Source organism: Topomyia yanbarensis, chromosome 3 (genome assembly GCF_030247195.1).
Source record: "Topomyia yanbarensis strain Yona2022 chromosome 3, ASM3024719v1, whole genome shotgun sequence".
NCBI classification, from domain to species: Eukaryota; Metazoa; Arthropoda; class Insecta; order Diptera; family Culicidae; genus Topomyia; species Topomyia yanbarensis.
The window spans coordinates 65586794-66163509 of NC_080672.1; the positions used below are offsets into that span (position 1 = coordinate 65586794).

Sequence of the window (576716 nt, forward strand, 5' to 3'; positions counted from 1 at the left end):
GACTATTTAGTAGCCGTATCCGTGTCTGCCGGTTTCAGGAAGATTTTCTAAATTTCTTTCGCTTCTAGTTGATTCAGCAGTACGGATTCAGTTGAGCCATCGCGAACTGCTCGTTGATTTTATATGAATAAATTTGAGTTTTTCTCTGTTGGAGCAATGTCAAAATAATATGCTATTAAATACGAAAACTTCTTAGATGAACGAAATGAATTCGTGCGACCAGCGAAATTGTTCGTAATATACCTACACAAAAAAATTGAAATAAACGAATCGTTTAGTGTCATTCGCGAAAAATAATGTCGTTATCAACGATAACATTCGTACCATGTACATAAGTAAAATTTACTAAAAATTTTGTTCAACAAGCGTCCATTTCTTTACACAATAATCTTCCTAGTCCTCAATAAAGGTGAACAGGTTGAAATAAAATCGATTTTGCCAGATCGATCCTTTTAGTTAGTTAAAAAATCGTTGTTGTTAAATATCCATCCTAAAAGATCGAATGAAAAAAGGTATGCTTTTAAATACGATAACTTTTCTAAGATGAACGAAGTGAATTCGTGCGACCAAAGAAATCTTTCGTAATATACACAAACGTTTATTAAAATAAACAAAACATTTCGTTTCAAACACGACAAATAATGTTGAACGAAACCTACTATTTACAATGCACGAAAATACTTCGTTGCAGAAAACCACGAATGAATTCGTGCATTGCATGATCGATTTAATTATATTTACGAATTTATATTATCAGTGTATCCTGTCAGCATACGGCCACAGCTCCTAGCCGATCTTCACTAATGCAACTCCCGCTCGAAACGAAACTGAGACAGACTACAATCCGTCAACCTGTCGAAGTGAACGAACTGACAGCTGTTGGGAATGGAGCCCAACCCAGTCCCGAGTTTAAGCAAAAATGGCAATAGGTGGCCTGCACCCCGGTTGGCACCGCGGGGGGAGTTCTGTATCAGAGATGAATGGCGACATCGATTGGCCTCATGTTCCACGATAATACAGCTTTGCCAACCAATTGTTCGATCATCGTATTTTATACAACAAAACTATTTGAGAGCGAGTTACAGGGAATGAATACTGTACGATAAAAATGCACTGTTATGTCATTACATATTCCATATTACTCCTGCAACTTCTAAAATCATCTAAAACAACAATTTGTTTTATTTTGATTTATTTTATTTCTTTTATTTTAGAGTTACCACATGGTTACAATAATTTCTGAAACTGAGATATGGTTTACCTTTCAACAGTTTTTAGTTCACTTGTTTTAATTTACTGGTGTTTTTATGTATGGATTAAGTAACTGAAGGAAAATTTAAAAAAATAGCAATATAAAAAACAACAATTTGCAGCGGGTGAAACTCTAGTTGGCTTTGAATTACATTCATCTCCACCAAAGTGATATTCGCAGTAGAAATATGAATAACGGTTCCTTGTTGTCGTATTCCATTGTTCAGCCCTATTGCGCGATCATTCAGTTTCGTCAGATTTGAGTTAAATTACTGAGCATAGGAGTTTCGCAAAACTACTTTACGCACATTTTATACAATTTAATGTTTTTTCTGACTGCAGCAAACAAAAATTTTGTTACACATATTTTGAGCAAGTGCCCAAACATTGCCATCTCGCATATCATCTATCCGATGCTTACCGGCCCCATTTGACGTCATCAATCGAACTTCTCTCCACCAATTTTCCCACAAGCTCACCCAGATTCGAGGCACTCATTTCCACATGCAGCCACCTGTGCGAGTAGAGCACTCAATTCCAGCGAATGAAGCGGCGATGGTAACTCAAACCGTACCGCACTGCTTCCTGAATCAGCCACAGCACCGACCACCGCGACACGTCGCCGGGAACTGTGTTGGCAAATAAACCCAATCATAACTTTACTTTCAACCGGAGACGCGCCGCGAGAGACCTACATTTAACCAAACTGGGCCATACTATCGTAGGAAAGAAGAAAAAAACCGTGGGGAGCGTCAGGGAATGGCACTGACATGCCGTGTGGAGTGGCTCCCGCAAAGGTTAGGACAACTTACGATGATATGATTCCCCGGCATACATGTGTGTGTGTGTGCTATGCTTTGAACCGGATCGGTTGACAAATGAGTGCAGTTGACTGTGCGGGAAAACGGTGCGCTCGGTTGATGTGACACTAGCGCTTGTGTGACAGATGCATTGCAGACGCCACACCGTTGCCGCCGCCGCCGCCGCCGGGGGAGACAATTTTCCGTGTTTCAATTGCAATTCAAACAAATACGGACAGAAGCTGAACGTCCCGATGTGCATTTGCGGCACGGCACGACATCGGCTGCTCTAGTGAGGCAAGGTTGGGTTGAATATTTTATGAGAAAATAAAGAAAGAAAAAAAATATTCTTTTGGTGTGGTGTGGCAGCGTGCGGGTTGGAATGCAGTTTTCTCCGATGTTGGTCTTATATTGAAAAATATATGATGAAATCGTAGGGAATAGCGCAGAGCACTGGCCGAAAAGTTGTTCGAACAGCATTGCATCAGTTCTGCGTCTTTCAATGGTGCACTCGTGCAGAATCGACAGCTGAGAATATTTAATGGGTACCTCGCAGGGGGTTGGTAAGAACGCAAAAAGAGAACAACTTATCGTACAACAAAACCTTATTGAACAAGGGAAGCTTATGTTGGAAATGCATGTTTCAGATTCCAGGAAAACTATCAAGCTAGAAGGTTTCAAAATACTAATTCAAAATTTGAAAAAGTCAACTTTTAATTAAATTTGAGTAGAAGTTACTCCAAATTTGAAAAAGTCCAATTTTAATAGGATTTGAGTAGAAATTTCTCAAAAGTTGAATAAGTCCACTTTTAATTAGATTTGAGTAGAAATTACTCAAAATTTGAAAAAGTCCACTTTTAATTGGATTTGAATAAAAATTGCTCAAAATTTGAAAGTACACTTTTAATTAGATTTGAGTAGAAATTACTCAAAATTTGAAAAAGTCAACCTTTAATTAAATTTAAGTAGAAGTTACTCAAAATTTGAAAAAATCCACTTTTAATTGGATTTGAGAAGAAATTATTTAGAATTTGAATAAGTCCAATTTTAATAGGATTTGCGTAGAAATTACTCAAAATTTGAAAAATACAAAAAAATTAATTGGATATGAGAAGAAGTTAGTCAAAATTTGAAAAAGTCAACTTTTAATTAGATCTGAGTATGAATTACTCAAAATTGGAAAAAGTCCAATTTTATTAGGATTTGAGTAGAGATTACTCAAATTTTGAAAAATACAAAAAATTTAATTGGATATGAGAAGAAGTTACTCAAAATTTGAAAAAGTCAACTTTTCATTAAATTTGAGTAGAAGTTACTCAAAATTTGAAAAAGTCCACTTTTAATTGGATTTTAATAGAAATTACTCTAAATTTGAAAAAGTCAACTTTTCATTAAATTTGAGTAGAAATTACTCAAAATTTGAAAAAGTCCACTTTTAATTGGATTTGAATAGAAATTACTCAAAATTTGAAAGTACACTTTTAATTAGATTTGAGTAGAAATAACTCAAAATTTGAAAAAGTCAACCTTTAATTAAATTATAGTAGAAGCTACTCAAAATTTGAAAAAGTCCACTTTTAATTGGATTTGAGTAGAAATTACTCAAAATTTGAAAAAGTCCACTTTTAATTGGATTTGAGTAGAAATTATTTAGAATTTGAAAAAGTCCAATTTTAATAGGATTTGAGTAGAAACTACTCAAAATTTGAAAAATGCAAAAAAATTAATTGGATATGAGAAGAAGTTAGTCAAAATTTGAAAAAGTCAACTTTTAATTAGATCTGAGTATGAATTACTCAAAATTGGAAAAAGTCCAATTTTATTAGGATTTGAGTAAAAATTACTCAAATTTTGAAAAAGTCCAATTTTAATAGGATTTGAGTAGAAATTACTCAAAATTTGAAAAAGTCCAATTTTAATAGGATTTGTGTAGAAATTACTCAATATTTGAAAAAATCCACTTTTCATTAGATCTGAGTAGAAATTACTCAAAATTTTAAAAAGTCCACTTTTGATTGGATTTGAGTGGAAATTACTCAAACTTTGAAAAGTCCAGTTTTAATAGGATTTGAGTAGAAATTACTCAAAACTTTAAAAATACAAAAAAATTAATTGGATATGAGAAGAAATTACTCAAAATTTGAAAAAGTCAACCTTTAATTAAATTTAAGTAGAAGTTACTCAAAATTTAAGTAGAAGTTACTCAAAATTTGAAATTGGATTTGAGTAGAAATTACTCAAAATTTGAAAAAGTCCAATTTTAATAGGATTTGAGTAGAAATTACTCAAAATTTGAAAAGTCCACTTTTAATTAGATCTGAGTAGAAATTGCTCAAAATTTGAAAGTCCACTTTTAATTAGATCTGAGTAGAAATTACTCAAAATTTTAAAAAGTCCACTTTTGATTGGATTTGAGTGGAAATTACTCAAACTTTGAAAAAGTGCAATTTTAATAGGATTTTAGTAGAAATTACTCAAAACTTTAAAAATACAAAAAAATTAATTGGATATGAGAAGAAATTACTCAAAATTTGAAAAAGTCAACTTTTAATTAAATTTGAGTAGAAGTTACTCAAAATTTGAAAAGTCCAATTTTAATAGGATGTGAGTAGAAATTACTCAACTTTTGAAAAAGTCCAATTTTAATAGGATTTGTGTAGAAATTACTCAAAATTTGAAAAAGTCAACCTTCAATTAAATTTAAGTAGAAGTTACTCAAAATTTGAAAAAGTCCACTTTTAATTGGATTTGAGTAGAAATTACTTAAAATTTGAAAAAGTCCACTTTTAATTAAATTTGAGTAGAAGTTACTCAAAATTTGAAAAAGTCCAATTTTAATAGGATTTAAGTAGAAATTACTCAAAATTTGAAAAAGTCCACTTTTAATTAGATCTGAGTATAAATTACTCAAAATTTGAAAAAGTTCGATTTTATTAGGATTTGAGTAGAAATTACTCAAATTTTGAAAAATACAAAAAATTTAATTGGATATGAGAAGAAGTTACTCAAAATTTGAAAAAGTCAACTTTTCATTAAATTTGAGTAGAAGTTACTCAAAATTTGAAAAAGTCCACTTTTAATTGGATTTAAGTAGAAATTACTCAAAATTTGAAAAAGTCTAATTCTATTAGGATTTTAGCAGAAATCACTCAAAATTTGGAAAAGTCAACTTTTAATTGGATTTGAGTAGAAATTACTCAAAATTTGAAAAAGTCTATAATAAATCATCTTTTAAATAGATTTGAGTAGAAATTACTCAAATCTATTTAAAAGTAGTAGAAGTTACTCAAAATTGAAAAAGTCCATTTATAATTGAATTTGAGTAGAAATTACTCAAAATTTGAAAAAGTCCAATTTTAATAGGATTTGAGTGGAAGTTACTCAAAATTTGAAAATGTCCACTTTTAATTGGATTTGAGTAGAAATTACTCAAAATTTGAAAAAGTCCATTTATAATTGGATTTAAGTAGAAATTACACAAAATTTGAAAATGTTCTCAAAATTTGAAAAAGTCTACTTTTAATTAGATTTGAGTAGAAATTACTCAAAATTTGAAAAAGTCCAATTTTAATAGAATTTGAGTAGAAATTACTCAAAATTTGAAAAAGTCCGCTTTTAATTGGATTTGAGTAGAAATTACTCAAAATTTGAAAAAGTCCGCTTTTAATTGACACCGTACTGCTTTGGATTGAAACAATCCTGTGGATATAAGTTGCTACAAGTTCAACGAAACCTCACATCTGTTTGATTTTAATTTTAAAGCCTTGGTGACTAGTTATAGATTATCTTTCAACATATAATTTATAACACAAATAGCAAGTTCAACTTTTATATAATCTGTGTGGTGTCTACCAAAAATCGAACCAAAGAGTAAAAATTTGAAAACTCGTCCATAAAAAATGCAAATTATCAGCTCTATCAAATACGTGACGTTAAAAGTGAGAAATTTAACGAATACATAAAAATACAAAAGGGTGGGCGATTACCTCTTACGCAGCGCACCTGGGTTCGAGTCCCGACCACGCACATATGGTTAGAAATTTTTCGCAAGAGATTTTTCTAACCCAAAGCAGCGAATGACCTTAAGGTTAAAACCTCTATAATCGAAATATAAAAAATGCAAACAATGCAAATATCAGTGAAGTTTTGTAAAAACCGCTATAACTTTAGCTATCATCGATAACTTGTCATTATTGCTTTGAAGGTTCTAAAACATTGTCAAAGACACCAAGCCTCTTGAATGCGAAATAGGAAAGTTAGCATCGCAGCGTCATCTAATTCAAACTAATTTACGTCAGCGCAGAGAATACCAAGATACCTTTCTGAAAGCAGCATTTCAAAAAATAGCGCACCCAAAATATCAGAGATTCTGTCTTGCTAATTTCGGATTCCTGGCCCACTGTGAATTTAAATAACAGCCATGAACCGGATGCCATGTACCCGGGTGTAAAGTTTGTTGCAATAAGGCGATGTTCTCCCAAATTCTTGGACAATAAATTTTGGGACAGTCACATGTTGACGTGTTCAGATTCTCTTCTGCAAATTCTGAAAAAAGATATTTATCTTATTGTTAACTTCAGACATAGTTTGGGTAGTTATTGCATTGTAATTTTCAATGTTCTAATAAAATATTAAATGCGCCAATTTGCATTTTTTCTGATCAGTTTTTGCTTGAAAGGAGAATACATTTTTTTCGGATTGAATTTTTTTTAGAGAAAAAAAATATGCATAGTTGTGGTGGATTTCGTTCATGATTCTAGTTAATTTATTACTTACAAAACCAGAAAGTCTTCCTAGCAAGAATAGTACTTACCTGAAATGATAGAAAACACAAACAATGGGTTAATAATAATATTAACAGAAGGCATTTATCGTATGATGAATGAGTCGAATGCCTTGCATGTAGTTCATTATCGTGTACTGGTTCACAATACCGCGTAGTCCAGATTCATTATTCGTGCTCGTGAAATTGTTCAGAAACTCATGAAATAAATTTCCACATGATTTAGATAATGAAATAAGGAATTTAGTAGATGGTATAATTATACGTGAACCATTTCACAGAACTCAGAACTTTATTCATAGATTCGTGAACTGGTTCTTAAGCGCTTGTGAATAAATTTATAAACGTCTTCAGTTTAATACAACGCTATATAGATAGCTCACTATCATAAAATTTGGAATAAAATACAAACAATCATTTCTGTTCCGTGAACTGTTTTAAGAAATATAACAATGTTGTTCCCAGCGGCTAGCGAACAGTCTTAGGTACGAGCAGTAGATTTAGGTACTTTCAGATTTGGTCAAAAATACATCGAAGTTTGTGAATTTTTTGTGGGATAATGAAAGGACATAGAACCATTCAGTTTCCAGTTTGTCGAATATGTTTATTATTTCTCCATGCGTTAATATTTTTATCATGCCGAAATTCAAAATGGTGGCGGCCAAATGGTGGCTCGCTTCGACCCCTGCACGCGAAACATCGCCTCCGTACTTCAAGTCTGTAGCCTCTTGTGGTGAACTGAAATTATCATTTCGTAAAATTTATAAAATTCACTAAGATTTATAATACCTGAAATGAGCATAAAAGTATAAAAGTACAGTTCATACAGCTCTCGGTTGCGTCTATTGTCTCCGTAACCAACACCTCCACTTCATCAAGTGTCTCACCCATCACCGTTGGTGACACGTCGTCCGCGAAACCCTCGATTTTCACTTTCCTAGGCAGCTGCAGCGTTAAGACCCCATCGTACATCCCGTTCCAAAGAGTTGGACCGAGAATGGAGACCCGAGGAACGCCCGCTGTGACTCCTATTGACTTCTTCTCTTCACTCGTCTCGTACAGCAGCATTCTGCTCTGGAAGTAGCTCTTCAGGATCTGGCATAGATAGGTGGAAAGCCTGTACAGCGCAGCAGCGATGGCTTCTTGGCTGGCACTGCTGAATGCGTTCTTCACATCTATCGTGACCACCGCGCAGTATCGATCTCCTTTACGTTTCTGTTTAGATGCCTTCGCAGCACTCTCGAGCATTTTTAGAATTGCATCCACTGTCGATGCTCCTTTGCGGAATCCGAACTACATCTGTCCAAGTCCGCGCTCGCCTTCCGTGAATTTCGTCAATCTGTTAAGGACGATCCTTTCCAGAAGTTTTCCGAGTGTATCCAGCAGACATATGGGCCTATACGAGGCCGGATCGAACTGTGGCTTCCCTGGCTTCGGCAGTAACACCAGTTTCTGAACCGTCCATTTTGGGGAAGTTACCTTCATTTAGAGACTTCTGCAGCACCATCCTGAACATGTCCGAATATGCCGGGATCGCTGCTTTTAGCGCCCCGTTTTTATTCCTTCCGGACCGGGGGCTTTCTGTGATTTCAGGCGCTTCGATACTTTTGCGAGCTCGTTAATAGTCACTTGCCGATCGTCACTGTTAACTCCTTCTTTTTCGCCGTACTGTATGTATGTATATGTTTTTTTTACTTGGTGGTAAAGCTTTTACGCCGAGCCAGCACACGTACAGTAGTTAGACCATACTATCGATTTCGTCCATCGTGTTTCAGAGTGAGAGACTCTGAACAAAGAGGATAACTCTGAACCATACTCCTCTAAACTCCACCAAGGAGTCCGACATTTGCCTGATCCCCCGGATTTCATTTGAAATGACTACTTCGGGGGGAGGCGTGCTAATGCACTTCGCTTGATTCCAGGTCTAGCTGGTCGTGCTAGATTTCGCTGGTCTCATAACCGCCATATCAGTCCTGCACGGCATGATATTCTACATGCGCTCCTTACTACGCTAACCAGTTGAATGCCGTGGTCGATCCAGCGATTCCGGTTGGAGGGCGGTTTCCAGTTCACTGGTTCCCGACAACCCTATGCTGGTGGTTTGTCACGTTCGTTGCTACTTGGCGGAGTCCCCGACGGTGGAGCTAGCTTACCTCGGCGGAGAGTTCCCCGACGAAAGAATGTCTCCCGCGACCGTTGACGGACGCGTTATTCTTTCTTTGGTGCAGTCCAGCAGAATGCCGAGGTCAGTCCATCGATTCCAGGTGGAAGATTGCGTCTGGTTCACTGGTGCCCCGATGATTCAAGCCGGCGATTCGCTACGGACTACTCAGAATAGTCCCCGATGGTGAACCTTTCCTACTTCGACGAAGAGTTCCCCGGCAGTGGAAGATCTTCCGAAACCGATGCTACCCGGGCAGATGCCGAGGTCGGTCCTGCGATTCTGGGTGGAGGGTGACTTCCAGTTTACAGGCGTCCTGACGACGGTGCTACTTCCCGATCTACTCGAACTAGTCACCGGCGGTGAGCCTAGTCTACTCCGACGGAGAAATTTCCCGACGTTGAAATTTCTTTCGAAACCGATATCTCGATGCTGGTCGGTTAGGTGCCGAGGATAGTCCTGCGATTCCGGGGAGAGGATGACTTCCGGTTCTTAGGTGCACCGACGCCCTACCGTCCACGATGCGTGTGCTCAGTCTAGTACCTGGCGGTGGATCTAGTCTACTCCGATCGCGCCCGGTGGTCTACTTTATTTTTCTTCCTCAGACTGAGTTGCCATGGTCGGTCCGGCGATTCCTGTTGGAGTGTAGCTTCCGGTTCATCGGTGCCTCGACGACCCGAAGCCGTGAACTGTGACGTTGGTGGTCATTGCTCCTCTCGCCAGCTTCGTTGACATGATCTGAGCTACTGTTCTGTTCACCGCGTCCCATTTTTCTTTGTCCGCACACATTCTTTCGACAATATTGGTCATGTTAACGTCCTCACCGACAATGGCTCTCATTTTGTTTCGCTTGTGCTCCAATAGCGGGTATTCGAGGACCACGTACTCAGGCGTTTCCTCTGCATCTCTGCACGCGATGCAGAACGGTGAACTCCCGTGGCCGAACCTGTTCAGAAACTTTTTGTAACAGCCATGACCAGACAAGAACTACGTCATGTGGAAGTTCGCCTCACCGTGCGCTCTGTTGACCCACACCGACAGACATGGAATTAGTCAATGGGTCCATCTACTGTTTACAGCGTTATCCCACTCATGCTGCCACTTGATTAAGGTGTCAGCTCGGGCTCGTTTACGGACTCCTCTCGTGCCTCGATTACTATAACACTCGCTTCGGGTAGAAGGTTTATGGGCATCGTTCCAGCTATCACGTAGGCTGCCTCTGACGAGATAGATCGCGCTAGACACCCGCATGGCCATCAGCCTGAACGTGCTGTTCAGCCGAGATGTGTTCCTCTTTGTCTGCATTGCCGTCACCCAAGCAGGTCCTGCGTATCTGAGCACTGATGTGGAGACACTCGCCAATAGTCGCTTTTTACTGCTGCTGATCGCCGAGTTGTTGGGTATGCTCCGAGATAGTGCTATTAAAGCTGAGCCGGTCGTCTATCATCACTCCCAGTTGTCTTACTTCCCGCTTTGAGTTGATGATACACTCTCCGACCGCAATTCTTGCCTGCTGCATTGCTTTTCGGTCGCTTATCAAAACTTATCTATCGCCTCCATTGCGATTACTTCTACTTCCTCTAGTGATTCGCCGATCACTAGGAGCACCACGTCGTCCTCAAAACCGACAATCTTCACGCCCCTGGGGACCCTCAGCTTCAGCACTCCGTCGTACACAGCATTCCAAAGAGTTGGGCCGAGTATGGAACCCTGCGGAACGCCAGCCTTTACGGTTACAATTATTTTTCCGGCGTCAGTTTCGTAGATTAGTTGCCGATTTTGGAAGTAGCTCCACAGAATCCTACAAAGGTAGTTGGGAACTCTTAGTCTGTGCAGCGAATCGGCGATTGCGGTCCAAGTAGCGCTGTTGATGGCGTCCAGTGTAACCACTCCGCAGTAGCGGTTACCTGTTCCCTTTTGCATCTGCGCAGCCTCCATAGTTTCCACGACCGTTCGTATGGTGGATCTAGCTTTCTGGAAACTGAACTGCTTATTGGATAGTCCATTCTCTCCCTCCGTGTATGTTGTTAGCTTGTTAAGGATTACTCTTTCAAGCACCTTGCCGACTGTATCCAACAGATATATCGGCCTGTATGCTGAAAGATCTACATGGGGCTTGCCTGGCTTCGGCAACAGCACCAGTTTTTGTCGCTTCCAGATGTTGGGGAAGACACCATCGTCCATGTACTTTTGCATCGCGATCCTAAACATATCCGGGTTCGATAGGATTGCTGATTTCAGAGCCACGTTGGGAATACCGTCTGGTCCCAGGGCCTTCTTGGTTCTCAAGGCTTTTGCCACCACCATCAGATCCTCGTTGGTTACCCGAGCTTCTTCTTCGTAGTCATACTGCGTTCCGCATGGCCTGGGCGACCAGGCCATCGGTTCATGTTGTGGAAGTAGCGCTTCTACGATGATTCTCATCCTCTCCGGGACTTATCCGGTGGTACTGCCGGTCCTTTTATCTTAGCCATGGCAACTCTTTAGGCGTCGCCCCACGGATTTGAATTGGAGTTATGGTAGAGCTCTTCTTGGCAAGCTTTCTTACTGAGCTTGGTTTCGTTGTTAAATGCTGCTCTTGCCACCTTATATACTGGTCTTAGAGCATCCCTTTCCGCGACGTTTCTAGCTCTCTGCATCTTCCTCCGGGCTCGATGGCAGTATGCACGTAGGTCGGCAATCGCCGCATTCCACCAGACAGCTTGGCAGCGATTGTACCTTGGCCTTGCCATGGTTGCAACGCACGCTCTTGCCAATGCCGTTGTCACTTCATCTGCACTGAAGTCAATGTGATTACACTCACGCCTCAACGCTTCGACGAAGGCTCTCTTGTTTAAATTCGTTGTTTTCCACCTCCATTCATTTGATTTTATTACACGCGCTTTCGATTGTTTATTGCTTCCGATAGTGTACCGGATCGCTTGGTGGACGCTCTCCAATGTAAACTCCCAACCAGCCAGGGGCTGCAGAAGGTAACGTCAATAACTGAATGTCGACCTTCGCGGAGTTAGGTGCTGGTTGTACCATCGTTTGCAACATCTACGTTCAGCTTTGCAAAGGCTTCGAGCAGATTATTCCCCCTTTAGTTAGTAAAGCGGCTGCCCCATTCTACTGCCCAAGCGTTTAAATCGCCGGCTAAAACGACAGGACTCCAATCGATAAGCTCTTCTGTCAGCTTATCGAGCATTTCTGTGAATCGATCGGTCGTCCACCGCGGAGGTGCGTAGCAGCTGCAGAAGAAGACTCCATTGATTTTGGCGATTTCAAAGCCTTCATCCGCACGATAAACTACCTCCTGAAATGGATATCTCCCGTCGTACAAATCGCCGCAGATTTTGCGTTATCAGCTATCAAGTTTCCATCGTTGGCCGGGCTACGGTAAGGCTCCGAAATGATAGCTATAACGCATTTAGACTCCGCTACACATTGCCGCAGCAAGTGCTGTGCGATGTCACAGTGGTTGAGGTTGATTTGCGTTACCTCCACTGTGACTCCACGTTACAGTCGCCTGTTTGAAGGCCGGACATCGTGGGCCTCCTGTAACGTGGTTGTTGCCTTCTTCGGTTGCGCTAATCAGACATCTCGGAGTCTGTCGGCTGTTTTTTGCCATGTGGCCTTCTTCCCCGTACCTTCTGCATAATTTGCTACTGTCAGGTCCATTGCAGTTTCTCGCCAGGTGGCTGAACTCTTGACACTTGAAGCACTCAATGGACATACCGACAAGCCAACTTTGATCTTCCCAATTTTAAATGGCTTGTTTGTTGCTTCGACCACTTGCGTGCCGAAAGGTCTGAACTTCTTCAAGCTCGCACTGTTTTTCCAGAGCTTCTCTTAGCTCTTCTTCCGAGGATATCTCATCCAGGACCTTACATTGGATGGTTGCCTCTGGGCACAAGGTTCTCACTTTCACCGCTTCACCCATAGCTTTCTCGGTGAGCTCTTTATAAGTAGAGCTGTTTGACTTCGTTCAGTTCCAGAATCATCTCTCCAATGCGGGTGAGCCTGATTTTCTTGACATCTGAACTCAGCTCCTTGAGTACCGGGTTCGTCCTCATTGCACGCAGTACCTTCTCATATGAGTTTGTTTCGTCCCTTGAGAAGCTTTTGCTTTTCGGACCTACCCTTATTGTTCGCCTTCTATTTTGTGCTGCCGACGACTTCCCATTTGCTGTTTTTATCTACGTTGGTGGCTATGCGTACCACTACGCCAGGAGCCTCCTTGTGTTTCTTGGAACCTCCCGGTCTCGCATGTCCTGGAGGAGTTCTTGGCCTCTTCGGTGTAGAGAGGCACGTCCCCTGGGGTTTGTCTTTCGCCTCGTGAGATTCCCTCACTTTAGGTGATGCCACTGTTTTATTTCCAAGGACTTGTTGGCCATCAACCGCTCCTTTGCGGTTACATCCGCTTTTTGCTCCAAGGTTCACCATACCTTGACGGCCAATCCGAGATTACCTTTTATCTTCATTACCAGTGTCTTGATGTCCTTGTGGACATTACTCGTTTTGTCAACAAAGTTGTGCAGTTCATCCACCAGTTTTTTAGCTACTGCTATACTAGGTAAGCTTGGTATTTTCAACCAGGCGCTCCCCTCTTGCTTTTGCTGTTTCTGTTTATTTATTTCTTATCTTCGGTATACACCGTACAGACACATTTTAAAACTATATATTTCCTATTAATAACTTATATCTATGCTTGGAAACGTTAAAATCATACACTGAAGAAGCTTAAATCTGCGGCAACATCTTTCCAGTGGATTATTTTGTCCATATGAAGTACGGTGTCTAGGGATCCACAACAGAGTGGGGTTACGAAGAACACGAGGAGGCGCATATAAATTAACGCCCGAGAGAAGATCGGGACTGTCAATATTACCTGACAGCAAATCGAAAACAAAAACTTTTTGCAGGAAGATACGGCGAGTCGCCAGAGTCTGCATAGCGAGTAGCATACATCAGTCGGCATAAGGAGGCACACTACTGGATCATTCCGTGGAAGTTTCCTGAGGGCGAATCGCACAAAACATCTTTGTATACGTTCTAGTCGGTCAATTTGAACGGCATGGTATGGTGCCCACACTTGCACAGCATACTCCAGAACACTTCTGAGTTGAAGTTGCGGCTGCGGCTTTTTTATAGTGAGGTTAAAAAAGTTTCAAAAGCCTGGCCTGTGGTGTATTGGCGCTGTGTGGGACTCACGACTCTCGTTCGTACCTAACCACTAAAAACATTCCTTACTTTTTACGCCCTTCTTCCCCACGGAACTACGTCGTCGTATTACTTCGTGGGGGGGTGCGCTTTCGTCGCACCTCTTTCTGCTGCTCTATTTCGGAGCCTCGCTTGGTTCATGGAGTGGCACGACCTATGAGCTGTGATTTAACTATCGATTTCTCTCCTGCTTCTTGTCTCCATCCAATACGTCGCCGTTTATTTCTCGTCCCTGTGGTGAGCCGTTTAGGTCCCGATTCATTCAGCTCCCGGCCTTATCACGATCCGCTTGGATAGTGCTCAACTATGAACTCATCCTACTCCGACCGATAGTTCCTCGGCGGAGGAATTTCCCCCGATACCGATACCCGCTTTCTTGAGCCATTTAGCTCTACTAAGATCTTCCAGCTTTACCGCTTATCCTACTCCGATTGAGAGTTCGCCGACAACGGAATTTCTTTCTTTACCGGTGTTTGTTTCGTGAGCCAATTAGCTCCCCTTTTCGTCACGATTCTGTCGGGTAGTCCACGGCGCCGAATCAGCCCTATCGTGAATTCCCCAGCGGCAGACCGCTCCCGATACCGATGTACGTTTCTGTGAACCATTAAGCTCCCCGCCTCGTCTATTCGGTCTAGTCCCCGGCGGTGGACCTAGCCTACTCAACGGCCAGCCCGCAGATGCTGAGGTCCATCCAGCGATTCCGGGTAGAGCGAAGCTTCCGGTTCACTGGCGCCCCAACGACCCACTTCTGGCTATTCGACGCGGTCTACTCGGTACAATCTCCGACGGTGGATCTAGCCTACTCACGAGCTACCCGGTAGAGTGTCGAGGTCGGTCCGGCAATTCCGGTGAAGCCTGACGTCCGGTTCGCTGGCGCCCCGAGCCCGGTGCTACATCGCGTACTACTCAACTGGCGGCGGAATTTCTCCCGAAATCCTATTTGTGGTTCCATTGCGGCGTTCTAACCAATGTCGTTACTTTGATGGTCCCTTCGCCACTTCTTTTGCAGCTCGGAGAGTATACTCGTAACAACTCTGTTGACAGCGTCCCAGATATGCTCGTCGCGGCACATCTCTTCGACGATATTGTCCACTGTTATATCAGGCATACCCCTTCGGATTTCTTCGAATCTGGGGCATTCAAAGACCACGTGTTCCGGTGTCTCTTGCACGTTCACACACTCCGGGCAAAGGGGCGACGAAGCGTGTCCAAACCGATGTAGGTATTTTCGGAAGCATCCATGACCGGACAAAACCTGCGTCAGATGGAAGTTCACCTCTCCATGCTTCCTATGTACCCAAGTAGACACATTTGGGATGAGTCGGTGGGTCCACCTTCCTTTCTCCGCGTTATCCCACTCTTGCTGCCACTTAGGCAACGAGTCCGCTCGAACCAGTCTCCTTGCATTACGTTCATTTCTCCGCTGGTAGCATTCTACGTCCTCAGCCAGAGTAATGCAGATGGGAATCATCCCGGCAATTACGCATACCGCCTCCGACGATATCGGTCTGTACGCACTCGCGACACGAACAACCATTAGGCGAAAAGTGCTTGTCAACTTCGTCCGGTTCCGCTTTGAGTTCAGCGCAGCAGCCCAGGCCGGTACGCCATATCTCAGGATTGAGGATGAGACACCCGCCAGGAGATGTCTCGTGCTACCTCTTGCCCCTCCGTGATTCGGTATGATCCTTGCCAATGCGCTAGTTGTCCTCGCAGCCTTCTCACATACATAGTCGACATGGCAGTTGTAATTCAACCGATCGTCAACCATCACACCCAGGTGCTTCAGCGCTCGCATCGATGGAATGAATATCTCGAGACGCTGGATTTGCTTGCGGTTGCTAACGAGCACTACCTCAGTCTTGTGGCGAGCCAGCTGCAACTTGGCGTTAGCCATCCAGGTCTCCACGATGTCTATTGTCTCTGCCGTCAGCATCTCCACCTCCTCAAGGGTCTCGCCCGTTATCGTCAGGACAACATCATCTACAAAGCCGACGATCTCCACTCCCCTGGGCAGTTCCAGTGTTAACACTCCGTTGTACATAATATTCCTGAGCGTTGGGCCGAGTATGGAGCCCTGAGGTACTCCCGCCGTTACCCTAATCGACCTCTGCCCCGTGTTCGTTTCGTAGACAAGTACTCGGTTCTGAAAGTAACTTTTCAGAACCTTGCACAGATAGTCCGGAACCCGCATTCTATGCAGCGCTACGACGATGGCTAGCACTGTTGATCGCGTTTTTCACGTCTATCGTTACCACGGCACAGTAGCGATTACCCCTTCTCTTTTGTTTCAATGCTTTCTCCGCGTTCGCGATGACGATGCGGATGGCGTCCACCGTCGATATTCCTTTCCGGAACCCGAACTGTCTCTGCGATAGTCCGTTCTCACTTTCAGCGTAGGTCGTCAGCCTGTTGAGGATGACTCTTTCCAGGAGTTTACCGAGAGTATCCAGCAGGCATATAGGCCGATACGATGCTGGATCTCCTGGTGGTTTCCTTGGTTTTAGCAGTAACACCAGCTTCTGGATCTTCCATCTATCCGGGAAGTATCCATCGTTCAGGCATTTCTGTAGAACTATCCTGAACATGTCCGGAAACGCCAGGATCGCAGTCTTCAGTGCCACGTTGGGGATACCATCCGGTCCGGGAGCTTTCTTCGCTTTCAGCCCTTTTGCCGCTATAAGGAGCTCGTCGTTGGAAACCCGATTGTCACTTACATTTCCGCCATCTGCATTAGCGTACGGTGTAGGCGGCCATGCGGTTGGGTCGTGCTTCGGGAAAAGGCCCTCCACGATAATTTACCGCACATTTCGACTGGCGTCATTGGACCCTTGATCCTGGCCATAACGACACGGTAAGCATTGCCCCAGGGGTTAGCGTCTACTTCTCTGCACAGCTCCTTGTAGCAGGTGGACTTGCTTAGCACTATCCCACGTTTAAAAGCGGCCCTGGCCGCCCGGAATGTTACCTTACACTCTTCTCTGACTGCCTCAGATCTTGCTCTCTGAATGCGTCTTCTGGCTTTTAGGCAAGTAGCCCGGAGGATGCTTAGCTGCGGCTGTATGTGTGTATGTATGTGTCAAACAATCTCACTGATTTTTCTCAGCGCTGGCTGAACCGATTTGCACAAACTGAGTCTCAAATAAAAGGTACAAAATTTCATCCGGAATTGATTTTTTAGTCGATCGTACTCCGGTTCCGGAATTACGAGTTGAATTGTACGGTCAGACAGCAAATTCCCTTATAAACTGGTAACACCATGGTGTCCGAATGATGTAATACATATTCAAATAGGTTCAGCATTACTTGAATTTGCGGGTCTAGATCACTGATGACCAATCAAAGGAGCTTGATGTCGACGGTGAACTCGTTCCCAAGCTAATATCACACCTATTCTCCAGCGAACTCTTAACCGATTTTTATAAACTTAATTTCAAATGAAAGATACAATACTTCCATGGACTGCTATTGAATTTGCATTCAGTACTGACTTTTGGTTCCGGAGTTACAGGTTGGTAATTGCGGTCACATAGGAATTTCTCATATAAACCGGTACAATCGTAATACCTCATAGGTTAAAATTTATTGAAATGAGCATCAAATTACTTCGATTCACTGGCCTAGATCACTGATTGTGCATCAAAGATTCTTGGAATATATTGTCCCCTATCGATAATTCCGGAAGTCCCGGGTTCCGGGCATATTCAAAAGCCACTTGGGTGATGGCTGAACCAAGGTATATTGTGAAACAATGTCATATTGAACATAACTAGCTACTTGGCCTGATTACCTTACTAGGCTATGATTGCCTAATCTCAGAGGGCTGTAGGAGCCCTTTTTCCAAGAATTGAATATCTGTAACTAACAAGAACGCTGCAATCACAAAGTAGATGCTCCGCTGTTCCATTCTTAAATTGAAAGAAATTACAACTCGGACTTTTTTGATTTTTTTCCCATTGTTTATAGATGATATCTACTAGGGCAGTGACCGGTAAACAAACCAGTTATTAATCTAAGGTTTCTCTTACTGAGATTAAGTAAAGTTCGAGCGGCTTTGGCACTCGGTCTTAGGAGTTTCCTTGTATGTTTTGTAGCATCTGTGGCGTTTCAGTTCGATTCTACCATAGGCATTTCCCATTTTCTAAGTTCTATATTTAAAGCACAGTTTGAAACTCCGCAGAAAGGTCCCGGCCTATGAACTTTGCTTCGGAATCTCGTCTTGCCAAACTGATTCATCGCCTCGAATTACACTGTGACCGGGCACCCACAGCAAGTTTACTTTATTATTCCCTGCCACTTGCTTAAGTAAGATAATGCATTTCCATACTAACTTCCACTGAAAAGTTGAGGCTTTCAAAGCATTAAGAGCTGCTAAGCTATCTGAAAATATATAGATCGTTGCAAATCTATATTTCCTCTTGAGATAGATATACACACACTCAAAGATTGCTCGAATCTCCACCTGAAATCCAGCCCCGCGTAGTCGAGTAAAACATTTTCAACCTACTGCGCTTTTCTTAGACAAACTCTCCCAAACACTTTTTTTCTTTTCCTTCCAAACCGAACGTAAACAATCAATTTCCGGATTAGTACCTTCTTACATGACCATAAAACTCCTCCACCTTACCTGATCCGGGCACCAGGTTGGCAATAACACAAGCAGTAAACGAAACCTGACAGATTATTGCATTATCCAGTGTTGCCCATAAATAAGTATCACCACTTATTCTGCGACACTGCCAAACATTGACCACACGTAAAAGGTCGTCTCTCAGCCAGTACCACCGCCACCACCACCACCATCATCTTCAAAGCAAAACCAGGCCGATTTAATCCGATTAGGATGCATTTATTCACGGCTGTATTTACGGCTTTCCAAGCACTTCCACGTGGATAAGCAGGGAAAGGTTGCTTACTTCCAACTGGCGGTGGCGACGGCGCCGACGGTGGTCAGAGAGCTAAGAGCAACCAAGTTCCACGATTACGGACTCAACAACCGGGTCTACCGGGTGAGAATAAAATTTATTGTCCTCTTTTATGTCGAACAGGATTCGCCCTGTGCCCGTCGCCGGCCGAGCAGGTAGAGGAGCTTACATGAATATTTATCGGGAAATTAAATTACCTCTTCAGAAGGGGCACTTTAACCGTTCAGCATGAAGCTCCTGGAGATCATTGGGATGGGCAATCGGTGGTCCGATTTGTTTGGGGATGAGCGGCGTGATTTGATTAGCGTGTGCCTAAATGGTGATTGATAGCACTGCCGTATCTGGAAATTATAACCGCAGCTTGAGTGCTTTATTTACATACAGAAACGAAGGATAGGCCAATCATCTATTTATCTTTTAAGGATAGGCAGTGGTAGAACTGAAAATACAGCTGAAAGCGACAATCAGGGAAGCAGACTGGACAAGCTTCAATCGTTGTTAAGTGACGTCTATTTTAGCAGTCTGTTCCATGGATATGGAAAATTCACAGTTCCATAGGCTATATACTGATGTCCTCGACTCATTTCAAAAATAGCAAAATAATGATGTCCCCAACCATTTCCAGTTGTGGTAAGGAGACGAGTTTCCAGGAACGCATGCTAAGAACCTTCAAGACCTAATCAATGGTCGATAGTCCAATGCCTAAAATTATCCGATTGTCATTAGTTTCAGCGGATTCACCAAACAGCATGCATTTCCATTGTTTCGGAAACCAGATTCAATTGGACTGCACGCGGTGCACTCCCTTCATCAGGTCGGTCAGTTTATGCTGGATAACCACAGATTGTACGGTACAACATCATCAACATCAACAACAACAGCAACAACAGTGTGGTTAATCAGCGTATCATTCTGAACCATATTGCGTTCTGAGGTTGAACGCGGGGGTCGTTCCTACAATAGCATCAAACGCGAAATAACATCACAACGAGCGGAATGATTATTATTTGCTCCCGGTATTGAATCGAATTTGCAGCATGGACATGGTTAAGACCGGGACTGATTTATTTGTCGAAAGGTATCGGAGCACAGTGTCGTTGGAATATGATTTTGTTCACCAGCAAAGGAAAATTACAAACATAGTTTGAATGCATTAAATACCAGCTGGAAATAGGAAGGAATTTCACAGTCGTGTTTTGATTCAATTTTAATTGGAACAAGATATCATACGAACGACCAAAGGGCAGACGAGTTGAAACGGGTGCAGCCAGCGCACCGCACACTGTTTGCCACAGTCGTCATCGTGCTTCAAAGGGATGTTTATTCATTGTTTCATATGCCCATATGCGGTGCAGGCCAAAATTATGACCCATTGATACATGTAGACCAGCAGGATGCTGGTAACTACTAGCGGGATAATGATTGGATATTGGAGTGGGTCATGAAATGAAGTTTCCTTCGCTCGATGTCAGTTGTTACAAGTAATGAGTTTCAGTAAATAAAACATTTTACTTTGTTGATCATTATGACGTATGCTTAAAGTATTTGTAGTCTTCTCGGCCTTTTCCAAACCTTCAGCCTTTTCTCACACTTTTATATACTGTTTTCGCAAACTGTTCCGCTTATGTTGGTATACAAATGATTTCTGCATTTCATTCAGTTTTCATTCGTCTTTCGTCTTTCGTTTTTCGTCTTTCGCCTTTCGTCTTTCGTCTTTCGTCTTTCGTCTTTCGTCTTTCGTCTTTCGTCTTTCGTCTTTCGTCTTTCGTCTTTCGTCTTTCGTCTTTCGTCTTTCGTCTTTCGTCTTTCGTCTTTCGTCTTTCGTCTTTCGTCTTTCGTCTTTCGTCTTTCGTCTTTCGTCTTTCGTCTTTCGTCTTTCGTCTTTCGTCTTTCGTCTTTCGTCTTTCGTCTTTCGTCTTTCGTCTTTCGTCTTTCGTCTTTCGTCTTTCGTCTTTCGTCTTTCGTCTTTCGTCTTTCGTCTTTCGTCTTTCGTCTTTCGTCTTTCGTCTTTCGTCTTTCGTCTTTCGTCTTTCGTCTTTCGTCTTTCGTCTTTCGTCTTTCGTCTTTCGTCTTTCGTCTTTCGTCTTTCGTCTTTCGTCTTTCGTCTTTCGTCTTTCGTCTTTCGTCTTTCGTCTTTCGTCTTTCGTCTTTCGTCTTTCGTCTTTCGTCTTTCGTCTTTCGTCTTTCGTCTTTCGTCTTTCGTCTTTCGTCTTTCGTCTTTCGTCTTTCGTCTTTCGTCTTTCGTCTTTCGTCTTTCGTCTTTCGTCTTTCGTCTTTCGTCTTTCGTCTTTCGTCTTTCGTCTTTCGTCTTTCGTCTTTCGTCTTTCGTCTTTCGTCTTTCGTCTTTCGTCTTTCGTCTTTCGTCTTTCGTCTTTCGTCTTTCGTCTTTCGTCTTTCGTCTTTCGTCTTTCGTCTTTCGTCTTTCGTCTTTCGTCTTTCGTCTTTCGTCTTTCGTCTTTCGTCTTTCGTCTTTCGTCTTTCGTCTTTCGTCTTTCGTCTTTCGTCTTTCGTCTTTCGTCTTTCGTCTTTCGTCTTTCGTCTTTCGTCTTTCGTCTTTCGTCTTTCGTCTTTCGTCTTTCGTCTTTCGTCTTTCGTCTTTCGTCTTTCGTCTTTCGTCTTTCGTCTTTCGTCTTTCGTCTTTCGTCTTTCGTCTTTCGTCTTTCGTCTTTCGTCTTTCGTCTTTCGTCTTTCGTCTTTCGTCTTTCGTCTTTCGTCTTTCGTCTTTCGTCTTTCGTCTTTCGTCTTTCGTCTTTCGTCTTTCGTCTTTCGTCTTTCGTCTTTCGTCTTTCGTCTTTCGTCTTTCGTCTTTCGTCTTTCGTCTTTCGTCTTTCGTCTTTCGTCTTTCGTCTTTCGTCTTTCGTCTTTCGTCTTTCGTCTTTCGTCTTTCGTCTTTCGTCTTTCGTCTTTCGTCTTTCGTCTTTCGTCTTTCGTCTTTCGTCTTTCGTCTTTCGTCTTTCGTCTTTCGTCTTTCGTCTTTCGTCTTTCGTCTTTCGTCTTTCGTCTTTCGTCTTTCGTCTTTCGTCTTTCGTCTTTCGTCTTTCGTCTTTCGTCTTTCGTCTTTCGTCTTTCGTCTTTCGTCTTTCGTCTTTCGTCTTTCGTCTTTCGTCTTTCGTCTTTCGTCTTTCGTCTTTCGTCTTTCGTCTTTCGTCTTTCGTCTTTCGTCTTTCGTCTTTCGTCTTTCGTCTTTCGTCTTTCGTCTTTCGTCTTTCGTCTTTCGTCTTTCGTCTTTCGTCTTTCGTCTTTCGTCTTTCGTCTTTCGTCTTTCGTCTTTCGTCTTTCGTCTTTCGTCTTTCGTCTTTCGTCTTTCGTCTTTCGTCTTTCGTCTTTCGTCTTTCGTCTTTCGTCTTTCGTCTTTCGTCTTTCGTCTTTCGTCTTTCGTCTTTCGTCTTTCGTCTTTCGTCTTTCGTCTTTCGTCTTTCGTCTTTCGTCTTTCGTCTTTCGTCTTTCGTCTTTCGTCTTTCGTCTTTCGTCTTTCGTCTTTCGTCTTTCGTCTTTCGTCTTTCGTCTTTCGTCTTTCGTCTTTCGTCTTTCGTCTTTCGTCTTTCGTCTTTCGTCTTTCGTCTTTCGTCTTTCGTCTTTCGTCTTTCGTCTTTCGTCTTTCGTCTTTCGTCTTTCGTCTTTCGTCTTTCGTCTTTCGTCTTTCGTCTTTCGTCTTTCGTCTTTCGTCTTTCGTCTTTCGTCTTTCGTCTTTCGTCTTTCGTCTTTCGTCTTTCGTCTTTCGTCTTTCGTCTTTCGTCTTTCGTCTTTCGTCTTTCGTCTTTCGTCTTTCGTCTTTCGTCTTTCGTCTTTCGTCTTTCGTCTTTCGTCTTTCGTCTTTCGTCTTTCGTCTTTCGTCTTTCGTCTTTCGTCTTTCGTCTTTCGTCTTTCGTCTTTCGTCTTTCGTCTTTCGTCTTTCGTCTTTCGTCTTTCGTCTTTCGTCTTTCGTCTTTCGTCTTTCGTCTTTCGTCTTTCGTCTTTCGTCTTTCGTCTTTCGTCTTTCGTCTTTCGTCTTTCGTCTTTCGTCTTTCGTCTTTCGTCTTTCGTCTTTCGTCTTTCGTCTTTCGTCTTTCGTCTTTCGTCTTTCGTCTTTCGTCTTTCGTCTTTCGTCTTTCGTCTTTCGTCTTTCGTCTTTCGTCTTTCGTCTTTCGTCTTTCGTCTTTCGTCTTTCGTCTTTCGTCTTTCGTCTTTCGTCTTTCGTCTTTCGTCTTTCGTCTTTCGTCTTTCGTCTTTCGTCTTTCGTCTTTCGTCTTTCGTCTTTCGTCTTTCGTCTTTCGTCTTTCGTCTTTCGTCTTTCGTCTTTCGTCTTTCGTCTTTCGTCTTTCGTCTTTCGTCTTTCGTCTTTCGTCTTTCGTCTTTCGTCTTTCGTCTTTCGTCTTTCGTCTTTCGTCTTTCGTCTTTCGTCTTTCGTCTTTCGTCTTTCGTCTTTCGTCTTTCGTCTTTCGTCTTTCGTCTTTCGTCTTTCGTCTTTCGTCTTTCGTCTTTCGTCTTTCGTCTTTCGTCTTTCGTCTTTCGTCTTTCGTCTTTCGTCTTTCGTCTTTCGTCTTCGTCTTTCGTCTTTCGTCTTTCGTCTTTCGTCTTTCGTCTTTCATCTTTCGTCTTTCGTCTTTCGTCTTTCGGCTTTCGTCTTCCGTCTTCCGTTTGCCGTCTTCCATATTCCATCTTCCGTCTTGCGTGAACCTTATCACTTTCTACTTTTTGACCTCTTTCATTTTTCTCTTCCCCTTTTTCATTTTCCTTTAACTGTTTTCTATTTTATTTGTTTCTCTTCTTCCCATTTTTTTTGTTCACCTTGTTATTCGTTTTAATCTTTTTCTCGTTTTTTTTATTCTGCTTCTTTCGTTTTTTTTTTCTTTTCATCTTCCTTTTCTTCTTCTTTCACATTACTTCTTCATTTTCTTTTTCTCCTTGCTTCTATTTCCTTTTTTTTGTTTCCTTCTTTTTGCTTCCTTATATCCATTTCTTTTCTTTTTCCTCTTTTTAACCGTTTCCTTTACTCTTGTTTTCCCTTTTGTTTTTCCTTTCTATGCGATCCTTTATAATTATTCTTCGGATTTGTTTTACCTCACTGTATCTATTCTTTGGTATGCTGTTTATCTTGTTGATTAGTTTTACTATTCACCTTTTTGGATTTCCTATCTTACCCCCGTTTATATTTTTTTTATTTCTTCATTCTCATGCTCCGTTAGTTCGTTTTGTCCAAACGCTTAATTCTTCAAATCATTTTCCTTACCTTTTTTTAAAATTTTCTCTGCTTTTCTTATAGCATTTCATCGTTTGGTTTTTTTTTATTTTCCTATTATGTTTTCCATTCTCAAGTTCTTCCATTAATTCTACGTTCACGTCATTCTATTTATTTCATTATTTCATTCACTTATTTTGCTTTTTTGATATTCTCCATCTTCAGAATTTACATGTTTCAACCTGTTTATTGTTCTAATTTCCCTTTTTCTCTTCAAGTATTATCTTTTTTATTCTCCATTCAAAAATTTGCATTTTCTTCATATTGTTGTTCTTCTGCTTTCTTTGTATAGTAGGTATAAAATATACTTTTTAATTTGCTTATTTTGTGCATTTTTCTTTGTATTTTCTTTCAACGTACTTTTTTTATTTTTCGTTGCATCATTTCTCTTTTTTCCATTTTCATCGCTTTCTCTGTGTTCTATTTCTCATTTTCTTCCATTTGCTATTTGTAAGCTTCCTTTTATTTGTTAGGTTTTCCCTTTTCTGTTCTTCAATTTTGATTCTTTCTGTATTCACCTTGTCACATTTTTGTTTTCACCTATCATTTTATATTTGGTATATTATTTTCATGTTTCATTGTTTTTTTTTTCTTTCAAATTTCGATATTTTTCAACTTTTATTTTGGCATAATTATTTTATTGATTCAGCAGATAATCTATGTTTCGTTTCAACTCCTTTGTTTTTGCTTCACTTTTTAATATTTTTCTATGTTTTAATTTTGTTGTATGTTGTTTCTCATATCTGTTTTTATTCTATTTATTCTCACCCTTTTCTTACTATTTATTTTTGTTGCTATTCCTTAGTTGCGCCTTTGGGTAACTTTCCCTTGTCTATTTTTGTGTGTGCTCCTTTTAATTATTTTTCTTTTCATCTCATTCTTTACTCTGACTATTTCCATCAAACATCTAACCTTTGTCTCTCTTATGTATCTTTCCTTTTTCCGTTGCCTTATTTTTCTTTTTTTCTCGATCAAAAATGTTTTACTTAAGTATATCTATTTATTTTAATTCTTTTTTGGTTCTCCTTTTTTATATATTTTTTGTGATATTTGACCTGTTTCTTTTTCTAAATCCTTCACTCTTTTCCTTTTTACAATTATTCGTGTTTCCTTCACCCTATTTTCTATTCTATTTTTTTTTTTATACTTTCAGTAATTTATTTTTTCTATAGCATTTTTTATAAATTTTTAATGCTGACTGACGTTGTTTGATCGTTTCTTACGTTTCACGTTTTCTTTCTCCAACAATCTTTCCGTTTCGATTTTCTTATTTCCCAAGAACCGTATCTCGTTTTTTCCATTTTGTCCTTCCTATTTTTTATTTCTTTCCAATTATGTAATAAATTCTTTTTTCGTTCTTCTCCTTTCGCGTTTCGATTCTTACTTGTCATCCGACTGCCATTTTACGCTTTCGCTTTTATTTTAAACTTTTTTTTTTCAATGTTTCATTTTTCTATTCATATTGGCTTTTTATTTTTCGATTTATTCCGCTTTTGTTTTGGTTTCCTTCTTTGATTTTTATTGTTTCGGTTGACTTTCCTCTGTTGTTTATTTTTCACATATTTTTGCTGTTTTGCTCTTTTTGTATTTTTGTCAGGTTACAATTTTGAATCTTTTTTTTTCCATTTCTTTATTGTTCATATTATCTATTTTTCTTATATTTAATTTTCTTTATTCCTTTATTAAAGTTTCACTTTTCTCTCATTATTCATTTTTTTATTTGCTTCATCGTTTATTTTTTTCTGTAACTCACATTTTGTATTTTCCTCTTTAACCGTTTAAACTTTTACTATTTACTAATTTTTCTCTCTTCCTTTTCCCCGTTTTCATCCTCTTCCTATATTTTTCATTCCTTTTTCTTGTTGCGCCTTTTAGCATATTGTCTTTCACATTTTCTACAAAACTTTTAATTTAGCAATTCTGATTGGTTTTGTCTTTTCATATTTTTGTTGCCGTTTTTGCTTCTTTCCTAATTATAGAAGCTGTCTCATTAACCTTTTATTGATTGCAAGATTTCTCACTTGGTTTGGGGATGGGAATTCAATTTAGAAGACACCGCATTCTTTTCGTCTTTCTTTTTTCTTTTCCTCTATCTTTTGCCCTCATTGTCATTTTCCGTTCATTATTTTAACTTTTTCAATATCTTCTTCCTTATTTATAATTCAGCTGTTTGCCCTTCCATTCCTTTTCGCTTTTTACATTTCTGTCCTTTTCATTCTCCTGTGTTCATTTTTCTATTTTACCTTTTTTGCTGGACTTTATTCCCCCGTGCATTTTTTATTTGTTTCTGTTTCAATGTTGAACATATTTTGCTTCCCTGTCTTTCTTTATTATAATGTTTTGATAAAATTCTTGTGTTTCTATTCTATTTTTTCCATGCCAGAGTGCAATTTCTATTTCTTTCTGTTCTCTATTTTTTCTCACTGTTTCCAGGTTGTGTTTTTTTTCCTTTCATTTCTTGTTTCGTCATATACTTGTTTAATTGCTTTTCGTTGTTCCTATTTTCCTTCTTCATATAACTTTAACTTTATATCATTTTCATTCTATCGTTGGAATAATTTAATTCATAAATAATTACCGCTAATAACTTTAAAATACACGATTAAAAACTTACCACAAGTTCATCTTACTTTTCTGTTCTCCCTATTATTGTTTTGTACCTGTTTCTCGTTTGTTATTTCTATCTTGTTTCATTTCTTTTTTGGTTTTTCTCCATTGTGCGTCTTTTCCATTTTCCCTTTTACTTTTAGACTTTTTTCCTATTTTTCTTTTTAGTAATATTCTTTCCTATTTTTCTTTTTTCTTATATTTATTTTCCCTTATTTGTTTTGCGTACCCCCTTTTTTGTTTGTTCCGTTTTTTTCATATTTTGCTTATTTTACTCCCTTCTTTACTTTTCCATTTAATCTATTTTCAACTTTTCATTTTTTCTCAATTTTTTACGTGAATCCTTCCGTAGTTTTTCTTTTATTCATAGTTTATTTATTATTTTTTATTCCTCTTGTTTCATTTGTTTATTCCTCTGTCCTGTTTCCAATAATTCTTCGTTTCTTTCTTCATTTCGCCTTCATATGTTTTAGTTTCTTGTTTTTCTCCGCATTTCGTATTTTTATAATCTGTTTAGGTGGCCATGTCTTAATTGCTGTTTATCTTATCCCCAAATTTGCCGGAAAAAGCCAACAAAATCAATACAGTGTAATCTTTTTATCTTGCTTTAAATTTGTTAAGCTTTTTTTTGCTAAGTTCTGTTCATTCCCTTGTATTCAAGTGTTTGCATGCGATCCCTTGCTCTCAGTCATCAAAATATTCCTTGTGGTAGCATGTCCAAAGCATGTCTCAGAACGGATGAAATGAGCGATAGCTGCCTATTTCTTTGGAAGTTGCCTTCTTTCAGTTTTTTCTGTTTTTTTTCTTGTTCTCTTTTTTGCAATCTTTCTTTTGAAGTAGAATACTTCTAACGTTTCAATATGGGGTCCCGTTTCAAAAATTTCAGTTGAGAAATTTTCCCAGGTTTGAAATGCGAATATCTTCCGTTCTACTGATCGAAATCGCAATATTTTTGCACTATCTGATCGGAAATTCGTGCACGTATTTCGTATTAAATTTCGGAATTAGTGCGACTACTATAAATAAACCAAAACAAGGATTTTTAGAAAATCCTTCGAAAACAGCGAGGAAAAAGCGCAATTTGCAAGCACATCTCACGCAGAGCCGTCAAAAAGGAGCATGTAAGCGTTTCATTACATACGGGAATGTTATATATACAGGTCACGCGAGCTTGTTTTGTATCAGCAACATGCTCGTCCGGACGGTACAATGAGCGGTATCATGTTTGCGTTCCCGTACCAAGCGTCATCGCAAGGTTCTTCGTGATAAAATCCAGGAAATCACCAAATCCGTCATTCGGCGTCTAGCTCGTCATGGTGTGTAAAATGCATCTCCGATTTAATCTACGAATGGTGTGCAGGAAAATGTCATCCGAGATGCAGTGACCTACACTGAACACGCCAAGCGCAAAACCGCAATGAACGTCGTCTATACTCTGAAACGGCAGGGACGCACTTTGGATTTGGAGGTTGAAAAGGTAGAACTCATTTGTATCATTATGAAAAAGGGCCTTTTCAGGGCCACCAAAATCATTTCAAAGAATAAGTTTGCATTTTCTGTTTCATGGACTGTTTCTCCCTGGAGAGCAATTTGGGTTAAACCCTAAATTATGATTTATTTCAGTACGCAAATTGCAAATATGGTCAGAAACAAACTGGAGTGAAGTGGAAAACATTTTTACTAGGCGCATTCAAAAAAGGTTTCAATTCTCAAACATTTTACCAAGGTGCCGTATTACATTACTCTCTTTACCCTGAGTGTTCGATAATCTCCGTATTGGAAACACAATTTCAATTTTGTTCTTTATCAAAAATATGTGGTCGACCAACGAAGGGGTGGAGCTACGAAGAACACATATTGAGGACAACACAAAAAAGGACGAGCTTACATTGTGCTGTAGTCAGGTATAAAAACTCAGCATACTGTTGTTCACGATCAGTTCGATTGCAGCATCTCCAGCGAAATTCAAACCGCAGTCCGTTTGCTGCTGTCAGAAGAGTTGGCCAAGCACGCCGTCTCAGATGGCACCAAAGCTGTTACCAAATACACCAGCTCCAAGTAAATTTCGAACACTGCCCAAATTAAAGGCCCTTTTCAGGGCCATCAATTTATCGACAAAGAATGAAATTGAAGTTTTGTTATTACAAGCATCAGAAAGTGGCTTGTCAAGAGCGTTGGATGGTAAGTGAGTCACTTGTGAACAATACCGTCGCTTTCACGTAGAATAGCACAAAATCAAAGTTATTTGTGATTTGTAGACAGGTTAGTGTAATGATTCAATTTACAAAAATCGAACGTTTTCTAGCGTTTCGATATAGGTGCTCCGTTTCAAAATTTTCGGCCAGAATGTTGCCTATTTTTCTAAAAGTGAAAATCTGCTGTTGTACTGAATGAAAACCTTCGATTTTTGCGCTGATTGGAAATAGTTGTGACTAGTTGTGTAGAATGAAAATTACTGAAAATAACAGATTTTGTGAAAGCAGTGGTTGGTCCGTACAATTCGATTCCAAGCGAGCCAGACTAGTTTTCGTTGAAAGGTCCATCTCTGACAATAGAAATAAACTATTTTATTTTGAATTCAACTACAACTTCCTTGAAAACAGCACAGCTAAAAAACTTTTGGGAAAAACGCGCAAACCTAAATTTTCCACTATAATAAAAACTAGTGCCCCCGCCGGACAGTATCATCAAGATTGATAGTAATTCAAGCCGGAAGGAAAGGGGGTAAGGTTGTAAGGCAATGGAAAATTTCATTTACATCTTACTGGAATATAGTTGGCTGGTCCTGAAAAGAACTTGTTGGTTTGTGGTTTATTTTGGATCACAATTTAGTCCCGCTCGATTTCTGATAGCTGTGAATTTTTCGCAGGGCGGCAGTTTCTGTTCGGTAGCGATGAGGCTTCTTAACGCCAACCGTGACTGGGAAACTTTTACACGGCCTTAGTTGCAAACTGCTTGCGGGGAGCCTTTCCTCCGGTGGACTTACGAGCGGTTTGTTTGGTACAGGCCATGTAGCGAAAAATGCTGATCTGCTACTTCTCTGATGCTGGTAGTAGGACGACGGTCAAACGCTCGTTTTCGTGCCCTCATTCATAAAAGTTCAACAACATTTTCAAAGAATGTTGCAAATTGTCAACTTGATAATTCCAAAAATACTCCAAATAAACTATGTATGTGCAAAAGACGACAAAATTGCATAGAAATTGCTTATTCCAGAGCAGAATTTACCGGTCTAAAGTGTATTCTACTTCACTCCGGTTATGTCTCTGACATTACCTACCCATCTTTTTTTCTCCAATTTTCCCTTTTTCCTGTTTTATTTTTTTCCTGTTTATTTGTTCTATATTACCTATTCATTTTTTCATTGCCCGTTGTATTATATCAATTTATTTTACTACTGACTTGTTACTGCTAATTCATTCCTGTTGTTGGAAAATTCCTTCCTAGACTTTAACGCCTATATTTTCAAATATTCTCTCTTACTTTCTTTATTTTTCCCATCACCATTTGAATGATTGGCGTGCAAAAAGGGGTAGCCCACAGTTATTTGAGAAATGTGAAAATAATTTTTTGGTTCTCTTCACTAATAATAATCAAAATTGATCGTTAAGGTAATTCCGTTCAGGCAGCGTCCCGTTTTTCCCATTCTTCCCGTTTCCTTGAAAATATCAAAAACTTGGGTCACATCGTTTTGGACGCAAGCCGAATTAGCTCTTTCGGTTTGTTTCCTTCAAGTCGAATGAATATCTGAAAATATTGATATTCGTCCATGCTCATTCAGTCAGTGCAGCAAAACGGGAAGAAATCGAATTCTATTTAAGTCCATCAGACGTCATTTAAGGCTTTCATCATGTTCTTGTGTTCCTTTTATTCGTAAACGAAATTTTATTTTCACAGGAAAACATAACAGTTTTTAACTATGCCGACGATATGACGCTCTTTAATCTGTACCTACTGAACGTTAAATTTAATTCAAACGAAATTGAATAGGATTGCATGGTGACATTTTTTATTATAATTACATGCATGTGTAAACCGGTATAATAGTCTCTGAAAAACGGATGTTAAATAAATTCAGAAACTGGGTTACTTCCTACAGGACTTTTAGAGAAGCTGGAGATGACCAATATGCAGAAAGAAACTATAAATTGGTAGCTTTCAAGTAGCTTAATGATATTTGTTTTTGTCATTGTTTTTCATTTGATCACACTTATCAACCCATAACTCCGGAATAGAAAATTCGATCGAAAGGAAATTCAATACCAGCCGATGGGAGATTGTATCTATTTAAACAGGCGTCGCAGTAGAAAGCAAATTTGAATCATTTTTAAAATGTTGAAAACGATCAAAAATTATTTACTCGTGTTACATTTCTGGACAGCTCCAAAAAAGCGGTTTCGCGAAAAACGTGGTTCCAGTTTCCAGTACGTTCATAGTATAACTAAGAGCCGTTGCTGACTTCCTTTTATCATTTCCCCCTTAATTTAATGTTTGAGCCTGTCTTTGCTAGTTACTCGATATTAGTTCAAAACTGTTTCCTATCAAGTCAAAGTAAAGTTTTAAAACCCGCTTCACTGGCTACAAAATTCAACTCGACTCCCATACCTTCATCCGGGATTACCTTCTCGTCAGTGTGTCGGACATGCCCCTTCGAAGCTGCACCGTAATCCATCAGGATTCAACCGTCCGACAGGGGAATCCTTCTCTTTCAAGTCTCTTACCGTCCATTCCTCACTTCGCAGCGGCAGAGTCATGATAACTCTCGAACTTGCTCGTTGAAATGGGTCCGGTTCGGTCGGATTAGGCGTGCAGATTGACTGCTGTTGATAAATTTTTCATCGGCGTAAAATTGCTTGGTACGATCTTTTCTAACCCAACCCAACTCTTCGGTGGTGTTTTGAAGAAGGGTTGATTGTGGTTTGGTTTATTAGCTAGAAAAATAAAGCAATTCAAATGTGTAATAGGTAGGAAAATAAATAAAAGAGATAGATACATTTTGCCGCTTCAAAGGAATTATGTGAATCTCGGTCAATGGATAGTTAAACTCCGTGAAAAATCAACTTTGACAGATTTTAAGCAACTGCTAACAATATACAATTCATGAAAACCGTTTCATTTAGGCTCTATTTTCGATCAAGATCTAAACATATATCCGATCAGTAGTGTATGGGTAAATACTACGCTAGTACCAATTCTTTAGATACATCCGGTTTACAATGTATCTCATTGAATTTAGTACCATAAATTCTTTATGCCAATAGTTTTAGATGAGATTTTATGTGCAATTTGAAGCTAAAAGTGGTTAGAGTTCAGTATCGACTGCAGGTATCGTAAAACTAACCGTGCTTCCGATTGGCTAATGTGGAAAGTAAAAGTAGAATTAATTTCGTCGATCCTCGTAAAATCATTACCGCGTGCATGGTAAACCCGATATCTTCTCCGGGAAGCAGTCGTAAACTTTTGTCATCAGGGGCAGTAAATCGAAAGTCCTAAACTGCTCCAATATCGTGCACAGTTGAGGGCACTGGCCAATAAAAATCAGAAAACTTAATCATCGTAAACCGCCACGAGGACCAGTGCAGTTTGATGGCTACATAAAATTGGATAAACAACAAATAGCAAACAGACGGGAAGCTTTCTTTTTAGAAGCAAAAAAAAAACAGTTTGTTGTGTGACACTGTTCCTGCCCTCACTCAATATCCAACCGAGTGACCTACTGGGTGAAGTAAGTTATTTCGTGGATCCGGCATTAAATTAGCTCAAGTTCAGTGCTATTTTGGGACTAGTTGCGTAGCCAAACATTTTTTATTTATTTATTTTTCATGGGTTGATGGGGCGGAAAGGGGTGCGGTTGCTATTTCGGCTGCTTGGTCATCTATGGGGCTGTCTTTTAGCTTCCTTCTCCGAGCATCCTAGATAAGCTATGTAATGTCGGTGGTGGGTGTTTCAGCCGGCTAAGAATTAGGTACACTACGGACTACCTGTTCTGTTGATAAAAACTCACCAAACACCATAGTGTCATGCGGCTCTTGCTGTGCTTGAAATTGGTGCGGGGGGTTTAAAATGTTCTCAATGGTGAACAGAGCTTAAGAAGAGCCGGGCGAACTCTCTAGTATGGTGCATTACACAGCGAAACGTTCGCTCTGCGCATCGAAATTGCTTCGCCAATGATCGACATTGTTTTACCAGATTTTTGTTGACTGGTGGAACGCTGGGACTTTTGGCTGATGATAATTTGATAATTTGTTGGATTTCGATTATCAAATTTCGATGTGTGCAGACGGACCTACCCGAGGCCTTGTAGCATCCGTCCAGGAATTGAACCACTGCATTCCTGCTATCATGTCGTAGAAGTAGGCCTAAAAACTGGAGTACTAAAGTCAAGGTTTAGTTCCGTGTCGAAAACTTGATGGCTGGGGGGGGGGTCTAAAATATGCAAGTCACGCTTTTTACCTTACTGTGTTATGCGAATCTGTATATGCTCGGTATATGCATTTAGAATCCAACTTGATTAGTATCCTCTAGTTGTTGTGCAGTATATGTTGGAAATGGAATGTACAGTGTATGTAATCAAAAATATATGTAATCAACAATGGCACAACCATGAATCTATCTCTATTTATTCATGAAAGTAAAACTTTCGTAGCATTGGTTCGAAAATCGCGCTTCCACAAAGGAATCTTTTGCATTGTTATTGTTGTAAACAAGACAAGCCCGACTAATCCACGTGAAATGTCTCGTGCATGCACTCCGGCAGATAAGACTATTGACGCGTGTCTCGTATCTGGCAGGTTAAATAAAATCCGCTAATATCAGGTATTCCAATCGAAATTATTGTATTTTTTCTATCCGATATCGATACAGTTTTGACGTCACCGTTACAATACATCTGTGAAACGATTCAATGTATGTTTTGAAAAAAAAAACGAAAAAAATAATAAAAGTTATTATTAAATTATCTTTGGCCAACTAGTATTCGGCCTAACGGCTTTCGGCTAAACAACCCTTCCGGCCAATTGACCTGGTACCGTGTATTTCTATTATAGAGGTTTTAACCTTAAGGTCATTCGCCTCTTCGTGTTAGAAAAATCCCTATGTGCGGGTCGGGACTCGAACCCAGGTGCGCTGCGTACAAGGCTAGCTAGATCGTTACGTAACATGTTTTCACCGAAGAAGAAAAAATTTCTGGGAATTTGTTACGTAATATGGGAGGAAGGGGATGGAGAAATTTGTGACAATTTGTTACATGGAGGAGTCAATTTTGGGCAGTTTTTGCGTTACGTAATTTATGAATGGTCCCTTGCATTACGGAAAAAAACGCTGTAGAATATAATCCATTCGGTATTTTATCTTGAAAATTTGAGTAGAAGTAGTTTAGAGTATATTGTTTACGCTGCATTTTTATCGCTGTCATTTTTTTCGAAAAATGGTGTCACCCGAATTGATTTTGCACAAGCACTTAGAAAATCCTCAACTCTCTCATCGGAACATCGGAAAACAACTCGGAATCGCGAAGTCAACGGTAAATCGTGTGATTTAACGTTACTACCAAACTATGAGCATCGAACGGAAGGTGAAATGCGATCAAAATGGATGTTTTATTAGTGATCAGGCTTCCAAGCGTGTAGTGAAAGGGTTTAAGCGGAATCCCAACGCTTCAGTCAGGGATGTCGCCAAACAGTTGAATCTGTCCAATAGTTTCGTTCATAGAGCTAAGGACCGGGAGAGACTGCATACGTACAAAGGACAGAGGGCTCCAAATCGTGACGAACGGCAAAATACGGTGGAAAAGTTACGGGCCCGGAAACTACACACTGATGAAGTTTCATTGTCTCATCATCGATGATGAAACTAATCTCAAGACGTACTTCCGACAGCTTCCAACAATTTCCAAAGATTCCAGCAATTTCCTAAAAACTCTATATGATTATTACAATAGAATAGTTATTGAAGGTTTAGAAAATACTTATCAGAAAATACTCTTAAAAATTTATAAATAATACTTATCATACCATGATACGGATTATTTTATTTAATTAGAATAAGTTGATTTTTTCCTTCATACCATTTTTTTGGTGTTTGGGATGGGAACTCCACTGCTACACCATTGTTTTGAACAACTCACATCCATCCACAATGCGGGCAAAATTAAAGGCGTGTAACTCAATGCCAGTATCCTATTACAGCTGCTCAGCTAAAACTTTTGCAATTTATTGAATCACTTAGAAAGCATGTTAAATATGAAAGCCCACAAAAAAATTATTTGTTGATTCTTGAAAATAGTCCTAAAATCCAATGACATGCAAACCATGCGAGAAACTATTCATACTCTCCTTGGCTAGCTACAGTAAACATCTGCTGCCTCAAAGCTCACATATCATATTCACGTTGACAGCACTAAACTACCCGTGCATATGCATATTCAATTACTCCCATACCTCAAACCGACCTAATTGAGTCACGTCCCATCCGGGGACCAGATTCTCGCAATCCGCAAATCGCAGCTATGAAACTGTAATCGACAAATTACATCGCACCCGCCAGGAATGCGCGCACAATGGAACCCCCAATCGGTGCGTGTGGACTCTGGCGGTAACGCACAAGCGGATCCGGAAAGCAGAGACTGGGATCCAAACGACACACGTCCCTTTGCTGGACAACAAATGGCATCAATATTATTATTATTATTATTATTACTGCTGGTGGTGCTTTGAAATAGCAACAAAGCGTTTAGACTAGTTTTAGTGGACTGCGCTCTGCTCCAAACGCATTATGAAGCATATTGCGAACCGACCTGGTGTACGTACTGCACAATTGGTGTCGGCATCTGTTGCATTCGGGGCAGGTATTTGAGAGGCAGTCCGACAATCGATGTTCCGCTTAGATATGCTGCACGATGGAACCATTAGAATTTACTGCATTACTACGTGTGTCCTGCGGGAACTAACTACCATTATTGGGAGGACGTTTTCATAGGCAATCGTCCGTCGATGATTGTAGAGTTACCTACTGCAGTTACAATGGCGGATGATTATGCGGGACAAACGATCAAACAATGAGACAAAATGCATTTCGACAATGACAATGCCGCTGCTGGAGTGATTCATGTCAAAATTATTTCGTCCTTTGGAATTTTGTATCCCACAGACTATTACATATTAAAATGAGTTCATTATTAAAATAATCAGAACTTCATTCATATACGAGCGTTCTAGCGAGACACAAGTGTCTTTCCAGCCCGTGACTGTAAAGCGACAAAGAATAGTGCTAATCCCCGTTCAAGGTTATCTTGCGCATCCTCTGCCTCTCGAGACTTTTTTCTTCTTTTGTGCGTGTGATAACCGTTAGGTCGCATTCCTCAGCCTTTTGTTCGCATAGTGAAGATTGAACAATAGCTAAGCTGGACTGGTGCATCGTGGCAAACAAATTTACAGATAAGTAAAATCAACCTCTTTTGACACATTTACGGTTTGTTCCCGTCTGCACTGGTGTTAACCCCGTGCGTCGACGGTGTCGATGGCTCCCTTCCCGGACGGCCAAATGGAGGTCGAATCGACTCCCAAGGCTCTCCCCCGACCCAAACAATATCCAGAGCTCTCGACTGGCCCTTTCGTGGTCTTCTTTCGGCCCAAAACAAAATCGCTGAATCTATTACTGATTTTAAAAGGCCTGACGGAACGGCTCCTGGCTGTGACCGAAATAAGAAAGGTCCGCTCAGGCAGGGTCAGGGTCATGTTGACTAATTCAAAGCAGGCAAACGATATTGCTTGCTGCGAGCACTTTACGCGGGATTATAGCGTGTATATTCCAGCTGTAAAGGTACAGTCTGAAGGCGTCATCACCGATGATAGTTTGACGTGCGATGATCTGCTGCAGTACGGTGTAGGCCGTTTTAGAGACCGCTTACTGCAGCCGGTGAAAGTACTTGAGTGCAAGCGTTTGCATTCAGTATTAGTCGCGGAGGTTAGTAAGAAAACATACCCCCAATCAAACTCCTATCGGGTGTCCTTCGCTTGAACTACCTTACCGAAATACATCCTCTTGCACAAGATTCGTCTCCCTGTGCGCCTGTTTGCGAGGCCCGCTGTATAAAATGCGGTGAGAATCATGTGGATGATTCGTGCAGTAAAAATGCTGAGAAGTGTCCTAACTGTGCAGAGATTCTGCATGATATCTCGGCATGTCCCGCGTACAAACTACGATAAACTAAAACGCTCCCATGCAGAATGCAGAAATGTTAAAGAGGGCCGCGCCACCATCCTCAACGAAGCGGTATGCTCTCGTGCCTCCTAACGAAGGCGAGGCTGATGACCCACAAGAGGGAACATCTACTATGGTGCCTAGAAGTTATAGGAAGAGAAGGAACATTTCCTCTCCTAAAGCTCCTTGTAAAGGCCAGAAGGTATCCCTTGACGGGGCTCCGAAAGTGACATCTATTGAAAGTGTCGCAACCAAACCTAAGCAAGTAGCTTCTGGTCTCGGAGGGTTAAGCTCAGAGAAGGAGTTCCCAGCACTTCCAGGAACATCAGAAATCCCAAGTGTCCCTTTGTTCCAGTTCGAGTATAATCTTAGCACTGAAATTATCAAACTCTCGGACATAGTGGACTGCATGATGAAAACTTTCAATATTACTGATTCCATTACAAGCCTTATGTTTGCTTTTCTCCCTACAGTAAGAACATTTTTGAAGCAGTTGACAGCTAAATGGCCCTCCCTTTCAGCGATTGTATCCTTCGATGACTAACTTATCGTACGAGGTCACGGATTTGATCACTGTTTTACAGTGGAATTGCAGAAGTATCATCCCGAAAATAGACCCCTTCAAAATTTTAATAAATAGTGTCAGTTGCGATGCATTTGCATTATGTGAAACTTGGTTAACTTCCACGACTTTAATATTATTCGTCTGGATCGAGACACCGCCTATGGAGGAGTGCTTTCGGGGATCAAAAAGTGCCATTCCTTCTACAGAACTAACCTTCCCTCGATAACAGGTATTGAAGTTGTCGCTTGAAACCAGAGGCAAAGGCCTTTGCATAGCTTCAATACATATTCCCCCCAAAACCGCGGCTGGGCACTGACGGCTACATAATATCTTAGAATTCTTACCTGCACCGCGACTGGTTTTAGGAGACTTTAGCTCTCACGGTACAGAATGGGGTTGCCTTTATGATGATAACCGTTCTTCCTTAATTTACGCGACAGCTTCAATTTGACCTTTTTAAACACGAGTGAAATGACACGGATTCCTGCTCCCCCAGCGTCCCTCTGCTTAACATCGCTGCAGTTAAATTCTACGTGGAAGGGTTCCCCACGGCAGCAACCAGATGCTAGTTACTGACGAGATGAATTCGAAACGCAAAAAAAAATCAACACTTGTTAGGTTTTGTGCCGTTAATGCGCAAAGTGGTCTAATCCAATTTTCCCTTTTGGGAATTAAGATTGCATAATGCCGGGCGTTTGGCACCTTAGCCATAAGACAAGAGTTCGTTTTCGCTTTCTCGTCAGCAAACTAGAGCTTCTGTTTTGCTTCCCGGAACATCACCCAGGATAAGTCAGTTGCTTAGGCGTTCATATATGTCGTGTGAACTGTTTGGAGATTTTTGTGTCTAGTTTAGATATATCGTCTAACTAGACATCCAGATGGTGCTAGTTACTGACGAGATGAATTCGAAACACAAAAAAAATCAACACTTAATATAGCAACCATCTGCCGATCGCAGTCTCAAACAATAAAGGACCAAGGCCATTGAAACCAATCAATATTTCTCACACGAAACATCGATTGGAAGAGCTATGCTGCCACGTTCTCCCAATCCCTGGTGGGATAAAGAGATCTGAGACGTGTACGCGGAGAAGGCCGCCGCGTATAAGACCTTCCGAAATGACGGGTTAGCCGCTAGTTTACGACAGTACGCGACGTTAGACAAGCCAATGAAGAGTTTGATGAAAGCCAAGAAACGTAGTTACTGGCGTCGCTTTGTTGACAGACTAACGAGAGAAACATCTATGAGCTATTATTAGCTATTATGGGCACGGCTCGCCTTTTGCGAAACCGAAACAGTACTAACGAGAGCGCGGAATATTCAAATCGTTGGATATTCGATTTCGACAAGAAGGTTTGTCCGGATTCTGCCCCGGCACAGATGATCTACCGTGCGCGTCCCCTCACAACAACACGAACGAAACAACGTTTTCGATTCTGGAGTTCTCACTTGCTCTCTTGTCGTGTAACAATAAAGCTCCAGGGCCAGACAGAATCAAATTCAACTTGTTGAAGCATCTGCCAGACTCTGCCAAAAGACGCTTGTTGAACTTATTTAATAAGTTTCTTGAGGCTAACATTGTCCCACTCGATTGGAGACAAGTGAAGGTCATCGCCATCCAAAAACCAGGAAAACCAGCCTCCGACCACAATTCGTATCGACCGATCGCAATGCTATCCTGTATCCGGAAGTTGTTCGAGAAAATGATCCTATTCCGCCAGGACAATTGGTTCGAAGCAAATGGCTTACTGTCAGATGCACAATTTGGCTTTCGCAAAGGTAAAGGGACGAACGATTGTCTTGCGTTGCTCTCAACCGAAATTCAATTGGCCTATACTAACAAAGAGTAGATGGCATCAGTGTTCCTAGATATTAAGGGGGCTTTTGATTTAGTTGTACTTTGACTACATGGCGCAGAATATTAATCCTTCTTCTTACAAAGCCAACCGTGTGCATTACGTAAATACTTCTGAATCTACTGTTTTCCTCGACACATTCACGAAAGACGAGATTTGCGGAATTCCGGACCACATAGGCCCGCCAGTTGTTCCAAATATTTTTTATAATAAATTCCGAGAAGTCGACTGTTCTAAGATGTTTTATACCGACGGATCAAACCTCGAAGGGTCCACTGGCTTCGGTATTTTCAATCAAAAATTCACCACCTCCTACAAACTCAATGACCCAGTTTACTCCGCAGAACTAGTTGCTATTCAGTATACCCTTAGACTCTTTGAGACATTACCCGCAGACCATTACTTTATCGTTTCGGAAAACCTCAGTTCCATTGACGCTATTCGCTCGATGAAACATAGAAAATACGAGGAGTTTTTTTTGGGGAAATACGGGAGCTACTGAGTGTTTTATCTGCCAAATCTCTCCAGATTACCTTGGTCTGGGTTCCTTTCTCATTTCTCAATTCCGGGCAATGAGAAGGCGGACTCCTTAGCTAAGGTCTAGAAGGTGAAGTTTATGAAAGACCGAATTTTTCAATATTACCTATCAGACAACCCTCGAAAGTTGGCAAACTTCGTGGAGCAATGGTGAACTAGGAAGGTGGCTACATTCGATAATCCCTAAGGTATCAACGAAACCTTGGTTCAAGGGGATGAACTTCATTCGTGTGATGTCCCGACTCATGGCAAACCATTACACGCTGGATGCACATTTCCGGCGTATTGGTCTCGTGGATAGTGGTGTCTGCGCTTGTGGCGACGGCTATCACGACGTCGAGCACATTGTCTGGGCATGCACCAGATACAGTTCCGCTAGGTATCGGCTAATGGACACCCTCCGGGCCCGAAGAAGACCACCCAACGTCCCGGCTCGAGATGTAATGGCAAACCGCGATCTCCTCTATATGCCCGTCGTTTTCCACTTATTCCTATTAACGTGATATCAATTGAAAGTACTAGTGATTCCTAGATTTTCGGGTTAGGTTGACTTCATTTTCTGGCAAACAAACCATACACGTTTCATATATTTCACCGTGTAGTGAAAGAGTCCTACAGCAATAACCTTAATTGCCATACATAATTTTACATGTGAAAAATCTCAATCTTTCTATTTCACTTCGCTGACGATATAAGTTTCACTGGTTAATTTGAGTTCTAAAGTAGAGAATTTCCAGCACTCAGAAAAAGATCGAGTATCGGATTAATGACATAACCTACCATTCTGAAATCGATTTGTGAAATAAACTATACATCGGAATGCCGTGGTGATAGCTAGCACCCCTAGTCCGTTCGCCATCACCTTTTTGGGCAAGCCAACTCTTGACTCTAAATAGGGTAATTTGGGGAGAGATGCCGCACATTTTTAAAAATCGATCCTGCATCAAAGTAAACCATTCAATAATTGATGAAATCATTTTTACCAATTGCGACAAGTTTCTAAAATACTGTGAAATGGTTTTTGTAATGAAAAAAAAAATAACCAAATTTCCATGACCATTTGTCTTCAGCTGAGTTTCATGAAGTTTGATTGCACCTATAGATCGGCTAGCACCTTCACTTTTCTTAAGGGGGTACTACCATTTCCAGAATCATTTTTTTATTCAATATTTTAAAAATATTTTTCTTTCTCAACCTTGTGTAACGGTTAAGTTGGAGTAACTTAATTCAGGACACTATTTATCTATATGCTTGTACGATATACATATCTATGTGTTAGCAGCAGTTCCTTAAAAGCACTGTTTGGCTGTTTCTCTCAATGAATTTATACAACTTGTTCTTGAAAGATTCATTTTGAAAAAGCATCAATTCGTTCAAATTTTCGCTTTTATCTCAATATTGACATCACTACAAATCAATGCGTTCACGAAAATTAGTGCCTAAAACTTTAAAGAATAAACCGAAGTAACTAATATTTAGATACGTGTCGCCCATTTAAATATATAGATAAATCATAATCCTATATGTCACTGTGTTAGGTCCGTTAGTTTGTGGATATACCTTATTATGAATCTATACCTGACGCAAATGATCATTTAATGGCATTCCATTGAGTGCGGCATCTCACTCGCAATTTTAATGCGGCATCTCTCCCAATTGTAGTGGAGAGATGCCAAACGACGCAATTTTCCTCTAAAATTATGGATGATCGTGCTCATGATCAGAATGCCTTCTAAAAGGTCCCAGCTATTCAACCGATACAAAAAAAACGAAATTTTAATATGGCGCTGAAAAATTTTCGGCACTCCGTGATGCAACTGAACGCACAAAATCATTAATAAAATTTTCGTGTGAATTTAAAAAGGATTATTTTACATCTCTAGAGTTATAATTCTTCGAAAGACAAACTCACAATATCATATTGCCGTGTAAAAGTGACCCCATATACGAGATATAGAGAGTGCGGCATCTCTCCTGACGCGGCATCTCTCCCGAAATTACCCTTTGGGCATAATCTGTAGCATGTTCTCCTTTTTCGTGATTCTTGTCATTTTCGTTCACTACGCTCACTATGCCAATACGCATCACATCAGGAAATATTCAGACGCTTGTGTACAAGTATTCCCTTGCATGCAACTTTAGTCTATTTTGAATGAACTTTCAAAAAATATTACGTCTCACCAAAACCCAAATCCGCATGGGAATGAAATGGCTAGATACAAAGGGGTAAGAAGAAAGAGATATCTTTGAATTCAAGCGAGTGAAATGGTCGTCGAAAGAGTAGTATTTGTAAAAATACATACTACCGACTACGAATACTCGAATCACTTGACGCCTATCTGAGGATTTACAGCGTGAGCTGCAGTGCATTTCGATCCTGATCGTGGAAGAGGCAGCAATGTGAAATCTTTTTTTAGTATCGCGTTGTATTTAAAAAGTCATTGCTAGTGCGGTCATAAAAGAATTGTGCGGTAAAAAAAACGAAATTCGAATTATTCGTCTTTCGTGATAACTTGTGTGTAAAAAGAAGCCGATCGACGGCTTCTTTCCTTTTATTGAAAAGTTTAGATTTCTCCGCCATCCGAGTTCTAGCGATGCATACGCTCGACAGGCCGCCCGTCTCGTTGCCACCCTGCTGACCCCACGTTCCGGCTTTGAAAGTTGCCGACGTTTTTAGTAAAAGTAAATAGTTTTTTTTTCCTTTTTTGTTTCGAATATGTTAGTCACATTTTCTTTTTTACATTTTTACGACATTCAATTAGCCAGAGATTACTAGGTAGGGAAAGTTATGAAAATTAGAGCCATAGTACTCAAGTGAGAGCAAGGATGTGAAGTAAACAGATCGGAAAACTAGAAGTGGCAGGGTCATTAGAACAGGCTTAATATCGTACGGGCTTGTACTATGGCTCTAATTTTCATAACTTTCCCTACCCAGTAATCTCTAGCTAATTGAATATCGTTAAAATGTAAAAAAGTAAATATAGTAGTGGGTCAATCTTCACGCGAAACGGAGTGCATCTTTTCACGTTTTGTGTTTGCCTACCGCTCCTTTGCGCTATTTCGGGATCAATTTCTATAACCTGCCGTGAAGTTCATGCTGGGCATTTCTAACCGGACAAGTGGTCCTCTTCGGGGGTGGCGCTAAAGCTACCCGTTTAAAACTTCCTGAGGATCGTTTTGGTAGACGAAAATAGTAAACGGTCATTTGGCCCGCTACAACTCACGTAGCTGATCACGTGATTTTGGTAGTATCAACAAACGAACAAATTACGCCATCTATCAGCCTAACAATCTCTGAGCCCATCAAAAACTAAGTTTGTAAGGTCATCCAACCAAATTAAACGACTACAGATAAGTGAAAAACCAACAAGCGATCTTGATAAACTACCAACCCTTTAGCAAGAAATCAAATTATCCATACTACCACACAAAGCACTCACAGCAGTGCACAGTCATCGGATAAATTATTAATGATGATATATGCATATTTGTTACACCTTTCCCCCACCCACCTATTTCACTGTCTCCCGATTCCAGCTAAGCTCACAGGCTTCCAACGAAATCCAGGTCACACCAGACCGGCTAAAAATAGGCAGTTGAGTTGAGTTTTCGAACCGGTACCCGAGTGACAAAGAAACCGAGTTGAAAGTTTGTACAGAAGATATACGTACCCGGGTCCATCAGAACCGGCCAGACCAGGCAGCTTGAATAATTTAGTAATGTCAACATTGTTCTTTTGGGGCGGCCTCTATGTAGTATAGACCTAGGCCAGGGACATTTTCGGTTCGTGTGTCTCCCATCAGTAATTATTATCATTGAGGTCTATCGGCGCAATCATCGGCAGACATACGGGAGTGGTCGCAGAGATAGAATTCAGGAGTGGACAAAGGACAACGATTGACATGATTCGTGTGCTGTGTCTGTCAGTTTTCGGTGTACGTTTTATTACAAACTATAGTTTGGGATTTTCGGAGGTTAGTCCTATCGTCGTCAGATCTAAGCATTTAGTAAAAGTAGGGATCAGATTACGTATTCGAGTGCTTCAGCCGCAGTAACTGGTCACGGAATTGACTAACACGTGTAATTGTTGTGCTTGTGTAAACATAATTAAAATGAGGGCCAGTATAATGTACGACACTGGCTACATGAAGCTCACAATATAGTTTCGAGTACCTAAGGGGTTTGTCCTCAAATTGAATTTAAAATTTGCACACGTTCAATTTTTTCTGCATCACTAATAAATATTGATGGAAAATCGATAACGATTATAAGTGTTCCCTTGTGTCATCCACTAGCTCGAATCCAATCCCGACCCTGACTCGGTAATGGACAAGCACACTTACTGTCACCGTCCCGTATGCACAGTAAATCAGGTAGTGAGCCTTCAGTTGACTATGAATGAAAAATCGATTTCCCCACCAACCAGCCGGTGGACGGAGGGGGAGGGGTGAGATTTGCTGTACTTACACTGAAACATGGTAAATAAAACACTTGTAGCCGGCGGGACGTTCCAAGAAATTGTACACCTGTCCCTGGAATGTGGCCCTCCCGGCGTGCCGCCGTTGGGCTTTGACGTAACTGCGAGTCGCTTCGCCCCACTCCTGCGGGCCACCACGATCCACCGACATTTGCAAACCTGCAGAAAGAACAATGGATAGTGCAGGTAGGAAATTATGTCTGATTAGGAAGATTGCAGCAATAATACAAATACGGTAGGATGCATAGTTTAAAAAAATAGTAGCATGAGAATTAGCTTACCGATCGAATTCAACGTCGCCTGCTCACCGGAGCCGGCCATTGCAGCGGCAGCTGCTGCAGCCGCCGCACCCGCTTTAAGCTTTCGATTTTTGTGCCTCAGATTCCCCGAATTCGGCAACAAACCGCCGCTGGTCATCTCCACAATCGTAACCGCCGGGGACAAAAGTTTGCTATTGTAATCACCGAAGCCGATTCCCAACTCCTCCAACCGTTGCTGCTGCTGCAGATGATTCGGTCCGCCGCCGCTTCCATTGAACGGTCCCAGGCCGGCTCCGTGGTAGGCGGCACCGCTGATGACCTGAATGGTCGATCCGGAACCACCGAATGGCTCGTGGAGCAGATTTTCCGACTCATCCAGCGACAACATTTCGGCCATTTCTCCACCTCCGCCATCGCTGCTCATGAAGGACTGCGACTGGGAGTGAGAGGACAGGTAACTTAGCCGCGGGGACCGGTTAATGTTCTGATGGCGATGGTGCTTTGCCATTTTATTGGTCATTCAATCCGGGCGCGACTTGACACACTTTACTGTCTTTTGAACCGGGATCCGGTTAGTTTTGTCGGATCCCTCTCCCAAATGACTCCGCTTATAGTGGGGGGCGAGTTTAAGTGTTTTGATACCGCCAGATTGTCCCCACGGAACTGCCTTCGGACCGTGGCAATCCTGTACTACTGCGATGGTGCCTCAAATTAAGAATCATTGCCATTGCATGTGACAGTCGGGATAAAACTTTCTCACTTCGTCTCGTCTCGTTGCAGTCGCGAAGGATCGGCAAATTAATTGCTCGTTATTCTTGGCCCACGGCTCCCGGTGGGGGCTGTCACTTGTCGGTGATTTGCGACCTGGAAGTAATGAAGATGAATATTTCAAGTTAAAGTTAAAGTTAAAGTGCTCCTAATTAATTGGGGAAGGAAGAAGAATCTGTAGGAGCTTATTCTTGGTTTTTCAGTTTTATTACAGATACGTTAGCAAACTGGGAACATTCAATCAGCTATAATTTTAATAGATAAAGTTTTTCGTTGAAATGTTTAGCGGGATAGGAAATGATTTAAAAGGCCTCTTTTAATTCAATTAGTTTTGGAATTTGTTTTTGACTTCGTTTCATCAGAATCCTACACTAACTTAGTGACAGGACTAAGCTAGCGCCGGATTGACGCTAGCTCCAAAAAAGATGGGTAGGTAATGTCAGAGACATAACCGGAGTGAAGTAGAATACACTTTAGACCGGTAAATTCTGCTCTGGAATAAGCAATTTCTATGCAATTTTGTCGTCTTTTGCACATACATAGTTTATTTGGAGTATTTTTGGAATTATCAAGTTGACAATTTGCAACATTCTTTGAAAATGTTGTTGAACTTTTATGAATGAGGGCACGAAAACGAGCGTTTGACCGTCGTCCTACTACCAGCATCAGAGAAGTAGCAGATCAGCATTTTTCGCTACATGGCCTGTACCAAACAAACCGCTCGTAAGTCCACCGGAGGAAAGGCTCCCCGCAAGCAGTTTGCAACTAAGGCCGTGTAAAAGTTTCCCAGTCACGGTTGGCGTTAAGAAGCCTCATCGCTACCGAACAGAAACTGCCGCCCTGCGAAAAATTCACAGCTATCAGAAATAGAGCGGGACTAAATTGTGATCCAAAATAAACCACAAACCAACAAGTTCTTTTCAGGACCAGCCAACTATATTCCAGTAAGATGTAAATGAAATTTTCCATTGCCTTACAACCTTACCCCCTTTCCTTCCGGCTTGAATTACTATCAATCTTGATGATACTGTCCGGCGGGGGCACTAGTTTTTATTATAGTGGAAAATTTAGGTTTGCGCGTTTTTCCCAAAAGTTTTTTAGCTGTGCTGTTTTCAAGGAAGTTGTAGTTGAATTCAAAATAAAATAGTTTATTTCTATTGTCAGAGATGGACCTTTCAACGAAAACTAGTCTGGCTCGCTTGGAATCGAATTGTACGGACCAACCACTGCTTTCACAAAATCTGTTATTTTCAGTAATTGTACATTCTACACAACTAGTCACAACTATTTCCAATCAGCGCAAAAATCGAAGGTTTTCATTCAGTACAACAGCAGATTTTCACTTTTAGAAAAATAGGCAACATTCTGGCCAAAAATTTTGAAACGGAGCACCTATATCGAAACGCTAGAAAACGTTCGATTTTTGTAAATTGAATCATTACACTAACCTGTCTACAAATCACAAATAACTTTGATTTTGTGCTATTCTACGTGAAAGCGACGGTATTGTTCACAAGTGACTCACTTACCATCCAACGCTCTTGACAAGCCACTTTCTGATGCTTGTAATAACAAAACTTCAATTTCATTCTTTGTCGATAAATTGATGGCCCTGAAAAGGGCCTTTAATTTGGGCAGTGTTCGAAATTTACTTGGAGCTGGTGTATTTGGTAACAGTTTTGGTGCCATCTGAGACGGCGTGCTTGGCCAACTCTTCTGACAGCAGCAAACGGACGGCGGTTTGAATTTCGCGGGAGATGCTGCAATCGAACTGATCGTGAACAACAGTATGCTGAGTTTTTATACCTGACTACAGCACAATGTAAGCTCGTCCTTTTTTGTGTTGTCCTCAATATGTGTTCTTCGTAGCTCCACCCCTTCGTTGGTCGACCACATATTTTTGATAAAGAACAAAATTGAAATTGTGTTTCCAATACGGAGATTATCGAACACTCACGGTAAAGAGAGTAATGTAATACGGCACCTTGGTAAAATGTTTGAGAATTGAAACCTTTTTTGAATGCGCCTAGTAAAAATGTTTTCCACTTCACTCGTTTGTTTCTGACCATATTTGCAATTTGCGTACTGAAATAAATCATAATTTAGGGTTTAACCCAAATTGCTCTCCAGGGAGGAACAGTCCATGAAACAGAAAATGCAAACTTATTCTTTGAAATGATTTTGGTGGCCCTGAAAAGGCCCTTTTTCATAATGATACAAATGAGTTCTACCTTTTCAACCTCCAAATCCAAAGTGCGTCCCTGCCGTTTCAGAGTATAGACGACGTTCATTGCGGTTTTGCGCTTGGCGTGTTCAGTGTAGGTCACTGCATCTCGGATGACATTTTCCTGCACACCATTCGTAGATTAAATCGGAGATGCATTTTACACACCATTACGAGCTAGACGCCGAATGACGGATTTGGTGATTTCCTGGATTTTATCACGAAGAACCTTGCGATGACGCTTGGTACGGGAACGCAAACATGATACCGCTCATTGTACCGTCCGGACGAGCATGTTGCTGATACAAAACAAGCTCGCGTGACCTGTATATATAACATTCCCGTATGTAATGAAACGCTTACATGCTCCTTTTTGACGGCTCTGCGTGAGATGTGCTTGCAAATTGCGCATTTTCCTCGCTGTTTTCGAAGGATTTTCTAAAAATCCTTGTTTTGGTTTATTTATAGTAGTCGCGCTAATTCCGAAATTTAATACGAAATACGTGCACGAATTTCCGATCAGATAGTGCAAAAATATTGCGATTTCGATCAGTAGAACGGAAGATATTCGCATTTCAAACCTGGGAAAATTTCTCAACTGAAATTTTTGAAACGGGACCCCATATTGAAACGTTAGAAGTATTCTACTTCAAAAACGGAAACACAATTCTTACGGGACATCACGCTAGGCACGACTGGGGGTTTTCTCAGGAACACAAATTGCGTCTCCGTTTTTGCCTTTCTCATATAGAAAGGTTATGTAATCACTCTGAAAAACGTCAACCTAATCCCGGCCTCAGTCTACTTTCTACTTCAGCCGCAGTCAGACGTACAATCGAGCCAAGTGAACAACAGGCCTCTCGGTCTAGTGTGCATTGTCTCGAGAACAAAGGAAACATCGGATTATTCTTGTCATCATGAGTAAAGTTGACGAAAAAGCTCTACTCCGACCCAACGCTGCGGTCGTTGACTTTAAATTTTGTTTAAAACGACCGAGTTTTAGTGAAGTGGAATACCTTCTAAAGGTAAAAATGCAACTTAGACTTACGGAAGTGTTGTACCTTCAGTATCATCATCTTCGCAATGTAGTGTTAATATCATTCAACACGTTAGCACAAGCCGAGCGTTTCGTTTTAAAGAACAACTTAAAAAACGTGGTTGAAAGTGACAACGTTGGTGTTGACTACGCCCCGTCGTTAACTACATCTACATCAGTTGATTAAAATGTCTGCGCACCGCCTCGATGCCGCTGTATCGAAATACACCCCACCCGGTCTGCCCGGGGGATCGGCTACAACAGAAAGGGCAAATACATAAACAAAAAAACCATCATTGATTTATATCTAGATCCTATACTTACTGATTACGTGGAAGAGCTAAACTAAAGTGAACTAATTAATACTATTTTTTGCTATTTATCGCATCCTTATACCTATACGCTGAATTATATTTAGAGCTTAACCTAGACTTACAACTAGTGAGCAACTTAAAACTAGGTGAGAATTGTGCTAACAAGATAAATGCTTATGTTACTATGTTTTTATCTAATTAAGTCAAAATTGCTACGTGGCGCATTTAGTTGATTATTTTACCGCAAACTAGTGCTATTGAAAGGTAAGAAAATCCACTAGATTCGAGATCAACATAGATTAACAATAATATGATATGTGCAGGAAACAGTTGTTCGGAACAGACCGTGTTGCCAGTTTATTTGGGTCCTAGCTGGATCACTAAAAGTATAAAGAAGAAAATGAAATTATTGAACATTCTATAACTAAATTCTGTATTGTAGGAATTTTTTAATTGTATTTCGGTAATCAAGGAATAAATTATTGAATTTGGATCCAGCTCGTTGTCTCCGCAACATTTTAAAAAATTCTTTTACGATGTCGAAGAAATCGTCCAAGTCTGTACCGAACATGCAAGCTCCAGTACCCGGATATACAGGAGGAGTTGGAAGCAGTATCGTTGCACTAACTGCTGCGAGAAAGGTGGGCAGCACGCCCACAGGTTTCTTCCTCCCCCCTCCTAGCGTCGGAAGACAGGTAAATGTTGACGTTGTCAATAACATTCAACCCCGAGGATACGGGTAAATAAATGCAGTCAATGTTGGTTCCGGGAATAGTGTTAGGCGAAATCCGTTGCGCGAAACTCGTAGAGCTCGGGACTATCAGTGTCAGTTGTGTGAAGAGCGCGATAATGACGAAATGGTGCAGTGTGATGGTTGCGATAAGTGGTTTCATTTCGTATGTGTTCAGGTTACGGAAGATATCGCCAACGTCAGCTGGATTTGCCCTTGCTGTAAGACGGCATTCGTCCCTCCCGCTGCTGCTACCAGCCGAATGCCCGAACAGCACCATCAATATCAGTCTTTGTCGGTAAGCAGGGCGCCATCAGCTGACTCCAAGAGCAAGGTTGGATCTGCTCAAAGTGAAACAAGGCGGTTGCGAGAACTCGAACTTCGAAGACTCGAGGAAGAGTTCGAGATAGAGAAGCGGTTTCTTGAGCGAAGGTACGAGGTTCTAAAGGAATACGGTAGTGAAGCGTCGTCAGTAGCGGAAATTGACGAACGAGACAACGCTTCGAAGATAGAGGATTGGCTAGCCGAAACGGAACGTGTCGGTGAAGCTGAAGATTCCGGATTAGCTGCAGAGGAGGCAAATGAGCAAATACCGAACATATCGGATAAGCTCGAGGAGCACCAAGCTCTGGATGTCATCCAGCAGATTCGAAATCCACCAACGAATTATACCAATCAGCGTGATACCCGCACTCAAGTATGTCTTCAGATGCAGCTGGCGCAACAGCAACTTCAGGTGGGTGAATCGTTCGCGTTTCCTTTAGCACCAGATGCGCAGCAGCACCACGGCCGTATGCACCAGCTTCGCTTAACTTCAACTCGTTCTGGTCCACTTGCCCATTTGCAACCTGACAGCAGAACGACGGCCATGCCTCCTTCAATTCCCGAAGCCTTCCAGCAGTCAACACGAGGACTACCAGAGTTCGCCCAAATGAACATGCACTCCAGACCGCCGATTCCAGCGGGATACAACGCGCAACATGCGTCGCACTACTCTTCACGGGATCGTCCGCCCACGCATCCTAGGCCATTGTTCATCCCTTCGACGAATTCCGGTATACGAACTGAAGACAAGATTGTAACTCGTTCTGCTCCGCTTGCCCAACTGCAACCAGACATCCGTCCGACGATTGTACCTCCAGTAATCTCAGAAGCCTACCTCCACCAACAGATACGAAAGCCGCCAGCCCTCGAGTTCGCCCAAATGAACATTCAAGCTACACCATCATCTCCGGCAGACTTGGCCGGTGGCTTCTTGCATCGTGCATCGCATTATCTGCCACAGGATCGACCGCAAAATTCTAGACCAGCGTTCATCTCTTCGACGAATCACGGTTTACAGACGGGCCACGATACCTTCGTCCCAACTCAGCGATCAACACCGATACGAGTTGATCACTTGCAACGAGGTGAAGCAGCGACAATCCCTGATGAGACAGTGTGCGTTCTCAACCGAAGCCAGATTGCGGCGCGGCAGGCAGTTCCCAGGGATCTTCCTGAGTTCGACGGTTCACTGGAGGACTGGCCACTATTTTACGCTATGTTCAATTCATCTACGCAGATGTGCGGGTTCACAAATGAAGAGAACATGCTTAGACTGCGGAGGTGTCTGAAAGGAAAAGCACTGGATGCAGTAAGATGTGCGCTGCTTCACCCGTCAAATGTTTCAGACATACTGTCTACGCTGAAGATGCTGTATGGACGATCAGATGCGATCGTTCAGTCAATCGTCAAGAGAATAAGGAGTCTACCGACACCAAACGTAGAGAAGCTCGAGACGGTGGTGAATTTTGCACTGATGGTGAAGAACTTAGTTGCAACGGTTCGTGCCTGCGAAATCGATGATTTTATTTTCAACGCATCTCTCCGATACGAGCTGGTTGATCGTTTACCGTCATCCCTGAAGCTAGACTGGGCAAGATTTGCTCGTAGTATCCCGACCCCGAATCTCGCTGATTTCAGTATGTGGCTGTACACTGTAGCGGAAGATGCTAGTGCTGTGATGGCTTCGCCATGTCATGATCAGCGAAATCGAATATCCAAGAAGGACGGCTTCCTGAACTTCCATTCCGAATCTGACTCCGGCGATGCGAAACCACCCGAGTCATCCAGCAAGCCGAAGTTGGGCGTAACTAAGGATCGCGCTAATGATCAGTGTGTGGTGTGCAGGAATAACTGTTCAACTGTTGCACGATGTAGCAGATTCGAGGGTTTCAGCTACGACTCCAAGTGGGCGACAGTAAAAGAGTGCAAACTATGCCGCAAGTGCCTTCGCAAGCATAACGGCTCGTGCAAACAGCAGAACGAATGTGGAGTGAACGGGTGCACATACCTACACCATCCTCTTCTTCACAACCCGGAGATCCAACACATAGATCCCTCGACGTCGAAGCCAACCGCGCTTCCTTCAGGGCAGAAACGACCGGAACCAAGCTGCAATCTTCATCAAGGACAGTCGGCAGTACTGTTTCGCATCGTTCCAGTCATATTGTATGGGCCAGAGAAGAAGGTTGAGACCTACGCATTTATCGACGACGGGTCCGAACTAACCCTGATGGAACAGAGCCTGGCAGACGAGCTTGGCATCGAAGGGCCTAGAAAACCGCTTTGTTTGAAATGGACTGGTGGTACGCGAAAGGAAGAACATCAATCGCAACAGGTAAATCTGAAAATCTCTGGGGCACGAAGCTTGATGAAGTACGAACTTTCAGGGATCAGTACGATCTCCTCTCTCCAGATACGACCTCAAACAATGCTGATTTCTGAACTGCAGGGAAAATATCCACACCTGTCTGGACTACCACTCAAAGAATATCGCAATGTTAGCCCACGCCTTCTAATTGGCTTGGACTATGCCAACCTCGGGCATGGAATTAAGAGTCGCGAAGGAAAGCGAAACGAACCAATCGCAATAAAAACTCGTTTGGGATGGACGGTTTACGGCAATTGTACTGGGACAGGAGACATCGGCGGATATCTGAATTTCCACAGTGTCCAAAGATGCGACTGTAGGCGAGAGAACGATGATGATCTGCACAAAGCGATGAAATCCTACTTTGCGCTGGATAGCATGGGACTCATCAAAACGAGTCAGCTTCTCTCTCAGGAAGATCAGCGGGCTCATTCATTATTAAAGTCTCTCACCCACCTAAAAAACAACCGCTACGAAGTTGGCCTACTCTGGAAATACGACAACATCCGACTTCCGGACAGTAAAGCAATGGCCTTCGGAAGATGGAAGTGTTTGGAAAATCGCATGAGCAAGGATTCAGCGTTAGCCGAGGCTCTCGAGAAAAAGATCACAGAACATGTCAAGAAGGGTTACATAAGAAAGTTGACTCCGGAAGAACTGCAAGAACAACACTCACGAATCTGGTACCTTCCTATCTTCGCAGTCGTCAACCCGAACAAACCGGGTAAATTTCGCCTAGTATGGGATGCCGCTGCCACCGTCCATGGTATTTCCTTGAATTCCGTCCTCTTGAAGGGACCAGATCAGTTGACTTCGCTTCTATCCGTGCTGATTCGCTTCCGCGAGTTTCGAGTAGCAGTATGTGGTGACATCAAAGAGATGTTTCACCAAGTGCGAATGCGAGATGAAGATCAGCACTGTCACCGCTTCGTTTGGAAAAACAGCAACGACACTGAGCCTAGCATTTACGTCGTCCAGGTAATGACCTTTGGTGCGTGTTGTTCGCCAAGTACAGCGCAATATGTAAAAAACAGCAACGCAAAACAGTTCGTGAAAGATCAGCCAGAAGCAGTCCACGCTATAATCAAACAACATTACGTTGATGACATGCTCGTGAGTACAGAAACGGAGGAAGACGCTGTGAGACTGGCCCAGAACGTGAAAATAATTCACGAACGAGCTGGATTTGAAATACACAACTGGATATCAAACTCAAATCTTGTCACGGCGATGCTGAACGAGGAAACGACGGAGGAAAAAGACTTGAACATTGGCGATGAATCTTCAACAGAGAAGGTGCTTGGAATGTGGTGGAACACGTCAACCGACAGTTTTACTTATAAGGTATCCTCCCGTTACGATGAAGCTTTGCTATCTGGCAGTCGTCGGCCAACAAAACGGGAGGTCCTCCGGGTGCTGATGATGATTTATGATCCACTAGGGTTAATTGCGCATTTGTTGATGTTCCTAAAGATTCTTCTGCAAGAAATTTGGAGAACACCGGTCAACTGGGATGATCATATCGAAGACGCACAGTTCGAGAAGTGGCTAACATGGCTCGCAGTGTTTCCGAAAATGGGATCGGTGGAAGTACCTCGATGTTATCGGACATTGACATCAATAAGAGCTGAAGTGGAGATGCACACATTCGTGGACGCAAGTGAAAGTGGGTTTGCGGCAGTCGTTTATCTTCGATTTCGGGAGGAACATGTATCTGAATGCGCACTGGTGGGAGCGAAGACCAGAGTAGCACCCTTAAAGTTCTTGTCGATACCTAAATCCGAACTACAAGCTGCCCTACTCGGCGTTCGATTAGCAGACACAATACTAGCGTCTGTGTCAATCAAAATTAGTAAGCGATACTTCTGGACGGACTCCAAGGATGTACTTAGCTGGTTACGATCCGACCACCGGCGATACAGCCAGTTTGTAGCATTCCGCGTCAGCGAAATTTTGGAATCGACTGATATCACCGAGTGGCGTTATATTCCGACCAAACTAAACGTAGCCGACGAAGGGACAAAGTGGACACGTTCCCCTGACTTATCTGCTAGCAGTCGTTGGTTCCGTGGTCCAGAATTACTTCGACAATCCGAACACGTCTGGCCTGAATTCCCCAGCCTCGGAAAATCGACTATAGCGGAGCTACGCCCGCATCTGCTTCATCATACAGCAACAATGGACTCGGTTATTAAAACGGAAGCATGCTCCAAATGGGTACGACTACTACGACGGGCGGCTTTCATATTCCGATATGTTAACAATCTGCTGCGATCATCGAGGCGGGAACGGCGTTTCACTGGACCTCTAACACAGGAAGAGCTGGCTAAGGCGGAGAACTATTTATTCCGCCAAGCGCAGTCAGAAACCTATGCCGACGAGATCGCCATGTTGGCTATGAGTTGCCCTACGAAAAGAACGCAGACAAAGATTGTTAGAAACAACCCGCTTTTTCGCAGCGCCTTCCTGGACGAAAACGGTGTCGCTCGCGTTCGAGGTCGAACAAAAGCATGTGCGTTCGTTGGCCGCGATGCTACCGAACCTATCATCCTTCCCCGGAATCACCACGTTACGCGATTGATAATAGCCGATATTCATGAGCGTTTCAACCACCAAAATCACGCGACAATCCTCAATGAAGTGTTGCAGCGCTACCGTATTCCTCGACTGAAAGCAACTTACCATGCGATCCGGAGAAGTTGTCAACAGTGCAAGAATGATCTAGCGAAACCACAACCTCCTGCGATGGCTGATCTTCCACAGTCACGTCTAGCTGCATTTAGTCGTCCGTTCACGTACACGGGGGTGGATTATTTCGGTCCAATTCAGGTCCTGGTCGGACGTCATTCGGAAAAGCGTTGGGGAGTTCTCGCTACTTGTTTAACCACTCGCGCCATCCATTTGCAAATCGCTCACACTCTGTCCACCGACTCTTGTGTTATGGCAATCCGAAACATAATGGCTAGGAGGGGAGTGCCAGCTGTTATCTACAGCGATCGTGGAACAAATTTCCAAGCCACGAGTAAGGTGCTTAAGGCAGCCATTCAGCAACTCGATCATGATAGACTGGCCAGCGAGTTCACTTCAAGTCATACTCAATGGACCTTCATTCCGCCAGTTTCACCCCACATGGGAGGAGCATGGGAACGTTTAATACGCAGTGTGAAACTTAATTTAGCCAAGCTACAACCCAGCAGATTACCCACCGACGAAGTGTTGCAGAACGCGTTGATAGAAGTCGAAAACATCGTTAATTCACGACCACTGACTGAAATTCCTGTAGAAGACGACGAATCACCCGTGTTAACGCCTAACCACTTCCTGCTAGGATCAGCAAACGGGTTGAGACCGTGGGTTCCCTTTGATGATAGTCCCGTTCACAGGAGAAACTCTTGGACTCAGTCCCAGAAAATGGCTGACTCGTTCTGGAAACAATGGGTCCGTGACTACCTGCCAACGATCACGCGCAGAACCAAATGGTTTACTCCAACCAAACCGATTGAAGTTGGTGACGTAGTGGTAGTCGTCGACCCAAAGCTTGGCCGGAACTACTGGCCCAAGGGTAGGATTATTGCTACACAACAGGCTCCTGACGGACAGGTACGACGCGCCACTATACAGACAGCATCCGGCGGAATCTACGAACGACCAACAGTATCATTAGCAGTGCTCGACGTAGGCGTTGTAGCGAATACGCATTCGGATGATCCTTCGCGCATTCCGGGGGGGAGTGTTGACTACGCCCCGTCGTTAACTACATCTACATCAGTTGATTAAAATGTCTGCGCACCGCCTCGATGCCGCTGTATCGAAATACACCCCACCCGGTCTGCCCGGGGGATCGGCTACAACAGAAAGGGCAAATACATAAACAAAAACCTGTTTTAATCCACCTAGAGGTGCAATTGTGCCTTTCTCATTTCTCCAAACTATGATTTAATAGCTGGTTCGTACAATATAACTTTATGGAAATGTCTTTCATTCTTATTACACTTGGTAAGTATATATAAGAGCACCTTTTTGCATTCATCGCGGTATCGTTTAGAATCGGAGTTTTCTATGTGATCGACCTCCACAACCCGTAACTCCGGTGCTGGAAGTCGGATGGAGATGGAATTTAATATCAGTTTCTGGGGACGCAACACCTTTCATTTGAGACTAAGTTGAGCAAATCTAGCCATTTTCGAGAAACCAATATAACCGTTATTCTGACTTTGGATGCTTCCGGATCCGTCGATGGTGGCCAGTGTGGCCAAAAAGACTTTGAATGACTGTTGGGGACCTAGATCTACAAATTCAACAGTTGTGTTTACATTTTGGAAAAAAATCACCTTTTTACATTCATCGCAGAATTCGTTAGAATCGGGATTTTCTGCGTGATCGTACGTATCACCCTGTAATTCAGGAACCAGAACTCGGATCCACACAAAATTCAACAGCAGCTGATGGACCTTTCATTTAAAATTAAGTTTGTCAAAATCGGTTCAGAAAATTCCGAGAAACCGATTTGGAAAAATCAACAAATTTTGTTTTGTAACCATACTCTTCAACTCGTAATTCGGAACAAGATGTCGGTTGAAAATGAAATTCAATAGCAACCTATGGGAATATTATACCTTTCATTTGAATCTTAGTTTGTAAAAATCGGTTCAGCCATCTCCGAGTAACCGATGTGGACATTTTGTTAACAAATCCGCACATACACACACATACATACACACATACACATACACACATACATACATACACACATACATACACACAGATATTTTGCGATCTCGGCGAACTGAGTCGAATGTTATATGAGACTCGGCCCTCCGGGCCTCGGTTAGAAAGTCGGTTTTTGGAGCAATTGCATAACCTTTCTATATAAGAAAGGCAAAAGAATAATATTTAATTAGCTTAATAAGCATGAGTTCAATGTTATCTTCATGTGATTATAATTTGCAAAGGTTGGTGGAATGCGTTTGAACGTGTAGGGAATGGGGGTTTAGTAGAGTGGGTGTGGAGGATGCGTCAGATATCCTTCATCTTATTTCGGTATACGGGGTGGATGAAGGAAATCTGGGCGTGAGGGTGATCCAAGAAGAGGGGAGTGATGAAGGAGGGAGGTGTAAGGGCAAGGTGGGGAGGGGGGGAAGGGGCGGCTACGCAATACTCAACTGCATATTTTGCCTTCCATTTGAGACTTGGTTTGAGAAAATCGGTTCAGTCATCACCGATGAACCGATGTGACTTTAATTGTGGAATATGCCCGGAATTCCTGACTTCCGGAATCGTCGATAGTGGACAATATATTCAAAGAATGTTTGATTGGCAATCAGTGATCTAGATCTACGATTAGAAGTAATTTGGTGACCATTTCAATAGTTTTTAGCCTCTGAGGTATTACGATTGTACCGATTTATATGGGAAATTCCAGTGTATCCTTACTAACACCCCTGTAACTCCGGAAGCAAGAGTCAGAACCGAATGAAATTCAGCAGCAGTCAATGGCATTACTGTATCTTTCATTTGAAATTAAGTTCGTAAAAATCGGTAGAGAATTCGTTGTGGAATGGGTGTGATATTAGCTTAGGAACTTGGCGGGTTCCCCGAGGGCGTCATGAACCGTCATAGGTGGCCAATGTGGTCAAAGCTGCTTTGATTGATCATTAGTGATCCAGACCCGCAAACTAGAGTAATGCTACATCAATTTTAATATGTTTTACATCATTTGAACATTATGGTGGTACCAGTTTATATGGGAATTTGCTGTGTGACCGCACTCTTCAACCCGTAACTCCGGAACCGGAAGTCGGATCAACTAAAAATTCAATAGCAGCTTATGGGAGCATTATACCTTTCAGATGAAACTAAGTTTGCGAAAATCGGTTCAGCCATCTCTGAGAAAATTGTGTGAGTTTAAATGACACACACACACATACACACACATACACACACACATACATACACACACACACAGACATTTGCCGATCTCGACGAACTGAATCGAATGGTGTATGATACTCGGCCCTCCGGGCCTCGGTTAAAATGTCGATTTTTACAGTGATTGCATAGCCTTTCTTTATATGAGAAAGGCAAAAAACCATCATTGATTTATATCTAGATCCTATACTTACTGATTACGTGGAAGAGCTAAACTAAAGTGAACTAATTAATACTATTTTTTGCTATTTATCGCATCCTTATACCTATACGCTGAATTATATTTAGAGCTTAACCTAGACTTACAACTAGTGAGCAATAACTTAAAACTAGGTGAGAATTGTGCTAACAAGATAAATGCTTATGTTACTATGTTTTTATCTAATTAGGTCAAAATTGCTACGTGGTGCATTTAGTTGATTATTTTACCGCAAACTAGTGCTATTGAAAGGTAAGAAAATCCACTAGATTCGAGATCAACATAGATTAACAATAATATGATATGTGCAGGAAACAGTTGTTCGGAACAGACCGTGTTGCCAGTTTATTTGGGTCCTAGCTGGATCACTAAAAGTATAAAGAAGAAAATGAAATTATTGAACATTCTATAACTAAATTCTGTATTGTAGGAATTTTTTAATTGTATTTCGGTAATCAAGGAATAAATTATTGAATTTGGATCCAGCTCGTTGTCTCCGCAACAGTTGGAATTAAGATTCCCGTATATATTGAGAATGATTACATAGATGTAAGGTTATATGACCTATCACCTCGTACCCCTCCAGAGCCAATTACAAAATGCATGTCGCAATAAGGAGAAGTAGAATCCGTTACACCTGATACTTGGAGAAACTTCTTCCCGGGTACTCCTAACGGCGTTGAGTGAGGATGCGGGTTGAAAGGCCTATACCCTCCTACTTGACAATAAAACTCAAAACTCACGGAACTACAATTATGCAAACTACGCTATGCACCCATGAGGGACAAATTCCTACGTGCAAGTATTGTAATTAGACAGCTCATTTACGGCAAACCAAACCAAAACAGAGTTTTCAATACCAATGCCTGAACCACAAACGGTGACCAAATTTGTGGCAGCAGTTGCACAGACCATAATGACAACCACAAAAGAAGCATCCAGTACCGCAAAATCAACTGTAAGCAACATTGGCAAGGATAACAATAACAGTGACGGATTTACGCTGGTCCACAATAAGTGCAAGAAACAGGGAAAAACATCTGATCGCGAACACCAGGCCGGCTTCGACCTGGACGTGAAAAACAAAAAAGAATTAAATGACCCCCCAGACGCAGATTGCCAGCAAGCCCCGCGAAAGAAGGTCTCCGCTCGCAATAAAAATTTGCGCGCACGAGATCCAATATTATAACATTTGTTTATATTTTTATTTTTACATTTGTAAACATAAAAAAAGATCCACGGCTCCGTTAAGCTACCGCTATGAGCCGTGTCAAATAAACGAATTATAAAAAAAACCTAATCCCAGCCTATTTTTTACTGGCATAAGGTTTCTGGATTTTAATAGGGGCGTAGGTGATGGTATACGGAAAGGGTTACCCCACCCCCCTTCTACTGTTCACCCCCCCTTTAAAATCCTCTTAAATCACCTCTTAGACCACCACCCCATCCATACCTCATACTCCCCCCCCCCCACCTCATCATCTTTAACTCATCACTATAACACAAAGCATACCAAATTAAGCTGGAGAGTCGATCGTGGGACTTTCGCCCTCCTCACACACACCCCCGCATGACAAAATGAGTTAGCAGGCAGATAACATTGATCTAATGCTGATTAGGCTAATGAAATATGCTATTTTTTCTGTCAAGTGTTTCACCGTCGACACGTAGCTCATCAAGTTCGTTGCTAGCAAGCCATTGTGTATAAGTACAAAATGTACTAAGAATGTAATGGACATTTCCACAATTATGTTGAACATAACCAGCCACCGAGCCATAGTTTAGGGAAATGAGAAAGGCACAATTGCACCGCTAGGTGGATTAAAACAGGTTTTTTGAGCTAGAGTCAATCCGGCGCTAGTTTAATTCTGTCACTAAGTTAGTGTCGGTTTCTGATTAGACGAAGTCGACAAGCAAATTCCATAAATAATTTAGTTATAGGTTTTGTGCTCTTCACGCGCAACGGTGCTTTTTATAAATTTACTCTTAATAGAGAAAAAATAGTTTTTACCAAAATTGTTTTCCGCTAGGAGAAATATAGCATAGTGCATCTTCCTTTGGCCTCCTAAGCCAAAACAAATGTTTCAATTTCATTAGTTCTCTTCAGCTTTAAATGAGCTTCTTGTCTTGTGAGGCATCACGCTTGTCGGTTTACTCAGGAACACGAATTGTGGCTCCGTTTTTGGAGCTAGCGTAAATCCGCCGCTAGCTTAGTCCGTTAACTAAGTTAGTGTCAGATTCTGATGAGACGAAATCGAAACGCAAATTCCATAACTAATATTGAGTAAATTTTTTAACTATTGTAACGGCATTTAATTAGCAAGGGACTGAAAGGTGTGAAGTACATTTTTTAATATTGAGAGCCATAGAACGCATGGAAGAGCAAGGAGTTGAAGGATGAAAGTTTAGAAAGGTGTGGAATAGCAGTGAGCAAGCTTGGCGTTTCTCGACGACTTAACCCTTTGTCTTCTACCGCAGGAGTCGGAATATTTTGGCATTTGAAACGGGAATCACCTGAACCTGAGGCATGTTCGGATTAGCGTGAAGTGCTATGGACCCTGATAACAGTGCTGCCTTAGCGACCAAGTTTCAAACTATCTTGGTACGGCAAAAAGGAAGTGCTAATTATTATCCATTACAATTACAGACAACACATTAGCTATTCCAGCTATCGCATAGTAGTCCAGAATGCGAAACTTAATAGGAATTTCAAGTTGTAACTGAAACTACACAACTTAGCCCCATCTTGTTTTCGGGAAAGTTTTCGTTCTTTATGAGCCCCTTCTTATTGTTAAAATAGCAATTAGGGTGGTTCTAAAAACTTTTTAACTTTTCCAGCGAAGTTGCAGAACGATTTATTTTTGTAAGTTCTATCTGTCATAGTATTCAATTTAGGGTAATTTCGGGAGAGATGCCGCGTCAGGAGAGATGCCGCACTTTCTATATCACGTATATAGGGTCACTTTTATACGGTAATATGATATTGTGAGTTTGTCTTTTCAAGAATTACAAGACTGGAGATGTAAAATCATCCTTATTATTAACTTACAAAATTTTCATTAATGATTATGTGCGTCCAGTTGCATCACGGAGTGCCGAAAGTTTTTCAGAACCACATTAAAATTTGGTTTTTTAAATCGTTCGATATTTATTTTTTTGGTAAATCATGTATCGGTTGAGTAGCTGGGACCTTTTAGAAGGCATTCTGATCATGAGCACGGTCATCCATAATTTCAGAGGAAAATGTCGTCATGCGGAATCTCTCCCATATAATTGGGAGAAATGCCGCATCAAAATTGCGGGTGAGATGCCGCCCTTGATGGCGGCAGATACGTAGCTAAAATGTATTTTTTTCACTTCGAAATGTCATTAAATGATCATTTGCGTCAGGTATAGATTATTAATAAGGTATATCCACAAACTAACGGAACTAACACAGTGGCATATAGGAATATGAGTCTATTTATCTATATATTTGAACGGACGATATGTATCTAAGTATTAGTTTCTTCGGTTTATTCGGTTACACAATGTTGCAAAAATAAAATATTTTTAAATTGTTTAATAAGAAAATGTTTCTAGAAATAGTATTACCCCCCGTTAAGAAAAATGAAACTTCATGAAACTCAGCTGAAGACCCCTAATCACAAAAACATCAATGATAGCTAAAAATACTTTTGTTCTCCATTCTTCTGTTTGTGACCATGGTGCGGCATCTCACCCGCACATGCGGCATCTCTCCCGCAATGACCTTTTTTTTAAAAATGTTCATGGAAATTTGATGAATTTTTTTCATGAAAAAAACCATTTCACAGTATTTTTGAAACTTGTCGCAATTGATAGAGATGATTTTATCAAATATTGAATGGTTTACTTCGACGCAGGATCGATTTTGAGAAATGTGCGGCATCTCTCCCCAAATTACCGTACATGAAATTTAAAATCAAGGTCTAGCATGTTTCTTAGTATTGGTTAGAAAAACTATATTATCCATATAACTTTTGCGATATTGTTTTAAAACTAAAGTAGTTTTAGGACAACCATGGAACCACATATCTAACAATTACAGTCGAAAAGATGTTCGCATTCGCTGACCTGTTTTCAAGCGACTACTTCCGTAAAATGTCTTCACGTTGTTACGAGAATCAAATTCCCGACGACAATTCTCTAAAATCCTTAAAGGACGATATTGCTGATTTGAAAAACGTCGTAAAAGTTCTCTCGGTAAAAGTTGAGTCGAAACCGTTATCTCCAACCGTAAATACGCCTTGGAATAGGATTGCTGGATATAATCCAGTTCCAAATACACCTAAGCGCAAGCGTGAAGACGACCAGCTAAAAACCAAATTCAAAAATATTCGTGGAGCTAAGGCTGCGTTTGAAACGATAAAAACAGTCTCACCACCTGAGGAACTGTTATGGGTCTACTTGTCAGCATTTGACCCCAGCACGACGGATGATGAAATTTCGACCCTAGTGAAAGAATGCCTGGGCGAGGATATACAACCAAGGATAGTTCGTCTAGTTCATAAGGACAAGGATGTCACATTTCTGAGTTTTATAACATTTAAGATCGGAGTTCGTAAATCTTATAGGGATAAGGCCCTCTCCAAACAAACCTGGCCAGAAAACATTTACTTTAGGGAATTTGTGAATAACTCAACAAGTAATGACCAATTATCAGGATTGCTGCAGAGAGGAATTCATCTGGTGGTGCTCTGTAGCTCAACGCTATACCGGAAAATCTCTTTCTAACTTCCTATTTTCCTCGGCAATCAACATACCTGACGAATCGGAGACTACTTCTGTGTCAGGTAAAGCCAAGGAGTGTATATGTCCTTCCGAAGTAATTATAGATTCTGCACACCCTTCAAAACAAATCTCAATTGCAGTCTGTCGATAAAAACAATTCGTTTGATTTTACCATCATTGCAATCCTGCCTGGCAAACAACTTCAATGTCTAAGTGGAAAGTTCGCATCGCATCGCTTCTGCTCGCTCAGAACGCCTCCCACTACAGACTGCTGTTGAACACAACAGTTTAGACGCCGTCACCGAAGATTATCTGCACAGTAATCGACTGGAATTTCACCCTCCTGACCCGGTCGTGCTCTCTAACGATTTGAACCAACTAAATGAAGGTGCACTTTGTTCGTCGCTGCCATCACCGGGAAGCCCGTTATACAGTACTACGGAAGTCCTCGAGCGCTCCGACGCAGTCGCGCTACCAACCAGCGACCCGCTTAGTCGTCCCGGCCCTGCGTCTGGAGGTCGTGAGGGGGTCTTCCAAACTCCCTTCTCAGGCGAGTATTTTGCTTTACATGACAGCTCGCTTTCTGAAAACCTCTTGGTTCATAGCATGCCGTTGCGCACAACACCTGATTTCCTGTCCGTCTACTACCAGAACGTTCGTGGAATGAGAACAAAGTTGCAGGCTTTCTTGCTTGTGCTCACTTCCTGCGACTACGACATTATCGTTCTCACCGAAACCTAGTTACGTGATGATATATTAAACACCGAGCTAACGACGAACTACGCAATCTACCGATGCGATCGCAACTCTTCTACCAGTCATCTACATCGCGGAGGTGGTGTTCTCATAGCGATAAAGAAACATCCAACTGGGACTATACTAAAAATGCCTGGATGTGAATGTTTGGAGCAAGTTGTCGTACGCGTTTCACTGCTAGGTCGATCGTTATATATTTGTTGCATTTATCTAAAGCCGAACAGTGATCATGACTTGTACAACGTTCACTCTTCTGCAGTCCAAAGCATCCTGGACAAATGTAATAGGCGCGACAATGTACTTGTTGTAGGTGATTATAATCTTCCTAATCTTCGGTGGATTTTTGATGACGATTATAAGTGCTACCTTCCTGAAAATGCAACCACGGAACAAGAGACGGCCATCACAGAAACTTTGGTCGCTGGTGGCTTGTATCAAATCTGCTCTGTTAGCAACGTGAATGGACGGACGCTCGATTTAGCTTTCGTCAATGACACGGATTGAGCCTCCCACATCTATACTGAAGGTTGACCCTCACCATAAACCCTTCGTTTTAAGATATGATATGATTGATATGCGTTCTGATGACGGTGAAGCTTTTGATACAATTAACGACGACTTCAACTTTGACTTTACTCGATGCAACTTCGATGAAGTCTCAATGGCCATTGGTGCACTCAATTGGCGTGAGATGCTGGTTGGAAATGACTTGGATCAGGCAGTTGTGGCGTTCTATGATGCCATATACGAGATTCTTCGCCGTAATGTTCCTAAAAAACGTGTCAGCAGAAGAGCAGAATATAAATTTCCGTGGTGGAACGCTGAGCTTGGTCGCCTACGCAACGTACTCCGGAAACAACGAAAGCGATATGTACATCATAGGACCGACGACAACAAAACTATTCTTTGTCAAACTGAACTGCAATATGAAACAGCCCGGAATAGTGCATTCGGTGAATATCTGAACCAAGTTCAGCGCAGCCTTCGAAATAATCCTTCGAAATTCTGGACATTTATAAACAGCAGAAAACGTTCCGTGGGTGTGCAAGAAAATGTCTATCTTCGAGACCAAAATTCACAGTCCGCTGCCGAGTCGGCGAACCTTTTTGCAGATCACTTCCGAGATATATTTACCAGCCCTCCTGTCTATCCATCGCAACAGTACCTTGAAACATTGCCAACGCATAATATCAACCTTCCTCTTCCTAACGTAAATGATTCTGATGTAGCGAGCGCTCTGTCAAGCGTTGATCCTTTGAAAGCTGGAGCGACTAGGCTTTCCTAAGTGGGTTACCAGATGGCTGCATTCTTACCTCTCACAACGATCTGCCTTCGTTAGAATTGGCACTACATGCTCAAGCGCATTCGTAACGCCAACCGGTGTACCGACCTCTGCACCCGCATCAACTCTGAAAAACTGCTCTATGCTGATGATCTGAAAATCTTTCGTTCAATTGCTTCAGCACTCGACTCTGCCATGCTCCAAGACGATATAGCCAATATAGAGGAATGGTGTTTGCTGAACGGTATGCAGATCAACATTGATAAATGTAAGATGATAAGTTTCGGACGCTCGGCAAATATAAGGCGTTGCGAATATACTCTTCAAGCCTGTGTCATCGAGCGGGTGGATTCTATCCGTGACCTGGGAGTGTTATTCGACAGAAAATATCGTTTCGCCGACCACATCACTGCAACAACGGCGAAGGCTTTTGCGACATTGGGTTTTCTAAAACGGAACGCTGTCGATTTTGTGGATTTCTACGCACTGAAATCTTTATACTGCGCACTGATCCGGAGCACTTTGGAGTATGCTGTACAAGTATGGGCGCCATACAACGCCGTTCAAAGTAACCGACTGGAGCGCGTTCAGAGAAGTTTTGTACGATTTGCTCTCAGAAAATTGCCTTGGAACGACCCTATCCGTCTTCCGCCGTATAATAATAGATGCATGCTGCTGGATTTGCCAACGCTGGAGTCTCGCCACACGTTCTTGCAAAGAATGTTCATTTTCGATATGTTGTCGAACAATATTGACTGTCCCGACATTCTCTCAAGGATTCATTTATTTGTACCCCCTCGTGATATAAGGAATCGTCCGCTTCTGTGGATTCCCAGGCACCGCACAGCATATGGCCAGAACAATCCGCTAGACAGATGTTGTAGCAGATTCAACGAAACTGTTTTAGTTTATGACTTCCATACCACTAAATCTAATTATAATTTAGCAATTAGAAATTTTTAACATTGACACTAGCAATAGCATTAAATGTAATCTGTACGATATATATCGAAGATGTAAATAATAAATAAATAAATATTTTTTGTAATAGGTACTGGCTGGTATCACTGGCTGGGGTATACGAAAGAAAATTCAGGTTTTTTTTATTTTAAATATATTTGACATGACTCAAAGCGTTAGCACAACTGAGCCGTGGATCTTTCGTGTTTTTACAATATGTAAAAATAGAAAAAAAAAAACGTTACAGCCCGTTCGTCGGGTCTTGTTGACGCATCTTTCTGCTGCGTGTTGAGATGCTCTTCCTTGGTGGTGAAATATTAGGTGCGTTGTCTGCCGCACCTTGGGGTTCATTCGGTCCGTCTTCTCTCGCGCTTTCGTTCACGTTCATGTCGTCATCGGTACTGCATTAATGTTGCTCACGGTCGGATGTTCTTATTTGTTGTTTGTGCTTACGGGTCGCTATTGTAAATCCTTCTTCATCGGTATTTGATTCCTTATTGGTGGTGTTGGTTGTTGGTTTGGAAATATTTGCTGTAATCGTTGTTGCTTCGATGTTTCGAACATCATTTCTGATGTAAAAATTCGTGCTGAAACCGAAAATGAGGTTCAAAAAATTTACAGTAGAACAGTTTTACGAGTTACAATAAAAAAATGAATTTAACCTTTAAAATAAAAAACGCGTTCAGTAAAATCCAAATTCCTTCGGTTGTAGTGCATCGATATGAAATTTTATAATGTTGAATTAAAGGTAATTGAATGCACTTTCGATCGTTAGAACCTTTTGTTTTAATGCGACAACTGGTTCTAACTATATTTACGAATCTATTAAACTTTTTCTTAATTTTTCGCGATTTTTTGTAGAAAAATAAGCGTTTGGTTAATACTTTGTGCAAGATAAAGCAATCCTAAAAATTATATTTTTATGGGAAATTAAAGCCTGCTAATAACCAATGAAAATAAGCACTTATTGGGGTAAGTCGGATGGAAACTGTGAAAGTTATTTAATTTTTTGTAGAATGGAGATTTTTGAGTTTCTCTGGGTCAACTTATTGAACCGTCTCTATTCCAATTTATTCTAGGGTTTATTTCATAATATATTAGGAACTCTCTGTCAGAATTCTATTAAACAATTAAATGGAGGAATTTTGAGAGGATTTAATGTAATATTCGAACTCGTTTATCCAAATGATTCAGGACTTCTGATAACAATAATTTCAGGCTCAATGAAATTATAAGTCATCGAATGATTGCTATGCAATACTGCTTGCAATCTTTACAAGTGTATTACATAAAATAACACTCTTATGATACAAATGTTGTTGTAAACTAAATCCTCATATGTCATAAAATTCGTTTTTTGAACCGCTAACTGCTCAACTGGGTTTTATACAATGTTAATACAAATTATACGAATCCGTAAAAATATGTGATACTACATACGTCAAGTATTATAAAATTAATACAATGTAACACTTTTAATTTGTTTTCCTTCATAGAACAACTAGCAATTTGGGTTTTAAAATTATGTGGGATATCGAACAATACTTATTTTAGGTTTAACATCTCAAAATCTGATCTTCAGAATGATTTGAAGAACGTAGTATATTTTGTAATTGCACTTAGATGTTTTACGCATTATATTGTAGTATATTGAAGTTTTGTGAACCAGCACAGTAAAATCGATACATCGTGAAAGCCAATGTGAATCCAATATAATTTCAAATTATAAACTTCAAGACGTTTTAATAACGCAAAATAAACTGTTAGTAGAACAAAACGTGACGAAATCGGTGGATAAGTCATCATTTGTGAATCTAGTCTCCGAATTTAACATTTTGCACCGTCATAAGCTTCCGATGTGTGTATCAAGGCGTTGTGGAGCGTGCAGTTTACAACGTATTTTGAGCATAAACGATTCTTTATGACACATGTAACTATTATGCGTATTTTTAATGCCAAATTTTTGATAACATTACTGTAATTATTGTGATCAAAAGTCTTGAATCATTTGGATAAACGAGTTCGAATATTACTCCACATTGAATTCTCTCAAAATTCTTCCATTTACTTGTTTAACAGAATTCTGATAGAGAATCCCTCATGTATTATGAAATAAACCCTAGAAAAAATTGGAATCGAGACGGTTCAATAAGTTGACCCAGAGAAACTCAAAAATCTGCATTCTACAAAAAATTGAATAACTTTCACAATTTCCATCCGATTGAACCCAATAAGTGCTTATTTTCATTGGTTATCAGTAGGCTTCAATTTCCCATAAAAATATAATATTTAGGATTGCTTTATCTTGCCCGAAATATTGACCAAACGCCTATTTTTCTTCAAAAAATGACGAAAAATTAAGAAAAAGTTTAATAAATCCGTAAATAACGCCAGAGCCAGTAGTCGCACTGAAACAAAATGTCTTGTGATCTAAAGTGCATTCAATTACCTTTAATTCAACATTATAATATTTCATATCGATGCACTACATCCGAAGATATTTGGATTTTACTGAACGTGCTTTTAATTATATAGGTGAAATTCATTTTTTTCTGTAACTCGAAAACTGTTTTACTGTAAATTTGTTGGACCTCATTTTCGGAATCAACACACGATTTTACATTGCAAATGACCATCAGCTTATTTGGTTCAGAAATGCTGTAAACTAGTGTTATCCGCCAAATCCAGGAGAAGGTCCCCTTGAATCGAATCGATCTTCAGAAGTTTTATCACGAGGTGAAGCGTAGAATTCAGAGTATCTGGAAAAAATTGGCAAAATATCTGAATTCACCTGTCTGTCGGATGTCTGTTCATCTGCGAAAAGTCTGGAAGATTCCAGATAAATCTGGAACATTGGCACCTTTTGCATCATAAATTTTTCAGCGGAATTCGTTCTTCTTGAAATTTTTCTGGCAGTCGATTTTGGGGCCAAGTGACGGCAAGTCGCATCCTGCACGGCACGTATTTGATTCGACTCTTACCACGGTTTTCAATCATGACTTCTAAATGTGTTTCGTGAGCTGATTATTTTTTCGGTTGAGGATACCCCCCAATAGTCATAAATGTTCGGCAACTTGATTCCAGTCGAAAACGTGTCCTACTAGACCATTCCCCGATTACTTTCCGTATCTCCAGCAGGAGAATTAAGAATTATTGAAGTGCAGGACTCAACGTTGATGTTATGCAGATGCTCCCCAAGTTTGTTTTCCACGCAATCCCTCTCTTTCTCCTTCTAGTAACAATCTTCTACAAATTTGTGTTTAACATTCTTGCATTTTTTTTCTCTGTTTTGTTCCCACTAATTGCTAGGGAGGAAAATTCAACCATGTGAGGTGTGCCCTGATGCTCTACTGGCTCCGTGAGTGGCTGGATTCATTCATTCTTTGGAATTAATTAATTAATAGGAACCTTAGGAATACTATGTTATCCCACCGTTTGACAACAAAATAAATTTTAAATTTAAATTATTAATACTGGAATAATATAAACATAATGACTTCAGTTTTTGTCATTTCTTACTGCATGGGAGCCGTAAAGTGGCCATTTGAATATTATGTCTGAAGAATGACAATCAATAGTGCCATCAATATCCTAACGAACTCCAGCCCCCATCATAAGTCCCACATAATCCCACATATGAACCAAATCGGCTTGTTTTCTGACAAATAATATACCGCAAGTTTGAAAACTAGATTTAAGTTTTTCTCAAATTTCAAACCGATATGATTAAGGCAGGTCTGAACTCTGTTAACTCCCAAAACCCTTCATGCCACCAACTCTCAAAAACACGCACGAACAACAATAAAGTATGATAGAACGAGCGGCTCGGATAAACAAATTTTCTCCAACAAAAACCACCGACAAAGTTTCTCCGTCTTCCCATCTGCCAACGTACGCCACGAAAACCCTACCCTACCGTACGAACCTACTACCAAATACCGCGCGCCGTGTGAATCGGCACAAGCACGAAGCTACCATTTAGCCGATCTATGCAACTAGGCCGAATCGAATATTCGTGGGAAAATCGATCCACACAGTTGATGTGGCAGCCGGCGCACGGCACATGCAAAAAAAAACAGCAACAGGAGCAACTGGTTTCCCGATCAGCTGCCCACGGGGAGGGAAAGTGTCAGCACAACCACTCTTGTGGAGGAGCTGCGAAGAGAACCGAGTCGCTCACTCTCACTCTCTTTGCGGTGGCGACAGAAACCTTCACTAACGGATTGAGAGTGAGTGCGGAGTAAATGTTGAAAAGCGCGCGGAATGCGAAAAACCGGAGCAACCGTGATAGCGTGGAAAATCTGGGAAAACTTGTGAGAGTACAGCTGGGGGAAATTTTCGACGAAGAGCAAGAGAGAGTGAAGATCAGCCGAGTTTGGGTTGGTGTATTTGCTATACTAGTTTAGGAGAACAGACTACAGATGGCAGCAGTTGTGCAAAGCGGTGTCGGGTGATGATTGGGTGAGTTTCTGCTAACATAGGAAACAAGCAACCATCTGGAAATAATGCGATTGCATTGAATTGCAGAGGTATGCGATATTTTTGTTGGGAAAGTAAAAAAAGATGCTGAACTAGGATGTGAGAGAAAATACAGTACATATAACGAATATCGATTTGTTGTGACAAATATAAATAATTATTTCATTTGAAAACATGAGAAATATTGAGAACACAGCAAATATGGCACAGACGGCAATATGCTGAGAATTGAAATCTGAAAACCTTCCGCACCACAGAAGATGTAGCGTCAGTTGCTGAGGCAGATTATTTTGCCGTGTTGAAATCATATTATTTATTTATAATAATATCACCTCCCCCAAATCCCTGCTCGCGTATATTTGCGCTTATCAATATTTGAAACTAGTCCATCCAGTGTCTAATATTAACCTGTGCATTCGAATGTTTTATTATCGTGCCTTCTCCCGTCCGGCAGATTTACAATCACATATCGCTACCAATATCAATAGAATAGATGGCATTGCAGATAGTGCGCGATATATTTGCTGACGTCAGCAATTCCATCAAACTACCTGCTCCGGTGGGTATCTAACGATAAGAGACAAGTGCCATAAACGGTTAGAGAAAATGGCGCAAAGCGCACCTCGACAGCAACAGTGTTGATAACATCCGAAACGGGAACAAAAAATATTTAAGGACCTACAACAATGATTGAGAAATCAGTCAACAAACTTAAGCTTATATTCCAAAAAATACAATTTCATTATTACACTTTGGCACAGACTAGGACGATTGCTTTAATAAAAATCTGTAGCACCCCAACTTACCCATCTGTTGAACGACTCCCCCCGCCCACTTTCACCTTTCCAGCTATTCACACTGATACAATTCCGGTTCCCTTCTCGGCGGGCGGACAGACATGTCAACGCCATATCTATTCATAATACGGTCAACCTCGAGGGGGCACACGTTTCCACCTGAATTGCAGTTATCGCAAACTCATAAACGGGTGGCATGCACGGCAGATCTATGAGTACTTACAGTTCCCTTAGCAAGGCTTTTGGATAGTTTTTTCTATCTATCTTTTAATTGGAATGTACAATTTTAATTTTGATAATTACGAGCTGGTTGGTTTGGTTTCGTTTCAAATGTTCGGAGTTTTCCTGTTACCCTGGCGAGGAGCGTTGTAGGAAAATGCTCAGATCTCCTTTAATTTAAATAATATATCGTGCCTGAAATTTCTACGTAGCAGTTGAGTCGTAGCGAAAAATAAATGACCAATGCTGCTGTTGGGTGATATTAGGAACAGGATGAATATGGGCTCAATTATCTGAGTGCGACAAAATCAAATTGAGCCTATTGGCCTCAGATGTATCGTAAATTTTTCATCCATTGTAAACAGAACATTCAAGAACATTGCATAGCTGTTGCTACTCAATGAGTATGATGTCAGAGGGATATTTAGTTCAACAGATTTGCGACTGGAATTTACATGAAATAATCTGGAGCCAATCAAGAAACACACACGAAGCCTGTTGAAAACGGTTCGGTATTTTTTCGAAGGCTTTGTATAGTGCAACTAATACGAAAATTACGGAAAAAAATTGCTGACTGATCTAAGCATTATTTTTCACTGAATTTTCACTTTTGGTCTTTAAGTTAGATAAGAACTACTCACTAGAACGTTAACTGCTTGTTCAGCAAGTATTAAGTAGTAAGGTCGCTATAAGCGATGCTAAATAATAGTGATAGTTTCAATGATTGCATCAGGTTATTGAACCTTGAACTGGCAAAGTTTAGCGATTGGTTGAAGTGAAAAAAAAAACTCAAACTGAACATTTCCATGACCAAATAAATGATTATAACTACGCGCCTGAAGAATTAAGTTTTAACCAATTTCGAAATAACGAGCTCTTTTTTAACAAATAAAGGTAAAAAAAGGTTGATTGCGTACCGTACAATATGATGTTGTATACAGATTAACATATTCTAGTAAAATCCAAGTCAAATTCACGCGAAATTCTAAGTGAAATTCCAAGTGAAATTTAAAAGAAAATTTTACGTTAAATTCGAATTGGGTGTGAAATTTTGCACCAAGATCAATTTGAAATTCCACGTGAAATTCTACGTTAGACTCCAAGTGAAATTCCACTAAAATTCCGCGTTAAAATTCACGTGAAATTTTGCATGAACTTCTCATTAAACTCCACGTGACATCCCTTGTGAAATATTATGTTAAATTTCACACGAAACTTATCATGAAATTTTACGCATATTTCACAGAGGATTTCACGCAGAATTTCACATAAGATTTCACGTTAAATTTCAGTCGAAAATTTACTTCCAATTTTGCGGTAAATTGCTCCTTGAAATTTTACGTGTGATTTTACGTGAAATATCACGTAGAACTCAAAGTAAAGTATCACGGGGCAGTTCTCGTTAAATTGTACGTGGAATTCTGCGTGACGTTTCACGTGCCAGTTTACGTAATTTCACGTGAAATCATGCGCTCCTTTTGCTCCCGCGCATGATTTCACGTGACATTACGTAAACTGGTACGTGAAACATCACGCAGAATTCCACGTACAATTTCACGAGAACTGCCCCGTGAAACTTTACTTGGAATTCTACGTGATATTTCACGTAAAACCACGCGTAAAATTTCAACTGCCATTGTTCGTTAAATGTCACATATCACTCCACGTTACATCTTACGGGGAATGAGACTTTACGCGAAATTTAATGTGAAATTTTTCGCAGAAATTCTGTGTAATGTTATGAATTCCGCGAGTTCCGTTCCGTTTCGAGTGAATTATCACGTGAAATTTCATGCGAGATTTCACGTGAAATTTAACACACGTGAAATTCACGTTGAAACTTCACGTGACATTTCACAAGGAATTTCACATGGAGTTTCAGTCGAAATAGTATGGAGAATTTCACGCGCAAATTTTCACGCGAAATTTCACAAGAAATTCCACGTGGAACTTCACGCAGAATTTCACGCGGAGAATCATGTAAAATTCTACTCATAATTTCACATTAAATTTCACGCGCTTTTTCACTTGAAATTCCACGCGTAATTTTATGTGAGATTTCACGGGGAACTTCAAGCGAAACGTAACGGAGAATTTCACGAAAAAATTCACGCAAAATTTTGCGTCAAACTTCACCTGCGAAATTTTAAGTAAAATTCCACGACAAATTCTTCACGGAATTTCGGGTGAAATATCACGTAGAAATTCACGTCAAATTTTACGCGTAATTTAATGTGGGATTTCACGAAAAACTCCACTTGAAGTTTCACATGGAATTTGACGATAAATTTCAAGCGCAATTCCGCGAGAAATTGCGCACGAAATTCTACATTAAATGTCACGTGAAATTCCACATGAAATTTTACATGAAAATATGCGTGAAATTTCAAGTAAATTCCCGAGTAAAATTCCGCGTGAAATTTCATGTGAAATTCTGCGTGAAATTTCAGGTGCGCGGAAATTTCACGTAAAATTGGGTGTGAAATTTCACGTGATATTTCAAGCGTCATTCAACGCGCAATATCACGAGACATTTAATGTGAAATTCAACATGGAATTGCACGAGGAACTTGAAGTTTCATATTGAATTGAATGAGAAATTTCAAACGAAATTCAGCGAAAAACTACACGTGAAATTCTACATTAAATAAAAATTTCACTTGAAAATATCTGAAAAATATCTTATGCAATTGCACGTGATAATACGCGTAAAATTTCAAGAAAATTTCCGCGTGAAATTTCATGTGAGATGTCGCGTGAAATTTTACCGGAAATTCCACATGAAATTTACCAGGAAATTTCAAATAAAATTTCACGCAGTTTTACGCGGAAATTTAATTGAAATTCCAGGTGTAATTCCATGGTGAAATTTCATGGGGAATTTCATGCGGAATGTCAGGTGGAATTTCACGCATGAATCTATGCGGGATTTCACGCGAAATTGCACTAGATTATTATCACTAGATCACAAGAAAATTAACATAAAACTTTGCATAAAATTCTACGTGAACTATCACATTAAATTCGGCGTGAAATTTAACGTTAGCTTTAAATCAAATTTCACGAGGAATTTTATGTGGAATTTCACGTCGCATTTCACGGGAATTTCTTGTGAAACTTGACGTAGAATTTTATGAAATTTCACGTGATATCTAACATTGAATTTCACGTGTAATTTCAAGTGGAGTTTCCCGCATAATTTTATGCGGAGTTCCACGCAGAATTCTACCAATAATTCAAAACGAAATTCCACATGGAATGGCGCGTGATATTTCACATAAATTTTCTCGGCAAATTTGTAGAGTTGTTCGTGAAATTCCTCTTGAAATTTCATGTTAAATTTCGCATGCAACTCCACTTGAAATTCCACGTCAAATATCATGCGAAATTTCATGTGAAATACAGCGTTAAATTTAAAATGGAATTCGTAGGAAATTTTGCGTGAAATTTCACGTGAAGTTTCGTGTAAAATTTCGCGTTGAATTCCACGTGAAATTTCGCGTGGAATTTTATGTAAAATATAAACGTAATTTAACGAAGAATTTTGCGCGAAATTCTACCCGAAATTTCATGTGTAATTCCACATGAAATGATCTGTGACATTTTGTTTGAATTTACTCGTGAAATTTGTGTATTTAACGTGAAATTTCGCATAAATTTTCTCATGAAATTACGTATGAAATTTCACGTGAAATTCCGCGTGAAACTTCATGTAAAATTCTACATTGAATGTCACGCAAAATACCACATGAAATTTTTCGTGAGAATGCGCCTGAAGTTTCACGTAAACTCCCGAGAAAATGTCCGTGAAAAATTTCATTCATCTTCGTGAAATTTCACAGGAATTTTGCGCGGAAATTTACATGAAATTTCACGCGAAATTTTACGTGAAATTTCATAGCGAATTTCAGAAAAAATCTTATGTGGAATTTCACACACAATTTAACACAAAAATTCGCGTTAGGTTCCACACGGAATTTCATGCGTAATTTCACAAGAAATTAATCAAATTTCACGAGAATATCTGCGTAGAATTTTGAGAGAATTTTACGTGATTTCTCACATTAAAATACGCGTGAAATTTCACACGGTCAAATCAAATTTCAAGTTAAATTTCACAACGTATTTCACGTGAATCTTAAAATAGAATTTCACGAAAGTTCAAGTGGAATTTCACGTAGATTTCAGCGTTAAATTGTACGGGGAATTTCACGTAAAATTACACAAATTTCGCGCAGAAATTCCGCGTGACATTTCATGTAAAATTCACGTGAAATTCCGTGTGAAATTTCAAGAAGAAAATTTGCACGTAAAATTTGGCATGAAATTTCACGTGAAATTTCGCGCGACATTCCACGTGGAATTTTAATGCGAAATATTAAATATTAACGTTATATTAACGTAATTTAACGCACAATTTCGCGGGAATTATACCTGGAAATGAAATTTCACGCGAATTTCTACGTGAAATGAAATGTGAAATTTCAAACGAAAAATTTATAGAAAATTTACATAGAATTTCACGTGGGATTTCACGCACAAATTTCTCGCGTAAATTCACGTGAAATTTTACGCAAAATTCCGCGTGAAATTTCGCACGGAATTTCACCACAACATCAAATCAAATTTCACGTCACATTTCACGGGAGTTTCAAGTGAAGCTTGACGTAGAATTTCACGAAATTTCACGTAATTTTTAACGCGAAATTCCGCGTGAAACTTTGCGTTGAAATTCAAATGGAATTTCATGTGTAATATAAGGTCAAATTTCACGTTAAGTTTAACAGGAAATATCACGTAAAATTACACAAATTCCACGCAAAATTCATGTGAAATATCACGCGTACTTTCATGTTGTATTTCACTTGAAATTCTATCTGGAATATAACGTGAAATACACCGCGGAAAAGGGCGTCATATTCCACACGAATTTCTGCGTGAAATTTGAATAATTCTAAGTGAAATTCCGCTAGAAATTTCACGTGAAATTCCGCATGAAACTGCATTCGAAGTTTCACACAAAGCTTCATGCAAAATTAACGTGAACACCCGCGCAAAATTACTTGTGAAATTCCGCATGGATTTCGACTTTAAATTCCACCTGAAATTTCCCCTGAAATTCTGTGTGAAATTCCGTGAAAAAATTGCACATGAAGTTTGGCGAAGGTCCACGGAAATTTTCACGTAAAATTACACAAATTTCAGGCGAGAATTCATACGAAATACTCCACGTAATTTAACGCAGAATGTCGCGCGAGTTTTTACCTGTAATTTAATGTTAAATTCAACATGAATTGACGTGTGATATTTCGCATAAATTTCCGCGCGAAATTCGTTTATTTTGACTTGTAATTCCACGTGAAACATCGTGTAAAATTTTGCGTGGGATTTCACTTTAAATTGCACTTGAAATTTCAAGTGGAATTCACGTGCAAATTGACGTTACATTTTACGCGACATTCTGCATGAAATTCCGCGGAAAATTCCACATAAAATTACACATATTTCATTTCACGTGAAATTCCGTTTGGGATTACACGCGATATTTGAAATTCCGTGTTGAATTTCACGTGAAATCGCGCGTTAAATTCCTCGTGAAGTGTCGCGTGAAATTACGCTCAAAATTTCACGTCAAGCACCGTGTTAAAGTTCACGCGAAACGCGATACCCCGCGTGAAATATCACGTAAAATTCCACGTGAAATTTCACGCGAAATTTCGCGTGAAATTCTTGGTAGATTTCCACGAATTCGTGCAATACTGCGTGAAATTTTACGCGGAATTTCACGTGTAATTCCGGGTGAAATTCACATGATATTCCGCGTGGAATTCCGCGTAAAAATTTACGTGAAAGTTCGCGCGGGATTTAACGTGAAATTTCAATTGAGATTCCGCGTAAAATTTCACGCATAATTTCACAAAAGTGAAATTCCGCTAGAAATTTCACCTAAAATTCCGCATGAAACTGCACTCGAGGTTTCACGCAAAGTTTCATGCAAAATTTAGGTGAACACCCATGCAAAATTACACGTGAAATTCCGCATGGATTTCGACTTGAAATTCCACATGAAATTTCCCCTGAAATTCTGTTTGAAATTCCGTGAAAAAATTGCACGTGAAATTTGGCGAAGGTCCACGGAAATTTTCACGTAAAATTACACAAATTTCAGGCGAGAATTCATTCCAGATACTCCACGTAATTTAACGCAGAATGTCGCGCGAGCTTTTACCTGTAATTTAATGTTAAATTCCACATGAATTGACGTGTGATATTTCGCATAAATTTCCGCGCGAAATTCGTTTATTTTGACTTGTAATTCCACGTGAAACATCGTGTAAAATTTTGCGTGGGATTTCACTTTAAATTGCACTTGAGATTTCAAGTGGAATTCACGTGCAAATTGACGTTACATTTTACGTGACATTCTGCGTGAAATTCCGCGGAAAATTCCACATAAAATTACACATATTTCATTTCACGTGGAATTCTGCTTGAAATTACACGCGATATTTGAAATTCCGTGTTGAATTTCGCGTGAAATCGCGCGTTAAATTCATCGTGAAGTGTCGCGAGAAATTACGCCCAAAATTTCACCTCAAGTACCGCGTTAAAGTTCACGCGAAACGCGATACCCCGCGTGAAATATCACGTAAAATTCCACGTGAAATTTCACGCGAAATTTCGCGTGAAATTCCTGGTAGATTTCCACGTGAAATTCCAAGAGAAATTTCGCTTGACATTTCACATAAATTTCCGTGTGGAATTTGTGCAATACTGCGTGAAATTTTACGCGGAATTTCACGTGTAATTCCGGTTGAAATTCACGTGATATTCCGCGTGGAATTCCGCGTAAAAATTTACGTGAAATTTCGCGCGGGATTTAACGTGAAATTTCAATTGAGATTCCGCGTAAAATTTCACGCATAATTTCACAAAAAACGCGCAAATTTTGCTTTAAAATTTTTGGGAAATATCACACGTAATTTAACATGGATTTTCACTTTAAAGTCTTAATGAATTTTCATGTGAAATTCGTGTGACTTGTGATATTTTGCATGAATTTTAGCACTAAATTTGTGTAATTTGACGTGAGATTCCGAGCGAATTCTCGCCCGAAATTCCACGTTAAACATCACGTGAAATTTCAAATGAAACTCGGCGTAAAATTTCACGTTAAAATTACACACATAAAAAAATTTTTTAGTAAAAATAAGAGTTTTTCACTCTTAGCAAAAAACAACCAGTGCATACTCTTAGTTTGGAGGTAAAACTATTATGTTGGCTACTATTTTTCGTTAGCTTAAAATTTTTGATTATTATTCTTGATTAATTTAAAAGTTTTACTTTCAACCTAACAGTAGGCGTTGGTTGTTTTTTGCTAAGAGCGGAACACTCTTACTTTTACCAACATTTTTGTTCTGTGTGTAGCGTAAAATATCACATAGAATCTCGCGTGAAAATTCACGTGAAATCCCGCGTTAAGTTTTGCGTGGAATCTCACGTGAAATTCTACTTGAAATTCCACGCCAAGTAATTTTTCATGATTTTCCGCGAGAATTTTGTGTAATTTCATGCGAAATTTCTAGTGGTATTCACGTGAAATTTCACACAAAACCTTACCTGAAATTTCACGCCGAATTTTATGTGAAATTGCACTCGATATTTCATTTGGAATCCCGCGGAAAATCCAGGTGAAATTCCTGTTAGAATTTCACGTGAAGTTCTGCGTGATATTTCGCATGAATTTCCGCATGAAATTTGTGTAATTTTACGTGAAAGTTTTACGCGGAATTCCATGTGGAATTTCCCGTGAAATTTCACCCAGTATTTCACTTGAAATTTTACGCGGAATTGAAATTTAATGCGGAATTTCCCGTGAAATTTCACTTGAAATTTTACGCGGAATTTCACCTGAAATTTAATGCGGTATTTCACTTGAAATTTCACGCGGAGTTGCACGTAAAATTTCACATGAAATTCATCGTGAAATTTCATGCCGCATTTCACGTGAAATTTCAAGCGGGATTGCACTTGAAATCCCTACAATCCGGTCAGGGCAAAGAATTAGTCATAGTAACTTCAAACATATTTCCGATGCTTGGTAAATAATGGTTGCAGATCAGAGGTGAATAACCGCATTGTGAAGGCTCCTATATAACTAACACATTACCAGCATACATGACTCCTACTGATATTGTACAGGGAATAAAGTTCTGTTACTTTGAAAAGCATGGAAATTATAAACAGTTCACTGCGGCGCCACATCAACATATGCCGGTACAGTAAACTCCAAACCCGAAAACTTCAAGGCAGAAGTTGCGGCCGGAAACACACATTATCACAGGACTCTCGAAACAAATAAAGCACACACTACTAGTCTAGAACACAAACTAAGTTTGGGTTTTTGTTTTTTGTTGTCGTCTGGATGCGAAAAGAAAAAAAAAGTTCGAAGGTAAACATAAACCCTTTACAAGAAAAAGTTCCTACGGAAGGTGAACAGGATGTGTTTGAAGGCTTTCTAAACAACTTTGCAATCCACCGGTTCCGAAACGGCTTTCTGATTTTCAATTTTCCCTAATCATGAAATGGGCCCTCACCGAATTTCTTTTTTTATTTTCCGTAATTTAGAAACCCCTCCAACCGAAAGCCGAAACCGGAACCGGAGAACGTCAGAGGGAGAGGGAAGTTTTAGTATTTCACCCGTCCGGAAGATAAAAGTAAATATGTAGGAGGAACAAAAAGTTTCGCTACTTACTGCCACAGCAGACTACGGGCAACAGGTTGATACGAATGAGGCTGCATTCAGCCACTGTGGACGAAATCACAAAAAAACGAGAGCGGGAAACATGTCGGTTGTAGTTTTCCAAGTGGTGCTGTTTGGGAGGCGGTGGTAAAGTGTGTGTGTGCGGAAGGGAGTCGTTTTTGCTGCATGTCAGTGGGCGGGGATTGGGCGCTGAAAAAGCGGAGGTGAAAGATGAAAACAATATCTGTTATGAAAATGAATAAATAATTCACGCTGGTGACGTCGCGGTTGTGAAGCGTGGGGGCGTTAGCGGGAAGACACGGTTTCGAGCTTTTGTTATGCTGCACAAGGTAAAGCATAAAACGATGACAATAAATAACTGAAACGTGAGCTGTTGAATTTATTGCGATTTAAAGCTCTCGTTTTTCAAGCCGGATTCACCGTGCGAGTGTTGGTTAGTGGTGAAGCGCTACTTTAACATTTTAACTGACTTTTGTTATTTTTTTTTAAATTGAAAACCGTTGACAGCCATTGTTGTTTTTTAATTTTGGTAGCATATGGTCTACAATTTAATGTTTTCAAAGAATTTCATATGAACTGCCGTGACTACGTTTAAAAAATTCAATTCCATCGGTCCAATTTTGGTTATTTTATCGAGAGCAACTGGAAAAAGTTTGTGAATAACACACGTGTCAGCTCTGTAACAAGACGGCATACTGCAGTAAGACAGCCTCTAATAGTCGTTATTTGTTATTTTTATTATTTATATCTGGGAATATATAAAGGATCCTCGGCTCCGTTTAGCTTGAGCATTATGCCTAATAAAATTGGAGTTATTTAAAAGAAAAAAATAATTTCAATTTTTCTGACACGAATCGTTACTATAATCGAGGCAAATGAAGTAATGAAGTTTGTTTACATCGTGTTTACGTTTTTTTGCTCTGGAGAAAGTTCCATTTTATCCGTGTTTTACTTACCGTTTTTCGGCGAAAATATTTCCAGTCGCTTGACGGACATTCTGTTTTGTATCGTGTACTGCTCACCAGTGAAATCCTTGTGAAAACTTTGAAAACCTTGTGAAAACTTTGTCTACGGCGAAATTGTGAGACTGCAACCTGTGTGTAATTCCCCACAAAAAAAATTACGCGCTCGCTTCGCCATCTGCACGCGAGTAGTGGAAAGTGTTCCCAACACTTCAACTTTGCGCACAGCGAGACGAAATCTCGGGTGGGTTTTCAAAAGGTCGTAAGCGACAATAGGCGGGTTGAAATCAGCCATGAGTTATAGTTGCAAGTTATAGTGCGACTCTCCCGTTAAGGGGATTGAGAAAATTGCATGTCGCGGCCATTGCGGATCCATTTTCCACCGCCCCTGTATTCCCAGTATGCAGCGATCTGCACTAGACCTAGTTTCAACAACAACCTGTACTGGCTCTGTGACTATTGTGCTCGCTGTTTCAACGAGTGGGTGCAGCAATCCGTTTCCACTGCTCCCATTGTGGACACAAAAAATTATGTGAGGCTGTAGATAATTTGAACACAGTCGTCTCAAATCTCTCGAGCCGTACTGAAAATCATTTTCTGGCCAATTATGGTCCTGTAACTCAAAGGGGGCTGTTTGTCAAGCGACTTCCGGAGGATCTGCCCACTCCGAAACGACGTTACGAGAATAATGCTAAAATTCGCGCCACTGCAGCCGCTGTCTGTGGTACTAGAGCCATTCAGCGGAAAATCAGAACAGTTGCGGATGAGCGGGAGCAATTTTGGGTCTATTTGAGCCGTCTTGACCCGAGCCATACAGTGGAGGAAATCGTTGCCATGACCCAAGAATGCCTTGGAATAAGCGATGCACCCAAAGCAATTTTGTTGGTCAATAAGGACACCGATCTCACGAAACTCAACTTCGTTTCTTTCCGAGTTGAGCTTCCGAGTGAACTAAAGGATACTGCACTCAAAGCGTCTACTTGGCCGACTGGAGTATTCATTCGGGAATTTAATTTCGACCAGCTAAAGTAGGATAGATTTCGCAAATGGGATACCGGGATGCACCGCAGCTTGTATTATGGAAGCCCTTGATCCCCCCGCCACACTCCAGCTACTGCAGCCAACGTTCACCAGTCGTCCCGGTCCTGTGTGCGGGAGTGGAGAAAGGGTCTTCCAAACTTCCCTCTGCGGCAAGTACCCATCCTTTCTGAATAATTCAAGCGCTGAAATGTTCTCCGATTCCAGTTCTCCGTTAATTGTACCGTATCAGCACCAGATGCCGTTCTTCCTGCCTGCAAACCGCAGTTGTTTACAAGAGACACCTAGTCCAGCTGCATTTCATACATCCCACGTAATATCGTCTTTTCGGTCACCGGGACGCACACTTGCTGCCAGCCGTGAGGAAGCCCTTAGTCCCCCCCCCCCCCACCACAGTCGAGCTCTTCCTGCCAGTGACCAGCAGCCGTCCCGGTGCTGCGGTGGAGATGGAACGAGCGGTCTTCCGCAAACCTAACTCAGGAAAGTACAATGTATCTGTGAGCTCTTCCTTGCCTCAAAGCTTTTCAATTTCCAGCATTGGTCAGCGACAGGCTAAACTACTGCTGTACTACCAAAATGTTGGTGGTATTAATTCAATCGTTGAGCAATACCGTCTCGCAGTCTCCGATAAAGTGTCTTCGTCGAAACATGGTTGAACGATGACACGCTTTCCAGTCAGGTGTTCGGTACTGAATACGAGGTGTTTCGCTGTGACCGGAGCCCCAGCAACAGCCGAAAATCAAATCCACAGGAGGCGGCGTATTAGTAGCGGTTAAAACCAGTTTGAAGGCAAGCATCGTCGAGAACACTTCTTGGGTTTGTCTAGAGCAGGTTTGGATGATTATCGAGCTTGGCGATCGTAAGTTGTACTTATATGCGTTGTATGTTCCACCCGACCGCACTCGTGATACCGAATACGTTGAAGCACACAGCAGCTCAGTGTAAACTATCCTCGAAGATGCTAACGCTGCTGATGAGATCATGGTACTAGGAGATTTTAATCTTCCTAGCATTTCATGGAAATCTTCCCGTAATGGATTTCTTTATCCGGATTCGGACCGTTCCGTTCTCCACCCATGTGCAGTGAGGCTACTTGACAGCTATAGCTCAGCCACGTTACTACAAATCAATCCTATTGCCAATGAGAATAGCCGCCATCTCGATCTTTATTTTGTCAGCGATCAGATTTCCGCCACATCAATAGTGACGGCTCCCTCTCCCCTAGTAAAACCAGTGGCACATCATCCTCCACTGACCGCCACGATTGATAGCTCTGTGGTGCATGACTTCGATATATTACCGCTTTCTATCTCCTACAATTTCCGTAAAGCTGATCATCGCAGTATCGCAGACCTTCTTTCCACCATCGATTGGGAAAATATTCTGGACCCCGAAGATGTCGAAACCGCAGTTCAAACCTTTTCAAACGTTCTGGTGTATGCTATTGACAGGCCCTGCGGAGGTTTACCAAGTATCGCACAATATCACTCAGAGACTATTACGTCAGTCTCAACCATGCATACAAACGAGCCAGCCAACACTGTTTCTATCGATATCAGCAAAATATTCAGCGTAATCTCAAGTCGCATCCTAAACGTTTCTGGAAATATGTGAACGAGCAGCGCAAGGAATCAGGGCTGCCGTCGTCTATGACTTTCAATAGGAACAAATAGGAATACTACATCTCGAGACATATGTGCACTTTTCTCGGAAAAATTCACGAATGTATTCACAGATGAGGCACTATGAGCAAATCGAACTCGCTGCTAGCAGAGCTCCACTTGTGGGTCACACTCTGGGTGCTATCGATTTTAATGCAATGATGATTACCAGAGCTTCCTCTCGACTTAAGTCATCTTTCAATCCGGGACCCGACGGCCTCCCCTCCGCGATACTGAAAAGGCACATCGAAGTTTTGGTTGATCCGCTTCTTCAAATCATTAGAGTATCTATTACTAGAGGTATTTTTCCATCTTGCTTGTTTACACCGACTTATCTGCCGCTTTCGACAAGATAAATCACGATATCACAATCGCAAAAATGGAGAGATTTGGAATAAATTGTGGTGTTTTGCAGTTGTTTCGATCCTACCTCACAGACCGAGATATAGCGGTTGTCATAGGAGATTGTCAGGCCCCCACCTTCATTTCTACGTCAGGAATACCTCAAGGAAGCCACTTGGGACCGTTGATGTTTCTGATATACTTCAATGAAGTACATCTAATTCTGAAGACTCCCCGATTGTCCTTCGCGGATGATCTCATGATTTTTCGCATAATTCGTACAATTGAAGATTGCAGAATTCTCCAACAGCAGCTTCAAGCCTTTGCTGACTAGTGTTCCATGAACCGCATGTATGAAGTGCTCGGTAATATCATTTTCACGGAAAAAGGATTCGAGATATTTTAAGTATCGTCTTCTAGAAACAGAAATCGAACGCGTCAGTCACGTGAAGGACCTGGGAGTGATTCTGGATTCTCAACTTACGTTCAAACAACACGTCTCCAATGCAGTCGGTAAAGCATCTCGAGCACTGGGATGCATCTTCAGAATAGCCAAAAATTTTACGGATATATATTGTCTCAAATCGCTCTACTGTTCTTTATCGCGAATAATTCTAGAATATTGCTTTGAAGTTTGGAGTCCAAACTACAATAATGGCGATGAGAGTAGGGTTCGCAGTACCGACCCTTTTTGGCGAGAACCGGTACTACGGTACTGAAGCCCTCAGTACCGGTAAAGTACCGGTACTCGAATATTTTGTTTAAAAATTCGAAAAAAGCTTCAAAGCGAAATTGAATCCACAAACTGATGACCTCATTCTCAGATGATTGATTTGTGCTGATCAAAAACATGTTTATTGTTTTTAAGCCCTCAGTACCGGTAGTACCGGTAAAGTACCGGTACTCGAGTTTTTTGTTTAAAAATTCGAAAAAAGCTTCAAAGTGAAATTGAATGCTCAAACTGATGACCTCATTCTCAGATGATTGATTTGTGCTGATCAAAAAACATGTTTATTGTTTTTAATTGATGGCATGACTCATTTCAGCAGAAAATATTTTTCGTATGAGGCACCTTCTTTTATTTCGCAATCTAGGCCACTTTGAATCCAATAACTGCTAAGCAGTGCGACTTTTGTCGACTTCAACAGATGGTAAATGTAAGAAACACTATTAACAACAGTAAATCAAAGCGAGAATGGCAGTAAATCCGAGCAGGTTGCTCGCATTTCCTCTCTTGATTTTCTATAAATTGGTTTCGACCTGCATACCAAGGCACCTTGCTTTCCTGTAAATTATGGAGTTTTGCTGAATTTTCCGATCACCAATAATTACAAATTGCCCCATTTGGAGTAGTTAACTGCTAAGCAGTGCGACTTTTGTCGACTTCAACAGATGGTAAATGTAAGAAACACTATTAACAACAGTAAATCAAAGCGAGAATGGCAGTAAATCCGAGCAGGTTGCTCGCATTTCCTCTCTTGATTTTCTATAAATTGGTTTCGACCTGCATACCAAGGCACCTTGCTTTCCTGTAAATTATGGAGTTTTGCTGAATTTTCCGATCACCAATAATTACAAATTGCCCCATTTGGAGTAGTTCACCAAGTCTAAAATTGTTAGCTACTAAATCGCTGTTCGTTCTTCTATAAATAAAGATTTAAGAGCAAACCAAAGACCTGACTTAGACCATAGTCTTAATATGCGCCACCCAGTGAATAATGGAAACCAATCTGAATGTCGCTAATAAAAGAACTTAAAGCAAATTTTTCCGTCTCTTACGCTAGGTGTGAATATTTTAAAATTTAGTACAAGTTAAAATTTAATTTCGACCAAGTAAAGCAGGAATATAAACATACCGTTCAATACAACGGGAGCTAGTAATGTTTGACTTATAGAAGGTAATTAATATAATTAAAAGTCATCTTGCAGACCGATATTTTAAGACAGGTCCCCCTAGAGAGTCCACATATTTTTCATAAAAAAATTGCATGGTACCGAAAATACCGGTACTGGTTTTTGTTCAGTACCGAGATTACGGTACCAAAAATGGGTCGGTATTCCCGGGATTTTCGGTACCGGTATTACCGGTACCACAACCCTTGGTGAGAGAATAGAGTCCGTTCAGCGTCGCTTTTTATGTTTCGCGCTTCGTAGATTGCCGTGGAGAGATCCTTCCCGACTATCTCGCTATGAAAACCGGTGTCAGCTAATTCAACTAGAGCCCCTACATGTTCGAAGGAATACTGCAAGAGCCTTGTTCATCACTAACACTCTGCAAGGTCGTATAGATGCCCCAGCTATTCTGGAACAAATCAACATAAACGTCGCACCACGAACATTACGCAACAAAATTATGCTTCGATTACTGTTCAGACGCACTAATTATAATATGCATGGAGTCATCACTGGTCTACAAAGGATTTTCAACCAAGTTGCTTCAGCTTTCGATTTCAACGTGTCTAGACAAACTCTGTGTCAGCGATTTTCTAGACTTTTTAATCAATCTTTTAACCACATTTGACTTTTTTACCGTTTTTGGGAATTATTGTATGACCACTATTTGTGTATATGACTTGAATGTTAGTAATAAGTTTATTATAAAGATCAACACCATTGGGGCTTTGGTATGCCTGTTGGTGTATAAAACTAATAAAGAATAAATATATATATATATATATATATATATATATATATATATATATATATATATATATATATATATATATATATATATATATATATATATATATATATATATATATATATATATATATATATATATATATATATCGATTAGTTCGATTGGCTGTCAGTTGGAAATTGATTAAAAATTTTGCGATTATTATTATCGATTAATCGAATCGTAATCGGACAATCCTACTCGCATGTCAAAAGAGCAACGTTAGAACAGTATAGCACCCGGGAAAATAGACGATAAGGTAGAATTACTAGTTTCCGTAGAATCGTAATACCAGCCCTGTAATGTCATATACATTAAGAACCGGTGGTGAAGCCTGGCTAAATAAAACATGAAGGTCATCCACGTAATGTAGTATTTCATACTTTACTTTTTGCTTTGTCTTTCTTGTAATATTACTAACAGAGTGTTATAATCTGCCCAACAAGAAAGTTTACAAAAAAAAGCTGGGAACTTTTCTGTGCATGCCATCTTAAAAACCAACGACAGCTAAAACAACCAAGCGGTAGATTAAGCCAGCCACAATCCCGATTCAGAACATTAACGCCAGAAAATGGCTTCGTTAGACGGAAAATGGACAACACATGGACAGTCCAGCGCAAATCACAACTAAATACAAACATAAAGCTGCGATTCCAGTTCCTTACTATTATTCCATTAAAATTGTATAGAGCAACACAAAGGACGTACCTAGCCCAAACAGGAAATAAACAGAGCAAAAAAGAGCGACGATCCCTCCGGTGGTGTTCGTCGTCGTCGTTAGAAACTACGATGGCTTGTATACTGTAGTAACTGGCTGCTATTTGCCGTTTCCCGGTGGGCGCAAAGCAAAACTTACATTCAAGAACACACAGACACATCCACACACACCGTTCGACAAATAGGAGCATATTTCTTGTGACAAGCAAAAGGAAAAACTGTGTCAGTCGAACGTCAATACCAGTTTCCTTCGTTTCGACGTCAATGCACACTGGGCGAGGATGATTAGTTATAAGGAATTTTAGCTTTCTGCTGAAATTATTTCGAATGCTCTTATAAAGGGCGAACACGAAATTATTGCGACACCGAAAATGTCATGCCAATTTTCTTATAATGTTTAAAATCAAACATTATATTTACTTCAAAAATCAAAAGAAAAGTTAATCAATGGAGCCTTGAGTGTAAAATTGAACGCATTTTCGCTTGATGCCCTCCATCAAAGTCTTTACAGTGTCATCCGGTACGAGTTTCTCAGTTTTTTTTCCATTTTCTTAACATGTCCTTCTCGTCTTTGACTGTCTTCTTGCTCTTCCGAAGTTCCCGCTTCATCATTGCCCAGTACTGCTCCACCGGGCGCAGCTCCGGACAGTTTGGCGGATTCATGTCCTTTGGAACAAAATGGACAGAATTGGCCTCATACCACTCCAGGACACTTTTAGAATAGTGGCATGATGCCAAATCTGGCCAAAATAGCGGAGCTTCGTCGTGCTGTTGCAAGAACGACAAAAGGCGCTTCTCGAGGCACTCAGATTTGTAGATCTCGCCGTTTACTGTGCCCTTTGTCACGAATGGCTCACTCCTCAGTCCGCAAGAGCAGATGGCCTGCCAAATGAGATATTTGGAGGCGAATTTCGACATTTTCTTCTTCTTAAATTTGTCGTCCACATAGAATTTGCTCTTGTCGGCGAAAAACTCCAACCCCGGAATTTGCTTAAAATCGGCTTTACGTATATACGTTACGTCGTCCATCACACAGCAGCCATATTTTAAAAGCATCTTATCGTAGAGCTTCCGTGCCCGAGTTTTAGCCGTCGATTGTTGCCGCTCATCGCAGTTTGGGAAGTTCTGTACCTTGTATGTATGTAGTCCAGCTCTCTTCTTTGCATTCTGGACGTAGCTCTGCGACATGCCGATCTTTTTAGCCAAATCACGGCTTGAGACGTTGGGATTTGCTTTAATCATCCGCTTCACCTTTCCCTCCGTCTTTTTGTTCTCCGGTCCCGGTTTTCTTCCAGTTCCTTTGCCATGGTTCAGCGTCAACCGCTCCTGGAACCGCTTCAACACTCTGGAGCCAGTTGAATGGTGAATGTTCAACATTTTTCCCACCTGCCGGTGCGACAGGTCAGGAAATTCCAGGTGTTTGGAAAGAATTTGTTCTCTCGACTCGCGTTGGTTAACCTCCATTTTCGTTGAATCGAAAAACACGACTTCGAGTTTGACAGCATGTAAACAATACACATCAATGAGAAAGTGTGCAAAATTTGGTTGATTTTTACCCAATGGTAAAAAAGTTATGCCCTGTTGAATGTGTCGCAATAATTTCGTGTTCGCACTTTACACACTGTACTTTATCTTTAAACACGTTTTCCCGAAAACAATTTTTTTTAAGGATTTAAGTAAGACTTTTCATAGAAGTACTGGTTCGATTTCAAATATTTTTTCTCCAATTGTTCAGAAAACATACCGCTATGTTTGGTAGGGAGGGATTTGCAAAATTTCAGTTTGTTCCATTTTAATGGCCCCTATCAGGCCAAAAAATAACGTGAATATTGGAAATTTTCACAAATCGTTACATAACTTCCGTAAACCGGGGGGACTTTGACCATCGCGGTGACTTTGATCACTCGAAACTTTTTTCGTAGATCGCTTATTAAACCAGAATAGTCTACCAAATCAATTTAGTTTGAAATGATTTTTAGTCTAAACATATGAAATACTGGTTTGTTATACTTTTTGAGTATTTTGTTCGGTTTTTGGGTACAAAAACTACAAAAAACCGAAATTTGACTTTACCTTATTTTTACGAAGCTTCATAAAGCGTCTATTTTTATAAAACAAATAAATCTCAGATTCGAGCAAGAGTAATAAATTACAAGCGAGATTTTATTTTTCTTTAGAGTGGGATGTACCAAATTTACTTTTAAGAGTTTGTTTATTTTAAATACAATTTTTTGTGAAACTAGATGGCAATTATTTCAAAATTTTTTAAGCTAAAACTCGCAACTTTTTTGTATTGTTCAATATTCCAACGTGTTAAAATGGATGAAACATTTTGTACATTGATAAAGCACTGAAATAAAACAATTTTAGCAGTTTTAAAGGATTTCAGAATCTTTTATACTAGTTGGACACAAATTATACGAATTTCGGTAACTCGAATTTTACAGTACATTGAATACTCTCTACACGCAGCGAAATTTCGTACGATTAAACCAACAATTATCACTTTTAATTCTGATCGACATTCTATAGTTGGATCAAACAATTGGATTGTTAAATAAACATTGTTTTATTGTTAATTTTACAATATTATTGTGATTTCAACCACATTTGGATTTATTTTGATCTTGCGTAATAACAAATCAGCGTGTAGTATATTTTTGCTTCATTCAGATTGAAGTAACTTTAGACAGACATGTTGTTGTGCGAATAATTAATTAGAAATACCTATTTGCTGGCACCAATCGGTCAACCGTAAGTTTAATACTTATTTTTTTTAATATTAAATGTAACATTTTCTGTAAAACTTCTAGTACAACTTCCTATTACTGGCTCGTTGGCGAACAATGAAGGAGCTGTTCCTTTTGTTTTAACCCGATTCTATGGGTTTCGGAAAATGCTGCAACATAAATAAAAAAAATTATGTTTATTTGAAAATAAAACTAAAATGCTAAATATTATTAGCTTTCTATATACGAAAAATAAATAAGTATGAATCCGCAAAGTACATATTTTGATTTAATTACATTGTTATTTCAACAAGAATATATTGTAGAGCATACCGTGTATACGTCATTAAAACAATATCATAATGATGATCGTTTCAATAATAATATTGTTCATTCAACCAAAAATGTGATTTTAACCAAGAAACGTCAAATGCTGATTTTATTGTAAAAATAAAAATATTACTGATTGATTTAAACAATATATACTATTAGCTCTGAGGTAATAATAATTATTGTTGAGCTTGAACCAGAATATTGTTGTAACTACAATACATTTTTCTGCGTGTATAATACCAATTAACATCTATTTAAAAATGAGTATCTTTCCAGAATTAGTTTTAACAAACATTTGAATGAAAAACATTGACATCAATAACTTCCCGATCAGAACATCATAACAGAAAACTATCAAGTTTATATCTCATGTTGATATTTATTACTCTCTGTGTTATCTTTATGATATACCGATAAGGAATGCAAGAAAACTTATATCAATATTATATCTTCTGGTGCTATCATTGGATTAATAATATGATATTAATGTACGCATAAAACGATGATGTTACAGTAAGTACAGTCTTTTTAAAGCGAATTTTCGAAGCTTTAATTTTTTTTTATTTGGATTTTCAAAATTCCGCATTTTGAGTATAGACAAGTTTTAGATGCAAGTGGTCGGAGAACTTGTCAGTGAGGTGTTTGATTGACTTACTTGGTTTCAGTTGGATTAAGAGATAACATTTCCTATTTTCTGAGACACTCTTCTGACACATAACTTCGAGTAGGAGGCGTATGATTTAAATGTTAAAGCCATTATTATAAAAAGCTTTGAAATCGTGAAGTTATCGAAGAGCATTTTTATAAAGATTATAATTTTCCTATAAAATTTATTTCGAAGAATATGCAGGAAGTATCAAGCAGTCCAAATGAAAGAAACGCGAATTGAAATCAAATTGTACTGGTATATTTAGTCTTCCCCATATCAAAAATGCCAATAACAAATCCCTAAAAGAGATTTATTTTGAAACCCCAAAACTCATTTTTTGCTTTGAATCTATGCGGAATCCTAAATAAGATTTGTTGTATTCTTCGTGAAACAATTTACGTTAAATATCCGCTCAATGTTACCATGTCGCATCGACATTATTTCTAAAAACCATGTAAAACACGTTAACGTACAAGAGAAGAGCCAAAGCGCACTATTTAGAATCTAAAAATAGCCCCTCTTTTCTAATCTGAAAAGATATTATAAAGCTATTCAGTCTGTCGTCATACAGGCAGCTGTATTAGTGACTGAAACTGAATAAAAACAAAGCGTATGACACCAGGAAAACATACAGCACTTAGGCTTGGGCAAGGTTCAATGTGTGCGTTCTGGAAACGTCTTCTGCATCTATAATCGTTTTGCCCTTGACGGATGCGTGGAATATTATGCTAACATTAAACCTCAGTCGGAAACAACGTCGTTGGTTCATGCAGGAAATTTCCCCATCAAAGTCAGAATACCCAGGTTCAAAGCGGCAATATCGACAAATAATAATCTGCTTGTCATATACTCACAATAACAATCAGCCAGCAGGTATGCAATTATTTGGCAATGCTATAAAAGCTTTTGCTGCAGGAAGCTTTTTGCTCCAAAGACAAAAGCGCCCTAATGTATGTTTTATTTTGCTCGCATTCTATTTTTAGACGTGCACGCTAAAATCATTGATATTATACAATAAGTAATACAAGCTATGTTGGGGTCAGTTATGCTATCTCAAGTTGTTATGATCGTGTTATATTGCTATCAACATTTGTTATAAATGTGATATTCGTAGACAATTTTTTATTAGAATTTTTGTTATTTTAACACCTAACGGTTTCTACTTTATAACAAAATTTTATAGGAAATTTTTCGTAACAAAATATCAGCATGAGTTATAATTGTGTTATTTCCTTCTGGTCGGGTTAATGTGGGTGAACATGCAGGTAATCAAAGTCACCCCGGAATACGAAAACGGACATCAACTTAAAATTATTTTTGGAAAAATAGCTGTAAGTGGACAATTTTAGGTAAAACCATCCAATCTTGTTCTCCTTACATCAGTACATGGTTTAAAAATATTAAACTTGAAAAAAATGTGTTACGTCTAAAAATATGCAATGATTACTTCGAGAAGTGATCAATGTCACCCCGGTTTACGGTTTTACAAATTATAAAATAAAAGAAATTCCTCTGGTCTAAACATAGCCAACGTGACTATGATTATAAAAAATATGAGTTTTTTGATTACAGATTACCCAATTTGCCAAAACCTTATTTAAACGGGACTCATGCTGTTTTAACATCAATGTCATCATTGAATTTTCAATGTTGCGGTTTTTCTTTTCGTCTTCCAATGTAAAATTGAAAAGTCAAAACATGTATCTTCAAAATAAAAAAAAAGTTTCAAAATCCATTGAATAGATGCTTTACAATTTATTCCCAAAAAAGTGCTCAATTTTAGGCCTCGCGAGTAGAGGACCCCCTTAAGTTCCGACACGATTTAGGCGATTCTGTTCTATCACTAAGAATTAAACGACAAACGATAAACCGAAAATTATAAATAGTGAAACAATATAAGCAAGCTTCGATATTATTTAAATACCGATCAAAATGAGAATATTTGTACCAGATTGTTTGTCGTCATAGTGTTAGTGTTACTTAGGTTGTATGACATGGCTTTATTTACATTTATCTTTTATTTAATCTTAATTTGGATTCTTCTTAGTTTGGATTCTTTCGAAAGCAGTAAAAATATAAGAAAACTTCCACTTGCTTATTGTGTTCTTTGTGAGACGATATAAGTAGAAAAGGGTACACATTGTGATTATATATTCTTTTCTTTTCCTCTAGCTAAACTGACTAAAAAATGGTGGGTATATTAAACAGCTTACCTAATTTTGATAGCCATAAGTGAACTAACAAACAAAAACAATTTTTATTTAATGCAGCTCTGCATCCAATTATAAAATTTCGCTCAACGGTTTGTTTCAAAATGATTCGACTTCTGCTAACCTGCAATATAATTCTTCGACATGGCAATTTCAAATGAGCGTGCAGCTTCTTATGGATAGAACGATAAAGAATATCAAAAAAATGACATTTAAAACTAGACTATACCTGTTTTTCGTACGGGATAAAACTTGCTTACTTGCCCTCATATGGTTTGTGTGCAACGTGGGCCATAATATTGCACAAAAAGGTCGAAAAGTTGATTCAAATTATTGAATCAAGGAAGAGAGGAATATGGCGCCCCTTTACACTGTTTTCATTTGGCTTCAGGATGCAGCCATTTCTGCGATGACAGGTACTAACGTCTTAGACCGGACTAAACTAAGGCCTAAAATCAAAGATAGTACCGTGCGGCGGTACCATCTAGCTTCAAGCTTACCCGATCAGAAAGAAATAACAAAATTATTACAGACTGAGTTACTCTGTTATGATAACAAGTTGTGTTATAACTTTGATCTCGTTAGTTGGTAAAATAACAGAAAACATAACAGAAATTCTTCTAGTATATATCAAAAATATGACAACCTGTGATAGGCTTATATCAGAATTATAACAAAATTTGTTAGGTTCACCTACGGCCAATATAGCTTTTATTACCTATTGTATAGTATCAACGAATTTAGCGTGCAGGTCTAAAAATAGAATAGAATAGAAAAATATAGCATACATTAAGGCGTTTTTCGTTTGGAAGCAAAAAGCTTTATGTAGCAAAAGATTTCTATAGTTTTGTCAAATGATTGCATACATGCTGGCTGATTGTATATATGGCACGCTGATTGTTATTTGTGGATATAGCGATTTGAACCTGGGTATTATGAGTTTTATGGAGATGTTTCCTGCATGAGCCAACGACGTTGCTTTCGACCGATGTTTAATGTTAGCATAATATTCTTCGCATTCGTCAAGGGCAAAACGATTATAGATGCAGAAGATGTTTCCAGAATGCACCCATTGAACTTTGCCAAAGCCAAAGGACTGTTTGTTTTCCTTATATAATACGCTTTGTTTTCATATAGTTTTGCTCACTACTATAGCTATACATATATTACGACAGACTAAATAGCTTTATAATATCTTTTCAGATTAGGAAAGTGGGGCTATTTTTAGATTCTGAATAGTGCGCTTCGGTGCTTCTCTTGTACGTTAACATGATTTACACGATTTTTAGAAATAATGTCGATGCGATATGATAACATTTAGCGGATAATTTACCTACATTATTTTACGGAGAATACGACATATGTTACTTATGATTCCGAATAGATTCAAAGAAACAAATACCAAAGTTTTGAGGCTTGCATTTTGAGATTTCAAGTAAAGTCGCTTTCGGGGTTTTGTTATTGGCATTTTTAATTTGGGGAATATTAAGCAAACCAGTACAATTATCTCACATCTAATAAATTCGCAGAAATACAATTTTTACAATAGTTCAATCTATCAACTGCGAATATTATAACAGATAATCATAAAATTCGAGAAATTGTTAAGGATTCTTCGGTGTGACGAACATTAGAATATTTCATGTTTTCTAAAATACATTTTCTTTTCTAAATTTTATTTAGCTTTAAAGAGGAAATTATTCAATATTTTTACATTAAAGTTTTTAGCTATTTCAAACACTATCTAAAACACACATTGAAATTGTAACAGCAAACAATAATACCAGCTGAGATATGTATATACAGGCCCTATTCGATTATCCGTAACTCGATTATCCGTAGAAAATGACTCGATTATCCGATAGTCCGAAGAAATTGTTTCAATTGTCCGCATATTATTTTTTCTAAAGCCACATTACACATCTATAATTATAATTGATACCAACTACCGTTTCTGAAAGAATAAATATTAAGCCGTATGAATAAAAACTAGCATTTGCTCAGCTTCTTGAGATTCGAGCAGTCGAGCAGCTGCGTTGAGCATTTACTCAAGTTGGTATGAATAAAGACTTTGCTTTGACAGATGTATACTCTATTTGTGAGTTTGCTTTTCGAACATCTGATTCCGTATGAATAAAGTAATAAATCCTGAGCAAATGCTCAGCGAAAGCTGAGCAAACCAAGTAAATACCTGAGCATGCTCAGTAGCATACTTGAACGATTTTTTTAATACTTTAAATCCAAGGGAAGCAAACAGTTTAGTGATGTGCAATTGTTTTTGTGCATAACAATGCACTGATTACCTACTTTTGGTGTTAAACTAGATCAAAAAACAATTTGGCCAAAAAACTTTGTACTAGTCGGTCTGTTGCACTTTACATCAAATAAGAAGAAAAATTTGAAACATGTTAATACGATGATTTCTTGAGGTATGCTGACTAAATTCTTTCAGTGAGAAATTGTTCTGTGACCATACAAGTCACCCATATGACAGTGTTGGGCGTACAATCCTATAATAAATTCAATAAATGAATTTGGTTTTAAGGCCTCAAGTTTTCCAAAAGTTCATCTGCATTGCTCGAAGGTTAAAGATGTTTTATCGACTTTGTAGTAAATGCGAGGAGACCCATTTAGTTTGATATCCAATACAACTTAAATTTATTTGATCTGATCCGCTCACAGTAACTAAGAGTCAAAGAATTTGCCATTAAAGTTTTGTATGGATAAATCGATAATTTAATTTGTCGACATCATTGTCCGATAGCTGTTAATGTAGATGGGTTAAGGTTCAAGAGAATTTGGCCCGGCCTGCGTGGGAATATAGTCCTTAAAGATGTGTGTGTGTGAAAGGGTGGGGGTGCATGTGCTGAGCTTTGCGCCCTCTAGTTAGTGAGACCTTTCTTGGGTTGTTTGTTGTGTTGTCTATTGGACGGCTAAGACCGATCACGGTCCTTCTCACTTCTTGAGTTGTTGAATGGGAGAATCACCCGATTTATTTGATGGTCATTGTTCTGATTATGCAGAGGGGATACTTAAGGAGTTGGAGCGGCTTTAAATGTAGAGAGAGTGTTCAGTACATGCACTCGGGTTCGGTAGATTAGGGGAAGGAGTTTAGAGTTGGGTAGTGACCTAGGGACGCGTTCGGGAGTGGTTCAGTTCTGGATTCATATTTTTTCTCCCAGCAGCGGTTTGAGCGGGGATTCTTTTGGTTTGGGATTCGTGTTTGAAATCCGGGTATTGGACGTTACTGGACAGGGTTGTGTTTCCCAATCTGTCTGGTCTGAGTGTCTGTCCTTCTCTGTGTGTTTGAAGCACGGTTCTGGAAATGTTTTGGATTGGACGCCGGTGTATTCCAATTTAGATTTAGAACAGGGCAGTATTGACAGCTATGCTAGGGATGTGGTCGTTCCAGTTCTGGTTCCACATTGGAATGCCTGTGTGGGGTAGGGCGCTGCAGACATGTACTGGGTTCGTTGTTTTAGTTTCGGACTGGAACCGGTTTGGTTGCGCTATAGTTTCTTAAATTATTTCATTTAATCGATTGAGAGGTGCTTGACCTGGTGCTTGTGTGCCTGGTTTCATTGGTGCATCTTTTATGTTTTGATTGGAAAGTGAGATTTCGTGTTTCGTGGAGGAGCTGGGTGTTTCCTTTGGCGAGTGTGAGCTTACTCGTTGCACTCCTCCGTGTGGGGCTGCTCGGTTTGAGTAAGTTTTCTGAGCAGACCGGCCTATTATTACTGGATGGATCGGCTGAGTGTTATAATTGATTGATTTAACTGGTAGACTGGTTTGAACGTGCAGCGGAAGACATGGTGTTGTGCCTTGTTTTGGAGTTTTGATGCTGATGAGTGTTCTTTGGTGGGTTATGTTTTGGTGGGGAGGGTTGTGACTTGTGCGAGTGGGTGAGTGGGCTGGAGCGTGAGTTATGATGGATTGGAATTCAATCGCGAACTGTATTGCATGCTCTTGAAGGGGCTGCATTTTTTGTGTCACCGTGGTCGTGTCCTATGCACGGCCCTTTATTTTTTTCGTTTCAGGTGTTTCAGCGTCGATACCTGACACATTGGGTTTATGGATGTCAGGCCATTGTGTAAGGGTGCTGAGTGCAAGAGTGTAATGGTCATTTCCGCAATTGTATTGGGCATTGCCAGTCATGGAGTCGTGGTTTGGAGGAGTGGGAGGGGCATGGTTGCGCCATTGGGTGGATTAAGAGGTTATATCCATTTGGATTTAAAAACATTCGCGATTTTTCAATTCATCATTGTTATATTATTCTTTATACTATGTTACATGTATTGTAGTATATGGTCATAGGTTTCTGTAGTAATTTTGTAGCTTGCAAACTGACAGTGATATAGCTGTTCCCATGGATCACCTTATTTTAAACCTCATGTGCGGGGACCATGATAAAGCCAGAACGGCTTATCTTTAATGGGAAAACTGATATGAATTTCATATAGCCATAATTATCGAAAGTGGTAAAACTGGTTCTGGACCAACGAAGTCAGTCGCAGCGTCTGCTGTTGCCAATTCGTCCGCTCATTCATTTTCAGTAATACCGGAATGACCAGGTACCCATAGAAGATAGGCAGCATTTGAAATGCTAAGTTCTTCGACATGAGTTCGACATGTGCTTAATAATTTGAGTCAAACAAGTACGGTATTCCACCAAGGTGTTCCTCTAGAAGCATAACTCGAAGCGGGCAATCCTCTTGGAATGCTGCTACTATGAGTGTGTTTATTTTATCCACGACCTCATCCGAGTCACGTGAAGGTTAGCCCTGGAACCTAGTCGCCAAGCCCTCATCGTAGAGGGCCCAGTTCGTAGATATGGGATTACGATATGTGACGATATCTAGCGAATGATCAAAGACGAGGAACTTATGATCCGATACCGACGGTTCAAGCTCGCTCGGTTCAAGCCAGTTTGCCAACTCATACGTAATACTGTCGGAGCAGAGTTACATCTAACACCTCTTCTCTGCCAGATAGTGCAAATGTTGGGCGGTTTCCTGCATTAAGTCTCGACAAACATGTCAAATGGTCCTAAGTGCAAATGAGAGCCTCTCTTTACTTTCTCTTTGAATTCTTACGGCGTCAGCATAAAACTTTTCAATATTGTTTCAGGATATATCGAAAAACGCTGATTTCGACTAGCATATTATGCTGAGAGTTAATGAACATACGTATAAACTGACGAGTTCTTAGCGAAAGAGAAAGTAAACAAAGAGAAACTGTCATTTTCACTTAAGACCATTTGACATGTTTGGCTAGAAGAATGTGCAGATTTGTACTACCTAAGCATTCCATTAATTCGATGCCTCTCAAATATGTGAGCTGCCCCAAATTATGAGACGGGCATTTGCATCACTGCCGGTTATAAGGGGAAACCCATTCCTGCCTCAGTATAATACAACCCTTTTGAAATCATCAGAAGGTGATGGTTCGTTATGTGGGAAATATGTCGAACAATAGACGTATTTCTTGTTTATGTTATCAAGTCATATTGACTGTGACAGCACAAATATCGCGAGTTGTAAGATCGGATATAAGACATGCGACAATAGCACTATTCGCGAGAATACATGCACGAGGCATTTCACGTGGATTTGTCATGCCATTTTTGTTGAAAGCTACGAAGACGGTGTTAAATAGCTTTCCAACATAAAATTTTCCTTTAACCCTTGTGAAGGCAAGCTAAAATCCTAACATTAAAGGGCAAGCCGGGCCTCTAAGGCCCGTCTAAATTCAAGCTCCTTTTTTGCCGTTCTCATATAGAAAGGTTATGCAATCGGTCGAAATTTCGACTTTTTAACCGAGACCCGCAGGGCCAAATCTCTTATACCATTCGTAAAATGTCTGTATGTGTGTGTATGTATGTATGTATGTATGGATGTATGCATGTGGCAAACAATCTCACCGATTTTTCTCTGAGGTAGCTGGACCGATTTGTACAAATTTAGTCTCAAATGAAAGGTGCAGCCTTCCCATCGGTCGCTATTGATTTTTTTTTATTGATCCGACTTTTGGTTCTGGAGTTAGGTGTTGAAGAGTACAATCACACAGCAAATTTCCATAGAAACTGATACCACCATGATGTCCAAATGATGCAATATATATTAAAATATGTGCAACATTACTTGGCTTTGCATGTCTAGATCATTAATGACCCACCGAGGGTACTTCGACCACATTGGCCAGCTATGGCGGTTCTTGATGCCCCGGGGGAACTTACCAAGTTCCTAAGATAATGTCATACCTATCTCTCAGCGAATTCTTTTCCGATTTTTACAAACTTGGTTTCAAATGAAAGGTACAGCATTCCCATTGGCTGCTGTTGAATTTCTAATTGATCCGACTTCCGGTTCCGGAATTACAGGATGATGAGTACGAACACGCAGTAAATCCCGATTTCAGCGTATAAGGCGATGAATGTAAAAAGCTCAATTTTTTTTCCAAAAGGGTAGTACTCGGAAGATCACGTCGACTGTCGATTGGTTCTAAGCTCCATTTCGTTTGAACACGACCAATAAATGTTTCTGGGTTGCTATCAATTTCTTCTGATGCATAACCGGAGTACATATTCATATTTTTCTACATCAAATTCATCATCGGAAGCAATATCATTCACATCTTCTTCCTCGCTTTGCAAATCAGTTTCGGAATCGTCTGCTGTTGAATTTGCTCAAATTTCTTCCATTACTTCAGATTCTTTGAGACGATTGAAAACATGGGCATATCGTCTTATAGCCATTTCAATTTTTTGTTGTTTTTAGATCCTACAATTTGAATTATTACGAAAACTATAACAGAAAGAATAGACAACAAATAGACAATAACGACAGAGTTAGGTTATGTTGTATCCAAATAATTGTCAAGTAGACCACAGTGAGTGAAATAAAAGTATTTACCCAAAAAAATATGACACACGTCATTATCGTATGCTATTTCTACATTTCTTATAAAAGAAATGTATAGAATTCGCTCAAACTTTCAAGATTTTTTTCTTAAAAGAAAAGGTAAAAAGATAAAATCAATCAAAACATGAAAAAATTCCTGCTAATATGACGATGAACTCATCCAAATGTTTTTTTCAGATAAATATTAATGTATAAAACCCGTGGTATTCCTAGTAGTAGTAGTAGCCTAGTATTGCATGCACACCGGGCCTGCCAGACCCGGCTTGCCTTTTTGTGCATGTAAAAAATTCAAACATAGCTGCGCAAAACTCCATAGATGAAAATTTCACAATTCTTTATTTTTGTTATAGATTTCAAAGCTACTTATCAAAATTTCCATGCCCAAGCTTATACTGCATACACATTTTTTTGTAACTAAAAAATTGTAACGTGCCGGGCCTCTTAGACCCGGTTGCCTTTTTGAGGGTTAAAGAAATACGGCTCTTGAACCAAAGCTATAGAAGCTTTTGTTCCTGCATAAGGCGGGATAAATTCATAGTTGCTGTACGTTTATGCTGAAGATTAATTTGTGTTGCTCTAACCATACTTGATCACAGCACTATACATTTCATCATCAGCGTTTGTGGCTTATAATCGTCTATAGCGAACCCCGCAATGTATATTAGGGACATGACCACCATTTGATCTCCACGATTTGCGAAGAAACAAACTTCCACTGTATCAGAGACTCGCTTAACACGGTAAGCTTAAGACTTACGACACTCCGTGCGCGACTGGCATATTTTAGTCTTCCCAGCCATTCAGTCCTCGGCACGGGGAAACAACTTGACATGAGGGGCCCTATTCTCACAGTCACGTCACTTAGTGAATATAAGGAAATTTTCTTCTAGTCACTAGGTGACGTGACTGTGAGAATAGCCCGAGGGCTCCTGTTTTAAGTCGCCTCATACGACATGGGAGCAAAAACACAGTGGATCAATTCTTGGTTGAGAAAATTCAACCCGCTGGGTGCAACACGGCCTCTAGGTGGATTTGTCCAGAGAAAGATAATAGACTGTTATCAACCTCCTAGTGGACCCCAGCCGGCGAAATATATAACACGGCTCAGTTAAGCTTACGAATAATATAAAAAAGTAACAAGTCATGAAATGATAGTTTGGATATAAGATAGAGTGCAACAGATAAAAGTGGACTACCCGAATTTCTTTGAGTACTTGAGACATCTATGTCAAGCCATGCATATAATAACCATATTTTGACGTGAGTTTACTCTTCCTAACTATTTGGAGGTTACTTGGTTACATTAATGCAATTTCTCATCATATCAAATCAGATAAATATGTTTCCAATATCATTTTTCGAAATGCAAAGTAGATTTGGCCCATTCAGGCCACATTTAGTTGACATGGCATGTATATGCATAAAACGGCGCTTGCAGACAGAAGGGGCCCCTTCAGTAACGGCACTCTTTGCGCAGTGAAGTTTTTCTACGAGTTATGCAAGTCTTGATGACTTATTCTGATTTTTGTTTTATTTTCTCTTAATTAGAGTAAGAGCTTATTTTAACCCTATTAGAAAGGTACAGCACTACTTAATCAATTACTCGGTCTACAATCGATGGAATACATATAAATAGGCATCAACATCTTTGCTTCGTTCTAAAGACCCAACAAAATAATAAAACTCTCGACAAACATATGATTACGGCCTAAAAGCCAACTGTCAAAATCCACTTTGAATGGAAATTCCGGACAAACCGTTACGCGCCAATCACAGAAGTTTATAGTAACCGAAAGAGAAAAGTTTTCTCTTTCATAAACTGTTGTGAACTGTGTTCGGCTAATAACGGTTTGTCCGGAATTTCCATTCAAAGTGGATTTTGACAGTTGGCTTTTAGGCCGTAATCATATGTTTGTCGAGAACTGATCTAACAAAGGCGAAAAACCCGCGCTTGAATGCAAGGAAAACTCGAAGCGAGTGCCGCACTACCATTTGAGCCATTGGTTTGGGCAAAGATGGCAGGCGCTGATCAAACCAACGCGTTCAAACGCGTAGGGTGTTATAGAAACAGAGTGAAAATAGTCTCCTTACCCTATACTTGTATCCTATAATCCGCCATTGTGAATTTTGCAACTCGGATCTTTCATTCATCAATAACGAAAATATATATATTTTTGTTTATTTGGATTTCAAGACTATTTAATTACATATACTTGTTTTCTTTGTTCAATATTTTCAAATCTTATTTACTTTTTTACTGGATATTGATTTATCGTTATTGTTTTAGAACAATCTGGTTTTCCACCAAATCTGTTATGCTATCATGAAAAAATCATTCAATTCATTCGTACATCCAAACATCTGAGCCTCCTACGCTCACACACAAGTATAGTGCTTATCGACCTATGTTCTGCTAGTAATAACATCCTCATTTGTAATGGATGTAACACCCAGTATATTCGTCCAATTTCGGCAATGCTAATTTACACTTATTGGTTATACGCTTACGCTACATTACAACATGGAGTAATAGAACATATCTTGTGCTTAATGAAACGTTAGATTAAAGCTGTCCTTAGACGAGCGATGTGTCTAATTACGCGTCCAGCTAGTTGCTCACATTCGACAACAACGATGCGTTGACGTACACAACATCAACGGCATGGGACGTTTTGACGTACGGTACGTGTGAACGAACACAAGAGCAACGCATCTAACTTATCCTGACGGAACGGTGACGTTCCGTTGACGGAAACTGATGTATCGTCTGAATCGTCCTTTAGAACAGCTGCCTGTGTGCAGCTCAATTGAGATTCAATGAAGCACCAGTTACACAGCCGCTATAAGCATAACTGTCCCATGTGCTATGAGATTTCCTATACACATGGGACAGTTATGCATATAGCAGCAGTACAGGTTCCACCATTAATCGTCCAGGATGCACATAGCGTTATGTTAAATATAATCAATGATTGTATTGCACCGCAAGAAAAACAAACAATCTAAACGTTGTTACATGTGCATTGTATGGGGCACTTCCACGATAAATACTGGGACTATCCTGCACCAGTTGTTTTTCCCTACTGATGCTCTAGCCAGTAGGTGTCATAACAGTCCTTGGTGATGAAATCGATGCTGCTGTTCCGTTATATCGTGCCTTATCTTTCATCACTACTTAACTGCACTTTTAAGCCAATTCGGTTTAGGTCTGGGATGCTGCTTTTCCATTTACTGCCCAACGAATGGAGCGTACTAAATGCATTAAATCAACGTGTCTACCTGTAATAAAATACAAAGTAAGTAAATAGTAATATAACTACATACCTTAAGACAGAATTACCACGACTTAATCCAACACCTAGCACCGTCAACTGTGTCTTGTGTACACATCGTCAAAGTCACGTCATCGTTCCGCTAGGATAAGTTGAATGCGTTTCTCTTTTAACCATTTACAGGTTCCGTACCTTGAAACATTCGTGCCGTTGATGTTGTGTGAATACATCCATTTAACTGCATGTAACTAATGTTGACGTTCCTTTGACTTTGACAGAAGCCTGACGTATCGTGTAAATCGTACTTAAATTAGAAAATACAACCTCCGGTTGTCACGGCATGATTTCTTACTGTATGTGTAGTTGTTGACGGTTGTTAGTGATTAGTTCGATAGAGTTTGGGTCAAATATCTAAGAAAAAGAGCGTTTTATTAATGTTTTTCATATCCATAAAAACTTACGTTACCTTTTTCCTTCACGAAATAATTAAAACAATTTTTTTGATTCCACTTAAAATTTTTTACTACCCGAAAATTATGATGTTGACAAATAATTGACGGAGCAAAAGCTATGTTCGAATTTCGAACTTGCTACAGTCCAAGCTGAGTAAAGTAAAGTTTTATTCATACCAATTTGAGCAAATGCTACGAGAGTTTACTTTGCTCAGAATCGAGCTGAGCAAACTTGTCTTGAGCAAATGCTCATTTTTATTCATACGGCTTATTATCTAAAAAAAATATGAAATCTTCAAATACAGAAATACAGAAATTTTACTTCATTATCATATTATTTTGAATTCGATGCGATGACTTACATATTTTCGTACACCAATCGATTACAATTGATACTAGCTATAGTTTTTGGAAAACCAGAATTATATGTTCTCACAAAATATTCACAAAAATACGTGTAAATACAGAAATTTCGCATTATTCACAAAAAAAACTTTTTTTCTATCCTAATATTTGAATACAAAAATCGATGGAAATTGATGCCAGCTACATTTTCTGGAAGAACAAAATTGAAAATTACAATAATTTGGGAAAATAAAGATATTTCATTTAATCAACAAATATTTCAATTCAATGAGGTGTGCAATAAAATTTAATGCACCTAATCGATTGGCTACAAACTACATTGTTCTGTAGATGCCTGCGATTTTCTCTGCAATTTTTAGGATGAATACAATGACCGATTTTGTGAGCCCCATTATGTATTCAGGACTGACGAAATCTGAACATATTGGTTTCAGATTGTTTGGAACTATCTAAGGTATGAAATAAAACCCCAAAATACTCTTCGGAATCAGTCTATTATCGCATCAGTTTGAAAAAAAGATTGAAACTTTTTAAATACTTTAAGAACATCGACATTCTCAATTCATAACACACTTACACAAAGGCTTTCGCTTTAATTCCATCGTGTAACATAGGGGAATTAAATCAAGAGACTTGAATGTGGCTGATAAAATCGGGTCAAAAAGCTGACAAACTCTGTTGTAGAAAAATTCGAAAGTGGGCAAACAGGCCCGATGAGAGGGGGGGGGGGGGGGGTCAGCCAGGGCAATTGCCCTGGGGCCCGGGTCGTATTTGGGGGCCCGCGTTTTTACTCGGTAGATGGGCGAACACGTCCGGTATTCATAGAAGAGAAATAAAAATTTGTTAAAACAAACGTTCTTAAGGGAATTGTCTACTTTGTGTACAAGTTAAAAAGCGCGTTTTATTACTTGAATCGAGGAATACACTACGAAATATTGTGAAGCCAAATCAAAGTATGTTCGAAGAAAGCAATAGAATGTCAAACAGGAATGCGAGTGCACGGACAAACGCATCCGTCCTCTTCTACGTTTGCTTCTTTGCTAGTTGTGCTGGTTGTTGGCGTGGAGATACTGGGCGTGATTGTTGTTGAGTGAATATTTGTTCCTGTCAGAGCCGTAGATATTGATTTTGTAGCCGTTTGTGGTTTGGCATAAGATAACGGTGTGCTGTTTACGGTTATAGCAGATGGGCTTATTGTTCTTTTGCACAAAGTAGTCTGTGGTGTTTTTTTTGCAGAATTCGTTCATAGGAATCTTCCATGGGTGCATAATTATTAATCAGTGTTGCCTGATGAAACGTCCCATTTTCGGTTGATCCACTCAAAATGGTAACGTATGAAGGAGTTGGTTTGTACGGAAGCATTCTCACCATAAGAACAACGTTAGGGACATCCGGGAAAATGCGAAGTTTCAGCTGTTATGAAAAGCTTTTCTCCGTATCTTGAAATAAATTGTCAGGGGCGTGTGGAGATAATTCATGTAAGCGTATCTCTCTAGAGTCCTTGCCTATATACTGGGATGATGTTGTTAACGTGGTAGCTTTCGTTGGTGTGCTGCACGTTGTTCACAATCTACACGTTTAGTAATTGTTTCACTTCCCGAGTAGCTGATCTTACAGGACATTTCCAAATCAATATCAACACAATTAGTCTGCAGTCGTTTTTACCGTGTATCTATAGCGGAACGATTTTCAGTTTCTACTCTGGGCGAGATGAGAAGGTAGACCGATCTTAACTAACCGTTGAATAAAAGGTTAATTTTTATATTTTTGTATTGTTATAGAACGTACTAGTATTTTCCCTCTAAAAATGCATTGTATTGAGATAGAACGGTGATTTTGGGCCTCACCAAAGATGTGTGTGATGTCTATAAGAACCCAATTATGATGCGCAAAAAGAAATCAAATCAGTTCAGCTAATCCAACAGCAGCAGTATTCAATTGCCTACTGTACTCACAGTTGTGTTATTTGCGTCTGATTACTGTGTTCTGTGTTTATATTGTTGTCTCGTCCCACATATTCTCACAGTTTACTTATGTAAATAGAAAATCTTTTTGATTTGATAATTTTAAACAAAAATTTTGAGCTGCATCTGCTACCTTCTCATTTTTCTTACAACAAAAGCCAAAAACTGATCCACCGCTACCAGCAAAAAAAAAAACAATCCATGTGTCGCTTTGTCTGCACAGTAGAAGCAAAATATTATGTTCCAAGCTACTGTGTCGAAAAAATGAGTGACGACTACAAGTAGAAAGTGGCCTATTGCGGTCAAAATATATTCCTATTTACTTTTCGAGACGTTCCTTAAGATCTATTGTTAAAAGTACAAATGGAGCTAAAGATGGCCAATGTTTACACCATATAATTTCACCATGTTAGACATAGCGTGCTGATTATGTTCCAGACCATCAATGGAACAAAAGCGTTTGTTTCGCGAAACAAAATATATCCGCTCACTGTTAAAATACTAAATCCCTCTGTGGTTTGGAAGTATTATTCCCGCTATTGTAGCACCTGCAGATCCTGTTTTCCTTACCCCTAACCTTACTACTTCCCCAATCCTTGCCATCAGGGAAATGATGAAAAAACGATTCATGACAAGGCACAGATCTCCGATCCACATGGGGAATGTGCCATTTGAGCCAGACGCTGCTGATTCCTGAATACCCACAAATTTTAAAAACTTGTAGCTATGGCAATTTTACCCTATTTTGATTCCACGGAATAAGAAGCTGTCGAAATTCGCCTGTCTGGCACGCTATCTGTAGATGTGGCAGTATGAGTCAACCGGAGTCTAATAGAAACCACGGACTCATGAGTTTCCCGTGGCTGAAGAGATACTAACTCATACTGCACTAGAGGACATAGGTTTAAAGGGGCCCGGCAGTAATACAAGCCTTGAGGCCCGACGCGGCTCTCGACGGCCCTGTGGGCAAACACGGAAACTTCACCTTAGTCAGTACTTTGCACCGCTCTGAAATGAACAGCGCTAATAATTCATTACGAAGTAGATGCATTAAACAGCCTTTAAGCGACTCGGTAGAATGTCGAACAATGGCCAAATGAAGATCCTGGATGATGTTTCCACTAAGCAAGCAAGAGAAAAAAGTTTACTGTGCGACGATGTATAAAAAACTGAATCATTTAATGCGTTTGATCAAGCATATTTATAGCTAAAAATATCCAAGAACCAAGATTCAACTAGTTTTTGATTGGCTCGCTAAACAATATCTCTAGAGCGCATGATGACGATGATGATACTGCTGCTGATTGAACAACGCACGCTTCTTGGTGTCGTGCGCATAAAAAGTTGGGCATTTTTGATATTAGTAAGGTGTGCAAAAATCATCCCCCTAGAAAATCCATGTTTCAAAATCGTCCAATGCTGGTTCTTTGTTGGACCAACGTTTGGCGACGCCCAGCAGACCGTTCAGCAGGCGTCCATTACTGGACTTGTGTTGGATGGTTTTGAAACAAATTTTTGGGCTTCTCAGTAGAATCTGGCATGTTGCTTCTCTTAGAGGATTCCCGAAGTTTTGTTGTTGTATACAAACCAGTGGTGCGTAATCTCAAATTCAGTTGTTATTTCTGTCTGAATTTACCGAAACCAGCATTAAGTTGACTGAAGTTTCACGCAGAGAATTTAGTTTTATGCGTCTTGATTATTAGACCAAACCTAAGTATAATAATCCAAATTAATCGAGCACAATACTTTAAAATAAAATAAGTTGACTAAATAACTTATTACATGTCGTACTTTCACTATATAGAATATAAAGTGATCGATATTCGTCCATAAGTCAAACATAAATGCATGTACCATAAGTCAAACATTGATGCATGTACCTTAGATACTGTTTTTCAACATATAACAAATATATTTCAAGAAGAAGAAAAAACTTTTTTTTGATTCGATTATCCGAAGCGAAATTTTTCTGCACCCTACGGATAATCTGGCCTGTATTCAGAGATTTCTAGGCCATTTTGAAATATTGATAGCTTTATGCAGCATACTCAAAAATATTAATCTTTCAACAATTTGAACACGTCGCATTATTCGTTTTTTTACTTTCTACAAAATGAATCAAGTATCTTGATTATTACGAAAATTTGTTAGTTCGATGTTTTTTTTAAGACGAACGAAGCACTATCGAATACAACGGAAACATTAGTACATATGCGCATTCAAAGAAATTGTCAGTTCATTGTATATGTCAAACTGTCTTAGGTGGAATGAAAAGATACAACAATCTCAAACTCAAACATTTTTATGCGGGGGTTTAAATAAAAAAAATACAATGCTTTGGTAATTCGGAGAACGCACAAAATCAGATACCCACAAACTGGACAAGTTTCGGTTGTTTATGAAAAACCCGAATCAGTGGCGTAGTAAGAAAATTTTTCGGGGGGGGGGGGGATATGAAATTTTTTGTATATATATGAAAAAATGTTCAAAAACATTCTGAGCAGGAAAAAAATGTGCAAAACCAACAACTCAGCGAACGGGTTTGGGTAGTCAAGGTAGGAAAGCTAGCTGTATAGAATAAATGCTCTTCCCCTACGAGGACAATCTGGGCGGCAAACTTCGGACTGTCTAATTTACTGAGCCCTTCAGTTCCCTTGTGCAATTCATTACCACTTCTTCGTTGAGCTTCCGACTGCTTCGCGAACTACTCGGTCTAGTCCCCGACGATAGATCTAGCCTACTCCGATGAAAAATTCCCCGGCGAGAGAAGTTCGAAAGCGAGCCAACCAGCCAGGTGCTGCGGTCAGTTCGGCGATTCCGGTAGAGTAGGGCATCCGGTTTGCTGGAGCCCCGGCGCGGCTGGTGGTGTATCGTCGCGATCTACGCGGTCTCGTTCCCGGCGGTGAATCTGACTGTACGCTGACGGAGAGGTCCCAGACGAAAGAAAGATACCGATTCTTCAGTACTACAAGTTCTTGAGCCCTTTGGCTCCGTGACCTGTGCAATTTAGCACCGCTACTCCTTTAAGCCCTTTAGTTCTCTTCTTGGGCCATTTAGCACTACTTCCTTGATGATCCATTCAGCTCCTCGACTTGTTCACGAACAACTCGGTCTAGTTCCCGACGATGGACCTGACCTACTCCGACAGAGAATTCCCCGGCGAGAGAAGTTCTCCCGAGATCGAGCTAATCAGGTAGGTGCCGATTCTGGTGAAGCAGGGTGTCCGGTGCACTGGTGCGCCGATGACCCGTGACTAGTGGTGTCTCGTCGCTGTCTACTCAGTCTAGTCCCCAGCGGTGAATCTAGCTTACGCTAACGGAGAGTTCCCTGGCGAAAAAAGTTCTCCCAATATCGATTATTCTTTGGTTTTCGCTATTTTTCTATCGAAACAACCGGTGGGGTGCCGTGGTCGGTCTGACGAATCCGCATGGAGCGTGACGTCCGGTTCGCTGGCGTTTCGACGACTCATACTCGCTGCTCTGTTGCAGTCTACTCGACTAGTCCTCGGCGGTGAATTTAGCTTATTCCTGCGGAGAGTTCCCTGGCGGTGATTGCTCTCCCGAAACCGTTGTTCAATGTCCATTCCGTTGTAAGACGGTCATGATCTACATCAGCGGTTCTCAACCTTTTTCGTACCACGGACTCCTTAGATATCACACTGGGTTGCTGCGGACCCCCATAGATAAACATCAATTTTGTATGCTATCAATATGTTATTTTCAATTTGTTAGGAAACATGACTTTAAATTTCAATATGCACTCGGAAAATATATTTTTCTTCGCGGACTCCCAGCAATGACTTCGCGGCTCCCTAGGGGTCCGCGGACCTCAGGTTGAGAATCACTGATCTACATCATATCTCTGTTTACTGTGTTCCACGTCTTTACGTCGCTTGTCATTCTGTAGGCTACATTATCCGGGTTGATGTCCGGTCCTCCCTTCTTCGTCGCACGGTGTCGGTGACCAGGTAGTTGAATCGTGATTTGGGAAGAGACCCTCAACGATTATTTTTATTTTTCCCGGGTATATTTCAGCTGGTGTCGCAGACCCTCGTCTTCGTCATGACGACTCAGTACGCGTCCCCCAGGGATTGGCGTTTATTTCTCAGCACAGCTACTTATGGCAATTGGCTTGCTAAGCTTGATCTCCCGCTTTAAAGAGTCCCTACCTTCTCGAAACGTCGCTTGCGCTCCTCTTGCACTCTCCGATCTTACGCTCTGAGCCCGCCTTCTGGATCTAAAACAAGCAGCGTGTAACGTACTGAGCTACTCATTTAACCCGTAATCTGCACGCCGTCTACTGCATGGCCCTAGTTTTCGTGACATTGTAACGTCACAAGCCGTTACAATCCTTCTTGCCGCATCAACGTACTTGATACCGTTGTTCGCCGAAGTAACTCAACAAAGAGGTTTTCGTTAAAGGCTTTCGTCTTCCACTTTAGCTTGCGTCCTTCTTCGTGCTGCAGAATCGCCTGGTGGTCTCTAAGGGGATACTTCTCTCACACTCTCCAGTCCATGTTCGCCGTCAGTCAAGGACTACAGAATATCCGTTTCGTGAACCAATAAGCTCCCAGCTCCTCGCTTCGCCGCGATCTACTTGTTATAGTCCTCGGCGGTTGAACTAGCCTCCACAACGTGCCGTCAGGTAGGTGTCGAGTCTGCAGCCAATTTTCACTACAAGGAAATATTTTCACAGGATAACTTTTGCAAATGAAACTTTCATTTCATTCAAAATTTTAGACATATTTTTGTTTAACATATTGATTTTTTTCAAAATTCTCCAAAATATTTCGGGGGGGGGGGGGGGTTGGCTACAACGCCACTGACCCGAATAAATTGGAGAAATCGGACTGAAGATCCTCGAAGATTCTCAAAATTCATAACGGTATTGTGGAAATCAGTATATATCAAACAGTTTTTTAAGTTCTGAAAATTCATTTTAACAATATGCACAATTAATTAAAAGAAAATTATTTGTATAATCATTTGACTAAACCATAACAAATAGTTTAAAAAATGCTTTTTTATTTGAATCCGCGTTTCTTTATTTCATCTGGAGTGTTTGATACTTCCTGCATCTTCTTTAAAATAAGTTTTATATGAAAATTATATTCTTTAGAATAGCTTGTTGATAACTTTGCGATTCCAAAACTTTTTGAATAAAGGCTTCAATATTGAAATCATAAGCCACATATTCGAAATAGCGTGTCAGACGAGTGTCTCAGAAAATAGGTAATCTCTTAATTAAAATGCAACCAAGTAAGTTAAACACCTTATTTTCAAGTTTTCCGACCACTTGCATCTAAAACTTGTCTATTCTCAAAATCGTAGAACTTTGAATATCCATGTGGAAAACACAAATATAAGGAAATCAATAAAAACTTCGAAAATTTGCTTTAAAATTTGAGTAAATATGCATAAAAAGAGGCTTTAGCGTATTAGCAAATAGACGATCATTTGTGTAATATAACAATCATTCACAGTTGATTGATTGATTTGTTTATTGGGGCTTTAACCAACTGGTCATTTGCCCGCTTTACAATTTACAGTTAGCGTTCAAAGATAACTGTGAAAGAATATGTAATATATTATAACATCATCGTTATATGCGCACATTAAAATCATATTAGCAATGATATCACCAGAAGATATAATCTTGATATAAGTTTGCTTGCCTTGCTGATTGGGATATCAGAAAAATAACACAGTGAGTAATAAATATCAACATGAGATATAAATTTGATAGCTTTCTGTTATGTCGTTCTGATCGGGTATTAGTGCATTTTAATCTTATTGCCGTGAAGGTATTACGGCCCAGTTTTGGGTGTAGTAAATGAAGACACAAACAATACTCGCTACTGCGAGCGGCTGTTGGCATTCTACCTCACCTAAGAAAGGCCACCATAAAACAATATTTAAGCTTCTGGTATTATGAGTATAAAACAAGTTGAAAAATGCACCCTTTCCCACTGTGCAAAGGGGATGGAGGTGACATTGTTGCCGGGTGTAATTCGCCACGGTGCAACACCAATCACCAGAAGGAACCGTTCAACCGAACCCCCCGTCAACCGACTAACCAACCAAGAATCGTCGGAAATAGAAGTTTCGTTTGTGAAAATATTGTCTTCGCTATATAGTGTAGGTGGTGTACCTACATCTAGCCTTGCTTTGAAAATTGTCATTTGTTTTCCCCGTCGAACGTACTTTCAGCGAGATGCACAATAACAACAGCATTGTGTGCTATGGATCGGTTCAGCAAAGAGCTTCGCTACCTATACGAACGGTAATAGGATGTATTCAGGTAAACTGAATATCTTTGGCGCGGTGCAGCACAAACGAATTGGTTCTGCTGCATTGAATAGGTAAAACACAACACATTTTAAATTCGTCAGTGGGCATCAGGGGGTAACAAATTTAATCCGATGACCTTGTAAATGGTGGTTTACGTATATGGCCAGGGGGAAGGCGTTACAACCTAATCGAAAAATGTGTACTAAATCATTTTTGTCACCTACGGAAGACTCACTTTAGGAGCGGCACATAACAGCGTCGTTTCAAATATGAACCACCTTTTAAAAATTGTATACAATTTGAATAACCTGCATATTTGAGCATGTTCGAGAAAGATAAATCAAATTTACCCATTGTGTAACATTTTTGACGTTTTACACCCATTCCCTCTAAACGACATGTCAGTAAACGGATATCCCGATTGCACCTTTTGCTTGAAATCCAAAATAGAACTTGAGGTTTTATGGAAATTTGAGATCAGGTTTGTGATGTGCCTTGAACCGTTATGGAATGTATTTGAATTTCACTATACTGATAATGCGCTGTTGTATAAATCTACGATGCAACTACTCTCACTTGAGTTCAAGCCTTACGGTTGCGATAACAAACGACAACGTTTTTTTTTCGCTGAGACTCGTTCTCGTTAAAAGAATTTATGTTCCTTACGAATCGAACATGGGAAGACATCGGAACAAATTAATTCAATTTCATCGTTCTGTCGAATCAGGTCACAGAGAAACTTCGTTATCGCAAGCCGTTCTTCCTTCGCATATGAAACTGCTACACGGCCTTAATCCAATTATCGTAGGTATATGTTAACTGTTTTCTCGAACTGAGGAGGTGCATTGTGCGGATTACGAAGAATGGTAAGAAAAGAAGGCGTACTTACTCGTTTTACGGATAAGTAAACCATCCATTTCATGCACCGACAAGTTTCTGTTGTACGACATGCAACTGGAGCGGAACTGAACTTTGAAATTGAATACCCCAAATATAGACTGGAAATGTCAACTAGAAGAATGTTGAACCATCTCAATGACGTCAATTGCACCGTTTGTTTGCGTCTAATTTCGGGAGAATCAGTTTAGTCATATCCTTTAAACTGATGTAAATAGTTTTCTAACATGTTCGCACAGACAGATATTTTCCAATCTCGACGAACTGAATCGAATGGTATATTTACATATAACACTCCCTGACTACGCCGCTGTAACTGACTGGCAGATGCCTATGCCAATAATAGCAGAACGTCACAGTTCGGAAAACATGTGCTTTTCCCAAGTCGCTTCATTTGGACATAAAATGAACAGCCTAAACACGAACAAACACCGACAAACCGTTCAACCATATCGGCAAGGCAAATATTTGATTTAGTTATGTGCTGTCACAATGTCCTATATGACACATTCTCTGACAACCCTAACCCCATCGTCGAAGCTCATCCTCGAGATACAAACTGATATCGGACCCATCCAACCGCTCTCCGTTCAATCTGCTTCACGATGGCAACATGCTTTAACTGAATCCTCCAACGATTATGCTTTGGCTGAAGTAATGGTTGTAACGATGGGCGGCAGAGTCAATGCTTTTTCCACCCACGTCGTACTACAATCTTCAATGTTGCGCCCCCCCCCCCTCCGTCCACCGCCAGCACAATCGTATATGAATGGAAATCAAATGACACACTCCCACGAGGGGTGACATACCGGAAGTGCAAAAATCTAGGATCTGCTGCTTGATTCGACTTGTGTGACATTGTTGTCAGACTGTTATCATCACTTTTCCACGTGGAGTGAACGGGTTGGTATGTCAGCATGCCGAAAAGTTCGAACCAAATCCCTGTGCTGGTCTGGGGACAGATCAACGTTGAGTGCTTTTCACTTAAGGGGACAATTTGGAACTGTCGGAGAAGAAAGTGATCGCTGATTTCGGGCGAAATTCCCATCCAACACTCGTTGGTTGCATGGCTCTGTGCACTGAGGGAAAATGCGAGAAAGCGGCTGCATCGCACTTATTTCACTCTCGAAACATTTCCTTTGAGTTGTTGGTCTGTTATAATCAAAATTTGCGCTTTTGGTTGTTGAAAGACGCTTCACGAAACACTAAAAACAAATAAATTCACATTTTCATTATATTGGAAAGTGAATCTTTTGGACGGCGCCGGTGGTTGAGTGGTAAGCAAGGCCGCATCTCATTCCAGTTGGACTGGGTTCAAACCCAGCAGAGGCCATTGAGATTTTTCGGAGGTGAAAAAATCTGTGGTCACGTCTTTCTACGGAAGGGAAGTAAAGCCGTTGGTTCTCGGTCCATGAGTTGATGGGCCGATATCTAGTCCAGATAGTGCAGTCACCTCTCTGGCGTCGGTAAAGAAGATAGAAAATCCAACTTCTATACTTACTAACAAATATCTCCTCCTCCCGTGATACTTGTGCAGCAGTAATATATATGGCCTCTGGCAAAAGCAAATATCGGACTAACATTCCTTCCCTTTCCTTCCGCGATCTACGTTCGGGCCTGGCTTGCGCCCGTATTCATCAATAAACACTTTAGTATTACCAGGAGTTGAACATTGAAAGATTTTTCGCTACACTCAAGCGTAACTATCTACTGAGAAATTGTAAATAATGAACAAATTACCAAAGCAAAAATAATGCGAAAGCAATGAAAATAAAATGATAACAATAATATAGTAAAATATAGTAAAACAGAAAAAGAAGAATAAGAAGAGGTAGAAAAAGAAAAAAAAACATTGAGTTAAAGATGTAAAAAGAATTAAAGTAGTAAAGGCCACCGTAGGTGTGAAATTTGACATTTCGCATTAATGCAAAAATGAATTTGCAATTCGTAATTTGACTTTGGCATTTCACAATCTGCAATTTGCACTTTGAACTGAAATTTTGAAAAATGATATGCGAAATCAGAAATTAAAAATCCGCAAAGCTAAATACCATCGATGATTCAAAAATTTGAAACATTCAAGAATACAAAAATTTGAAAATTCAAAAAATTCAGAAATTTAAGCATAAAAAAATTCGAAAATTAAATTATTCGACAATTCGAGAATACAAAAATTCGAAATTTCAAAACTTCAAAAACTCGAATTTTTTAAAAATTCAAAGATTCGATAAATCGATAATTCGAAGAATCGAAATTTCAAAATTTAGAAAATTCAAGAGCTCAAAAATTAAAATTTTTGGAAATTCGAAAATTCGACTATTCAAAAATTCGAAAATTTGATAATTTAAATATTTAAAAATATTAAATTCAATTTTAAAGTTTGAAAATTCAAAGATTTGAAAATTTGTGGAATCAGAAATTCGAAAATTCTAAAATACAAAAATTTAAAAAAAATCCGAAATTCAAAAATTTATTAATTCCAGGCTTTGAGAGCTCAAAAATTCGAAAAATCAAGAATTAGGCAATTCAAAAATTCGAACATTCAAAAATTCTAAAATTAACGAATCACAAATTTAAATTTTGAAAACACTAAAACTCACATATCACGAATTTAAAAATTCAAAAGTTCCAATATTCGAAAAATCGAAAATTTGAGAATTCAAAAACGATTAAAGAATTTAAACATTCTAAATTCAAAAAATTCAAGAACCTAAAAATTCAAAATTCAAAAATACTAAAATTCGAGGTTTCGGAAATTCAAAAATTTGAATCTCTGAAAATTTGAGTAATGTATTTGAAACTTGATTTTTAAAATTCAATGCCAAAAATTTGATATAAATTCACAAATTCGAAAAAAATGAAAAATCGAAATTTCAAAGCATTAAAATTTTGAGAGCTCAAAAATTCTAAAAATCGAAAATTCGAGAATTCAAAAATTCGAACATTTAAAAATACGACAATCGGAAAATTCGAAAATCTGAAAATTCAAAAATTCGAAGGTTGGAAAATTCAAAAACTCGAATATTAGAAAATTCAAAAATGCACAAACCCGAAATTCAAAACTTCGCAAATCCTGAATTTCAAATTTTATAGCCTTCCAAAATTCGAAAATACCAAGATTTGTGATTCGAAGATTTAAAAATTCCAACATTTAAAAATTCGAAAAATCGTGGATTCGAGAATTGGAAAAATCGATAAATCAAAAATTTGCGATTTCAAAAATTTTGAAATCCGAAAATTTAAAAATTTGGAAATTAAATATATCGAGCATTTTACAATCCGAGAATTTGAAAATTCGAGAATTTAAAAATCCAAGAATTCTAAAATTCGAGGGTTCGAAATTTCGAAAAATCAAAAATTCGAAAAGTCGAAAACTTGGATATCCAAAAATTCAAATATTCGAAAATTTCAAAATTTAAAATGTTCAAAAATGTTTGAATTCGTGAACTCGAAAATTCAGAAGTTCGAAAATTTGGAAGATCAAAAATTCAAACATTGGAAATTTCGAAAATTCAAAACTTCAAAAATTCGACAATTCGTAAGCTCAGAAATTCGAACGTGGTAAAATTCGAAAATTTCAGAATTAGAAAATTCAAAAACTCTAAACTCACAAATTCGAATTATCTAAAATTCGAAGATTCAATACTTGAAAATTCGAAAATTTGCTGATTTTAAAATAAGGGAATACTAAAAATTCGAAATTTTTATGCAGCAAAAATATAAAAATTTGAATGTTCAAATATTCGAGAATTCAAAGATTTAAAAATCGAATTATTTTAAAATACAAAAAATTCCAAAACCTAAAAGATCTAAAATTCAAAAATTCTCGGACTCAAAAATTTATGAGTTCGGAAATTCGAAAATACCAAAATTCGAGAATTCGGAAATTCAAACATTCGAATATTTAAATATTAGAAATTTTAAGCGTAAAATTTGAAATTTAAATTATGAAATTCGATACTAAAAATTTGATATATTGAAATTCGAAAATTGGAAATTGGAAATTGGAAACTGGAAACTGGAAATTGGAAACTGGAAATTGGAAATATGGAAATTGGAAATTGGAAATTAGAAATTAGAAATTAGAAATTGGAAATCGGAAATTGGAAATTGGAAATTGGAAATTGGAAATTGGAAATTGGAAATTGGAAATTGGAAATTGGAAATTGGAAATTGGAAATTGGAAATTGGAAATTGGAAATTGGAAATTGGAAATTGGAAATTGGAAATTGGAAATTGGAAACTGGAAATTGGAAATTGGAAATTGGAAATTGGAAATTGGAAATTGGAAATTGGAAATTGGAAATTGGAAATTGGAAACTGGAAATTGGAAATTGGAAATTGGAAATTGGAAATTGGAAATTGGAAATTGGAAATTGGAAATTGGAAATTGGAAATTGGAAATTGGAAATTGGAAATTGGAAATTGGAAATTGGAAATTGGAAATTGGAAATTGGAAATTGGAAATTGGAAATTGGAAATTGGAAATTGGAAATTGGAAATTGGAAATTGGAAATTGGAAATTGGAAATTGGAAATTGGAAATTGGAAATTGGAAATTGGAAATTGGAAATTGGAAATTGGAAATTGGAAATTGGAAATTGGAAATTGGAAATTGGAAATTGGAAATTGGAAATTGGAAATTGGAAATTGGAAATTGGAAATTGGAAATTGGAAATTGGAAATTGGAAATTGGAAATTGGAAATTGGAAATTGGAAATTGGAAATTGGAAATTGGAAATTGGAAATTGGAAATTGGAAATTGGAAATTGGAAATTGGAAATTGGAAATTGGAAATTGGAAATTGGAAATTGGAAATTGGAAATTGGAAATTGGAAATTGGAAATTGGAAATTGGAAATTGGAAATTGGAAATTGGAAATTGGAAATTGGAAATTGGAAATTGGAAATTGGAAATTGGAAATTGGAAATTGGAAATTGGAAATTGGAAATTGGAAATTGGAAATTGGAAATTGGAAATTGGAAATTGGAAATTGGAAATTGGAAATTGGAAATTGGAAATTGGAAATTGGAAATTGGAAATTGGAAATTGGAAATTGGAAATTGGAAATTGGAAATTGGAAATTGGAAATTGGAAATTGGAAATTGGAAATTGGAAATTGGAAATTGGAAATTGGAAATTGGAAATTGGAAATTGGAAATTGGAAATTGGAAATTGGAAATTGGAAATTGGAAATTGGAAATTGGAAATTGGAAATTGGAAATTGGAAATTGGAAATTGGAAATTGGAAATTGGAAATTGGAAATTGGAAATTGGAAATTGGAAATTGGAAATTGGAAATTGGAAATTGGAAATTGGAAATTGGAAATTGGAAATTGGAAATTGGAAATTGGAAATTGGAAATTGGAAATTGGAAATTGGAAATTGGAAATTGGAAATTGGAAATTGGAAATTGGAAATTGGAAATTGGAAATTGGAAATTGGAAATTGGAAATTGGAAATTGGAAATTGGAAATTGGAAATTGGAAATTGGAAATTGGAAATTGGAAATTGGAAATTGGAAATTGGAAATTGGAAATTGGAAATTGGAAATTGGAAATTGGAAATTGGAAATTGGAAATTGGAAATTGGAAATTGGAAATTGGAAATTGGAAATTGGAAATTGGAAATTGGAAATTGGAAATTGGAAATTGGAAATTGGAAATTGGAAATTGGAAATTGGAAATTGGAAATTGGAAATTGGAAATTGGAAATTGGAAATTGGAAATTGGAAATTGGAAATTGGAAATTGGAAATTGGAAATTGGAAATTGGAAATTGGAAATTGGAAATTGGAAATTGGAAATTGGAAATTGGAAATTGGAAATTGGAAATTGGAAATTGGAAATTGGAAATTGGAAATTGGAAATTGGAAATTGGAAATTGGAAATTGGAAATTGGAAATTGGAAATTGGAAATTGGAAATTGGAAATTGGAAATTGGAAATTGGAAATTGGAAATTGGAAATTGGAAATTGGAAATTGGAAATTGGAAATTGGAAATTGGAAATTGGAAATTGGAAATTGGAAATTGGAAATTGGAAATTGGAAATTGGAAATTGGAAATTGGAAATTGGAAATTGGAAATTGGAAATTGGAAATTGGAAATTGGAAATTGGAAATTGGAAATTGGAAATTGGAAATTGGAAATTGGAAATTGGAAATTGGAAATTGGAAATTGGAAATTGGAAATTGGAAATTGGAAATTGGAAATTGGAAATTGGAAATTGGAAATTGGAAATTGGAAATTGGAAATTGGAAATTGGAAATTGGAAATTGGAAATTGGAAATTGGAAATTGGAAATTGGAAATTGGAAATTGGAAATTGGAAATTGGAAATTGGAAATTGGAAATTGGAAATTGGAAATTGGAAATTGGAAATTGGAAATTGGAAATTGGAAATTGGAAATTGGAAATTGGAAATTGGAAATTGGAAATTGGAAATTGGAAATTGGAAATTGGAAATTGGAAATTGGAAATTGGAAATTGGAAATTGGAAATTGGAAATTGGAAATTGGAAATTGGAAATTGGAAATTGGAAATTGGAAATTGGAAATTGGAAATTGGAAATTGGAAATTGGAAATTGGAAATTGGAAATTGGAAATTGGAAATTGGAAATTGGAAATTGGAAATTGGAAATTGGAAATTGGAAATTGGAAATTGGAAATTGGAAATTGGAAATTGGAAATTGGAAATTGGAAATTGGAAATTGGAAATTGGAAATTGGAAATTGGAAATTGGAAATTGGAAATTGGAAATTGGAAATTGGAAATTGGAAATTGGAAATTGGAAATTGGAAATTGGAAATTGGAAATTGGAAATTGGAAATTGGAAATTGGAAATTGGAAATTGGAAATTGGAAATTGGAAATTGGAAATTGGAAATTGGAAATTGGAAATTGGAAATTGGAAATTGGAAATTGGAAATTGGAAATTGGAAATTGGAAATTGGAAATTGGAAATTGGAAATTGGAAATTGGAAATTGGAAATTGGAAATTGGAAATTGGAAATTGGAAATTGGAAATTGGAAATTGGAAATTGGAAATTGGAAATTGGAAATTGGAAATTGGAAATTGGAAATTGGAAATTGGAAATTGGAAATTGGAAATTGGAAATTGGAAATTGGAAATTGGAAATTGGAAATTGGAAATTGGAAATTGGAAATTGGAAATTGGAAATTGGAAATTGGAAATTGGAAATTGGAAATTGGAAATTGGAAATTGGAAATTGGAAATTGGAAATTGGAAATTGGAAATTGGAAATTGGAAATTGGAAATTGGAAATTGGAAATTGGAAATTGGAAATTGGAAATTGGAAATTGGAAATTGGAAATTGGAAATTGGAAATTGGAAATTGGAAATTGGAAATTGGAAATTGGAAATTGGAAATTGGAAATTGGAAATTGGAAATTGGAAATTGGAAATTGGAAATTGGAAATTGGAAATTGGAAATTGGAAATTGGAAATTGGAAATTGGAAATTGGAAATTGGAAATTGGAAATTGGAAATTGGAAATTGGAAATTGGAAATTGGAAATTGGAAATTGGAAATTGGAAATTGGAAATTGGAAATTGGAAATTGGAAATTGGAAATTGGAAATTGGAAATTGGAAATTGGAAATTGGAAATTGGAAATTGGAAATTGGAAATTGGAAATTGGAAATTGGAAATTGGAAATTGGAAATTGGAAATTGGAAATTGGAAATTGGAAATTGGAAATTGGAAATTGGAAATTGGAAATTGGAAATTGGAAATTGGAAATTGGAAATTGGAAATTGGAAATTGGAAATTGGAAATTGGAAATTGGAAATTGGAAATTGGAAATTGGAAATTGGAAATTGGAAATTGGAAATTGGAAATTGGAAATTGGAAATTGGAAATTGGAAATTGGAAATTGGAAATTGGAAATTGGAAATTGGAAATTGGAAATTGGAAATTGGAAATTGGAAATTGGAAATTGGAAATTGGAAATTGGAAATTGGAAATTGGAAATTGGAAATTGGAAATTGGAAATTGGAAATTGGAAATTGGAAATTGGAAATTGGAAATTGGAAATTGGAAATTGGAAATTGGAAATTGGAAATTGGAAATTGGAAATTGGAAATTGGAAATTGGAAATTGGAAATTGGAAATTGGAAATTGGAAATTGGAAATTGGAAATTGGAAATTGGAAATTGGAAATTGGAAATTGGAAATTGGAAATTGGAAATTGGAAATTGGAAATTGGAAATTGGAAATTGGAAATTGGAAATTGGAAATTGGAAATTGGAAATTGGAAATTGGAAATTGGAAATTGGAAATTGGAAATTGGAAATTGGAAATTGGAAATTGGAAATTGGAAATTGGAAATTGGAAATTGGAAATTGGAAATTGGAAATTGGAAATTGGAAATTGGAAATTGGAAATTGGAAATTGGAAATTGGAAATTGGAAATTGGAAATTGGAAATTGGAAATTGGAAATTGGAAATTGGAAATTGGAAATTGGAAATTGGAAATTGGAAATTGGAAATTGGAAATTGGAAATTGGAAATTGGAAATTGGAAATTGGAAATTGGAAATTGGAAATTGGAAATTGGAAATTGGAAATTGGAAATTGGAAATTGGAAATTGGAAATTGGAAATTGGAAATTGGAAATTGGAAATTGGAAATTGGAAATTGGAAATTGGAAATTGGAAATTGGAAATTGGAAATTGGAAATTGGAAATTGGAAATTGGAAATTGGAAATTGGAAATTGGAAATTGGAAATTGGAAATTGGAAATTGGAAATTGGAAATTGGAAATTGGAAATTGGAAATTGGAAATTGGAAATTGGAAATTGGAAATTGGAAATTGGAAATTGGAAATTGGAAATTGGAAATTGGAAATTGGAAATTGGAAATTGGAAATTGGAAATTGGAAATTGGAAATTGGAAATTGGAAATTGGAAATTGGAAATTGGAAATTGGAAATTGGAAATTGGAAATTGGAAATTGGAAATTGGAAATTGGAAATTGGAAATTGGAAATTGGAAATTGGAAATTGGAAATTGGAAATTGGAAATTGGAAATTGGAAATTGGAAATTGGAAATTGGAAATTGGAAATTGGAAATTGGAAATTGGAAATTGGAAATTGGAAATTGGAAATTGGAAATTGGAAATTGGAAATTGGAAATTGGAAATTGGAAATTGGAAATTGGAAATTGGAAATTGGAAATTGGAAATTGGAAATTGGAAATTGGAAATTGGAAATTGGAAATTGGAAATTGGAAATTGGAAATTGGAAATTGGAAATTGGAAATTGGAAATTGGAAATTGGAAATTGGAAATTGGAAATTGGAAATTGGAAATTGGAAATTGGAAATTGGAAATTGGAAATTGGAAATTGGAAATTGGAAATTGGAAATTGGAAATTGGAAATTGGAAATTGGAAATTGGAAATTGGAAATTGGAAATTGGAAATTGGAAATTGGAAATTGGAAATTGGAAATTGGAAATTGGAAATTGGAAATTGGAAATTGGAAATTGGAAATTGGAAATTGGAAATTGGAAATTGGAAATTGGAAATTGGAAATTGGAAATTGGAAATTGGAAATTGGAAATTGGAAATTGGAAATTGGAAATTGGAAATTGGAAATTGGAAATTGGAAATTGGAAATTGGAAATTGGAAATTGGAAATTGGAAATTGGAAATTGGAAATTGGAAATTGGAAATTGGAAATTGGAAATTGGAAATTGGAAATTGGAAATTGGAAATTGGAAATTGGAAATTGGAAATTGGAAATTGGAAATTCGAAATTCGACATTCGAAATTCGACATTCGAAATTCGAAATTTGAAATATGAAATTCGAATTTTGAAACCTGAAATTTGAAGCTTGAAATTTGAAATTTGATATTTAAAATTTAAAATTCCACTTCAAAGAACCAGTTGGGAGTAGAAAAGAGGTTTTTACATAGCGCTAGAAATTGTTTTTCAAGGGTAAAGTGTGTCGTTTTTTACCATAAAACTAAATATTTTGCTTTTTCGTTTTCGAGAAAAACTTTAGAATTAGTCAAAAGAATGGTTTATGAACAATTACTAAAGCTAATTAATCCAAAATAAACCCAAAATGCAAACCCCTTGATAACAAGTTAATACTGTCAATGTAAGAAAACTCTAATACAAACTACTTAGTTCGAATATTTAAAGTCACACTTTCTCATGTACTAGTCCAAGGCAAAAAATCCACGTAAAAACACATATATGCGGTTACAGCAAACTTAAGTTGTTTTTTGATGTCGAATAGTGTAATTCTTCCAAGTTTTAAACCGCAATTAAAATTTTCAAAGTCTATAAAAAGAAGCTCAATACAGGTACCCTCGATAACGGAAAAAAAACTTTGGCACCACTTCTCCAACGTCATACTCGAACTATCAACGAATCTGTTAAGTTCCCTCTAGAGACCCGACCATTTCCGGCCATTTACACTTGCTGTTCCGCCTGTTCGCCAATTTCCGAGTGTCCATGATGACAGCTTCGAATGAAGCTGCTAAGAATAGTCCAAGAACGTACCGTTCGTGCCGAGGTGAAGAGGGACTAAAAGCCATAAGTCACTCTGCCTTTTCACCAGCTTCCTTCACTTCCAAGTGGTCCAGCATGCAGCTAGCCAGTGGGCGAAATGGTAGCTGAGGCATCACGTTGATTTCTTAAATGCTTCCGATGTGAGAATGGGAAAATGGTTTGCTTGCTAATGAATGTGACGCTCGGTGAGGCGCCTCGCACCAAATTATACCCGGGGGTGGTGGAAGGGTGTGGAGGGAATTCCGCTACCTCAGAATCGGGAAAAGTGGTTTGACTGTTCGGTTTTCTTTGTCCAACACCGGCAGCGGGTAGAAGTATTAATGAGAGTAAATCTGGAAGTTAGTTTGAAGTATCATTCCCTCGATGGTTTTTACCGAGAAGGGTTCTCTAGCTGCAGAGTACATCAAAGGGTCACTTGACGTGAAGAGTGTTTTAATTTCGGTTAAGTAATAAGAAAGTAATGTTTTAATTAGACTTGGCAGGTTTGGTATGGATAAGTTGCATTCTAGCGTTAAAAAAATTATATTTTATGCTTTCCATAACCGTTCGCTGAATTTCCCGTTATCAGGAAAATTAAAATCTCTCGTCGCCATTCATCGGCCTCCTGCAGCGAACATGTTTTTGCCGAGCAGAAGCAAAATCAGCACCACAATTTAAACTGTTTTCACAAGTTAGCGGAAGGAAAATAGTTTGCAATGAAAGCTGCACCACCCACAGTTTCTAGCGCAGAATTGCAGGCGATGCCACTGCCAACAACGACAAATCTGGGTCTCACGAACAGCAGGGGGCCACGACCCTTACTGTGCGCTCAGCCCACGAAGAAGATAGCGAATGCTCCCAAGAAAAGCTGCCTGCCACCCGAATCCCGAGCCCGGGAACCGATCGGGTTGGTTCCGTAAATCATAGCTGATGATAATCTTACCGCGCTTACCGTGCTGTGGCGGCCGGATGTAGCTGTAAGTTGGAGCGGAGTTTTCCTTGACTTGCCGAACGTGGAACAAACTAACCGGCGCAGGGGGAACGTGGAAAGCTATATGAACGGGAATATAAATAATCCTGCGAGTTGTGGTGATGCTCAGCTGCACTTGCCGCTTTTTAATTAAGATGCATGGCATTAATCTGTGGCAGTTGTGAGCACCGGTGGTAATTCTGATACAATTATGTTTACATCGTACCGAGTTTCAGCCTACACCTGACACGAATAACATTTTTAGGGCGCGCATTAGAATATGAATTAAATCGATAGTTCATATTGCCCACGTTAAAGAAAAAGCAAATCGGTCTTTTTATATGCATCACACATTATATGCATCCCAAATCAGCATTTTGAAACACCGTACCATAAACTGCAACGAAAAAAAAACAAGTCATACAATTTACTCGTCATGGCTTATACCCGCATTAAATTCCCTTTCGGTTTGCATAATCGCAGCTCGGTGGCCACTTCCTTCGCTTCCACGATGACCATCATCGCACAAGCCCAAAATAAGAAGGAAAAACTTTTCGCATAAAGAACCCTTAAATTTATTACCCTTGCAATGCCAACTTGCTTTTCGCAGTTCATTTCGCAGGTAAATAAATTCAACCCGCAACCTGCTGCGGAACTACTCTCCCGAGTTCAGCCGGCAGAAATTACGAGTTACGCCAACTTTTCTCCTGGTTTTTCTTTAGGGCACAATTATTCCGGGGTGGGAAGGATTTTCTTAAATATCTGCAAAAAGCTGCAAATGAGCCAAGGCAAAAAGTTGACAGCCGACTTGAAAGAGACATCTCTACAGAAAGGTGTGAGAGAAAAGTCGTTTGTTCTTTCAATGTGTTTATGGACTTAGAAACAACCAAGAGGGTTTATGTTTAAGGGTCGGACCACAAAGCATTAAGGGTGCTGTATGGGGAACATAGAGGATATTTCATATGCTAATACCGATGGATTTCGTCCGAGTGGGTCACAACCGCAAACCAACTATCAAGCTCGATTTGCTGGCATAGCCTTCAGGCCCATAGCGAGCATTTGGTTTCGGAAGGGGCTTATGATTTTTTTGCATGAAGGTATTAATTCTGATGACACCCAGAGCGAGTAAACGCGCTATAACCTAGGCTTATTAGCCAGAACAAGGTGTAAATACCTCTGTCCCATCCCAAAGGAGTGACATAAACCTTCTTAGCAAAGCCACTCCCAACGATTTATTATATTCCCTTCAAACTGAAACGGTCGGTACGGTTGTCCTCGTTTCTTCCTCCTTTAAGATTAAAAACAATTCGGTAATTAAATTATTCATTAAATGAATAATTTAATTGCCGTCTATTTTTGAAAAATCTTCAAACCCAACTCTGCATATGCTTCAAATATTAATATTCACAAGAAAAACACTACAGAACAACTGTAGTGTTTTCCAGAATGCTTTTCGATACTGGCTGTGTAAGGGTTAGAATAGAATAGAATAGAAAAGGTATCAATTCCCAAGTAGCAATTGCAACTTGTTGAAAGTTTTAAATGTTGCACAACTGCTACACAATATTTTTTATTGTTGGATATATTTGAAAAGAATTTCCACGGGTTTTTAAACACATTGTGCAACTATGTAACAATTGAACTGGTCAAAAGTGTTAAGTATGCAAACATCAATAACAGTCTAACAAGTTGCAAATGCTTCTTTGTTTGCCATTCCACTCTAAAACAGAACTGTCCAACTACCCAGTGCTCGACAAATGGTACAGCTATTGTTTTCATTATTTTGCTGTAATTAGGAACATGTTGCACAACATACAAACAAAGTGCGCTTTTTCCATAACATAGTTGTTACCAAGAGAGTTACAAATACTATACAGTAACAAAGCGTGCTACTTGGGTTCTGATGACACTAGCAACGGAATGAAAATATTTAGTGAAAACAATTCCAAAACTAAGACAATAGAAACTAAAAATAAATAATAATAAAAAAAAACAAAAATAAGTTACAATAAATGCAAAAGTTTATCAACGAATTATTGACGTCGAATTTGATTTTTTTTATTTGTTTACAAGCTCAGAAATCAGAAAAAAAAAGCAAGCACTGGCTTAAATGGCTCATTTCCCATGTTGATCGGAGAGTTGTGCCTTGCCATAATTTGTCTTTTCATCATTTCCTGATGGGAAGAATTCGGGAAACGGTAAGGTTAGGGACAAGGAAAATAACGACACAGAGAACATAGGCAGTACGGATGTTCTTCACTGCCAAGGGAGTAAAAGACACTGCTCTACTAGCGGATATATCAACACCCCCGGGGGGAATTTTTACATTTCAAATAATATGAAGTTCCGTAATCGGATTCACAAAGATCACACGAATAATACACAGTGCGCTGAATAGTGCCATGTGATAATTGAGTTTGCATTGTCCAGTCAGTTCCTTGACAAGAATACTACAATTGTGCTTGGAAAAATGCAGCAAATTCTTTGGCAATTCTGGATTCACGTCTAACAGAGAAGTTTTTGTTTGAACGCAAGTTTGCAAGCTATGCTAATGCACAGTGGTCCAGAATGAAAATTTATCAGGAATTATGAGATTTTGCTAAAACTGAGCAACATAGCTTTATAAAGTCTTTGGAGAAGTTTTTGTAGGTTGTGAGCTCCTTCTTTTTGTTAAAACACCAGTTATGGTGGTTCTAATTTTATCAAGAACAAAAACTTAACTTTTTAATCATTCTTGTTAGAGCCAAACGACCTTCAGAGAAAGTTATAGAACGATAAATTTTGAAAAAGTTTGATGAAGACATGTAAGCTCTCTATATGTCATACTTTTCATTTTACAACAATTTTAAAATCGGAAATCACAGTGTTTCTTAGCGTTTCTTGGAAAACTGTTTTATTCAAATAAATTTTACGGTATTGATTTAAAATTGAAGTAGGGGAACGTGGGGAAACTTGACCAGGTTTTTAGCTAAAACTGCATAAATCTCTAAAAAGCCTTCAATCCCTCAAAAGTATTTGAGTGTGCAAAGTTTTTGTGCGTCTTCATGATTTTTTGCAGAATTATTAATTTAATTTTTGAAAAGTTACAAAAGTTTTTCTGTGATCATTTTTTTTTTTTGGTCAAGTCTCCCGGGAAGGGGGAAGACTTGACCAAGAGAATTTTGAAAAATCATAATAAAAAATAATGACGTAAAACATACTTTGTTTCTTTTCCATATTGTTGAGATCCTTAGGTAGTAAAAAATATAAAAGGGTTACATTTGATAAATTTCGATTTTTTTAATACATTTCTTTTTAAGGATTAACTGTACTGCTTGCATTGCATGTTCACACGTCACGAAATCAGTCCTACTATTGCTAACTTTGTTTACTAATACTAAAATATAATGACATAAGACAAAGAATTCTTCACATTTCCTTTCGATCATGCCCATATGAGCCTGCCTAGTTCTAGTTTTCCGTTCTAAGTTTATAACTGATTCGCTCTAGAATACCTATCCGTCTTTCAATTTCATTGCTTTCGTTTCTCTTAGTCTCAAATTTGCCGAAAATAGCCAACAAAATCGATACAGTATAATGACTTATGTTTGAGGTGAGATTTTTGTATGGTGGGATTAACATTAACAGTAGATACCAAAGCATAATAAATATCAGGAATTTTGTATCTTTCTTCAGCTAATTGCCACTTGGTCAAGTCTCCCCATAAAATCCTGGTCAAGTCTCCCCAACATTAGTAATTGCGTTCAATGTCATGCAAATTCTAGTAATAACTATTCCAATGTTCCAATTTATGTCATTTCACTGCTTCACAAGGATTGAAATGGTATATTAGTACATTAATAGTAATTAGTAGTCGAGTAGATATATCCACACAAAGTTTAATAAAAAATTATATCATTTAATGCAAATTTATTAATCACGTAAAATTTTCTGTAAGGATTTAATTTCGAACTTTTAAAATTACCTTAAGGGATCGAAACAAGTATAAAAAGATGTTTGAAAAAATTTTAAGAATGGAATAGAAGACGCCATTGCCAAAAATAGAATTTTGCGCTTGGTCAAGTCTCCCCATGTTCCCCTAGTCTTCAGACAACTTTAAGATTGTTTCAAGACGAATAATTTGTTTCACGGCACCATGTATCTAACTATTTTCTCTGAAAAGTCTTGAGCACTTTTTCGCCAAAAATGGTGTTGTTTTGAATAACAAAACAAAACAAAACAAACAAAAGATAATTTTTTTTTCAACAATAACTAAGGTCACGTTTAATTGAGCAAAAAATGGCGAAAACGATAATTTTTAAAATTTCATAAAATTGATTTCAAAAAATCTTTTTTGCATATATTTATCACTTATATATTTTGATTGGTTGAAGCTAGAGTTTTAATAAGTTAGAAGAAAATGTTCGTCTTTAAAAAACATCTGAAGGATAGATTGGAAAAAAACAAAAACTTACTTTCACGGTGCACAATATAAAAAATATCGTTTCATTTCCATGACAAAATTTTGCACTATACACTACTTTGCTATTATTTTAAATGGTGGGTTGGGTGTTTCTGAATTTATTAAAATCAAGAAATTAACTTTTTAATGGTTCGAGATAGAATTTCGCTGTCTTCCATAACATTAAAGAAAATAACATTTTAAAAAACTTTGTCGAAAACACTGAAACTCTATGTCGAGTACTTTTCATTTTTCAAGAAATTTACAAAAAAAAATTATCGTATTTTTTAAAAAAATGGTTTTCTTTATATAAATTTTGCAGGTTTGATTCTTCAATTCGATACTTTCAGATATTTTGAAGGAGAACAGTTTGCTTCAATAAACCGTTATATGGACCAAAAAGCGAAAAACGAAACCACGCGCAAAATAAAATGTATTTCATTTCCACACTTTTTTGATTTTTCGTGAGTAATACACATCCTGAAGTATCGATTTTTCGTGAGTAATACACATCCTGAAGTATCGACAAATGCAACTGTTAACTCAAAATTGTTTTAATATCGAAAATATCAGTCTAGTTTTCAAATTGCCTCTTAGTGAGTAAAAACAAGCGAAAATTGAACGCTAAGCAAAAAACCTGTTTTAATCCACCTAGCGGTGCAATTGTGCCTTTCTCAATAATGAACACGAGAATGTTCGCGTTGTTTATATTCATTAAAAGCTTTCAAATGCATATATTACATTTTATTGTTATACATGACATGACAAATAAACAAGAAAAGAAATCATTATTCGAGTTCTAAAATTTTGTAAAAGAAAAAACAGCCACGGTAATATTGAACTGAAAAACCTGTTTTAATCCACCTAGAGGTGCAATTGTGCCTTTCTCATTTCTACAAACTATGATTTAATAGCTGGTTCGTGCAATATAACATTATGAAAATGTCTTTCATTCTTATTACACTTGGTAAGTATATATAAGAGCACGTTTGTGCATTCATCGCGGTATCGGTTTGAATCGGAGTTTTCTATGTGATTGCACTCCACAACCCGTAACTCCGGAGCCGGAAGTCGGATGGAGATGGAATTTAATATCAGTTTGCGGGGATGCAACACCTTTCATTTGAGACTAAGTTGATCAAATCGGTCTAGCCATTTTCGAGAAACCAATATAACCGTTATTCTGAATTTGGATACTTACCCGTCGATGGTGGCCAGTGTGGCCAAAGAGACTTTGAATGACTGTTGGGGACCTGGATCTATAAATTCAACAGTTGTGTTTACATTTTGGAAAAAAATCCACCTTTTTACATTCATCGCAGAATTCGTTAGAATCGGGATTTGCTACGTGATCGTACGTATCACCCTGTAATTCAGGAACCAGAACTCGGATCCACACAAAATTCAACAGCAGCTGATGGACCTTTCATTTAAAATCAAGTTTGTCACAATCGGTTCAGAAAATTCCGAGAAGCCGATGTGGACAAATCAACAAATTTTGTTTTGTAACCATACTCTTCAACTCGTAATCCGAAACAAGATGTCGGTTGAAAATGAAATTCAATAGCAACCTATGGGAATATTATACCTTTTATTTGAATCTTAGTTTGTAAAAATCGGTTCAGCCATCTCCGAGAAACCGATGTGGACATTTTGTTAACAAATCCGCACATACACACACATACATACATACATACATACATACATACATACATACATACATACATACATACATACATACATACATACATACATACATACATACATACATGCATACATACACATACATTCACACATACATACATACATACACACATACATACACACAGATATTTTGCGATCTCGGCGAACTGAGTCGAATGTTATATGAGACTCGGCCCTCCGAGCAATTGCATAACCTTTCTATAAAAGAAAGGCAAAAGAATAATATTTAATTAGCTTAATAAGCATGAGTTCAATGTTATCTTCATGTGATTATAATTTGGAAAGGTTGGTGGAATGGGTTTGAAAGTGGAGGGAATGGGGGGTTAGTAGAATGGGAGTGGAGGATGCATCAGAAATCCTTCATCTTATTTCGGTATACGGGGTGGATGAAGGAAATGCGGGCGTGAGGGTGGTCCAAGGGGAGGGGAGTGATGAAGGAGGGAGGTGTAAGGGCAAGGCGGGGGGAGGGGCGGCGACGCAATACTCAACTGCATATTTTGCCTTCCATTTGAGACTTGGTTTGAGAAATCGGTTCAGTCATCACCGAAGAACCGATGTGACTTTAATTGTGGAGTATACCCGGAATTCCAGACTTCCGGAATCGTAGATAGTGGCCAATATATTCAAAGAATGTTTGATTGGCAATCAGTGATCTAGATCTGCGATTAGAAGTAATTTGGTGACCATTTCAATAGTTTTTAGCCTCTGAGGTATTACGATTGTACCGATTTATATGGGAAATTCCAGTGTATCCTTACTAACACCCCTGTAACTCCGGAAACAAGAGTCAGAACCAAATGAAATTCAGCAGCAGTCAATGGTATTACTGTATCTTTCATTTGAAATCAAGTTTGTAAAAATCGGTAGAGAATTCGTTGGGGAATGGGTGTGATATTAGCTTAGGAACTTGGCGGGTTCCCCGGGGACGTCATGAACCGTCATAGGTGGCCAATGTGGTCAAAGCTGCTTTGATTGATCATTAGTGATCCAGACCCGCAAACTAGAGTAATGTTACATCTATTTTAATATGTTTTACATCATTTGAACATCATGGTGGTACCAGTTTATATGGGAATTTGCTGTGTGACCGTACTCTTCAACCCGTAACTCCAGAACCGGAAGTCGGATCAACTAAAAATTCAATAGCAGCTTATGGGAGCGTTATACCTTTCAGATGAAACTAAGTTTACGAAAATCGGTTCAGCCATCTCTGAGAAAATTGTGTGAGTTTAAATGACACACACACATACACACACATACATACACACACACAGACATTTGCCGATCTCGACGAACTGAATCGAATGGTGTATGATACTCGGCCCTCCGGGCCTCGGTTAAAAAGTCGATTTTTACAGTGATTGCATAGCCTTTCTTTATATGAGAAAGGCAAAAACATATCAAATTGAGTTAAAATTGTTCAAAAAAAACCATATAACAATGATAGAATTTTGAATGTAACATTAGTTACAAAGAAACCCCGAGCAAAAATATAATCCGAAGAAAAATAAATTGAAGGAAACGATTTGTTTTGCAAATTTCAAGACCCCTTAATACCAATGCGGCTGGCTAAATGGTGTCTTCGAAGCATTTCATTAACGTACAAGTCCGTTCCTCTGACAGAGTGTGCTCATTGATTTAACCTCCTAAAAGGGAGATGTATATTTTGAGCTACTAATTGAAAATTTACCTAAAAATTCATAAAAATGTTGAAAAAAAAATAAATGTTCCGGACCCCCCGATAGAACATTTCAAAGTTATACTCAGATGAAAGAGCAGCATCTAAGCTTCCGATTAGTGAGTATTTTGGCGATACTGATTTTTTTGTTTAAATATTTTCTACCAGAGACACCGCCCGCTTTACGGATAAATTTCGCACCGAATGCACTCTAATTGGCTTTCATCGATTATCCCGTGCCAAAACCGTATGATCAGAAGCCAAGCCCGCTGCTGTAAACGAAAGTGTGACCGAAAATCATAAATTGCCCGATTAGTTATGGAATTTGCGCTTCGACTTCAGCCCAACTGAATCCGATACTAACTCAGTGCCAGGACTAAGCTAGCTCCAAAGAAGGAGACATGATTTGCGGTCCTGAGAAAACATTGCGTCTCCGTCTTTGGAGCTAGCGTCAATCTGGCGCTAGTTTAGTCATTGCACTAAGTCGACCTGGCCCGTGTACTAGTTCCTCCGTTATCAAAAGAAAACCATGTCAAAATACGGAGAAGTGAGTAGTATTACGGCAGATACTTGGAGGAACTTGTTCCCAGGACTCCGCAACGGCGTTCGTGTGGTGAGAATGCGTCCGACAAAACCTATTTCTCCTTGCTTGAGCTTCTCAGGCAAATGCCCTCAAGGTATTACACATTCTCAACGATCACTAGTTACGTATCCAAAGCAGATTCCTACGTGCCAATATTGAGATCAGCTGCTACACCACGGAAAACCTTGCGCAGAGAATGCTAAGGAAATTCCACGTGATACGACCAAAGCCGGTATTCAGTCTTCGTATGCTAAACCACAACCGGTTGGTAAACCAACGACTGCGGACCGGACATGGACAAATACCAGCTCAACAACGATCGAGCCCGTTACCACTAAACCAACTGCCATTACCAACATCGAAGTAACAACAATTACATCAAATGTTTCCAAACAAACAACCAACACCACCAATAAGGAATTAAATACCGATGAAGAAGGATTTACAATAGCGACCCGTAAGCACAAACAACAAATAAGAACATCCGACCGTAAGCAACATGAATGCAGTACCGATGACTACATGGACATAAACGAAAACGCGAGAGAAGACGGACCGAATGACCTCCAAGGTGCGGCTAAAAACGCATCTAATATTTCACCACCTAGTAAGAGGATCTCAACACGCAGCAATAAGATGCGTCAACAAGACCCGACGAACAGGCTGTAACGATAATTTCTTCCTATTTTTACAAATTGAAAAAATACGAAAGATCCACGGCTCAGTTGTGCTTACGCATTAAGCCGTGTCAAATATATTTAAAATAAAAAAAAGTGGTTTCCATCTAAATTTTTCTTAGTAGATTGCATAAATTGTCGCTTTTGCGAAAGGTACAGCAATTAAACTTCTCTTAGTCTACTATATGGAAAAAATTGAGAAAACAGCGACCGTTTTCCATCCAATCATCGAGGGCTGTGTTTGGCTATCGCTTTGTTTCCGGTTTTGTTCCAGCCAATTGGCCACCAAGTTCCGATGACGCGAAAGACAGCGAGAGTTTTGTGAAAAGCAGTCACAAATTACATCAACCATACGGCATTAATACAGAGAAGCCATGGCATCCATATGCCTGAATTCATATTCAAGCATTATTGCCATTATACTGATATGCAAATTTTGAAAAAAAAAAAACCTTTTTTAATTCACCTACTGGTGCAATTGTGCCTTTCTCATTTGTTCAAACTACGATTCCCTTGCTGGTTATGTTCAGTACAACGGTGGAAATGAATATTACATATTCAGTACGATTTGCACATACATACAATGGATCGACAGCCACGATCTTGAGATGCTATGTGTCGACACTGAAACATCGCTTGAAACCAGCGGCAGATCAAGGAAGAGGATCCGGGGGGTCCGGACCCTGAGAGTTTCAATTTTAAAGTAGCAACCCCTCATTGCATACTCCTACCTACGCCTAAATAAGAAAAAAAAATCGGTCAGGATTAGGTTGACGATTTTTAGAGTGATTGCATAACCTGCATATGAAAAAGGCAAAAAGTGCTAAAGTCCAAAAAAGTCAATTTTCGCCAAAATTCTTTTTTTCGAGATTACATCAAATCTCGACGTTTCATGCATTTTAAAGACATTTGGCATCAAAAATACAAATTCGATTTGAAAATTTTCCTTTACTCCCCCCCCCCCCCTTTGGGCATTTTTCAGTTCAGTTTATATGGGATTTGGTTGTGTGGCCGCACTCTTCAACCCGTAACTCCGGAACCAGAAATCCAATCAATAAAAATTCAATAGCAGCCGATGGGAGACTAAGTTTGTGCAAATCGGTCAAACCATCTCTGAGAAACAGGTGTAATTTTTTTTTCCACATACACACACATACATACATTCATACACACACAGACATTCACCCTCCGGGCCGGGATTAGGTTGACGATTTTTAGAGTGATTGCATAACCTTTCTATATGAGAAAGGCAAAAATGAAATAATAAGCGATATTGTATTTACAAAAAGGTGTGTCTCTCTAAAAAACACCATGTACTTAAGTAGTAGCAATCCTCATAGTTTTTTTTTCTAAAAACATATTTCACTGCATGAACAGAAGAATGACTCTTGCAACTTCTGAAATCAAAGTCTACTTTTGATTTTCTACACGCCAAAATTTTGGGATGAAAACTCAGCAATTTAATTTCAACCATTTGACAGATACTTTTTGCTGCAAATTCTGCAATTTGATTGTCAACTTGACAGCACAATCACCGACTTTTCAGTAATCCAGCCCAGATTGCTGAAAATTCGGTCACTGTGCTGTCATTTTGACAACCCAATTGCTGAATTTATTGCAAAAAGAATTTGTCAAATAGTTGAAATTAAATTAAAGTGTTAAGCACTTTCATTTGCTGAGTTTTCATCCCAAAATGTTGGTGTGTATATAACGAATGAAACACCTGCTGGCCTCAATTTTACACGGTTACACCGGTATTTGAAATAGAATTAGGAATAAAGGACCCATATTGTTAAATTCATTTGTTCACGATAACCACAAGTGGAAGACCGGTTCTTTGATGTGTATTTCACTGTTTACTGCTATATTTAAAATTACTATTATAAAACCAAATTTGATTATATATAATTTTTATATAAAATCGTTAAAATTAATACAGTAACGAGAATCACGTCCTCCAATGTTAACAATGTTGCCCGAAAAATACTGGCCGTGCCAGAGAATGCATTCAAAACCACGCTTCAGCTTGAATCTTCCATACCCCAGCTTAGCCATTGTTGCTTACTTTGCGGGGGATCACACTTTGTACATAGCATTCGTCTTGGAGATAGCCATTGTTCGAATCTAAACGCCGTGGCAGGGGGAGGGAAATGTAATACTCTAACGACGTCGGACTTACCTTCATCAGTTTACCGCACACAAAGCCCGGTAAAATCCTCCACAGACACTGTAACGAGAGAAAGAACAAAGGATCAACATTAATGTAGATTCCTCTCGATGTTGTTCGGATTTCGATCAGTAGTAGATTGGATTGTTTGTTCTACTTCTATTCCATTTATTTCTTTGCAAAATCATTACTTTCAATGGTCATTGCACCCTAATCTGTTTTAAAATTTGTCCCTCTGTCGAAATGTATCGAGTACATCGTTCGTTGTAGCTTAGTTTTTTATGTACACGCAGAAAAATTATGCACATTTAAACCAAAAATATGTATTATTGAATCCAATCATTCATTGTTTATTACTTCAAACAACAAACTTATTGGTCAGAAAACTTTTTAGAACAACTATAAATTTTTGCTTTCAATAAAAACAGATTTTATTTCAACAATTTTGTTTTGATTTCAATAAAATATTTATTAAAAAATGGAGCAATACTTTTTTTTATTGATTTATTGACTCCCGACCAATAATTTTATTTATTGAATTTAATCCATATTTTTATTATACCTACATATCTTTTTTCTGCGTGTAAATCTAGAGAATGAAAGCGTTTCTAATAGCTTCTTTCATTTCAGCACAGTACTATACCGGTGCACCGCTATAGTATAAATAAAAGGATACCCTGATTACAGCCATGTTTGAATAAGTCTAAAATTGACCGGAAAGTGTAATGTCAAAAACGAAAATACCATAAGACATATTGCAAACACTCCAGGAACTAATCCGACCATCACAGTTCTAGACAGTTTCCAGCAAATATAAATTACTATGCCCAACTCCATTAGACAAAGCTTGTTTGAGTCCATCAAAAAGCTTACCCAATTTAGCATTTATTTCGCCTTAACCAAACACGAAAAGTTCACCCTGAGTAGCGGTTAAAATTATTGTAGCATAGATAAAAATTATCTGCAAAACCACCGTCAGCTGAGCCGTAGCCAACGATCAAAACAAACAATCTACCCCGCTGATGAAAAATTCATCAACAGTTCCCTTAACCCATTCTACCGCGTAAAGCTGCGTGTCGTCATGGCTAGAGCAGCAAACGGGATGCTGGAGTTAATCCTGAAACGAAGATCCAAGCCAGCATAATTGAGCCTCGTCGGATTGAGTTACAGATGTGCGGTCGGTGGATGGCGGCGTGGTCGCGGTAGATAATTTTGCATGTAATTTTTCCGCGCCCTGTCAGAACTGTCGGATAAAACATCAGAGCAATTTATGGTTGGAATGCAGTTCGTGAAAAAAATAATTCTTTACTCAAGATTTATAATTTATAGATGCATTTCATTCATGCATCCCATGTAACGATTCAAATTCTCAAAAGTAAAATGTGCTACTTTCATGAAATGTTTTTGTTTGAACCCTGAGTAAAAATCAGAAACCGATAACGAAACGTAAGAGGAAGTTATGACCTTTCCAATGGTATGCTATGTTTTGTTCTTTTGTTAAAAGTACTATGCGGTTTTCGGACAATAAGAAAATAACCATTATTTTGCGAGTTTTTTCATTAAAAATATGAAATTTGCTCAACATTTTTATTAGAAATTTGTTTTATTAGAAATTTAGAGAGAACATTTAATTCCGCATCCAACAACCTGTTTATGATCCAAATCGGTTGTAAAATGACAGAGTTATTAATTTTTTCTTCTTTTTTTATTTCGACTATGTTAGCCACATTTTCGTTTTTTTCATTTTAACGACATTCAATTAGCTAGAGACTGCTGGATAGGGAAAGTTATGAAAATTAGAACCATAGTACTTAAGTGAGAGCAAGGATGTGAAGTATACAGATCGGAAAACTAGAAGTGGCTGGGTCATTAGAACAGGCTTAACATCTTACGGGCTTAACTTTTGTCTTCTGCTGATGAGAGTTATTAATTTTTTTCCAAATTAGAAACTCGCTCGTATGAACTCTTAAAGGGTTAGTGAGATACTGTCTCGTGCTATTATATCTTCCATTATATTTTCCTATATTAAGTTCAAAGTTCACAAACATACTTTTGAATGAATACGCCATCGAGCAAAAAAACCAATTTTTTGAAAATTTTATATGGAACCGTCCCTTACGATTGCAGGATTAAGATCTTAGCAATTTGTGGAAAAATAAGGTGACTGCAGAAACTATCAGATGATTCCAGGAGAATTCAGAAAATACTGGGAAAGTTGAGAATTTGGGAATAGGACATTACAACATTTCAGAAGATTTCAGATAGTTCCAGAAAGTTTTTTTTTCAAGATTTTAGAAGATTTCTAAAGATTACGAGAAGATTTTAGAAGATTGAAGAAGTTATCAGAGGAATCGAAGGATATCCGAAATGTTCAGCTTAGTAGCTATAGTCTGAAGATTGCAGAAGAATACAGAAGAATTAAGAGAAGAGAATTCAGAAAATTTAATAAGATTCTAAAAGAACGCAGAATAATTCCAAACGTTCAGATAATTCTAGAAGAATTCAGATGATTTAAAAAGATTAAAGAAGACTCCAGACGTTTACGGATGCTACTAGAATATATCAGAAGTTTACGGATACTTTTAGAATATTTCAGATTTCAGAAAACTTCAAGAGTATTCAGCTGGTTTCAGAAGATTTCCAGAGATTTCAGAAGATCCTAGAACATTAAAGAAAACTTGTGGCGTGTACGGATGCTGCTAAAATATTTCAGAAGTTTGTAGCAGATTTCAGAAAATTTCCGGAGATTTCAGGGGTACTCAGATGGTTTCAGAAGATTTCAAGAGATTTCAGAAGATCTTAGAACATGTTAGAAGATATCAGAAGATTTAAGATTCCAAAGGATTTCAAAGGACTTTAACAGTTTTCATGATGTTTCAGAGGATTTCGGAAGAATTCAAAATGTTTCAAAAGATATCAGAAGATCTCAAAGCAATTCAAAGGACTTGAAAAGGTATAAGATGACTCTAAAGATTTTCAGAAGACTTCAAAACTGTTCAGAAAATTTCAGAGAAATTCGAACGAATTGAAAAGATTGAAAAATAGTATGGACAAATGAGAAAGCTACAAGTAGATTTAGTAGATTTCAGCAGATTTCCGAAGAATTGAAATAAGAATAGTATTCAAAAAATGTCATAAGATTCTAAAAGCACACAGAAGAGTTCTAATCAGAAACCTCTAGAATTATTCAGAAGATTTAAAAAAGATTAAAAAAAACTTCAGACGTTTACGGATGCTTCTGTAATATTTCAGAAGTTTGCAGCAAATTTCAGAACATTTTAGAAGATTTCAAGAGTAGTCAGATGGTTTCAGAAGATTTCAAGAGATTTCAGAAGATCTTAGAACATGTTAGAAAATATCATAAGATTTAAGAAGACTCCGTAGGATTTCAGAGGACTTCAAAAAATTTCAGAATGTTTCAGAGGATTTCGAAAGAATTCAAAAGGTTCCAAAAGATATCAGATGATCTCAAAGCAATTCAAAATACTTGAAAAGATGTAAGATGACTCTATAGAACTTCAGAAGACTTTTCAGAAGATTTCAAAAAAAATCGGGAGAATTCAAAAGATTGCAAAATATGTCAGAAGATTCCGAAAGTTTTCAAAGGATAGGACTTGAAATGATTTCAGAAAATATTTGATGAATTCAAAAGACCTCAGAGAGATATCAAAAGAATTCAGTAAAATTTAGAATTCAGAGGATTTCAGAAGTTAACAGAAGATTTCAGATAAAATCAAAACGTTCAAAACATTTCAGAATATTTCAAAAGATTCCAGAAAATTTCAAATCGATCGAAAAAAAATTCAGAATGCAAGAGATTTGAAATGCTTCTAGAAGAATTCTGAAGCAATCAGATGAGTTCAGAAAAATCCATAAATGAACTTCTCAGAATATTTTAAAGAATTCCGGAAGGATATAATTGATTTCAAAAGATTTCGGAAGTTGTTAGAAGATTACAGAAGGTTTGAGAGTACTAAAAAGGATTTCAGAAAATTTCAGATAAATTCAAAAGATTTCAGAAGGTCGGAAAAGTTTATACAAGACATGATTTCAAGAGATGTCAAAAGATTTCAGCTGATATCAGAAAATATCAGAGAAATTCAAAACGTTCAAAAGCTTTCAGCATAGTTTAAAAAATTCCGGAAGATTTGTTACTGGCTGGCAGATGGCAAGTCTTTGAAAAGTTCCTAGTCCCTGGTCAAGCCACGGGAACCGCCCGGGGTGGACTTTCACGGTCTCTTCTCTGGCTAGCTCGATCGTGAAAGTACGAAGGCTTTCAGGATCGGCTCCTGGGTGTACTTCGGGATCAAGAGTTTGGATAGTAATAATTGAAAGGCTATTCCGCACTTAAGATTACATATATTGCTCACAATGGATGTGTGTGTGTGTGCTGCTGCTGCTGGTGGTTGATATTGGCGGAATATGCGCTGTACTGCTCGTCGTTGCTGTAGATGACTGCTTTTACGTTGAGAACTTCGGAGGGTCTCCCGCCTTTGACTGCATACGACTCCGAAAGCGGGAAAAGAGTTATACTGTGATCCAATTAGCGAGTAGGAATCGGTTCTTCGTCCTTCTTGAAGATATTCTGTTGCCGCGTGTTTATTACAAAGAAGTCGCTTGAAAAGGGCTCCAGCCCGTCGCAGCTTCGAACTTGAATGCGTACGACCTCGAAAGCTAGAGAGCAACCGCGGTTGCGGTTGTATTTAATGAGTCGATCGAAGCCCGTCGTTTGTCATTCCGTATTCCGGAATCAGTCGGAAATTGTTATACTCAGTTGCGTTTCGGCTTCGCCTCATCAGAAACCGACACTAACTTATTGTCGGAATAGATTAGCGCCGGCTTGACGCAAATCCCTTAAAACTAAAACACACTTTGTGTTTCAATCGAGCGACTGATCAAACGTGATGTCCCGTTCGAGCAGAAGTTCTGTTTATGCCGATGAGACACAGTGAACCCGAAACTTGTCTAAGTTAGTGTCGGTTTCTGATGAGGCGAAGCCGAAACGCAACTGAGTATGAAATAAGGATTTGTGCCCTCAAGTACAAAGACTGGTTTTACCAACAAATTTTCACCCTAGTGAGAAATTTTGGTTTTTACCAAATCTTCCTCCTTAGGGTTAAATATAGCATAGTAATTTAATTTAATTTTTTTAATACAATAAACTATAATTAATTTTACAATCAAAAACAATATTCTATAGATGATATAAATCATAATTAGCTCATAAACGCATGTCCAACCAAACACGTATATACATCAAAATCATCATGAACGCTAGTATGCCATGTCTTTTTTTTATTTTTACTTCTCCTATCAGGGCTTAACAGGGTGTTAGATTCGAAATAGTAACAGATTTTAGATGCTCTCGAAAAAAACAGAATTCAGGAAATATCAGAAGACAAGAGGAGTATCGGAAGAATTCAATAGATTTTTAAATACGTCAGTAGATTTTCAAAGTTCTCAAAAGATTTCAAAGCAATTCATAGAACTATAAAATTTCAGATAATGTCAAATGAATTCAGAAGACGTCAGAAAGATTTTCAAAGATTTCAGAAAATTTTAGAATATTTCAGGAGATATCAGAAGATTTTAGAGGAATACAAAAGGTTCAAAACCTTTCTGAATGTTTCAAAATATACCAGAAGATGTCAGAACATCAGATACATCCAAGAAAACTTCAAAAGCCAGGAAATATAAAAAAAATCAGAAAAATTTATGGAGTTTCAAAGGAATCTAGAATATTTCAACTGATTTTAAAAGATTGTAGAAGCTTCCAGAAGAATTCTAAATCGTCTAAATTAAGCTTCCAGCATAATTTAGACGATTTTAAAATATTTCAGAGCATTTCAGATGCTTCCAGAAGTATATAGAAGATGGTTGCAACAAATTTCAACAGATTTCAGAACCTTCAAAAATTTTTAGAAAATCTTATAATTTAAAAGAAACAAGCAGATTTCAGAAGCTATCAGATGATTTGAGAGGATCTAAAAGATTACAATTTCTCAAAATGGTTAGAAGGTTTCCGAGGATTCAAACTGATTTCAAAAGATGTTCAAAGATTTATGAGGAATCGACAGGACTTGCAAAGATTTCAGCAAAATTCGGAGGAATGCTGAAGCCATCGAAAACATTTGGAAGAATTGAGAGGGGAAGAAAATATTGGAAGATTTTTCATGATTTGAGAAGCTTACAGAAAACTCTCTGAAATTCAGAAACTTCTCGCAGAAGTTAGAAGATTTAAAAAGATTTTCAGTTGACTTCAGAAAATTTCGGATGCTTCTAGAGCAATTCAAAAGACCTCAGTAAGTTTTGGAAGTGTGTATAACGAATAACGTTCTGAAGCTATCAGAAGATTTCAGGAGAATTGATGAGATTTCGAGGACTTTTCAGACGATTTCAAAGGATTGTAGAAGAATCCAAAAGCATTTAGAAGTTGTCAGAAGAATGCAAAAGAAAGCACTGGAAATGATTTCAGAAAATTTCAGATAAATTCAAAAGAGTTCAGAAAATCTATGAATTAACAAGACATTTTGAGATTTTAGGAGATTTCAGATGATAACAGAACTTTAAGAGGAATTAAAGACATTTAAAAGCTTTCAGAATAGTACAAAAGATTCGGAAAGGTTTCAGATGCTTTCAAAACAGTTTCGAAATTCACGAAACATCAAATGATCTGAAAATCACATGAGGTGTCATTACATAGGATTTCAGAAGACTTCAAAACTTTTCAGAATATTTCGAAGGACTTCGGAAGAATTGAAAAGATGTCACAATATTTCACGGGACTTACAAATATTTCAGAAAATATCAGATGACTTCAGAAGACCTCAGAAAGATTTTAAAAGAATCTAGAAAACTTTACAATATTTCAGAGGATGACAGGAGTTATCAGAAGATTTCACAGAAATTCAAAACGTTCAAAACCTTTCAGAATATTGCAAAATTAGCTTTAGCTAATTTCAGATGCTCCCAAGAAGATATCAGAATTCAGGAAATATCAGAAGTTTTCAGAAAATTATTTCGGCTTTCAAAGGAATCCAAAACATATCAATATACTTGCAGAGGTTTGCAGAAGCTTGGAGAAGAATGCAGAAACATTTAGAGCTTCTGGCAGGTACATCAGATTTTAAAAGATTTTTGAAAACTTCAGAAAATTTCATATGCTTCCATAAGTGTTCAGTACATTGCAGAAAATTTAATCAGAATTCAGGAGATTTCAGAGACTACCGAAGTTTTCAGAAAATCTTAGAAGACTTAAAAACTTTTAAGAAGAAACAAACAGAATCCAGAAGATATCAGAAGATCCACAGAGGATTCCACGAGATTTCAAAGGGCTTCTGTAAATTTTTAGGTTTCCGAGGGTTCCAGCTGATTTCAAAAGATAGGAAAAGATTTCACGAAATTTCAAAGTCTTTTCAGAAGAATGGAGGTGAGTAGAAAATTTAGAAGATTTCTGAAGGTTTGAGAAGCCTGCGACACAATTCCGGTCTTTCAGAAGTTTCTTGAAGAATTTAGAATATTTAGAAAAAAATTCAACTAACTTCAGATGATTTCGGATGCTTCTAGAATAATTCAGAAGACCTCAGAAGATTGCAAAAAATTTTGAGGGTATGCAGAAAGAATAATCTTCCAAAGCTATCAGAAGATTTCCGAAGAATCCATAAGATTTCAAAAAGTTTCAAACGATACAAATCATACACATAAATGTTACAAATGATTTCGAAAGATTTCATGAGATTTTAAAAGATTTCTGGTCGTCGTAGAATTGAAAGAACTTGAAAAGATTTCAGAAAATTTCAGATATATTCAGAAGACCTCAGAAGATTGTACAAGACATTAGAAGATTTCATACGATACCAAAAAAATTCCGAGGAATATAGAACGTTTAAAAGCTTTCAGAAGATTTCAGAGAAATACGGAAATATTTTCCAAAGATTTCAACAAAACCCAAAACATGTTAGAAGTTGTAGGAATATTGCAGAAGATGTGAAAGCATTTGAAAAGGTTCCAGAAAATTTCAAATAAATTCAGAAGAATTCAGAAAACCTCAGAAGATTTAAGAAGTGTGTAGAACAAATAATCTTCTGAAGCTATTAAAAGACTACAGAAGAATCCATAGGATTTCAGATGACTTCATAGCTTTTCAAAAGGTTTTAAAGGATTCCAAAAGAAAACAAATGATTTCAAAAGATTTCAGAATTTGTCAGAAGATTTGAAAGCACTTGAAAATTATTTTTTTAGAAAATTTCAGGTAAATTCAAAAGAATTCAGAAGTCTGGAGAAGATTTTACAAGACATTGGAAAATTTCAGCAGCAAAATCAAAAAGTTTCAGAGAAACTCACGACGTTCAAAAACTTTCAGAAGATTTCAAAGGATTCCGGAAGCATTCAAATGATTTCAAAGATTTGAAAAATTTCAAGAGATCTTAGAAGTTGTCAGAAAATTACAAAAGATTTGAAAGCACATGAAAAGATTCCATAAAATTTCATATAAATTCAGAAGAATTCAGAAGCTCTCAGAAGATTTTAGAAGTGTGTAAAAGCAGCAAACTTCTGAAGCTACCAGAAGACAAAAATAAGAATCTGTAAGATTTCAGAGGACTTCACAGCTTTTCAGAAGATTTCAAATGATTCCAGAAGAAAACAAATGATTTTAAAAGATTTCAGATTTTTTTCAGAAGGTTGCGGAAGATTTAAAACCACTTTCAAAGATTTCAGAAAAAATATAGAAAGAATTATTTTCTGAAGCAATCAGAAAACTTTAGAAGAATCCATAGATTTCAGAGAACTCCAGAACTTTTCAGAAATCTTCAAACGATACCGGAAGAATACAAATGATTTCAAAATATTTCACAAGATTACCGATAAAATGAAAGAACTTGAAAAGATTTCAGAAAATTTCAAATAAATTAAGGACAATTCAGCAGACCTCAGAAGATTCCACAAGACATTAGAAGAAATTAGAAAATTTCAGAAAAAATCAGGACGTTCAAAAGTTTACAGAAAATTTCAAAGGATTGCGGAATTCTTCAAAAGATTACAGAAGTTGTCGGAAATTGCAGAAGATTTGAAAGCATTTGAAAGATTTCATGAAATTTGAAAATTCAAAAGATCACACAAGACATTAAATGATTTCAGGAGATTTCATACGATATCAGAATTCCAGATAAATTCAGGACGTTCAAAAGCTTTCAAAAGGTTTCAAAGGAGTTCATAAGTATACAAAAGATTTCAAAAAAAATTAGAAGTTATTGGAGGATTTCAGAAAAATTGAAAGCATTTGAAAAGATTCCAGAAAATTTAAAAAATAAAGTCAGACGAATTCTGAACACCCCAGAAGGTTTAAGAAGTGTGTGAAGTGTATGAAACCAGTCTACCAGAGGACTTCAGAGCTTTTCAGAAGATTTTGAAAGGATTTCAGAAGAAAGCAACTGATTCCAAAAGAAGATTGCAGAAGTTGTCAGAAGATTGCAGAAGCTTCGAAAGCACTTAAAAACATTTCAGCGAATTTCAGACAGATTCAGAAGAATTTAGAAGACTTACGAAGATTTTACAAGGCAATAGAAGAATTCAGGAAATTTCAGACGACATCCGAAAATTTAATAGAAATTCCAAAGCTTCCAGGACGTTCTAAAGCATCCAGAACAGTTCAAAAAATTCCGGAAGGTTTAAGAAGCTTCAAAAAAAATCGGAATTTACGAAATATCACAATATCAGAAAATTACATAAGCTTTCATAGGAATCCATGACATTTCAAAGGGTTTGAGAGACTCATAGAAGAATTCCGAAGTACAGTTAAACTGAAATCCTTTATATGCGGTATACATCCCACGCATAAAAATCTCTGTATTTCCAGAAGAATTGAAATTATTTTAAAAAATTTCAGAAAACTTCCAAACATTTCAAAAGTTTTCACAAAACTTTAGAAGATTCTAGAAAATCTCTGAAGACTTGAGGAGCTTTTAAAAGAAATAAGGAGAGTGCAGAAGCTATTAGAAGTTTCCAGGTGATTTCAGAAGATATGAGAAGATTTCATAAGATGTAGGCGGACTTCAGAATAATTCAGAAGATATCAGAGGATTCCAGAAGACCTCCAAAGATTCCAGAAGATTTCAACAGATTCTACACGACTTCAGAAGATTACAGGAGCTTTCAGAAATATTAAGATGAGATTTTAGAAGATTTTAAATATTTTAAAAGAGGTTTCTGGAGATTGCAGAAGATACCAGCAGATTTGAAAAGATACCAGACAACTTAGGAAAGTGTCAGAATAACTTATCGAGATTAAAAAAGTTCAAATTAGAACCGAGAGAAATTCAAAAGTTCTCAGGTATTTTCAGAATATTTTTAGAAGGTTTCCGAGGACGAGTGCTGCAGAAAGATTTTAGAAGGAGGAGATGCCAGAGGAATCGCAAGAACTTGAAAATATTGCATAAAATTTTAGAGAATTTCAGGAAAAATGTATATATTTCAAAAGAATTAGAAGAGAATGGAATTTAGAAGATTTCTGAGAATTTGAGAAGAAAAATTTGGACGTTCAGTGGCTTCTTGAAAAATTAAGAAGTTTTGAAAAGATTTCAGTTAGCTTTAGAAGATTTTGGATGCCTCAGATCTCAGAAAATCTCATAAGATTTTAGAAATGTGAAGAAGGAATGATCATCGGAAGCTGTCAGAAGCTTTCAAGAGAATCCGTAACATTTCAGTGAACATCAGAACTCTTCAGAATTTCAAAGGGTCTCGGAAGAATACAAACGATTTAAAAAGATTTAAAAATATTTAAAAAGATTGCAGAAGTTGTCAGAAGATTGCCGTCGAATTGAAAGCACTTCAGAATTTCAGAAAATTTCAGTTTCAGAAGAATCCTGAAGACCTCAGAAGATTGCAGAAGATTGAATAAGATATTAGAAGATTTCAGGGGATTTCAGAACAATTTAGAATGTTCAAAATCCTTCAGAATAGAAGAAGTTTCTGGAAGATTTCAGAAAATTTTAGACGCTTTCAAAAAATATCAGAGTACAGGAAATATCAGAAGATCAGAAAATTACATAAGGTTTCACAGAAATCCAGAACATTTCAAAAGATTTGAGAGGCTTCCCGATCAGAATGAAATAACAAGATTATAACAGAACACAATTTTTGTAACATATTGTGTTATAAATTAGGTCTCGTTAGTAGTTAAAATAACAGAAATTTATAACAAGTAATAATGCGAGATATAATTTTGAAATATTTCTGTTATGTGTTTCTGATCGGGTTACTGGAGAACTCTGAACGTTCAAATACATTGATGTCCAGTTGTTTTATGAGGTACGCATAATTCTGTGCACTTGTAGAATAATTTAGAAGATTTTAAAAGATTCAAGTAAATTTCAGAAAATTTTAGAAGCTTCCAGAAGTTTTCAGAAAATTCCAGAAAAACTCAGAAGACTTGAGAAATTGTTAGAAGAAATACGGAGATTGTAGAAGCTATCAGACGTATTCAGAAGATTACAGAAGATATCTCAATGAGAAGATGCCATAAGATTTAAGATGATTTCAGAATAATTCAGAAAATTTCAGATAATTTCAAAAGATTCCGGAGGATTTCGAAAGATTTCAGAAAAATTGGAATATGACTTTAGAAGATTTCAAATGTTTTAAGTGGGTTTCTGGAGATTGCAGAAGATATCAGGAAATTTCAGAAGATATCAAAAGATACCAGAAAGATGTCAGAATAACGAAATTGAATAGATCTCTAGTACAGAGATTCAAAAGCTATCAGAGGTTTTCAGAATATTCCAGAAGATATCAAACGATTTAAATGAATTGCCAACGATTTCAGAAAATGCCAGATGATCGCAGAACACTTGAAACGTTTCCTGATCCTTTTGAAAGAGGCACATAATAAAGATAAAAGTTGTTCGAGCACTATTCCCAGCCCACAACATCACTAAAAATGTCATAAAAACCTAACTTTTCATCAACCTGTTGCATTTATAATCCATTTCCTAGTAAATTGCTTAGTTTTCATCACACCGGGTAGCATTCCGGACGGGTATGGTGAAAGTTTCCCCCCATGCAATCCGTCCATTACCAGTACAACCTGAGAACCAAAAGAAAAACTTGCTGCTGTTGCTACACAAATCAAGCAGAAATAACATTAAAACTCAACTCCTAGATGGAAACTGCTGCCAAATTGCCCCGTAAAAAATCACCAGCATAAAAGCCTTCAACAGCGTTGTTTAGTTTGAAATAATAACGGAGGAAAGTTTTTTTTTATATTTTCCTCCCACTATAACCACCAGCACTCGTTTGTCGACAAGTAGTAGCAGCAGCAATTGAATGGAGAGTCCAGTTTCATGGAAAATTTGCTTTCTTTGTGGTTTCATGTTTCACTTTGAATACCTACCAGGTCAGCCACTCGAGAAAATATGCACCCAAACTGTCTTTGTTCGGACCGATCTCCTCTCTATATCTCGGAAAGTATAGAAACAATTGTCAGCTTCGTTCCCCTGCTGGGATGCTTTCAAAACTTCCCGCTTTCCGAAAGCTTGAGAAGTTGCAAACTTTTTCGCTTATCATCAGAACATGTGAGTTCTTGGTGAGTTAGTTCTCTTGTTCGTTAAATTCATGACGCTTGAGGGAGATCGTTCGAGGGAATAAATCATTGCAGGTGTGTGTGGCACTTATGGTTGATTTACGGGCGAGTAAGGAAATTTCCCGAACAAATGACGGCTATAAATCTGCCCGAAAGGGTCAGCAATTGACTTTTATTGTTTTCCTGCGAATGGAGCTTAAACTAACCGAGTTTTCGTTTTGTGTTACTAAGGTTTTTTTTCTGTAAGACGAACGTCAGACTATTGTAGTGTTTAAAGTGTTGTGATGGTTTGATGGATTGGGAAAAGGAGGGATCCGAAAGTCGATACAACTATAACTATAACTATAGCTATAACAGAATATCATACCGGTCTTCAGTGCTGTCGAGCCGCCACAATGACAGAACGGTATCATCGTCAAAACAGAACAATCATTTCCACTTTCTCACAATTATTGTACAATCCTCTTCATGGCAGGCAATCGGCGAATCCACAAATGTCGGTTCATTTATATTCACAAAGCATTCTATTCGAAACACGTTTTCCTCCCACTTGGCACATTCACGATCCATTTACTCTATTTCGACAATAACTGACTGAAACGGTTGTGCCTGAGTTCCAAAAGCGAATCATCCCCCAATAAAGCCGTAATAATGGAAAGCGTAATGGTCGAATTAGCATAGTACCTTATTTTGGTTAATCTTCTCCGTACCGGTCTGGCCTGCTACCTTCCTCCATTCAGTCGCAATCAACCGAGGTAGTTAATTAATTCTGCTCTGCTCTCAGTCGAGCAGATTTATGTCTCTGTTTCCTCTGGTTATGAACTTCTGGAAGATTCCCCGTGCCAATTTGTTTAAATTATGAGTTAATGCGATTTTGAAACAGTCGGTGAAGCCACCAGACTCGCCACGCTGAAGATGATCAATTACTCGTGCTTTTTTATGTATTCATCCTTCTGGAAAATGGAACGAATTTAAAGGAATGGATAGCGAAAAAATCATTTCCCATGGAGGAAACTGTGAAGCTTTTTCGTGAATTCTTCCCCCCTCTCTTTCTCTTTGTCCCACTCCAACCACTCTTCGGGAGAGGGAAAAGTCCAGTTTTCCTTTTCACTAATCTAATTAAAATGGTTCAAAATTGCCACAAAAAGCTTTTTCGTGACGTACTTCTGTAGTAGTACCAGCATGCCGAGGACTGTGACTGAGTGTGTCCTGAAATAAATATGAATGGGGGTTTGCCTTGTCCCGGACCCCCCGGTTAGCTGCAACGTCAGCGGAAAAGTATGCAAATATTAGCGCGCTTAGTGTAACGAGATACGGAGAGCCGAAAAGCCGACTCTGGGCCATCCATGGTGAAGATACGTCACTCCGTGTCGCCCACGCTGGGTATCTTATCTTTGTTCGAAGACAAATATGTTTCGTTGTGCATTGTCAACAATGTTGAATGATCTTCCAAGAGCGACATCATCGTGCTTCGAATAGCAATCATGGAAAGAACTTTTTCAAAATTAATCATAAGATTACAGAAGACTCAAAAAAAATTGAAAGAATTCAAAAGATTTTAAAAGTCAATATTCTATAGGTTTTTAATTAATTTCACAAGATTCATAATTTTTCTCAATACCCGATCAGAAACACATAACAGAAATATTTCAAAACTTTATCTCGCTTTGTTACTTGTTATAAATTTCTGTTATTTTAACTACTAACGAGACCTAATTTATAACACAATATGTTACAAAAATTGTGTTCTGTTATAATCTTGTTATTTCATTCTGATCGGGTACACTGGAAGATTTCGGAGAATTGCAGTGAATTCTAGATTTTGGAAAACTTCAGAGCATTTTAAAATATTTCAGAAGACTTTTTGGTGGTATCCAAGGGGGAAAACATATGGAAATGATGAATTAAGCGAAAGCAAAAAAATCCCCCAGAGGCAGGATTCGAACCTGCAACCCTTGGGACTCCGACTGACTACAGTGATCGTATAATTTTCACGCTTGATACTAACGCCTGTTTTTTTTCATTATCGCCGGGAGTCTAATTTTAACTCATTACCCATCATACTTCGATGGATGACAGAGCTAATGAAGACATCCGACTACTGGTCCCTTGTTCAGTTAATAGAGGTGTGACGAGAGCAAAACACGCCGTTCGAATTCAGAAGATTTAATAAGTTTTCAGATAGTTTCAGAAAGATCGAGAACATCCCAAAAATTTCAGAAGGAACAAAAAAAAACAGAAGATATGAAAAAATTCAAAAGAATTCAGATATATTTCCAATGATTTTAGAAGATTTTGTGGGATTTCGAAACATTTCGGTAGCAGTACAATTCAGAAAACATCATATTTTATAATATTTCGGAGAACTTTGAAAAATGTCCGAAAAGTTTAGACATTTGCGGAAGAAATTATTAGTCTTTTAAAAAATCAATTTCTGAAGACTTCAAACGATTTTAAAATATTTCAGCAGTCCCTTTCTTATTTATTTATTTATTTATTTATAATTAATTAATATCAACAGACACAGTGTGGTCCTAATGATAATTTCTTAATCTATTTAAAAAGTCAACATGTAATCTGCTACGTGGAATGTGAAGATCGAACTCGGATGACACTCTGTTGAAGGTCCGCTGCAAACCAATGATGCCACCGTTTACTCCATAGTTAGTCCGGCGAAGAGGTAATCGGAGGAATAAATTATTGTGAAGGGCGCGAGGGCGAACATTCATATATATCGCACTGAGAAGCTCGGGGCAGTCAATTCGATCTTGCAAAATATCCGAAATCGTCATAGCACGGAATAGATCCCGTCGCACTTGCAATGTATCGAGTCCAATAAGCAAACCCCGGCTTTCATAACTTGGCAGCTGGTGAGGATTGCTCCAAGGCAATCGACGAAGGGCAAACCGAACAAATCTGCGCTGTACTGTCTCAATTCGATGGACACCGTTGAGATAATGAGGGTTCCACACAACTGAACAATATTTCAGAGTTGATCGAACGAGTGAGCAGTAGAGAGATTTCAAGCAGTAAATATCTGAAAAGTGCTTAGATATTCTCATTATGAACCCCAAACAGCGTGATGCCTTTGCGACAATATAGCTGATATGCTGTTTAAACGTCAGTTGTTCATCGAGAAAAACTCCAAGATCTTTGACGCAATTCGCTCTGTCAATTGTGGATTCAGCTAGACAGTAATTGAATCGAATTGGCGTCAGTCGGTTGATCTCGCACCATTCCGCAAAGGTTTCCAGTTGGCGTTGAAGGAAAGCTGCATCATCAGTATTCCGTATTCTATGGTATAACTTGAGGTCGTCGGCGAAAGACAACCGTGGTCCTTCTAAACAAAAGTTAACGTCGTTGAAATACAGAAGAAAAATCAATGGACCGAGATGGCTGCCTTGCGGAATACCAGATGAAGCAAAGAACTCTTCGGATACACAATCACCTATCTTGACTGCTAGACGACGATTACTGAGATACGATTGCATCCAACGGAGAATATTAGTACCAAAGCCAAGTCTATCCAATTTTGCCACTGCAATAGCGTGATTTATCTTGTCAAAAGCAGCTGAAAGATCCGTGTAGATAACATCAGTTTGAAGGCCGTCCGACATAGCATCTGTAACATATGTTGTGAACGACAGAAGATTCGTAGATGTTGAACGTTTCGGCATAAATCCATGCTGAGTCTCGGAGATATACTGTTTGCAGTGGCTGGAGATGGGTTCCAACACAGCCATTTCAAACAGCTTAGGAACTGCGCTTAGCGTTGTAATACCACGGTAATTGTCAACTACCTTTTTATCACCTTTTTTGTGAACTGGAAACATGAAGGAGGATTTCCAGAGTTCGGGAAATACTCCGGTTGTTAGCGACAATTGAAACAGATGACAAAGAGGTTCAATTAGACCGGCAGAGCATTTTTTTAGAATAATAGTTGGTATACCATCTGGGCCTGCCGAGGTTGAAGCCTTCATTTTCCTAATCGCCAGTTGTACCATATTATTGTCGATATTGATAGAGTTCAAAGACTGGTATGATTGAGGTACATTGAGAGCCGCGCGTGAAGCTTGGGTCGGTGTCAGTTTCTCGTTGGAGAAAACACTCGCGAACTTTTCAGAGAATAGTTGGCAGATCTCCTGTAAACTAGAGCTCATACGTCCTCCATAGCTCATCGTTGAAGGCAACCCGGATTCCTTTCTTTGCTCGTTTACATGCTTCCAGAATGTTTTAGGTTCGGACTTCAACTTACGTTGCACGTTTCGCAAGTAATCGGCATGGCAACGCTTCGATGTCTTTTTATAGACTTGGTTAACATGAACGTAGTGTTGTCGCAGCACGTAGCCCCCAAACTTGGAGTACTTCTTCAGAGCGGCTCTTTTAGTCGCTTTTAACCGTCTCAGCTCGGCAGTGTACCACGCTGGGTGCTTAGATTGAAGGCCACTTCTTTTGGGTACATAGCGATCGATAGCATAGCTCATAACATTGGAGAAGGTCTGCACTGCAACGTTGACATCATCATTGTCGAGAATTTCAATCCAGTGGATATTCGACAGGAAGTCAATAATGCTATTATAGTTCGCTTTTCTAAAATTATAGCTGACGGTGTCAGAAGCATTGCAGTCATGCTTCACTCGAATCGCTTCAAGCAATATATGCAGGGGAGGGTGGTGTCTAACAGTCTTTACCAGGGGGAACGGTGCTGCGGTAACTTTTGGCGCGTAGTCAGATTTGCTCGAAAAACAGAGATCAAGGATTCTGTTGTTCTCGTTCACCACATTATTCGTTTGGCGCAGCAGATTTAGACTGTAGCAGTCAAGCAAACTGGTGATACCAGCATGAAAAGATGACAATTCGGGATCAGCGAACATAAATCCGTCAGAAGCAGAGCGCCATTTTAATCCGAAGAAATTGAAATCACCAACAATCAGGATCTCATCAACCGGGCTTGCTTGAGCGGAAATCCGTTCCAGTGACTCAGTATGTGAATCAATCAATGTCGAATCGCGAGTGCGGTCCGGTGGAAGATAAACCACGCAAAGAAAAAGTGCGTAGCCAGCCAGTTTGATTCGCACCCACACCTGCTCGACACAGACCCCCAAAGTATCGTCAATCAGTTGCGCTTTCAATCGACGATGGATAGCCACAAGTACCCCGCCGCCGGTAGCCTTGAGACTGTTACGTGAGCTGCGATCAGTTCGGAAAACATCGTAGTTGGCACCAAATGCTTGCACTGACAGAGTGCTATCGCTAAGCCACGTCTCTGTGAGGGCGATTATGTCGAAGCATTCATCTGAACTTGCTACCAAATAATCTTCGATTACTGAATTCATACCACCGGCATTCTGGTAATATATTTGTAGGTTTGAATGCCGCGATTGACTGGAAGCGAGGAGCTGATCAATGCTTACATTAACAAAATCAGGTTCGTACTTGCCGTTGGTATCGATTTGGAAGACCCCTTCACCACTCCTGCACACAGGACTGGGACGACTGGTGAACGCTGGCTGCAATGGCTCGACTGTGGCAGGGGGATCTAGGGCTTCCATAGTGCTAGCAGCAGTGCGTCCCAGGGTGCGATGAGTCATACCAGCATAGCATAGAGTGCTTAGTCCTTCTGTGATCGTTGTAGAGCCGAATGTGCTATGAAGAGACGTGCTCGTTACGATGGGATCCAAATTTTGTTTTTGACATTGAAGATTCACAGCGGCGGTAGAGTTGTGTTCATCAGCAGACTGTAAGTGAAATTTACATTGAGGGCGTGCAGCATCTTGTATTGCTTCGGAAGGACATATACCCTTCTTGGCTTTACCTGACACAGAAGAAGTCGCCGATTCGCCAGGTAAACCTAAATCGCTCGCCGGGATACAAGAAGTTGGACAGATGAGTTTATCCGGAACAGCTTGGCGCTACTGTTCACCACCAGATGGATTCTTCTCCGCCGTAATCCTGATGATAGGTCGTTGGATTTTTGAATTGGTCACAAATTCACGAAAGTAGATGTTCTCCGGCCAAGAGTCTTTGGACAGAGCCTTATCCCTGTATGATTTGCTAACGCCAACTTTGAAAGTAATGAAGCTCAAAGTTGAGAGATCCTTGTCCTTAGGAACTAGACGAACTATTCTCGGTTGCAGATTCTCCCCCAGACAATCTTTCACAAGGGTAGAAACTTCATCATCCGTCGTGCTGGGATCGAATGCTGACAAGCCATAACAGCTCCTCAGGTGGTGAAATTGTTTTTATTGTTTCAAACGCAGCTTTGGATCCACGAATATTTGGAATTTTTGTTTTGAGTGAATCATCTTCCCGTTTGCACTTAGGCGTGTTTGAAACTGGATTATATTCAGCAATTCGATTCCAAGGCGTTATAGTTGGGGATAGCGGTTTTGAGTCAACTTTAACCGAGAGAGCTTTGACGACATCTTTCAAATCAGCTATGTCGTTCTTTATAGATTTCAGAGAATTGTTGTCAGGCACTATGTCGCAACAACGCGAAGCCATTCTACGAAAATTATCATTCGAGAATAAGTCAGCACAGCCGTCGCACATCCAGAATAGATTCCGTGGGTGGGTTCCCAGGACGTCACGAACATCATAATCCATCTTGACGCATATCATGTGGAACGAATTTCCGCAGTATCCACGACATGTGATTCGATCAGAATCATTAACCACTTTCGAGCAGTTCTTACAAGCCATGCTGTTGATGTAGAAATAACGCCTAGCGGGTATGCAATATGCGCAGGAAAACGCTGCGGTAACGTGCGTCAATGGAAGCGAACTTGCACGCAACGTGCGACAACTCAACTACCCACCAGCAGATGTCGCTTTTGGCGAAAAAATTGAGCGTAACGTCTGTGCAGTGATAATGTCAAGTGAAAACAAAAATCACAACCAAAAACAATCACTTTCACGAATCACACTGGTAGATATAATCGTGCTTGAAGTCACGAAATTTCAATGCACACGTACTACCGAATAAAACGATATACAGATAAAACGAGAATAAAAATAATCGCGAGTGTAAAACACTAAAAAATCAAAAAAAAACTATCAGCTCTACTGACGACCGGAATATAGCAAACAGTGCCAAAAACGTGCGATAAATTATTCACGTGAAAACGGTAAACCCTACAGTAATAATTGTTGTTTTGTTGATCCAAGTCCTTCATTTTGGTGATATAGTCATAGTGATTAATCCCTGTTGAAGTGAGATATTTGCTACATTTATATAAATAAAAATACAACACTGGAGATGTAAAATAATCCTTATTATATCCTCACAAAAATTTTGTTAATGATTATGTGCGTCCAGTTGCATCACGAAGTGCCGAAAGTTTTTCAGCACCGCATTAAAATTTCGTTTTTTAAATTGTTCGATTTTTTTTTTGGTAAATCATGTATCGGTTGAATAACTAGGACCTTTTAGAAGGCATTCTGATCATGAGCACAGTCATCCATAATTTCAGAGGAAAATGTCGTCGTGCGGCATCTCTCCCATACAATTGGGAGAGATGCCGCATCAAAATTGCGGGTGAGATGCCGCACTGGATGGTGAGGGATACGTAGCTAAAATGTATTTTTTCACCTCGGAATATCATTAAATGATCATTTGCGTCAGGTATTGATTATTTATAAGGTATATCCACAAACTAACGGACCTAACACAGTGACATATAGGAATATGAGTCTATTTATCTATATATTTAAACGGGCGATAAGTATCTAAGTATTAGTTTCTTCGGTTTATTCTTTAAAGTTTCAGGCACTAATTTTAGTAAACGCATTGATTTGTAGTGATGTTATTCTTGGGATAAAAATGAAAAACAGGAACAAACCAAAGTTATATAAATACATTGTTGGAAGAAACAACCAAAAACTGCTTTTAAGGAATTCCTACCAATATATCGCTCGTACAAACATATAAATAAATAGTACCCTTAATTAAATTACTCCAACTTAACCGTTATATAAGGTTGCAAAGAAAAATATTTTAAAATGTTGAATAAAAAAATGTTTCTAGAAATGGTACTACCCCCTTAAGTAAAATGAAGGTGCTGGCCGATTTATAGGTGTTACCAACCTTCATGAAACGCAGCTAAAGACCCCTTATCACAAACACATCAACGATAGCTGAAAATACTTTTGTTCACCATTTTTCAGTTTGTGACCATGGTGCGGTATCTCACCCGCACATGCGGCATCTCTCCCGCAATGACCTTTTTTTTTTGAAATGTTCATGGAAATTTGATGATTTTTTTTTTTCCATGAAAAAAACCATTTCACAGTATTTTTGAAACTTGTCGCAATTAATGAAAATGATTTTATCAAATATTGAATGATTTACTTTGATGCAGGATCGATTTTAAGAAATGTGCGGCATCTCTCCCCAAATTATCCTACACTGGAAGATTTCAGAGAATTGTAGTGAATTCTAGATTTTGGAAAACTTCAGAGCATTTTAAAAGATTTCAGAAGACTTTTTGTTGGTATCCAAGGGGGAAAACATATGGAAATGATGAATTAAGACAAAACAAAAAAAAATCCCCCAGAGGCAGGATTCGAATCTGCAACCCTTGGGACTCCGACTGACGACAGTGATCGTACCCAACACATTTGACCCATATAATTTTCACGCTTGATACTAACGCCTGTTTTTTTTTTTTCATTATAGCCGGGAGTCTAATTTTAACTCATTACCCATCATACTTCGATGGATGACAGAGCTAATGAAGACATCCGACTACTGGTCCCTTGTTCAGTTAATAGAGGTGTGACGAGAGCAAAACACGCCGTTCGAATTCAGAAGATTTAATAAGTTTTCAGATAGTTTCAGAAGGATCGAGAACATCCCAAAAAATTCAGAAGGAACAAAAAAAAACAGAAGATATCAGAAGATTTGACAAAATTCAGAAATATTTCCAATGATTTTAGAAGATTTTGTGGGATTTCGAAACATTTCGGTAGTAGCACAATTCAGAAAACATCATATTTTATAATATTTCGGAGAACTTTGAACAGTTTAGACATTTGCGGAAGAAATTAGAAATTAGTCTTTTTAAAAATCAATTTCTAAAGACTTCAAACAATTTTAAAATATATCAGCAGTCCCTTTCGCCAAAAACGTGCGATAAATTATTCACGCGAAAACGGTAAACCCTACAGTAATAATTATGGTTTTGTTGATCGAAGACCTTCATTTTGGTGATATAGTCATAGTGATTAATCCCTCTTGAAGTGAGATATTTGCTACATTTTTTAAAGTTTGAAGAATATAATTTTTTTCAAGAGTTGTCCTACTAAAGCTATACAACTAAGATCTCGGAAGGGCTCACCATGAGAATTACTCACTACAATTGCAGACGAGACGGGAAATGTCACCTACTAAAACACTACTTGAGGTAGCCAATTGCAGCGGGTCGTGATGTTGATTGTGAGATTGAGTGTACGGTTCAGATGTGCGGGCGCACGGTGATCACCTTCCATGGAAAAGTGGGACAAAACCTCTAAAGTGGCCCGAATTTGATGAAAACTGCACATTGGGGTAATTCTGTGACGCTGAATTCAAATTTGATGTTTTGCCTTTCTCCTATATGCAATCACTCTGAACATCGTCAACCTAATCCCGGCCCGGGGGGCCGTCTGTCATATACCATTCGACTCAGTTCGTCGAATTCGGCAAATGTCTGTGTATGCGTATGTATGTGTGTATGTATGTATGTATGTGACCAAAAATAAGCACATCGGTTACTCGGAGATGGCTGAATCGATTCCATCAAACTTAGTCTCAAATGCAAGGTACAACGTTCCCATAGGCTGCTATTGAATTTCATTAAATTCCTAGTTCCGATTCCGGAGTTACGGGTTTAAGAGTGTGAAACATTTTTCCTTTCTCCTATAGAAAGGTTATGCAATCACTCTGAACATCGTCAACTTAATCCCGGCTTGCATAGGTTTTCTGTATTTTAACAGGGTCGTAGTTAGAGGGATACGGTGAGGGGTACCCCCCACATCACTCACCACCCTTCCCTAAACCGCCCTTCCCTCAGCAAGTACCCCACCACTCGAATAAAATTTTCTAATTCCTCTAGAATAAACTTTCCTAGTGGCTCTGAAAAACCAGTGAAAAATTTGGTTTGAAATGATTTTGAGTTGAGAGACTAATTTAAAATTTCTTAACAAGTTGAAATTTTTTAGCGGGGTCCAAACTCCCGCCGCTGGTTTCAAGTGTTTCAGCGTCGACACATAGCAACTCAATTTCGTAGCTGTCGATTCATTGTACGTATGTGTAATTTGCACTAAATTTCTAACAGACAGTTCCACCATTATATTAGGGTAAGGTGGGGCAAATCCGACCGTTGGGTAAACCCGACCCCCCTCTGTTAGCGAAAATCAGAAGCACTACGCGAACTAATATCAATGTTGTCGTGTAGAGCATCGAAAATAATCATAATGGTGGTATGACAGCATTTTATTAGTCTACATTGAGATGCTTATACGACAAAAAGTGTGTTTTTACAACTTTTGATTTGACTTTTGTGTATCATTGACTACAGGATATTTCTGATTGTAAAAGTGATTCCATAATAAATGTAAGTGGATTTAAATTCTTTGATTTAAGTCCTACAAAGTGCATAGATGAATTCAGTTCAACCTTTTTCATATATTTTTTAATTGCATCGTAATGAAAAATGACACGGTGGGGCAAATCCGACCTCTAAATAGTGGGGTAAATCCGACCGCTTTTTTGCTAAGAAAATTTTGATTTATCAAATTGAAATATATTTTTATTGTTATTATTTATTATTTTTATGCAAAATGGTGCATAATTACAAACGAAAGACACAAAAACGTGATGGTTATAGTATTCGTCGAGCAATTGCTCCGATGCAAATGGGAATATCATTACGTGCTACTGCTCATGATTTTAGCATTCCAGGATTGATATTGAACTCCATTTTCTTCATATTACAATTCAATAACACAACATTCATTGATTTATCATTGAAAAACCATAAAATTTGAGTAATATCTGCACTAAATCAACCAAAAACATAGGGGGTCGGGTTTACCCCACCATTTTTGAAAACAGCAAAAATGAACATTTTTGTAAAACGCTTGTATCTCAAGATATTTCCAAGATCCAACTAAAATGCTATATACAGAAACTTGCCCAGGAGTCTAACCTTTAATTTGGTATATAAAACGACTTAATCCGTTGTAAAATGAGCATTTTACAGCCAAAACCATTTACTAGGTCGGATTTGCCCCACCTTACCCTAAACATAATCAGCCATGGAATAGTAGTTTGGATAAATGAGAAAGGCACAATTGCACCACTAGGTGGATTAAAACGGGTTTTTTTATTATATTTTTACCTCAAAATTTTAGCATTTAGGGTTGTTCGAAAATTTAACATTTACGACTCTAAAGATGGTGCCCAAAAATTCATTTCCAAAAAAAGGTGTAGTAATTTTTTTTTGCAGAATGCACATTTTTTCAATTGTTGATAATACTGGAAGACATTAATAACTTTTATTACGAACCCTGGGGAATCAAACACTACCATGCGGCTCTTTCAGACTTATCATAGAAAATCACCTTTTTCATACCTCGGGACAGAAAGCGGCAAAATAAGACATTCATTTTCGAAAAGTACACTAATTTTCAAACTACAATTTATTTTTTCGAACTGATTAAAAAAAGTAAAAACTATAACTTAACTTTAATGCAAAATTTATTATTTGTTCTCCATGTCTGAGCGAGAAGAAAGACGTGTATCGACTAAACCGAATCGCAAGTTCAGCGAATAACCTTTTAAATGATTTCGCTTCAACCTTAATCGGAATCCTAACTAAAAAATAACATAGGTTTGAAGACAGTTTTTTTTTAAATTTATCATCTTTTCCGCCTTTGAAGCTCTGTTAAAAATTCGCACTTTCACCCTCAAGCCTAAATATTTTGAGAAAACTTTATTCAACCTGTTTACAAACATATAGAAAAATGTTAAATTTTGAAAAGTCCAAAATAAAATTTTAATGTTTTGTCCAGCTAGGCGATGCTTTGGGATGTAGTAGCCGCACTATCGCGTGGTAATGAGCGTTTATTTGTGCGCACTTCAGGGCGTGCTAATCGGATTAAAAATGTTATAGCGTTCACTAAATTATCGGGACGTTTTTGTCTTGGGCGTAGTTGTGTCTGGATGATCACGATTGCATGGTCGTCTTTTTGTATCATCGCGAAGGGCTCGGGCGTTTGTAAAGGGTGTCCCACATCAAATTGCATCATGGAAAAACTCTGTAGAAAATAACCCATTGGGTAGTTTACCTTTGGGTAGAAGCAACTTAGAGTGTATTGTTTACACTATATTAATATCGCTGTCAGGCTTAAGAAAATTGGAAAAAAAACCGTCGCCCGAAAAGAATCGTCACGAATTGATTTTTGCAAGCAACTGAAAAATCATCAACTCTCTCATCGGGACCACAGAAAACAACTCGGAATCGTGCAGTCAACGGTGAGTTGTGTGATAAACATTCCTACCAAACTATGAGCATCGAACGGAAGGAAAAATGCGGTCAGAATAGATGTTCTATTAGTGATCATGATCACAAGCGGGTAGTGAAAGAGTTTAAGTGGAGTCCCAACGCTTAGGTCAGGGATATTGCCAAAAAGTCGAATCTGTCTGTTTACGCACATTCAAACGTCTGTAGAGCTGTCAGATTTTATGACGAGGGAAAACTGTTCGGTTCGCGGTACAGTAAAACTCGCGGTCACATTAACTAAATTCACTAGGTTTATTCAGTAGGATTGAGTACTTATTGTAAGTCCTAACTGTTCAGTATAAAACGAGAGTATAATTCGACTGTAATTCATTGCAGGATTGTAAAGAATGTTTCTAGTGGTAATACTGAGACTAAGTAACTATGTATGATGACTTTTGATACTAACTAACTTTGTATGATGACTGACTGTTCTGATTGCAATTTGTACTATATATAGGTAGCTACAATTATTAGATGAACACAACTGTTCTGTTCAGGAAGTGAGAATCTTCTAGAAAACTGACTGCAGTATGAGTGTTGAACGCAACAAACTCTTCCGTAACGCCTATAGTAGTTGGTTCATTATGCGATACCTAACTGTCCTGTACTACAGTGAAGTCTCACTTCCTCGAACTTATGCAGGCACGTAGCCAGAGGGGGGGCTAGGGGGCTAAAGCCCCCCCCGAAACTTTTCAAAAATAAATTTAAGAAGCAACATGTTTTTCGGTAACTCGTAAAAAAATTGTATCTTGTTTGGTTTCAACAAATTAATGGGAGAATGGTGAGGAAGATTGCTATTTCGAGCCACCGAAGACATCGGTCACGATATCTACTCAGTATGCCGAGTCTGATAACACACTTCCTTTCATATTGTGTGACTCGTCGGAAGAACAAAAGAAACTGTTACTTTAATTCTTGCTGGGGTGATCCGTCGGATGATTGAATCGTAGAAGCAAGAAGTGGTGCTCCAGCCAAACGTGGAGGCTATTGACTTCTGGAATTTTTACATAACCGAATTTCATGATGGGAAATATTTGCTGAAGGTGAAAATAGAGGTTATGCTTACGAACATCGCCTTTAACGAGTTCTACCTTGTCAGGCATTCAGTACTTATGTTACTCAACAAATTAGCCTAGGCGAAACCAGTCATTTTGCAACTTGTAACACGTGGTTGATTCTCATATATATGGATGATGAGAAAATCAATGTTCGGCTACAAGATCTGATACCTCTTACTTGAACCGCGGGCGAACGACCAGGAGGTTAAAGCCCCAATAAACAAACTTAACTTCTTTGAACCGTGGCCATTAAAAGATTCCTGTCACATTTGGAAAAAATGTAATTTATTATAAAGGACACATCTAGGAATTAGACGGGTAGGGTCAGCTAGGATTTCGTCCTAGCTGACCCTGCACGCACAAAACGCAATGCGATAATATCATCATACACGTTACATCTTTGCACATCCATAGTCTCCAATACGATTACCTGAAAAACAAACAATTGCCAAATTTGTGGCTGCTGTTCATATAGTATTGACGGCAAAAACTGCGTCTAGTATCTCAAAATTAACAGTCAGCATCATCATTGAGGAAGTCGACACTGGTGGCCCGTAAGGGGACAAAACAAAAATGAAATCAGATATTCGCGAACTGCCATGTCCATGGCAGTGACCACGATAATAATACGGAAGTGTACAAGATAGATATGAACGACCACCAAGACGCGGTTGGTTATGAAAAATATTTCTCAATCAGTAAACAGGTCAATCGCACGAGATCTGTTGGACAACCATTAGCGTTTTATCATTTTCATTGTTTACATCGTGGAAATATATTAAAGACTCAAGGCTTCATTTAGCTAATGCATTGAACCGACTCAAGTAAACGAATTGTATAATAAAAAATTAGAAGTTTCATAGAAAACTGAGTACAAAAACTGTCCCAAAATTAACATTTATCGCTAGTAATGGTATCTAACAAAACTCATTTTATGCTAGATATTGGCCTGAATAAAGAAAGTTAGTTAAATCATACGCAAATTGAATTTCTGTAATAGATTAGAGCAATGTGCGCTTAAATATTAAAAATATTAAATAAAAAAGTTGCGTTTTCAAATAAGCTTACCAAAAAAAATCACAATTTTTTTGTTATATAACTTATGAAATTTGCAATTACTTGAAACAAATTGAATTTTTTTAAGGCTGGACCAAATTTTTTATTTATTATTTTCTTTAAGTATTAAAATCGTGTTAAAAAGATTGTGTAAAAATTTGGCAGTGGAATTCTTTGCGAGATATTACAATTATAAACATAAAACATGGCAATTTTACACTAAACGCCCAGCGAAAGGCCTGTTATAACTGAAATGTCTCGTAACACTTCGAGTTCCATTCTGAATTTTTCACATAATCTTCTTAATATAGTTATGTAATCAAAATAATTTTGATTTCGGGGGACTTTAGAAAATATTTGCTTTTAACATGAGAATACCCCCAAAAAAGTCTTAAATTTGCAGAATGCGAGTCATTCCACGATTTACAACTATAATTTTAGTTCCCTTCAATTTTTTTGCACTCTTTAGCTGTAAATTATAGACACGATTTTTTTACTTTGGCTGAATTTGACTTTTTTTTTTCAAGTTATGAGTTTTTGAACTTTATAAAGTACTAGCTAATACCCATCGCACGTTGATGCGACTTTCAACGAAATAAAAGGAAACCATAATTTGTTCCGAAGCGCCTTCTTGTAGGCAGATAATCCCCACCAATAGCACACAAACACGCTCCATAACAAATTCCTACTATGCATAAATTTTTACGGCAATTGGTTAAGCCGTTTGGGAGTCCATAAATCACATACATACAAATATCGACTTTTAATAATATAGTGATTTTTTAAAGTTTTATAAATTTAATAGAATTGGACATTTTTCATTCCCTCATAACTGAGAAACTATTAGATTTCTGGAAAAAAGCATTAAATAATAAAAGCTGCGTTTTCGGAAGATCTCGGCGGATTTTTTTTTGTAATATTTGTTTTTGTTAAATAATTTATGTATTATGCAAATATTAGTAACAAATTTTTTTTCAGGGTGGAGCCAAAAAAATCTTTTTAGCTTTTTCAAATAATTTATAATTATATCGAGAAGATTGTGTACAAATTTCAGAAAGAAATTCGAAGTATTTTACGAGATATTTCAATTACAATAGGCCTATCACTAGGCGTTTGGTGTAAAATTGCCTTGTTTTAAGTTTATAATTGTAATATCTCGCAAAGTATTTTGATATCCACTCCCAAATTTTTGCACAATTATTTTAACATGATTTTTAATATTTAAAGAAAATAATAAGTAAAAAATTGGTCCAACTTTAAAAAATTCAATTTGTTTCAAACAATTGCAAATTTCATAAGTTATATAACAAAAAGAAATTGCTATTTTTTTCAGTAAGCTCATTGAGTACACAACTTTTTTATTTAATATTTTTTTCCATATAAGTTATAAGTGATTGAAAAATGTTCAATGTTATAAACTTCAAAAGTTCAAAAACTAATAACTTGAAAAAAATCATATTCAGCCAAAATAAAAAATACGTGTCAATTACTTTAACTAATGAATGCAAGAAAAAAAATTGGAAGGAATTCAAATTTTGAGTGTAAATCAGACGTGGAATGACCCATATATTTTGATCCTATTGATCACCAAAGATCCTCCTTCCTAACTGGGGTATGCCAAAAAATTATGTTAGCATGATGCATTAGAACTGGTAATAGTTACAGGACGCCAGATCAAGAAAATAGAAGTTGAACCATCTACAATTCGTTTGCTAAATCAGAAGATTTTGTGCAAATTTCGACATTCTCTTCGATCGAACATTTTATGGATATTTTTCTACTCATTTCGATTTAGCGTCATCTACACCTTTTAAACGTGTAGCTTAGAACACCTTGCGTTTTCCAGCACCGTCAAGGATTGTCATATTCGGTTAGCGCATAAATACTGAGAACTCTAGAATATCCATTGTTGCAACAAGAGTAAATTGTAACTTGTAAATAAAAATAAATAATAAAAAATCAAATTAAACATCAATAATTCGTTGATGTACTATAGCCTTTCTTGTGACAAAGAACATGGATTGTCTTAGATTTGGCTTTGTTTTCATTAAGAACTTTTCAAAATTTCGTTTAGTTTCTAGTGACAATATGAAGTAATTAGAACTAAAAGCTTTATGCAGGGGCGGGTAAAGCGTAGTTGGTAAATTGATTACCTTTTACGCAGCTCATCACGGTTCGTTCATCAATCCCGCACATGTAGGGTTAGAAATTTTTCTAAAGAAATTTTCTAACCCAAAAAGAGGCGAATAACCATAAGGTTAAAACCTGTATAATCGAAATAAAAAAGCTTTATACAATAATTTTTAAGCCCCTCCCGAAATAAACTCCTGGCTACGGGCCTGAACTTATGCAACCCTAAAGCTGGCGCAAACACTGTCCAAGTCTTTCGTTCAGAGAACCAAGAACCGGGAGAGACTGTATACGTACAAAGTGAAGAAGGCTCCAAATCGTGACGAACGGCAAATACGGTGGGAAAGTCATAGGCGCGAAAACTGTACACCCAGATGCTGCCGAAGCATTATTGTCTCATCATGGATGATGAGACTTCCATCGAGACGGACTTCCGACAGCTTCCGGGGTTGCTGTTCTTCACCGCCCGGCACAAGTTTAATGTTCTGAAAGAAGTAAAGAAGCAGAAACTTTCAAAATTTGCCAATAAATCCATGATTTGGCAAGCCATCTGCTCATGTGGCAAACGGAGTGCGTCGTTCGTGACTATCGGACTTGTAAACGGGGAGATCTACCTCAAGGAGTATCTACAGAAGCATATGCTTCCTCTGTTAAAGCCATACAATCTTCCGGCCGGATCTAGCATCGTGACCCTATTCAAATGTTGTCCTAAAGTGGTACGAAACCAACGGTGTCACTGTCGTACCCAAGGACATGAACCCTCCCAACGCACCGGCAGTAAGGTCCATTGAAAAATACTGGGCAATTATGAAACAGGCAATACGGAAGCATCCTAAGGAGGTTGAATCTGAGAAAGCTAAGGAGGTTGAATTTAAGGAAGACATGAAAAATGGGTTTCCGTACTGAAGAAGCTGCAGCCGGATGTTGCACAGAACCTTATGAGTGGAGTTAAGCGTAAGGTGCTAGCGGACGGTTATAGTATTGAAGTTGAATGAAATAAATATGCCAAAAGCTTACTAATGGGTTATATTTTATTTACTGGAAGTTTGAAAAGGATCGCTCCACTAGGCAATTGTCTACAGGGCTTTTTCCGCGTGCAATAGATGCGAGACACTTGTTACGTTCGATCGCGTGGACGGATTCATGATCGAGCAAACACGGTCGTTTGTAGGTTCACTCTTGGGACCGCGTTTGTAAATTTATAAGCACTAAATCGTTCACTCAGCCACCAGCAAGTTGTCCTGGTTGCGAGATCGTGAGCATATGTGTGCGTGGATAAACGCGAAGGGCTCGAGCGTTTGTATGTTAACATGTTTGTCGCGTGTGTTAGCGTACATAAATTCGATTTTATGACAGTGTGACCACTCGCATATTGGCGTACATTCTTGAATGATCGCGCGCTGGGACCGTGCACCTGCATTTCTAGTGTATGGTTCGGAGACTAGAAGAGTTCAAGTTTCCCCATATTACTAGATTTCCCAGTCATGTCGCCATGAAACGTGTTGTCTAATAAATATGAGCGTCAATTTTGTCTTTCTCGTATAGATTGCATCAAAAACCGACTGTCTGACCGAGGCCCCGAGAGCCAAGTCTCATATACCATTCGACTCAGTTCGTCGAGATCGGAAAATGTCTGTGTTCATGTTAGTTTTTTATAGTAAGGTTTAAAAAGCTTCAAAAGCCTGGCCTGTAGTGTATTGGCACTTTGTGGGACTCACGACTCACGGTCGTGCCTAACCACTAAAAACACTCCTTACTCTTTTTACACCCTTCTTCCCCTCGGAACTACAACGTATTACTTCATGGAGGGGTTCGTTGTGCTTTTGTCGCACCTCTTTCTTCTGCCCTATCTCGGAGCCTCACTTGGTTCATGTAATGGCTCGATCTTTGAGCTTTGATTTTATTCTCGACTCTTCACTAGCTTCTTGTCTTCATCTACTAAGTCGCCATTTAGCTCTCGTCCCCGTGAGCTGTTTAGGTGCTGGTTCTTTGAACCATTCAGCTCCTGTAACCGTGTGTCATTCAGCTCCGGCATTATCACGATCTACTTGGATAGTCCCCGCCGGTAAACTCACCCTACTCCGACCGATTGTTTCCCGACGGAGGAATTTCCCCCGACACCGATACCCGCTTTCTTGAGCCACTCAACTCCCACCTTCATCGAGATCTTCTCGGATGTTATCCTACTCCACCAGAGAGTTCGCCTGCAACGCAATTTCTCTAGGTATCGGTGCTTGTTTCGTGAGCCAATTAGTTCCCCTTTTTGTCACGATTCTGTCGGGTAGACCACGGCGGCGAATCTACCCTACCGTGAATTCCCCCGCGGTAGATTGCAACAGATATTTGGTTTTTGTAAGCCATTTGCTCCCCGCTTCGTCCCGATCTACTCGATCTAGTCCCCGGCAGTAGACCTAGCCAACTCAACGGGCCAGCCAATAGGTGATTCGTCTAGCGATTCCGGGTGGAGCGTAGCTTTGGATTCACTGGAGCCCCAAGGACTCACTGTATTACGAATTTCCTTAACGAGGCAAACCACACAAATGTAAAGAGTACCATATAGAATTGGCGGGAGGGTCGTAAACGCATCTGTCACCTCGAGTGCGACTCTAAGCGGACTCGGCTGATCACTTTCAGTCCATAGAGGAATACTGCTAACCGATTAGCTTAGGGAAATGAAGCTGTATCTCATACAAGCGAAATGGCTCACGTAAGGTAAATCAGTACGGCATCGTTAGCTACTTAAGAATACATCAATCTATCATTTCAAACTTATTTCTATTTGCTTTGCATGATTTCACAGACCCGTTATCTTCAGCGCTAGGGTGCCGGTGGGGGGCCCGTGTCGTTGCAACTGCTGCTCCGCATCTCTTGCCGTCGATCAATGCACCTGCTGAGTCGCGCGACCGGTCGGCTACACTGCTTGTCCGACCGCTACACTCTCGCACCGTGCATCGCCACGAATGCACTGCGGTCTGTCACGTTGCACCTTGCTGCGGTCTGTCACGTTGCACCTTGCTGCGGACTGTGTCGCACTCGTGGTGCTTGCTCGCTGTGCGACTCCTTGCACACGAGCATGGTCGTCTCGTCCTTGTCGCTTGAACCAGAACGAATAATTTGGTGGACGAAAGTGAGTGGTGGTGGCCCGTCCGGCTTCGTACTTGCTCCGCTAGCTGGATATTACTGGTGCGAGATCGTCTTCGCACTGGTAAAGATGAGGGGTCTGGACTGTAAATAAAAAGCCCTCTAACGAGGTTATGTCTCGTTTAATGAGGTTTGCCGGACACTCACATAGGCAATCAACTGTACCTGATGATGGGCTTTTGATGATTTGTCGTAACTATTGCTTCGCTCTAACCTATCAGATGCACTATTAGATGGTATTGCGTGGAATTTATCACGATTCGGCGTGCGTTCAGATGATGGAAATGTGGTTAGGATTTACTCTGCGGCAATGGTTGTGGTCGCTTACCTTTGACCTTGAGAGGTCGAGCTAAGCGAGACCTAAGTGCTGTCCGTATCGTATGATGTTTCGGTTCTAAGGCAGGACATGCAGGAAGAACTGCAATTGGCATGTTATCACAAGTGTGGTACAGGTTGTATCATCAATTACCTCAACGGGACGATCGTTAGATATGCCGCGTATTATCACCATCAATCCTTCGGTGCTCGATTAGCATGCGGAAAAATGCATCTAGGCCGTATGAGCCTTCGTAAGGGATGAAAGTACCAATTAGCATCACATTTTAGACTATAAGCCGTATTTTTACCTTCAGTTGTTGTTTTAATCTGCTGAGGATGAATATAGTCCCGCGCAACTATTTTTAGTCGAGACTTTTTACTGGCACGCATCATCCACCGCATGCCACGTTTCGATCTAACCGCTTCTATTGTATCTGCACGGCTTTGTAGAAGAAGATCGCCATTGCGGTGCGAGAGCGAGATCAATATACTGTTTCTGATTCCATGCGAGAGGAAGATAACTGAATACTATACTGGAAGTGGCTGCGTTATTAATTTGATCGTGGAGGATACACTCCAAGAAATGATTCGGCATTTTATCGGCACAATCTCGATGTGTAACAATTGCTAGCTATTCAACGCGGTCTACTCGGTCTAATCCCCGGAGGTGGATCTAGCCTACTCACAAGCTACCCGGTAGGGTGTCGAGGGCGGTTCGGCGATTCTGGCGATGCCCGACGTCCAGTGCGCTGGCGCTCGAACCCAGTACATAGAAAACATCTCGTGATACTTCTCCGACCGCCGACGTTTGTTTGGCATGATTATCGCTATTGCGTTCGTTGCCTTCGCCGACTTTTCGCAGGCGTAGTCGACGTAATTGTTGAAGCTCAAGCAGCCGTCGATTACCACTCCCAATGGCTTCAGTGCACGCTTCGATGCATTCACGTGGCCTCCGACGTCGATCTGCATCCGCTGAACCGCTTCGCAGTTGCTGACCAACAACACCTCCGTCTTATGGCGAGCTATTTGCAGCTTGACCCCGTTCAACCAGCTCATGATCGCGTATATTGTCTCCGTCACTAACAACTCCACTTCTTCAAGTGTCTCACCCATCACCGTTAGTGACACGTCGTCCACGAAACTCATGATTTTCACTTGCCTGGACAGTGAAGCAAGACCCCATCGTACATCCCGTTCCAGAGTTGGACCTAGAATGGAGCCCTGAGGACAGGGATGTTATGCACCTCAGAGCAAATAAAGAGAAGAATAACAAACGCTCTTTGCACTTTTCATGCGAACCACCGCTCTTCTCTTTCGCAATAAACCTCTTCACTCCGATGCGTGTTGCTCCCACACGTGTATTCTACTCCATGGCTGCACGCCACAAAGAGTAGAAATAAAGAGGTTCTTTAGTGTGTATCTTGGTCCCACGCGCACGTAAGTAGAGAAGGCAACCAAAAAAGATTTTTTAATAGCGGTAAGCTTGAATCTAGTTGGTACCGCCACACGGTACTATCTTTGATTTTAGGCCTGAGTTTAGTCCGGCCCAAGACGTTAGTACCTGTCATTGCAGAAATGGCTGCATCCTGAAGCCAAATGAAAACAGTGTAAAAGGCATGTTCCCCTTGCATACATCTCAATAATTTGAATCAACTTTTCGAACTTTATGTGCAATATTATGGCCCATGTTGCACACAAACCATATGAGGCCACGTAAGCAAGTTTTATCCCGTACGAAAAACAGGTGTAATCGAATTTTAAATGCATTTTTTTAAATATTCTTTATCGTCCTATATCTAGAAGGTGCTACACGCTCATTTCAAAACGCCACATCGAAGAGTTATATTGCAGGTTAGCAGAAGTCGAATCATATTGAAACAAACTGTCGAACGAAATTATATAATTGGATTGGAGATGAAAATTGTTTTCGTTCGTTAGTTTACCTATGGCTTTCAAAATGAGTGAAGTTTAATTTGCTCACAATTTTTTAGTTCTTTTTACATGGGGAAGAGAATATATAATCACAATTTGTTCCCTTTTCTAGTTGTATCTTCTCACAAAGAACACCATAAGCAAGTGGAAGTTTATTTATATTTTTACTGCTTTTGAAAGAGTTCAAAACTAAGATTGAATAAAAAATTGTAAATGAAGCCATGCCATATAGCCTAAGTAACACTTTTAAATATGCCGGCAAATAAACTGTTACAAATATTCTCATTCTGTTCGTTATTTAAATGTTATCTGAGCTTGCTTGTATTGTTTCGTAATTTATAATTTTCTAGCATATCTTGAACGATTTGCATTTCCGCTGTAGTACAAATTTTCGTTTAATTCTTTATGATAGAACAGATATGCACAGGGTATGAAAGAGCTGTGAAAGCTGAGACTAGACAGATGACTTGGCAAAATGACGCAAAAAGTTGAATACGGAAAAATCGCTTAAATCGTGTCGGAACTTAAGGGGGGTTGTGTAAGGTATTATCGGCAAAAATTGGATACTTTAATTTTTTTTCGATGCAAAGATTCTTTGTCTTTTCAGTCAGGTGCCACATCGAAATCTTGTATACACCATAACTCAAAATCTACTGGACAAACGTTGAGACATTTGCACAGTTATTTTTCACAGCATTTCACAAGTAATTAAGGGAGCTTTTATTTTTTGGTCGATTTTTTATTTTTTCGTAGTACTTTGAAACCAAAGTCCGATTATTGCTAAAACAACGATTAACATGTTATTGCAAAATAATAATATTTAGCAGTTTGCAAAAAGCTCTTGTAGTTGCCTGGGCAATGATGTGAAGAAGAAGAATTGTGCAAAATTCAGAACGGTTGGTCCAAGAAATTTTGTCTGCATCCAGTATCAGGTTCAATTTGTAAAGTTATAATTATCAATTCATTATCAGACAGATGGCAGACTATAGGAAGTAACTAAATATAATTTTTATTAATTAAAATTACTGGACTTTTGGTATTTCAGGCATGATTGGATAATCGTGCTGATAATTTGAATTACTTCATTTTCAGCAAAGTAGGTCTGCCAAATTTTATATGAATGGTTAGTAGACTAGCGCCTAACAATACAACTCTATAACGTTCTCGATAGTATGCACCATTATTAGCAAAATAACGTTTTAGTCAATTATGGATCTTTAATAATAAATTGTTTAAGCGGTTACTCCACTGTAGAATTTTAAAACAATCGATGTTTTATTTATTAGTATAAAATGTGCTTTAGGATGTAAAAAATGATATCCCAAAACATGGAGAACGAAAACAATTCAAAAATATACAAATCTCGACAAATATATGATTACGGCGTATAAGCCAACTGTCAAAATTCACTTTGAGAGGAAATTCTGGACAAACCGTTACTCACCAAGCACAAACGTTGGTAGTAAACGTAAGAGAAAAGTTTTCTCTTTCATTAACTGATGTGAACTGTATTCAGCCAGTAACGGTTTGTCCAGAATTTCCTTTCAAAGAGAATTTTGACAGTTGGCTTTCACGCCGTAATCATACGTTTGTCGAGAAATTTTCAATTTTGCCGCAACGCTTCTTATGTATAACCCATGTGTACTGCAAACTTTAACCGCGTTTTTCTCGAAACCACTGGCCGAAAATGTAACTCGAGCAAATGATTTTTGGTCGCATTGAAATTCTCACAGTATATTCAAAATTGATTTTTCTAGTCACGTACGCAGGATTAAATTTTTTATTGCTTACCTTTTTATTGATTAACAATTTTGTGTAGATTTTTATGACATTCTCTACGTTTTTTCACTCAAAACTGCGCCATTTCGCTTAAAATCAAAATATCGAAAAAATCCTATGTACATCGCTATTGACATAAGGAATCAGAAAAACTTAAGTTTTTGGCGCTAGGTCAAAAATCACGGGAGATAGATTTCCGACCGTGGACCCCTTCCAAAAAAACGCGCATGAGGTGAAAATGCTGCAAAGCCGCCATCTTGTGATGGAATTGCTCGAAAAAATTATTTTATTTGATACAATACTTATGTTACAAATCCCATTCAACAAGATGTCGATTCACCATTTTAATGAGCAATAAAAAATTCTCGAAATAATCAGACTATTAAATGGCATAAACAGTGAATTTTAAATTAACTTTTTTGTACAGTTTTTTAACATAGCCGTGTATTGCTGATCAGAACGCAGCAATGCAAATGGCAGCATCATGTTACCGGAAGAAGACAAAAACATGCAAAAATTTGTCATGCTTCTCTTGCATACATTTCGTTATTTTCAATCCTCTCTTCGGCTTTCGTCTGGATAAATATGGCTCTCTTTGCTCGCAATAAAGATGGCAATAAATAAGCCAGTTTATCAGGGAGGAAAGACAAGCACTGTCGACCTACACTAATAAAATAAAGTACCAATTAATGCGTAGAAAACTACGCATTTTCAATAAAAGTGGAATAACTCATTAAGTGGGTAAAGAGTTCGTATCCATAAATGAATACAGCTCTTGTACGTCAACCTGGGTATGTTTTACCCTTTATTTTTCGCAGAACTGTTACAACAAAACGCGTGAAAAATATCCATTCATGAAAATCGCGCCAGAATGAAAAATACTGTCAATAGAATTATTTCTGAACTAAAAAAACAAAATAACATTCATTTCACATTATTGTCTCCTTAACTACTTAACAAAATAAAACCGACAACTGGATATATTTTTAATGGCTGGATCTTTTGGCTGCTCTAAAAATGCCAAACGCATATTTGCAACATCCTCAGTAGTTTAAACAGCCGTTTTTATGAGCATTGCCGAAATGTTCCTTTTCCGCCACGTACTTAGATGCAGGCCGGTAATTTGCAGCTTCCGCTACGAACCTTAGTTTGCAGGTTAACTCGCTTAAAATAATTCTTAATGACTTTTCACTCATTATTGAGATCAGTATATCCATTGACATTATCTCATCGAGTAGTTGTGAAATGAATAAAAAGCACCAATTGTTATAAGCAATAAAATACCCATTTTTTGACAGCTCGAATAAATTCCGAAAATGGACAATTTGAATATATAAAATGGGTAAAGTTTTTTTACCGTGTTTATCTACCCGCATTTTTTTATTTCCTCGTTCTTTCCTTCTCTCTACACGCTTGATTCCAATTGCACATCAAAGGGTTACAGTAGAGCACGTTTGGATAAATTGTTCAAAGTTGTTTTTGTGAATTAGAAACAGAACTACAATAAGAATTGTTTTGATTCTTTTCTTTTTGCTTATCGCTAAGATAATAAGCGGGACCATTTAATTCGTTAATATAAATCGATAACATATTTTCACGAATGATTGCCCATATATCTATTGTATCACACATTATAGAAAGTAAATAACAGAAGAAAATTATCGTTTTTAGGGGATAGATCCAAACAAATGACAATTGGATATAGATCGTAAAATGCAATATTTTATGAATTTACTTTTACTGGTCGTTAACAAATTGAATCAGAATGTTAACAGCTTAGAAATTAGCTCCACAAATACCCTAAGCTAAGCTAATTGATTCTAAATATGTGCAATGTTCCAATAAATCACATAAAAATTAAATCACATAAAAATTCTGAATAAAATCACATAAAAATTCTGAATACAAAATGTTTTGAAATTTATTGTGAACACAACGGTGATCAATATATTTATTTCAATTTTTGGCATGAATCGTTCCAATTTGCATTGATGCATTATAGAAATATATCTGTATTATGTCTGCCACAGTGCAAAAAAAAATTAAATATAACGCTCGTGAATATAAATGATCATTCTGTCAAAGTTTAATTTTCTGTTTGATCTTTTTTTACTTTTTATTTAAACCTCGCTGAAAAACGCGTATAATTTTAATTCGCAGACCTTCATTGATCTTTATTCCAAACTTGTGAAAATTCACTTGAAACGAAAATAAATGTTCTCCCCCACGTCGATAGATATCATGTTCAATTAGAATGACACTCATAGTTCATTTTAAATTCAAATTGAAATATTTTAACCAATTTTTTAATCAAAGTTTGAAATCTCGACAAACATATAATTCCGGCTTAAAAGCCAACTGTCAAAATTCTCTTTGAAAGGGAATTCCGGACAAACCGTTACTCGCCAATCACAGATGTTGACAGTAAACAAAAGAGAAAAATTTTCTCTTCCATTAACTGCTATGAACTGTGTTTATCCAGCGACGGTTTGTCCGGAATTTCTTTTCAAAGAAAATTTTGACAGATGGGTTTTAACCAGTAATCATATTTTTGTCGAGAAATAACTATCATGGCACCAATTACAACCGATGGTTTAGCCACCTCTAACTCGAAGAGCGCCTATTCAAACTGAATAAAAACATGCATATGCATATCAATTTATTTTCTTTTGTGCATATTATGCCACTACAAAGTACTGCACATCATCGGCCAACTTTCAACTATCCAACACGTTAAAGTTCTATGTTCAGAAACATATCGGCAACAAGTTGACAAAATCGTTCTCAAACTCTATGGAACGAGATATTTGACGAAGAAAAGCTATTTTATTTCGCTCTTTGTGGCTCATTGTGTGAGCAAATAACAAGCCTGCCTGAGGAACGCCCATTGAAACTCGCATTGACTACTGCCCTTCACTCGTCTCGTACAGCAGCACTCTGCTCTGGAAGTAGTCGGGAACCCTCATTCTGTGTAGCGCATTTCCAGCACATCCCAGATCTATCCGGGCCTTTGCAAGCCCCTGCCAAATGTCCAAAGCCGAAAAACTTGAAGCATTTCACCGCTTGTTTTTTCTTTCGTGGGGCGGCTCTCAATGGGTATCTGAACCATCCAACCGTAACTTTGTCTACCTCTAGTGCCTTATCGGCAGCGGTACCGGTAATCGAATCATCGCTGCCTGAGCTTTTCCGTATCCCTTCTGTAACCGGATCGTCATGTGCACCTCGCCCAGATTACACTGCTGCTTCAGTGCGCCTTTCAGCTCGTTTTCCGTCGCGATTTCATCAAGATCCTTGCAAACAATCACTATCTACGGGTTTAAGGATTTAACTTCTGCCTTTTCGCCCATCGATTTGGTAGTAGTCTCCTGTAAGGTCGAGCTGTTGATCGTGGGATCCTTCTTCAAATCGAAGAGCGTCTAGCCTTTTTGGGTACGCCTGATTCTTGCCACGTTTTCCCCCAAACCCTTCAATTCAGAGTCTTCTCTGATCTTCTTGAGCAGCGCTGCATACGTCGTCGCGTCATTGGCTTTGACGAGCACGACTTCTCTCTTTGGCACCTTCTGACGAGCCGGAGGTTTTCCTTTTCTCTTCTGCTCCACCTTTCGCTCTTCCTTCTGCTTTTGCTGTTTCTCGTGTTTTTTTTTCGACCTACAATGGTACTCCAGCTTTCTTCCTGTTGGGTGACGGCCTTTCCTCCTGCAATGACCGCGTCCTCGAGCGTCTGCCTCTTGAGCCCGTCCCCACTGCAATCTACTTCTCCTTCCCCTGGATTTTTAGCGGTTTAGCAGAGCCCAATCTAAACCCCACCATATCCTAGCAAGACTCTTCAACTCGCAGTAGGTGCGGTGGAGGGAGGGGGGTCGTTAAGCCCCTGAACTCCTGTTCTTCCTGTTCATGCTGCCCATCTGTGTGTATGCGTGAGTCATTTAAACTCACACGAATTGCTCAGAGATAGCTCAACCGATTTGCACAAAATTAATCTCACATGAAAAGTATAATACTCTCATAAGCTACTACTGAATTTTTAGTGGATCTGACTTCCGGTTCCGGAGTTACGGGTTGAAGAGTGCGGTCACACAGCAAATTCCTATATAAACTGATAACACCATAATGTCTGAATGATGTAATACATAATAAAATGGGTTCAACATTACTTGGATTTGCGGGTTTAGATCACTAGCGATCAATCAAAGTAGCTTTGACCACATTGCCCATCTACGACGGTTCTTTAAGCCCCCGGGGAATTCGCCAAGCTCCTAAGCTAAAACCACACCTTTTTCCCCGCGAATCCTTGATCGATTTTTACAAACATGATGTCAAATGAAAACTGCATTAACCCCATTCACTGCTATTGAATTTCATTCGGTTCTGACTTTTAGTTCCGGAGTTACAGGTTCGTTAGTTAGATCACACTGGAATTTTCCATACAAACCGTTACACTCGTAATACCTCAGAGGCTAAAATTCTACTGAAATGGTCACCAATTTGCAGCGACTCGCTGATCTAGATCACTGATTGCCAATCAAACATTCTTCGAATACATTGTCCACTATCGACAATTCCGGAAGTCCTGGATTCCAGGCACAATTAAAGTAACATCGGTTCTTCGGTGATGACTGGACCGATTTTCTCAAATCATGTCTCAAATAGAAGGTGTAATATGCAGTTGAGTGTTTCATCATTATATTGAACATAACCAGCTAATAAATCATATTTTAGATAAATGAGAGTGGCACAATCGCACAACTAGGTGGATTAAAATAGTTTTTTGGGTTGGTGCCACTATGCGTCGTGTTGTTTTCGGAACAGTTGCTCATGAGATGTTCTTTAAAAAATATGTGAACAACTGATTAAAAATAGTAAACAAAGAGCCCAGCAAATATCATTCCGGTCGAAGAGGGGCTCGGAAAGTAACGCTCTGTACCACAGCTTATTTTTCCGGACTCCGAGATCGAAACATGGTTCGACAAGCCAGCCAATATGAATGCACTTGGGTATAGCTCATTCTAAGGAGAAAATTGGTTAAAAACCCAACAGAAGGGCATAATATCTACTTTAATTGCTTTGTTTCCGTTTGTTTCTTGTCGGATTGTCTCGTGCTCAGACGGTCTGTCGATTGAGCAAAAGAAACAATGTCTATCAAGATGTCTATTCAATTTACAAGTTGAATACCATTAATAAAAGTACAACCACAAGCACCGGAGGGAAAAATGAACGGAACGTCATTGACACTGACATTGACAAGTTATAATCATTTTATTTTCCACTCAAGTGCATTTGTTTAGAGCACAGACATCAAGACGTAGCACTGGAAACATGTTCGCTAAATTGCGAGAGTTGTAACTGAAAAATACTTAAAGTTTCACGAAATTAAACATCACAAGTACCATATTGTTAAATTACACCTCCGTCCTTTATGCCGTCGGTCCCTTAGGTCAGGTTGATGAATCGATATCTAGGATCCTAACTGTGAAGTTACCTCTCTGGCCTTAGTGATACGCACTCAGTGTGGACAGAGACCGATGAAAAAATAAATATTATTAAAAAACATCCTTTTCTTGAGAGATTGGCTATCTTTTGTTGTTCATTTCTATTGTAAGCTTGCTCAACGATGAATATCACCAAAACTGCTTGTGATGGCTCCATTGACTTGGCTTTCTTGCTCCGATTTCATGGTTTCCAGAGTCAAGTCTGGTGCTCTTTGCCCAAAGTGCACAGTTTATCGATAGTCAATTTCGTTCTGATCGTACATTGAGAGGATAAAACCGAAGACGGTTTGCGCTTGACCTGACCCGGACCGATACCAGGCATCGGAGCGTATTGTATCGATTCAAGTATCATTCCACGTGCTGTAGAATCCTGCTGAGAGGAAATAAATCATAAGGTTGTTCTTTTTTTCGTTCCCCTGAAGTGAAATTATTGTTCAGTCAATGTTAAGCGCACTTTTTCCGAATATGTTGAAAGAAATGTTTTTTTTTTTTGCGAGAGCGAAACGCGAAGTCCGCGTCACGTTGAAAACTTTGCCGTACATTAAAGGAGATACACACCTACGCAGGGTAGTTGTTTCATTATGCAACTTGTAGATAATGATAATGTTTTATAAATTACTCGACCTACAAACAATGAATTACGTTTTAACCAGTGTCAATATCGTTGCTTCGTTTCTACGGAGTAGAATGAACACAAAACTGGCGTGAACTATGGGCGTCGTCCTCCGTACATGTTCACAAAAATGAAAAACTACTGGGACTTGTATTTTTCACAAAGGATAATTAAGATTTGGGTAAACCTGTTTCAATGCAGTTTCCATCCAACCATGATCATGGATTTTTTTTATTATTCCTTCCATGTAGGCCCTCTTCGATGACGCTCGAACCCCGGCCACTCTTCCCAATCCGGTTAATTTTTAATCCATCAATCAAAATGTTGATACAATATTAACATTGTCGAGAGCAAGACACGAACTTATTTGCTCGCTATTTTCACAAGCATGAATCGCCGCGCGAATGTTTTTGGCGCGAGTAGGCTGCAGGAATCAGAATACCACCGACCCACCCACTCTGGGTTGGAAAATCATTCGCTCAACAACCATTAAAACGGAAAGCTTTCAGGAATCGGCACACATCGACTCCATTCACACACATGGCAACGCAACAACCAACGGTGTGGCAAATGCCACACCTGAAACACGCGGCTCAATGGAAAATCGACACAATTTCTTTTTTCCCTTTGAGTGGTTAGTTCGACCGTAGTGTGCTTGTGTGTAGGCTTGGCGATGTCAAGTAGGCATACCTCTACTTGGGATTGCATGTCGAATAAACAATCGTTACATGCTGGATGCTTCTGGTGTTAAGTAATTCATTTCTGCAGTATGCTCTATTGGACTTGCGTTTTTAGGTTTGCCAGTATATTGCTACCTAGTACAAGATACGGCATTCCATTTTCATTCATTTAAAACATTTACCATCAACCAACTTGACATGCAAGTCAACTTATCACCTGGGTTGGTTTTTGAACAAATCGTTGTGCAAATTTATGGGCTAAGTCAAATCGTACGGAATTTTGGAGAACAGTGAGGATTTTTGGAAGAGATTGAAGATTTTTGGAAGAGTCCGCAAAAAATACCTCTACGGAATTGCCCGGAATTTGTCACGGGACAATACAAGCTCCTCCGCAGATGAAAAAAAAAATGGAATTACAGTTAACTTTCTTTCATTAATCATTGACCGCATTAATTGCAATCGATAACAATTTCAAGTAATAGGCTAAATAAATGTTTACCACACTTGCCGCGCTCCCATTCATTATTGTTTGATAATGCGACAAAAGCTGCAACAGCCATGTTGATCTATGCGGGGTCGCGTCAACGCTTTCAATCCGTTGTATGAAATCCGTGCACGGCGACGTTAGCCGTGGAATATTTTAGTTAGTGGCGGCAACTTCTTCGTGTAAAAAGGCGGTCTAGAATACCTATTTATTTCATTTTAATATAAACAATTGTTTAAAAAATACATAAAATAGTAACGGTTCGGATCGGAAAAAATTAAAACCAAACTTTGTCTTACGATAATTTCATTGCTGGTTCGTTCGTTGAAATCGGTTAATTGGGTCGTCCGTAAATTTTTTTAACTAAATTCAATTCGTCACAGTTGTGCTATCTTATGATAAGCGCCATTTATCGCCATCTTGAAAATGGTACAAACATGCTTCTATATATTCTGTATTAATATCTCAACACCCTTATTGCGAGTGTTTGCTAAAAATATAAACAAAAGTCGAACAAACAAGTGTTATAAGTTCTGATAATGGGACGTATATTTTGCCAAGAGTGCTCTGAATTATGATGAACAATAATAACAATGAACATGTTGATTCACTAATGGGCATTCAAAAGATATTGTGAAATATCCATACATTAGACAGTACAAGAAACGATAATAGACCCGAAAGATCCGGATTACTGCGACATGACGAATCTAATCATGCAAGCTTTTGGTCTACATAGCTTCACAATTTTGAGAAATTTTATAATAAAAAAGAGCTGTATTTAGAGAAAAGTCCATTTGCATCCTGAAGCACAGGTTATACATCAATGGTGTCGTCAGAGAAGTTATGTGTTTGGACGATATCTAAAAGTTTGAATCGCAGCATGCTTTATATTATAATTTAAAATAAATTTTTGCTATAATTCTTGCTTATTGTAACATATATCAAATCAGCTAAAAGTCGAATGTAACTTAAAGAATTCAGCTCTAAGATTATTTCATTTTTTAAGGTTTTGCGACTTAGTTCGGTCAGACTTTTTTTTCCAATTCGTTTCTTTGAGGCCCGTTTGCGTTAGCTTTAAGGTGCCATTTTTTCATTGTTTTACATTCTGAATATCTTAAAACTAGGGGGTTACACATTTAAATATTATTTTGTTCTTATATAATAAAACTAAAGAAATTTTACAGCTAACTTATACATATACAAGAGGGGATAATATAATATTCGTAAGTTTAGGGTAGGTCATTTTGTGTGTTTTTGTACACGGAAAAAAATTGTTCCCAAAATCGTGAATAAAGTGCCGTGAATTCTGGGACAATCACGTTTTGCCTTTCTCAATAGAAAGGTATTGCAATTGCTCTGAAAACCGACTTTTTAACGGAGGCCCGGAGGGCCGAGTGACATATACCATTCGATTCAGTTCGTCGAGTTCGGCAAATGTCTGTGTGTGTATGTATGTGTGTATATATGTATGTGTGTGTGTATGTGCGTATGTGTGTGTATGTGACCAAAAATGTCACTCGTTTTTCTCAGAGATGGCTGAACCGATTTTGACAAACTTAGTCTCAAATGAAAGGTGCAACGTTCCCATAGGCTGCTATTGAATTTCTAATGGATCCGACTTCCGGTTCCGGAATTACAGGGTGATTAGTACGAACACGCAGAAAATGTCCATTTTAATAAATTCTGCAATGAATGTATAAAGGTGAATTTTTTTCCAAAATATGACCACAACTGCTTCGATTTGTAGTATTAGGTCACTAACATCCATTCAAAGTCTATTTGGCCACATTGGCCACCATCATCGGTTCCGGAAGCCCCGGCGGAAGTATCTAAATTCAGAATAACAGTCACATCGGTTTCTCGGAGATGGCTAGACCGATTCGGCTAACTTGAACTCAAATGAAAGGTATTGCGTCCCCGTAAATGGTTATTTAATTTCATCCCGATCCGACTTCCGGTTCCGGAGTTACAGGCTGTGGCATGCGATCACATAGCAAATTGTGATTCAAACCGATACTCCGATGAAAGCAAAAAAGGTAAAAATTTTGCTAAAATGTCTCTCAAACAACTTAAATTTCATACTATATTGCGTTTCGGCTTCGCCTCATCAGAAACCGACACTAACACATTGTCGGAATAGATTAGCGCCGGCTTGACGCAAATATAGCATAGAACTTAAATTTGCTGTTCTAGGTCACCGACGGCCAACCAAACTTTCGTTGACTACATTGACCACCATAGATGGTTCCGGAAGTGCCCGGGAAAAGCGGCCATCTTTCAAAATTTACGAACTCACATCAGTTTCCCGGAAATGGTTTGGCCGATTTTCACAAACTTAGTCCCAAATGATAGCTATAATATCCCCACAGATGTCTATAAAATTTCGTACGGATCGCTTATATGGGTCCGGAAATATAGACTAAATCGTCCGGTCACATATGAAATTCCCATATAAGTCGGAACTCTAATTTTTTTTCAAAGGGGGGACCCCATGAAATTTCAGAAATCGAATTCGTATTTTTGATGCCAAACATCTTTAAAATGCATGAAACGTCGAGATTTTATGTTATCTCGAAAAAATTTTTTTTATAAAAATCGACTTTTTGGGACTTTCCCGATTTCTCACCTTTTTTCAGTTCAATATTACCATGGCTGTTTTTTTCTTTTTCAAAATTTTAGAACTCGAATAATGATTTATTTTTCTGTATATAGTTGTCATGTGATGTATAATAATATAATGTAATATATGCATTTAAAAGTTTTTAATGAATATAAACAACGCACACATTCTCGTGATTCATGATTGAGAAAGGCACAATTGCACCGCTAGGTGGATTAAAATAGGTTTTTACGTTACGAAAACAGGACCATGACAAAAAATCATGGCTTTTATAATTATATTCAATTTCCCTTCAGTAAGCCCGCATAACGCTTTCATTAGTGGAAATATTTGATTTTGTTTTGTGAACTTCAGTCACGGTTTCCGCCTAGAACTAGTTCACAACTTTATGAACATTAGTCAAAAAACCAAAGGTTGACTCATGATTTTTTTCATAGTTATAGGAACAATAGTTCACAAAATAAATATATTCTGGCTATTTTTTCGTGAACTATTTCACGAAATTCGGAATTTTATTCATGAATCCATTAAATTCTCGCGAACTAATTCATGATTCCTAATATATTAGTCACGATCCAATATCCGTGCTCGTGAAATGGTTCACAAAATCATCAAATATTATTCATGCACTCGTGAACTGGTTCATGATTCCTAATATATTAGTTACGATTCAATATCCATGCTCGTCAAATAGTTCACGACATCATGAAATATTATTCATGTATTCGTGAACCGGTTCATGATACCTAGAATAATAGTCACAACTTACCATTCGTTTTCGTGAAATAGTTCACGAAATCATAAAATATTATTCATGTATTCGTGAACTTATTCATGATTCCTAACATACTAGTCACGATCCAATATCCGTACTCGTGAAATAGTTCACGAAATCATGAAATATTGTTCATGTATTCGTGAACTGGTTCATGATTCCTAATATATTAGTTACGATCCAATATCCGCGCTCGGGAAATAGTTCACGAAATCATGAAATATCATTCATGTATTCGTGAACTGGTTCATGATACCAAGTTTAATAGTCACAACTTATCATTCACTTTCGTAAAAAGTTCACGAAATTATAAAATATTATTCATGTATTCGTGAACCGGTTCATGATTCCTAACATACTAGTCATGATCCAATATCCGTACTCGTGAAATAGTTCACGAAATCATGAAATATTGTTCATGTATTCGTGAACTGGGTCATGATTCCTAATATATTAGTTACGATCCAATATCCGCGCTCGGGAAATAGTTCACGAAAACATGAAATATTATTCATGTATTTGTGAACTGGTTCATGATACCAAGTTTAATAGTCACAACTTATCATTAGTTTTCGTGAAAAAGTTCACGAATTCATAAAATATTATTCATGTATTCGTGAACTAGTTCATGATTTCTAATATATTAGTTACGATCCAATATCCACGCTCGGGAAATAGTTCACGAAATCATGAAATATTATTCATGTATTTGTGAACTGGTTCATGATACCAAGTTTAATAGTCACACCTTATCATTCGTTTTCGTGAAAAAGTTCACGAAATCATAAAATATTCATGTATTCGTGAACTGGTTCATGATTTCTAGTACATGATTTACGATCTATCTAGTAGCTATTTGCGTGCTTGTAATATTTAGAAGATATCCCTAATCATTTACAATTCCATGCAACATGGTAATGAAATTTTTACGTGAACTCTATCACAAAAGTTGGAGTATTGTTCGTGGAATCATTTTTGTTCAATGCACTTTTTTATGAAATACCCAGCTGCTAGCGACCTGTAATAGGTACAAGCAGTAGATATAAAAAAGCTATTAGAACCTCGAACATCGTTATTTATTTGATAAGGTTCATTGTGATGTCCGGACACAAAACGAAAAGTACACTGAGAACCCAAAATAGTGTGCGTGATATAGTTCACAGAACTAGATATATCGAATGAATCTTATTATAATGATCCAGTTCATATTGTCACGTTATTCCGAGTAAAAAACCCATTAGTAACCAAAAAGTAATAGATCACGATAAGGCGAAGAGAATTTACGAATACCACGATCAAACTGCTGATATCATGAACATTAGTTACATTACTCTTTGAAGGTAAGCTCTACAATAAAATATCATAACATGAACAGAAATTACGAAAATCGTGACTAAGATCCTGAAATCATGAACACAAATCACACAACTAGTGACAAAAATATCTAAAATCGTGACCAAGATCCTGAAGTCATGAATATGAATTGATTTACTCATGACTAAAATATCACGATAACATGAACAGAAGTTACAAAAATCGCGACTAAAATCCTGAAATCATGAACTTAAATCACACAACCCGTGACAAAAATATTTAAAATCGTGACAAAGATCCTGAAATCATGAACGTGAAGCACTCTACTCATGACTAAAATATCACGATAACGTGAATGGAAATTACGAACATCGCGACTAAGATCTTGAAATCATTAACTTTAATCCTGCTAACGTCATAAGAAATCACAAGAATCGCGAATAAGCTCTTGAAATCATGAACAACGTTTGACTGTCTACTGTGTATTCCCAAATGATGAACAAGCATCACAACAAAAACTAAACATGTCCAGGGAACAACACCAAACCCAACCAAACATTCTAATGTAACGCCATGTACAGATATACGGGGCGAATTAACTTAATAACTTAGCAACAGTTCAGATATGATGGTATGCGTGGAACGATTTTCCCTCCAAATATGATCCTCTGTAATCTCAAGCGATTCTTAATTAAGAACCAAACACGCTGCTTACGTTATAATTGTGTGCACAAAAATCATTAGATGATAGTTACCTATTAGTGGATTATGGAATTACACAGTTTAAAAAAACCCTTCATTACGACTGAGTACCGGTAATCATACCACTAAAAAGCCCTAAAAAATGTGAACGCAAACAATGTCAGTCCTTCTAACATGTTAATCATATGTTGAACTTCGTTTAAAACGATAGCCAGAACCATAAAACAAACAGATTTCCTCCTACCAGTGTGCTGAAAATCACGCAAAACGGCATTCGTGATGAACTTCCACTACCTACTGACGTTTGCTACCTTTCACCTACTTTTACCATGCCACTCAACACTCGGTCGGCGGCAACCGGTTGGCCGAGCGGTCTGCCACAACATTTGAACAGACCCAGTCTTAATCGTTATTTATTGCCTCGTGTTTACATATCAATCATACGGTTCATATGAGTATATTAGTGGATGTTTGCTCATCTGAATATGTGTGTGTGTTTGTTATAGATTTTGAATGAGCCACAACATGTTTACCATGTACAAACAAAGTTTGCTGGCCTATAAGGTAGCGGTACCATACTTGGTTTTGAGGGTATTTTTTTAATAAGACTATACTACCTACGATCGCATAGTTGTCCCGTTTTCTATGGGATTCCCTGTCTTTATGGGACTGATATGCGATCATGGGCAGTGTAGCGTAAAACGTTCTTAGATGTTTGATGACAGAGTCTGAAATTGTTGAATGGTAAAAAAAATACAAATCTACTTACGCTATAGACGCTTGGAAATGCCTCGTGCGTGCGTATCGACGAACAATTCTCGCAGTATTTAAGACTTTGAATCTTCTATTAAGGGACACTTTACCACTGCGACCACAATTCACGTTATTATTTATAGTTATCCTTGATTGCTTCATATTACACGATTGTAATTGGAAACGAGTTGTTTGTAGGAAGTCTTTAGCGAACTATAGAGATCATATAAAACTCAAAAAACGAATTAATTTGAACTAGATAGAATATTACACAACTCCGAAGATACTTTCAACCAATAAGGGCAAGTGTCCTACGAATATGCTACAGTTAACAATCGACGTATTGTGATGACATAACGAATCATTAACTCTTAAAGACGCAAACCAATTTTTCTCCAATTTTGTGAAAATTGCTAAAATACGTTACTGTGATAATTTTGAGATGATTTTCGCAATGTTGTTTTAAAACAACATTGCGCATTTAAGGGTTAAGAACTGACAAGTAGGTTACTAGATTCTTCAAATGAAATACTCAATCAATGACCACCCCTTCAACGAAACCTAAAAAACCTCTGGTTGACACGAAAGTTCAGCTACCCTCTCGAACGTCTTTCGTAAGGTTTCCTGCAGGTCAGGTCAAAACAAATTGAGCTGAACCAAAGCCACATTACGTGTGCTTTGAACGGGCAACACATGCAAGCTGTTTTATGATCGGTTAACCTCGGCCGGATTGCTCGTACATAAATAGGTTGCACAGCGTTGGCAGTGCTGTGCTGTGGGTGGGTGGTACTTTTTATTCTCTTACTCGATTATTATTTTGCTATCGGCGGAAAATATCTAACTAACTCGGCACTAGCTGTTGATAGGGCGGGGCGCGGGGAAGTGAGAGAAGATTTTAAATCAATTTTCCTACATTTTACTGGTCAATTGCTGCATTGAGTGTGATTTGTTGTGCATGGTTGAATCCCAATCGAATTACGTACTGTGCTCACTCACCTGGCGAAACGATCCGTACTCTGCCGTAATTGGAGAAAGGTTTGAATCTTTGACACATATCGGATGTAAAACTGAGAATATGCGCTAGGAATAGGTTTTGTTCATGAACTCTGCCCGTCCCGCATTCGGTTAGAAGAGGTAACAGAGTATTTTGCCGGTAAAGCTCACTTCTCGATTCAGTGAGTCGGTTTCTAATTGATTTCGGAGTCTGAATTTGTCAAAAAATCGATAGACTATCCTGAAACTACCTCATATTAACGGCTGAGTGCTTCTACAAATTTGGGAATAATTTGTAGAAACGCTAAACAGTTAACTGAAGGTAGATTCGATTTTTTGGCAAGGTTAAAATCAAATAGAAAATCAAATAGAAACCAGCTCACCGAATCGAGAAGTGAGTTTCACGGGCAAAGCATTCTATTTCCATTTGCTTTTATCCCGATTCGGGACGGACACAGCTCATGCACAAATACTATTCCTAGCGCATATTCTCAGTTTTACATCCGATACGTGTCAAAGATTGTTTCTTAGTAAGGTGGCATAAATTTTCGTCGGCCATAAAATCAATCAATGTAACATAAAAATAATTTATGCTAAATTAGAGCAAATTTTACAATATGTGTTAACATGTGGTACAAAGCGATTGTAGATATTCCATATATCTCAAGAAAATTGGAAACTTTTTTGAAAATCTAAAATTGACGCGTTTTCAACGTATGTGCTTTTATATTAGATTTTTTTTCGTCAAGCATATGTAGACTACATAAATGGTATTACAATATTTACAATACATTATTTCAACGGTGAAGTTCAAATTTTATATGTTTTCTAGACACGGAAAGGTCAATTATTTCACAATTTTTATTATAATGACGCTTGGAAATTTTAGCATAGTTTGTCCTAAAAGATTGTCTTGAAATAAATCACGAGTTGTTAGTTGACAGCTAGGCACATAAAATTTTATTTGCGAAAATAATGATGCAGACTATACACGTTGAGAACACGTTGTCATTGTAAAAGCAAAGCATGGCAAATTCCCGGCGTTCTTTGAGTTGTTTGTGTGTTAATGAGCATGCAACGTGCATTATACGATGGAAGAGGAAGTATCGGCCAGTCTCGTTTACGAAGTGCGTAGAAAAGAAATTGTTTTTGGACTGATTCGATGCGTTCTTTATACACTACAGTGGATGGGTTCCATACTACGCTACAATATTCCAAAATTGATCTGACATATGTATTGTATAATGATTTTATTGAGTAAGGATCTTCAAAATTATTGCTGAAGTGTAATGTTCCACAAATGTGAGCTTGGAGTCTAATATTACGCCTAGATCTGGTACAATTTGGCATTTTCGCTTCGTTTCCCAAGTGTATGTCTATGGTAACATTTGAAGATTTTCTACTGAAGATTATTGAGTTACATTTCTTTTACTGGAATAGATTGGTTTCGTTTTAAAATACTTCAGCGTCTTTGGCATTTTTTATTTCCATAAAGGGTGAACACGAAATTATTGCGACACCGAAAATGTCATGCCAATTTTCTTATAATGTTTAAAATCATACCCAAATTTATGGGTAGTTTTATACATATATTTACTTCAAAAATCAAAAGAAAAGTTAATCGATGGAGCCTTGAGTGTAAAATTGAACGCATTTTCGCTTGATGCCCTCCATCAAAGTCTTTACAGTGTCATCCGGTACCAGTCTCTCAGTTTTTTTTTTCCATTTTCTTAACATGTCCTTCTCGTCTTTGACTGTCTTCTTGCTCTTCCAAAGTTCCCGCTTCATCATTGCCCAGTACTGCTCCACCGGGCGCAGCTCCGGACAGTTTGGCGGATTCATGTCCTTTGGAACAAAATGGACAGAATTGGCCTCATATCACTCCAGGACACTTTTAGAATAGTGGCATGATGCCAAATCTGGCCAAAATAGCGGAGCTTCGTCGTGCTGCTTCAAGAACGGCAAAAGGCACTTCTCGAGGCACTCAGATTTGTAGATCTCGCCATTTACTGTGCCTTTTGTCACGAAAGGCTCACTCCTCAGTCCGCAAGAGCAGATGGCCTGCCAAATGAGATATTTGGAGGCGAACTTCGACATTTTCTTCTTCTTAAATTTTTCGTCCACATAGAACTTGCTCTTGCCGGTGAAAAACTCCAACCCGCTTAAAATCGGCTTTTATATACGTTTCGTCGTCCATCACACAGCAGCCATATTTTGTCAGTATCTTCTCGTAGAGCTTCCGTGCCCGAGTTTTAGCCGTCGATTGTTGCCGCTCATCGCGGTTTGGGAAGTTCTGTATGTATGTAGTCCAGCTCTCTTCTTTGCATTCTGGACGTAGCTCTGCGACATGCCGATCTTTTTAGCCAAATCACGGCTTGAGACGTTGCGATTTGCTTTAATCATCCGCTTCACCTTTCCCTCCGTCTTTTTGTTCTCCGGTCCCGGTTTTCTTCCAGCTCCTTTGCCGTGGTCCAACGTCAACCGCTCCCTGGAACCGCTTCAACACTCTGGAGACGGTTGAATGGTGAATGTTCAACATTTTTCCCAACTGCCGGTGCGACAGGTCAGGAAATTCCAGGTGTTTGGAAAGAATTTGTTCTCTCGACTCGCGTTGGTTCACCTCCATTTTCGTTGAATCGAAAAACACGACTTCGAGTTTGACAGCATATAAATAATACACATCAATGAGAAAGCGTGCAAATTTGGTTGATTTTTACCCAATGGTAAAAAAGTTATGCCCTGTTGCATGTGTCGCAATAATTTCGTGTTCTCCCTTTACAGTAGAAAATGGAGAATGGTACAGATGCATGAACCACGTGCTGTACCACGTATGCAAACATACTGATATAGGAAGGCTGATGATGATAATCTCATCTGTTTATATTTTTAGGAACAGCGAAATATGTCCTCGTGTGGTGATCGTCAATGTCACACTCTTTCTGAACCAAAAGAGCATAAAAAAAAGTCATCGCTAGTAATGATGAGAGTGAGAAAGAGAAAACTGGTGCCACGAACCTATGAGTACGCACACCGTGTATATACATGGGGTTCGGTTGTGCAGGTGAACACGTGCACGTGTGAATGTGAGTTTAATATGAACACCGAACCAGAGCGAGCACTGTGGACGATGTTCATTTGGGAAGATTGCTTAAAACCACTCGATTTCTAGCGTGCCATAGGGTACGGCACGTTTGTGCAATTTGCCATTACTTCAACGAAGCATAATTTTCATGTCAGTCGATTTACAACCACCAAAGACATCGGTCACGAAATTCGAAGCACAACACAGTACTGTTATTTTGTGTGCATTGTCTGAAGAACAAAGGAAACCGTTCGATCTACTTTTACATCTGCCAAAGTCTCTCTAAACAAGAGTAGCAAACGAGCAAAGTGAACGACAGTTAGTGCGTCTAGAACAAAAGAACCATTGTATGTACTCCTGCCATCATGAGTGAATTTGATGAAAAAGCGCTGCTTCGACCCAACACAGCGGTTGTTGACTTGAGATTTTGTTCTACACGACCGAGTCTCCGTGAGCTGAAACATTTTCTGAAGGTGAACATTAGACCAAGCAAAGAAATTCGCTTGACAGAACAACCTGAAATACATGATTAAAAGTGACAGTGTTGAAATGAAGATCCCAGTGCACATAGAAAAAGATTTTATAGATGTGAGACTACATGATTTATCACCGCGTACTCCCCGTGAATCAATTACAAAATACATGTCGCAATTCAGAGAAGTGGAATCCGTTACACCTGATACTTGGAAAAACTTCTTCCCGGGTACTTCTAACGGTGTTCTTGTGGTGAGGATGCGAGTGGAAAGACCTATTCCCTCCCACTTGACTATACAATTCAATTATAATGGAACTAACATTAACCAGCCCACGCTATGCACCCACGAAGGGCAGACACCTACGTGCAGATACTGCAACCAGATGGCACATCATGGAACACCTTGTGCGGAGGATGCTGAGGAGAATACATCACAGCCAATTCCCCATACACCTTCGGAAAACCAATCCGAAACACAGACTTCAATGCCATCACATTTATCACATCAGCCGATTTTAAGCAAATTCCGGGGATGGAGTTTTTCACCGGCAAGAGCAAGTTCTATGTGGACGTCAAATTTTAGAAGAGGAAAATGTCGAAGTTCGCCTCCAAATATCTCATTTAGCAGGCCATCTGCTCCTGCGGACTGAGGAGTGAGCCTTTCGTGACAAAGGGCACAGTAAATGGCGAGATCTACAAATCTGAGTGCCTCGAGAAGCGTTTTTTGCCGTTCTTGCAGCAGCACGACGAAGCTCCGCTATTTTGGCCAGATTTGGCATCATGCCAGAGCAAGAACACAGTCAAAGACGAGAAGGACATGTTAAGAAAATGGAAAAAAAAAACTGAGAAACTGGTACCGGATGACACTGTAAAGACTTTGATGGAAGGCATCAAGCGAAAATGCGTTCAATTTTACACTCAAGGCTCCATCGATTAACTTTTCTTTTGATTTTTGAAGTAAATATATGTATAAAACTACCCTAAAATTTTGGTTTGATTTTAAACATTATAAGAAAATTGGCATGACATTTTCGGTGTCGCAATAATTTCGTGTTCGCCCTTTACAATGCGCTTTGTTCTGTCAAGGTTTACAGTCTATCCGATTTACGCAGCCTTCCTTTTAGAAGGCACAAACGCCTCTTCCACTGTTCTGCGACCAGCGCCAATGACCTCGACATGTGAGACCTCATGATGATGATTTCATTCCTTTTGTACACCTTCGAGCGCTATGTTCAAGAATAGATCAGAAAACGCATCACTCTGCTTCAATCCAGCTAACATCAGAAACGAGACGGAGGTTTCTCCGGCTTGATTTTGATCCATTCGAGTCAGTTTAATCAGTTTTGTCGGAAAGCTATGGTCAAGCATTATCTGCCAAAGTGCGTTTCGTTTCACGAAATCGAACGTCGCCTTAAAATCCACAAAAGATGGTGAGTTCGCAAGTTTTATTCCAGCAATATATCTGGAATTCGTTGCAGGGTCAACATTTGGTCTGTCGTTTATCGTCCTTCTTGAAAGCCGCTTAGATATTCACCGATAATAGAGTCAGCCAACAGGCGAAGTCTGCTAAACAAGCTATAGAGCGTGCCTTATAAACAGCTTTGAGGATGGTTAGGCCTCTATAATTATTCCACTCGAGTTTGTGGCTCCTCTTGAACATAACCGATCTGAAGGCATTTCTTCTTCTACCTAAATCATTTCGATCACGCTGTGGATTGCTTCGTGCAGCGTATTACTCCGAACTTTTAGAAACTCGATCGGGATTCCGTCCTTCCTAATCGCTTTAGCGCTTATCAGCTCAGACACAGCCTCTCGCACTTTGTCTAGCGTGGGCGGAATTCCATGTAAAGGTTTATATTTTTCTCTTCACTGGTGCCAAATATAAGAGTTCAACAAAATTGACACAAAGTTGAAGCAACCAGCTCCTGGTCTTAGGCATAATATGTCAAGGAGTTTCCAGCACTTTGAAAAGCTTTTGAACCGGCGATTAAACACAGTGCAAAACCTAGGTTGGGCTAAGACTGGGAATTTTATGATATTGCCGAACTCCTCCTGGCATCGAAGTGACTTCAATCCATGATCTTTACTACAGTTTTAAGGAGGTTGTGTTTGGTATTTACGTTATTCTTTTTGGACTTTCGAACAATGCCCGGAAATGGTACACTTATCCTGACTTACTTTATGACTTATTCTCACTTATAAAAAGCAGATTTTGGCACCTTCTAAGGTTGGCGGCAGCACACACGCACACTACGGGCCTGAATATGTTCACAAGTAGAGTATACAATTTCGGCCTGGTGCAGTTATCAAGTTCTGAATAGACTAAGTTGAATCGCAAACCCCTGGACTGTCTCTGGTTATTAAGTTACATGTTAATAGTACGAGTACCAGTAATTCTACGATTCTCACACATGGAAAATCTTTAATAAATATTGAAAGCATTAAGTTCATTCACGTGCAAGCTCAACGAAGAAAAAGTTGTTTCCATTAGTATGCTTTAAAGCACTTTCTCGTGCTGCTACCGGTTGGATGAGTATCGATAGCCTAAATAGGAAATTTTGATGTAATAAACTCACCTGCCTGCCCATGCAGAACGATAAACTTTGAAAGCTCGACAACAATGTGACACCCAACCCATGTCATTAGACCGAACCATTGACGGCCTAAAGTTTCAGATGGATTATTTATTAGCCGTAATTAGAAAAGTGGCCATTTGGCTACAAACTCCTTTGCAGGCATAAACTAAAATCAGCAAACTATCAGAGCACCTTAATTAATCCTAACAAATTGTTGAGTATCGGCACAGATTACCTGCTAAATATTTTTCACCTATCATGAAATATTCAACCCACATTCCGTTCTCCTTCCAAAACCGGCATCGCTTCTGATGATAAAAACTAACAACTGCACCCATTCGATGCGGTACCATTTTGCGTGATCCGGGACGTGGACACTGGACATACTACTCACCCAGCTGGATGTGTGATGTTAGCGTCTGTACCAATACGTCGATGCAGACCGGACGGACGGACTTTTTATGTGAAACTTTAATGAAAAGCCTTTCCATGGGTTGGTAAATTGAATTTTGAAATTTTAACTAGGCATGTGTTTCGGTCCAGTAGACTGCACGGGATCAGGTACATGTATGCACGTGGAACAGAGCCTAGCTCTGCTGGTACAATTCAGTAGCTAACGGTAAAAGCGATAACAAGTTAGGATGATGCGTTCCGATAGGGCACAAATGTGAAACGGGATGCGTAGATAGTGGCGAAACTGGTTGTAATGAGAAACAAACGGGTTTCGGGATGGTTTTTGCCTTGGTATGTAGTCATCTGAATCTGATACAAGTTTTTTCATACGTTTCGGCTCGTACTTGCTACTGCCTAGTATCATAGGGTACAGTATTTGAGAAACTCTGGTTGATAACTGCTTGGAAAACAATTAACAATTCATTAATTCCAAAAGTCTAAAAGTTCCTCAGCCGAATTCCAGCTTCAACAGATTATTTGATGTTATCATTGTACAAGACATTGGCATTAGTATAAATCCATACTACTGTATTCGAAAAAAGGTAACTCAATTATTTGTGTCTCATCAATGCGTTTACTAAAAATGGCTAATTTGAATTGAAAACGTCAAGCGTCGACCAAACATTTCGATTAGAATTTCGATCCTATTTGAGAAAAAAATAATGATTTGTTTTGCTCTTTAACGACAACCATAACGCGATGCCCAAAAAATCTATGTCCGGCAAGGGTTCTGCGGTTGTGGCAAAATGATTCAGGTCTTCGTCAAATTCGGGACCATCAATATACAAATCTCTATAAAAAGCCAAATCTTTCAAATACTGCATTGTTGAGGTCTTGCGAAGGTCTCACACTATTATGACCAGGTTTGGCATCTTCCCCTGTGCTTGGACCGTCATAGACTGGTACAATTCGTACAAATAGGAAAAAAGTACAAAGAGCTGTTATTTCTTTTCCTACAGTGAGGATGAAGCATTAGTGAACCTCAAGGCGATATGTGCGGTTAGAATCAACATTATATCGATTGATTTCAAAGGTGGCAAGATTTGAAGAAATCAAATTTTCATTGGAAGTGAATATGTGATTTTTCCGAAGTTTTCAGTTTCATCACATGTGCTGCTCACATTCAAGAAGTTCCACACAAATCTGAACGGGACAGTGCAACTGCGTACTATTGTATCTCCGGTAGTTCATTACCCAGGAAACTATATTTCACACTGTTCATTTTAAGGCTGAACGTCTACATCGCGATTAAGGTGGCTGTCATACGCTGATGAAAAAACAGTCAAATAATTCGCTTTTTTATGTTATATTTCTCCTAAGCGGAGAATATTTTGCTAAAAACTAACACAAAACCTATAACTAAATTATTGTGTTTCGACTTCGTCTCATCAGAATCCGACACTTACTTAGTGGCAGGACTAAGCTAGCGCCGGAATGACGCTATATAAAAAAACGTTAGAATGCACTAAGGAGAAATATTGTGAAATCTCAAATGTGTGATACTTTCCCGAGCAAATTCTCATGGGCTCAAACACGATACAAACCCTTAAAAACCCATGAATATGGTTCATTTCAAATTTCGCAAACATCAAAACACCATAAAATGGTACTAATAACCCATTTGTATACGACGGACTGCCAATTTCACTGAAAAGAAAAGAGTATCAAAACAAATAGAGAGAGAACAACTAGTAAACAGATGAGCGAGATTAGCCACACCAACTACACTGAAACGTCCATTTACGAACTCTTTTTTTCAAGTAATATTCGATTTACCCAACTTTTTTAAGAACTAGTTTCGAAATAATGACAGAAATTGACAGAAATCTGAAAACTCAACAATATGAGTATTTTTGGAACGAAATTGACAAGGAGATAACGGTTTTAGGCCATTTTTAAATCCAAGATGGCGACTTCCAGTTTAGGAAACTCTTTATAAACTCAAAAGTATGGGTATTTTTAAAAATAGAATTGACAAGTAGACGACGGAAATTGATGTTTTAGGCCATTTAAAAGGCCAAGATGGCGTCTTTCAAATTTAAAAAAAATATTTTATTTTTAAATCCTTAAAGTAAAAAATATGCCTAAGAAAGTATTATTCGAATTTTAGTTGTTTCGTTTACGATAGCCCATCGGGGTAGACAAAGCAGGGTATTTACTGTATGCCAGCAATTCTCTATAAAATAATTAAAATGGGAATCGTCGGAAGAAAGCTAACGAGTAAATGACAGAAATCGATGCAAAAAACACATTTTGATAAGATGGCGACTTCCGGTTGAGTAAAATTATTGATGCACCTAACATTATTAATATTTTCGGAATGGGGCGTAAGAATTAATGTAAGAGCGATTTTCGATGCCTTCTAACAATCTTAAATGACGCCATCGGATAAAGCAAAAATTTCAATGGCCCTAACAATATGGGTATATTTAAACTAGCTGAGTAGATTCCGGAATCCGACACAACATGAAAATTTAAAATGGCGACTTTTTATTGTTATCTACTCGAAAAACTTGTTTCAAAATTACCCGTGTAAGCAAATTTAGTAAGACCGCTAGCCACCATTTTGTATTCCAAATTGACGTCACTCAGCGATTTCCGTTATCTACTTGTCACGCCCGTTCCAAAAATACCCATATTGTTGCGGGTTTGAAAAGTTTTGCTGAACCGGAAGTCGCCATTTTGGATTTCAAAATGACGTCGCTCGTCAATTTCCGTCAGCTACTTATCACACCCGTTCCAAAAATACTCATGTTGTTATGATTTTAATAAGTTTTGCTGAACCAGAAGTCGCCATCTTAGATTTAAAAATGACATCACTTATCGATTTCCGCAATCTACCTGTCACGTTACTCAACCGAAAGTCGCAAGTAAAATTCGAGTACATAATGCTCTCTTGGATTTCGAAATGAAAAAAATACGCTCAAGTTTTTTTTACGCGGTTTTTTTTGCGCGGTATTTTTTTACGCGGTTTTTTTTACGCGGATTTTGAAATTTACGCGGTTTTCATTTACGCGGATTTTGAAATTTACGCGGTTTTCATTTACGCGGATTTTGAAATTTACGCGGTTTTCCTTTACGCGGATTTTGAAAATTACGCGGTTTTCATTTACGCGGTTTTTGAAATTTACGCGGTTTTCATTTACGCGGATTTTGGAATTTACGCGGTATCCATCAATGAGGTTCCCTTTATCGCGGATTCTTAAATTTAAGTGGTCTTCATTTACGCGGATTTTGAAATTTACGCGGTTTTCATTTACGCGGATTTTGAAATTTACGCGGTTTTCATTTACGCGGATTTTGAAATTTACGCGGTTTTCATTTACGCGGATTTTGAAATTTACGCGGTTTTCATTTACGCGGATTTTGAAATTTACGCGGTTTTCATTTACGCGGATTTTGAAATTTACGCGGTTTTCATTTACGCGGATTTTGAAATTTACGCGGTTTTCATTTACGCGGCTCGTATCCCCCGCGTAAAAAAAAACCTGAGTGTACACATATTTTTAAGATTTAAAAAAGTTTTGCTGAACCGGAAGTCGCCATCTTGAATTTCTAAGTGACGTCCCTCATCGATTTTCACCATCTACTTATCCAACCCGTTCCAAAACTACCCTATTTTGAACTGTTTTGCCTAACCGGAAGTCGCCATCTTGGATTTTGACATGACATCACTCATCGATTTCCGTCATCTGCTTGTTGCGCCCGTTCCAATAATACCCATATTGTTGCGGTTTTGCAAAGTTTTGTTGATCCGGAAGTAGCCATCTTGGATTTCAAAATGATGTCAGTCATCGATTTCCGCAATCCACCTGTCACGCCCGTTCCAAAAAAGACCCATATTACTTAGATTTTAAAAAAGCTTTGCTCAACCGGAAGTCGCCATGGATCTCGTCGATGTTCGCCATCTACTCGTTACGCCCGTTCCAAAAATATCCAATATCCGGCATGTACTCGTCAAGCCAGTTGCGAGAATATTTTGCTTCACTTCACTCGCATTTTGATCGATTCATTTTATCTGCGATTCTTTACAGTGGTTATGCATGTTGCTCTTTGGATTTTTGCTCAAAGACAACCCTAATTCCTCGGTAGGTCATAGCGTAGTTTGTAAATTGATTGCCTTGCATGCAGCTCATCTAGATGCAAGTCCCAACCACTCACATAGAGTTAGATATTTTTCCAAAGAGATTTCTCTAACCCGAAAGAAGCGACAAGTTTAAAACTTCTATAATCAAAATTTAAAAAAAAACGACCCTATTTGACCTGTGACAAAACGTCAATAAATATTGGAGAAGGGGCCCTGGAAAGCCGCACGACGCAACCTAGTTGCGATGCTCTCACAAGAGCGCTGGACGGCCCTGACGTCAATCTTCCTGATACTATTCTGGATCCTGGTGGTCAACTGCTTCGTATCATTAGCCCGTCAATTTTTTTTGTACACTAGGGCACTGAGAGAGTCGAAAGAGAGAAATCCTCAATGGGACGGCACTGGGGCAAATTGGTCGGGTTCCTTATTTGGTGTAATGGGAAGACGCCGTATTCAGCCAGAAGACGTACTTCCCATCCGCATGATGTTCCTGTAAAAACCGGCGGAAGAATTTTCTCGAGACACTCCTCCTGGTGCACTTGTTGATTAATGGTCAGACCGCTCAGCTTCAATCCCTCTGTCCGATATGGCGATGTACAACATAACTTTTTTTTCAAATTTATGCTTAAACTTATATTTTACTTCGGGGGGTGTGGCCGACTTGTCGCTGGAATAGTAGCTGTCATTTCCTGGAATGTGGGTCTTCGAGAGCGGAAAGTAACTTTCGTCGACCAGCAAGAATGACGTCCCGCGGTAGTTCTTCGTCACCAGCACTGCGATTTCACAATCGCTATCTGCTCGTCCGTGTATTCAGGGGATCGATCCTTCTTTCGACAGATGATGTCCTCCATCTTGACGGTTCGGTGAATCAAGGTATGGGAACAGTGATATTTTCGGCCGGCGTCACCCAATCTCGTTCCGTCCTTGTTGTCGAACAGTTTTTTCAACGCTTCCTTACTCTTCTTCGTCATTATCTTCGCCGGACGGCCGCTACCGGACTTCCGCCCCACACTCAGAGATGCCAGGATCCGGTAAACTGTACTCACGGGCACGTTTTCGTCTCGAAAGTTGTCTACCGTAATTTTTTTTTCCTCGATGACCGTGCGTTTCGTAGAACCACACAACACGCTGGCGGAGTGCTTGCTGTTTCGACGCCATCTTCGATTGAACTGACAGCACCCGAGTGAAAAGAAACAAGCCACCCGTTTCTAGGGAGTCCAGAGAGCAATTCTCTTGGAGAGAAAAAAATACACTCTTGACTCACTTAACTAATTACATAAAGGTATTGAAATCATTCTCATTTTTTATTGAACACACGTTATATAGAGCATTATGCCACGAACCTTAAAGAACATACAAGGGAAAAATCCATCATCATATTACTTATATAGTATATTATCATATTACTTATTACGTTTCAGGGCCGGCGGAACACGTGGGTAATATGGGTAGTACTACCACTGATAACTGACATACAAGTCAAATTCTCAATGTGTGTAAGAAAAATAACTGTCGTTTTCAAATGATAGCAGCAAGTAGATACTTGCCGCTGGTCGGCGCTACGATCGGTTAGCAGACTTCCAGCAATCGGTATACGGACCTTGCGTGCAAGCTTGGATACGATGGTTACTCACGTATGCGAAATTGTGTACAACGGTGATTTGTAACGTATTTTTATTCGAATGTTTAACGCTTGTAGATATTTAGACCTTCACTCCAAGAAATTCTTGGAATACATTTAAAATGAGTAGATATAAGCATGCTTACCTACTTATTAGATACAGAACAGTTTGTAAATAATCATTCAATTTTATGAACTGCTTTTACGAACGGCTATACTATGAAAATGGGAAGAGACTTTTTGTATGAACCAAATCCCAAGTAACGAACACTTTTTAACGATCCAATTCAATTTACGAACACCCGATTTCGTTCGTAAATGGTGGTTCCATTTTACACCGAATAAAAACACGACAAAACATACGCACAATTGGAGTCAACGAACATTTTGATAAAGTTATCTCAAATCACTTAATGCGCATAATAAAATTCGTCGATTCCTTAAGAATGGCCCAATAAGGAGCAAAACGTTGGAAAAAGAGAACATACGAGGGCTTCTTTTTATTAAAAACAGACAAACACTGATTCCTAACCTAAAAACCATAAATATACTAAAATATGGTTTTCACACGGGATCTACTGGCCCATGGCGATGGAGTTCTCATGGATTGATCCCATTACAAACACTATCAAAATTGTGTATAGTGGGGGTGAATATGGACCATGAGCATGGGGGTGTTATGGGCTACTCGTTTTCTCGGGTTACTGATAGTCCTCTAGCAACCTCTACGCATATGACGAATTTCGCGCCAACTCAAGCAAATGTTGGCAGCACCCTCTCAGATTTTAATAAAACTTTCTGTACATGAGAACTTTGTCACAAAAAGCCACTTTGCATACTTTGTTTTTCCAAAAATTATCTAGACTGTATTTTAAAAAGGGCCAAACTTTTTTACCATTTTTTTTTTTCAAATGACTATAGTCTAAAAATGACAAATTCTACAAAAAACTGTTGCAGGAGTGATTTTCACAAAATTAGTCAAATTTTTGAATAAAAATATTGAAAAAATTCTTCATCGACTCCTACACTGAAAAAAATCGACTTTAAAATTTTACAAAAAAAACCATTTTTGATTTGGATGAAATTTTGTTCCAAGATAGGTAATTATGTTCCATACCTACCGTCAAAATTTCAAGTTGGGCACTTTCAAAAAAAAAGATATTTGAAAAAAAAACTATGTCTTGTCCAAACAGATTTTTTTTTTCTTTGGTGTATTTTTATCGAAAACTAAACCAATAAAAGTCAAAATCATCTCAGAATCCAATAAAGCTCAGTTTGTGAGAAGATATTGTCTAATTTAGCAACTAAGCATATTTTTATTAAGGGGTTGCAAGCCTTTTCATTTTTCATAAAATAGATTTTTTTATTGCTTTATCTGAAAGTACAACTCTTCGAGATTGTTTTCCCAAATTTTTATAGAGATCCGAGAAACTCCATCCAAATCAAAAATGGGTTTTTTTGTAAATCGACTTTAAGTTTTTAAAATCGATTTTTTTTCAGTGTAGGAGTCAATAAAGAATTTTTTCAATATTTTAATTCAAAAATTTGACTAATTTTGTAAAAATCACTCCTACAACGTTTTTTTGTAGGATTTGTCATTTTTAGACTATAACCATTTGAAAAAAAATAGTGAAAAAAGTTTGGCTCTTTTCAAAAGACAGTCTAGATCATTTTTGGAAAAACAAAGTATGCAGAGTGGCTCTTTGTGACAAAGTCTTCATGTACAGAAAGTTTCATTAAAATCTGAGAGGGTGCTGCCAACTCTGAATACGATTTGGCGCGAAACTCATCATATGCAAACGAAGTTTGACAACTATCGACATTGAATAGCCTCGAAGTTAACAAGTTCAGATTGAACATATGAAAACCGTATTATTAAAGATAAGACATAAGAAACTTCACGCTTAGTTTACGAAAGCTACCATAAACAGAATACGATGATATGATTTTTTTCTGGTCTAGATAACGTTCAAATGGTGGAAGGTAAATCCGCCCTACTCCCTCATTCCTCCATGTCAAAACCACTCTTCATCTTCAAACAACGTGATGCAACTATGAAGGTCAGATTACCACATGTTAATTCTGTCAGATTACTGCTACATTATGCAAGTGTTATCAAAAAGAAATGCCACGCAATATATTTTATTTCTAACCTTCAAATTTCCTATTATCTTTCCAATTCACATTACCATATGTTTTCTTTTGAATATCTCTGCATTGAAACACGAATCTTGTCTGCGATATGATGTTTTGTCATTTTAATCGCTAGTAACTCTACCTTAGAATCCTGCGCAAGACAGTGTCACGTGCATTGCAATTTTTGGATCAACTCAGATCTTCTAGCCTCTAGCGTGTATAATGCCACCTGGTGGCGGAATAATGTGCGTTGCCTTTCTCAATTGTATGTTACTATGTTTTAATTGCCGCAAGGTTCTACTGTATCGATTTTGTTGGCTACTTTCAGCAAATTTTCTCAATTGTAAGGATATAATCACTCTAAAAATCGAAATTTTCTCTATTTTTTGATGATTTTTCCCATACAAAATAATTGTTGGTCTATTTGGAAGAGTCCTAGAGTGACATGGGTAACCAATGGTTACTAACCATACTACTACACATCTGTTTACATCTGTTCCGTGATAGGGACCACTTAGTTCAATAGCGCCCAGGGGCCCCGAGTGATCTTAGGACGGCCCTGACCGATTCGTGTGTCGATTTCACAATTCCCTCATCTGGTATTAAGCAGGTATTGAAGAAACATTCTTCAATGCCAGCTTAATACCTCAATGAGGTGTAATACATTATTTTAGTATTATTTATGTATTCCCGTGATTTTTACAAATACCAAATCAATACCTTATTGAATACCTCCATACAGTGAATTTTGTTATTGGCAGGTTGAAAAGGTTTTGTTATTATTCAGGTATTATAAAAACTCGTTTCATTATCAACTAGTTATTCGTAGTACATGTCTCAGTTATTATTTCAGGTATTTTACCTCTTATGCAAGGCTCGTCAATACCTTATTGTGGTGTTCAAGTATTGGGTACAGTATACCTGAATTTGCTATTCTAAAGTTATTTTCTTCTGCTCGGGTAGTGACCAAATCAGTCTACCGCATGCTGTTGGGACAAAGTTGAAACACACATCATGAATTTACTAAAAATATTATTTAGTGAGGCAATTGTACATTTTATCGTCCTCGTTACTGCGTAACAAAATCGATTCGTCGATCATCATAACCACACGGCTCAATAATCCGCTCGAATGCAAATTTCGACATGAAAATACACCCCCCGAATACCAAATGAGCTACTGACTGATTTTTTTTTCCATAATCAATTAACTACGAATTATATATCGCGGAATCAGAATCATGCATCCAGGCCAAACGTTCCTACTTTCCTGACCAAGCCCCGGTGGCATTGAAAGACCGAACGTCATCCAAGCATTATTAGTAGTGAATTAATGAGGACTACCTACCGGGAAGTGATTTGCTGGGGAAAAACAGAGAATTACAAACGCATTTCGCAGCGGACACAATGGCGGATGGAAACGGCGAGGATTAACCTTAATCAGTGAAACGAATCGCGCGGACCGGCTAGCCTACCCAGTTCCCGCAAAGTCACGAGTATTAATTGATTATGTAAATGTAGAAATGAAGGTGCCGGCTCATGGTTCAACTGAGAAAGCCTGCAGAAGCGACCATCTTTGAAAACGAAAAAAGCAGTTTTTACGCACTTTTAGTAAAATCTTTGTGAAAATTAATCATTACTATTTCAATAATGCTCCGAATACACTGGTTGATTTACATAGAGATTGTGTAAATGGTAGCGAACAACTGTTTTTTTTCGTTTTCAAAGATAAGCGGTATTTGAAGCTATATCAGTTGAACCTTAAGGCTATTTCACCCCCGGAAGGTATGGGGAATTTGATGCTGCAAATCTTCGACCGGTCCCGTCATAAACTGAGCAGAGTTACGTTTCGCAGAGCATCTCTTATCACCCTAACGAGTATCTTTTCTTATCCTTCCCGCCCGGTTCATACCACATTCTCACAACACACCACCACCGCGGTGCACGCCCGGAATCGCCACCGTATATCAGATTGGTAATATTTCACCACCAGGCGCTGCGTCATGATATATGAGCCGAACGTTGGATCGCATTGGAATTATGTTGCACGCGATCCAATTCACGACTTCTCTGTGGTTTCTCATAAGTAGCCACTGGTTTCAGCAACGGGCTGCGGACATTATAGCTGTATAATGGAATCTGCGCTCCAGATCAGAAAACTGTGTTCCATCCGCCATGGATAAATTAGATCAAAATTTGTGGAAACATTTATGATAATCTGCAAAAAAAGTTTATGAAATCAATATAAATTTGTGGAATGCTAGAAAATCACCAACTTAACCGAAAAATCTGTGAATCTGGCAACCCTTATTGCGGATGCTTTTAATACAAAAAAAAAACAGGCGCATCATTATCAGTTAACTCATCTTTCACCAGTGATGCCAGATGTGAGGACATGTCTTCATTTTGAAGACATTTGAAAGACTGTGAAGACGGATTTTTCATTTGGAAGACAAATTTGTTTCGGTTGTCTGACCGATTTCTGGCAGAATTCTGGCTCAAAATCTAAAACCGATTCAGAATCCTGGTCGGTGGAGTCTAATGAAGACATTTTTTCATGAAATGTGAAGACATTTGAAAAATATGCCTGGTATCCCTGTCATTCACATTAAATCTTTGTGTGCAGAAACGCTACAATCACTTAATACAACATATAAAAAGGAAGAAAAACGAACCGAGCGGTAATCCTACGTATAACAAAAACTAACAGGTCAGACCGTAACTAGTGCGGGTAATCAGGTCAGGCCCAGAAGTTGAGCAGTTGAAAGTTAGCGCTTGTTCCACTCGTGCGCAATTTCTGTTTGTCTGTGGTTTCAAATCGTGCAATCGTAAGCAATGACGAACTTTGGCACACCCCCTCCCCCCCCTACCCTAGTGGGACATTTCGCAGATTGCACAGATCCCGTCCGTTGCTTCCAGTCGATTGTTCGCTGACCGGAATAGTGCCAGGATTTAATGCAATGAAGTTGTAGAATGGATCTCTTCTTCGAACGGGCTAACAGCGAAGAACACAGTGCATGCTTTAGTTTGCGACGTGGTCATTTCATGGTGACATGTACATATCTGGTATGGTTTTTTTTTGACCGAGAATTAAATTACCGAGCAAAATTTGGGATGTCTCATGAGGTTTGCATCCGGTCAATTTATGAAAAGGTCATAGCTTTTTAAATAAAGTTGGTGATTGTATCGAAATTTAAAAAAAAATCTTCGAGAAAGGCCTATTAATTTTGAAACATTCTATAGTTTACTATAGGGTTTCTTAAATGAAATTGCATTTCAAGGCGAACTGCTATGATATATGTTGTTATTAAAAAAATTTTCGTTGTTATAACACTTCTCGCTATCAAAATTATAAGGGTCAACTTGAGTAAATCTGCAATAAACCCCAGCTGAGCATTTTTCCGGGGATATTCCAGGGTTCAGAGGAGAGACACCTCGATTATCGAGGCAAGCACAACTGAAAATTTGCACTAAGATACAATGAAGACATCCGCAAATCCTTGATAAATTTTCCAAACAGGCCGAAACGTCGGATACAGATGAAGTAGTGTTCTTAAGACCCAACACCCGCACAATCAAACACACAACATAAACATGTAAATTACAGAAAAACCGCATCCCGATCCCGTAATACAACATATTGAACAAAACAAAATTCTTACATATACGTATTCGCACTCCCTCTTCTTCTAGTTCTAGTTATTCTCCGTCGACCTATTCCCACTACGATGCCAAACACCAACGCCAGAGAGGTGACTCCAACTATCTAGATTAGATATCGATCCATCAAGTCACTGACCGGGGACCAACGGCTTTATTTCCGTTCCGAAAAAAGGCGTGACCACAGATTTTTTTTCACCTCAGAAAAATCTCAACGACCTCGGCTGGGATTGAACCCAGACCAACTGGGGTGAGTGTCGGTCACGCTTATCACTCAACCACCGGCGCCGTCATAATCGCACTTAACATGAAAAATGACATATATGACCACCCAGCAAACCATCAATCGTATATCAACGTAGAAAAAGACTCGTAAAAATGTCTACAGCAAGTTATAATCGTTTCGACGATTAATATTAGTCTGTAGAAATTGATTTGTATACGCATATTACTTGAAACATGATTAAAATACGACATTTGATTTAGAATCGCTTTGATTTAATAATTAAATCATACTCGATCGTAGTTGGCCGTTAATCACTGACAATCTATATTCATATAGCTATAAACATTTCATATCAGTCATAATCGTATTTTTGTAAATGTACTTTTGGTGTGCTTTTCATCGATCCGGGTAATTTTGTTGCTAAGAAAGTTTTCGTCTTTGCGCAACGAAAGCACAGATTGCTATAATGCAGGTTGCGCATACAACCGCTAACAAATTAGATATACCTACCTACACATTCGCCTCAAACATTGAACCCAAGCACACAAAGCAAAATGAGTCAACGCTGATGATGATGGGTAGAGCGAAAGAGACAACTAGTACCACGACACTATGTTAATCGTGTTTGAAAATGGAGCTCGAATGTACAAGCGATTCTGTGTGCGAATAATTGTGTTCGAGATTGTACATAAAAGTGTGCTGGAGACGAGCACAACACAAAAGAAAGCATAGTGTTTGAACGGACAAGCTCAGTCGCGTGTTGGACGGAACTGGGTAGCATATCTCCACAGCCAGTGTAGCGGATTTCTAACTCAGCTACACTGGCTGTGAAAACATACAGCGCAGTGATCTGCTCCGCCTGCCGTTCAATAGGCAACTGAGCTTGTCCGGCCAAATCCGTTCTTTAAATAGTCGATGATGACGTCGTTCATAGAAGCGTTGCGCGCTAAGTACACAAATCTGTCGTGCCGGATTTGGGAAGCGCTATTTTCTATGTGTAAATGCGCGATATTTTGATTAGGTTGTACATTGTTTAAATTTGTAAAGCCATGATATCAAATATGTTTGGGTTTATCTATTGGAATCTATTCTTAGAAGTATTTTGGGGGCGACAAACGTAAAATTTTTGAAATTTTTTCGTGAGATGGCTGAATTATTTTTCTGTTATGATGGACATGATTGATGTGCCTTAATATATGTTCCTAGTTTTTGATCTTCTTTACCGATGAAACGCAGATGATCGTATATAGTGTTCCGGAATCGTACCTAATGTATGGATATCATATATAATTTGAGATTGTGTCGCTTATGCAATCGTACGCATATTCTTTAGAATCGCTTTAGTGCTAATAATTATCGCGTTTAACGTATATATTGTAGTCAGAAATCGTCAATTTCAAGAGCTATGTACGTATATCGCCTCCAGTTTGGTACGCATATGGCGTTTTTAGGCAATTAGTGCGACTTTTTTGGTGGTATATAAATACGTATTATTCAATTGCATCTTGGTTATAGCACCAAAAGGCTGGCTGGGCAGTTTGGAGACTTATTCGCAAAATTACATTTAGCATCAAAAGTGCTTACTGACTACAAGCAAAATTTACTCCCAAAAGGGAAAAAATCGGATTAATTCAATTTGTTCACAAGAGCACAGCACCTAAGATAGAAAAAGTTTAAATTTTATTGTTTCGAATTCATCTCTGATTGGCACCAGTTAGACACTATTAATTCAAACAGTTGCGAACGCTCAAATAAACTGGCTGATCTCGAGTGATCTCTCGAGAAGCAAGCGAAGATTCTTCGCTTTTTTTTTAGCAGCGTGACTTCCGCAAATAAATTTATAATCGATCATTAATCAAACTCTTCATTTTGAAAGATGCATCCTAGGGGTGGGCGTAGCGTAGTTGGTAAATCGATTGCCTTGTACGCAGCGCACCTGGGTTCGAGTCCCGACCCCGCACATAGTGTTAGAAATTTTTCTAACCCGAAGAGGCGAATGACCTTAAGGTTAAAACCTCTATAATCGGAAAAAAGATGCATTTCTTTTTTTAGAGTGATCTAAACTGGACCCGTAGAGCATAGTCCTCGGACGGGCTCCTTGTCAGAATCACTCACTACAGTTACAGGCGGGAAATTTCACCCACTAAATCACTGCCTAAGATGAATTGTAGCGGACAGTAAACGGTTGTGGGCATGTGGAAATTTCATGAGCACGTAGAAAACAGCTGTCATTTGATTGCGCTTGAGAGCGCATTTATAATTTTATTAGTGCTAAAACGTTCACTTTATTATCCGAGCGTTTTCGTGATCGCGGACCAGGGATGCCAGGTACACAGATTGATCTGTGTTTCACAGTTTTTCAATGTGCTGCATAGATTGTTAAAACTGCACAGGATTCCCCAGTTTTCTGTTCAAATACATAGATTTCCACAGTTGTGATATAATGCATAGACTAGCACAGATTTCTTATTTTTGACCTCCGTGCTCAATTCCTGACTTCGCGCTAAAACTAAAAAGAAGATAGAAACTTTTTGTTTGGAGACAAACCTTTACGTTTTCCGTAAGACACATTTTAATATACACTGCGCACAATTTTCAAAAAAAATGCTAGGAATCCCTCTCGCGAGTGAAGGTGTACAGGGATGATTGAAAAGGGCTCGAACGTTTGTACGTTGTCTACAATATTGGAAAAGCTTTTGCACAAAAGCTTAGAAGTTTTTCTTAATATTGGAAGTGCTTTTGACAACGTGGCTTCCGAATCCATTTTGGAAACAGCACGAGGTCACGGAGTACCTTCATATATCTCGTATTAGATACACGCAATGCTTAGCAACCGACATCAGTGCTCATCGTTGATACAAATAGAGATAAGGAAAACTGAATGTCTGCAGATGTCCTCAAGGTAGTGTGCTGTCACCACTTCTAGGGAACCTTGATGCCGATTACTTGTTGACGAAACTTAATGAGCTTGGATTTCCGACATACACGTTTTGATTTGATGTAGCAAGCCTTATGTGTGGTTCATTTTTCACTGTCAGTGAATCCAAATAAAACATCAATGGTGCTGTTTACGTAACGAAGGATTAAAACCCGGTGTTCGTCCGTTGCAATTGCAAAAAGATAAATCACGGCAAGGCGCAAATCTCCGATCAGCATATAAAAAATATATACTGAAAAAAATGTTGTGTCATTTTACACAAAAACAAAAATTTGTGTTAAAAATATTAAATTACAAAAAAAAAATATTTTTTCTAACTTTTGCCTTTCTCAACAGAAAGGTATTGCAGTTGCTCTGAAAATCGACTTTTTAACGGAGGCCCGGAGGGCCGAGTGACATATACCATTCGATTCAGCTCGTCGAGTTCGGCAAACGTCTGTGTGTGTATGTGTGTGTATGTGCATCTGTGTGTGTATACGAACACAATCTCACTCACTTTTCTCAGAGATGGCTGAACCAATTTTCACAAACTTAGTCCCAAGTGAACGTTCCCGTAGGCTACTATTGAATTTCTAATGGATCCGGAATTACAGGGTGATGAGTACGATCACGCAGAAAATGTCGATTTTAATATATTCTGCAATGAATGTATAACGGTGAAAAAATTTCGCGCGAATGACTTCTGAAAATGACGTAATAAAGCAAAAGAATTGTACTGTTAAAACAAAATTTAAAATATCTCGAGAACCACTACATTGCAGAATTTTTTTGTTATGAGCATTTTGATTTAAAATAGCGTTTAGAATCATATTCAAAAACAAAATGGTATTTTCGACTGCAAATAGTATGAATTTTAAAAATATGTCAAAAGTTGTTGTTAAAAAAACTTTTTTATTGAAAGTTTCTCCATGACCGAAATATACCGAAAAAGTTTCTTTTACATCTTTGAAACGATTAACATTTGATTTTTGACATTTTATGATGGGGTAACGCGAATAACTTTCAAAAAGGGCATAATCACACGAATTAACTGTTTCTGTTGGATCAAAACTACAAATATCTCAAAAACTATCGCATTTTAGAAAATTTTGGTTAAATGAATCTCGATTTAAAATGATACATAGAATTATATTCTGTAATAAAATTACAGTTTTGTATGTCAATTAGTATGAAATTTAAAAACAAGTATAAAGTTATTGTTAGGAAAACTTTATTACCGATAAGGTCTCCATCATACAATCACATTCAAAATGTTTATTTTCTTTTTAGGTTTTCATCGATAAAATATAAAAAAATAGAAAAAATAGGTTCTTTTGCAATTTATGTTTTTAATACAAATTTTTGTTTTTGTGAAAAATGATACAACATTTTTTTCATTGTATGTTTTTTTCGTACATAAATATCTATTCCCTGAAACTCGTTCTCAGAAAGTTATGCTGTATAAAATAGAGTAATCGAACAGAAATTGAGACACGTAGAAATGAGTACGCCCTTTTGAAAAATTGCTCTTGTATCAAAATATTGCCATTGTCAGAGAAAATCAAGGAGATTCATAAACCGAACACACCTTCAAAGTTTCATTCGAATCGACAATGGTCATATTTTGTGGTCTGCCGGTTTCTCATGGAATCCCTCAGTAGCTATCGCTGTCTTGGCACCAGTCACACGTCTTGTGTGAACGTCTAAACAAGGGGCTTGTGCCGTTTGACATTTTCGATTTAGTATCTAACTAATGCCAGGACAGTACCAGATACTGATGCGGAGAATGCGAGACGCAAAATCATAATTTATTTATTTAAAGTATCTCGGTTCCATTTGCGCTTTATTTTGAAATTAAAATTTATTCTAGGCAAAATTTAGATTAGGTCGTAAGTAATAATGAGAGATTCTCTTTGTGGTCGTTCTCTTCTGTTGATTACGCGGTCGTTTCAACATTTACTACTCAACGCTTTGCATAATATTCTAGCAAAAACCGTCGGCTTTCGATATGTTCTGTAAAATTAGTGCAAATTGTTACAATTATGTTGTAAATAATCGAAAGAGAAAGTAAACAAAGATGGGCTCTCAAAGTTACTTACAACCTAATCTCAATTTCTTACGAAACGACACGGTTTACACCATAGTTAGTGATCACGTTCAAATTATATCTTCATATAAACTTGCAGTAAAAAGAGAACCCGTTAATTTGACTAAATCAATAATCAATCATGAAAAACTCAATAACGACTTCCAAAATTTCATAGAAAACATCGAGTTGATTGATGATGTAGATGTATGTCTTACAAATATCATCACAACCTACAATTCTTTACTTGCGGAAAACACTAGAACGGTCTCCAAAACTTTTAAATGTAAAGGCGTTTTTTGCCCCTGGATTAATTTCGATTTGTGGACACTGATTCAAATCAAAAGTAATTATCTGAAACGAGTAAAAAATAACCCCAATGATGAAAACCTCAAAGCTCTTCTGCAACACATAACTAAAAAAGTTAATGTAATGAAAAAGCGGTGCAAAAAGACCTACTTTGAAAACCAACACAACTCATCCAACACAACTCATTCAAAACTTTGGAAAAATATTAATACCATTTTTGGTCGTTCAAAGTCGGATGTTCCCATCAGCCTAATTTGCAATGATATCAGAGTCACTGAGACTAAAGAAGTATGTAATGTTTTCAACGAATATTTCTCTAGTATTGGCAAAAAATTGTCTGACAATATTCCCACGAGTCCCAACTCAAATCCTATTACAAATATACAACACGTCCAAGAAACAATCTTCTTGCGTCCTGCAACCATAAACGAAGTGATCCTTTTGATTAAAGACCTCGAAAAAAATAACAGTTGTGGTCCTGATAAGATCCCCGCTAGTGTTCTTAAGAGTAATTGTACCACTTTTGCAAATATCCTAACCAAAGCTTTTAATTTAATAATTCAAACCGGCAGGTACCCAGACTGTTTAAAAATAGCCCGAGTAATTCCAATTTTCAAAGCTGGTGATCCAAACCAACCTTCCAACTATAGACCAATTTCAACATTGTGCGTTTTCAATAAAATTCTTGAGAAATTGCTCATCACTCGACTACTCGAGTTTTTGAACAAACACAACATAATTTACAACTACCAGTATGGGTTCAGACAGGGCTGCAGCACTTTAATTGCAATGACCGAACTAATTGACTCCATCATTAGTCAAATTGATAGCAAAAGAATTGTTGGTGCCCTTTTTCTGGACCTAAAAAAAGCATTCGATACTCTGGATCACTCAATCCTGCTTAAGAAGTTAGAATGCTATGGTATCAGGGGATTAGCAAATCATATTATTCGTAGCTATCTGTCGCATAGGAACCAATTCGTATCTATTGGAGACTCGTGTAGCTCTTATAGACCAATAGAAATAGGAGTGCCCCAAGGCAGTAATATTGGGCCACTGTTATTTTTATTGTATATCAATGACCTAGGTAGACTCGGGTTAAAAGGGACTCCTCGTCTTTTCGCGGATGACACCGCGTTGTTCTACCCGAACAACAACTGCCTGGATATTGTACGCGACATTGAATCGGATTTAAAAACACTAACGACGTATTTCAACGAAAACCTTCTTTCCTTGAACCTATCAAAAACTAAATATATGCTGTTTCGTTCATCTAGAAGAGCTATAGGCGTGCATCCAGACCCAAGAATGGGACAGTCTGTAATTCAGGAAACTAACTGCTTCAAATATTTAGGACTTCACTTAGACCCCACACTCTCCTGGATTGAGCATATAACATCTATAGAGAGAAAAGTTGCATCGTTATGTGGGGCTATGCGTAAAGTATGCTCTTTTGTTCCCCAGCATGTACTTCTAAAATTTTATTATGCGCACATCCACTCATTGCTGAACTACCTTGTATCTGTGTGGGGCCGTGCCAGTATCTCGAATCTGAAAAAGCTACAAACGCTTCAAAACAGATGTCTTAAAATTATTTATAAAAAACCATTTATGTACCCTACTATTTTGTTATACAATAATAATGCCCATAACATTTTACCTTTGCTTGGGTTGACTAACTACCAAACAATAATGTACATCCACAATGCTTTGCATAATACTATTGCTCATAATAATCTAGAATTTAGGACAGGAATTCGAGCTCACAGCACCAGACAAGCCAATCATTTATTATACTCCAGAGTATCCACGAACCTTGGTCAAAGACGCATTTCTTTCATCGGACCTAAGCTATTCAACCAGCTTCCTACGGATTTAAAGCAAATAACATGTCGCACTCGTTTCCAAGCAAAATTGAAACTAATTTTAAAAAATAAAATAGGAGAATTTTTAATATAAACTTCGTTCACCACCATTCGAGCTTATTCCTTTAGCTATAATTGGTTAAAAAAAATTTAAATAAAAACAATTGATAAATGCATTTTTTATAGCAATAAGTAATAAATAAATTTAAATTATTATGAGCTTCCTGCAAAGCTACGATGGGACCCTTAAAAGGATTCTTTTCCGCTGGGTACTCGCCGTAGCTTCTTGTCAAATTTTGTGTTTTGTCGGTCTCGTATTGTTTTTTTTTTGTTCTCAGCGTTTCCGCGATTCGTAACTTTGTTTTGTTGTGCTGACCTTTTTTTTGTACGCTGAGAACTGATGTGTCCACTACCAGGGGGCTCCGTTTGTGAGCTTTTTGGTGTGGGGGTAAGAGGCGGGCTATTAAAAAAAAACAATAAAAAAATTTGATCCAAAATTAGAGGATTCACTGCTGATTTCCTAGCAGGCGGCCAAGTCAGTCTACAGTTATCGATGAGACGTAGTGTAACACATATTCTGACTTGTTAGATTTACGAATTGTGCCTTCATGCTCAAGCTGATTTTTGCTACAAAACCATTTGGTGGAATCGTTCTTGATTCAATATTAATTGATGATTTGTTTTTATTCGGATAAATGTCGAAATTTTAACTTCGGCTGTTGAAGGCCGGATGTGAGTTTCGGTTGTAGTAGGTGATTTTTTCTTGCCGATTTCCGCGCATAGTTTTGCACTAGTGTGCAGATTGTGCGCAGAAATGACAAGTAGTGGTTTGATTGTCATATGTGCACAGCGTGGTCTGTAAATAACGACACCCCAGTGTCAGGCTCACGAAGGAAGGAATAGTGCATTTTCGTCACGTTCCTTCCATATGAAAACAGTATTGCAACCTGCAATTTACACTGATACACAAACGAATAGTCCATAATACCCCCATGTACATAGTGTTTTGATAGTGTCCGGTAGATTCCAAATGAAATCATATATCGGTATTTTTGAGACCATTGTATCTTGATGGTTGAAATATGGTGTGGACAATATCTGTGGTGTTTTCATTTTTTTTTCGTGGGTTGTATGGTATTTGAGCGCATGAAAATATGCTTGGTATTATAGATCATTGTGCCGCACCTCGACTGCGCCATCCACCATATTGTCTGGAATATTGACATTAACGTTATCATGTTCAACTAAGCGTTTGATGTTGTTTTTTAGATGAAGTCTACTTTCTTGAAGTTTTATGGCAATTATCACTGAAAAAATTTCAGATGAATTCATTTCATTCAGGTTGGAGCATCTCATACGCACAATGCTCACGATAACAATAACGGGATCCTTAGCGGAGAAATTTTTTTATAAAACCTATTTTTTCCACTAAAAAGAAAATTGTTTGAAACCATCTTTGCGTGTGAAGCGCACAAAACCTATTACTAAATATGGCGTTTTCGTTGTTTTGGACCACGAAGTCGAAACGCAAATTCCACAACTAATTAAACGAGTTACGTGTTCTGATCAACAACTCAGAAATAAATTCCATTCAAACCTGTTTCAACTGATCTCCTTGTTAAAAAAAAACTAAGCATGAGTCAAATTGCATATACGAAGGCATGTGAAAACTTTCGCCCCAATCGGAGCTTGTCTAGTGCGATTTTCGATATTTTCGACTAAATCTAAAGTGGAATGGCTCTAGACATAAACAACGTACCATGTACGAACACCGATTGCACCGCACGAATAAGCAAAACTACAAACATACATGCTCACTGCAATGCTGCTAGTCTCTCATCTGACGTATCTCGTCTTAGTAGCTGATACAATATTATTCAAAATGTTTCCGTTGAGGAATTTAGATGCGATTTTCTTCTGAATTCAAATGCAAGCAATTTCTCGGCTGTGTCTTAACATTCAAATATGATATCGCATTTCAAGCGAAGAAAAGAGAGAATTTTGATTATAAAACCACACGAAAAAACTGTAACCGCAGCCAGCAACGGCTTCTGCATCGATCTTGTCGGTTATGAATAACTACATATGTAGGTAGGTACATATCATTTATGCAGCACTGAAATAGTAGCAGATTTCCCACCGGACGTCTATATTTAGAGCTAACACACCATTTGTTTCTGTTTCGTGTCCAAACCGAGAGATATGCTGACTTTGACACCACCCCCCTTCGTTAAACAAATATCGTAAACATAAAGAGAAAAAAAATAACACAACAATTACGATGAATATCAACTTTATCGCTTTCCTCGTTGGTGTAGGAAATTAAATAACTCACCGTTTTTCCCCCCAGCAACAACGTCGGCAAACCCTATCCATTGAGGAGTGGCAAAAATGGGATGAGGAGGAAAGTGAACCACATTTGGATTTGGGGAGAACGGATGTGCGACAGTTCGGAGAGGGTGATTTTCAACATATGTTTGGTTATTTTGGGTGGAATCGGATCCAACATGTAGGTACATCTGTTGGGTTTTTGCGGAAAACGGGCCCTTTGTCGTCGGGAAGCAAGCGTTTCGTTCCGTTCTTTTCCTCTGCGATTTCTCTGCCGGTTCGTTCGAAATGTTCGGCAATGATTATGTGCACCGTCATCATCTGTTGAATTTGGTAGCAACACTGCCGGAAGGGGTTTGGTAAGCAGTTGTGTATAGAGTCACTATTAAGAGCGAAATGTTTGGCCCTGAATGTCTCCCGATGGAAAAAAGTTTAGCGTAATTGCTGCTTTATGTATACCATTAAAATTTTTGCAAGTAATCAATCGTAAATAAATCAAGTCATGGTGCAAAAATGCGGCTACCAAATAAAAGGTATCAAAGTCGAAATGGACTTCTACGGCAGAATTAATATGGACGAGAAAGGTCAAAAATTCGATAAATTTTGTTTTATTGCGTATCAACATTTGGAAAATATTTCGTGCGGGCGAACGTGCAAACAATGCCACCTATTTAGGACACGTAATTGAAAAAAAAACACTTCCGCTATTCAGTTCTGCACCAAATCCTTTCCTAAACCCCAAATTCCAGTTTTAAGTACGTACTACTGATTTAACTGTTTTACTTTGTGATTTTCAGGGAGGCCAACATTCAGTCGTTCTCATGCTCGAAATAACTACGGTGGCACGCTGGTAACTGCTCCTTCCATGCACACATATGTACATCCAGTAAAAACATGGTCGACATGGGTACCGAGCGGAGGATTACCGAAAAGCGTCTATGCTAGTACACTGCAATAAATACTAGCACCCACGAACGTTGATTAATGAAGTTTCAGATTTTTTTTTCGCACTAGCTCGCATTTTCAAAGTTAAACAGCAAACCAATTATGTTAGCAACACCGTCCGACCGGTTCGTTATTTCCCACGCTGCAGCTGTGATGAGATGTGACAGCAAAAGTTAGTTCGCAATGCTACGTGGAAGCTTTTGAAAATGTTTGATTCACTCCAAAAACCACATATTTAGGACATTTCTGTGATGTAATGTTAAGTGAGTGGCAGATGATTTCGACAATTTAAAAGTGGTTTACGTGTTGCGAAACGGTATAGTTGGGCTAAGTAAAAGTTTCCGGAAAAAATTTAGAACTAACTACAGAATTTTAATCATTTAACCACCAATCGTATCAGAAATATCTGATTGTGATCCACTTGGAGATTCATCAAATTCCACTATCTTACTCCGGACTAAAACACCAGATTATGGTATCTCAACCTAGAATTGATCCACAGCACTGGGAGCACCGGAAAAAGTGGTTGAAAACAGAAGTGTTTGAAACTACAGGTATACCCCGATAGTACGTACACTAGAGTGACAGGAAAAAAATTACCCCTATCGGCCCATGTCTGAGTCGGTTTCTAGTCCCACCAGGAGTACTTGCTCCAAATTTGAAGAAAATCGAACAAGTCTAGCTACCGGACCAACGTGCCTGAAGTTTGTTTGGGATTTTTCGACAATTTACATGGAGAAAACCCACTAACTCGCATTTTCGCCGCTAGGTGGCACTATATGCATCGTATTATCACTGTAAGTAAAAATAAGAAAGATAATTTAATTGCCTACAACTTTGTCGAAGACTGCTAGCTAATCCGGCTTTGTTAAAAGGAGTTATTAAACTTTTAACGAAGTTATGTCTGAGTCAGTTTTGCATGGGGCGTAGCAGTGCTTGGTTGTGTATCAGTACTTGATTCGCACGAACTAAACATTTTTGTGAAATAATGGTTAAGTTTAACTCAATAGTATGTTCAGAAGATTTATAGTAAATAATACGAGTCATGTTTTGGTTAGAAAATTTTAGTTCCACATTTTACCGCATAGAGGGCGCCAACACTAACTTTTCACCGAAAAGAGATAGAGATTAGGTGTCTTCCACAAAGTTGTAGAACAGGTATTTTTAAATAATTCTTCCGAACATCTCGATATAATATCTCTCTTCTATAAAAAGTTAGTATTGGCGCCCTCTATGCGGTCACAGGTGGAACTAAAATTTTCTAACCAAAACATAGCTCGTATTATGTACTACACTTTTTCTGAACATACTATTCAGCTAAATCTGGTAATTTGGTGGGAAACGAGTACCGATACACAACCATTCACTGCTGGGCCCCATGCAAAACTGACTCAGACATCACTTCGTTAAAAGTTTAATAACTTCTTTTAACAAAGCCGGATTCACTAGCAGTCTTCGACAAAGTTGTAGGCAATTAAATTATCTTTCATATTTTTACTTACAGTGATAGTACGATGCATTCAGTGCCACCTAGCGGCGAAAATGCGAGTTTGTGGGTTTCCTCCATGTAAATTGTCGAAAAATTCCATGCAAACTTCAGGCACGTTGGTCCGGTAGCTCGACTTGTCCGATTTGCTTCAAATTTGGAGCAAGTACTCCTAGTGGGACTAGGATTCGACTCAGGGGTGGGCCGATAGAGTTTTAAAAAATTCATCATTTTTCTGGGCACTCTAACGTACACCTTCGCTTCGTTTAGCGTACGTACTATCGAAACGCACGTACTATCGAATCACAAAAATAAAATTCAAAATGTTACTTTTAATGTTTAATATAGAAGGAAACATCACAAAAACAATGTTTATCACTAAATTCATCACCCCATTAGTGAGAAACTGCCCTATCCCCAAGTACTTAATCTTAGAATGTTATGGTTTCCATCAACCAGGATGGTTGAAAATGGAGAGTAAAAATGTTTCCTTGGTCTCGTACAGTTTCTTGGAATCTGGTAGCATTGTCTTGAAGATTTACCCAAATTTATTAGGATTTTTGCAGGATTTTGTTGATTTTTGTAGGACTTCTTTAAAGTTCTACACTGATAGAATATATTCGCAAATCGCTGCGAATTAGATTCGTACAGACCATTTTCATAAAATATTCGATTTTTTTCGTACATATGATGAATCATTCGTAGGTCAATTGAAACACTTTTATTTTTTATTACGAGTTTTTCGTGAAAACCATGAAACGACTTTCGTTGGCTTATTACGAAATGGCTTCATTAGGCAAACGAATTGTTCATTGCTATATACGAAAGTCTTCGTAATATTTACGAGCATCATTCGTCAAACCGTCAACGTCAAAAGAGAGGGAGAATATGGGTCAATAATTGTTGATCATCACGACACGACGATCTCGGTCTGACTATTTAGTAACCGTAACCGTGTCCTCCGGTTTCAAGAAGATTTCCTGAACCTCTTTCACTTCCGGTTGATCCATAATCCGGAGCAGTACGGATCCAGTTGAGCCATCGCGAACTGCTCGTTTATTTTGTATGAAGAAGTTTGAGTTTTTCTCTGCTAGAGCAATGTAAAAATAATATGCTATTAAATACAAAAACTTTTCTAAGATGAACGAAATGATTTCGTGCGACCAACAAAATCGTTCGTAATATACACAACCGTTTATTAAAATAAACGGAACATTTCGTTTAATTCCGGAAAAATATTGCCGTTTTCAACAATAACATTCGTGCAATGTACACTAAATATGTAAAATTTACAAAAACTTTCGTACATCAAGTGGCCATTACTTCACACCACAATCTTTCTAGTACGCAATAGAGGTGAGCAGATTGAAATAAAATCAATTTCGCCAGTTTGAAAAAATAAAAAAAATCGTTGTTGTCATGGATCATTGTTGTGATCCTAAAAGAACGATTGAAAAATATGGTAATAAATGTGAAAACTTTTCTAAGATAAACGAAATTAATTCGTGCAACCAACAAAATCATCCGTATTATACGCAAACATTTATTAAAATAAACGAATCATTTTGTTTCATTTACCAAAATGATGTCGTTATCAACGACAACAATCGTGCAATGTACACTAAATAAGTAAATATTACGAAAACTTTTGTTCATCAAGCGGCCATGTCTTTTCACCACAATCTTTCTAGTCCTCAATAATGATGAGCAGGTTGAAATAAAATCGATGTTACCAGATCGATCCCTTTAATTAAAAAAATCGGTACTGTCAAACATCGATCCTAAACGATCGAATGCGCCCAACGAAATCGTTCGTAATATTCACAACGGTTTATTAAAATACACGAAACATTTCGTTTCATTCCCGAAAAATAACATCGTTTTCAACAATAACATTCGTGCAACGTACACTAAATATGTAAAATTTACGAAAACTTTCGTTCATCAAGCGGCCATTACTTCACACCACAAACTTTCTAGTCCTCTATAGAGGCGAGCAGGTTGAAATATTATAAGGTTGATTTTGCCAGATCGATCCTTTTAGTTTAAAAAATCGTTGTTGTCATAAATCGATCCTAAAAGATCGATTGAAAAAAAAAATAATATTCAAATGAATACGACAACTTTTCTAAAACGAACGAAATGAATTCGTGAAACCAACGAAATCGGTCGTAATATACACAAACGTTTATTAAAATAAACAAAACATTTCGTTTCATTCACGAAAAATAATGTCGATATCAACAATAATATTCGTGCAGTGTATACCAAATATGTAAAATGGACGAAAGCTTTCGTTCACCAAGCGGCCATTCTTGTTTATGAAATGAACGAAACCTACTATTTACAATGCACGAAAATACTTCGTTGCAGAAAACGACGAATGAATTCGTGTATTTCAGGTTCAGTTTCATAATATTCACGAATTTATATTATCAGTGTAGAACTATCCTAAATCTCTGCAATTCGTAAGATTTGCTAGAAATTATTAGAAATTCCCTGAAGATTTTTTTTCTTGTGGCAGAAGGAGCTGTTTTTTGTATATTTTATTCGTGTAATAATAACAGTATAACTTATCAAACTATAGGAGCTTGAGCTTGTGCGACCACCCCTGGCTGCTACTTCGTTATTGATCTGGACTAGCTGAAGTTGCACAGAGAATAAGTAGATAATTATGCTTGGGAGTAGCGAAACATCTTTCAATGTGCAACTCCTGGTAATCCTAAAGTATTGATCAACACCGGTGCCGGCCAGGCCCGAACGTAGATCGCGGAAGGAAAGGGAAGGAATGGTTAGTCCGATACTTTCTTTTGCTAGAGGCCGTACATACTACTGCACACTCCACAAGTATAACAGGAGGAGGATATTTTTTGTTAGTAAGAGTATAGAAGTTGGATCACTTCTTCTTTACCGACGCCAGAGAGGTGACTTCACTATCTGGACTAGATATCGATCCACCAAACTCATAGACCGGGGACCAACGGCTTTACTTCCCTTGCGAAGGAAGACGTGACCACAGATTTTTTCACCTCAGAAAAATCTCAACGACCTCGGCTGGAAGTGAACCCAGGGAAATTGGAATGAGTGGCGGTCACGCTTTCCACTCAACCACCGGCGCCGTTCTATAATTTATCAAACTATAGGAACAAATTAAACATTGCTGAGTTAAAAAAGCAGAAGTTTCTGGCTTCTGTGATACATACGGGATATCAAATTGGTTTTTTATTCCTTTCAATTTCGATCGTTAAAAAACTTCAAAAACCCCGAAAACGGATATTTAAATATATTTGCAAAGTCGATATAATTTTAGATTAAAATTATGCTAAAAGGTATATAAACCACAGTTTTTGACTACACAAGATAGATCTTGCTGAAAAAGCAAACATTACTTGAGCCACTTTAATATGGTGGATACATTTTATTTAATCACACATACTGTAACCCCAAACGAGGTACGGAGAAAACGCGCATTTAGATGCGTTTTTTCGGCTCTATGAGTAATGGGGCATTGCAGAAAATTTTTTTTTTGATTCTCAAAGGCCCCCCTTACATTGTGACAAATGTCAAAGTAAGCTCAGATGCCAAATTTCATATCATTTGGATAATTCTAGACTCCCGCCCACTTCGCTTGAAATTTTTGAAATTGCTACTATGGGAAATTATGGACAAAAAATATATTAAATGCTATAACTTTTCAAGTAGCAATTAGAAAATTATAATTTATACCTCTTTTTAAAGGAAAGGATCTTAGTATTTGAAAGGAGATATTTCCGAGTCCGGAAAAATACGGGAAAGTGGGGTACTGGGTCATTTTAACCCCAAAATACCCTATTTTTAATAATTTTTCTGCTCTGTGATGCAAATCATACATATTTTGAAGTTTTTCTACTGTGAAAATATCTCAGAAATCGAACGAAACCTTTCTGATCTTTGTCCGAATACGAGAAGTTGGGGTTATAGGGCCTTTTGTCATTCATATTAAATTTTATCATTTTCTCGTGCATATATCTTTATTATTCTTCAATTCATTTTTTATAAAATGTACCTTGTTGAACGTGGAAAATTCTTAGGAATACAACAAAAATAGAATCGTAAGCGATAAAATTCAGAAATATCAATTTTTTTACTTTTACTCTACAAATCACATTTTTTTCATTAAATGTCCTAATACCCGATTTCCCCTATTTTTCCAGAATGGAAACTTTTCTTATGTGATCCCCAAGCGTATTTCAAACTAAAAATAGTAAATTATTTAAGAATTTTGTTGTTAAATGGAGTAAATATATGCGATTTTATGATAAAAATGTGAAATCGAGACTATATGTCAGATAATTTGATGTTTCTGAATTTTACCGCTAACGAATATATTTTTATTTTGATCCTAAGGATTTTCTATGTTCAACAAGGTGCAATTTATCAAAATTGAGTGCAGAATAATAATGATATATGCACGAGAAAATGATAAAATTTAATATAAATGACAAAAGGCCCTATAACCCGAACTTCTCGTATTGGGACAAAGGTTAAAAAGGTTCCGTTCGATTTCTGAGATTTTTTCACAGTAGAAAAACTGCAAAATATGTGTGATTTGCATTACAGAGCAGAAAAATTATTAAAAATAGGGGGTTTGGGGCCAAAATGACCCAGTACCTTACTTTCCCGCATTTTTCTAGACTCGGAAATATCTCCATTCAAATACTAAGGTCATTTGCTTTAAAAAGAGGTATAAACTGTAATTTTATAATTGCTACTTGAAAAGTTATAGCATTTAATATAATTTTCCTCCATATTTTCCCATAGCACCAATTTCAAAAATTTCAAGCGAAGTTGGCGGGAGTCTAGAATTCTCCAAATGATGTCAAATTTGGCATCTGAGCTTACTTTGACATTTGTCATAATATGAAAGGGGGAGGGGAGCCTTCGAGAACACAAAAATTTTTTTTTGCTATGTCCTAATGAGTACTACCAGCCTCCATTCTTCAATCGTTAGTCGTGCGAGTCTCGCCCATTCCATTCTAAACATTATATCTCCTTTGATGTATGGGACTCAGCACTAAAATTTTAAGTACATAATGTTTGAATATCATTCATCAAAAACCTGTTTTATCCTAGCTCTAGATTTTAACCTTCAAAATTGCCAAAAATCTTCTTTGATGTTCGAAGAATGTCACGAAATTTTACAGTTTTGCTTAAAGTTAGTAAGGTTTCTCAGAAGTTTGTGGGGCATGCCGTGCCTAAAGCTTGAAGAGGTTTCTTAATATTCGTCACTTTTCTAATTCTGTAAGTTTTGCTCGAGATACTTCGTTGAAATTCATTGCAAATTGCAGTAGTATAATAGAAACGCAATAAATCAGAAAAGCAAAAAGAGTATTCAATAGAGGTAGAATTCAAGAAGAGAAAAAGGAAAAACAAATAAATAAATAAGGAACAAACGAGAAAAAAATAAATTGACGGAATGAAGCAAAATGAGAAAGCTGAAAAGTGACAGCTAAAATAATGAAAATAGATTATTAACACGCAAATTGTCAAAAACCTACCAATATCCAAAATTAAAAAATCCAAAGCGGAGAAACAACAGAAAATAAACAAAATTAAGACAATGGCGAAGTTTAAATTTGAAAGTTTTAAAGAAAAAATTAAAATAAATAGCAACATAAAGCAAATCTAAAAGTGAAACAATCGATTTAGACGAAAGAAATGAAAAAGGAAATTAGACTACAATTGAAGAAATAGAAAAATAATGCAAAATGATTAAAATAATGAATAACGGGCAAACGACAAAACGAAAAATAAAATATCACAAGGATGAAAAACAGAAAAAGCAATAAAAAGAAGAAAAATAAACGTAACAAAAAATGAAAACAAACGACTACAAAAAAGTAAACAAATATAGAAATGGATTGAGTTAGACGTAAAAATAATAAAACAAAATGTTTAAAATAAATAAATAAAAATTTGTTACAAAATAAAAAGAAGAGGAGAGAATGAAAACGGGATAAATGTTTAAAATATTTCAAAGTAGAGAAAATTAAGAAGAACGACCATGGAATACATAAATGTTTCAGGTTTGAAAAATTAAAACTTGGGCGATTTTTTATTTAAATGAACTAATTTAGAACTGCATAATTACAATGCAATAATCTGCCAATGATCGAATTTTTTCCCATATTCTATGGGATTTCCTATTTTTATGGGACTGATTTGCGATCATAGGCAGTAATTGCAATAGAAATAAATGGAAACAATAGGATGGAATAGAAAACATGAACAAATGGAAAGAGTCCAAAAACAGACAAACGAGAAATCATAGAGGAGATGTAATGTCAAAATAATGGGAAAATATTACAATAAAGAAAAATAATAGAAAACTAAAAAATAAATAGGTTATTAATATAAAATTAATAATAAATTCATATCAAGTAAAACTTAAAGAACAATTAAATGGAAAACAGAAAACATACACAACACACAAAAAGATCAAAATTAAATAATGGAAAAAAATGTTCAAATGATAAAATGAACAAAATAAAACACATAAAATTCCAAATCGTTTTAATGGGAAAAAACGGAAAGTGCTAAAGGTAATGGAACACAACATTAAAGAAAAATTGAAGAATACTGAAAAAATCCATACAAAATAAAATCAAGAATTTCTAAACTAATGAATAGAGAAGAGAAAAATTTACAACGAAATAAAATAATTAAAACGAAAAAATAATTATTTTTTGAAAATGGGAGACCAAGAAAACAACATTCAAAAAGTGCGGATGGAGAAAATACTAAATTTATTGTATAATATGAAAAAAAAACTTTAAAAATGCAAAAAAAATCGAAAGGGTTAAAATTTCGTGAAAGAAATCTAGTGAAATCGATGGAACAAACGGATGAAAAAAAAACAAATAAAACGAGAGATAAAACGCAAACATTTTTAAACAGGAAAAGATTAAATGAATTGAAAAAAATAGGACAAATAGAAAATATTGGACGAATTTGAAAAAAAAAACAGCAAGAATTGCTAAAATATTGAAATGAAAATATGAAGCAAAATATGTAGACCAAAATTTAAAACAAGAACACATAAAAATAGAAAGACTAAAAAAACTGGATGAAACGGAAAAAGAAACAATCAAAAGTGCAGAAAATTAAAATATGAAACAATAAAACAAGAGAAAAATTGGAATAAATAGAAACTAGATTATATGAAACATATAAAATTTCTCTAACAAGATGCAAAAAAAATGGAAACAATTATTTAAATTGAGAAAATTAATTAAAGATGAAAAAACTTTCGGGTTCTCGCATTTAAATAATATTTTTAAGTGAACACGAGAAATTACTATAAATCGTTTTCTTCATGGCTTTCCATATTCCTTCTTAATAAGTAATGGAATTTGCGTTTCGACTTCGTCTCATCAGAATCCGACACTAACTCAGTGACAGTACTAAGCTAGCACCGGATTGACGCTAGCTCCAAAAAATGAAAACACTATTGGTGTTTCTGAGCAAATCCTTTATCGTGTACGATGTTCCGCAAGAAAAGAAATTCTGATTAGACTGATGAAAACTTGGATTGGCTTAGAAAGGAGTACAACTAGCACAAAAAATTATGTGAATTCATTAATTACTTATAAACAATTAAATCTCGAAAATCTCATTTTTTTACAATAAATTCGGCTGTGTCTGAACTAAAAGTCCTAGAGATGCAAACATTTTTTGCGAGTATCTCAAACATTGAACTAAATAGTAGATTTTTCGCAGAATTTTTCGTAGGTCAGTTTTTTCGAAAAAAAAATTATAAAATAATGCAAAAATAGAATTTTTTATTATGTTGGTCTATAAGAGATTCTGAGAGACAGGGATAACTTCTCAACAATCATAAAAATAGATTACGTGGTTTTTGAGTTCGCTGATTACGATTGTGATAACATAATTTGAAAATTATTTGTTCCCCCTTTTGTGTACCAAACTATATTGTTAGTACATAACTGTAAAATATTTCATAAAAAACTGTTACTCCCCCTCTTGTATATCAAACTGAATCCCTTGTTTTAAAATTTAAAAAAAAATCTTTTGCCCCTCTCTTGTATAAAGAATCTTATTTCTAGTCTTAAGATAACTGTAAAAAGATTTCTCTTTTTTTTTAAAAAATTTCAACATTGTAACCTCCTAATTTTAAGATATCCAAAATGTAAAAACAAAAAAATTTGGCACCGCCAAACTAACGCATGTGTGCCTATGAAATAGACTAAATGAATAAAAAAACATAATTTGAAAATTCAAAATGGCGGCTACACATGAGAGCCATATTTTACGAAATTTGACAATTTTGTTACAATGAGCATAAAACTCGATTTACGAGAGTTTTTGGGGTCGCTGATTACGATTCTGGTGTCAGAATCAGAATCTGCGATCCCGAAAACTCTCTTGTAAGACGTTTTAATCCAATATAAAAAACATGAAATTTAGTCAAGCGCAGCCGCCATATTGGAACCGTCATATTGGATCCGCCATTTTCAATTTTACAGAACAGAAACAGCAACCCGGAAACAGGCCCGACGAGAGGGGGGGTCAGGGGGGGCAACTACCCTGGGGCCCGGGTCTGTTTTGGGGGCCCGCATTTTTAACTGAATTAAATTTATTTTAATTTAATTGATGAAGTTTATTGTTTCTGTCGACACTGCAAATATATTACAATCAACTACTTCAACTTTAGCGGCATTAATTGGGTTCGCAATAATACATCATTTATGTACCCAGACTCATCACACTCATCAACTAACACGTGTATCACTCAGCTACTCGACGGTTACAGCACCGCGGGGCTAGTTCAACTATGTGACGTCACTAATGACAACAACTGTATTTTGGATCTTTGCTTTGGAAGCCAGGAGCTCTCCGATCACTTTGCCGTTTGTTGTGCTCCAGCTCCTCTCGTTAAACTATGCCAACACCACCCTGCTCTTCATTGTTTTCTCCGAAAATGTGTACCTTGTACATTCGAAGATACCACTGAGAAACTGACATATGCCTATCGCAAGACAGATTTTCGAGGAATGCACCTTTTCTTGTCTCGTATCAATTGGAATGAAATCTTGTCACAATCTGATGCAAACGCAGCGGCTGAAATTGTTTCGAACGTACTGATTTATGCTATCGACCAGTTTACTCCTAAAAAACTCAATCATGGCTGTGAATATCCTCCATGGTCGAATCGTACACTAAAAAAGTTTAAATTGGCCAAAAGGTCAGCTCTAAAAAAGTTTTCGAAATACCGAACCGATATGCAAAGAATCAGAATCTTTTTAAATCATTGTTACAAGAGACTTAATAAGTCTCTCTTCAATTCCTACCTTCATCGTATTCAGAGTCACCTTCGTAACAATCCAAAAAAGTTTTGGAATTACGTTAATGAACAGAGGCGTGAGTCAGGTTTACCCACTTCTATGTCGCTGGGTGATTTAGAAGCGACTTCATTGCCGGACATCTGTGAGTTATTTCGCCAACAATTCAGCAGTGTTTTTACCAATGATACTCTTAATAATCAACAAGTCTCCGCAGCAGCCGACAACATTCCCCGTAGGACTAGTATTGGACCTCATTTCACGATATCTTCCGATATTGTACAAAAAGCTTGCACAAAACTCAAGTGTTCTAACACTCCTAGACCTGACGGAATCCCATCATCTATCATTAAAAAATGCTCGTCGTTGCTTTGCCTACCTCTGTCCGTCGTTTTCAATATATCGTTAAGTTCCGGAGTGTTTCCTACCATCTAGAAATCATCTTACGTTTTTCCGGTTTATAAAAAAGGATCCAAAAGCGAAGTTCCCAATTACCGAGGAGTCGCATCTTTATGTGCACTATCGAAATTATTGGAGCTCATCGTTCTCGAGTTTTTGACACATTGTTGTTCTAGATACATCTCAGAAACTCAACACGGTTTCATTCCCAGGCGATCTACTTGCACTAATTTAGTAGCCTACACCTCATTTATCGCTCGCTCGCTACAGGATCGATTGCAGGCTGATGCAATATACACCGATCTGTCGGCCGCCTTCAATAAAATCAACCAATGGCTTCGATCTTACTTGTCAGGCCGTAAAATGTCTGTTAAAATCGGGAATCATTTATCCTCATCCTTCGACGTAACGTCCGGCGTACCTCAAGGCAGCCATATCGGTCCTTATATTTTCCTTCTATACATAAACGATCTGGATTCATTGATTAAGTGCTTCAAGGTGTCTTATGCCGATGATTATAAGTTATTCCATATAGTTAAAAGTTACTCTGATGCTTTGTTTTTGCAATCTCAGTTAGACATTTTCGCTAATTGGTGCATGACTAACAGGATGGTTTTGAATGCCTCGAAGTGTTCTGTGATTACGTTTGCACGAAAACGCTCCATCGTAACATTCGACTACACTATCTTGCAAAACAAATTAAAAAGAGAAACTACAGTGAAAGATTTAGTGGTTCTTGTGGATTCAAAGCTTACATTTAAGGATCACATTGCTTTTATCTCGTCTAAGGCTTCGCGTAATCTAGGAGTTATTTTTAGGGTTACTAAGCATTTCACTAACGTACAGTGCTTAAAAACGTTGTACTGCTCGCTCGTTCGTTCCACACTGGAATACGCCGCCGTTGTTTGGGCTCCTTTCTACAAGAACAGCATTCAACGCATCGAGAGTATTGAGCGTAAATTTGTGCGTTTTGCGCTGCGCCACCTGCCTTGGAGCGATCCCTACAATCTGCCCAGATACGAAGATCGTTGCAACCTCATTGGTCTTGAAACACTGTCTTTGCGCCGCAATGTGACCAAAGCGTCTTTTGTCTCTGATCTGTTATTGTCTCGCATTGACTGCCCTGATTTACTCCGTCTTCTCAACATTGATATTCGCCTCCGAAACCTTCGTTCCTACTCTTTTGTCCGTCTTCCAGTGTCTCGTACTAATTATGGCAAAAATGAACCCGTCAGCAGCATGTGTAGAGTGTTCAATCAATGTTACAATATCTTTGACTTCAATTTGTCTCGCACTTCTTTAAAAAAATTGTTTTCGCGCACCCTTTCCCAAACCTGATAGTATTAGCCAATTTTTTATGTTAATGTTAATACTTTACCTATGTAAGATAGAGTTTAAGAAGTGTTTATTTTAAGCAGTGTTTAGTGTTAGTCATTGTATCATTTGGTTTGTTTGTTAAATGTTGATACCTAAAAGATAGAGGTTTTGTGCCTACGGGAGAAGGAGCTTTTGAAAATCCACTCCCGCGGCTTTTTCCCTCTCAATAATAATAACTACGTTCCAATCGTTCCAATGGTTTTCTGAAGTACGTGAACGTAACCCAATTAGATTCATTCAACAGTGCAATAGAACCATTCTGGTTTCATTTATCGCAAGTGTTTGTCAAAGTGTACAGTATGAAGTTGTTTACAATTTATCATATTCTTAGCTAATGTTACTAATAAAAGTTGGATATTTTCGGAATGGGGTTGACGAGTAGATGACGAAAATCAATGAATGAAGCCACTTTGAAAACCAAGATGGCGAATTCCAGTTAAGACATCTCTATAACCTAAAATATTAACATTTTCGAAAAAGATAATCATAGAATTGATATAGGTATATTGATTTGTGATGCGGATGATATGATTATAGAAAACTTCTCTGAACCAGAAGACGCTATATTAGCCTTCAAAAGGGCATCGCTCATCTACTCGGCAAACCCGCTTAAAAATACCCTCATAGTTTATACAGATATTGTTTGAAATAGCTCCAAGGTACCATTTCTATCATCTACTCATTAAGCCCGTTTCAAAAATTCCCAAATTGTTAGGGTTATCGAGATTATTGTTCAATCGGAAGTCTCCATCCTGGATTTCAAAAAGGTGCCAAATATCCATTTTCATCATGTACTTGTCAAGCCTGTTCCGGAAATACCCATATTGTTAGGGTTATCGATAATGTTGCTCAACCAACGAATTTTGATAAGAATGTGAAGCGAATTTTTTATGATCTAAATCCCAAAAAACGAACTAATTCAATTTACGAACCCTTGGCTTGGTCCGTAAATAGAGTTTCCAGTGTACACATTTGATGCAGAAAAATGTGAGAATTGAACTAGATACTTATTCTACCTATTAGTATTCACCAAAAGTTGAAACTCTTTCTCTCACAACTCTCTGTCTCAGTCTTTCTAACAGCAGACTTCGCTGTTGGATCCCATTCATCGCATTCGGAATGTTTTCTCTTTGAATGTTGGCGCAAATGTAACAACTGATTCCAAAACCGATTTTACCATGTTCAGAAACCAATAAAGAAAATTCGTTCAGGTCATAGTGACAACTGCAATAGCTGCATCCAGTGCCTCAAAATCATCAACATGTACCAACAATAAGAAACAAGGCAGCATCAGTGGTGCGAAATTTTACATTCAGTTGCCTATTTCTGATTAATTTGCTGAATTTAATATTCAGTTTAAATGCTTCCCTCATTCATTCACTTCCAAACTGACTGAAATTTTATGCAGAATCGAATGGTTGAGTGCAGAGGAAATATAAATTCACTCACAAAACAAAGCATTCATTTGTTATTATGTGGACAGTTTGAAAGCAGAAGTTCTTTTACATTTTCGAGCATAACTGAACTGCATAATCTATATCTGGTGCTTGATGATCTCAGAGCGGACGGACGAGGAAAACAAACCTTCGATTCATCGCGGCGGGAATAAATAGAATTTTATTTCTCTTTCAAGCTCACGAAGGGATGTCAATTTTTCTAAGCTCAGATTCTGAGCAGCATTAACGATGGTAGCATTAACGTGCGTCAAGGGAGTATGAACGATGGCGATATGGACTGTATGGCAATGTCGCAAAAAAGGTTTCCAATTGCAATGGCAAATCGGACGCAAGTCATTCTAATCGCCAGACACAAACAAATATTCCTTTATTATTTTTATTATTTTTTTCATCTATTACTTATTTAAAATACTGACGAATCTGGTAAGCTAACGCATTGAATCGTATCAAATAAACAATTTTCATAAAAAATAGTTTAATTGAAACGGTTGCATTTGTATAGTTCCTCTAATCGATGTTGAAATAAGAAGTCATATATGGGACGGCCCGTCAGTACTTCGAACCCCGGGGCCCGGCGCGGCTCTCGACGGCCCTGCCCGGAAAACCGAAATAAAGCTAAAAATAACAGCATTAACAATGAAAAAAAAATCGCATCACAAAGGGTTAAAAGACTACCAAATGTTCGTTTTTCTCTACGCTAGAAATCGGATACAAAATCTGTCACAAAAGAAGGTCGAGCTCCATGATGACATGTTGTACCCCAGCTTTGCTCCACTTGAAAGCGCCGCTAACGGATTTCGCAGTGATCTAAACTAGCGAATCCCTCCTAGCATTGATTCACCGGAAACACACAGCACAGCGGGATCCTCGTAGCAAATACGTTTTGTCATCATACCGCAAAACGAATCCAGCAATCCATTACGGAGTGAACTTGACAAAACGGAAAAAATGGTCAAACTCTTTCACACAGCGGGATACTGTCTCCACCAAATAGCCTCTGCCGTTGGGGATGTCACACAAACCGTACGTGCAAGACTGGGTGTGTGTTTGGTCGCGGCTAACATAAATGTTGGCTATTCACCCAATCGACCACCGACCAGCGATTGTTTTGCGTTTTATTTCCAGACGTTTATTCCCCAGGCATATGAGCTAATTTAGCGGCACGGTAGCCATTGTCGAACGCCAGGTACGGAACCGGCCGGCAGTGATGACACATGTGTTAACTATAGAGCACGTCTGGTACTTGGTGTGCCACAATCTGTTTTTCATCTACTATACCCAGCTTTGTAGTTTGGTTGACTTCGCCGCGAGCGATAAATGACTAGCCGTTCATTCCGGCCAGAAATAGTACAAATATTTGTACCCGCTACGGGAAATGTCTCGTTCACTGTTCGGTGAATGTGAGCGGTTTTGGTTGGTAATTAATTAGATAGAGTGCCAAGCCTGTTTTGACTAGGAAGGATGTTAAGCTGCTACGTTGAAAACGGGACCTAAAACACATAAGGTGCCTAAAAATGCGTAACAATGACCCTTACTCTGTATTAATTTGATTTCTCAATAATAATAGCTTGAATAGTCAATGCGGAATAAGACTAAATGTCTTAGCTGTGTTCCTAAAGAACAGTATCACCAGCCAATCACTAAAAGTTTTGTGGGCGAATATTCGTGTTTAAGTGGAATACATATTCGCATATCGCGCTCAAACCATATGAGCCTAAGAAGCAGGCACTACATTGGTCGTTATTTTTTCATGGTTTATGGTTCCAGAATTAACAAAAAACATTTTCGTTGTTCAGTTCGCTTCTACACATTGCTTGATAAATAAAACATTTTTAAAAATATTGTGCCGAAGCACTCTTTCAACCACATCGGGTATACAATTCTTTTCTAGTTTGAGGGTATTCTCAACACCCTTCAACAACGGAGGTGTAAAGCCAATTCTTCATTTTTGGTCTCAAGCCTAAGCTTTCCCAAAGAGACTGCATTTTATAGCTTTTTCGTAGTCCTTTTAACCTTCCGGCAGTCGCGCTAGTGCACTGAGTGCACGCTGCTCTGAAAATCTAGCGAAATTGTCTTAGGACACCAGCGGCTGCTGGTTCATTGGCCATAAGCGCGACTTCTGGAGGGTTAACAGGCAAATTCTACAGCAGTTTACTGTCTACTATCACTCTAAGATATTTTACTTTCGTAGCAATTTCAAAGATGAATATATCATCAGCGTAATCCGTTACTTTGAATTTTATATCGTTCAGTACGTTGATTAGTCCATCCACTACCAGGGACCACCGAAGGAGTGACAGCGCTCTCTCTCTATGGTAGCTTCTAGTGGTTCTCGTAGTGCCGGTCTCGCCCACCTGCGACGTTGTCACAGTTCTGAAACATAACTTTTCAGTAATCCATTTGATAGTGGACCGCTCTATCCCTTTCTATTCACCAATACACCGAATCTATTCGAAGTCAGTTTTGTGGAAGATTCCCTCAACATCGATAGAGAGCAATACAAAGCATTATTAATTTTTCATTTTCTACCCTCTTAAGAAGATTATGCAATGCCATTAATCAATTGATTTTCCAGATTGATACACCCAAAACTCGACCGTTATGCCTTTACGGTTATAAGAAAAAAATGCTCTGGGGTTAATACTAAAACGGTCCCACCAAAAAATTCTCTAAACGGCAATACCGACGCATTCAAATCCTCTCTGTATCGCACTCATGTTTGATCAATTCTTATACAATAAACATTAACGCGTCGGATTGTCTAGAAGAGTATAGCGTTTCGCTTATCATTGTATTGCGCATCAAGCAAAGCGATCACAATGTGGATAAAGACGAGTTTCAACAATTTTCTCTACACGACACATTTCGTATTTGAAGATCGGCTCACACTCGGTTAGTTTCAAAGTACAGTCAAAAAACCGATTCGGAATAGTCAACTACAAGGTAGCGACTGCACAAAACATAAACATTCCTTCCCATCATGTACGGGAAGAAAGACTTACGGTATGGATCCCGTATCTGAACCGAGAGTCCGGATCCAGACACTTGTCTGAATCTAAGCTCCAAGTCTGGGCCTGATTCAGGTCCGGATCTGGTAGGGAGAAGGGGATCGGCTAGATCCGTGAAAAGATCTGGATCCGGGAACTGGTTTGGATCCGGACACTGGTCCAGAATCGAGCACTGGTCCAGAATCGGGCACAGGGCCGGATCCAGGCACTGATCCGGATCCGGGCACTGATCCTAAACTAGTTCGGATCCAGGACTCGGGGCCTGGGTCGGGCCTAAACCAGTGCAAAGCATCGCATCGATTTTAAAAATTTTATTGCTCTATCCAATCTACCCAGTAAACAAAAATCCGTAATTCAGGCTGGTTCTAGCATGAATTCTGGCAGAAATCCGCCAGAACTTTGTTCGGTTTGACTCGATGCAAAAACTATCATAAAAATCGACAGAAATTATCCTACATACGAACAGAGCCGAGGTTGACACATACGGAAAAAGTGTTTGGTTGGACGATGCACATACATGTACAGCTACCGAAATTCGTCATTCCACCGTTTATTATCTTTGCGGTAATATGGGTTTAATACCGCAATGCGCAATTGCGTGGTCTGTTACCAAAAAGACAATGCAATCTTACCCAAAAGTAATAGAAACGTACCCGTCGGATTTTAGGTGCATACTGTGCGTTAGGTATAATGAACGATAGAATAAATTCAAAAAATATAAAATTAATCGCAAGGTTCTTTATTACTGTAGAGATTTCAACCTTACGCTCGTTTGTTCGGGTTAAAAAACTACTCCTTGCTGTGTGCAATTGCATTCCTTCGTATAACGTTAACGAGGGACTTAAAAACGAAAACACCAAGCGAGACATTTATTCCTTACAAGTGTAGATTTTTTTTGCGTGAATGAGCTGAAAATTTTCTTCATTTAAGTGAAAAGTTTTAATCAAGCACATTTCAAAACTATAGGATGTATAATCAATACAATTGTAGCCAAATATTGAAAATTATATTACCCTTAAAAAAGGCCAAAACCGTGGCCGAAACGTTGGGCAGTACAAAACAGCCGTTCTTATATTATAGACCGAAAAAGCCGAACATCCGTAATACTAACTTCCGGTCGCTTTTCTTACTTATTAAAAATTAATTTTTAACGACATTCAATTAGCTAGAGATTACTGGGGAGGGAAAGTTTTGAAAATTAGAGCCATAGTACTCAAGTGAGAGCAAGGATGTGAAGTATACAGATTGAAAAACTAGAAGTGGCAGGGTCATTCGAACAGGCTAATTATATTACGGGCTTAACTTTTGTCTTCTGCTGATGAGGGTCGAGGTTAGGCAGCGTAACTACGAATCGCCCGAGTTCGCCAGCATGTGTCTTGGTATAGACAGACTTGTTCATCTTTACCGTGACAACCGGTTTCAGCATCGTCACAAAGCATCTCAAGTTTGTGGCGGTCGATCCATTGTATGTATTTTCAAATCGTACTGAATATTTAATAGACATTTCCTCCATTATATTAAACTTAACCAGCCGTGGAATCGTAGTTCGGACAAATGAGAAAGGCTCGATTGCACCGCTGGGATGATTAAAACAAATTTTTATTATTTCACATAACTAATTATAAAAACCATTAATTTAAACGAGTTTCATTTGAACGCTAAGCACAGATTTTTTCGAGCAGTTAGTCGAAGAGAAGAATGCAGCATGGGCGAGAATGCTGCAACACCGCACGAGGGCGAACGAGGCGCGATATAAACAGGCACGGAACAGGCAGAACTCGGCTTTCCGGACCAAAAAGCGCCAGCAGGAAGACCGAGATCGCGAAGCGATGGAGCAGCTGTACCGCGCTAAAGACACACGGAAATTCTACGAGAAGTTGAACCGCTCGCGCAGGGGCCACGTACCACACGCCGACATGTGCAGAGATACAAACGGGAATCTTCTCACGGACCAGTGTGAGGTGATCCAGAGGTGGCGGCAGCACTACGAAGAACACCTGAACGGCGATGCAGCAGACGACGAGGATGGCACGGTAACGCACCTGGGAGCACGCGCGGAAGACATTACACTACCGGCTCCGGATCTCCAAGAAATCCAGGAGGAGATCATCCGGCTCAAAAATAATAAAGCCGCTGGGGTTGACCAAATACCAAGCGTGCTACTAAAACACGGTGGCGAGCCACTGGCTAAAGCGCTGCACTGGGTGATTACCAAGATTTCGGAGGAGGAGATTTTACCGGAGGAGTGGATGGTAGGTGTCGTGTGTCCTAGCTCCAAAAAGGGCGACAAGCTGGATTGCTGTAATTACCGAGCAATCACCCTGCTGAACGCCGCCTACAAGGTACTCTCCCAAATACTATGCCGTCGACTATCACCAATTGCAAGAGAGTTCGTGGGGCAGTACCAGGCGGGTTTCATGAGCGAACGATCTACCACGGACCAGGTGTTCGCTCTTCGTCAAGTACTGCAGAAATGCCGCGCGTACAATGTGCCCACACATCATTTGTTCATCGACTTCAAAGCCGCATACGACACTATCGATCGAGATCAGCTATGGCAGATTATGCACGAGTACGGATTCCCGGACAAACTGACGCGATTAGTGAAGACGACGATGGATCGGGTGATGTGCGTAGTACGTGTCTCAGGGACGCTCTCGAGTCCCTTCGAATCACGCAGAGGATTACGGCAAGGTGATGGTCTCTCGTGTCTGTTATTCAACATCGCGCTGGAAGGTGTAATAAGAAGAGCAGGGATCGACACGAGTGGTACGATTTTCACAAAGTCCGTTCAACTACTTGGCTTCGCCGATGACGTTGATATTACTGCACGAAACTTTGAGAAGATGGAGGAAGCCTACATCAGACTGAAAAGAGAAGCCAAGCGCGTCGGACTTGCCATCAACACGTCGAAGACAAAGTACATGATAGGAAGAGGTTCACGAGAAGAGAATGAGAACCGCCCGCTTCGAGTTTGCATCGGTGGCGACGAAATCGAGGTGGTTGAAGAGTTCGTATACTTGGGCTCACTGGTGACCGCCGACAATGATACCAGCAGAGAGATTCGTAGACGCATCGTGGCAGGAAATCGTGCTTACTTTGGCCTCCGCAATACACTTTGGTCGAACAGAGTTCGCCGTCGTACGAAGTTGACCTTCTACAAGACGCTGATTATACCGGTAGTTCTCTACGGGCACGAGACCTGGACCATGCTCGTGGAGGACCAACGCGCACTTGGTGTCTTCGAACGGAAAGTGCTGCGTACCATCTACGGTGGAGTGCAGATGGAAGACGGCACATGGAGACGGCGAATGAACCATGAGTTGCATCAGCTGTTGGGGGAGCCGCCCATCTGTCATATCGCGAAAATCGGACGACTACGGTGGGCCGGGCACGTAGCCAGAATGTCGGACAATAACCCGGTGAAAACGGTTCTCAATTGCAATCCGACCGGTACAAGAAGACGTTGCGCGCAGCGAGCACGATGGATCGACCAGGTGGAAGACGATTTGCGGACCCTTCGCAGACTGCGTGGCTGGCGACGCGCGGCCTTGGACCGAGTGGAATGGAGGAATCTTTTGTATACGGCACAGGCCACTTCGGCCTTAATCTGTTAATAAATAAAAAACAGATTTTTTCAGTACACATTGATAACGTTTTTCTTTTATCCGATATCGATAGACCCAGTTTTGAACTTGCTGATGGCAAACATTTAAGGAAACAATTTACCACATTAAAAATAATGAACAAATAAAATAAAGTTTGAGCATTCCCCTAAATGAGCAATCGCTTAAATTGTATGCCGCCATAAGGCATTCGACCAAATGGCATTCGACTAAATGGCATTCGACCAAATGGCATTCGATTAAATGGCATTCGACCAAATGGCATTCCATCAAATGGCATTCAACCAAATGGCATTGTACCAAATGGTATTCCACCAAATGGCATTCGACCAAATAGCGATCGACCAAATGGCGATCGACCAAATGGCGATCGACCAAATGGCGATCGACCAAATGGCGATCGACCAAATGGCGATCGACCAAATGGCGATCGACCAAATGGCGATCGACCAAATGGCGATCGACCAAATGGCGATCGACTAAATGGCGATCGACCAAATGGCGATCGACCAAATGGCGATCAACCAAATGGCGATCGACCAAATGGCGATCGACCAAATGGCGATCGACCAATTGGCGATCGACAAATTTGTCGGTGTTAAGACAGACCGGACTAAGTCACAAAACATCAAAAAATGAGATAATGATAGCACTGGATGAAGAATTTCGTCAGCTACATTCGACTTTTGCCAGATTTGATATATTTAACAATAAAGAAAAATTATGACAAAAATAAATTAAAGGATACGGCGATTCAAACTTTGAACTCGTTTTTCTCGAAATCAATATTTTGTCACTTAGTCCGGTCCGACTTAACACCGACCAATTGGCGATCGACCAAATAGCGATCGACCAAATAGCGATCGACCAAATGGTGATCGACCAAATGGCGATCGACCAAATGGCGATCGACCAAATGGCGATCGACCAAATGGCGGTCGACCAAATGGCGATCGACCAAATGGCGATCGATCAAATGGCGATCGACCAAATGGCGATCGACCAAATGGCGATCGACCAAATGGCGATCGACCAAATGGCGATCGATCAAATGGCGATCGACCAAATGGCGATCGACCAAATGGCGATCGACCAAATGGCGGTCGATCAAATGGCGATCGACCAAATGGCGATCGACCAAATGGCGATCGACCAAATCGCGATCGACCAAATGGCGATCGACCGAATGGCGATCGATCAAATAGCGTTCGACCAAATGGCGATCGACCAAATGGCTTTCGTCAAATAGACCGAGAACAATTTACGCGTATTATTGAGTATCAATAATATATCAACAATATATCACTCAAGAGAACCAGATCTAAGAACTTCAGAATAGTTCGAATAGATTGGATTGTAATTCTCCGCAATTGCTTCATTAAGAGGGGCGCCTGGTGTAAAGTGTTCAAACCGAAAGTTATTTTGTTTTACGATTTTGAAGGCAAGTTAACAATGGATCTTTTATGTAATGTTAAGATTTATTTATACATTCATTATGCACGAAAAAAAATATTTTCAGTCACACAGAGCCACACAAACGAGCCTTCCAGGAATAAACGTCCAACCAATTCCACGTCGATGAGCACCGCGGCGAACACGATAACTCTTGCTAAAATTGTCTAACGCAAGAAATTCAATAAAGTTCGAATTCGGAGAATAGCTTCACGAAAACCGCAAGATCTCATATTTTACTGTAAAATTTGATCACTTTTCTTCAAAATGATAGGGAGAAAAAAAATTATTCAGTTTTCTGTGTTTCATCGACAGGCTGCACATATTGTGCATTCTCATAAAAAATCAAGTCAATTAGTTGGTGATTTTTGAGTTACCGTGTTCGCCAATTTGAAAAACGCGGTTTCGAGAAAAACGCAAACAAAGTTGCCGATCGATTGAAATTTGCATGTGTGACAGCAAATACGCGCAAGGAATGCATGGCTGTTTAAAACAAAAGAAGTTCAGCGTGGCCATCGAGATTGCGGGGGACTATTCTAGAGGTTCAATACTAAAAATTAAGCGAATAAAAATGAAGTCGATTTTTTTTGCCCACTACACTACACTACAGTTACATTCCGATGAAACGATTAGGTGTCAATTACTCTAGCTATAAAACCAAGAAACGTTCCGAAGTATAGGGTTCAAAATCATCTAACCGCTTTCAAGTACACCTTTCCAATCACCGTTTCGGTTGTCAAGAACAAGGTGCTCCACTTTCTGTAATAGCAAATTGCCTGCCAGATCATGTACTTTTTTGGCAAACTTAGACATTTTCTGCTTTCTAACTTGCTCAGCTACGTCAACCTTATGACGAACAGTGAAGAATCAGGAATCAGAATATATTGGCTTAAATGGCACGTTCCCCGTGCATAGTCGGGAGTTTGTGCCTTGCCGTTTTTCATTATTTCCTGAGCGAAAGGGAAGGACAAGGAGGTGTGGGAAAGTAGAATTAGAAGGGTGGGAAAAATAACACCACAAAAACAAAAATAAACAACAGCTCTTTACCACATTGGATAAGAAACTTTAGTATGTCTCTGAGTTTCAGCCGTCCGAACATGGTTTCGTCTATATAAGGACGGCCGAAGACTCTAAATCGCAATTGCGCTACCGCTGGACAGTTGCATATCAGATGATATGAGGTTCCGTAGTCGGATTCACAAAGATCACATGAAAAAGACTCAGCTCGCTGAATAGTTGCCATGTGATAATTGAGTTTTCAGTGGCCGGTTAAAGCCTTGGTCAGCATGCCGCAGTGGAGCTTCGAAAAATGTGGGAGATTTTTCGAAATCACTGGGCACGGTTGTTCTAGAAACGCCTTTGTTTGGCGACACGTTTGTAGATTTCTCCAATAATTGCGGCGCTCGGACAAAACCCAGGACCGTATTTTTTTCCTTATTCAACATGTCAAAATTGGCCGCGCGGGCTCAGGACCAACGAAGTCAATCGCTGAACCTGCCCTGGCCAATTCGTCAGCCCATTCATTTCCAGTAATACCGCAATGTCCGGGAACCCAGACAAGGTAGATAGTGTTGACAATGCTTAGTTCTACGATTGGGGTTCGGCTCGCGATCACTAGCTTGGACCGGGATTTGTCTGAGCTAAGGGTCTTGATTGCAGCCTGACTATCGGAGCAGGTGTTTATAGCTCTGCCGGATAAACTCAGTTGAAGGGCCGATTGTACCTCGCACATAATCGCAATGATTTCTGCTTGGAATACAGTACAGTATCTACCTAGTGAGTGAGATTGTTCCAATCTCATTTCACGACAGTAGACACCAGCACCAGCACGTCCCTCCATCAGAGAACCGTCAGTGTAACAGACCACTTGCGTTTGTTGTTGTCTTTCCATATAGCCAGACAACCACTCCTCTCGAGAGGGAATCTTCACATGGAATGTCCTGTAAGGAAAACTACATGTGAGTGTAATATCGCTGGGAGCAAGAATATCTTAACCCCATGTAACCATTTGTGACCACAATCGTGTATGACTGGTAGCAAGATCAACATGGTTACTGTTTCAAAGAAAAAGAGTCCAGGAAGCTTCAGGAAACTTGCTTTCACACAAGTTTTGTCATCAGTGACAGCAATTTGAAAAAAAAATGCAATTTGATTCCGTGTACTGTATGATCGAATATTTGGACTAAAGCAACTTTTGCTATTTCTGACAAACCCGGATCCATCTCGACTAGATCTTGTGCAGTGCCATGACAGTCGGAACGTGTTGAAGTAGTAGTAATGTGCATTTTGAATAATAAAAAAATTCTAACTAATTCGTCGAAACTTAGTTAAAAAAAAAATTGGCAGTCGAACGCCTTCCAAAAATGGACAATTACAAAAAATTAGAAGAAAATTAAAAAGAACTAGAGTGAAAGTCAAACTATCCTACGATTTTTAAAATGATCTAAAAAGGGCGAACAAAGGTTCAACTAAGAAAGCCTCGAAGAGCAGCCATCTTTGAAAATGAAACAGTAGTTTTTTCGCTATCTTTTACACAATCTTCTTGAAAATCCATCAATGCATTTGGATTGTTAGAATACTACTTATTTATCAAGATTTTGCGAAGGGTGTGCCAAAAATCCTCTTTTTTCGTTTATAAAGATGGCCGCTTTTCCAGGCTTTCTCAGTTAATCCTTAAATGGTAAGACCCCATATATTGCGTTGGACATTTTCCTAACCCGAAAAAAGAGAGAACTGACCGCATGGTTGCAACGTCTGTAATTGAAAAAAAAATTAAAAAGAAATTCCGATCAATAACTTTAGTGAACAATCGTGTGTATGCCACTTTCCGCACACATAACATTGTTAAACCAAACCAAGTTGCGATTTCTTTAATTTTCATCAGCTTAATCAGAACTTCTTTTCGAGCGTGAGAACACGCTGATTGAGGGATCTGCTCAGAAACACAAATAGTGTTTTCGTTTTCAGAGCTAGCGTCAATCCGGCACCAGCTTGTCCTGTCACTAAGTTAGTGTCGCATTCTGACGAGACGAAGAAGAAACGCAATTTCCACAATTAATTTAAAATTGTAATCCAGATAGATGAAGGCTTCGCCCCAAAATTTCCAGCATGTTCAAATCAAATAGCAACGGATTCATCAGTTTAGTAACGCGCTTTTGAACGTAATTCCAAATCGAGTAGACGAAAAATACCCCCCGAGAGCCGGAGAGAACCACCCGGAGCGAATGCGATTAAAATGAGTTTATGAGCCAAAATTCAATTTATATAAATTTGAGCAAAAGTAAAAAAAATAATAAAATCGCTGCTTTTTCACGATCGAACATAGATTGGAAACGAAAGCAGTGAAAGGAAATCGGATAGCATCGGTTAACTACCTTGGATAAAAACGGAAACGTTGGGGTGAAAAGTTGCTGACCAATATTTGCATTACTCGTTATATTCGTGGGGATATAAATTTGTGGTTGCATTCACAATTTCGCTGTAATTCATTTCCAGCAAGCTCGGATAATTACATCAGTGAATTGAGACCACATTTCAACCCGTTCCGGTAAAATCTGGCAGGGACCCGCCCGAACGTCACCGAAGGCATTGCATTGCAGATTTGGGGGGGGAGTGTGAATATCCATCGAGTAGACAGTAGCCAGTGAATTAAATATTGCCACTTGGGAAACCTCCTCCCAACCGAGCACAGCTGCCTCATCCGGTTTCAATGTTGAACTATTATAGACCGATCTCCGGATGGTGGCTCTCAGTTGAGGTAAAGCTTTTGACAGGCAGTGTATTAAGTGGTTTGTTGAAATAACGGAAATGTCTCAAAATAATGATAGGGATCGGGTCAACCCTGCTCTCCGGCATCTTTCCGTTCCATTTTGTGGGTTCATAGAAAAGGTGTGGTTTTATTTAATCCGCTGTAAGACAGGATTAGTAGACGGAATTGGTGTGCTTTGGACAATTCAGATACTTAAGGTTTTAATAGACAGGATCAAAAAAATGTAATTCTGTTTCATTTCATTCACCAAATTTGATTCCCGGACAACACGTGCCACTTCGGATAGAAACGTGTAACCGGGAAATTTTCACGTTGTCATCTAGCATTAAATTAAGCTGTTGATTTGAGCTCTGGCACACAATTTCAATGCGACATTCGCGTCACATTGAATCGGAACTGTTGCCGTCAACGTTTGAAATACAGCTAAGCCCCTGCGGGTAGCAGTTCTGTCCGTAACATAATATTGGCAGGATAACGAATCATTCACGTTCGTTTTCAGCTCCGGGCCATGTTTATTTATTCATTCATTTAAACTAAATCGATTTCGCCGGTGCCAGGAGGATTTGGCCCGTTTGTTCCGGGTTTTATCATATGTGCAGGATGTGCATCTGCAATGCAACAATAATCGTGTGGTAGTTGCCTGGAGCGGCAGAGCAGCAACAGCATCCGGGTTTTGCTCACTAATAGATTAGTAGATCACGTATGGTTTTGATTTCAGCTGTGGGAATTTTGTTAACAAAAGATAGACGCAGCTTGAACAATTCTACCAAGATCCAATTATGTTATACTGGCTAAATCAGATATTCATTGTTTTGTTTCAGTTTTGATTGGTTTAGAATATCGCTCTAGTTTAAAAATGTAAGACTCAGAAAAGTTTACGTTCATTTTCAAAAACCAGTGCATACTACTTGCAAGACATCAATAAAATTTTCCTGTCAAGCTTGTTTCCAAATATCATTTCAAATCAAAATACTCTTTACAATTTTCCAAAATTGTGTCGTTTTCAAGGTATTCTACATTTTGTTTCGACAAAACCAATTAATTAGTGAAATTGTGACCTTTTCATCAGTTATTACCGTTTCCTCATAAGGGACTTTCCGAATTTTTAAAATTTGAGAAACTCGACCTGAAATCAAAATTGTTAATAAGGAGCATCAATAAAAACTCCCGAAGATTTTGTATTTTATGCACCAGAGCGCGACGTTAAGCTCATATAAAAGGGCCGGCGGAACACCTTTTTCCCGCGAGTGGGTAGTAAGATTCGAAGTGATTTCTCCCCGTATTGACGAAAGTTCAGATATGGCGTGTGTAAGTAAAAATTAAAATTCCCTGATAATATCTGGTGGCTATTTGGAAACACCCTTTGTTAACAGGTCTGTATGTCCGACGGCTCAGCGAAAATGTGTTTGTTGAATACAGATACTAAAACTTAGTACCAACTACCAACTCCATTCTTTTATATTTCATTGCATTTATTTTCCGTTCCCTGCTATAAAACCTCCTTTTGCGGGTACTGAAGCCCGCATGATAGTGTTGATTAATGGGAAGGTATCTTTGACGACCGACATCCTTTCAGGCTTAGTGGAGGTCGGTTTGAATATTTCTCCGATGGCAAAGATAATACCGATAAGTCTCATTTTCGATACAAGTTATATCTAATACAACCGGCCCCTGGATGGTCTACTTCCGCACCAAAGACAAGCCATTTAATATCATCGATATATCGCGTGATTTAACTAAACAACACTCGACCGTGTACGAAGAAGAATTTTCTCTACGTACCCGCCCGGGAAGTAGAGATTGATGGTGTGATGTCCGATAAGGGTCCTAATTGCGAAATGTCTTCAGTCAGTGAAAATTATGGCATACAAACAATTGGGTTCCGCAAAAATCGAGAAGTATAAGAAAACTTATTTTCCAGCCTCATTTCGAGCCTTTCGCCGGATTTGTTCCCCTAAAATTTGTAATTTTGAACGGGGCGTCGTTATTTTTGTACCGCGGGGCATGAACTGCCGCCGTTACAGACAATGGGCCCATTGTAGAAACAAGGCACGGTGTGGAAGATGTGGACAGGATCAAGTTTTTTTTTCCATCTGTGGAGAGACTCCGAAATAACTGTCGACATATCCCACATATAAATTATACCGGGAAAAACTGAAGCATTCATTTGAAAAGTATCGGCCACGACTAATGTCTCCGTTTCCTTGTTTACTAAAGAGCGATATTCTGACAATTTTGAAAGAGGAGAATCATTTCCTCTCCTAAGTTTCCTCCCTTCCTGGTCTCGGAAAGTCCACATGGGACATCCAGAACTTACATTGTCTCTATATTTCAGTCCTTTTATTTTCCTAGGCTTTACACAATGCATTACACAATCTGGTTTACTTCTGACGTAGATCTTCCACAATTTTAACATTTTTTTGCTTTGGTCGAGAAAATACTATTGAGGAGCGTTTTGGAGATGAAACCGCCAAACACTGCGATTAACCGGCAGTCGCGCTAGTGCACTGAGTGTACTCTGCTCTGAAAATCTAGCGAAATCGCCTTAGACCACCAGCGGCTGCTCGTTCAGTGGGCCATAAGCGCGACTTCCGGAGGGTTAAAGGTCAGACGAAACAAATACCTGGCGCGAACAACCGTGGACGGGTTCCCACTCCTTTGTAAGCAGAGAGTTCTCAGAATTGTATGCGAAAAGGTCCTATGAGGACTTTTTGAACGTTGGATCGCCCAAATTTTGCCGAATGTATGCAACGTTAGAAACTTGATGAAAACTGAAAAACGCGGTTATTGGCACCGGTTCGTCAGCGGATTAACGAGAAAAACAATATTTCATCTGGTAGCTGGGCCCTACGTTGTGTACACGATTCAACCTTTGATCGGAATACACGGAACTAAGAAACCTTTATCGGCGACAACAGCATTCCACGTTAGGGCATTGCAAAAAAAAATTTTTTTTTGAATTCTTGAAGGCCCCCCCTCTCATATTGTGACAAATGTCAAAGTAAGGTCAGATGCCAAATTTCACATCATTTGGACAATTTTAGACCCCCACCCACTTCGCTTGAATTTTTTTGAAATTGGTGCTATGGGAAAATATGGAGGAAAAATACATTAAATGCTATAACTTTTGAAGTAGCAATCAGAAAATCAGAAAATACAATTTATACCTCCTTTGAAAGAAAATAATCTTAGTATTTGAATGGAGAAATTTTTGTTTCTAGAAAAATACGGGAAAGTGGGGAACTGGGTCATTTTGGACCCAAAATCCCATATTTTTAATGATTTTTCTGCTCCGTGATGCAAATCATACATATTTTGTAGTTTTTCTAATGTGAAAAAATCTCAGAAATCGATCGGAACCCTTTTGATCTTAGTCCGAATACGAGAAGTTGGGGTTATAAAGCTTTGTCATTCATATTAAATTTTATCATTTTCTCATGCATATATCTCTATTATTCTTCAATCAATTTTCATAAAATGTAACTTGTTGAACGTGTAGAATTCTGAGGAATAAAACAAAAATAAAAACATTAAAGGTAAAATTCAGAAACATCAAACTTTTTGATATTTACTCTACAAATCACATTTTTTTCATTATTTGTCCTAATACCTTAACTTCCCCTATTTTTCCAAGAATAAAACTTTTCTCATGGGATCCCTAAGCATATTTTACACTAAAATTAAATAAAAAATTTGTTGCTAAATGGAGTTTTCTTTTTCAATTTGTTTATTTGATAAGGCACGTATGCGTTAGCTTAAAGGTGCCATTTTTTCATTGTTTTACATTTTGAATTTCTTAAAACTAGGGGGTTACACATTTCAATATTATTTTGTTTTATATAATGAAACTAAAAAAAAAACTTTACAGCTAACTTATACATATAAAAGAGGGTATAATATAATATTCGTAAGATTTGGGGGACGGGTCATTTTGTGTGTTCTTTGTATAGTAATTCACTTTATGATTTTTAGAAGGGAGATTGTAGGAGAAATTAATTATTAACTAAGCGGAACATTTTACAAGCTTATTAACTAGAAATAACTAGAAAGAGTGGTTCAAGATTAAGGGGAATTAATTAGGGCTATTTTAAAGTAGTGGTACTGTTGGGCATTTCTTAACGAGATTAAATATTGATCAACTAAAACTAAGCACTTAAGTTTTGGGAATATATTCAAGGGGAGAAGGGGATGAAGTCATACATCTGTGTATCAGAGACATGGGAGGGAGAGCGGACAAGGCTGAAGGGGGGGGGTGAGATATAAACTTTCAGTTTCCGGCATCAGGAATTAACGGCCAGGATTACAGATTCGAACGGATTGATCAACTAACACTAGAAGATAGGGGGGCACATAAGTTTTGGGAAGATATTCAAGGGGAGAAGGGGTGAAGTCATACATCTGTGTATCAGAGACATGGGAGAGAGGGTGGACAAGGCTGAACAGGGGGAGGGGGGATATAAACTTTCAGTTTCCGGCATCAGGAATCAACGACCAGGATTACAGATTCGAACGGATGTATCAAGTATTGGGACGCCGGGCGGTTTTCCTCGAGCCGGCAGGGGTTCCTCCAGACGATTTCGTAGTACGGCTCAGATACGGATCGGGAACACACCGCGCTGCGTGTGTGATGTTGTACTGTAGATCTCGTGTTGTTGGTTCATTCGACAGATGTTTTGTCTCGTCTTGGAGTCGTATCAAACCATCGTTGGGGTACGGTAGGCGGAAGAGGGCACTTCTGGGAATAATAAGAGAAAAGATAGGGGCATTTAAATTTGGATATTGATGGTTTTGAGGAACGTGTATATAAGGGACATGTAGAGAATATCGCGGCTTGCTAGTACATCTCGAACCGGGACATTGGGTGATCTTCCTCGGGCCCGAAGGGAATCGAATAGTTGAGATCTGGCAGAACAGTACTCGGCGCATGCCCAGACAACATGTTCGATTTCGTGATAACCGTTGCCACAAGCGCAGATACCGCTATCCACGAGCCCAATACGCCGGAGATGTGCGTCCAGCGTGTAGTGATTGGACATGAGCCGAGACATCACGCGAATGAAATCCCGACCCACATCCATCCCTCTGAACCAAGGTTTCGTCGATACCTTAGGGATTATCGAATGTAGCCACCTTCCCAATTCACCATTGCTCCATGAAGTTTGCCAACTTTCGAGGGTTCTCTGATGAGTGATACTGAAAAATTCGCTGAAGCTAATTGGTCTTTCATATATGTCACCTTGTAAAGCGCCCGCCTTAGCTAAAGAGTCCGCTTCTTCATTACCTGGAATGGAGCAATGCGAGGGAACCCAAACTAAGGTAATCTTGTACGATCTTACAGACAAAGCACGCAGGCGCTCCCAGATTTTCCCCAGAAAATATGGAATGTGCTTTCTAGGTTTCATTGAACGGAGAGCCTCGATTGAGCTGAGGCTATCCGAGACAATAAAGTAATGATCGGTGGGCAAAGTATCAATGATCCCAAGGGTATACTGAATAGCAGCAAGTTCTGCGACGTAAACTGAAGCAGGATCATTGAGTTTGAATGAGGCGGTGAGGTTTTGATTGAATATACCGAAGCCAGTGGAGCCGTCGAGGCTTGACCCGTCGGTGTAAAACATCTTGTTGCAGTCGACTTCTCGAAATTTACTATGAAAGATGCTTGGGATCACTTGCGGACGTATGTGATCCGGGATTCCACGAATCTCGTCTTTCATGGATGTGTCGAAGAATACAGTTGAATCAGAAGCATGAAAGAGATTGACACGGTTGGGATAGTATGAAGAAGGATTGATATTTTGTGCCATGTAATCGAAGTACAAGGACATAAATCGGGTTTGAGAATTGAGCTCGACAAGCCTTTCGAAATTTGCAATTACTAACGGGTTCAAGATATCGCATCGGATGAGCAATCGATATGAGAGTTCCCAAAATCGATTTTTCAGCGGAAGAACGCCCGCCAGCACTTCGAGACTCATCGTATGGGTCGAGTGCATGCAACCCAAAGCAATACGCAAACAACAATATTGGATTCGCTCTAGTTTGATGAAATGTATGTTCGCAGCGGAGCGGAAACAGAAACTCCCGTACTCCATCACCGACAATATTGTTGTTTGGTACAGCCTGATCAGGTACCCTGGGTGGGCACCCCACCATGTTCCGGTTACTGTACGGAGAAAGTTGATCCTTTGCTGGCACTTCTGTTTCAGATACCTAATGTGACATCCCCAGGTTCCTTTAGAGTCGAACCAGACCCCGAGATATTTGAAAGTTGAAACCTGAGCAATAGTTTGACCCATTAATTGAAGCTGTAGTTGCGCTGGTTCACGCTTCCTTGAAAATACGACTAGCTCAGTTTTCTCCGTGGAGAACTCGATACCTAGCTGGAGGGCCCAAGCAGACAAATTGTCCAAGGTATCTTGCAATGGTCCTTGCAGATCGACGGCTTTGGGACCTGTAATAGAGACCACACCGTCATCTGCAAGCTGCCTTAGCGTGCAGGAATTGACAAGACATTCGTCAATGTCATTCACGTAAAAGTTATAGAGAAGGGGGCTTAGACATGAGCCCTGGGGAAGACCCATGTAGCTGATTCGTGATGTCGATAAATCACCATGCGAAAAATGCATATGTTTTTCAGACAGCAAGTTTAGCAAAAAGTTGTTTAGAGTCGGTGAAAGACCATGCTGGTGCAGCTTCTCACAAAGAATTTTGATAGAAACTGAATCAAAAGCCCCCTTTATATCTAGGAAAACTGATGCCATCTGCTCTTTGCTAGCATAAGCCATTTGAATTTCTGTTGAGAGCAACGCAAGACAATCGTTCGTCCCTTTGCCTTTGCGGAAACCAAATTGTGTATCTGACAGTAAGCCATTTGCTTCAACCCAATTATCGAGGCGAAACAAGATCATTTTCTCGAACAACTTTCGGATACAGGACAGCATCGCAATCGGTCGATACGAGTTGTGGTCGGAGGCTGGTTTTCCTGGTTTTTGAATGGCGATGACCTTCACTTGCCTCCAGTCATGAGGGACAATATTACCCTCAAGAAACTTATTAAATAAATTCAACAAGCGTCTCTTGGCAGAGTCTGGCAGATTCTTTAACAAGTTAAATTTGATTCTGTCTGGCCCTGGGGCTTTATTGTTACATGATAAGAGAGCAAGTGAGAACTCCACCATCGAAAACGGTGTTTCGTTCGCGTTATTGTGAGGGGACGCGGCGCGGTAGATCTTCTGTGCCGGGGCGGAATCCGGACAAACCTTCTTGGCAAAATCGAATATCCAACGGTTTGAATATTCCACGCTCTCATTAGTACTGTTTCGGTTTCGTAAGCGTCGGGCCGTACTCCAAAGAGTGCTCATCGATGTTTCCGGCGCCAGTAGCTACGAACCGGCGCCAGTAGCTACGTTTTTTGGCTTTTATCAAACTCTTCATGCGCGTTTCCGCCATCGCGTACTGTCGGTAGCTAGCTGGCAGCCCGTCGTCCCGGACGCAGCGGCCTTCTCCGCGTACACGTCTGAGCACTCTTTGTCCCACCATGGATTGGGAGGACGCCCGCGTGAATTCGCGTCTGGTACGCGTTTAGTCTGAGCTTGAATCGCGGTATCGAGAATCAAGCCAGCCAGGAACCCGTACTCTTCCTCCGGAGGAAGCTCTTGTGTCGATTCTACTTTTTCGGATATCGCGGACGCGTAGCTCTTCCAATCAATATTTCGTGTGAGGTCATACGAAACATTGATTGTATTCGGTGGCCCTGAACCGTTAGCAATATTAATTACGATTGGCAGATGGTCGCTGCCGTGGGGATCAGAGACTACCTTCCACGTGCAATCTAACCGCAGCGATGTCGAGCAGAGGGACAGGTCTAAGGCGCTCGGACGCGCTGGAGGGGCAGGAATCCGTGTCATTTCACCCGTATTCAAAATAGTCATATTGAAGTTGTCGCAAAGCTCATGGAGTAGGGTAGATCGATTATCGTCATGAAGGCAACCCCATGCCGTGCCGTGGGAGTTGAAGTCACCTAAAACTAGCCTCGGTGCGGGGAGGAGTTCCGCAATATCGCAAAGCCGTCGGTGGATAACTGAGGCTCTAGGAGGGATGTAGGTGGAAGCAATGCAAAGGTCTTTGCCTTTAATTCTGGTTTGGCAAGCGACAACTTCAATGCCTGGTGTCGAGGGGAGGTCGATCCGATTGAAAGAATAGCACTTTTTGATCCCCAAAAGTACTCCTCCGTAAGAGTCTTCTCGATCCAAGCGAATAATATTAAAATCGTGGAAGTGTAGGGTTATTTCTGAAGTGAGCCATGTCTCGCATAGGGCAAATGCATCGCATTTCAAATTATTTAGTAAGATTTTAAACGAATCGATTTTCGGGATAATGCTTCTGCAATTCCACTGTAGAACAGTGATTAAATCCTTGACCTCGTTCGATGAATTAGCCATCGAAGGATACAATCGCTGAAAGAAGGGGCCATTTCGCAGTGAACTGCATCAAAAATGTTTTTACTGCGGGGAGAAAGCTTATCAAGATACTTTTAAGGGGGTCAGAAATGTTTAACGCTGTAAGAATACGGTCCACAATGTCAGAGAAATTTATTAAGCCAGCACTGTTTTCTTTCTCTGGCTGAGATATGGGAACACTTGGGGTTTTTGATGTTCCTGGAAGTGCTGGGAACTCCTTTTCTGAGCTCAGGTTACTGAGACCGGGAGCGACTTGCTTCGGTTTTGCACCAGTACTTCCTTGAGTAGTTATTTTAGGGGGACCATGAAGAGACACCTTCTGGCCTTTACGACGAAGCTTGGAAGAAGAAATGTTCTTCCTTTTTCTACTACTTCTAGGCACAGCAGAAGATGTTCCCTCCTGGGGTTCATCACAGTCGCCTTCGTCAGTAGACAAGTTGGTAAAGATGTTCGTAGAGACAGGTGGCGTAGCTATCTTAAGCATTTCTGCAAAAGATCGCTTAGAGCGTCCCTGAAGGGAACGCTTAAGATTTTCCTCGCGCTGTTTGTACGCGGGACATGAAGGGAGATCATGTGGGTTTCCCCCACAGTAGAGACACTTTTCGACATCTCTACCACAGGAATCATCCGCATGATTCCCACCGCATTTCCCACAGCGGGCTTTATTGCTACAATGGGAGGCTGTGTGTCCCAATTGTTTGCAATTAGTACAGTTCATGACCCGCGGCACAAAGAGGCGAACAGGTAGACGAACCTTGTCAAAGAGGAGGTAATTGGGCAGGGCAGAGCCGGCGAAGGTCACCCGATAAGAGTCTGAGTTGACGTATATTTTCTTGCCGTCAGCTGCGACTGATGCTGAATGCAAACGTTTGCATTCCAGTATCTTCACTGGCTTAAGCATGGGGTCTTTGAAACAGCCAGTCCCATATTTTAGCAGGTCCTCGCAATTCAGACTCGAATCGGAAACGACCCCCACTGACTTCAACCCTGCTAGCTGGAATATAAACCCGGTACTCCTTCGTAAAGGGCTCGTAGCCAGCAATATCGTTTGCCTGAGTTGAACTGTTAACCACCACCCGAAGCTTATCAGGCCGAATTTTCGATATTTCTGTCACGGCCGAATACCGATCCGTCAGAACTCGAGAAATCTGCAACAGATTCAAACACTTTTTTTCTTTGGTCCGGAAGAAGATCACAAATGGCCCGGTGGCCGAGCTCGGATATACCTTGAGCCGGGGAGCCGATTTTATTTCGACGTCCATCTCACCTTGAGATGAACCGCCGTCAGGGGAAGTCATTTTTGCACGGGCCTATTGCCCAGTGCACGTTATTAAGACAACCAAGAAGGGGAAACGAAAACTAATACTTAGCTTGTGTATGTAACGGTATCCAGACGGCTTACTAAAAGAACACTGCTTCACTTCACTGACCGGCTAACGGTACTCAGAAACAGAAACACAAAAGAAGGGAAAAATAATGAAACCTCAACTAGGCGTAGAGTGTGCCAATAACCTTGAACGCGGATTAACACTATTTGTCGCTATAGAGTGTACGGACCGATGACAAAAGACTTCTATCTCGACTGAGTGCTCGATAACGAATGATTAAATGGAGTTAATATGTGCGATTTTATGATAAAAATGTGAAATCGACACTATATTTATTTATTTATTAACAGATTAAGGCCGAAGTGGCCTGTGCCGTATACAAAAGATTCCTCCATTCCACTCGGTCCATGGCCGCGCGTCGCCAGCCACGCAGTCTGCGAAGGGTCCGCAAATCGTCTTCCACCTGGTCGATCCATCGTGCTCGCTGCGCGCCACGTCTTCTTGTACCGGTCGGATTGCAATTGAGAACCGTTTTCACCGGTCTATTGTCCGACATTCTGGCTACGTGCCCGGCCCACCGTAGTCGTCCGATTTTCGCGGTTTGACAGATGGGTGGCTCCCCCAACAGCTGATGCAACTCATGGTTCATTCGCCGTCTCCATGTGCCGTCTTTCATCTGCACTCCACCGTAGATGGTACGCAGCACTTTCCGTTCGAAGACACCAAGTGCGCATTGGTCCTCGTGCCCGTATAGAACTACCGGTCTAATCAGCGTCTTGTAGATGGTCAGCTTCGTACGACGGCGAACTCTGTTCGACCGAAGTGTCTTGCGGAGGCCAAAGTAAGCACGATTTCCTGCCATGATGCGTCTACGAATCTCTCTGCTGGTATCATTGTCGGCGGTCACCAGTGAGCCCAAGTACACGAACTCTTCAACCACCTCGATTTCGTCGCCACCGATGCAAACTCGAAGCGGGTGGTTCTCATTCTCTTCTCGTGAACCTCTTCCTATCATGTACTTTGTCTTCGACGTGTTGATGGCAAGTCCGACGCGCTTGGCTTCTCTTTTCAGTCTGATGTAGGCTTCCTCCATCTTCTCAAAGTTTCGTGCAATAATATCAACGTCATCGGCGAAGCCAAGTAGCTGAACGGACTTTGTGAAAATCGTACCACTCGTGTCGATCCCTGCTCTTCTTATTACACCTTCCAGCGCGATGTTGAATAACAGACACGAGAGACCATCACCTTGCCGTAACCCTCTGCGTGATTCGAAGGGACTCGAGAGCGTCCCTGAGACACGTACTACGCACATCACCCGATCCATCGTCGCCTTCACTAATCGCGTCAGTTTGTCCGGGAATCCGTACTCGTGCATAATCTGCCATAGCTGATCTCGATCGATAGTGTCGTATGCGGCTTTGAAGTCGATGAACAAATGATGTGTGGGCACATTGTACTCGCGGCATTTCTGCAGTACTTGACGAAGAGCGAACACCTGGTCCGTGGTAGATCATTCGCTCATGAAACCCGCCTGGTACTGCCCCACGAACTCTCTGTCTATATGTCAGATAATTTAATGTTTCTGAATTTTACCGGTAACGAATCTATTTTTGTTATAATCCTAAGGATTTTCCACTTTCAACAAGGTATAGTTTATGAAAATTGAGTGAAGAATGATAGAGATATATTCACGAGAAAATGATGAAGTTTAATATGAATGACAAAAGGCCATATAACCCCAACTTCTCGTATTCGGACAAAGGTAAAAAGGCCCCGATCGATTTTTGAGATTTTTTCATATTACAAAAATTACAAAATATGTATGATTTGCATCACGGAGCAGAAAAATCATTAAAAATAGGGAATTTTGGGGCTAAAATGACCCAGTACCTCACTTTTCCGTATTTTCCTAGAAACAAAAATATCCATTTAAATACTAAGATTATTTCCTTCCAAAAGAGGTATAAATTGTAATTTTCTGATTGCTACTTCAAAAGTTATAGCATTTAATGTATTTTTCCCCCATATTTTCCCATAGCACCAAATTCAAAAAATTTCAAGCGAAGTGGGCGGGGGTCTAAAATTGTCCAAATGATGTGAAATTTGGCATCTGAGCTTACTTTGATATTTGTCACAATATGAGAGGGGGGGGCCTTTGTGAATTCAAAAAAAAATTTTTTGCGATGCCCTACTATGGAAACTTGCACTGTTATGTACAGCATCAACTTTAGGATGGAGATTTTACGTTTATGACGATACCTTTTTCGTTTCAGTACCTCGTCACAGTACACAAATAAACTTTCTCTCGAATCAGATAATTAATTATAATTAATTAATTAATATCATAGTTTCCGTAGTTCTATTTTGATGGCCTCAAGAATATAATCATTCTTATATTCGTTGAATAAATAAAATGCATCATTCTTTCTTTCATGAGCTGTTCTTTAAAAGCACATATTTTCTTCTTGGACATGTATGTATGCACCATACAGGTATGTGAGAGCTGATCTAAGTTGATATGCGTTATTCATACCTTAAGGAGTTATATACAAAGTTGTGGCGAGAAGATGAGATAAGTTCGTGTTTTTTGGAGGGTTTTCTGCAAATTTTATTTGAAAAAGCGAAAAACAGTTCGTTAGGAGTACTATCAAAGATAGAAAAAACAAGTTGCATTACATTTTTTTGCAAAATTCAAAACTTTTTGAGCGATTTGGCGGAATGTCACAATTAATCTTCTTAAGATAAATGTCTTCCGTTTAATTCCACTATATTAATAATAATGAAAAACTTTTGCTTTCCACCATCAATCAGATTTTAGTATTTCAAATACTACTTGTAGTCTTGTTCAGTGTTCATATCAGTCTAAAGAAAATTTCTATTTTCTAACGCAAGCTGAATTTCCGCATACCACGCATTCGGTCTGCTTCATTTATTTGAGTTCAGATTTATTCAAGTAGAATAAAATGTTGATCGAGTTTGATCAGCTTCTAGAGTAATTCTACCACATCCAAATGTTCAAATATTTACGCTCTTATCATTCTACGTCATCACCGCCAAAAATTTATTTTCTTGAAGTGATAATTTATGCCTAAAGTCCATTATGCCAATCGTCCATTATGCCTAACGTCTATTATGCCTAACGTCTATTATGCCTAACGTACGTATGCCAAATGTTCGTATGTCTAACGTATTTATGCCTAGTGGGATACACCCAGATAAATCGGCTGCTTGACCATGAGATACAAGGAAGTTTATTGATATCAACCTCATCCATCTCAAGCCAAACTTTTTATTTTTTACTGAAGCCTTTCCAGTAAGAGCAGATTTGTATTTTGTATTTGTACATGAACAAACTTCTGGCAAACATGTTTTCTTATAAAATAAATCGAAACTCCCATTTGAATGCATTCACGTCACCAGCCGCGATACGGTTTGGTACGACGAAACTGGTGCTGAAGTATGTCAATCTTTCTCTCTGACGTGTTCTCGTTATTAAAATATTTGCATCAAAATGTCCATCTGTGATACGTATATAATTTCTTCTTCGCTTTACATGGTATGGTATAGGCCCCAACGGAGTTATATCGACATCTCTAATGAAGTTTTCGGAACGACTCCAAATCTCCACAAATCCGATGGTAGGTGGATAGGACACACAGTATGTTTGATCAATTGCTGCACAGCTTGGGGATAAAAATGGGACGAAGCATTTCAATTATTCCTTGAACTCCACTAATTTATATTTTTCGCTTCAACGCTCAAACAGAATCTACTAGTTCCAATCTATTTCAACTTGAAATCGTTTCCACTAATAACTATCAATTATTAATCTTACAAAGAATTGATGGAGTAAAAAACGAACCTCCCATCCTGGACGAGGAGTTTAAAAGCATTCAATCAAAATTGAGATTACTACCTCTTAAGTTGCTTCACCTCGGCTGAAGGACGAAAGGCAGCCGGTCGGATTATGATTTTCTTCCTCCACTTCCGAGCAATAAATCATTCGACCATCCATCATCTGTGGCAAACTAAACCGTCCCACATTCGGTGTGATAGAAGCGTGCAAAATGAGGTTCGGTACACAAATATCTGACAATTATTGATTGAAACATGATTAGTTTGTACCGAAGATAGTTTCGAACTCAAAACCAAAATATTAGTTATTTATTATTATAATTTATTTATAGTTATTATTGATGGTACAGAATCCTAGCAAATAGCATTTTAACCTGTTTTCGACAGTTTATCCTCAAGCAGAAGCAGTACTGGATCGAATCATAGAGAACATTTCAATTTCACTAATTAAATTCATTCATTTTATTCCTGTAACTACCGTTCAACGAACTTACTCCGAAACAAAACACTGGTGGCATGCAATAAATACAACCAACCGAATGTATGCACACCTGTGGATGCTGTTTCCAAACTTCTTTCTATTTTTGGCAGGAACAAGTTCTCTTCTCTCTCAAGCATCCAATTTAAAATCAAACCTAAACACAAACAACCACGCGTCTCCATCACCGAAACTGAAGTGCATGGAGACGCAGTAACCTTTACTGGGGGGAAAGCTATTTTCTCGCCACTGCTCACATTCCATTTCGAACCATGTGCACGTTTCCCAGACGGAATGGAAAAATACATCTATATATGGGAAAGTTTTTCTTTGGGCTCGTAAAATATTTAAGCATACCCCTACCCCCCACCTCACTGCGATTCACCTTGCTCTGTTTGCATAATAAACAATTCAACGTGGTGCCAACGTGCGAGAAAAGAGCAATTTCAGTACCGCGCGCCGCACTTGCAGTAGCTAGATGTTCCCGAACGTCGAACGTAACTTCCTAATCCTAATGCCGTGCCAAGTTTCGAGGCTGTGACTCTCGGGGTGGGGCTGAAAAGTTTTGTACGAGGCAAGGCGGACAGAGATAGATACGTTTGTTTGTTGCCTTTAGGCAATGCACTTTACGGCAGGATTTTGGAACTTGTTATCGTGTAGTTTCGTTCACTTGCGTCGTTAGGCGTCGGGGGTACGGTAGGTTCTATGACACTTCTGGTGGCGAGCTGCATCGACTTGTCGATGTCGTGCTAAATATAAATAACAATGGACGGGAATAGTAACTTTAAGTTAGTTTGGATTAAAATGTTCCATAAAGCTCGGGCTGAAAGTATCAATTGAAATTAGTATTGAAAAATTAGATCAATTGCAGTTAAAGTATTTTTGGTTTTCACCAATACAATCAGTAATAGATTCGCCAGTTGCTTTAGGCGTTCACATATGTCGTGTGAACTGTTTGGATTTTGTGTATAACTGGCGCCAATTTGGCGTTAGTTTGGATTAATCTCTAACTGGCAGCAAGTTGGTGTTAGTTACTGACGAGTGGAACACGCAGCAGGCGATTTGCTGTTGAAGTAAAATAAACGGTGCCCTTTTCGTGTTTGGTTCTATCAAATCTACTCGTTACGGGGTTACTCGTGAATGTTTGCTATGATTGTTGTAATAACCATATGAAGACAATATTTTAGTAGTCTAAAATTCCTTTTCTTTACATAAAAAATCAAAACAAATGTTTTGATTAATTATACTATATTATAATTATTGTTAATAACTATCTGCCTACATCCACCTAAAACATCTATCACAACAAAACACTATTATTTTCGTTCCAGCGGTAGAGATTACATCGACCGCGAACTTGCGTGATTGCCATGAGTTTTTTTCTTTAGCGTATTTGTACGAAAATAAATAAAAATAAATAGGCCCCATATTCCAGAAGTAAAGCAGGTTCAATGCTTACCCGGTAGAAGAAACCTTTGTTTTACTTAACAACGTGAAGCACTTTGTTGAGAGTAAAAACGTTCATCAGTTCCCGTTTTACATTGTACTTGTATGCAGTCAAAGTGAAACTGCACGATCTATCTCCACCAACACCAGAAGCTGTCAATAAAATATTTATGGTGGAGTTCTTTTCATCAAGCAGGATAAATGCATTCTATTGAACCATCAAACCATCAAACACATCGGTCACTCTGCTCTGCTTCGGCCTGATCCAGCATAAATCGAACCACAAAACAGTTACTTTTATCTTGTGTGCATCGTCCATTGAAGAACAAAAGGAAACCATTCAAACTCCTTTCTACTTCTGCCAAATCGTATCAGAGCAACAATTGAGCAAAGTGAACACTAGAGTGACAGGAAAAAAGTGACCCCTATCGGCTCATGCTTGAGTCGATTCCTGGTCCCACCAGGAGTACTTGCTCCAAATTTGAAACAATTCGGACAAGTCTAGCTACCGGACCAACGTGCCTGAAGTTTGTATGGGATTTTTCGACAATTTACATAGAGAAAACCCACTAACTCGCTTTTTTCCCGCTAGGTGGCACTGTATGCATCGTTTTATCGCTGTAAGTGAAAATAAGAAAGATAATTTAATTGCCTACAACTTTGTCGAAGACTGCTAGTGAATCCAACTTTATTAAAAATAGTTATTAAACTTTTAACGAAGTGATGTCTGAGTCAGTTTTGCATGGGGCTTAGCATGGTTGTGTATCGGCACTCGATTCCCACCAACTATTCAATTTTGTGAGGTAATGGTTAGATTTAGCTCAATAGTATATTCAGAAGATTTATGGTATATAATACGAGTCATGTTTTGGTTAGAAAATATTAGTTCCACATTTTACCGCATAGAGGGCGCCAACACTAACTTTTCAAAGGAAAGAGATAGAGATTAGAAGTCTTCCACAAAGTTGTAGAACAAGAATTTATAAATAATTCTTCCAAACATCTCGATATTCTATCTCACTTCTATAAAAAGTTAATGTTGGTGCCCTCTATGCGGTCACAGGTGGAACTAAAATTTTCTAACCAAAACATAACTCCTATTATGTACTACAATTCAGGTAAACATACTATTCTGCTAAATCTAACCATTATCTCACAAAAATGTATAGATGGAGGGAATCGAGTACTGATTCACAACAATGCACTGCTAGGCCCCATGCAAAACTGACTCAGACATAACTTCGTCAAAAGTTTAATAACTTCTTTTAACAAAGCCGGATTCACTAGCAGTCTTTGACAAAGTTGTAGGCAATTAATTTATCTTTCTTATTTTCACTTACAGTGATAATACGATGCATACAGCGCCACCTAGTGGCGAAAATGCGAGTTAGTGGGTTTTCTCCATGTAAATAGTCGAAAAATCCCATACAAACTACAGGCACGTTGGTCCGGTAGCTAGACTTGTCCGATTTGCTTCAAATTTGGAGCAAGTACTCCTGGTGGGACTAGGAATTGAGACAGGGGTGGGCCGATTGAATTTTCATAAAAACATTATTTTTGTGGACACTCTAGTGAACACCAACACACTCAATTCGACTCGACAATTCCCCAACAGCTATGTAGTTAGCAAATTTAAAAACTGATATCTAAAACAAGAAAAATTTGTTTGCTGATTTTGAAATACACTACACACTTGAACTAGTAGGAAAATGATAACAATGAATGCTCATTGCATGACCAGAAACGACTAAATCAGTACAAGTGGTAAATAACTGTATCCAAAACCATTTGTTTCGAGACAACGGGGTTACGCGAACGGTGATTCCGGAATATTTACCAAAAGTATGACGATTAACAAACCACAATGGCTTGTAGACATTCAGATCTAATTCTGAGACTATTTTCCAGATACTGAAAGGCGCATCAGAGCGAACATTAACTTCCGATACTTCAGATAAGGCTTTTATTTCGAATTTCACAACAAATAGAATCAGGTTATGCAAAAAGTTTAGTTGTTGTCATATTATTCTCTGCGTAACCAGGGGAAGCAACGGTAACTATAGGAACATGTTAAAAGATTGTTGAAAGAAAATAACAGATTGATAAGTGCTGCTAGTTTTGTGCATTTTCTAACCAAAAGCCATTTTTGACATTACCAGTTACCTGAGTCACTGAGGGGTAGTCAGATTTGCGATACACTTTTGGAATGCCAGTGTCTAGTCGTGTCGTTGGTTTACTTGTGAACGGCGAACAAACGGTTTGTGACACGATTTTCCCCTAATCTTGAGTAGGGCATTGTAAAAAAAATTTTTTTTTAAATTTTAATTCTCGAAGACCCCCTCCCCCCTTCATATTGTGACAAATGTCAAAGTAAGCTCAGATGCCAAATGTCACATCATTTGAACAATTCTAGAATTTTTGAAATTTGTGCTATGGGAAAATATGAAGTAAAAATATATTAAATGCTATAACTTTTGAAGTAGCAATCAGAAAATTACAATTTATACCTCCTTTTAAAGGAAAAAACCTTAGTATTTGAATGGAGATATTTCTGCTTCTAGAAAAATACGGGAAAGCGGGGTACAGGGTCAATTTGGCCCCAAAATCCCCTATGTTTTTAATTTTTTCTTTTCCGTGGTGCAAATCATACACATTTTGAAGTTTTTCTAATGTGAAAAAATCTCAGAACTCAAACGAAACCTTTTTAACCTTTTTTCCGAATACGAGAAGTTGGGGTTATAGAGCCTTATGTCATTCATATTAAATTTTATCTATTCCTCGTACATTACCTCAACTTCCCCTACTTTTTCAGGAATTAAACTTTTCCCATGTGATCCCTAAACGCATTTTTTACTATAAGTAGTAAATCAAATAAGAATTTTGTTGTTAAATGGAGTTAATATGTGCGATTTTATGATAAAAATTTGAAATCGAGACTATATGTCAGATAATTTGATTAATTTTACCGGTAACGAATCTATTTTTATTTTCTTCCATTTCTACGTTCAACAAGGTACAATTTATGAAAATTGAATGAAGAATAATAGAATATATGCATGAGAAAATGATAAAATTTTATATGAATGACAAAAAGCCCTATAACCCCAACTTCTGGTATTCGGACAATGGTCAAAAAGGTTCCGTTCCTGTCTCTTCCCTGTCCTTGATACAACTGCTGCTACACTAATGCGGAAATAAGCCACCCTCTGAATATCTTGACCAAGCATAAGTTTTAGTTAAAAAATTCAAATTAGTATTCTGTATTCCTAGTTTTAAGATAGCTATAATTTTTACTCTTTATTGAAACTCTTGTCCTCCATTTTGTAAATAGAATTGAATCCCTAGTTTTAAGATTTCTGTGAAATTTCTCATAAATATTTGTTCCCCCTTTAGTGTACTAAACTATATTGTTAGTTTTTAGATAACCGTAAAATATTTCTATTACTCCCTCTCTTGTATATCAAAGTGAATCCCTTGTTTAAAATTTTTTCATAAAAAAATCTTTTGGCTCTCTCTTGTATATTGTATCTTATTTCTAGTCTTAAGATAGCTGTAAACTTTCTTTTCCTTTGTAAAAAAAATATATCAACATTGTAACCTCCTAGTTTTAAGATATCCAAAATGTAAAAACAAAAGCATTTGGCACCGCCAAGCTAACGCATTTGTGCCTATCAAATAAACGAAAAAAAAAGGTTCCGTTCGATTAATGAGATTTTTTCACATAAGAAAAACTGTAAAATATGTATAATTTAGCGGAGCAGAAAAATTTAAAAAATAGGGGATTTTAGGGCCAAAATGACCCAGTGCCCCACTTTCCCGCATTTTTCTAGAAACAGGAATATCTCCATTCAAATACTAAGGTTATTTTCCTTGAAAAGAGATATAAATTTCTAATTTTTTGATTCCTACTTCAAAAGTTATTGCATTTAATATATTTTTCCTTCGTATTTTCCCATAGTACAAATTTCAAAAGTTTCAAGAGTCTAGAATTATTCAAATGATGTGACATTTGGCATCTGAGCTTACTTTGACTTTTGTCACAATATAAGAGAGGGGGGGGGGCTTCGAGAATTCAAAAAAAATTTGCCATGCCCTAATAACCAGTGTGGTACAACGATCCTCGATGTCGCGTATAAGGTACACTCCCTTGTACTGTTTAGCAGACTGAGCCCATTGGTTGAATCCTTTGTCGGCAAATAATAAAGCAGGTTTCGATAAGAACTGTCAACGACAAACCTAGGGTTTACCCTGCGAAAAACCTTGGATATATTCCGGAAATACAACTTACAATCTGTATCTGGATTTCAATGTGGCGTATGGTTCAGTGAAACAAGCTTTGGCAAATAATATTTGAAACAGTCATTCTGGCAGAACTGGTTCAGCTGACTCGTATGACGCTGATTGGGTCTAAATCGAGCGTCAAATTACCTAAAATATTCTCACCCTCATTCGACGAATTCGCGATTCCTTCGAAAGCGGTTCCATAAACCGGACTCAATTACTTATATAGCGCTCAAAAATGTTGCACGACAAAAATTCGAACATTCCTGAATGTTTCACTGAACTGGCGTCACTGCAACTTACGCGGTCATCAGCGCGCTTGTTTATTCTCGCTGTCTCGTAATCTCTCGCTCACTCACACTCACTCGGTCAACTAAATGTGACAGCGCTATGGCTAGCGTGGATTGGATATGTTAATTTTCTCTTGTCGGCGCGACAAACAAGTCGTTTAGATGGAAGGGTAAGTTCAATAAATTTATGAATGTTGGCTTTGTTCTTGCTGTCGCAACAATGTTAGTTGATCTTATCTCACTTATTGATTCCTACAAATTCCCTTTCAGAACCGTCCCATGCATTTTTTTACTAACTTATGATACAATTGCAATACATAAAAGTATTCGATCAAGTTTAATGTACTAAATGATCCACTGTGAGGTTCTCACCACATCGAGCACGTTGTCTGGTCATGCGCCATGTAATACCAGGTAACAGGCCCAGAACAACATCACTCAACCATTCGGATCGTGATATGTGGGCAACCCGTAAACTTCCCTATATGTCCCTACATAAACGCCATCAATATGCAAAGTTAACCCCTTTTCTGTCTTATTCTCATTATCAGAAATCTCTGTGGTTCTGTCAGCATACATAGTAACGAACGAACAGAAACCGGCATAGCTCGGTCTACGAAAACCAACCTACTTGGATTACAATATCAACATCCTATCAGCTCGGGATTAACTATGCACAGTGATGCCACTCAACTATTAGGAGCTTGCACCACAATGCGGCTACGAGCTTTATTGGTAAAACGAAAAAAACAAGCATCGATGTACAAGATATTCCGTCCGAAGTTCTCCTTCTTTCCCTTACTTACACTGGAGTAAAAACACAAAACAAAAATTGGTTTCATATACCCCACTAACCCTTACTTAAAATTTTAGTTTTTTTTTTTGGATTTCAATTTCGGTTTTGGTCTTCTGATTCCTATTTTAAATTAGAAATAAATAAAATCAAATGAATTTATCTTTTAGAATAACATCCAGCCTCGGGGACAGTGGAGTAAGGTATTTTGCTAAAATTAGTAGCTAAAAAACCAACAAAAAATCTAAATGGTTTCATCAGCAAGACAGATAATTTGAATTTGAATTTATTTTTCTGAAGATTACCTCAATTCTTCCCTGTTAATTTTATTGGACAACCCAACTCAACAAGAAAATATTACCCACCAGTCAGGTTTCGATCCCATCATCCAAACGAAGTAAGGAATTAGGACGTTCATTTTTTTCCAACATCGTCAGGAAAACCGTTTAACCGCTTCCTGCACAGGGCCCATAAATTCCAATCAAACTTCAGTTCTCCATTCCAGAAGCGAACGAACACTTCCGGATCACCCAGTTTTTCGTTCTTCTTCGCTTCCAGCCACAGGTCCATAACTTTTATAGTGCTCGTCTCGTACACACATTACCGCAAACCACCGAACAAATTAAGTACTAATTAATATATCGTTAGCAGCTCAGAGCAAAGGATCATATTAATGAACAGCTCGATGTCATTGTATTTGTTTGTTCATTCGTTCGTTTATGCGTTAGATTGCTTCCCACCCCTCAGACTTCCCCCCTCTCCAATGCAGAGACCATTCAATGGAGACTGCGGTTCTGCACAAAGGAAACGATCCCCACACCCACCACGGCCATATGTACATAGAGTGAGACGCGAAGAACCACAAACCCAGTAGCCCCAGTACCGACCGGATTAGTGGTATCACGTCCCACATATCGCAGCTTCAGCCATTGATAGTGAGTCTAAGTTGAACCAACAACCAACCACCATCCACCAGCCAGATCTAACTGGATGGTTGGCGGACTGGCTGGCCGGCCGGTGGTGGCTTATGAGGGTGATAAATTCGTGCCACTTGAACGGGGTGCTAATAAAGGCTTTCAACTGATGCCACGGATGTTGAATGCGCTGCCCAGTCAGTGTCCACGTTCCAGCTCCAGAGGCAAGCTTGGACTACTTGATGAGAATATGCTTGAACTGTGAAGCACAGTGAGCCTCGGAAAGCTGCCTAGTTGGTTGGTAGGTGTTCGGTGGGTGATAGTGGGTCAAAAGCGATAAAAAAAATCAACTTTTATCTGTGGTTTGTTTTGATTCATGATGTTCATTAATATACATAACACGTCGCTAGCAGAGGGAAGATTATGCCGGTTAGCTTTCTGGTTTGATAGAAGTCTCGGTCTGATGTTTTTTTTTTTTTGCAGATTGGCATAAAGCCTTGTCCACGGGGAAAGCATTTCAGGGGTAACAGATTTGAGTGCCTCTTTGGCATCTGAATACAGATGCATAAAAGTGCTAGAAAACTCGGTAGCAAAACATTTCATTACTGTCGCTTTATTTTTATTTTCTAAATAATAGTCTGATAATATGCTCAGAAAAGTTTTCTGGTGCACGTGCAGTTTTCAATTGAGTGCATTATATGAGTTCAATAAAAGCAACAGTAGGAATAGTTTCTCAAATACTTCTTTGAGGGCCTACATAAATTGCCCTTTTGTTATTATTGCCGCATGTTTTATCGATTTTGTTAGGATTTTTCGGCGAATTGACAACTAAGTGAAACGAATATATATGGAAGTTGAAAGACGGATGTCTATTCTACACGCCACCGAAAAACTACCTAAATTGAGTACTTTTGACTCAATCTAGTGGTATCGTGTAGGAAGGTAAAATTAGGTAAACTGCGTTGAAGGTAGTTTCCATTTAACTACGCCAAAAATCATAACTCAACCTTGAGTTTAATTTACTTAAGTTTAAGTTGAATTTACCTAATTTTGAGTATACCCCAAACAACTCAAAAGTACCTTACTGCACGGAAGACCTCGACTGAGTCGAATCTCTCGTTTTGTTTTTGACAACACTAATAAGTGAGAAAACGACGCACAACTCAAAAGTACCTAAATTTAAGTTAAAAGAACTTATTCTGTAGGTTATTTTATGGTTGCGTGTAGGACATATGGTCCTAAATGCAAATGACAGTTTCTCTTTGTTTACTTTCTCTTTCGCTGATAGCTCGGCCGTTTATACGTTTTTTCCTTAACTATTAGCATAATATGCTAGTCGAAATCAAAATTTTTCGATATATCCTGAAACAATATTGAAAAGTTTTATGATGCTGCCGTAATGATCTAAAGAGAAAGTAAACAAAGAGAGGCTCTCATTTGCACTTAGGACCATTTGACATGTTTGTCGAGATATATACTTATAAGTAACGACGCTGAATCCCTCTGGATAAAGACTCGACACGTCATCCGCATTGTCATTCCAATCGAGCACGAGACCTGTCAATGGCCCTCGTTCCAGAAGGATTCGAAGTGATTTTCTTTGGATTGAGGTCTTTTGACAGGTCTCGTGCTCGATTGGAATGACAGTGATAAATAATAAGATTAAGATAGAGATGACGAGTCTTTATCCAGAGGGATTCAGCGTCTTTACTTATAAGCATAAGTCATCGTCATAGTTTGCCACCAACGCCGGCAAAAGATTATCTTCACAAATCTTTGTCTAACGATAACTAGATGTCTTCAGTTGTAGAGAATGTTATTTGGAACTCTTTCATTAGGGACATGAGAGCTATGCAGCATACCGAGATAAAAAACGATTTTGACGAAAATTTTCTGATTTCAGTTTCCTTCTGAGACCTTTCATAAATATTTACCTATCGGTCGTGTTAATCGAGTTCGAAAAGTTAAAACCGATTTTAAATAGCACCACCTTTGCTGCTCCTACCCCCCTCAGCCAGCGACCGTACTTATATAACCGTACAACCTCTAAACATTTAGTTCACTTCATCAACTAAATGGCCATCCGGTGTCTTAAATTGTCACGGAACTTGCCTTCATTTGCATGTGTCGCATAATAAACGGAACAAGCACAAAGTGTCACGCGATTTGCTACTCCACCTACACAAACCGCTCAAAGGTCAACACGCAGAACAATGTGACATGAATGGGCTTAAAAATAAAGTTAGCATTTTTGACCCGCTTCCGAAACAGGAAATCGTGACACAAACTTACGAGCACCCGCGTTGCAATTAGTTGTGTTCGCTTCCGCAAAGCTACGAGGTCAGGGGGGTGGGGGCAAGAATAGCGCAGTCCACCTTACGTTACGCGTTATCGATCGATGAGTTCTGCGGAAATGTCCACCTCAACCACATGTCCAGAATGCGATTCAGAGGATGTGGCATTCATTGGCATGGCACAAAATGGAAGCCGGATTTATTTGACCTCGACCCGAACGAAGAAATAAATGAATGTGATTCATAATCACACCTACTCCGTTTAAATGAAAATGAAAATTTATGGGATTTCATAAAAATAGAATTTGTGTGACTGATGATTTGTTCGGTTATAGCAAATGTACACAAAATGTTTAATAGAAAAAGGATGGGTTAGTCGTGTGTAGTCACGACACTTTGATTATTGCACAGATGACATACACACCACCTGTCAATTCAAATCTAATGATATTAACGAATTCACTTTTGAATGGGAAATTTTCAAATTGTTCTCTATTGAACTGAAAAGATCTTCGATGTAGGAATCGGTTTTGATGAGTAGTTCGCTGAATCCGAAGATCATTGGATGGTGTTTGAATTTGACGACGGATTTGAACAGCGGCCTTCGACTAATTTCATAATTTATTCAGTTCAAGATTTGCGGCTCGGTGCATGAAATCAGCGCAAAGCAATTACGAACGAGCTTAGCTCACATGATTTTTTGTCCAATGACCGAAATAAAAATAATAGTTGAACGAAGTGGTTTCCAAATTTTCATTCTTATAACTAATTTGTTAACGCTGATAAAGGCTATATTGATTGGAAAAGAAAATATTCTACAGGAGACATTTTGTCCAATTGGCTCCGGCTACTAGCACGGAGCTAACCAGACTAAATACTACAGTCAGAAAACGGAGGCGGCCACATCATAATAACAGTTCAAAATCCAGTTTTTTTTTTAAATTTTGCCACTGATCGCATTGATGTGCTCTGATTTTGATGAAAATTTCAACGTTTGTTTGTGCTCATGACGAATTTCGCGCTAAATCGTATTCAGAGTTGGCAGCACTCTCTCAGATTTTAATGAAACTTTCTGTACATGAAGATTTGGTCACAAAAAGTCACTTTGAATACTTTGTTGTTTCAAAAATGATGTAGACATACATTTGAAAAGGGTCAAACTTTTTTTACCATTTTTTTAAAAAGGTTATAGTCTAAAAATGACAAACCCTACTAAAAATGTTGCAGAAGTGATTTTCACAAAATTAGTTAAATTTTTGAATAAAAATATTGAAAAAATTCTTCATCGACTCTTACACTGAAAAAAATCGATTTTAAAGTTCAATTTACAAAAAACTCCATCATTGATTTGGATGAAATTTTGTTCCAAGATAGGTTATTATGTTCCCTACCTACCGTCAAAAATTGGGCACTTTCGAGGAAAAAAGTTATTTGAAAAAACTTTTTCTTGTCCAAACTGATTTTTTTTCAGTGGTTTTTTATCGAAAACTAAACCAATGAAAGTCATAATCATTTCAGACATACGTCTCCCAACCTTTGAACGGAACGGATCGTTATATTTCACAGTGGTGTTCGGTGTGTAAATTCAGTGATTCAAGGTCATCCTTTGTTCGTTCGTTAGCTACCATTCTGCTGGTGCCGGCAGTAAATCCAGTACATTGTTTTCGCTGGTGCGGAACAATCGACGTTGTTTACAGATAAGTTTTGCTTTATTTTTTTTCCTCGTTTCCTTTCTTTCCTTTTCCCTACTTTTACTCTACCTTGTAATCAAATAATAAGACACATTCCCGTTTATATAACGCTCTGCCCTCGTGCTTAAATGGCCGAGGGCGAAATACCATCTGATGTAATCATGGAAGTCCCTGATCCCCCTAATACTCGCATTGCTCCCCGTATAAAGCAGTACCCAGAAGGTTCCTCTGGGCCATGGGTGGTATATTTTCGGACCGGAGAGAAACCGGTTAATATATTAAAACTTTCTCGAGATCTGACTGCTAATTACCCGGCCGTAACTCAGATAACACGTGTTCGGGCAAACAAGATACGTGTTCTAGTGAGTGATCTCGGCCAGGCAAACGCGATTGCTTGCTGTGAGCGCTTTACGCGGGAATTTAAAGCATACGTGCCTTGTGTGGCCTGTGAAATCGATGGGGTAGTGTCCGAACCGGGCCTGAAATGCGAAGAACTGTTGGAGCACGGGGTTGGCTGCTTTAAGGACCCCTCTCTTGAACAGATTAAGATCTTAGAATGCAAACAATTGTATACCGCAAACACCGAGGGAGGTAAGACTACCTACTCTCTATCAGGCTCGATTCGGGTGACATTCGCCGGGTCCTCTCTTCCCAACTACATCCTCCTTGACAAGGTTCGCCTACCAGTTCGCCTGTTCGTACCGCGGGTCATGAACTGCAGCAATTGCAAGCAGTTGGGCCACACAGCCACATATTGTGGAAATAAGAAACGATGCGGCAAATGCGAAGGAGAGCATGAGGATGACTCTTGCGACAAAGAAACTGAAAAGTGTATTTGCTGCGGGGGCCCTTCACATGCTCTTAAATCATGTCCTGCGTACAAGCAGCGCGGGGATAAAATTAAGCGCTCCCTTAAGGAACGCTCAAGGCGTTCTTATGCAGAAATGCTAAAGAATGCTTCGCCATCTGTCCTGTCCGAAAATCCCTATGCTGGTTTGGCTAACGTTGAGCAAGAATCTGACGACCCACGAGAGGGAACATCTTTGGTTAACCCAGGGGAATCCAGGAAGAGGAGAAATCCAGCCTCCCCTACATTGCCTCGTAAGGGTGCCAAGGTGTCGTCCACCCAGAGTGCGCCATCTACAACCAATAAATCCAACGGAAGTGATGCACAAAAGCCGAAGCAATTTGCTCCAGGACTTGGAAATATTAATTCTAACAAGGAGTACCCACCACTTCCAGGGACATCCAAAACCCCAAGTGTCCCCTTTTTTCAAACAGATACTCAGTCCAGTAGCGGACTAATGAAATTTTCTGACATAGTGGACTTAATTTTCACAGCTTTCAATGTTACTGATCCTCTTAAAAGCCTTCTGATACGTTTTCTCCCTATAGTGCAAACATTTTTGAAGCAGTTGACTACTAAATGGCCCCTCCTCGCAGCGATCGTATCCTTCGATGGCTAAGTCATCGAACGAGGTCACCGATTCGATCACTGTTCTACAGTGGAACAGCAGAAGTATCCTCCCGAAAATCGATTCCTTTAAATTTTTACTAAATAGTTTAAAATGTGATGCTTTCGCATTATGTGAAACTTGGTTAACTTCCGATATAAATCTCAACTTCCACGACTTTAATATAATTCGGCTGGATCGAGAAAACCCCTATGGAGGAGTACTTTTGGGGATCAAAAAGTGCTATTCTTTCAACCGAATTAACCTCCCTTCGACACCAGGCATTGAAATTGTCGCTTGTCAAGTTTTAATCAAAGGTAAAGACCTTTGCGTTGCTTCCATCTACATTCCTCCTAGAGCCTCGGTAGGGCACCGAACGCTTTGTAATATCACGGAATCCTTACCGGCACCGCGGCTAGTTCTGGGAGACTTTAACTCGCACGGTACGGTATGGGGCTGTCTTCATGATGATAATAGATCAACATTAATCCAAGATCTTTGCGATAATTTCAACATGACCATCTTAAACACGGGAGAAATGACGCGGATTCCTACACCACCAGCACGCGCAAGCGCGTTGGATTTGTCGCTTTGCTCGACATCGCTACAGTTAGATTGCATGTGGAAGGTGATCCCTGATCCCCACGGTAGCGATCATTTGCCTATCGTGATTTCAATTGCTAACGGTTCAAGACCATCGGAAACAATCAATGTCTCATATGACCTCACACGGAACATTGATTGGAAGAGTTACGCGACCGCGATATCCGTTAAAATCGAATCCACTCAAGAACTTCCTCCGGAGGAAGAGTACAGGTTTTTGGCTGGCTTGATTCTCGACAGTGCGAATCAAGCTCAGACTAAACCAGTACCCAGCGCGAATACCCATGGACGGTCTCCCACCCTGTGGTGGGATAAAGAGTGCTCAGAGCTGTACGCGGAAAAGTCCACTGCATATAAGGCCTTCCGGGAAGACGGGTTACCCGCTAGCTATCAACAGTACGCGTCGTTAGAAAGGCGAATGAAGAGTCTAATGAAAGCCAAAAAACGCAGTTATTGGCGCCGGTTCGTCGACGGGTTAACGAGAGAAACAGCGATGAGCACTCTTTGGGGTACGGCTCGACGTATGCGTAACCGTAATAGTACCAACGAGAACGTAGAATATTCAAACCGTTGGATATTCGCTTTCGCCAAGAAGATCTGTCCGGACTCTGTCCCGGTACAGAAAACGTGCCGCGCCGCGTCTCCTCACGATACCGCGAACGAAACATCGTTTTCGATGGTGGAGTTCTCACTTGCTCTCTTATCGTGCAACAATAACGCCCCAGGGTTAGACAGAATTAAATTCAACTTGCTGAAGAATCTGCCTGACACTGCAAAAAGGCGCTTGTTGAATTTATTTAACAAGTTTCTTGAGGGTAACATTGTCCCTTATGAATGGAGGCAAGTGAAGGTCATCGCCATCCAAAAACCAGGAAAACCAGCCTCCGACCACAACTCGTATCGGCCGATTGCAATGCTGTCCTGTATTCGGAAGTTATTCGAGAAAATGATCTTGTTTCGCCTCGACAATTGGGTTGAAGCAAATGGCTTACTGTCAGATACACAATTTGGCTTCCGCAAAGGCAAAGGGACGAACGACTGCCTTGCGTTGCTTTCTACAGAAATCCAAATGGCCTATGCTAACAAAGAGCAGATGGCATCAGTCTTCTTGGATATTAAGGGGGCTTTTGACTCAGTTTCTATCAACATTCTGTCAGAGAAGCTGCACCAGCATGGTCTTTCACCAATTTTAAATAACTTTTTGCTAAACCTGTTGTCTGAAAAGCACATGCACTTTTCGCATGGCGATTTAACAACATCGCGATTTAGCTACATGGGTCTTCCCCAGGGCTCATGTCTAAGTCCCCTGCTCTACAATTTCTACGTGAATGACATTGACGATTGTCTTGCCAATTCATGCACGCTAAGGCAACTTGCAGACGACGGGGTGGTCTCTGTTACAGGGCCCAAAGCTGCCGACTTGCAAGGACCATTACAAAATACCTTGGACAATTTGTCTGCTTGGGCTCTTCAGCTGGGTATTGAGTTCTCCACGGAGAAAACTGAGTTGGTTGTTTTTTCTAGGAAGCGTGAGCCGGCGCAACTCCAGCTTTTATTAATGGGTGCAACGATCAACCAGGTTTTCACATTTAAATATCTCGGGGTCTGGTTCGACTCTAAAGGTACCTGGGGATGTCACATTAGGTATCTGAAACAGAAATGCCAACAAAGGATCAATTTTCTCCGAACAATAACTGGAACATGGTGGGGTGCTCACCCAGGAGACCTGATCAGGTTGTACCAAACAACGATATTGTCGGTGATGGAGTACGGGTGTTTCTGTTTCCGCTCCGCTGCGAACATACACTTCATCAAACTGGAGAGAATCCAGTATCGTTGCTTGCGCATTGCCTTGGGTTGCATGCACTCGACCCATACGATGAGTCTCGAAGTGCTGGCGGGCGTTCTTCCGCTAAAAAATCGATTTTGGGAACTCTCATATCGATTGCTCATCCGATGCGACATTCTGAACCCGTTGGTAATTCAAAACTTCGAGAGGCTCGTCGAGCTTAATTCTCAAACCCGTTTTATGTCCTTGTACTTCGACTACATGGCACAGAGCATCAATCCTTCTTCGTACAATCCCAACCGTGTCCGTTTCCTAGATACTTCTGATTCTACTGTATTCTTCGACACATCCATGAAGGAAGAGATTCGTGGAATTCCGGACCATATACGCCCGCAGGTGATCCCCAATATATTTTATAATAAATTCCGAGAAGTCGACTGCGACAAAATGTTTTACACTGACGGATCAAATCTCGATGGGTCCACTGGCTTCGGTATCTTCAACAATACTATCACCGCTTCATTCAAGCTCAATGATCCCGCTTCAGTTTACGTCGCAGAGTTAGCTGCAATTCAGTACACCCTTGGGATCATCGACACTCTGCCCACAGATCACTACTTCATCGTTTCGGACAGCCTCAGCTCTATCGAGGCTCTTCGTGCGGTGAAGCCTAAAAAGCAACTCCCGTATTTTCTGGGGATGATACAGGAGTCCTTGTGTACGTTATCTGAAAAATCTTATCAGATTACCTTTGTTTGGGTCCCCTCTCATTGTTCTATCCCGGGCAATGAAAAGGCCGACTCATTAGCAAAGGTGGGCGCATTAAATGGTGACATATACGAAAGACCAATCTGCTTCAACGAATTTTTTAGTATTTGTCGTCAGAGGACGCTCAACAGTTGGCAAACCTCGTGGAGCAACGGGGAACTTGGACGATGGCTACATTCGATTATCCCAAAGGTATCAACGAAGCCTTGGTTCGGGGGGATGGATGTGGGTCGGGATTTTATTCGCGTAATGTCCCGACTTATGTCCAATCACTACACCATGGATGCGCATTTGCGGCGTATTGGGCTTGCGGAGAGTAGTCTGTGCGCTTGTGACGAGGGCTATCACGACATCGAACACGTTGTCTGGGTATGCGCCGGGTATTGTGACGCCAGGTCTCAGTTAAAGGAATCCCTTCGGGCCCGAGGTAGACCACCCAATGTACCAGTCCGAGATATGCTGGCAACTCGTGATTTCCCCTATATGTCCCTTATTTATACCTTCATAAAAACGATAAATATCCCAATTTAGCCCCTCTCTTTTATTTCTCGTTTTTAGAGTTTCCTCCTGCCTTGTGGAACCGATCAGCTCCAGAGTGCCACTATGTAACCGCCGTCGCCCTTACCACTACTCCTGCATAGAAGGAAACTGAAGCGAGAGCGACTCGAGTTCCGATGAGTTTTGAAGGATTCCCCGCGTGTCCGAAGAATACCATCCGCCAATCCGGTACTCGGCGACTTACTAGACTGAGGCGCAAATTTGTTTCGCTGATCCCCCTTCCCCCCCCCCCCCCCCCCCCGTTCGAGCGAAAGTTGCAAGTTTTGCTCTTCTTTCCCTGTCTCTCCCCTGTCCTTGATACAACTGCTGCTACACTGATGCGGAAATAAGCCACCCTCTGAATATCTTGACCAAGCATAAGTTTTAGTTAAAAAATTCAAATTAGTATTCTGTATTCCTAGTTTTAAGATAGCTATAATTTTTACTCTTTATTGAAACTCTTGTCCTCCATCTTGTAAATAGAATTGAATCCCTAGTTTTAAGATTTCTGTGAAGTTTCTCATAAATATTTGTTCCCCCTTTTGTGTACTAAACTATATTGTTAGTTTTAAGATAACCGTAAAATATTTCGTAAAATACTATTACTCCCCCTCTTGTATATCAAAGTGAATCCCTTGTTTTAAATTTTTTCATAAAAAAATCTTTTGGCCCTCTCTTGTATATTGAATCTTATTTCTAGTCTTAAGATAGCTGTAAATTTTTTTTTTCCTTTGTAAAAAAAATATTTCAACATTGTAACCTCCTAGTTTTAAGATATCCAAAATGTAAAAACATAAGTATTTGGCACCGCCAAGCTAACGCATTTGTGCCTATCAAATAAACGAAATGAATAAAAAAAAATAATCATTTCAGAATTCAATAAAACTCAGTTTGTCAGAAGCTATTGTCTAATTTAGCAACTAAGTATATTTTTATAAATTCATTTATTTATTTATTTATAATTAATTAATATCAACAGACACAGTGTGGTCCTAATGATAATTTCTTAATCTATTTAAAAAGTCAAATTGTAATCTGCTACGTGGAATGTGAAGATCGAACTCGGATGAAACTCTGTTGAAGGTCCGCTGCAAACCAATGATGGCACCGTTTACTCCATAGTTAGTCCGGCGAAGAGGTAATCGGAGGAATAAATTATTGCGAAGGGCGCGAGGGCGAACGTTCATGTTTATCGCACTGAGAAGCTCGGGGCAGTCAATTCGATCTTGGAAAATATCCGAAATCGTCATAGCACGGAATAGATCCCGTCGCACTTGCAATGTATCGAGTCCAATAAGCAAACCCCGGCTTTCATAACTTGGCAGCTGGTGAGGGTTGCTCCAAGGCAATCGACGAAGGGCAAACCGAACAAATCTGCGCTGCACTGTCTCAATTCGATGGACACCGTTGAAATAATGAGGGTTCCACACAACTGAACAATATTCCAGAGTTGATCGAACGAGTGAGCAGTAGAGAGATTTCAAGCAGTAAATATCTGAAAAGTGCTTAGATATTCTTATTATGAACCCCAAACAGCGTGATGCCTTTGCGACAATATAGCTGATATGCTGTCAATTGCGGATTCAGCTAGACATTAATCGAATCGAATTGGCGTTTTTTTTCCTCGAGAACGTAATGACCGTACATTTCTTGGGGTTTAGGGTCATTCGGTTGATCTCGCACCATTCCGCAAAGGTTTCCAGTTGGCGTTGAAGGAAAGCTGCATCATCAGTATTCCGGATTCTATGGTATAACTTGAGGTCGTCGGCGAAAGACAACCGTGGTCCTTCTAAACAAAAGTTAACGTCGTTGAAATACAGAAGAAAAATCAATGGACCAAGATGGCTGCCTTGCGGAATACCAGATGAAGCAAAGAACTCTTCGGATACACAATCACCTATCTTGACTGCTAGACGACGATCACTGAGATACGATTGCATCCAACGGAGAATATTAGTACCAAAACCAAGTCTATCCAATTTTGCCACTGCAATAGCGTGATTAATCTTGTCAAAAGCAGCTGAAAGGTCCGTGTAGATAACGTCAGTTTGAAGGCCGTCCGACATGGCATCTGTAACATATGTTGTGAACGACAGAAGATTCGTAGATGTTGAACGTTTCGGCATAAATCCATGCTGAGTCTCGGAGATATACTGTTTGCAGTGGCTGGAGATGGGTTCCAACACGGCCATTTCAAACAGCTTAGGAAATGCGCTTAGCGTTGTAATACCACGGTAGTTGTCAACTACCTTTTTATCACCTTTTTTGTGAACTGGAAACATGAAGTAGGATTTCTAGAGTTCGGGAAATACTCCGGTTGTTAGCGACAATTGAAACAGATGACAAAGAGGTTCAATTAGACCGGCAGAGCATTTTTTTTAGAATAATAGTTGGTATACCATCTGGGCCTGCCGAGGTTGAAGCCTTCATTTTGCTAATCGCCAGTTGTACCATATTATTGTCGATATTGATAGAGTTCAAAGACTGGTATGATTGAGGTACATTGAGAGCCGCGCGCGAAGCCTGGGTCGGTGTCAGTTTCTCGTTGGAGAAAACACTCGCGAACTTTTTAGAGAATAGTTGGCAGATCTCCTGTAAACTAGAGCTCATACGTCCTCCATAGCTCATCGTTGAAGGCAACCCGGATTCCTTTCTTTGCTCGTTTACATGCTTCCAGAATGTTTTAGGTTCGGACTTCAACTTACGTTGCACGTTTCGCAAGTAATCGGCATGGCAACGCTTCGATGTATTTTTATAGACTTGGTTAACATGAACGTAGTGTTGTCGCAGCACGTAGCCCCCAAACTTGGAGTACTTCTTCAGAGCGGCTCTTTTAGTCGCTTTTAACCGTCTCAGCTCGGCAGTGTGCCACGTTGGGTGCTTAGATTGAAGGCCACTTCTTTTGGGTACATAGCGATCGATAGCATAGCTCATAACATTGGAGAAGGTCTGCACTGCAACGTTGACATCATCATTGTCGAGAATTTCAATCCAGTGGATATTCGACAGGAAGTCAATAATGCTATTATAGTTCGCTTTTCTAAAATTATAGCTGACGGTGTCAGAAGCATTGCAGTCATGCTTCACTCGAATCGCTTCAAGCAATATATACAGGGGAAGGTGGTCTTTACCAGGGGGAACGGTGCTGCGGTAACTTTTGGCGCGTAGTCAGATTTGCTCGAAAAACAGAGATCAAGGATTCTGTTGTTCTCGTTCACCACATTATTCGTTTGGCGCAGCAGATTTAGACTGTAGCAGTCAAGCAAACTGGTGATACCAGCATGAAAAGATGACAGTTCGGGATCAGCGAACATAAATCCGTCAGAAGCAGAGCGCCATTTTAATCCGGAGAAATTGAAATCACCAACAATCAGGATCTCATCAACCGGGCTTGCTTGAGCGGAAATCCGTTCCAGTTGTAAATCAATCAATGTCGAATCGCGAGTGCGGTCCGGTGGAAGATAAACCACGCAAAGAAAAAGTGCTTTAATCAACCAGTTTGATTCGCACCCACACCTGCTCGACACAGACCCCCAAAGTATCGTCAATCAGTTGCGCTTTCAATCGACGATGGATAGCCACAAGTACCCCGCCGCCGGTAGCCTTGAGACTGTTGCGTGAGCTGCGATCAGTTCGGAAAACATCGTAGTTGGCACCAAATGCTTGCACTGACAGAGTGCTATCGCTAAGCCACGTCTCTGTGAGGGCGATTATGTCGAAGCATTCATCCGAACTTGCTACCAAATAATCTTCGATTACTGAATTCATACCACCGGCATTCTGGTAATATATTTGTAGTTTTGAATGCCGCGATTGATTGCTGTTGGTATCGATTTGGAAGACCCCTTCACCACTCCTGCACACAGGGCCGGGACGACTGGTGAACGCTGGCTGCAATGGCTTGACTGTGGCAGGGGGATCAAGGCCTTCCATAGTGCTAGCTGCAGTGCGTCCCAGGGTGCGATGAGTTACCAGCATAGCATAGAGTGCTTAGTCCTTCTGTGATCGTTGTAGAGCCGAATGTGCTATGAAGAGACGTGCTCGTTACGAATGGATCCAAATTTTGTTTTTGACATTGAAGATTCACAGCGGCGGTAGAGTTGTGTTCATCAGCAGACTGTAAGTGAAATTTACATTGAGGGCGTGCAGCATCTTGTATTGCTTCGGAAGGACATATACCCTTCTTGGCTTTACCTGACACAGAAGAAGTCGCCGATTCGCCAGGTAGACCTAAATCGCTCGCCGGGGTACAAGAAGTTGGACAGATGAGTTTATCCGGAACAGCTTGGCGCTACTGTCCACCACCAGATGGATTCTTCTCCGCCGCAATCCTGATGATAGGTCGTTGGATTTTTGAATTGGTCACAAATTCACGGAAGTAGATGTTCTCCGGCCAAGAGTCTTTGGACAGAGCCTTATCCCTGTATGATTTGCTAACGCCAACTTTGAAAGTAATGAAGCTCAAAGATGAGAGATCCTTGTCCTTAGGAACTAGACGAACTATTCTCGGTTGCAGATTCTCCCCCAGACAATCTTTCACAAGGGTAGAAACTTCATCATCCGTCGTGCTGGGATCGAATGCTGACAAGTAAACCCATAACAGCTCCTCAGGTGGTGAAATTGTTTTTATTGTTTCAAACGCAGCTTTGGATCCACGAATATTAGGAATTTTTCTTTTGAGCGAATCATCTTCGCGTTTGCGCTTAGGTGTGTTTGCAACTGGATTATATTCAGCAATTTGTTTCCAAGGCGTTATAGTTGGGGATAGCGGTTGCAGATTCTCCCCCAGACAATCTTTCACAAGGGTAGAAACTTCATCATCCGTCGTGCTGGGATCGAATGCTGACAAGTAAACCCATAACAGCTCCTCAGGTGGTGAAATTGTTTTTATTGTTTCAAACGCAGCTTTGGATCCACGAATATTAGGAATTTTTCTTTTGAGCGAATCATCTTCGCGTTTGCGCTTAGGTGTGTTTGCAACTGGATTATATTCAGCAATTTGTTTCCAAGGCGTTATAGTTGGGGATAGCGGTTTTGAGTCAACTTTTACCGAGAGAGCTTTGACGACATCTTTCAAATCAGCTATATCGTTCTTTATAGATTTCAGAGAATTGTCGTCAAGCACTATGTCGCAACAACGCGAAGCCATTCTACGGAAAATATCATTAGAGAATAAATCAGCACAGCCGTTGCACATCCAGAATAGATTCCGTGGGTGGGTTCCCAGGACGTCACGAACATCATAATCCATCTTGACGCATATCATGTGGAACGAATTTCCGCAGTATCCACGACATGTGATTCGATCAGAATCATTAACCACTTTCGAGCAGTTGTTACAAGCCATGCTTTTGATGTAGAAATAACGCCTAGCGGGTATGCAATATGCGCAGGAAAACGCTAACGGGTAACGTGCGTCAATGGAAGCGAACTTGCACGTAACGTGCGACAACTCAACTACCCACCAGTAGATGTCGCTTTTGGCGAAAAAATTTAGCGTAACGTCTGTGCAGTGATAATGACAAGTGAAAACAAAAATCACAACCAAAAACAATCACTTTCACGAATCACACCGGCAGATATAATCGTGCTTGAAGTCACGAAATTTCAATGCACACGCACTACCGAATAAAACGATATACAGATAAAACGAGACTAAAAATTATCGCGAGTGTAAAACACTAAAAAATCAAAAAAAAACTATCAGCTCTACTGACAACCGGAATATAGCAAGCAGTGATGCCAATATAAATCAAGAATCATTGAAAAAAGTTTACGTCATTAAACAAATATTGCATTATTATTTTCCTGTTTAGTTCTGAGGAAAGATGAAGGAAAGAAATATCCACCTCAACATTATGTATTAAATTTTTCCTTATTATTTATTTATTTTTATATATAATATTTGTCGTAAAACTATCTTCATGCATGCTCTTTTGTATTATTTCTATACAAGGAAAATATTCTTGATTCATTTTCTGAATTAGAATACATTTTCACCTCTACGTTGCCACCAGGAATAGGCACAAAAATGTGGAATTTCTGAGTGCCATATATTGTTTTGGCGTTATCATACAGCTCTGCGAATTCTTCTGACATTTTGTTGTACTGTTCAGTGAATATGTAGCAGAAATTTAATATTGTGATACTTTTATCAGTTGGCTCAACTGCCCAGTTATAAAACTCTCGTGGAGTTGTTATGGTATTTCCAAAGCCGCGAGCAAGACTGGCTTTTTTGTCGTTCGCTTAAGAGTGCCACTAATAGCATCACAGGGTACTTTTCCAATGCCATTCTACGAATTAAGTACTTTGACTGGAATCTACACAAGCTTGCGAAGTTTTTCTTACTTTTGTATTGTGCTGCTGCTCCATAAGACATAAAATAAATTTTAGAAAAGTTTGTCAATTGTTTCACAAAATTTATCATTTTTGAGATGAACGACTGAACTGCAGTCTTCCAGTCGTCCAGTCTTCCAGTCTTCCAGCCTTCTAGTCCTCCAGTCCTCCAGTCTTCCAATCTTCCCCTATTCCAGTCTTCCACTCTTCCATTCTTCCTGACTTCCAGTCTTCCAGCCTTCCAGTTTTCCAGACCTCCAGTCTTCCAGTCTTATAGTCTTCCAGTCTTGCAGTCTTCCAGTCTTCCAGTCTTGCAGTCTTGCAGTCTTCCAGTCTTCCTGTCTTCCAGTCTTCCAGCCTTCCAGTTTTCCAGACTTCCAGTCTTCCAGTCTTCCAGTCTTACAGTCTTGCAGTCTTGCAGTCTTCCTGTCTTCCAGTCTTCCAGCCTTTCAGCCTTCCAGTCCTCCATTCTTCCAGTCTTCCAGTCTTCCAGTCTTCCAGTCTTCCAGTCTTCCAGTCTTCCAGTCTTCCAGTCTTCCAGTCTTCCAGTTTTCCAGTCTTCCAGTCTTCCAGTCTTCCAGTCTTCCAGCCTTCTAGTCCTCCAGTCTTCCAATCTTCCCCTATTCCAGTCTTCCACTCTTCCATTCTTCCTGACTTCCAGTCTTCCAGCCTTCCAGTTTTCCAGACCTCCAGTCTTCCAGTCTTATAGTCTTCCAGTCTTGCAGTCTTCCAGTCTTCCAGTCTTGCAGTCTTGCAGTCTTCCAGTCTTCCTGTCTTCCAGTCTTCCAGCCTTCCAGTTTTCCAGACTTCCAGTCTTCCAGTCTTCCAGTCTTACAGTCTTGCAGTCTTCCTGTCTTCCAGTCTTCCAGCCTTTCAGCCTTCCAGTCCTCCATTCTTCCAGTCTTCCAGTCTTCCAGTCTTCCAGTCTTGCAGTCTTCCAGTCTTCCAGTCTTCCAGTCTTCCAGTCTTCCAGTCTTCCAGTCTTCCAGTCTTCCAGTCTTCCAGTTTTCCAGTCTTCCAGTCTTCCAGTCTTTCAGTCTTCCAGTCTTTCAGTCTTCCAGTCTTCCAGTCTTCCAGTCTTCCAGTCTTCCAGTCTTCCATTCTTCCAGTCTTCCATTCTTCCAGTCTTCCATTCTTCCAGTCTTCCATTCTTCCAGTCTTCCAGTCTTCCAGTCTTCCAGTCTTCCAGTCTTCCAGTCTTCCAGTCTTCCAGTCTTCCAGTCTTCCAGTCTTCCAGTCTTCCAGTCTTCCAGTCTTGCAGTCTTCCAGTCTTGCAGTCTTGCAGTCTTCCAGTCTTGCAGTCTTCCAGTCTTGCAGTCTTCCAGTCTTCCAGTCTTCCAGTCTTCCAGTCTTTCAGTCTTCCAGCCTTCCAGTCTTCTAGTCTTCCAGTCCCCCAGTCTTCCAGTCTGCCAGTCCCCCAGTCTTCCAGTCTTCCAGTCCCCCAGTCTTCCAGTCTTCCAGTCTTCCAGTCTTCCAGTCTTCCAGTCTTGCAGTCTTCCAGTCTTGCAGTCTTCCAGTCTTCCAGCCTTCAAGTCTTCCAGTCTTGCAGTCTTCCAGTCTTCCAGTCTTCTAGTCTTCCAGTCTTCCAGGCTTCCAGTTTTCCAGTCTTCCAGTCTTCCAGTCTTCCAGTCTTTCAGTCTTCCAGTCTTCCAGTCTTCCAGTCTTCCAGTCTTCCAGTCTTCCATTCTTCCATTCTTCCAGTCTTCCATTCTTCCAGTCTTCCAGTCTTCCAGTCTTCCAGTCTTCCAGTCTTCCAGTCTTCCAGTCTTCCAGTCTTCCAGTCTTCCAGTCTTGCAGTCTTCCAGTCTTGCAGTCTTCCAGTCTTTCAGTCTTCCAGCCTTCCAGTCTTCTAGTCTTCCAGTCCCCCAGTCTTCCAGTCTTCCAGTCCCCCAGTCTTCCAGTCTTCCAGTCCCCCAGTCTTCCAGTCTTCCAGTCTTCCAGTCCCCCAGTCTTCCAGTCTTCCAGTCCCCCAGTCTTCCAGTCTTCCAGTCTTGCAGTCTTCCAGTCTTCCAGCCTTCAAGTCTTCCAGTCTTCCAGTCTTGCAGTCTTCCTCTCTTCCAGTCTTCCAGTCTTCTAGTCTTCCAGTCTTCTAGTCTTCCAGTCTTCCAGTCCTCCAGTTTTCCAGTCCTCCAGTTTTCCAGTCTTCATTCAATTTTGCTATGAATGTATAACAAATTCCTTACTGATACTTTTTGCATGTATCAGGCAACTAGCAGTTGGGAAATTGGATTCTGAGATGATTATGACTTTCATTGGTTGAGTTTTCGATAAAAATACACTCAAAAAAATTCAGTTTGAACAAGGAATTTTTTTTTAATTAAATTTTTTCCCTTAAAAGTGCTCAACTTGAATTTTTGACGGTAAGTAGGAAACATAATTATTTATCTTGGAGCACAATTTCATCAAAATCAAAGATGGGTTTTTTTGTAAATCGACATTAAATTTTTAAAATTGATTTTTTTCAGTGTAGGAGTCGATGAAAATTTTTTTCATTATTTTTATTCAAAAATTTGACTAATTTTGTGAAAATCACTCCTACAACATTTTTTGTAGGGTTTGTCATTTTGAAACCATAGCCATTTGAAAAAACAAAAATTGGTAAGAAACAGTTTGACCCTTTTCAAAAGACAGTCTGGATCATTTTTGGAAAAACAAAGTATGCAAAGTGGCTTTTTTGACAAAGTTCTCATGTACAGAAAGTTTCATTAAAATCTGAGAGTGTGCTGCCAACATTTGTTCGAGTTGGCACGAAATTCGTCCTAAATGAGATAGACTTCGGTCAAATATTAGAATTCTACTTTGAGGGGAAGTGGAGTAAATTGGTCATTGAAAAATGGTCCGAAGAAATAGGCCAAAATTTAAACTCTGGTTTAACTTGATGTATTAAGGACTAAAAGCATGTGGTGCAAACTTTTTGGGGTGTCTTGAAATTCGCGAAATATTACATTGCACAGCAGTCAGAATCCACAGTTTAGGAAGACAAAAAAGGTTGTAGCTAAACCTTACATTTTAGAGCTACGATGTCTTCAGGACAAATATTCAGTATCGAACAGGCCATCTCCAGATGTAGATAGTATTAGGGTAGCTCTTAATGTTAGGGTGTTTCAAAAATTATTTTCTGAATGTGGGGAGATAGTTGATGGATCGATATTCTAGTCCAGATAGTAGAGTCAGCTTTCTGGCGTCGGTAAAGAAGAAGTAGAATCCAGCTTCTACACTTACTAACAAATTCCTCCTCCCGTGGTACTTGTGGAGCGCGCAGTAGTAGTAAAGCTCAAAGCTCATCAGCAGTGCTCTCTTTACAAATGAACCACCTCGGTTATGCAACTAGTTTTTTCCGATCTTATTTTAATGCAAATAATTAAGCAGCCTTCATTTTGTTTTACTCTGAATTGCACATATTTGTCGTATGTAATTTTAAATGTTCTTTGATTTGAAGGCATTGTAAGGGAACACGTATCCGCCGGTTGATGCCAATGTAGCTGACATTTCTTTAGACTGAGCAAACTAATTTCTTTTGTTTGTTTGGAGTTTATTTGACCAACTAAGAAACTAATCCACTGGGAATTTAATGTGCGTGGGGAATACGCAGGATCTTGTCTGAGTGAATGATATGGCTTTTCGTGTTTCTTGATCCCACCGCTTTCAAGGAAAAATAGTTTTGAAATCCTTCTTGTACTAGAAAAAAAGTTGGGCATGAAAGGGTTAAGGGTGGCTTTTTCCAAAGATAGATTCCGACTCTGTCCAGGAATCAATCCGGGAACGGCGGATTCTTTTTGGCGTTTCTTCACATCCTTCGAGCATCGCTTTCCAGTGGGATTTTTCTACCTTGTTGAAAGTCCGGGAACATGTATCCAGTTCATGGAAATGAACGAGACATCAATAACTATCGTGGAATAACTTCATTGAGATATATCTCGGGCTGGTGATTATCGAATAACTTTAAGTAAAATGTGATTAATGTTGTGCGAATGTTAGGAGAATTTTACATTTTTCAAATTTTAGGGTCTGTTGGAACTAAACGAAGAAATAATTTTTAGACAAATTTTCAAATAAATCTAAGTACCCAATTTTGGACATGGGGCAAATGGTAATAGGAATTTTTGTGTTTTACAAATGTTAGGACAAGTTTTCAACTACTAGAACAAACTTTAGGAAAAGTTTTGGGACAAATTGTAGGACAAATTTAAGGTCAAATTTTGAGGTAAATTTAAGGAACATTTTGAATCTATAAACGCTATTTTCCAATCTCTGGATGTAATTGAGAAGAGGTTCTCCAAAATCTTAACACAAATCCTGGGATAAACTTTTGGACAAAATGAAGAGCAAATTGAAAGACAAGTTTTAGTTTAAACTTTGGGACAAACTTCAGGACAACTCAAATGTTGGCACAAGTTTTGCATAAAATTTAAGGACAATTCTTTTTCAATGCTTAGGACAAATTATAAGATTTTTTGGAAAAATTTTAGTTCCAATTTTTTAACAAATTTTATCATAAAAGTTTTATAAATTTTAGTGTTATATATTTTAAAACAAAATTCCAAACGAAGTTTAGGATAATTTTCGGATAAATTTAAGATCAAATTTTAGAACAAATTTCAGGATTTTTTTTTTGTTCGAGCAATATAACATATTAACATAAAGTTTAACGTCAAATTTTGAATAAATTTTTCATCAAGTTTTAAGACAAATGAATGAATTCCGGGTCAAATTTTTGGGCAAGCGTTTCATGAAGATGAGAAAAAATTTAGAACAACATTTAGGATGTATTATAAAACAAATCTTAGAATAAGTTTCGAGACAAATTGTTGGGCCTATTTGAGGGCAAATTGTGACATCAATTGGTTAACAGTTTTGCAAAGCCATTCTTCAAATTTTTGGACCAATCTTTAGGCCAAACAATTTCGGGACTAATCTTCTAATAACAATTAGAACAATTTTTAGGAAAATTTTAGGGAAAATCTTATAATAAACCCTAGCACAAATTTTATAAAAAACTTTAAGCATAAATTTTAGAACATGTTTTAGGACAAATAATTTCCAAATTTTAAGATATGCTTTTAATTGTTAGAATAAATTTCAGGATATTCTTAGAGAAAATGGTTGTACAAGTTTGAGGTAAATTTTTTGGATAAATTCCAGTACAATACTCTCTTTTACAGACCTTTCCTTCAATTTTCGGACGCATTTTAAAACAAATTTTAAGAAAAATTAAGGAACAAATCATAATACAAATCTTAGAATAAATTGAAGGACAAATGCTAAAGTTTAGGTTAAACTTTAGAGCAAATTTTTCAGGAGTAATTCTAGAAAAAGTAATATAAAAAAACTTAAATGAATGCTTTTAAGCAAATTTTAATGCAACTCTTAGCACCGATCTTTGGATATTGGGTCATTAGGCCGAAAGGTCTAATGAATTAAAAAGAACCAAATAGAGTAGTTGAAACTGAACACAAAATTTCAAACAATGAGCCGTTTTAAATAAAGGGTGAATTCCGGCGATTTTTTTAAATTTTAAATTTTCGTAATTTTGTTTTCGCTGCATATATGCGCTGTCTTTCACCATATATATTTTTAAAACTTTACCATTCGTTATCAATTTGTATTTGAAGCGTAATAGAATAAATAAACAAAGTGGTCGCCCAATCGCTTCAAGCTGCCGCTCCGTCGGATTTAAACTAATTCATAGCCCCTATATTTGAGTAATCCGGGCAAACGGGTGGATCAAAAGTTTGCTTGCGAGGGGCCGCCGCTTCCGACGGCTAGTCGGTGGTCTCCTTGCCTGGTGGACTATCAGCAACGTTGTACCGCTGACATCAACGCAAGAACTAGAGCAGTGCAGAGACCGACCTTACTGTACGTATACATATTTCAATAAGTTGTCGGTTTTAAAATTTCGTTACATCCCGAAATAATAATCCTGGTAATTATCTTATAAACATGACTGGATGGAAGCTCGTGATAAAAAGAAAGATATATGCACATAATTGAAAAGCATGCAAACCAAAAAATAATCGGCCAAGAATCCTCGAAAGCTCGGAAGGATAAGCTTCGACTTCTTTTCTCCCATTAAACATTCGTATTTTTTGGCCTCATACCCACCAGGCATGTGTATTCGACCTAATGGCTATTCGGGCTAATGACCATACGGCCCAATGTCTATTCGGCCCAGTGTCCATTCGGCCTAGTGTCCATTCGACCCAGTGTCCTTTCGGCCCAGCGTCCATTCGGCCCAGTGTCAATTCGGCCCAGTGTCCATTCGGCCCAGTGTCTATTCGGCCCAGTGTACATTCAGCCCAGTGTCCATTCGGGCCAGTATCCATTCCGCCCCATGTCCATTCGGCCCAGTGTCCATTCGGCACAGTGTCCATTCGGCCCAGTGTCCATTCGGCCCAGTGTCCATTCGGCCCAGTGTCTATTCGGCCCAGTGTCCATTCGGCCCCGTGTCCATTCGGAACAGTGTCCATTCGGCCCAGTGTCTATTCGGCCCAGTGTACATTCAGCCCAGTGTCCATTCGGGCCAGTATCCATTCCGCCCCATGTCCATTCGGCCCAGTGTCTATTCGGCCTAACGTCCATTTGGAGAAATCATGGAACGAATTTTAAGTCAAATTTTAGATTGAATCTTAAACGAGAATCCTCGAAAGCTCTAAAAGATAAGCTTCGACTTCTTTTCTCCCATCAAACATTCGGATTCTTGGCGTTCGGCCTAATGCCCACCCGTCATGTGCATTCGACCTACTGTCCATTTGACCTAATGAATATTCGGGCTAATGCCCATTCGGCCCAGTGTCCATTCGGCGAAATCTTGGGATGAATTTTAAGTCAAATTTTAGATTGAATCTTAGGAAAAAATTCTAGTATAAAAAAGATAAAAAATTAGTGAACGAAGTTGTAGAATAAATTTGTGAACAAATTTTAAGACAAATTTACGACTATTTGTCCTAAAAATAATCTAAAATTTACCAGGGTAAATTTTTGAGCACAATTAAGGAAACAATTTTGAGCACATTATTCACAAAGGTTTTAGAACAAATTTCAGGTCAATTTTCAAAAAAAAAAAAATTTAGAACAAAATTAAGGATAAATTTTCGAATAAATCGTAGACCAAGTCTTGAGACACATTACTGGACAAGTTTCAGGACAATTTTTTGGACAAAATTCACTGCCGATGGCGAATTTCGTAGGTAAATTCCACTTTACAAATTTCGGAAAAAGAATGGAAACAAATCAAATTTAAGGACACACTTTGGGTTAAATTTTAGAACATATTTGACGAAACTTTTTAGTTCAAATGATAAAAAAGTAAAATAAGTTTAAGTTTTAGGATAAATTTCTGAATAAGTTTCAGAACCAAATTTAAGATTTGTTTGAAAATTTTTCTAGAATAATCTATGATAAATTTTTCAACAAATATATGGACATAATTTAAACGTATTTTAAAGACAGATTTGGGTTCAATTTTGGAAAAAATCTAGGTCGAATTTTAGGACAACGTTTATATAACAATTTAAGGCAAATGTACGATAAGGTCAAATTATTACGAAGTTTGAGAAGATAAGTTTAGTCAAACTTTAGGACAATTATTCGACCTTAAGCCCCATTTTTTCAAATTGTTGTACCTAATGGTGAACAAATTAAAGAACAAATTTAAGGACAATTTTTTTTACAAATCTTAGAACAAATTTTGGCATAGATGTTTTTGCCAATTCTAGGACAATAATAGTTTCAAGCTTTACGATCAATGGTGTAACAATTTCAATGTCAAATTATAGAACAAATTATAGCGCAAATAAAACGACAAATAAAAAAAAAGTTTTAAAAGAAGTTTTGGAATAAACTTGCCAAATTTTAGATAATATTTAAGAATGTACCCTTAAACCCCTTTGGTCTAATTTTTAAGACAAATTTTAGGTCAAAACTTAGGACGGACCGATATTCTCTAAGCTCTAATCTGAAGTCCTATCAGCCAGCTAAAAAAAATAAATAAATAATTGTTCGGAAATCAGCCCCAATAAGACTTCAATTTGACTAGTATCGATGATCACGTACTGAAAATTTGCCGCGTCTGTTTTAATGAATCTGATTTCAAGATCCGTTATGGCTACAGCCATGGTTGGCTGTGTAGAGTTCAAATTGCTTTTGTTTAGAAAACATAGGATACTCTCGGTAGCCGGCTACCCAGAATTTAAAAAGAACCAAAACCTGAACCAGATCTTTTCTATTTTGAGTGATCGTGCACCCACAAACTACTACCTAATAAACCATGCTTTAAAGGTCGCATCGCTTGCTTGGAGTGAATCCCAGACCTTATACCCTTCCAAACCACCAACTCCGCGACGTCTAGAGAAGAGTCTGATGAGTCGTCCACCTTCCGTTAAGTAGATGGAGCATCAACACTTCCCGTCTACCTAATCCTTTATCCTTCCCCGTGAACGATGGAGATGGGGACGGCCGGTAATGATGGTTATCATGCTCTTGAGGTTTTAATATGGGTCGGATTGGTATGAATTTCTACTTACCACCTCCTAAGCAACTCTTATTACCTAATCAGAAGTCAAACATGATGAAGTCAGTGTCTGGATGTTGAACAGCGAATAACCTGCCGTGGGTAACATCCTTCATAACAGGGAGCATGAAACGTTGCGCTCAAACTGATATTATTTACACCGCCAATCGCTAAAATGGATAATTTTGGAATCAACATCAGGAACATCCCAAGGAAGCTACTTGAGATCGTTGATGTTTCTGTTTTACTTCAATGTCGTGTTTTTAGTGCAGAAGACTTTTCGCCGGTCCATCGCAGACGATTTCAAAATATTTCGTCTCATCATGCTCAATAGGGGATTGTAGTTTTTTCAAGAGGATGAATGTTTTGACGTTTCTTTGAAAAATTGTTGACGCCAACATATGCTGGGTTCCTGGCTTGGCTAGTTGCCAAAAATGACAGCGAACGCGCTTTAAGCAACGTTCACATTGCCAAGAGCCAATGTTGCTAACTCGACCTGAAATTTGTCGAATGCAAACAAACTTTATTTTGATGTGTTTAACTGGTACTCAGTTGATGAAGCGTTCGGATTTTATGGGCAAAATGATGCAAGGCGCAAGAAAAAGCGTGATTTCTTATACTTTGTTAATAACTATTTTAGATCCCACTTTTAAACAGTGTTGTACAGTTCATGTGGATGTCCACATGTGGATGTCCACAATCACCTTAAGCATTTGAAACGTAGCTAGTGCTACTAAATCCGAAGAGGTGCTCAATGTTTGAGTTCTCACGAAAGACCCTCCAAGCCCCCAGAATTTTTTATGATTATCGAAAACCTGAGAAGAAGTTCACCAGACACTTTGAGAGCAAACGGGTAAGGGTCGAATGTCCTGAGTTTTTACTCGCCTGGTATGGTCACCCTAATTATTACTATAGTACTATATTACCCACCCTAATTGTTCATATCATATTGATAAAAAAAATTCGATTAACATGTCAACATAACGATGCAATCGTAATAAAGTCTCTATCAGGGATATCTTGGCCCATATAGACACACTTTCACCTGCTCGGAGATTAATCCTTCATCATCGTGGCACAGACTGTTTGCGACACTAGCGCCCTTGGAAGGGTCAAAAGTGCAAAGAAAAATCGACCGAAGCCATAAACCACTCGTTTTCAGTAAACTGAAGAGAACGTAAATCAGTTAATTAATTCTGTATCCCAGTTTCGACTTACCTTGTACACTGTTCGATGTCCGACTTCCGGTTGCCGGCAAAATCTCCCCCCGTTGTTTAGACAGGCCAATGGACGATTTATATCGCAATATATTTCACCTGTTTACTTCTTTTAGCTGCTGCACCGATTTTCGCTTATTTGTTTGTTTGTTTGTAGTCAACTTGTTCACATTCACTTCAACCGGGATGGAGGAAAATATCACAACACTTCCTCTCGAACTACTTCCCCTAGGGCAAGATCCAGTTTCACGTTTACGTTTATTTATGCCCTCCTTCGTGAATGCTGCCAATTACTCTGTTTTATTGGAAAGTGGCGAACATTGATCAAGTGCTCCACCCTTGGACTGACTGGAACACTCTCGGCCATCAGCCGACCGGACGCAATATCCAATAGCTTTCTTAGATCTAACTCTCGTACCGAGCTAACAGACGCTGCCGACGTTCCCACGCATGCAGAAGCGGGAACTTCCTTTTCCCTTCAACTAGCGATATCAATTTCGTTCGAGGCGGCAAAAAAAGTGAAACACCATCCACACACTCACCGGCTCGGCGATTTATGGGTGCTATTTTTATCACTTTTCACTTCCACCGTCCGGTTTTTTGGTTTCCTGCCCTTATCACATCCGCCACCCCTTCCAGCGCAACGGAAACCCGATGGCACTCTTTGATTTTCTCCCCCTACTCTTCACCGGATTCGTGAGCAGAAAACGTCGGCGGAAGGCGGACACAATGCTGTTTTTATCCTTTTATCACATTAATGCTGGTCCTCGGCCGCATCCACCACAACGAAACAACAGACAACTTTGATCTTTTTTTTCTTCTTTCTCTCTCTCTCCCGCTTGGTAGTGGTCACTCGTTGGAGGGCGATTAGTCGGGTCGGGGTGGATGAAATTTTTCTCTACATACGTGTATATCACTTCGGCGCTTTCGGCGACAGGTAATCTATTACACTTTACTCGGGAATGTAATTGTTGGTATCACTTTCGCATGCTATGCAAATTCAAAAGGCAGGTTTGCACGTGTGGAACTGCAAATCGATTTCGGAATGGTATCTACTGTTTTAACTTCAAATGAAGACACTGGTCAGCGACTGTTTTTGGGTATTAAAAAGTGTGATTTTTTCTCGGTTCTGAAAAAATAAACAAAATATTTTGCATTAGCGAAGTTGTATTATCTGGTGTATTTTCATTCGCCTAGCATGATGATATAATTAAAATGTTTGTGCTGAACAGCGTGGGTTCAATTTGGTACAGTTTTCCTATTATGTTTTTGAAGTGCAATAATATTGTGCACATTAACTAGCTTTCTACTTCTGTCAGTTAACAGTCGCTTGATGTAGTAAGCATTATCTCGAAGACAAACGAACCGTTCTCTTTTAATCTTGCATCCATAAGTGAATTTGAAAAAATCGTTTTGACTCTTAAATACTCACTAATAATACTAATAATACTAATAACGTCCAACATACTAAACAAAACAGAAAGTTTCGTTTGGCAAAGCAACCTAAAACATTTGGTTGTGTGCTGGAATCAAAATCCCTTGTATATTGAAGATGATAAAATAAAGGTACGACTACACGATTTAGCTCCACGTGAGTCAATTTTGAAAATCCATGTCACTATAAGTATAAATAAAATCTTTCACCTGATAGTAGGAGAAACTTCTTCCTAGGTAATCCCAACGGTGATCTTGTGGTGAGAATGCAGGTCGAAAGACCTATTCCATCCTACCTTTCTACACAGTTCAAAACAAATGGAACAATAATTACATAAACCACGCTATACACGCTTCAAGGGCTGATTCCTACGTGCCCGTTCTGCTATTATGGGACACACTATGGAAAACTCTGTGCGAAAGCGAAGGAAAAGACATCTGCTGCAATCAAACCTAAACACCCAGTAAAGTTCAGCCGGAAATGAACCGAAATTCTGGCTGGTTCTAGTTCGTATTCCGGCTCCATTGACACAACCGATTCTAGTTAGAATCGGTTGTGTCAATGGAGCCGGAATGCGAACTGGATCCAGCCAGAATTCCAGTTCATTTCCGGCTGAACTTTACTGGGCAGTAGCTGATATACACGCAGCAACGCACAAACACCCATCGAAAACCGTTCCTAAGTTCTATATACCAACAAACAGAATTACCAACGAACAAGCAGATATCAAATAAGATGAGTAAACAAAGATTTGTATCTATTATCACAGATATATTTAGTAATTTTGGTCACACAACTTTTGATAAATTATGAGAAAGAATCGGTAGCCAAAATTACTAAACATTATATGACGACAAATTGCTCGCAGATTTCTACTGATTTTTGTAAAAAAAATTAGACCACATCGATTGTTTTTGGATTTTCACACAGATTTTGACACATTTTTCCATTCTGAACATCACTAATTGTAAAAAGATTATTTTTGGATAAATACAGATTTCAATGTGGCATCCATTGTACATAGTCGCAGGGCCATAGAGAGAAAATACGGGCCTGGGGGGTCCACCCCACCACTGTATATTGCCCGTGTACCAAAAAGTTAAATCCATTCGAGTTCACTTTGAAAAGAGCCATTTTTGTTAATAGTATTAGTAAAACTAAAGAAATGGAAAGATTAAAAATCTAGTGGTTACAAAAATTAAAAATATTATCTGAACGGAAGTCAATTGTCAAAAAATGTATAATCGGGAAAACCCAAACCAGAGCCTGTAAAAAAATGATAAAAGACAACAGTAAACTAGACAAAGAAATTGCAAAGATTAAAGAAGTCGAACATTTTTGAATAAATGATGAAAATAATCAAAAATCGGTAAAAGTAGGAAAAATTTGAGAATCAATGAAAATGAAAAAAACTACTAAAAAGAGTACGAGCAATAATATAAAAAATGTATAAAACTGAAAAGCTCGATAAATCGAAAATAATAAAATATATTTGACATTAATAACATGAAATATTTAAAGCAATAGAAAAAGTGAATAAAATGTTAAAAATGCATAAAAGTAGAGTAATAGATATAAAAGACAAAAATAAAATGACCATGAAGAAATTATCAAAAATGGAATCCTATGCACACAAGCCGACACAATTGGGATGACTCGGTGGGTCCACCTTCCATTATCTGCATTGTCCCACTCTTGCTGTCATTTAGCCAACGAGTCCGCTTGGACCAGTATCCTTGCATTACGTGCATTTCTCCGCTGGTAACATTCCACGTCCTCAGCCAGAGCGATGTGGATGGAGATCATCCCGGTGATAACGCATACTGCCTCTGACGATAATGTTCTGTAAGCACTCGCGACTCGTACGGCCATCAGCCGGAATGTCCCGTTCAGCTTTTCACGGTTCCGCTTGGTTTTCAGCGCAGCACCCCAGACAGAAACCTCATATCGGAGTATCGATGATCAACGTCTCGTGCTGCTTCTCGGACCACCGACGTTTAGCATGATACTCACTACTTTGTTCGACGCCTTCGGCGACTTGTGGCTAGATGTCGATATGGTTGTTCAAGCTCAATTGGTCGTCGATTATCACTCCCAATTGCTTCAGTGCACGCTTCGATGCAATCACGTGCTACCCGCCGTCGATCTACATCCGCTGAACCGCTTTGCAAATGCTGACCAACAACTTGACCCCGTTCATCCAGCTTTCAATCGTGTCTGTTGTCTCCGTCACCGACACCTCCACTTTTTCAAGTGTCTTAGCCATCACCGTTAATGATACATTGACCGCAAAACCCACGATTTTAACTGTCCAGGGCAGCCACAAAGCTAAGACCCCATCGTACATCCTGTTCCAAAGAGTTGGATCGAGAATGAAGCCCTGAGGAACCCCCGCTGTGACTCACATTGACTTCTGCCCTTCGCTCGTCACGTACAGCAGCACTCTGCTCTGGAAGTAGCTCTTCAGGATCTGGCACAGATATTCAGTAACCTTCATTCTGTGCAGCGATGGCTTTCCAACTGGCGCTGCTAAATGCATTCATCAATGCAGTATCGATGTCCTCTTCGCTTCTGTTTAGATGGCTTCTCAGCACTCTCGAGCACTGTCCGAATTACCTCCACTGTCGATACTCCTTTGCGAAATCCGAAATGCATCTTGAACAGTCCGCGCTCAACCCCCTCCCCCCTTCTCTGCATTTTGTCAGCTTCGACTCTCGAGAACCCTCGACGATTATCTTCAGCTTACTCGGGCACATTTCGGGTGGCGTCGTTGAGCCCTGCATTTTCGCCATCACGACTCGGTACGCGTTGCCTTAGGGATTGGCGTATACCTTTCGGCACAGACCCTTGTGGCAATCTGACTTGCTGAGTTTGATCTCCCATTTTAAAGCTCGCCTAGCTTCCCGAAACGCTGCCTTGCGCTCTTCTCTATCTAGCTCCGGTATTGCTCTCTGAGCCCGCCTTCTGGCTGTAAGATAAACAGCACGGAGCGTACTAAGCGTCTCATTTCACCAGTAAGCTAAACGCCGTTTATGCGTGGTTCCTGTTTTTGCGGCAATGTGTCGTCACAAGCCGCCACAATCTTTCTTCTTAGGTCAGCCGCATCTACGTTCTCGTTCCCGCCGTTCAACCAAAGTGCCTCAACGAAGAGGTCTTTGTTGAAGGCTTTCATCTTCCACTTTAGCTCGCCGGTCATCCTTTTCCGTGCTGCAGAAAGGTTACATTGACCGAAAGGGTAGCGAATCGCCTGGTGGTCGCTAGGCGTATACGTTTCGTATACTCTCCAATCCATGTACGCCGTCAATGAAGGACTACAGAATGTGGCGTCGATGATAGACTCCCTACCGTCTCTCCGAAATGTGCTAACAGAACCTTCATTCCACAATCGTAATCGTCTAACTTAGCCAGAGCTTCCTGCAGGATACACCCTCTTGTGTTGGTTACTCTACTCCACAGCCCAGGCGTTGAAGTCACCACCAAAAACTACCGGTTTAACTGCTCCAGCATAAGGCTGAACTACTCTACTGTCCACCTTGGTGGAGCGTAACAGCTGCACACGAAGACGTCGTTGATTTTGGCGATCACGAAGATCTCGTATGAGCGTTCTATCACTTCTTGAATGGGGAATCTGTCCATAACTTGTATCACAGCCATTCCCAATTGATACGGCTTTGCGATCCAAACGACATCACCCATAGTTTCTGTAGTAGATTTATCTAGGTTATCTTCATAACCGTTGGTTTCCAGTCGCCCTCTTGTAGACAGAGCATTTGAAGCCACCCCACAGTGGAAGAAATCCGAGAAAAAGGCAATTAATTGGAAACCGCTGAAAAAGTATGACAATATATACACCAAAAGTTGCGGAATTTAGGAAAGGAAATAAAATGCAATCAAATTTGTTCACCGCACGGACTTGTGACCGGAGATATGGGGCTTTGAAGATCCGGAACTTTACCGGTATTCATCAAATCTGAGGCCTAATTCAGAAGCCGCTGAAAAAGTTCAAAGAATTACAAATTGAACAAATTTGATTGCATCTAGATCGCTAGAGCTTTCCGCAACTTTAAGGGTATAGCTTTTTGTACTTTTTCAGCGGCTTCTGAATTAGGCCTCTGATTTGGTTAAAACCGGTAATGTTTCGGATCTTCAAAGCCCCATATCTCCGGTCACAGGTGCGTGCGGTGAACAAATTTGATTGCATTTTGATCGCTAGAGTTTTCCGCAGCTTTAAAGATATAATTCTTTGTACTTTTACTGCGTCTTTTTATATAGACCTCAGACTTGATGAATACCGGTAATGTTCCGGATCTTCAAAGCCCCATATCTCCGATCACAAGTGCGTGCGGTTAATAAATTTGATTGCATCTTGATCGATAGGGTTTTCCGCGGCTTTAAGGTTATAATTCTTTGAACTTTTTTAGCGGCTTCTTAATTAGACCTCAGATTTGATGAAAACCGGTAATGTTCCGGATCTTCAAAGCCCCATATCTCCGGTCACAAGTGCGTGCGGTTAACAAATTTGATTGCATCCTGATGGCTAGAGTTTTCCGCAGCTTTAGGGATATAATTCTTTGTACTTTTACTGCGGTTTTTTAATTAGACCTCAGATTTGATGAATACCGGTAATGTTCCGGATTTTCAAAGCCCCATATCTCCGGTCATAAATGCGTTCAGTGAACAAATTTGTTTACATTTTGATCGCTGGAGTTTTCCACAACTTTAAGGGTATAATTATTTGTACGTTTACAGCGGCTTCCGGATTAGGCCTCAGATTTGAAGAAAACCGGTAATATTCCGGATCTTTAAAGCCCCATATCTTCGGTCACAGTTGCGTGCGGTGAACAAATTTGATTGCATTTTATTACGCAACTTTTGGTGTGTATATTGTGATACTTTTTCAGCGGCTTCCAATTAATTGCCTTTTTGGTTTGATTTCTTCCACTGTGCACCCGTCTGATGATCATTTCCTTCTGCTGAAGTGCAAAGCACGTACTTCGGCCATTGCGTGCAGATAGCCCATCTCCTCGCATTTCCAGCACATCCTGGCTCTATAAGGGCCTTCGCAAGCCTCTGCCAAATGTCCAAAGGCCAAACACTTGAAGCATTATATTATTATATTTTTTCGCACGGAGCATTTTGGGTTTTGCCCTTGCTGTGTTATGCGAATCTCTGACACAGTGGACCATTATTTTCTTCGCAAATCGTGGGAATCAAATGATCATGTCCCATTTAAACCTGATATGGCTCGCTAAATGCGTTAACATCCCAACTCGCTTGGTGTCCTCTAGTTGTTGTGCAATTTGTGTTGGAGATGAAATGTACAGTTCTCTAATCAACAATGGTTAGAATAGCACAAGTCAATCTCCAACATAAACGTACAGCAACTATGAATTTATCTCGACTCATGCAGGAAGGTAAAGCTTCCATAGCATTGGTTCAAGAACCGTATTTCCATAAAGGAAACTTCTATTTTGGAAAGTTACTTAACACTGCCTTCATTGCTTACAACAAGACAGGCATGACTAACCCACGTGAAATGCCTCGTGCTTGCATTCTTGCAAATAAGGCTATTGACGCGTGTCTCATATCGGAGCTCACAACTCGCGATATCTGTGTTGTCACAGTTACATTGACTGTCGGAAACGTAGACAAGAAATATATATACTGTTCAACTTACCTACCGCATAACGAATCATCTCCTTCTGATGACTTCAAAAGCGTTGTATCATATTGTAGCAGAAATGGGCTTCCGCTCATTATCGGCAGTGATGCGAATGCTCATCACATCATTTGGGGCAGCTCAGACATCAATCTGAGAGGCTCTGAACTGATGGAGTACATAAGTAGTACAAATCTCCATATTCTGAATGTGGGAAACCGACCAACTTTTGCGAGGTCTGGGAGGGAGGAGGTGTTAGACATAACACTTTGCTCTGATAGAATTTTGCATGAACTGGGAAATTGGCAGGTTCCAAATGAAACTGAACCGTCTCTATCCGATCATAAATATATATTTTTCGAGCATTTTGATGTCACCTTCAATGTGGTGACATATCGTAATCCTAAGTCTACAAACTGGGACCTCTTTTTGGAAAACTTAGCGACTAAATTTCATGGATATTTTCCGAAAATTAGTCAACTAGACGACTTAGATGACGTCGTGGATACGACAAACTCATTCATATTAGCATCCTACGAAGAAGCTTGTCCACTTCGTACTGTTAAATCGACTAGGGGAACCCCTTGGTGGAGGGCTGAGCTTGATAGAATGAAGAAAGTTATGAGAAGAGCTTGGAACCGGCGTCAGCGTGATGACTCCAGGGCTTTCAGGTCAGCTCGTAGTGCATATAAGAAATGTCTTAGATCTGCAGAACGGGCTGGCTGGCAAAGCCTATGCACTAATGTCTCTAGTCTGAACGAGGCTAGCAGATTAAATAAAATTCTCTCCAAATCGAATGATTTTCAGATGAACTCCTTGAAAACCAGAGATGGTGTTTATGTGACAGACGAAAAAGATGTTCTTAATTGTCTCTTCGACACACACTTTCCAGGTTGTATCGATCCGGAGTTGATCAATGTTCACAGATCTCATTCTGGTGATTCGGACTCGTGGGCGCTAGCACGCACATTGGTTTCCACTGAATCGGTCAAGTGGGCAGTTGACAGCTTTGCTCCATACAAATCACCCGGAAAAGATGGGATACTTCCCGTGCTACTGCAAAAGGGATTTGATATTCTTAAACATGTCTTGAAAAAGATTTTGCTTTCCAGTCTTGCTACCGGGTATATCCCGAAAGCATGGCGAGAAATAACTGTTAGATTTATTCCCAAAGGGGGGCGCTCAAGCTATGAAGAAGCCAAGAGTTTTAGGCCTATCAGCTTAAGTTCTTTTCTTCTGAAAGCTTTGGAACGGATAATCGATCATCACATCAGGAACGTTAGTTTAGTTGAATATCCTCTGCACAAAATGCAACATGCATATCAGTGTGGGAAATCCACGATCACTCTGCTTCACGATGTTGTTTACAACATTGAGAAAGCCTTCTCGCTCAAGCAATCTAGCTTGGGTGTATTCCTAGATATTGAGGGTGCTTTTGACAATGTGTCCTTCCAGTCTATTCTGGAAGCGACGCGCGGTCATGGGATACCTGCATGTATCTCAGGTTGGATAAACGCAATGCTTAGTAACCGCATACTTTGCTCGTCACTGCGACAGGCTGAGATACGGAAGTTGAGTATTTGCGGTTGTCCTCAGGGCGGCGTTCTGTCACCTTTGTTATGGAACTTAGTAGCTGACGGCTTGTTGAAGAAACTCAATGAGCTTGGATTTCCAACCTACGGGTTTGCTGACGATTACCAAATACTAATTACTGGATTTTGCATCGGAACAATCTTTGACTTGATGCAACAGGCATTAAGAGCTGTCGAACAGTGGTGTCGACAAGTTAAACTATCAGTTAACCCAAGCAAAACTTCAATGGTTCTTTTCACGAAGAAGCGAATAACAACCGGGGTTCGTCCCTTGCAGTTCTTTGATTCTGAGCTGCTGTGTGCAGATCAAGTCAAATACGTTGGAGTCATATTGGATTCCAAACTGAATTGGTCTGCTCACATTGAGTTCAGAGTCAAGAAAGCGTGCATGGCCTTCGGGCAGTGCAGACGAACTTTTGGAAAGACCTGGGGTCTCAAACCTAAATACATCTATTGGATTTACACGACAATTGTACGTCCAATACTGTCATACGGATGCCTTGTGTGGTGGCAGAGGGGAGAGGTGGTGACAGTCCAGTCAAAGCTAAACCATCTGCAAAGAATGGCGCTCATGGCGTTGACTGGTGCTTTCACCACGACTCCGACTGCTGCTCTTGAGGCACTTCTAAATATCAAACCATTACACATACACTTAAAACAAGAAGCACTATCATGTGCATACAGACTGCAGGTTACTGGGCTTTGGAACAGTAATCATGTTGATCTTGCTACCAGTCATACACGATTGTGGTCACAAATGGTTACATGGGGTGAAGATATTCTTGCTCCCAGCGATATTACACTCACTTGTAGTTTTCCTTACAGGACATTCCATGTTAAGATTCCCTCTCGAGAGGAGTGGTTGTCTGGCTTTATGGAAAGACAACAACAAACGCAAGTAGTCTGTTACACTGACGGTTCTCTGATGGAGGGACGTGCTGGTGCTGGTGTCTACTGTCGTGAAATGAGACTGGAACAATCTCACTCACTAGGTAGATACTGTACTGTATTCCAAGCAGAAATCTTTGCGATTATGTGCGGGGTGCAATCGGCCCTTCAACTGAGTTTGTCCGGCAGAGTTATAAACTTCTGCTCCGATAGTCAGGCTGCAATCAAGGCCCTTAGCTCAGACAAATCCCGGTCCATGCTAGTGATCGCGTGCCGAACCCAAATCGAAGAACTAAGCATTGTCAACACTATTTACCTTGTCTGGGTGCCCGGACATTGCGGTATTACTGGAAATGAATGGGCTGACGAATTGGCCAGGGCAGGTTCAGCGATTGACTTCATTGGTCCTGAGCCCGCGCTGCCAATTTCGACAAGTTGGATAAGGGAAAAAATACGGTCCTGGGCTTCGTCCGAGCACCGCAATTATTGGAGAAATCTACAAACGTGTCGCCAAACAAAGGCGTTTCTAGAACAACCATGCCCAGTGGTTTCGAAAAATCTCTTACATTTTTCGAAGCTCCACTGCGGCATGCTGACCAGGGCTTTAACCGGCCACTGCAAACTCAATTATCACATGGCAACTATTCAGCGCGCTGAGTCTTTTTCATGTGATCTTTGTGAATCCGACTACGGAACTTCATATCATCTGATATGCAACTGCCCAGCGCTAGCGCAATTGCGATTACGAGTCTTCAGCCGTCCTTATATAGACGAAACCATGTTTGGTCGACTGAAACTCAGAGACATACTAAAGTTTCTTATCCAATGTGGTAAAGAGCTTTAGGCTTATTCGCAGGCAAGTTGAACTACTTGTGAGTTTAATTTACCTGTTGTTTATTTTTTGTTTTGTGCTGTTTTTCCCACCCTTCCAAGTCTACTTCCCCACACCTCCTTGTCCTTTCCTTCCGCTCAGGAAATGATGAAAACACACGGCAAGGCACAAATCCCCGACTATGTACGGGGAACGTGCCATTTGAGCCAATATATTCTGATTCCTGATTATATTATTATATTTTTTAAGGCGCCTCGAAAACAAGGAGTCGTTACATTGCATTTTACAGTCATTGAGTTCTTCGATTAGATATATCGCTTGGGGGGGCGACAATATACTGGTAGGGCCGCGGAAGAACCTCCCCATCACCCAACCCGGGTGTGGCGGAAGTACCTACCTCCTCAGCGCCTGTTCGGAGTGAGGCGGACGGCCCGTTATGCGGTGATGGTAGGTAGGGTGTTTAGGGCCAGTACGCTTGCGGTCCGCCTTAGAAGACTTCAAAAATATTGGCATACTTCAATAATGCCAGTAGTGTCTCTTCCTGTGCTGAGTTGTTCGATAGTATGTCCCGAATCGAAGAGGGCAGGTTATGGAGTCGCTGCAGGTCTTCGAGTTCCCGGCAGATTGGGAGTAGGTGCTCTACCGTGATTCTTGTATTGCAAGTCGGGCACATTGGAGGCTCGACGCGGGTTATGGTGTGGGTGATCTTCATGTGTTCTAGTCGTAGGCGCGAGAGTGCTCTTCGTTCCCTCCGGTCTTCAAGGTTGGTCCACTTCGCGAGATCTCTTTTTCCCTTCTGTGGGTAGCCTCGGAAGTTCCTCCAGTGGGCGATAAAGTGCTCGGAGACCTTGAATGCCCTAATAACGTCAGATGATGAGACCTGTTTGGAAAACAGAACGCATGAATGGCGGCCGAGTGCGGCCCCCTCATTACCGAGAATTCCACTGTACCTGGGAACCCAGCAGATATAACGTAAACGTAGTAAACGGGTCGCAGGATTACTCTATGGCTTGAACGTAGGTGTGCTTGGACTCCCCCGATTCCAGTGCTTTGATGACCGAGAGGGAATCGGAGTATGGTAGTCCGAAGTACCTTCATTCCCCGCAAAGATATACACAAAGCCATCTGGAGATCACCTGACCAATGCACTGAAAACCAAATCGATCACATTCTAATCGACGGGCGATTCTTCTCTGATATCACCAACGTTCGTACCTACCGCAGTGCGAATATAGATTCGGACAATTACCTAGTTGCAGTATGTATGCGCTCAAAACTCTCGACGGTGTACAACACTCGTCGTAGTCGGACGCCAAGGCCCAACATCGCGCAACTACGGGACGCCGGGGTTGCCCTAGACTACGTACAGCAGGTAGAAGCAGCACTACCCACGGAAGAAGAGCTGGGCGCAGCTACTCTTGAAGATGGCTGGAGGGAGATGCGTTCCGCCATAGGCACTACTGCTACAGCGACAGTAGGTACAGCGTTTCCGAATCGAGGAAACGACTGGTTCGATGACGAATGTAAGCAGTTAATAGAGGAGAAGAATGCAGCACGGGTAACGATGCTGCAGCACGGAGCGAGACAGAATGTGGAGCAATACAAACAAGCACGGAACAGGCAAACCTCGGTCCTCCAGCGAAAGAAGCGCCAACAGGAGGAACGAGATCGCGAAGCGATGGAACAACTGTAACGCGTAAACGACACACGGAAGTTCTACGAGAAGCTGAACAGTTCGCGCAAAGGCTACGTTCCGCAAGCCGATATGTGCAGGGACTTAGACCTTCTTACGAACGAGTGTGAGGTGATTGAGAGGTGGAAGCAGTACTATGACGAGCAGCTCAACGGTGAAGCAGCAGAAGACGAAGGTGTTATGGCAACAGATCTTGGAGCACGCGCAGAAAACTATAGGCTGCCGGCCCCTGAGCTCCAAGAAGTCAAGGAGGAGATCGGTCGGCTGAAAAACAACAAAACTGCCGGTGTAGATAAACTACCCAGCGAGCTATTAAAATACGATGGTGAAACACTGGCTAGAGCGCTGCGCTGGGTAATCGCCAAAATTTGGGAGGAGGAGATTCTTCCGGAGGAGTGGATGTAGGGTGTCGTTTGCCCAATCTACAAAAAGGGTGACAAGTTGGATTGCTGCAACTACCGCGCGATCACACTACTTAGCGCCGTCTACAAGATCCTCTCCCAAATTCTTTGCCGTCGATTGTCACCATTTGCAAGGGAGTTCGTGGGGCACTGCCAAGCGGGATTCATGGGTTCCCGCGCCACAATAGAACAAATATTCGCGAATCGGGAGATTTTGCAGAAGTACAACGTTATTCGATGTCAAATCGGCATATGACACAATCGATCGAGATCTGCTATAGCCGATAATGCACGAGTACGGTTTTCCGGATAAGTTAACACGATTAGTCAAAGTGACGATGGATCGGGTGATGTGCGTTGTTCGAGTATCAGGGACACTCTCGAGTTCCTTTGTATCTCGAAGAGGGTTACGGCAAGGTGATGGTCTATCGTGCCTGCTGTTCAACGTTGCGTTAGTAGGTGTAATAAAGAGAGCGGGGATAGATACGAGTGGCACGATCTTCGAGAAGTCCATCCAGCTTCTTGGCTTCGCCGATGACATTGACATAATGCCACGGAACTTTGCGGCGATGTCGGAAGCGTACATCAGACTGAAAGCTGAAGCCAGCAGGATTGGCCTTGCCATCAAAGTTTCGAAGACAAAATACATGAGAGGAAGAGGTTCTAGAGACGACAATGTGGACCTCCCATCCCGAGTTCGGATTGACGATGACGAAATCGAGATGGTCGACGAATTTGTGTATTTGGGCTCACTGGTAACCGCCGACAACGATACCAGCAGAGATATTCAGATCTTTGATTCAGATCGTGCTTACTTTGATCTCCGGAGGACGCCTTTAGCTTCCCGAAACAGGTTCGACTGCTTACCTCCAATGCCCACCCTGAAACTTCGGTCACTGAGGTACTGCTTGAGGAAGCAGCCGCTAACACTCCATTGGTGCAGCTGGCGAAATACTCTTTCACGCCATACCTTGTTGTAGGCTTTGGAAAGATCTAGGATGGTGATGTCTGCATGCAAGTCGTTGCCTATGGCGTCACTTACTATTTCACCGAGGCAGCCTAGATGAATTGCTGTGCCAAGTCCCCTACGGAATGCGAACAGTCGATGGTCGAGAAACTCTTGTTTCTCGAGGAAGGTCATCAGGCGTCTGTTTACCGTTCTTTCCATCGTCTGCACAATACAGGTTCTACCTGTATTGTGCAGATGGAGGTCATTCGGGCTCCTGGTTCCCTCGCATTTCTTCGGAATGGGAATCATGAGTGCGGTTCTCCAGCTGTCTGGGAAGGACCCGCCTTCCCATATCCTGTTGAATACGTTTAGGAATGCTCGCACCGGTGGTAAATGCCTTAACAGGTGATAACCAACGTTGTCGAGTCCCGTTGAGTTGCCCTTTGCAGTACTCAGTGCGGTGACCAGTTCTCCTCCTGTGAAAGGTTTGTTTTAATCCTCGCTAGCGTCTGGACTGAATGTTGTAGGGTTCGCTTTCATTGTCCTCTTCGTTCTCAGGAAGGAAGGTGGGAGGGAGGAATCCCCAGAAAGAAGCGCGAAGTGTTGACCGATTGCATTAGCAATTTCAGAGGGGTCAACTGTAGTGGTACCATTAACCGTTAGTGTGAAGCCGTTTTGCCTGCTTTTGCCGCTTAGGGCATTGACCCTTCTCCACAGATCCGTAGTAAACGAATCGGAGCTGATCCCGTCCAGGAAAGATGCCCAGATGGCCTCCTTGGCTTTCTCGATGACCCGCCTGGTCTGGTTCCTGAGGCGGCGAAAATCCGCCCATCTCTCATCCCACCGATGATGGTCAAGGGGGGTATTTTTAACATTTCGAAGAGCTTTTCGTCGATCTTTGATTACCCTCGCTTTTGGTTTCCCCCAAAGAACCGCTCGCTGGTTTGGGGAATGCATGGTTGTTATGACCTCTACAATCTCGTCTGGTAAACAGTCCCGGTCTCGATCGAGTGCATCCGAAATCTTCGTTATCTTCGTAGGTGGGCCACTCCGCCCGATCATAGAGCCAACGGTGACACCGCGACGTAGAGGGGAGCATCCGATCATAGGAGACTACGATAGGGAAGTGATCGATGTTTCCAGTATCGGCGAAAACCGATCATCCGCAGGCTCCAACAATGGAGATAGAACATATGGTTAAATCTAAGGCGGATGTGGATCGGCCCTGGAGGAAGATGCTGCTGCCGTCATGTAACGTCACCGCGTTGCTCTCTTCAATGGCCTCGATGATGTCATTACCACGATGGCAACACCTTTTTGAACCTCACGCTGTGTGGTGGGCGTTAAATTCACCCATTAATAGGAAAGGGGTGTGTAGTTGCTTGGAGAGATTTCGCAATTTATTTCCTACGTTACTGACTTCCTGAGGGATGTAAATAGACGCTACTGTGTGGGAAAGTTGATTTTTCTTCCCACTACACTGAGGTCTCAATCCGTTGGTGTTTTATTGGATGGCCAGTGTGCAGTTTGTTCCGTCGGGTAGTAGGGTTGAACTGGGGTTAGAGCTATTCCTGGCCGGACTTCTGCTGGATACCATTTGGATGGGCCTTGTGGAAGTTAGAGGTACGGGTGGTGATGAATCCGCCGCGGGTGTGCCTGTCGTTAGTGTTTCTGTAGAAAAGGTAGAGGCAACAGCAGTTGGGTTCAGATGGGTTCTGAGGTTGTAGAGACTTACCTGGGAAGACCCCGGGTTCCCCGCGCTGACAGCCGTCGGGGACTTATCGAATGTCTCCGGTACCTCCCGAGTCGGAGGCGACGCGAGGAAGGGGGGTTTTTTGATGCACGGTAAACAGGATTTGTTGTTAGCTGTTTTGGAATTGACGTTATCTTCGGTGACGCTGAGGTTTGGCGTTAATGCGGCTGATTTTGTACCATGGCGCCCAGTGAGAATGTAGAATGCAACAGTTGAGACCGGTCGGATTACAGGGTTGGTAAAGCTTACCCGGGAAAGCCCCGGGCTCTCCGCGCCGGCAACCGTCGGGGACTCATCGAGTATTTCCGGAGCTTTCCGAGTCGGGGGTGACGCGGGGAAAGGGTACGGTATGCAGATTTTTTTGATCGTTCTCTCCCATTGTGATTTCGAGTGTACGGATCCTGCAGATCCGGTGTAGTTGTAGCGATTTTCAACGTTCATGTCTCCTCTCCTGTAGAGGAATCGAACTGGGTACCAAGAGCAACCGGCGACAGGGCTTAGATTGCGGAACCGAATGCTGGTGTGGCTATGGTCCAGTCGGTTGGAGGTCGATTCTTCCGTATTAAGTTTATTTGCTTTTAGCCGAAGCAGCGGGTCAGGCCAACGATGGTTGGCGGCGGAGTACCGCCTGGCAGGTATTGGCCTAAAAGATTTGGGGGCAGTCGGTTGTTGACTGTTGCATTTAGTCTGAAGGTACTTGCCTGGATAAAACTGGGGCCTGCGCCGTCAGCCGCCGGAGGTGCGTCGGGAAAACCCGGAACGTTGGGGTCGACGCGGGAGGATTGTTTGTTTGGTTTCGACTCTATATTGAGTCTACGCTGTATTCACTCTTGTCCAGCTCGTAGTTACAACCGACCAGAATACGACGTACATAGCTTAATAGGCTTGAATCTCCCAATTATAGCATCTGATGTCTTTTTTAATCTTTCAAAAGTGCCTCTTTATTTCTCTTTTAAATGTCCTTTTCTTACATAGAAATCGAAAAGAGAAAGTCCGTTTGCTATGAAATTTGGCAGCCGAATAAATCCAACCGATTCCAGTGATAGAACAAACTCTGGCCGATATCAATGTCGATGAAATGAGCTTCTTCTCGGTTAATTGGTCATTCAATCCGGGACCTGGAGAATTTCCTTTGGTCTCTGAGAAGACACATCGACGTTTTGGTGACTCATCTTTTGCTAGAGTTATCTGGCCAATGGAATTTTTTTTCGTTTTTGCTGGAAATTCGCTAACACGCTTTCAATCCTTAAAACGGGAAAAGGGGAAACATTAATAACTATCGTGGAATAACTTCATTGAGCGCTCTCTCGAGTTGGTGATTATGGACCGACTTCACGATGAATGCAAGCAGTACCTAATCTACGATTAATATAGCTGCATGCCTGGATGCTTAACAGCGACTAACCTGCCGAGTCTAGCATAACAGGAAGTATGGAATGTCGTGCTCAAACTGATTTCATATTATACCAACTTATCCCATGTTTGACATATAACAATCCAAAAAAAATTGAAATTTGGAATAAACGGTAGATTTGCAGCGGTCCCAGAGAATCGAGACAATCTACATCACATACTTATTTTGACATCAGGAATAGCGGATGGAAGCTACTTGAGACCTTTGATGTTTCTGCTTTACGTCAATGATCTTTATTTAATACTGAAAACTCCTCGCCGGTCCAGTACAGACGACCTCAAAATATTTCGTCTCATCCGCTCAATTCAGGATTGCCGATTTTTCCAAAAATAGCAGGAAACCTTCGCTGAATGTGGTGTAGCAAGAACTGGGTGTGTGTAAATCCGTAAAAAGTGCCATATACATATCCCCTTCAAACTGAAACGGTCGGTACAGTTGTCCTCGTTTCTTCCTCCTTTAAGATTCAAAACAATTCGTTAATTAAATTATTCATTAAATGAATAATTTTATTGCCGTCTATTTTTGAAACATCTTCAAACCCAACTCTGCACAGTAGGCCTGGCCGTTTTAATATTTGCGACATATAAAAATATGCTTCAAATATTAATATTGACAAGAAAAACACTACAGAATAACTGCAGTGTTTTTCAGGATGCTTTTCAATACTGGCTGTGTAAGGGTTAGAATAGAATCGAATAGAATGGAATACTATTCCCCAGGCCTTTTAAGCTGCCGAAAACCTTCGGAGAAGGCACAGTCGATTGAGAGGTGACGGGGCCAGGCAGTCCCCTTTCGGCTGTCCTGTTTTTTTACTCGTCTGATAAGGTCACCCAAGGTATTAAAAACTCTGTTTTGGGATGGTCTACCGTAGATGAGTTGGCGGCAATCGATTGAGAGACATTCTTCTCTGCATCTTCCACGCAAGCTAGTCCATGATGTGCTGTCTGATTACAGTTGCACGTAGGAGTTTGCCCCTCATGGGAGCAGTTTGTTTAATTGTTGTTCCGTGAGTTTAAAGTTTTATAGTCAAGTAGAAGGAAACAGTTCTTTCGATCGTCATTCTCACTACAAAAACCGCCGTTAGGAATACCCGGGCAGAAGTTTCTTCAAATATCAGGTGAACCGAATTCTATTTCGTTCAAGAAGAGTATAAATATTTTCTGCCTTGGAATATCTCAAAATGGCCTGAGGATGTTCCCCTTCACAGGCGTGCTTCCTACTTTAGCTAAAACAATTGGAAATGCTGCTTTAAACCGGAACCAATTTGCTATTGGACGTGGAATAAATTGGGAGGAGTACCCAGCATTTTTTGAAAGTCAGCTGCATTTTTCGTCATCCATTAAACAACAACTGTATCCAGTCAACTTGTACAGCTTTAAAGCGCTCCTCTTGAAAACAATTTGCTAACGTTCATCGCGATTTGAGAAGTTTTGAACCATGTAAGGTTGCTATTCCGCTCTTGCCTCTAGCTTCTGAACGTAACGTTGCAAAACATCGTCATTTTTGGCAATGCTACGCCATGAAATCTGATGAAAGTATCACCAACCTTTCCCCTCATCTTATGATACGCGACTCTCGATTGCCTACCTGCTACACGCTGATGACCCTATGTCAACATAATCTTGAACCTTTTAGTACACTTGAGATGGCATTGTTTCCCATGGGCATCTTTGCATTTTCCATGTGAGTGAACAAAATTTTTCCACTCGTTCCAAATTGGCTCACTTCCATCGTTGCAGCAACAAAATGTACAAGAGAAATTAACCGGATGTAAACAACGCACTTCAAAGAGAAACTGTGCAAAATTTAGTTAATTTCTGTTGAGTGGGAAAAAGTTACAGCCGGATGTAAGCGTTGCAATAGTTTGGTGTTCAGAATAGTTTTTTCCCCGGTCATTTTTTTTTCTTATGCGGGGAAATCCTGTGTAGTTCCATAGGCAATTAATCCAAATGGTTAGAAGTTGTTTCTTTTTTGTAATTTTTATAAGACAATCATTCAAAAATCTTCTGAACGATTCGAATCTGAAGATCACTCTTCGCTCCTGACTCCGGCCAGTTTCAACCTCAAATAACAATTGGAGATCAATCTGAAATCCGTGCTGTTGCTAAGCGTACTATTACTAGGAATTCTCCGTTGTGCACAGCTCGACTGTCGTATGAAACCGTCGCATTTCCTACTGCACCACCAGTACTAGGCGTACTGCCATAGTTTTAATTCTATTTACTGTTTACTGTTCATATTTATCAACCTCCTACAACAATGTTGTTCCAAGAAAAGACTGAATGGTTGACATGGCTTATGTTGTTATTACGACTATACTTACTTTTCACATGCAAACTATTTTTCTGCTTCTCTGCATTCCTGTTTCACCAACAGCAACAGTTTTTTTTTCTCCTGCCACTGATTCCATCAAGAGTCCTACAAAAACCTTTCACGTGCAGCAAAACTATCACTGGTTCTTCTTTTTCGTAACACCACTTCTCCAGCGGCATTCAAAGCTCAAAGGAGAACTCAAGTCGGTATTCTTTCGACGACCAGTTCCGAGCAGAAACATATTTTAATTGGATTTTCTGCCAGTTAACAAGCCAGACGCGAGCACAGCCATTTCTCGGACTGTTGCAAACGTATCAATCGACAGAGTAACAGAAGCGTTATTTGCCAAATTCTTTCACAATTCACGAAACGGTTGCTGCAGTTTTTCCCTAGTAACACTAATCAACCATCAGGGAACAAATACTCATTCGAAACTATCTAAAAAATGTTGCGTCAATCACACAATCACTTCCGTCTTCTCATGTGTAGTGCGGCACAAGCAATTCACAGATCCGTACTCCATATCGGTACACGTGCAAAAACAAACCAGTATGTAGCGTTCTCACCGATTCAACTCGTTAGCAACGCACCCTATCTCCTATCCAACAAACATCCAAACATCAAATTCTCCAAAAATTAAACGAACACTGAAACTGGGGACAACGGTGCGCCCTCCGCAGTAAAAAAAAATCCCAATTAAATCCCGGAAATCGACGCGGCAGAGAAGTGCAGCCAACAAACGCTCCTGCTGGAACCCCCTGCTGCCCTGCGATGATACTACCAATTCGCCCAAGCGCGCGGCAAGGGCCGAGTTTACTTTGACCGGGCACCGTCCAACGTCGTGTTCGAGACAACACTGACTTTCGACAGCCGCCTGAACTTGGCCTACGTGGAACAGTGTGCTCTTTCCACAGAATGCTGCCCCCTTTTCCACGGAATGAGTCCGGAGTCCGGTGGTGGTGGTGGGAGAACGAGATCCGCTTTTCCGCTCTGTTTTGGTGCTATCTCGCTCGCGGCGCGGGGGTGGTCAGCCGCGAACCGATCCATTTCGCAAATCCTGCAAACGAGAGCGAGCACGCGGTCCTACCAGAACTCACCGTTGTTAGGCAACTCAGTGCCGCTCACACTCACTCTCTCTCTGGTATGCGTGCGTACGTTGGTACACTTTTCAGCTTGTTGCATCAGCGGGAAAGCGGATTGTTTATTGCTGATTCCTGCCACAGCTGGGGCATTCTGATTGTGTTCCAAAAATAGATCTAACCATGCCGGCTGCGAGTGGAGTTCAAGGGCTTAAAACATTCGCTTTTCTTTTCGATCAGGAGATCATAAATGCTATCAAAATATTATTGTGTTTACTAATACGAAAGTTAAGGTTCATCAAAGGCTGAAACGAAAAAAGTCGTTAGCTAAATCCCTATGGAAATCAATCAGCGTATTACTTGGTATTACTATTTTGACCGACATTATCGCTGCTATACTCTTTGAGACCACTATGCTATGGGTTAACAGATTTCAAATCTTTTTTCACCAAAAAAGAAAAACTTTCGTACTTTTATTATTTACCTTACCACTCAGTCTAAAGCCTGGGTGTCCATTGCTGCATCAAGATATCGTCTCGACAGCACAAAACTCCCCCCGTTACCTCTTAATCGACTGTGCCTTCTCCACAGGTATTCGACAGTTAAAAAGTTCTAAGATCTGGCATGCAGAGCTCTGCCGGAAAGTCTTTCAAGGGAATTCGATTACCGTGCACTTTTCGGATTTAAACACACGCAGTTCACCATCAGCAAAAGTTTCATGCTGCTGTTGAAGAAATCGGTAACCCCAAATTGAGCGGATGAGATGAAAGATTTTGAGATCGTCTGTGCAGTACCGGCGAGGAGTTTCCAGCACTAAATACACGTCATTGAAGTCAAGCAGAAACATCAACGGTCCCAAGTAGCTTCCCTGCACTATACCTGGCAATCTCCAATGACAATTATTTTGTCTCGATCTAAGAGCTAGAAAACCAACGGTTGATTCCAAATTTGTTGCCTTGCGTTGCGTTGCGTTGCGTTGTGACGATGATTTTGGCGGATTGCACACTGACTTCATCATGTTTGACTGCTGATTATCTAATAAGAGTTGCTTAGGAAATGGTAAGTAGGAATTCATACCAATCCTACCCACATTAAAACCTCAACAGCATGATAGCCATCATTGCCGGCCGCCCCCATCTTCATCGTTCACGGGGAAGGATAAAGGATAAGGTAGACAGGAAGTGTTGATGCTCCACCTACTTAACGGAAAGACGACGATTCATCAGACTCTTCCATAGGTGTCGCGGAGTTGGTAGTTTGGAAGGGTATCAGGTCTAGGATTCGCTCCAAGCATGCGATGCGACCTATAAAGCATATTTTATTAGGTAGTTGTTTAGTTAGTCTTCGAGTGCACGATGACTCGAAAAAGAAAAGATCTTGTTTAGTTTTTGGTTCTTTTTAAACTCTGGGCAGCCGGCTACCGAGAGTATCCTATGTTCCCTAAACAAAATCAATTTGAACTCCACACAGCCGACCGTGGGATTGATTCCAAATTTCCAAATTTGTTATATGAAAACTGGCGAATAGGTTGGTGTAAATAATAACAGTTTTAGCAGGACATTCCATACTCCCTGTTTTGTAGGATGCTATATTCGGCAGATTAATTGCTGTTCCGCCTGAAGCCAAGTTAATCGTGTATTACGTACTTTTTTAATTCGTTTTTTCGACACGGCTCAATGCGTTTGCTTACCTGAGCTGCAAATCTTTTAATATTTACTATGTGTAGTTAAAAATAAATAAATCGAATTTATTTTCTGTCCATCGAATCTTGTCTACGCGATTTGTTACTTCACATAAAGATCTTCTTTCTTATTAAAGATTCATTAGCTGCATCGCCTGCTGTTGCTTGGGGATCACTTAGTCCGTTTTCTCTCAGTTTATCGTTGTCCAGGCCCGTAGCAAAGATTTTGTTTCAGGGGGAGCTTCAAAATTGTTGCATTAATCTTTAATTCTGATCTGATGAAAATTTGAGAAGTCCCTCATGAAAACAATTCCAAATGTAAGACCAAAATCCAAAAAACATGTTCATTGTCACAAGAAAGGCTAAACTACGGATTATTGATGTTGAATTTGATTTTTATTATTTATTTACAAGTTACAATTTTCTCTCGTTACAACAACGGATAATATGCTAACCGAATATGTCAAGCGTTGAAGAAGCTAGAAAATGCAAAGTATTTTAAACTACACATTTGTAAGGCGTAGAAAACGCTAAATCGAAATGAGCAGAAAATTGTTATTAGAATGTTTGAACGAAGAGAAGGAAGAATTTTGCACAAAAGCTTCTGATTTAGCAGGCGATTTGTAGATACGCAGAAACAGTTCAGCTTCTATTTTCTTGATCTGGCGTCTATTCCCAGTTTTATGGCATTATGCTAATACATTTTTTTGATATACTCTATTTAAATGAACCAATTTACAAGGCTGGCCCTGGCCTGGCGAAACGGAGCCCCCAGTCAGGAAAGATTCTTGGTGATCAATATGATTAAAATATATATTTCAATGATTTAATCATCTTAAGGACACCACTGAGAACTGACATACAAGTAAAGTTTTCAACTAGTGTAAGAAGTTAAACTGTCGCAGTGAAATGACAACAGCAAGTAGCAACTTGCCACTGGTCGGCGCTTCGATCGGCCAGCAATCGCTATACGGACTTGTATGCAAACTTGGATACAATGGTGACTCACGCATGCAAAACTGTATGCGATGGTGATTTTCAACGTATTTTCATTTAAATGTTTACACAGGTTTTTCGGGAAAGTTTGTTCTAGCTTATATGTCTATTCTCTGTGAGGAAACTGCCCATAACTCAACCTATCAAAGAAAATTGTTCACAAATCAAAGAAAATCACTGAACACATTATTATCTTCTAATTTACGTAAAATGTGGTAAATGTGAAATCATTGATGACACTATCAAAATAACTAGCAACTACAAATATGAATAAGCTCAATAATTTCAGCATCTCTTGCTTCCGACACATGGAAGGGAATACATCGCACTTACTTCCCCTTTCCGGAAACGTAAGTAAGGTGAAAGGCCAACTTTCTATGACGATTTCGGTTACATATTCTCAGTCAAATCGTCACTTCGTTAAACAAATATATTGACACTAATCTACTTGGTTTGTTTTTTGAATAAAAGTAATTTGCTTTAATTTTTTCCACAAGATGTTCGACTACTTGAACTAAGTTGTAGTGTCTTTTTGATTACAGGTCCTACGGATAACACAGACGTTAGCGTCTTTCGAAAATTAGAAGATTAGAGCGCAATTCTGAAAGCACTCGAGTTGTATGTATTGAAAAGATGAAAGAAGTGCTCTTGAGTCCATTTCAATTGACTTTTTTGGTTTTTCTCTCTTTTCTCCGTGATTTTTGATCATCTCTCTCATTTTATTCCAAAGCGAACAAAAATAAAAAGAAAGACTGTCACATACTGAAATAAAAAAATCGAAGGAATAACCCTAACTTATTGACATATAGATTCAACCAGTTACAACATTTTAGTCGCTCTCGGTGATAGCCTACTTATGTCTGTTCACTGTATCGTCACGTCGTTTTCAAACTTACATAGACATGAATTGGAAACCATCGAAAGTAAAATGCGGCTGCTGGTTGCAACATTATGTTTATTATGATCGATTGACTAATATGTGGTTATGAATTATGGTTTGCGTATAATTTAACTAACTTTATGCTGACCAATATTTAGCACCAGAGTTTTGTTAAACGTGGCAATCACTAGCGATAAAGTGCTCAATTCTGAAGAGTTTTTGTTTTCAATTTTCACTAAATCTTGTTTATTATATACTTCGTTTATTCGATTTGGTTCAACGCTTAGCTAATCAAAACGGAGCTTTTTTATACAATTCCATGATGTAAACAATAAAAATGATAAAACATTAGTTTGATAAACGGTACGTTGTCCAACAGATCTTGTGCGAGCGACTAGCGATTGCGCGTGGATACCTGTTTACTAGGTTTGAGAAATATTTTTTCTAACCAACTGTGTCATAAAGGTCGTTCATTTCAATTTCGTACTCTTCCGTGTCATCAACGTGGTTACTTCCCTGTTCAAATTCGCGAACATCTGATTTCATTCTTGTTTCGTACCCTTACGGGTCACGAGAGTGGACTTCCTCAATGATGGGTGCTGGCTGTAAATTTTGAGAAACTTGACGCAGTTATTGCCGTCAATATTACCTGAACAGCAGCCACAAATTTGGCAATTGTATGTGGATCCGGTAATGGTATTGGTAACTATGGATATGCAAATATGTAATGTGCGTATCGCATTATGTTTTGTACGTGCAGAGTCAGGTAGAAGGTATTACGTCCTTCCCCCTAGATTCTCACCACAAGAGCGCCATTTGAAATACGGGGAATTAGGCCATTACAAATCTTTTTTAAAAATTATGTCCAAGTACAAATTTTTTTCTGAAGGGGGGGGCAAACAAAAAATAAATATTTATTTTAATAAACACAATTTTTTTTTCTTTTTACATTTTCTTTCGATTGTTCTCGTGGACGTTTCCACAGGGTGATTTCGAGGTTGAGCTATTTGTTTTACTAGAAAAATTCAAGCAAACATTATTGAATCAATCAAAAGTTCACATAGGAAAGGGATGCTAAAGTTTTCGTTTTAAATAATTTTCCGAACAGTGCAATTTCTAAAATCCCAATAAAAGCTTGAAAGTTCTCTAAGAACTTAATGTAAACATTTAAGAGTACATTAAGGTATTAACTTTTGGTTGCTTGAATAGGTTTCGTTCCGTTGTGGCGGCACATGGACCGACTGTACACACAAGGTATGAAAATCGGTCAAAGGTGAACATGCTCGATAACAATGTACAGAAACAGGATTGCAACATTTCACTTTTGGAAAACATTCTGGAATGAATCCAAAGGTAAAGTGTGCGTCAATGTAATTATTCATCTCAGATATGGTTTTCTCTGATATTTTTTTCTATTGCGTATTTCGTATACAGTAGCCTGGCGAACGTACATCCTGTGCATACTATACTTTTTCGAACTCTAGTGGAAACATCAGCTTTGGTTTATCGCTTGTGCTTGAAGACTTGTAGATTTGTTTGCTTGGTACATGATAGTAATTCGGCTCGGTTCCGTGTACATCTTCGAAATCTTTGCATATTTCTCCATCTTGTTGCGCAGTAGGTAGCCACATCAGAGAAACTCATTTGATAGTCGTACGGATTTATGAAATGTATAGCAATCATCAGTTCATTTTTTGCCTTTTTCATATAAGGAAGACTGCAATCACTCTGAAACTCGACTTTTTAAGCTACACCCGTCATATACCACTAGATTCAGTTCGTCGATATCTGAAAACGTCTGTATGTTTTATAATATGCTTAAATAGCTTCAAAACTGCATTGGCCCTAGGTGGGACTCACTTTTGTGCCTAACCACTACTAACAGTCCTCACTTTTCTTCCTTCCTTTTGTTCCACGAGACTGCATCGAAGCGTTATATCGTAGGGAGGCTGATTCAGTCTTAAGACAAAATGATACATTAGAGCGGTTTAGCTCCGAACACATATCCAGCTAATCGCAGTGGTGAACTTCCGTTAGCCATTTGGCTCCCGTTTCTGTGAACCATTTAGTTCCTGTTTTCGCGAGCCATCTCAATTCCTCGTCGGAAGTTCTCCCGATACCGATGCCTGTTGCGCGAGTCATTTAGCTCCCAGTTTTGTCGCAATCTACTCGCATAGTCCATAAATCCTACTCAAAGGGCCAACCAGTACTTGGCGAGGACAATTCGGCGATACCGGATGGAGCGTAGCTTCTGGTTCGCTGCTTCCGGTTCGTTGAAAACTCGACGACCCACCGCTGGTGCTTCACTCGACCTACTCGATCTTGTTCCTGACGGTGAAACTAGTCTGCCCACATGCTTCGGTCCAGCGATTTCCGCTGGTTCGTGGTGCCCAGTACACTGGCGCCTCAAGCAAAGCTGTGGTTGCTCTCACAGCCTTCCCCTTACATAATCATCGTAACTTTAAAAGTTCAAATCGATGATATATTTTCCGACCGCGCTGTCTTTCGGCTGCTAGTCATCACCAACTCTGTTTTATGATGGGCAATCGTCTCCGTGTCGAGTGTCTCCTCTTCTAGCGATTGTCCGATTACTTGGAACACATCATCCGTGAAGCCGAAAATCGTTATGTCTCTGGGAAGGTTCAGCTTCAATACTCCATCGTACACTGCGTTCCACAGCGTCGAGTCGAGGAACGTCAGTTGTAGTTGTGATTCCCCCTTGTCTGTCTCGTAGATCAGTGTTCGGTACTGAAAGTAGCACTATAATATCCTGCAGAGTTACTCATGCTGTACAGCGAATGGGCGATTGCTTCCCAGCTAGTACTATTGAAGCATTCTTCACGCCTAAGGGAACCACCACGCCAAAACGATATCCTTATCTCTGCTGTCTCCACAGTCCCCACAACCGTTTGGATGGATTTCACTGTAGACCTGCCTATAAGGAAGCCGAATTACATGAGATGCCGTTCTCACGGTCCGCGTACTTCGTTAGCTTGTTCAGGATTACTTAATCTCTCTAACATTACCAGGGATATATTAACTACGCTGAAAGATTTCCATGTTGTCCCGGCATCGGAAGCAACATCAGCTTTTGTCGCTTCCAATTATCGGATCGTTTTGAACATATCCGGGCTCTCATGTATCGCTCCACTTTTATGGCTTTCGCCATCTCGATAAGCTGTTTGTTGGTAAATCGATCTTCATCTTTGTGATCATCCTCCTCACTGTACGGCGAAAATAGATTCATGTTGTGGGGAAAACCTTTCGATGATGACCTCCATCTTTTCCGGGCACCTTTCAGGTGGTGCAGCTGAGCCTTTTATCTTTGTTATGCCAACTTTGTAGGTCTCTCCTAAGGAAATTCGCGTTGGCTTTGTGGCAAGGCTTTCTTGTACAGCTTGACTGCTTTGTTGAGAGCGGTTCTTGCAGCTCGCTTCCCTCGAGCTTTCTGACTTCTTTTTAATTTTAAATATATTTGACACGGCTCAATGCGTTAGCACAACTGAGCCGTGGAGCGCACCTTGAGGGTCATTTGGTCCGTCTTCTCTTGCGTTTTCGTTTACGTCCATGTCATCATCGGCACTGCATTCATCTTGCTCATCGTCGGATGTTCTTATTTGTTGTTTGTGCTTACGGGTCGCTATTGTAAATCCTTCTTCATCGGTATTAGATTCCTTATTGGTGGTGTTGGTTGTTGGTTTAGAAACATTTACTGTAATCGTTGTTACTTCGATGTTGGTAATGGCAGTTAGTTTAGTGGTACTGGGACCGATCGTTGTTGAGCTGGTGGTTGTGAATGCAGTCGTTGGTTTACCAACTGGTTGTGGTTTAACATACGATGATTGTATACCGGCTTTGGTCGTATCAGGTGGAATTTCTTTAGCAGTCTCTGCGCAAGGTTTCCCGTGGTGTAGCGGATGATCACAACATTGACAGGTAGGAATCTGTCCTGGGTGCGTGACTAGTGGTCGTTGAGAATATTCAACACCATGAGGTGATTTGCATGTGAAAGTCAAGTAAGAGGGAATAGGTTTTGTCGGACGCATTCTCACCACACGAACTCCGTTGCGGCGTCTTGGGAAGAAGTTCCTCCAACTATCTTCCTTAACACGTGGTGCCAGGTCATGTCAACATTTATATACGTTGGGATACTGTATAAAATGTCATTACATTCGATGACGTGTTTCATGTTGTTCTGGGAAGCGAATGATTCTGCTTGACTAATATTTTTTAACATATTCAGTACCGCATGACGTAAATGGTGGAATTGCACCGCATAAAGTACCGCAAGCTACGTTGAACTTCAAGTTCACCTTCAACATTTGCTCCCCTTCATGAATTGATGGTATTACCGGATATTTCGTGTAGTCAACAGCAACACAGTTTGCCCGCATCGTGATATACTTTTGCTTGGCATTGTCACTCATTGTTTGTTCACGTATCACACACTAGGCAGAAGGAATCAATTTTTGCTAAGCGTCGCGCGGGTAAATTTGATTACTTGCCCTGCTATTGCAGCGGAGCGATTTCTAGCTTCTGAACTGAGCGAGATGAGAAACCGAAGTGATCTCCGACTTCTTCTCCAAGCTCGGAGGCAACTTATACGTAAATCGATAATCGTTGTATTGCACCCGGCGACCGTTTCTCAGTTTCCCATCTCTTGGTATGGTCGCATTACACGCCTTTGTTAGTAGTGCCGTGAACTCGTTCGCATTTAGGTTGAAGAGGATACCCTCAAATTCAAGTTCTTCGACGGACACGTTCATGTGAAAAATCGCTGTTTTCCATCTTCACTCGTTTATATATCTCCCACATATTCATATTCATGTGTAGTTCATAGTCCTGTTATCAATGCTGTACCAGATCGCTTGGTGGTCGCTGTGGATATATCCTCGCACACTTTTCAGTCCATCTTTCCGGTTACTCCAAGGCTACAAAAATTGACATCGATAATGGATTCCCGGTTCTTCCTGCGGTAAGTGCCGATGATACCATTATTTGTAAGATCTATATTTAGCTTTGCTAGAGCATTCTTGATCGCTGATGGCCAGACAAAGTTCTTTTGATTCCAGCGTCTATCTCGAAAATTTCGCATGTTTCTGGTTCTTGGAATATTTCAGAATTAATGTCTCTTCGGCTTCTTGGAAAACGGCTTATTCGATTTTCACAAGCTTAGCCTTAAATGGAAGGTTTGGTAGCAGATTTTGATCTGATCAAGTTCATAAGAATCGCACATATGGCTGCGGAAATACGGTATGAATACTACGATCCCATATGAAATCTTTAAATGTCAAAAACCTTTCGCTAAAGCTCATGTATATTGAATATTGAACCACATATAAATCTCCAGGAGTCTGATTTGAATTCAGGTTGTTTCTTTATCTAAATTATTTTCGAATGCAACGATCGATTATGTCTCTATCGACTGTGGCGTTTAAAATGGAATCGATTCAGAAGTCGGTCTGTATTAGCCTTTCCATGAGATGTTTGTTTGATAATACACAGATGGGTCCTTCCTTCCGCGACCAGCAAACGTTTCATTTGATGATGGGATGGTAATTTCTAAAACTACCATAATAGTTTTCAGTTACGAAAAGCAAAACTCTATGGAAGTTATTGTTGTTATATAAAACGTGAAAATTTTTTGAATTTTGAATATTTTAAAAAAAATTATTTGCCCCCTGATTTTTTTCAGCGATTTTGAAGGGGGGGGTGACATAATTTTTAAAAAATATTTGTAATGGCCTTACTTCCTAGATTTATAATGAATTCGATTTCTTCCAAATGTGGTATGAATCTTTTAATGGTTCCAGTGCAAGTAAGTGGTATCAGTTCTTGAAAACCGAGCATCGCAAATATTCCATCCCTCAAAAACTCGGTTGTATATTACAAAATTTCCCTAAACTTCACTAAACTTCACAAATTACGGCAAAAGTGAAGCCGATGGTTCCTTTGTTCTTGAGACAATGCACACTAGAACGAGAGGCTGCTAGTTTTTGTTTACCTTACTAGCTTCCTGAATTTGGTTTTTATACGTGATCTACCGTACCATGGTGCAACGATGTGTAAGTTGAGGATCAAAAACCGCTTCTTCAACTACAGCATAATCAACGTACACTGCCCACACGATGGGAGACCCGACGACGAGAAGGAAGCGTTCTATGCGAAGCTGGAGGAGGTGTACGACGGCTGTTCGCAACGGGACGTGAAAATCGTCATCGATGAAATGAACGCTCAGGTAGGACGGAAGGTAATGTTTAGACCGGTAATCGGGCCGAACAGCTTGTACACCGTATCGAATAACAACGGCCAACGATACATGAACTTCGCTGCCTCTCTTGGCATGATAGTCCGAAGTACCTTCTTCCCCCGCAAAGATTTTCACAAGGCCACCTGGAGATCACCTGACCAACGCACCGAGAACCAAATCGATCACGTTCTAATCGACGGGCTCTGATATCACTAACGTTCGTACCTACCGCAGTGCGAGTATAGATTCGGACCATTACCTAGTTGCAGTAAGCACTCGTCGTAGTCGGACGCCAAGGCCCAACATCGCGCAACTTCGGAACGCCGGGGTTGCCCAAGACTAGGCACAGCGGCTGGAAGCATCACTACCCACGGAGGAACAGCTGGGCGCAGCTACTCTTGAAGATAGCTGGAGGGAGATCCGTTCCGCCATAGGAAGTACTGCTATAGCGCACTAGGTACACCGATTCCGAATCAAGAAAACGAATGGTTCGATGACGAATGTAAGCAGTTAATAGAGGAGAAGAATGCAGCTCGGGCGAGGATACTGCAACACGGAACGAGACAGACACATTCTACAAACTAGCACGGAACAGGCAAACCTCGGTTCTCCGGAGAAAGAAGTGCGAACAGGAGGAACTTGATCGCGAAGCGATGAAACAACTGTATCGCGTAAACGACACACGGAAGTTTTACGTGAAGCTGAACAGTTCGCGCAAAGGCTACGTTCCGCAAGCCGATATGTGCTGGAACTTAGACGGCAACCTTCTCACGAACGAGTGTGACAGGATTGAGAGGTGGAAGCAGTACTATGACGAGCACCTCAACGGTGAAGCAGCAGAGGACGATGGCGGTAATGCAACGGATCTTGGAGCACGCGCAGAAGTCGATAGGTTGTCGGCCCCTGATCTCCAAGAAGTGAAGGAGGAGATCGGTCGGCTGAAAAACAACAAAGCTGCCGGTGTAGATCAACTACCCAGCGAGCTATTAAAATACGGTGGTGAAACACTGGCAAGAGCGCTGCACTGGGTAATCGCCAAAATTCGACCAGATAGAGGACGACCTGCGGACCCTCCGAAGACTGCGAGGCTGACGCCAAGCAGCAATGGACAGTGTAGTGGAGACGGCTTCTATATACAGCAAGAGACAACAAGGCTCTACCTGAACGGTAGAGCAAGTAGTGGCAGTTCAAATTCTGCTCGTTTTGCTCGAAGCTTGATTTTCACTAGTCTAGTCGTAGATACCGTACGGTATGACTCAATTTATAGACATTTGTTAAGAAGCGAAAATATTGGCCAACTAATTGAAGAAATGTGATGTTTTTGACATGTCGGTGAGTAACAAAAACTTTACACCATGGTGTACTAACAAATCAAACGAACTCGACTATCACAAAATTGTGTCGAATGAAATCGATTCTGTTTATTGTGGATCGACCCTAATGCGACGTTTTAGATGTTGGCTTTGAAATCATGGCGGCGTAGCAGATAGCTGCATTGGCTCTCAAACGTGAAACTTTTTCGCTCGATGCGCCAACTAGATTTCAATTTCGGTACCAGTCAAACGATGAAAATATTTTCTTGCATTAATGATATAGGAGGGTTCTATAAATTGTTTCAAGATAAACATTACATAGTTTCACAAAAAGTTTAATTGCAAGTGATAAGAAAACACTCGTTCTTTCGTTTGACATCAAAACATTCAGTCGAACTCGATATTTTATGGCGAATTATTGAGATCCGGAATTATTTTTGTATTGTTGAGGTTAGGTTGGTTGTTTTAGGTATGGATAATGTTTATTAAGAAATTGGATTTATCAGTGGATAATCTCTACTACCCACACCTGCACTCTTTAATCCAGTGGTTTTCGCTCTTTATCGTGCTTTCTATCGGAATTTCAATCTCTGAATTTCATTTTAGTATAAACTGAAACTGGAAAAACGTAAAAATTAAAGAAATTTACAATCTGGATATTTTTCAGAGGTAGGAAACATATTTTCCTCATCAATATTACTTTTCATTAGATGAAATAACATTTAATTATAATATTGATTGACTATATAAAATTCGAAATTAACTTTCCAATGCGTTTTGACACATGAAAATAAAAACATCATCATTGCACTCTCGTGCCGTCTAGCGAACGAAATCCACCTTTTTCAGAACAGTTTTTATTACGAAATAAATGTAAATATATTCTAAACAAACTGAAAGAACCGTGTTTTAATCAATATGGCATTCATTATTAGCCCCAAACTCTAGGCCTTATAAAGGGTTAAGCCCCTTGGTTCCCCTCTCGTTCCATTTTTCTCCACTTTCCCAATGAGCCATTCAGCTCCCGCCCTTACTTGTCCGCGATCTACTCAGTCTAGTCCCCGACAATAGATCTAGCCTACTCTGACGGAGAATTCCTCGGCGAGAAAGGTTCTCCCGAAACCTAGAGGTAGATTTCTACCGATACCGATGTTCGTTCCTGCGAGCCATTTAGCTCCCCGCTTTGTCTACTCGGTCTGGTCCTCTGCGGTGGATCTGGCCTACTCAACAGGCCAACCAGTATGTGCTGAGGTGTATCCAGTGATTCCGGGTGTAGCATAGCTTCCGGTTGACTAGCGTCCCACTGCTAGCTATTCAACGCGGTCTATTCGGTCTAATCCCTGGCGGCGGTTCTAGCCTACTCACGAGCTATCCGGTGGGGTGTCGAGGTCGGTCTGGCGATTCCCGTGAAGTCTGTCGTCCGGTTCACTGGCGCTCCGACGACCCTAACCCGGTCGTCCACCGGCTACCACTCAACTTGTCCCCGGAGGTGGACCCAGTCAACACCGGAATTTCTCTCGAAACCCGATTTGTGGTTCCACGGCGTAGTTCTAGCCAATGGCGATACTTTGTTGGTCGACCTCTGCCCCATGTTCGTTTCGTAGCTCAGTACTCGGTTCTAGAAATAGCTATTCTGAACCTTGCACAGATGGTCCGGAACCCGTATATCGGCGCAGTAGCGATTACCCGTTCTCTTTTTTTCAATGCTTTCTCTGTGCTCGTGATGACTGTGTAGATGGCATACACCATCGAGATCCCTTTCCGGAATCCGGATTGCCTCTGCGATAATCCGTTCTCACTTTCGTTGTAGTTCGTCAGCCCGTTGAGGATAACCCTTTCCAGAAGTTCAAACGATATGTGGAATGGTTTCACCAAAAGAGACTAGAATAACAAAGAGACATGTTCCAGCTGTTTTATTGATATTTTATCATAGAGTACTTTAAAAACTCTTTTGATTGCCTGTTTTTGAATTAGGTCCCATTCACAGTAAGCTCGCTTGTTTTTGAGACACTAATGTTTTTGTAAGCATTGGAATACAGCTCGATATAACAACCCAAAAATCCTTCGTGTGAAACAGTTCATATCAAATTATGCTGGAATAATTAATTCTGCAAGACAAAATCTATCAATTCCATATTCCCACGTACTTTTCTTTGTGTTCAACATTTTTCACTCAGCTGTGCAAACCTATAAAGCTCGAAAATATAGGTTAAACATAAATTGAAAAGGAAAGCAAATAAACGCTGTTTTTTTAAGACGAAGTGAAATTAATGCTCAAGCGGTTTCACAAACTGAGCAGGACTGTTCAAATGGCACTGTTGGATACCGGGAAAAGTTTGACCTGGATAAACCTATAGCAAATCTAGTAAATAAAGATAGTTCGTGTATAATTTTTGTTTATTAGGGCTCGAAGTTCTCCGTCAAGAACAATATATTTTTCAAAATGCGCATAAAATTTCATGTAACTTTCCTTTTGACATCAAGGTGATATTGTGAACTATTTGAAAATTGAATTATTATGACCATATCATCATTCCATTGAACTATCTTGATCTTTTTGATGAGATAACTGTCAAATATGGGTAAATTCACTCTTAATGAAGAGCGATAGTGTCAAACTAGCATATGTTTTAAATTATGGTAGGGGGTAGGCCTAGCGTAGTTGGTAAATCGATTGCCTTGTACGCAGCGCAGTCCCGACCCTACACATAGGGTTAGAAATTTTTCATAAGAGATTTTTCTAACCCGAAGAGGCGAATGACCTTAAGGTTGAAACCTCTAGAATCGAAATAAAAAAATAAATTATCGTAGGAAATCAATTAAAAATCATTCTAAGCTTTTGAAGGGTTGAACATATATTACTATATTTGGAAAAATTAACTCTATCGGTGTATGTACTAAAATAAGAATTTTAGGCTGTTCGCAAAGCTGATGTATTCTACATGGGCTGTACTATTTTACATCACCAACGAAAACAGGTCGATCGCAATGCTGAAATGCAGTTCTATTTTTCGAGCACTTTTTTGAATCAAATTTAGAACAGCTCGACTATTCTGTTTTAAATTTTCCACAATTTGAAACACGAGTAGAACACTGTTTTAAATATTTTTTATTAGTATGTGTGACGACTGACAGCAGAAAAAAAACAATGTGTCACATAAGTGATAAACAATAACAAAATCTAAAAACCAAATTTAGAACAGGTGGTTAAATCATCGCATTGGGATGTATTTTGACAAATTCACACGGATTGTCATTTTGAAACAAATCCACACGGCTTGTCATTTTTAAACAAATTTACATAACAGCATTGCGAACAGCCTTATTCTCTATTTAATGACGCAATTCCGCATAAAAATGGGTGGCTTTCAACGCATTAATGACTATTTTATTGTATCGGTGTATGGAACCGAGTCGAAGCGACTTATATTGACCTAAAGCTAGGGGCAGATCACTTTAAGAATGTATAACAAATTTGCACCAAAATAGAAAAAAATCATTAAATTTTCATTATTGTATCAACTTTGCACTCCATCACAGAAAAAATTGTTTAAGGTGAAGATATGTGGAAGCCACGTTGCTAGGCACCGACTCGCTTGTTTACATTGAGAAAAACTGAAATCTAAAGTGAAAATTCAAACGCACAAATGAGAGTTTCCGAACATTTTCCTATGGTCATCTGCACATTGGCAGAAAATTTGAAGTTTTGTTAGCAAACGATTAAAGTTTCGCCAGTGTTTTTGCAGTGGTGTGTGAATAAAGTGCATTTAAAAAAGTGCAATGAAAACGAGAAGAAGAAAAATAAAAGTGCTTCGAAAAGAAACCCCAAGTGAAGAGGGGTGATATTTTCGCACAAAATAGGAGCTACAGATGGAATTCCGTCAAAAACTCGGATTGATTGTATAGGAAAATGTTCTAGCTTCCTTAAGTAGCAGTTTCGTGGCACACCAGCAAGGTTGGTGTGTTGAAAAACGTATTTTTATATTTGCTCATGTCAGATACATGGTTAGGCAGGGGAGAGGGGTGCGGCGTAGTAGCTATGTTGTGGCTCGCATGTATAATATTCTTAATAAGCATCATACGTTGATCTACTTTGTTCGGCGTTTTGTTGACTGTAGGGTCGAAAAAATCTTTTTACCATCTGTGATGACTGAAACAAGAAAAAAATCTGTGATAGATTTCCCAAAAATCTGTGGAAAATAACAATATTTCCAAAAATCTGTGAAATTTTCATCAAAATGCCAAAAATCTGTCATCTGTGAAGAAGAATCTGTGATCAAAAAATGTGCAAAAAATTAGTGACATTACAGAAAAATCTGTGATTATGGTAACCCTGTGTAGGGCTAGTTTTTTGTAGGGTTTTGACGTCTTACACGCCACGCAAAACACGTTATGAATTTCTATTTTGATGGAAAGAAACGCATTTATTTTCGCTGATTTTTGAAAATGCATTACAAGTGATCTGCCCTAGACCTAAAGAGTCTACAAACGGAACATGGCGTCTCTTTGTTATTTGTTAGTTAGTTAGTCTCTGTGACTTTCACCCTGCTGAAATCTTCCGAACAGTGTTGGCTATTTGTGTTAATGAAAATGGATTCTTGTTAATTTATTTTATGCCAGTTCCTGCAATGCGGCTATTTTTTCCTAGCCAACATCTAGATTTGTTAAAATCAAAACAACCCAATGCAATAGCATGAGCGACTTGGACCTAGAAGAGGCTAGGCCAATCATATATTGGCTACTGTCAAAGTCTATATATCTCCATAGCGGATGACAGGGGTGGCATCCCCTGATTTTATGCATGCAATATTTTGTATCTTGAATCCACTGTATTGATGTTAGGTACCGTTTTTACATGTCATGAGTGTTTAGTAAGATTTGATGAAGCCATTTTCTGAAAAAAATTAGATAATAGGAAATTCCGGAGAAATTATTACTCAAGCACGGTGCATTGCGGTCAAAAAAAGAGAAAACTTTTCTCTTTTGTTTTGTTGTGCGGGGCAATTAACGGGGGTTTCCCTCCAAAGTTAATTTTGACAGTTGACTTTTGAGCCCGAGTAATTTGTTTGTCGAGAAATTTAAGTTAGGAGAATTTTTGAGTTGTTTTTTTTTGTGCTGCGCACTATCAAGAAAAATTTGAAAGTAAGTTGTGCGTTTTCAGCGAAGTGTTGGTTTACTTGAAAATTTAATGTTGGATGGGATTCTTCTTAGCATAACAATAGACAAAAGAATTCAATTTTAGGAAGATTTTATTTCCGTGTATTACACACTAAATCGTTGAAAAAGAAGCGTGAATAAAAACCGGGGGATATGACCGCGGTATCCACGCTTCTTTAAAACTACTCACAATTTGAGTTCCGAGTACTCAAATTCAATTCACTGACGAAGGATTGTAAAAGAATCGAGAATACATTCAGGAACCCAAAAAGTAGGTTTCTTCAGGTATGATTGGAGTTTTAAAATAATTTTCCTTATTTTTTATAGCTGCTGCCATTATCATGAGATCCGATGTACATCAAATGAAGGAGGAAAAAGAACCCTGGAATAGATTTCTAGGCATCGAACTAACATCGAGAGATTTAGGTAAGTGGTATTATAAAGACTCACGAATTCTTTTTTTTTGCTTTATTTGAAAGAAAAAAACGAGAAAAACGAGAAAAATTTCTTGACTGTGTGCGTTTTTTATTAAATTATACGGCTGGTCACTTTGAGTTATTTTCAACAAACGTGCTGACATATTGCGCGCTTAAATATCTACTAGATAAATACAAACTGGGCCACAATAGAAATCTGAGTGCTTGTTGAATAAGACCGACTTGATTAGTATATGCAAGTGTAAACAAACAAACAAACGACTTATGTGGTCAAGGCACTTTCCAGATAATTTATTGCGTATGGAATGATTATATTATAATTTGCAATGGCATTTAAAATTTAATTCATCTGAACGTCTTGCCGTTTATACCTGGAAATAACCTCCGTAACTTCATTTTTCTGTACATCAACATTGTGTAGTAACGACAAGAACTTCATTAGGTTTGTTCCGGTACACAGAAGTTGCTCCGGAGCAAACAGGAGCAAAAAATACTTACTTCTTTGTTACTCTGGTTTGCTACCAGAAGAAAATGAATAGAAGAGAATACAGGAACCATTTTCTCCCTGTTGCTCCGGAGTACTTCCAGTTTCTCCTGGTACTGCAACAAACCTATTAAAATAACAAGAGTTAATTTAAAACTACAACACGGTACCTCATTTCTTTGGCTTATAAGTACAACAAAACCACAGATAACAGACATTTAGGCTAGAACAAAATTTCCTTAAAAACCTGTGTAAACTTTCAAATTGATAAACGTTGGAAATCAGTGTTTTGCTATTGCCATCTATGCAACACGTGTTTGACAGCTGCACTCCAACTGCATTGCATCGATCACTCAGCCGCCTACTACCGTTTGCCAAACGTGTTTCAGACGTCTGATTTTTTCGGAATTTCAGTAGTATTTACACACATTTCAAATCGAGCCAAAACGTCTGTTATCTGTGATAAAATCAAAAGCAATGAGTAGGATCAAGGTGGTACAGTGAAAAGTTAATTCTGCACCATGAAATAATTTGTGGATCTTTTCTTAAGTCCACTTTGCGACTTTTCAACCATGCGCCACCGGCCCGTGTGCCAAATTACGCACCCATTTAATTTGCATCAGTACGAGTGTGAAAACACTTTGATGTTTATTTTTGTTTCGTTCGCACTCGACTGGTTCCCGTGTAGCAAAAACTTGACGAAATGCTAGATTATCTCGAGTTAGACAACACAAAAAAACATTAAATAACTCGACCACGCATGACAGTTGTACCGACATCAAAAAATACAAAAAATTTAGTTCATAAAATTGAGTTCCTGATCTCATATTTTAACTAGTTTTAAATAACAGTGTCGACTTCCACTCATTGTCAAATGTCGGAGAACAAAAATGAGTTCAATGTAATAAGCGTGTAGACCACCTCGTGAGAGTCTGAGAGAGAGCGAGAACGGTGCCATGCTCTCCGAGTGCCGTGTTTAAAAATGATAACAACAAAGCAGTGTTGCCACATGTTTGGATATGTTTATAAAAGGTTTGTTCCAGTACACGGAAGTCAATCCGGAGTAAACAGGAGCAAAAAATCTTTGCTCCTTTTTACTCCGGTTTGCTACCAGAAGAAGAAAAAAGAGAAGAAGAGAGTACAGGAACGATTTTCTCCGGAGTACTTCCAGTTTCTCCTGGTACTGGAACAGACCTAAAGTTACCGAATTTTGCTTGCTTTATTAGAACTCGATTGGAACAGAACTAAATTGAATTGCTGTTTTATTTAGACAACACGTTGCAATGGTCGAATATTGATTTACAATACAGCATCATCAAATCTATCTGAACATCCTAATCGCTTGCGCTAATGCACATTGATCAAAACAGTTTGTTTGTTTTGTAGATGCATGGTTTAAGTTTATGATTTTCAGCCCAAATTTAACTTTTTATTTTATATTTTTGTAAAAACGGTTATTACCATGAAAAATAAAAAATAATTTTTCACTTATCATTAGATCAGTTTCTTAGAATGTATGCAACGAAACCATCTTTAAAAAATTTCAAGTTCCAGTTCAGGTCTAAATCTAAATCAAAATAAAAGCAGCAGATAGGAGAAGAATGGTAATTACACTCAATTTTGTGGCTGATACTGTGGTTGATACAATTTATCAATTGATTCTAACACTTGCTTTTGCTGTAACAACATTTTCAATGTTTTTGTGCTTCGGTTTAAGAGAAAGGCATCTATTGATCCGTAGTTATGAAGAGACCAACCGTGATCATTGTATTTTTAAGAAAATTATATAAATTCACAATTCATGGCAGTTTGTTTACGTGGGAGTTAAATCTGTTTTAGGGGTTACACCACTGTAGAGCACGAACAAACAGGCATTTTTCAGGATTTTTTCTTGGCGCAATAAAGAGACGAATCGAGATTATGTTATTTGGGATCTATATAACATAAGCAATGAATCTTAAAAAAATATATTTTCGAGTCATTTCATCACAAGATTGCGGCTGTGTATTATTTTCTCCCATGCGCGTTTTTTGTTAGGAGTCCACGGCAGGAAATCTGTCTCCCGTGATTTTTGACCTGGAGCCAAAAATTTAACCACGAAGAAGTCATAAAAATCTACACAATATTCCTAATTTAAAAAGTTGAACAATAAACAAATAATTCCTGCCTATGTCGCTGGAGAAATCAATTTCGAATATACTGTATACATATCGAATATACTCGGGATATACATAAGAGACGTTGCGGCAGAATTAAAAATTTGAACATTAATATATTGTTTTCGTCTTTAATTTTTTGTGATATCATTTTAAACATCGTAAAGCACATTTTAATCCAATCAATAAAAATCTGATTTTTTTTAAATTGTGCAGTGATGGAACCCCTTAACAGGCAAAGGAAATATAGTCCACCGAGAATTGTGGAACACGAACTTCACTCATCGAGAATCATGGTATCTTTTAAAACTCTATTGTGATATATGATTACTTTGCGAAAACAAATCTTGAGCGTTTTTTCAAAAAGACATATCTACAATGAGTTGCTCTCTTTATTTACTTTCTCTTTCGATTTTTACGGCGTCACTATAACACTTTTCACTTATTTTACAGTACAGATCGAAAGACGATGGTTTTAACTAGTATGCAAAGAGTTGAGGGATAAATGTTAAAGTGACCGAATTATTAACAGAAGTGAAAGTACACAAAGAGAGTAACTCATTGCAGATATGTCTTTTTCAAAAAACGCTCAAGATTTGTTTTAGCAAAGTAATCATATGTATATCACAATAGAGTTTTAAAAGATACCATGATTCTCAAAAAGACATATCTGCAATGAGTGACTCTCTTTGTGTACTTTCACTTCTGTTAATAATTCGGTCACTTTAACATTTATCCAAATACAAATTATTTGATTTGATTTATCCCTCAACTCTTTGCATACTAGTTAAAACCATCGTAAAATAAGTGAAAAGTGTTATAGTGTTTACTTTCTCTTTCGATTTGTACGGCGTCACTATAGCATTTTCACTTATTTTGCCGTACAGATCGAAAGACGGTGGTTTTGACTAGCATATTATGCAAAGAGTTGAGGGATAAATGTTAAAGCGACCGAATTATTAACAGAAGAGAAAGTAAACAAAGAGAATCACTCATTGTTGATATGACGTTTTGAATAAAAGGTCTAGAAATATGAAAATTGCTCATCTTGAGATGTCCAGAAGCTCCATATACTTCGTCGCATCAGTAGCCCCGGTTGCTGTGTCGCTTCAGTACGGGAATGTCATAAATCGCACATAAAATTATCCGCCAAGAAAACTAGCTTTAGGATAAATGGGACCGACGACTTACAGTTGGTCGGTGTTAAGTCAAACCGGACTAAGTCGCAAAACATCAAAAAATGAGAACTATAGCATTGGATAAAGAATTTCGTCAGCTAGCTACACTATTGACTATTGCCAGATTTGAAATATGTAACAATAAACAAGAATTATGGCAAAAATTAATTTCCAATAATAATGTAAAGGATGCTGCGATTCAAACTTTAAACTTGTTTTTCTCGAAATCAATATTTTGTCACTTAGTCCGGTCTGACTTAACACCGACCAGTTTTATGTTACGGAACGATTTCAATTAAAAACATTGACAAAATTTTCCGATACAATCCAATGAAATATGTGAATTGTGGATCAAACAAGAAATTCCAGTATGACGCAAAAATGGCAACACTGCATCAAATAACCAGCTGCACACACACTCACGCAAGGCAGACGGCTCAGTTGTGAGTTCCATTCATCTTCATCAGCTTCAGCGGCTTCATCAGTCTCTTGCGCGAGCCAGCGATGGGTGGTTGAGTGTTTTTTTTCTGTTCGCTGAATCTTTGCTCGTAGAGTGTGGGGTTCTGGAATGAAATGGGAAAATACCTAGTGCAAGTTACTCACAAGTTGAAGAAGAAACGGATTTAATACCTACAAGGAAAAGTTTGTTGTTTGTTCCAGTATAAGGAAAACGGATCTCCGGAAGCGGTGTGATCGGTCGACAAGTGTGCTAGGATTTTTTCAGCGTTAGCTTCCCATTGGCTCGAATGGAAAATTTGTTGGGAATTTTCACTTTTTCAACCAGTGTTTGATTGTGTGGTAAGTGGCGGATGTCCAGATTTTCTCTGCGAAGAGTGTGTTGGTGCTAATCAGAATAGGAAGAAAACTTGTTTTGTGTGATCGGTCGTTTGTGTTGGTGCGTACGGCGGCGGGTGCAGTTTTTATCGTTGGTAAGTAACCAGGTTCCTACTTTTATACAATAACAAACTAATTTACTTGAATACCGAAAGTGCCGAAGCAGTGCTGAGTTTGGTTTTGCTTTCCCAAATTTGTCACGCTTCTTGACTATTGACTATATTTCAGAATTTGGTTTATCAATCTTTGGAGGACCAGATGTGGAATTCGTTCGCAAAAGCGCTGGTAGTTGTGTTGCATCTTTCCGGGTTCCCCCATTCAATTATTCAATCAAGCAGGCAGCGATGTTTGGTTAGTTGAAAGGCCGTCTTGGCGAAATGAATCAAATAATTTTATATGGTTTGATGCTGATTTGAGTTGAATCGCTCAAAACTCACTTTTTTTATGGGATTTGTAAACATAAAGATTCGAATCCCATAAAGAAATATGCACAACTTTGCCAAGTATGATCGATAAAGTACCCTAAAATGCTTTCAGTTTACTGGTGAAAAACCCGTGGGGAATGGTTTATTATGCTTGACGTGGGTATTTTGCAGAATTCCAGTGATCGGAGCGGTGAAAAAAAAAAGAGATACACTTATTACAACCAAATTTGAATGACTGCAACGCCGATTAATTTGTACAGTAGAGCAACGTCAAAAGCGAGCATGCCATTAGTTTGCTATAATTTAGTCTGTAAGCCATCGGACGTATTTTTTCGAATCTTTAGTAGTTTAAATGGTTGAATTTATATTTGAGAGCGGCTCATTTGAATTCTTTACTCTCAAACCATTCGAGATTCTGTATGATTTTTGTGTGAATTCTAGTTAAATCGGCTGTTGTAATAGAACTAATAAGGTGTCTATAACAATCCTAAAGTGTTGATTCACGTAATTTATCCAAATTGTTAGAACAACATGTCAAATATTTAAAACTTGTCTGGTTTTCTGACATCGTTTTTTTTTCAATTATAGAGGTTTTAGCCTTAAGGTCATTCGCCTCTTCGGGTTAGATAATCTCTTATGAAAAATTTCTAACCCTATGTGCGGGGTCGGGATTCGAACCCAGTTGCGCTGCGTATAAGGCAATTGATTTACCAACTACGCTACGCCCACCCTCTTATTTTGATTATAGATCAAAGAGAATATCTTTTTGAAAAGTGTCTAAAAATGTTGTTTGTATCTGTAGGTAGGATACTGTAGTTAATTGGTTTGATACGTTTGAGACTTATTGTCAGAAGATTTGTAGCTATGTGGACAGATACGTTATTTTTCATGCAAAAGCCTTTCTCAGGATCTAACTTTCCTTACGTATTTTTTGTTTTCTACTTTCTATTTTCGTGACTCGCCATTTGAAAATTGCTTGAAAAAGACAATTTACGTTGTGATGCCGTTTTGAAATCCTGAAACATAGTCGATTATCACTCGATGTTAAACCTCGTTATTTCAAATGCCCTACGCTAAGTATCTTCTATTTTTTACATAAAGTTGATATACTAAATTTTCATATATTTTTCGTGAGGCCGCGGTGATATTAACTACAATGGAAATCTTTGAAATGTTTTATCATATCCAGAATATATTTCGCAAAGGCAATGCCAGCACTAAGACTTTTGACATTTTCTAGTTTTCTTTGTAATACTCGTTTCAGATCTAAGAGTTGTAGTAGGATATAAGCATCATTACAGAAGCGGAGTAAATGCGAAACTTTAGTTCTACTGACGAAAATTTCAACGTTCTACAAGGTGAACGCTTCAAATATTGAATTCAAAATCTAATCATAAACAGTTTACGAAAAAATGATTTAATGTCACGGCATGTTGATATTTCACATAATTCAGAGTACTTTCTTGCAAACCACGATTGACCCTATAATTTAATTTTTGAGTAACAGGTGATAAGGACACTGGATTCAATTGTCTTAACTAATCTTAAAAGAAAATCTCTAGAATACCTCCAAACAACTAGAAAATAAGCGTTCTCCAGAAGTGATTGCAAGGTGTGATATTTACAGGCATATTTGTCCACCACTTATTATCGCCCTTCAAATAACACCCATATTTATGATTTACTGTATATTGAAAAAACTGAAACCACCATCTTGGGTTCCCAAATGGTTCTGTCGTCGATTTTGGTTATCTACTAGGCCTATCTTAAATAACATCCGTATTGATGATGCTTTTTGCGTTTTTCTGACAATCAGAAGCCGCCTATCTTGGATTTAAAATGACGCCAAAATTAAATTTTTGGCATCTGAGCACCCTCTTTCAAATTACTCATTTATTATGGGTTTCACAGGTTTGCGGTAACCGAAAGCAACAATTTTTATTTTCAAAATGGTGTCAATCATTAAATTCTGTCACCTACTGAACACCACCTTTTTTGAATGACACCTATACTGCCGTGATACGCATAACAGTCCCATTTGCTATGGATTTCCTATGCAGGTGGGACTGTTATGCATATCACGGCAGTATACTACCGCTATACACATAAATGCCCCATGCGCTATGGGATTCCCTATACACATGCTATAATTATACACAGAGCGACAGTATATTGTTGATGGTATCCACTATTTTGTAATAATCAAAAACGAAATACGCCGTCTTGTTTTTGAGAATGGCGTCTAGTATCAATTTCCATAATTTACCGTGCACCTCACTTTCAAATGACATCCATGTTGATGATGGTTTTCAGTTTTTTAGGATTACCGGAAACCGCCACCATGGCTTTTGAAAGGACGCCAATAATCTCCGTCATCTACTGACCGCTCCCTCTCGAATGGCATCCATATTTATAGTTTTTGCTGTTTTACGACAACCGGAAGCCATCATCTTGGTTTTCAAAACAGCGTCAAGCATCATTTTTTGTCATCTACTGATTACCCACCTTCAAACGACAACTATATTGGCGATGGTTTTCAGTATTTTATTGTTGGATTTTCATTATGGCGTCATTAATCAAATTCCGTTATCTACTGATCTACACCTATCCTATACTGCACGATTTCCAGGGAGTCGACCGGTTGTCTTAAATTACTGAAATTTCATCAGTCGCAGATCCAAATAAGAAATTGACTCCATTTCTAATACCTAATATTAACCTATGCATTATTTTCTCAATGAAAATGGGTTAATATTTTATACTTTTCTTGCCCTTAATATTTTGTTGAGTCATATTTGCGCTAATTCATATTTTACCCCAAAGAGAATAGAAAGAGAGACGAATAGTGGAAATCAGCCAAAACGGCAACACTTCCTTCATGATGATTTCAACACTACCACTTTGGCAACCGCTTCGTCAGGTAGCATTTCAAATGACACTTTGAAAACAAACCGTATGGTGATCATCGGATTTGTTTTGCAAATGATGTGCATTTCGTAAAGCTTGGTTTTAATAATACATGTACCCTAGAATGTCCCTTGCAACCACAATTTGACCAAATTCTGGCAAAAAAATATGTTTCTTTTTTGATGAATGTGCAATATTTATCTCCTCCAAAGCAGGTCAATAAGGTATTAGGTTTTACATCAACCGACATAACCCCACAAAATGAGCCGGATGAACTTTGTTTGACAATACTCGATAGTTTGTTTACATTGGGGTTAGGTGAGTTGAAATGTGACAGATGAGCACCCGTTGCACTCAAACTCACGCAACTGACAAAATAAACAAACCATCGAGTATTCTAGAGCTTTTATTCAAAACGACATATTTACAATTGGGGTTTTCGATTGATGTGCACCGGTGTAGTGGAGTGCACTGGTTTTGCACTTTCTAGCAGAAGTGTCAATTGTACATACCCAGTTTTCTGCACTTCTGCTAGAAAGTGCAAAAATGGTGCAATTCCAGTGCACTCCACTACACCGGTGTCAATCAATCGAAAATCCCAAATGAGTGACCCCTCTTTGTTTACTTTCTCTTTCGATTATTACGGCGCCACTATAGCACTTTTCACTTATTTTACAGTACAGATCGAACTACGATGGTTTTAACTAGCATGTTATGCAAAGAGCAGAGAGAAAAATGTTAAGGCGACTGAATTATTAACAGAAGAGAAAGTAAACAATGAGAGTCACTTGATTCATCATGAGTTCATTCGGGTCGTCATCTTGTAGAACTACATGGCTTCACACTATTCGTCTCATTCCCTATTCTCTCTGATGGAACCCACTTTTGCTCCAAGATGCTGATAAATATATAATTTTTGATCTAACAGAAAATTGTAACCCAGAGAATTCTTGAGCGTTTTTTCAAAAAGATATATCTACAATGAGTGACTCATTGTTCACTTTCTCTTCTGTTAATAATTCTGTCGCTCAACTCTTTGCACAATATGCTGGTCATAACCACCGTCTTTCGATCTGTACTGTAGAATAAGTGAAAAGTGTTATAGTGACGCCGTAAAAATCGAAATAGAAAGTAAACAGAGTCACTCATTGTAGATATGTCATTTTGAATGAAAGTTCTTGAATTGTTCTCAACCTCCCACTGGTAGCACTGTAAAATCATCCGGAAGAGTCCGTCTTCGTCCGGGTTTAATTCATCAGCGACGTAAAGTGTATCTCGTCGGAAATAAGAGGCAATCATTAGCCAGATCCTTTCTTTTGTTTAGTTGCGTGTTGGTTTGTGAGAATATCTAGGGTGACCATACGTCCTATGTTCCCAGGACATGTCCTGGTTTTGCATTGTCTGTCCTGGTGTCCTGGAAAGTCGAGGAAAATGCTTGATTTGTCCTGGTTTTTCTCCTGTAAGCCTAGTATATTTCTATCTATTCAGTCTTCGATTTTCACTATGCTCTAGATCGCAGTAACGACTGACCGCAACCATAACTGCAACGTATACTCATCCTCAATCGGAATGTGACAAACAAAACTTAATATAGTCGAATCTCCCAATTGTACCTTTCGATGGTTCTTTAAATCTCCCAAGAGTATCTCGTCAATATCGATGAAACAATGGTTACCAGCGCTTCTCCTTGGCTTAAATCGTCATTCATTCAATTCCCTTTGGTACCTCAGAAAAGACACATCGGCATTTTGGTGCTTCTGCTTCTACTTGAGTTCTCTTGCTAGTGGCTTTATTTTCGTCTTACTGGAAATCCATTCCATAAAAAGAAAAATAGCACCTAATCAGTCGCTCTGCTTGTCAACAGTGCAGCGAATCAAACGAACGTTTCTACCTAAAGTCTGCTGTCTAGATGTACCGTGCCAGTACTATAAACAAGCAAAGCAATCGAATAATAAATATCTTCCAAAGCCATTGTGAACAATAAAGCACAGTTAATTTCATCGATACGATATCGATCATTCATTTCAAGATGTTTGAAACTCAACAGCAAAATACAACAGCAAATTTGCAAATGAAGTTTAGACTATCGGAAGTCGTCGTTATACAAGCTCACTACACTCATTACTGATAACATTTAAAACTTTGGCTATAACGGAAAGCTACGCAATGGAAGACAACATGCAATACGTCGTTGAGCATGATAGGACCAAGATACCCATTTATATCGACAATGATAAGATTGATATGCGTCTGCACGATCAACACCTAGGTACTATTAATAAATTTATTACAACCATCATGTCGGAATACGTAACGGTGGAATCCTTTAAGTTTGAAACCCGGAGAAAATTTAGGTATTTCCAACGTTTTTTATTTCGTGGGAATACGAGTGACCTATTCCTTCATATCTGAACTTTCAATTCAAAGCAAAACGGGTGACCAAATCTCAAATCACGCTGTGCATGTATGAAGGATAGACTCCTGCGTGTCCTACGTTGTTATACAAGAAGACACACTACGAGAAACCATGTACACAAACCTCTAACGAATCAATATCAATTGCCAGCATACCCTTCACACAGCCCTTCATCAACATCAACTAAATCACAAACCATCGGAGTTGCAGCTCAGGCACCAACGATTACTGGAACAACAGAACGTACGCACAGCGTGAACGATCATTGTGATGTGCCTACTACTTCCCAAACAACTGCTAGCACCACCGATATTAAAGTAAATAACAAAGAGCACGGATACGCAATCGTGACCCGTAGGCCCCACAAGCAACTCAAACCAGGTAATCGTGAAAGCCCATACAATATTAACAGCGAGAATAGCATGAACGAAAACGAGGGAAACGAACCAAACATTTTTTTCATCGCGACATGCATGAATTGAATTTTGTTTTCTTTCAAATTCACGCAGGGATGTCAATTTTTTCAAGCTCGGGCTCAAACTGATATTATTTACAACAAGCTATCCGCCAGTTTTCATATAACAATCGCTTAAACGGAGAAATTTTTGGTAACAACGGTAGGTTTTGCAGCTCTCAAGTCGAGAGATAATGGTTTTCAATGGAGATTGCCAGGCATAGCGCAGGGAAGCTACTTGGGATCACTGATGTTTCTGATTTACGTCCATGTCGTGTTATTAGTACTGAAAACTCCTCGCCGGTACTGCATAGACCATCTCAGCATTAAACGTTTGCTTATGGTGGTGTAGCAAGAACTGCCACTGTGAAATTCCGATGAAAGACTTTCTGGTAGAGCTCTTCCTCCCAGACTCCCATAACTTTTTTCTGTGCAAGCTCTGCCTGCCAGACCCCAGAGCTGCCGAACACATGCGGAAAAGGCAATGTCAAATGAGAGGTAACGGGGGAATCAGTACCCTTTCGACTGTCCTGGTTTTTTACTCGTCTGATATGGTCACCCTAGAATATCGCAAGAATAATGCACATTCGCTGAGAAAATATGGTGGAACTTGCTAATAATTTTAACAAATACTTGTGTGATTAGAGTTGCTAAAAGTACACCCGTTACTTCCGCTTAGTATCTGCAGTTTCTTTTGAACTTCACTAGCTTATTTATTATTATTCTCGGTGGTTTGTTTACATGGGAGTTATGTGAGTTCAAGTGTAACAGATGAGCACCCATTGCACTCGCACTCACGCAACTGACAAAGTAAACAAACAACCAACAATTATTGTCAAACATGAACTTCATTCATCATTGGTTCACTCATGTCGTCATCTTGTAGAACCAGCCCCCTGCTAGGCAGCCATTTTGTCCTATCCAACATCTGGTTTTGTTAAAATCAAAACAACCCAATGCTAGTGCACGGGCGACGTGGGCCTAGATGCAGCTAGGCCCATCATATGTTAACTACTGTCAAAGTCCGTATATCTCCATAGCGAATGACAGGAGTGACACCCTCCTGTGTAGAACTCAATAGCAGTCATCGTCGCTTGTTCGAAATATTTTAAGAGCCCTTATTTTCACGATACTCGCACTGAAAAAACTAAACACGTTAACATCATATAGAAATTGAATTGACTCAATCGACAAATACAACATGCAATGCGCACGGTTGCCATTTCAATATTTAGTCGAGTGTTGGAAATGTGGTTCTCGAATGGAATTCACGCGAACATTGCATTGTGTGAAAAGTACAGTAATATCAAAAGAAATGCCACTGACTAAAATTTCCAAATGAATTTCACGCGAATGTCATTTTGTTTTACCCATAAATTTAGTTGGCAGAATAAACGATAAAATCAATAGTTTTACATATAGAAATGCGCCACGTGTTTTCCACGCGAAAGTCAAACTCCAGGTTCATACTTTACGACTCAATAGCATGGCAATGAGCATTCAATGAAACAGCATGTTATTCACGTGGAATGTGTTTGAATTATTTTTGAAATACAACATGGATTTCCATATGAAATTCAAAGGAAAGTTATTTTCCTTTTCAACATGAAAATGAACACGAAAGTGATGTTTAATTGCATATGACACATTCTTTCGTGACGTTTACAACGATTTGACGAATCTTCATTCGACAAATATGTTATAACTTTATCAAATGAACGCCTACATAAAAACTTATTACAGATTTGGAAAGTAGACAAAGATTCACCAAAGATTCAATTAACATAAACTAAATATACCAGAATTTGATGATTTGACTTTTATTGAAATACGTTGAAAGCTCTAATTTGTGACGCGTTGTAACGACACGTTACATTATCGGTCATTAAACAATCAGTTTATTCAGTTAATGTTGATTGAATCTTTCGTGAAATGTAGTCTGCATTCTGAATCTGTAATAAGTTCTAATATATTTGTCGAATAAACATTCGTCAAATTGTAACGTCACGAAAGAATGTGTCATATGGTTTTATTGTGTGGATTATTTTCAGTGCGTGTACGCCATCCTGATGCATCCGTCGAATAAGAGGTACTCGTCCTACGTTTGGTAAATTCGTTGGATATTTGTTCAAAGAATGCAATCCATTCCTATGGGATTGTTGCTGTTACACTGAAGTGAACAACTACTGTCAGAATTGTCAGATTTACTTTTTCCTATTGCTTTATGCTTGTCAATGTACGGTGCAGATGTTGACGTTTTAATTCCGAGGAAAACTAACCCTAATAAAAAAATTATAGACGAACTTTAACCCGTATAGTGCAACGATTCCACATATTGTTACCCCCCGGACAGGTCGTTTTGCTCTTAAATCATACGATGTTTATTAGGGAATCGTTCACACGCAAAATTTGATGGCAACCGAATAACAAATGGACTTAGTGCAGGGCGATGGGCATTAAAATTCGAGAAATCTTCCTGTGTGCGTTTTATTTTAAACGTCAGATATTTCAATATGAGGGAAGTGAACCTTTTCCGAAGAGAGCCTGCGGGAGGTAGCATGCCGGTTTTATCTCATCATTTCGACAGAGATTCGTCGATGAGTGCTGCGAGAGTGAGTGCATTATAATGTGTTCGTTTAGGCAGGACTTGACATGTAGGGAGCATTGCTTGTACAGTGATCAACTGATTATGCATCAGTCAATTTTTTTAATTCATAAAAATCAAAGTTGTTAAACATCGAACAGAGAAAGATCGGATGAAAAAAATCGATTTTTCGAAATGGAAATATCGATCGTAAGAAAATCGTATCTTTTTCAATGAGGTCGATTTTATCAGATCGATTTTTTTATGTCAACAGCATTGATATTGCCAAAAATCGGGCCGATAAGATCGGATGCAAAAAATTTCCCTCCCCTACGTTGATGGGTTTGACGGTATTGCTAACATCATCGAGCATATTTCGTGCGTCAGTTTTAAAGATCCTCTGACAGACAATTGCTTTAGGATGATAGTGCATCGAGGATACCGAGACAGCTTATGGGTCTTGTTGTAGGTTTTGTGTTTTTTCCACTCTGCACCAGTCCAAACTAACGATCAACCACTGGCCTATGCGCTCAAGTGGGTCGACGTGGATTGATTGATGTTTACAAATCTTGTGCGCTTTTTCAAAACGTCATATCTGCAATGAGTTACTCTCTTTGTTTGCTTTCTCTTCTGTTAATAATTCGGTCACTTTAACATTTATCCCTCAACTCTTTGCATAATATGCTAGTTAAAACCACCGTCTTTCGATCTGTACTGTAAAATAAGTGAAAAGTGTTATAGTGACGCCGTAAAAATCGAAAGAGAAAGTAAACGAAGAGAGTAACTCATTGCAGATATGACGTTTTGAAAAAACGCTCAAGAAATATATTCACAGCTTAACCCTCGGGCACTCGCGCCGTTGATTCATGTGCTAGACCTTCCGAAACTCTAGCGAAATCTTCTTCCAGCACGAGCGGCTGCTAATTCGGGGAGCCATTCGCGCGAGTGCCGGAGGGTTAATGGCGGTGTTGGTGGACACGGCGCGCAGTGGAGAGCATTGTGTGTGGACTAAACGGTCAACTTTGTCATAGTGCACAGGCTTACTATTAGACCGGCAACAATTTCGACTTTTTTCGGAACACTGCTAATTCAAATGGTAATTGGATGCACAGATCATATGCTAAATATGAGCTATTTACTATAGCTCTAGTTTATCCACAAGAGGTTCAAGTTTCTGTAATAATATATATGGAAACTCGGAAATAAAAACTTAAAATTAAATGAAAAATTCCGCAGTAGCTCTGTATACCTCAAAACTTATGGTCGCGTAGCTTATTTCATAGCGAACAGCATATTGATTGGAAGTTCCCCTATAAAGTTCTTTAACTTTGACGAGCAACCGATTTGCGAGAAAGAGCGGCAACACATAACTTTATATGAAAATATCTTCTTACTTCAAAATTGGATCAATTTGCAGTCTTCGGCAATGTTGATCCTCATACCTTAAGCTATATATCTGCAGATTTTGGGATGCACAAGATGACACTGGCATTTTGTATTGAATTTATTGTTTCTATTGCCTATTTTTCATATATTTTCACATACCAACTTCAAAACTCTTGTGAGTGTTCGGAAAAAGCTCATATTTGATAAATGCTATGTGATGTCAATTACCGTTAGATTTAGCAGTGTTCCGAAAAAAAATCAAAATTGTTGCCGGTCTACTGACTATAGAACTGTAAAATTTGAAACCTATCAGTGTTAAAGTAGTAAAAATTGTAGTTCTTAGTACTAGTGTACAATTATTGTGTGCTAGTCGTATGTCTATCTGTAAAAGATTGTCTGGGGGAGAATCTGCAACCGAGAATAGTTCGTCTAGTTCCCAAGGACAAGGCTCTCTCATCTTTGAGCTTCATTACTTTCAAAGTTGGCGTTAGCAAATCATACAGGGATAAGGCTCTGTCCAAAGACTCTTGGCCGGAGAACATCTACTTCCGTGAATTTGTGACCAATTCAAAAATCCAACGACCTATCGTCAGGATTGCGGCGGAGAAGAATCCATCTGGTGGTGGACAGTAGCGCCAAGCTGTTCCGGATAAACTCATCTGTCCAACTTCTTGTATCCCGGCGAGCGATTTAGGTCTACCTGGCGAATCGGCGACTTCTTCTGTGTCAGGTAAAGCCAAGAAGGGTATATGTCCTTCCAAAGCAATACAAGATGCTGCACGCCCTCAATATAAATTTCACTTACAGTCTGCTGATGAACACAACTCTACCGCCGCTGTGAATCTTCAATGTCAAAAACAAAATTTGGATCCATTCGTAACGAGCACGTCTCTTCATAGCACATTCGGCTCTACAACGATCACAGAAGGACTAAGCACTCTATGCTATGCTGGTATGACTCATCGCAGCCTGGGACGCACTGCAGCTAGCACTATGGAAGCCCTTGATCCCCCTGCCACAGTCGAGCCATTGCAGCCAGCGTTCACCAGTCGTCCCGGTCCTGTATGCAGGAGTGGTGAAGGGGTCTTCCAAATCGATACCAACGGCAATCAATCGCTGCATTCAAACCTACAAATATATTACCAGAATGCCGGTGGTATGAATTCAGTAATCGAAGATTATTTGGTAGCAAGTTCGGATGAATGCTTCGACATAATCGCCCTCACAGAGACGTGGCTTAGCGATAGCACTCTATCAGTGCAAGCATTTGGTGCCAACTACGATGTTTTCCGTACTGATCGCAGCTCACGCAACAGTCTCAAGACTACCGGGGGCGGGGTACTTGTGGCTATCCATCGTCGATTGAAAGCGCAACCGATTGACGATACTTTGGGGGTCAGTGTGGAGCAGGTGTGGGTGCGAATCAAACTGGCTGGCTACGCACTTTTTCTTTGCGTGGTTTATCTTCCACCGGACCGCACTCGCGATTCGACATTGATTGATTTACATACTGAGTCACTGGAACGGATTTCCGCTCAAGCAAGCCCGGTTGATGAGATCCTGATTGTTGGTGATTTCAATTTCTCCGGATTAAAATGGCGCTCTGCTTCTGACGGATTTATGTTCGCTGATCCCGAACTGTCATCTTTTCATGCTGGTATTACCAGTTTGCTTGACTGCTACAGTCTAAATCTGCTGCGCCAAACGAATAATGTGGTGAACGAGAACAACAGAATCCTTGATCTCTGTTTGTCGAGCAAATCTGACTACGCGCCAAAAGTTACCGCAGCACCGTTCCCCCTGGTAAAGACTGTTAGACACCACCCTCCCCTGCATATATTGCTTGAAGCGATTCGAGTGAAGCATGACTGCAATGCTTCTGACACCGTCAGCTATAATTTTAGAAAAGCGAACTATAATAGCATTATTGACTTCCTGTCGAATATCCACTGGATTGAAATTATCGACAATGATGAGGTCAACGTTGCAGTGCAGACCTTCTCCAATGTTATGAGCTATGCTATCGATCGCTATGTACCCAAAAGAAGTGGCCTTCAATCTAAGCACCCAGCGTGGCACACTGCCTGAGCTGAGACGGTTAAAAGCGACTAAAAGAGCCGCTCTGAAGAAGTACTCCAAGTTTGGGGGCTACGTGCTGCGACAACACTACGTTCATGTTAACCAAGTCCATAAAAAGACATCGAAGCGTTGCCATGCCGATTACTTGCGAAACGTGCAACGTAAGTTGAAGTCCGAACCTAAAACATTCTGGAAGCATGTAAACGAGCAAAGAAAGGAATCCGGGTTGCCTTCAACGATGAGCTATGGAGGACGTATGAGCTCTAGTTTACAGGAGATCTGCCAACTATTCTCTGAAAAGTTCGCGAGTGTTTTCTCCAACGAGAAACTGACACCGACCCAGGCTTCACGCGCGGCTCTCAATGTACCTCAATCATACCAGTCTTTGAACTCTATCAATATCGACAATAATATGGTACAACTGGCGATTAGCAAAATAAAGGCTTCAACCTCGGCAGGCCCAGGTGGTATACCAACTATTATTCTAAAAAAATGCTCTGCCGGTCTAATAGAACCACTTTGTCATCTGTTTCAATTGTCGCTAACAACCGGAGTATTTCCCGAACTCTGGAAATCCTCCTTCATGTTTCCAGTTCACAAAAAAGGTGATAAAAAGGTAGTTGACAACTACCGTGGTATTACAACGCTAAGCGCATTTCCTAAGCTGTTTGAAATGGCTGTATTGGAGCTCATCTCCAGCCACTGCAAACAGTATATCTCCGAGACTCAGCATGGATTTATGCCGAAACGTTCAACATCTACGAATCTTCTGTCGCTCACAACATATGTTACAGATGCTATGTCGGACGGCCTTCAAACTGACGTTATCTACACGGACCTTTCAGCTGCTTTTGACAAGATAAATCACGCTATTGCAGTGGCAAAATTGGATAGACTTGGCTTTGGTACTAATATTCTCCGTTGGATGCAATCGTATCTCAGTGATCGTCGTCTAGCAGTCAAGATAGGTGATTGTGTATCCGAAGAGTTCTTTACTTCATCTGGAATTCCGCAAGGCAGCCATCTCGGTCCATTGATTTTTCTTCTGTATTTCAACGACGTTAACTTTTGTCTAGAAGGACCACGGTTGTCTTTCGCGGACGACCTCAAGTTATACCATAGAATCCGGAATACTGATGATGCAGCTTTCCTTCAACGCCAACTGGAAACCTTTGCGGAATGGTGCGAGATTAACCGAATGAACCTAACTCCAAGAAATGTACGGTCATTACGTTCTTGAGGAAAAAAACGCCTATTCGATTCGATTACTGTCTAGCTGAATCCACAATTGACAGAGCGAATTGCGTCAAAGATCTCGGAGTTTTTCTCGATGAACAACTGACGTTTAAACAGCATATCAGCTATATTGTCGCAAAGGCATCACGCTGTTTGGGGTTCATAATGAGAATATCTAAGCACTTTTCAGATATTTACTGCTTGAAATCTCTCTACTGCTCACTTGTTCGATCAACTCTGGAATATTGTTCAGTTGTGTGGAACCCTCATTATCTTAACGTTGTTCATCGAATTGAGACAGTACAGCGCAGATTTGTTCGGTTTGCCCTTCGTCGATTGCCTTGGAGCAACTCTCACTAGCTGCCAAGTTACGAAAGCCGGGGTTTGCTTATTGGACTCGATACATTGCAAGTGCGGCGGGATCTATTCCGTGCTATGACGATTTCGGATATTTTGCAAGATCGAATTGACTGCCCCGAGCTTCTCAGTGCGATAAACATGAACATTCGCTCTCGCGCCCTTCGCAATAATTTACTCCTACGATTACCTCTTCGCCGGACTAACTATGGATTAAACGGTGCCATCATTGGTTTGCAGCGAACCTTCAACAGAGATTAACAAATTATCATTAGGATCACACTGTGTCTGTTGATATTAATTAATTATAAATAAATAAAATGTCACTGTTCGTTTGATTATCTGTGATAACAGGGACAGGGAAAGGATACAGAACTGTTGCATATGATAGAATAGTGGGTAATCCTTCCTAAGATTCTAAGTTGGTCTCTTTTATCCGCTGTTCAATTCCTGCATTCGATTGGATTCGTTCGGGAAAATCGGATTGAATAAAATAAGGTATGGTTAATTTACCAACGCACGTGAATCATCTATTCCCGGTCAGCATAGCATGATAAAATTCTAACAGGATGCAATTGTAAACACAGCCAAATGAGATTAAAATATAAAGTCCCGCCCGAAATAGCTTCAAAAGAAGTGGAATATATCGAAGCAGATAATGTGGATAAAATCGGAGTTGTTGAATGTCTTTAAAATTTGTTTTAGGCGAGATTAGCAAGCAAACAAAATTATAGAAGATGATTGCAATTAATAATTGTTATGTGTTTTCTTGAAAGGTATATAAATCACCATAAGTATTGTTTTTCTTATACTTTAATGAATTAACAATGTTTTTAATTTTTAACAAATTAAAATGATTTTTTAATAACGATTATCATGGTAAGGTCTTAGGCCCTCTCGCAATTTTATGGGATTGACGGTATTGTAAACATCACCAATCATCATGACTACTGAGGATTTGAATCATATAAGAAGCCCGCTTCAAGATGTTGATTACAATACTCCTCATTAGTGGTGTATCAAGGGGGCCGGGAGGGCTGATGTGAGCCTTTTTTGTTCCATCCTTTCCTCTATTTATTAGCTCACAACCAACAATCAACCAAGAAAAAATAGATAAATACGAAAGTATATGCTATGTGTGGTGGATAGCTATTCAAGTACTAGTAGTGTTTGAAGTACTATTGTATATTTGTCACATGATGGTCGTAATTTTTGCTGTATCTTGTACCTGTCTAATCTATTACAACTTTCATCTATTGTCCTTTATCTTTTCCTTTCGAGTCCTATACTGCCATTCTACAAACGCCTTCAGCTTGACCAGTCAAAAAATAACGTCCATATCCAGCATATAACACGTTTCATGGCGACCCGACCGGGAACTCTAGTTTTTACGAGGGAAACTACTCCCTCCTAACATCTGAGCCGCACACTAATAATTTAGTATCAGATTCACGGCCCGCACGATCATTGAAGAACACACGCGAATATGGTCAAGGCTTCCGTCTGTCACGTTACAAGTTTACGCATATTTCATAAGATAAGTCTGCAAATGCGTTAAAATCAGATTCTATCACAATTGTACTACCCAAGTAGCATTTATAGTTTTATAGCAAACTACAGGTGCAATCTAAGTTTTAAGAAAGGCTTCAAGAGTACCATAAAACCTTTATTGCTACTTGGGTAAGCCACACATTTTTTCTACAGAAAGCTATTTTCTATCATGAACGGTTTTCGCTTTATTGTCAATTTGATACGTCTGTTACGTTACACAATTGTCGCAGTGAGTTTGGAGGTTGCCCGACTAAATTGAAAAAGTCTGTTCCGTTGACCCCCAAATTTGCATGAACACAGTTTTAAGTTGATGCTTGGAAAACAGGGAAGGCTTTGAAATATAGTTTTCCGAAGAAACTTTTTTTCGGATTTTATGGAGTATTCTCAATAATCTGTCACGTTACAACCAGAATCTGTCACGTTACAATTCTGTATTTTTATTGAAGCTAGTATATCGAGACAGTCATACACAGATCATCCTTGATTTGGGAACTGAGTATTAACGGGAAATTTTATGTTTATTTTGAAAAACATATTGGTTTTGATGAACAAACGTGCATAATTTATGAAAATGTCGTAATTGCACGAAATAACACATTTTGTCCAAAGAAAATTTAAAATCACTTAAAAATTTTGCATTTTGAAGGACAATTTTTCTTGAGTATTTTGAATTGGAAAAACATTTTGAAATACATTCTATAACTAAATTATTTACAAAACAAAAAAAAATAATCAAATATTTAAAAAAAAATGAAGCATTTTTCATGTTTTTATTATAAAATCATTTATTGTTATTTTCTCCACAATGTAATTATATTTTAAACCTTTTTTATTTAATAGAATTTTAAACTCATTATGTTTTTTAGCGTTTGGTCTTTGTGAGTAATCTATTAGAAGGGCGTATTTTCACCATGGATGTTTAAAAAATGTTTCGGAATTTTTTTCTTAAGAGCATTTTTCGAAACGATGTTTTGTATTAATATTGTATAAAAAAAATTAAATTCTAACCATCAGAATGAAGGTCCGCATGACCATCCAAGAACGCACGCGTATATAGGAAATGCCACACGGTTACAAAATCCAGTCTTGTACACGCGATGTCACATGAACGCGAGCACACGTGACAAACACGTTAACATACGAACGCTTAAGCTCTTCGCGATTAACAACGCACTCCGCGATCGCGCAAACTTAATAACACGCCGGTAATAAGGAGAACGTTTTAGCACTTACGAAGTTTCAAACGCTGTCTCAAACGCGAACCATCAAACATCCGTTTTCGTGCACTCATGAATCTGTCACGTCCGGAAACCATTACTCTCTGTACTAATAACATAGGTCCATACATTCAGTAGGACCAATCAAAAAATAAATCACATATCCACTAGACAACATGGCGACATCACCGGGCACTCTAGTGATATGGAAGATCTCACACTCTTTTAGCATTTTAGCGGTACACCAAAAAATAAAGTGCTAGATTCACGGTCCGCGCGCGATTATCCAAGAACACACGCGAATATGCGAAAGGAACACGGTTATAAAATAGAATTCATACACGCGAAGTTACATACACGTTAGCGCACGCGGCATACACACGCGATCGAACACGTTAACGTACAAATGCTCGAGCTCTTCGCGATCATACACGCGATCGCGGCTCCCTACGCCCGCACATACCTGAGCCGTACAATAAATATCACATTCAGAATCACGGCCCGCTACAATTGGCCTAATGCAGTGTTTTAGTGGGCGACATTGCCTGTCTCGTCTGCAAATTGTAGTATGTGATTCTGGCGGGGAGCCCTTCCGAGAACCTAGCTCTACAGCTCCAGTAGGACAACTCTCGAAAAAAAAATATTGTGTAAAAAAATTAAATTTATGACTGGAAAATATTAGGAAATTTAGAAGCATACTTAAAGTCGTTGTGAAAAATTATTTCGTACTAATAACTTCTGAATAATGCAATTCGACACAGATCTTTCAATAGGGCCAAAGTCGCAATGTACTCAAATGGAGAAAAATCAGTTTCAATATACGGCGATGCTTTTCTAAATGTAGTTTTTATTGTAGGTATAAATTACTTTATGACCATGTTTTTCCGGAAGCATCTATGGTTAAACCTTATGACAATATAACAAAGAATTTAATTCCTATGTGCTTTTAGTGGGTAGAAACTAAAAAAATGCTTACGCCCAATTTGCATCCCAGTCGTGATTTCGCCCTTCAGCAACCACCATTTGCGGAAGGGCTAAACGGTGTACATAATTTTCATAAGGGCGCGGTAAAAGGGATAAACTGACTCTGTCTTGCTGGGTAGGGCTGGGTAAATGGGCGAGCTTGACAGTGTACTTTTTAATAGGGCTCAGCAAATGGGCGCATAGAAACCCAATGTAAATGATAGGGCACGTGCATCTTTTCTTCGAATTTCATGAAAATATCGAAATATTCGAATGTTTATGTGCAACAACTATCGAGTAGACATGATCCTAGTAGATATTGCTTATCATTTATATAATAGAACCGCCGTTTAAAGAATAATTTTGTGAATAATAACCGTACGCCCGGTTCTGTCAAAAAATGTAAGTTTAGCCTTTATATTCCATATGAGAAGAAGGGCCTAAGTCGAAATCTCGAAGAAAATGCATGTTTCGCCGTTTTGTTTTCTTTAATTATAAATCGAACTAAAAACCATTTTAACTAATTTTCACCTCAATCTTGTAGTATTTTTGTCGCATAATGTCATAATAGCGAAAACGCATTTTGTTTACATTTGCGATTTAAGCCCTAATGAAAGATCTATGTCGAATTACTGTTTCTTCTATATTTAGGCTTGCGTTAACAAAAAAAAATCATTGGTTTTTGTAATTATACTTTTTCAACTTTTTTGTCTTTTCTTTTTGAAAAATTGCACCAAAAAATATTCACACAGAAGAATTAATTCCCTAGAACTCGCTATCATATAATTTGGCCGTACAAATCTCGACAAACATATGATTACGGCCTGAAAGCCAACTGTCAAAATCCACTTTGAATGGAAATTCCGGACAAACCGTTACTAGTCGAACACAGTTCACAAGAGTTTATGATAGAGAAAACTTTTCTCTTTCGTTTACTACCAACATTTGTGATTGGCGTGTAACGGTTTGTCCGAAATTTCCAATCAAAGTGGATTTTGACAGTTGGCTTTTAGGCCGTAATCATATGTTTGTCGAGAAATGGCGATTTTCGAACAATATATTTTAAAAGTAGTGCATTCAAGATCTCATACGACCTTCTTAAATATTACTCTTCAACAAAAATAGTTTGTTTAGCCATTCAAAATACTTAGGCTCCCATATAGATGAAACGTAAAAAGTTTCATCAGAATCGAAGATGGTCAGCATGTTTGACGTAATTGAATCAAACTTGATGCAATTGCTTTATAGCAGAAAACATCTGTCACGTTACATGAGATCAACTATGTTTTCTCAAAAAACGAATAAAACTTTAAGAAACCTTCACAAAACAGTTTCAAAAAGTAACAATGTAAGTTAGACATTGTATGCAAGCTGTTGGTGTGGTCCACAAAAACTTTTTCGAATTTTTAACTGTCACGTTACAAGTTATTTGTTTTCATTACTTCACAATTAAAAATAAGAATTAATCTACATTCATTTCAAATTTTCGAGCATTATCATCAAATTTAAATTAGACTACGATAGAAAAATGTGGATCCAGCCAAAAAGTTGAAAATATGGATTATGTTTACCTTTTTATCTCCTTGCAGTCTTCCAGTCATTTTCAGTCCATGCAAGAAGCATCAACAAACTTTTGTAAATGACGGACATGGAATTTTTGTCTGGGCTCATAATTCATTTTGTTTGACATTAGATGTTATATACATACGGAAAAAAAAACAGTTTGACGAAAAATTTGACAAAAAAAAATTTCTTTGGCTGCCATTCTCGGAGCCTTGACCATATGTGAAACAAGTTCACACGGTCACAAAATCAAATGTATATCACGCCAAAAACACGTTAACATAGAAACGCTTGAGCTCTTCGCGACCACCCACGCACACCTACGCCCGCGATCACACAAACGTTACACCCAGGTGGTAAAGTGAACATTCATAAATTCTTAAACGCGGTCTCAAGCGGGAACGTACAAAAATGCCCGCGCACGAACGATCACGAATCGTTCACGCCCGTCTATCCTGGAGGCCTAGGCCCATATATTCAGCTGGACCATTTGAGAATACGCTTATACTTATTAGATGGCGACATGACCGGGAACCCTAGCGATAAGGTGAACCTACCCCCTGCAGGAATTTGAACAGTACACCAAAAATTAAATATCAGACTCACGGTTCGCAAGACCATTCACGGAACTATGTTAATGGTTACACGATTACAGTATTACGTCAGCATACAAACGTTTGAGCCCCTCGCGATCATTCAAGCAACCTACACCCGCGATCTCGCAAAAGTGGTAACTCCCCGGTGATACGATGAACGTCGTAGCACCTATACATAAATAAATGCGATCTCAAACGCGAACCTACTATGTTTTGCTAATTTTTGTATGGAAAAGGTAAAAAAACATGATAAAGTGAGCTTACCGTATTCATAGGGTAGAGCTAGGTGCCACGCGCCAAGCCTTCTTACCTTTTTTGTGCATTGTTTCAAAAAGTTCCGGCTCGTGCATTTTGGTTTGCACATTTCTTTCTTATACGTAGTTGAAGCTGGTGTAAAAAATGTAAAAATCTTCAATAACTTTGAAACGAATGAGTATTTTTACACACAGTCTTCGAAAATATTATGTAGCTTTGATACCCACACGTTTGTCATGAACATAGTCACAATTGAAAAAAGTTTATTTAAAAAAACTAGATTTATGGGGTTGCCATAGAAAACGCCTGATAAATCAATAACCTTTCGTCCCACAAGCTGAAGTTCTTCAACAAAATTCTTCACTATGAGCATTTCTAAAACTTTGTCGGAGACACCAACTTTCTATCTCGTCAGCATAAAAAGTTAATTTTTTAGATCAATCATAGTAAGCCATGCCTGATTTCAATTGTTATCAGATTGTTACAGATATTCATACGATCAATTCCTCCAAATGGTTTGGCCTCTAGTGAATTAAGTTCACATTTTTGGCGTTTCCGACCACTGTGCCACGCGATCAAACACGTTAACGTACAAACGTTCGAGCCGGTTGCGATGATACGCGCACTCTGGAAATCCCTACACCCGTACATTTTTGAACCGTACAGTGAATATCACATTCAGAATCACGATCCGCTGCAATTGGCCTTAAGCAGTGTTTAAGTGGGCAACATTGCCTGTCTCGTCTGCAATTGTGGTGTGTCATTCTGACGGGGAACCCTTCCGACAACCTAGCTCTATAGCTCCAGTAGGAAAACTCTCGGAACAAATAGTACAGATTGCGAGTGATTCATAATCGTGACCTCACCGTACGCCTCGCTCACAGTGACCAAACGAGCATCAGTTTGATGCTGTGGTGAGCAGTGAGAAAAACAACGATCAAACTAGTGTATTCTAAATAGGGAGGAATGTAGGTGAAATATCTGAGATTTTCGGTGTGGCCCTATACATATGTCAAACAGGGGAAGGAACAGTGTGTGCGTGTCTTCTCTCTTGCGTTCATTTCTGGCCATTCTGATGTGGCCGCTGGCGCTGTTTGAATCGAACGTGCGATTGTGTTCCGTGTGGACTTATGGTGGGGTTCGCTCCTGTGCGGGATATGTTTGATTGAGCTTGATTATAACAACTAGCAGCAGACATGTTCACGGTATCCGGATAGAGGAAGATAATAAAAACAGCTGACGTTTATCATGTGCCAATTTCTGTCCAAATGAAAACAACTTTGACGGGGAAACGAAGTTGGGAACCCGTCGAAAACGTCGATGACCGCCGCCCTAGAGCTGCGAGTGAGCCTCTGTGTGTGAGTAGGTGGAAAATAAAATTGTGTAGTGTTTAGTGTTCTATTCCATCGGACGGAACTTTTCTCGCAGCTGTTTGTTTCGAAATATACCAACCGAAGCTGAACTCGAAATTCATCCATTACAAACTCGTTTCTGTGAATGGAATGGAGGGCTCGAAGGGCGGCGCGACGGTGATCAATGTGATAAGGGGGTAAATCATTTAGAAGATTGTTAGGTTTTTTTTCTTTACTTGCCCCAGTGTGACAAACGAAGAATGAGTACTGAAACTCGGAACGGATGAGTGAAATAGCACGAGCATGAAAAATGAACAAAAAATGCAAACAATTAGCCAGGGTGTGTACCCGAAAGGAAAAGCGATATGGATTGAAAAGTGCACGATGGTGAAAACGAAGAACTGAAAATAGCACTGTGAGGAGGTGGCTGAATGAGAAGGGAAACGGAAAGAAGTTTAATCGGGGAAAACGAACGTAGATGAGAAGTTTTTGACAGATCTCGAGGTGTACTGTGATGAATATTGCTACCCCGTGTGGGATTCTGTAGCGATGATGTTTAATGCTGTTTGGTTTATGATTCGATAAACATCTGAAGTTAGTTTGAAACTGGGGTAGAGCGATCACTAACAATGCTTGAAATTGTATGATTTGGACGGTCCATTTTCTGAAACTCGTGATACTACAAGATATTTCATATTTAGTCTGTGTTAGCCGTGTGAAAGATCAGTGCATCTAAAATATTCCACATAGATAATTAATTTACACGGATCTGAGTCATAGACATTTTTAGGTAGAGAATTCAGCGACTAAACACAGATCATACGGTGCAGTACACTTTTGTTGACATTTTAATTAAAGAGTTAATGAATTGGCAAGAAATCCGAAATCACAGATTATCACTTCTTCTAGGATGATTTGGACGGGGTTGTTTCACTTTGTCCGCCCTTCTTGTCACTTAATTAAGACATTACATTCTTTCTTGTATAGGAGCGATGAGTCCATTCTCAACTTAATTATTTGTAGTCGTTAGTTGGTACACCGTATCATGTTTGTTTGTATCATGTAGCTTGATTTTAGTGCCGTTATTGAGGATGCTCCACGAACTTCAATAGCGTTGGTTGCAATTCGATGGTAAAATACCAAAATATCCCCAAAAACCTAAACACGGTGTTCCTAAAACCGTTATTAACTAAAAAAACGCTTTTAATCCACCTAACAGTGTGATGAGACATTTCTTATAACTCTTATCACTCTCTTCGGATATTATATCGTTTGAGAACATTTAGAACTTGATGCTTCGCGATGTTTTTGATAACACTACATGGGATAGTGGCAGGACTCAGAGAATCGCTCAAATCAGCATAGGACAACATCAGTGCTAGAAATCTCAAATCAAATCAATAGGAAAGCGAAAAAATGGCCCATAAAATAGACATACCAACGAATTATTGTTAATGCTCTGTTTATAAAATATCTAAATTGTGGTGGGAAAACTGAATTTTCCTAAAGGGGTTATATATTGTACTGAGCCAAAAAAATCGAATTTTTTTTTAATCGATTTGAAGTTTATACTTTACTCAAATTTCCAACGTGACTGAGAACTAAGAAATCAACGCTTTTTCTTGAAAAGGGCGATACTAGCAGTGATACCATTCAAAGAAAATCAACAGTGAATATTTCCAGACTTGGTTTTATTATATAAGAACTATTGTGTTTTTACATCCTAGATTACATGATTCAGTGATCGAAACCCAAAACTTCATAAAGTATTTGAAATTATTAAATTAAAATTTGTTTTTGCTATTGAAATTGACAAAATGATAGTATCGCCCCTTTGGCGATTGTTTACTTTTTCGGTCCCACTTATCAGCATTGAAGTATCGCCCTTACGTTTTTTTACAATAACTACCGTATTACACCACCGATTTCGTCCGTGTTTTTTCAATAGCGATCATTGTTACTATTTACGGCTGGTATCAGAAAATAACGTTTCGCCTCTAAACTGCTAGCAAAAAAAGTATCGCCCTGTTTGTTTGCATGGAGCGTAGAGGGCGAAACTTTAAACAAAATAAACAAAAATACAGTTTCGCCCGTTGTATTTTTTGCTGTAGTTTAAGAAAGCAATATCGTAGAATCAAAATTTTTAGTTTAATTTGTTGCGTTTCAAAGCCCTCATTCGCATGTATGAAAAACCCTTATGTTTACATTTGTAAGTATCGCCCTTTTCACAAAAAAGCGTTGAAATTAAATCGCAGCTTCTGATATCACGCTATCTCTGAAGTATGCGTGCATAGTTCCAAATTTTACTTTGACATCGACTTTTTCTAAAGGTGACTTCCCAGTAGTATCCTTGATTTGAATTATTATCGCTAATCCTAATGTCAAAGAACAAAAAAACCTCTCGAAAACGAACCGTTTGGGAAAATCATCATCATTACTGGAATTTTCATTTTCACGAAACTTTTCGATAACCTTCCGTCACTTGCGTAAATGCACTGGGTGCACAGTGCTCTGAAAATCTAGCGAAATCGTCTTAGGGCACCAGCGGGTCTAATTCAGAGCTATCTGCGCGGCGAGTTTAATCTGTAAAGAATACTAAAAATTAATTTCTATTCCATAATTTTCAGTTCAGCAATTCGAGAGATCGTGCTCACCGCAAGCCATGAAAAATAGACTACGATGTGAAGCGATCGTCACTATTTATTTAAAATCACGGTTAAATAAAAAATTAAACTATTAAAAAATTTCAAATAGTTCATAATTTTCACAAACTTATTAGGAAAAATGTATTAATAAGCTTTCGTAATATTGTGTAGGAAAAAAGCTGAAAATTTCAGTATTTTCTCTATCTGCAACATATAAACCCTCAAGTATACCAATTAATTGGTATACGAATTGGAATAGGTTCGCCAAATTTTGGAAGAAGTCTATAAAATAACCCCTTGAAAGCTACCTAAAAATTGTTGTAGTTCGATGCAATAAAAAAATCCCCAAAAATGAAATGTATCTATTAATGTGAAACACAGTGAATAATACATACAATAAAGACCCATTTTTATCAATCTCATGGTATATTTTAGGCTGACAAAATGGGGACATTGACTAAATCGGGCAATTTTTTTTTCTTTATAATAAACTGAAGCTGTTAAAATATTCTTCCCGTCCCTTGATGTAGTCTGATAACTATTTCTGATTATGATGAACTTTTTATTTTTGCATATTTCCATCTTCATGATAAGTAAAACATGCTCAAGAAAGAATTTACTCGAATTCAGTCTTGTTCGTCTGCTAGAGCCCATCAAACATATGTTCATATTTGGCTGATAAAATCGGGGTTTCAATGTATTATAATAGATATTCAGCATTCGAAGAAGTTTCTTGTGAACGAGTGTAGAACGACTTTGTTTCTGCTTACTTGAAGTCAGCGGCGTAGCCAGAAATTCGGTTTGGTGGGGGTTTGGTGAAAATCGATCATACTGTCCAAACGGCATAATTCCGAAAGTGTAATTTTTGAAGTTTTAAAATTATGCAGAATTATTTTTTCAGAAAATAGTGACAGAGTTCGTGTCTTTAGCGAAATTTTTGAGACTTTATTGTAGTCATGAATATTAACCTGAGAAAATTCACCATAAATACTTCTTGGACGATATACCGTCAAAATTATTTACTAAAGACTAAGATACTACTAAGATACTAAACCTCCGAAATTGGTGGTTTCAAAATGATGCTATCTTGACCTTAAATTACTGTTTTTAATCATTTGACCTATACATATAATTGGTCATATAACAAAAATTAAATGCTCATCAAAATCGATCAGGAACTGCTAGAGTCGAATGGAAATCGTCATTTTTCATAAATTTCTCTCTACATTCGGAAAGTGTTATCCTCGTTATTAATCATCTTACGTTTTCGTCTCAACTCGACGCATTCCCAAAATAAAAACCTGTTTTAATCCACCTAGTAGTGCAATTGTGCTTGTCTCTGTCTGCTTTTAATTTTAAAGTAGCAACCCCTCACTGCATACCCCCCTCGGGCCGGTATAATTGAAGATTTTTAGAGTGATTGCATAACCTTTCTATATGAGAAAGGCAAAAATGTACCAAAGTCTAAAAAAGTCAATTTTTGTCAAACATCTCAATGTTTCATGCATTTTAAAGTCATTTGGCATCAAAAATACAAATTTGGTTTTGAAAATTTTTCATTTCAGTTTATATGGGAATTTGCTGCGTGATTGCACTCTTCAACTCGTAACCCCGGAACCGGAAGTCCAATCAATAAAAAATTCAATAGCAGCCGATGGGAAGGTTGTACCTTTCATTTGAGCATAATTTTATGCAAATCGGTCCAGCCATCTCTGAGAAACAGAGGTCACATTTTTTTCCACATACACACACAGACATTTTCCGATATCGACGAACTCAGTTGATTGGCACATGACACGGCCCTCCGGGTCGGGATTAGATTGACGAATTTTAGAGTGAATGAGAAAGACAAAAACATTTTTGGCAAATGTTGAAAGTTATGCATTTTTTTGGTGAGCAGTTCTATGTTTCATAGACATTAAATCAATTTTAACTTCGCTTCCTATTAAATAAAGACCCTTATTACAGTACATCTCTACAAAAGCGAGCTCAATTTGAAAATAAATCTGAGGATTATGATTGATTACAGAACTCTGGAATTTTCTAATGGAATGTTTTCAGGCAGGAATTTGACATTGATGCTATTAGACAACTGTGAAATCAAGACCAATAGATCAGTTACATATCAGGAGGACCCCATTCCGACAATTTATCAAAAGTCCTCATGATGTTTGCAACAACAGGTTATCAATGTACGGATCAGATAATTGTTATTGTAATATTGAATTAAATCAGTCTGCATCAATAAATTTTCAACTTCAATTCATTTTTTTTTTTTGGGTGCGGTGGGGGGGGGGGCGGTGGTTGTATGGTGGTCAACCCCAAAACCTTCTCTTGGCTACGCCGTTGCTTGGAGTAATTTATTTCGCTTCTCATTTTCCGATATGTTTCAGATCGATCCGATGGTTATAAGTTAGAAAAATTGCAGTCAGAGGGTTCGCACAAATGAACATTTTTGCACTGATAAGTTATCAAGTTCCTTCCAGACAACTTGGAAGTGTTCGGTGATTATTTCTAGCGGTTGTAGATACAAAAATGAAATACAAAATTCGTTTTATCGAAATACTGTTTGGCTTATTTCAATGGATTATTACTATATTGAACAATAAATAGGCGACAAAGAGTAATCCACAAACAACAAGCCATAACTTTTAAAGTATTCAAAATAGATATTTGAAGTCTTCAGTAAAGTTATTCGCAAAAGTAAGAGCTACAAATTTGCCGAAGACATCATTTCGATATAATCACTTCCAAGAAAATTTGTGAAAATATCTCACTCATAGGGTGATTAATCAGCAAAAGCACAATACCAGAAGAAAGGGCATATTGCCTACATTATATTCTCCGAAGATACTATTGACCTAAAATAAGCCGTTTTGGCGTTAATAATAGATTACATGTTTTTGGTCATATTTCTGGCAATGGGAAATGATAAAAATCTTTCGTCCGCATTTAATGTTTAATATCTCTTTTGATAATAGTCCGATTTCAACAATCTATAGCTTGTTCGAAAGGTATTCGTTGAAGCTATCTAAAAACATATAAATTGTTAATCTATATTGTCAATTTCGGCAGATAATTAAAAAAAACTGCGAAAAACGCCATTTTTACGCATTCAAACATTCATATCTTGGAAACTAAACATCAGAATCAAAAACAAATTAATTGCGTTCATACTGTTTTTTAGTTCTTTCATTTAAATTTGGTTTGGATAAGCTCGGTTCAGCCATTGCTGAGAAACACGAATGAGAATTTGTCCGTTACATACACACACACACAGACACACACACACAGACATTGTCCCAAATCGTCGAGCTGAGTCGATTGGTATATAAGACTCGGCCCTCCGGGCCTCGGAAAAAATCTTGAAAGTTTGAGCGAATTCTATACATTTCTTTTATAAGAAATGTAAAAAGTGATAATACATATAATTGAGGATAATTATGTTGTCTATTGTTTGAAGTAGGCAACTCTATTTTATATTCTTCTAAATGAAAATTAACGATGAAACGTCTACTTGTTCAATAATGAAAAAATAATTAGAATCTGTCAACAAACCATTGAAATATGGCCTTTTGAAGTAAACATTCCGACTTTTATCCATTTTTTTTAATTTGCACATTATATTTAACGTTTGGTAGACAACCCTATTTTCATATTTTTTCAGTGTACCATATAAATAACACCTTTTGTACATTATATTTATGTAATTAAATGGTCAGGTTTTCCTTTAAAAACCGCGGCACGTATAAACGATCTAAATAGTCAATGGACAAACATGGATTCACGCTTGAAGTCTGGTATAAAACCCATCCATGACCGCATACCACATCCAAACCGTTATAAATGTCGATTCCGTCAATGAAATATTTTCAAACTTGCAGGAGATATACTTGATTACTATATCTTTCGAATGCCATGTACTAAATAAGTAGACAAAAAAAATTTGTTTATAGAGATAGGACCAAACCCGTGGGTGTTTGCTGGTAGCCTTATGAAACGTGTCATAAAACTTCAAATTGCAATTTCTCTCGAATCCCTCGATGGATCATTTTGAAATTCACTGGGAAGATGCTTGGATACTGTATCTTTCGAATGCCGCATGGCAAATTTATGGTCATTTTTTTAGTTAATAACGGTTTTAGGAACACCGTGTAAAGAAAGCTATACGAAATTACGGTAAGCTCCAAGAATGAGCAGGCTTCACGAATTTAAAAAGTTAAATAACAATTTTTTTCCTTTTTTATTTCGGCTATGTTAGTCACATTTTCTTTTTTACATTTTAACGACATTCAATTAGCTAGAGATTACTGGGTAGGGAAAGTTATGAAAATTAGAGCCATAGTACTCAAGTGAGAGCAAGGATGTAAAGTAAACTAGAAGTGGCTTAATTTTTGTCGGTTGTCACGGTAAAGATGGACACGCCTATCATTACCAGGGCACATGTTAGTGAACTCGGGTGATTCGTAGTTATACTGCCTAAGCTCGACCCTCATTAACAGAAGACAAAGATTAAGCCCCCACGATAGTAAGCCTGTTCTAATGACCCTGCCACTTCTAGTTTTCCGACCTGTTTACTTCACATCCTTGCTCTCACTTGAGTACTATGGCTCTAATTTTCCTAACTTTCCCTACCCAGTAATCTAATTGAATGTTGTTAAAATGTAAAAAAAAAAAATAATAACTATAATAATAATAATAAAATCTGGGAAATTAACCATACTTTAAGGAAGTTTTACGAGTGTCAGCGCTACTGTGCACTTCTAAGGGATTTTCGAAATTCACTTTGACTTAGTCTGCCTTTTCTCGCTTTATCGTTTACGTCCACGTATCCATCGATACTGCTCTTTCTTGATATTCACGGTCGTATACTCTTGGTTGTTCCATGTTCTTACTAGTCGCTATTGTAGAATTGTCTTCATCGATGTTAGCTTCTTCATTGATGTTGCTGGTTATTGCTTTGGAGGCACTGGGCGCAATAGTTGTACCTGTTCATTTGGTACTGATAGTAGGTTTCAAGATACAAAATACATCAGTTATTGAATGGCTTTTTGATTGTGTTCTAGGAGCGTATGTCGATGGTTGTTTGCTAGTGTTGATTGCAGTAGGTAGTTTGATTTTTCTTATCGGCTTCGGTGCATGGCATTTCGTAATGTGTTGTCTCATTACAGAACTACCAGGGAAGAATTTTCCCATAGGTGCACTGCGTTGTTTATTTATAATTAATATGTTATACTACAAATGTTCTATAGCCTGAGTTAAACTTCTCAACATTACCAATACTCCGTTACGTACGTAGCTGTGTAGCCATATGTATCCTTGAGATTGAACTCAATTTTCACTTTTAGTAACTGTTCCACATCGTGGACTGCAGGTCTGATTTGAGTAAATCAAAATTGTAGTTTCTCGTAGTTCCGATGCTGTCATTTTCAATAATTCACTCATTCGACTACGCAACCAGCAGTAACGATACTATGTTGTTTGTGCAGTGGATAAGCAACAAAGTGTTACGTTGAATTATCGTCTTGCTTTCCTGATAGCTTTTTCTTTTGTACTCTACAGTATGGAAAGGTAGACTGGTTATCACACTTATATATTGGCTTTCGATATCCTTCCCGGAGGTAGAATTAGCGCATAATACATCCTTGAATATTTGATAGTAGCATATGAGTTTGACATAACGATATCAAAGTTTTAATAAATATTAGGGAGCGTAGGAGTTTTTTATTATATTTCTGAACCAAAATGGGAAGATCAAATATATTGAGATTTTGTATGTTTTAAAACACGAGCTACGTTTTAATACCCCTAAATAATAGTCCGATTAGTTTGAAATTTTCAGAGAATATTTTTTAAATATTATTTTAAAAATTCAAAAATAGTCAAATCAAAATTTTTACTAGGTGCTTAACATTAAGTTTGACTATTCTGGTTGTTCATCCATTCATATTTGCCGACGCAAAGCGTGGTACCAACAACGGAAACTTTGTCTAATGTTCGAATTTCGACAGCACCGGCGGCAAGTTGAGGACAATTTATCTTCTAATACCATGGTATATTTTGAATGGTAGGGATGTTTAGCTTACGCGAACAAACTTCTTGTTGGAAGAAGAGAAAACCATAGCAATTGACCATTTATTGCAAATTTAAGAGCAGCGTAGGTACATACCTTCAATTGGACAACACTCAACCAAATAATTCTAACTTCAAATTACGGCTTACGCAAACCTACAACAGACTATGTTAAAATGCAAATGTCCACACGACTATACCAAAAAAACGCATACACGCGACATACATAAGCTCACGCAATCATGCATGTCAATATACAAACGCTCGTTTCTTTCGCGATAATACAAACCTGGTCGCAAACTCGGTTCTAGCGTCTAGACCCAGTCCTTTGGTTTGCCCATTCTCACAAAAAAAACTAACTCATCCACTAGCTAGACAACAAGTTTAAGGGCATCATAGCCGGAAACTCTAGCAATATGGAGAAACTCATTCTCTTCGAGCATCTGAGCCGTAAACTGAAAACTAAACACCAGGATCACGGTCATACCATTCGAAAGTCCACGTGAATATGCCATTGAACACACGGCTATCCAAACAAATTTATACACGTAAAGTTACGTACACGTTAGCACACGTGAGAAACAAACGCCAACGCGATCAAACACGTTAACATACAAATGCTCGAGTCCTTGGCGAACAAAGCCGATCACACTTATACAATCAAGAAACGTACTACCAAACACTCGACTGGTGACCAAGTTTGTGATTTCGATGATCGGCTTGATCCCGCTTTGCCATTGCTCACATAAGACATGATAGTCTAGTCCTTTTGGTTAGGAGTGTATGAAACTCGGAAGTCCCCACCCTTGGCCCTAGCAGCCTAAAAAGGAACAAAAAAGAACAGTCTGTCCTTTTGAATTATAGACTACCAAATTCCATGGGTTGAAAGGATTAGTCGTCGAAGTCCTCGGCCGCCATTTTGAATTTGTTTCCGCCATAACGGTGTTAGGAATAGTGGCAAACATCAATTGTTGACATTTTCCTGGAATCAAACAATTCGATATAAAACATCGTGTTCAGAAAAAAACAGGTTCGGTTTTAGTATTTTGGTTGCAGCTGAAAACTGGAAAATCCAACAAGCGACAATCGTATTTTCGATGGTTCTACACAAAGCCAAAAGGGAGCCGCTGTTTTCAGATTCCCGGTAGAGTCCCTTGTACACCTGTTAACAGTGTTGATGAATTCGGTCGGTATATTTTCGACCAAATCTGAAAGAATCTCCGCTTAAGCAAATTCCAAGTTCCATTAAAACTTAAGCAGTTTGAAAAATTGCTGAGAACTTTATCTGAACTTCAAAGTGTACTTTTAGGAACAGCTGGCGAAGCATAAAAACTGGCCAAAGATTACCCTATTTGATAATAAAGCAACGAAATAGGATTATTATGTTTTAGTTTGAAGTTTTGGAACACATTCTGCAATGGTTCGAAAGGTTTTTATTGCATATTTCGCATACAGTCTGAGTAACGTACATTCTGTGCATGCTATAAATTTTCCATCTCAGTTGGAAACGGCGACTTTGGTTGATCGCTTGTGTTTAAAAATTTGCTTGTTTAGTACGTGATAATCATTTGACTCTGCTCCGTGCACATCTTCAAAATGCTTGTGAATCAACGCCATTCCGACTGAGAGTTTCTCGACGGCGGAATTTCTCCCTATACACCGAAGCCCGTTGTGTGATCACTTCAGCATCCAGTTTTGCCATGATCTTCTCGAGTGTCGAGGTCGTTCACGCGACCTACTCCATCTATTCCTCGGCTGTAGAGGATAGTTCACGGAATTCCCGGTAGGTTGATTGGGCGATTCTGGGTAAAGCGGGGAGTCCGGTATACTGGAGCCTTGGCGACCCACTTCCGGCTCATCGACGCGAACTACGTGTGATTACTCATTGTTCCTTTCATCCACTCACTAGATTATCCCGCCATTTTCGCCGCAGTGCCGACATAATGCGCAGAATATTTCCGTTGATGGCGGTCCTCGTATTTTCATCGCGAAATTCTTCCTTGGAAGATATATCTGACGAATGCCTCTTCCAGTGATTCCATGCTTGGAGGACCTCATCATCCGCGAATTCGACAATCTTCATGCCCCTACGAAGGTACAGCTTCAATCCACCATCGTATATCGGCGGGTCGAGGAAAGAGCCCTGAAGAATGTCCATTCCCTTGTCTGTCCGTTGAGAAGTGTTCGGCTCTGAGCGCAAGTCTTCAAAATCCTGCAGAGGTACTTAGGAACTGTCATCGTGTGCAGCAAATAGGTGGTTGCTTGCCAGTTGTTGAAAGCTTCTAAGGTGACCACCACTATAGATCTGACTTGCCGGTAGCTGAACTGCATGTTGGACAGGCCGTCAAGTACCAACTAAATCCAACAGACATACTGGCCAGTACGGCCCAAAAAACATACAGGGAGATTTGTTGGCTTCGGCAGCAACACCAGCTTCCGTCGCTTTCAGGTATCAGGAAAAATACGACGATGTATCTCTACAGAGTAGTCCTAAACATATCCGGGGTTCTCCTGTGTCGTTGTTTTCAATAGCAGGTTTGGGAATCGGTCTGACCCCGGGACCTTCTTCACTTTCCTGGCTTTCGCAACCTTGATTAGCTCTTCGTCGGTTAATTGGGTTTCTTCTTCGCAATCGTTTTCCTCACTGTACGGTGGAAGCGACCGGATGATTGGTTCATGCTGCGGGAACAGCCCATCATCTTCTTCGAGTTCATTTCGGCTGGTTCACCTGGGTCGTTAATCTTCGCCATAGAAACTCAGTAGGTGTCTCGCGAGGGTTCGCGTTGGCGTCATGACAAGGGTCCATGAAGCAGGATTTCTTGCGTAGCTAAAATGGTATGTTGAGAGTGGTTCTTGTAGCCCTGTACAAGTTTCGTTCCTCTCTTTCGATGCCATTGCGAGTGCTAGGACTTCTCCAGGCTCGGAGGCAACTTACATGTAGATAGAGAATCATCTATTCTACCAGTTAGCTGGATGGCGACCGTTTCTTGGTTTTCTATTCCTCAGCATAACCTCATCACACGCTCTTGTTAGTGCTGCCGTCAACTTATCCACACCTATGTTCAAAAGAATGCCCTAAACTAGTGCTAAAAGTTCTAAAACGACCCGGTTACGTGTTCATGTTTACGAGATCGTGGGTGTAGATGTGCATGGCCGTGGTTGATCGCGAATGGTTGGAGCGTTTGTATGTAGAAACGCGTTGGCTTTTGTATGTCGTGTGTGCTACCCTATCTGAAGTTTCGTGTGTGCAATTGCGCATTTTCAAATATATTCTGGAATGTTCGCGCGGACCAACCAGAAGTCTGATGTTTAATTTTGAGTGACCGGTTCAGATGCTAGAAGAGAGTACAAGGCAATCGACTTATCAACTACGCTACGCCCACCCTTACAAGGAATTTGTAAATGTTATAGGTAATTCCTCCAATAAAAAGTTTTTCTTTCGAAAGGTCAAAAGATGAAGTTTTTAAATTGAACCATTTTCCAATCAAATCGCACGCTGCTTTGAAAAATCATGTTTTGAGATAAACGTGTTTATAGTTCTGAGAATATTTTTGATGAAATATTCGTTGTAGAATGTCAATATTTTGTAACAATTACATGGGATTCTGAGTTTTGAACATCGCTGATTACTAATTAGAAGCCAGTTTTTTAGATTTAAATAGGCCGACCCAATATGATGGACACCACTAAAAAAACTAAGTGGCATTTCAGCCAAAATCATTGATTTAAAAGCATGAATTTGAGTTAATATGAATCAAAATAAAAATGGCGATTCCTGACGGCGCCGGTGGTGACCACCACTCATTCCGGTTGCGGTGAAAAAATCTGTGGTCACGTCTTCCTTCGGAAGGGAAGTAAATCCGTTGCTTCCCGGTCCATGAGTTGATGGATCGAGGTCTAGTCCCAGATAGTGGAATCATCTCTCTGGCGTCGGTAAAGAAGAAGTAGAATCCAACTTCTATACTTACTAACAAATATCCTTCTCCCGTGATACTTGTGGAGTGCGCAGTAGCATATACGGCCTCTAGCAAAAGCAAGTATCGTACTAACATTCCTTCCCTTTCCTTCCGCGATTTACGTTCGGGCCTGGCCGGCGCCTGTATTGATCAATGACCACTTAGGATTACCAGGAGTTGCACATTGAAAAATGTTTCGCTACTCCCAAGCATAATTATGTACTGATTCCCTGTGCAACTTCAGCTAGTCCAGATCGATAACAAAGTAGCAGCTAGAGGTTGTCGCACAAGCTCAAGCTCAAAATAAAAATGGTGGTTCCAAATTTTTCGTTTTTCACCGTTTTTTGTATTTGTTTGATAACTCACCATTAGTCGGCGATTCCTCTACAGATCAAACTGTGAACGTGCATAATGCCATGAAAAGGTTTCTACCTGAGGTGCGTGTCTCGGACCGAGAACGTCCAACAGCGCCCAGGACGCCGCTTTGAATACTAATTTGAATAGGCTGCAGAAACTTTTTTGCTGCGCGGATAAAAAACACAATATAGGAAAAAATGCAAAGAAAAAAATCAAAAATTCAAAATTTTGAATGAGAACCTATCCTTAACCCTTTCATGCCCAACTTTTTTCTATTGCATGTAGCTATTTTTCCTTGAAAATGGTGAGATCAATAAACACAAAAAGTCTTTTCATAAAGATAGGTGCTTTCCTTGCAGTGCTAGAAGCTCAATACAATTCTCCTAGAATATTTGCAATAGTCCAATTGCATGGAAAACGTAGCCAAAGACAGACTAAATTGATAAGTTTTATCAGTTTTTAAAAATATTGCACCATTACGAAGTTATACGAAAAATTAATTTTCCGTCGTCAACGTAAACTGTCTCTGGCACCACTGTTCCAGCGGAATCCAATCAGACTAATTGCAATAACTTCAGTTCTAGAACTGATTCTTGTAACTGTTAATGCTCAAATGAGAGGCATTAGTCACAGTTATTAGCCTTACTTGTTTTTGCGAGCAAATCTTGCCTCAATCAAAAGTTATAGCTGTCTACAAACGTTGTTGTACACAAACAACATGGGTACGAATGGGTTAATTTTGAGTGTATGGTTCAGATTAAGAGCGAAAATGAGCTACCCATTCTCACTGGAGTCTCCAGGCGTTTGTCTATTGTATATAAGTTCGTATTTGGGAGCTCCCGAAATAGTACCATTCATGATCGCGTGAGGGCGAGCGTTTGTATGTTGGCTCTTACGACAGCGTTTATAAATTCGTTAGTGCTATCACGTTGACTTAATCACTGGGGCGTTTTTTTTTTCGATTTGCGAGATCGTGGGCGTAAGGATGCGTGAGCGATTGCGACTAGATGTATATTATCGCGAAATACTCAAGCATTTGTATGTTATTGGTTGAAATTTGGGTTAGGCTAATGGGAGTCGGAAATGCATTCAACATTGAAAAAAAATCCTATAAAGCCCTCTCGGTCGTTTCGCCTCACAGCTATCAAGGCGAATTGTAATCGCCATCCTAAGGTTCTACTGAGAAAGCCTGCAAAAGCGGCCATCTTTGAAAACGACAAAAGTCGTTTTTTTGCTACTCTCTGTACTATCTTCAAAGAAACCGCTCATTGCATTCGAGCCATTGTTAGAATACTACTAATCAATTTTCATGAAGATTTGGCCAACGGTGAACAAGAAAACTACTTTTTTCGTGTTTGAAAATGGTCGCTTTCCTAGGCTTTCTCCGTTCAACCTTAAGGGGTTACACCAATGTAGAACACAAAAAATAGGCAAATTTTGAAAATTTTTGTTGACGTAATCAGGGTGTGAACCGGGATCTTGTAGATTGAGATTTATAATACTAGTTATGACGCATGATAAATAAATTTTTCAAGCAATTTTTTCGTAAGATGTCGGCTGTGCAGAATTCTTCCCTCCCTCAGCCTGACGGGTTTGACGGTATTCCAAACATCATCAATCGTATGGCGTGCATCAGTGCTAAAGAACCCCTAACCGACAATTGCTTTAAGATAGTTATATAACCAATATTGCATTACGCCTCGATAGTGGTGAATCAAGGATACCGAGAGGGCTTATGGGCCTTTTGTATATTTTGTGTTTAGTGTTTAGCGACTGGCGAGTCGACGTGGATTGACTTTCTTCTGTGAGCTGTGTTTGCAAACATTGTTCATCGTCCACGTCGTATGTATGTCGTATGTGTATGTGTTCGTCTGCAACACCTGGGTCAGGAATTGGATTCAGAAATGGCATATATGATAGAATAGTGAGTAATCCTTCTTAGGATACGTTGGTCACTTTTTCCGGTGTTCAACTCGTGCATTCGATTCGATTTATTCATGAAGGTCGGATTGAATAAATTAAGGTACGATTAATTTTCCGATGTACGTAAATCATCCATTCCCGGTCTGCATAGCATGAAAAAATTGTAACAGAATAAAATTGTCGTTAATGGTAAATAAGTATCATTTGCTGGCATTTAGAAGAGTTCAAGTATTTTGATTGCATGTTACATATGCTCTTTTCTGCTAATACATTTGTCTGCTTTTGTTGCACTTTTAGTAGTTTGCTTTACCACCAAAAATAATATTGACCCATTTGTACAGTGCTACTTAAATCCTTTCTTTTCTTTTTCTTTATTCGGATGTTATTTTTCCTTATATTACTATAATTTAAATTAGATTCATACTATCACTCATTAACACAATCAATTGCATATTCTCACATATGCACTTACAATCTCTCATTCGAAACGTACAGACGTTCGTGGCCTTCACGATAACACAAACCTGGTCACAAACGCGAACATGCAATTGCGATCAGTCATACATACTTACGCCCGCGATCACACTAACACCGCAACATCGCGGTAATTGAATAAACGTTTTAGCTCCTATAAATTTACAAACGTGGTCTCAAGTACGTGACCCACCGCTGGTACTCACGTCCGGGAATCTCTACCCTCGGTTGTGGCAGCCTCCAGTTGAACCAATAAAAAAGACACTCATATCCACCAAACAACACGTTTCATGGCGACATGAATGAGGAAACTTACACTGTTCTAGCATAGCATACACTAAAAATTAAGCATCAGATTCCCGATCTGCGCGCGATCATTCAAGAACACCATATTCGGGTGTCACACGATTATAAAAAAAAATTATGCACACGAAGTTAAATACACACTAGCACACGCGATAAACACGTTAACATACAAACGATCGAGTCCTTCGAAATCATCTATGCACATATACGGCCGCGATCTCGAGAACAGGATAACACTCCGGTAAATAAGTGAACGTTTTAGTACTTACAAATTCACAAACGCGATCTCAGGAGTGAGTCTACAAACGCCCGTGTTCGAGCCATCATGAATCGGTTACGTCCAGAAGTCTCCATCCTCGGTACCAGAGGTCTAGGTCCATGCTTTCAATTGGACCAAATAGTTAAAAAAAGGAAAGCTCTCATATCCGTTAGACAACACGTTCCATGGCAACATGACCGGGAACTCTAGTAATATGGAAGAAATCACTTTCTTCTAGCATCTGAACCGTACACTAAAAATTTAGTATTAGATTCACGGTTTGCACGCTATCATCCAAGAACACACGCGAATATGCGAAAGAACACACTGTCATAAAATAGATTTTATACACACGAAGTTAGCACACGCTGCCTACAAACACACACGCGATCGAACACAGTAACGTACAAACGCTCGAGCTCTTCGTGATGATACATGCGATCGCGAAGTCCCTACGCCCGCACATATCTGAACCGCACAATGAATATCACATTTAAAATCACGGCTCGCTGCAATTGGCCTTAGGCAGTGTTTTAGTGGATGACATTTTCCGTCTCGTCTGCAATTGTAGTGAGTGATTCTGACAGGGAGTCCCTCCGAGATCCTTGCCCTACAGCTCCAGTAGGACAATTCTCGAAAAAAATATCTCGGGCTGCATTTAAAGTACGGTTTTACGGTCAAACTTTTACAGTGAAGATTTTTCATTAATGTTCAGTCATCTTTTAGAAAACGGGGAGTGCAGTTCGCCCAAGGGTGGCATTTTATCTCGCCTACCGCTACGTATAGTCAAGTAATAATAATAATATTTGGGGAAGATAAAACCAGTTATTTTTATTGGAACCTCTTGTATACAAGAGCGCATTTTAAGTTCCTAGCCCAACACTGTCGTTACAGTAAATAAAGTCACGACATTACTGACTGATTACAGCAATCAAATAACAAATATTTCCGTTTCCCTTGTTTTGCAGGCAAGACAGCTAGCCCCCAGTGTGCGTGCGTGCGAAAAAGAAACATTTCCAAATGTGTACGACGAACGTAACCGAGCGTTGCCGGATCGAACCGCAGTGAAAGTTCACTCTGTCCCTCTGCAGTGAACGTGCCCCTTATCGCGAGCAAGTTTTTAAAATTTCCTGTATAATATTTAAGTAAAACCAGCACCGCTCGGACGCGCGCCCTCTTCCTCCACCCGGAACAAAAACCCCACACAATGTCCAGCTGGGCGCAACGAATGCACCGTCGGGCGGCAACCCTCGGCAGTGTGGTTACCTCGTGTGGCCATCCGGGGTCACCTTATCCGCACCGACTCGAGAAGGTCAAGTTTGGCGTTCCGCTGGACGAGGTGTGCAAAAACGACATTCCCGGCCCCCTGCTGGTGCTGATACTGAAACTGAACAAGGAGGCCCCCATCCGGAAGGATGTCTTCCGTGCACCCGGACATCAAGGCGCCATGAAGAAACTGATCCACTTTCTGCAGCAGGGCCGGTTGGTCAATGTGGACAACTATTCGGTATACACGATCGCGTCCGTTCTGAAGAAGTTCCTTCGCAAGATACCGGGCGGCGTGTTCGGGCGGGACGGCGAAACGGAACTGTTCCAGATTGTGGACATCGAGGATGAGCTGATTCAACAGGAGAAGCTTCACAAGTAAGTACCGACAAAGTGTAGTTTGTTTCTTGATTTGTCGCATTCAATAACAGACTTGTTTGTTTATTGATCGTGCTGTTTATTCAATTGGCTGTCATATCTGCTGTCGTTGCTCGGGTAGAGGCTTCAGGGATTACCGTCAGTCAACAAACACTGCATGGCTAATGAGGTATACCTCTCGGTTGGGGTAGAATTATGAATGGGCGAGTCGCGAATGAACGCGATAAGGATTATTTAGCATATAATTCTGAGGTATTTTGTGATCGCCGCGATTGGTTGATTATTTCTGTGCGGTAGCCGCATTGAGGCGAATCAGTTTGATAAGACCTCCATTTAATTGGGTTGGTTTTAGATAGGCAACCTTCATGATACAGTCGACTTGAAACCGTAGACAGTAAACCACGTATGTTTCGCCTGGGCATGAATGGATTTGCTGCACCGAGTGTGAAAAGTCATTACTTGTTAGCAATCGAAGTATGAATCTAGCGAACTTATTCAAACGGTTCTATGTGCAAATTTGAACCTTTCTTTGTTTACTTTCTCTTCCGTTAACAACTCGTACGTACTGAAAATTATTGGAAATTTACTGGCGTTCTAATAATCGATACAAAAAGTATACATAACGAGGTTCTCATTAGCACATAGGACCATTTGAAATGATTTTCTTCAAATAATATTATGGTTGTACTACACGAGAAGCCTCCGCACAACAGAAACAACGCTTCTTTTATCACCACACGCGGTTCTGTAAGAATGAGTGTGTACGCAAACAAAAATCGAAAAACTACACTCCAATGCCGTACATGTTTTGATCGCCGGTGGAAGTATAGTATTTACTGTAAGAGGAAGTGCTCGCGTAGCTAGTCAGCATTCTCGTGACAATGTGTCGCGCTCTAGCGGGTTATTGATACCAACAACTTTCCGTATATCGAATCCCTCAGTCAATTTGCTGGATCGGATCCCTTAATGGAATTTGCTCGATTAAATCACCACGACTGCTGTGACTTTTCTTTACCTGCTACCATCATGAAATATTGTGAATTAGAATAAAAGTGTACAAGCCGCAGAATTGTATCATCTACACTTTTGTTGTTATTGACATAAACAACTCAACCAACTCCACGCTGAGATTTGTTGAATCCCACGGCCCCTGCAGCCAACGCAACGTAACTGTCAGAACAAAGGTACAGCATTTCAAACCAAAAACCGTTTCCACTTGGTGCGTGCACTTTTTCTAGCGTTGCTATGGATGCTGCTATGGACAGATTCGTATTTCTGTCGTTGTACGTATATGCCCTTTCCTCTCCACAACTGACTGTACATACATTTAACCTCATTTTTTATTGTATAGGCCGTCTGAGAATTCTCCAGTTGCTCGGTTTGTTGCACTGCACAGCTGATGGTTATGCAGTCAGCCAAACCAACCAGTCAGAGTGCAGTGTCAGTTGGCTTTTGTGTGAACTATCAGCGTTGTTGGGGGTTCTCTTCCTTTCCTCTAGCATAGAGAACGTAGGCTAGTTGGTTCTGCTGATCGAGTTTCGGTCGGTATGGGCTATATAAAGTAAACATGGTAGGTGTTTGATTCGGTCCCGTCGTTCCGTGTTTGATAGGGAAACAACTTTTTTTTTGTAGATCAGGGTAGTGAAGCGATCATTGATCCCTGTTTTTTTATGTGCCAGGTGGGAATTCGCTTTTAGTGAGTACATTGAATTAATTTACAACTACAATTTTACAGAAGGATGCTACGATCATAAGTTGGTCAAGCAAGAACTTGTGTAAATCGGTCAAATTTTTTATTGAAAAATCAAATCGTTTTTCTTTTACAGGTTTAATTCATATAGAATGATGAAAAATATTCACTTGAGCTTACTTTTTAGCGAACTATCGGGCCGTTTGACTCCTACCCTCAAGTTTTGCACAGCCTCCTTGGCCAATTCCCTAGCCGCAGAACGCCATTTTGCCTTAAACCGTATCTCGCTGGCAACTGTCTCTCAAATCTTCCGCTTCACAAGCATCTTAAATTTTTCTATTGGGCTTGGCTCTGACGTGCTGGGAGGGCTCATGTCCTTGGGCACCACCTGGACGTTGTTTGCGATATACCACTCCACGATCTTGTTCTACAATGGCAAAAATTATGTTGCTTGAGGAAAGACAACAGACGTTATTTCAGACACCCCTGCGCATAAATTTCTCGGTTGATGGTCCCGTTTGCGATGTGAATGTCGCTCTTCAAGCCACATGAACAGAATGCCTGCCATACGAGATATTTTTTGCGAACTTCGATAGCGTAAGGTGTTTGAAAATCTCAGCCATATGTACCGCATTTCATCTATTTTCGCATTGGTAGTTTCAATTAGGGGAAGGGAGCGGTTAATGGGTTTTCTTATGCAACTAAAAATTGTTATTGAAGCAATATTAATTCCCAAAAGGGAAAACTGAATTAAAGGCGCAAAACCTAACTTAAAATTAAGTTTGTTTGTTTTTTTGTGTTTCGAATTCATCTTGTCAGTCACTAGCAGTATCTGGGTGTCTACTGACGAGATGAAATCGGAACAAAAAAAAACAAACTTAATTTTGAGTTAGATTTTGTATCCTTAAGGCAAAAATTGGTTAAATCCAATTTTCCTTTTTGGGAATTAATAGTACATAATTCCAGGCCATAAGAGAGTTCGTTTTCGCTTTCTCATCAGTAAACCTGAGCTTCTGAATTTGCTTCCCGGGACATCACTCGGGACAAGTCAGTTGATTTTGACGTTCACGTATGTTGTGTGAACAGTTTGGAATTTTTTTTGTGTCTAACTAGTGCTAATTTGGGTACTAGTTTAGATACATTGTCTAACTAGACACCCAGATGGTGCGAGATGGATTCGAAACACAAAAAAACTTAATTTTGTTATTGAAGACTAATGCTAGTTTTGTAATATGCAGAAAAACTCAATCCATTTGCCTTCCCGATTTCCAAAAGAAAATTAGAAAATGTTTTAGAAAAACACGGTAAAAACCCCTTAAGAAATATTCTGATCAACAAAACATGTGGGTCTGAATCAATTGTCATAGTCATTTGGAGCAATGTCATTTGGGATAAGATCATTTAGCATAAAGGACATTTGGCATAATGGCGATTTGGCATAATTTTGAGATTTGGTCACACTGAAGATCATTTGGCATCATTTATTTTATCTCCAGAATAACGGTGATTTGGCATATTTTCTATTTTTTTCAACTACAGAGAAGTACATAATTTAAGACTGTGCGAGAATTTAGGTAATTCGAAATAATTTTGAACCGTGCTATTGCTGAAGGTCTTTTATATAACAAACATTGTCATGTTAAGGAAAACAGTAATTTAGCATACTGGTCGTTTGGCATAAGTATATGTAGTGATAAAGTGATAATAATTACCAGGATGTTTTTGGAGTATATCCTTTCATGTATGTATTATGTATTTTGATTGTATGTTGACAATAATGTTCATCGTTCGAGGGAAACTTACTTATGCAGCTGTGAGCAGCTGGCAAGTAGCTCAAATGTTTGAGCATAACGGAAACTACCTAAATATTTAAATGAGCTTGTTTACCAATAATACTAAAACTGAACTTGAACCAAAATTAATTTATTCTTCTTTGCCAATTTATAAATAACATTTACGCCTAATGTGGCTACGCCACATCGCTTCAAATCACGTGCTTAGGTTTGCTTGCGAGGGGCCGCCACTTCCGACGGTGGGTCGGCATCCACCTCGTCCGGTGGATCCTCAGCGTCTTTGCACCGCTTCGGATCCTTGGTCCCGGTGCACTGGCTTCGCCCCAAGTGCTAGAGCAGTGTAACAACCGATGGTTGAATATATGTAAGTTCATTCAATAAATTATCGTTTTAAAATCTTGGAGATATCCACAAATGATCTAGTGTATAATTCGAAAGAACAGTTCATGATATAAAGAGATATAATAAGGATAATATTAATTATTGAAGCGCTGTATGGAAAACCAAAACTCACTGGCGATCATAATAATAATGACCAAAACAAAACATACGTCTGGTGGATCGCAGTTCTAGTGGGCTGCATCAACAAAAACCTGTAAAATCTGCACTACTAAAACATAAGTCATAGACAAAGAATCCATAATTGAAACCTCAAAAGAACTGGTAATATTTAAAAGAAGGCAAAATCAGTTTCTAAAATGTATTCACTCGAAATATAATCAATATCAGGTAATGGATAACAACACATTATTATTATTGCTTAGTGCATCTTTAACCTTATAGGTCATTCATCTGTTATGCCAAATAATCTTCAATGATATCATTTAGTAAAATTATGCTAAATGACCCTCACTTTCGGCTAAATTAGAAATTATGCCAAATGGCCGTTATCCTGGAGATAAAATAAATTATTCCAAATGTCCATTATGCCAAATGACCTTCAGTGTGATCAGTTTTCAAAATTATGCCATAGGACCATAATGCCAAATAACCGTTATACCAAATGTGACCTTGCGTCTAAAACACGTGGTACTTCTTGCTCTTATTTACTAGTCTTTTTACTGGCTGCTGCCTTTTCTAATCGTGAGCAAATAACAATTCTCGCCATTGGAAACGATTCATACCAAATTTGACATAATTATGAACCAAATCGGTATACTTTCTTTCAAAGATGAAAGACAAACGTGAAACTAAAAACTAATTATGTCGGCACACAGCGAATAATGGATACTAATCAGTACTCGTAACGTTCTAGTTTTCAAACTTGCGAAAAAAAAAGTATCCATAGAGTCTGGTCGCACAAACAACTGGAAAAACAGTTCTCTCTCCGCTTACATTCTCAGTTTCTCAAAGGGAAATTCGTTATCTTTTTAGTGTCCAGTGGATTGGAGAATCGTCACGATTTGTGATTATTTATGGTGTCAGGCCATTCGGCATTAAATCGTTTGGCAGAAACCCATTTGGCATACAGTCGTTTGGTATAATGGTCTTGTGGCATAACGTCATTTGGCATAAGCACGGAAAGGAAAGCGGCGTTCTACATTAAACGCCACTTCGCAAGCAAACCTGGAATCCACTCGTTTTCCCGGTTTACTCAAGCATAGGGCCATGTTTAGGTTAAGTCCAGGTACGGCAAAGATTTTTGTTTTTTAATTTGTAATTAATATTCCACCAAAGTATTTGTTACAGTGCAGAGATTAAGCCAATCGACCGTTATGTTAAAAGACTTTTATGCCAAATGTCCTTACGCCAAATGGGGTACAACCATTACTTAAACTGCATCATTCTACTAATGCGTGTCATTCGATTACCATTATTATCAAATAGCTAGCTTTTCTGGAGCATTTTGATTCTTGCATGTTATAGCTGCAGATTTGATATATACCTTATCAAAAGTTTTGCGACATTACGCTATTTCTATTTATTTATTTAGACCGCTATTTTTTTTTATTCAGTACCGGTCTTTCGGTACTAAAAATAGGTCGGAATTGCCGAAATTTTCGGTACCGGTACTATCGATAAAACAACCCTACCCCCGATTCAATAACGTTCGTTTCCACACTTTCATGTAATGTTTCGTCCAGAGGGCCAGGACGCGATCTGGATTGAAACAAACTTCCCAAATTGAAATCGGGAATCAGATTCGCCAGCAGAGTGTTGCAAAATCGTGCACCCGGAAATTCTTTACGACTCTGTGGATGGTCATTTCGAACAGAAAATATCGAAATTTGCTTCGAAGTACCCGATTTAGCAGCCCATATGCAAACGGCGGTGGGCCATTAGGCCGAAACGGTCATTAGGTCGAACCAGTCATTAGACCGAATGGGTCATTAGGCTGAATGAATCATTTCGCTGGAAGGACGAATGGGTCATTAGGCCGAATAGGGCATTAAGCCGAATTGGTCATTAGGCTGAATGAGTCGTTATGCTGAATGGGTAATTAGACCGAGTGAATCATTATTCCATACATACGCGTTAGGGTTCGCAGTACCGACCCTTTTTGGTGATAACCGGTACTACGGTACTGAAGCCCTCAGTACCGGTAAAGTACCGGTGCTCGAATATTTTTTTAAAAAATTCGAAAGAAGCTTCAAAGTGAAATTTAATACTCAAACTGATGACCTTATTCTCACGTAATTGATTTGTGCTGATCAAAAACATGTTTATAGTTTTTAGTTGCTTCGGAATGACATGACTCATTTCAGCAGAAGATATTTGTCGTATGCGGTACGTTCTTTTATTTCGAAATCTAGGCCACTTTGAAATCAATAACTGCTAAGCGGTGCGACTTCCATTGACTTCAACAGATGGTAAATGTAAGAAACCCTATTAACATTAGTAAATCAAAGCGAGAATGGCAGTAAATCCGAGCTGGTTGCTCGCATTTTCTCTCTTGCTTTTCTGTAAATTGGTTTCGACCTTTATATCGTTTGCCTATTATTCTCTAATGCAAGGCTCCTTGCTTTCCTGTAAACTATGGAATCTTGCAGAATTTTCCGATCGCCAATAATTACAAATCACCCCATTTCAAGCAGTTCACCAAGTTTAAAATTGTTAGCTACTAAATCGCTGTTCGTTCTTTTATAGATAAAGGTCTAAGAGCAAACCAAATACAGACATGACTTTGACCATAGTTTTGTCGGAATTTAATTTTAATGATCTTGTACTGCATTTCAAAATATTCCCATCTAGCGTAAGAGACGTAAAAATTTGCTATGATTTTTTTTTATTAGCGACATTCTGATTGGTTTCCATTATTCACTGGGCGGCGCGTAATAAAACTAAAGTCAAAGTCATGACTGTATTTGATTTGCTCTTAAACCTTTATCTATGAAGCTTCTAGAATCATTATGATGATGGCTCCACCTCATTCCCCCGCAAAGGTTTGCTCAACGAGCTATTTAGAAGGTAATTAATATAATTAAAAGTCATGTTGCAGATTGATATTTTGAAACAGGTCCCCCTAAATTAATTCTTACCTTCTATGTTTGAATAATCTGAGCAAACGAGTGGATCGTAAGTTGCGAGAGGCCGCCACCAGTAAGAGATTTGTCTAATCGAGCTACGCCAATTTACCGCAGGCCGAGAAGAGCTGGAAGCTCGGCAGAATAAACTTCAAGTTTTTAATTAAACGTTCGACCTTACATCCCTTCGGCCTACTGTCCTACTCACCTTCGGCTGAACGCTAGCGTTTCTAATTCATGTTATGGATAAACCGAGCGAATGTAGTAATTACAGTTGTGTAAAAATTGAACAAAAAAAACAGCTCATGATTGAAAGAAGGGAAAATACGCTATTGATTTTCCAACACTCAATAAACACAAGTCTGTGACAAGGACTACAATACGTCAAAGCATTAAATGGGTTCCACTGATGCTGTTAACCCTTTCATGCCCAACTTTTTTCTAGTGCATTTAGGGTTTGAAAACTATTTTTCCTTGAAAACCGTGGAATCAAGAAACACGAAAAGCCTTTTTTCATAAAGGTAGGTGCTTCCCTCACAGTGCTAGAAGCTGCTCAATTTTTACCTTCTAATGCTTAATACAATTCTCCTAGAATATTTACAATAGTCCAATTGCGTGGAAAATGTAACCAAAAGCAGTCTAAAAGGATAAGTTTTATCAGTTTTCAATAATATTTCAATATAGCGAAGATATATGAAAAATTCATTTTCCGTCGTCAACGTAAACTGTCCCTGGCAGCACTGCTCCACCGGAATCTACGGGAGCCTATATCAAACGGCTTAAGTTAGGTCAAATAAAGTTATATATTACTTGCATTCTCGGACTCAAACTAGATCAGATGTTTTGATTCTCATGGCACTCGACCGTTCGGCCTTAAGGTACATTCGGCCTAATGATCCATTCAGTCTAACGACCCACGACATGAATTCAACAAACTGTACGGAACTCCGTTCGATCGAAACCTATTGTTGGGCCTTGATGAAGTGCGAACTTTGGTTGACCAAAAGAAAAACGAAGGATGGAAATTAAATTATGAGAAAATTGAAAGAAATCCAGAAAACCTTTCGGAAACGACTGCACAGGCGCGATGAAAGGGCGTCAATCACAAATGTCGAGCATTTTACTCATCCTAAAATTTAACCAATGTATGCATGAAAGCTGAAATAAATGCATATAGGGTGTTTGGTTCATGGTTGAGAATCTCTCGAGGGATGATTGACTGTCATATTTGAAGAAAAAAATCGTTCTACACATACCATCAAATCTCAACCGTTACTAAGTTATTGAACTTTTTTAATTTAAAAACTTAGTTGTCTTAAAATAGTTCTAACTCAAAAAGTATACTTTGTATTTCAAATATTTTAGATCCAGTGGATAGGTGAGAAAAATTTCCCATTGAATGATGTCCTCACATGTTTCCGCTAATGAGGTTGAGTAACCTTTTCACAGTAATGTATTTAAAATTTAACAATTTTGATCGATTTTTCGTTCATTTTGCGAAAATCTTAATAGTTAACATCACCATTTTAATAATTCATATTGTTAGTCTTGAAGAGCTGCATGTTTTGTTCTTTGACATGATACACTTATCTTTTCTTGTTTTCATGTGGGTTATTGAACTTGGATATTTTTATTTTATTTTCACTAATACTAGCTCTTATTGAAAAATTTTGCAGAGAAAAATGTATTAATACCTATCAGTTAAGTGAATTTAGTGTCCTTTTAGAAATTAATTAGTTTAAAGTTAGTGTTCTTATTAGCATTTTCGTTATTTTCTCAAAATAGTAAATAATAAACATCACCATTATTATCATGGAATTAATGCATCTCAACAAATTCTACAAATCTCTTTTTGACTCTATTCAATTATCTCTTTTAGTTTCGAGGTAAAATCATTTTTATCGCTTCGTTTCATATGCAAAAACAACGATTTCAAACCCACAACATTTGAGGTGAGGTCATGCTGTGTTTATTAAATTGCAGCGAAATGAAAAGCGATAGGGATAAAGTGTCAAATAACAAGTTATAGAGAATGCTAAGGGGAACTAAATGCACAATAGTAACGATAAATTTAGTTGATTAACATTTAGAATAATTACAAAACTCTACAAATACGCTGATTTTGAGTTATTTTACTAGTAAAAAGTCATTTAGTACACTTAACTAAAAGATATTTGTACATACATCGAAAGACATTTTTTTCAGCTTTCCAATGAATCCTTGGAAATGACGATATAAAGCATATTTTTTAGATTAGAGTCTTTTAAGCACTTGTAAGACGACTACAGGAAAAGTTTAGTACTGAAATTACAAATAACCAGAAGAGATAGGAATATAATGTTGAAGAACAAATTATGAATCGTTCTAAAACCCAACTTTTGGATAATAGATATTGCTATAATCATAATTCATTATTTTGACAAAAATTAACAAAAACCTCATCAAAAACACCAACTTTTAACTATTTTACAACTAAAAGATAGTTAAAACTAATTAACTGGAAGATATGAGGGCACCATTCAATAGAAAATTTTCTCACCTTTCCAATGGAACTGAAAAATTTAAAATGCAAAGTATACATTTTGAGTTAAAGGTATTACAAGATAAATAAGTTTTCCACACAAAAAGTTCAATAACTCTGTAACGGTTGAGATTTGATGGATTTTTTCTCACCAAATGCAAAAGTCAATCACTCCTGGAGAGATTCTTAATCATGAATCAATCACCCTGTACACTAAACTACTGTAAAACTCATTTCGTTTTGATAACTATAGCCGATTCACCCAACAATAAAAAATGTCGCAATAATTGTCGACTTATACTCTAATTTATACCACAACAAATACAATATTGACAGCTGTGTATAACCTGAACTCAGTGGCCAAAGCGACGGTTTTGCGATCTAAGAAAGCTCAGGTCACAGATTGATTACAGGATTCTCCGGAGTGATCAATCTGTTTACAGAATTGACACGAAGTTACTTGATTCCAATAAGTACATATCGTGTGGAATGCCAGGATCCAATGTCACGTAGGATAAAATAGGGTGTGATAACTGCACTTTCAGCATACTAGCTTTGCTGGCAATATCCGGATCAAAAAATGCTACCATGTTTCATTTGTAACAGACTCCACTTTTCTGTATTGAGGTATGCATGCTTTAATTCAGTCTACAGTAATAAGTATTGCGAAATCGGAAAAATGTATCAAATCTCCTTGTGAAGTTTTTCGCCTTCTGTCTAGATTTCGCAGCAGATTCTCAGGACTAGTACTACGATCATAATATTAACCCTAAAATGCGCTATACTGTTCTCAAAAAACATTGAAGCTACTTAAAATAATCGCAGTAACGTATTGATGTTGTAGACAATTCTCACAAAATTCGGAAAAAAAATTATCTTCACATTTACGGGTTAAAAATCCTTTATCGGCGGGGCTCGAATATATGTATATTCAACGACTGGCATGTGAGACTAGCGTTTCACTCTTTATACATGTTTCAGCGAATATGCAGATGATGATACAGATGACTTCCGTGAAAATTATACACATTTTTTTCTCAATATATATTCCACAATAAAATTAGAGGTACTATCGATTTCATTAGTGCTCATCAGTTTAAAATGAGCTCCTTTTCTAGCGGGACATCACGCATGAACAGGGTTTTGCTCAGAAACACAAAATTTGTCTCCATTTTTTTTGGAGCTAGTGTCAATCCGGCGCTAGCTTACTCCTGTTACTAAGTTAGTGTTGGATTCTGATGAGACGATGTAGAAACGAAAATTGCATAACTAATTTAGTTACAGGTTTGGCGCTCCTGACGCGTAAAAATGGCAAATTTGTTCTCCACTAAGGTGAAATATAGCATAGTGATTTTCATTTTTTATTGGAAATTTTCTCCCTTTTCAATATCAAAATACTATCTTTAAATGTGAGCTCTCAAAATGATTAGAAATCTAGAGATTATGATTGGTTCTAATTTTGAGATTACGACTACGATAGCAGACACAGGTTCCCAAAATATACCCAATTCTCTCTAAAAGCAATTTTTATAGTATTTATTTTTGCATAATCGACAGCTGTGGTTCCGAAACATCTCTTTTTATAGAGTCTACGGCGAGCACGATATCTCCGCAATAAATGCTCCGATTGACCCAATTTTCCAGGCATTCTTTATTAGTATAATAGTTAGTTCGTAAACGAAGATATTTGCAAGCAAAGATACATTACACAAAATAGCGATGATTAGGCGTGAACCTAAATTTCAGCTTCAAAACAATTGAGGTTCCACATACTGGTAGGGGATAAATTGGTTAATCTGCTCTATTATTTTCTTCACGATACTAACTTAATAAACTCTATGCTTGGACCACACTACGCACGTATGAAAGTCAGATTGCCATGTGTCAATTATATGAATATTACATATTATATTGGGGTATAGGGGTGTATAACAGGTGTTAACTGATGAAAAGTTTAAAAGATGGAAATAAGACGTGCAATTACCAGGGAGGGGTAAAGAAGATTGACAATTTGTGACATGGGTGGAACGTTGTGCGTATAAATTGTGTATGGTATACTGAACGGGCAATTGTGTGCGAAGGATTCGATAGACCCAATTTAATTTGAAGAGTATGAAATCAAACATTTCAAGGTTTTTTTGCATCGTTTCATGGTTGCGAAAATTATAATATCAATGAAAATAATTGGGAATAAAGCTTAATATAATATGGAAAATCAGAAACGGTAGCATTGATGGGATCAGTCTTGTTCTTTGTCCTTCGAATATAGCCGCGAGGGCTTGGTTTGAACAACTTTTAAGATGTCTTACTTGAACACCTAATAAGCTAATTTAGGAGATAGTTCAAATCGTGTGGCTTTAAACCTTTGTACTACAAGTACATTTTTCAGAAAAAAAAACGAAACTGTCGATCCAAACAGCTTCGCTGTCTTTTCAGCGAAACGCCATTCGTGCGTCATATACCGGTGCGTGATCCATCTTGGAACGCTGCATATTTTCCAGCAAAGCCAACAACAGGTGATTTAACAATAACAGGGGCCACCGTATCCCCCCCCCCCCCCAGAAGTAATACCGAGAGGTAGTTCCTGGGAGGAATGATGGCGGAGCCCAATGGAGTTTAGTCGGTATTAAGGGCTGGTCACCATTCGAACCCGACACGCCCCCAGTGCACCCCGTGTGGTAGATTGGACCCTACCAATAGCACGTGTACTGGGCTAGGACGTAAAGGTCTTCTCCATTGCAAAAAAAAACAGGGGGCCACCGTATCATTGCCTCCACCGCACAACCCGTATGACCACAAAATTTATGGACAGTAATTTTGTTGTGTGAATCAATTATATGCTCGCTGGCTAAGTAGGCCACGCTAAGTTGTCCCCCATTAAAATTATGTCGCTTCGTTGGTGACTGTGATGAACAGCCTACTGTACCTGGCTGGTGGTTTGACGATCGGAAGGGGGCTGGGCTTTACCTGTGCAAGAAGGTGTTAATTTCATCAGATTCGGGTGCAAAGCAAAATAGAAAAAAAAATGCGTCCTCGGATTTGAATCACTCTATTGTGGAAGAGTTTCAAACATTTGAGTGACATTTAGCGAGAACTATTTGTGCTATCATTGTATAATTCTACTAAATTGTGTCTGTGAAATCACTGCAATAACTCCTTACTTATTTCTTCAGTAAATTATTTTCAAATTAACCGAAGTTGAGACTCATCCTATTGTTCAACAAGTTGTCGGAGTTATGAGACTATTTAAACAGTTCCGCGGTTAGTAGTTCCACAGAATTTCTTTAGTCAAAGCAAAGTATCGATACTACATCCCAGATTCACACCTGAACAGAATTTGCACGATCCATTACCCCTAACTCTGTGCCGAGCCTTCAAAAGAGTCTGCGGTAATGATAGAAAGAGTGAAATTTCATTCATCGAGTAGCGTCCGTTCTATAACGGCCGTGATCGCTGCCAAATTCAGCATCTTTTCCACTTCAGTGCACATGTTTAAATGTAATTGCCAGATGCACTTTCACTGTTCCGGAATCAGAACAAATTGGCTCAATTGGCGCATTCCACACGTACAACCATTGCTCGCGGGAGGAATTCTTACATTTAAGGTTTTAAAATCCAAAAAAACTGCGCGGAAGTATAGGGCTACTGCACAGTGGTCCAGAGTGCAGGAATTTAAACTTTGTACTAAAACTAAACAATTAAACTTTATTGCATCTTTGAGAGAGTTGTCGTTTAAGAGCCCCTTCGTTGTATCTAAATAATCTTTGGGGTGGTTTTAATTTTTCTAATATAAAAAAATAGCTTTTAAATAATTCTAGGTAGAGCCATAAATGCAATCTGGAGTGAAGTTAAAGAACGACCAATTTTAGTAAATTGTGCTGAAGACATGTATAAGCTCCATCTGCCATACTTCTCATTTTACAATAAATTTAAATCAGAGTTAAGGATGTTTGTCGAAAAAACGGTAGTCCGACTTCAAACAATTTTATGATCAATTCATCGGTGGCGGAGATATGGGGGGGAAGGGGAGGAGTTGCTTCTCTAATCTTCCGGTCATCACATCGCATGCTTTGGTATTCTTAATATGTATAACAAACATGAAGATGTGACACAAGGTGCCAAGAGCGCACTAAAATCCTGTCAATCCTATTTTTCATTGGATTGTCTGCTCTAAATATATCACCAGGGGACCATTCATAAATGATGTTGGATATTGACAATAGGGGAAGAGCGTCACGTAACGAGATAAAAAAAACTAAAAATGAATTTTAGACGTATCAGCGGATCAGGGATAAAAAAACGTACAACATTGTTTATGAATGGCCCCCAAACAAAGAATATTCCATAACGAATATCACGCAACATCGGTGACAGAGCATTGGGATCAAGGCCAAGTCCCCCCTGGGTCGTGCAAAACTGAGAAGCAGCATCAATTTAGGCACAGATAGCAGACGTCCATTTATTTTCATTTTGTTTTGTTTTGTCTTTTTATTTGTTTCTCCTGCTACGATGTGTGAGGGAGAACCGGACGGCCAAGGAAACGGAAAGCCAGTGGCCCAAACAGATCAGGAACAGGAGGGAGGACTGCGAACAGGGAAACCGACAACAGAGGAGAAATCGTTTATTTATTTATTATAGCTACGATACTAATCACAATTGTTTTGCTTTTCTTGTTTCGTTTCAGCAAACCAAAAACTATACGGACTAGCCCATACGAACAGTTAGGCTTTGTAGGTTCTCATCTTGAGAAATGACAATGACACTGTACGAGATGGCGCTGGGCCTGTGGCCTTCGACTGGCATGGTCCTTTCTCATTGATTCGGAAGTCTTCTTGGCTGGTTGGTAGATATGTGCTCCTACTTGCAAGTTGATCAATTCACTTGGGTGGGGGACATGTGGATCCTACTAGTTGTCGACTCTTTTGATCGTGAGTATGAGGCTAGTTCAGGAAAGGAGTGCAGGACTGGCACCTAAGAGATAGTTAATTATTCAGGACTTGTTCTTATGATTACTAAACTCGACCAAGCACACCGGCTCTCAGAAATGATAAGCAACCCTTTCGGGTCGGTGTGGTCTATTCGAGTCGAACCAGGCGGACATTCGGTTCGAGCAAACTTTATGGTTAATAGTGGATAAATATTTATTACGCCTTTATTGGCAGAGATTCTTTTTGCGAAATCCTAAAATACCTTCACTGGTATAGCTACTCAGGATAATAATAATAGAAAATTAAGGATTTGCCCGGTCCATAATGTAATGAATATGTATATTGACTAGAACAGGGATAATCGAGTTATGTTATAAGATAGAGAAGAACAGCACAGTTGAAGGAAAAGTATTCGCGAGTAAGGACTAATACTGCTAGTATGTTTACCGTTTCAATTAATAGTCGATTGATCTGCTTCGGACCTAGGAGACAAAAAGGAGATTAGGAAGAGACAGAAGCGGATTCAATGCAAAATTTGCCAATATGACGTTGACCCCAAGGCGATGGTAGGATTATTTTCCATAGGATGACAGACTAGATGACACGACGTTACACGCTCTGAACTTGCGCCAAATAGTTTGTATGTATGTATGAAATTCGCGGACATCACGGCTGACTGCGATCTCTAATTTACTTAACAGTCGATTGATCCGCTTCTGACCTAGGGGACCCATGAGGAGATCAGGAAGAAAATAGAAGCGGAATCAATGCGAAGTTTTAATTGCATCACTGACGACTTAGCACGCGTTGTTAGGAGCAGGATACATTGGACCAGACAAAATAGAGAACTTGACGTTACGTTAAGCTGCAATCCCATCTGCCCGATAAAAAAAAACTGATCACAATTATTTTGCTTTTCTTGTCTCGTTTCAGCAAACCAAAATCTCTTTACTATCTCTTCATTTTCTGTCTCCAACTATCCTCTATGTAATGTATCTGAAACTTGTGGGACTGGTTAACAGCCGGCGCCTGCTTGTGGAAGAAACTGGTGTGCTATACGGACTAGCACATACGAACAGTTAGGCTTTGTAGGTCCTCATCTTGACAGAGTCTAGATGGGCGGATGAACGTCTGCCAGGGTGTGGGCTGAGAAATGACAATGACAATTCATCGGTGGCGGAGATATGATGCGCATACACGGTCACTGCAATGAATTGTTTCGGGGAAATAGTCGGCAAATTTGTCTATTTTGGCATGAAAACATGAACATTCTTTAACTTCAGCAAGGTTTGGACTATATACCTGAAAAGAAACAAAAAAAAAAAATCTGCGCTTTACCAAGTTCTAAAACAGATTGCCAATTGAACAGCGAAACAGTTGAAAAAGTGTACGCTCTTCAAGTTTTTAACGATCGAAATATTTTCTTTTGCAGAACGTAAGTCTTGGAATAAATTAAAAAATCGTTTTCCCGGGATTATCGAATCTCAAGAATGGTAACACGTTCCATGGTGACATGACCTGGAACTCCTAGGGAAACGGACTCTCTTCTGCCATCTGTACCATACACTAACAATTAAGCATCAGATTCACGGTCCGCGCGCGATCATTCAAGAATACACGCTACATCATTATTAAATCGAAATTATACTCGCGAAATCACATTCACGCGACAAACACGTTAATATACAAATGCTTCAGCCCTTAGCGACCATCCACGGCACCTACACCCCCCGCTAGCTCGTAAATAAGATAACATCCCGGTGATAAAGTGAATGTCTCAGCTCCTATAAATTTTCAAACGCGGTCTCAAGCTTGAACCCAAAGACTCGCGCGCTCGCGCGATCATTAATCGGTCACGCCCGGAAACCATTACCCTCTGTCCTAGTAACTTAGGTTTTTTTTATTTCGATTATAGAGGTTTTAACCTTAAGGTCATTCGCCTCTTCGGGTTAGAAACATTTCTTATGAAAAATTTCTAACCCTATGTGCGGGGTCGGGACTCGAACCCAGGTGCGCTGCGTACAAGGCAATCGATTTACCAACTACGCTACCCCCACCCCCTAGTAACTTGGGTCTATACATTCAATAGAACCAATCAAAAAATAAAGCTCATATTCACTAGACAACACGTTCCATGGCGACATGACCGGGAATTCTAGTGATATGGAAGATCTCACTTTCTCCTAGCATCTGAGCCGTACAACGAAAATAAAGTATTAGATTCACGGTCCGCGGTTATGAAATAGAATTTATACACGCGAAGTTACATACACGTTAGCACACGTGACATACAAACGCACACGCGATCGAACACGTTAACGTACAAACGCTCGAGCCTTTCGCGATGATACACGCGTTGGCGAAATCCCTCCGCTCGCTGTGAATATCACATTCAGAATCACGGCCCGCTGCAATTGGCCTTAAGCAGTGTTTTAGTGGGCGACATTACCTGTCTCGTCTGCAATTGTAGTGTGTGTTTCTGACGGGGAGCACTTCCGAGAACCTAGCTCTACAGCTCCAGTAGGACAATTCCCAAAAAAATTATTATTGTGAAAAATGACATTTTTTTCAGTTTATATTTTTTGTGAAGAAGTATTCATTCCCTGCAACTCATTCTCAGATAGTTTTGCTGTATAAAATACAGTTATCGAACGAAAAAAATCGAAATTTTTGCACATAGAAACTTTTACACCCTTTTGAAGTATTGCTCTTCAGTCAAAATAATCTTATTGACTGTAGAAAATGTTTAGTCTAGCATGCCAGAAAAACCTGTAAAGTTTCATCGGAATCTAAGATGGTCGGTCACGATTGTAGAGATTTTCAGAGGGACCTTCGTGGAATTCCTCGAATACATGAGATCTTTCGTAGAATTTTCAAATAAAAATCATTGCCATTTTTTGAAGATGCATAGACAATTTTTACGTGGTTTGAGATCCGCGCTAAATTTCGGGGGGATTCGGTCCTTTCATTCCCAAGTTTTTTTTCTGGCGCATATAGCGGTCCAAGGCAATTTTTCTTTTAAACTGTTGTAGTGAAGAAATCATGATCATGATCAGCATCATGATAGGTGCTTCTCTGATAGTGTTTTGAACTCACGTCATTGCGGGTCGTAGCACTGACTATTGGCACTGCTCTATCTTAGCACATTCTCTGATAGTGTTAGAAGCTACTAAATTTTCACTTTCCGATGCGTAATGTAATTTTCATAGAATTTTTTTTTTTGAATGTTCTCTTATTGGAGCTTTAGAGCTAGGGTCTCGGGATGGCTTCCCGCCTGAATCACACACTACAATTGCAGACGAGACGGCGAGTGTCACTCACTCAAACACTGCTTAAGGCCAATTACAGCGAGCCGTGATTCTGAATGTTATATTCATTGTACGGTTCAGATATGTGCGGGCGTCGAGACTTCACGATCGCGTGTATTATCGCGAAGGGCTCAAGCGTTTGTACGTTAACGTGTTCGATCGCGTATGTCGCGTGTGCTAGCGTGTATTGAACTTCGCTCGCATAAATTCTATTTTATTACCGTGTGTCCATTCGCATATGTGCGTGTGGTCTTGGATGATCGCGCGTGGACCGTGAATCTGATACTTAATGTACGGTGTACGGTTCAGTTGTCAAAAGAGAGTGAGCTCTTCCGTATCACTAGAGTTTCCGCTCATGTCACCACGGAACGTGTTGTCTAGTGGATATGTGCGTCATTTTTTATTGGTCCAACTGAAGGCATGCGCCTAGGCTGTTACGGCCTAGGACCATGCCTTCAGGTCAAGGTCGTTTATAGGTTCACTCCTGAGACCTCGCTTGTAAATTTATATGTGCTAAAACGTTCACTTAGTCATTGTAGCTTTATCCTGTTCGAGAGATCGCGGATGCAGGTGTGCATGGATGATTGCGAAGGGTTCGAACGTTTGTATGTTACCGTGTTTGCCGCTATCGCTAGCGTGTATGTAACTTTGCGTGCATAAATCGATTTTATAACCGAGTTACCATTCGCATATTCGCGTGTGTTCTTGAATGATCGCGCTACCCATGACTCTGATGCTTAATTTTCAGTGTGCGGTTCAAATACTAGAAGAAACTTGCCCCATAACAGTAGAGGTCCCGGTCATGTCGTGGGACGTGTTGTTTAGTTTATATGAATATCATTTTTTGATTGAAACCGCGTTCGTAAATTTATAGGTGCTAAACCTCACTTCATTACCGCGGTGTTTTATACTGGCGAGATCGCGGACTAAAAATGTGTGGCAATCGCATGTTCGCGTTCGTGACCAAGTGTGCTTGTGTTATCGCGAAGGTCATTAGCGTTTGTACGTTTGGAATGGCAGAGTGTATGAGTGTATATAAGAGAACATGATTGTGGTAGTGAGTGTTAGTATGAATCTATTTTAAGATATAGTAATAAAAGGAAACAGCATGCCGAATAAAATAAAAAAAAAGGTGAAAAGTATATAATGTGACCGACATTATTTTTGAATGATGAGTGCATGCATGAGTAGTGGAAAAGCAAACTAATAGAAGTACAGCAAAACAGACTAATGAAACAGAAGAAAAGAACACATGTAACATGCAATCAAACTACTTGAACTCGTCTAGATGCCAGCAAATGAAGTTGATTCACCATTAACATTTGATCATGCTATGCTGACCGGGAATGGACCAGTTACTTGCGTCGGTAAACTAATCGTACCTTAATTCATCCAATCCTATCTTTCCGAATGAGTGGTATCAAATGTTCGAAATGATCACCGGAAAAAAGTGACCAACGAATCCTAGGAAGGATTACTCATTATTCTATCATATTCGCTAGTTCTGCATTCATTCCCTGGCGCAGCTGTCACAAATACTCAGACGAACATATACACATATAGACATACGACTAGCACTTATGTGATTGTTATCAATTGTACACTAGTACTACACTACAATTATTATTACACTAACATTAATAGGCTTCTAATTTTACATTTCTTTAATTAGCCTGTGCACGATAAATCGTCACACAATGACCCCCACTCACTCCTTTGCTCCTCCACGTTGGACACTAGAGCAATACAACCGGATGCTGGACGCATTAACCGACTCGTTAGTCGGGCGAACGCCGGTTGTTATAGGAGGAGATTTCAACGCATGGGCCGTGGAGTGGGGTAGTAGGCTGACCAATGCACGAGGTTACAGTCTATTGGACGCACTGGCGAAGCTGGACGTAAAGCTGTGCAATGAAGGTTCCGCTAGCACATTCCGTAAAGACGATCGGGAATCCATCATTGACGTAACATTCTGCAGCGCGTCGCTGATGGATGACATGAATTGACGAGTTAGTGAGCAGTACACACATAGTGATCACCAAGCCATCCACTACACCATTGGTCGGCGAAATCGAACGGTGACGCAGAGTGTGAGGACTGGCGTGCGGAAGTGGAAAATAAAGGAATTCGACAAAGAACGAAGCACTTCGTGCTGACAGCGTCACTCCAATTCCGAGTGCCGATGAGCTGTCGGAAACAATAGCTAGGGCATGCGATATAACAATGCCGAGGAAAATGGAGCCGAGGAACTACCGGCGTCCGGCGTACTGGTGGAACGAGGCTACTTGCCTAAAAGCCAGAAGACGCGTTCAGAGAGCAAGATCTGAGGCAGTCAGAGAAGAGTGTAAGGTAACATTCCGGGCGGCCAGGGCCGCTTTTAAACGTGAGATAGTGCTAAGCAAGTCCACCTGGAGGGCCTTTTCCCGAAGCACGACCCAGCCGCATGGCCGCCTACACCGTACGCTGATGCAGATGATGGAAATGCAGTTGACAATCGGATTTCCAACGACGAGCTCCTTATAGTGACAAAAGGGCTGAAAGCGAAGAAAGCTCCCGAACCGGATGGTATCCCCAACGTGGCACTGAAGACTGCGATCCTGGCGTTTCCGGACATGTTCAGGATAGTCCTACAGAAATGCCTGGACGATGGCTACTTCCCGGATAGATGGAAGATCCAAAAGCTGGTGTTGCTGCCAAAACCAGGGAAACCATCAGGAGATTCAGCATCGTATCGGCCTATATGCCTGCTGGATACTCTCGGTAAACTCCTGGAAAGAGCCATCTTCAACAGGCTGACGACCTACGCTGAAATAAGAACGGACTATCGCAGAGACAGTTGGGGTTCCGGAAAGGAATATCGACGGTGGACGGCATCCACATAGTCTTCACGAACGCGGAAAAAGCATTGAAGCAAAAGAGAAGTGGTAATCGCTATTGCGCCGTGGTAACGATAGACGTGAAGAACAGTGCTAGCTGGGGAGCCATCGCAGTAGCGCTGCATAGAATGCGGGTTCCGGACTATCTATGCAAGGTTCTGAAAAGTTACTTTCAGAACCGAGTACTGGTCTACGAAACGAACACGGGGCAGAGGTCGATTAGGGTAACGGCGGGAGTACCTCAGGGCTTCATACTCGGCCCAACGTTCTAGAATATTATGTACAACGAAGTGTTAACACTGGAACTGCCCAGGGGAGTGGAGATCGTCGGCTTTGCAGATGATGTCCCGACGATGGCGGGCGAGACCCTTGAGGAGGTGGAGATGCTGACGGCAGAGATAATAGGCATCGTGGAAACCTGGATGGCTAACGTCAAGTTGCAGCTGGCTCACCACAAGACTGAGGTAGTGCTGGTCAGCAACCGTAAGCAAATCCAGCGTGTCGAGATCAGCGTCGGGGGACAATCCATTCCATCGATGCGCGCGCTGAAGCGCCTGGGTGTGATGGTTGACGATCGGTTTAATTACAACTGTCATGTCGACTATGTATGTGAGAAGGCTGCGAGGACAACTAGCGCATTGGCAAGGATCATGCCGAATCACGGAGGGGCAAGAGGCAGCACGAGACGTCTCCTGGCGGGTGTCTCATCCTCAATACTGAGATATGGCGTACCGGCCTGGGCTGCTGCGTTGAACTCAAAGCGGAACCGGGCGAATTTGACAAGCACTTTTCGCCTAATGGCTGTTCGTGTCGCGAGTGCGTACAGAACGATATCGTCGGAGGCGGTATGCATAATTACCGGGATGATTCTTATCTGCATCACTCTGGCTGAGGACGTAGAATGCTACTAGCGGAGAAATGAACGTAATGCAAGGAGACTGGTTCGAGTAGACTCGTTGGCTAAGTGGTAGTAAGAGTGGGATAACGCGGAGAAAGGAAGGACCCACCGACTCATCCCAAATGTGTCTACTTGGGTACATAGGAAGCATGGAGAGGTGAACTTCCATCTGACGCAGTTTTTGTCCGGGCATGGATGCTTCCGGAAATACCTACATCGGTTTGGACATGCTTCGTCACCCCTTTGCTCGGAGTGTGTGAACGTGCAAGAGACAGCGGAACACGTGGTCTTCGAATGCCCCAGATTCGAAGAAGTACGAAGGGGTATGCCTGATATAACAGTGGACAATATCGTCGAAAAGATGTGCCGCGACGAGCGTATCTGGGACGCTGTCAACAGAGTTGTTACTCCGAGCTGCAAAGGAAATGGCGAAGGGACCAACAAAGTAACGACATTGGTTAGAGCGCCGCAGTGGTACCACAAATAGGGTTTCGGGAGAAATTCCGCCACCGGGAAACTCGCCGACGATGTAGACTGGGTCCACCACCGGGGACCAGTTGAGTAGTACGCGAAGTAGCACCGGGCTCGGGTCGTCGGGGCGCCAGCGAACCGGACGTCAGGCTTCACCGGAATCGCCGGACCGACCTCGACACTCTACCGGGTAGCTCGTGAGTAGGCTAGATCCACCGTCGGGGATTAGACCGACTAGACCGCGTCGAATAACCAGAAGTGGATCGTTGGGGCGCCAGTAAACCGGAAGCTACGCTCCACCCGGAATCGCTGGATGAAGCTCAGCATCTGCTGGCTGGCCGTTGAGTAGGCTAGGTCCACCACCGGGAACTAGACCGAGTAGACGAGGCGGGGAGCTTAAAGGCTCACAGAAACGTACATCGGTATCGGGAGCAGTCTGCCGCCGGGGAATTCACGATAAGGTAGATTCGACGCCGTGGACAACCCGACAGAATCGTGACGAAAAGGGGAGCTAATTGGCTCACGAAGCAAACACCGGTTACGAAAGAAATTCCGTTGTCAGGGAACTCTCACTCGGAGTAGGATAACCGGTAAAGCTGGAAGATTTTAGTAAAGCTAAATGGCTCAAGAAATCGGGTATCGGTGTCGGGGGAAATTCCACCGTCGGGGAACTATCGGTCGAAGTAGGATGAGTTCACCGTTGAGCACTATCCAAGCGGATCGTGATAAGGCCGGGAGCTGAATGACTCACGGAAACATGAGCTGAATGGCTCAGGGAATCAGCACCTAAACGGCTCATCACAGGGACGAGAAATAAACGGCGACGTAATGGATGGAGATAAGAAGCAGGAGAGGAATCGAGAGTTATACGATGACGTAGTTCCGTGGGGAAGAAGGGTGTAAAAAGTAAGGAATGTTTTTAGTGGTTGGGCACGAACGTGAGTCGTGAGTCCCACGCAGTGCCAATACACTACAGGCCAGGCTTTTGAAGCTTTTTTAACCTTACTATAAAAAAAAACAATGACCCCCACTGCAAACCGTGTCCATCAACACCGCCACTGAGTTGTGGAATAATGCTTGCAAACACGGCCCACAGCAAAAGTCTATCAACGGCGACCCGCCAGTCGGCCGAGCCAATGCGCTCAGGCTGATGTTTGATCGATAGTTTTGACAGGTGCATATTATGAAAAAAAAAAAACAACATGAAAAGGCCCATAAGACCTCCTGTTGAAACTGATGCACGAAATTTGCTTGATGATGTTTGCAATACCTTAAATCCATCAACTTAATGGAGGGGTAATATAATTCTCATAGAATGTTTACAATAAAAGTCCAATCGAAAAATGTAGTAGAAGACAGTCTAAAATCACAGGTTTAATCAATTTTCAATAATATTGTACGATGACGACCATACACAAAGTTTAAAAAATTTCACCTTTACCTGAAACTGCCCCTGGCAGCACTGCTCCAGCGGAATCCAATCAAACTAATACAACAACTATACTTCAAATCTTACGGGCTAATCTTTTGTCTTCTACTGACAGGAGTCGAGCTTAGGCAGCATAAGTACGAATCTTTCAAGTCTATCAACATGTCTCCTGATAAAGACACCGCGAGAGCCGACAAAAGAGAAGCCACGTTTTTATAACTTTCCCTACTCAGTAATCTCTAGCTAGTTGAATGTCGTTAGAATAAAAAAAACGAAAATGCGATTACATATTAGGCGTAATGAAAAAGAAAAAGGAACTGATGAGAATCCATCGGCAGCAGTGGGTAGCCGCTGTAGACAAATCCGCCACCTTACACACAGTAGCAAACCCACTACCACTGCAAGCGCAATGGCAATAGTCAAATACAAATCTACCTCGGCATTCGAAAGGCAAACAGAGATAAACAGCAGCATTTCATTGATGCTAATCGTCGACAGGTTTTCAATGGGTGTTCTTACGTTGCTTCTCTTTTATCGGTTTTCGCGGTAAAGAGGGACAAGTCTGTCTTTACCAGGAGACATGTTGGTAGACTTGAGTGATTCGCAGTTGTGCTGCCTAAGCTCGACTCCTGCCAGCAGAAGACAAAAGATTAACCCGTAAGATTTTAGGCCTGTTTCTAATGACAATTCTTGTTTTCCGATCTGTAATTTTACTCATCCTTGCTCTCACTTGAGTACTGTAGCTCTAAATTTTCATAACTTTTCCTACTCAGTTATCGCTGGCTAATTGAATGTCGTTAAAATGTAAAAAGGAAAATGTGATTACATATTAGTCGAAATAAAATGAGGGAAAAAAAGCAATAACTACAATTCTACGGATATTACTTCTACCAAAAGTAAGATTTGTTTTTCTTTCCAATAATACTTCATTTAGACCATTACAGGTAACATGACCAATAACCAACAAGTAAACATTTTCATCACTTTTATTTGGCAGATGGAAACCACAAACTGCCTTTCAAATAACTTGTCATAATACAACCGTGTGGAAATAATTTACTAGATACATAGTTTAAACATTGTTATAATTCGAAATCTATCATAAATCGGGTTGAATCGCCGGGCAAACCGTTACTTCGATGCAATTCCGATACGCGTCGTTGCGTCTGTGCAGCACCCACCAGCGACCGGCGAGGCTAGAAATAATAAATAGTTCAGCAAGACCTTCATATAACCATCCGCATGTAATACAATGCCACCACCGCATCAAGAGCACATCATCACCGCCGCCATCATCAGTCAGATTGTTGCATGCACCGGCGAACACACAATAGCGTATCGTCAGCGAACCGTGGATTCCTTCGAAGCACAACAACCAAAACAAACTGGCCAACGTGCATCATTTAGGTGGGATCTTTCCCAATCAGTCATTCGGTCGGTACAGTACGATGATTCACGAGGCTGATACTGGACCCCTAACCGCTTACCCGTCATCACGAATTGTAATCTCAACTATACCAGGTCAGATTATTGGTAGGGAAATTCCATCACAAATACCATCGATCATAAATAGAAAACGGTCCAAAACTATGGCGACGGGGCACTCTGTACCAGCACGAACGCATACCTTAATTGATTGTAAATTTCAATCACCGTACACCGAGAACCACCATAAACCGAACCAACACACATCAGATTGCGGTTCACCGCAAAAATCTCGCGGCAGCCATACCTAATGGGGGACAATTTGTGGATGGCATACCAACGGCGACGCGAACGTCGATTACCAGGACAGGCGCGGTTGGCGTTGGGTGACATTCCTTGGCCTCTGCTGGCAACAGCCGCCAATGATACCCGTGGATTACAGAATGTGAAGCGAGCAAATTTGATTTAAATTGGTCCAACTCGATCACGCAATTAGGAGGTTGGTCACAGATGATGGACAAGCGACTCGGCCCATTTAGGGTCTCCGGACGATTGGCAATTGTGTACAGACAGAGGTGAAGTAAGGTTCAACCCTTCTGAATGATCGCATCAAACTTCGGCGCAAAGTAGTTTTCAATTAGTTTGTTGAGCGAGTTAGTAATAGTTTCGGGTGGCATTCCAAAAGTTCTACGAATTTATGGAATTGACTGAACCACGTATTATCAATTGAAACATTGAAGAAAGAAAAAAAACATGTACTATCATCGATGGACCAAAATTTCTTCACATAACGGGGCGTATTTCAAATCATGCCGCAAACCCTGACCACCGATCCGTCCGCCAACCCCGAAACGGGGGACTCAAAGTCTCTCTGATTCAATTAATCATCTCGGTCGGTTTATGATTGGTTTATTAAATTACGACGATGATGTGCGATGCGATGCGATGGCGGTATCGGTGCGGCTGGATTCAATAGGCCACGATGCCGCCGTTAACATTTAGGTAGGTGCACTTGATGGAACAGCAGGAGCGCGACGTGGTGACGGAGGATTATTGTTGATGGTTATAACTTTTGCTTTCGTGATGGTATTTCTCGCTCGGCACCCACTAATGTAGAGTGGTCCGAACTGCTGCCACACTTGTGGTCACCGGTGGGCCAGGTGTAACATGTGCGGATAGGCACACTCGGTTGTTGAACCACTCTCTTCTATTGAGGAGCATTTACGCGCGCGCGGTGTGATACCGTCAGAGGAAGGAATTTTCTGTACGAAAATGGCAGTGATGAATACGGTCAATCTTGCAACCGATTCAGCGAGAAGCAATAAAGCAAAAATTGAGATGGAAAATGAAATAATTGTTGCAAGCGTTACTGGCGCGTATGTCGAAGTGGGAGCTGCCGATGAAACTGGTTTACGGTTTGTTGCTGCCGATTGGAACAATTCGTTACGACTCTGCAGTATTCACTTTCGATTGCCAATCATTCCGGCTTCGATCGTACTTTCGCAACTTATGTTGGGTATGTAATCGATTCAGGTGCCTTGTGTAGGCACCATGATTGCACTGGGAGTAGCCCTGGATGTGAAATTAATGGGATCAATTTTCAACTGGTTTTTAGCGAATGAGCCGAGGAGAATTGCGAGTTGCACAGAACTTTGGCGCAGTGAACTTTCAACTGGTAACTTATAAGATAATTATCTGGATGATGTTGGAAAATTTAGTTCCAATTGGTACCAATAAAATACAAATAAAATCCATAACGAAGTTTAGGGGTCAACTAGGGGTAACCGAAAGAGCATAGTTGTTATTAGAAGTATAAGAAAATAAGAATTCCATAAAGGGCGAACACGAAATTACTGTGACACCGAAAATGTCATGCCAATTTTCTTATAATGTTTAAAATCAAACCAAAATATTAGGGTAGTTTTATACATATATTTACTTCAAAAATCAAAAGAAAAGTTAATCGATGAGTGTAAAATTGAACGCATTTTCGCTTGATGCCTTCCATCAAAGTCTTTACAATGTCATCCGGTACCAGTTTCTCAGTTTTTTTTCCATTTTCTTAACATGTCCTTCTCGTCTTTGACTGTCTTCTTGCTCTTCCGAAGCTCCCGCTTCATCATTGCCCAGTACTGCTCCACCGGGCGCAGCTCCGGATAATTTGGCGGATTCATGTCCTTTGGAACAAAATGGACAGAATTGGCCTCATACCACTCCAGGACACTTTTAGAATAGTGGCATGATGCCAAAACTGGCCAAAATAGCGGAGCTTCCTCGTGCTGCAGCAAGAACGGCAAAATGCGCTTCTCGAGGCACTCAGATTTGTAGATCTCGCCTTTTACTGTGCCCTTTGTCACGAAAGGCTCACTTCTCAGTCCGCAAGAGCAGATGGCCTGCCAAATGAGATATTTGGAGGCGAACTTCGACATTTTCTTCTTCTTAAATTTGTCGTCCACATAGAACTTGCTCTTGCCGGTGAAAAACTCCAACCCCGGAATTTGCTTAAAATCGGCTTTTATATACGTTTCGTCGTCCATCACACAGCAGCCATATTTTGTCAGCATCTTCTCTTAGAGCTTCCGTGCCCGAGTTTTAGCCGTCGATTGTTGCCGCTCATCGCGGTTTGGGAAGTTCTGTACCTTAAATGTATGTAGTCCAGCTCTCTTCTTTGCATTCTGGACGTAGCTCTGCGACATGCCGATCTTTTAGCCAAATCACGGCTTGAGACGTTGGGATTTGCTTTAATCATTCGCGTCACCTTTCACCTTTTTGTTCTCCGGTCCCGGTTTTCTTCCAGCTCCTTTGCCGTGGTCTAACGTCAACCGCTCCTGGAACCGCTTCAACACTCTGGAGACGGTTGAATGGTGAATGTTCAACATTTTTCCCAACTGCCGGTGTGACAGGTCAGGAAATTCCAGGTGTTTGGAAAGAATTTGTTTTCTCGACTCGCGTTGGTTCACCTCCATTTTCGTTGTATCGAAAATCACGGCTTCGAGTTTGACAGCATGTAAACAATACACATCAATGAGAAAGTGTGCAAAATTTGGTTGATTTTTACCCAATGGTAAAAAAGTTATGCCCTGTTGAATGTGTCGCAATAATTTCGTGTTCGCCCTTTACTATCCTTATGAGCGCAATATCATCTGCAAATGAATACCAACAAATGAGATCATAACATCTGAAGAAGTAAAATGCTAGTAGAGGGATTCCATGAGAAACCGGTCGACCGCAAAATATGACCATCGTCGATTCGAACGAAACTTTGCAGGTGTGTTCGCTGTATGAATCTCCATGATATTCTCTGGCAATTGGAATATTTTGATACAAGAGTAATTTTTCAAAAGGGCGTAAACGTTTCTACGTGCATGAATTTCAAATTTTTTTGTTCGATTACTGTATTTTATACAGCAAAACTATCTGAGAACAAGTTACAGGGAATGAATACTTCTGTCCGAAAAAATATACACTGAAAAAAATGATAAAAATTTAAGTTGCGAAAAAACCCATTTTTTAAATTTTTTATATTTTGTTACCAAAAACCTAAAGAGAAAAGAAACATTTTGATTGTGATTGCATGATGGAGAAAAAATCGGTAAAAAAGTTTTTCTAGGAATAACTTCGTACATGTTTTTAAATTTCATACTAATTGACATACAAAATTGTAATTTTATTACAGAATATAATTCTAAGCACCATTTAAAATCAAAATGCATTTAACAAAAATCTTCCAAAATGCGATAGTTTTCGAGATATTTGAAATTTTGCTCCTTCAAAGCATAAGCATAAGAGATCGCCCGTAGTTGCTACTCCGTTATTGACCAGAACCAAATTAGGTTGCAAAATGTTCATTGGAACAACATGCTTGGGAATAATATGATGAGCCACATTGTACAATCTATTTTGATCCCTGCATGCTGATCAATACCGACGCCGGCCACGTCCGAATGCAGATCTTCTGGGAAAGGAAGGAATGTTAGTCCGATACATGTTGCTACTAGAGACCGAGGAATCCTCTGCATCTCCACATGTATCACGGGAATGGGAGAGTTGTTAGTAAGTGTGCCAATAGCGTTATCATGTAATAATTGCTCTGGGCAGCCGGCTGCCGAGAATTTGGGAAATTTATCATTTGTTGTATTAATACGATTTGCAAAATAAGCAACTTGAACTCCGGATAGCCGGCTATAAGGAGCACTGCTTATATTTCTTAATAATATTCAATCACGCGACGAATTTTTTCGTGATTTCTATCGTGTCGGTGCTGATTTTACCCAGCGATCGTTTGAATAAAATAAGGAATCTTATACAGAAGGTTCATCAAACTCTTTCATAGGTGTTGCGAAGTTGGTGTTCTAGGATTCGCTCCATGCAAGCGATGTGACCTGTACATGGTTTATTAGGTAGTAGTTTAGTAAGTTTTCGATCACGATCGCTCGAAAAAGATATTGTTTAGTTTTTGGTTCTTTTTAAACTCTGGGTAGCCGGCTACCGAGAGTATCCTATGTTTTCTAAACAAAAGCAATTTCAACTCCACACAGCCGATCGTGGGAGTATTGCCTAGAAAAGCTAATCTTATCTGCGTAATGGGCCGGATCAATATTTATTGCGACATTATTTAGACTAATTTCGCTATACCTTCTCCACGATATATTTTTGGGTTGCAAACTACCCAGTGATAACACGTTATACAGACAAAGAGTTATGATAGCTCGAGATGTTATAAATCAACGAAAGTATTTCCTATTTCTAATATCGGATTGTTTGTGAAATACACGTATACGGACGATTATATCGAACATTAAAGGGAAATACAGAGGATCGTTAATCTGATGCACGGGCTTGTTACTAATAACGGAACTTGAAATGAGATTCATTAAAACAAACGCGACGAATTTTCAGTACGTATTGACCCGCGATCATCGATACTAGTCAAATTAAAGTCTTATTGGAGCTGATTTCCCAACAACTATTCATTTGTCCGCTAGATCTGTTAGCACCATCTCATTCTGCTACTATTGGCAGAAGACTGATAGCACCCAGTCGTCGCCGGTCTAAGGACCAAATGCCATCAATAGACTTAGACTCGTGTGGAGGCATGAGATAGAATTTAAAGCTAACCAATGAACATGACAGCAAAACACTTATTCTTCGTGCTGACATAACTGAAGGTAATTGCTTACCGGTACCGATCCCTTCCGCGAACTGTCAATTCTCAAACCTTATACATGATTTAAGTCATCATTCCACTCAAACAAGACCATGTGTTTTCCCTAAGCACATTGAATGCTCTTTGGATCAGTTCCCCTGTTGGTAAAACAAACCCTCAACAAACATAGAAGTTAGTTTGCTCAGTCCAAAGAAAAGTTTGCCGACCGGCAGATACGTGTTCTCTTACAGTGCCATCACACCAACGAACACCCAAAATTTACATACGACAATATATCTGCAATCCCGAATATAAAAGAATCAAAACCCCTACTCATTCGCAATAAAATAAGAAAGTCAAAAAAAACAGTTGAATATCCAAGGCGGCTCATTTCCAAAGATAGCACCGCCTATGAAATACCCAACAAAAATAGGTGACAAGGGACGCGGACGAAATTAGCTGAGCACCGATCGGCTGGTTTGCCACCTATTTTACGGGTGAAGAATTTTGGGGCGACACCTGGTAGTCGCTAGTCGCTGGTGAAACGCCAATTATTTGAATATGCTAATTTTTCTTATTGCCGTATTTTTTTCACTTTTCGGATTGAATTTTTTTCTCTGAAAAGCCATTTTTCACTATTTTTTTGAAATTTTGCTCCTTCAAAAACAATTAATTCGTGTAATTATGCTCTTTTTAAAAGTTATTCGCGTTACCCCATCAAAAAATGTCAAAAATTTAATGTTTATCGTTTTAGTGTATTTGGATCATGGAGAAGCTTTCAATAAAAAAGTTTTCCTAACAACTTTTGACATTTTTTTATAATTCTTACTATTTGCAGTCAAAAATACAATTTTCTTTTTGAATATGATTCTAAACGCCATTTTAAATCGAAATGTTCTTAACATTTTCTAAAATGTAGTAGTTCTCGAGATATTTTAACTTTTGTTTTAACAACACAATTATTTTGTTTTATTACGACCTTTTCATAAGTTAGTCGCGTTTCTCCATCAACAATAATAGGTTTTTCAAAAGGCCCGTAAACTTTCCTGCAACTTTCTCTTTGACATCAAAGCGATATTGTGAAACATTTTAAAGTTAAAGTTCTAAGGCCTTGCAACTAAAAAAGTTTTAAATTAGTTTTTAGGGGTTTTCGTTTGTTTTGACACTAGATGCTGATGTTTCATGCTATTTTTAGACATATTTCGATAAAAGAAAATTTCCCCTTTGGATTTTTTCGAATATTATTAAATCAATATTCAAACACCGCACCCCTTTAATGATATCCGATTGAGCTAGAAATAGACTACTTTTTCGATGTAATAAGCATTTTATGTAAGACTTTATGCGAAAATTTGAAAAATTTTCATTGATATCTAGAGGTGTTCAATCAATTCTCTATACAAACTTTGGTTTTAAACTATGAAGCCCCGTTCCATTTTTTTATTAATCAAAACATAACGCTCATATCCACTAGACAATACGTTCGGTGGTGACATGACCGGGAACTCTAGTTGCGTTGCGTAAGCACGGTATACTTCGTAGATTGCAGACTGATGACTCTCATTTCCTGCCAGACTACTTGAGGAGCATTGTTTGGGAATAACAATTGATCCAGTCCAAGCGAGAGTTTCGCCTGAGAGCCACCATTGCGGGCCACGACCATCTTTACCGTAACTTGGGATGAGAAAGGAAGTGTTGATGTGGTACTTACTTAACGGAAGACCCCGACTCAGTGACACTCCCATAAGTACCACGGATTGGGTAGTGGGTGGGTTGTTAGTCAGGATTCGCTTCAAGCAAGCGATGCGACTGAGACTATATTTTTGTGCATGTTTGAATAGTTTATTGACTGTAGGATACGTAAATCTTCTAGGCGTTTAAACTCTGGCTAATCGTTTATTGAGATTGTTTCATCGAAAACAACTTGAACTCCGGACAGCCGGCTGTCGGGAGTGTTGTCGCGAATGTAAAATGGACCGTAAACAATGAGGTTAAAAGTGGCATGGTGGAACATTCAAAAATTATGTCACGCAAAGATCACCCAATACTAACTAACTCTCTGTCATATTACCACGTTATTTTTCCCCATGGTCTAATACGAATCAAATTATTTTAGTTTTTTCTTCATTTTGTAGTAGCACTTTTATGCCGCTACTAGCAAGTGTTCATGTTCTATGGAATTTACTATATACATGGCGCAATCGTGCGTAAAACGGCCGATTGTGTCAAAGCACATGACGTGCTCCCCTTCCATTTATGTCACAATTATTCATAACTCTTCCTCCTAATAGCGTGGCAGAATTTATAAATGGTCCTTATTGGTATAATCACAAGCATATTGAGATCCTGTAACTTGAAATTTTCCACCTAGTTCGAGTTAAACGTTCCGATATTACAATGAAGACGCCAAACAGAAAAAATACAAATACTGCGTTCCTAAACGATATTAACATCATGCACGAATCAAACACCCCCCGTTTCCAAATAGTACGTACTTATTCTTAGCTCAGTATAATTGACTGATGAGTTAATGGACTAAAAGTAAAGCATTAAATATGACCATAAAACATTTGTTCCCCGTGCTGAAATGATTGCCGCTAATTGGTAATTGGATTTGAATTGATCTTGCGAAATTGTCAATTCTCCACCCTCATACATAATTCAAAAGTCATTCACTCAGACAAGACCATGCGTATTTCCCACCCGCATTAAAGACCCAGTGGATTCGTTTCCTAGTTGGTCAAATAAACACTAAACAAACAAATAAATTAGTTTGTTCAGTCGAAAGAAATGTCAGCTCGATTGGCATCAACCGGCGGATACGTGTTCCCTTACAGTGCCATCAAATGAAAGTACATTTAAAATTACATACGACAAAATATGTGCAACTCAGAATATAGCTAACGAAATCAAGATTGCTTAATTATTTGCATTTAAAAAAGATCGGAAACCAAGGTGGTTCATTTTCAAAGATAGCACTGCTGATGAATCACTGTATAAAAATTGGTGATAAGGGACGCGGACGAAAATAGCTGACCACCGCCGACATGACCGGGAACTCTAGTGATATGGAAAAACTCACTTTCTTCTAGCATGTCAACCGTACTCCGAAAATTAAGTATCCGATTCACGGTCCGCGTGCGATCATCTAATAACATACGTAAATATGCGAAAGGACACACAGTTATAAAACAGATTTTTTCATGCGATGTTACATACACGCTATCACACGCAATCGAACACGTTAAAGTACAAATGCTGAAGCCCTGCGCGATGATACACGCGATCACGAAGTCCTTACGTCCGTACATATCTGAACCGTACAATGAATATCACATTCAAAATCACGGCCCGCTGCAATTGGCTTTAAGGACATGCTGAACAGAGTCACAAGGTGGCAGCTAAAATGGCTGCCGTAGTTTCTTCTTCTTTTTATTTCATCGTCAAATTCAAAACATTGCATTGGCGCCCAAGACAAAATCGTTTGTAACTTAACTGTCTTATCTCCGGTTGCTTAGAAATTGTATCACTGTATGTAAGCATGTTCGAACATGCCGATGAATTGATTCTCATCACGGAATTTTGATTCGTTTGGAAAATTTGTACCTTTTTATTTTTCAAAACAAACGAAACAAAAATCAGTCAGCTAATTGCTGAACGATACGCTTGTGCGCGTGCCGTCTCCTATTGGTATAGTACGTTCTAGCCGCACACAGACGCTGAATGTAAGCCGAACCTACCCGAGCATAACCGAACCGCTGTTGTGATTTTGGCATCGCTTTACCTTAAGCAGTGTTTTGGTGGCCGACATTGCCTGTCTCGTCTGCAATTGTAGTGAGTGATTCTGGCGGGGAGCCCTTCCGAGAACCTAGCTCTACAGCTCCAGTGGGACAACTCTCTCAAAAAAAAAGAATGGTCTAACTGAATGCATAGACCTAGACTTTTAGGAACGAGCGTGGAATGATTGGGTGGGAACAGGCGTTTAGATGATGGTGCTTAAATCCGTAATAAAATTAAGCAACGCACCAATTTGAGTGAATCTGTATCCGTTTGTTAATGAACAAAGCAAACAATGGCGGTCGTAAGTGAATTCCTTGGGGGACATAAGTTTTTGCCAGTAAGGTTAAGTGTGTGCTAACAATTCTAACGATAACGTATTGTTCAGAAAGAAAAAAATTGAGTCTACGTTCAACCACGGTCGAATCTAGTTTTCACATAGAAAAATGGTGGATGCCTTAAGGAAATTGAAATATCGCTCGAATCTACCTCGCTACACAAAAGCGGGTACAATCAGGTTTTTGTAACGGGAAGACGAAAGACAAAACCCATGAGTTACTTCTAAAAGTTGTTAGTGACTGATTGTACGAAACAATTCAGTACAAGATTTATGTGGGAATAGAACAAAATCCATACTTACTGGTTGGATGGCCTTGCGTGTTCTATCTACAAGATAGGCCACAGGTTCGACTGTGATAACAATCGAGGCTTAACGCTCGATAATATATCCGATAAGGTACTATCATGTGTCCCCTTTAGCAGACTGTGTCCATTACCAATTTTTTTTTGTTGGCGAACACCGAAGCGGATTTCGAAGGAGGATCCTGATGTGCGTAGACATCGTTACTTTCTATAATGCACGCGATTAGGATAATCATTCCAACTCCAACTCTTCCAAGATAAGATGAGTCGCGCATTTCTCCGTTTTGTCGTGACTACCGACTTACCTTTCAATATAGGGGCCCCTTTTCAAAATTTCGGAAGAAAAATGATGTATGATTTTGAACGCTTTTATCTTTTGTTGTACTGAATAGATTTAATCAATTTCTTCGGCATTTTGTCGAAAATATTTGTACCAATGTTGTGTTAAATTTTGGAATATGTAGGACATTCATTATCAACGGAAAAATAGTGTTTTGAAAAATCTTTCGAAAACGACTGGAGAAAATGAAAATTTTCAGCCCATCCCGCACAGAGCCGTCAATATGGTGCAGCAACCGAACAATAAAATAATGAAAAGTTTATATATAGGTCCACTACATGTTTATTCTTATGATTATTCGTATTGGGTTGCTTGACGAGAGCAGTTGGTGGGGGAAAGCCGGCAGATTAGTTTTGGTTATGCAATTAGAAGCCGGACGGAAAGGAAAGGCTCATGCACGCCACGAGAACGAGCGAGAAAGCGATAGTAGTGCATATTAGCGAAAGCGTTACGTACATTTTGAGCATTAGTAACTTTTCTTCTACTAAACGGATTGCCAATCTTGTTTCATAAATCGGAAGGAAAACGTTTAACGCTTGCTACCGACACGTTGTTTGCTATATAAAATTTGTTTAAATAGTTCAAGAACTACTTTAAATGAGAATCAACATTAATGATAAAACCTATAAATAGGGGTGTCGCAGCTTTTCTCAAAGCCAGACGTGTGTAAGATGCAGTGCATAACAGACGTGCGTGGTCGTGAGAAGCTGCATCGGACGACCAATCAAATCGGCTACCACCGGAGAGAAGAAAAACGTTCGTGGAGGTGGTGGCGGTGAGAAGGCCAAAAAGCCAAAGGCTAAGAAACGCAGTCACTGAAAAGGCGGTAGCAACTGCCACTAAAAATGCCACCAAAACACCGAAGGCTGCAGCGAACAAGCCGAAAACCCCAAAGCCAAAGAAGGCCGCCAAACCAGCCAAGAAAGCTGCCCGAAGAAGATAAGTAAATTCACGCGTCTCTAATGTTGCCAACAGTCCTTTTCAGGACTAACAAAATACTTGTAAAGAATTAGTGGTGCTTATTTTCCGATAGCGCTGTTAATTGTAGATGGATTTGTGTCATAGTTATATGCAATCCGTCCTTAGGATGAATATATAATGGAAAAAGAATTTTATTAGGAAGTTCCATTTATTAGTTTGTATAATTAAAAATAATTATATAAGAAAATATTTTTCAAATTAATCTACAAACCCGAAGGTTTTTGCAAATCCTTCCAAGAAAATCAGTGAATGTGGTAACTTTGCCACTAAGCGAAAGCTACACCAAAACGAATGATGAAAATATTTTCATTTATCGCGCAAAAGGATGGCCTTCCATCTGCATTGAAAAGTCAATAAATAGGAACGCCTTGATGCAAAGCGTGCTCATTCGGTGTGAACTGCGAAAGATCATATGTATGTACGGAGTAAAAACAATCGTCGGCAAGGTTTGAATTGTTTCAAAAGATTCTCGTCTTTTATCAACATAGTTATCTACAAACCATCCTTATTAGGACGAATGCAAAATGGAAAAAGAATTTAATTAGAAAGTTTCTTTTATTAACTAGTATTAAGTTTGCGCTTGTTAATTCTGTACTTTTACCAGTGAATCATAAGACAATGTTTTGAAATAGAATACTTCTAACGTTTCAATATAGGGGTTTCAAAATTTTCTGCCGGAAATTTACCCGGTTTTTTAAACGTGAATATCTGCCGTTGCACTGAATTGGAAAAGATGGGTTGGTAATGTATATGACATAACGGGGGTGTAGTGACCACACTTCGAAGTTATTTTAAATCTTGCAAAGCATAAATTGACATAATTTCAATGATTGTCTGCTTGTTGAAATCATTATATGAAATTATTGACCTGTATTCAATGCGGAGAACTTGTTAATAAAATTGATTTACTGAATAGATTAACGAACGGGATCCCAGGAAAATTTCGCTGAGCTCGGTGAATCGAACTTAATGTGTGAAATTTAGCCATTTGAAAGAGATACAAGCAGAATTTTAAGAATATGATCATCGCGGTTATGTCCTGGACATTACCCGCCCCTAGTTTTTTGCTAAGCGTGATTCATTTCTGTACGCTAGGAAAAAGATTTCGATGGTTGTTTCGAGCGATTTAAACATTAATATTTCAAAGCAAGAAAATATGAAATTTGTTCATTTCATGAATGAATGTCTCAACGAGCTTAGAATCCAGCGCATCCCCTATCAACGCAGACGCCAACAACAAAGGACCTTTTCAAAACCACCATAATTATTATAAAGAATAACTTGAAACATTCCCACATATTTCATTGAGTATCATTCGATTTGAATTACAAGTCAAACAAGTAGTCACGACACTCCGGTTATGTCCTAGACATTACCCACCCATCTTTTCATAAACAGTGTGAGATATATTCATCCGATCGAATATAACTGAAATTCACTCCGCTCACTGGACACGGTGATATTTTTTTTGTTGTGGAAAAGTGTCTAAATATCCAATGCATTAGCTAGAAAACATGAAAGACAAATTGAAAGCTTTTCATAAGGAAATGCGAATATTTATTGTCGATGTGGTGAATATTTTCGAATCCTTCACTCCCATGGGTGTTAAAGACAAATGTTGATCTTGCAACGTATCTTTGTTGCATTTCGGGAATACCACCTGCAACTCTCAAATTGTTTGAAGATTTTAAGCAAGCGTACGGTTCAGTAAAACAAAACGAACTGTAATAGGTTATGCTGGAACATTGCTTTACTCAATTTTAAACAAAACTTTTCAAGCGGCTTAATGGAATGTCACACTTATAATGCTTGAAACAGACGTCTTCCTTTAAATTCCACTATGTACATATATTCTAATAAATATGAACATCGAAGAAGATTATAAACCGTAACCGTATACTAATATTTGCATTCATTTTGAGAGTAAACTTTTAATACTATTTACCTACATAGTGAAATTAAAAGGAAGATTTCTTAAGCATGCTAAATTTGGGAACGAATGTGACATCTGATAATGATGTCGCCAGTGGTAGATTTCGAAATGATGAATCGCGTACGCGTCTTTCAACTGAATACGCTGCGGTACACAACTTTTTTCAAAGTTATGTCAAGAATCTTTCTTCCAAATCATCTGCTTTCTAGAAGAATAAAATGTAGAGCCTCCTGATCTTTAGAAAATCTAGAGTGGAAACTGTTCCGAAGATACACAGATACGGTGCCGATAACAGTTCTATAAGCTACAATTTGATGACCTAATAATTCCATGAACGTATTTGATGCCATGAACAATTATACCTCACTGATTCAAGCATCATCGGCACAAAACTGAAACGATAAGTCACAAGTTAGCAACCTCAAAAGGGCCCAGTGCCCCACCATCAACGACGGTATGCATTGAAACCGATACCCGGCGGTGCTCTGTTTAGACGAACCGATGTGTGATCCAGAAATCAGGTCAACCGAGAAAGCCAGACCTATAGGATGGGGGTCTGCTGGAGTTACATTGTATCTAGTTAGTCGGTGCCAGTAGTGGTAATCGACTGAGGCCGAGGGTACACAGTGCGGCTCCCAACTGACAACTTTTGGTGGATCTCCGCTTGGCTGACTCGGTGGAGGGCGGATGGTGGCGGCGACTAATTTTCCGGTTTCACTTTTCTGCCGACCAGTCACTGCGTGCTGTGCGGATCGCTTTCTTGCAATGACTTTCACCTCTAGGTGCACATGGGGAGGTGCCAATACGGAGGTGACTGGGTGCCATTCGCCGTGTTTATAGTTTTATGCTTGTTTGCATACATGTTCGACCGACTCTTCGACGGCTTGGGATATACACTCAAGTTTTTTTTACGCGGTTTTTTTTGCGCGGTATTTTTTTACGCGGTTTTTTTTACGCGGATTTTGAAATTTACGCGGTTTTCATTTACGCGGATTTTGAAATTTACGCGGTTTTCATTTACGCGGTTTTTGAAATTTACGCGGTTTTCATTTACGCGGTTTTTGAAATTTACGCGGTTTTCATTTACGCGGATTTTGGAATTTACGCGGTATCCATCAATGAGGTTCCCTTTATCGCGGATTCTTAAATTTAAGTGGTCTTCATTTACGCGGATTTTGAAATTTATGCGGTTTTCATTTACGCGGATTTTGAAATTTACGCGGTTTTCATTTACGCGGTTTTCATTTACGCGGCTCGTATCCCCCGCGTAAAAAAAACCTGAGTGTACTTTGAGCGAGGGTCAGTGAATGTTGCGGAAAGTGTTACATATGGGTAGAAGCGAACCGAGTTTGACTGAACCCGTAGGAGATTACTTTCCGAACGAGAGAACTGCCAGTAAACATTGGCTGCATATACGAATGCGAGTGGTTAGTTTATGCGGATCATTAGCTATAGCACGTGCTTAACCTATTAGGGATACTGAGCAAACAGAGTAAAATTAAAGTTAATTAAGAGGTTGAGTTTGCTCTCGTTTACAACGTCCTGGTGCGGTTTGAAACGGAAAAGATACAACGCGATACGCCAATCAGACAGCATATGATGGACAAGCTTCGAAACTGGCGCAGTTTCTAAAATCATCCTCAATTGAGAGCAGAACTAGGGTGATATCTATTAATCTGGGTGGAAGGGGACGATGTATGGCGGGTGTGTCTAGTCGACCAGCAGAGATTGAATCCACTTGGCATGCCACCACACGCCAAACATCAGTCCTCATATATTCTGTTACATGTCAACAACATATCACCGGCAATGTGTATTTTGTCAGTTTGCTGTGGCGGGAGGAGGATCATCACTGCCAGAAGAGATGTAACGTGCGCGTGTGCATGATGTACAAGGTACACACACAGTCACTGGCTGGGAGCAACCGCGATGATGGACAGCTGCCGACAAGTATCACCTCTTGAGAACAAGCCAGAAGCGCCTCTTCGTCGTGATCAACCTGTTGCGGGTGAAAATCGCCGTGACAAATGAACGGAGGTACTGAAATAAAAAACCTGTTGCGCATTTTGCGTTCTGTTATGTGACTCGGCGCCACGTTCTACTCTGTGCTTCCGCAGTTTTTGTTTACTCAGAACACTTGTTAGAGTCTAAGGCAGTAATTCCGCGCTCATCGACTTCTCTGTCACTAAAAAGGTATTGCCCGGTTGTCTGTCGTTTCGACTTTGACATTTAGAACGAAACTCATGTTTCATGACCATTGGTATATCCGTATTTGGAGGAACTCTTCTGATCGTAAAGTCTATTTCGATACATTTTAATATTCTAGTTTTTATCATTGATCACCAATAAAGCTCTAGATCCCATGGGGTTTCAAATGTGTGATAATGGGCCCTATTCTCACAGTCACGTCACTTAGTGACTAGAAGGAAATTTTCTTCTAGTCACTAGGTGACGTCACTGTGAGAATAGGGCCCAATATTTGTCCCTGTTTGAAGACTTGATTACTTTAAAAGGTTGGCCAAAATAACTTAAGCAAGAAAAAACGAAAAAAACAAGACAACGGATTTATTACTCTTCAGAGGCGACGCGTGGTTCCACCGTCAACCTGTTCAATACCACAAAATCCCTCAAAATCGACGATTCTAACATCGAACGAATAGTATCAACGAAAGATGTTCGGCGGACGGGTTTTTCTGATCGCAGTTAAGCAAAACAAATTTGTTGTCAAAACCCATCGGTGAATTGTCAAACAAACATCTTGTGGAATAACTAATTCAAGAAAGTCCCGCAGAAAAAAGCAAAAAAGATATATTACATCCGTATAGGCAACTACTTACTTTGTATTGAAAAAGACTTAAATTTCAACAACCATGTCTAAAGGCATTATTGAATACTCATAAGTCATTTTATGATTCGAATGTAGAATCTTATTTTTTTTCACCAGAGAATTATTCCTTCTTCTGTATAAGATAGGTTGAAACATAGACTGCCCAGAAAAATGATAAATTTTTGAAAACTCAATCGGCCCACCCCTGAGTCGATTCCTAGTCCCACCAGGAGTACTTGTACCAAATTTGAAGCAAATCGGACAAGTCTAACTACCGGACCAACGTGCCTGAAGTTTATATTTGATTTTTCAACAATTTGCATGAAGAAAACTCACAAGCTCGTATTTTCGCCGCTAGGGGGCACTGTATGCATCGTATTATCACTGTAAGTGAAAATAAGAAAGATATTTTAATTATCTACAACTTCTTCGAAGACTGCTAGTAAATCCTGCTATGTTAAAAGAAGTTATTAAACTTTTAACGAAGTGATGTCTGAGTCAGTTTTGCATGGGGCCTAGCAGTGCATGGTTGTGTATCAGTGCTCGAGTCCCGCGAACTATATATTTTTGTGAAATAATGGTTAGATTTAGCCGAATAGTATGTTTACAAGAATTATAGTAAATAATACGAGTTATGTTTTGGTTAGAAAATTTTAGTTCCACCTGTGACCGCATAGAGGGCGCCACTACTAACTTTTCATAGAAGAGAGATAGAGTATCAAGATGTTCAGAAGAAATACTGAAAAATGCCTGTTCTATAACTTTGTAGAAGACACCAAATTTCTATCTCTCTCCGTTGAAAAGTTAGTGTTGGCGCCCTCTATGCGGTAACAGGTGGAACTAAAATTTTCTAATCAAAGCATGACTCATATTATTTACTATAATTCTTGTAAACATACCATTGAGCTAAACCTAACGATTATTTCACAAAAATGTTTAGTTCGTGTGAATCGAGTACTGATACACAACCATGCACTATTAGGCCCCATGCAAAACTGACTCAGACATCACTTCGTTAAAAGTTTAATAACTTCTTTTAACAAAGTCGGATTTACTTGCAGTCTTCGACTAAGTTGTAGACAATTCAATTATCCTTCTTATTTTCACTTACAGTGATAATACGACGCATACAGTGCCACCTAGCGGCGAAAATGCGTGCTTGTGGGTTTTCTCCATGTAAATTATTGAAAATTCCCATACAAACTTCAGGCCCGTTGGTCCGGTAGTTAGACTTGTCCGATTTGCTTCAAATTTGGTGCCAGTACTCCTGGTGGGACTGGGAATCGACGCAGAGGTGGGCCGATAGGGGTCATTTTTTTCCTGTCACCCTATTGAAACATTTATTAACCTGTTTGAAATCATCTATTAATTCTACCAAACAGGAGAGAAATTTAAATGTTCCATATGCAATTCCAGAAAATTCATTTTCCTCGCAAGATGTCGTAAGAAAGAGACTTAACATTATTGCAATAGAACGCTAAACGATTCGAATGAAATCCATTATGTCCATTTTACATTTTACAGTATACATGTTTTCAATGTGTAAATGCAAAGAACAAAAAATTTCTACGAAGCAGAAAGGTGGTTCATTACAACCAAATCCATACGTGCTTAATTATAATATGTCCCAAGGGCATCAACATCTGGTTAGACTACCCAAGAAAACAAGCGTTCGACCGACAGCTGTGAACATATGGCACAACTGCGAAGCGTGTTGGAAAATTAAAAGCGCTCTCGTTTCGCACACAGAGCTCTAACGAGTATATGGACATCGCTACAATGCACGCTGGTTCAATATTTAATTTGAACCGGTGCAAAAGAGAATAGAAAAAAACCTTCGTCCATGGCTATCAGGCTGCTGTAGCAGCCATCACCCATGCTGTTGCTTCTGCTCCATCCAAAGCGTACGGTGAGAGTACGAGATGCGTGCATGTTTGAGGATGAACCGGTGAAACCATTTTCTGAAATTTTACTGGAGACCGGTTGGTTTATCGTTCAAATCTGAATAATTTTAGTGTTTTATTTTTCCGTTCATTGAAAATATTTTGCAGGGTTCTACAGTTAATTTAAACTTGAAATGGGTTTCGGTTTGTCTGATTTGGCTTACCTGTTCAATGAACAGGTTGAACGTACCGACGCGTCGCCTCTGTTACTCTTATTCACTCATGGAGTTGACTAATGTTAGAAATAAGATTGATGATACTACTTGAAGGGACATGTAATCCATATCATGTTAAATCCAACAGGAACTGCCGTACCCGACACAAGTTGTGTGAAAATTCTAGAGAAACTAAAAAATTGCAGTAATTTCAAAACAATTCCAAAGCATTAAAGCACGAAAAATAGAATTACGCCTACTAGAAGCTAGTCTCACGAGGGCACGAAGTGTTATCCTACATGTACCGGGAGCGAGTGAATCTGAAATGATTGTGTTTAACCTATATTTATAGATTCAAGTAATTTCATTTTCGAAGTTCGTTCGTTTATACAAATTATGCTTACATTGTTTATTGAAGTACATACACCGAAGGTTTCATGCTAATCCTAAAGTTAGAAGTTTGTTAGTGAATATACATACCTACTTTGCATTTTTTTTCTTCAAAGCGCTGGTTAAACCTGTTTACAATTTTTCTGGCGCTGATTTGATTTTTTTCTTTCGATATTATGAACAATTTAGAACACATAGTTTTCATGGAGGAATTCCTAGAATCGGTAGTAAATAAGGATGAAAAATTTAAATAGTAGAGCGCCAAAAACAACAAATTACCGAAGCAAGTTCAGTTAGGCATAAAAATACATAAACAGCATTATAGAGGGGGGCGAGTTTAGTTAATTATTGGCCTTCGTCTGACCGCGTATCAATGTGCTTCTCATTGAACAACCAAAAGTATAATAAAACACAAAAATACATGCTGGTCTTTTTCTAGTATTCCATGAGGTCTCTTAGATGCTCCATATTAACGGCTCTGTCTGTAGTAGACTTAGTTTTTCGAGTGGCGCCCGGAAGATTTTTGGGAAATATGCTATTGCATTGATTATAGAAGTCATACCTGCTTCGGAATTTAATACAACATTGTTTTTATTTCGAGAGCGGAGCTACTGGAACTGTAGAGCTAGGATCTCGGTAGGCTTTACCCGTCAGAAACAGTCCTCACAATTGCAAACGAAACGGAAAATGTCACACCTTAAAACAATGCTTAAGGTCAATTGCAGCAGGTTGTGATTCAGAATGTGCTATTCGTTGTAGGGTTCAGATATGTGCGGGCATATGAAATTCACGATCACGTGTATCATCGCGAGGGGCTCAAGCGCTTGTGTGTTAACGTGTTTGATTGCGTGGTCGTTTGCGTGTATATAATTTTGCGTGTATAAATACAATTTTATGACCGTGTGGCCATTCGCATATACGCGTGTATTCTTGTATGATCGCGCGCTGATTGTGAATCTGATTCTTAATTTTTAGTGTATGCTAACGGGTGTTCAATAAAAAATGAAATTTTTTTCAGTCATGCGCTTATAAAACATTTTTTTTCTACGGATATAAAACAATGTTTATACTTAAAAAACGTCAATGAATATTGGAGATGGGGCCCTGGTCAGCCGTACGACGCAACTGCTCTGACAAGAGCGCTGGACGGTACTGACGTCCATCTTCCGGATATAATTCCGGATCCTGGTGATTAACTGCTTCGTATCCTTGGCCGGCCAATTATTTTTGTACACTAGGCACTGAGCGGGCCGAATCAATCCTCAATGGGACGGTACTGAGGCAAGTTGGTCGAGTTTCTTTTCTTTCGGCACGTACGGTATCTTTTTCTGCTCAAGATACTCCAGCGTCTTCTTGGCGTAATGGAGATGCCTTATCCGGCCAGAAGACGTACTCCCCATCCGCATGATGCTCATTTAAGAGCGACAGAAAATTTTTCTCAAGAAGCTCCTCCTGGTACACTTGTTGATTGATGGCCAAACCGCTTGACATGAACCACGACTTTGAAATCCCTCTGCTGATATGTATGATGTACAGCAGAACTTTTTTTCAAATATATGCTCAAACTTATATTTTACTACGGGAGGTGTGGCCGACTTGTCGCTGGAATAGTAGCTGTCATTTCCTGGAATGTGGCTCTTCGATTGTAGGAAGTAACTTTCGTCGTCCAGCACGAACGATGTCCCGCGATAGTTCTTCGTCATCCACCGGCACTACGATTTCAAGATCGCTATCTGCTCGTCCGTGTACCCGGGAGACCGAGTCTTCTTCCGACAGATGATGTCCTCCATCTTGAGGGTTCAGTGATTCAAGGTATGGGAGCAGTGATATTTTCGGCCGGCGTCACGCAAACTCGTTCCGTCCTTGTTGCCGAACAGCTTTTTCAACGCTTCCTTCTTCTTTTTCGTCATTATCTTCGCCGGACGGCCACTACCGGCCTTCCACCTCACGCTCAGGGATGCCAGGATCCGCTAAACTGTACTCATGGGCACGTTTTCGTCTCGAAAGTGGTCTACCATGACCATGTGTTTCGTAAAACCGTACAACACGCTCACGTAGTGCTCACTGTTTCAACGCCATGCTTAATTGAACTGACAGTACCCGAACGAAAAGAAACATGCCACCCATTTCTAGGGAATCCAGAGATCAATTCTCTTGGAGAGAAAAAAATATACGCTCTTTACTTTAATTACAGAAAGGTATTAAAATCATTCTCCCTCGGCATGATACTGTACCTTGATGTGGTCCGGGGGCTTTTCCACCAAAGCAGTATTACAGTGATTATATCACATAAACTTGGGATACGATTATTTTCTTTTGAGTTAAGCTACATTGTGATCAATTTTAGTACTTAACTTGGCGACCTTTATTATCCACTGCCATGGTCAAATAATATACAATGTGGGTTTAGGGCCCAATTCTCAGTACTAATGTATGTCTTTCATGTGATGATCATAAATTCAGCTGTATCTTGTACCTATCTAATCTATTACGTCTCTCATATATTGCCCTTTATTTCTTCTTTTCGAGTCCTATACTGCCATTCTACACCCGCCTTCAGCTGGGTCAGCAAAGATGGTGATAGTGAACGTCTTAACACTCACACATTCTCAAACGCGGTCTCAGCGGGAACCTACAAAAATGCCATCGTGCACGCGATTACGAATCGGTCACGTCCGAAAGTCTATCCTTGATCCTAGAAGCTTAGGTCCATGCCTTCAGCTGGACCAATTAAGAAAATACGCTCATATCTATTAGACAACACGTCTCATGGCGACATGACCGGGAACCCTATCGATATAAACGATCCCACTCTCTGCTAGAATTCTAACCGCGCACCGAAAATTTAATATCAGACTCACGGTTCGCGTGACCATTCAAGAACACACGTTACAAAATCACGTCAGCGCACAAACGTTAGAGCCCCTCGCGATTTTCCAAGCAACCTACGCCCACGAACTCGCAAACGTGATTACACCCCGGTGATAAGGTGAAAATTTCAGCACTCATAAACTTAGCAACACGATCTCAAGCGTCAACCTACAAATCGAATTTATACACGCGAAGTCACATACGCGCGAGCACACGCGACAAACACGTCAACATACGAATGCTTAAGCCCTTCGCGATCATCTACGCACACCTATGCCCGAGATCGCGTAAACTTGATAACACTCCGGCAATTGTGTGAACGTTTTAGTACTTACGACGTTACAAACGCGGTCTCAAACGTGAACCCGCAAACGCGCGCGATCATGAATCGGTCACGTCCGGAAATCTTTAGCATTCATTCTAGCAATTTAGGTCCATACATTCAGTTGGACCAATCAAAAAAAAAATAAAGCTCATATCCACTAGATCACGCGTTCTACGGCGACATGAATGGGAATTCTAATGATATGTAAGAACCCACTTTCTTTTGGAATCTGAACCGTACACAAAAAATTAAGTATCAGATTCACGGTCCGCGCGCGATCATTATAGAACACACGCGAATACGCGAAAGGCACACGGTTATGAAATAGAATTTATACACGCGAAGTTCATACACGTTAGCACACGCGACATACAAACGCGATCGAGCACGTTAACGTACAAATGTTCGAGCCCTTCGCGATGATAGACGCGATCGCGAGTCCCTACGCCCGCACATGCCTGAACCGTACAATGAATATCACATTCAGAATCACGGCCCGCTACAATTGGCCTATTGCAGTGTTTTATTGGGCGACATTGCCTGTCTCGTCTGCAAATTGTAGTATGTGATTCTGACGGGGAGCCCTTCCGAGAACCTAGCTCTACAGCTCCAGTAGGACAACTCTCGAAAAAAAAAAAGAAAAAGAAAGGTATTAAAATCATTCTCATTTTTTATTGAACACCAGTTACAGATGTTAGAAGAGAGTCAATTTTCCCATACCACTAGAAATCCTGGTCATGTCGCCATGAAACGTGTTGTCTAGTTAATATGAGTGTCATTTTTTAATAGTCCAATTGAAGCTCTGGACCTAGGATACTAAGACCGACAGGAGAGATTTCCGGACGGGATCGATGTCCAACTAAAGGCATGAGTACCGAGGGTGGATACTTCCAGACGTGACCGATTCATGATCGCGCGAGCGGTGGGTAATACTTGAGACCGTGTTTGTAAGTTTATAGGTGCTAAAACGTTCATTTAATCACCAGGATGTTTAAATGTTGAAGAGATTGCGGGCGACAGTATGTGTGGATAATTGCAATTGCATGTTCGCATTTGTTTGTGTTATCGCGAAGGCCACGGGCGTTTGTACATGTGGAATGAGAGAGATTGTGAGTGTATATGAGAGAATTTGCTATTGATTGTGCTAGTGCAAAATAAGAGCGACTTGAAGCTTTCTCGCTCGCTGTGTTTTATAGTCCGTGTGCCGCACGTTATATAGGAGACTAGGCAGCGGTTCTGCGCAAAAGTATATGGAAGGTCCGAATTACCCCAACCCTGTTCCAATTCGGACCACCCATTTCTCGATTTTTTGCAATAGAAATGAATTCTTATTTTGTCCTAAGATATTCCTATTGGATTTTTACTAAACATCGAATTGTAAAATGAAAAGTTTTCTTTATTATATAAAACTTTGTAGTAAATATACAATAAAACGTAAATGCTGGGCCAAATTACTTAAATATATGCTATGAGCTATATCGTCGAAATCTGTTAACCGATTTACGAAAACTTATGTTTTCCTGAAAGCTCGATCGACTACGCATCCTCTCAAACGGTTTTTTCGCGATCTCGTATCATATCGTATATACTGCAAAGATCCGAATTGAACCAATCCATATTCTATTATTCATACACCGATTAAACAAAAACAGTTGATGGTCTCGCCCAAAACAAGATATTAAATATTTGATTTAATTAATTGTTGTTGCTAACAAAAATTTTCGGCTCACACATTTTTCAAAAAAGCGCTCCGAAACAACAACGCCCCTAGCGCACGCACACGAAAACTGAGAACCGCTTATCATAATATTACTACAGCTGATAAATAGCTGGAGGTCCGAATTGGCCAGCAATCAAGTTTCCTCAACAAGCCATCGGCGACCAGGTTCCATAGACAGCACACCACCTTGAGGACATCCTCAAACACTCAGTTTTTTAATTTCTGCTTTTCTTACAAATGAGCACGGATATCGGTTGATAAGCATTACGTGTATCAAGTTGGTATTCCATGATGTCGTACTGCTTCCAAAATGGATTCAAAAACATACGATATTCAAACAACCTCTGACCTAGGACATTTACCAAACTTGGTTGCTTCTGCGAAAAAGCAGTATTGTTTAACAGGGTGCCTCCGCTAATGTAGCAATGTTCACGATCCTCGCCCAGACTGGCATCTCGAGGACCCCAAAGTAGTTATTCATTGTTTCGAGAAGAGATCAGACCTTGCCTCCTCATAGGTAACACGACTATTTTAGGAAAAAAAATTCACATGTTTCCGCCACTCTAATGGAATGTAGGACTACGAGTGATATGTTTGAAGTGTCCGTTCTCTGTTTAAAGTAAAACTGGAATGATTCCAGCTTTTCCTGGAAACTTTCGGAGGGGAACATTTAACTGCAGATTTGATCCATTCGGTTGTCACGATTCTTTGTTCAAGTATCCACGAATCAAAACCAACTGCTGGTGATGGCTCCCCTACGCTGTAGAAAGTGTGCATCAAAAAGAATTGCGTTCGTAAAACTTTCATGTCAAATTCACTTTTATGTCTTGTCATTTTGAATACACAACCATTTGTAGTCTTATTTGAACTGACATAAAAGCCTTTACATTTCGAAAGTAACTTATTTAGTTTACAATCTTCGTTGAGATTTTTGTGGGCAGAGGTTCGAAGAACCTCGGACTCGTCTACAGGTTTTTTGCTTATGTGATTCTCGACACTGCGAACTAGTACCCAGTATAGCTTCAGGAACTATGAAACGTTAGAAAAGGTGATGAAGAGCTTGATCAAAGCCTAAAAAAGCTGATATTACCACTAGTTTGTTAACGGATTAACGAGAGGAACATCGATTAGCTCTCTTAGGGACACGGGCCGTCGTATGCGTTACCGAAACAGTTCCAACAAGAGCGTAGAATATTTAACCGCTGGATATTCGCTTTCTCGCTTGTTACATTTATTTAACAAGTTTCTTCAGAGTAACATTGTTTCTCGTGATTGGAGACAAGTGAAGGTCATCGCCATCTCAAAATCAGGAAAACCAACCTTCGATCACAACTTGTATCGGCCGATTTCAATATTGCTCTGTATCTGGAAATTGTTCGAGATAATGATCCTATACCGCCTCGACAGTTGCATCGAATAGCTTTCTTTCAGAAACATAATTCGAATTCCGCAAAGTCAAAGAGACGACCGTTGCTCTTAACATATATTCTAATAGCCTATATTAGCAAATAGCAGATGGTATCACTAATCTTGGATGTCAAGGGGCTTTTGATGCAGTTTATATCAATGTTATTTCAGAAAAATTGCACCAGCATGGTCTTTCACTGATTTAAAACAACTTTGCTGCATCTGTTGAGGACGAAAAAGTGCTATCCGCTGGATGCAATACGGCTTCAAGCCTGTGCTTTTCGGAGAAAGCTAGTCGACTATTATCAACCTCAACCTAGTGGATGACAGACAACAAATTCCCACACCCCCAGCATATTCCTAAACCAAAAAAATGTTCCAGAGAATCGTAAAACTATAAAAACATCCTGTTGAGCAAGCAATTTGTAGCTATGAGCTGAATAGAAAAAATCTTAGTCACTTCTGACTCCTTCAATCAATGGTTTTAACAAAATGAGTATCTTGGGAGAGGCAGATGTCTTTTTGGCATCATAAGTGTGCCCTTCCTGACATATCTTACCGAATGGTGACTACTCAACTTCGACAACACAGAGATACGCAGATGAAGGCAGTCTTTTTAGTCCCTAGAGAGTTGAATTCGGTCAAAATAAAATGAACGAGGGGTGATCGGATGCTGAAATTTTGAATAGCCTACCCATAGATAAGTAATAAGTAATTTTCTGAAAAAGTTAAAAGTTAGTTTTTATTATGGAACTGCCATAGCTATATTGATATTGGCGAAGGCTATCTTTTCCCGCCTTTCGAAGCAATAAAATGAGTGAAATGAGAATCAATTTGCGCAATGAAACGCACTTCAAAGAAAACCCTCAGATACGTTCTCAGTATGTGCCAAGATATTCCAAATGAATCACGGTCTCGAACCAGCAGTGTAAGTGGATCCAAATGAATCACCCAATTCAATTGTTCTTAGTGGTTGCTATACGCACGGCCAGTAGCAACTTAAATCATAGCACGTCTGTCGTCTTCAGTTCTTTTGGGGTCGGATCAATCGGCGCTTCCAAAGAAGGCAAACATGATAAAAGCGGTGGCGGCTAGACGTCGCGGTCACTGGACGTCAATTTAACACCGATGATGGCCCCTTGATTGCGCATCCACTAATGATACTAAAATTCATGAATGCGCTACCGGAAGCATGATTAAGCCATCGAGAAACTTTGTTTAGAAGAATATGTTTGCGCTGTGTTGTAAGTCCAATTACCCTCAACGGGTTACAGAATCGATAACCTCGAGCGCAGTCAACTTTTTTCTCTCTCTAATCTTATCAATGACATAAAGTAGATATACACATTTACTCCGCTAGAAAAGACAAAAGCTGCAATCAGAAGTACAGATATGTAATATTCTTTGATGTGAAAACGCTTTTGTTGACGACGACATGACGTTTTGATGGGTCGCACACTTTCAAACTCGTGATTGAGGGCAGTTATCGGCTCGAAGTGATAAGCTAACAGGATGACCACTTGTTTTGACAACTACAAGAAACATTTTGTTTGTAATATTCATCTTACCGATTCAGAGGAAATTTTAAAAAATCCATTTTCGTGATCATTTTTGTCGGCTATAAATCAGTCCCAGTTAGCAGATAAAATAAAAACAATATAACAAATATCAATAAGAGATATAATTTTGATGGCTCATTTTGTTATGATCTTCTGTTCGGGTAAACACCTCCGTTGCACCCGATAGCAAACCTACAGACGTGATGCCAATTTGCACCGAACAGTGTGAAAATCATGCGGCGATTGTTTACATAAACAAAATATTTATTTTCTTCCGTTTTCTTCCTCTCCTTGCAGATTACTAATGTCACTGCCAGGCCACACACAGCGTCTTCTGGTGCTGCTGTTTGGCACCTTTCGGGTGATAGCCAGCAATTCGGAGTGTGCTGGCACCGGTATGACCAGCGAGGCACTCGGAGTCTCTGTAGCGCCCAGTTTTTTCCAGTCCTGCGTCAGCGATGGCAAAACCGCCCGAATGGAGGACGTTCTGCGGTTTAAGGTGAGTTGAAATTACCGCTGTGTGTTCCGCTGGTTACCTCTTTTGTGACAGTTTACTTCCGATCTCCTTCATATTCATATTGTTTATAAACAGTAACCTTTCCAGAAATTGTTTAAATTGTGTGTATGTGTGTGGGTTCCACGCAGAAACCAGCACATTTCTTGGAAACTGCAAAAGCATATGATGCAAGTCGCGTTCTAGAGGAGTGCTTTTCGAATGCACATGACCTCGTTTGCTTGCAATAGATACAAGTGTTGCTTGAATAGAGTAGGTGTCGGTCCTAGTCACACCTAGGGCGGGCTTATGTAATCAACAGGCAGCAAGACTGAGTATAGTGGGCACGTCTCATATGGCATCTCCGTCCAGTCAAGCATGAAGACGTGACGGTACTGCTCGTAGTTGATCTCCTGAGTTGTATACTTTACTCAGAAATGGCATGCCGGCAGGTAAATAGATAACTTTTTAGACGTCAATCGGTTAAGGTCTAGTGGGAATTGCAGAGTTTGAATTGAATGGCAAAAACCTTCATGTTATGATTTTCTCAGAAGAATACAAATGCTGACTATCGCTGCATAATTAAGTTTAAATTTTAAAGCTGAAAGTACACATTCTTTGAGTTATGGAAATCCAACATTTTGAACATATTTGTATTTGGTTGATATTTTTATTTCAAAATAACACATCAAAAACACGAAAAAAAACTATTCCCTAAATTCGTGAACAAAATTGCCATGAATTCGATAACATTCACATTATTAAGTAATGGAAACATAACTTTAAACAAAAATCATATACAGTGGAGACCAGATTTTATCAGCTCCCGATTTTATCTACTCCCAATTATATTTTATTTTATGTGAAAATTGATAGTTGGTAGTTTGATGGGCTCTAGCAACTGAACCAAGTTGAATTCGAGTAAATCATTTCTTAAGCATATATTTCTTATCTTAGAGATCCGAAAAATGCAAAAATAAAAATATTTATTTTTTTTTTTAAATTTTGCACTGTCAGACCCCCTTAAGGGGAACTTAAAGTAAATAATCAGAAAATGTTGCTAGGCTATATCTAAAGAACAAAAAAGATATTTTAGGAGATTCGGTTTATTAAAAAGACAGAAAAATATATGATTTTAACAATGTCCCTGTTTTATCAGCTTAAAATTCGCCAAGGGGCTGATAAAAACTGGTCTTTACTGTATTTCTATTATTTTCCATAGCGTCCGCAAAACGCTTTTTTGCGCAAATATGATTCTTCTTCTTTTGTACCCTCTCCAAGGTTAAGGGGTTTGACGGTATTGCAAACATCATCAAGCATATTGCGTGCATCAGTGCTACAGGACCTCTGATAGACAATTGCTTTAAGATGGTTATTGCACTACGCTTCGATAGTGGTGCATCGAGGAAAACGAGAGGGCTTATGCGCCTAATTTATGTTCTATGTTTCTTCATACTCTGCACCTGCGCATACCAACGCTCAACCACTGGTCTATGCACGGTGACGTGGCCGATTGGCGGGTCGGCGTGGATTAGCTTTTGCTGTGTGCCGTGTTTGCAAATATTGTTCAAACGCGATTTCGCCAACATGAAAACACCCCGGTAGTTAAGTAAACGTCCTAGCAGTCTAGACTTTGAAACAATAAAAACGTGACGCTCCTATTCACTAAACAACACGTTCCATAGTGACATGACCTGGAACTCTAGTGATATGGGGAAACGAACTCTCTTCTACCATCTGTACCATACACTGAAAATTAAGCATCAGACTCACGGTTCGCGTGCGATCAAACAAGAATACTCACTACATCATTATAAAATCGAAATTATACACTCGAAGTCACATACACGTGGAAAAAACGTTAACATACAAATGCTTGAGCCCTTCGCGACCACCCACGGCACCTACACCCGCGATCTCGTAAACATGATAACATCCCGGCGATAAAGTGGATGTCTCAGCTCCTATAAATTTTCAAACGCGGTCTCAGGCGTGAACCTCAAAAACCCCCGCGGTCGCACGATCATGAATCGCTCACTTCCGGATGTGCCTATGCTTGATATCAGCAGACTAGGTCAGTGCCTTCAATTGAACCAATTATAAAAAGAAAGCTCTCATATCCACTGGACACCACGTTACATGGCGACATGACCAAGGACTCTAGTGATATGGGGTAACTCACTCCCTCTCAGAATGTGAATTGTGCACCGAAAACTAACTAGAAGGTCCGCGTGGCCATCACGCACGCGTATATAGGAATGGCCACACGGTTACAAAGTCCAGTTTTGTACACGCGAAATCACTTGCACGCGAGCACAAGTGACAAACACATTAACATACGAACGCTTAAGCCCTTCGCGATTAACAACGCACACCTACGTTCGCGATCGCGCAAACTTAATAACACCAATAACAATAACAACAATAATAATGATAAGGAGAACGTTTTAGCACTCACGAAGTTTCAAACGCTGTCTCAAACGCGAACCTACAAACGTCCGTTTTCGCGCGCTCATGAATCGGTCACGTCCAGAAACTATTATTCTCTGTCCTAATACCTTAGGTCCATGCTTTCAGTAGGACCAATCAAAAAATGAAGCTAATATCCACTAGACAACACGTTCCATGGCGACATCATCGGGAACTTTTGTGATATGAAAGATCTCACTTTCTTCTAGCATCTAAGCCGTACACCAAAAATAAAGTATTAGATTCACGGTCCGCGCGCAAATATCCAAAAACACACGCGAATATGCGAAAGGCACACGGTTATAAAATAGAATTTATACACGCGAAGTTATATACAAACGCATCACGCGATCGAACACGTTAACGTACAAATGCTCGAGCTCTTCGCGATGATACACGCGATCGCGAGTCCCTACGCCCGCACATATTTGAACCGTACAATGAATATCACATTCATAATCACGGCCCGCTACAATTAGCCTAATCCAGTGTTTTAGTGGGCGTCATTGCCTGTCTCGTCTGCAAATTGTAGTATGTGAATCTGACGGGGAGTTCTTCCGAGAACCTAGCTCTACAGATCCAGTAGGACAACTCTCGAAAAAAAAATTATGAATTAGCACTAGTTATAGTTGAAAAAGAATTATCTTTTGTTTGCTCCAAAGAGTTATATTTTTATTCTAAGGAACCCCCCCCCCCATTTTTGGCGAAAAAGTGCTTATAACTTGTCAGCGAAAATAGTTATATATGTGGTGCCATGAAACAAATTATTTGCCTTAAAACAATCTTAAAGCTGTCTGAAGACTACTTCAGTTTTAAATCTATACCGCAAAAGTTATTTTAATACAACAGTTTTTCTAAGAAACAACCTAACCTTCGATTTTAAATTTGTTGTAAAATAAAAAAGTATGACAGATTTACATGTCTTCAGCAAACTTCCCTAGAATTTTTCATTCTACAACTTCGCTGAAAGTCGTTGAAGGCTCTAGCTAGAATGATTAAAAAGGTAATTTTTTGATCTTGGTATAATTAGAACCACCCTAACTGTTGTTTTAATAAAAAGAAGGGGCTCATATACTACGAATTTACTAAAACTAAACAACTTAGCCTTATTCAGTCTTCGAAGACTCAATAAGGCTCAGTTGTTTAGTTTTAGTAAAATCTCAAAATTTCTGCTAAACTTTCATTCTGGACCACTGTGCAATGTCAGTACGGTATGACCAATATGATGGAACTGGATAAAGGCGCTTACCGTAAGCCTAAGCTCCATTTTATACTTCCATAAATGTTCTACATCTCGAGTACTCTATCCAATATGACAACACCCGAAGCTAATAACCACTGTATTTGGTTAGAGTTCCCGGGAATACTGAGCTATTGTTGGTAGCAAAATACAGGTTCTGAATAAATATATGTACCGGTATTTTCGGTACTATGCAAAGCTATCGATGAGCAATATAATCAACCAAACCATTCGTCACTTATAGGAGACTGTTTCAAACATCAACCAGTACGGTGGTATTAGAAGATTAAGGGGTTACATACCTCTTTATTTTTCAAAACCAATGCATCGAAAGTTACAGCGCTTCGAAGCGCCTGCCTGCCTTGCTCAAAAGCTACTTAACCGATCTGCTTCAATTTTTTTTCAATCGTTCCTAATTAATTTTTGTCATACCTTAACGATCCCATTTTTATACATAAATTTTACATTTTGCGGGTAAGAATTTTTAGTGCTCAATACGTCAATTTTTGGGAAAAACGTTCCCATATGTAGGAAAAAAATATTTATTCAACTAATCGTTAAGGTACGACGGATCATCCTATACTAATGGAATTTGTTGAGATTTTAGTTGATCTGCTGGACCTCTATCGTGATTACCGAAAGCCTCTTGAATAAAATAGAGTTTCGGGAAAAGACCATAACTCCACTAATTTCCTATATCTTTTCAAAACAGGTTGGCAAGCATGAGGTTTTTTCACTGAAAAATGCACTATCAAAAATCAATAACTTTGTTGTAATAAATTCATTGCTAAATATTTAGGTATGTAACAAATTCAACTCCTGTTATACGCAACGGGATGTTTTAACTATTTATTCGATTATAAATACAGATCTCTTTCATTCATGTATTTGGAACTAGTATGAATAAAATTACAATTGATTTGTTTTTAATGTCCCGTAAGCAACATTCGGTTTGTTTCCCATTATTCACTATATGCCGAAATAATAAGTTTCGGGCTTAAGCCACGCCTATATAGATTTTGCTGGTAAATATTAATCAATAAAAGCACGAACGCCGACTTAGTATCTAACCTCGATCCGAATAGGGCACGTAGGGATCTGACCTGAGTTTGTAATCAACGTTGTTTGATTATATGCAATTCGCATCCAAAGCCAGGTAAGAAGGAATATGTTTCGTCATGCCGATTCTCACAAACTGAACTGTAGGAAATACATGGGAAAAAGTTTCTACAAGTAATGGATGTCAATTTTCCATCTTTCGACATAATTCCTTTAACCCATTCATGCCCATGTTGTTTGTGGACAACAACGTTTTTAAACAGCTATAACTTTTGATTGATGCAAGATTTGCTCACAAAAACAAGTAAGGTTATTCAATGTGACAATTGCCTTTCATTTGAGTATTAACAGTTACAAGGATCAGCTCTAGAACTGAAGTTATTGCAATTAGTGTGATTGGAATCCGGTGGAGCAGTGCTGCCAGGGGCAGTTTACGTTGATGACGGAAAAAGAATTTTTCATATATCTTCGTTATGTTGCAATATTATTGAATAGTGATAAAACCTATCAATTTAGACAGTCTTTGGCTACGTTTTCCACGCAAGTGGACTTTGGTAAATATTCTAGAAAAATTGTATTGAGCATTGGAAGGAAAAAATGAAGCAGCTTCTAGCACTGCGAGGGTAGCACCTATCTTTATGAAAAAGGCTTTTCGTGTTTCTTGACTCCAGCGTTTTCAAGGAAAAATAGTTTTAAAACCCTGTCTGCATTAGAAAAAAGTTGGGCATGAAAGGGTTAAGGAACTCCAAGTTGGCGCGCGTTGCAAATCGACGTACTGTGATTTCATCATCATCCATGTTCACGGAAATCTTGGCTCAGACATTGTTGTATTCGATGTTGTGTTGCATGAAATTCTTCACAATGACGCTTCCAGCCTCGGTTAAACTTCTGGGAACGTTGACAGTACCACATTACGCGCACGATGTGTTACTTCCCTGAGGAATGTCGCCGTTATCACCTTTTGGAACTGTTCCACCAAGCGCACGTTTGGTCTAATACGAAATTGTTTGAAGTCAGTTGCAATGACAATTCTCGTAGTAGAAAGCACGTTTGAATCTGTGGTTTTCTGATTTTGAAAGATACTGCTCTGTTTTTGCAGTGAATAAGCAACAAAGTAGTGGACATGAATTCCCTATTGGGAATTATGATTGCATAATGCCAGGCGGTTGGCTCCTTAGCCATAAGACAAGAGTACGTTTTCGCTTTCCCGTCAGCAAACCAGAGCTTCTGTTTTGCTTCCCGGGACATCACCCAGGATAAGTCAGTTGCTTAGACGTTCACATATGTCGTGCGAACTGTTTGGAATTTTTTGTGTCTAACTAGTCTAACTAATTTGGATTCTAGTTTAGATACATCGTCTAACTAGACACTCAGATGGTGCTGGTTACTGATGAGATGAATTCGAAACACAAAAAATCAACACTTAATTTAAGTCAGGTTTCGTTCCCTTAACGCGAAAATTGGTTTAATAAAATTTTCTTTATTGGGAATTAAGATTGCATAGTAAACATTAATTGCTTGGTTTATTGATAGGGGACCCGGGGCTATTAGGACCGTGGGGTTAATTCAGATCTACTCGATTTCTCAGAAAATCGTAAGACTTTCTGACTGTCGTACATATTCGTGGCAGTTCCATTCTGAAACATTAATTTTGACGGATGAATCTCATTCTGCAGAAACGAGATACAACGTGTTTTATTTTTTTGTCACCCTCAAAACAAAGAGCATTATAATGGTAAAGCCGTGATTAAAGTAGCAATTAAAAGTGAAAAAATACCAGGTTAATGTTCTGGGAAGCTTGAGACCTCTATTTTATGGAATGATTCTTGTTTAGCTGAAAACACAGATATTTTCAAAGCGCGCTTGCCATATTTGTGCGAAATGAGCGTACCGGGCTATTTGATCCCCCATTCCACCAACTACCGTTCAGCGGCTTGCGGCTACGAACACGATTGCACAAGCCACAGCAAAGAAAATACATGATGCGCCAAGCAACAGCTGTAACCGTCCAGATTTTTTTCACCACAATAATTTTTTTGTGCTGCTTAATGAGTTTCTCCAATAAAGATTTCATAGGTAAACACAATTCCATTGCAAAAAAAAAATTAAAAAAATTGCGGGTCCGAATGGCCTTGTAGGGAGGTCCGGATTATCCCTACATTGTAAAAGGATGGAAAAACGTAGAGTTTTGCGTATCGTCGCCTAGCGTTGCAGATGAGCTTTTATGGCACCAAAATGCAACTGAGGTTTCAAACTAACAATTGGGACCTTTGACCGATAAATTCTTTAACATCTATCCACCTAAAAGGGCAATTTGCTTAGGTAGGTCAGGATAGCCTCGGGTTCTCCCACCTATAACAAAGTATTTTTTTCTTCGGCTCTGGGAGAGATTAGAAGGTAGACTGAAGCATTTAAAAGCTTATCAATAAAAGTATATTTTTTAACATTTTATGTCGCTCTAGTGTTTTTTTAGTTTTTTTTGGACAAGAACATCCCAGCACCGGTATTTTCCCGGTACTGAGGGATACAGTACTGGGGAACCGGCTTTCGCGAAAAAGGGTCGCAACTAGGAACCCTATGTACAAGCTGACTATGTTGTCTCTGTTATAGAACCACACGTCCAAGCGGTTGAGGGTCAAGAAACCTTTAGTGAAGATGTAACCAGTTCTGTTGGAGTCTTAGTTCGTATGCTATCAGGGGTTGGCAAAACCGAAGAGCGTATGTTCTCCAAAAAATGTGAGCTCCCTAGCCAAAGGAAAAATGAGGCGGTTCGACAGCTACATTCAATATAATCAGGCTAGGTATCGCTGCTTTGCTAATGCGGTTTACCGAATACTCAACCAACAACCCCGAAGATTTTAAATGCGGATACAAGATGAAACCATCGGGAATGTTTAGCGGAAATATATTGTAAACTCTGTACTTGCAACGTCAGAATGCTGATGGACCCTGAAAAAGTCGATGATGGACGAAATTGCAGTGTTTCGGGAAGTTTGATAAGAAAGCACAGGAGAACAAGAATTCCGCGCAGTGAACCCAACTCCAGGCACCTCGTGATAGTACCATATCTATTGCAGTAACCAGTAGCGACGGGTCATCAGATAGCGGCCATTGGGTATCTGCGTGTTGGAAATAAAAAACAAGTTTTTCTACTATACAAAATGCAACCAGTTGTATGAAGCAATCCAGCGCTTAAACCTGGGTGGAAAAAGAAATGCTTTCAGATTGATTAATTGGCCTCTTATTCCCTATCTCATAAACTCGAGCGTACTAACTATAATTACTACCTGTAGGATACTCCACCGTATTCTGTTAGCAGACTACCACAGCTGGCTGAATCCTTGGTCAGCGAATACCTAACGAGTTTCGAGAAAAACAATGTACGACGGATCAAGTGAATACCCGATAAATCCTGAATGTGTGTTGATTTCAAAGCAGCGTTCGATTCAGTTAAACAAATCAATTTGTGGCTGAATCCTTTGTCAGCATTTTTAATTCAATTGTCATGAAATGTTAACAAAATTTCACGCAAAATACTAGAAAACCATCGCCGTGATTTTTCACGCATCGTGCGATAAAATTTTCAACATATTCACTATACTATTAAGTTATAAGTATATGGATTTCATTAAATTTTCTTTACCTCAACACAGAAATAAAAACAACTGAATTGTAAACTTTATTTGGTTGTGTTTAACGTTGAAACATACTGATTCGGCATAGATGTTACAACGAAGGCATGATTGTTACACGTTACACATCAGTACGGCATTAGGCCTATTTTTAGCGAGCGAATAGTAGAATTTGTTGTAGAATTTTTGATTTTCTCATATCGACAAATCATGTAGTCTCTATGTACAATATTTACCCTCTTAATGTAACGTAATACAAATTCTGCACTCTGTAATGAAATGTTAGTGATCCTCATCCTCAAAAGCAATTTCAAAGAAATCTGTGAAATTACACACATTCAGACGACTCCTTTTCAATTTTCTCACACGGCCATTAATCCACTTAATAATGCCAGTCGGAAATGGACAATTTTACAGGGTTTTTTGCTCGACCACTTGTTGTTGCGCTGCACGTCATGCAAGATTCGTTGATCGTGATTACCAGCGAGCTTATAACTTAAACTTATTTCGTCCCCCTTTCCACGACTCGCTGGGGTGCCGACGGAAAAGTTGCATCATTTGCGTACAATATGCAATCCGAAAAGGGCATATTTAACGGCTTCGGTAGCCATAAGCGAACGGTGGTAAGAAAAAAGTGGCCCAAAATTAAATCGCGCAATCCGTTAGCTAACCTGGACATGGCTTCATGCACCACTGACAACGGCAATAATAATAAACAAAAGAGAGAACAACCGACCAACACCCTTTCATAATGAATTCCGGAAGCCGAGTGGCAAATCGAAAATCGCATAACCATTACAACCGTTTATACCATGATGGAGGAGCACAGCTCCGAACAAAAGCGAGACTGCGCGTACGTATGTACTTTAGAGGCTCGAAAAATTTAGCCCTCGCTCCAAGTTCGTTTTTTATTTGTTTTGTCGTTAACATACATTATACGTGCAGTCAGTGGAAGCAGCTGATTGGGATTGAAACGGAAACTCTGATTGGTCAACTGTCTGAATGTCATTGCGCATTGCAACGTGCTCTCAGTGCTGTCAATCAAATTGTTTCTCGCTTACTAGCTTGATTTCATCTATGTGTCACATGGGAAATTCTTATACGCTAAGCGGAAAACGAGTTTACTGGAATATCATCATAATGAATTTAGAGGTATTTTCTCGGCTGTAGTATACACTACATTGCTTTTGTAGAACCTGTTTATCAATACTATTCTAGTAAGACTTTAGCGCCCAAAATGTTAAAAGAAAATTAATACTCAAACATTTTTATGACTTGCGGGTATATTCTACCAAACACAGGGTAGTTTTGTGAAGCTCACAACTATTCTTCAAACTCCAAGAAACTCCTACGTTCTGAAAGGCAACCGTAAGAATCTTTGGGAAGACTTAGAAACTTCAACGATCTTTTTCGAAATCATGGGATCCTACAATCTTCGAGGCGACTTTAGGTACTCCTTACTGCGAGCTACAAGAAAATTCTATAAAACTTAATATTGTTCAACGAAACCTATGTTCCCAGCATGTAGGGAATGCCCCACAAAACCCGCGTATTTTAGAGTTATCCGAGCCTCAACCTTTTCTGATATCAATTAATAAAATTTTAATGTTTTTCGATAGTGGTTAAACTTTGTTGGCATCTTAGAACAAACGACTTTTCGTGAGATAAAATTTTGGCCCTGAAGATGTCTCACAAGAAAATCATTAAGTATAATATCCATATAAGGTTCCGGTCAGTTCCAGAATTTTTCGCTTCTTCCGATACCGATTTTACGGAAATGAATATCTTGGCATATTTTAAACAGATTTTGATTCCGTGATCGACAAAACAAAGCCTTCAATATCATCAACTAAACTTCAATCAAGCGTAGTTACTGCTCAAGCAGTAACGAATGCCGGAACAATAGGACCTACGCTCTGTGTTTCTGATAACTATGTGAGGTCTATTACCTCCAAATCAACAGCCAGCACTGAAAAAACGAAGAGGCAAAACGCAAAAAAACGCGGATGTGTCCAACACACAATCTCAACCGTGAACTTTTGCAGAACACCTCTCGATTCGATTCCAGAATGTTGCCATCATAACTGTTCATATTATTCGTAATCATCTCAAATATTTATAAAGCGACATGACGGAGTCTCAGGTTAATTTTTATAACCAACACTCTGAGGTATTAGTGTTCTCAGCGATTGAAGTGAAAGTTATTAGTATACATCTTAAACAAAATGATAAATGGGCATGTTAAGAGAGACTCCGATAAATAAAACACGATCCAAACTCGAATTCATCCATTACCTCCAAATCAACAGCCAGCACTGAAAATACGAAAAACATGCATGGATGTGTCCAACACACAACCCCAACCGTGAACTTTCACACAACACCTCTCGATTCGATTCCAGAATGATTCCAACATCAAAATTTATTTATTCGTTATGTCTTGTATCTACCACACTGATAGAAGAAAAAAGCGAAAGTTTCTATTTTTGTAAACTGCGACCTATGTGACCAAATAGAGAAAACTAAAACAGGTAAAAGATGACGGGTTAATTGGAGGATGAAAAGTATGTGCCAATCGTAACAATTAACATTCAGCTTCTAATTGGAAATATTTAAGGTGTAACCTAACGATACAATGGAAATGAGCTAGTTTGATCGTAAAGGTTTCGTAATCATGTATTAATTGGAAGACGAGTGAAACCACTTCTTCCGTTATACCGGAACCATAACGTTTGATTGAACCATGCTAGCGTCAATGATTGATCATTGGTTATTACTTCAGTCATGCTAAATTACGTTATAAACTTAACCAATTCAACTGCTTCGAAATTAGCTTTAATTTACCCATTTGTACCGCCCCATCGTATACCAATAGTAATTCATTACTCTCTAACTAGATCCAGGGATATCGATTTCCCCAAATTTCATACATCGCATCGCGTGCTAATACACCCATCAGCAGTGAGTACCGAACCATTTGTAACACTATATACTCCGGGCCTCGGCTCGTAACGCTTTCGGTTCCTAATTCGCCTAAATTGGAAAAATAAAAACATGAATTACTATGCGGCAACCTTCGATATCGCGTCGGTTGGAAAAGTTTGAATTAATGTACATTCAGTATGGTCAGTGGTGAATTGAAACGGCGGAACGTAAACAGTTTCTACCATTACCCACAGCTAGTATGAGTGAGTTCGTTTCTGGGTTGTGACAAGGCAGACGACCAGTCTGCTTAAGGTGAATTACCCTTAGTATTTCAACCTAAGCTTTTTTCCAGATGCAGTGACAGACTACGATACAATAGGGTAGGATCCAATTAGAGAGGATGCCACACCATTGCGTTAATACTCAATGATAGATTTTGTATTAATTGGTACATTGATTTTTTCTTTGATTCTAAGAAACAATTCAAAAATAAGGTTATAATGCTAAATGTGCGCTACAAACTTTGAATGGAGTGCCCCTATTTTTATCCTAATCGGCGACAGAACGTGTAGCCATTCGACATGTTGCAAGCTTTTTTTCTCGGTTAACTCTTGAACGTTGTTTCTACAGAATTTCGTGTATGGTGGAACTGTATAATAGTGACACAGCAATATTCAAAATCAACAGCCACTGCGTTGAACTTGTATTTTGTTTTGGCTTAAGCAATCTCACTATCAATTCATCCATATCTATTACCTTTTACATGAAGTTTTTGTTACGTATTTACAGGTATATGGTTTCAAGTGCTTATCTGATATTCAAACGTTTCCCTGAATTATAATTATATTAAACAAACCTGTAGAATGCAATCAAAATTTAATTTTGACTTATCACAAAATTTTTGGTAGCAAAGTATGAGACTCTTCGCTAACTGTGCTGTTAATAATATTCTTTCCGATCGTTTTATCCTTTATTTTATTTTATTTCTCAATCCAAAATGCTTCCCGGGTTTTTAAATGGCATTGCAATTATTGCGGTCCAAAGGATAATAATGCCTTGGTGGAGCGGTACAGAGAGGTCAACCCTTACGGGGTTCGCCCCTTAAACCTACACATAGAATTAGAAAGTCTTTCGACCTCTTTCGAAGAGCAGAGGACCCCAAGCTCGAAGCGTCTTAAAACTGCCTGCCGAAGCAGGCAGCAACTTGTCTCAATAACTTTTCAAATTGGTTCTAGCGCTGCGTTAGTAGTGGAGGATTTTGTTCGAACTGTAAGGCGCTTTGTTCATAAACTAGTCGCCATATGGTCGAACCCTGTTACTGTAACTGACCTGTACACTGAGAATCGGCTGAGAAGTTCGTTCAAATAGAAGGAAATAATTTTGAAAAGTGAATATGGTACCATGACTTTACTTTGCTAAGGAAAATATTAAGGGAGGTAAGGGTTTCAGCAAGAAAAAAAGCACTTTTTAGGGAATTTTTTTTAGAACCTTGGGTGAAGTGAATTGACCAAAACTTTTGAGTATTATAATGTATCATTTAAATAACATTCTGTAATTTTTCTATGCAAAAATGTCGACGAGCGACTCGGTGATGAAGCTTTTTGTGGAACCTCTCTGGAAAAAAAACAATTTGCGGAGGCAACTTAAGCCATTCAAAAAGTACTTAACCGATTTATTTCAAATTTTGCATGCGCATTCTATGTAAAAAATACCTAACCCCTAAGTTGAGTTTTTGAGATATTTTTTCAATTAGGGGTGCTTTTGATTGATTCTTTTCACCCAAATTTGTAAAAAAAAATCGCAAAAAAGTATTTTTTACACTAAAACTCTTAACTGCTCTTAAAGGAGTTAAATATTGGAAGAGAAGACGCTTTCACTAAAACTATACGTAAACTAACATAAACATATATGTAAAAACCTGATGTATTAAAATCGTTTTGTGCATGAAGGAATCAAAGCAAAATTTTAGTAAGTCGAGGAATTTTCGTTTCGACTTCGTCTCATCAGTATCTGACACTGACTTGGCGCCAGATAGATGCTAATCTAAAACTAAAAACAATATTTGTGTTAACAACATACCAACTGTTCGCTAGCGACATCCCGTATCTACAGACGACCTGTTAGCTGACGATAAACATAGCGCAATCGAACCTGGTGTTCCGAAAGCAAACCACTGCCTACATAGCACTGTGCTATATTTTCCCTAATAAAAAGGCATAACACCCTACTTTAGTAAGTAGAAGGAATAGCTTTTCGACGTCGTCTCATCAGTATCTGGCGCTAACTATCAATATTTTATTGAGTTACTCTATTGCCGGTGTCCTACTGATTACATCAAAATTTCACATTTAAATTTATAGTTTAATATGACCAAGTCGGTAGTAATTTGTGTATTATTTATTTTCCAAAATTAGCGTTGTAGAAATTTGACCAAAGGTATAGGTCTAAAAGTTTATGCAAATACTCTTAAGTAATAGGAAGAGCATTTTTGTGAGCATCAACCTTGAAAAGGACGTAAAAATAAACCAGAGTACCCTAAATTGGACAAGATATCACACAAGTTTTCCTAAACAAGAGAATAGTTTACTAGTTTGAAATTTGCCAAAAAAATACTTAGAACCTTGAAGTGCAATGTCGATGGTAAAAACAAGCTGTCATTGTAAATTTTTAATCAGGAATCAGAATACGTTGGCTCGAATGGGATGGTTCCCATGTTATTCGGATATTTATGCCTTGCCAAATCGTCACATCACTTTCCTGATTAAAAGGGAAAGGTAAGCGAAATAAAAAATAGGGAAAAGGAAAACGACAACACAAAGCCTGCCTATAGTACCTTTACTAGCCTATACTATCTAGGTACCCATTTATATATAGGCAACCACAAACCCGGACATGCAATTGCATTACTGCAGGGTTGTTACATATCAAATGATACGAAGTACCGTAATCGGATTCACAAAGATCACACGAACAATACTCAGCATGCTGAATATTGGCCATGTGATAATCGAGTTTGCATTGTCCAGTCAGTATCTTGAGCACAATATTTCATTTGTGCTTGGAAAAATGCAAAAATTCTTTGACATTTTCAGACTTACATCCGGCAGAAAAATATTTGTTTGAAAACAAGTTTGCAAGCTACGCGAATGGTTGGCATATTCGGATTCAGCCCAAGAGCAAATCTTGTGCTTTGTGCTACCAGCTTTGTCCAACCTATCGACAGTGGTAGAACTGGTTCTTGACCAACAAAGTCAATCGCAACGCCGGTTCTAGCCAATTCATCTACCCATTTATTTTACAGTAATATCGGAATGACCGAGCATCAATAATGAGTATGAAATGCTAAATTCTTCGATTTGAGTTCGACGTGCGATTACTAATTTTAATCTCGAATCTGCCGAACTAAGTGCTTTTAAGGCAGTCTGACTATCACAGCAAAAATAAATTCTCCTACCGAAAATTCCCTGTTGAAGTGCCGGTTGTAAGCTGCGACAAAGATTTCTGCCTGGAATACGGTACAGTATCTACTAACTGATTGAGATTGGTTTATTCTTTGTTCACGATAATAGACACCAGCACCGGTTCGGCCTTCCAAACGTTAACGTTAACGTAACAAACTACGTATTCTTCAAGTCGCCCAGTTCCATAGAAGTGGTGACAGCACACCACCTTGAGGACATCCTTAGACATTCAGTTGCCTTATCTCTACTTGTCTAAGCTATGAATACAAACGTCGACTGCTAAGCATTGCATACATCCAGTTCGTGAAGGTACTCCATGACCTCGTGCGCCTCTCAAAAAGGATTCAAAATACACCTTGTTAAAAGCACCATCAATATAAAAAACTCCTAAGCTTGATTAATTTTTCAGGCAGCAGGAGTTCGCCGAAACTAAAATCGCCGAAACAAACGTTCCACTCATTTGAGAAGGAAAGAGGTCGTCAGACTGACCGATCTTTCTTTGTTTCCTAATAAGTAACGCGACCAAATGAATTTTACAGTTATTTCCCGCTAAGCTAATAGGATGTATCATGTTGCTAGACTACAAGTAAGAACATTCAATTAGCTTGAGATTACTGGGTAGGGAAAGCCACGGCAAAGAGGGACTAGTGTGCCTTTACCTGGAGACATGTTGGTGGACTTCAGTGATTCGTAGTTATGCTGCCTAAACTCGACCTCCACCACCAGAAGACAAAAGTTAAGCCTGTAGGATATTAAGCCCGTTTCTAATGACCCCGCCATTCAAGTGGGAACAAGGATGTGAAGATCGGATCATTATCTGTATACTTCACATCCTTGTTCACACTTGGGTTATATGGCTCTAATTTTTCATAACTTTCCCTGCCCTGTAATCTCTAGCTAACTGAAGGTCGTTAAAATGTAAAAAAATGTGACTACATAATAGTCGAAATAAAAATGAAAAAAGAATAAGTAATAACTGTTTCAAAATATGCTTGCAGTGGTGATTGATATCCTCTTTGAAATAGAACTGTAATTATTCCATCATTTCCTGGAGACTTATATAGAGCAAAACTTTCAATCGCTCATTTGATCGATTCTGTTATCACAATTCTCCGAGCAAAAATGCCCAACAATCAGAAATACCTGAAAAAACTCTGGCTTCTCCAACCACTTCGCCCAGAGGATCCAAAGGGCATTTCTGTATCCCGTGCGAGCCAACTTAGATGCCTCCGACCCGTCCCTGCGTCTGCAATTCCAAGCTCTTCAGCATAACTTTTTAAATCGAACAAGTTCGGTATTTCACCGAGGGGTTCCTCCAGAAGCATGCATAACTCGAAGCGGACAAGCCTCTTGGTATGCTGCTATTATGACTGAGTTTGTATTATCTACGACCTCATCCTTGGAGATTCAATCGTTGGAACGTACCCATGAAATCTAAACGCCAAACCCTCTTTGTAGAGGCCCAGTTCGTTGATTTGGTATTACGATATCTATCGAGATGTTTAAATGATTCGACCTCGTTGGGTATGAGCCAGTTTGCCAAATCATGCGTAATACCGTCAGAGCAGAGAGTTACATCAAACACCGTTTTTCATGCCAGATCGTGCAAATGTTAGGCAATTTTCTGCATTAAGTGTATGCAGATTTGGAATACTTAAGTATTCCATCAATTTGATATCTGAGCTGCCGCAAATTATGTGGTAAGCAAATGTATCACTGTCGATTATGAGTCGACAACCCTTGTAAAACCATTAGAACGTGATGCGATAAATATGTCAGTGATCACTATGCTGCAAATATGTCGAGCATTAGACGTATTTCTTGATTATATTATCACAATCATGAGGAGACGGGCATAGCGTAGTTGGTGAATCAATTACCTTGTACGCAGCTCACCTGGGTTCGATTCCCAACTTTACACATAGGGTTAGAGATTTTTCCAAAAGATATTTCTCCAACCCGAAAAGAGGCGAATGACCCTAAGGTTTTAAAGCCTCTATAATCAAAATAAAAAAAAATATCACAATCATATTTACTGTGACAGTAGAATATCGCATGTTTTGAGGTCGGATATAATCAGAAAATGTGATCATCCAAAACCTTTGGAATAGTTCGACAACTCACATATAAATAATACATCCAATAATCTTTAGACCCCAGACCCTTTTACCCTTTGGATGCTACCATGAACACGTCAAAACTCTTGCTTATTAGGGGAAACCATTAGTTCAGAAAATCCGCGAAATAATTTACATGGATAAGTTTTAGTATGATTTAAGTTCAGTTTACTCCTGCTTTCGAAAAATAAAATTGTCCTATGGAGAAGGCAGTAGTGGCACAGCTAAGCCCCGTGAGATCCTTAGTTCAGGCGTCTAATTTATATTCAGAACTCATTGAAGACTGTACAATTTGAACAAAACGATGACAGTCTGCTCCGCTTCTAGTTTTTTTCTCATTGAAGTGTGAACCATTGACAAATAGAACCAAAATAAGCGGTCCCGGGTGACTTCCTTGCGGCGATTTTCATTCGATTTCTCAAATAGTTTGTAAAAGGGATAGGACGTTTAGAAATTGAAAACTAATCTATGTGCTAGCCTTACACCTTCTCCACTCAGCGTAGCCAAATTGGAAACACTTGTCACATCACATGATGCACGGCGAGTAGTACAGTTTACTGTCGCAACTGCCATGTGACGACCATTACCGTATCGAAAACGGACGTGTTAAATTATAGTTTGCGATAAGAAAGCTTACCTGATTGCATATTGAAGGTCGGACTCATTCAAATTGGATTGGGTGGAAACGGATGCATTGCCCCAAATATGCATGTCACATTTCAAGGGTATAAGATTTTAAGCTGGACTGTCGATGGTTTTAAACATTCCAAGAAAGAGTCAATAAAATAAATACATATTTTATCATGCTGCATGTCCTATTCTGGTCTGATGGGATCTAGTTAACGCGCTCTTCGGTTCCATTAACTAACTTCTATTTCAGGAAGAGTGTCTCTTTGAAATTGAAATCTGACGAAGTTTGAAGTTCTTTCGAAAAATGTGCGATTTTTCGATTACGTTGTGTGATATCAGAAATTACAGACACCCATGAATAAAACCGAAACATCGAACAGTTACCACCGAAAGTGAAATAGGCGGGTTAGACGCCCAAATATGGAGAAGGTGAGAAAAAACAAAAAAAGAAATAATTAAGTTGTTTTGTTGTGGCGCTGGCAAACAGAAGAAATGTTTTGTAACGATAAAAGCAACACGCGTGCCCGCTGCAATCTGTTTCGATTATGTTGCCGTCGTTTCGATGCGGAAAACCATAGACATAGGCGGCTGGGGAACCCATTTGTACCACCGGCTGAAACCTCAACAATATGTTCACTGTAATAGCGAGTAATCGGTTCGGTTTCGCCAAGCGGCGGCACGATGGATAGAAAAGCAAATACACTTTGTTTGATTTGCGATTGGAAAATCAAGTCAATTTTCAGTCTAGAGGTTCAATGACTTGGAATATTAATGCCATTGCAGTTTCTCCGAGCAGCTGATTTAAGTCAAAGTTGTTTGCCGTTCTATTAATCAACAATTCGTTTATGTTTGTTCTGTGAACAAAATGGGCTACTGCATTGTTAACTGAAAGTAGCAAGTGTCTTACTCAAAGTTAAAGCTATCTCCACACGAGGCGACAGAATTCACCCCACCAAAATATTCACGATGTATCTAAGTACGTGTTTTAGGCATCTACTGAGTCGCCTGGTGGCCGGATACTCTAGTAACACTAGTGGACACAGTAGTATATGCGGCCTGCGTCGGAGTCGGATGAGCATTCCTTCCCTTTCCTGCTGCAATCTACGTTCGGTCCTGGCCGGTGTCGGTATTGTCGAATTTAACATTATTATCGTGACGTTTGACATATCTTACCATAAAGGTACTCAGAACGTTTGACGAGTGCTATTAGTTGTATTCACATTGTCTTGAGAAAATCATCTCGGAAAAAATGGAAATGTATCGTAATATAAAAACATTTCCGTGTGATTATTTATACAACTTTCGTCGAAAAATGAGTACCTTCCCTTAGCTTGAAGGGTTTGACGGTATTGCAAACATCATCAAGCATATTTGTGCATCAGTTTTAAAGATCTTTTGCAGACAACTGCTTTAAGATGGTCATTTCATTGCACCTCGTACAGTGGTGCATCGAGGAGATCGAGAGGGCTTATAGGCCTATTTTAGGTTTGTGTCCATCCATATATCACATGGACAGTTTAGGGGAGGGTATGGGGTACGAAAAGCTCCACGTTTGTCCATGGAGAGGGGGGTTGGGGTATGAAAATTGTCTACGTGGACTATTGATCTTTTTTTTGAATGTAGAACAAATTTGGACCCTTATTGACGGTTCCTTTTTTCTATCCAATTTTTTCCCAATATAAGTAAACACTTAATTCGAACATGTTGTTCTATAACTGGCATTACACTATTTTGCTCTCAGAAACATTTGATCCAATCTTCTGTAATTTCGACAATTCCTATTATTTTTTTGGAAGTGATAACTTGATATACGATCCAATACAAGAATTGATGTTATTTTCATTTTGCCTTATTATAATAAACGCAAAGATGTGTCTTATAAACACAAAAAGTTAAAAAAATTAGATTCATTTTGTTCAAAAACGAGATAAAGGATAAAAGTTAAAAGTTAAAAAAACCTATAATTCAGTGGACAAAATTTACACAAAATATTTGTTTTTAGGATAACATTCAGCATCAGAGTTGTCCGATACATTGGAAAAAACCGTAATTTTCAGAAATTAACTTTTATAAAATTACCGGACAAAAAGTGGGAACAAATGTCTACGTGGACATCGTGGGTGGAGGGAGGGATACAGCGATTGTCCACGGAAAAGATCAAAAACCGACGTATTTTTGTCCACGTGGTATATGAACGGCCCCATTTGTGTTTCTTCATACTCTGCCCCAGCCCCAACTATCGATCAACCACAAGTCTGTGCCCGCTGACTGACGAATCGACGTGAATTGGCTATTGCTGTGGGCCGTGTTTGCAAACAGTGTTCCACAGCTTAATGGCGGTGTTGGTGGACACGGCTCGCAGGTGGGGTCAGTAGAAATCTATTAGTGTTAGTGTAGTAATAATTGTAGTTTTTAGTACTAGTGTGTAACTGTTATGTGCTAATAGTATGTCTATCTGTGTATGTATTCGTCTCACTATTTGTGACAGTTTTGTCAGGGACTGGATGCAGAACTGGCGTATATGATACAATAGTGGGTAATTTATTGTGACGAGCGCAAATAGGATTCGCTAGTCATTTTTCCCTGGTATTCAATTCGATTCGTGGAATGATCGGATTGAATAAATAAAGGTGCGATTAATTGACCGAAGAATGGTAATGATTCATTTCCGGTCAGTATAGCATGATAAAATTCTATCAGTATACAATTGTCGTTAATGGTAATCGCTCATATCCACTAAACAACACCACACTATGGCGACATTACTGGAAATTCTTGTGATAAGTAAGAACTCACTCTTTTCACGACATACAAACCCATGCGATTGAACACGTTAACGCACAAACGCTCCAGCCCCTCGCGATGATACACGTGATCGTGAAGCCCCTATGCCCGCACATATCAGATACCATACAATGAATATCACTTTCAGAATCACGGCCCGCTGCAATTGGGCTTAAGCAGAGACTTATTACCATATCCTAAGACTTATAACCATATCCTAAGATCCCCAACAACTACACACAAACAAGGTAGTAGAAAATCAGCCAAAATTATGGATGCCGTGCCTTCAACAACAAGGATTCACAGAGCCAACGTAATACCGCTAAAAGTTCAACTCTTCTCACCAGTACATCTGCACAACATTCAAAGGGGTTGGAATAAAGTGCCAAAAGAATACAAGAACCCCGAAATACAATGAGCCATAGATTTCGAAGCTGCAATCATAATGTCGCTGATTGATAAAAAATTATTCCGGTAAATATTTTGTTTTGGACAACGAAAATTACTTCCCTCTTTCAAATACGGGCATTCCCATAAACGATCGATAGTATTCCAGCGATAGTTCTACTATATTTCTCAACATAAAATAAAAGTTTTAACAAAAATGAGAACAAAAAGCGTGGTGGTTCAAGCCCACTGTTTGACTACCAATCAAGATGTGTACCAGAAAGAATGCTTGGAGAAAATTTATATCCGGTTTCTACTAAAACATCATACAGATGGACAATACGTGTTTTGGCCGGATAAAGCGACATCGGATTACGCCGAAAAAACACAATCGTTCCTGAATGAATTCCCATTTGATCCTTGGTTCGATCCCATTTATACCCAAAAACCACAACCCGGACTAATCTGCCTCAGTGTTGCCCAATTGTTCTTCGGGATTTTACGGTCCTTGGTGTATAAAAATAACTGGAGAGCCACGAATTGCAAACAGTTGATTGGTGGAATCAAGAAATACATTGGCAAATAGGATACGAAGGTCGTACAATGCATCTATTCCGATATCAAACGGAAGTTTTGCCGAACAACCCATTACGGACGGTTTTTATTTGACCACTATTTTTTCAAAAATGCACAGTGGTCCAAAATGTGAATTTAGCAGGAATTTTAACTTTTTGCTAAAATTAAATGACAACCTTTCAAAATGTTCCGCAAAATTGTTGTACTTTGCAAAGCCCTTCTTTTGGTTTAAACAGATGCTAGGGTGATTCTAATTTTAGCAATATTTAAAATTGAACTTTTTAATGATTCGAGATAGAGCTTTGCTGTCTTTGATGAAATTGTAGAGCAACACATTCTAGACAAATTTGCTGAAGACATACATGCTCTAGCTTTTATACTTTCCATTGCACGAACAATCCAAATGGAAGCTTTAGGGTGTTTCTTAAAAAAACGGTTTTATTTCTATAACTTTTGTAGTTTTTATTTTACACTAAAGTACCCTTTGACAACTTCAAGAGTATTTTAAGGCGCATGATTTGTTTTAAAACACCAACTACTAATCTCTTTTCGTTTCAAAGTTATGAGAACTTTTGTATAAAAAATATAACTTTTTCAAATAGCATTATCTTCGATTGGGCACTTTGCAGTATAGATCACCGATGGCAAATACGATATGTTTTTATATCTTGAAATATTTACTCAATAAATAGTTTATTTTTAGTCAAAAGTATATAAAACTTTCTATCGAGAGAAGCTAGACGTTCGGTATATTAAGACAAATTGTTCTTCAAAATATCTGAAAATATTTCTAAAATGATCTCAATGTAAAATCAAAACTGCAAAAGTTATACAAAGAAAACCACATTTTGAGAAACAATCCAATTTTTTTTGTTCAATTTCTTATAAAATGAAATGTGCACGATATAGAGTTTCAAGGTCTTCTACAAAGTTATTAAAATTTTATTTTGTGGAAGACAGCATAATTCTATCTCGAACCATTAAAAGGTTAATTTCCTGATTTAAATAAATTTGGAACCACCCTACTCACTATTTAAAATAATAGAAAAGTATTGTAAAGTGCAATATTTTATCATGAAAACGAAATTAATTTTTTGGGCCACCGTGAAAGTAATTTAAACATATTACAAAGGGTCAATTAATGAAAAACCAATTTTTTTATATAACTTTTTCAGTTTTTTAATTTTTTTTCCAACCTACTCCTCTGATGTGTTTGCTTTTGAGGGCGAACATTTTCTTCTAACACATCAAAACTCTAGCTTCTATCGTTCAAAAGATATAAGTACTTAATGTATCAAAAATAGATTATTTTGACTCAATTTTATGAAATTTGAAAAATATCGTATTTGCCATTTTTTGTTCAATTATAACTCTAATCAGTACCTTATTTATAGTTGAAAAAGAATGATCTTTTGTTTGCCCCAATGAGTTATAATGTTATTCCAAAAAAAACCATTCTTGGCGGAAAAATGGTCGTAACTTTTCAATGAAAATAGATATGTGGTGCCCTGAAAAAAATTATTCGGCTTAAAACAATCTTAAAGTTGTCTGAAGACTACTTCTGTTTTAAATCAATACCGCAAAAGTTATTTGAATAAAATATTTTGTCTAAGAAACACCCTAACCTTCGATTTTAAATTTGTTGTAAAATGAGAAGTATGACAACTAGAGCTTCATGTCTTCAGCAAACTTCCAAAATTTGTCGTTCTACAACTTCACTGAAGGTCGGTTGGCTCTAGCTGGAATGATTAAAAAGTTAACTTTTTATCTTGGTAAAAAGAAACCCCCCTGACTGTTGTTTTAACGAAAGGAAAGGGCTCAGAAACTACGAAAACTTCTCCAAAGACTTAATATGGCTAAGTTGTTTAGTTTTAGAAAATTTCAAAATTCCTGCTAAATTTGCATTATGGACCACTGTGCAATGGAGAACGTTTCTTTAATTTCAATAAACGAGACCTTTTTCAAGTACGTTTATCTTTTTTGACAGCTAGAGAAAAAAACTTCCAAAATTTTAGTTGCCACCATATTTGCCGACACGGAACTTGGTAACAATTTAACGATTGTCTGAATTTCTTCAAACTGTTTCGAATGTGTACTTTTAAAATGTTTATATTTGAGAATATGCCAAAAGGATTAAAAAAAATTTTCAAGGCCAAAAAACTCACAAACCTCAGTAACCATGATTTTTTGACCAAACTGATTAAGCTGATTCGTATGACGTTGAATGGGTTAAAACCAAGCGTTAAAATAACTGGAGAGACATCCGACTCATTTGTGACGTTAGATGGATTGAAGCAGTTCAACATAGTGCTCGAAGGTGCGATACGAAGATCTGATGTGCTAAGGAACGGAACCAGCATCACAAGATCTCACATGCTTATTGGCTTCGCGATAGTCACCGATATCGTTGATGTTGATCGCAGAGCAGTGAAAGAGGCATTTGTACCATTTAAAAGGGAGACTACAAAAATCGGAGTGACCACTACAAATTCTAACAAGACAAAGTACATGATAGCCGGCAGAGAGGGTGGCACTCAGAATGGTGTAGTTTCCGTGGTGGAAATCGATGGGGTACGTGCCAAGGTTGTCGACGAATTTATGTATCTGGGACACTAAGGACACACGGTAACGATGTTAGCTGCGAGTTAAAAAGAAGTGTTGCGTTTGCGAATAGAACGTTGTATGGTTTGCGTAGTCAGCAAAGTTCCGTAGCGCTTAGACACGCAGAAAACTTACTCGATACAAATCGGTAATACTCCCTGTTGTTCTGTACGACCATGAGACATGTGCGTTGGAGCAAGCATACTATCAAGTGCTTCAGAGCGGAATTCTGACCGGAACTATAGAAAATAGAAAATGAAACATGAGCTGTATAAAGTATCCAAGCATACTGACATCAGAAGGCTGATAAAATATGGCAGACTACAGTAGGCTGGACATGTAACGCGGATGTCGGAAGAAAAACTAGCTAAAGCTATGCTCAGCAGAGAACCTTAGGACAAAATATGACATTTTGTGACATATGGTGGAGGGGCAGTAAGCTAGAACATTACGTGACATGTTTTTACGTAAGAAGAAAAAGTATTAAAGAATATGTTACGCACTAGGGGTGGGGGATGAAGAAATTTGTGATAATTTGTTACAAAAGGGGGGGGGGGGGGAGTCAGTTTCGGATAATTTTTGCGTTGCGTGATATATTAATAATGGCCCTTACTTTTTATTATTCGGATTTCATATTCTCATACTCATACTCACATTTCAAAATGAATGACAAGCCCATGTCTGTGATTCTTAATTTTAATTATGTTCTTTTCTTTTTGTTTCCAGGTGGCAACCAAGATCATGAAACAGATGATCGAACAGTTCGCCGCGTACGACCTGTTTGGGCGGGACAACTACGAATACTACGCCCGGGTCACCGGCCGGGTCCTGCGGGTTCAGGACGAGTGGATCTGTTCGTTCCGCTATCCACCCCCGCCTAGGGGGAAAACAGCCCAGCAGAACTACGCGTGTAAGTTGGGAACGGCTAAGAGATTTTCCATGGTTTGATTCTTAGTTTTGTTTTTTCTTCGTTTCTGTTGATAACAGTTTTAGAAGACTGAATTAAGGCTGCCTAATGAGGGTATAAGATATTCTACCATCTCAGCGATTGAAATGTTTACTAGTGCCGTTCACTGAGAAATTTGGTGACAACTTGTTCGGTAGCTTTATTATTTTGCATTTTGTTTTCTTTCCCGATTAATGTTTGTAATAGCTAGTAACAAGTTAAATTCCAAAGATACTATTAGTAATCCATTCACTAAATAATGACCACTCGAACAATTTAACTAATGGTGAATAATATGTTTTACCTGTTCTATTTTTATTCTCTTCCTTTTCTATATTCACTTTCACTGGATTGAACGTTTCCTTGACCCACGTGCAATAACAAAATACCTGCATATACACAAACACACAAATATACGAATCAACCTTCAACCCGCCCGAGTAGTAAAACTAGCTTTAGAAACCGAGAAAACCTGGCTGCAGTGTGAATGCGAACGATGGGGACTAAGTACGTTTGATCGCTTCATTGTAACACTCTATTGTAGTTCTGTAGTGATTTCTCAACCTAGAGTCGTATCCGATAATGAGAAATCGCACGATTCTTTTGATTCGCAATTATTTTCGGCTCTCTAAACTGCACTAATCACGGCATTTTTTTCTTTTCATTTTCTTCGTTTTGATATTGTAACAATCATAACTGTATGAAAACGTGATCTCTAACCGGGCACGTATCGGTCATCATCCTGATCATCATCAACGCCACCACCCATCTCTTCACCGTTCCGACCCAATCCAGTCGCACAGGAAGAATCGCATTCGACGCCAGCCCTACTGACGACCGGCGGTCCCAACGTGGGCAACTCGGCCGTCTCCCTCGGCATCATTCCAGAGCACTCGCTGCTCGAGTCCTGCGCCCGGCTGTCGGTGTCCCTCGAGGGTCCCGGCATCTTCAACGTGCAGAAATCCAGCTGCTCCTCGTCGTCGCATTCGTCCTCGTCGACGACCCGGTCCGGTTCGCAGCACCACATGACCCTGGATGAACTGCGGGCGGTCAACCGGTACGCCGAGAGTACCAAAAGTCTATCCTACCTACCTCAGGTGAGGGTTATGTACTGAGATTAGTACCCTATTTTTTTCGCTACTACCTCTATCCGGATGTTTACCATCTACACTTACACTGATTCACACGGAAAATCTCTAACCCTAATTAGACACTTATGCTTAGTCTTACACTGTATTGAGTTGTGTATTTTATTTTTGGGATTTTCTGAACAAGAGTTTTTTTAATCGGTGTTTCAACTAACACTATAGATTTAGGGCTAAGGAATTTAGTGGGCCTCTCGTCTTAGTAGATTGAGTATATTTTATTCCACTGACATTCGATTCTCGTATTACTATAGTATAATTAGCTTCGCTGCTCAGGTAGGAGTAGGATTTCACTGCAAGCGCATTCAATCTCCTAGTATTACGTTTTATTTGTAGGAAATATACACCAAAGAAGCGAGTGTAACCATTTTGTTTCCTATTTTATTGTCTGAGTCACAATAGTTGTAGCATTTTCTTGTGTAGTTTTAGCAACTTATTTTTCAAGCATCACCACATCGCCGTATACCACCAGAATTGGAATCGACTGAATTTAAACATTTCCACTTAATCCGGCATAAAAGCGTTATAGGTTTAGTGTAGTTATAAATACCCAGTTAAGAAAATTAATTTCTTATTCTTTTTTTGTATCATAATTGGATTCTGATGTAAACTGCTTAATAAAATTTGAATGTTCAGTAAGAGAAATTGGAAACTCAGCGCTTTTTTTATTTTCAAATTATGTAATTTAAAGTTTCTTATGATCATTTTTCACTAAAAGTTTGTTAGTATATGTAGCAGTAGATATTCAAAGGACAAGTTTTGATATAATAGGACTGATACAAATCACATGAAAACTGTTCCCTTCAGTTCCCCACTCATCAATTATAAGAACACGCTGATTCATAGTTCACCATGTTCAATATACATGAACTTGTCGGTATTTGTAAGGTTAGGGGACGTACATATACCAAGTGGCAAAACACATAAATTTTGACCGCTTCCTTCTCCTGGACAGGTGTAAAGAATTTCTAGACACCTATATACCTACGCACGATATCGACGTGGACTTTTTCGATTTGTTTGTCGAGTAATTTCATTTAAAAGTGAAGCCACGGATTTTCCAAATAAGTCTGATTGCCGTGATGCTCTCAATGTGATCCTAGACTGAATGAAAATCGTTCAGGCTTTGTTCACAGATCTTCATAGTTTGTTTAGACTTGAAAATATCTCGTTTCTGAACAAAACAACGAATTTTTAAAATTTATTTATTGTTTGTGTTTCAGCTGACAAATATCATAATTAAAGAAAACTATTCTAAGATATATTCATTCTCCTGATCATATTTCGGATTGAAGAAGTGGTTACGCCAAATTCGACTGCAGATTCTACTGATAGAAAATGGCTGATCACTCCACTTACTGTGAGTTATATCCTACAGAGCTCAATGAAATGTTGGTTGTGGCGGGTGCGTGTAGGCATAAATACGTTAGGCATAATGCACGGAAAAATCCGTTCATAAATTCATGAACAAAAAATCACGGCTTCGTGAACTGAAAGATTTACGAAATTCGCGAATAAGTTACTGAACCTATGGATTATAAACCGCGTATTCACGAAACTATGGGAATTTTCAAAAAAAACTAGTTCGCGCAAAATGTACATAGCGTTAGATTGCAATGTTTGGTTGGGTTACTTTGAATATTCCCTGGACATGTTTAGCTTTTGTCATGATTCTTGTTCATACTTTGGAGATTACTGGATTATAGTTTATTAATTCAAACGATGTTCATGATTTCAGGAGCTTATGCCTCTGGAGTGACCACACAGTCATTATTATTATTATTGAGAGGGAAAAACCCGCGGGAGTGGATTTTCAAAAGCTCCTTCTCCCGTAGGCACAAAACCTCTATCTTTTAGGTATCAACAGTTAACAAACAAACCAAATGATACAATGACTAACACTAAACACTGCTTAAAATAAACACTTCTTAAACTCTATCTTACATAGGTAAAGTATTATCATTAACATAAAAAATTGGCTAACACTATCAGGTTTGTGAAAGGGTGCGCGAAAACAATTTTTTTAAAGAAGTGCGAGACAAATTGCAGTCAAAGACATTGTAACATTGATTGAACACTCTACACATGCTACTGACGGGTTCATTTTTCCATAATTAGTACGAGACACTGGAAGACGGACAAAAGAGTAGGAACGAAGGTTTCGGAGGCGAATATCAATGTTGAGAAGACGGAGTAAATCAGGGCAGTCAATGCGAGACAATAACAGATCAGAGACAAAGGACGCTTTGGCCACATTGCGGCGCAAAGACAGTGTTTCAAGACCAATGAGGTTGCAACGATCTTCGTATCTGGGCAGATTGTAGGGATCGCTCCAAGGCAGGTGGCGCAGCGCAATACGCACAAATTTACGCTGAATACTCTCGATGCGTTGAATGCTGTTCTTGTAGAAAGGAGCCCAAACAACGGCGGCGTATTCCAGTGTGGAACGAACGAGCGAGCAGTACAACGTTTTTAAGCACTGTACGTTAGTGAAATGCTTAGTAACCCTATTGTCGGATTTTTCTGGTTGAGTAGCTCGATTTATGTTCATGATTTCAGGGCTTTAGTCACGATATTCGTAATTTATATTCACGTTTTCGTGATTCACCAGTTTCGTGTTCGATTTTCCTGGCAGAGTAGTGTTACTTATGTTCATGATTTTAGGATCTCAATCACGATTTCCGTAGTTTCTATTCAAGTTATCGTGAAATTTTAGTCACAAGTCATTTGTGTTCATGATTTTAAGATCATAGCCACGATTTTAGATATTTTAGTAACGAGTAGTGTGATTCATGAGCTCAGGATCTTTGTCACAATTTTCGTAATTTATATGCACGTTATCGTAATATTCTATTCTTGAACTCACTTTCGAATTTGACACGTGGAGTAATGTGACTCATATTCATTACTATCGGATTTTTCACTCCGAGTAACGTGACAATATGATTTTATTCATAAAAATGTAACTTATTCGCGGTATCTTGTTTTGTGAACTAGATCACGAACACAATTTGTGGCTCTATGATACATTTTTGGTGCTCAGCGTAGTTTTCGTTTTCTGTTCAGACATAACATAGAACCTGAAATAGAATAGAATTTCAAATGAATATCTACGTACGAGGACCTAATGGCTGCACGCATCTATTACTAGTCGCTAGAAGCTGGTTATCACTACATGATATTTCATGAAAAACCAAAATTTTATGAAATAGTTCACTTAAAAATTTCAAGACCATGAAAATGAAAATTACGGATGTCTTCTAAATATCACAAGCACTCAAGATAGATCGTGAATGATGAACAAGTTCACAACTCCAATAATAATATTTTATGATTTTGTGAACTAGTTCAATAGGACAGGTGGTGAGTCGAGAAAACTGTGTTAGGAATCATGAACCAGTTCACGAATATATGACCAATATTGTATAATTTTGTGAACTATTTCATGGGTCCACATGGTCAGGTGTGACTATTATACTAGGGATCATGAATCAATTCACGTTTCCAGGAACAAGATTTCTTGATTTTGTCAACTATTTCACAAGCACGAATGGTCATTCGCTAGAAATCATGAATCAGTTCATGTACACACGAATATTTTTCGATTTTGTGAACTATTTCATGAGCATGAGCATGGTGGACTGCAGACACAAGTAATTTTTGCTCTCCCTTGAAAAATTTAGTTGTCTTCGTCTTTCAATTGTGATTTTTCGATATTTTGGATCATTTGTGATTGTCTCGATTAAACAATAGAACCTGCAATTCCAAATCCGTTTTCATCGAAGTACTATTCGCACGAAGTCAACTGAAAAGTGCGTTCCAGTCATCCAACTGAGAGAGAAAGTAACGTGTAACCCATTACACTTCTGGAAGCGACGTGGAACGTGTTTTTGGCAGTAAATAGGATATAGAAAGTATCTTCACATGCTGGATACCGGTGAGACCGTTTCATGTATCTTTTCCAAATATTTTAAATATCCTATATCAAGCAATAACATTTTTTTCGCCTTTTGATAACTCCGTCATCTATGAAAATTATTTTTATTCCGAGCATTTCCCTTAAGTAGATGATAGGTCTATTATGAAATTAAAACGCTCGTAAGGACGTGGCCAGGTGTGTGGAGTTGAGCGGGTCTACGTCATTGAGGATCGTGGCGAGGTCTGATATGGCAATAGATATGCTCAATTTTGCAACTCCATCTACGATTTGTGCAGGTGTTCGTGCTATGCTATGTCAAGCTATGCTATTTCATGAGCCTAAGCATGGTGAGTTGTTAATAATTCGCTAGAACTCATGAATCAGTTCACGTATACATGAATACCATTTTATGATTTTTTAAACTATTTCACGAGCGCGGATATTGAATCGTGATTAATATATTAAGAACCACAATGCTAACACTGAGGATAATCATCATTTTGAATATTTTTAATTATACTCTATTTTCTAGAATTTCATTGTAAACCTATTGATAGTTTTCCTGTAATATTTGTTTATTTTTTTTTCTTTATTTATATCTAACTTAATTAACTGCGAAGAAATCTAAATTGTTTGTGGGTAGCAAGGGAAAAAAACAAGAAACATTGTGGGGATAATTATATTTGAATGTTTATTGTTTTCAGGAAATGATAAATATAGCCCATGTATGTAAGATCTCGTAAAGCAAGGATATCACGAACAGGAACATAGGGTGGTTTTCTTCTGGCTCGTAAGGAGTCTATTAATTGGGATCTGGCTTAACGATATTCAGTGCAAGACCAAACAACATGTTCAATGTCTTCGTAACCCTCTCCGCAAGCACATTGATTATCTTCTGCGATCCCAATACGGCGGAGATGCGCATTCAACGTATAATGGTTGGACATGAGTCTAGACATCACACGAATAAAGTTTCGACTTACATCCAACCCTTTGAACCATGCCTTCGTTGATACTTTAGGGATAATTGAGTGCAACCACCGTCCCAGATCTCCATTGTCCCATGATGTTTACCAACTAGTAAGCGTCCTCTGACGAGAAGCGCTATAATTCATTGAAGGCAATAGGTCTTTCATAGATGTCACCGTCCAGCGCCCCTATTTTGGCTAAATTATCCGCTCTCTCATTACCCGGTATGGAGCAATGAGCGGAAATCCACACTAAGGTAATTTGATAAGATTTATTTCCCCTCCCCATGTACCTTTAGAATCGAACCAAATTCCGAGATATTTAAAGGCCATGACTTGGGCTATCGTTCTACCAACCAACTGAAGCTGAAGCTGAGCTGGATCACGCTTCCTTGAAAAAACAACCAACTATGTTTTCTCCGTAGAGAAATCGATGCCTAACTTCAAAGCCCAACTTGATCAATTATCCAAACTATCTTGCAGTGGTTGTTGTAAATTTATGGCTTTTGGTCCTGTAACAGAAACCACGCCATCATCTGCAAGTTGCCTTAGAGTGCATGGGCTGACAATACAATTATCAATGTCATTCACGTAAAAATTGTAGAGAAGGGGGCTTAAACAAGAACCTTTTGGGAGGCCCTTGTAACTTATTCTGAATGTTGCCAAATCGCCATATGAAAAATGCATGTGCTTTTCTGACAATAAGTTGTATAAATAATTATGTAATATTGGTGAAAGACCACATTGATGTAGTTTCTCTGTGAGAACATCAATGGAAACACAGTCGAATGCTCCTTTTATGTCTAAGAACACAGACGCCATTTGTTCTTTTTTTGCGTAAGCTAGTTGGATTTCTGTCGAAAGTAGCGCCAGACAATCATTCCTCTCCGAAAACCAAGCTGGGTATCTGATAGCAAGCCGTTCGCCTCAACCCAATTGTCGAGACGTCGTAGGATAATTTTTTCCAACAATTTCCTGATGCAGGATAGCATTGCAATCGGTCGATACGAGTTATGGTCGGAGGCTGGTTTTCCCGGTTTTGGAATGGCGATAACTCTCACTTGTCTCCAGTCGTGCGGGACAATGTTCTGCTCAAGAAGCTTATTGAATAAATTCAACAAGCGTCTTTTTGCTAGGTCAGGCAGATTCTTCACCAAGTTGAATTTAATTCTGTCTGGACCCGGAGCATTATTGTTGCATGAGAGAAGTGCAATTGAAAATTCCATCATTGTCAAAGGCGAATCTATGGAATCGTTACTTGTGGGAGCATCCCGAATGATTTTCTGCGCAGGAGCAGAATCTAGACAAACTTTCTTGGCAAAATTAAGTATCCAGCGATTCGAAAAATCTTCGCTTTCATTAGTTACGTTTCGATTCCTTATTCTTCTGGCTGTATTCCAAAGAGTACTCATTGATGTTTCTCTTGACAAGCCATCAACGAAGCGTCTCCAATAACTAGACTTTTTGGCACGACGGAGACTGTCAAAATTTTTTTTGCAAAATCGAATAATTTTCAAAGTTCGCACGTGTACACCCTTTCCGTTTCATAATTTCTTTGTAAGCAACTTGTTTAGCTTCATATGCATCCGAGCACTCTTTGTCCCACCAGGGATTAGGAGGCCGGCTATTCATTGTCATGCCAGGATTGCATTTCGTTTGGGTTTGTTCTGCTGCTTCAATAATCAAAGCCGCTAGAAATTCATATTCTTCGGTAGGTGGTAGCTCTTCCGTCGAAACAAGAAGAAGAGAAGTGGAAATTAAAGATTGGTGTTTTTTCCAATCAATATTTCGTGTCAAGTCATAAGGGATATTGATTGAATTCGTGAGGCCTAATTCACTGTTAATTGAAATAACGACTGGCAAATGATCGCTACCGTGAGGATCAGGTAACATAGGTGTTACTGAATGGAAATGGAACATAATTATAAAACACATAATTTTTGTCCTACATTCGCAACGTAGAAATGTGTTTGTTCCAGAATTCATGGCACTTTTCTCACGATATTGGAAACATTTTTTTCTGTGTGGACGATAGAAATAATACACAACAATTTAGTCGCAAGGTTTAGCATCCTACTTGATGCATTTGAGTCTTACGCCTTTGTTCAAGGGTTTCGAAGCTCATCAGCTGATGATCTATCAAGATACGGTGGAAGATTTAAAGGATCACGGTTAATCTCTGAGGGCAATCGCCATGTCACGTATGAAGCTGTTTAAATAGAGTCCGTAATCGTAGATTCATCTTTGCCCCCAACAGTGATGACAATGCCATCTGCGTAATCCGTTACTTCGAACCCCAGTTTATTCAGGAGTTTCTACACTACCAGAGACCACCGAAGGGGTGAAAGCACTCCTCCTTGAGGATGGCCTCTAGCGGTTCTACTGGTAATGGACTCACCTCCTAACGACACTCTCGCAGTCCGACAACACAACATTTCAGTGATCTATTTGTGATACTGGACCGCTCTATTCTCTTTGACGCTTTAGGCGAACTACGTCCCACTGTATTTCATATACCCCCCCGACACCCCTCCAATATACCGGTACGTACCCTAAGAAAGATTCGTACAATATCTGGTAGCCCTTATTGAATGTGTTCTGGAAATATTTCATCCAAACCTGATGATGTTTAGAGTTTGAAAGAATGCATTGTCCATCTGGCCATGTGTTCGAGAGGATTTTCTGATTCAGATTCAGCAGCAAATTGAGACACGGGAAAGTGAGTACGCATAAGACTCTCCAACTACCTTTGACCTTCCGTTATTTTCAAGGTGTTGGGAGTTGGGCCGCTAATTCAGCACACGCGACAAATTAGTTGAGCGCACATTATAGAGTACTTGGCGATCTGTAACTGTATTAGTATGTTCAACGAAATCGTTTTCCTCCACCTGCCATAATGTTTCGATAGCTGGAGGAAAACAAATTGAAAATAGTTTTTCGGTCGGATTAATTGCATGATGAAATGCGACCAACCGGTATTGTACGAGTCTGAAATAAGTTTCACAGTGACACAGAGGATTGAAATGCCATCATAACAAGGAAATGATGAGAATGGAAATTTGGAACCTATCTGAAATCCAAGATGGTGACTTCCGGTTAAGAAAAATTCTTGTTAACCCTAACAATATGGGGATATTTTTGGAACGGTCTAGACGAGTAGATGATGGAAACGGATGTTAGGCGCCATTTTGCAACCCAAGATGGCGACTTCCGTTTGAGCGAAACTCTCTATGACCATAACTATGAAAGGATTTTTGAAATGTGCCTGACGAGTGGATGGATGACGTCATTTTAAAGGCCAAGATAGCGACTTCCGGTTGTGCAAAATTTTCTATGACCATATCATCACTATATATGTCTATCCCTATACATCTATTATGTAACTATCCCATTCCTACAATAACCATATTGTTTTTTTTGTTTCGATTATTGAGGTTTTAACCTTAAGGTCATTCGCCTCTTCGGGTTAGAAAAATCTCCTTTGAAAAATTTCTAACCCTATGTGCGGGGTCGGGACACGAACCCAGGTGCGCTGCGTACAAGGCAATCGATTTACCAACTACGCTACGACCACCCCCTAATAACCATATTGTTGATATTATAGATAATTATTCTAAACCGGAATACGCTTCCGATATCGATTTCCGTCATCTACTCGCCAATTCTATTCTGAAAATTCCTTCATTTTTGAGGCTATAGAGAATGTATGTAAACCAGATGTCGTTTTCTTGGTTTTCAAAACAGCTGCCGACATCGATTTTTATCATGTACCCGTCTACCCCATTCCGAAAGTATGTATTGTTGAGGTTATAGGGAACTTATCTAAACCGGAGATCTTCATCGTGGATCTCAAAATTGCTTCCGCCATGCACTTGTTAACTTCATTCCAAAAATATCCAAACCTTATTGATGATAGCTAAGAATATGTTAAATGGTATACAGCTTCATACGGTACTGTACGTACGCAAACTTTTTTTATGAACATAGTTCGTAAAAAAGGAGTTCATTATTTTGAATTTTGTTTGTAAAAAAACTTATGTGGATCGAATAGTACGTTTAAAAAAGAGATTGTTAATGGAGGTTTCAGTGTATTAGCGTCGTATGAAAGGGGGTTGTCAGTAGATAACAGAAACTGATGATTAATGCCATTTTGAAATGCAATATGGTCGCTTCCGGTTACCTCAAATCTCTAAAAATGCTTATCAATAAGAGAAATCGGCCGACCAGGAAACATTACCATCACCGATTCGAACGAGTTGCAGTTAGTATTGTTTTTCTCCATATTTTCCACCTACAATTGTAATATTTTGATTCAAGTGCAATTAAAAAAAAACATGTATATGTACATTGCTTTTAGAAAAATATTCGATCAATCGAATCGTATATTGCGCAGCAAAAATTTTTTGAGAATGGGTTAAAAGAAATAAGAAAACAGAAATAAAAGATTTTAAATGTGATTGCATCATCAACAGTAAAAACTTTTTCTAATAATAATTTTAAAGACGTTTTTAATCCCATAATTGGCATAGAAAACTGTAATTTTATTATAGAATATGCTTCTAAATGTCATTTTAATCCAAGTGCTTTTTACCAGTTTTTTAAATAGTTTGAATTATGGTTCACCGAAAAAAGTTATTCATGAAATTACGACCTTTTGATAAGCCAGACGGGAATCATTAGGGTAATAGTATTCTTGCAGTTTTTTTTTAAATTTTGTCCATTGTCAGTCCTAAAATCACTCAAAAAATATTTTGTTCAGAAATTTTACCGAAATTAGACCATATTCACATGATGGAAAGCCGCAATAAAAAATTTAAAAAAAAACTGAAAACGTCAGATTTTCTTTTCCAAAAGACGTTTAATTCGGCATTCGAATGGTAAACAGAGATGAACAGCAGTATTTTAGTGAAGCTGTGAATCATCGACAGGTTTTCAGTGGTGATCGTACGTGACTTCTATTTTGTCGGTTCTCATGGTAAAGAGAGACAAATCTGTTTTTGCCGAGAGACATGTTGCTAGACTTGAGCGATTCGTGGTAATGTTGCCCAAAACTTGACTCCTGCCAGCAGAAGACAAAAGATTAGTCCGTAAGATTTTAAGCCTGTTTATAATGACTCTGCTACTTATAGTTTGCCGATTTGTATATTTCACAGCCTTGCTCTCACTTGAGTACTATAGCTGTAAATTTTCATAACTTTTCCTACTCAGTAATTTCTAGCTAATTGAATGTCGTTAAAAAGTAAAAAATATTTCATTTAGATTTTCTTAAAAATTAAATCTTTGCATCATGTGGGCAAACTCTGCCAAGTTTTAAAATTTTCGAACAGTTTCGTAAACGTTAAGAATTTTTCTGTATTTATCTATTTCTCATATAAAACTTCAATCGCTTTGCAGCACGAGTTAATATAGTCCCATTCCGCTCAAATGTTGTATTAATGTTTTTTAGATACTTTTGATTGATGTTATGACCCGGAGATTAACAAAAGTACAACGTCGTAAAAATAGCTGCCGCAACTGATCATGATTGTTTTTGTAAAAATGCCGTTAAGTAGACAGGTTGGGTGTCTATGTTATGAACATAGTCGCATACGTATACTCGCATGAGGCATTTCACGTAGACTAGTAATGTCATTTGGAAAACAAGATGGGGTTCGTTAAATAGGCATCGTAAAATTTTTCTTTTTGGAGATAAAGTTTTTGAATCAAATTTATGGAAGGTTATTATAATATAATATCACCATTAGCGTTAAGCTTTTTTTTAACTAACCGAACCTTTTGTTTGTTTGTAGTTGGTAGTTGTTTGTAGTCTCGGATTGGTATTTTGTTCCGTTATAATTTACGCAAGTAGTACAACAAACGATCTCACATAAGCTGATACTAGCCTCCAATGTACAGAAATGGTAAACCGCTAACCCCTTCTTTTCTACATCTACCAAGCTCCACAAGGTTCCACTCAACGATTGCCTCCTCTCTGTTTCGCTATGTTTTTTTCTTCTCTGTTTCCCAAATGAAAAAAAAAAAACAAAACCTTAACCCAAAACAACAGGTCCACGAGCGTCAGGCGGCTCGGATGCGCACCCGATCCGAGTGGTTTCTGGGGGCCCGAGGCGGTTCCCTGGAGCTGTGTCATGCATCCGACGAGGTGACGCTGATGCATCCGCAAATCATTACGTCGACACCGATACCGGGCAGCATCCTAAGCGGCAGCAGCGGCGTCGGAGGAAGACCGGGACATGGCCACCATCCGCACCATGGCATTATCGGTACCTATAGTAACAGTATTGATGAGCACTTGAACGATATAGTTGTTGTTGATGTTGATGTTAACTGTCACGAGTATCTTGCCACTAATCAACACCGCCATCATCATCATCATCATCACCATCTTCATCATTATCATTTAAACCATCACGAAGATCATTACGAGCCTAGCACGATCAGTAACAAACGCACGTTGCAGCGATCGGCGGCTGTGGGTGGCAACGGCGGTAGCGGCAACGATGGATGGTATTTCGATCACTGCGACTCGATCGAGATCGATCCGGAAGACGTTGACATGTTGAATGGGCATGGCGAAACGGGCGATCCTCTACACGACGAGCATGATTTCGCCATCAACCAGAGTCACCATTTCGATAACCGTTCCGAGAATCGACGCCGCCGCCGGAGGCGATTGATACGTCAGCGGCGGCACTCGTACGATCAGCTCATGTCTACGGCTTCCATGTCGATCGTCAACTGTAGTCGTGGTGTCGAACCACCATCAAAGGATGATTCTAGGGCCACCGTTCTACCCACAGAAACTCGCCAACATTCCGCAAATGCACATTCCTCATCCACGCAACGTGCTGCTGTTGACAGCCGCACGGCCGCTGTTAATATGACTACCGGTACGCCGGCGGCGGCTAGTAGCAATCATCAGACGATGATCGTCAGCCGTAGCGAGTCGCGGAACAATAGTAGCTCAGCCAACAGTACACGCCAGAGCAATCTATCCGTGGTTCTGTATGCCGTGTTGGATTTTCTGTTTTAGGTTAGGTTAATGTTTTTTTAACGTATACATATGAGTGCAGTAGTTGGAAGTTAACCGTTTGCACACATGCACACCCAGGTGTGGGTGTTTACCGTAGAGTTATCTGGCAGCTAACAGGATCGGAAAGCGCAGTGATTTGGTGAAAGATTTCTAAACAATACAATAAGACGAGACGATTTGCTTCCAGCACCTCAACGTTATTGAGCACTTAAACCAACACCTGCACAGCTTCATTTAATTATTTCATAGACAAGTTTAAAATTGTATTGAGTTAGCGACAAATCGAACAGCATTATCAGTATTCAATTATGTTCAAACGATTTTTTTTAAATTTTTAACTATATTTTGCATGAGAAATGCATGAGTTGTTCAAACAGAATCTTAAATGTATCTCTACTTTTTTGAGCATAATTGAGATGCTGTAGCGCGAAAAATTTATCATTCTTATTTATCATATTATCCAATAAGGTTTCAACATAATCGAAATGGACCATGCACTACAGCATTACCGAATGAATACTAGTTCAAAAGAGCACAGTTGTAATTTTTCCTATTATTTTATAAGTCGCTTTGCACCGACGTCGTATTAAGCAGTGAGCTAATTCTGGTTACAGGTACATATCTCAACGAACTATAAAGTAGCCCTATTCCACTTGCCTATTTATTATTGTCGCTTATCGTTACAAACTACTTATTCACATACACAGTTATTGCTTGATTACTTTTTTAAGAAGAAAATATGGACAATAAATTGGAACCGATTGTCGAGACTGACACTATGCTGAAGCTTATCAGTAACAAAAGAAATTTCTCGTCAAGTGCTTATTAAAAACCCAAAAAACTGATTTGTAACAAGGAGGCGCGACTTTTGATTCGATTTGTAGAAAAACCCTCATGGCGCTATAGCGCTGTATGTAATGACGACAGACAGTTCCGCCTTTGAAGGATGAGTTAACTTTTCATGCCCCGTGTTGAGTATAAACGGTCATTATTTTAAATTCTGCTTGTTTTACTTTTGCTTGCTGAACAAGTTTAGAGGTAAAGAAATTGCTCTGAAAATCGGCTTTTTAATCGAGGGCCAAGTGTCTTATACCATTCGGTTCAGTTCGTCGAGTACGGCAAATGTCTGTGTGTATGCATGCGTGTGTTCTTTTAGAATGCAGAAAAAATATTCAAAAACACCCTGAGCAGGAAAAAATGTAAAAAACAAATAACTCAGGGAACGGGCTTGAGCAGCCAACTAGACCCGCTAAAACAACTACTCTATCACGAAACCGGATTCCTCCCCGGCACTACCTTGCGGCATTACTTCGGGGAGAGATTTTTTATGTGTACAGCACATACTTTAATCCATCGAGGACGTGTCCTGTAACCCTAAGTTAGTTCTTTCAATAGGGTTACAGCACACCTCCTCGACACACTACCAGTTTTCGACCTTCCACAAAACGTGGCAAATTCTGTATGGTAGTAGGAAAGCTAGCTGTGGGTCGAGAATTAGCGCTCTTCCCCTACGAGGACAATCTGGGCGGAAAACTTCAGACTGTATAATTTACTGAGTCCTTCGGCTCCCTGTCCGGAGCCATTTAGCACCGCAGCTTCTTTAATCCCTTTGGTTCCCTTCTCGTGCCATTTAAAACCACTTCCTCGATGAGCCATTCAGCTCCTGACTTGTTCGCGAACTAGTCCGTCTAGTCCCCGACGATGGACCTAGCCTACTCCGGCGGAGAGTTCCCCGGCGAGAGAAGTTCTCCCGAAACCAACCAGTTTGGTGATTTCGATGGAGCAGTGCGTCCGATTCGCCGATGTATCTGCGGTAAAAGAAGTTCACCCGATACCGATTCTGCTTTGATTTTCGCTATATTTCTATCGAGCCAACCGGTCGGGTGCCGTGGTCGCTCCGGCGATTCAGAGTGGAACGTGGCATCCGGTTCGCTGGCTCGGCGCACGACTAGTCCCCGGTGGTGATTGCTCTTCCGAAACAATTGCTCGCTGTTCATCTCGCCATTTCCTCTGTAAGTCGGTCGTGATCTGCATCATCACTCTGTCGACCGCGTTCCAGGTGTTTACGTCGCTTGTCATTCTGTAGACGAGATTATCCAAGTTGATGTCCGGTCCTTCCGTTTCAAGTAGCTCCCTGCACGTCGCTTTGAACCTCGGACATTCGAAGACCACATGCTCCGGTGTCTCCTCGACGTTCTCATACTCCGGACACAATGGTGACGTTGTGTGCCCGAAACGAAGAAAATACTTCCTGAAGCTGCCGTGGTCCTGCAGGAGCTGTGTCAAGTTGAAGTTAATCACTCCTTGCTTTCTACTGACCCACGTCGACAGGTTTGGAATGAGGCGGTAGGTCCACCTTCCCTTTTCTGTATTGACCCATTCCTTCTGTCGATTCTCATCATCTTCCTTACATTTCTGGTGTTTCTCTGATTCTACAATCGGTATCCTCCGCCAGGGTGGTGCAGATGGGGTGCATCCGGGCGATAACGCATACTGCCTCCGACGATATTGTTCTGTACGCGCTCACGACTCGTACGGCCATAAGCCGGAACGTTCTATTCAGCTTTTCGCGGTTCTGCTTAGTTCTCAGCGCCGGAGACCAGGTGGGAGCCCCATATCGCAGTATCGATGACGAAGCAGACGTCTCGGCTTCTTCTCGGGTCCCCGACATTTGGCATGATCCTCGCTATTGCGTTCGTTGCCTTCGCCGACTTTTCGCAGGCGTAGTCGACGCGGTTGTTGAAGCTCCACCGGTCGTCGATTATCACTCACAATTGCTTCAGTGCACGCTTCGATGCAATCACGTACCCTTCGACGTCGATCTGAATCCGCTGAACCGCCTTGCAGTTGCTTACCAACAACTCCTCCGTCTTGTGGTGAGCTATCTGCAGCTTGACCCCGTCCATCCAGTTCTCGATCGCGTCTTTTGTCTCCATAACAGACACCTCCACTTCTTCAAGTGTCTCACCAATAACCGTTAGTGACACGTCGTCCGCGAAACCCCTTGATTTTCATTTTTGTGGGCAGCCACAGCGCTAAGATCTCATCGTACATCCCGTTTCAAAGAGTTGGACCGAGAATGAAGCCCTGAGGAACGCCCTCCCCTCCGTTCGTCTCGTACTTGCAGCACACTACTCTGGAAGTAGCTCTTCAGGATCTGGCATAGATAGTCGGGAACCCTCATTCTGTGCAACGCTGTATGGCTTTCCAGCTGGCGCTGTTAAACGCATTCTTCACATCTATCGTGACCACAGCGCATTAGCGATCTGCTCTTTACCGCCGTTTAGATGCCTTTTCCGCAAACTGTCCGAATTGGATCCACTGTCGATGCTCCTTTGCGGAATCCGAACTGCATCTTGGACAGCCCGCGCTCGCCCTCCGTGCATTGCTTCTTTCCAGGAGTTTTCCAAGTGAAAACATATAGGCCTATACGAGACCGGGTCGCCCGGAGGTTTCCCTGGCTTTGACAGCAACACCAGCTTCTGTACCTTCCACATTTCGGGAAAGTTGCCTTTATCTAGACACTTCTGCAGCACTAACCTAAACATGTCCGGGTACGCCAGAATCGCAGCTTTCAGCACCACGTTTGGTATTCCATCAGGGCCTGGGATTTTCTTTAATTTCAGTCGCTTCGATGTTTCTGAAAGGTCACCGTTAGTCACTTGCCGATCGTCCGTGTTTGCTCCTTCTTTTTCGCCGTACGGTGTCGGTGGCCAGATAATTGGATCGTGCTTCGGGAAAAGACCCTCGACGTTCATCTTCAGCTTACCCGGGCACATTTCGACTGGCGTTATCGAGCCCTTCATTTTCGCCATCACCACTCGGTACGCGTCGCCCCAGGGATTGGCGTCTACTTCTCGGCACAGCTCCTTGTGGCAATCTGACTTGCTAAGCTTGATCTCCCGTTTTAAGGCGGTCCTGGCTTCCCGAAATGCTGCCTTGCGCTCCGATACTGCTCTCAGAACCCGCTTTCTGGTTCTGAGACAAGCAGCGCGTAGTGTACTAAGCGTCCTGTTCAACCAGTAAGCTGGACACCGTTTATTGCTTGGTTCCAGTTTTCGCGGCATTGTGGCGTGACAAGCCGTCACAATCCTTCTTGTTAGGTCAACCGCATCTTCGTTTTCGGTCCCGCCGTTCGGCCGAAGTGCCTCAACGAAGAATATTTTGTTGAAGACTTTCGTCTTCCACTTTCGCTCGCCGGTAATCCTTCTCCGTGCTGCAGCTGGTTTCCGTTGACCGATACGGTAGCGCATGGCCTGGTGGTCGCTATACGTGTACGTTTCGCATACTCTTCAGTCCATGTTCACCGTCAATGAAGGACTACAGAATTGGACGTCGATGATAAAGTCCCTCCCGTCTCTCCGAAATGTACTAACAGAGCCTTCATTGCACAATCGTACGTCTAACTTCGCTAGAGCTTCCTGCAGGATACACCCTGTTGTGTTGGTTACTCTACTGCCCCACTCCACAGCCCAGGGGTTGAAGTCACCACCAATAACTACCGGTTTTCGACCGATCAACTGCTCGGTTAACTGCTCCAGCATTAGGCTGAACTGCTCCACTGGCCACCTTGGAGGAGCGTGGCGATCTACCACTTGAATGGGGAATCTGCCCATAACTTGTATCGCAACCGTTCCCAATCTATCCAATACCCAGTTACCGACATCAAGGGGTCTTGATAAGGTTCTGCAATCAAAACAACATCACACATATTTGCTGTCGTAGACTACAACAGTTTCTGTGCTGTATCACAGTGATTCAGGTTTATCTGGATTATCTCTATTGCCGTTTGCCCTGTTGTCGCCTTATTATAGGCAGGGTATTTAAAGCCACCTGTCTGATGGTCGTTTCCGTCCGCTGGAGTGCAACGCAAGCACTTCGACCTCTACGTGCAGTCTCTCGCACAATGGCCCGTCTGCCCGCATTTTCAGCACATCCCGGATCTATCCGGGCCTTTGCAAACCCCTGCCAAATGTCCAAAACCCAAACACTCCACTTGTTTATTCACTCGTGTGATGGCTCTCAACGGGCATCTCGACCATACAACCGTAGCTTTGCCTACCTCCAGCGGCTTGTCGGTTACCGGTAAACGAATCATCGCTGTCAGAGTTCCTCCATACCACTTTTTTAACCGGATCGTCATGTGCACTTCGCACAGGTTGCACTGCTGCTTCAGTGGATCTCTCAGCTCGTCCTCCTTCGTAGTCTCATATAGGTCCTTGACAACAATCACCGTCTCCGGGTTTAAGGCTTTAACTTCTCCCTCTTCCCCTAGTGATTTAGTAAGAATCTCCTGCATAGTCGAGCTGTTACTCATGGGATCCTCTTTCAACTCGAAGAGCATCTTTTTGGATACGCCTGGTTCTTATCTCGTTTTCCCCCAAATTCCTCAGCTCCGGATCCTCTCTAACCTTTGTGAGGAGAGCTGCATGCGTCGTCACGACATTGGCTTTGACGAGCACGGCTTCTCTCTTTGGCGCCTGCTGACGAGCCAGAGGTTTCACTTTTTTCTTGTGCTTTATTTTTCTCACTTTATTCCTCTTTTATTGTTTCCCGTGTTTATCCTTCCGAACTGCAACGGTACTTCAGCTTTCTCCTTGTCGGGGGACGTCCGGCAACAACAGCGTCCTCGAGCGTCTGCCTCTTGGGCCCGCCTGGTCTTCCGTCTCCTGGCGAGGTTCTTGTCCTCTTTGTAGTCACGGAAACTGGCGTGTTCTCCACTCCAATCTTCTTCTCCTTCCCTTGCTTCAGGGGTGATTCTAGGAAAATAGTAGCCTTAGCCGACGCCATGCTCGCTCAGCTACATCAACCCTCAGCTTAGCCGTGTCCTGCTCCTTCACGGCAGACTGTAGCGCCTTTCGGATTCTGAGAACCATCTCCTTAATGTCATGATGGGCATTGCTTTTTCACATCCACAAACTTGTGGAGATCCTCCACCAAGCACTTCGCTGCCACTACTCTTACCTTCTGTGGAGTTTGACTCATCCCACTCTGCTATGGCTGTTGTTGCTGCTGTTGCGTCTCCTGTTCTTGCTGAATAACTTCAGCTGTTACTGGTGATGGTGACCTCACCTAACCACCGCTGGCGAACGGATTCGCCGCACCTGCTCCTGTGGTCCCATGGTTATCTATGCAAGCAGCGGGTAATGCTAGGGTTGACACTATCCTCCGTTAGGAGTACTGTTCAGAGCCGGATCGGCGTAAAATTGGGAATGGTCCATCCGAACCTAGTATCACCAACTAATTGGTGACGAGTTTTGAATGTACCCGGAGACCTGCCTGAGTTTTGATGGGATGGAAGCAGCTGTGCTTTTAGCCCACTAGCCATTTCACGTCGGTGTCATCATTCCTTACTCATGGAGTAGAACAGCACGCCTGTCAGCCCAAAGTTGCCGTCCTGGTTTCGATCCTGATGTGCCGGTTGGGCTGTGTGTAGTGTATGTATATATGTGTGTACGTGACCAAAAATGTCACTCGCTTTTCTCAGGGATGGCTGACCGCTTTTCACAAACTAAGTCTCAAATGAAAGGTACAACGTTTCCCTCGGTTCGCTATTGAATTTCTAAATGGATCCGATTTCCGTTTCCGGAATTATAAGGCCATGAGTACGATCACGCAGCAAATGCCGATTTCAACGCATACTGTGATGAAAGTATAAAGGCGAAAATTCTTCAAAAATGTGACTAAAACTGCTTGGATTTGTATAGTTCAAGGTCACTAACAGCCATTCAAAGTCTCTTTGGTCACATTGGCCACCATCGACGGCTCCGGAAGCCCCGCCGAAAGTATCCAAAATTAGAATAACAGTTACATCGGTTTCTCGGAGGCTATACCATTTTGACCAAGTCTCACATGGAAGCTGTTCCAACCCTGTAAACTGCGGTCACATAAAAAAAATTTCGGAGTGCGGTCATATAGAATTTTTTTTGACGTTGTTGGTTTGCTAACTGCAAAAGTATGCAAAAGCCCAGCTACCGCACTACTCTCCCCTGTTAGCCCATGGAAACTTGGTGTACATCACGGCACCTTAGTTAATTCCGCACAAACGCCAACGAGGAAATGACGGGTTGGTAGTTACAACAGAACAATAACCAACTTGTTTGGGTTTACTCAGTTGCATTCTACTCGAGCACTTTCGATGTCCAAATTGCCGCACTTGTCTTGAATGTGTTGGTTTGAACGAGCAGGATGTTGTGAGAATCACCAAAGTCGTATCACGAAATACAAATGTGAAGCAATATGAGTTTTGTGTCATTCAAAGTTTAATTTGATTGCAGAGATACGACCCTGACTGGCGTGGAAGGCTTTCGTGGAGTCTCTAACTATATCATATTTGCATTCTTCACCTCTCGGTTTCATGCTCAAATTCCGTCAACGGGATACAAACATTTCTTCCTGTTGCTGATTTTTTTCGACAGCAGTGTGTTCTGCTGAAGCTTCGAACGGTGCTGCCGCCCTGTAATGACCCCTTTCAAACACGCATCGCTTCGTTTGATGATAATGACACCTCACCAGCGTTGGGATCATCAGGCAATCGTCTTTGGATTGACGTGATGGAATTTGAGGAATCAACTTGCGATGCAGACTCAAATGAAAAATTAGCTATTTACTACCAAAACGTCCGAGGGCTACGTACAAAAATTGATGAAATTTTTCTCGCTGCCTCTGCCTCTCATTATGACATAATTGTGCTCACCGATGATAGGATTAATTCTCGACAATGTTTTGGCGATTCATATGCTATTTATACAAACGATCGCAGTTGTGTGAACAGCCATAATTCACTCGGTGGTGGCGTACTTATCGCTGTTTTATCCGGAGTGAACAGTTTCATCGTTCCAATACCTGTTTAGGTTACGCTTGAGCAGCTGTTCGTTAAACTGAAGCTATCTGACCGTTTTGTCAGCACCGATGTGATATATATTTGATTTCCTGATTATACATCATATTATCATGATATAATATGTTCTACAATATTCCGCCACGTCACTCGGTCAGTTGCTGCTTGTCTCCAACCTCTCAGGTGCCCGATACTCGCCAGGTTCTCCTCCACTTGGTCCAGCCACCGGGAACGCTGCGCTCCTCTCCGTCTTGTACCTGCCGGGTTGGAGGTGAAAACCAACTTGGTGGGGTTGTTGTCCGGCATCCTCACAACCTGCCCCGCCCACCGTACCCTTCCAGCTTGAGATACTTTCCGGATACTTGGCTCATCATAGAGTCGCGCAAGTTCGTGGTTCATCCTTCTCCTCCACACGCCATCCTCCTGCACACCACAGAAGATCGTTCTCAGCACCCTTCTTTCGAAGACTTCGAGTGCTTGCAGATCCTCCTCGAGCATTGTCCACGTTTCGTGCCCTTAGAGAACCACCGGTCAAATCAGTGTGTTGTGCATGGCGCATTTCGTGCGGTGGTTAAGCTTCCTGGATCTCAAAGTTTTGTGGAGCCCATATTAAGCACGACTTCCAGAGATAATACGCCTTCTGATCTCCCGGCTAGTGTTATTGTCCGCAGTCATCAATGAGCCTAGATAGATGAATTCGTCAACCACCTCGAACTCGTCGCCGTCGATCCTAATACTACCTATCGCGATCGGTTCCGCCAGCCAGCATGTACTTCGTCTTAGACACATTTATCTTCAGTCCTACTCGTGCTGCTTCGCGCTTCAGTCGGGTATACATATCTGCTACCGTCTCCTTGTTTCTACCTACGTTGTTATTATGTCTACGTCGTCAGCGAAGCACACGAACTGTCCGGACCTCGTGAAAATCGTGCCCCGCATGTTGACCCTCGCTGTTCGCGTTACACCTTCCAGCGCTATATTGAACAGCAGGCAGGACAACCCATCGCTCTGTAGTTTTCACAGTCCAATTTGTCGCCTTTCTTGTATATCGGTGTGATGACCCCTTCCTTCCACTCCTCCGGTAGCTGTTCCCTATCCCAGATTCATTCGATTATTCGGTGCATGCATTCCGTCAGTTTCTCCGGACCCACCTTGAAAAGTTCCGCTCCTAGACCATCCTTACCAGCTGCCTTGTTGTTCTTGAGCTGTTGAATAGCCTCGTTAACCTCATTCATAGTGTGACACTGACACCTCAAACGCCCGATTGTTCACCTGCGCACCATTCAGATGTTCTCCTTCCGACCTGCAACGGTACTTCAGCTTTCTCCTTGTCGGGTGACGTCCGGCAACAACAGCGTCCTCGAGTGTCTGCCTCTTGGGCCCGCCTGGTCTTCCGTCTCCTGGCGAGGTTCTTGTCCTCTTTGTAGTCACGGAAACTGGCGTGTTCTCCACTCCAATCTTCTTCTCCTTCCCTGTAGGCGCGGTTCTAGGAAGACGCCGACGCCATGCTCGCTCAGCTACATCAACCCTCAGCTTAGCCGTGTCCTTCTCCTTCACGGCAGACAGTAGCGCCTTTCGGATTCTGAGAACCATCTGAATGTCATGATGGGCATTGTTTTTATCATCCACAAACTTGTAGAGCTCCTCCACCAAGCTCTTCGCTGCCACTACTCTTACCTTCTGTGGAGTTTGACTCACCTCACTCTGCTCTGGCTGTTGTTGCTTCTCCTCCTGTTCTTGCTGAATATTATCAGCTGCTACTGGTGATGGTGACCTAACCTAACCACCGCAGGCGAACGGATTCGCCGCACCTGCTCCGCATGTGTGTTTCTTGTTTGTTCTCCATTTTAATGGGTTGGGACCGGGCTTCTCCACTTGTATGTAGTCGCCTCTTGGCGACATTGGTCCCATGGTTATCTATGCAAGCAGGTGGTCATGCTAGGGTTGACACTATCCTTCATGGGGAGTACTGTTGAGAACCGGATCGGCGTAAAATCGAGAATGGTCCATCCGAACCTAGTATCACCAACTAATTGGTGACGATGTTCATTGTAGTACTGCCTCCACGTTTCGACCACCTCACGTTCGTCCGTCAAGATGCCACCTTGCTTGCCTCTACACATTTCGGCCCGCGGCACAAAACCGTTGCGAGAGTCATTCAGCTTCTTGAAGAACGCCCGCGTTTCCTGAGAGCGATACAGCAGCTCCATGTCCTCTCTCTCTCACTCTTCCAGGCGGCGCTTTTTGTCCTGAAAAAGACGAATCTGCTGTTTTCGCTTCCGTCGATATGACTCCACGTTCTATAGAGTGGCTTGAAGCAACATCGCTGCTCGTTCTGCATTCTCCAATATCTCTTGGCACTCGCCAATCGTTCCGTCGACTCCTCTGTACGTATCCCAGAACGCTCTCCGCAGTGCTGCTTATGGCTGCTTTAGTCCTGGTCCAGCAGTCCTCTAAGGGAGCACCGATGAGCTCCTCCTCCGGTGGCAGCGCTGCTTCAAGATGCTGCGCGTACGTTGTCGCGACGTTGGTTATACCGCGGCGGGCGTCGGTATCTTACACTGTTCACTACGGATAGTTTTGGACGCAGTTTAACCATCACCAGATAGTGGTCCGAGTCGATGTTAACGCCCCGATAGGTCCTTACGTCGATAATGTCCGAGAAGTCCCGCCCATCCATCAGAACATGATCAATTTGCGTCTCTGTTGTGTTGATCTCCAGGTGCATCGGTGCAGGAGGCGGTGCTGGAAGAAGGTGCTCATTATGGGCATGTTCTTGGAGGTGGCGAAATCGATTAGTCTTAGGCCGTTCCCGTTCGTCTGCTGGTGGGCGCTGAACCTTCCAATTACCAGTCTGTATTCCACCTCCTTGCCAACCTGAGCATTAAGGTCGCCGATGACGATCTTGACGTGATGTCTTGGGCAGCGATCGTATTTACGCTCCAGCTGCGCGTAGAATTCGTCCTTGTCGTCATCGCTACTTCCGATGTGGGGACTATGCCCGTTAATTATGCTGATGTTGAAGAACCGGTCCTTGATCCTCAACCTGCACATTCTGTCGCTGACAGGCCACCATCCGATCACACGCTTTTGCATCTCCCCCACCACCATAGAAGTTGTTCCAAGCTCGTGTGTATTGCCGCAGCTTGGGTAGATGGTGTGGTTCCCGCGAAAGACCCGCACCGTAGACCCCTTCCAACACACCCCCTGCAGCGCCACAATGTCGAACTTGCGGTCTTTCACTATATCAGCAAGTATGCGAGTGCTCCCGATAAAGTTAAGCGACCTGCAGTTCCATGTCCCAAGTTTCCAGTCTCTTGTCCATTTCCGTTGCGTACGTCTGTGCCAATTTTGTCCATCCGAAATCTCTTGTTGAACATCCTGAGCATGCTATTTTAATGGGCGGCTAGCTAGACCTGCGCCAACCTTGCAGAGATTTGGGCTAAGCGCTTATTTAAAGGCGGCGCTGGCTCGCCTTGTCAGGGATGCTTTGGAGCACGTGGTATTTAGGCCTAGAACATGTAGGGTCCACTACCTCGTCCTACCACACCCGCAGTCAGCTGGTTTCATGGTCACATGGTTCGGGTCGCGAATCACAACTAGTTGCTATCGCGACTAAGCATTATCCACCATCTATGACCCGCGGGGTTGCTTGCAGCTCAGCTTCCCACATAGCGTTCCTCCACCACCACGGGGCCCGAGACAGACGTGATATATTTACCCCCAGCTCGCAAGAATGATCCAGTCAGTGCAAACAACCATATCCGATCGATTGAAGCTGCTCTTTCTTCCCTTGGAAGTAATAACTGTTCATTATTGTTTGGTGACTATGTTAACTTGAGTAATTTTTTTCCGTTTAACTTTGCTACTATTCAGTCTTTAATGAACAAGTTGGTAATTCTGAATAACGTCGCAAAAGAGACCTACTGACAGCGGTGTGTAAATTTTGGGAGCGATTGAATTTATTCCACACCTAGAGTGCTGTTTTTTCGCCTGAAACTAGTCAGTTTCATCTCATCAGGAATGATCAAATACAGATACCAATATCACAAACTCCACGCCGAACATTGCCACATGAGTAAATGCAACAAATACCTGCTTGAAAATTAACCGAAACCTCATTCGGAACTAATATTCATCGAAATTCAAAAGCCATCTGCCAAGTTCACATTTGCTGTAAATAACAACAACAAACATAAAATTGTAACTACCAGCGTGTGTTTCGGTATTATAATGTTGTTTATCGATTTATTTCTTTTTCTTCTCTCTTCTCTTTTTAATGAATTATTGTCATTGCTATCTTTCTTTGATTTTTCGAATCGCAAAACACGCCAGTTTTGATCATTGTAATTACACTACTATTTGTTCTAGTTTTGCATCTCGTGGCACCGTACTGTCTAGTGCGAGTAATTGTTCAAGTATTACGATGACGTCTAATTGTTAAGTGTTTTGGTGTTTTTTTTCTGTTAATATTTATTTTTGCTAATTTTAAATTTGATCTCGAACCAATTCGTTTACCGCACTCAAGTGGCAGGAGTTTTTTTTTCGTGTGTTTGTGTTTTTGTGTGTCGTTCACCCTTTGTCACTCGACTTTTTTGACGATTCTGAGACCCTTCCTGTAACCACCAAACAAACCCTTTTTCATGTGTGTATTTCTAAAGTGGGAAACCTCGGTCTGAGTGCGTCGGCCGAGTCGGTCCACCAGGTGAAGCGCTCCAGCCGTCGAGGTTCCCGCCATGCCCACCTACACCGAAGCTCGTCCCGGCGGAACAAGGAGAATGGTTCGTCGCGGTCCAACAGTTTCCGGAGCAAGATTTCGTCTGCCAAGGGGGGTAGTAACGGTGCCGGTGTAAGCGGACCCACCGGTGCAGATACCGCCAGTCTGGGGAAAAACAACGGTACCGGGAATGCCCCGTTGTGTAGCATTGTCTCGGCTAAAGAGCACCACCGAATCCGGAAACAGCGTGCTGTTTCGTTCGAGCAAACATCGGCCCCAACGGGAACCACGATGACATCATCCACCTCCGGCTGCCCGGTGGTGGTGGTTGGCATGCATCCGAAATGGCACGAGTTCAGCGCGAAGTCGTTGGACGAGAAAAAACTGCTTACCAAGCAGAACAACTTTACAACGATGACGATCGACGGAGTGGATCTTCAGCTGGACAGCAGTACGATCGGTGGTGCCGAGGTGGGTTCAGGTCTTCAGCCCTGCGATGGTGCCGATAGCGACGGCGATTGGCACATGATGGACCAAAGTGTGCCACTGCCGCCGGCGGGTGACATTCATCCGGTACAAAAACAGCAGCCTACCGCAGTCGGTACGGCACAGCACAGCTCGATGTTGCACCATCTGAAGCCACCGCGAATATGATTCTAAGGCATAATGCGTGTAAGTTAGCTGTAAGGGTTCAAGAGAGATATTCGCATTCATTCTATTATTTCTAGCGTCTAATGTGTAGGCAATCGTTTGTTGTTTAGTTAGAAAATTACGTAAATTTTTTATATACGCGTTTTGTATAAGGACGAACTGATCATTACGGAGTGAAATAACATAAATATCCATAGTCGGAGAAGCGGCTGTTGTGCGGTACTACTAGACTCGTTTTAATTTAATAATTTTACCAGTGCCGAGCACTTTTGCTGAAACCATTTCATTAATGCTGCGATAAATATTGGTCCACGTCACTTAATTATAGTTTTTTTTTATAAATTTGCGAAGTAATCAATCATGTTGGATAAAAAAAGTACCAGCATAACTAGTTTGCTTTTCAATCACTCATTATTACATCAGTGTACGATTGATGTATACAATTCCACTAAGAAGAGCCCGTTCGAAATAGGCACCCAATCGGTCACTATTCTATAGAATATAAAAACTAGTTTCGTACAAAAATAGAACTTGAAAATGCACGGTCTAAGTCGGCACAACAGAACGAAAGCCAAATTTTACAGTTGACTATATAAGTAAAAAGATCATTGAGATTTCTTCCCGTTTAAAATAAAAACATTCTACCAGTTCACTGTCGGTGTAGTAAGATAATGGATTGCGTAAGGGTATACTTAAATGTAAGGGTAAAATATACTGGAAAGAATTTCATATCTAGTACGCTAGAAATCGAAAATATTATGCAAAGTATTACACGTTTTACGAACTGAATTTCACACTCATAAAGTCATTACAACACAATTATAGTAAACAATCACTTAGAAATTTATCGAAAAGTTAAAAACAAGACCAGTGAACGTGAGAATTTACATACGCCGTGTAGCTCGTAAAGTTATAAAGTTGAGATTTTTTACTATCATTAAATTCTAACCACATTCTTAATGATCAAAATTTGGCGCAACAGAATTCGAATCCAATCAGCAGTCAAATACAGAATAATAGAATAGTTTATGTGGTGAAAGAAGAGATACAGTCACATTCCTTAGTTGTATATAATTATCCTCATATGTATAGCGAAAACGATCGAGAGACGAATCCTCGGAACAAAATAATTGTAATTGCTCAACCAAAAAAAGAAGTCGAAGATTGTAGATTTCTCCTATCTAACGATCCTACGGTAACCAAGTCTCATCACAAAATTAAAGACAAAGTGTCGGTAAAGTCGGTCTAAAACTAATCGCGCAAAAAATCAAAGAACCATCCATAAATGACGTAGCATTTTTGAGTGATTTTTAACACCCCCTCCCCCATCGTAGCATTTCGTCACAAACTTCTAAATACCCCCTGGTAATTACGTAGCTTGATGGTAACTCTATCCCCTCTTGATCGCGCAATTTAAAAAAATAAAATAAAAAAACGATGTTAATTATTCCCCTTTAAAAAAGCTACGTAGCATGACATGACCCCCTACCCCCCTGTTGTCACACATCATCACAAAATACAAAACTCCCCCCTCCCCCATATAATGCTACGTCATTTATGGATGGTCCCAAATCAAAGGTGTTCCTGTCGAACAATTGAAACAGTTTATTCGGTATCTTGCAACGGATATGGGGATTTTTTTAAACCAAATTAACCAACCTTGAAGAGCATCGAAGCTTTTTTTCTCTCTTTTTTCGTGCTCCTGGTGTTGGTTGTACAAAGGTTAGGGAGCTAATCTCACAAGCCAGTCTGTCGCATGTTCGAATTTCCTATCAGGAAAGAAGTCGAAACAGAAGGTCAAGCTTAGCAACGGAATGTAGTAATAGCAACATGAAGACAGTTTTAGGCACAAAGAACAGATTTGTATGTTCGAACAAATAATCAAACTTTTGTGAGCATTTAACCCCTTCCTGTTCATGCTGTTTATGATGAACGTTTTCAACCTGCTATAATTTTTCGCTTAGGCTAGATCTGCTCACAAAAACAAGTAGAGCTAATAACTGAGGCTATTAAGTATTATCTTTAGAACTGATGTTATTCCAATTAACTTGAATTGGATTCCGCTGGAGCAGTGCTGCCAGGGACAGTTTTAGTTAAAGTTTAAAAATGATATATTGGTATATCTTCGTTGTCTTGAAATATTATTGAAAACTGATAAAACTAAAGAGACTAGAATAACAAAGAGACGCCATCTTAATTCAGTAAAAACAATTCAACTAGCAACCAAGCTACGGTTAACAAGCAACACAGCAAATGTGCGAGCCTCACAAAACTTGTTTGTTGTTATTCCGTTTGTTTCTTCTAGCCAAAATAAAAACCTGCTACAACTTCTGGTCTGCTAAGTTTCTCGACTAGCTGAAACATAGTTATATGCGCAGGAATGGTATTTTGCAGCAATAAAACCACATTAGGCCAAGAACAATTGCGATTTTTTCGCTCGCAAACGGATCCACAACAAAAAGAGGCGTGGTTGAAGTCTCGTACATATGTTCCTGTCTTGCCAGTTTGCTGGAAACGAAAGAGCAGTGCTTTGTTTGGCTCAATCAGACCCATAACGGAACGACTTTTATTTTGAATGTTTGCATAATTTGGTTTTTCGTTACCGTCATGCTGAATTTCGTCCTTCCATCAAACCATGCCATTTTCTCTTAGCGTTTCTAAACACGATGGTATTGTAACAAATTCCGTTTGAGGGTATAACTTTTATCTTTAAAATATTTGGTAGTTTCAACGGATTGGATCTGGGGCGGATCCAGAAAAAAATTTCGGGAGGGGTCCGAACATTACGTACTACGTAATAAGCTCATTTAATGAATATCAGGTTTGATGTTCAAATTTGGTTTGGAATTATTGTGGGTTTGAAACTAATATAAAATTTAAACTAATTCAAAATTTCTAAACTAGTAAAAATAGTTCGGAGGGGGTCCGAACCCCCAGGACCCTCCCCCTGGATCCGCCACTGGATTGGATAACAATCTAGGGTCAGATCACTCTAAGTATGTAAAACAAATTTGTATCACATTTAAAAAAATGCATTTAATTTCCATTTTTGCCACAACTTTGCACTCCCTAACAGAAAAGTTTGTTTAACAAACGTCCTACACTGATCCACTTTGTTCGACGTTTTGCTGAAAGTAGGGAAAGTTTTTTGCAGGGTTTTGACGTCTTACACGTAACGCAAAATACATTATGAATTTCTATTTTGATTGAAAGAAATGCATTTAATTTCGCTGATTTTTAAAAAGGCATCAGAAGTGATCTGCCCCTAGATAACAATACTACCTTAAAAACAATGCTACATGATGCTAAACTTTTACATTTGACAACTCTTTTGTTCGTTTGGAATGACATTGATACTAAATTGGAATTCCAAACGAAACATGTCGTCTCTTTGTTATTCTAGTCTCTTCAGATAAAACCCATCAATTTGGACTGTCTTTGACTACTTTCTCCTAGTAATTCTCCTAGTAATTCTGTAAATATTCTAGAAAAATTGTCTTGCCTATCGGAAGGTGGAAATTGAGCAGCTTCTAGCACTGTGAGAGAAGTATCTGTCTTGATCAAAATAGGTTTTTCGTTTTTCTTATTCCCAACATGTTTAAGGAAAAATAGTTTTGGAACTCTACATGCACTAGAAAAAGTTGGACATGAAAGGGTTAAATGTAAACCGTTCACACTAGCGACGCCATACTAATATCCGCCAAAATAAAGCTGAAAATAGTGACCATTTTGAACTGTATCTGATCAACTGCCAGTTCTGTTGAACTCAGTAACGCCTCTACCGGCAATTTACATTGGATTTGGTCATACATTTTTGAACACCTTTAAGCGTTTAAATTAACTTCCCTCATTTTTATATTATGCATTGTCTGATAGCACGTTTTCTCCCATCGTCAAAAACCATCCGGGATTTGATTCGTAATTTGCATGAGATCTGATCATATCTGATTTTTTTGTTTGTTTTGACCATTCTCGGGTGGATTCGACGTCCGAATAAAATCGTCGCTCCGGTGTAACGTCGAACGAAAATGCTTAACGATAGAAGTCGTTTTACTGTTCGCGGAAGGAAGGATCCACCTGTGAATAGGGATCTTTAGGGGTGTGCGGGTTAAGACATTTTCTGATGCAGATTGGTGCCGTGAGTTAATATCTCAATTCTTTTTCTATTTTTAAGCCCGAAACTATTGAAAAATCATTTTTTAGTTTGTCTCCTTTTAGGACAATAACACATCCAAACCCATGCGGCTTGCACGACTCTATAGGTTGCCTCATCAGATCTACCATAATTTGAGGATGAAATTTAAGATGGCAGGCTGCTAGCGGTGCTGTCCCGGTTAACAATGAGGCGAACGAGATATTTGCAGATATGTCATTTAGTAGGACAACTGTCAGTTTGTTGGCTGAATTTAATTTGGATTTTTTAAATTTAAAAATCAAAAAAGAATAATTAAGGTTTAAAAATAATATGAGTGTACTCGTAAGGACACCCGCTATCAATACATATGAAAAACTGACACAATTTTTCCAAATTAAAGATGCCTATTGTCAAACAAACATCTCATGGAAAGGCTAATACAGACCGACTTCTTGATCGATTGTATTTTAAACGCAATGGTCGATAGAGGCAGAATCGTTAATTGCATTCGAAATTAATTTCAATGAGGAAACAATTTGAATTAAAATCAGTTTGAATATACATAAGATATGCTGAAAGGCTTTTGACATTTAAAGATTTCATATGGGATCGTAGTATTCAGACCGTATTTCCGCAACCATAATTGCGATTCGTATGAACTTCACCAGAAGGCTTTAACGATATTAAACCTTCCATTTGAGACTAAGTATGTGAAAATCGAATAAGCCTTTTCCAAGGAGCTGAAGGGACTTTAATTCTGAAAAATTCAAAGAACCAGAAACTTACAGAATTGTCGGGATGGACGCTGGATTCAAAGGGACATTGACTGGCCATTAGCGATCAAGAGGGCTCTAGCGAAGCTAAATGTATATCTTACAAACAAAGGTACCATCAGCATTTACTGCAGGGAGAGCCAGGAATCCATTATCGACATCAATTTTTGTAGCTTTGGAGTGAGTGGAAAGATGAACTGAAAAGTGTGCGGGGAGATACCCACAAAAACTATCAAGCGATCTGGTACAGCATGCGGATAACAGAGATCTTTTACAAGGACGTGTTCGTCAAGGAACTTAAATTTTAGGGCATCCTCTTCAATCTAAATACGAACAAGTTAATGGCAGCACTAACCAGGGCGTGCAATGCGACCATAGCAAGCAATGGAATAGCGGGTAACGGTCGCCTGGTACAATACGATGATTGCTGATCTACGTATAAATTGCCTCAGATCAGAGAAGAATGACACCGAAACGAGTTACAAGAACCTCTCTCCACAAAGCAATCAAGCTGAGCAAGAAAACCTGCATTGAGGAGCTTTGCCACAAAGCCAACGAAAATTCTCGAGGCCTACAGAGTTGCCATGACAAAGATAAAAAGCTCAGCTGACCCACCTGAAAGGTGCCCGCAGAAGATGAAGGTCATCATCAAAGGAAGAAGATGATGAAGAAGAAACTCGAATTATCGACAAACGGCTGATCGAGATGGCGAAAACCATGAAAGTGAGGAAGGACTCAGTACCAGCCCCAAATTTGGTTCTGAAAACAGCGATACAGGACAACCCGGATATGTTCAGGATGATCCAATAACTGAAAGTGACAGAAGCGAATATTGCTGTCGATGCCTAGAAAACCTGGTGATGTTTTAGCGTATAGCAGTGGTTTTCAACCTTTTTTCGTTCCACGTACCCCTTTTCAAATATTGATCCCCACGATGTACCTCTTTTTGCTCACCATCATTACCCTGTTAAAAAAAACTGTTTCAATTGGATGAAAACCATAGTTTGCCAATTAAAAACTTGTTCTTGAACGCTCTCATGTCGTTTTTGCTTGAGGCAGAAACTAACTCAGTTTCGGACCTAACTGTTGTCAAACCGTTTGTTTCATGCCAGTTTCGAACCTAGGTTATGCGCCACTGAACTGAAAACCGAGTTGGGTTCCAACCTGAAATATATTTCGGGTTCGCTCACACCACCGCTGTTTTGCGAGAACCCAACTCAGTTCCATTAAAAACGTTTGTTTGCAGCAACTACCCTGAGTTAGTGTCTAGGTTCTCAATCGAAAACGACATCAGTAAGTAAGAATATATAAAGGCAAATATCCGACGGGAATGTTAGGATTAAAGTTAAACTTATCCCATATAATTCACCCCCTACAATAGCCTAATTTACCCCTGGGGGTGAATTCACCCCCAGTTGAAAACCATTGACATAGGTCAATATGTCCGTTGGAACAGACAGGAAACTGTAAGAGAGAGTAATCCTGAACAGGCTAACCAAGTACACGAAGCGTGAGAACGATCGGTCACGCAATTCGGTTTACTTATAGGCAGGTCTACAGTGGATGTCATCCGAACGATAGTGGGAGCTGCGGACGATGGGGCAGTGAAGATGAACCTTCCGAGAAATGTAACGATTGTTAGTTTCGCGGATGATGTGGTGTTGCAAGTAGTCAGGAAGTCACTAGGAGGTGGAAGCACTCGCCACGGAGACAATTGCCCATCATAAAACAGAGGCGGTGTGATTCGTAGCCGAAAGACAGTAACAGGCGAAAATCGCGGTCGGAGAATATCTCATCAACTCGAAACGTGAAATTACGCTACTGGGTGTGATAACCGCCGACCGACTGAATTTTTAAATTCACGTCGATTATATTAAGGGGAAGACGGCAAGAGCAACTACAGTTAGCCCGAAGCCCGTGAGTAGGTTAGTTCAACCACCAAGGACCAGATTAGGGTTGTGGTCTCCCGGGAATACCGACCCATTTTTGGTACCGTAATACCGGTACTGAGCAAGAGCCAGTACCGGTATTTTCGGTACCATGCAAAATTTTGTTTGAAATATATGTAGATCCTATTGGTAGACCCGTTTCTTAATATCGGTCTGCAAAGTGGCTTTTAATTATATTGAATTATCTTCTACATAAATCGTTCAGCTTACGCCTTTGTGTGGAAATGAGGCGAGACCATCATCATAATAATTCTAGAAGTTAAACATTACTAGCTCCCGTTGTACTGATCGATATGTTTAAATTCCTACACTATTTGGTTGAAATAAAATTTCAACTAGCTTTTACTAAATTTCAAAATATTCACATAGGAGATGTTTTGATTTTTTATGTTTAGATTTTTTTATTAGCGACATTCTGATTGGTTCCAATTATTCACTGGGTGGCGCGTAATGAGACTGTGGCCTAAGTCTTATTTGTATTTGCTTTGCGCTTAAATATTTATCTATAAAAGAACGAACAGCGATTTAGTAGCTTATAATTTGAGAGTTGGTGAATTGCTTCGAATGGTGCGATTCGTAATTTTTGATGATCAGAAATATCAGCAAAACTCCATAGTTAGCAGTAAATTAGGAGCCTTGGTCTGCATAAAAGTCACCACCAATTTACAGCAAAGCAATAATGCCGAGAGGAAATGCGACCAACGTACACGGATTTACATTCTCATTTCGATTTACTGTTGATAATAGGGTTTCTTACATTCAGCATATGTTGAAGTCGACGAAAGTCGCACCATTGAATTCAAAGTGGCCTAGATCTCGAAATAAAAGAAGGTGCCGATTCGAAAAATACCCTCTGCTGCAATGAGATATCAGTTTGAGCATTCAATTTTACTCTGAAGCGTTTCTCGAATCTTTTGAAAAAAAAAATTGGAGTACCGGTACTGGGGGTTTCAGTAGCGCAGTACCGGTTCTCGCCAAAATGGGTCGGTACTGCGAACCCTAGACCAGATCGATTAGGCCGATTGAAGCACCAGCGGTGGGTCTTCGAGTTTTCAGTGAACCAGAATACTGATTGGCCCGTTGAGTAAGATTTATGAGCCATCCGAGTAGATTGCTACAAAACTGGGAGCTAACTGACTCACGCTATCGATATGACGGTATCTGAAGAAATTCCGCCACCGAAGAATAAATGGCTCGTTGAGATGGAAGCTAAATGATTCGCGAAAACGAGAACTAAACAGCTCACAAAAACAGGCGACAAATGGCTAATTGTCGCGATTATCCGAATTGGTGTTCGGAGTTGAATGGCTCTAATGTACGCAGAAGCTGATGAAAAAGCCGGAAGCTAAATAGCTGAAAGGACGAGAAATTTAATGGATCAAACGATACGAAGAATAGTAAAAATATATTAATTCTGCGAAAGAATTTCTATGAAGAAAGCATTTTTCATTCCAAACTTTAAAAATATCTTGAAGGGTTCGGGACACGTAAAATACTGTTTTTAAATTAAAGACTAAATAAAACATACTATTGTCGATTTTTGAATCTCGCGCTCTGTCAAGTCTCCAAGTTCCCATACATCCGTGGTTTTCAATCTTTTTTGTACCACGTGCCCCTTTCCGAATATTGATCTCCATCGTGTGCCCCTTTCTGAAAATTGTTTACCACCATCATGAGAGTCATTTTCATTTAGATGGATACCATATTTTTTCGAATATGAAACCTGTTCCGAGAGACACTCAGCCAGCATTTAAATTCTGAAACAATATACAAAGACAATTATCCGACGGGAATCTTAGGGTAACAGGTTGAAATTTATCCCCTCAAATTTCACCACCCCTTTAAAAGTCTAATTCACCCCAGATTGAAAACCACTGCCCTACATGGTATTAAAATTTCTGACGGTTGCAAACGGCACGCACAGACCTTCCAAAGAAAATTTGTAAACTTTAGCTTAAAGAATATATAAAACAATACAAAACCATTGAATGGGTTGAATCTGAAAAAGGGAATGCTACTCGTGAAAGCAGTAACGTAACTCATTTTAGCTCGGAAATCCGGATTATTTACTCCAAACCAGGGTCGAAGCACATTTCACCTAATCCTTATCTTTTTACAGTTGCCGCTGATTTGGGAAAGCAATTTTCTCCATCAAAACTTCCGTTTTTAAAAAAACGGCATTGAATGTTCCCCTTTATTCCTAAATACAAAGAGGAGCGTATAGCGTTTGTAAACTGGTTCCCAAACCATCACTCATGCTAAACTCTTAAATCGAGAATAATTTCGTGGAATTCTTTATATCGTTGTAATTCTCTGGTTGGACACTTTTGATCTAGACCGCATGTGAAATTATAATATCAAATTCACTTTGAAAGTGAAACTGACCTGGAATAGAGATATGAACAGATGCCTCTAAACTACTAAATTCCGTTTTACCAACTTGACCTATATCAGTAGAGCTACTAATTTGCGACAGATTTGTTGTTCAAACTTCAAGAGGGGACCAATTTCAAATCATGCCCTACTATATTCAAACCGCAGTTGTTAGTTGCATCATTCATTCAAACAACACAGCCGCTCAATCATTTTCCATTCGTTTTCAATTTCACTGACCCGCAAAAATTTTCGGATCTGCTTGAGAAGAATGGAGAAATAGCCACTCAAAATAACGTTTACGACTAATTTTGAGTTTTGGGGGTAGCAGTGTTAAGGGTTATCAACGAAATTTAGAGCCATAGTACTGAAGTGAGAGCAAGAATGTAAAGTATACAGATCGGAAAACTAGAAGTGGCAGGGTCATTAGAACAGGCTTAATACCTTACGGGCTTAACTTTTGTCTTCTGCTGATGGGGGTAGAGCTTAGGCAGCATAACTACGAACCACTCAAATCCACCACCAGAACCGGTTCTCACGGTAAAGAGGGACAAGTCTGTCTTTACCAGGGGACATGCTGATGGACTTGAGTGATTCGTAGTTGTGCTGCCGAAGCTCGACCACCATCAGCAAAAGAAAAAAATGTAAAAGAGAAAATGTGACTACATATAGCCGAGATAAAAAAGGAAAAAAAGTTATCAACAAATTACGACAATGTTGACCGTCATTATGAAAAGTCAAAATATGGGTTTCTAAATTCGTTTTATTTAATTTTGAATTTAAATAAAATTGCAATTAATTGAAATCGTTCCCAAATATTTGACGATGTTAAGGACGGCTTCTACTTTTGTGCCCGTTTTTCAAGTGTATTTTTACAATGGATTGCGAATAATATTATTAGGATGCGGTTGTCTGACTATATGGAGAGACTACAACAAGCACAAGTGGTGTATTACACTGGTCATGCTTTGATGGAGATGAGGAGCTGGTGCTGGTGTCTACTGTCGTGGAACGAGATTGGAATAATCTCACTTGCTAGGTAGATACTGTACTGTATTCCAAGCAGAAAGCTTCGCGATTATGTGCGGAGTACAATCGGTCCTTCAACAGAGCTTGTCCGGTAAAGTTATAAACTTCTGCTCCGATAGTCAGGCTGCAATCAAGGGCCTTAGCTCAGATAAATCACGGTCCAAACTAGTGATCGCATGCCGAACCCAATTCGAAGCACTAACTATCTTGTCTGGGTGCCCGGACATTCCGAGCACCCAGACAAGGTGTGGGCTGACGAATTAGCCAGCGCTGGAGCAGCGATTGACTTCGTTGTTCCTGAGCTCGCCCCACCAATTTCGACAAGTTGGATAAGAGAAAAAATACGGTCCTAGGTTTGCAATTATTGGAGAAATCTACAAACGTGACGCCAAACAAAGGCATTTAAAGAACAACCGTGCCCAGTGATTTCGAAAAATCTCTTTTAACCGGCCACTGTAAACTCAATTATCACATGGCAACTCTTCAGCGCGCTGAACCATTTTCATGTGATCTTTGTGAATCCGACTACGGAACCTCACATAATCTGATATGCAACTGCCCAGCCGTTTGCGCAATTGCGATTTCGAGTTTTCGGCATCCTTATATAGCGGACACCTTGTTTGGATAACTGAAACTCTGACACATACTAAAGTTTCTTATCCATTGTGGTAAAGAGCATTAGTCTTACCCGCAGTCGATTTGAACTACTTGTGAGTTTACCTGCTGTTTATTTTTTGTTTGTTTTGTTATTTTTCCCATTCTTCCCATTTCTACTTCCTTCCTTCCGCTCAGGAAATGATGAGAAGACACAGCAAGGCCCAAATCCCCGACTACATACGGGGAACTTTCCATTTTTAGCCAATACAATCTGATTCCTGATGTGGTACAATTAAGACCCCGTGTCAACCCACACCATCCTTTAAATCATGAATTAAATTTAAAAGCATAATAGTGTTTGTGGGTAAACCCGAAAAACAATTATCATAGGGTTCTGTTGTAGCAACTACCCAAAATTAGGTTCCCTTGCCTCAATATTGAAGTATCGTTCAGGAAGGTAAAGTTACGAAACCGCGTGGAAGGTTGTTTGCATTGCAGGCACTTTATGGACTAGCGAAGTGTCAAAAGTGGCTTCCGTGACGCCAGTTTGCATCCATGGTTGCTAGTTTTACTGTTTTTGTCCCCGTAAAACTGTGCATAAAGCATCTGTAGTTTGCATTTAACCACGATAAAAATCCCAACTGTACCAGTAGGCATACTACCTTATGAACGCGGAAGAGTTCGACTGAGTCGAGATTTCGTTTTATTTTGGACAACAATAATAAGTGCGAGCGAAAAGTACAACCCAAAGGTACCATGTTCAAGTTTAATAAAACTGTACTTTGGGTTGTTTTATGTTTTCTGTGTAGATAAAATGGTGACGAACTATACCATGTATGTATTACTCCCCTACGGATTCACCGGAAGCTGATGGGCAGGAAGGGTGAGTGTCCACGTCTTATTCTTTTCAAAGTAGTACCTTACCCATGAAGGTGGCTATATATCTGTCGCAAGTATAGATAGAGGCAGGGAATGGCAGGAGTTGAAGTAACTCGCAAGACGGTGATCGCAGTTCGCAGATGTGGCGGATTAATCACGAAAAGTAATTCCAAACAAATCGTTACACAACTGAGTAGAAATTCAAAAAATAAAAGAAAAAGAAGGATTGTGACGGCTGCTAAAGTAGTCGACCATGCGCTCGAAAAGAGAGCAATCAACCGATAGTCAGATTCGGCTACTAAACAGGAGCATTCTGTTTGAAGGAAGGATGTTTTAAATTGCATACTAAACATGTGTTCAATGTATTGATTATTAACTATGGACGAATCCATTTTTATTAAAACGCAGAAACTATAGAATACTGGAAAAACGACGATAAATAGAAGATCAACAATACAATTTTATTGCATACTTTAATATTATCGTGACAGAGTAAGTTATTTCATCGATGACAGTTCCCTGCAACATTTTTGTCTTTCATTTTTATATTTTGAAAATTTTCACCAAACTAAACAAAGGTTTACATATTACAGATTGTTTATTTCCTACGTGAAATCTGTTGAATAGTAGATACATATAGAATATGGGCCCTATCCTCACAGTCACGTCACTTAGTGACTAGAAGGAAAATTCCTATATGATTGGGATTGTCACTAGTGCTACTGTTTATTCTATCTATTCCGCACCCGTGTTAGTTTCACAGATATATAACGCGGTATATAACCACAGACTAACAGACATACCGCTCGATAACAATGCTCCGTCTGATTTAACAGTCATTTTAAATACTTTTGTAGTTGGGACTGTGACCGCTTTTGCGATAATGGCGCCACTGACATATGAACAAGCATGCGGGGTATAGCCCACCCAGTTAAGTTCAGCCGGAAATGAACCGGAATTCCGGCTGTTTATAGTTCATATTCCGGTTCCAGTGACACAACCGATTCTAGTGAGAATCGGTTGTGTCACTGGAGCCGGAGTACGAACTGGAACCAGCTAGAATTCCAGTTCATTTCCGGCTGAACTTTACTGGGCACTAGTGAAAATTTGTTCCCAAGTCTGAGGGGTAACATTTGTATTTGCACTCAGTCTCACCATGATTATTTGGGACCGTGTATTCTGAGAAAATGAGCCGATATTTTCAAAGGAATTTCCTCATAGTGTTATGTCTGTTAGCCTGTGATATAACTTTAAAACTAATAAACGTTCTGCGAGAGACAAAATGATAGCAAAACTGTACCACCAGCTACAATCCTGTGTTCTATATCTACAGTTTTAACGGTTCAAAAACTAATTTTTAGAGGAAGCATAAATATTATTCGAATTCGAGGTAAGTACATTAATTTCAGCTTCATTCAGCCGCCGATGCAAACTCGACTGTACCTCCAACTCGGACGTACTTGATGGTAGATTTTTTCCTTGGCTTTCGACAGGGAAAAACATTCGCGTTCAATCTCTGCCGTTAATTAAAAGAAAACCAGATTTTTCGTGACAAGTAATACTACTTCGGATTTACACAAATGCGGTTCTTGCTACACCAACCAACAAAAACTGGAATCTGATTTTGAAGAAAACTTCAATCTTCAACTGAGCTAATTAGACGAAATAAATCGAGATTATCCGCAAACAACAGTGGTGGAGTCTTCATCACTAGTTATATAACATTAAAGGACAGCAAAAACATCAACGGCCCAGGCGCCTTCCTTGGGGTATGCTTGACGTAGGAGTACGGTGTTGCCTACCAATCTCTATCTCTACATCTGTCAGCGGATCGAAATAACCTGTGACGGGACGTGCAAAGTGAAATAAAGTAACTGTCACCGCAATGGTCTGTCACTGCGAACCGGGCCTTTCTTGATGATTTTCATAAAATAAACAGTGTCTGGGTAGTATCGTAATATTCTGGTTATATACAAGATGTTTTTAGAAAATATATTTTACATGTTGCTTAGATGCTTAGATGTACATGCGCAGAAACAACTATGAAAAATGCTACTATGTTTTAATTGCCGCAAGGTTCTACTGTATCGATTTTGTTGGCTATTTTACGCAAATTTGAGACTAAAAGAAACGAAAGCAATGAAATTGAAAGACGGATAGCTATTCTAGAGCGAATCAGTTATGAACTTAGAACGGAAAACTAGAACTAGGCAGGCTCATATGGGCATGATCGAAAGAAAATGTGAAGAATTCTTCCAGAAGGCAAAGAATTCTTCACATTTCCTTTCGATCATGCCCATATGAGCCTGCCTAGTTCTAGTTTTCCGTTCTAAGTTTATAACTGATTCGCTCTAGAATACCTATCCGTCTTTCAATTTCATTGCTTTCGTTTCTCTTAGTCTCAAATTTGCCGAAAATAGCCAACAAAATCGATACAGTAAATATGAAAAATGCAACGACGGCAAGTGCAATTTTATTATTCTGCTCAACAGTTATTGTTAATGTTGTTTTACATAGCACAGACAAACGATAACATAATTCATGTCATGTATGAGCTCTATTATTTTCGTCACAAATCTGTACCTCATCGGCAGAAATCTATGCCGCATCGGCACAGCACTATCATCGACATTTGTTTGAAAATATTTTGCAAGCTGATTTTTCCCTGCAAAAAAACATCAATGTCGAGAAGGAAAAAGAAGACCGTCTTCGCATGTCCCGTCTAGAAATACTCTAGAAAGAGAACTGCGGAGACTCCATTTTGGATCGATTGGATTCGCGTTTAGCTGTCAAAAAACGAATCCAATCGAACATTGCCTATCCTTATAACATTGGACGTGTTGCCATACAATGCCGGGGCATACGTTGCCAAAAATGCTGTTTTTCTCTCCGCAGTTCTCTTACTAGAGTTTTTCTAGTCCCGTCCCAGGAAATAACTACAAAAATTATCGTTGATACCAAATTTCTGCATTTTGGCATTTGATCGAAAACGGTAGATAGGTTGGGTAAATAACATCAGCTTGACTGCGACGTTCCAAAGTCTTTGCTATGTGCGATAGGAACAGTAAGCTTGGGAGTAATCCTGAAGAGGTTCGATGATGAACAGCTCGAACAACTTCGAAACTGCACTCAATGAAGTTAGTTCACGATTGCTATTGATGTCACCCTTATTTTCCTTTTTTTGGACTGGAAACATGCTCGCAGATTTCTAGCAAAATGGAAAAATGCCACTGGCAAGAGATGCTCAAAAGATGGAAATAAAATTCGCAATTTCAATATTAGATTTCACTAGCCTGATTATTAAAATTACACGCACACTTTTTTCTTTCTTTTACGATACAAAGACGATGTTTATATTATTTGTTTACATTGCTGTCTTCAAAAGCAACGATAAATAAGAAAAGATTTATATACTTATTTAAAACGGGATCAATAATTCTAAACAAATTTAATATTGTCCTTAAAGTGGTTTTAAAGATCTTTCCGATAATATGTGTGCTGCTTCAGATGAGTTTTATAACAGTTTTTGGTTCATTCTTAAACATGCTTTAAAAACTTAATGTAGATTGGGCCAACTAGTTGGAATGTTATCTTATAGTGGTGATTGGGAGGTTTTCATAAAGTGAAAGTTTTACAAAAAAAAATCTCAAAAACCGCTTATAAATTTTAATTAAACTGAAATTGTTACTTGGGAAAGCTTCGAAGTGTTGTCAGATATGGTTATATAAAACATAAAACGACGATTGTTAACTGTGTTGTATTTTTGTTATCTCGATATTTCTCTTTCTTCCATAACGTTCATCCATAATTATGAATTGCCGGGCATTATTTTGCTATTTTCTTTGCTGTGGTGTGCGCAGCCGCAAGCCGATGAACGGTGGTTGATGGAATATGGGGTCCGAATAGCCCCGTACGCTCATTTTGCACAAAAGTGGCGAGCATCTTGAAAATATCTGTGTTTTCACCCAAATCATTCCATTAAAATAGGAGCCTCAAGCTTTCCAAAACACACCTTTTTTCACTTTTATTTGTTTTAATCAACGTTTTTACTATTATAATGATTTTTGTTTTGAGGATGGCAAAAAAAATGAAACACGTTGTATCTCCTTTTTAAAGAAAACAAAGAGTTAAATTCAGCTTTCATAATTATTGTTTTAGTAGAGCGGTTCCACAAATATGTACGACAGTCAGAAAGTAAAGGACCAGGAGTGCGATTTTACGAAGTTTTAGCACAGACTAACAGACATAACACTCAAAAACAAAGCTTCGCCCGCTTTAACGGTCATTTTAAATATATTTGTAGCTGGGACTGCGGCCACATTTGAAATTATGGCGCCACTGACATATGACCAAGCATATGGGGGATAGACCACTAGTGAGAAATTTTGTGCAATTCGGCAGCTTCATCTTAGGCCAATTCAATAAATTTCCTACATGAAAGTTTTTTTTAATACGCTTTTTAAACCAATGCTTTTAAAGTTATATTTTGGCATGGAAGAGCCTGGTGTTCAATATAAAATGAGAATTTTTTCAGTCATATATTTAAGAAACAAACAAAAAAAATTTCAACGGATTCAGTATTTTTTATTAAAAACATAATGTTTATTCTTCAAAAAAAACGTCAATAAATATTGGAGAGTCCTGGTCAACCGTACGACGCAACTTAGTCGCGATGATCTCACAAGAGCGCTGGACGGCACGCAATGAGGTATATATAGGTGTGGCAGAACACACGGTTTGCTAGTGTTGGCAACCAAAAATGTGTAAACAATCCGGAAGCACAACGGGTCGACGTCATAGCGGTCACACGATTCAATTGGAACGGAACGACCGCTATGACGAAAGCAAGTCGATTTATTCTGTGATCACTAACACCACTCATGTAAGATTCATCTTACGAATACCAAAGTGCCATCTTCGCCAGACCTGTATATACGACATTGGTCGGCACGGACGTCCATCTTCCGGATAAAATTCCGTATCCTGGCGGTCAACTACGTCGTATTCTTGGCCCGCCAATTATTTTTGTACACTGGGGCACTGAGGGAGCCGAAAAAATCCTCAATGGGACGGCACTGGGTCAAGTTGGTCGAGTTCCTTTCTTTCGGCACGTACGGTATATTTTTCTGCTCAAAATACTCCAGCATCTTCTTGGCGTAATGGGAAGACCTCTTGTCCGGACAGAAGACGTACTTCCCATCCGCATGATGCTCTTTTAAGAACAGCAGAAGAATTTTCTCAAGACACTCCTCCTGGTACACTTGGTGATTGATGACCAGATCGCTCGGCTTGAACTACGGCTTTGAAATCCCGCTGTCCGATATGACGAGGTACAGCATAACTTTTTTTCAAATTTACGCTTAAACATATATTTTACTTCGGGGTGTGTGGCCGATTTGTCGCTGGAATAGTAGCTGTCATTCCCTGGAGTGTGGGTCTTCGAGAGCGGAAAGTAACTTTCGTCGTCCAGCACGAACGACGTCCCGCGGTAGTTCTTCGTCATCCACCGGTACTGCGATTTTACGATCGCTATCCGCTCGTCCGTGTACTCGGGGGATCGAGTCTTCTTCCGACAGATGATGTCCTCCATCCAGAGGGTTCGATGAATCAAGGTATGGGAGCAGTGATATTTTCGGCCGCCGTCACGCAAACCAGTTCGTTCGCGGAAGTTCACCTTTCCATGTTTCCTACGGAAACATGGAAAGGTGAACTTCCCCCGCTGCCACATTTGAGATGAGTTGGTGGGTCCACTTTCCTTTCTCCGCGTTGTCCCACTCTTGCAGCCAACGAGACGGCTCTGACTAGTCTCCTTGCATTTCATGTATTCCTACGCTGATAGTATTGTATGTCCTCAGCCAGAGTGATGCAGATGGGAATCATACCGGCAGTGACGCTATTGTTCTGTACGCACTAACAACACGAACAGCCATTAGGCGAAACGTGCTTGTCAACTTCGTCCGGTTGCGCTTTGTGTTCAGCGCCGCAGCCCGTACGTTTATAACGTTTACAACGCGCTAGTTTGGCACCAGTTAATTTTAAAAATCGTTTTCTGGGTTCGTAGGATTTCTTCACCATCTTGTAATGCGTCTTAAAGCTCAATGTCTGGTCTAACCTTACACAATCGGCTACACGATCGATGGTAATGTTACGCACTTGATCTTGATTTGCATTAGGACTACAGTAGAAGACCTTCGATTGTGGTATTCTACGCTACCAGGCTGTGTCGTATGCCTTGGAGATGTTCATCGGTTATCGGGAGCGATCTCTAGTTCTGTAAAATATGTCAGTGCCGCGTCCAGAACGAAAAGCGTTTTGCCGTTCATCGAGTCGTCTGTTTACGATGCGCTTGAATAGATTTACCATACAACTAGTGAGCAAAATCGGCCGGAAAGCAGTAAATCCGGAGTCGTTGTAATTGGATTATGGATTTGAAATAACTATAGCAATTCGCCAGCCAAACAGCGCTGAAAATTTGAAAGAGTGTTATCTTTACGAATAGCGGGAGTCGTTGGAGAAGAGGCTACCCGTTCACGTCACGAAAATTCGCCCTTTGTCGAGACTCCACAAGAGCTCATTCAGATTGAAATTGGTATCAGGTGAGTGATTCACACATTTCCGTTCCACTCGTATCTTCGCTTAAAAGTATGGAAGGTAGTCCAAGGTCGCCGATCTTTCGCAGTAGTGTATTGCGGTGTGGCGTGCACTTTTTGACGTCTATTGATGCGATGACATAACCCACTGGCGTAAGTGACCATTGTATGAAAAGCCTTAACCTCACAAATTTGACAAGTGCTGGTCCTTTTGTTTACAGTTCGGACTTAACAAATTTGGATTCCATTAAAATAAGTTTAGTGCTAGCAATTAATTCCCAAGAAATTTTACCGAAAACCTACTTACCGATTCTGAGAACACTAGAAGTAATTGCTAAACAATTAATTGGTTCACTTATTAGATCATTCATATATATTTTCCCACAGTAGGGAATAGTATACTTCCAAAAACATGATTCCCAATATATTTCAAATACTTCCCAGTATGTCATTTTGAGAATGCAAATAATCTCTAAGTTGAATATGCAATCAACAGGACCACCACCTGCCACATTTGATGGATGACGTCACTGTGCAGTGACCAATTATGATTCTCAGCGATTTCAGCTTATCTTCAATAAAGTAGCGATTTGCTCATAACAGATTTCTACATTCTAATCCCAAAGAATCCATCGTTCATCCAGGCAGCATGACTTTTGGATAGGTATGGTGCGGCCACGCTTGTGCAGATTAGCAGCATGCTGAACGAGAACGATCGGATTTTGGATCTATGCATAGTTTATGCTCGAGGTCAATACACAAACTAACAGACATAACACTACGAGGGAATTCCCTCAAAAAACATCGATCCGACAATTTTCCCAGAACACTAGTTCCACCTTTTATTCACAGTCCCAAACACTCATTTACTGCTGGGTTACCCCTCAGGTTTGGAAACAATTTTTCACTAGTGGTCTATCCCCCATATGCTTGTTCATATGTCAGTGGCGCCATAATTTCAAATGTGGCCACAGTCCCAACTACAAATATATTTAAAATGACCGTTAAAGCGGGCGAAGCTTTGTTTTTGAGTGTTATGTCTGTTAGTCTGTGATCAATAGTCGAATATTTCAACCGCCCTCGTCCCGCTAGTAAAATATTTTCCTCACCATCCGACTTTACATCTCACACTCGAAGACCAAGACCTGATCGACCACAGCAAAATTTTGAACATTTTACAAAGTAATACCTGGGATTCTGTGCTATTCAAAGATGATGAGAATTCCTGCCATGTAATGAGCTACCTCATTGATCGTCAAGTGCCTAAGGTAAATAATCGACGAGCAAACTAATCCCCCTGGCAGACAGCAGAGCTGTGTCGACTAAAAAAAGAAAGCAGCATTACGAACGTCTCGCAAACGTCGCACCTTGTCGATAAGAACTCCTGTCAGCAGTGTTACGAAATTTCAAAATCAGTTACCTATTTCTGCCTAGGATAGGATCCGCCAGCTCTGTCTACTGTTTTTGAACCAATGCTGAACCAGCTCGTGATTGGACGAAAGTGACATTGGCAAACGTTCGGCTTGGAAACTAAAAGTACTAAAGGGCTGCTTGGAAGTGTTGTCGTATTGTGATATAAAACGTAAAGCAACGTTTGTTTACCGTTTTGTTTTTTTTTTTTGGTTTTCTTGAGATTCCGCTTTCTTTCAATAACGTCCGTCTGTAATTATGAAGTGAAAGGCATTTTCTGGGAGACGAATTCAAACATATTATCTCTCTTTTCGAAGTCTAACCGAGTAACTGACTATTTAGCCTAAGTATGAAAATTATTTCAACTTCATGTAAAAATTGTCTTTGTTCCAGCGCCGAGTAAATTGGGAGTATTGTCTATCGCGAGATAATATAGCATTTCGTCGAGTTGTTGCTATATGGGATACACACGAGTGCGGTCGAAACAAAAACAAACGTCAAAATGTTTTCTCACTCGCACTGATGCAAACTAGATGGGCGCGTAATTCAACGCACGGCCCTGTGGCGCATGGCTGAAAAGTCGCAATGTGGATTTAAGAAAAGATTCGCAATACTTTGGGGCAAATCGTGAGAGTTATCCTGGAAATCGCTTGTTGTTCTTCTTTTAGTATTATCGATACAGTTGAATTTTACAGTTTTTAACTGCATCAATCATCGGTGGAAATAGGAGCGTGTTATTTTCTACTGCTGTTTTCTCCGAAAAAATCACATGAAGTACTGGAACAAACCTAAACACCTATACAAACTAAACAAAAATTAAGCCTTGCAAAAAAGTAGTTTTAGAATATTTAAACCAAATGCGAACAGAGAAGATTGATCTTGTGAATGAGGTTGCTCGACTCAGAAAGCAACTTACAAAAATTAAGAGCATGGAAATATTTTTCGTAATGGCCAACAACAAATCTCGACAAACATATGATTACGGCCTAAAAGCCAACTGTCAAAATCCACTTTGAATGGAAATTCCGGACAAACCGTTACACGCCAATCACAGATGTTGGTAGTAAATGAAAGAGAAAAGTTTTATCTTTCATAAACTGTTGTGAACTGTGTTCGACTAGTAACGGTTTGTCTAGAATTTCCATTCAAAGTGGATTTTGACAGTTGGCTTTTAGGCCGTAATCATATGTTTGTCGAGAAATATATATTATTTTGCTTTGCTGTATTCCGATGGAAGACCCGTAATGATCATTTAAATGCGGATATAAAGACTAAATCATTGATTTTTCCCGGAGCGTGAAATTGATACATAATATAGAATATTTTAATCAGAACAATTTAAGTTTTGGACACGACTGTAACAAAACAAATATTTTGGCAACATTGGTCGAGTGGGGGTATGTCGTTTTCAGCAGGGATTAGCAAAATATAAGAAGAAGCCAGCTGGCGGATCCTATCCTAGATTTCTGCTGGCATTTACCGAAACCGACATTCAAATTCAACGCCTCTCTCATTCATTCACTTTCCAACTGACTGAAATTTCATGCAGAATCGAATGCTTGAGTGTACAGGAAATATAAATTCATTCACCAACCAAACCATTCATTTGTTATTATGTCGACAGTTTGAAGGCAAAAGTTGGCATCTTTTACATTTTCGAGCATAAGTGAACTGCGTAATCTATATCTGATGCACTTTTAATTGATAATCCCTCTCAGAGCCAGCATAGAAATAAAATTCACTTTACTTCTGAAACCGAACATGTCCGTACCTGAAAGCGCTGCGTCGGGAGAACGAATGGCGATGGAAACAAACCAAAAATTTCATTCATCGCAGCGGGCATGAATTGAATTTCGTTTTCTTTCAAGTTCATACAGCGATGTCAATTTTTTTAAGCTCTGCTTGTCAGACTCAATCACGATTTTGTATTCTATTCTAACCCTTACACAGCCAGTATTGAAAAGCATCCTGGAAAACACTACAGTTATTCTATAGTGTTAATTAATAAAGTCAATTAATGAATAATTTGATTAACGAATCATTTCGAACCTTAAAGGAGGAAGAATATGATAAATCGTTGGGAGTGACTGCTAAGAAGATTAATGTCACTCCTTTGGGATGGGGCAGAGGTATTTACGCATTGCCCTGGCTAAAAAGCCTAGGATAAAGCGCCTTTGCTCGCCTCATTACACTTTTATCTTAAAATTCTCGACAAAGGTTTATGATTAGGGCTCCACTGTCAAAACTCACTTTGGGGAACAATTCCGGACGAACTGCCAATTGCCCAACACAGAGAGTGAACGAAAGCAAAAAAGTTTTCTCTTTCGTTGACTGCTATGCACCGTGCTTGGGTACTGGCGGTTCCATACTGGAACTTCCCTTGAAAGTGAATTCCGACATCCGGCCCCTAAGCCCCAATCAGATATTTGTCGAGAATTGAATTAAATTATTATTTTTATATAGCGCATTGCGCACATAATAAGTGCGACTAAAAGTGCGGAAACGTAAATAAAACTGCGCTTTTACGTTGAATTGTCTTGGTGTCTATTACCCACTTATGTATTCTCCAACGAGGAATAAGTGCGCCTCATACATGAAAACGATTCAATGTAAAAGCGCACTTTTATAAGAAAAATCGCGCTTTTATGGAGTCTAGTTTTAAATGCCATCAATAATATTATTAATAAAACAAGAAAAAACTAATAAAGCGAAGAGAACACTAGACAAATGAAAATAAACCCTACTTAAGTCGCATTACTGAGAAGCTCTAGCAAAGCCACTCCTAGAGCTTCAAACGGTCCAAACGCAGACAATGACGCGACTACTAATTAAATCGTTGAATGGCCCAAAGGTACCATTCAACGATTTAATTAATATTTAAACAATCTCACCGGTATGTCCGTCCAGTCGTGCCGAAATACTCTGTTGCTGAACACATCAATCTGCAGACTTCAGGCCACTTCCTAACCATCCGTGGCAGCTCACTCAGCTTATATTGTATCAGTGGCGTTGCTTGACTTAATCCGCTCTTCCCTTCTGGAGGTACTTCAATGGCAGGGCATGTATAACTTTCGGCTGAATCCGGTTTCTGTTGCCGCCTACACCACTCCCGGTGAATTCAGTGCATCCAATCTATCAACTCGATTGGCTTCTTTCTTCACCACACACTCCAACCGATCCATTTTCCAGAAATCACGACAAATGCTTCCACACTGAGACTTGTATAACATAAAATATCCGACCTCTTAACGTATTTATTCCTGTTCGCAGAGCAAAAACGTGACGCGAGAAAATATTTATGTCCACCTTCGATCCATGCCTACTTCGATCTCCTTGTCAGACTCAATCACGATTTAAAAAAAATGAATAGTTTTTTGCTTTGCAAACTATCAACGAAAAATGCAACTAGGTTTAAGTTGGATCTCAAATCGTTTTGGAGCTTCGTCACACCAGGCAGAAATACACCGGTCTGCCTTCTGCAATATTTTTGGAACGATGAAGTGAGAATATTTCACAAATTGTCTGTAAATCACACTTTGCAAGTGTGTTTGTCGATGAGACCCTGTCCTCGCGGCAGATAGGCATCGCCGCCAACTGCAAGAGTCTTATTCATCTCTGATATTCTATTAGATCGCATCGATTCTGCAGCATTACTAGAGCGAGTCAGCATTCACGTAAGGTCTAGAAACGTTACGAGGAAACGTTCTTCTTAGATGAATTAATCACACTGCTGCTATCACGGGACTACAAGGCCTCTTCAATCGTGTTGTTCGACTGCCAACTGTATCGGACTACGAAATCGATTCCTGCAGTTTTTTAGAAGTAATTTGTTAAAGTTTTCATCATTTGGACTGATTGCAGGACTGTTGCTGTGTGAATTAAATGTATATGTCAAATAAATATGCTAGTTCTTCCATTTCCGAACTGTCCGTAAAGTCATTCTCTCGTTTGAGTACTACAGTGCTTCGCTGCCGGTTCCCACGCAGAGTATTCACCGTAGGCCACAGTCCGGTCATTGTGATGCTCGGCAAAATCCTCCTAAGGCTTGTGTTCTGCTAACTTGATCTCTTTCCGTGACGCTGCTCTTGATTTCTAGAATCGCCTGAATGCTGTTGGTCTATTTGGATCAGAGATCTCTAGACATCGAAGGGTTCGAAGATGCTTTTTACGTTGGTTAACGACCTGCTTCATGTATCTTATGCTGTTTTTGCATTACCCCGAAACTCAGTCAGGTGGCAATCCCGACCAATGTCAGTTCATATATTGTGATAGCAATTTGAGTTAAAACCTGACACATTTTCGCTTCAAGCAAAAACGACATTAATTATTACCGTTTCATATCTTCCAATCCTTTGCCTATTGAATGTCGTTACAACATATAACATTTTTCCTACAAAAATCGCTGTTTTAAAAGCTCTAAAAATTATATTAAAAAATTCTTCTCTACAAAACAAAAATTGATGCATGTTAAGCTACGAGAAAAATTAATTACGATCAATTGAAAAAAAAAATTGAGGAAAATCGGTTGAGCGGTTTCTCGGTAATCGTGATCACGGAAAAACTTTTTTTGAAAAAAAAACGACATTTCAAGAATATTTAGTTTAAAATTTCAAGTTACCACTGTTCTTGATAGACGAAGTGCGCTTGGAAGCGCTGTAACTTTCGATCCATTTCTCGGATCTCCATAAAAAAATTTCCAGGTGTTGTACTTTCAGATAAAGTAATAAAAAAATTCGATTTTTTTTTAAATAAAAAGGTATGTAATCCTTCAATGCACCAAATTGCGATTACATTTTTCCTTATTCTAAAATGCGTCCAATAATACCCATATTGTAATCACATGTTTCAATCTGTAAAAAAAAGAATTCAATGCTGCAGAAAATTTCGTAAAGTTGACAGTGATATATTAATGACATTGAAAAAACTAATCATTGTATTTGTTGAATTTTTAATATGTGGTCTAGAATTTTTCCATTCAGTATCGTGTCAACTTTTTTCCGTATAAACAAGCTATCTTGAGTTTACGCTCATTTAATTATTGATTCGTTTTCTGTTCATACAGTTACGATATACCTAAGTGATATCTTTTAAACACTTGGCTGATTATTCTCGAACTTTTTTTTACAATCAATCGTTCGTTTCTAATCCATCCTTTGCTTAATTGGCTTTCAATTCTATCATTTCTTCAAAGCTTCAACTGAAAAATCACATCAGATGCAACTGAGAAATCCGTTAAAATTGTTAAAGTTTCAGACTAACGCCATTGACAATAGCCTTTTCAGTTTTTTCGTGTAATTCAAAATATATAAATTCCTATGCGACGAAACAAATGAAATGAAACGTAACGAAAATGGGTAACAGTAGGAGGAAAATTTCTTCTCAAACTATGTAGGAAATAATTCAAACGGAACGTTTTAGGAACTAATCGAGAACAGTTTCCAAAAAAAAAAATCAAATACATTAATTTGGCTGCTCGCCTCTGCTTACATACTGTTACTAGTGTTTAGTGTTCTCCTCCGGGGTTTCAGCTGAAATAGCGCTAATTTGAGGATAATTGATCGCCTCTTCCTGGTTTGCTAGAAGTTTTAGTAAACATGGAATTTCACTCGGAAAGGCATTCTCAGTCGTTTGCATGTTATTGTTGCTCCTTTGTTTTTAGTCGCTTCAAATGAGGCAGGACACTGACTACGAATTCCGGATAATGGGTACCATAACGCTACCTAACTCCGTACGTGGCGGTTATTGTTTTCTAAAAACTATCGCATATACTGCTAGAAAAAACTATGGAAATGTATATTCCTGGTACTATCGCGAATATGTCTAGTTTTGGAGTAGAGATTCGCGCCATTATTCTGCATTTGGTTATGTTGTTTATTATTATTATTAGACTACAGAGTAGGTAGGTGAAATGTGCAGAATCAGGTAACTTTACGGTATCATTACCAGAAGCTATTTCAATCCTTCTAATTACAATATCACTTACATTTATTTGATTTAGCGTGTGCAAATAATTGATTCAATCACTCTTTGATAGGCATTCCATTTGTTTTCAATCTATAATAGGGTCAGTTCATTCGACTGTTCAACAGATTTTCATTTATTATCTAAAATGACAATCAGAATTGGATTCTGGTGTTTTCACCCGGATTCTATAGAAAACATGGAACAAATACAATCGGATTGATGTGCGAAACCCCTACCGGAACCGATAGACACAGCTCGCCGATAGGTTAAGTTATTCGGAAAATTGCGATAAATTCAGCAACTTCCGAGCTGGTACTGTGGCGATGTTGTCGGCTATTGATGGTGATGCTATACTAGCGCTTGCGAGCGTTGGAAAATATACCGACCAGATCGCTGTGATTATGCTGATAACGGTGCTGCTGCTGATGGCGATTTGACGGCAGATGATGTAGAACAGGCGACGACGATACTGGTTGGTGCTACCTGTGCGAACGTCGCTGCCGTTCCTGCCAGGTGGCGTACTTTCGATTAGCCGATTGTAAAAGCTGATTTAAATGCTGCGTCAGTGACGCTCCCAATGGCAACAGTTCTCTCATGGCACGGTCCTGTGGGTGGGCAAGAAAATATACAGTGAGTGGTTCAAATCGAATTGTTTCGATTGTCATATGGATCAAAACACCCCATGAGACTATGGACTTACCTCAAACGGCTTCAGTTTAGCCATCGAAAATCGCTGCAATGCATCGTGCATCCGGCTTGCTTGCGTCTCCATCTGCGGTGTGGTAGGAGGAAAACACTTCCAGAAGTGTTTCAGTAGTTCCAATAGCGACAGGTAGAGATTGCGAATTTCCTTCTCGATATCGGGAGGCACAAGTTCTGTTGATAAGAACAAATAGATTTTTCAGTGCAACACTCTCCAAAGCAGGGGTGATCAATTTTGATGTTGGAGAGACATGTCTTCAAGAGTGATTTGTCTGAGAGAGAGTACGGAAGCTGGCCTTGGAACAGCGCAGTCCGCGTGGAAGTTGAAATTTGCTATACCTTGCCGTTGACCAACCGCAATCTGGCTTGCTAATTGCGATTGAACACTTAATAACAAGGGGGTTTAAAGTGACTTTAATAATTAAAAAGCATACTTACGAGCTAAGCTCTGTTCCTGGAAGCCCCTCATCAGTGCTCCACCAGGACTTAGTTCCATGAGAGCATTAACGGCTGACGCTGCACTGACCAGCACTTTGTGAGGTGTACGATTATTCCAGGAACCGGTGGCCTGCATGATACAGCTGTTCACCGATTCCAGATCGGGCAAGCCGTATTCCAACTGCGGATCGTGAAAACCTGTTGATACCCCACCAGTACTGGAGGTTGGCACCGGTCCGTGCAGGTAGCGTTCAATTTTTGTGAGGTTTAACTGCTTTGACTGTTTGCTCGAATCGCTGTCATCTTCCAAATCATCGTAATGAATTTTCTCTAGAATTCGAGCACGTTTTATGGCAGGTTCGACAGAAGATTCCTCGGTCGATGCCACATTGTGACCACCATTAATGTCCCCGTTGGCAATGTGATTGTTCTCGTGAATTCGTTTTTCCTTTTTGTTGAACCCGTTCACCAAATGATTATTATTGTTCGATTTATCCTTAGTGTTACCATTGGCATCACCATTACTAGCGGCCGTAGGAGTTGCATTGAGAATTGCCCCGATGCCCTGGTTCAGGGTCTTTACATCGGTGCACGTTTTGAGTACCATAAATGAATGCTGATTGAACCGCTTGATCATGCTCTGATGCACGATATTACCACTGTTAACAGTCTGCTTGTTAGCGGTTGCACTGCAGAAACCTTCTTCCAATGTATTATCCTCGAAAGAACGGATGTCCAGAAGCGGATCACCAAGATTATCCTGAACTGCTTGCTTTAGTTGTTGGTCGTCGATCTTACCGCACTCGGTAAAAATGTCTTTGGTACCGGCCGCTATACGATCCCGATGGAAGTAGTGTGACTGAAAGAATTTGGTCCAGAACTCCGACTCCGTTAACTTGGCAGGAACGTGCTCCGCATGTTTCCGCTTGACAGCCGGATAGGTCTTGAAGATGCACTCAATAATATCGGAGGTGAGATTGTATCGAAGCCCATTGCAACCGTCCGTTTGGGGCTTTATGTCAGCTAGAAACGCCCCAGACACGCCGATGTCCTGTTTCTGGGATTGATCCTTGGACAAATATTGCTTTGCATGGTTCACCCAGAATTCATCACTGGGTAGCACTTGTGTGATTACGAGATCCTTGTATAGCTGCAGCAGCATAGGATTCTCGGTTAGGACCCGGTTCTTTTCCTCCAGCTCCTTATCAATCTTACGTTTAAAATTGGGCAGCAGCTGCTGTAGCAGCTCCTTCACCTTATCACGGTCAACCATTTGTGCCTGGGGCCCATTGCGGTTGACAAAGTGGAACGTTGAACTGTTTCCGTCGTGTAGGACGACTTGTAGTTGGATTTTCGGTTTTCCTTCCGGAGAAATTTTTTGCACTGCAAACGAACGAAAGTTACTTTCTAAATTCCTGGAATAAATACACTTGACCTACTTTTAATATCCTGAAAACGATGCGAAACGGCGACCGTATCACGATGCTCGGCAATCCAGGCGATCCGTTCGTTCATGACGTACAGCGTTCCGTCGCCTTTTTTGTATCGTACCTCACCCATCTGCAGCAGAACGTCTTCCCGGGTTGTGGTCATGTTAGGATAGAAAACGTACCTTTCTGAAGTTTGGCGAGTTGGAAGGAAAACACGTTTCCTGAACCACCGATTACTAGCGCATTCAGCGAGTCTCAGTCGAAAATGAGTCGGCCACGTTACTTCCGCTGCTGCGAGGACCTTCGACTGGAAGCTCCTATAAGCCCCAACGTTGGAGAATACTTTTTCCTTGTTTTACGATTATGTTGTGAAGAATCTGAAAATAAACACAAAATTGTTGTAACAAGGGCTATTAGTTATAGAGCTGTTCAAGTCCAGAAAGGCGCAATTTTTTTCTGAAAGCACCGGATTTTATTTGGCTCACTTAACTAATTTAGATCAGGTTATTGTGCTTATGAATCGACAATATTACCAGTGTATCCTATATTCTAAGTAAATTACAAACTATCTAAATTATTATTTTCCGGAGTCGCACTTTTCCTTGGCCTGATGTACAGTGTAAACTAACAGATTTTCGTATGCAATAAAACTACAAATTACAAATTGCACCTTCACTTTTTTCGCTTTTTTCACAAATTCGGGAATGATGAAGATGTTGTGACTGTGACTGATGAATTGTCAAGCGTGATAATGATTGTGACGTTAATTTTGCTAGGGTTGCCACCTCTGCACAGTGGTCGCAAAGCGACTAAAACGTGCGTTTGTTAAATTGTGCACCATGATTTGATTTTAGTGATTTGGTGTGTTAGAAATACTTTTTTTAACAGAAATCCCCGTCTTTTGATGTATTCTGAATTATGATTCATCTACCTGCGAGATCGAAAAATTATATATGGTTTCATGATTTATGATGTTTCAAGAGTCATGACAAAGTGGTAGAAAATTCTCGATAAATATATGATTACGGCTCAAAAGCCAACTGTCAAAATTCTCTTTGAAAGGAAATTCCGGACAAACCGTTATTCGCCAAACACAGATCTTGGTAGTAAACGAAAGAAAAAGTTTTCTCTTTCATCAACTGTTATGAACTGTGTTTAGCCAGTAACGGTTTGTCCGGAATTTTCTTTCAAAGAGAATTTTTACATTTGGCTTTTAAGCCGCAGTCATATGTTTGTCGAGGATTATACTACAGTCGTGATTCGCTGGTTGGGCCACAGCCTTGTCCTTGCTAATTGGCGATTCTACGTTGAAACCGCTCACAGATAGCGCTGGAAGCAAAGTGTTGCTGATTTGATTCTGTTCTGTCATAGTGCATATATTTTCTGTAAACATTGGTAAAAAAAACTTTTAAACACCAAGTCACCGATCAATTTGTCTATAATTGTTTATGAAAATGATGGAAAACCATAATTTTATAAGATGATGAGAAAACATCTTGCGAAAAGCGTGTAAAACATAGTGGTTTCTAATATTATTCGCAGAGCTATATGTGTGCTGTTCCGAAATGCAATTTGTTGAGCACCGTAGCCGCCGCACATCATTTCCCGTTCCTCCTAAGTTAACCTAAACCTTCATGAGATGGTGTAAATTCGTGAAACTCTCCAGATCACGCGAGGAAAGAATATATCCAGCTAAAAGAAATGTGTCAGCTTTGTAGCATACACAGCCGATCCTTCTCTCTGATAGTCTTCACTGAATCTCCTACGTAGTCCAAAATATTAAGGAGTTTGACATTGGTACTGATTGGGTGTCGGTTTCGAGTTGGAACTTCATTTATGGAACGATTTTTTTAACCATAATAATACCCCGATAACAAATCGAAGAAGTGTATGAACCAAATAGTTGCAAATGGCTGTAATTTCAGAATAATTGCAAATAAAACTAAATTTCTTACTCGTTTCATTCATATTTTGGCAGTGGTAAGCTTTTTCCGAGAAGAAAATGAAGTTTTTGTTGCAAGCTACGACTCACTTGCGGGTGAAAAAAGCAAACTGTATTACTTTGCCAGTTCATGAGCTGAATCATAGGTGTCGCATGACTAATTTTGGTTTTGCCGCAAATCGCCAATTGCACCGACTGATAAATGTCAAAAACTCTCCAAAGGAGATGTTGGCAGTGTAAATGCATCTGTTCACATGTCTAAATATTGTCAGATTGATTGTCAAAGTAAATTTGACATGAGATTTTGGCGTTCAGATGCTTTTTAGTTGGACAATGGTCCAACTAGCATAAAAAGCGGTCCAGTTGAAAAGTGTCCAACCAGCGAATCACGACTGTACGAGAAAATTTGCAGAACATATATGTTTAGGTAGCAAGTTTTCTCAATACCATTACATTTTTGGAGAATTTGTGTACCAATTCTTCAAAAATGCAATGTTATTGAGATAAAGCGCGTTATTTATGAGAAGCAAAAAACCGTGTTTATATTATAACTCTTTTCTGCATTTTTTTTTTAAATTTTGCAATTATTCTGTAAAGCTGTTGGAACTATTAAAATACAGATGCTCGTGCATCAGTATTTTAAGAAGACGTCAGTATTTCTTACTTCAAAACTTGCAACTTACTGAAGAAAATAGTTGAAAAAATATCACCAGTTTCACTACGCTATACAGGGTGGCTAGTATGAAGTGTTACCAACTTTAGATTGGAACAGCTGTCAAAATGATCATGTGAGCTTCTTCATATTTGCACTGATGACAGCTTATTGTTTTCATTTAACTTCAACTATCTGCAAATAGCCTTGTAGAATGAATAAAGCGAAGGAGTTGGCTCGTTTGGCCGAACGTGGTCAATTTCACGAACATTGTGTTTCTGATGAGAAGTTCCAGACTAAAGACTTTAAAATGATCGTGTTTATCTAATTGAACTCACTTTAGATAAGTTGTGCCTTCGGATTACTACTAGAAAGCAATATCCAGCACAATTAAAGCACTATTTACACCTATCCAATCTGTTTCAGTGACGGTTCAGTACTGTGCACGGACTTTCGACTTCGTCTCATCAGAAACCGACACTACCTTAGTGACAGCACCGTCACACAGTGTCTCCTAGCCGGACAAAACCTCAAAATTTTATTATTGATTTTTCATGATTTAACATTTTTCTCTGTTTCTTAACAGGTTGAATAGAGTTCAAAGTGGCTGTACTTTTTTAGAAACGGTTCGGAAAGATCGCTTGTTATTCACGATACTTGAAAATTAGTGTACTTTCCGAAAATGAATATCTTGTTTTGCCCCTTTCTGCCCCGAGGTATGAAAAAAGGTGATTTTTCATGATACGTCTGAAGGAGACGCATGGTAGCCTTTGACTACTCAGGGTTCGCAATATAATTTATAGATGTGTCTTATCATTATCAACAATTGAAAAAATGTGTGTTCTGCCAAAAAATTCACGGCACCTAATTTTTTGAAAATGAATTTTTGGAAATAGTGCACTTTATATTTGTAAATGTTGAATTTTCGAACCACCCTAAGTGCCAAAATTTTGAGGAAATAAAAAACAAAAAATAAACATCAAATATGAATTCAGCGTCACAAAATTACCCCAATGTGAAGTTTTCATCAAATTCGGGCCACTTTTGAGGTTTTGTCCGACTTTTGTATGGAAGGTGATCACTGTGCGTCAGTTGGAACGTCAAAATGTGAAAACTAGGGGCAGATCACTCTTGGAATGCATGCATGCATTTCGTTTCCATTTTTGCACCAACTTTGCAGTTCCTCATTGAAAGGTTCTACGTCTGGTCCTATGCTGATCCGCTTTATTCGAAGTTTTGTTGAATGTGGAGCTAGTTTTTGTAGGATTTTGACACCTTATAACGCATTAAATTTTCGCTTTTGCAAATAGGCAAAACGCTGCACGGGTAAATTTGATTGCTTGCCGTGTTATAGCAGCGGAGCGATTTCTAGCTTGTATACTGAAGAAGATAAGAAACTGGACTGAACCATCGAAAAATTAGTGGAAAATTAGTGCAAAATCTTATATTCGAAAGAGTAATGTCGTTTTCGCTTGAGGCAGAAACTAACCCAGTTTCGGACCTAACTGCTGTCAAACCGTTTGTTTGAAGCCAGTTTCGAACCTAGGTTATACGCCACTGAACTGAAAATCGGGTTGGGTTCCAACCTGAAATATATGAGGTTCGCTCACACCACCACTGTTTGGCGAGAACCCAACTCAGTTTCATTAAAAACGTTCGTAAACAAATGTTAAAACTTTTTACTTCTATGAGACATTTCTGATCAGCTGTTTATTTCTAATTTATCTTTTCTGGTGTTATTAGCGAGGGCATGACGACCAATAAAATCGTCGATTCGTACAACATCAAACGAATCGGAGCGACGAAAAATGGTCATAGAACGGAGTTTTCTGTTCACAGTACAAAACAAACTAGTTGACAAAATCCGCTGCTGAATTATCAAACAAATGTCTTATGGAAAGAGGGAAAACCTAATAGCTGTTTATTCCACCCGCCCAGTAAGAGGAAGCCATCCCATATTAGGCCAATAAGCCGGACGTTTGTTCAATGAACGTTGAACATCTCTAACGGGGCGTTGCACAGAGGAGTAACTAGAGCCAATTTCTGGTCAAAGCACTTTTTTCGATTTTAAGCTTACAACTTTAAATAATAAAAAAGTTACATTATGCGCGAGATCCGACAACGTCGCCAAAGCAGTATTACAAAACAACCTTCATACTTATTCGATCTTGTCCAATCCACGAAATCCGAGCGATTTGAAACTATTGCTATTTTGTCGATTTGAAGCCAATTTTCCCTTTTCCAATGATCATCTGACTGTGCCACTGGATAAACAGATGTATTGACATAGATAACCTCGAAATTACTAACATCCGAAAGAATACAGGAAATCGACCTCTGCACTGGTAGGTGGATGGATGCAAAATTATTCCAAAAACTTGTCTTTTTTAGTGCATATTAAGTTGTGCGTAAAAAGTTGAAGTAGGCTGTATATCAGCCGAATATTTGGCCAAAAGTGGCTTTTGAGTAGCACTCATGTACATTATGATGTCTATAAGCTCAGCTACTCTTGTTCTGTACTCGACTGTAGAACCGAATTAATGCCAATTTTACGGCTTATGCTGTTCACAACGCTGTGATGTAAATTTACATCCATTAAAAAAAATCATTTAATTTCCATTTCTGCAACAACTTTGCACTCCCTCACAGAAAAGTTTGTTTAACAAGCGTCCTACGCTGATCCAATTTTTGCGACGTTTTGCTAAAAGTAGGGCAAATTTTTTGTAGGGTTTTGACGTCTTACACGCAAAGCAAAATACATTACACGCAACGCAAAATACATTACACTGAGCCAATAAATCACATAAAATTTAAGTGAAAGAGCACGTACATATTAAAAATGACCTATCACATTAGATTCATATGCAACAATTAAAATTTATAACCACTCCGATGAATTTCAAATAAGAAACCAATTACTTCCAAGTATACACTACATACATTCTATTTGATTGCACATACTTCAATTGTTATATGCAACGGACGTAAATATTATGTGGATATGCGATGTGAAAAAACAAACAGATCCAATATGGCTTCACGTATCAACAACACACAGCAAGGTGATTACTAAAGGAAACTCTCGAACAGTTTAATGAAGGTAATTAAATTTAAATGTAAACTCAAACTATTATATACATTACAGCACAATTAAAACGAAATTACTTTTCAGAATGAACAACTGGGAAAATCACGAGCATTTCTGGAACCACGGAAACTGCGAAAACCAGCGGGTGTGCGAACTACGGAAACAGAAAAACGCTCAATACTACGGCGAATAAAAGATGCAACGGTTATATTTCGCAATAATAATGCTACTAGTTGTAATCAGATGATGTAAATATAAAATGCATTTCAAATTAATTCAATCTGAATATTTATTCTCCGACCTCTGCTTATGTACATAAGAAACGCATTTGAATATTATTTTACATGCAACTAAAATTCACATGAAATTCACATAAAGATTATATGGATTTAAATTTGAAAGTATGAGACATTCCGATAAAAAGTAACTGAAATTCACTTAACATGTACATGCAGTCACCAATCGTTTTAATTAGATCAAAACCACCATATTCTATGTGTGAAACATGTAACATTTACGTGAAAAGTGTTATGGAAAATATTTATATGTTTTTGCATGTGATATCTAAGTGATAATTTTTTTGAGTGTATTATGAATTTCTATTTTGATGGAAAGAAATGCATTTATTTTCGCTGATTTTTAACCCTTTCATGCCCAACTTTTTTCTAGTGCATGTAGGGTTTCAAAACTACTTTTTCTTGAAAACGGTGTCATCAAGAAACACGAAAAGTCTTTTTTCATAAAGATAGGTGCTTCCCTTGCAGTGCTAGAAGCTGCTCAATTTTTACCTTCTAATGCTCAATACAATTCTCCTAGAATATTTACAATAGTCCAATTGCGTGGAAAACGTAGCCAGAGACAGTCTAAATTGATAAGTTTTACCAGTTTAAAATAATATTGCAACATAATGAAGATATATGAAAAATTAATTTTCCGTCGCCAACATAAATTGTCCCTGGCAGCACTGCTCCAGCGGAATCCAATCAGACTAATTGCAATAACTTCAGTTTTAGAGCTGATCCTTGTAACTGTTAATGCTCAAATGAAAGGCAATAGTCACATTAAATTGTATTGCAACCGAGAGTGTAGATATGAGGTTTGGCATTGGAAAAACATACTAACTACAGTCGACTTGGAGAAACATCACAACGCAAAACATCACATCTACAAAATATTAGCAAAGCTTTAGTATACTATATGTGACATTTTGACTTAAGATTAAATTAACATATAGAGTTATCATTTTTCTCTATTATTTGTGGACGATAAAGAGTCAATGCTTAGCTTTTATTTGGCATAATAAACTCAGTTTGTTTACATTTGTTAGATATTACGTTTTGAATAAACGGCATAGATTTATCAGCGTTACTTGTTTTTGCGAGCAAATCTTACTTCAATCAAAAGTTATAGCTGTTTACAAACGTTGTTGTCCACAAACAACATGGGCATGAATGGGTTAAAAATGCATCACAAGTGATCTGCCCCTAGTTTCAGCATTGCGATCAATCTGTTTTAGTCGGTGATGTAAAATAGAACAGCCCATATAGAATAGATCCGCGCCTCTAAACGGTAATATCCACATCATGAAATAACCCAAACAAATCTTGACAGAACACGTTTTCGTTTCCATCTTTATCCCTTCATTTAAAAAAAATATTGACAAACTCAATTAGACACAGAAAATTTTTCCACCTTTTTATTCTGCTTCATACGCAAAACATTTCTAGAGAAAATATCAAGTAAGTAACATTGAGAGCCTCTCTTTGTTTACTTTCTCTTTCGTTTATTACGACGTCATTACAACACTTTGTACTAATTTTCCAGTACATATCGAAAGCCGACGATTTTTACTACAATATTATGCAAAGAGTAGAGTAGTAAATGTTGAAATGGCCGAGTAATGAACAGAAGAGAAAGACCTCAAAGAGAATCTCTCATTGTTACTTACGTCCTATTGAAAATTTTCTCTAGATTTAACTAACACACTGTCAATTTTAACCATGCTCCAGAGCAGGGTTATTTTACAAATAACTTTCGAAATGTCAGATTTTAACCAAAAGTTAAATATTTCACCAAATGTTTCACAGACTAATGTCGTTTTCGATTGAGAACCTAGACACTAACCCAGGTTATTTGCCTCAAACAAACGTTTTTAATGGAACTGAGTTGGGTTCTCGCAAAACAGCGGTGGTGTGAGCGAACCCGAAATATATTTTAGGTTGAAACTCAACTCGATTTTCAGTTCACCCGCGCAGATTCGAAACTGACTTCAAAGAAACGGTTTGACAGCAGTTAGGTCCGAAACTGAGTTAGTTTCTGCCCCAAGCAAAAACGACGTAAGCGAGCGATTTCGGTCACTTCATTTGTGAAGCTGTTTGAATCTTCTACACTGATAGAAAATCACACTATAAAACCAAAGGAAATTTAACATCATTTTCAAGTGCACTTGCATGTTGCACATGAAAATCTATTAAAAAGAAGTTCATGTGCTATTTCAAATTATATTCATACTACTTTCACATGAATACGACATGTTTTACCATTGAATTTTGGTTGCCATGCTGTTGAGTCGCATAGTATGAACTTTCCACATGACATATAGTGCATATCCATATGTAAAACAATTGATTTCGCCAATTCTTCTACCCATTAAATCTATAGGAAAAACTAATTGATATTTCTTATGATATTAATGTGATTTTCACATAATGTTCGCAAGAATTCCACTTGAAAATCATGTTGCCCACACTCTATTAGATATTCAAATCACAAACGTATCATTTTCATGTGTTTTACAATTGAATCAATTCGTGTTTTCCACATGATGTTAACGTGTCTAGTTTTTTCAGTGTACCTGGACTGGAAAGTTTCAATTTGTTTAAAGCAGCTATACAATCACCTAAAATCCCGCTTTCTCATCCGGAACAGAAGAATTATCAAGTTGTTTTACAAGAATTCTAAAAGAAAACCTGAACCCTAAGCCATATTTCAGACATTTCGATAGGTTAGGCATCGTTCATTGTAACGGCTGATTGAAAAAATTAATGAAAACATCGAAAAAGACCAGCTTTGGTATTGGGTCAAAAAAAACCTTTCAGTGACAGATACAGTTCATGAAAAATTCATATTTTATTGTCATTAGCAGGAGACATCATGGCAAAAACATGATGACTTGTTGGTCTCTTTATTTAAAACCATTATAGGGTGTTGAGTCCATTTACATTATATTATCATTATTGTCTTATGAAACTGTCTGTTACAGCAGCGTCTGCCATGTTTCGTAAACTCATTGGCTCAAATGGTAGAGTCAAATTTGGGCCACATGATTCGAGTTTTCATTTCATTCAAACACGAGCATTTTGCAATTTTGATCATACTTTAATTGTACTGGTTCTCAACAATGAACAAACAGAGATAATGCTTACAATTTATATTGATTCCACTGTTTGTAAGCCGACTATTTAAAGAAGTAGTACGACATCGTGCTTAATGGGGTCAAAATAGGCTTGTCGCTGTATTTAGATCACAAGCTATCAAGCGTTGTTCCTGGAAAAAATCGAAATTCATGCCAACCTTCACTGAAAAAATCTGATATATGTTGCTGTGATTGCTTTAAATATTATTCAATATTTCATTTTAAATCAACATAATGAAATCAATATAGCACAGAATAAGGTCTTGATTAACAGCCCCATGGTTAGCATATCACCATTTAGCACTATTGTATACGCCTTTTTAATTCACATTGCCCTAAATAAAAACGTGTTAATGTGCCAAATTCAGCCTCGCACAGAACAAAGTAGAAGGCTGGTTGAAATACCTATCAGCACAGGTAGCAAATCTTGTTTGTCTACCTTACCCCAAATTTCAACGAAAAATCAATCACCGTTGTTAATGTTCCGAAAACGTCGCATCCATCCAGCAGAAACACAGAGTTCCACATTTCACTCGCTCCCCGTCGGTGAATTCGGCACGAAATATAGGGGTCCAAAGATGAAAAAGTAAAAACCGTTTAACATATTCAACGTCAGAGCACCGTTCCTTTTGTATTCGCAACTCGGGAAAAATATACAGGAATGAAACTCGGTGACTACATATACACATGGAGAGCGAGCGAGTACACTGCCATCATATTCCGTCGTTTCGGCATTTCGATCTACCCGGGTCCACCCGCGCACCCCATGCCTCAACGGCAATGACTGGCCCGACCGGCTTCACAAGTCTCACACTTTTTGTTTCCTTCTTTCGGTAGGTACGGCGCACTCACAACGTCACTGTACGCTATCCACGATACGCGTTTCGTTTTCATGTCTGGCACAAGGGTTTAAAAATCACCACACAGTATGCGGGGTGCTACGCCGCAGACAGTGCTGGTGGCGAAGCACGCCCGAATTTGCCAGAACAAACTTGTTTCCCGTACAAAGTTTTCCAGTTTTTTCCTGGTATTTCATGTTTTATTTACTTGAACAAATTTGTTTTGCATATCGGAGATTTTGATTTAATTTATATTGCAACTTTTTGAAACATATATTGCCAATACATTTATAAGTTAAATTCTTTGAGAAAAAGAAACGATTAATAAAAATGTATTTTCAAAACATTGTTTAAACCTCTATAATGGAAATCATTAACATCGCCGGTGAAGGTGCTCCGCATCGCCTCCGCTCGCGGTACCACAGTAATACGAGAACAGAAAAATCATGATTAATTTCGTTTCCCGAAAGTCAAAAACTAATACGCCACATTTCACCGTAATTTGAACAAAAATTCACTAAACTTCACATGATTCCATTAGCGCATTACTTTAGCGCCAGTCTAAGCCAAAAATCGGTAAGAAAACTAATATTTTACCTGTTTCTGGTCTATTTTCTACGGAGAGCTGCTTCCATGGTGTTTTATGGCCGCCATGTGCAATTTGATTCAGAGAGAACATTTTTATTTTATTGTTGCAACACATAATCACATCGCACATCGTCGTTACTTGTATTCAAGAAATATTCCAAATGGTAAATTTAGAACTGAAGGATCCCCTCCCTGGTAGCTTTCCCGCTGTGCCCTATCGGCATTTTGAATCCCATCGGCCGCGAACACATTTAACAAAAGGGGCGGTAACCGGATCAGCTGTTTTGGGAAATAAATTGCTATATTTACTGTCATTTGAAGAAACATAGTACTTACCTTATGTGAAACAATTTATGTTATCGATTCGCATAAATTTATGTCAAAGTTTTTCTATATTTTGTAAAATATGTCAGAAAAACCGAAAATATAAACAATGAGGGTTCATTAATTCTATACTGAAAAACAGCCTGTAAAAATGGTGTGGATATATCAAGTTACATTGTATCTAGATATACGGATAGGTAAAAGTTTACCTGGCATACAAAATTGTTGGAAATAAATTAAAAAATGAAATACTTAAAACATATTACATTTTCAATCAAATTACAACCAAAATTGTATACTCTGATAGGGCAGTTTTAGCCGAACGGAGCCCGATCTTGCCCGAACATGACCGAACGCGATTCGAGTATCCCGTGTCGCTGTAGCTGCTCGAACGATACATGAGTATTGCCCGATCGACGCGATTCGAGAAATGACCAAAATTGCAAACAAAAATACTACTTTCCCGCGCCAAGTAGATCGGTAATTTTGGCATAATTTCAATCTATTGATCCTCTTCAACAGATTGAATGTTAATTTATTATACAAAACCAAGCATTAGTGCGATGTTTCACAATTAGATTTTCGACCACAAAGTTAACCTTCGCGGAACCACCGGTAGGGGGTTGCGATCGATAAATGCAAAAATAAACCCCTCGTTTTGTCAGGCAGCTTCAAGCGAGGGGTATTGCTTAATGTTGAAAATATTAACTTAAATGTATACTTTTTCTTCATAATTGTTTTTCGTCTGACCGCACTGAGTTTCTATCACCAACGTCAGAGAGACGACTTAATTGATTTCGATTCTAATTTATTATATTTTACTTTTTAATTCCTGTCAATTTATGATTGTCATCTAAATATTATCACTATCGATTAGTACACTGATAACAATCCACACGTTAAAACCAGAAGGATTGAAACATCGCTGCATTTTCATGTAAAAAAGGTTTCGATTTTCACGAAGCCAACTGACATGCATTTCACGAGGAGTTGCTACATACTCTTTACGTGAAAAACATACAGGTGGTTTCTTGAGTGCAGTGCCTAATATAGCAGCAGAGAGTATAGGGGAACATTGAGAGACTTGAATAGGTTTTCAGTCAAACCTACGTAAATCTCTAATCTCTAATTTTTTGGTTTACTTTTTCAAAAGTTATAAAAGATTTTCTGATATCGTTTTTTTGGTCAGTCCCGCCACTGCGGGCAGACTTGACTAAGGCCTGGAGAGACTTGACCAAGATAATTTTGAAAGATCAGAATAAAAAATAATGACACAAAACATTGTGTAACCATTTTTTTCATATTTTCGAGATCCTTACCTACCAGTAAACATTATAAAAGTCTTGCATTTCATAAAGCTGGATTTTAGTGATTACCTGTACTACTCAGATTGCATGTTCACGCGGCACGAAATCAGCGATATAATTTTGTTTACTAGCCCTAGAACGTTGCACTGGGGTACAAATGTACCCCACGCCTTCTATGGAGCCGTGTGAAGACGAGAATTCGGCATTTATCGAGCTGGGACCCTAACCATAATTCAATTTAGAGTTCCTAGCAAGGGCAGGAAAAGGTGGTATAGCCAGTTTGCTTATAGCTTTCTCGGGAGCAGGTGTTAAAGTTGGCGTGGGGTACATTTGTACCCCAGTATACGGTTGCCGTTAGTGTTTCGTCAGGTTTCGTTCTAATACTGCTTGTTTTACTACATAAGTAACAATTAGTGTTATATAATCGTTTTTAATCATTTATTCAATTAATTCAATTTAATTTTGAAGTAGAAAAAAGAATCGTTCTCATTTTTGCTGATTTTTATTGTTTTATTGTTTATTTTTTACAGTTTTACAAAGTAATGACTCGCAAGTTTAATTTGCGCACAGTAACTGCTGTAACAGTAACGTGGCGTATTATCAATGTATTACTGGTCAGAAATATTTTTTTCATTTCAATTTCCATCCCATTTCGTGGTATTTTCCAAAACCCGATTTTTACCCTTTCTTTTTTTCAAATAATTGCACTTTTTCAAAAATATCAAAATTCCATTTTATTACGTTTCTAGACCATTCATTGAACTTATAGAATCATTTTATTTTTTTTTCAAACCGGTTAAAAATTCGCAGTTATAGTAATTTTTGTGAAAAAGTCAAAACCGCGATTTTTTAACTTTTTTTTTGTTCAAACCAATTTATGTATCATTGATTCAATAAATTCCGTACTTTCGCTTACACTAGGACAGTGCAAAAAAAAAGTTTTTTTTTGAATTCTAAACCCCTCCCCCTCTCATATTGTGACAAATGTCAAAGTAAGCTCAGATGCCAAATTTCACATCATTTGGACAATTCCAGACCCCCGCCCATTTCGCTTGAAATGTTTGAAATTGCTACTATGGGATGTGGAGGAAAAATATATTAAATGCTATAACTTTTGAAGTAGCATTTAGAAAATTACAATGCATACCTCTTTTAAAGGAAACAACCTTAGTATTTTAATGGAGATATTTTTGTTTCTCGAAAATTATGGGAAAGTGGGATACTGGGTCATATTGTCCCCAAAATCCCCAATTTTTAAAAGATGCAAATCATACATATTTTGCAGTTTTCATAATGTAAAAATGTCTCAGGAATCGAACGGAGCTTTTTTACCTTTGTCCGAATACGAGAAGCTGAGGTTATAGAGCCTTTTGTCATTCACATTAAATTTGATCATTTTCTCGTGCATATATCTCTATTATTCTCCAATCAATTTTCATAAAATGTAATTTGTTGAACGTAGAAAATTCTCAGGAATAAAACAAAAATAGATTTGCTTCCGGTAAAAATCATAAACATCCAATTTTTTGACATTAACTCTACAAATCACATTTTTTCATTGAATGTCCTAATACCTCAACTTCCCCTATTTTTCAGTAATGAAACTGTGCTCATGTGATCCCTAAGAATATTTTGCACTAAAAAAGTAAAAATTGAACAAGAATTTATTGTTAAATGGAGTTCATATGAGCGATTTAATGATAAAAATGTGAAATCGAAACTACTTGTCAGAAAATTTGATGTTTATAAATTTTACCGGTAACGAATCTATTTCTGTTTTGTTCCTAAGGTTTTTCCACGTTCAACAAGGTACAGTTCATAAAAAATCAGTGAAGAAAAATAGACACATATGCAAGAGAAAACGATAAAATGAAAAGGCCCTATAACCCCAACTTCACGTATTCGACCAAATGTCAAAAAGGTACCATTCGATTTCTGATATTTTGACATTAAAAATGTCTTACTCCACTATCTGGGGCTGGGTGTCATTCTAAAATCCAAACTATTTCCCATGTAACGAAACTATGTAAGGTTTGCACGCTTATAACTCCGATATTACTAGATGAATTTTAATCATTCATACACCAACCGATTCAGAAACACCTAACTTAAATATTGGTAATAATTTAATATCTCCCCAATAAAAGTAGACTTTTGGAAATTGGTAAAATTAAAAAGTTCACGAAAAACGGGAAAATTACCATTCGTGAGGCAGATTTCTCAGACACAACCGTCAAGAGAGCGCAGCTTAGTTGCTCAATGAAACACGAAAAGTCATAAATAGAAGCAACGCATGTCCGTTTAAATCAGTTGTTGCTCTTATCCCATACGAGCAACATCGTCTCCGGGCGATGCAATAAGCGCTATCGATTTTCGGTAACGTTGGCATTTGCACACACTCGCACCTAAGTGACTGAACCATATACGGTTAGTTAATAAATAGAGGTGACGCGTACCCGTTTGAATCAGTTTTTGTTCTTATGTCGAACGGGTAAGATCATGGCTGCAGCGTCTGGGCACTACAATAAGCGGTAGACGCTATGCATTTTCGGCAGCGGTGGCCGGGTACGAGCACGGTGTCACAGAATGATTTGCAAAGTGGGTGGGAGGGGTGGTTTGGATTTAATTCAATACCCCAGTAAAGTTCAGCCGGAAATGAACTGGAATTCTGGCTGGTTCCAGTTCGTACACGGGCTCCAGTGACACAACCGATTCTAACTAGAATCGGTTGTGTCACTGGAGCCGGAATACGAACTGGAACCAGCCGGAATTCCGGTTCATTTCCGGCTGAGCTTAACTGGGACGGTGTGTGCTGCTTAATGGCGATTTCGCTTGAACCTGAAACTGGGTCAGGTTCTAACCCCAACCGCTGTCAGTTCATACATTTTGACAGCAGTTGGGGTTAGGAACTGACTCAGTTTCGCCTCAAAAAAAAACCACATAAGAGTGTTGCGTTTGAAAAAAAATTATTTATTTTTATGCATGCGTGTGCGTTGTAACTTGTTAATCCATGTTTACGGCGCTTTGTAGCTGCGTAGGGTAAAGAGCCTATTGGTTTTCATGTTTCATATTTCGGTTATATATTTTTTATCAGTAAGGCATCTGACAACGTGCTTCTGTAGTTATTGCACTGTTCAGCAGCGTAGTATTTTATATAGGAGAGTACACTCAGGTTTTTTACGCGGGTTTTGAAATTTACGCGGTTTTCATTAACGCGTTTTTTTTTAAATTTACGCGGTTTTAATTTACACGGCCTGTATCCCCTGCGTGAAAAATCTGAGTGTAATTGCATCGGAAACAATCACATTCTCAGCAGAACTTTTTGTTTTCTAATTTCAAACACTTGTTTCGTACTGCACACAATGAAAAATTTTAAAACAGAACTTACCGTCCCAGCAGCAGTTTAAGCGGGTGTTCTTTTTCGATTCAAATTCAAGCCATGTCTTAAGCGTTACTGGACTTAAAATTGTTTTCCCAGTTTATCCAGTCAGAATATCTGTCCTACCCTATGTATTTAAAACACAGTTCTAATTGCGTTTTAAAGTATACAACAAATAGAACGGTTGAGTATACTGATTTAAATTTTAAAATAAATCTGTTTTAAATTATGAAACAAACCGCTGTACTGAAGATATAATTATGTCAGTCCTATTACCACATAAAACACCTATAAAACATAAAACGCTGCAGAATTGGTTTAATAATACAATGTTTACACTACAGTGTTATAACACGTTTTAATAATTAGCAACAAGAAAAATGTCACCAAGATAAGCATAAGCATAAGCATAAGAGATCGCCCGTAGTTGCTACTCCGTTATTGACCAGAACCAAATTAGGTTGCAAAATGTTCATTGGAACAACATGCTTGGGAATAACATGATGAGCCACATTGTACAATCTATTGTGATCCCTGCATGCTGATCAATACCGACGCCGGCCACGTCCGAATGCAGATCTTCTGGGAAAGGAAGGAATGTTAGTCCGATACATGTTGCTACTAGAGACCGAGGAATCCTCTGCATCTCCACATGTATCACGGGAAGGGGACAGTTGTTAGTAAGTGTGCCAATAGCATTATCATGTAATAATTGCTCTGGGCAGCCGGCTGCCGAGAATTCGTGAAATTTATCATTTGTTGTATTAATACGATTAGCAAAATAAGCAACTTGAACTCCGGATAGCGGCTATAAGGAGCACTGCTTATATTGTTTAATAATATTCAATCACGCGACGAATTTTTCGTGGTTTCTATCGTGTCAGTGCTGATTTTACCCGGCGATCGCTTGAATAAAATGAGGAATCTTATACAGAATGTTCATCAGACTCTTCCATAGGTATTGCGGAGTTGGTGGTTTGGAAGGGAATAGGGTCTAGGATTCGCTCCAAGCAAGCGATGCGACCTGTAAAGCATAGTTTATTAGGTAGTAGTTCAGTTGGTTTTCAAGAAGTTCGCTCGAAAAATAAGATCTTGTTTAGTTTTTGGTTCTTTTAAAATCGGGGTAGCCGGCTACCGAGAGTATCCTATGTTTTCTAAACAAAAGCAATTTCACATCCACACAGCCGATCGTGGGAATATTGCCTAGAAAAGTCAATCTTATCTGCATAATGGGCCGGATCACTATTTATTGCGACAGTATTCTGACAAATTTCACTATTCCTTCTCGACGATATATTTATTGGGTAGAACACTACCGAGTGATAACACGTTATACAAAGAGTTATGATAGCTCTAGATGTTATAAATCAACGAAAGTATTTCCTATTTCTAATATCGGATTGTTTGTGAAATACACGTATACGTACGATTATATCGAACATTGATGAAAAATACAGAGGATCGTTAACCTGATGCACGGGCTTGTTACCAATAACCGAACTTGAAATTAGATTCATTAAAACAGACGCGGCGAATTTTCAGTACGTATTGACCCGCGATCATCGATACTAGTCAAATTAAAGTCTTATTGGAGCTGCTTTCCGAACAACTTTTACGGTATCATTTTCTCGGCTAGATCTGTTCGCACACTCTCATTCGGCTACTATCGGTAGAAGGCTGATAGCTCCCAGTCGTCGCCGGTCTAAGGACCAAATGTCATCAATAGACAGACTCGCGTGGAGGCATGAGATAGAATTGAAAGCTAACCAACGAAAATGACAGTAAAACGCTTATTCTTCGTGCTGACATAACTGAAGGTAATTGCCAACCGGTCCCCGATCCCTCTCGCGAATTGTAAATTCTCAAACCTTATACACGATTGAAGTCATCATTCCACTCAAATAAGGCCATGTGTTTTCCCTAAGCACATTGAATGCTATGTGGATCAGTTCCCCCGTTGGTAAAGCAAAGCCTAAACAAACAGAAATTAGTTTGCTCAGTCCAAAGAAAAGTTGGCCGACCGGCAGAGACGTGTTCCCTTACAGCGCCATCACATCAACGAACACCCAAAATTTACATGCGACAAAATATCTGCAATCCTGAATATAAAAGAATCAAAACCTCTACTCATTTGCAATAAAATAAGAAAGTAAAAAAAAAACAGTTGAATATCCAAGACGGCTCATTTTCAAAGATAGCACCGCCGATGAAACACCCAATAAAAAAAAATAGGTGACAAGGGACGCGGACGAAATTAGCTGAGCACCAACCGGCTGGTTTGCCACCTATTTTTCGGACGAAGAATTTTGGGGCGACACCTGGTAGTCGCTAGTCGCTGGTGAAACGCCAATTGTTTGAATGTCATTTCTTCTTATTGCCATATTTTTTCACTTTTCGGATCGAATTTTTTTCTCTGAAAAACCATTTTGCACTATTTTTACAATGTACACTGTGTTTCTAGATGTTTTCTGTGCACTTTTATTGTCCTTGCATCGGGAATCGACGGCCCGTAATGCGAGGAACAGATATTTTTTCATTTGCCGGAATTCGATTTTCACAAACTGTCACCACTCGCGTCTGTCGAAAATATGCCGAAAATGCTTTTATAAGCCACTTCACTTTATATAATCATTGAATTGCACTGTTATTAACACTTTTGATAACCGGGAGGCAGTAAACTGTGCCGAAAATGATAAAAATTAACCGACTCGAAGGGAGCTCTACGAGAGTCAACCGCTCGCGACGAAGATACACACTCGAATCCAAGAAAAATGTCACCAAGATAGCATAAAAACCCGTTTTAACTGGTAGTGCGAACGTTGCATAACAATGTAATTTATCAAATAATTTCATTTTTCCACCACTAATCGATCAAGAAATACTTAAACTTAAGATTGTTTACTTAAGTTCATTAGTACATTATTGAAAATTTAAATGGAAAATGAAATTTCATATTTCATGGAGAATCTGTATATTTCCGTTGGCGGGCGTGGGCTTCCTCATCACAGCTCTCAATATGGAACTTTTCTTTTGAATATATTTTCTGGACAGACCAGCCTATTTTTACTAGATGGATCAGCCAAATAATGCCAATCACCTAGTGAGATACTTGGTTAATTAATAGATTACCGTTAAAAGACCTTCAATACATTATGTTTTGATGGGGAGGGTATATAGCAAATTGTAACATATGAAAACAGGCGAGTGAACAAGAACGTGAGTCGATATGTGTGATAGATAAAATTCATTTGCACGCTCTTGAGAAAAGCTACATTTTTAATGTCACCGTGGTCGTGTCCTGTACACAACCCTTTAATTTTTTTCACATTAGAAAAACTCCAAAATATCTAAAAGTTGCATCACGGAGCAGAAAAATTATAAAAAATAGAGGATTTTGCGAATAAAAAGGTCGAGTATCCCACTTTCCCGTATTTTTCGAGAAATAAAAATATCTCCATTCAAATACTAAGGTATATTTCCTTTAAAAGGAGGTATAAATTATATTTTCTATGTGCTACTTCAAAATACTTCATTTAATATATTTTTCCTCCATATTTTACCTCAGTACCAATTTCAAACATTTCAAGCGAAGTGGGCGGGGGTCTAGTAATTGTCCAAATGATGTGAAATTTGGCATCTGAGCTTACTTTGACATTTGTCATAATATGATAGGGGGGGGGGGGCTTGAGAATTAAAAAAAACTTTTTTTTGCAATACCCTAATTTACACAGCTGTTTTCGAAATTTAAAAAAAAACGAAGAAAATGATGTATTATACATTTCTTTTGCTTGAATTTTTACCTGCGAAAATTGCAATTAAATGCGTGGGGCACATTTGTACCCCAGTGCAACGTTCTAGGGTGGAAAACGCAAGTGCAACGTTCTAGGGTTAGTACTAGAGATGGTCGGGTTTCAATTTTTTCGAACCCGAACCCCACCCGAACCCGAGGGCATAGAAATTTAAAAACCCGAACCCGACCCGAGCCCGAACATTTTAAAACTTAAAAATCCGAACCCGACCCGTACCCGAGAATGGAAATTTTGTAAAACCCGACCCGATCCGAGAATTTTAAAATTTGAAAACCCGAGCCCGAAAATTTAAAATTTTTGAGAAGCCCGATCCGAATCCAACTTGCTAATACGGATAATCAACCAAAGATCTCGAAGATTTTTAATTCTATGCACCCGAGCTTGACCCTTGACTCATCTAAGAATAGTAGAATCACTCGAATCTACGCATTGAGTTGTATCTGCATATGGCAAAACAAATCACTGCCGAGTAGAATCCGCATTTATATTTACTATTATTGAACCATCGTACTTAACCAAAATTTGAAATTGAGCGTCGCACTTAACCAAAATTTCTGATTTTTTATCAGAAACCATTCCTGCAAGGCAGTTTCGTATAATTTATTACATGAATTAAATTAAGCTATGGCAGTTGGAAATTCGTATTCGACAGTTTACATGACGTCACCCACGTTACTGGTTGGAACGGTCAAACCTGCATCGAAGGGTATCAATCATTTTCTGACGTGTTCTTGATGTCCCATCATTAGCGTTAGGACGATCTATGATTGGGTATCTAAGTTATTTTATGCTTCAGATTATACGGTAAGCGCGTCAATAGAGATGCTTCGACATCTTCAATGGAGCTCTTGGAACGACTTCAAACTTTTAAAAATCCGTTAATGGCTTCAACAGAACACACAAATTTTTTGCGATCAATTCGTTAAGTTCGTGGAAATTCATGCATTTTCATGAAGGAATCCGGATCATGCAACAGCTCAGCCCGGGAACAATCTGACAGAAAGTGCTTGTTTCATATATGTACCACTGATTTGATAGTGGTGCTATTATCCCATCACCATATGAGTGTCATGAACAACGAAACCTGGCGGAAGTGAAGCTAGATTTAGGTCTGATGGAACAAAGACAGTCTCTAGAAAATAAATTTGGCCTAAACTATCTACTTTAAAAAAATAATGTGCCCTTTTCAAATTTGAGCCGCCATAACACGGAGACGAAAGCTGGCATGTTAAAACAACAATTTTTATAATTAAAATTTAAGCTTTACTTCTGTTTGATCTAACATTGAAAATTATTCATAATTAACTATTTTGCTGTTTAATGAAACCATATATTATTGTTATTCATGTAAACTTGACATCTGTCAATAGATCAACCATAAATATTTTGAATAACAATATTATAGTTAGTTTAAACATCGCCATAGAGCTATGGTTAATGCAACCAGAAAATGCCGAAATCAACTATTTTTAAAAGTTAACAATTTTCTGCGTAATAGTGTACTCGTTCCTGAAATCTTCTCCGCCATTTTCGAAGTCTAGCTATAGAGAACGTGCTAATCACAGAATTTCAGTAAATCTGTTTTACTACAAAATTTGTTTAGGTAAATAGATAAATTAATATAAAGCTACATCGAATAATGCCGTTACCTTTTTAAATAATTGTCTTGGTGTCGTGTTATATTTTACGCCCCTTGATTTTCACTCAATGCATTTTCTTTCAAGATGGCTTCAGTACAAGAAAGCGAAACTCTCTATCTGGAAGAGTTCATTGAAGACTCTGAAACAGCGGAACTCCTTAAAACATTCGAGCTCAGTGATGCAGCGGTTGAGACATTTCTTGGTAACTTGTGATATCATTGAAATTTCTTTCTGCACATTTTCAATTTATTGTTTCGTTTCATTTGCAGCAAATAATTACAGCGTCGATGATTTAAAGATCATCGAAAGAGAAGAGCTGGAGGCGTTGCTACCCGCTCCGTTTTTAGCTGATCGTACTCGTGCTATACATGGCCTTAATAAGTGGCGTATTTCGCAGGTAAGAATCGTTTAAATATTTACGTTTAAAGCAAACAGTTATCACACGGTGTCGTTGTTGACAAAAATCCTAGATTTGTTGCGTGCTATAGGCCAAATGCTGCGGGTTTGGCCTTGCAAATTGAGCGTCAGTTAGAATTATTAGGTCTGTTCCAGTACCAGGAGAAACTAGAAGTACTCCGGAGAAAATCGTTCCTGTACTCTCTTCTTCTCTTTTTTCTTCTTCTGGTAGCAAATCGGAGTAAAAAGGAGCAAAGATTTTTTGCTCCTGTTTACTCCGGAGTGACTTCCGTGTACTGGAACAAACCTATTCACTCCGATAGTTTTGGGAAATGATTATATTTTCTAGAGGGCGCAAGGCGATCTTGTTCAGTTCCAATAGCATACCGATTGCCAGCATATAGTTTGACCCGCCTAGCCGCTCTTTCGTGTAGTGGGTAGTTACTCACTCAAAAACTAATTCAAAACATTTTTTATACTGTGAATAACAAAACAATAACAATAAGTAAATCAACTGTTTTTTTCATTTATAGAATCTGGTTCCTGTAACACAGCCCCTAGCCGAAAAACGCAATACCAGTACGCTTGCTAATAAGTCGTCTGAAACTAAGACACCTCTGAGTGGAACAGACAGAAAATTGTGGACAGCTCGTTTATTAATAGAGCGATCGAAAAGAGGAAGAGATGTATTAAAAAAATATACGGAGTGCAAAATTCTCACAAAACGAGATAGAACGTTTATTACTCACTTGATAATCGATGAATTTCTAGACGAATTTGGTAAGCTGTCAAAGGAAGAACTCATTCAAAAATCAAAAGAGCTGAAGGAGATTTTTCCGACCACAGAAGAGGTAACGCGATCATATTTTAATTGTTCATACGATGACATTGCTTGTTTTTTTATTGGTTAGCATGTGTGGTATCAGCCAACGACAGTCCGTGATGTGAACGGTCGAAAAATTAAGCTGGGACGTTTAGCCAAACGGTGTTTGTTCGACAGAAACCACAACTATAAAGCAAGCACAAATTCGAAGTATACAAATCCTGGTTCCAATCATCACACATTTCCCGACCGTCGGCTTCAAACTGTAGAGGACAATTTTACTGAAGAGACAGGTATTTATTTGTTTTCATTAATTACATTGGTTTTAGTGATTTAGTTGCAGTATAACAAAATACACTGATTTTGTAAACGCATTTATTCGGATTGTGCTCTTTGTTTTTGACAGTTGCATCCTATAATGAAATAAAACGCTGGTTTCGACACCACCAAGATGAGTGGGAGGATCTGAAGATTAAATGGAATACATGGAGTTCAGTTCGCCTTTACGAAATTACCAAGATAGAGAATCTAACTTTCGAGCACATTTTGGAGGAGTATCCCATTATAAGGAACAGTGAAGGATTTCAGCTGATAAAGTTGGATTTCAAACATCGCTATCCCGAAAAGAACAATTTGTTATTTGAGCGGTTTGTGGACTTCCGCAAACGAATTCAACCAGTATTTTACAGCGACGTCGGTGATCAGGGACGGCATTTACTGAAGTTACTTGAACAAAATCTATCTGAAGGTATGAAATCTATGTTTATATTAGGTAAATATTTATAGTATATTTACTTATTTTTATGTTTCCCTCTCCCACAGATCCTTTTGATTGTGTTACATTCATTCTTTTGACGTACATCTTGCCAAGCGCTCCTCTACGTTTACCGAATGGGAAAAAATGGAAACCATCCATCCGCGAATCCTGTGACGCAATTGTAGTTCATTTAAAATCGCTTGCCGAATACGAGACCGAGCTTTCCCGCATCGGTCAGCTAAACCTGTTGAGAGGGCTACCTGACCATCCAATGATTGTGGTTGTTGGAGAGGAGTTAAAATCGATTGCACAATTTATCGTGACATTCAAAGATGTCTCTTACAAAGCAGAAACATTTTTAAAAGCTGTGGACATAATCTTCAAATTGCACAAAGCGTATGACATCGAATTTCCTCCGGAAGCAAAAGTACTATGGCGGTTCATAGAGTACTTTTTGTACAACTTCGACTTGATTGACGATGGTTTTAAAGCTAGAATTCTTTCGCTTGCCAATACTATTCGTCAGCATGAAATATCAACATGATCATATGCTTCGTTGCGGGTTGTAGTTGGCAAACAACATGCTTATCACATTTCAGGAACCATCTGCGGAAAATACACGAGCCTCTTGATGTGTACTCGTGTCCACAGCCACATTGTCATAGGAGATTTAATGTCCGTTGCTCTTTTCTATTGCATCTGAAAAAACATCTTAGAAACGTCGAATCAATCGACGAAAGGAAAAATATTGAGCATATGATTGTCGAAGAAGAGGTAGAACATCTGCCAAGTATGCGTAGTTCTGTGAAAAATGATTTAGTTATTAATAAACCGGATGAATCAGACGATAAATGTAATTTAATCGAGGAATCAATAGATCTTCTCGATATTAAAAAAGTTATGTCCAAATTCAATAGGTTGAGTGTAGGATTTAATCTTAAATGGCTAAATAAGGACGCAGTGTCTCGAAAACTTGTGTATGAAGTTCAGCAAGATGTCAAAATCAATGTATTGGGGCCCATTAAGCAAGTTGTTGGCTTGATGACTGATGCAAAAATGATAACGCCTTCTGGTAAAAATGTTTTCGACACTATTGTAGCAATGTTTGATAATATTGAAACTGAGTATAAATTCCAGCAGGAATTGAGGTCACAGGGTCTGTTCGTTGACCCAATTCAGTACACAATAAGCAGAGAGTTAAAGCCAGGCGTTATAAATAACATGCAAGATATGGTTATTGACAATACACAAGGTGTTCTAATGCCGATAAAATTTCAATTGAAGAAATACCTAGAAGCAACGGGAATAATGAGCTATGTACTCGAAAATTTGAAAAAATCCGACGATGGCATAATCAGATCAGTAATCGATGGAGCAATTTGGCAGACAAAAATCCAAACTCGCATTGATAAAATAACTGTTCCTATTAATCTATTTTTTGATGATTTTACAACTAGTGACACTGTATCTCCTCATTCCAACAACACTAAAATCTGTGGCATATATTACTATATCCCCTGTTTGCCACCGTATGTACTTTCAAAGCTTGTAAACATTTTAACGGCCGGCTATTTCAAAGCTGAATACCGTAAACGTTTTGATAATGATCAGATTTTATGCAAACTTGTAGAAATTTTAATGGAACTAGAAGAAACAGGTATACAAATAATACACAAAGGAAGAGAAATATCTGTGACTTTTATGCTTAGTTTTATAACAGGAGACAATCTAGGTTTAAGTGAAGTATTGGACCTTGTAGAATCGCCAATGGCAAATTTTTACTGTCGAATGTGTAAGAGAACAAAAAGTGAACGAGATCTAGATTGTAGAGAGATAAAGAAAGCGCTAAGAACGGAAGATGGATATATTGAAGATGTAAATTTAGGAGACGCGTCAAGAACAGGAGTTAAGAAAAACAATATATTTAATCGCATTCCCTCGTTTCACACTTCATCAAACGTGTATTTCGATGTTATGCACGATGTTTTAGAAGGTATATGTATCTATGGCATCTCACATTGTCTAAATTATTTCGTATACCAAAAACATTTTTTTACCCTTGATGATTTGAATTGCAGAAAAAATTTATTCATTTACGGGAATTTGAACTGCGCGAATATACCTAACGATATTAAACATACTACCCTTGTGAACCAAAAGGTTCGCATGACCGCTAATGAATTTTTTACGCTAATCCGTTTCCTACCACTCATTATAGGAAAATTGATTCCTGTCAATGACCCCGTTTGGTTATACTATTGCAAACTTCTGCAAATAGTTTACATAGTAATGTTAAAAGATCTTCCAATCGAGCTGGTTTCTGAACTACAAAAACTTATAGAAATCCATCACACTCTGTATATTACTATCTTCGATGATAATCTTAAACCAAAACATCATAACCTTGTGCACTACCCAACAGCAATGCTTAAATCAGGAAGCCTAATTAGACAATGGGGAATGCGATGCGAGGCTAAGCATAAAGAGTCCAAACAATATAGTCGAGTAAATTATAACAAAATCAACATTTGCTCTTCATTGGCAACTAAAGCTTCCTACAAGTTTGCCTTTGATGTATTCGAGGATATTTTTTCTGTTCCTTTTTTTAGCATAGATAAGAATCACATACAACTGAAAAGGATTCCTGAAAACTATAAATCATACTTAAAAATGTGTAACTTAAATATCGATTCTACAAAATTTGTTTCTCAATTTTCAAAGCAAGGGTCAGTGTATGAAAAAGGTACAATTTTTTATATTCAGCATAGGTTAGTCATTAATGTTTATGAGATTGAGGCGATTCTCATAGATGAAACTATTATTACTATGCTTCCCTTATAAATTTGATAAATTTGATGAACATTTACAATCCTTCGAAATTATAAGAAACAGCACGATCAAAATAGTCAGTAAATTGAATAACTTCGATACGAAACCAATCAATATACATAAGATTGATGATATGTGTTACTTGAGAATTTGTTCGTTTGTAGACTGTAATACAATAATTGCAGGAAGCGTTCTAGATTAAGTCAGTTTACAAATCGTAAATATATGTTAAGCAATAAACAAGATCAATATATGTACTATCTTGATTTTAATAACAAGACCTTTTAATGCTAACTTCAGCCAGCTTTAACAACTATAACTCCATTTAATTCAACCATAACTGCACTTATTTTACACACAGTTCATCGTTCAATTACCCATAATATATTTTGAAACAAACACAACTAGGGTTACTTTTACCATCAGAGGAATCATTGCAGTCAAATATCTACCATAAATATTTTGAAATGAAACAGGAATATGGTTATATTTAGCTTCGAACAATAACATCTGTCAAACCGTAAGCATTATTTCTGGTTATAATGAACATTTTATTTCTTTTTCAATAAGAATAAATGTTTGTTTGAACTAGTGGTAGTAGATCATTTCAAATGTCACCTATGTTAAAAAAAACATTTTATTGACTTATCTCTAGAACAACACGAATATATGTTTAAGATTAACTGATTTATTATTAATGTTACCACTTTTTTTTCTCCGTGAATGACACCAAAGTACCACCAAATTTATGAATTCAAATCCTTATTTTTCCGTTACAGCTTATTTTAATTGCAAGCAATCTATCGTAAACCAATTTGATTATTAACCTTCCGTGAAGGCAGGTACAACCTATTTGTTTCATTTGACCAATTTAACATTGCTTGCTTAAAGTTTGTTTGGGGTACAAATGTACCCCACAAAACCGTTTGCGTTAGTGTTTTGTCATGTGTACATAATTCAAAACAATTATTATATCTTTTTTTAAAAGCAAAATATCGATACATAGTAAGCGAGAAACTTGTGTAAAATTGTATAAGGTCCAACTCTGCCGAATAATAGTATTGGTAGTTGGTATAACAAAGCACTATAGCCAAGTAACTAGAAAATGCGTTACTTCATTCGGTTCCCGGGAATCCGGAAGCAGGTTCCAGTACTGGGATACTATTTGTGAACTTCAATGGAATACTAGCAATATGGGTATCAAAATTCTTGGAATTGCATCAGTAGGCTGTATCTCGTGGTTTTGGAACCATTTGGTGATTTGACCCCGGAACGGACATTCCGGAGCAGGTTCCCGCGGGGCCGTGAGTGACCATTTCATTCCAATTCCATTTTTTTAAATTGCCGTAGGGTCCCGCAACAATAAGTAACTGACTTCCGAGACAATTTGAAGAGTTTTGATACTCATATTGCTAGGACATTATTAAAATTTACAAATCATACCCTAGTACAGAAACATTACCCCGGAAAATCCGGATTACCAAGCACCAGATCCATTTATCCGGTTCATTTTTACAAATCAAAAAGTGGACGAGTTCCTGAATCCAAAAAATCTAGAATTGTCCAAATCGGATAAAGGATGCCATAGTTATGAGCATTTCAGTTCGTGGGTACCCGGGTACCCACGTTGGCCTGCTAAAGGTGTTTTTTTGTTGGACACATAACAGTTAATTTATATACACGTACAATGCACTAACTCTATCTATTCCTTCAACGCCTTCCTGTTTCATCTCTGTTGCTGCATATTGCTGTATTTTTAACGTTTGTATTGGCGTTTGGTTTTCAAAAAAGCATCGGAATAAATATACTTTTTGACCGGTTTTTGAAAAAAAATTGTTCAAAAGGAAATTTAATAAGCTTTACAACGTCGTATAAATGGTCAAAATAGATTTGAAACTACCGGAGTTATAGCAATATGAAGAAAAAAGGGAATTTTGACGTATTTTAAAGACTTCCCAACAAACAATTTAGCTGGATGATTGCTTGAACAGCTCTTGTTCAGCTTATTTTCCTGCATCAAAGGCTTGTTCAGCTTTCGTTGTTTGTTGGGTTGTTCTATACAAAATGAAATATTACAAAATTAAATATTCAAAACACGAATATTTTTAAACAGGTTACTTTACGAATGATTTTAGAATAAAATTATCTAATTTAATTATAAATTTAATAAAAATTAGAAATACTAGAGCGATTTTAGTTCTGGGGTACGAATGTACCCCACAAAACCGCTTACGTAGAGAAAAAGTCGCCGCGGCCTAAGTATCCGTTTTAAAGTACCTGTCGAAATTTATATTCCATTATGGAAAGTTGAACCGATATTTTCCGATGAATTGCTGTCGACTTGGTTTATTACTAATTATCATTAAAAATAAATCGCAAAGAGATTTTAGATGTGAAACACGTGTTGTTGAATGCTCTTTCATGAATGTGCGTTTAAAAAATTAAATAATTCACGCAGTTTGCGAATTTGAAGAGACGGAATTTCATGCAAGAATGAAAAAATACAATATTTGAGCACCAGAAAATACGACGAATTCTAGCGATTCAGAGGTGCTAACATTTGTTACGGTTATATGTGTCATCCATTTGTATTACGAAGTATAATTCACTACTACAAAAAAGACTGCGTTTTGTGTATAGACGCAAAAAGTGTCATAAAATGGATGGGTTGTTTTTTTTCAGAACCCGAACCCGACCCGACCCCGATAATATGTAATTTGAAAAACCCGAACCCGACCCGAGCCCGAAAGCCCAAAATTCCAAAAACCCGGACCCGACCCGAACCCGAGAATTTCAAATTTGAAAACCCGGAACCCGACCCGAACCCGAGAAGCTTAAATTTACAGAACCCGAACCCGACCCGAAACCCGTCGGGTTCGGGTCGGGTCCGGGTTTCGGGTCCAAAAACCCGAACCCGACCATCTCTAGTTAGTACTATAAAGATATAGACTGGTGCTTGAGGTGAGATTTTTTGTGGTGTGATTAACATTAACGTTGTAATCACGATAATCAGCTTTATCGATGTATGTAATAAAAAAAGTTTTTTTTGTCATTTAATGACCCAATTGGGGTACTCGATTAGAGTTTTTGCTGCGCTCAAACAGAAGATTTTCACCATTCTCAAGACTATTTTGTTATTATATTGGCTCTTAATAAGAGACGAATGACCTTAAGGTTAAAATATCTATAATCGAAATAAAAAAGGCTCTTAATAACAAAGCAAAGAAGCTGAAATAATAAAATTAATAATGAAATAATGTGGTACCCTCCCTAATAAGGCAAAAATAGGTACCTTATCTCATTCAATGTTATAAATGGATTGTGGTATTGATTAAATTGTTGTGATTAGATATTGTTATTTTTGTTACTACATATAACGCATATCTCACCTAATTTTTTACGAATTCCCCAAATCTCTGTGCAATTATTTGAAAGCTGTCTTTATTATGGTTGAGGAACGTCAAATGTGGGGTGAATGGTTGCTACGTATACTGTAGTAAACAATTACAGTTAAGTTTCTGTACGATAGAGCGTTCATTTTTGACTTTTTTTTGTTATTTTATGGCAACAATGATCTCAATTGAGTTCTACAAGATGACGACACGAATGAACTCATGGTGAATAAAGTTCATGTTTGACAATTCTCGGTGGTTTGTTTACCTTGTCAGTTGCGTGAGTGCGAGTGCAACGGGTGCTCATCTATTACATTCGAACTCACGTAACTTTCATGTAAACAAACCACCGAGAATTGTCAAACGAAGTTCATCCGGCTCATTTTGTGGGGTTACGTCGGTTGGTGTAAAACCTAATTGTTCTGGAGTGAATTTGGTTATTTTCAGTGGTTTGTATGAAGCATGGCGAAGGGGATTAACTCTCCACGAATTTGAAGGGATCAAGTGAACTCATAGCATCTATTTCAGCAGACTTTAGTAAAAATATAGTCGAACAAAAAAATCAGCTCAATCATAACGTATTCATATAATTGACATTCTCCTGTAATTCTTTATGCAAAAGTATAGTATGTTGGGTGATTTTATCAATTGTATAAAAGTTTGAAAATTTAGAAAATAAAACTTCTTCAGTTTTTCTGAGATGTTTTTTTTAAATCAGTAAAAATTCGGTTACACATGTCCAATTTCTTTTTTCTGTGTTAAAGAAAGTTATGTTTAGATAAAACTACGCAACTTTCTAGTATATTCGATTAATGTATTCTGATCCGCCTTTGAGTTACAATGATGGGATCAAGTCTCCCCGGGGATCAAGTCTCCTCGGTCTCCCCCAAATGTGGCGTTGTTCAATCATTTATTAAAAATACCTCCTCCAGTGTTGTATCTTATATAAAATTTTGTTTATTTTCTGAATCTATAATTATGTTTGATGAAGGAGTTCATTTGAAAAAGTTCTAACAGATTTAGAGAATGACGGTTGGTCAAATCGTTGTAACGTCACGAAAGAATGTCTCGATGGTATATAACCCCTTAAGCACTTAAGGATACACATTCTGAATTTATGAACATCACGCTAGTATAATTTCCTGTTTACGAAACAACTTGAAATCGTTTCAATAAGTCATACGAAGTAAAATTTGACACTATATCTGATAAATTGTTCAAGCGTCTGATAAAAGTTAAATTACATGACGTTACAACGCAAAGTATATACTGTTCTAACTTTAGTTCTGCACATCCAATAAAAGAAATTGTAGGCTTTTTAGAAAAGTATTTTTGAACACAAAGAGAATCCGGAACATAAATTTGAACAAAATTTCAGTTTTCTAATAAAATTAAAAAATAGGCATTTTTCGTGACGTTACAACGCAGAAACAACCAAAACTTCTATTAGATCAAAAAGTATTAGTCATCAAATCAAGAAAAAAATCTTTCTAGTTTTATTGTTCTACACTCAATAGCGAACAAATTCCTTTAAAAAGATAAAAATTTCAATAATAGTTTCATGCAATAGAACTATAGAAGTCAATAATTCAGGAGCCATTTTCCGTGAAATTCAGCTTACTTTTCTATATATTTTTCAATGATTTGTCGAAATGTCAATAGTTGGATTACATAACTTTTCAATAGTTTAAACACTACCGAATCGAAGAAAAATTTTTGTGATACCAAAATAAGACAAAACAAAAACCTCTTTCTGGTGTACAAGCCCGCGGAATGTGTCAATAGACTTATTAGCATTCAAATAGTGACGCAAAAACGTGACAGCGATAGATTTTAGAATATCGGATAGTGCACATTTTTAATGTCAAAAAACATGCGTCCAAGCATTTGTCTTTACTAGGTAATACTGGTCGAGCTGAGAAAGGTGAGCTAACGAAATGGTAAAATAGCATGCCATGAAACACGAAAATGTCAAAAATTAGGTACCTATCTAATGTAATCTAATTTCTGTAAACATAAAAAGATAGGTGTTCGCGCTTCATTCAGTTGTCGTGTTCTGTTCTTGTTACATTTTTTTTATATCTCCCCTATTGTCACATTACACCGAACCAGTTGATTTTCGCGGGCTCGCGAGTCAAGCTGTTGCTTCTGGTATTGCAGTTCACTTTCAACCATTTGGTCAAATTGTTCATACATGTAGCTACTGCCTGCTAACCACGCGAGCACGTGTTGCTTCCCTAGATTTTATAGTGTTTTAACCTTTGTTTGAAGCGTTCTGAGCGTTCTGTAGAAGCGAATGAGGATATCAGAAAGCCGCGGAACATGGAAGGTAAGTTTAACATGTACAGTTCATATAGTTTTATTATCTCCTTAATCCTCATGTGATTAGTCAAAACATGCATTGCTTCTGATCTTTTACAGTGGTTCATTTTTTTTACTACAGGCTATGTAAAGTTTAGCAAAGGAAACAAAGTTTGAAGTGTTCATTCAGTTTACGCAGGAATCGTTAGGAGTAAACTCAAATTAATATTTAATTTGATTGTTTCGATAACAAAGTAATTACCGAAATGCTTTGTATTCAGCTAAGAAACCTGCGAATGTGCCTACTAATAAGACACTGATGAAAGGGCGGAAAAGGGGGAAGCTATACATTAAGGACACGAATCGTCACGCGATTTACTGTATGTCGTCGATGTTTCCGTGCACGAAAACCCAATGTTTGTTTGCTACCGTATAACGCGGTACCTTCCACCTATCCTGAAGCATTTAGTAGATATTTCTTTAAACCCGGTAATGACGTTAAGATAGATTTTGTCATAATCAACCTTTTAAACAATATTTTGGTTTGGTTAAGCTCAAACAAAATCAAGGAATAAATATGTGAACAAAGATGTGATGTTTGTTTCGAAGGTGGTAGCCAACTAGTAAACCATTGTCAAAACAAATTATTGGCTAAAGCTTACTCCGTGACCGAAGATACCCCATTTTACGGTGGGTGCCCTTCTACGATGACATTTAGCCCCTCTTGTAAACTATTACTAGACTTCTATCTAACAGTAACAAGTGACAAGGCAAAGCATATCCTTGAAACTACATCCTGTCACGGAACTTGACCTAGCATCCATTTTTCTAATGTAAATGACGAATATATGGCCAGCACAACGATTCTACTGACATTTACTATCTTATATTAAATATAAATTTTATAGCACTAAATCAGCAGAAAAGGACCATAGCATTTTTAAAAATAAACACAGGCGTAAAAATTGCTTTCGAAAAAAAGACTTAAATGACAGCGCCGGTGTTTTAGTGGCAAGCGTTTTAGGGTTAAATCGCAGCCAGCGGGATATTCTGAGGTGAAAAATCTCTGGTCTGGTATTTCTTCGGAAGGGAAGTCTAGCTGCTGGTCCCGGTCAATGTGCTATAGTCTCTGATATTGGTGATAAACCCACACGGAGGAGAGAGGTGGACGAAGCATAAATGTAAATGAAAAAAATCGACTTAATCCACCTAGCAATCAGATGAGACATTTCATACACTTATCACAGTTGAACTATTCATTAGTTTGTAGAACTCATGCGAAGCAGGCACCCAACTAGAGGTGTGATAAACACAGTTTTAGTCCTGTACAAATAAAACCAAGTAAACTGAATACATCAGAGAAAATCCATAAAACGATTTAAATCATTTAAATTTAAATCAAATTAACAAAATAAATAAATCAAATTAGTTTAGCACCTTAAAGGTAAAATTAGAAAAGTTCGAAACAAGTTACAAAATTAATAGATTAAATTAAATTTAATCAAATTAACACATTGGATGAAAAGAATAAAAGAAATGGCAACAGAATTCTTCGTTGTATTAATATTATTATATTAATACAACGAAGAATTTGAATAATACCTATGGACCAAAAAAAAACAAACTGAGTAAAGTTAATATAACGAATAAAATTAATAAAGTTGATAAAATTTATAATATGTATAGAATTCAATGAATTAATTACATGAAATAAAATAATGAAAGAACTAAAATACTACTGAAATGAATAAAAAGCATTAAATTAATTTAATTAATTACATTAATTAAATTAATTCAATGATCTAAAGTAGAGTAAGCTAGATCAATTATCATAGAGAAGATAAACCCAAAATTGAAGTCTCCTCGATGCCCGGAAGAAGTTCCGCAATCTCTGGTTGAAATGTTACATGGAATTTTTGGTGTTCCTGGAAGCGTTGGAAACACTTTGTTTCTTCTGAATTGTCTGAGACCAGGTACTGTTTGCTTCGGATTTGTGGCAGAGCATTTTCTTGCTGGTATATTTGGCGACTTTTTAAGAGAGAGAAAAAAAATTATTCTTGCAAAGTCTAGTACTGCATGCATGACGCGCGGTACAAACAACCGACCATTCAGACGATCCTTGTCGAAGAAGACGCAAAGTAGTCTCGCAATAGGTCACGCGACACTGGTTTGAGGGGAAACCCCATTTTGTTCCGTCCAGTGCGATTGTCACTCAAAATCTTCGCTCACTGGAGCAAGAGGTCATTGAAAAAGACAATCCCGTTCTTCAGTAGATCTACGCATGCCAAGTTCGAATCGATAACAACACCATCGATCTTAACTTTGTCAGCGGGCAGGTATATGCGTTAGCTCTGTAGGAAAGTCTTGTCGCCAGTAACGTCATTTGTTTGCTTTAGACAGAATATCACAATTCTGAACTTATATAGGCGAACATTCAAGAGACACAGCTTGATATTTCTGCGTCTTGCGGAATATTAGACAACTTCGCGAACTATTTTTGATCCGAAAGAAAATCGGATACGGACGAACCCAGTTAAATGTATTTGATTTCAAATGGAAGCTCGGAGTATTTGGCCTCGAATCTTTTTCAACATCCATTTTAGGATCATTTGAGTCAATTCAGGAGAGTTTATTTATGCACTGACCTAGACGACGCAAAGTGAAAACTAAAGAATAGGAAGGAAGAGACATACATCATTGGGGAATAAATTGAAAGACAAGTCTGAATTTTACAGTGGTCATCTATCTTCACACGATATATACAACCTATTTTATTAGAAACTGGAACGAACAATACGTGAAAAACTTAATCGTAAAAGCATCTTTGTTTCATTTGCTCGTGAAAAAAGTCTGGTGGATGCTGTCTGGAAAATAACCGGACTGCCTTACTGCCCTTGAACTGTTAATTCAAATCTAATGATAAGCATCGTAATCACCAATCTACCAATCAACTGTCTTTGAAAAACGTTGAAAAAATGTCTTTCTGATGCAAGGAAAATCCTTGGATTAAGATAAGACTTGAGTTTGGAAATGCAGTTTTTATTTTTTTTGCATGCCAAATGTTTTAAAAATCAATTAAATTCGAAAAAAAAAACAATTCTTTATTTTTTTTTTGAAAATCTATGTACAAAAATTGAAAGAACCAGAGAGGCAACTTTGTCAAACCAATTTTTTTATGAGAATATACAAGATCCGTCGTTTCATGCATTTCTAAGACATTTGGCATAGAAAATAAATTAAAAACAGCTTGCTCAAATCCTAGTATCAACTCAAAATCAGAATTTTCCAAGTTTCATAAAGACTATCTTTGAAAAATCAGGGTGGCAGTAGATCTCGACGTTTCATTACATCCTAAGCCATTTAGTATCAAAAATTCAAATTCAATTTTTGAATGCTCTATGGGTCCTTTTGTATTTTTTCACGGGTGAAAATTATTGCACTTTGGCCGTTTTGAACAGTCCCTTAATCGTGTTCAGTTGAGCTAAATTTTCGCAGAGACTTTTTTCGAGGTGCTATTTTTATTGTGATGCGTCTGTTTATTAAATACGATGATCACTTGTTTTCCACATGACATTGGCACCCTAATATACAGTCTTCTGAAAAGATGCCCCCTTCATCGCCGTCAAACACCTAGCGCCAACTGATTTCATAATTATACCGTAAAAGATTTGCGGTTGGAATTAACATGAATTGAACGACACTTGAACATGAATTAAGTAGGGAGTAGGTGTGCCATTTCCAACGTCTCGTCTCTAGTTATGGGCATTTTGAAAAATAAAATCGATTTTGCTACATCGATCTTTTTAATGCGAAAACATCGATGTTGCCAAACATCGAGCCGGGAAAAATCGGTGCTAAAAATCGATTTTTCGAAGTTAAAAATCGATTGTGGAAAAAAATCGCTTTCAATGGGAATTTTGAAAGAAAAATCGATTTCACTAAATCGATGTTATTGAATCAATAAAATCGATGTTGTCAAACATCGAACCGAAAAGATCGGATACAAAAATCGATTTTTCAAGCTGAAAAAATCGCATCGACATTGCTCATTCCTACTCATCTCTGGTTTCAAGATACTCGAAGCTGATTCTTTGGCCGTAGAATGGACAGTAAACCAATTCGAATAAAGTTCTACGAAAATTACAGACAATTAAGATCTATCTATTGATCACGCTTCTGATTAGTCGTTTTAACGATCGTAAGCATTCGAAGAGTTTTTAAAAGGGTCACAAGCACTCTAAATAGCAATTCTTTTTGATACATGTTGAGTTTTGTGCTTAGCTACGTATATTGTATATTAAAGGGCGAACACGAAATTATTGCGACACCGAAAATGTCAAGCCAATTTTCTTATAATGTTTAAAATCAAACCAAAATTTCAGGGTAGTTTTATACATATATTCACTTCAAAAATCAAAAGAAAAGTTAATCGATGGAGCCTTGATTGTAAAATTGAACGCATTTTCGCTTGATGCCCTCCATCAAAGTCTTTACAGTGTCATCCGGTACCAGTTTCTCAGTTTTTTTTTCATTTTTTTAACATGTCCTTCTCGTCTTTGACTGTCTTCTTGCTCTTCCGAAGTTCCCGCTTCACAATTGCCCAGTACTGCTCCACCGGGCGCAGCTCCGGACAGTTTGGCGGATTCATGTCCTTTGGAACAAAATGGACAGAATCGGCCTCATACCACTCCAGGACACTTTTAGAATAGTGGCATGATGCCAAATCTGGCCAAAATAGCGGAGCTTCGTCGTGCTGCTGCAAGAACGGCAAAAGGTGCTTCTCAAGGCACTCAGATTTGTAGATCTCGCCATTTACTGTGCCCTTTGTCACGAAAGGCTCAGTCCGCAAGAGCAGATGGCCTGCCAAATGAGATATTTGGAGGCGAACTTCGACATTTTCTTCTTCTTAAATTTGTCGTCCACATAGAACTTGCTCTTGCCGGTGAAAAACTCCAACTCCGGAAGTTGCTTAAAATCGGCTTTTATATACGTTTCGTCGTCCTTCACACAGCAGCCATATTTTGTCAACATCTTCTCGTAGAGATTCCGTGCCCGAGTTTTAGCCGTCGATTGTTGCCGCTCATCGCGGTTTGGGAAGTTCTGTACCTTGTATGTATGTAGTCCAGCTCTCTTCTTTGCATTCTGGACGTAGTTCTGCGACACGCCGATCTTTTTAGCCAAATCACGGCTTGAGACGTTGGGATTTGCTTTAATCATCCGCGTCACCTTTCCCTCCGTCTTTTTGTTCTCCGGTCCCGGTTTTCGAATTTTCCCATTTTGAAATTTTCGGGTGCGGGTTTTCCTAAATTTTTATATTCGGGTTCGGGTTCTTAAATTTTAAAATTCTCGAGTTGGTTTTTTTTTAATTTTTATTATCTCAGGTTCAGGTCAGGTTAATATTGAATGTTTAAATGTTCAAGGTCCTGGGGTCGAGTCGGGTTCGGGTTCGACCCGACTATCTCTAGTGTGAATGGTCTAGGCTAACTTGGCGATTATTTTTTGTCGACAAAAGCTGTGCATGCAGTCGATTATAATGTAGCCGCTTTTCAGTAATCCTTTTTTATTAAGGTTTATTTGAAACAGCTCAATGCACTAGCACAACTGAGCCGTGGATCTTTTACGTTTTTACAATAAAATTAAAAATAAAAAGGAATCAAGAATGTCTATCTGCCAGTGGTGTTGATGCAGTTTGCTGCTGCGTGTTGAGATCCTTTTCCTTAGCGGGGAAGCCGCTTGGGAGTCATTCAGTCTGCCTTCTCTCGCATTATCGTTACCGTCCATGTCATCATCGGTACTGCTTTCTTGCTGTTCATGATCAGAGGTTCTTATTTGTTTCTTGTTCTTACGGATCGATGTTGTAAATCCGTCTTCATCGGTATTTGCCTCTTTGTTGTCGATACTAGTTGTTGGTTTAGGAGCGGTTGTCGTAGTCGTTGTACCTGCATTGTTGGTTAATTGGATCGTTGGTTTTTGGTTTATCTTTAAGTGTCGGTGGCTGCTTGTTAGAGTTGGCTGTAGCAGATGAGTTTTGACTAGTTACTTCGGCGCATATTTTCCCGTAGTGGGCTGTATGGTTACAGAATTGGCATGTTGGGGTCTGCCCGGGATGTGTGATTAGCGTTGTTTGCTTGTAGGTTACGCCTTCACTCGGTGATTTGCATTCGATAGTCATGTAAGAAGGTGTTGGTTTAGTCGCTCGCATCCTCACAATACGAACGCCGTTAGGAATGCTAGTGAAAAAATTTCTTCAGGTGTCATTCGTAATAGATTCTACCATATTGTGACATAATTCGTTTGATGTAATCTTCTTTAGTGCGCGATGCCGAATCATGGACACGCACGTCCACCATGTCGTTTTCCATATGCACGCGGGGATCTGGTGTTATTAAATTCGACCTCGTGTTGCATGTTGTTCTTTGCAATGAAGTTTTCTGCCTGTGCTAAGCTTCTAAACGTGATCAAAACACATTTTTTGCGTGATGTAAAAGAAATAACATTCTTCTGTTTAAGCGCAACGAAAACTCAAATCTATTGCCCCAACGATCGCATTACCATTTGAGCCAATGTGTTGAGCTAAGATGGCAGATGTTACTCTAACCAACGACTTCGCGTGAAGACAGGATCATTACCCTAGGATGTATAATGCATGTTCTGATTTTTCTATAGAAGTCATGGATTCAAAAACAGTTGCTCTCGATTATGTCACGAGTGTAATATGAATATGGACTATATGTAAAAGCATTTAGCTCAGTACTAGGTGGATTTTATGACGATCTGTGTATTCATATACCATCAAATATCAAACTCACGGCTGATCGCAATGTCTAATACAAGGGTTAAATACCTTAACTTTAGAAAAAGTTTGCAGGCATTGGTAGAGTACTATTGATGAATTTTCATGAAGATTTTTACAACGATGTGACAAAAACAGCTTTTTTCGTTTTTCAAGATGGCCGTTTTTTCAAGCCTTCTCAGTTGATCCTTAACGAATACTTTTATAGTGAATTATCATAAATGAATTCTCCAGCTAAAATAGAGGTATGTCCCAGAGCAATGTTTAATTTCTTTTTGGCGGAATAATTGGCGGAATTGACGCTCGTATTTGAGGTTTTGCTAGGCACCGTTGCATATTTCAAGAATGTAATTTTATTTCAAACAAATTTGGATTTATCCGATAGTTCTCAAAAAAATATGTGCATAGCTAATGAAGAATATAACTTGAACATATGCTTGCACACCCTTTTTAGCCAAATACATAGTCATTATCTCATATGCTAGGTTCGAAATTAAGGCGTGCTAAATAGGAACTGCTGCCATAATAGGCACATTATCCTATCTTGAAAAAATGTTGTTCGAAATTTAACCGTTTTTGATGCAAGCTCACTTTTTACCCACAATTTTATGAAGCGAGCATCTATTAGATATACAGATATAACTTAAAGGTCTAGCTGAACTTATAATGGACTCGTAGAGCGCAAGATATTTCAATTGCAACCTCAAAATGTCATCCAACTAACTTCACTAACCTAAGCCATTAATCAACAGTGCACTGGTTATGTTGCATTGCATACCTACCGACTGATGTGCGATTCGTCCTTGATTCCTTTCTTTATTTCGAGGAGCTCGAATCGTGCTTTCGCTTTCGTGTTTGATTTTGTGGTCTACCATAAGCGATTCTTTATTGCGACATCAATTTACTATCCATTTCCCATTGAACGTTCTTGAGATCCATCAAGACGGCACAGTAAAGCAAAGAATTAGTTTCCCCTGCCTATAGTAATGATAAGTGGAAGTGCGGGGAGGAAATAAATAAGTTATATAAAAAAGTTTGCTTACGGGTTTGGGAGACATGCTCCAGGTTGGCGTGCGTGTGGGCGGTAAATCCGTTGAAATCTTGTTGCGAATCCTAAAACCGATATCAAGGCAAAACCAAATTTTATCAGCTGGTTGAGGTCCACTTTAGTTTTAGTATTACGCTTGAAGAAGACAGATCGGAAACTAAAGCAGTGTGGTTGTTTGGTTTTGAATCGTTACACACTTGGAGAAATCATCGCCAGGATCAGTGTTGCAATGGCCGAGAATTCCGAATTCAAACGATTGCTCGAGAGAGAAGCAAGGAAGGAGTATCAATTGATTTTGAGAAAATGTAACGCAGTCGGTAAGAGTAGCTTGAGGGAATTGCTAATAAGTTGTTTCTAGTTTTAACTACATTTAACTCTCAAAAGGCAAGCTAAAATTGTGTTTTCAAGAAGCATCGCTCCTAAGACCCAATGAAATCAAAAGCCTCTTTTTTGTCGTTTTATCAGTGAGAGAATCGAAAGCCCGAAAACGCTCGATCATTTGTATTTCGAATTACAAGTTCATTGAAACTAGAGAACTGTAAATCGTCGGCCTCCGGGACCCACTTCCTTTTTGGGGATTAAATAGCATAGATGAGATGGTTTATGCAAAGTTTACTCCGAAAAGGTGAAACATGGATTGAACCAATGTTTGCATCAGAGCACAACACCTAACTTAAATTGTGTTGGCCTTTGATGTTTCAAAAACAGTCAGTAACTGGCGCCAACTTGGGGCCAGTTAGGCGATTAATAGAATTCGCCCAAATCTATCTTTATTTGAATTAGGTGTTGTGCCGTGATTCAAAAATAGGTTCATTTCGTTTTTTTCCTTGTGCGGAGTAAGTTTTGCATACAGCTTGGTGTTTGCTTTATAAGCCAAAAACAATTTTTTTATATATTCAATTTTGTATTCGATTATACTGTTTACTGCCCATAAAAGCATAAGGGTCCCATATTGAAAAACAGCAAACCGAGAAAAACGCTTTTAAAGATTTACATTTTCATTGAGCCAAATGGATGGGACACCCATGTTTTGGTATTTTTTTTGATATTTTCTAACCATCCTTGTAGTCTCATTTGTGGATTGTGATTCAGTAATGATACAGAGTACAATCAAATAGATAACTCATATTCGACAAAAAGCCATATAGGACTCTTATGCTTTTATGGGCAGGGCAGTTTAGTTTATATGACATTTCTAATTGAATTTATCGAGTGTTCAGCCTAAAATGGTGACTTTTCATCCCGATTGTTCACATTATTCACTTTCAGAATTTTGTTCTGAATTCTTTGAAACGTTCTTCCTAGTAGCACAAAAACTTGCCCAAATTAGCACTGCATATAGCATTGCCGATCTAAATAATTGTTTATAATTCAATAGTTTGTTCTTTAGGTGGAGCCTAGAATTCCTGTTTATAAGAGGGTTATAAACATTTTATAGATTTGTTGCATTTTACTTACATTTTTTGTTGCTAATGAAACCCAAGTATTTTACTTGATCTAATCACCTTAAATTCAAACCATTAAATTTTACAATATGGCTATTATGTGGTTTACGAGAAGCTCTCGGCTTATCCAGAAACAAAAACAATTACCCGTATAGCCTTTGCTGGTCGTTCGTAGCGCCGCACAGTGTCGCTTAGCTGGACAAAACCTCAACATTTTGTTTTGGATTTTTCATAATTTAATATTTTTCTGTTTGTAAACAGGTTGAATAGTTTTCTCAAAATATTGAATCCTGAGGACGAAAGTTCGATTTTTTACAGAATTTCAAAGGTGAAATAAATGATGAATTCCGAGAAAAATTGTCTTCAAACCTAAGTTATTCAAATGAATATATCTTTTTAGTTAAGCTTCCAATTAGGGTCGAACTGGTTCCATTTGAAAGTTTATTCACAGGACCTATAGTCGATACAAGCCTTTCTTTTCGCTCAGACATGAAGAACAAATAATAAATCATGGATTAAATTAAAATAATAATATTCAAGGTGGCTGTACTTTTTTGAAATAGTTAGGAAAGATCACTTGTTGTTCATGATACTTAAAAATTAGTGTACTTTCCGAAAATGAAGATCTTGTTTTGCCCCTTTCTGCCCCGAGGTATTAAAAAAGGTGATTTTTCATGATATGTCTGAAGGAGACGCATGCTAGCCTTTGATTACCCAGGGCTCCTAATATATTTTATAAATGTCTCTTAATATTATCAACGATTGAAAACATATGTATTCTGCTAAAAAATTAGACACACCTAATTTTTTGAAAATGAATTTTCGGATATAGTGCACTTTATATTCGTAAATGTTGAATTTTTGAACCACCCCAAGTGCCAAAATTTTGAGGCAAAAAAAAAACAAAAAATAGGCATTAAATATGAATTCAGCATCACAAAATTATCTTAATGTGAAGTTTTCGTCTAATTCGGGTCACTTTTGAGGTTTTGTCCGACTTTTGTATGGAAGGTGATCACTGTGCGCCGGCTAGTGGCAAGTTGCTACTTAAATTAGTTATTAAATTTGCGTTTCGACTTCGTCTCATCAGAATCCTACGCTAACTTAGTTAACATAGTCAAGTGTGATGTCCCGCAAGAAAAGAAGTTCATTTTAAGCTGATGAGAACAAATGAAATCGAAACATTTGGTTGCTACTTGCCGGTGGTATTTCAAAAGGACAGTTTTATTTCTTACACATATTGAAAACTTTACTTTGTAACCCGTCAGGGTAACAATTTAGCATTGGGTGGAAATATACCTTTTTTGCGTATACAATCCGTAGTGTATTGTTTACGTAATGTTATGCTCACCGCTGTTCGATACCGTTCACATTTAGTTTGTAATTTTTTTGTATAGTTTCGCGTTTGTGAACGGTTTTATGTGTTCAGATAGGTGTAGTAATTTTTGTTTTATGTTTGTAGGTATATAAGAAACATAGGGTTTAGGTAGGTCACCGCTCTCCTCTCGCTGTAAAAGTGATTGCTAACTATGCTGTACCATGGCAATGACAGCTATGCGGCGGTGTGTTTTTTGGTGGTTGTTTGGTGGAGAGGGAGGCGGCCATCGGGAAAAAAGCAGAAAGTGACGGACCACGGCTTCAAACAGACGTCGAGATAAGAGTTCTCTTTTTTTCGGGACAGTTCTCCGCCACTAGAAGAAAGAATTCAGGGCGCGCGTGCGACGCGATATAAAACCGTCGAATAGTGCCGGCCCGTGGTTCGGGCACTAGTGAAGTGAGTGGTGTTGGTTCGCCGAAGTGGGACAGCTAACCGTAAAGGAACATTCTCGCGTCCCCGGCTAAAATCCAAGGAACCGTACACCGGCCGTTCTCGCTATAGAGGATAAGTCGAACGAGCCTCTCCTCTATAGCTAATAGCCAAGGAGAACGAAGCAGGGTAGACAAAGGTTCCCCCTGGGAAGTGCACTGCGGTGACTTCCGGGATCACTTGCGGCGAGCAAGTTGATCCGGCGATAGTTCGCCAACGTCGCTAGGGAGGTTCCAACAAAGGAGTCAAGCTCACCTCCCTAGCTAACCGCCAAGGACCGCTGCCGGAGCAGCCAACGACAATCCGGGAGAACTCGGCCGTTGTAGTCCCGGCCGGTCGGACAAAACCGTCGCCTTTCCGTCGTTAGCAGCAGCGGACTGCAAGGAACGATCAGCAGAGGAGAGTTTCGGAAGAATAAGCGGTAAAGTTAGAATTTCATTTGTTTGTTTACCTTTTTTTGTTTTGAAACGAAATCCGAAATTCTGTAGAAGCACCTAGGCAGCCCTGAAAAGAAGGGTACGCCGGGCAAATAAGAACCCGAGTAGTGGGCAAACCCTACTTACAACTTGTATGTCAGTTCTCAGTTGTAGAATGTTGAAAATTCCATCATAACCTGGAGCTTTCATGTTTTTTAACTTTTTCATGATGGATTTGATCTCACCATAGTTTGTTTCAACAATCTCGTCAAGAGACAATATTTAATTTTCATATTGCTGTAAGACTTCGTTTTCAATAGAACTCACAACGTTGAGATTAAAACTATGGACGCTCGTAAGCTGTTTTCGAGTTTTTTCCTCGTTTGTAAGAAGTACCTGGAATTGGTTTCTGGGGTGTCTTAAGAACCTTAGAAAGTTTCCAGGAATATGGCTTGATTAGCTCAATCTCTTTCACGAAATTTTCATTTCGTAAGAGTGTGTATCTATGGGAACGTAGATCACGGAAGGAAAAAGAAGGAATGTTAGTCCGATACTGGCTTTTGCTAGAGGCCGTATACACTGCCGCGCACTACCGGAAGTATCACGGGAGGAGGACATTTTTCAGTAAGTATACTGCCAATCAAGGCATAGAAGTCCCATATGGGTTTTTGGCGAAAATGAGTTATCTGTTGGATTGTATTGTGTCACCACTGACTCACAATACACAGGTAAGATTGACAGGTTTGTTTATAAAGTATCGAAGGAAATACCAAAACATAGTTGTCCCTTCTATACGTCTCAATGAACATGTAAATCTTCCCAGTGTTTTTTGAACTTGCTGTTTTTCAGTATGGGCAGAATATGGGTCGATAAACGATATTCTGACAAGCGCGCGTTTTAACCCATTATAACCCAGGGGTTTCAAAAAGTGAGCCAAATGCAGTGATATCTTCAATTCCACCAAAAAATGTATCAAAGATTATGGGAAAAATAAAATCACCGCTTAAAATGGTTCTGAGAATGAAAATATCTCGCGCAAAAAATTTCGTACGCTTAAAAACAACAAATTTTAAGTTGTTTGACATATTTCTTCGGATTTTCTGATAGACAACACTTCTTTTACACCTGTAGGAACGTTTTGTCACATAATGGAATTATTAGCACGAATTCCAACAATAAAATTCTATTAAATGTATTGCTTACTTTTCAGCCGCCATTTGCCCCAACTATACACGGTTCAAAAATGTAAACAAAATTATAGAAAATGGCAGTTGTCTTGTTTCACAATGAAATATGAGGTGTAATGATCCCATTAGTGCAATAATAAAGCAGTTAGATGCCAAAATTCTGCAGTAAATACGCGTTAAACGATTGTTAGTTCTGCGTATGAAATTTCATACGCTAGGATATAATGGGTTAAGATGTTTCAAGTCGGGCGCGCGGTCACCAGAAGACATAATGAGCGCCCGAATTCACCATTGAGAAATATTGAAACGACGAGAAAGTCTACACAAAATTTATTTTTACCTTTGGATAACTATAGAGCGAATTAGTTTCGAGGGAATAAGATGAAGCATGCAGCTCGCTCCTTATTAGGTTTTACACCAACCGACATAACCCCACAAAATGAGCCGGATGAACTTCGTTTGACAATTCTCGGTGGTTTGTTTACATGGGAGTTACGTGAGTTCGAATGTAACAGATGAGCACCCGTTGCACTCCCACTCACGCAATTAACAAAGTAAACAAACCACCGAGAATTGTCAAACATGAACTTTATTCATCATAAGTTTATTCGTGTCGTCATCTTGTAGAACTCAATAGAAAGGTGTACTGATTGATGGGTTACTGGGATTGGAATGAGTTATTTATTTCTAATCTTCGGTATACACCGTACAGACACCTTTTAAAAATATATATTTCTTATTAATAACTTATATCTATGCTTGGAAATGTTTCCAGTGAATTCTATTATACGTATGCGTCTAGTCTAGACGCATACGTCTAGACAGCAAGTCGAGAACAAAAACTCTTTGCAGGAAGATACGGCGAGTCGCCACAGTCTGCAGACCGAGTAGCATACATTTATCGGATCATTCCATGGAAGTTTCCTGAGAGCGAATTGCACAAAACATCAAAACATGATCAGGTCGCAGTAAAGTGCTTTTATTGCGTAGAAATCATCGAAGTCCGCGATGTTCCGCTTTAAGAAAACCAGCTTTCCGAAAGCCTTAGCATTTGTCGCGGAGATAACGGAAAAGTTCAACTTCCTATCGAAGAGCACTCCCAAGTCACGGATCGAGTCGATAGTTTCAGTTGTTCTTCCTTGTAGGCTGTATTCATAACATCCTGGAGTAAGCTAGCGTCCGAAACTAATTACTTTGCATTTATTAACGTTGATTTCCATTCCGTTAAACTTGCACCATTCTTGAAATATACAAATGTCTTCTTGAAGCACTGCGGCGAAGCTATAAGAAAAGATTTTCAGATCGTCCTCGTATAGCAATTCACCAGGCTTGATACGACTACAGATATCGTTAATAAATAAAATAGAAATAAGCGGTCTCATATGACTGCCTTGCGGGATACCTGTGGGTGCTCTGAATGTGCTTGAGCGCGTGTTTTTTATAGGCTCGAAGTCAGCCAGGTGGAAAATCCTAAACGTTTTAATTTCAGGATTGTGATGTTGTACAGTACTTTGTCGAAAGCTTTTGAAAAATCGATATAAATTGGTTGCACCTGATGAAGCTTTTTGACGGCGGGAAACAACCTAGAAGTGGTTAGAAATTGTTGTTCGTTTCATGACAAACCCGTGTTGATATTCCGAGATAATAAGGGATGCAGCTGCATACGTTGTAGACCAGCTTTTCGAGAACTTTAGAGAATTAGTTTAATAATGAGATGCCTTTGAAATTTTCGACATTGTTAATATTTCCAGCCTTATGGATGAAAACGATTGCAGCCTCTCTCCATGCTTTTTATAAATTGTGGCAAGAGCCACGAATCGACAGCAGTCAGAGCCTGCGATGTCGTCGGCTCGACTTACAAGTAGACGAGGGAGATTTATGTTTTGTACGATGGCAATGTTTCCAAATACTCTTCTGATGGGACGGTATAGTCGCTTCTAAACACTCCGCGGAAGAAATCGGCAAACGGATTCACGGAATCAGCTTGAGATTGCGCATTTGCATTTCCCACAAAAGCGTCAGTACTACCGGATCGTTTTCTGCTACTAACGAAATTCCAAAATGTTGCAGGGTGATCACGAAGGCTATGTTGCACACAATTCAAATACGAAAGCCGGAATTTCAGGGTAGCTTCGTATTGCAGTTCTGTCTGTCGTCTGCTTTCGTATGATTTTTAGCGAAAATAACGCTTGCGTTGTTTTCGCAGGGCACTACGCAAACGGCGAATCTCAGCGTTCCACTATAGATATTTGAAATCCATCCTCATGTTGACTCGTTTCAGTGGAACCTTTTGGCGGAGTATATCATATACTTTGCTGTAAAACAACGCGACTGCCTCGACAAGCTCATTACAACACATTAAGTCGGTCCAGTCGACAGTGGCAATCAGTGCGGAGATTTCGTCAAAGTTACAACGGTTAAAGTCAAAATCAAGGTCGCCAATCGTGTTGGTACGTACATCTAGCCGCAGGACAAACGGTTTGTGGTGAGAATCGACTTTGAGAATAGCAGTTGGAGGTTCAAAGAGCTCTGATATCCGAGTTGTTTACGAATGCAAGATCCCGTTCACACTCGCCAGTGAGCAGATCTGGACCGCCTGCAACCATAGACTCCGTTACGGCTATTTCTGTTCCGATGAGGCATTAGGCATTTTAGATCGTTATCGAACGACCACTGAAGGCGTGGAAGATTGTAATCCCCAAAAACAGTGTCGGTGCTGCTAACATTGTTTGAATTGCTTTGAACGGCATTAGCGCGCGTGTGATACAAATCCGGATCACTATTTGGCCTTAAATAAACACAACTAATATATGCAGATTCATTCGGGAGGGCGATTTGCTCCAAGTATTCAATTCCTGACAAGCTTAGCAGCGAACCTGCGAGGTTGTTCTTTACCGCTATTGGAACGCCGCCACCTCGGCACTGATAAGTGGTTGTTGAGTTGCGGTCGCCGCGGTATATTACGTAGTTCGACGAGAGTTCAGCGTTTAAGATGTCTTCGCGTAACCAAGTTTCCGTTAGGACAATGATCACTAGAAGAAAGTGCTAGATAGAATTCTCGTGTTTTAGTTCTCATTCTTCTCACGTTCTGGTGGTGAACATAAAGAAACTGCTCGAAATGTGCAACAACTTCGGGAACAGGTAATACAGAAAGTAAATCAGGCGATGTAACTAGTTGGGAGGGATGGTGAAGAACAGTGGAGGTCATCGTTGCTGAATCGGGTGCATTTGGTTTCCAAAAAACCTTTCTGGAATCCGACTTCGCTTCGAACTCACGATAAGCAATCCCAACTGGCCATGTAGGCGCCGTCATAGCCTTAGCTTTAGAATCCATGGGCATACCAACTTTGAAGGAGACAAAATTCCGCATTCTAGGATCTCTGGCACGAGGGACCAATTTAACAACAGTGCTTTTAAAAAAGTGACGGTGATTTTTTGTCACACCACCACGCTGTGCTGGGGCACGGAACACAACTGCGTAATGAAAAAACCAAAGCAACTTTTTGAAAAGCACCATTCCGCTCGGTCAGTTGTTTTTCCACGAACTATTTTGAATAATTTGAATCGTGATAATCTAATAAATCGACTGATGATGTTTTATATGAATAAACCGGCGACAAAGCTGTACACAATTTTTTCTATGCATACTACCAAGCGTTCAATTCTTACACATGCTCAAAGAAAGTAACTTGAGCCTTAATATCGTCATGTCTAACCCATATGCTATAAATCACTATTGGAGGCAGTACTATGCGGAAACTCTGCCTCCGGGAATAACACCAAAGGCCAGCAATAAATAAATTGTTCTACCTTCCCATCATGTACAGCTATCAGTAAATTAAGTAAACAATTCTTTCTACCATATTGTTTGTTATCCGCTGCACAAAACCTACAGTATATAGTTACCTCCGGCTGCGTAGTGAAAGAAGCGAGCCACAGAAAGTAACAGTGCCAGTACTACGGGAAAACACAACTCAGATTTATTCGTATAAAATCTGTAGTCCACGATGTGGCACAGTTACAAAAAGTGAAAACGGAGTTTAATCTCAAGGCCACATATAGCTACACCATGTCCGTTACTGTGTACTAGTTACGTTGAGAAGTTTAGCAGACAGAAAACTTAATTGCAAAGAACAACATGTAACACCAAATCGAACATGATAACGTTATAAACAATGGCCTTCGTGCGGTGGAACCTATCCATTCCTATCTGACTGGTATCCTAAGGAGGAAAATGCATTAACTATAAGAAAATAACATTTTACTCTCGGGTCAGATATGTGCCAACCGTGAAGAAAAATCAACCTAGTACAATCAACTTTAATAAACAGCCTTCGACATAGGCGACAGATATAGTGACACTTAAGAACACAAAACAAATTATTGTGAACATCAAGTAAACGGTAGCGATGGCTACATGGACGTGTTCGATGGCGTGAGAAAAGACAGACTGGTTGATCCACAAGTTGCGGTGCACAATACATCTAATGCTTCACTGGCATGGCAAAATATCTACACTAACAGGATCCACTAGACAAGAATTGCATTCGTCATATTTTTTTGTATTTTTAACACATTGTATAACATAAAAGACCAACGGCTCAATCAAGCTAACTCATGGAGCAGTGTCAAATAAACTAATTAAACACAACAGAGGGTCGAAACTAGCAACTAACTGAACAAATTCAAATGATTTCATACCCGTTAGCTAAACATTTTTAAGCTAAGAAAACTACATGATGACGTTTTGAACCAAACTACGGAATACTACTTAGATCTAGATGTGTACAAAAGTTGAAAATTTGGGAGAAAAATTACCTTTGAAGAGCATTCGTGCATTCTATCCTACATAGTTAGATACAAAATTGTTCTGCACATTTCCGATCAGATCAGATCCGCAAAAAACTAATTATTAGGCATCTATAAACTTAGAACATAATATAAGATGGATCTAATAAAACCACGAAACCCCCAAAGGATCCTTAACACCGATATATGACAATCACCTCTCTATTTCTCTATCTTTCACTCTCTCTATAATTACTAACTGTCCTAACCGACCCGGAAACCGATCTAATCTTCAGTCAATTTTCAGGTTTCGACTACGTAATTCAACGACCGCCACAGGCAAAAATCTGCTTCGGTTCCACTATTCAGCGGGAAGCTGTCCCGCTGCAGGGCCCGGCAAAAAGTGCCATCATGCGTCGCACAATGAGCGAACCGACAGGGGAAAGTCTAGCGCCCGGAACGTACGACATCACCTACTATAGGGATCATTCTCATCCGGTTCTCAAATTAGGGTGCAGCATTCGTGGTTACGGACCTCTATCTGCGACGTCTATTAGGTTTAAAATTGACGAAGTCGGTCATATTCCAGCGGTAGGGGAATATGATACGATAAAGAAGCCACCGGTTAAACAATGCTACAGTCCGTTCGGGGCAACCGTACCCCGTTGGGTTAAAATAAAATATCCAGCTATTCCAGGACCAGGAACGTACATACAAAAAAAACGCAAAGAAATTCGAATGCATTCATTTGGGAACAAAATCAAAATTATACCTGCTACAAGTACTGTGTGTAAAACTGAAAACTTTGACAAATGCTACCGCTGTGATCAGAAACCAGAGGTCGACTACTGGAAGAATGCAAAAACCGAACGGAGCTTGTGTCGATGCTGTATGCAGAAAGAAATTGATGAAGCAAAGTATCACTCGAAAACCAAATCTGTTATGGTCAAACGTTTGGCAACTTTAAGAGGGTTTCAAGTGAGTTTTAAAATGACGAAATTTGTCCAAACATTCCTAAACGCATTGTACTGTTTTCAGCGTGTTCGTCACTGCTCATATTATCATACACATGATAAAACTACGGCAGCTGTCCAGTTTGCAAGTAATCGTGACTTGAAGCAGAAATTCAGAGTTGAAAATTATTTGTCGATGTTTGAATAAACTTACTGTTTCTTAATTTCTCCAATGAGGTATATTTCTCTTTTATCTATTAAGTCGAATCTTCCCTTAGTTCAGATTGAAATTTTTCGCAATGTAGTTTTTATTCTTCTTGACATCATAATACCAGCAAATACTTTAGATTATACTATTCTAACAGTGAGAGATTTCACCGATTTCTGGGTGTGTTATCATAATATATATATATATATATATATATATATATGTTGGCCAAAATTGACTTACAAGCATTATATCGGTCTTAAAAATAGCTGTTTGATGGGTAAAAGAATATTTAGAAATATGAATAACTTACTTATCGTTGACCTTCATCGGCTCTCCTTCCGGTGCTTCGCGTTGATGTTGTTGCTCGGTAGTGTCGCACTGTCCGCTACCAGAAGATGCTGTAGTGGCTCTAGTAGCCGGTTCACAAACATCCGAAATAGTCGTTCTTTGCAAAGCTGATGAAATCAACTTAACCTTGTCTGAAGCGATTGAGCCACCCGCTTCGGTCGAGCCTTCACTCATATCGGCATCATCGCTAGTTCCGGCAGGTGAACCACTCTCCGGTATGTTCTCATATGGATTGCTCATGGGAGTAGACTCGGAGGTGGACATAATCGATGGGTTCAGCAGATTTTTCAGAATATTTGGATTAATAAGTGTGTCTAGGTCGTGTTTTTTGAGAAGCTTCTCCAACTCAAGCTGGTCAATAGCAACAGCACGGGTAGATTGTCGCGAGGAACGATCCGAACACCCGGTCAAACTACGCTCCGGAATCTTTCTTTCCGATGACATTGAGTAAGAGGAAGTATTCGTGGTCATCGTGAGCGCCCCGTTCGGGAACTGGCTGTTACGCTTTTGACCGGAAGTGTCCTCTGCGGGGTCTACCCAACCGTCGTCATCCGCTTCATCTGCTTCGGTGTTCAAATCTCGTTCGAACTCTTCGTCTGGATCGTCGTTTTCATCTCCGGTCACATCGAATAGTCGTGCCTTGAGCCGTTGGGTGATTTCTTCAAGCTCAGTAAATTTTCTCTTCAGAGCGCGGCTCAGCGAGATATTACCCGCATCGATTCCAGCACACTCGACGTCGATCGAGAGTGGGATTTGGAAATTAACGTTCTCGTTTGAACTTTGGCAGAGTGTTGTGACGTTTTCCAAAGGAGTGATGTTGATCTGAAATGAAATAGGTTTTTTCGCCAATATTGTAAAAATATGATACATCTCTCTGTGGAGAAAATTGGGAAAACTATTGCTACGCGTCGAAACGCAGAGTCCTCATCTATAGGAAGTTGGAGATTCTGCGTTTCACTCGTCTTTTCAGTATCTGACACAATCACATTGCCTTGGTAAACAGAACCATGTTTCGATTTCGCTGGTCTCATTAGCAAATCAGAACTTCAGTTCTATTAAACAGTTGTTTGCCTCGGAACACAAACAGTATTTTCTTTTTAGGTTTGACGCCAAGTAAGTGTTAGATACTGATAAGACAAATAAGACTCAACTTAATAGAATTTATAGTTCCAAATCTAAAATCGATAATGATTTTAATAAGCGCAAATTTAATGAACTTATCAATGCCTTACCTTAATTTGTCCGTTACATCGGCCTGAAAAATCCCTTATATTGTACCAGCCAAGAATACAAGGCATCCCTTTCAACAGCACACACAGATCGACAGCTGTGAAACCAATCACTGCATCCTCCATGGGTGCCGGCACCATCCGACATTTAGCCAAGTCGTTGTTGTTGACTGCTTTGCGCCAAACCTTCAGTATGAAGCGTTTTTCGTCCTAGTTGAACCATTGGCATATGAAAGAGGAGAAACTTATGTTAGTAGACTACGACCATTGTTATAGTGTTTGAAAATGATACAATGAATAATGTCAGCTCTACAAAATCTTCTTTGTCTTATCATTTGGAGGGGGAATTTTCCAAATCCATCCCCCAGTAACAATTAAGCTTCTACGATAATTTTAAAACCACTTTTATATTACCCTTGAAGCGAGCGACAAAACTTAAAATTGTTACTTGGGATTCCTTACTATTTTATTGGCCAGTCTTATGAAATTCATTACAAAGTCCAAATGAATGTCTTAGATGTCCATTTATGAAAGTTATTGTGTATTCATATAAGTTTATTAAAAAAAGATGACATTTATAAATCATAAACGTTGTTGTAACAATGGATTTTATAAGACAATCTTGTGAGATTCATAACGATATTCGAACGATTGCCATGTTTTAATTTATGGAAATTATGGTGTAGATGATTTTATTCCATACAGAGTGCCGAAGGATATGCTCTACATGTTCCGGGATATTATACCGATATCAATGATCATCCAAATAAGCCTGAGTGGCGACAAGTGATTCAAAGTGAGCTAGCGACGCCGCGAAATAACCAAGAAAATCCAGCAACAGCTCTTAAAAGTTCCTATATCCACATTCGATGGTCAATACGAGAACTGGCCGAAATTCATGTTTATTCCTTTTTAATGAACTTAATAAAGAAAGACTACGCAATCACTCCAAAAATCGACATTCCCACAGAGGCCCGGAGGACCGAGTGTCATATACCATTCGATTCAGTTTGTCGAAATGTAGAAATCACAAAATGTCTGTGTGTGTCAAAAAATGTCACTCAATTTCCTCAGAAATGGTTGAACCGATTTGCCCAAACTCAAATGAGCGGTATAACGTAAGACGCTATTAAATTTTAAGTTGATCGGAGTTCCGGCTCCGGAGTGCGGCCACACAGCAAACTCCCATATAAATTGGTAACCCTATGATGTTTGAATGATGTAACACATATTTAACCCTTTCATGCCCAACATTTTTCTAATGCAGGTAGGGTTTCAAAACTATTTTAATTGAAAACGGTAGGGTCAAGAAACACGAAAATCTTTTTTTCATAAACATTGATGCTTCCCTCGCAGTGCTAGAAGCTGCTTAATTTTTACCTTCCAATGCTCAATACAATTCTCCTAGAATTTTTGCAATAGTCCACTTGCGTGGAAATCGTAGCCAAAGACAGTCTAAATTGATAAGTTTTATCAGTTTTCAATAATATTGCAAAATAACGAAGTTATATGAAAAATTTATTTCCCGTCATCAACGTAAACTGTCCCTGGCAGCACTTATTTGTCTTAAAATACCTCTAATTCAAAAAGTATACTTTATATTTTAAAGGTTAGAAAATTTCCTACTGAATGGTGTCCTCACACCTTTCGGTTAATTAGATTTAGTTACCTTTTGGTAGTAAAGTACTTAGAAGTTAATGTTTTGGATGAGGTTTTAGTTAATTTGCTCAAAATATTAAATTATGATAATAACAATATCTATTACCTAAAAGTTATGTTTTAAAACGATTCACAATTTTTCTTCAAGATCATATTCTTCTTTTCTTGTTTATTTGTACTTTTATTGTTAAACTTTTCTCGTAGTCGACTTGCAGGTGCTTAAAAGATTCTAGTCCAAAAAATAGGCTTTAGATCCCATGATTTCATTGGAAAGCTGAGAAAATTTTCTACCGATTTACGTATAAATATCCTTTAGTTAAGATTACTAAATGACCTTTTACTAGTAAAATAGCTTAAAATGAGCCTTTTTCGAAGAGTTTTGTATTAATTCTAATCATTAATTAACAACATTTATCGTTGCTATGGTTCATTGGATCCCCCTTAATATCCTCTATAACTTGTTATTTGACACTTTATCCCAATCTCTTTTCGTTTCACTGCAATTTAATAGTGAATACAGCATGGCGTCATACAGTGTTTTTTGTTTGACAAATTCGCGCGAATAATTAATTACGTCTAAATAGTTAAATTTGGATCAATGACGTCTTCGAAGGAATTTCTCGACATTATAAGCCCTTTCATATGGTGTTGTTATTTTAACGATTTATCTCCCTAAAAGTGAGATATATTTACCAACTTTCTTGCAAGCGCATATATTAAAATTATATTAAAGTTGTAGAGCAAGCCTTTGCCAACAACTTTGCTGAAGACACAGTCTTTATCTTTAATATCTTCAACATTATTGCTGGCTGTTTGTGAATGATCCCTTTAAGGTCAATTCATTAATATAACTTTTGAAATTGCATCCTGACAAGTGCGAGAAGTTCAGCAAAAAGCTTTGAATTATCAATATGAAACGGCTGAGTTTACGTCTATGATGTTTTCGGACTACCCATCAAAAATAGCTAGGTTTATCATTTGCTGCTATGATTTTCGTGATTAGTCCTCCTGTAAGATGATAAAAAAATTTGCGTTGAAACGAAAAGAATTAATTAAACGGAGTCAAAGAAAGAATTGTAGAACTTGATGAGATGTATTATTTTGATAATAATAATTGTGATGCTTATTATTTACTATTTTAAGAAAAATAATGAAAATTCTAATAATAACACTAACTTCAAACTAATTTACTTCTAATATAATACTAAATTCACTTAACTGAAGGGTATTAATACATTTTTCTATGTGAAATTCTCTTGGCCATAAGTGCCATACTTTTTCAATTAGAGTTATTATTAGAGAAAACAAGATAAAAGTACTCAAGTTCAATAACCCAAACACATTCAAACAAGAAAAGATAAGCATATTATGTCAAAGAATACATTAAGCAGATCTTCCAAGCGAACAATCTGAGTCATTAAAGTGGTGATGTTAACTATTGATATTTTCGAGAAATGAACTAAAAATCGATAAAAAATGTTAACTTTTAAATAAATTAGTTCTAAAAGGCTACCTAATCTCATTAACTGAAACAAGCGAGAACACCATTGAATAGGGAATTTTCTCACCTTTCCAATGAAAATTTTTGAATTAGAATTAGGTAATTTACTAGTAATTTACAAAAAAATCAATAATTCGGTAACGGTTGAGATTTGATGGTAGGGGTATAACGATTTTTTCTCCCAAATATGATCCTAAATCACCCCTCGAGAGATTCTCATTCATTAACCAAACACCCTGTATAACATTCCCGTTGACTGCTATTGATTTTCATTTAGTTCTGACTTTTGGTTCCGGAAATACAGGTTGGTTATTGTGGTCACATAAGAAATTCTCATATCAACCGATACAATCGTAATAACTCGTAGGCTAAAAATCTATTTAAATGAACATCAAATGACTTCAATTCGCAGGCCTAGATCACTGATGCCAAAGATTCTGTTGTGGAATATATTGTCCACTATCGATATATCCGGAAGTCCCGGATTCCGGGCATATTCCAGAACTAAAGCCATTTCGGTGATGACTGAATCAATTCTCACTAACCTAGTCTCAAATGAAAGTTATAAGGGGCCATGCACAAATGACGGTGATTTTCGACCCATTCCTCCCCCCTTGTAGCATTTGGTCACAAAATTCTAATCTCCCCCTTCTAAATAACGTATCATTTTCCAAGACCCCCTCCCCCCCTCTCGCAACGCTGCCGGCTGATGAAAAAAATCAATTTTTTTCGCATAATTCTTTCAAATATATGCCTTTACAAAAATGTTGACGGCTTTTATCAAAATTTTTGCTATAACAGCAAAGTGCATACAAAATGAATCCATTTCATGACAAAAATAGTGTTGATAGGCTTGTTTTGAATTTTATGTCATGGAACAGAAGAGAAGTTCTCTCAGTTCACAATGCTGCAGTTGCTACATTTTTTGTTCTAAAAACGTTTTTAATCCACCTAACAGTGTGATGAGACATTTCTTATAACTCTTATCACTCTCTTCGGATATTATATCGTTTGAGAACATTTAGAACTTGATGCTTTGCGATGTTTTTTATAACACATACTACATGGGATAGTGGCAGGACTCAGAGAATCGCTCAAATCAGCATAGGGCAACATCAGTGCTAGAAATCTCAAACCAAATCAATGGGAAAGCGAAAAAATGGCCCATAAAATAGACATACCAACGAATTATTGCTAATGCTCTGTTAATAAAATATCTAAATTCCTCAATCAATGCATTGTGGTGGGAAAACTGAATTTTCTTAAAGGGGTTATATAATGTACAGAGCCAAAAAAATCGATTTTTTTTTAATCGATTTGAAGTTTATACTTTACTCAAATTTCCAACGCGACTGACAACTATGAAATCAACGCTTTTTCTTGAAAAGGGCGATACTAGCAGTGATACCATTCAAAGAAAATCAACAGTGAATATTTCCAGACTCCAGAACTATTGTGTTTTTACATCCTAGATTGCACGATTCAGTGATCGAAACCCAAAACTTCATAAAGTATTTGAAATTATTAAATTAAAATTTGTTTTTGCTATTGAAATTGACAAAATGATAGTATCGCCCCTTTGGCGATTGTCTACTTTTTCGGTCCCACCTATCAGCATTGAAGTATCGCCCTTACGTTTTTTTACAATAACTATCGTTCTACACCACCGATTTCGTCCATGTTTTTTTCAATAGAGATCATTGTTACTATTTACAGCTGGTATCAGTTTGATAATCCTAAAAAATACGAAAATAACAGTTTCGCCTCTAAACTGCTAGCAAAAAAAGTATCGCCCTGTTTGTTTGCATGGAGCGTGGAGGGCGAAACTTTAAATAAACAAACAAAAATACAGTTTCGCCCGTTGTATTTTTTGCTGCAGTTTAAGAAGGCAATATCGTAGAATCAAACTTTTTAGGTTAATTTGTTGCGTTTCAAAACCCTCATTCGCATGTATGAAAAAAGCCTTATGTTTACATTTGTAAGTATCACCCTTTTCACAAAAAAGCGTTGAAATGAAATGAAATCGCAGCTCCTGATATCACGCTATCTCTGAAGTGCATGCGTGCATAGTTTCAAATTTTACTTAGACATCGACTTTTTCTAAAGGTGACTTCCCAGTAGTATTCTTGATTTGAATTATTATCGCTAATCCTAATGCCAAAGAACAAATAAAAACCTCTCGAAACCTGAAGCGATGGTTACTATTTATTAAAAAATCACGGTTAAATAAAAAATAATTTCAAATAGTTTATAATTTTCACAAACTTATTAGGAAAAATTGTTTAATAAGCTTTCGTAATATTGTGTAGGAAAAAAGCTGAAAATTTCAGTATTTTCTCTATCTGCAACATATAAACCCTTAAGTATACCAATTAATTGGTATACAAATTGGAATAGGTTCGCCAAATTTTGGAAGAAGTCCCCTTGAAAACTACCTAAAAATTGTTGTAGTTCGATGCAATAAAAAATCTCCAAAAATGAAATATACCTATTAATGTGATACACAGTGAATAATACATACAATAAAGACCCATTTTTATCAGTCTCATGGTGTATTTTAGGCTGACAAAACGGGGACATTGACTAAATCGGGCAATTTTTTTCTTTATAAGAAACTGAAGCTGTTAAAATATTCTTCCCGTCCCTTGATGTATTCTAATAACTATTTCTGATTATGATGAACTATTTATTTTTGCATATTTCCATCTTCATGATAAGGAAAACTTGCTCAAGAAAGGATTTACTCGAATTCAGTCTTGTTCGTCTGCTAGAGCCCATCAAACATATGTTCATATTTGGCTGATAAAATCGGGTTTTCAATGTATTATAATAGATATTCAGCATTCGAAGAAGTTTCTTGTGAACGAGTGTAGAACGACTTTGTTTCTACTTACTTGAAATCAGCGGCGTAGCCAGAAATTCGGTTTGGTGGGGGTTTGGTGAAAATTGATCATACTCTCCAAACGGTATCATTCCGAAACCGTAATTTTTGAAGTTTTAAAATTATGCAGAATTAATTTTCTAGAAAATAGTAACAGAGTTCATGTCTGTAGTGAATTTGTTGAGACTTTATTGTAGCCATGAATATTAACCTGAGAAAATTCACCATAAATACTTCTTGGACGATATACCGTCAAAATTATTTTATCAAATGATGCGCTGTTTAACGTTTGTAAAACTCATCGAAGATACTAAACCTCTGAAATTGGCGGTTTCAAAATGATGCTATCTTGACCTTAAATTACTGTTTTTGAACATTTGACTTATACATATAATTGGTCATACAACAAAAATCAAATGCTCATCATAATCGATCAGAACCTGCTAGAGTCGAATGGAAATCGTCATTTTTCATAAATTTCTCTCTACATTCGGAAAGTGTTATCCTCGTTATTAATCATATTACGTTTTCGTCTCAACTCGACGCATTCCCAAAATAAAAACCTGTTTTAATCCACCTAGTGGTGCAATTGTGCTTGTCTCATTTGTCCAGACTACGATTCCATGGCTGGTTATGTTCAATACAATGGTGGAAATGAATATTACATGTTCAGTACGCTTTGCACATACATACAATGGGTCGGATGCCACGATCTTGAGATACTAGATACTGAAATATTGCTTGAAACCAGCGGCAGATCATGGAGAAAGATCCGGGAGGTCCAGGTCCTGCCGAAAATTTTCAACTTGTTAAGAAATTTTAAACTAGTTTTAATTTTAAAGTAGCAATCCCCCACTGCATACTCCCTCCGGGCCGGTATGATTGACGATTTTTAGAGTAATTGCATAACCTTTCTATATGAGAAAGGCAAAAATGTACCAAAGTCCAAAAAAGTCAATTTTTGTCAAACATCTCAATGTTTCATGCATTTTAAAGTCATTTGGCATCAAAAATACAAATTTGATTTTGAAAATTTTTCATTTCAGTTTATATGGGAATTTGCTGTGTGATCTTCAACTCGTAACTCCGGAACCGGAAGTCCAATCAATAAAAAATTCAATAGCAGCCGATGGGATGGGGTTGTACCTTTCATTTGAGACTAACTTTGTGCAAATCGGTCCAGCCATCTCTGAGAAACAGAGGTCACATTTTTTTCCACATACACACATACACACACATATATACACGCAGACATTTTCCGATCTCGGCGAATTCAGTCGATTGGCATATGACACTCGGCCCTCCGGGTCGGGATTAGATTGACGAATTTTAGAGTGAATGAGAAAGGCAAAACCATTTTTAGCAAATGTTGAAAGTTATGCATTTTTTGGTGAGCAGTTCTATGTTTCATAGACATTAAATCAATTTTAACTTCGCTTCCTATTAAATAAAGACCCTTATTACAGTACATTTCTACAAAACGAGCTCAATTTGAAAATAAATCTGAGGATTATGATTGATTACAGAACTCTGGAATTTTCTATTGGAATGTTTTCAGGCAGGAATTTGATATTGATGCAATTAGACAACTGTGAAATCAAGATCAGTTACATATCAGGACCCAATTCCGACAATTTATCAAAAGTCCTCATGATGTTTACAACAACAGGTTATCAATGTACGGATCAGATAATTGTTATTGTAATATTGAATTAAATCAGTCTGCATCAATAAATTTTCAACTTCAATCCAATTTTTTTTTTGGGTGTGGTGGGGGGTAGGGGTTGTATGGTGTTAAACCCCAAAACCTTCTCTGGGCTACGCCGTTGCTTGGAGTTATTTATTTCGCTTTTTATTGTCCGATATGTTTCAGATCGATCCGATGGTTATAAGTTAGAAAAAATGCAGTCAGAAGGTTCGCACAAATGAACATTTTTGTACTGATAAGTTATCAAGTTCCTTCTAGACAACTTGGAAGTGTTCGGTGATTATTTCCAGCGGTTGTAGATAGTAAAATGAAATACAAAATTCGTATTATCGGAATCATGTTTCAATGGATTATTACTATATTGAACAATAAATAGGCGACAAAGAGTAATCCACAAACAACAAGCCATAACTTTTAAAGTATTCATAATAGATATTTGAAGTCTTCAGTAAAGCTATTCGCAAAAGTAAGAGCTACAAATTTGCTGAAGACATCATTTCGATATAATCACTTCCAAGAAAATTTGTGAAAATATCTCACTCATAGGGGGATTAATCGGCAAAAGCACAATACCAAAAGAAAGGGCATATCACCTCCATTAAATTCTCCGAATATACCATTGACCTAAAATAAGCCGTTTTGGCGTTAATAATAGATTACATGTTTTTGGTCATATTTCTGGCAATGGGAAATGATAAAAATCTTTCGTCGGCATTTAATGTTAAATATCTCTTTTGATAATAGTCCGATTTCAACAATCTATAGCTTGTTCGAAAGGTATTCGTTAAAGCTGTGTAAAAACATATAAATTGTTAATTTATATTGTCAATTTCGGCAGATAATTTAAAAAAAACTGCAAAAAACGCCATTTTTACGCATTCAAACATTCATATCTTGGAAACTAAACATCAGAATCAAAAACAAATTAATAGCGTTCATACTGTTTTTTAGTTCTTTCATTTAAAATTGGTTTGGATAAGATCGGTTCAGCCATAGCTGAGAAACACGAATGAGAATTTGTCCGTTACATACACACACACACACACACACACAGACATTGTCCCAAATCGTCGAGCTGAGTCAATTGGTATATAAGACTCGGCCCTCCGGGCCTCGGAAAAAATCTTGAAAGTTTGAGCGAATTCTATACATTTCTTTTATAAGAAATGTAAAAACGAACGTTCATCTATGTTACTAAATTTCGTTTGGTTGAATCAGAAGAGAAAATTTAATTCAGCAACCAAACTAAATCTACTAGTTAGATCGATAAACCTTTCTTGTTTGTCTCCTGTAAAGTTTCTTTTTGGGGGTGAATATGTATCTCATAAATTTGCAACAGCATACAAATAAGCTTTACGTTTTTTGGAGAGCTTGCAAAACCGCGAATTGAAAAACTTACTACTGAAAAATCGCGTAATTGTATGAATTTACATTTATTGCTCTTAAGAATAGACAAATATTGAATTGTTTCTAATCAATGGGTGTTGATGTGCGTCAAAAAAATTAAACCTAATGCTACGTCGCATACTACTGACCCTACCCTCCCCATCGTCACCCTTCGTCACAAAATTAGTATATCCCCCTACCCCCTAAAATTCTACGTCATTTATGCATGGCCCCTAATATACAGCTCGGTGTTGAGACCCCATTTACCCCTCACTCCCTCCCGCAACTCTCAACTCCTCCTTCTCGTCTCAGGCCAACCTCACAATTGCATTCCCTTCATTCACCATGTATACCGGAATAAGTTAGGCGGTTCCCGACGCATCCTCCCCTCCCCCATTACCTTGCATTTTAAAATATATTAACAAGAAGATACAGTGGCGTAGTAGCGTTGGGGAGGGGGGTTTGGGAACAAACCCTCCCCATCACCGAAATTTTTTGAGGTTTGAAAAATTTAACATATTAGACCAAAATGTGCCAAATATTTTAAATGGAATTATCGAAGTTTCATTTGTAAAAGTTATCTTCTGAGAATATTTCTTTGTAGTGAAAATTGGCGATATACCTCGGCACCTACCGGTTGGCTCGTTGTGGAGGTTAGGTCTACCACTGAGGACTACACCGCGTATATCGCGACGAGCTAATAGGTTCACGAAATGGACATAGGGTAGTTGCTCCGCCGGGAAATACCCGAATAGATCGCAACAACGCTGTGAACTAAATGGCTCACGGTAACCAGAGCTAAATGGCTTGCGATAACTTACCGCTGAGTAATATCCGAGTAGATTTCTGGGCTAAATGACTCAAGTACGCGGAAAATGACGGAAAGCAAGCGGAATCTCGGGAACTAAATGGATGAAATGTCGAGCCATTTAATGTATTAAGCGAGACTCAGAGTTAACTGTAGAAAACTCGTGGACAAAAGACTTCGTGATCGTTAAAATCAACGGTGCCATCGTGTGCATCGGTTACGCACCTCCAAGGAGGACAGTGAAGCAGTCCAGCATAATACTGGAGCAGTTAACCGAACAGTTGATTGGCGGAAAGCCAATAGTCATTGGTGGTGACTTTAATGACCGGGCTGTGGAGTGGAGTAGTAGAATAACCAACACAAGAGAGTGTATCCTGCAGGAAGCCCTAGCGAAGTTGGACGCACGGTTGTGCAATGAAGGTTCCGTTAGCATATTGCGGAAAGATGGGAAGGGGTCCATCATCGACATCAAGGCTTGTGACACCACAATGCCGCGAAAGCTGGAACTACACAGGACACGGCGTCCAGCTTACTGGAGAACAAAGAAGGAGCAAACACGGACGATCGGCGAGTGACTAACGATGAGCTCGCCGAAGCATCAAAGCTACTGAAATCAAAGAAAGCCTCCGGTCCGGATGGAATACCAAACGTGCTGCTGAAAGCTGCGATCCTGACATATTCGGACAAGTTCAGGTTGGTGCTGCAGAAGTATCTACATGAAGGCAACTTTCCCGAAATGTGGAAGGTACAGAAGCTGGTGTTGCTGCCAAATCCTGGGGAGCCACCGTGCGATCCAGCCTCGTATACACTCGGAAAACTCTTTTAAAAATTATCCTTAACAGGATGCCCAAGATGCAGTTCGGATTCCAGTTCGGAAAAGAGCATCGACGGTGGATGTTATTCGGAAGTACTCGAGAGTGCTGAGAAGGCATCTAACCGGAAGCGAAGAGGAAATCGATACTGCACTTTGGTCACGATAGATGCGAAGAATGCATTTACTAGCGTCAGCTGTGGAACCTTCGCCACAGCACTGCACAGAATGTGGGTCCCGACTATCTATGCCAGATCCTGAAGAGCCGAGTGCTGTTGTACGAGACCAACGAAGTCAATGCGAGTTATAGCGGGCTTTCCTCAGGGCTCCATTCACGGTCCAACTCTTTGAAACGGGATGTACGATGGGGTCTTAACTCTGCGGCTGCCCAGGAAAGCGAAAATCATGGGTTTCGCGGACGACATGTCATTAATGGTGATGGGTGAGATACTCGATCAAGTGGAGGTGTGGTGACAGAGACAATAGATGCGAGGGTACGTGATTGCATCGTAGCTTACATTGCGGCAAGTGGGAGTGATAATCGACGACCGGTTGAGCTTTAACAACCACGTCGACTACGCCTGCGAAAAGTCAACGAACGCAATAGCGAGGAATCATGCCAAACGTTGGCCGGCCGGGAAGCAATCGAGACGTCTGCTATCTAGTGGTTCGTCATCGATACTGCGATATGAGATTCCTGCCTGTGGTGCGGCGCTGAAAACATCGAAAAGCTGAATTGGATGTTCCGGCTGATAACCGTACAAGTCGCGAGCGCGTACTAAACAATATCTGCATCACCCTGGCGGAGGATATCGAGAGATCTAAGAAACGCCAGGAACGTGAGGAAGATAGCGAGAATCGATTCGATGGCGACGTGGCAGCAGGAATGGGACAATACGGAGAAAGGAAGGTGGACACTGGCTCACTCCGAATCTGTCGACGAGGGTCAATAGAAAGCACGCAGGGGTGAACTTCCACTAGACACAGCTCCTGTCGGGCCACGGCTACTTCAGCGGTTCGGGTATGCAACGGAGTGATCAGCGCTCGGGCACACAACAAAGTGTCAGAACGTCGGGAAAACACCGGAGCATGTAGTCTTCAAATTTCCGAGGTTCGAAGCGACGCTCAGGGAGATGCTTGAAATGCGACGATCGGATATCAACCCGAATTATGTCGTCTACAAGACAAGCGACGTAAACACGTTGAACGCGGTTAACAGAGTGATGACGCAGATCATGACCTTACAGTGGAAATGGCGTGATGAACAACGAGCAATCGCCGCCGGGAAACTTGCCACCGGAGTAGGCTAGATCCACCGCCGTGGACTAGTCGAGTAGACAGCGACAGAGCACCAGGTTTGGGTCGCCGGGGGTCAGCGAATCAGACGCCACGCTGTACCTGGAATCGCCGAACCGACTACAACACCGTACCGCTTTGCTCGCAAGAAATCTAGCGAAAACCAAAAAAAGAATCGGTATCGAGAGAACTTCTTTCTCCGGGGAACTCTCGGTCGGCGTAAACACCATCGGGGACTAGACTGGGTAGACAGCGACGAGATACCACAAATCGCTGGTCGCCGGGGTACCAGCGAACCGAACGCCCTGTTCCACCGGAATCGCCGAACTTACCTCGGCACCTGACTGGTTGGTTCGGTTTCACGAAAACTTCTCTCGTCGGGGAATTTTCCGTCGGAGGAGGCTAGGTCCATCGTCGGGGACTAAAACGAGTACTTCGCAAACAAGTCGGGAACTCGACGAGAAAGTAGTTCTAAATGGACCAAGGGCTCAGTGAATTAGACAACCTGAACTTTGCCGCCCGGATTGTCCTCGTAGCGGAAGAGCATTGATTCTCGACCCACAGCTAGCTTTCCTACTGCCATACTGAAATTGCCACGTTGTGAACCATGAAGAACTTACTACTAAGTTATTGGATTTGTGTGCGCGCTGTGCGCATTAAAAAATCTCTCACTGAAGTATTGCCGTAGTTCCGGGGAGGAATCCGGTTCCGTGCAAGAGTAGTTGTTTTAGCGTGGGGAGAATCGGAAAATCAATTGAGCTAGCACCTACCTAAATCCTGCTATCAAGTTAATTACCTGCATGCATATTAATGCACGCAAGCATCTTTTTTTGTAAACCGCTGCCATCCAAGTGGGAGACGGAATATAGGTTTACACACACACTTTCTCCTCGTGCCCGATGAAGGCTTTCGTCGTGCCTGGGGAGACCTTCTATTGATGGGATCGTTTTCTTGTCTTGTACAGTGATCGAAGCGCACTTTCTGCCTCAGATTTCGGGTGGGATCGCACGTGTACTGGCGGAGTCTGTGTGGTCGTTGGGGTAAGTGAGATTCCAATCTGCCTCATTCACGTTTGACCGGTCGCCTTTATAGAATTCCCAATTCCCTTGTGACGTTTGGTTTCTCGGATCTGTCAATAGCGTGTACAAAATAAACCAATATCGTCTGCCGTCGATGTGATTCTCCAATGACGGAGCTTGCCAGATTTACACCTTATTCGCTTATTTATTGTTTTCTTATGCGGTCCACTTCGTATGACGATTGTCGGGAGATAAGGAACGAAACGTGTCCGAGAGCACGTGATTTTTTCCCACTTATACCCGTCATTTCCCTTCACTTCAATGAAAATGTGGCTGAACTTGGAGATACTCGCGTAGTCCTTAAACGGTTCCTATGTCTCGAGAAAAGGTTCGAAACGATAGCGAACTAAGAAAGGAGTATTAGGCATTCTTATACGAATGGCAAAATCGGACGAAGTAGCAACTGTCTGCCAAGTAAACACCGGTCCTCGGGAGGAGGAATAAATTTTGTGCCTGTTTGTCTCGAAGTGTGACGTTACGTTCTCTATTTTGGCTAGTCCAAGGTATCATGCTCCTAACAACGCGTGCTAAGTCGTCAGTGATGCAATTAAAATTTCGCATTGATGTCGCTTATGTCTTCTTCCTGATCTCCTCTTGGGTCCTTTAGGTCTGAAGCGGATCAATCGACTAATAATTAAATCAGAGCGCGCTGGTAACCGTAATATCCACGAATCATAATTTCCCTGCAACTATTCTACCCGATTCCTGTTCTAGAGTTTATTAATGATTGTTTTGTTTGCAATCAGCGATTATTTAAAATATTACAGCTAAGTCACAGAGAACAGACATCGAGGTTCGAACAAACAAGTTTAAATCTTTTTGTCATTTGAATAACTATCAGCAGGGACACTACGGCCACCATACTGACATATCCCAATATAATTAGGATGGTCGCTTGGACATCAATTGTGTGGTCACTGTCAATTCAGTAAAACTTACGCACTACACGAAATAACCACAGAACCATCTTTGGTGGTAACATCACAATTGCCTTTGGATGTGCCGTAAATTTTTACACAACGTTTACGCTTGAGATGGTCGTCTGTGCTCTGTGCCTAAATTGATGTTGCTTATCAGTTTTTTCACGACCCGAGTGAACTTGGCCCTAATCCCACTGCTCTGTCATCGATGTTACGTGTATTCGTTATGGAATATACGCCTATTCATAAACAATGTATCGCAGAAAAATGAAAATAGTCTAAAATACCTTTCTCCTCCAAGCATATTGCAAATATTATTGTTGGTTTTATTATCCCCGCTGCACTAGTACGTTTCAATTCATTTATGAACCAAATCTTGTGACGTGATGGCCGGAAGATTAGAGAAGCAACCCCCACCCCATCCCCACAAAAAGCAAAAATGCCAAGATATAGTAATATTAACAATAAAGCTTTCAAATCACTACCACCCTTGATTCAATACTTACATTAATCATTAAATCCGCCGGTAGGGAAACCTCGAACTTCTTCTGCCATGTTGGATTAGAGCAGTTTTCCACCACGGCCGTTGTGTAGACAATTCCTTCGTGAGATTTCACCGTGTTTGCCGTTCCGGGCTGTAAGTTGTACCCTTCAAAGGTTACGTAAGCACTGGGTTCTACTTCTGTTCGTTGATTTCCACCCGATGCCCCACATGTTCCGGAGTTCCTGTTCTTGTTACGTTTGCCGTATTTTTTACTGACGCTCATTTTTGGTAAATTAACTGCCTGCTCAATTTCTACGCACACCTTGAACAGCTTCTCTCTTTGTACTTGCACCATCGGAGCCGCCGAACCAGCTGGTTTCCCTGGAACGGTTGTCGAGGAAGCTTGTTCGGTTAGTGCCCGCTGTAGATTTTCCAGCAGATCGGACGTTTGCCGCAGCTGGGGATCATTGGCCTGTGAGTGACGCGACGGTGCGTTCCTTTGCTCGGCAAAGTTCTGATCGTAACAGGGAGCAGTGCTACGTTCGGAGGAGATCGGCATCCGCTGGGCCAGGTTTTCGATGAATGCGGACAGCATGTTGGCCACTTCAGACTGTTGCTTACCGGTGCTGATTGTGTTGACCGGATGGTAATTCTCCTGGCCACGCCGTTGACTGAGGGCAGTCGATGGAGTGACCATGTTTTCGGGTGGGGGTGCATTCGTTTGAGTTGATGATGATGATTTTTGTGCTGACGGGATGCTGAGGGAAAATGAAACAGATTACGCTTAAAGGTACAAGATCAGAGTTGTCTAAAAAGTGGGTGAGTGGGACAATTATTCAACATTAGTTAAAATTAGACAGAACTACGAAACAATTCCAGGGGTTTAATAAAACAGCAAATTTTTCTAAATATTGGCTGCAACAAAAATAGCAAACATCCTGATAGCGGTGCTTACCCTTGCAATTGCCCTCCCGGCACCGTTGGCATATTTCCGGTCACTGGTGCATCACCCGACGTGTGCTTCAATCCACGGGACAGCTTGAAGTACTCGATCTGATTCTCTGTTCCAATGGCCAACACGACCTGCACCTGGCCGCAAGGATCTGAGGCTAGTGGCGACCCGATACCGCTCCACCCATCGATCGAGATGACGGGAAGTTTGGCACGTGCCAAATGTTCCGCCAGCTGGGCGTCCCGAAACGCAATGTAAAACTGATGTAGCGGGAGTCGGGTAACGCCCACAAGTTTTTCCGCTGCACCCGGCGACTTTTGCCAGAGTTCTACCAACATGTGCTGGTTCTTGGTACGTTCCAGGAATCGTGCGTTTGGCAATACTGGGAAAGTAATCAAGTAATTGAAGGTCTTTTGATTCTGACAAAGTTCTGTGGTTAGTACTGGACTGCCTTCGTCCGACCAGAATCCGTGAGCTATAAGAAAGTATCCTCCGGTGGAAAGTGGTGAAGTATCTTTTAGCTGTCCCAAATGAAGAACTCCATGTAGAAGTTTTCCCGTCTGTTCCTGCGTATCTTCTTGAGTGTCCATTGCTCTCGGACCCTGGTCAGGTGAAGAGTTTTCCTTTGAATGAGAAAGTTCCTTTGATCCAGCCGATTGATGGTTCGGCATAGCTTGGTTTTGAAGAAAACTTTTCGATGCTGATTTACCGGATCTACTCTCGTCTTGAGTGCAAGAAATAGGGCGGTATTGAAAATGGGACTGTATCGGAAGCAGATCGTGACACCTGTTCAAAGATGGTTTGAATGACCAACACGGTTCCCGGATGTCGCTTTCACTGGAAGAACTGCTTATCGAAATATTTTCTTTATCTACCAGTACGGCATCTATCAGATCCGAGCCGAAATGAAGCCCTCGAGCACCAAGCTCCAGTCGAATAGTGAGCATTCCAAGCAAAATGTCGTCCGCAACCAACCTGACGGGACACTTTTTGTAGCATGCGAATCTGTTATTCAAAAGCTCGTCAAGTTTAACAACAGCCGAACCCAGGAAGATCAGTTTTCCGGTAGTGGATCTCTGATGAAAAACTGGACCTAGAGTCAGGTAGACCAGAAAGTCGAACTGGTAGTCGTCATATTTCTGTGGCCAAACTATTTTGGTCGTAGCTTTTCCGTTGAAGACAGCCTCTCCACAATCGGAAACCAATGCGGAGCTGAACTTTATTTTTGGTACAGAACTTGATTGAGACGGAATCTTAACCTTGATTAGGAAACCGATGTCTGCTAGCGATATCATTTTGGATTTGTGGAATACCTCCTTTAGACCTGCCTTTGTGAATTTTAAAGACTCAACAGACAATCTAACGGAATCTATTGTTTTCAGGTACTCAGCTTTCTTCTGTTCAGGAGCTGTATCGAATCTGTTCAATGCATCCATCAAACTCTCCGTCGGGGAAATGGTACATATTTCGCTTAGAGCGTCGTCTTCAGAACCAGACACTGCTTTTCCCAGTAAGTAGTTGAGAACTTTGTCGCGAGAATCAGACCCCAAAGATCGAAACGTTTTAATCTGCTGTAATTCAAGTGTAATTCAGAAAAGATCAATTTAATAGTTCATATAACATACCTGCTTCGGTGGTTTCCCTTGATGTAGATGAACCGAATCACCTTGGATCATCAAGTCGACGTCACGCTCCGGCACTACCAACGGTAGCTCCTTTTTACAGTCTTGCACCATTATCTTTTTGTTTTCTTTGTTGTCTCGCCTACGCGCTATTTCGTCAAACTTCAAATAAAAGTCCATGCAAATCTCCCCCAAACCGAAACCACTCTTGCTGTTTATCTCTCCCTTGCTAGTAGCTTCTATCTGACCGCATCCACCAGCACGAAAGTTTACTATTTTCTCGGGAACCGGAACTAGAGCCGTTCCGATCAAACTATTAGTCCTGCTGGAAGCCAAGCGCACCTGAATTGGCTCCGCTGCACGCAAATACTTTCGGAACAGTTCCTCACTGGTCAATATGTCGTAAGAAGCCCGCAGATCAGATCGAGTATTGCCCTGTTCCCAATGCAACCGACTAACCTCCTGTTGACCCCACCAGAGTAGCTGAATATCAACAGCAGGATAACTTTTGGCACTTTTCCACCGAATACAGGAACCAACAGGAAGGCGGATTTCTAGCGTTCCTCGCTGACGGCCATTTACGTTCGGGGGAAGGGTTGAAAATTTTTGCTGCACTGTTTGCCTTTGAGATTGCACATTGTTAGCTAAACCAATGCAGGAATACATAGCTCGGCAGACGATGACATGGTTCCGGTTGCGTTATAGGTAGGATTTTACAATAAATATTTGATATTGCTCGGGTATTTAGATGAAATAAAACACTTTTACGACAAAATTTGTTTAGGAAACGACTGGTGTGAGAAACAGATAGAGGGCGCTCTAATAGGAGGGCGCAAAAAGCAAAAGTAAACGGCGCTGTCAAAACAAACCTCGTGGTCAATAACGGTGCTAGCGTTGCCAGATATAGCGATTTTTCATTATTTATACCGATTTTTACACGTGATACTCATAGGGCAACAAATCTGATTTGGACCCCTACTTATTTGAATTTACAAATTGCATTTAAAAGTACAATTTAAGGGTCTAATAATTTCATCTGTCTTTGGATTATGAATTCTAAAAATTTTAAAAGGTTTCTTTGTGAAATTTTCTTGGAAATAAAAAATAAATAATGTGAAAGTACGTCGTAGAATAATTGGTGCGAATTAATTTTGGACACCGCTTTGTTTTCTTTGTTTTCAAGTTAGAAAAACTAAAGTGCGAAAAATCAAGTAAAGGTAGATCGAATGCGAAGTTTATTAGGATTTCTACTCAAATTGCGAGAGGAGCGACAGAGCCGCATTTTCAAAAGAAATGTGATGATTGCCATGTCAGAACCTGAGAATTCAAAATAAACTGTCAGTCAATAATAAAGAAATGCTGTTGCTGGTTTTGACCTTGTGTTTCTTGAGGTAAAAACACAGACATAACACTATGAGAAAATTCCTCATTCCGCTCATTTTCCCAGAACACTAGCTTCATCTTTTAAACACGGTCCAAAAAACTTATTTGCTAGAGTGTTACACCTCAGGTTTGGGAAAAATTTTGCACTAGTACCCTATCCGCCGTATGCTTGCTCATATGTCAGTGGAGCCATAATCGCAAATGCGCATTGTTTTCGCAGCCCCAACTATTAATATATTTAAAATGACCGTTAAATCGGACTAAGCATTGTTTTCGTGTTGGTCTTGTAATAAAAACAGATTTTACTTCAAAAATTGCATTTGAAACTATTTGGAAAATAACTTTGACGTGATTTAAACAGATATACGAGAGGATGAGGATTTGAATGATCAAATTAACAATTTGCGATAGTTTTTAGAATATCAACTTAGCCCACAAGAAACAGTTTGCATGCTTAACGAGAAACAACATCTACAGCATCTACTGTAATTGTTCATGGTTACTAGTTTTACTGTTTTTGTCTCCGCAAGTCTGTGTATAAAATGTCTGTATACCAGATCCTCTTTCGATATCAGTGTAGACATGACGGTCTCGGTCGTGGAGCGGCCCCAGGCGTGCGCCGAAATTTTGACTCTGTTTTTGGGAGCGACGCAAGACTGCTAATGTTTCGGTGGGAATACAGAGTGGCAGTAACGTTCCAGTTCGCGACGACTGGTGGTGGTCACTTTCCAATCCAATCGAGCATCCAGCATATAGCGCATTTTCACATCATGTTAGAGGCGCATGCAAAGCTGATGTTGGCGGTTTTGAATTTCATTTCGGGGTCGAACAAAACCACATAAAAGGCTGCCTTCGACGTACACCACCTCTATAAATCCTTAAATCACTTTACAAGTGAACTTGAAACGTTTTTTAGTGTAACTTTTTAAATTAAACTAGCAATTCAAGCAAACCCTAGATAAAAATCAACTAAACAACCGTTTCTTCATTGATTTTGTAGAACAATCAAAAAAGTGGCTGCTCTTAGGAATAGAACTCGTGTTGTTGGTTGCTATCAAATTGCTTATAAAACACCTACTGTTGTCCCGGAAACAAAAAAGAATTCTTGACTAAATTACATATCAATTAACAAAATTAAGGCAAATCGTACTCTTCATTATTGGTACCACATTTGTCATCATGTGAAACATTGATTCGAATACTTTGTTTCGCGAAGTCTGTAGTCGACTGTGCCAACGCTTCTTGTGCCATTTCAATCCAAACGCTTGATCGAAAACTGTGGAGGATAATTCGTACAATAGCATTTTGTTAAAACATCAATCAGAAGCTCTTTACTCACTACTACCATCGGTGTGCGAAGATCCTAGCAACGAGTGATAAAATTCGGAGACTGGCTGCTTCGGGGTCTCTTAAATCAGATAATCCAGTTCAACTCTCGACAAACATATGATTACGGCTTAAAAGCCAACTGTCAAAATTCTCTTTGAAAAGAAATTCCGGACAAACCGTTGCTCGCCAATCACAGATGTTGGTGTAAACAAAAGAGAAAAGTTTTCTTTTTCATTAACTGCTATGAACTGTGCTTAGTCAGTAACGGTTTGTCCGGAATTTCCTTTCAAAGAGAATTTTGACAGTTGGCTTTTAAGCCGTAATCATATGTTTGTCGAGAACTGAACTGTTCTTTTGACGTGAAGAAAAAATCATGGGATTCTCCGATTCGAGCTTCCAGGTTCTCGTTCACGTATAGACATTATTATTCTTAAAATTCTCCCAGCTCCGATAGAACTGGTTATCCTTATGCAGCTCCATGCCCAGTGCATCAGTATTGGCTTCGAATAATCGCGACGCATCGTTTAAATTAACTTTAACCTATTTCCTGAACTGTTTAGGTGCACGGTAAACACGGCCCCAATTCTATGAGTGTCGTTTTCTTGCCGTACCGCCATGGTATGGATAACTCACCGTGCATTGGGGGATGACATTCTGTAGCCAGTAGGTGGATACGCTGGAAGCTGCCATCGTCCGATTTAGAAAAACAATTCTTCCTGCTTTGTTTAATCGCTGCATAATGAATCGAGATTGGTTAATGTTACATTTTTGTACGCATCACTTTTGCAAAATTATCGCTAATTACACTCAAATGTACGCGTCGATGGAGAGTTTGAGGAGCAAGCACTAGCAGGGAATGCGTCATATTGAAAATACCAACGTCATACTATGTTGCGTTTCGGCTTTGCCTCATCAGAAACCGAAACTAACTTATTGTCGGAATAGATTAGCGCCGGCTTGACGCAAATCCCTTAAAACTAAAACACACTATGTGTTTCAATCGAACGACTGATCAAACGTGATGTCCCGTTCGAGCAGAAGTTTTGTGAAACCGAAACTTGTCTTGGCTTAGCAGGCCTATGCGAAAGCACTATGCTATATTTCACCCTAAGGAGGAAAATTTGGTAAAAACCAAAATTTCTCACTAGGGTGAAAATTTGTTGGTAAAAACCAGTCTATGTACAGGAGGGCACAAATCCTTATTTCATACTATGTTGCGTTTTCGGCTTCGCCTCATCAAAAAAAAAAATATATAGCATAATACCAACGTATTTTGAACATAATTAAAGTAAATAATGAAAGTATTTAAAAATACTTCTGTTGCATTTAATAAGGTACTTAATGTAATTAATGTAGATGTGTATGTACTTAAAGTATTTGAAGCTCATATTGGCGGTAATTCAAATATTCTGCGCATTTAAAGTACGAAAGCGCTGAACTTAAAATCTTTTCTTTAATTAAAGTACAATGACTTTTACACGTTTTTTTTAAATATTTGCGATACTTAATGTACTATATGGTACTTAAAGTAACTAATTAAGTACTACTTTTGGCACTGCGTCGAATTGAAGATTTAGTGCTTGCCCCTAGTATGAACTTCTATTTCGCTGATTTTTAACCCTAAATAAGGCAAGGAGTCTCAGAAGCCCGGCTAGTTACAGTTCTCTAGTTTCCATGAACTTGTAATTTGAAATACAAATGATCGTGCACTTTCGGGTTTTCGCCCGAATAGAAATGTACAGTAACAAAACCATGATTTTCACTGTGACGGTACAGTAATTTTACAATAATTTACAGTAAGTTTTAGTGTTATGCTACAATACAAAAACAATAAACTTTAACGTTTTTACAGTAAATTTCAATGTAAAATAGACTTTTACAGTGAAAAAGGGAGGTGGTTATGTATCTTAACATTAAAAAAATCCATTTTTCTCCAAACATTTTTTTCTCGAAAACAGTAAAATTTAATGTGAATACACTGTATCAGTTTTTTGCTGAACAGTGAAATTTATTGTTGCATGAAATTTTATTGTAAATCTACTGTGAGAACTTGGCATCGAACAATGTTGAAACAGTAATAACTATAATATTTATTGTTTTATGATTGTTTGTAGGGTAAATACTATTGTAAAATTCTATCCGGGCGATTCTCTCACTGATAAAACGACAAAAGGAGGCTTTTGATTTCATTGGGTCTTATGAGTGATGCTTCTTGAAGTAACAATGTTACACACCAAAATTTGGTTGTCGATTTCAGCAAAATTTTGCTGAGTTTTTATCAGCTGAAAGTGTCAGCAATACAAGATGCCGAAAAATCGGTAATTTGAATTGAACCTGTTTGACAGATTTGCTTTGCTGAAAATTTAGTAATTCTAATTATCAAATTGACAGCTCAATTACCGGATTTACAGCAATCCAGCCTGGAATACTGAGATTTCGGCAATTGCGCTGTCACTTTGAAAATTTGAATTACTGAATTTTCAGCAAAGCGAATCTGTCAAACAGGTTCAATTCAAATTGCTGATTTTTCGGTATCTTGTATTGCTGAAACTTTCAGCTTATGAAAATTCAGTAAGCATTTGCTGGCATTCAGTGTAAAAATATTGGTGTGTAGCTTGCCTTTTTGAGGGTTAAAAATGTATCACAAGTGATCTGCCCCTAGCTGTAAGGTTTATTTCTATTCGGGAAGTTTATTTTACTATTATCATTTTATAGTGGAATTCAATCTAGGGGCAGATCACTTGCGATGCATTTTTAAAAATCAGCGAAATTAAATGCATTTCTTTCCATCAAAATAAAAATTTATGATGCATTTTGCGTTACGTGTAATGTATTTTGCTTTGCGTGTAAGACGTCAAATCCCTACAAAAACAACTTGCCCTATTTTCAGCAAAACGTCGAACAAAGTGGATTAGTGTAGCACGTTTGTTAAACAAACTTTTCTGTGAGGGAGTGCAAAGTTGTTGCAAAAATTGCAATTAAATGCATTTTTTTTTAATGTGATGCAAATTTGTTTTAGATACTTAGAGTGATCTGCCCCTAGAATTCAATGCAAGCCATCGGGTTCAAAAAGGTTTGCAACATATGTGTAAACCGCCGCCCGGCACCCCCCCCCCCCTCCACCCAGCTATTTCTATAGGGATTTTCGATTGATTGACACCGGTGTATTGGAGTGCACTGGTTCTGCACCATTTTTGCACTTTTTAGCAGAAGTGCAGAAAACTGGGTATGTTCCATTGACACTTGCTAGAAAATGCAAAACCAATGCACTCTACACCGGAGCACATCAATCGAAAATCCCATATCTTCGCTTAAACAGCGTGATTCGAAATTTTAGAGTGTATTGCGTTCAAATTTCGCCGCGTGGGCAAATCGAATTTTGTTCTGTCAAAATACAGTGGAAACGTCAGTAAAATGATGAATGAAACAAAAAGAAAAAAAGCAACCAATAAAAACTCGCAGAAGAAAAGGTCTGTCGTCTAGGGATGTCCGATTTTTCCAATTAATCGATTAGTAACTAATCGATTATATTTTACATTGCTATTAATCGTAATCGATATAAACCAAGAAATAATCGATTAATCGAAGTAATCGATTAGTTTAAAAGTTTTTCTGAGAGCAGTAACAGAAAATACAAAACGTCCATCTCAATCTGATTATGATGATCGTTCACTTCGTTATACAGTAGAATTTCAGCGAATGGCTAATACTGGCTTCACAATCTTCTACCCAGGGCCATCTTTAGACTACTCGGGGCACCTGGGTACTATTGAGCTAATAGCGCCTTTAATTGAATAGGTATAAACAGCTGTCGAAAATGAGTATGATCCAAAACTGATTCCCAGCATCAAGGAATCACTTCTACCTCATGCCATGCTGAGACACTCTTTCATATTTGAGCCAAATCAGTCAACCGTGTCGAACATATTTAACAAAATATAAAGTGGGATTCAAAATTTATGGAGAACAAAGACTATTCCAGATTTTCACAACCTGATGTCCAAATATCGTCGAAAAAGAAAGATAATCTGAGTGCATCTTAAAAAGTTATTTATTTTCCTGACCGATCTGACCGGTAGTAGCAAATGGCCTAACACACTATTTGCGGCGGTGGGAGTTCGAACTCAGGTGAGCTGCGTAGTGTAGCTGACATACCAACTACGCTATAGTCTTCCCAGATGATGTAATCTGACCACCCAACCAGTATTCCACTTTGCTTACAGATGGCCGAATTTTATATAATAATAACAGAATCCCTATTGAGCAAACTGTTGTGTCGAAGACAGCCATAACACGATCGCTATTCGATATTATAAGAGGTCAATACCTTATTTGTCGCGTGAAGTTTGTTTAAAATTACTTTTAAAGCGAAACATAAAAATTACTCGAATCCATCAGTATGATCGGTATCATTCCCTTCAATATCAGTAATGTAAAACAGTCGGAATATAAGAGATGCCGAGTGTTCATAAACGGAAGTTTTGAATTAAGCAAGGAAAAACTGAATTTTAAAA

The 576716-nt window shown here is 39.3% G+C and overlaps 6 protein-coding genes and 1 long non-coding RNA gene across 15 annotated transcripts; 4 read left to right on the forward strand and 3 right to left on the reverse strand.

Annotated features, from left to right (window-relative positions):
• Nucleotides 1-6722: 6722 nt before the first annotated feature.
• On the reverse strand, nucleotides 6723-290050 carry LOC131691334 (uncharacterized). The gene is made up of 5 exons (XM_058977646.1): nucleotides 289647-290050; nucleotides 136974-137021; nucleotides 44865-45707; nucleotides 44574-44742; nucleotides 6723-6864 (listed from the first exon to the last, which is right to left on the reverse strand). Exons 3-5 carry the CDS (start codon nucleotides 45361-45363, stop codon nucleotides 6861-6863), a joined length of 672 nt encoding a protein of 223 aa, XP_058833629.1. The 5' UTR covers nucleotides 45364-45707; nucleotides 136974-137021; nucleotides 289647-290050; the 3' UTR covers nucleotides 6723-6860.
• Nucleotides 50043-56384, forward strand: LOC131686969 (uncharacterized). Its single transcript, XM_058971001.1, has one exon. It carries the CDS (start codon nucleotides 50043-50045, stop codon nucleotides 56382-56384), a length of 6342 nt encoding a protein of 2113 aa, XP_058826984.1.
• Nucleotides 290051-330684: 40634 nt separating the features above from the next.
• On the forward strand, nucleotides 330685-484620 carry LOC131691331 (unconventional myosin-IXAb). Of its 9 annotated transcripts, none has more exons than XM_058977639.1 (8): nucleotides 330685-331114; nucleotides 369321-369996; nucleotides 421113-421314; nucleotides 445916-446099; nucleotides 446580-446642; nucleotides 446931-447232; nucleotides 458214-458430; nucleotides 471702-484620. In XM_058977639.1, exons 2-8 carry the CDS (start codon nucleotides 369560-369562, stop codon nucleotides 472409-472411), a joined length of 2115 nt encoding a protein of 704 aa, XP_058833622.1. In that variant the 5' UTR covers nucleotides 330685-331114; nucleotides 369321-369559; the 3' UTR covers nucleotides 472412-484620. The 9 variants fall into 9 exon arrangements, with proteins under 9 accessions (XP_058833622.1, XP_058833624.1, XP_058833625.1 ...); XM_058977641.1 differs by lacking the exon at nucleotides 471702-484620 and adding an exon at nucleotides 471376-471695; XM_058977642.1 differs by lacking the exon at nucleotides 458214-458430 and having other exon boundaries at nucleotides 471702-471857.
• LOC131691336 (uncharacterized) lies at nucleotides 383698-385335 on the forward strand. Its single transcript, XR_009305752.1, has 2 exons — nucleotides 383698-385036; nucleotides 385094-385335. It is a non-coding gene; the product is annotated as an uncharacterized LOC131691336 (long non-coding RNA).
• Nucleotides 484621-498269: 13649 nt separating the features above from the next.
• On the reverse strand, nucleotides 498270-511347 carry LOC131691332 (general transcription factor IIH subunit 1-like). Its single transcript, XM_058977643.1, has 5 exons — nucleotides 511211-511347; nucleotides 500687-501054; nucleotides 499248-500630; nucleotides 498808-498983; nucleotides 498270-498712 (listed from the first exon to the last, which is right to left on the reverse strand). The coding sequence occupies exons 2-5, from the start codon at nucleotides 500838-500840 to the stop codon at nucleotides 498587-498589; spliced, it is 1839 nt and encodes a 612-aa protein (XP_058833626.1). The 5' UTR covers nucleotides 500841-501054; nucleotides 511211-511347; the 3' UTR covers nucleotides 498270-498586.
• Nucleotides 511348-540228: 28881 nt separating this feature from the next.
• On the forward strand, nucleotides 540229-550803 carry LOC131686970 (uncharacterized). Its single transcript, XM_058971002.1, has 3 exons — nucleotides 540229-540316; nucleotides 549950-550620; nucleotides 550681-550803. Exons 1-3 carry the CDS (start codon nucleotides 540229-540231, stop codon nucleotides 550801-550803), a joined length of 882 nt encoding a protein of 293 aa, XP_058826985.1.
• A 219-nt stretch (nucleotides 550804-551022) lies between these two features.
• On the reverse strand, nucleotides 551023-570322 carry LOC131691335 (uncharacterized). The gene is made up of 5 exons (XM_058977647.1): nucleotides 569494-570322; nucleotides 567872-569436; nucleotides 566939-567674; nucleotides 552387-552593; nucleotides 551023-551976 (listed from the first exon to the last, which is right to left on the reverse strand). The coding sequence occupies exons 1-5, from the start codon at nucleotides 570154-570156 to the stop codon at nucleotides 551113-551115; spliced, it is 4035 nt and encodes a 1344-aa protein (XP_058833630.1). The 5' UTR covers nucleotides 570157-570322; the 3' UTR covers nucleotides 551023-551112.
• Between the last annotated feature and the right edge of the window lie 6394 nt (nucleotides 570323-576716).

Bases quoted from the DNA above. Each gene is read 5' to 3' on its own strand.
- LOC131691335 (XM_058977647.1), bottom strand. From the start codon at position 570,156: ATGTATTCCTGCATTGGTTTAGCTAACAATGTGCAATCTCAAAGGCAA. The intron at 567,675-567,871 runs GTAAGCACCGCT...ATTTTCCCTCAG, and splicing joins CCGGGAGGGCAATTGCAAGG to CATCCCGTCAGCACAAAAAT. The intron at 552,594-566,938 runs GTAAGTATTGAA...TGGTTCAACTAG, and splicing joins CGGCGGATTTAATGATTAAT to GACGAAAAACGCTTCATACT.
- LOC131691334 (XM_058977646.1), bottom strand. From the start codon at position 45,363: ATGACCAATAAAATGGCAAAGCACCATCGCCATCAGAACATTAACCGG. The intron at 44,743-44,864 runs GTAAGCTAATTC...TTCTTTCTGCAG, and splicing joins GGCGACGTTGAATTCGATCG to GTTTGCAAATGTCGGTGGAT.
- LOC131691331 (XM_058977633.1), top strand. From the start codon at position 369,560: ATGTCCAGCTGGGCGCAACGAATGCACCGTCGGGCGGCAACCCTCGGC. The intron at 369,997-421,112 runs GTAAGTACCGAC...CTCTCCTTGCAG, and splicing joins CAACAGGAGAAGCTTCACAA to ATTACTAATGTCACTGCCAG. The intron at 421,315-445,915 runs GTGAGTTGAAAT...TTTTGTTTCCAG, and splicing joins AGGACGTTCTGCGGTTTAAG to GTGGCAACCAAGATCATGAA.
- LOC131686970 (XM_058971002.1), top strand. From the start codon at position 540,229: ATGGCCGAGAATTCCGAATTCAAACGATTGCTCGAGAGAGAAGCAAGG. The intron at 540,317-549,949 runs GTAAGAGTAGCT...GTCAATTTTCAG, and splicing joins GAGAAAATGTAACGCAGTCG to GTTTCGACTACGTAATTCAA. The intron at 550,621-550,680 runs GTGAGTTTTAAA...TACTGTTTTCAG, and splicing joins CAACTTTAAGAGGGTTTCAA to CGTGTTCGTCACTGCTCATA.
- LOC131686969 (XM_058971001.1), top strand. From the start codon at position 50,043: ATGGTGCAGTGTGATGGTTGCGATAAGTGGTTTCATTTCGTATGTGTT.
- LOC131691332 (XM_058977643.1), bottom strand. From the start codon at position 500,840: ATGACCACAACCCGGGAAGACGTTCTGCTGCAGATGGGTGAGGTACGA. The intron at 498,984-499,247 runs GTAAGTATGCTT...TCTTATCAACAG, and splicing joins CCAGGAACAGAGCTTAGCTC to AACTTGTGCCTCCCGATATC. The intron at 498,713-498,807 runs GTAAGTCCATAG...GCCCACCCACAG, and splicing joins CTAAACTGAAGCCGTTTGAG to GACCGTGCCATGAGAGAACT.